Source organism: Cervus elaphus, chromosome 24 (assembly GCF_910594005.1).
Source record: "Cervus elaphus chromosome 24, mCerEla1.1, whole genome shotgun sequence".
NCBI classification, from domain to species: Eukaryota; Metazoa; Chordata; class Mammalia; order Artiodactyla; family Cervidae; genus Cervus; species Cervus elaphus.
The window spans coordinates 65,258,031-65,777,326 of record NC_057838.1 but is presented as its reverse complement, the minus strand read 5'-3'; the positions used below and the strand labels follow the sequence as shown (position 1 = coordinate 65,777,326).

Sequence of the window (519,296 nt, the reverse complement as noted above, 5' to 3'; positions counted from 1 at the left end):
TCGCATCAGGTGCCCGAAGTGTTGGAGCTTCAGCTTCAGCAACATCCTTCCAAAGAATATTTGGGGTTGATTTCCTTTAGGATTGACTGGTTTGATCTTGTAGTCCAAGGGACTCTCAAGAGTCTTCTCCAGCACCACAATTGGAAAGCATCAGTTCATCATTATTACCACCATCCTTTTTCTAATAAACTTACATTTTTCTAGTAAGTCTACAATCCAGTGATGGATGTGTGAGTTCCAAGCCTTGACAGACTGTCTTTCTGTTCACCTGCTTCTTCGAAAGTATTTTCCAGGTCAGTCTGCTGGTCCAGGAGGAAAACAAGATACAGAGCAGAACCTCCCCAGCTGAGGTGCCCCCAGACAAACCCAAACTGAAGCAGAGTCTGCAGTGAAGGATGAGCAGAAGGATGAGCAAACCCATCCCAGGCTGCCTCCTGACTTAAAAGCCATAATAGTCAAAGCCTGTTGTTTTGAGCCACTGCTTTGGGTGAGGCTTATACACATTTGTTCAGGTCCTTCCCATTCTCTAACACCCCCCTTTATACCTTAGGGATGAGCAGCTCATTCCTTCAAGACCATATTAATGCTCACCTTCTTCACAAATTCTAAAATTCTTTTTCCATCTTCTGAACTCTTGGGGCTCCTTGATGACTGAATCTTCCAGCATGAGGCTTTGTTTTGCAACCCTTACACATCAGATCTAGGACATGCCCCCAGGCAGGTCCCTGTAGAAACATTTTCCCCTGAATGCCCTCAGTGTTGGCTTCAGGCAAGGTCTTTACTGGTAAGACCAGAATTTAGATGGAAGGACGGAAGGACAGGGAGCCTTGCTGGTAGTGCTTCCCTCTCCTTGACCACTAGCAATCTCCGTTAAGTCTTCACTCCATCTACTTATCTACTGCCACAATGTCTGGGACAGCTGTCTTTTGTAGGAAGGAAATACTAAAAGAACCACCTGCTTTTCCACTGAAATGTTTGCATGAATGAGCACCAGTAGATGACAAATCTGTCTGTATATTGTAGTAGATTGAATGATTGGTCCTGTCTCTTCACTCCCCCGTAATTGTGTTCATATCCTCATTCTTGCTGTGGCCCCATGAAGGGCAGACTATCCTTCTCCTTGCCTTGACTTTGGGCTCACCCCTGTGAGTCACAGTGGCCCAGCGTGGTTTGACTGTTCTACACAGTTGGCTGTGCCCACTTATCTGCTGACATTATTGTGAGAAGAACACTCCCCACATGGCTGCTGTCCCCACAGCCCCTACTCCAGAAGGGGACAATGGGCCTTGTTACACAAGTGGCTGATACACTTAAACAAATTTTTTTTTAATTTTTGGCTGCACTGGGTCTCTGTTGCTTCGAGAGAGCTTTCTCTAGTTGTGGCGAGCAGGGGCTACTCTCTAGTTGCAGCGCACGGGCTCCTTATTGTGGTGGCTTCTCTTGCTGTGGAGCTCCGGCTCCAGGGCATGTGGGCTCCAATAACTCTGGCACATAGACTTAGTTGCTCCAAGGCATCTGGGATCTTCCTTGGACTAGAGATTGAACCCGTGTGCCCTGCACTGCAGGCAGATTCTTAACCACTGGACCACCAGGGAAGTCCCTGACTGATGCAGGTTTCACAGGCTGCACTTGGATCCTTGTGCACCCCTTTTCTGTTATGTTGTATAGCACCACTCTGGGGTAGGAATAATATGATATTTCCATTCTACAGATAACGAAACAGAAGCTCAGAGGTTAAGCCTCTTACCCAGGGGAATCAGAACTGAACCTCAATCGCTTCTCTGACTTACTCTTTGACCCACCAGGTCTGGCCACAGTTCTCTTCCAGACAGTGGTTTCACCCACATGAACTTTGCCTTTCCCTGTCTGATCTAAGCAGAAAGAGGAGGGGACAAAGGAAGAAGTCCTTATCTGAGCCTGAGATCGTTAGCTCAAAATTTGATCACTACGTCCCGGATGTGAACCTGGGAAGAACAGCCCCGTCTGGGCCGTTTCTGGAGGAGAGCCATTCCAAGTTTCCAAACCCTGATTTTATACTTGGACTTCGAGCCACAGCCCTCCTGGAGCTGGGTGGCCTCTGTGTTGTGAACGCTCGTGGTTCTGAGCTTCCGAGCTTCCCTGTGCTTGTATCTCATCTCCCTGATATCCTGGCTCAGACGTCTGAGGCCAGTGACATGTCAAGACCTTTTTGTTTACCTGTGGGTGGGGCTTACAGAATGACCATGTCCGGCCAACAGGCTGTGTGTGCTCAGCCCCAGCGGCACCATTCAGATCGTCACTCGGGAATTGTGCAACGTGGTGGCCCTGACCCTGTTATGACACATGGCAACCCTGACCCTAGGTTACACAGCTGGGAGATTGCCACGCTCCCTATGGGCTCCAGATATACAGTGCCTTACAGCTGTACATCGAGGTTGCTCAGATATTTCCAATGAGGGGCATAAGCTAAGAACTGGGTGACTATCAACAATACATCCAGCCCCAAGTCATAGCTCTCTGGGTCCATTTCTCTGTTAACAGTAATCCTCCAAGCAATGTTCTCTACATCACCTTGGTTTTTTTTTGTTATCCATAACAACAACAACAACAACAAAAATCAATGGGGAACTTCTAAAGAAATTTTCCTGGTGCCCTAATTTCCTCATCCCAGAAAGAGCCTGCAGTTGCCTCCATAGTCTGCTGTGTGCTCAGCAAGGTACTGGGCACTAGTGATGGCTCAGATGTGGTCTTGGCCTTTCAGCAAGTTAACAAACATAATCCAGTGTGGTGCGTGTTCAAATAGAGGTGGAAACAAGGTCCTATGGGAGCACAGGGGGAAGAGCGCCCTCATCCTAGGGGACTGGATGAGGCTTCAGGGAGGAGGTGTCATTTGCACTAAGCCCTTGAAGTATGAGCAGGCATTCAGGTGGACAAAGGGGAGGAGGCTTTGCCAAGCAGGAGGAACAGTGTAGGCAGAGGTACAGAGGTGTAGAGGTGCTCACTGGTTTGGGGCATGCCAACCCAGGTGACTCTAGTGGTAAAGAATCTGCCTGTCAGTGCAGGAGATGCAAGAGACACGGGTTCGATCTCTGGGCTGGGAATATCCCCTGGAGGAGGAAATGGCAACCCACTCCAGTATTCTTGCCTGAGAAATTCTAGGGACAGAGGAGCCTGGTTGGTACAGTCCATGGGGTTGCAAAGAGTCAGACACGAATGAGCACGTGCGCGCGCGCACACACGCGCACACACACACACACACACACACACACTCACACACAAGCTACCTAAGACTGAAGTGTCTGGCAGAGCAGCCACCAGCTGCATGTGGTTACTTACTAAGTGCTTTAAATGTGACTGGTCTTACTGGAGATATAAAGCACAGTCCAGATTTTGAAGACTTAGTATAAAAATGAAGAATGTAAAATAGCTCATCAATATTTTTAACATTGATTATATGTTGAAATGGTAATATTTTGGATTAGTGGGTGTGATATTGTGATTTATAAGAAATATGCATTTAATCATTCAGATGATCAAGCTATAGTTCTCATATACTTTTAGTCTTCATCCACAGTTCCTGGCTCATAGCACTCAAAACCCTTGGGATTTCCTGAATGAAAAGGGCAATGGAAACATCTTTTGTCATATTTGGTCTCTTGTCCTCAGTCCCTAAAATCCTTGAGAGCCATAACAGGGAAATGGTATGTTATTCATAGCAAGTCTCTTTCCACCACAGTGTCCAGTCATAGCATGAGGTGATTTTTGGAAAACACCTAAAAATGAGGGCTGATTGCCAAGAGAACCAGCCATTAATAGAGGGGTGGAGCTTTCAGTCTCACTCCCTGATTCTAGGGAAGGGAGAAGGGTTGGAGGTCGGATTAATCACTAATGGCCAGTGAATTGTGTCTGTATCATGAAGACTCCATAAAACCCAACTGGATACGATTGGGAGAACTTCTAGATTAGTGAACACAGAGCATCCTTCCCATACCTTGCCCCACACATCTCTTCTATGTGCTGTTCCTTAGGTATCCCTTTATAGTTGTTGTTCAGTCGCTCAGTCATGTCCGATTCTTTGTGACCCCATGAACTGCAGTATACTAAGCTTCCCTGTCCTTCACTATCTCCCAGAGTTTGCTCAAACTCATGTCCATTGAGTAGGTGATGCCATCCAACCATCTCATCCTCTGTTTCTCTCTTCTTCTCTTGCCCTCAATCTTTCCCAGCATCAGGGTCTTTTCCAATGAGTCACCTCTTCACATCTGGTGGTCAAAGTATTGGAGCCTCGGCTTTAGCTTCAATATCAGTCCTTCCAGTGAATATTCAGTACTGATTTCCTTTAGGATTGACTGGTTTGATCTCCTTGCTTTCCAAGGGACTCTCAACAGTCTTCTCTAGCACCACAGTTTGAAAGCTTCAATTCTTCAGTGCTCAGCCTTCTCGTGGTCCAACTCTCACATCCGTACATGACTATGGAAAAACCATAACTTTGACTACATGGACCTTTGTTGGCAAAGTGATATCTCTGTTTTTTAATACGCTGTCTAGGTTTGTCATAGCTTTCCTTCTAAGGAGCAAGTATCTTTTGATACTTTCATGGCTGCAGTCGCCATCTGCAGTGATTTTGCAGTGATTTTGGAGTCCAAGAAAATAAAATCACTGCTTCCACTTTTCCCACTTCTACTTGCCATGAAGTGATGGGACCTATATCATGAAGCCTCTGTAAAACCTAAACGGACAGGCTCATCACTTCTAGGTTAGTGATCACAAGGATGTCCTTCCCATACCTTGCCCTGTGTATGTCTTCTATCTGCTGTTCCTTAGTTATATCCATTTATAATAAGCCAATTGTCTAGCAAATAAGCTGTTTCTCTGAGTTCTTTGAGCCACTCTAGCACAGTAATCAGACCCAAGGAGGGGGGCATGGGATCCTGGGATTTATAACCTGTTGGCCAGAAGCACAGGTGGCAGCCTGCACTTGTGATTGGCATCTGAAGTTGGGGAGGGTGCAGTCTTGTGGGACAGAGCCCTTAGTCTGAAGAATCTGACGCTGTTTCTGGGTAGATAACATTAGAATTGATCTGAATGGTAGGACACGGAGCTGGTGTCTTGAGAATTGCTTGGTGGGGGGAGAAAAGCCCCACCCATATTGGAATTGGTGATCAGAATCATCTATTGGGTTAAGTATTTTAGGATATTAAAATTAATTTCATCTTTCTCCTTACACTTTCTAAATGTGGCTACTAGAGCAGTTTAAGTTACTTATGTGACATATTTCTATTAGTCTATAAAAACGAGCCATCGCAGGCAATAAATTCAGATTCAAGCCTTTAGTTCGGCTGTGGGCTGAAATGAGCCTGTACGCATGCCCAATTTGCTGCACTGCTCGAAGTCCCAGTCACTCACTGTTATATGGCAGCCAGCCTCTTCACACTGATAAGCGCTCTGTGCGGTCCCTGAAGCATCTGTGCTTTCAATGCTGCTGTGAGCGCCTTGGTGGCCACAGTCCCCAGAGTGGCAGCCAGAGTGTGAATGTTCCAGCTTTTCTAGACCGGTGCTGCCCTGTTGAGATATATTGAGAAGAGGTCCAGACTCTCATTCCTGGGCTGCCTGGGCTGTGCTATAAACCCAATCTGAGACCCAACCAAGTGAGCTCTCAGGGGCCCATTTGAGGTCTTGAATCAAAGCTGTTGCCAAGCCCGAGACAGACAGCTTCCTGCCGGAGGCTGAGAATACAGCCATGACTTAGAGATCAGCCCCCAGCCCCCACCGCACCCAGTGGGCCATTTGCTTCTCATCAAGCTGTGAGTTACGGTGCTGTGCCCATTTCTAAATGCCCATCTGTTCTCCTCTTTGGAGAGTGGCAAGGGGACAGGTGTCTGTCGCTTCCCCAAGTAGATTTTTCTCAACTGTCTTTCTTGCAGTTTCCCTCACTCAGTTCCCAGCCACAAATAGTGTGTGGTTTGCATATCTTTGTCTCCTCCAATTTACATTTGAGCGAACCAGGCTGAAAGAGTTTGAATGACCCACATAGCTCCTAAGCGGGGCCGCTATGGCTTTCAAAGCCATCTACCATTGCCTCCCAAGGCTGTTGACCTGGCCTCAGCCTTGTTGTGTTACGACGCTTCCCAAGCTCCTGTCACAAAGTCTGTGTTAGTTAAGAGAATGCTGGTGGCTGTAACACATGAACACAGAAATCCCAGTGCTTACATACATTTGTGATTTACTCTCAGTATGCAAAGCCCTCTCAGGCGTTTTCCATGCAGTGATACAAGGACCCCGGTTCCACCCATGCTGAGGTCCTATTAATTTCAACATGGGGCTCCCAAGATCTCTGCCAGTGACCTCCCTGGGTGTATGTGTGTGCAAAGGCATTTCAGTCGTGTCTGACTCTTTGTGACTCTATGGACTATAGCCCACCAGGCTCCTCTGTCCATGGGATTCTCCAGGCAAGAATATTGGAGTAAGTTGCCATGCCCTCCTCCAGGGAATCTTCTTGACCCAGGGATCGAAACTGCGTCTCCTGCAACTCCTGAATTGCAGGTGGATTCTTTACAGTGGAGCCACCCGGGAAGCCCCATGGCTGTGTGAAAGGACAGAACATAGCTGAGACCCTGTTTGGGTATGTCACAGGGCTTCCCTGGTGGCCCAGTGGGTAAAGAGTCTGCCTGCAATGTGGGAGAGCCGTGTTTGATCCCTGGGTTGGGACGATCCCCTGGAGAAGGAAATGGCAACCCACTCCAGTATTCTTGCCTGGAGAATTCCTTGGACAGAGTAGCCTGGTGGGCTACAGTCCATGAGGTCACAAAGAGTCGGGCACGACTGAGTGCCTAACACTTTCAATTTCACTTTCTGTTTGGGGAAAAAACATCATGCAGCAATGGATTCCACTTCTAGGGCAGAGACCCCAAATGACAATGTCTTAAATACAAGGGATTTGTTCCTCTTCCCTGCCTTCTTTACCCTGCTGCTTAGGACATAGACATGGTCTTGAGCCACCTTGAACTACATGGTTGAGAAAATTACTCTGGGGATGGCAGAGTGCATGAACCTAGGCTGAGTCCCTGAATAACCACATGGAGCCGAGTGTCCATGCCAGCCCCGTACTACCTGCCTCTAGACTGCATGCAGGAGAAAAGGGTCTCCATCTCATTTAAGCCACTGTTGTTTTGCATACCTCATCCATGCAGTTGAACCTCTATCCTAAATACAGGGAGCCCACTCTTTTTGTCCACAACGGACTCTGGGCAAACAATGGATGGACAAAGAGTTAGCCCACAAGCCTCATACCTTAGCACAGGTGCTTAGGGGGTCAGCAGAGGGAATAACACCTTTTGGGCATATCATGATATTTCTTATTGTGATAAAATAGATATAACATAATTGGTTGGATGGCATCACGGACTTGATGGACATGAGTTTGAGCAAGTTCTGGGAGCTGGTGATGGACAGGGAAACCTGGCGTGCTGCAGTCCTTGGGGTCGCAAAGAGTCAGACATGACTGAGCAACTGAACTGAACTGAACTGAACATGAATTTACCATGTTAACTATTTTTAAGAGAACAGTTCAGGGGCATTAAGTACATTCACACTGTTGTGTTGCCATCACCACCGTCATCTCCAGAACACTCTTCATCTATCCAGACTGAGACTCTGTACCCACTAACCCTAACTCCCCCTTCTCCCTTCCTCCACCCAGTGGCAGCCACCCTTGTGTTCTCTGTCTCTAGGACTCTGACTTCTCTAGGGGCCTCATGGAAGAAGAATCACAGAGTCTTTGTCCTTTTGTGACTGGCTTATTTCACTTGACATAATGTCCTCCAAGTTCATTCACCTGTCAGAATTTCCCTCTCTTTTAAGGCTGAATAGTATTCTGCATATGGATGGATCATGTTTTGTTTACCCATTCGTTGATGGATGCTTGGGTTCCTTCCACCTTTTGGCTATTGTGAGTAATGCTTCTATGAACATGACTGTGCAGATATCTGTTTGGGCAAAAGAAAAGGTCTCTACGGGAAGAGAAAGAGAAAGTAGAAAAGGCATGCTCGCACCCTGGACCTGGAAGCAGTGTGTAATTTTTCAACTCATGTACCATTGGCGGAAACTGGTCACAGTGTGTACTGGTTATCTATTGCTGAATAACAAGTTACCCCAAACCTCATGGCTTAAAAAGTAAATACATAGTTGTTGCTGTTTAGTTAATGAGTTCTGTGTCCTACTCTTTGCAACCCCGTGGACTGTAGCCTGCCAGGCTCCTTTGTCCATGGGATTTTCCAGCCAAGAATACTAGAGTAGATTGCTACTTCCTTCTCCAGGGGATCTTCCTGACTCAGGTATCGAACCCACGTCTCCTGCATTGGCAGGTGGATTCTTTACCTCTGAGCCACCAGGGAAGCCCAAATATATAGTACCTTATGGTTTCTAGGGTCAGGAAATAAGGAGAAGATTCACTGAGTGGTTCTGGCTCGGAGCTTCTCGTGAGACTGCAGAGGACCTGCCTCCAACATGTCTCACTCACATGACTGTTGGTAAATGGCCTCAGTTTTCTTTGCCATGTAGATCTTTCCCTAAGGCTCATTGAGTGTCCTCAGAATGTCAACTAATATTCTCCAAGGGGCTCCTCTTGTGGCTCAGTGGTCAAGAACCCCCCTGCCAATGCAGGAGACACAAGAAACATGGGTTCAATCCCTGGGTCGGGAAGATTCCTTGGAGGAGGAAATGGCAACCTACTCCAGTATTCTTCCCTGGGAAATCTCATGGACAGAGGAGCCTGGTGGGCTATAGTCCATGGGGCTGCAGAGAGTCAGACATGACTGAGCATACACACACGCATTCTCCCAAGTAAGGGATCCAACCTAACCTCAGAAATTGTACACCATGATTCCTGTGATGTTCTCCTGGTTACACAGGTCAGAGCTGTAGGTGATACTCACTGGTGTAGTTCAGACCCAAGTCTCAGAGAGGCATCACGAGAAAAAGTACAGATGGGAGCTGGATTCTGGGACCGGGACCCTGGGAAGCAGAAGAGCATGTCAGGTAAGAGCACTGGTCTTGGGGTCAACAACCTGGGTTCAAAATCCACTTAAAATTCTTTGTTCTCGAATGAACACGCTCACCTCTCACTAGTCCATTTTCCTTTGTTGTTGTAGAGTTGCTTAGTCATGTCCAACTCTTTGTGGCCCCATGAACTGCAGCAGGCCAGGCTTCCCTGACCTTCACTATCTCCCAGAGTTTGCTCAAACTCATGTCCATTGAGTCAGTGATGCCATCCAACCATCTCATCCTCTGTCTCCCCCTTCTCCTCCTGTCCTCAATCTTTCCCAGCATCAGAGTCTTTTCCAATGAGTCGGCTCTTCACATCAGGTGGCCAAAGTATTGGAGCCTCAGCTTCAGCTTCAGTTCTTCCAATGAATACTCAGGGTTGATTTCCTTTAGGATTGACTGGTTTGATCTCCTTGCTTTCCAAGGGACTCTCAAGAGTCTTCTCCAGCACCACAATTTGAAAGCATCAATTCTTTGGTCTTCAGCCTTTTTTATGTTCCAACTCTTCCATCTGTACATGACTACTGGAAAAACCATAGCCAGTTTCCTTATAACAAGAAAAAAGCATTCTCCTCATAGGATTATTAGGACTGCTGATCTAATTCAGTGTTTCCTAATCTTTGTTTTGTCTCCTTAATGCTTTTTTCATATTTGTATGCCACCTGTAGTGTTACCTAATATTTTTATATATTTTATAGCATCTTTATTGATATATAGTTCACATAATACAACTTGCCCATTTAAGGTGTACAATTTAGTGATTTTAGTATATTGACGGTTGTGTAAGTATTACTCTCATCAGTTTTTGAACACCCCAGTTTTCATCACCCTAGAAAGAAGCCATATATACTTGAGCAGTCACTCTCCATTTTCCCCAGCTCACCCCATCTCCAGCCCTAGGAAACCACTGATCTGTTTTTTATCTCTATGGACTTTCCCATTATGGACATTTTATATAAATGAAATCATAAAAATATGTGGCCTTTTGTGTCTGGCTTTTTTCATTTACGTAATGTTTTCAAGATTCATCTACATTGCAGCATATATCAGAACTTTATTTTTTATAGCTGGAAAATCCATTGTATGGATCGGTCACATTTTATTTATTCGTTTATCTCCTGATGAACATCAGGATTGTTTTCAGTTTTTCACTATTGTGACTAATGCTATGAACATTTGTGTACAAGTTTTTGTGTGGACATACGTGTTCAGTTCTCTCGGATATATTTAGGAGTGAAATTACCTGGTCATATGATAAATCTATGTTTAGCCTTTTGAGGATCTGTTAGACTGTTGTATGAGGGTTACAATTTCTTCAATACTCATTGTTATCTTTTTTGAAAAATTGTAGCCATTCTATTTGGTGTGAAGTGGTTTCTAATTGTGGTTTTGATTTGCTTTTCCTTGTTATAGACTCATTTTGTTTATATGTAAAGGAGATTTTACATTGTTACTCTAAGTAGAAAGACTATCATTTACCATAAACAGATGGTAACCCCTTAGTAACATAACTACCAGAGTGACACTTGTCTATGTATCACAGGCTGTAGTTGATGTGTATTGCATTTTGGGAAACATGAATATAGTCTAGGTAATAAGTGTGGAGCTGCATAGGCAGAAGCGAGTCTTTTATTGTGTTATGTTTTGTTTTTCCAGGAGGAGGGTGGGGTAAGATTCAGAGATCAGAAGATCCATGTTGAAGAGAGAGGTCCAGCTAGTGGGAGAGAGCAGCCTTAGGAAACTGAAAACAACCAGCATGTGGATGGCGAGGATTTATGAAGTGGTGTTAGATATAAAACCTGCTGTCTGGCAGCAGTGAGAGTTCAGGGGTTCTTTTCTCCAGCCCTTGTTGGTCTTAACTCCTTTTCTCATCCTTGCAAGGCAGGCTACCGTCTATGTTCTCAGAGCTCAGAGGGGCAGCACTGGGTCTGATTCAACCTTAGACACCTTGCCCACCCGCAGTACTTCTGCTCAGACAGTGTTTGAGGAGCGTGGGGCTGGTCAGGGAGTCCTGACCTGGCAGCTGAGGTTGAGAGGGTGCAGAGACTTGTCCAGATTCACAGGCTTACAGACAGGAGACCTGGGATTTGAATCTGGGTTCCGTGACCCTCCTACCATGTTTCTTTCTGGACAGGTCTTCTTGGCTCTTCATTTCACCTGTTTGTATAGTGAAATGCTCACAGATTTCTTGCTAGTAGACTGAGATTTTCTACTCACAGCGTGGTTCACAGCAGCAGCAGCACCTGGGAGCTTGTTAGAAATACAGACTCTTCAGCCCCACCCAGGCTTACTGAAATCAGAATCTGCAGCTGGTAAAGCATCTGCCTACAATGCAGGAGACCTGGGTTCAATCCCTGGGTTGGGAAGGTCCCCTGGAGAAAGAAATGGCAACCCACTCCAGTACGCTTGCCTGGAAAATCCCATGGACCGAGGAACCTGGTAGGATACAGTCCATGGGGTCGCAAAGAGTCGGACACGACTGAGCAACTAACACTAGGAGATACTGGAGGACAAAGGAGCCTGGAGTGCTGCAGAGAAGCCTGGCATTCATGGGGTCTCAAAGAGTCAGACATGACTTAGCAACTGAACAACAACAAATTATGACATCCTGGAGTCCTGACTTTGGCCCTCAGCTTTCTTCTCTCTGCTACTGGAAAAAAAAGAAAGATTCTTTCTTCAAAAGCCATCACTTGTCTGGTTAGTCACCCTTCACTGTTCACTACTTTTCTTCAGTATAGGGTAAGAATGAGCAAACCACAGTTCATGGATCAAATCTGGCAGACAGCCTGTTTGAGGAACGTTTTATTTGTTGACATATTGTTTACTGCTGCTTTGTGCCACAACAGGAGAGCCGAGTGTTACAACGGACTGCATGGGCTGCAAAGTCTAAAATATCTGCTCTCCGGCACTTAAGGAAAAAGTCTGTGACCCCTGGGTATAAAGCTTCAGTGGTGCTTGGGCATGGTCATCAACCCTATGTATCCCACTGTATCCTCCATCCCTGTCAGTTTCCCAGGTAGTATAAATTAAAAGACACTTGCTTCTTGGAAGAAAAGCTATGACAAACCTAGACAGTGTATTAAAAAGTGGAGACATCACTTTGCCAACAAAACTCTGTATAGTTGTATAGTCAAAGATATGGTTTTTCAAGTAGTCATGGACAGAGGTGTGAGTTGGAGCATAAAAAAGGCTGAGTGCCGAAGAACTGATGCTTTTGAATTGTAGTGCTGGAGAAGACTCTTGAGAATCCCTGAGCCACCAGAAAAGCTCCTGCTCAAATTCATGTCCATTGAGTCAATGATACCATCCAACCATCTCATCCTCTGCTGCCCCCTTCTCCTCCTTCTCTCAATCTTTCCCAGCATCAGGGTCTTTTCCAATGAGTCTGCTCTTCAAATCAGGTGGCCAAAGTTTGGAGCTTCAGCTTCAGCATCAGTCCTTCCAATGAATATTCAGGGTTAATTTCCTTTAGGATTGACTGGTTTGATCTCCTTGCAGTCAAGGGACTCTTGAGTTTTCCCCAGCATCAGAGTTCAAAAACATAAAGAAGACACTCAGCCTTCTTTATGGTCCAACTCTTAACCTCTGTCCATGACTACTGGAAAAACCATAGCTTTGACTATAAGGACCTTTGTTGGCAAAATGATATCTCTGCTTTTTAATATGCTGTCTAGGTTTGTCATAGGTTTCCTTCCAAAGACAAGTGTCTTTTAATTTCATGGCTGCAGTCACCATCTGCAGTGATTTTGGAGCTCAAGAAAAGAAAATCTGTCATTGCTTCCACTTTCTCCACTTCCCTTTGTCTTGAAGTGATGGGATCAGATGTCATAATCTTAGTTTTCTTTAAATACAGCTAAACAAACATCCTAAATTCTCTCTCCAGAATTCTATTGGTTTTCATCATGCACTCAAGAGTGTTAGTCGCTCAGTCGTTTCCTACTCTGCGACCCCATGTTCTGTAGCCCACCAGGCTCCTCTGTCCATGGAATTCTCCAGGCAAGAGTACTGGTGTGGGCAGCCGTTTCTTTCTCCAAGGGATCTTCTTCACCTAGGAACTGAACCTGGGTCTCCTGCCTTGCAGGCAGAGTCTTTACCATCTGAGTCACCAGGGAAGCCCTTTTCACTCAGAGTGTCACCTTTTTTTTGATAAGTGTGACATTCATAAGAAAAATATTCAAGTCGTAAGTGTACAGGTGGGTGAATTTCACATGGTGAGCCTGTCATAACCAGCACCCAGATCAAGTAACAGAACAGGACGAGAGGTCCCCTTATGCCCCGTCTCAGTCACTCCTGCTTCTAAGAGTACCACTACCTTGACTTTCAGCACGTGTAGATTACCCTTCCCTACTTATGAACTTGATAGAAATGAGTCCTGCTGCATGAATCTTACATGTCTGGCTGTCTGTTTTACTCAGTATCATCAGCGTAGCCTTCATCTATATGTTTGTAGCTTGTTTGTTCCCATTGTGTGAATATATTGCATTTATTAATTCTACAGTTGATGGTCATTTGAGTTGTTTCCAGTTCTGGCTATGAGGAATGGTGCTTCTGTGAACACTTTTGTATATGTCTTGAACATACACAAAACATGTTCCCAGTCCATGCAACTACAGCATCTCCTTTTTGGACTTTCCTGGTAACTCAGCTAGTAAAGAATCCACCTGCAATTCAGGAGACCCCAGTTCGATTCCTCAGTCAGGAAGATCCCCTGGAGAAGACATAGAGCTACCCACTCCAGTATTCTTGGCCTTCCCTGGTGGCTCAGATAGTAAAGAATCCACCTGCAATGCGGGAGACCTGGGTTCAGTCCCTGGGTTGGGAAGATCCCCTGATAGAAGGCATGGAAACCCAGTCCAGTATTTTTGCCTGAAGAATCCCCATGGACAGCGGAACCTGGCAGGCTGCAGTCCTTGAGGTGGCAAAGGGTCAGACATGACTGAGTGACTAAGCATGCACGCTTGAACATATGCACACATCCTTGTCAGATGTATTCCTAAGTAGAAATGCTGGATCATAGGGTACTTGGATGTTTGATTTAATAGATCCTGGCAAAGAGTTTTCAACATGGTCACACAGTTAACACTTCTACCAACAACATAAGAGACTACTACTAACTGCTCTACATTCTTGCCAACATTTAGCATTTTCCGCCTTTTTAATTTTAGTCATTCTGGTGGGTGAATAATGGTATTGTATTGGGTTTTTAATTTTCATTTTTATATTTTTTTGTACTTTTCGCATGTCTATTGAACATTTAGATGTTTTATTTTGTGAAATGCTGTTTAGGTTGTGTGCCGATTTTTCCACTGAGATTTTTTGCTATTTTATTTACTTGTAGGAGTTCCTATTAAATTCTAGATATGAGTCTTGTCAGATGCACATATCATTAATATCTTCTCCTACTATGTGGCTTTCCTTTGCAATAGCTTTTATGTGCTTTTATTTTTAGTTTAAGAAGTCTTTGCATACTTAAGGGCATATAGGTATTTTCTCATTTTTCTTCTAAAAGTAATATTGTTTTATCTTTCACATGTAGATCTGCAATCCGTCTGGAATTTACTTTTGTGTAGGATATGAACTAGAAGGATTCTTCTTTTCCCAGATGGTAATCTAATTGCTGTGGCAGGATTTATTAAAAAGATTATTCACTCATCACTGAATTGCAGTGACTCCATTGTGTTACCATGTATGTGTGGATCTTTTATGGACCCTCTGTTTCGTTTCATGGGTCTGTCCGTCTGTATCTGTGCTAATACCATGCTGTCTTACTTGCTATAGTTTTTTTTTTACTACAAGTTGAAATCTGGTAACATAAGTCCTGCAACTTTGTTTGATTCTTCAAGATGGCTATCTGGATCCTTTGCATTTCCATATATATTTTTAAAATAATTTCTCAATTTCCATAAAAAACCAATTAGGAGTTTTGATGTAGATTGTACTGAATGCAATCACATGAAAGATAATTAACATTTCAACAATGTTGAGCCTTCCTATCACGAACATGGGATTTCTCTCCTTTTATTCAGTTCCACTTTGATTGTTCTCAATCATGTTTTTAATTTTCAGTCTAGAGGTCTTAAACATGTTTTGGTGGATTTATTCTTAGGTATTTGACATTTCTGATGGTTTTCAGTTCAGTTCAGTTGCTTAGTCATGTCCAACTGTTTGTGACCCCATGGACTACAGCACACCAGGCTTCCCTGTCCATCATCAACTCCCAGAGCTTACTCAGATTCATGTCCATTGAGTCAGTGATGCCATCCAACCATCTCATCCTCTGTCTTGCCCTTTTCCTCCTGCCTTCAATCTTTCCCAGTGTCAGGGTCTTTTCCAATGAGTCAGTTCTTCGCATCAGGTGGCCAAAGTATTGGAGTTTCAGTTTCAGCATCAGTCCTTCCAATGAATACCCAGGACTGATTTCCTTTAGGATGGACTGGTTTGATCTCTTTGCTGTCCAAGGGACTCTTGAGAATCTTCTCCAACACCACAGTTCAAAAGCATCAATTCTTCAGCGCTCAGCTTTCTTTATAGTCCAACTCTCACATCCATATATAACTACTGGAAAAGCCAAAGCTTTGACTAGATGGACCTTTGTTGGCAAAGTAATGTCTCTGCTTTTTAATATGCTGTCTAGGTTGATCATAATTTTTCTTCCAAGGAGCAAGCGTCTTTTAAATTCATGGCTGCAGTCACCATCTGCAGTGATTTTGGAACCCACCAAAATAAAGTCTGTCACTGTTTCCATTATTTCCCCATCTGTTTGCCATGAAGTGATGGGACCAGATGCCATGATCTTAGTTTTCTGAATGTTGAGTTTTAAGCCAACACTTTCACTTTCCTCTTTCACTTTCATCAAGAGATTCTTTAGTTCTTCGCTTTCTGCCATAAGTGTGGTGTCATTTGCATATCTGAGGTTATTGACATTTCTCCTGACAATCTTGATTCCAGCTTGTGCTTCATCCAGTCCAACATTTCGCATGATGTACTCTGCTCAATGTACATGAGTTTGAGTAAACTCCGAGAGTTGGCGATGGACAGGGAGGCTTGGCATGCTTCAGTCCATGGGGTCACAAAGAGTTGGACATGACTGAGTGACCGAATTGAACTCTGGATGTAAGTTAAATAAGCAGGGTGACAATATACAGCTTTGATGTACTCCTTTCCCGATCTGATGGTTGGAGATGGTATTTAAAATCTTTTTCCCATTTCTTGTTTCAGCTTTTTGAAGTATAGTTGAGGTACAGTAAGTTGTACATGTTTAAAGTGTACAAATGATAAGTTGTGACAGACATATATACTGTGAAACTATCACCATAATCAAAATAATGAAGATGTCTGTCACTCCCAAAACTTTTATCACGCTGCTTTTCATATCTTCCTACCCTAGACTGTCATATGCAACAACCCATCTGCTTTCTGTCAATATAGATTAATTTGCATTTTATAGATCTTTATATAAGTTGAAATTCATATTATATGTACTTATTTGGGGGAGGGGAATAGGAGTTCTTTCACAAATATAATTATCTTGAGATTTAGTCCCGCTTCATGTATCAATAGTTGACTTATGGTTTTGTTGTTTAGTTAGTATTCATTACATACATGTAACACAGTTCACTTATCCATCTTCATCATACCTGTAAGTTGAGGGGTAGTTTAACTATCTTTAACCAGTTTTGTGCTGTTGCAAATAAAGCAGTTACAAATAATTGTGTACAAATCTTTCTGTGGACATTTATTTTCATTTCTCATGTGTTGAGTATGAATTGGATGGAATATATGATACTTTTAACTTTTTATATGGAAATTAAATAAGATATTTTAATTTTTTATTGAATGAAAGATTCTTTAAATTCTATATTGCTATACAATTTGTAAAAGTTTCACAAACATGCTTTCATAGCATCCAGGAATAACCTTTTTTTCCTTTACCTCTATATTGCCCCTTTCCACTTCTATCTCCCCATTGGTAACTAATAATTTCTTCTCTATATCTATGAGTCTTCTTTTTTGGTATATTCACTAGTTTGTTGTATTTTTTAGTATATTTTAGTATCTTTTTTGGTATATTCACTAGTTTGCTGTATTTTTTAGATGCTATGTATAAATGATGTCCTACAGTATTTGTCTTCCTCTGTCTGACCTATTTCTTTTAGCATAATATCCTTCAAGTCCTTTTATGTTGTTGCAAATGGCAAAATTTCATTCTTTTTTATAGCTGAGTAGTATTCCATTGTATATTGAATATATCACATCTTCTTTATCCATTCGTCTGTTGTTGGATTCCTAGGTTTCTTCCATACCTTGGCAAATGTAAGTCATGCTGCTATGAACATTAAGGTATATATATCAAGTTGAATTGGTTTGTTTTTTTTTTTCCAAATATGCACTCAGGAGTGTAATTGCTGGGTCATATGGTAGTTCTATTTTCAGTTTTTGAGAAAACCTCCATACTGTTACAGTGGCTGCACCAATATACATTTCCACCATTGGTATAGGAGGGCCCCCTTTTCTCCACATACTTGCCAACATCTTTTATTTATGTTCTTTTTGATGATAACCATTCTGACAGGTGTGAAGTGATATCTCATTGTGAGTTTGATTTGCATTTCCCTGATGATTAACATCTTTTCCTGTTGGCTATCTGCATTTCCTCTTTAGAAAAATGTTTATTCAGTTCTTCTGTCCATTTTTTAATCAGTTTTTTTTTTAATTCTTGAGTTTATGAGCTGTTTACATATGTTAGATATTAACCCCTAATCAGTCGTGTCATTTGCAAATATCTTCCATTTAGTAGGTTGTCTTTTTATTTTGTCAATGGTTTCCTTTGCTGTGTGAAAGTTTTTAAGTTTAATTAGGCCTCATTTGTTTATTTTAGCTTTTATTTCCTTTACTTTAAGAAACAGATCCAAAAAAATATTGCTGCAATTTTTGTCAAAGACTCTTCTGCCTATGTTTTCCTCTGAGAGTTTTCTAGTATCCAGTCTAACATTTAGGTCTTTAATCCACTTTGAAGTTTTGTTTTTGTTTTTTTGTGTATCATGTTAGAGAATCTTCTAATTTCAAGTAACTGTCAAGCTTTCCCAGAACCACTTATTGAAGAGACTGTCTTTTTTCCATTGTGTATTCTTGCCTCTTTTGTCATAGTTAATTGATCATAATTGTGTGGGTTGTTTCTGGGCTCTACATTCTATTTGAGCTATGTGTCTGTTTTTATGCCAGTGCCATACTGTTTTTTCAAGCTTCCCAGGTGGAGCTAGTGATAAAGAACCCACCTCCCAATGCAGGAGACATAGAGATGCAGGTTCAATCCCTGGGTCAGAAATATTGTCTGGAGGAGGGCAAGGCAAACCACTCCAGTATTCTTGCCTAGAAAATACTATGGACAGAGAAGCTTGGAGGGCTACTACAGTCCATGTTGTCAAAGAGTTGGACACTACTGAAGTGACCTAGCATGCACCATACCATTTTGATTACTGTAACTTTGTAGTATAGTCTGAAGTCAGGGACCGTGGTTCTTCCAGCACTGTTCTTTCTCAAGATTGTTTTGGCTATTTGGGGTCTTTTGTGTTTTTCTACAAAATTTTAGAATTATTAGTTCTAGTTCTGTGAAAAATTCCCTTGGTATTTTGATAGGGATTGCATTGAATCTGTAGATTGCCTTGGGTAGTATGGTCATTTTAACAATATTAATTCTTTTGATCCAAGAACATGGTATACATTCCCATCTCTTTGTGTCATCTTCAATTTCTTTAATCACTGTCTTATAGTTTTCCAAGTACAGGTCTTTTCCTACCCTGTGCTGTGTGCTTAGTTGCTAAGCTGTGTCTGGCTCTTTGCGACCCCGTGGACTGTAGCCCACCAGGCTCCTCTGTCCATGGGGATTCTCCAGGCAAGAATACTGAAGTGGGTTGCCTTGCCCTCCTCCAGGGAATCTTCCTAACCCAGGGATCAAACCCCGGTCTCCCACATTGCAGGTGGATTCTTTACCATCTGAGTCACAAGAATACTGGAGTGGATAGCCTATCCCTTCTCTGGGAGAACTTCCCAATCCAGGAAATGAAACAGGGTCTCCTGCATTGCAGGTGGATTCTTTCCCAGCTGAGTTTCCCTACCTTATATAGCTTCATTTCTAGCTATTTTACTCTTTTTGATGTGATGGTAAATGGGATTGTTTCCTTAATTTCTCTGATAGTTCATTTTTATGTATAGAAAGGCAACAGATTTCTGTATGTCAATTTTGTACCCTGAAACTTTACCAAATTCATTGATGAGCCCTAATAGTCTTCAGGTAGGGTCTTTAGGATTTTCTATGTATAGTATCATGTCACCTGCAAACAGTGACAATTTTATGGGCATAGCGGTAACATATTGTAATATAGTAAAGGCCATATATGAAAAACGCACAGTTAACATCATAGTCGGTGGTGAAAAGCTGAAAGCATTTTCTCTATGATCAGAAAGACCACAAGGATATGCACTCCTAACACTTTTATTCAGCATAGTTTTGGAAGTCATAACCAAAGCAGTCAGTCATCCCTAGTAGCTCAGATGGTAAAGCATCTGCCCGCAGTGTTGGAGACCCGGGTTCAATCTCTGGGTCGGGAAGGTCACTTGGAGAAGGAAATGGCAGCTCACTCCAGTATTCTTGCCTGGAGAATTCCAAGGACATAGGAGCCTGGTGGGCTACAGTCCATGTGGTCGTAAAGTATCAGACACAACAGAGCGACTGGCATACACACAGCCAAAGCAGTCAGGGAAGAGAAAGAAATAAAAGGAATCCAAAGAGGAAAGGAAGAGGTATTTTTAACTGTAAGCAACTATGATCTGTTTTTCAAGGTGACCATACCAATTTATATTCCCACCAGCAGAGTATGAAGGTTCCAATTGCTCCCCATCCTCACTAACACTTGGAGGGGTCAGTCTTTTTAATTCGAGCCATCCTAGTTCCAGATGGCACTAGTGGTAAAGAACCAGCCTGCCAATGTAGGAGACGTAAGAGATGCAAGTTCAATCCCTGGGTTGGGAAGATACCCTGGAGCAGGGCATGGCAACCCACTCCAGTATTCTTGCCTGGAGAATCCCATGGACAGAAGAGCCTGGTGGGCTACAGTCCATGGGGTCGCATAGAGTCAGACATGACTGAGCATGCACACAGTGCATATACAATGTCATAGAGATTGTGAAGTGGTATCTCATTGTGGTTTTGAATTACTTTTCTCTAATGACTAATGATGTGAGGCATATTTTGATGTACTTATTTGGTATCTTCTTTGTTTTGAAATATCAGATCAAATACTTTACCCTTTTCTTTGGGCTGTTTGTCATACTATTGAGTTATACATTTTAAAAACATATTCTACATACAAATCCTTCACTGATTATGTTTTGCAAATATTTTCTCCCAGTCTGTGGCATGTGTTTTCATTTTTATAACAGTATCTGTTGAAGACCAAATGTTTTTTATTTTGCTGGACATGAGTTAAATTATTTTTCCTTTTATAGTTTATACTTTTTGTATTCTATTTAATAATTTTTTCCAAATATAAGATTACAAAGGTATTATCTCATGGTTTATTCTAGAAGTTTTATAGTTTAAGATTTTACACCTAGATCTATGATCCATTTTAAGTAATTTCTATATATGGTGTGAGTAGTTATCTGGTTAATTTTTTATTTCAAATATCCAACTGTTTCAGAACCATTTGTTGAAAAGATTATCCTTTCTTCATCAAACTCCCTTGGCACCTTTGTTGAAAATTAATTGACCACGGGTACGTGGGTCTATGTGTGCAGTGCAGGAGCAGCAGCTGCACGGGGCAGGGGCTGGGGCTGCGTGGGCCAGGAGTGGCCAAGAGGAGCTACCTCACGTCCAGGGTCAGGGGCGGCAGCCGAGAGGAGCTACCTCATGTCCAGGGTCAGGGGCGGCAGCCGAGAGGAGCTACCTCATGTCCAAGGTCAGGGGCGGCAGCCGAGAGGAGCTACCTCATGTCCAGGGTCAGGGGCGGCAGCCGAGAGGAGCTACCTCACGTCCAGGGTCAGGGGTGGCAGCCAAGAGGAGCTACCTCATGTCCAAGGTCAGGGGCGGCAGCCGAGAGGAGCTACCCCACATCCAAGGTAAGGAGCAGCAGCTGCTGCTGGAGCTGCCGTGAAGAGATACCCCACGTCCAAGGTAAGAGAAACCCAAGTAAGACGGTAGGCACTGAGAGAGGGCATCAGAGGGCAGACTGACTGAAACCACAATCACAGACAACTAGCCAATCTGATCACATGGACCACAGCCTTGTCTAACTCAACGAAACTAAGCCATGCAGTGTGGGGCCACCCAAGACAGATGAGTCATGGTGGAGAGGTTTGACAGAATGTGGTCCACTGGAAAAAGGAATGGCAAACCACTTCAGTATTCTTGCCTTGAGAACCCCATGAACAGTATGAAAAGGCAAAAAGATAGGACACTGAAAGATGAACTCCTCAGGTTGATAGGTGCCCAATATGCTACTGGAGATCAGGGGAGAAATAACTCCAGAAGAAATGAAGGGATGGAGCCAAAGCAAAAACAACACCTAGATGTGGATGTGACTGGTGATAGAAGCACGGTCCAATGCTGTAAAGAGCAATATTGCATAGGAAGCTGGAATGTTAGGTCCATGAATCAAGGCAAATTGGAAGTGGTCAAACAGCAGATGGCAAGAGTGAACGTCGACATTCTAGGAATCAGCAAACTAAGATGGACTGGAATGGGTGAATTTAACTCAGATGACCATTATGTCTACTACTGTGGGCAGGAATCCCTTAGAAGAAATGGAGTAGCCATCATAGTCAACAAAAGAGTCTGAAATGCAATCCTTGGATGCAATCTCAAAAACAACAGAATGATCTCTGTTTGTTTCCAAGACAAACCATTCAATATCACGGTAATCGAAGTCTATGCCCTGACCAGTAATGCTGAAGAAGCTGAAGTCGAGCGGTTCTATGAAGACCTACAAGACCTTTTAGAACTAACACCCAAAAAAGATGTCCTTTTCATTATATGGGACTGGAATGCAAAAGTAGGAAGTCAAGAAACACCTGGAGTAACAGGCAAATTAAACCTTGGAGTACAGAATGAAGCAGGGCAAAGGCTAATAGAGTTTTGCCAAGAGAACACTCTGGTCATAGCAAACACCCTCTTCCAACAACATAAGAGATGACTCTACACATGAACATCACCAAATGGTCGACACCAAAATCAGATTGATATTCTTTTCAGCCAAAGATGGAGAAGCTCTATACAGTCAGCAAAAACAATACCGGGAGCTGACTGTGGCTCAGATCATGAATTCCTTATTGCCAAATTCAGACTTAAATTGAAGAAAGTGGGGAAGACCACTAGACCATTCAGGTATGACCTCAATCAAATCCCTTATGATTATACAGTGGAAGTGAGAAATAGATTTAAGGGACTAGATCTGATAGACAGAGTGCCTGATGAACTATGGACAGAGGTTCGTGACATTGTACAGGAGACAGGGATCAAGACCATCCCAAAGAAAAAGAAATGCAAAAAGGCAAAATGGCTGAGGAGGCCTTACAAATAGCTGTGAAAAGAAGAGAAGTGAAAAGAAAATGAGAAAAGGAAAGATATACCCATTTGAATGCAGAGTTCCAAAGAATAGCAATGAGAGATAAGAAAGCCTTCCTCAGCGATCAGTGCAAAGAAATAGAGGAAAACAATAGAATGAGGAAAGAGTAGAGATCTCTTCAAGAAAATTGGAGATACCAAGGGAACATTTCATGCAAAGATGGGCTCAATAAAGGACAGAAATGGTATGGACCTAACAGAAGCAGAAGATATTAAGAAGAGGTGGCAAGAATACACAGAACTGTACAAAAAAGATCTTCACGACCCAGATAATCACAATGGTGTGATCACTCACCTAGAGCCAGACAGCCTGGAATGTGACGTCAAATGGGCCTTAGGAAGTATCACTACGAGCAAAGCTAGTGGAGGTGATGGAATTCCAGTTGAGCTATTTCTAATCCTAAAAGATGATGCTGTGAAAGTGCTGCACTCAATATGCCAGCAAACTTGGAAAACTCAGCAGTGGCCACAGGACTGGAAAAGATCAGTTTTCATTCCAATCCCAAATAAAAGCAATGCCAAAGAATGCTCAAACTACTGCACAATTGCACTCATCTCACACGCTAATAAAATAATGCTTAAAATTCTCCAGGCCAGGCTTCTACAATATGTGAACCATGAACTTCCAGATGTTCAAGCTGGTTTTAGAAAAAGCAGAGGAACCAGAGATCAAATTGCCAACATCCGCTGGATCATTGAAAAAGCAAGAGAGTTCCAGAAAAACATATATTTCTGCTTTATTGACTATGCCAAAGCCTTTGACTGTTTGGACCACAATAAATTGTGGAAAATTCTGAAAGAGATGGGAATACCAGTCCACCTGACCTGCCTCTTGAGAAACCTGTATGCAGGTCAGGAAGCAACAGTTAGAACTGGACATGGAACAACAGACTGGTTCCAAATAGGAAAAGGAGTATGTCAAGGCTGTATATTGTCACCCTGTTTATTTAACTTATATGCAGAGTACATCATGAGAAACGCTGGGCTGGAAGAAGCACAAGCTGGAATCAAGATTGCCAGGAGAAACATCAATAACCTCAATATGCAGATGACACCACCCTTATGGCAGAGAGTGAAGAGGAACTGAAAAGCCTCTTGATGAAAGTGAAAGAGAAGAGTGAAAAAGTTGACTTAAAGCTCAACATTCAGAAAACTAAGATCATGGCATCCAGTCCCATCACTTCATGGCAAATAGATGGGGAAACAGTGGAAACAGTGGCTGACTTTATTTTTGGGGGCTCCAAAATCACTGCAGATGTTGACTGCAGCCATGAAATTAAAAGACGCTTACTCCTTGGAAGGAAAGTTATTACCAACCTGGACAGCATATTAAAAAGCAGAGACATTACTTTGCCAACAAAGGTCTGTCTAGTCAAGGCTATGGTTTTTCCAGTAGTTATGTATGGATGTTAGAGTTGGACTATAGAGAAAGCTGAGCGCTGAAGAATTGATGCTTTTGAACTGTGGTGTTGGAGAAGACTCTTGAGAGTCCCTTGGACTGCAAGGAGATCCAACTAGTCCATCCTAAAGGAGATCAGTCCTGGGTGTTCATTGGAAGGACTGATGCTGAAGCTGAAACTCCAATACTTTGGCCACCTGATGCAAAGAGCTGACTCATTTGAAAAGACCCTGATGCTGGGAAAGATTGAAGGCTGGAGGAGAAGGGAATGACAGAGGATGAGATGGTTGGATGGCATCACCAACTCAATGGACATGGGTTTGAGTCAACTCCAGGAGCTGGTGATGGACAGGGAGGCCTGGCGTGCTGTGGTTCATGGGATCGCAAAGAGTCGGACACAACTGAGTGACTGAACTGAACTGAACTGATGTGGGTCTATTTCTGGACTTTCCATTCTGTTTCACTGATATTATATCTTTATACAGATATCACACTGCCTTTATAGAATTGCTTTATAATAAATCTTGAAATCAAGTAGTCTAAGCCTTCCAACTTTGTTCTTCTTTTTCAAAATTATTTTAGATATTCAAGGTCCTTCACATTTTAATATAAATTTTAAAATCAAACTGTTTTCACAAAAAAGCAAAACCTGCTGGAGTTTTTATTGAGATTGACTGTGTCGATAGACTTATTTGCTGAGAATTGCTCTCCTAGTATTGGTTTTGCTAATTCTTAAACATGATGTATTTCTCCATCTATTTAGATTTTCTATCACTTCTGTTAGCAGTGTTTTGAATTTTTTGACGTTCAAGTCTTATGTAACTTTTATTTAAAGATTTGGTAAGTATTTTATATTTTTGATGCTATCATATTGTTTTTTAAAAGTATCAATTCCAAATTGTCTCTTTCTGGTACATATAAATATAATTAGTTGTTGTTGTTAACTTGGTATCTTATTACCCTCCTAAGTTCACTTATTTCATCATTTTTTGGTAAATTTCTTAGGATTTTCTGTGCTAAGGACAGAAAATAGACAATATTTGTTATAATTTCATCTACAAATAAAGACAATTTTATTTCTTCCTTTTGAAATTATACACGTCTTACTAATTTTCTTGCCTATTTCACTGGATAGAACCTCTAGTATAACATCACATATGTTTTAAGAATAGACATTTTTGCCTCTCTCCTGATCTTTGTGGGGAATGTATTCATCTCTCACAATTAAGTATGATGATATTATTAATAGCCATGTGTTTTTATGGATCACCTTTATCAGGCTGAGGAAGTTCCCATCTCTTCCTAGTTTGCCTAGAGTTTCTGTCATGATTGGTCATTGGATTCTATCAAATACTGCTGTTGTACCTGCTTCCTCCTCTTCCTATTCCCCCTTCCTTATTCTTCTTTCTCCTCTTCCTCTTCGTCACATCTTTTGAGATGATAAATGCTTTTTTTCTTCTTTTTCTTCCATAAGTATGATGAATTACATTTGTGTTAAGTGTAAAACCAACCTTGCATTCCAGGGATAAACTCTGCTTTGTCATTCCTTTTACATGTTGTAGTTATGATTTACTGAACTTCATATTTTTGCATGTACATTCATGAGAGATACAGATCTATGGTTTTGTTTTCCTTTTTCTTGTAATGTGTTTGTCTGGTTTTGCTCTCAGGTTAATGTTGGCCTCATAGAATTTTTTGGGAAGTGAGTGCTCCTTCTCCTTGATTTTGAAGAAGAATTTGTGTAAAATTGATATGATCTCTATTAAAGGTTTCATAGAATTCACCAGTGAAGCCATCTGGCCCTGGAGTGGGAAGGGTTTTAATTACCAGAAGAAGTTCCTACTAGATATAGGGCTATGTAGGATACACATTTATTCTTGAGTGAGCTTTGGTAATTTGTATGTTGCAAGAAGTTTATCGATTTTGTTTAAAATGCTGAATTTATTGTTATATGGTAGTGGTTTAGTCGATAAATCATGTCTGACTCTTGAGACCCCATTGCCTGTAACCTTCCAGACTCCTCTGTCCGTGGGATTCTCTAGGCAGTAGTATTGGAGTGAGTTGCCGTTTTCTCCTCCAGGGGATCTTCCTAACTCAGGGATTGAACCCGGGTCTCCTGCATTGCAGGCAGATGCAGATTCTTTACCAACTGAGCTATGAAGGAAGCCCTCGTATATTGTTATATCTTTATACGTGATATTCCCCATTAACCTTTACCATTTGTGGGATCTGTAGTCATGACTTTTATTTCCGGTATTAGTAATTTGTGTCATCTTTTTTTTTTCCCTTGATTAGTCTGGCCAGTGATTTGTCAACTTGAATAATTTTTTTTCTTTGTTACTTTTAAGTTTCAGTTTCACTGGTGATTAATTTTTTTGTCTATTTTTGTCTGCTTGTTTTAGATTTAAGTTGCTGTTCTTAGTTAGAATAACTTTGATTAGAATATCAATTTAGAAACCAAGGGCATTGGTTTGAAATTCTTCTTTTCTACCCTAAGCATATATTACTATAAATTTCCCTCTATGTGCTATTTTAGCCACATCCCACAAATTTTGATGTGTTTTATTTTTACTTTCTTTCAATTCATTTTGTAATTTCCCTTATAATTTATTTTTTAAAATTTCTTCTTTGATCAATAAGTTAAATAGAAGTGTGTTGTTTAATTTCCTATATTTGAGGATTTTCCAGATCTGTTACTGATTTCTAAATTAATTCCATTGTAGTTTAAGAACATAACTGATGTTATTTAAATTCTTTTAAATGTGTTGATTTCTTAAAAATTAATTTCTGGCTGCAGTGGGTCTTCGTTTCTGCATGCAGGCTTTTCTGTAGTTGCAGTGAGCAGGGGGTACTCTCTAGTTGTGTACTGGCTTCTTATTGCAGTGGTGTCTCTTGTTGCAGGGAATGGGCTCTAGGGTGCTTGGGCTTAGTAGTCACCACAGGTAGGCTCAGTAGTTGTGGCACATGTCTTCCTTGCCACGTGGCAGGTGGAATCCGCCTGGATCAGAGACCTGACCTGTGTCCCCTGCATTGGCAGGTGGACTCTTAACCACTGGACCATCAAGGAAATGCTAAATGCATTGATTTTTACATTGATCCTGTATCTAGTGGCCTTGAAAGTTTCACTTATTAATTATAATCGTTTGCTCCTAAGAATGCAAATGAGACAATGGACATCCTTATCTTGTTCCCAACCATAGGAGGAAAGAATGCAGTATTTCATCATTAACTCTAATTTAGCTGTGGATATCTTATTTCCCAGGTGGCACTAGTGGTAAAGAACCCGCCTGCCAATGCAGGTTAGATGTAAAAGACAGGGGTTCAACCCCTGGGTCGGGAATATCTATTGGAGGAGGGCATGGCAACCCACTCTAGTACTCTTGCCTAGAGAATCCCATGGACCAAGGAGCCTGGCAAGCTGCAGTCCATAGAGTTGCACACGACCAAAGTAACTTAGCATGCATGCATGCATTTTACACATATTCATTATATAGTTAAAGAAATTCCCTTCTATTCCTAGTGCTGAGGAATTTTTGTATAAATAGGCATTGATTTTATCAAGTGTTTTTAATAATCTTTTGAGATATGAGTTTTCTCAACATGGTAAAATGCATTGATTGATATTTGTGTATTATACTGGTATTTTTCAAATAAACTTCACTCAGTCATGCTAGATTATCCTTTTTAAAAATATATCATTATATTCAATTTGCTAACATTTTATATAGCATTTTTGCATCTCTATTCGTGAATGGTATTGGCCAATAATGTTATTTTCTTGTAATATCCTTGTTTGGTTTTGGTACCAGGGTTGAGTTGGTTTCAAAATAAAATGTTGAGAAACTTCCCCTCTTTAATTTTGGGACAAGATGATGTATATTGGTATTTTTTAAATATGCAGAAAGAATTGTTTGTCTTTTTTAAAGAATATAGGACTATTCAGATCTAGTGTTTCTTCTTGTTTTCATTTTGGCAAGTTATCTTTTTCAAAGAGTGATGGTATAAAATCTCCCCTTTTAGCAACATGAACATCCACTCATATAAAGTTTCCTGCAGCGCAGGCTGTCAGTTTTATTTTATCAGCATACCCACTGGCCAAAGGCAAGACCAGGAAAGTCATCCCACCACTTTAGGAGAAAAATGTACGGTAGCATGTAACAACACTTCTGGGCTTCCCTGGTGGCTCAGCTGGTAAAGAATCCTTCTGCAGTGCGGGAGACCCTGGTTTGATTCCTGAGTCAGGAAGATCCTCTGGAGAAGGGAATGGCTACCCACCCTAGTATTCTGGCCTGGGTCACAAAGAGTCGGATACAGCTGAGCGACTTTCACTTTCAACTACACTTTACACGCTGTTAAGTGAGTGTGTACAGATTGTTGTTGGGTTTTTAGCGAGGTGAAAACATATTTTGGAATGCCTGAGATGCTTGTTGGCTAAGCCTGTCTGCTCTGTGTGTGTGTGTGTGTGCTGTGCTAAGATGGGTTGGAAAATACAGCTTGCTAAGAGTCCCCTTAAAGAACATGAGTTTGAGCAAACTCTGGGAGAGAGTGAAGGAAAGGGAAGCCTGGCGTGCTATAGTCCATGGGGCCCCAAAGAGTCAGACACAACTTAGTGACTGAACAACAAGGGTCTCCTTGCATCTGAGGAAAACTGGTATACATGTTTGCATCACCAGGTTCACGGTAGCCAGGATTTAGACCTCCTTTTGAGGGGTGAAGACACCTCACTGGAAATCACTTCCTTCAACCAGCAGCTCCCTGGAAGCTGGAGCCAGGAGAAATAGTGCATGAGTCAGAAACTAGAAAAATTCTCCAGAATCTGGGTGTGGGCTAGAGGTAGTAGTGAGGTCAGGGTGAGGGTCAGGTGGGGCCATGAGCCTCTGAGCTAAAGTCACCTCCTAACTGAGGGGCCTGGCTACTGATGGGTAGCCTCCCTATCCCCCCATCTCAGGGGGCAGAGGCTGTCCTGGATCCCAGAGTCACCAGGTTAGCCATCTCTGGCTAGAGTGGGTCAGATGTTAGGACATCACTTCATTTATCCACTTGCTTGTCTTGGGTCACCACTGAGGTTCCAGGGTCCTGGAAATTCTGTCCTGGTGGATACAAACCTCCTTCCCCTAACAGTCCCCGTCTCATCCCCTTTTCTGTCTCAACTCATGTTTTCTCTCCCTTCTCATCACTCCTGCTTCCTCTCTCCTCCCCTTCTTTTCTCCCTTCTCTCCACCTTACCCTCCCTCATGTATACCTTCTACCCCCTTCCCCCCAACTTAAGACACATTTCTCCCACTCCTCCCTCCCTGCCGCCTTTCTTGTCAGACAGTAAGAACCTTGGAGGTGGTTGCCAGGATACTAGGCTAAAACGGCGACAGAAATGCAAACTAGGAGTTGTTTGAGCATAAATAGGAATGAAACAAAAATTGAGATCAGTAGATGTCAGGCCATAGATCTTTCGCGTACCACCAGCTTTTCTGGTGTGGGAAGATAGGACCAATAGCTGTCTAGCCCTTTAAGGAGACCTAACGTTAATGAACGTGGTTCTCCTCCTGGGACAGAGAAGTGGCTTGTAGCAGTACTTCTGGTGTTGTGTGCCAAGAAGTGAGAAAGAAATTGGGAGAGTCCTTGCTCAGTCCTTCCAGAGCCAAGAGTTCTACTTCAAACTGTAAGTCCCAGGCATGTGATAAAGAAATCACAGTCCTATTAATTAGAACCTTCAGAGCATTTGTTACTCATGTTCCCATGTCATTTGTACCCTGAGACAAACAACAGACCAGAAATCACTGTAAAACAAAACTCATCAGCTTTGCCGAGGGGCCATGCAGATGCAGGCCTGCAATTATGGATACAGCCACTAAGGGAGGTACTGATTATTGCAGATTTGGGGCAATGGACCAAGATATATCATATATATGAGATCTTCCTGGTGACTCAGATGGTGAGAGAAACTGCCTGCAATGCAGGAGACCCAGGTTCAGTCCCTGAGTCAGGACGATCCCCTGGAGAAGGAAATGGCAACCCATTCCAGTATTCTTGCTTGGAGAATTCCATGGACAGAGGAACCTGTGGGCTACGGTCCATGGGATCACAAAGAGTCAGACACGACCGAGCAAGTAACACTGTCTACACTATATTATATATATATGGGCTTCCCTCGTGGCTCAGATGGTAAAGAATCCACCTGCAATGCAGGAGACCTGGGTTCAATCCCTAGGTTGGGAAGATCCCCTGGAGAAGGAAATGGCAACTCATTCTAGTATTCTTGCCTGGAGAATTCCATGGAAAAAGGAGCCCAGCGGGCTACTGAGTGACTAAACATATATATACATTCTCCCTCTCACTCTCTTTCCCTCCCCCTCTCACACACACAGGTCTAGCTCTTTATCACAATAGGAATATTATTCAACTGCTGTATCAGATTTGGGCCAAGATAGGGAAAATCTTACAAACATCTAGATCCAAGTTGCATCTTTTCTCATATTAAACTTCAGTATCTGTCGTTCAGGTTGGTCCTTGGTGTGGTATTAGGAAGACACAGTGGCTTTCTGGGCCTCCTGAGTCCCCAGCTCAACATCTTGCTTTTCTCTGTAGAGACTTCAGATTGATTATTTTAAAAGTCTTTAACTATTCACTTGCTCTTTCAGATAGAATGAGGTAATTGCCCTTTTCAAACTATTTCTGTTTGAGAACTTCCTATGCTGTCTCTCCTGCCTCATCCCACCCTAACCCCCAGCCCCACCCTGTTCAAATAAGAACTTTTCTTCCCGGTGGCTCAGCTGGTAAAGAATCTGCATGAAATGTGGGAGACCTGCGTTCGATCCCTGGGTTGGGAAGATCCCCTGGAGAAGGGAAAGGCTACCCACTCCAGTATTCTGTATTGGAGAATTCCATGGACTATAGAGTCCATGGTATTGCAAAGAGTCGGACCCGACTGAGCGACTTTTGCTTTCACATCCTTTTTGCATCCCATTTGAAGGCAAGCTGAATTCTGGATTACCAGAATGATTTCTTAAAACCTGGGGATTTCTTAAATCTTTACACCAGATTCTTCATGATTCTTTCCCTTTTTATTCAGGAGACAGACTCCAGGCATCCCAATCCTTACCTCACCCTTCTCTTCTCAAGTTCAGGCTCACCATCAGTTCAGTTCAGTTGTTCATTCGTGTCTGACTCTTTACGACCCCATGGACTGCAGCATGCCAGGCTTCCCTGTCCATCACCAACTCTGGGAGTTTACTCAAACTCATGTCCATTGAGTTGGTGATGCCATCCAACTATCTCATCCTTTGTTGTCCCCTTCTCCTCCTGCCTTCAATCTTTCCCAGCATCCACCATGGTGGAATACAAAAGTAGATTACTTTTTAAAACTCAGTTAGGTCCCTGTCCCTCAGGCCTAACATTTTGCCCTTTTTCCTTCCTCTGAATATTTTAAAATGTATTTTCAAAACATTTGAATACATGAGTTTTTAACCGAAGTTTGAACAATGGTTCTTCTTACACGACCACAGGTTCTTGGGAGCAGAATGGCTCAGAAACCGATGGGCAGTGTGGAGCGGCTCCTCTTCTGAGCCAGCTCATTTATTTGCTTGGGACAGTGAAGGCTCTAATCACAACATATTTGGTTTCCTTTGTAACACTGGGATTCCTTAAGTGTCCTTGGCCACTTTCCAAGCCCCAAATATTAGTCATGCCGCCTGGTGCTCAAACATCCCAAGTTCCACACTCTGACGCATCCTCTCCTATTTGCATGGAAATTAGATTTTCAAAACTTGAAGATGAAAACAAGCTTCACTGCCTGTGCTCACAAAGTGCCTCTCTGCCGGTCAGCGGGCTGTGAACTCTGCTCCCGAGCGGCGGTTTTCACCCCATCAGTCCACGAGGCTGGAGGAGCTGAGCTTTCGGCACTCCCCTGCGGTGGAGAGCTTCTCCCTTGGTGCCAGCCTCGCCAGCTTTAGCTTCACTGGCTCTGGCTTTGCTTAGATACGAACTGAAGCACCTACGTGCCTTTTAGCTCAGTTATTATACAGTAAAAAATTACATCAGCATTGATCTCAAGTCTGTAAGATAGCACATTGATTTAAAAAAAAATCAGAAGGTAGAAAAAGCCTCATTGTCTTTGGCAATGGATAGAAAAGCTCATCATCTCTAGTGCGGGTGCTAGGAATGATCATATCTCACAAGGTCACGCTGTCTTATTAACTAGTGAACATTTTGTTGAGAACTTAATGTGGACCAGATGCTGGGGATGTGGAGAGAAATATGACGGTGCTCCTGCTGATGGGGAGAGAGACGTGAAGAGATCTGAACAGAGCGCGCGGCCTGATATAATAAAGGCATGTGTGCTCAGTCGTGTCCGACTCCTTGTGACTGCATGGACTGTAGCCGCCAGGCTTCTCTGTCTGTGGAATTTTCCAGGCAAGAATACTAGACTGGGTTGCTGTTCCCTTCTCCAGGGAATCTTCCTGACCCAGGGATCAAACCCACGTCTCTTGTGTCTCCTGCATTGGCAGACAGATTCTTTACCAGCTGAGCCACTGGGGAAGCCTGATGTAATAAAGGCAAGGGTAAATGAGGTCTGTATTGAGTGGATAACTTTCCGAAGAAGTGAGGTAAGGCTTCCCAGAAGAGGTGGCATTTGAGAAGGAGGAGCAGTGTCATCACTGGCAGTGGAGCAATTAGAAAGGGGGTTTGGATCAGAAGTGTGAGTCTCCAAATACCTGGCCTATAACTCAGGCCTCCGTCGTCTTGGTGTGTGTTTGGAAACGTTTACTGGTTCGTTGGTTTATCGCGCTGTCTGAGTGGTTGGCCCCTGGGTGCCAGTGGAGCCTGTGGTGTGCTAGGATCTCCTGTCAGCTCCTTCGGGTCCACCGGGAGCCTTCCTCTGCACCGCCCCGGTCCCCAGGCGGCTGACCCGTGCAGACTGCCTCAGCTGGGGTGCTGGCTGTGTGCGTGGGTTCCCAGTCGCAAAGTCACGTCTGACCCTTTGTGACCCCAGGGACTGTAGCCCACCTGGTTCCTCAGTCCATGGGGATTTCCCAGGCAAGAACACTGGAGTGGGTTGCCATTTCCTCCTCCAGGGGATCTTCCAACTTGCGTCTCCTGCCTTGGCAGGTGGGCTCTTTACCGGCAGGTGAGTCACCGAAGGCCCCTGGGTGCTGGTGAGAGGTGGGAAATTTGAGCGCTAGCAAGAGACCAGAAGGTGCAGGGAGAGACAGATAAGGGTACTTGTCAGTCTGGTCCCCTGCCTGTGGGGCTACAGCACCCGAATCTCCCAGCCCTTGGCTGCTGTCAATCTGCTCTCTCCACATAAATCTCTCGGGATCAGGAAACCCTTGACCCTTCAGCCCGGCTGGGCTGGTGATGGCTCCCTGCTGATACTTGTCCAGGGTGCTGCACCATCTCTGTTGCTCTCCTTAAACTCTACACACCCTTCTAAGTAACCCCTTCATTAAGCTGCCCTCAGTTACCCAGCTTGGCACGGGCGCCATCCATCTCCTCCCAGGACTCATACAAATGGCAAATGAGGTCCCCACTCCCACACAACTTATCATCTAGTCCACTTGAACTTGTTTAAGCAGGAGAATGATTGCATTGCATATTTATATTTTGGGGAAAAAACACCTGGATTGCAGTGAGGAGAGAGATTCCAATGCAGGCGAGGACCATCAGGGAAGGAGTGTTGCTGTTGTCCTGACAACAGATGCCAGTGGCCCAGTCCAGGGAGGGACAGAGAGGGAGAGAGGTGGGAGATGAAGAGTGAGAAGGAGTAGTCCAGGGTGGTCCTCACGTCCTGGCTGGGGCAGCTGGATGGACAGTCAGCCCTGAGCTGGGGGACCCTGGAGAAGGAGTTGACAGGCAGGCAGGGGGAATGAGCACTTTGGTGCTCACACGTGAAAGTGTCTGTTCCAGTGGGATAGCCAGATGGGTGTGTCCAGCAGGCTCTTGGAATTGTGGGTTTGAGTTTGTGGGAGAGGTCCAGGTGGGAAATACGATGTGGGTATCCTTGGAGTCTAGGTCGAGGGGGTGGGTAAGAGGCAAGAGGGAACGTGTTGGGTGAGTGGTGCAGCAGGCCTGTGAGAGGGCCCGTGGGGCTGGGGTGTGCATGGAGTGGCTGAGCACTGGTGCCTCTGTCTGGAACTCCCACACTGGGCACGAGGGGGCCTGACACCACTCCTGGGTCTCGTGAAGGCCATTGATTCTGTCCTTGGTGCTTCAGGTTTGCTGAGCGTCCCAGGGCTGGTATCAACCCTGCCCACGCCAGCTCTCGAGGCCCAGTTGTGTCTACTGTCCTCTGTACTTACCTCCTGGGGTATTAAAAAGAAGACAGGACCCTACCCCCATGCCAGCCTTACTGTCCGGCTCATAAGATGAATTACTTTACTGACAAAGGTCCGTCTAGTCAAAGCTATGGATTTTCCAGTAGTTATGTATGGATGTGAGAGTTGGACCGTAAAGAAGGCTGAGCGCTGAAGAATTGATGCTTTCGAACTGTGGTGTTGGAGAAGACTCTTGAGAGTCCTTGGGACTGCAAGGAGATCAAGCCAGTCAAACGTAAAGGAAATCAACCCTGAAAATTCACTGAAGGACTGATGGTGAAGCTCAAGCTCCAGTACTTTGGCCTCCTGATGCAAAGAGCCAGCTCATTGGAAAAGACCCTGATGCTGGGAAAGATTGAGGACAGGAGAAGGGGATGACAGAGCATGAGATGGTTGGATGGTATCACTGACTCAATGGCCATGAGTTTGAGCAAACTCCAGGAGATGGTGAAGGACAGGGGAGCCTGGTGTGCTGCAGTCCATGGGGTTGCAAAGAGTTGGGCACGACTGAGCAACTGAACAACAACCTAAGACGAAACATAGAGAAGTGGAAAAAGTGGCAGTCAAGCTGATAGACCTGCTTGCCGTGTGGATGGAGCTGTTGGACTCTGCTCCCAGAGATACCCCTTGACTGCTTGGTGGAGCCAGGCTTCGCAGAAAAGTCCATATGTGGGGAGGTGGTCCTGGAGGCTTTGCTCTCAGACATCACCACAGGGGAGCTTCCCAGGTGGCTCAGTGGTAAAAGAATCTGCTTGCCAGTGCAGACAACGCAGGAGATGCGGGTTTGATCTCTGGGTCAGGAAGATCCCCAGGAGAAGGGCAAGGCAACCCACTCCAGTATTCTTGCCTGAAGAATCCCCATGGACAGAGGAGCCTGGCGGGCTACAGTCCATGCGGTTGCAAAGAGTCAGACACGACTGAATGACCAAGCACAGCACATCACCACAAGACGTGCGGTTTTCTTGGTTCTCATCACCCAGCTCGGTTTTTGCCTCAGCAACTGATTAACTGTGGCTGTGGCCCTGCCTCCTCAGCTAAACACCCTCATCCCTGGACCTTGGCCTCTGAACTCTGAACTGCAGCCACGGAGTCCTTTCCCTCCCGATTCTGTAATGATGCCGCAGCTGGCTCACCGCCACCTGGATCTGATTCCAGGTGGTGATAAGAGGCAGAAATCACCCTGGGCAGGTAATGATCAGGTGTAAGAGGAAGAGGCACCCAGGGGAGACAAAAGCCAGAGGTCTTGAACAATAACCTTTTAGATATAAAGTGGAGAGACTTGACACTTCAGACTCTCAGTAATGACTTGGGCATTCTGCTCTGTACAGTTCTCTCCTGCTTCTGAAAACGCTCATCCTGACTCACTGACAGAGCCTGTAAGAAGGCAGCACACACATCAGCAGTCAGAAAGCACAGAAAACAGAGCAGAGGAATTTAAGGCACAGTTGTGCAACTGGGAGTGGAGAATGCTCAGATGAACGGATCAAAGAAATACCGAAGACGACAAGTGGAGAAGAGAGGTGAGGGAGAAGAGACAGGCAGAGTAGAACAAGGGGTAAAGCAGAACAAGGACGGAATGCCGGTCCTTGCAGGGCACCAGTTTCTGGTGCTTCCTACATCATGCTCGAGGTGGCATGGAGCAGGTGGTCCCTGCTGGCTGGTTCATTGAATGACGGCTCCGGGAAAAGGTTAAATGAACTGGAGAAGACGGCCACAACATGCCTGATGAAGCTTAGCTTTTGTCCAACTTTCAGAGGTTCCCAATCTGGACTCTGCACCCTCAATTATTCCCAGGGAAGCTCCTTGGGAGCCAGACTCAAGTTTGTGCTCTTTGCCACAAACACCTTCTTTGGAGGCACGCCTGCAGCAGGGTTGGCCAACTAGGTTTTAGGAAAGTGGAGGCTGTTGGAGAGCTTACTCCATCCAAGGCATTTTCCAGGTGGGGAAGTTGCAGCCCCGTTTGGGTCAGGGGCTGTCAGTGACCTCTACCACCTCCCACCTTTACTCAGCTGCAGTCCCAGTGCTCTTGAACTTGGAGACTCAGCCCCCGCTGCCTTCCTTAGTCAATCCCGGCATACAGGGGTGTGTACAGGGAAGCAGGTGTTAGGCGTCTCTTCCCCGCTGGCACGATGAAGCCCCACTTCATCTAAGGCTCGGTCCCAGAGCAGCACCCCACGTGTTAGGTGAGGGACTCCTGTCTGTCACACCCACCCCTTCTCCAAGGGCTCATCTGTAGATACAAAGACAGCAAACTAACTTTATTTGACAATTTTCATTGAGAAGGATTGGGAGACTTCCAGGGACCACTCTGTGATGGGTTAGTCATGTCTGCCAGAGGCACAGGCTGCAGAGTGCTGGCTGCAGTTCCTGGATTTGGAATCCCAGTTAGGCCACATCCCTTGCCTGTTAGACTTCAGATATCACCGCATCCGGGGGTCTCCTGCCTGGCCCACAGAGGCAGCTCCTTCTGACATAGTTGCCTGCTGCACCCAACCCCATGTGTGCTATGCCCACTGTCCCTGTGCTGACCATCGCCCTGGACCCACCCTTATGGCTCAGCTAGTTTGTCCAGGCTCCACTTCTACCTTAGCCCAGCCTCCTGCTTTAGAGGAGAGAACAAACAGATGGCCGCAGAGCATCTGGCAGTGTCCAAACACAGTAGGTCCTAGAGGAGGGCATGGCAACCCACTCCAGTATTATTCTTGCCTGCAGAATCCCATGGACAGAGGAACCTGGCGGGCTACAGTCTATAGGGTCGCAAAGAGTCAGACACGACTGAAAGGCCTTTGCATGCACTACATATCAGGTGTTTTCTGTAGCCTGTCCCACTTAATCCTCCTGGTCACCAGGAAGGTACTGCTATCATAGTTCCCATTTTGCAGTTAAGGAAACAGGTTCAAGAGTTAATATCACCTGGCCAAAGTCAGATACCTTGTAATCAATGAAACTTTGGATGTTTGATCCAAAGCTCTGTCTCTTTTGGGGGTTTACCATGAGTGCTCTCTCCAAGTTGAACCCCCATCTCCAATCAGACCGCCCATCTCAGCCCGCTGTGTGCAGGCTGAAGAGCTTCAGTACTGACACTCCTGGATGTCAGCCTGCGCTTCTGTATGGAGCACCGAGATACCTTCTGGGTGTCCCTCTGCACTTCTGGGGAGACAGAGTCATGGGTTCCAGCCCACAACCCTTTCCACTCCCCCAAACTCCAAACCTCCCTGGCCACAAATCTGGGACCCCCAAGGATTAGCTGAAAGATACTGCTGTCCCCCCCAGCCCCCCAGCTGTGTTTGCTTTTCCGGCAGGGAAATGGCACTTAATTACCTCTCAGTGCTTTTAATTGAGCGTTCGTTCTGACTGTCTTCCATGGACCCTTTTGAACGAGGGGAGAAAAGTCCTCACAGATATGACTTCAAGGGCCTTTGGCCCTGGGGATGGGCTGGCTCCCTAGGAGGGCACTGCTCCCCGCAGAGGGCGGTGCCCTGGCTACCTGGACACCTGGCTTGCGAGGGTACAGGCCTGGCTGTCCCTCTGTGCTGAGTGTTGAAGTGCTGCATACTCTGGGCTGGCTGGCGATCCGGATGTGGACTTGGAAAGTGCAGAGGGAGCGGGGGAGGGACGTGTCCTGCTGATGGTGAGCCTCAGGCAGTGGCTGGGGTGCCTCAGGCATCCTCCATGCCTTCATCCTCCTCGGAGGGTCCTGTTACTGCCCTCCCTCCCACATCATGGGGTCATACCTAGCCTTTTGCTGCCTGCACACAGCCATGGATTCACCCCAGTTTCCAAGCCGGTCCTGGCCAAGGCAGGAAATACACCAGCTGCCCTGGCACCAACATCTGGTCCCTCCGCATAATTCTGAGCCCCAGGACAGTACCCAGATGCTGTTGATCTGCTACCAGTACCCACCTGTGGGCTGACGGTGCCTACTTGGGGGACTGGTGGATTAAAAGCCATGTCAGGATATCTCTGAGGCATACTCAACACTGTCCCCCAGAAGTTCCAGCACAACTGGGCTCTCATTGCTCACGGCGGTCGTCTGCTTCATAATAGCCTTCCCCTCTCTGTCCCCTGCCCCACCTCCCTTACTGAAATTTTCTAGAATCACCATCCAGATACTCAAGTCTATTTCTGGGAAAACCAAAGTAAGACACACTCCACAGCATTGCTAGAGTCTCTTGGCTGCCCCTCCCAGCTCAGAGACCAGCTCCCTGGAAGACATGCGCTGATTCAGCCCAAAGGACTCAGCCTCGTCTCCCTACCCTTCCTTTCTCACTTGTTGCACCCCCACTACCCAGACCGTGGTTCCCATTTAGCATCTTGCCCACTGGGACCTCAAACATTGTTCATAGTCTGGTTTCCCTCCGTTCTGCTCCACTGATTGCAATAGCAGCCTTTTCCAGCATCCATGAAGCCCCTTGAGTCTGCTCAGAGCATGTGGCTGGTGCAGCCACAATTTCAGAGTCAAGTCCCAGCCCTTTTCCTCAGCCAGGAGGAGATGCGATGCCCCAGGCAGAGGCTGGGCTGCACAGTGGAAGGAAGAGTTTATGAGGCAGACAGAACTGACCTCAGGTCTCAGCACCACCATGTATAAACTTCTCTGCTTGAGCAAGTCCATCTCTCTGAGATTCAGCATTTTTAGCCTTGAATGACAGGTGGCGGAGAAGGTTAACTGTCCTCTGATTTGTACACCCCCTTCTGCAACAGAGCTGGAGGGGCTGCCCAGGCCTGGGATGGCATTTTTCAGTGCTCCCTGCACTGAGGTGATGGGTTCTCACTAACAGAATGTGAATGGAAGGGATGTGTGTCACTTCCAGGCCCAGGGTGGTTAAGAAGCAGCTATATCTTCTCCATCATGTCTTTCAACTTCCTCCTAGATGCAGAATGCTAAGCCTGGGCCCCTGAATCACCATGTGGAGCAAAGCTGCCTGCCAACTAGAATCACCAGCATTGGAGCATGTAAGTAAAAATATTTGTTAAGCTACTGAATCATGGGGGTTTATTTGTTACAGCAGCTGACATTGTGCTAACCAGTACATAATCGTATTTCCATGTTGTAAAGAACCTAAAAAGATAACACAGAGAACCTCTACTCTAATAAGAACTCACTGTCCTTTTTACAGCTGGGTACTGTCCCTTTTTACTTGCATGGTCTTATTGAATCCTCAAGGCAGTCACATTAACCGTGTCTCGAAGCTGGAGAAACCCTAGCACAGGGAGGTGAGGTGACGTGGCCAAGGTCACACAGCTAGGAAATGCTAGCTCTGACTCTAAAGCTATTTCTTTACCAGTAAGCTAAGTGGCCTCCAGTGCCCGCCACAGAGAAATTACCTCCAAAATGGGCACCGTCTTTGTTAATCTGACCAAATAAACTTGGCCAGGGCCTCTTGCCACCTAGACTGAGCCTTTGTCTATATGGGGTGAAGCACTGCCCCTTGAGCAGATAAAGTGGACAGAGATGCCCACTCTAGGGCAGGGGGCACACGCTGGGTATTCAGCCTTACCAGAGTGACTTCCCCCACCCCAGGCCTGGAGCTTGCACAGGACATAGCTTTACCCCTGAAAACTGATGCCCCAGAGTTACCACTCCTTAGAGATGCCGTGAGTTCTTCTTCAGCTGGACCCCTGGTTGGTGGGGAGCCTGAGAGCATGTCCGCTGTTTGAGTTTTCCAGAGGGGAAATGTACCCTTAAGCCCGTCCCTGCAGCTGGCAGCCCCCCAGGGACCCGGCGAGTGACTCCCCTGGTCCCCTCTCAGAGGCCTCCCCAGGGCCCCTGGGATGGCTTCTCAGCTCCTGGCCTCAGCCCAGCCTCCAACAGGGCTATTTCTGGCCAGGCGGGTAATAGATTTCTGTCTCCTCTTTGAGAGCCTTTTGTGTGCCCTCAAACTCAGAGCCAAATGTTCCCCCTCCAATTAAAAAAAAAAAAAAGCTGTGTTTCCAGCCCCCGTGTGAGGAGGTTTCTTGAAGAGCTGGAGGACCCTAGGGGAGAGCTGGCCCTCGGTTTTATTTATGTTAATTGCCTGCCCCTCTTCCCAGGAGCCCGCACCTCACAAAGCTCCCTTGTGGGGCACCAGTGAAGCATCTAATGTGTGGTATATATGGAGGCAAGGGCTCTGCTCAGCATTTCCTGGCTCTTGATTTATGAGGTGGGGCTGGGCTTGCTGCCCCGACCCTGCCTCGTCCAGGAGATACAGCCTAGAATTCTCTCTGATGGGGATCCGGGGTCTGGCACCCTGCCGTGCCACTCCAGGAACTCTAGTGAACGTCCACTATTTCCACAGTATGACTGGGAAACCGAGGCACGGTTAGGTCGCTTGATGTGGGTGCCAATTAGGGGAGCTTAGGCCAGCAGCAGTTGTCTTAACTGAGGCCCAATGTTTCACACACCTCTACTCATGGCAAGTTCTCTGGGAGCTGATTCAAAGTACCGATTCAAGTCACGTCTGGGGCCCGTGGTCTTAGAGGTCAACAGGCACTAGCGAAGGTGCTCAGGGATCGTGTTGAAACACACAGCAGTTCCAGCTCCACCGGAACCTGGTTGCCATCTTGACTCTTCAGGGTTTGGGGCCTGTGTGTTTTGCTTTCACTGAGGTCTGAGACATGCACAGACATGAAAACTGAAAGGGACTATGAGATTCGTTTTGTCCAGATTTTCCGTTTTCTAAATGACCAGGTTGAGGCTTAAAGTGAGATGGAGACTTGGCCAAGGTCTCACACCAGTGGTTGGGTCTCTTTGTGAGGATCAGAGGAGAGAGGGGTGTGGGGTCCTCAGTACCTGGAGAAGGTAAGAGGAAACAAAGGTACCACTTCACTAGCTTGAAGCCACCCGACCTTTGGGAGGCTGGAGTTGGTGCCTGATCCAAGGCCTCCTGCCCCGCCACCACTCAGTCTCAGAAAACCCTTCCCCACTTTCTCCAGGTGGGACAGAGCCCTGCCCTCCAGTTTCGTCTGGACTTGGCATCCATAGAGTTGCTCTGCAGGTTGTATGAGGTCCCTGGGCAGGCAGTCTGTGCTGTCCTAGAGGAAAAAGCCACAGCTGCCCTTAGACCATGTGGACATGGCCCTGGTCTGCCTTTCCCCATGACCCACCCCAACAACCCGGGGACTCCTGGGGCCCCCAGTCCCTGGGCCCCCAGACTGCTTTGATCATGGCTGCATGTGTGTTTGTGTGCATTCAACAGGAATAGATGGCTGGAAGGGAAACTATCTATAATTAATGAAAGACGGTGTTTGATTTAGAATTTCCTTTCAAGTTTCAGAACTTTTGCTCTAATGTGAACAGGCAGCTGTGACCTGGGATAGAGTAGGGCTAGACTCAGAGCCAGATATCTGAGGGCTCCCATCCCAGTCTGGCACGTGACCATGTGGCCCTGTGAATGCCATCCACCCTCTCTGAGCCTTGGCTTCCTTATCTGTTAAAATGTGGGTCATCCTCTCTCCTTCACAGGTTGTTGGGCGTGTGACATGAGATCCCATGGGCGAGAGTTCCTCAAACACTGTGGGTGCTCATTACTTGCAGAGCCCTCTCACCCATCCACACAGAGATTCTGCAGACCAAGCAGTCTTTTTGGAGGGGAATATTTTAGCTAGGCGTGGTTGTTCTGTCATTGTTGCCTAAAGGGACAGGAGTGTAGTCAGGTAACTAGTTTTCAGGAAATAGGTATCTCTTAGTGCTTTTTCTGTCCTCAGACATAGGTGAATTAATGGAGGGAATGAACACAGAAATACTTTCTTAAAGGTATTTTTACTAAAGTCTTATAGACATGCAGAAAAACACACAAATCGCACATGATTAGCTCCATGAATTTCACTAGCTGATGACATCCATGAAACCAGCACCAAGTAAGAAGCTTCTAGAACCAGAACCGCCATCCCAGAAGCCCCCATCATGTCCTTCCCAATACGCTCTCCTGAGTCTGGCTTTGGAGCTTGATAAGAACAGACTCCTGGAGTGTGCAGTGCTGGGGTCTGGCTTCTCTCCTGCAGCGCTGTGTTGGTGAGATCCATCCGTACACTTCCAACACGGTCAGCCCATCCTTGCAAACACCCGCGCTTTAGTCATCATGGTGAGTGTGCAGAGGTACCTCATTGTGGTGTTAATTTTCCCTTCTCTGATCAGTAATGAGGTCATTCGTCCTAATATACACCTGTTGGGCATTTGGATATTACCCTTTTTAAAAATTTACTTATTTTATCTTTGGCTGTGCTGGGTCTTCGTTACTGCACATGGGCTTTCTCTAGTTGCAGTGAGCGGGGCCTACTCTCTGTTGTGGTACACCGGCTTTTCATTGCGGTGGCTTCTCTTGTTGTGGAGCACAGGCTCTATGGTGCATGGTCTTCAGTAATTGCAGCATGCAGGCTCGGCCGCTGTGGCTCACAGGCCCTAGAGCGTGGACTCAGTAACTGTGTTGCACAGGCTTAGTTACTCTGTGGAACTTCCCAGCATGTGGCGTCTTCCCAAACCAGGGATCAAACCCATTGGCGGGCAGATTCTTATCCACTGTACCATCAGGGACGTTGTGGACATTCTCTTTGTACACCGCCTATTTAAGTCTTTTACCCTAATGTCTAGTGGGCTAGGTATCATTTTATTGATTTGTAGGAACTCTTTATATATTTTGGATACTCTTTAGGTTTTTAGGGCTTTAGAAGGCTCCCTGCCTCTCTCCCAGACATTTCACCCTGAGTACATCAGGAGCTCTGGTCTTGATGGAAACCCACTGGGTACAAGCATTCAGGAGACATTCTCTTCCCGCCGGATGCCGCCACTTCCCCTTCAGAGTACAATGTGCTCCTCTGCACATAGAAGCTGGAGAGCCTTGTCTCGGGCCCCCTCCCTACTCTACCTCCCTCTGTGCCCCCTCTTCACTTTTTGGTGTCCACCACCTACGTTCCCTTCCCAGGGGCCTTCTGTTCAGCTGGTAGAAACCAAATCACTTTCAGGGTGTCTTCTGCCCAAGAGGCTCCACTCCCCTTGGCCAATAGATGGAGGGAAGGGTTGCAGAGGCAGACCTTACAGAGTGGCTGGGACCTTCTCACCACTGGTCACTGTGCCTGAGATCCCACTGTTAGAGCTTCAACCCTCAAGGACAGCAGCTAGTGACATGAGGACGCGATTCCCATGTTGTAGCAGAGGGTTTGGGTGCCCCAGTTGATACCAGCTGAATACCAGCCATGCTTAACACTCAGCACTGACCAGGTCTGTGGTGTCAAGCCTCAGTCTTGCCTGATTCTGGAAGGGACAGCTCCAGGTAACTCCTCCAGCTCACAATCTACCCTTTAGATCCTCTAACCAGATACCCGTTGCACATCTCTGTTCATGAGACAGCAGGCTCACTGTCCCACTCTGGCTCCATCACAGGCCAGGGCGGGAGGCTAGAAGGAACAAAGCTTCCTTGGGGGAATTACAGGCACCACGGTGGTGAGTGAGTGATGTTCACATGGCGGGTACCAACACAGGGGACTCCAGCTGACTTAAGTGGGCCAGTGAAAGGACGAGCGCTATGCTGCTTTTGGATATCTTTCCAGAGGGTGGGTATACGTTACTCTCCACCGCCTAATTGTCCCTAAAGAAGGAAACCGAAAGGTCTTGTGGAAGTTATTGCCTTGACATGTTGACTGAGCTATTTCCCCTCCAGGTGGGTGACCCAGGTCCTATGTATGTTGGGCAGAGACCAAAAATAGCATCCACTGATTTTAAAGCCATGTCCCCATGAGCATTTCCCTTCTGCACATCTGAGCTCCAAAAGGATATTTTTAAAAGGTTAGGCATCTCCTCCAGGAAAGGCATTTTGTTGTCTTGCCTGAGCAAAAAAAATGTCCTTAAAAAGATTCCAGTTGACCCTGCCAGCCTGAGCAGGAGAAAGATTCCATCTACAAAGGTCAATATGAGGGTAAATTTTAAAACACTTTTAAATCAGTTTTTTTTTAATGAAATACATGTATGAGAGTAAAAATTCAAGTAAAGCAAAAGATCTGAATACCCAGTCTAATTTTTCAGGAATTTATGGCAAGAACAAGCATGTTACCACCACCATTTCCATAAGTTCATCAGTCAGCATAAGTTAAGTTATGCTTGGTAACAAGTAACCCCAAGATCTAAGTGGCTACAACCACCAAGATTTATGTCTTGCTCAAGCTACTTGTCCACTGGGGATTGGCTGTGGGTCTGTGTCATGTCTCTTTCACTCTACGACCCAGGCTGACAGAGCATCTGTGTCTGAAACATTGCTGTCTCCAGGTGGCACTAGTGGTAAAGAATCTACCTGCAATGTAGGAGACCAGAGTTCAACCCCTGGGTCGGAAAGATCCCCTGGAGAAGGGGATGGCTATGCACTCCAGTGTACTTGCCTGGAGAATTCCATGCACAGAGGAACCTGGTGGACAGTGGCCCGGGGAGTTGCAAAGAGTCGGACATGACTGAGCCGCTAACACTTTCCCTTTCACAGCAAAAGGGAAAGAGAGAACTCAGTGACTGCAGGCAATGACTCTTAAACCTCCTGCTGACATAAAGGACAGGCGTCTCTTCCTCTCATGTTTCATTGGCCAGGATAGAGCTCATGGCCAAGCCGGAGGTCAATGTAGAGACACCAGATATTTTGGTGCATTATTCAACCTTCCATCATAGGCAAAGTTCAGAATGATCTTGTCTTCAGTAAAGGTGCTGGCCCTTTATTCCCGCACCCCATGAACCCTTTCCCCCAGTAGAATACTTTGTTGGTGGCACATCCTCAGTGTGTTCTGGGAATGCTATTTTTCCAATGTCAGTAAGTGCTGGGAGATGTAAGGTTCTGTGGTTAAGTAAGTTTGGGAAGCATTGGGTTAAAGAGGGGTCTTTAAGACAGTGGCTCTCAGAATCTTTAACAGAATGTGAATTGTTGCCTTTGAAGAAGGAGAGAGTCAACTGGGCCTACTGCCTGGTTCCTCTAGGCCAGTGTTCCTGACTTTGGCTGCACACTGGAATCATCTGGGAAGCTTTGAAAAAACCTTAATGTGCAGGCCACACGCTAGACCCATGGCCTAAGCATCTCTTGGGGGTAAGATTCCATGTGCGTGCTTCTTAACACTCCCCTGGCAGCCGTGGATTCCAATGGCAGCTCACTTCTAGGCGGATGATAAATTTGGGAATTGACCTTGCACAAGCTTGATCTAGCAGCCAACTGATTTGTAGCAGTTTCTTTCATCTACTAAGCAGACAAGCTCGAGCCAGAATGCTCAGAATGGTTCAGATAGATAAGAGGAATATACCTACCCCAGAGAAACTGGTGATCTAACATTGCAGTGCTGACGGAAAGCTTCTACTATATAATTGGTAGCACAGGTGACCTGGTTTCTCTGGGAGGAACTTAGAAGTACAGGGATCCTGGAGTCCCCACCAGACATGCCGGAATAGCCCCAGATTCATCTCTGAACTCCAAATGAAACCAGTCCATTTCTATGGTCTTTGCCTTTAAGGAAACATTGGACTCTTCAGTGATGTCACTGATGTCTTTCAGTCCATCCCAATCCATCCTGCTGAGACCCCTGTAAGTTCTCAGACTTATTGGATCATAAACCTTTTGCCGAAGGGCATGGAGCACTAGTGTTCCACGGACCCCTTGGCCCCATGGAATAAATAAGCTTGTGTGGAAGTGTATAAGGAGAACTCAGGAGCCCCCTTAAAGAGACACTCTTCTTCTCTTGAATGATGTCACCTTGGCACTCCTCTCTGGCAGGAGGGATGAGCTGTCACCTCCAGGGGATGATTTTGACTGAATGCCTGACTGGTTTGAATGCCCATTTGGCTGAACCCTGCTCTGGTAGAAGGGCTTCCCAGGTGCCTCGGTGGTAAAGAACCTGCCTGCCAATGCAGAAGACAGAAGAGATGCAGGTTTGATCCCTGGGTTGGGAAGATCCCCTGGAGGAGGAAATGGCAACCCACTCCAGTATTCTTGCCTGGGAAATCCATGGACAGAGGAGCCTGGTGGGCTGCAGTCCATGGGGTCAGAAAGAGCCGGACAGGACTGAGCGATAGAACACATGCGTGCTCTGGTAGAACAGGACGGTGTTAAAGATGCCTCAGTGACCAACTGAGGTGCTATCCTCACAGCGTCAGAAACGTTGGACAGCCAGTGGAAAATCAGGCTCAAGTCTGAAGCATTTTGTGCTCAGATTCCTCTCATCAGTTCAGTTCAGTTCAGTTGCTCAGTCGTGTCTGACTCTTTGCGACCTCATGAACCGCAGCATGCCAGGCCTCCCTGTCCATCACCAACTCCCAGAGTCCACCCAAACCCATGTCCATCGAGTCTATGATGCCATCCAACCATCTCATCCTCTGTCGTCTCCTCCTCCTCCTGCCCTCTATCTTTCCCAGCATCATGGTCTTTTCAAATGAGTCAGCTCTTCACATCAGGTGGCCAAAGTCTTGGAGCTTCAGCTTCAACATCGGTCCTTCCAGTGAACACCCAAGACTGATCGTCTCTCATCAGTGATCTTAAAAATGTGTCTGGAAAGAGTGAGAAAGGAGTGAGTGTAGAAACTGCGGTGGGTGGATTCTGCATAAGGCTCAACATGGACTCACCCTCGGTGAGGGCAGCATCCTCATGGTGCCAGGGCTCCAGGGTCAAGGTCATGCCCTTGCCTCTCAGACATCACCCCATCAGGCATCACATGCACCATATGGTGAGCCCGTGATCTGCTGCTCCATCTGATTCTCCACCCACCGTGCTGAGGTCCCCAAGTCAGGGCTGCTGTTCACTCACCCAGGCACCGCCATGACCCAGCACCATGCCTGGCTCACAGTTCTTGCTCAGTCAATGTTGCCAGCACAGTGCAGAGACACCTCCAGTCTCCAGGGACCCCTAGTGAACCCAAAGCTTCGGTTGCCATGTCTGTTTTCAGGGCTAAATTCAGATAAGCTCCAGGGAGGCAGGATGAGCTTTCAGATTCCTTTGACGTCCACATGAGAACATCAGTGCAGGTTTAAAGATTAACAGCTTTACTGTGGCTCCAGAGGAAATAGAAAATTAAGGCCTCTGTTTTGGGTTGCAGAATGGAATTGGTTCCCTTTATGCCTTTCTTTGGAAGAGAGAAAGTTTTCCATCATCTCAATTTATAAAAAGCAGTCGTAAGGCCAAGAAGAGATAAGTGGAGTAATTTCAGAAACCCTCAATTTGGGCAGTTTCTTAAATCCTCAAAGTCTGAAATTGCTGCACATGAACTTTTCTGCAAGCATCGCATTTCCTGGGCCGGCTGTTTCTTGGAGAGATAATTGGGCAGGTTGAGGGGGCCTAGGGGGCCGTAGCCTAGGGGGCTGGGGCAGGAAGGCAGGGATGGGAGCTGAGTGTGAATGGCAGGCTAGGACATAAAGAGCCACCCCAGCCAAGATGTTAATGCACGAGGATTACATGGGATCATCTTAAAAACACATCTGCCTATCCTTTCTCCCCTCCCCTCAAGTTCATGTTCAGTAGCTATAGGGTAGGGAGCTACTCAGCAAGTGAATGTGAGCAGGTGATGACATTGTAGTGTAGGATGCTCAGCCACCAGAGTGTCCCAGTACTGTCATCAGAGTCCTGCTCCAGGCCCCCGCCCTGACCTCTTTAGCACACACCTGCCTGACTTCTACCCGCCAGCCCTGTGTCCCTTTCTTGAGGACACTCTTGTGCCCCAGAGCCATGCTTCCTCAGCAACAGCAGAACTTATACCTCCCAAGAACAGCCCTGAACCAGTGCTGATAGGAAGGGGGTATAAATACCAGACGATACCATCTTTCCAGTAGTCATGTATGGATGTGAGAGCTGGACCATAAAGAAGCTGAGCACTGAAGAATTGATGCTTTTGAACTGTGGTGTTGGAGAAGACTCTTGAGAGTCCCTTGGACTGCAAGGAGATGCAACCAGTCCATCCTAAAGGAAACCAACCCTGAACATTGGAAGGACTGATGCTAAAGCTGAAGCTCCAATACTCTGGCAACCTGATGGGAAGAGCCAACTCATTGGAAAAGACTCTGATGCTGAGAAAGATTGAGGACAGGAGGAGAAGGGGGCAGCAGAGGATGAGATGGTTGGATGGCATCACTGACTCGATGGACATGAGTTTGGGTAAACTCTGAGAGAGAGTTAAGGACAGGGAAGTCTGGTGTGCTGCAGTCCATGGGGTCCTTTGTGACTTAGCTACTAAGCAACAACAGATGGTAAAGAATCCACCTGCGATGCAGGAAGGAGACCCGTGTTCAGTCCCTGGGTCGGGAAGATCCCCTGGAGAAGGGAATGGCAACCTACTCCAGTGTTCTTATCTCGAGAATCCCATGGACAGCAGAGCCTGGTGGACTACAGTCCATGGGGTTGAAAAGAGTCAGACATGACTGAGCGACTAAGCACTCATAAATAACCCAGCTCCCTCATCCCTCAGGCTGGAGAGCTTGGGGGTAAGCGTTTTATGCTGTCTCCCAGGGGCTCTTGGCAGGACTGAGCTCCAGTTGCCCATGGGGGTCCCTTGCTTAATGAGACACCTCTCATTGTCTTCCTTCGCTGTCTCTCTTCCTGCTCCCTAGCTGTGTTTCTGGGCCTCACCTCCCAAAAACCACCTGCTCAGAAACCCTTGGCTCAGGCTCTGCTTCTGGGAGCACCCAAACTACACAGTCAGTGCGGGCTGTAAGACCCTGGACAAGTGGCTTCAACCCTCAGGGTTCAAGTTTCCTCATCCATGAAATGGGGATAATGTTACCTGAGCCACGGGGCGGGTGTCACAAACAGGAGGCCTGAGGACCAGATGTAGCCTCCAAGTAGGTTTTATCTGGTCTCCAGATAGTTTTAGGGTTTCCCAGGTGGTGCTAGTGGTAACGAACCCGCCTGCCAACGCAGGAGAAATAAGAAACGCGGGTTCGATCTCTTGGTGGGCAAGAGCCCCTGGAGGAGGAAGTGGCAACCCACTCCAGTATTCTTGCCTGGAGAATCGCATGGACAGAGGAATCTGTCAGGCTACAGGCCGTGAGGCTGGACAAGACTGAAACGACTTAGCACGAACAGGTAGTTTTAAAACTGTCTATTGTGTAGTCTGTGTCACGCATTCCGAAGTACATGATGCTTGTTTAAAGAGTCATATAATAAGCGTCTATGCACCGACCTCCTAGCTTCAGAAATAGACCAACCCCAAGACTGCTGCACCCCTGGATCCTCACTCCCCAGCAACCTCCAAGAGGTCACCACTGTGATAAATTTTGTGCATATCATCTCATCCTTTAGTCATAGTTTTACTCTCAATGTAAATGACATATTGTTTAGTGTTGCATTTTCACAAATTGAGATGCATGCATGTATGTGTGCTCAGTCATGTCTGACTCTTTGTGACCCCATAGACTGTAACCTGCCAGGCTTCTCTGTCTATGGAGATTCTCCAGGCAAGAATACTGGGTTCAACCCCAACCCAGGGATTAAACCTGCATCTCTTGAGTCTCCTCCATTGGCAGGCAGATTCTTTACCCCTGCGCCTCCTGGGATTTCTCATCAAAATGCACCTTCCCAACCTCCTCTAAGGACCATCAGAAGACCTAACCAGGCTGGACCCACGTCCCCACACGGTAACAGCTGTTGGCTGTAAGTCATCGGGGATGGACTAGGTAGGGGTGCAGGGATCCACAAGGACCCCCAGTTCCTAGAGCTCCTGCTTCCCCTCCCTGGACTCTGCACTCCTTCATTTACCTGCCCGCTATTCCCCACGGATTCTGGGCTGGTGAGTTCTCACCACGAGAAACACTGCAATGAGATAGCCCACGGGTGCCCTTCGCAGAGAGCCTAGCAAAGGAGCATCAGCTGCTCCTTAATCACAGCCTCTATCAGTGACATTCTGGGAGGCAGCCAGAATCAGCGTCCTTGTCTTGAGGCTGATGAGGTGACATGATGAGGCCAAGGCCACTGTCTGGAAGGCGGTTGGGTCAGGACCCCACACAGCCCTGGGGCAAGGGAGGGGGAGACTGCAAGGCCACTGGACCTCAGCCTCGGGGAGGGGGGTGAGGGGCCAGGCCAAACCCCTCCCCTGACCCCTGCGCCTCTCATGTGTACCAGCTGAACTCTACTCCTGCTGCTCCCGACCCAGGCCCACCTGCCTGTTACACAGCCCTCACTTGGAAACCAGAGGCGGAGGTGGGTGGGGGAGACCTGGGACCAGGTCTGGGAACGAGTGGCTCCCACCTCAGCCTCCTGGAGAAGCAGGAAAGGGATGCACTGGAGTTCTGCCTCTCCGAGCAGATCTGCTGGCCTCGCCGGGCACGGAGGTGGACACTGGGGCCTGTGAATCATCGCCAGCGGATGGAGCTTTGTTTGGCTCGCTGAGTCCCCAGACCAGGGGCCGGCCGGAGAGAGGGCTCTTTCCTGAGGGGCTGGACTTTCCCACAGGAACAAAGTGGGGCTTGTTAGCCGGGCATGAATCTTGGCGTGGGGCACCCCGGGCTGGGCTCAGCGCTGCCAGGCGGAGGCCCGGCGATATCAGGCAAATTCCGCCTTCCCCACAGCTGGGGCTGACAGCAGGAAGCCCCAGGGAGGCTCCTAACAAAGGCAGAAAAATGGGCCACGTTTATTCATTCACTGACCAGCCCGGGCCTGGCTGGCCCACGGGGCCCCGTTTCCATGGCAATGGGCGGCCTTCGGAGCTCCCGGTTGGCTCGTCCGTGACCACTGCCCCCTCCATTCCCGCACACCCTAGCACACAGAGACACAGCATCCCGTGGCTCCCCCGGGACGGCCTCACTCCATGGTGTCCGGGAGAACATGGGCCAAGCCAGACGTGAATCAAGGGCTTGTACGCAGTCAGGAGAGAGCCTGTGTTGAGTTCTGAAGGCTGAACACATGGCCGGTCTTGGGTGAGTGGGGTGGAGGTATGGTGCAGATCCCTGCTGTGTGTGGGCCAGGGATGCCTGGCCTCTCCAGTCTCGTTCTAATACAGCAGAAAAGAGAGAGAGATTTGTTCTATCCTACAGTATTTCTTCTTCCTGTGGGAGGGGTTATCAAACAAGGAGACCTCCCAGAAGAACTGTCATGGACATTGGGTTTTGAAGGATGCATAGGAGTTTGCCAGGCAAGGAAGGAAAGAGCATTTCAGGCAGAAGGACAAGTTTTGAGGCCTGAAAGTATGTAGTGTGATAGACAGTAGCTGAAACATTTTTTAAAACTAGAATGAAGAAGGGATGTAGCTGGAAATGAGGCAGGAGTGAGGGCTGGATATCCATGTGATATGACTCAGGGTAGCAGGGCCCTTTGCTCCCCAGTCACTGCCCAGGAGGGGGCCCGTGGACTGACTCTGAATTGTGAATTCTTCGTATTGGCCTCTTCTCAGACTGGTTTTGGCAGTGGCCTAAAAAAGAAATGCCAATAATATCTTACAGCTATTTAGGACAAAAATAGCAAGTAGATAGCATAGAGGGGCTTGCCCAGTGGCTCAGTGGTAAAGACTCTGCCTGCAAGGCAGGAGACCCAGGAGACGTGGATTTGATCCCTGGGCCAGGAAGATCCCCTGGAGAAAGAAATGGCAACCCACTCCAGTATTCTTGCCTGGGAAATCCCATGGACAGAGGAGCCTGATGGGCTACAGTCCATGGGATTACAAAGAGTCAGACATGACTGAAGTGACTGAGCACGCACATGCATGAAGACTGCATGGAGGGGGTGCCCTTCTGTCTCACACCACGGTAGATACAACTAAGCCGTCACGGCACGCTTTCTGGTCCGGCTTGGCCTCAGCTTCAGACCCTTCTCGCACGGTGATCAGGGAGCCACTACCTAGCAGAGCTGACACCCAGGAGAACAGCCTTGTTGTGCATAGTCCATCCCTCTGTGCTCGCTAAACAGCTTGCTCACATCTGAGACTCGTTTTCTGCCCCATTCATCAGGGCAAGTGTAGCTGTCTTCATTTCAGACATGGGGAGGCCACCCTTGCAGCTCAGATGGTAAAGAATCTGCCTGCGATACAGGAGACACGTGTTTGATCCCTGGGTGGGCAAGATCCCCTGAAGAAGGGAATGGTAACCCACTCCAGTATTCTTGCCTGAAGAAATTCATGATTAAAGGAGCTTGGTGAGCTACAGTCTATGGGGTCACAAAGAATCAGACATGGCTGAACCGATTTTCACACCAGTGCAGCACACAGCAATCACGGAATGGAGGACCAGAATGGAGGGATCTCAGCTCTTACTCCACTCAGGATGTGTTTGGAAGGCCCATTGCGACCAAGGCAGAGGCATTTGAGTAGATTGTTCTCTCCCTTTCCCCCGGAAGCCCCCTGAGTCCCAGCTTCCCCTGTTTTAGCCAGGACATGAGTCCACTGAAGTCATCCAGAGATCTGAGGCATCACTAAATCTGGCCATTCCCTGAAGCGCCCGGCCTCCCGGGCTTCCTGGAGCGCGGATGATGCTATGATGGCAAATGTGCTCTGACAGCTGCTGATGGAGAGGCGGGCGATGTTTGGGCAGCTCTGCAGGCTGGAGGGGGCTGCTTGGGGAAGCTCCCCAGGCTGGTGGCCGAGGCAGCTTGAGAGCAGCGAGGGCAGCTGAGGGGTGGGTTCATGGCCCCCAGCGACTGCCGATCCCGGGTGCGGGCATGTATGACCCAGCCTCCTGACTTCGCGTGCTCATTTAGCTGAACTGAGGGGAGCCTCATTCTTGGGGCCAAGCCCAGGCTGGGTGCCCCATTCTCTCCTGTTCTTCTTTGACTCTCCTCCACACCTCCACACTCAGTGAGTTGTTCAGTCCCTCAGTCGTGTCTGACTCTTTGTGACCCCATGGACGGCAGCACACCAGGCTCCCCTGTCCTCCACTGTCTCCTGGAGTTTGCTCAAACTCATGTCCATAGAGTTGGTGATGCCATCCAACCATCTCATCCTCTGTCAACCCTCTTCTCCTGCCCTCAGTCTTTCCCAGCATCAGGGTCTTTTCCAGTGAGTTGGCTCTTCGCATCAAGTGGCCAAAGTATTGGAGCTTCAGCTTCAGCATCAGTCCAGTGAGTATTCAGGGTTGATTTCCTTTAGGATTGACTGGTTTGATCTCCTTGCTGTCCAAGGGACTCTCAAGAGTCTTTTCACGGCACCACAATTTGAAAGCATCAATTCTTTGGTGCTCAGCCTTTTCTATGGCCCAACTCAGTGAGTACCAACTGACTGCAAACTGCCTGGATCCGTGCCCATCACCTGCTCGTAGGTATCTCTGTCTCACCTGCTGGGACCCCCACAGGCACTTTTCCCTTGCTGCCTGCATTCACCTGGATGGGTCTGTCTCACTGCCCCCACCCCATCTTCCAGCCTTGCCTTCTTCCCCATCACCTGCAGGTCGGTACTTCCCCAGACTCACCTGCCCTGATCCTGCCAGTTGGCACGGTCAGGCCCTCAACCCCCTTCTTTACTGGATACCAGGAGCTCTCCAGACACAATCTCACCCCAACTTTTCTTGATCTGGCTGTGTCCCAGAAATTGCCACCTTTGCAGTAACAAATACCTGTGTTAGCTGCCAGGTGAAGTGACAAGTGCTTATCAAGCTCTCACTGTCTTCAGGCACTGGTGGGTGACATTTTCATTCTGTGCCATGCTCAGGGGAGCATGTCTGGCTTGTGAAACTTCGTATCAGAAAAAAGAGCAAAGAGGTTTCATTTCAGCTGTCAATGCTGATTATCTGGTGATGTCAACTCCAATACAGTGTGGGATAGATGTATGTCTAAGGCAGCTATGGACTCGGTGGGGAGAAGTTCAGTGATCAGCTATTCATATCTCTTTGGGGCACAGGAGTGGCTATTGAAGGTCCATGGGCCACAAATTTCACTTCTCTGTTTCTATACCATGGAATGGCATCTGGTCCCATTATTCCATGGCAAATAGATGGAGAAACAATGGAAACAGTGAGAGACTTTATTTTCTTGGGCCCCAAAAATCACTGCAGATGGTGATTGCAGCCATGAAATCAAAAGATGCTTGTTCCTTGGAAGAAAAGCTATGACCAACCTAGACAGCATATTAAAGAGCAGAGACATTATTTTGCCAACAAAGGTCCATCTAATTAAAGCTATGGTTTTTCCAGTAGTCATGTATGGTTGTGAGAGTTGGGCTATAAAGAAAGGTGAGCGCCGAAGAATTGATGCTTTTGAACTGTGGTGTTGGAGAAGGCTCTTGAGAGTCCCTTGGACTGCAGAGAAATCAAACCAGTCATTCCTAAAGGAAATCAGTCCTGAATACTCATTGGAAAGACTGGTGCTGAAGCTGGAGCTCCAATACTTTGGTAACTTGATGCAAAGAACTGACTCATTTGAAAAGACTCTGATGCTGGGAATGATTGAAGGCAGGAGGAGAAGGGGATGACAGAGGATGAGATGGTTGGATGGCATCACCAACTTGATGGACATAAGTTTGAGCAACCTCTGGGAGTCGGTGATGGACAGAGAAGCCTGGTGTGCTGCAGTCCATGGGGTCACAAAGAATCTGACATGACTGCATGCCTGAACTGAACCCAATGGAAAACATGGGAGTTTTTGTAAGTCCCTAACTGTGTAAAGCAGACAACAGAGAAAAGAGACTAATGTCTCCTAGGAAAGGCTGCCTGAGGAAGGGAGGAGGTGAACTTTTGGGGTCACTGCACCCCCTGGCATCTGAGGTATCATCTGGACCAGATTGAATTTACTCAGATGTAATAAAAAATAAAGTTTGATTCTTCTCTATGCCTTGGTTCCCCTTCTTTAAAACAGTTGATTCTGTCAAACTAGATCTGGAAGATCCTTTCTGACTCCCAGTGTTCCTAAATAATTATATCTCATAGGTGTAGAATCTTCCTGGGTGACTCAGTGGTAAAGAATCCACCTGCCATTGCAGGAGATGCAAGAGACACGAAGTTGATCCCTGGGTCGGGATGATCCCCTGAAGAAGGAAATGGCAACCCACTCCAGTATTCTTGCCGGGAAGTCCCATGGACAGAGGAGCCTGATGGGCTACAGTCCATGGGGTCGCAGAGAGTCGGACATGACTGAGCGACTGAACACACAGCAGCATAGGTGTGGAATGCATTACAGCTCCCAGCCTCCTCTCATATCCACTAGCTCGTCTGTGCTTCACAAGGAGCCCATGACGCAGCCATTCTAAGGGTGAAAAGGCTGAGGCCCAGAGACCTTCCATACTTCTTACCCAAGGTTGGGCCACGTCTGCAGAAGAGTCACCTGAACTCAGTTCTCCTGGCTCTGGTCATTCTCCTTCTGAAAGTGTACTTGTACATTTCCAAACACTTGGGACATGTAGGTTATGTTTAACAGTTCCTCAGATGATTCTAGTGTTCACCTAGGGTTAAGATCATTGCTGAAAGGTTAGCTTTATGATTTCCTTCAGAGGAGGAAGTAGAGGCTCAGAGAAGTTAAAGAGACTTGCCCAAAGTCACACAGCCAGAAGAGAGTGAATCCCATGCCAGGCAGGCTGACTGTGTCACTGTGCGTTTATCATGGTCCAGGGACTCTCATATTATCATTTCATTTCATGCTCTCAAAAGTTAATTCTTTCTTGATGTCATTTTGTTTCTTTTTGGCTGTGCTGGGTCTTCACTGCTGGGCGGTGAAAATTCCTCTCGTTGCGGTGAGAAAGGGCTACTCTTCCCTGCAGTGTGCAGGTTTCTCACTGCGGTGGGGGCTCTTGGTGTGGAGTCCAGGCTCTAGGGTGCTTGGGCTTCTGCACTTGTGGTTCCTGGGCTCCACAGCACAGGCTCAATAGTTGTGGCAAATGGGCTTGGTTGCCCCACAGCCCGCGGGATCTTCCCAGATCAGGGATCAAGCCTGTGTGTCCTGAATTGGCAGATGGATTCTTTACCACTGAGCCACCAGGGAAGCCCAACAAGTTAATTCTTTAAGAAAAAAACAACAACTGAGGAAACTAAATCAGAAAGGTTAAATAAGCAGCCCAGGGTTGCAGAACTAATAAAAGGCAGCAAATAATGGTTTCTGCCCTGATTAGATTTGGGTGCACAGGTGTGTGCACTTGTCATCACTCATGCATTGGTTCACTTAAGGTCTGTCCATTTTACTATGTATCGATTTTACCTTTAAAAGAGTGTGAACTCAAGTCATGCTTTGCAGCAGAAAGAGGTTTACAACTTATTTTGAAGTGCTCAAAAAAATAGGATGGATGAATAGAGGAAGAAATAAATGGATAGATATGCAATAAAGGTGGTGGGTCTGTGGGTGTTCACTGGACAGTTCTTCCAACTTTTCTGCATGTTTGAAAAATTTCATAATAAGATGTTACGTGGAGGGGAGGCAGCTAATAACTTGCATTAGACTGTGAGCTCAGTGAGAAGAGAGATCTTTGCCTAGGTTGTGACTGCTGAATTCCCAGCACCTGGAATAGTGGCATGAAGCAGGTTTTCAGTGAAAAATGGCTGAATGGAATGTGATGATAGAGTATCTACCTTGTCTCTATAAATCTTTTTTTTAACATACAAACAGAATAGAATCTTAAACTAAATATAAATATTAAATATATAAATATATAAAAATTATATATTAATATAAATCTTAAACTAAACACCTCACAGAGGACTTGGTGACATCTGTGAAGCAGGAGGGTAGGGAGGAAGAACATTGGGCAGAGCTGGGTGGGTGGGCATGGGTGGAGGGCTGTCCCCAATTTCTGTGCATGAGCTCAGCTCCCCTTTCCCCTGGGAGAGGCAGTAAGGGCTCCTTGCCCCAGAATCACTTTCCCAGGAGCTGGGCGTTGCACGGGCGCATGCTGCCCTCCTGCGGCCACGGTGAATATTGCACTCGTGTTGGGACGTCCTCTGCCCCTTGAGCCCCATTGGACAGTACCCAGGGGGCCACAGACGCCGGAAAATCAAAGCGGAGTCCAGAAGGGCTGCATCTCTGGGCCTGGGGCCACCTGTTAGCGTGCCGTCTATCGGCTAATGGTTCTCCCAGTGGGGGGTGTGGATCTCCCACGACCTCACCGCCGTCCTGAGGTTTGGGAGAACTGACTGATACATGTTGGCACCCCTGACTGCTACCACCCTCCCATGGTCTGTCTGATTTGACCATCACACTGACCCTGTCAGGAGGGCGGCATAATGTCGGAGAGCTCAAAGCCACACAGCCAACTGGGGGCAGGGAGACTGCCTCTGGGAATTCCAGATTGCGGCAAGGAGACACCAGCCCTCCCCTGGGCGATTCGGTGGGCTCCAGCTCTGGAAGGGGCGGGGAGTCAGGGTGGTTTCAAAGAGCCCGAGTACTCAAATCCACACCTTCACCTGTCACCCAGACACCACAGGTGGGCTCTTCACCTGCCCCTCCCAGGTCTTGCTGGACCCAGCTGTGTGACCCTGGGCAAGGTTACTTGACCTCTCTGAGCCCTGCCTCAGAGTGTCAAATGGGGATGATCATGCCTTTACCTCTTAGGATTGTCATACAAACAACTGGGTGAACCTAAGCAAGGCACACATGCTCAGAAATCCCCCCACTGCATTCGCCCCCAGATTGCCGCTTCCATGTGGGCAGGGATTATATGTGTTGTGTATACTCCTGCAACCCCAGCATGATTAAAGAGGTCAGTTCTCCAAGAAGAGCCAGGGCAGAGTTAGGAGTGGGGTCTCTGCAATCAGATACCTGAGTCCTGGTCCTGGCACTGAGTGACCTTGACCAGACAGCTAGCCTAAGGCTCAGTTTCCTCCTCCGTAAAATGGGAAGGGCTGTAGCTCTACGGGGGGTGCAGTGAATGGGCTGATGGGAATAAAGCGCCTGGCATAGCACCTGGCACGTGGTAATGCCCAGATAAATACAGGCTAGGTCAGATGGCCTTATCAGAGGTGATCAGGGGTGTGGCCACAGCTCTGGGGTTTTCAAAAGCTCCGTGGTTCTCATGTGCAACCTCGGGGCAAATCACTCACTCACGTGGGTAATGAAAACTGTGCAGCAATGCTTTTATTAGAAGGAAAAGCACTGAGTGTGGGTTGAGAATGGAACCAGGCCACCATCAATGTCAGGGTCATGAAAGGGAGGGACCCGAATGGAGTCTTGTCCCCACCTGTGATGGGTAATTTTGTGTTGACTTGACTGAATCACCAGGGGCCCTGACTAAGCATTTTTTCTGCATGTACTGGGCCTATTGTGAGGGTGTTTTTGGGTGAGATTAGCATTTGGATCAGTGGAGTCAGTCAAGTAGATGGAGATTGCCCTCTGCTGAGGGCTTAAATAGAACAGAAGGTGCAAGAAGGAGGTATTTGTCCCTTTTCAGATCCTCACAGCTTGAGCTGGACATCTCATTTAATCTCATCTTCTCTGGACCTCAGACTGGGGCTGTCCCCACCAGCTCCCTGTTCTCAGGCCGTCAGACTCGGACTGAACTACACCACTGGCTTGCCTGGGGCTTTAGCCTGCAGATGGCAGATCCCAGGGCTTTCGGCCTTCATAATTATGTGGGCCAATTTCTCATAATAACCACCCCCCATTCCTTCTCACTCACTTGCTTGCTCAGAGATATAGATAGACGGATAGATATCCCAGATTTTATATATATGTATATATATATGACAGAATTGGTATGGACCTAACAGAAGCAGAAGATAGTAAGAAGAGGTGGCAAGAATATACAGAAGAACTATACAAAAAAGATCTTCATGACCCAGATAACCTCGATGTGATTATGTCTGGCTCACCTAGAGCCAGACATCCTGGAATGCGAAGGTGAGTGGTCCTTAGGAAGCATCACTACGAACAAAGCTAGTGGAGGTGATGGAATTCCAGTTGAGCTATTGCAAATCCTAAAAGATGGTGCTGTTAACGTGCTGGACTCAGTATGCCAGCAAATTTGAAAAACTCAGCAGTGGCCACAGGACTGGAAAAGGTCAGTTTTCATTCCAATCCCAAGGAAAGGCAATGCCAAAGAATGTTCAAACTACCACACAATTGCACTCATCTCACACGCCAGCAAAGTAATGCTCAAAATTCTCTAAGCCAGGCTTTAACAGTACATGAACCATGAACTTCCAGATGTTCAAGCTGGATTTAGAAAAAACAGAGGAGCCAGAGATCAAATTGCCAATAGCCACTGGATCATCGAAAAAGCAAGAGAGTTCCAGAAAAACATCCACTTCTGCTTTATTGATTACGCCAAAGCCTTTGCCTGTGTCGATCACAACAAACTGTGGAAAATTCTTCAAGAGATAGGAATGCCAGGCCACCTTACCTGCCTCCTGAGAAATCTATATGCAGGTCAAAAAGCAACAGTTAGAACTGAACATCAAACAACAGGCTGGTTCCAAATTGGGAAAGGAGTATGTCAAGGCTGTGTATTGTCACCCTGCTTATTTAACTTATATGCAGAGTACATCATGTGAAATGCTGGGCTGGATGAAGCACAAGCTGGAATCAAGATTGCTGGGAGAAATAGCAATAACCTCAGATATGCAGATGACACCACCCTTATGACAGAAAGTGAAGAGGAACTAAAGAGCTTCTTGATAAAAGTGAAAGAGGAGAGTGAAAAAGCTGGCTTAAAACAACATTCAAAAAACTGAGATCATGGCATCTGGTCCCATCACTTCATGGCAAATAGATGGGGAAACAATGGAAACAGTGACAGACTTTATTTTGGGGGACTCCAAAATCATTGCGGATGGTGGTTGCAGCCATGGAATCAAAAGATGCTAGCTCCTTGGAAGAAAAGCTGTGTTCAGCCTAGATGGCATATTAAAAAGCAGAGGCATTACTTTGCCAACAAAGGTCCATCTAGTCAAAGCTATGGTTTTTCCAGCAGTCATGTATGGATGTGAGAGTTGGACCATAAAGAAAGCTGAGTGCCAAAGAATTGATGTTTTTGAACTGTGGTATTGGAGAAGACTCTTGAGAGTCCCTTAGATGGCAAGGAAATCCAACCAGTCAATCCTAAAGGAAATCAGCCCCGAATATTCCATAGGAAGAACTGATGGTGAAGCTGAAACTCCAATACTTTGGCCACCTGATGCGAAGAACTGACTCACTGGAAAAAACTGTGATGCTGGGAAAGATTGAAGCAGGAGAAGGGGATGACAGAGGATGAGATGGTTGGATGGCATCACCAACTCAATGTATATGAGTCTGAGCAAGCTCTGGAAGTTGGTGATGGACAGGGAAGCCTGGCGTGCTACAGTCCATGGGGTCGCAAAGAATTGGACACGACTGAGCAACTGAACTGAACTGATACACACACACACACACAGACACACACATATAGATGGTATAATACACATATAGATGGTATAAACAGAATCAATAGACATGTATCTATCTGTTATATATCATATATATGTGTGTGTATATATATATATTTTATATACATAAAGGATAAATATACAGTTAGAATATCCTATCTATCTATATCTGTATATATACTCTCTAGCTATGTGTCCTGTTGGCTCTGTTTCTCTGGAGTATCCTGACTAGTGCACTACCCCACTTCCCAAGGTTAGAGACCAAGCCCTGGAAGTCTTTTATCTCGGAGGTGCTAGTTGCATTCCGAATGAGCACAAAGAGAAAAGCAAGGCTCAATCCAGAAGGAAGACTATCATCTGCACAAGTGGGATTTCTGACCTCATTGTGCCTAGAGGAGGGGACACTCAGAGACGAGTCTCTCCATGTTACGCCTCTCGTAACATGCAGTGGGATGAGACCCAGTGCCAGACACTCAACAGCGTCCTGCAGGCCCCTGAAGACCAGTACTGATGGGTTTGCTTTGAGACATGACTCTCTCTTGCAGGCTCAGAGCGGTCCCTGTCCAGAGAGCTAGGTCAGCAACTCGTGTGCTTGCTCTTGACCTCCTCAGCATTTTCTCTCTCTAAGCTGTACTGTGATTCTTGCCTCAGAGGTCCAGCTACCTTGCACTGCTGTAGTCACCAGCGCCTCCGAGCTTTTCCTGCACTCACCACTGACTGCTGCCCAGCGATGAGCTCCACAAGAGACTAACCTTTATCCAGACCAGAACCAAAGAAAATGTGGGGGCAGTGTGGGGTTTCATAAGTTGTTCAACTGGCAAGGACCCTGGATGAGCACAACAACTGTTACTTATGGAAAGTAAACCACTTGCTGGCTTTTACGTAGCTTCTCTGTTGTAGGCTTTCTGAAGGGAAAAGAGGAAAGGCAAGATAAAGTGACATACAAAGAACTTTAGAGTCTAGCGCCTTTGTGGGCCACTGCCCTGGGACTATTAGACAGGGATATGTGCAAACCCCCAAGGGTCCAGGACTGCCCTCTGAGGAGGAGTCATTGTCCGACAGGCCCCAAAACCTTTTTTGCACATCTGCCTTCCCTTCAGAATGTGAGGCATAGTCTCAGGGTGACTTTGATTTCACTTTTCTGAAGCTCAGTTTTCTCGCCTATAATATGGGCAGAGTAGGGGATCCATGGTGTCTAGAATCAAGTACACACAGAACCCAGAAGTCGGCAGTGAGGACGAGTGATCTGTGATGTAGTTGGATCTGAGGTTGGAATCTCAGGAGCTCCATGACAATCATTTTTCAGCTCCAAGGTTCCAGTTTTCAGTCTCCACATCCCCCAGTTGCAGGGCCCCAGTCAGGAGGGAAGGGGTCCAATCCTTAATTCTCAGAAGGGGCTTGGGGGAAGGAGACTTCTTCCTGCCTTGCTGGGCGAGCCGAGCGCCTCCCGGCCTCCTACAGGCCCGGTGCTCTCCAGGGTCCTGACCTGGCTCCGGCTTTGGTTCTCTGCCCTGGAGGCCGGCTCCTCTGCTCAGGTTCCTGATAGCAGGGCTCAGGGCTCAGGGGCAGCTCTGCCACCCTACCCTGGAATGCATTCAGAAACCTAATAATTGGCTTTAAAACCAATTTTAAAGCCTTGTTTTACCTTTCCCTGCCAATATTTAAAACTGACTTATTGAACAAATGTTTTCAACATAGGTCTGGAACTTTTAAACTTTCTATTCTTAGATTGCATTTGTTCATTGAGTCACATATTCTCCTCTCTTATCTGTCTCTTCTCCCTTTCATCTTTCACTCTCTCTCTTTCCCCCTCCTTCTCCTTTCTTTTTCTTCTCAGGATGAACATCCACTTCCTCCAGGGGCAGAAAGAATCACATTCTAATCATCTCCTTAAAAAAATGATTCTCAGTGACTTCACTGTATTCAGTCTGGGTTTGAACTTGAATAATCCTACATTTCTTCAGACTAGAAACACTGTATTTCTCCATAAGCTGCCATGTTATTAGAGCATCGTCATGCCCATTGGAGCTGAAAGATATGACTTGGAATGGCGCGAACCCACTTCCTACACCAGATGCAACTCAAAGTGGAGGAACTTGGTTGCAACAGCCATTCCTCCACCAAGTGTGTGCTGAGCCGTCACTCTGTGTCTGGAATTGCTCTAGATCCGGAAACCGCAACTGTGAACAAGCAGATGCAAATCTCTGCCCTCAGGGGGCCGACTTGTGTCCCTCAGGAGGAAGATAGTGTCAGTATGATATGCTGCTGGATGAGGCTGAGAATTCACGTAGAAGAAACACACCTCCTTCAAAACCAAGAATACGGTGCTCCCAGACTTCCACAGAGATCTCAAAGGGTGCAGTTTCAGGTTTCCATCTTGGTGGGTAGAAGAGGCACCCAGGCTGTGGGCCTCTTCATCAGAGGGAAGCGGGTGATGTGACAGGTCCACAGGAGAAAAAGCAAGGGGAAAAAGTTTCTTTTTCCAGAGCCCTTTGCTTGTTCCAGGCATCAGACAGTTGGGGAAAATGAGGAACCAATGGGGAAGGGAGGGTTTGAGGACCCTGGGGCTTTCAAGGGGTCTGCCCAGAGCCACATCACAGATTTGCTTGAAGATGGGACTAGTTCTTCCCTTTAAACTCACATCTTCCTAAACTTCCATGTGTTTAAGATGTCTAAAGGGGATATCCTTGCTGCTAACACTTGCGGTCAGTTCCCAGAGCCACTCCTTGGTTCTGTGTGTGTGGTTCCGAAGTGGTCCAAGCCTGCAGGAGGGGCGTCGGCCAGAGAGGATTAGACCCACATGCTTTGGTCTAGGAATACCAATTCTGGACATTTATCCTATGCAATAACTCAGAAATAGGGAAAATGCTGGTATAATGGGAAAACACATTTATAACAGTGTGAATTAGAGCTGTGAAAGGCCGAAGACTATATGAATGTCTCATGGTGGGGTTAAGTGAGTTGTGATGTATTAATTTAGTGGGATATTAAATTTATCACTAAAATGATAACATAAGGTCTCAGTGGATTATAAACGTCTAAAATGCTCAATATCAACTCCTACTGCTAATGGCAAGGAAAGCGCATTCTGGACAGAGAAGTGAGTTCTCTGAGATTGTGTGTGGGTCTGGAACGGGGCAAGGACTGGCCTCAGAGTGACTCACAGTCCAGCTCCCTTTCCACCATTCTAGAATCTTCCGAAGGGGGAGGCTTATGCCTCACTCAGAAAGTGAGTTTGAATTGGGGGAGGTCACACAGGCAGGACATTAAGTGCCATAAATTCAGGGACATTAAATACCATCGAGAAATGCTGTGAATGTCCGGGCACTTCCCAGGTCCTCCTCCAGTCCTGATGACTCCAACTGATAGGGAACTCCCAGGTCCTGTTTTTCTCCCAGCCTTATTGAGACATAACTGACAAATAACATTGTATGCATTTAAAGTATACAGCACTTTGATTTGATATATGTATGCACTGGAAAATGACTACAGGTTAAGTAATACATGTCTTGAGATCTCTTAGCAAACTTCCAGGATACAATGCAGCACTGTTAACTGCAGTCACCATGGGGCAGCCCTCACACAGTGTCTCTGATTCCCTCTGGGCTCTTTTTCCACAAAGAGCAAAGGAGGTGAGGGACATCCCAGCCCAGAGCCCCCAGCAAGTGGCAGCCTCCATCTAGAATTTAATCACTTTGTTTTCATTTTATTTTTGCGGTTGCATCTCAATTATGATTAGTCACCCAGATTTTCTATTTCTGGTTGCATTATAAGATCTCTTTTCAAATAACCTTGTTTAAATAAGTAGATGAGTTGTTTCAAGAAAGATACTGAATCAAAGAGTGTAAAGGGAGTGTTAGGATGTGGCAAAAGCTGGGAAGTGGATCCAGAGTTGGAGACATGTGGGAAGCCCTCCCCCAAGCCACCTTGAATCCAGAACATCAGTCAGCATGTGCAAGGGGTGGTGAGATGAGAACGGGGAGCTCCAAACTGTCCGTGCACATTGATAGCAATTATGGGAAAAAAGTTGGTGGTGAAAGGAAAAACAAAGATGATAAGCTACATAGGCAAAGGGAGGTTTTTATTTTGTTTAATTTGTTTTAAAAATAGAGGCTTGGACATGTATGCAGGCCAAGGGAGAGATTCACTAGAGAGGGAGACCTGTATTCACCATTCATTCATTCGGTGGAGGTATTGAGTCCCTACTTTATGTCAGGCATTGTGAGAGATGCTGCAGGTAGAGCAGTGACCACAATCAGAAAAAGCCCCTGCTTTCAGGGATTTTCATCCTTATGGGGGAAGATAGCAATTAAGAGATATAAAAGTATATTGTGTGCCCAGTGGTAGAAAGTGTCATGAGAGAAAATAAGGCAGGGAAATGAGATAGCGAGTGATGAAGGCTGGGGTGTTATTCTCTGATGGTGGTTTGAGAAAACCTTGCTGATGAGGGATGTGTGTGTGTGTGTGTGAGTTAGTCACTCAATCATGTCTGACTCTTTCTGACCCCATGGACTGTAGCTCACCAGGCTCCTCTGTTCATGGAATTCTCCAGGCAAGAATACTGGAGTGAGTTGGCATTCCACTCTCCAGGGGGTCTTCCCGACCCAGGGATCGAACCAGGGCCTTCCGCATTGCAGGCAGATTATTTACCATCTGAGCCACCAGGGAAGCCCAAGGAATATTTGAGTAAGTCCCCAAATGAAGGGAGAGTGAACCATGCGAGAGCTGAAAGGAGAGGGCTCCAAGTGGAAGGAATCTATATGCAAAGGCCCTGGGATAGTAGTGTGGTTGGGGGGAGGGCAGCAGGAGAGTCAGGGATCCTATGAGGCTGGGGGGCATCGTGTCAGGACTTCAGATTTTACTTGGAGTGAAATGGGCTCCAGTGGAGGGTTCGAAGCAGACAGATATTAATTCCTGATTGTCATTTTATGTGGAGAACCTTGGCTATCCTGTTAAGACTTTAGGGCAGCAAGAGAGATGAGCAAGGCAGCTATTCAAGTGTCTAGACCAGGGTCCCAGGGACTCAGACCAGAGAAGGAGTTGCTGGATATAAACATCATATAGACGGGAACGTGGAAAGTAGTTAGTGGGGTGATGACTGGTAAGGCAAGGGGCTGCAGAGGGCAGGAAAGAACGCAATGAGGGGGACTGAAGTGAGGCGTATGAAGAGTTCACCTAGAAAGGGAAGTGTGGCAGGGGTGGAGGAGACACAGACCACTGAGGCTCAGAGACATGTGGGTAAGAGGTGAGGGAGAGTGAGGATGGGCAGGCACTACCTCAAGTGCCTCCCGGAGACAGGATTCAGCGCTTCATGGAAATAATGGCAAGGGAGGAGAGATGCTTAGATAGAAGGAGGACAAGTGTTTCTTCTCGTCTGTCATCCCTCTTCTGTGGTAAGCTCCAAGAGGTCAAGTCCTTCCCTGTGGGTGCAGCACTGACCACTGAGCCCCAGTAATGGGCCAGGCTGACAGTGGGCACACAACCAGTTTCTGAGTGAATGAATGGATGAAATGGATGGAAGGAAGGTTGGGTGGAAAGATGGGTAGGAGGAAGGATGAATGGAAGAATGGATGAAAGGAAGGATAGATGGATGGAGCATGGATGGGAGGTCAGATGGGTGGAAGAAGAGATGGAAAGAAGGATGGATGGGGACTTTCCTCGTGGTTCAGTGGTTGAGAATCTGCCTTCCAATGCCAAGGACATGGGTTCGATCCCTGGTCAGGGAACTAAGATCCTACCTGTCACAGGGCAACTAAGCCTGTGTGCCACAACTAGAGAGCCCAAGCACCACAGTAAAACCTGATGCATCCATATCTATCTATCTATCTATCTATCTATCTATCTATCTATCTATCTATCTATCTATCTATCTATCTATCTATCTACCTACCTATCTGACTATACTTATAGAAGGATGGATGGATAGAAGACAGAAGTATAATATGCTAGAATCAGAGTTAACACTCCTAATTCAAAGTTACTTTGAAATGAAGGAATGCGTGAAAGAGTAAAAAAAAATTTTTTTTTGAGTAGTGCACTGGGGAATAATTTGGATCAGATTTGAATGGATGAAAACCAACTTATAGGTCAAAGTTTCCTTGGAGGATTGGAATTAGAGCAGGAGTTGGCAACATGAAGGGATGTTTTAATCATGCTGCCTGGCCTGACAAGTGCAGCTGTTTATGCAGTATGGGGTTGGGAAAAAAGTCACACTCTTCTTGGAGTTAAGGAATCTGGGTTCTGGTGAAGCAGGTGCTCTCCTTAAGCAGGTACAGAGCTCTGGGCTCAGTCTGACAGAGCTCAGTGCCCTGGAAGGAAATAGGCTGGAGAGGGAGGTTGTCAGGCTTGTTTGGGTAGAATCAAAACTTTCAACATAAGTTGAGTCATATGATGAGCAATCTTTTTCTCTCCTACACTTGGACTTATTTCTTCTGTATCTTATTCCTCCAAGATGCTCCTAGCAGGACTTCCCTGGTGGTCCAGTGGTTAAGACTTTGCCTTCCAAGGAGGTGTGGGTTCCATCCCTGGTCAGGGAGCTGGGATCCCTGGTCTGGGATCCCACATGTGTGTGTTAGTTGCTCAGTCGTGTCCAACTGTTTGTGACCCCGTGGACTGTAGCCCACCAGGCTTCTCTGTCCATGGAATTCTGCAGGCAAGGATACTGGAGTGGGTAGCCATTCCCTTCTCCAGCAGATCTTTCTGATCCAGGGATTGAATCTGGCTCTCCAGCATTGCAGGCAGATTCTTTACTGTCTGAGCCATCAGGGAAGCCCTCACATGCCTTGGAGCAAATATCCCCCCAAATCATGAAACAGAAACAATGTTTTAGCAAATTCAATAAAGACTTTAAAAGTGGTCCACATCAAAAAAATCTTAAAAAAAAAAAAGATGCTTCTAGGAAACTAAGCTAATCAGATAGTCTAATTTATACTAAAGTGTTAATGGCTATTAGGGAGTCAGTCATTCCCCTACTTTCCACCAATTACATTGAAGTCACTGAAACTAGGACCCAAAGAGAGGAAGTGACTTGATCAACCTGGAACAGACACCTGTTTCGAGGTGACACTTGTGCTGAGTTTGGAAGGTAGAACAGATATTAGTGCAGGAGAAAAGAGTCACAGGCAGAGGGAAAAACAAGAATAAAGGCATGGGAATATAGGGTTCTTCATGCAGTTCTGATGCATGGGGCAAGGGTGAGGCCTGGAGAAAGATGAGGCTGGAGAGGTGAGATATAATACTAAGTCACAGATGACATTGTGTGCTGAGCTAAGGGATGTGGATTTGATTCTGTAGGCAGTGGGAAGCTCCTGAAGAATCTGGACCCAAACCTATTAGAAGCAATAAATCATAGTGGCTGAGAGCATGGACTCTGGAGCTGGACTGTGAGTTCAAATGTTGCCTCTGACCCTCACTAACTGTATGACCTTGGGCAAGTTACTTCACCTCTCTGGGTATCAGTACCCATCTGTAAAATTGTACCTACCTCATAAAGGTCATTGTAAAGATAGTAGGTGTTATTGAAGTGCCAAGAACCACGACTAGCATATACCAGAAACTCTGTGTTTCTTTCCTAGCAGCTATCTTTTTTATCATCATCATTATTATTACTATTAGTTGGGTTTTAGAAAGCATGTTCTAGTAGGCAGTGTTTTTGTGTAAATAGAAGCAGGATTAGACTGCGAATAAGAAGACTAGGTGTGCTAATTCAGGTGGGATGGAATAGATTGTCACCCGAAAGCCAAATCCAGCCTGCTGTCTGTTTTTATAAATAAAGTTTTGTTCGGAACATGGCCACACCCACTTATTGACATTCTGACTGCTATTGCCTTCCTGCTACACCAGCAGAATTTAGTTGCAGCAGAGACCATCTGGCCTTCAAAGCTGAAGATATTCCCTATCTGGCTCTTTACAGAAGTGTGCCCAGCCCTCAGGTCAGGAGCAGTTCAGCTTTGGGGGTAGTGTCAAGGTTCTGTGTACTCCAGCACCTTCAGAAGGGACTGCCACCCTTTTCAGACTCAGGGCACACCTAGTTCTACCTTTCCCAGCAGAGTCATCCCGAACAGATGGGCGAGGTGTTTAGATTCTCCTAGCTCAATTTCCTCTCTGATTAGTTTGTACTGCTTTATTGTTCTTTTGCAAATTAATTCTTGCATCTTCAAATCTGTAAAGGAAAAAAAAATATTGAGAGCAGTCCATGACCTTTCTGGCAGTCTTCAATTTCTTTCCTCTTCATTTTTAGCTTTTATTACCCCCAGGATAGCATCTAATTATTTCCTGAATAATCACGTCTCCCGGGCTCTGAGGAAATTTGAGAAGTTTGCTCCCTATTATGTCTTCCAAATTAGTTTCTCTTCAATTTTGGTGCACTTTCTTTTGTCTTTTCATCTTGGTTCAGCCAAAAATAGCCTCTCAAATTGAGTGCTAAATTCTTCAGGATTTCGTTCACTTCAATTAACTTTCCTCAGGACTCTCTTTGGTTTTATAAATGAGGTCTCTGCTCACTGGGATCTTGGTCTTAAGCCACTGGGCTGCCTTTTCATGTCAGCGTTGCCTCTTGTCTTCATCCTTGTGAAGGATGGGGGCGGGGAGAGGGGAAGAGTGGGAGGAGGTGTAGAAAGAGGCAGGGAATCTGGTGTGTCTGGACTCTGTGGCTTACAGGCTGAGGCAAGTCAACCCTAGTTTTTCCATCTACAAAACGGGAGGAGATGCCTACTTCACTGGAGAGTGTAGCAGTATCAGCATTTTTGGTGATGGGAGCCGGGGACCAAGTGTAGGGGCATTAACACTGCTGCAATGTTTCTGGGCCCCTGTGAGGGTCACCAAGGTCCAGACCATTCTTAGATTCTCGTAGTCCAATGATCAAGCTCTTACAAGCAGCTTCACTGACAGGAGAAATTCAGAAAGTAATCAATGATTCTTTATTAGTGTGATATCATCTGTGTAGTGAAATGCTCTTCAGCTTACAGATTGCTTACATACCTGTTATGTTATTCCCTAGACTTCTGGAGTACCCTGAGCCAAGGCATGGACCCATTTTACAGATGAAGAAACTTAGCTCAGAGAGATTAAATAAATTGCCCAAGATCACACAGCAAATCAGGGCAGAGTCCCTTACAACACTGAATCTCACCTGTTGTTGTATTTTTTTTAAACATGAGCTGCACGTCTTCCTTTGTTAGATTTTTAGTGTCCAAGTGGAGAGCGTTGTCTTAAGAATCCTTCTGCTGGGTGTGTAATATTCCATATTCCAGTAGTCCAAAAGCCGGGACTGGCCCAGTCTGAACTAGGAGTCCATGCCCCGGAGCCTCACGGGACATGGGGTCCGGTTTAGTCCAAGCTGCTGAAGGCCAGGAGCTGGGTCTCGTTTATCTGCCCACCTCCCCCACCCCGGCTCCAAGCATGCCTTAGGCTCACTCCAGGGTTCAGAGAACACCCAGCAAACTCCACACAGGAAGTTGAGGAGACTGGGTGTGAGTCTTGGTTCTAGCCCTTCCTAGTGGGTGACCTCACACTAGTCCCTGCACCTTCGGGAGCTTTAGTCCCCTCATCTTTTAAATGGGGGTAGTGCCCATTCCATAGGTTGAAAGCAGGGTTCACATAAGGGGATGTGAGAATGTATCTGGAAAAAAGTCTGTGCTCAGTAAACCCCAGACTCCCTTCTTCTCTGTCAGCCTCCACTTCTCACTCTGTCTTCCTGTCTCTTGCCTCCCTCCTCCTGCTTGGAATTCCGCCTTTTCCCATCACTCTTATTTCCCCATATTTTTTTGTCTGTGTGCAGCATGTGGGATCTTAGTTCCCCAACCAGAGATTGAACCTGTGCCCCCTGCAGTGAAAGCTCGGTGTCCCAACACCTGGACCACCAGGAAAGCCCCTCTCTTTTTTGATCCATTGATCAGGACTTTTCCCAAGAGCAAGTGTTTAAAAAGTAAATGGAGGGGAGGCTGAGGATGGGGACAGGACCCTGCTGAGCAATGAAAAGGGCCAAAGACAGGGCAGAGGATCAGAAGTCAGCATTCCCTTCACAAGTCCACTGTGGGCCAGTCCTGTTGACGGGGGTGATTTCCTTCTTTTTTTCCCCCTCTGTCTCTTTTATTTTATTTTTTTTCCATTTATTTTTATTAGTTGGAGGCTAATTACTCTACAATATTGTAGTGGTTTTTGTCATACATTGACATGAATCAGCCATGGATTTACATGTATTCCCCACCCCGATCCCCCCTCCCCCTCTGTCTCTTTTAAAATTATAAAACTATTTATAAAGTATGACTAAAGAGGCAACGTATGGAACTATTTCTTGGTAGACCTTTAAAAAATGTTTTTTTTTCAAGAAAGCATCTTTTCCTCCAGGATTTGTATTGGTGACCTGAAGAAGCTTGTAAGACCTGGAAGCCTCTGTGGTATTGCCGCTTAGAAGCTCAGGCCAGGATCAGGGTTCAAATCCCCGCTCTCACTCTTCCTGGCTCCATGACCCTGGGCCAATGACTTCACCTCTCCATGCCTCAGTTTCCTCATCTGTAAAGTGGGGGAAGTGATGGTTCCTAGGTCACACAGGTCAGAGAGTGAGCATTAATGAGATAATGTGTCTCCAAGTCCTAGAACAGTGCTGGGCAATGTGGTATTAATCATAAAGTAAGGGTAGGACTTCCCTGGAGAACCAGTGCTTAAGACTCCACACTTCAAGTGCAGGAGGCATGGGTTTGATCCCTGGTCAGGGAACTAAGGTGCCACAAGCCACATGGTGCAGCCAAAAAAATAAAAAGAAGAAGAAAATAAATTTAAAATTTAAATAATGTGGATGGTTTAGCCGCTAATTTGTGTCCAGCTTTTTTTGTGACCCTATGGGCTGTAGCCCACCAGGCTCCTTTGTCTGTGGAATTTCCCAGGCAAGAATACTGGAGTGGGTTTCCATTGCCTTCTCCAGGGGATCTTCCCAACCCAGGGATCGAACTCACAACTCCTGAGTTTCCAACACTGGTGGGTGGGTTATTTTATCACTGAGCCGCCTTGGGAAGCAGCCGCTCTGGATCCTCAGTCATTTCCTGCTGGGAGTCACCCCAGCCATGCGGGACCTTCTTGGCACCAACTGGGCTTCCTGCCTGGAGTCTCAAGCCTCCCTGGGGACTTGTGAGTTGTTTGGAGAATCAGATGTGCGAGTTATTTCCCAGGTGAGGATGGGCAATGGCAGTCTTGGGTCATCATCTCCCTAAAGGCCACTGTAGTTCCCAGACCCAGGCCCGAGCTAGGGGGTACGGAGCTGGAGCCAGGCGAGGTGGCTGCTTGGCCCGGCCGCTGTGGTGGCACCTAGCGGCACTGGGTGGCAGGCTTGTTCTGCTTTTAAGGCCACCAGTGTCCCCACAATGTCCCCGCAGTGGAGGAGGCTCTGCTGGCATGGCACGGCCCTTTCTCTTCCCACGCTCATCCGCTGCCCTGCCCTCCCCCACCTCTGTGCCCACCGGGGGAGCTCAGGCCTCTCACTTCCTGAGAAAGGCTGGGACCTGTAAGAGCCCTCGCCACCCGACAGGCACGGGCTCATTCAGCTTTTGGGGCTTTAATCTCATCTTGCCACCAGCTGTGCAGTCCAGGGGGGCACCCATTTCACAGCAGAAGAGACTAAGGCCCGGAGAAGTTGGGGTGCTTTCCCAGCCAGAGGAAGAACCCAGGTCTGACTCCAGAGCCCACACCCACAGCTTTCAGAGTTTCTGAACTGGGTCATGCCCCTTGTTCACTGGCCTTTGCTCCCAGGGACTGAAGTGGTCAAGGACTGAATCCACAGCTGCAGGGTGGGGTCTGCACGTCCTGAATATATTCAAAGGGACTGGAATTCGACGTCATCATTAATTTGCCCGCAGGCCTCTTCCACCAGTCGTGGGACTCCTGAGGCAGAGTCACACCTGGCTCACTTCGGGTCTCAAGCACAGAGCTGGAGCTGACTGACAGCCGAGCCCCGCTCCTGCAGGTGCTTTGGAACGTGAGTTCTCCAAAGGGAGCCAGGGGCTTCTTGGAGTGAAGCGGATGTTCTCCTCCCAGGGGGACCAAAGGAAGCCGTAGGATAACCATGGTTTGAGCTCCAACTGTGGATCAGGAACTGTGATGACACCCTTCATACATCCTAGGACACGTACCCCCTCAAGGCTGGGATCGCTGTCCTGTCTCAGGGATGAGGAAGCTGAGGAAGGCACATATATGCAGGAGCAGGAACGGGAGAGGGTGGCTACCTTCCACCCGGCCAGGCTGCTGTTATAGGTCCTGCTAACTCTGCCCACAGGCCCCGAGGCTTGAATCTGGGACGGGTCCCCAGTCCCTCCCGGTCAGGTCATTCCGAGCTAGTTCATTTTGGTCTTTCCTCTCCATCTCCCAGGAAGATGTGCCTCTCTGTCATCCTGGCATACTGGATGCTGTTTCCACTTGGTGCCAATTCCCGTCATCTCCAGTGAGACCCCATGGCCCCTCTGGGAGCTGACAGTCCACTGGCAGGGTGTGTGATCCCAGCTCCAGCCTCTGCTGACACCCCATCTCTTGACACCCCACCTCTGACACTGGTCCTGCCCAATCCCATCCTGGCAGGGCAGGGTCATGTCAGAAGCCCAGCTCCATAAATCATGTGTGTGGGTCTTGGAGAGGTTTGGGGCCAGCCCACCCTGGCCAACCCCAGCCCCGAGATGGTCTCTACAAGCCCCCTCCCCACGCTGGGGGACTAAGCTGTTGCTCCAAGTCCTATGGTGAAGCCCACCTGTGGTCCTGCCTCAGCCCTCGGTCTCCCTCTGTGGGCACCTCCAGACCCAGGGCGACAGCCGCCCCATGCTGCCTGACCCCGTGTTCTGACCTCCCACCTGCCCTGCATCACCACGGGCCTGGGGCATCCTGGGAGGCACCCTCACCTGGGTCCCGCTGACCCCCATCCCTGGGCCTGCCGGCACACAGACTTGGGTTCCTAGCCCAGGTCCCCTTATTGCTGTGTGGCTCTGGGTAACTCGATCCCCTTGCTTAGCTGAGCCATCATCACATGAAAAAAAAAGGGCCAGTGACTCCTACTTTGCAGCATGGGAGGACAGATATAAAATCGTCCAGCTAGTACTCATGGTCTCCTCCATCGGTGGTAGCATTCATTCATTCACGATTGCTGAGCATCTCCTGTGAGTCCAGCCCTGGGAAGAGTGCTGAGCTGAGCCCAAGCCTGCGCGTTGTGCCTTTGCGTTCCTTACCCTCTGGTGGGAGAGATTACAATAATGGACACAGAGCAAGTCCTGCAATGCGGGTGATGACTAGTGCTCCAGGAAAGGAGGGCAGGGTGTGGGAGAGGGCTGGGAGGAGCTTCTTCGTGGGGGTGTGTGGGAAGGTGGCCTTTGAGCAGAGACCCGAATCATGTGAGGAACCAGCCGTGCAGGTCTCTGGGGAGGAGGGAACGGCTGTGCAAGGGTCCTAAGACAGGTCACACCTGGTGCACTTGGAGGGCAGCGAGGAGGCCAGCGTGTTTGAGCACAGTTTGAGAGGGAGCACAGGGGAGGTGCAGTCAGTGAGGGTGGTGGGGGCTGGACCAAGTGGGAGGCTTGTTTTATTCCAGGGGGAGTGGAGGGTGGGAGCATTGGGGACCAGTGCCTGTTACTGGTCTGTACTGAGTCAGCAACAGCTCCACCCTCACCACTGCAGTGGCCTGGGAAGATGCCAGTGTCTGCCAGGTGAGGAGGGGAAGCCAGGCAAGCTCCCGAGGGTCCCGGCCGCCTCCCACCTCCAGACAGTGCCGGTCCTCAGCTTCTGGCCACGTGGGAGGAGGAGGAGGCAGGCCGGTGACAGGCAGGGCTCCATGCGCCTGTTCAGATCCTGGGCTGACTCAGCTTCAGTGAGGAAGCTGGTGAAGGAGGAGAGGAAGAGTTGGGGGAGGTGGAGAAGGAAGAAGAGGAGGAGGAGGAGGCGTGGCAGAGGGAAGCATCAGTGTATCCGCTTTACTGGGACGAGATTTCAAATTCTGGGCAGCACTCACACTTGGGGGAAACTAAGTCAAAACCCTTCTGGACCCATTGGTCTTAGGTGCCCACAAGTTTTAGGAGTTGGAAACCAAGTAGTTTTAAAGAAGAAGGAAAAAAAAAAAAACCTGTCCTAGTTCTGTAATTGGTTCCCAAGGCTCTGCTCAACGATTATTAAAATACTGACACGAAGCTCCGGGCCCTATATTTATCATCACGTCGCTAAGACAAGCAGAGGCCTTTCCATGGAGTGTCAGCTATGGTGTGTTTCAAGGTCAGATAACTCACTTTTATGAAGGAAGAGTCCGATTTGCCGAAGGAACAGGACTGACGCTCAGGCGTGATCCTCAGACCCTCCCGCTGCCTGAAGTGCGTGAGGGATTATGGGAGGCCCCAGAACCTGCTGAAATCACAGACACAGTGTCTCTAAGTTGGTAGTTCTTGTAGTGTGGCCCACAGCAGCAGCCTCTCCTGGGCACCTGTTAGCGAATGCAGCCTCTCAGGCACTGCCCTAGGCCTACTGAGTCACACACTGGGGGGCTGAGGTCCAGCCATCTGTGCTCTGATGAGCCCCCAGGGGTTCTGATGCATGCTGTGGCTTGGGTGGCGAGGGCTGAGCCCTGTAGAAGAATACAGCGGCAGGGAGCGGGGCCTTGGGAAGTGCACTGGCCAGGGTTCAAAACCCAGTGTGGCCACGTAGTAGCTGTGTGACCTCGGTCAGGTCCCTAACCTCTCTGAACTTCTGTGCCCCTGTCTATGAAACGAGATCACAGAAAGCTTGGGGCACTGGGGGGATGTTTAACCCAACAGTGATGGCAGATTCAGTCGTCATCAGAGAAGAGTCCTAATGATAATGATGATAATAATGTTTTTGAAGAGAGGAGGTGTGTGAGCAGAGGTGTGGTCAGAAAGACAACTCTGTAGGGCACACTGGACACCTGAGTAGCTACTGCAAATGTCACCAGTGGTCAGGGTCGTGGTTAGAGCGGCAGCCAAGAGAGGTGTGTGTGTTTGGGGAGAGGGGTCCTTGTGAAAGAGTCATCAGAAGTCAGGTGCCCAGGGATTGCAAGCAAGTCGATTCACCCAACAAATACTTCCTGAGCACCTGTGATGTGCCAGCCCTGCTCCAGACCCTGGGAGTGTGGATGGCAGAGGTCTTGCCCTCATGAGGCTCGTGTACCTGCAGGAGATAAGTCAGTGAGCAAGCAGGCGGGGAGCACACGAGGATCTCAGTGTGCAGGCTGAACGGGGAGGCGGGGCAGAGGGTGACGTGGGACAGGCAGGGTGGTCAGAGCCGGGGACGAGAGCTGAGACCTGAATGACAGGCAGGAGCCGGTCAGCATACGGTTCTGGGGGCCGAGCAGAGGGCAGGGCCGTGCACGGGGTGGAGCATGTGTTAGATGAGCAGGAGGAAGGGCAGCAGCCTGGAGAGCAGACCCGAGGGTGTCCGTGACACCGTGATCCTCCGTGGAAGGGCTGTGGTGAGGAACTGCCGATATCATGAGTGTAGCCAAGTCTGGCACAGGCCAAACCCTGGGAAATGTCCACCACTGCCCCGAGGTGCAAGCTCTGTACCTCCCAGCATCATAGGAGTCCAGCCAGATATCAAAGTCAGCTTGGACACTCTTAGTAGAAATAGAAGTTCTGAGGGCTTTAGAGCAATATCAGGTGTTAGGAGGCAGTTTCCCTCAAGCAGCAAATATGGGTTGAGCCTGCACTGAGGACAGACTTGGGGGACACAGAAAAGTCCAATGCTCTCATCTCCACTCCTGCTGTCACCAGCCTGTGGTTCCCCCCAGTCTCCTCTGTGATGGGAGGAGATGTTCAGTACTAGTCAAGCTTACACTGCAGGGCTGGGCCTCCAGAGCATGCACTGTGATAGGATCAGAGCTGAACTTTGAGATGAGTGGGGACCTTCAGGGGATGGGGCAGCAGGGAGAAAATGGGTGCAGACCACATGCAGCTGCAGACCCAGTGCCTGGAAGGTGATTGGTGAGATTCTCTCCTTAGCTTCACTGGGCCTTAGTTTCCTCATCTGTAAAGTGGGAACCGTCTCAGTGGTAGTTGTGAGGATTACATGATATAGTATTATACAGTTCTGAGCACAGCCCCTGAAATGAACTAAGACTCACTAAATGATTGTTGTTGTTCAGTTGCTCAGTTGTGTCCGACTCTTTGTGACCCCATAGACTGCAGCACGCCAGGCTTCCCTGTCCATCACAAACTCCTGGACCTTGCTCAAACTCATGTCCATTGAGTCAGTGATGCCACCCAACCATCTCATCCTCTGTTATCCCCTTCTCCTCCTGCCTTCAGTCTTTCTCAGCATCAGGGTCTTTTCCAAGGAGTCAGTTCTTTGCATCAGGTGGCCAAAGTAATGGAGCTTCAGCATCAGTCCTTCTAATGAGTATTCAGGGTTGATTTCCTTTAGGATTGACCGGTTGGATCTCCTTGCTATCCAAGGGACTCTCAAGAGTCTTCTCCAACACAACAGTTTAAAAGCATCAATTCTTCGGTGCTCAGTCTTCTTTATGGTCCAGCTCTCATATTCATACATTACTACTGGAAAAACCATAGTTTTGACTAGATGGACCTTTGTTGGCAAAGTAATGTCTCTGCTTTTTAATATGCTGTCTAGGTTGGTCATAGCTTTTCTTCCAAGGAGTAAGCGTCTTTTAATTTCATGGCTGCAATCACCATCTGCAGTGACTTTGGAGCCCAAGTAAATAAAGTTTGTCACTGTTTCTTTCCATTGTTTCCCCATCTATTTGCCATGAAGTGATGGGACCAGATGCCATGATCTTCATCTTTTGAATTTTGAGTTTTAAGCCAGCTTTTTTACTCTCCTCTTTCACTTTCATCAAGAGGCTCTTTAGTTCCTCTTCAATTTCTGCCGTAAGGGTGATGTCATCTGCACATCTGAGGCTGTTGATATTTCTCCTCACAATCTTGATTCCAGCTTGTACTTCATCTAGCCCAGCATTTTGCATGATGTACTCTGCATATATGTTAAATAAACAGGGTGACAATATATAGTCTTGACATATACTCCTTTCCCAATTTGGAACCAGTCCATTGTTCCATATCCAGTTCTAACTCTTGCTTCTTGACCTGCATACAGATTTCTGAGGGGACAGGTAAGGTGGCCTGGTATTCCCATCTCTTGAAGAATTTTCCAGTTTGTTGTGATCCATAGTCAACAGCTTTGGCATAGTCAATAAAGCAGAAGTGGATGTTTTTCTGGAACTCTCTTGCTTTTTCTACGATACAATGTATGTTGGCAATTTGAACTCTGGTTCCTCTGCTTTTTTTAATTCAGCTTGAACATCTAGAAATTCTCAATTCATGTACTGTTGAAGCCTTGCTTGGGGAATTTTGAGCATTACTTTGCTAGTGTGTGAGATGAGTGCAATTGTGCAGTAGTTTGAACATTCTTTGGCATTGCCTTTCTTTGGGATTGGAATGAAAACTGACCTTTTTCCAGTCCTGTGGCCACTGCTGAGTTTTCCAAATTTGCTGGCTTACTGAGTGCAGCACTTTAACAGCATCATCTTTCAGGATTTGCAATAGCTCAGTTGGAATTCCATCACTCCCACTAGCTTTGTTCGTAGTGATGCTTCCTAAAGCCCACTTGACCTCATATTCTAGGGTATCTGGCTCTAGGTAAGTGATCACACCATTGTGGTTATCTGGGTCATGAAGATCTTTTTTTGTATAGTTTTTCTGTGTATTCTTGCCACCTCTTCTTAATCTCTTATGCTTCTGTTAGCTTCAGCCAGGCCTAGGCAGACCCAGAAGCCCCAGAGGAGAGGGCAGGGAGCTTTGGAGAGCTCCCAGCAAGTGGCAGCAGGGGACAGAAAGCAGCTGAATTGTGGTCACCTCCTCCTGGAAGACTTCCAAGATTGTTTTGGGTGCTCCCAGAGCCCCTTGCACTTACCTGTCACAAGACACAGACCCTGCTGTGGTGTAGTACTCTATCCCTCCATCATACTGAGAGCTCTTTGATATTAAGGCCTGGGAATGACCCAAGTATGTACTTCCTGGGTGAGGTACAGCCAGCTACCTAGAGAGCAGTGATTGCTTGAATTGATGAATAAATGAACAAAGCAAAGAATTAATGCCTAAATGAATAGGAATAAGTGGACTGGCTAGTCCAAGGGAGAGTAAACTTGGGGTGGGGACAATTGTGAGATATCATGCCTTTCCCCTGGAAGGATCTTGGCTTGAGGCAACGGCACATCCTTTCTTGGACACAAGGGGGCGCTGTCACCGCAGCCCCCACTTTGAGAGCCTGAAGGACCCAGAGCACTTCCCAGTGAAACTGACCTGATGCTTAAGTCAGAAGGGACCCAGTCCTTCTAGGGCACAGATTGTCGGGCATCAGAGGAAGAACTTGCTGACGATGACAGTCAGCTCAATGGTGAGCTCTGCATTGCTATAGGTGTGCAAGCAAAGAAGGCTGGCCTCAAGCTGAGGTCTCTGGAGTGAACCCCAGGGCTTTCCCCAAGATATCTGCAGTTTGCTGACCTCCCGACCCACCTTTGGCAGCTGCTGGTGCTTCCTGAGGTGGGAAGGACCTAGGAAGCCCCCTGGTGCCTGCCTGCCGGGGAGGGGAAGGGAAAAACTTTTTATGGGTCTCCCTAGACAGGCCCTGGGCTTACCAGGTGGTACCAGTGGTAAAGAACCCACCTGCCAACACGGGGGACATAAGAGATGCGGGTTCGATCCCTGGGTTGGGAAGATCCCCTGGAAGAGAGCATGGCAACCCACTCCAGTGTTCTTGCCTGGAGAATCCCATGGACAGAGGAGACTGGCGGACTAGAGTCGATGAGGTTGCAAAGAGTTGAGCATTGCTGAAGCAACTTAGTATGCATGCATGCATTAGTCCCCTACCTCCTTCCACGGCAAACACCTTCATTCTCTGATGGCTCAGCAAGGTTCCCGCAAAGTAGCTCCATTTCTTTTTTGGAATCATTTCACATTTTACAGAAAGTTGCAGCAGTAGTATAAAGAGCTCCCCCCCCGCCCCAAACCATTTGAAAGTAAGTTGCTAATGTGATATCTTATCAACCTCAGATATTTTGGTGGTGACAAAAACAAAGTCTGTCTGCCTCACCTCAAGCCCCCACATCGGAATCAATACTTGATTCTCCCCTGAATCAAGTGTTAGTACTATGACAGTTGCCAAATGGTGATTTTCTGATTCTGCCATCCCTTCTAAATGGATCGATTGGCAATTCGACCATAAGGAAAAGCTTTCTCCTCTCCCAGTTACTCATTCATTGATGTGTGGACTCAATGTGGATGCATGGATTCCCACTGTGTTTAATAGCTTATGATCTGTTACTGTGATTGTTTATTTCGATGCTCAAACGGTCCCAGGTCTGGCCAGTGGGAGCTCCTTAACACTGCCTCCTGTGTGCTTTAGACATGCATCCACATTTTTTAGACACTTCCTTATTTTCTGGCTTCCCTGGTGGCTCAGATGGTAAAGAATCTGCCTGTAATGCAGGAGACCCAGGTTTGATTCCTGGGTTGGGAAGATCCCCTGGAGAAGAAATAGGCTACCCAGTCCAGTATTCTTGCCTGGAGAATCCCATGAACAGAGGAGCCTGGCGGGCTATAGTCCATGTGGTCGCAAAGAGTCGGACACAACTGAGCAACTAACACTTTACTTTCTGGCACAGAGTGTTGCAGGCTGATCTTATATTCCTGCCCCTGTTTTCTCTACTTAGAAGGAATGTGGATTTATCATCCCGCAGAGGGGCATTTTCAAACTCTGCTCTAACCCGCCAACCCTCAGAAGCCTCACTATACAGGAGGGAAGAAACTGGACTCTGCAGTCAGACTGACCTGGGTTCAGATCCCATCATTTACTGTTTCCATGGGCAACTCATTCAAACCCCCAGAAGCCTTTCCTCATCTGTAAAATGGGCACAATTGTCCTACTGCCTCAAAGGGGAAGAAATGAGGGAGCCCCCTCCTAAACACGGGTGGCTGTCTTCCAGAGCTCACTTTGCTGCCGTTGATGTAACACCCCAGCACCAGCAGGTGAAATTGACTGGCTGGGAAATTGGGAAGGGGACTCCTGGACCCACTGCAGAGTGTACAGGGCTGAGTTAGAGACCCTAACTCAATTGGGCTCACCAGTGGGATGCTTGATCCATCAGAGTTGACATCTTCTTCCTGCCAAAAGGACTTGACATTTATTCCCTGTCTTCCAACACCTTGTCGTGGGGGAGGATGGACACCTATAGGAATGAGACACGTGCCACTGGGGCTTTGTGAAGGGGGCCCCTGACATCTTAGAGACTCCCTGAAAGCCGGGCTACAGAGAAATCTCCCGGGACACAGGAAGTGCTCAGTGACTGACGACGACTCCTATGCTTCTGCTCTTCAGATGGTTGAATGAGTTTGGGACATGTTGCATTCTGGAGCATTCTTGAAGATTCATGATGCAGAGCGGGATAATACAGATGCTGGTCACACAGACATATTTTGCTTCTGGAAGTTGGGATCTGAGCTTTCCCTGTCTCTGAACTCTCTCCAGTGCCAATAGCTCAGGGCTTGTCACATGATAGATGCATGCATGTGTGTGTGCTAAGTTGCTTGCTTTAGTCATGTCTGACTGTCTGCGACCCCATTGACTGTGGCCAGCCAGCCTCCTCTGTCCATGGGATTCTCTAGGCAAGAATATCTCCTGGAGTGGGTTGCCATGCCCTTCTCCAGGGGATCTTCCCAACCTAGGGATTGAACCTGCATCTCTAAAGTCTCCTGCATTGGCAAGTGGGTTCTTTACCACTAGTGACACCTGGGAAGCCCTCATAGATGCACAGTAAATGCTGAATGGATCAGCATCCTTTCTCCGATCTGAATCTCCTTACTCCCTGTCTCAGATTCTCTCCTCTTCCTGTCCTCCACTTTCTGCCCTTCAGTCCCCGCGTGTGATCTGTCAACCACATCACGCGCCTTAGCTATCTCTGCGGTGGTCCAGGCCTCCATCATGCTTGTCTAACTGGCTCTCAGTCTCCCGTGACACTGCCCCCATGCATTCCAAGCCCTGCAAGGACACTGTTGCCTGCTCCGTGCCTGCTCCTAAGCCAGGCACTCGAGGCTCACTACCTCCTAGTCCTATGGGGGTGATCTAGGCCCCAGGTAGAATCTAGGAAGCCACTTTTACACCAGCTTACCCCAAGGAGTCCTGCTTCACTGCAGGATATTATTATAGCCCCCTCAGTTCTCCTTAGATTAGTGTTTGCTGGGTAGATCCTTTCCTGTACTTTCCTTTTAAACTGATTTGTTTCTTTATATTCCAAGTGTGTTGCTCTAGACAACATATGGCTAGGTCTTACTTTTTTATCCAGTCTGACAATATCTACCTCCTGTATAGATGCTATTTAAATTTAATGTGACTATTGGTATGATTGGGTTTATAGCTACCATCTTGCTATTTTCTTTCAACTCGTCCTACCTATTCTTTATTTCACCCTCACCTGTTTTTCTGCTTTTCCTTTCTTTTGGCCAATCAACTACTTTTATGGTTCTATTTTCTCTCCCTTGTTGGCTAATTTTATGCCCAACTGTTAAGCAGTTGATTTTGGGTTTGCATGTGTGCGTGCTCAGTTACAAGCAGTCGTGTCCAATGCTTTTCTGACCCCTCTGGGTTCCCGACTGTAGCCCTCCAGGCTCCTCTGTCCATGGAATTGTCCAGGCAAGAATACTGGAATGGGTTGCCATTTCTTCCTCCAGGGTCTTCCCGACCCAAAGATTGAAACTGTGTCTCCCGTGTCTCCTGCGTTGGCAGACAGATTCTTTACCACTGTGCTGTACTACATCTTTAATTTATTACAGTCTCTGTATTCAAGCATGCCCACTTGTCATGGATGGAAGAACCTACAATAGGACATTTGATTTTCTATCAACTTTTTGAGCTATTACTGTCATGCATCTTATTCTCCTTATTTTATGAAACCATAGTAAATTACTATCTTAGGTTCAAATGGTCAGTTGTCTTTTAAAGAGATTTTTAAAAGGATATTTCTTATTAACCCTTTTGTTTCTCATTTTTAGTACTCTTCATTCCACTGTATTGGCCCATATTTTACATCTGATTATAATTCTCCTTCCTCCTAAAGGAGTTTGTTTAACATTTCAGTGCTTGTGATGAGGTCTTTCAGCTTTTGTGTGTCTGAAAAGTCTTTATTAAAAAAAAAAAGTTGCATTGAAACATAATTTACATATAAAATATACCCTTTTAAAATGTGTACTTTGATGTACAATTCAACAATTACCACTACCTAATTTTAGAACATTTTTATCACCCACAAAAGAAACCCCATACCCATTTGCACCCACTCTTAATTCTCCACCTCTCCACCACCTTGGGCAACTATTGTTCTACTGTCTCTATGGATTTGCCTACTCTGGACATTTCACGTAATTGGAAACACAGTATGTGGTGTTTTGTGTCTGACTTCTTTCAGTTAGTGTGTTTTTGTTGTCTGTCCATGTTACAGCATGTATCAGTACTTCATTCTTTTTATGGCAAAATATTCCATCATAGGGGCATTACATATTTTATCTATTCCTCAGTTGATGATGATTTGGGTTGTCTTTACTCTTGCCTATTACAAATAGTTCTGTTACATATGTACACTCACGTACATGTTTTTGTGTGGAAATTTGTTTGCATTTCTCCTGAGTATATACCTAGGAGTGGGGTTGCTTGGTCATAGGCTTCCCAGGTGGCGCTAGTGGTAAAGAACCCTCATGCCAATGCAGGAGACATAAGAGACACAGGTTCAGTCTCTGGGTTGGGAAGATCCCCTGGAGAAGGACATGGCCACCCACTCCAATATTCCTGCCTGGGAAATCCCGTGGACAGAGCAGCCTGGTGGGCTACAGTCCATGGGGTCGCAAGGAGTCAGACACGACTAAAGTGACTTAACATGCACACATGTATTTACCCTTTTGAATGAGACTACTTTCCACAGCACCTGTACCGTTTCACTCTCACCAGCAACATACCAGGGTTCCCGTTTTCTGCATCTTTGCCATCCCTTGCTGTTTGTTTTTCTCATTTTTGTAGGACGTTCCCACTGTGGATAGAATGGTAGGTTGATATTGTTTCCTTTCTGTTCGTTGGTCATGTTCTTCCACTTTCTTCTAGCTTTCAGTGTTTCCGGTGAAAAGTCTGTTGTTATTCTTCTTTTCCCCTTGTCTCTACAGTTTGTGCTTTCTCTCTCACTGCTTTTAAAGTTTTTTCTTTATCATTAGTTTTAAGCAGTCTGCTAATGGTGTATTTTTATCTTCTCTGTGCTTGAAGTTAGTTGAGCTGCTTGATTCTGTGGATTAATAGTTTTCATCAACATTTAAAAATATTTGGCCATTATTTCTTAGGATATTTTTTCAGTGCTTCCATCAATTTCTTTTTTCTTTCCTTTGGGGACACCAATACTATGAATATTAGGCCCCTTGTTCCATAGCCCCAAATGCTGTATTCAACCCCTTTCCCTTCTCCTCTTCCTCTTCCTGTATTTCATTTTGGATAATTTCCACCACTATTCATAAAGTTCAAAAATATTTATAAAACTAATATGTTCTTCTGCTTGAACAAGCTTTCTGTTAATCCTGTCTATATCCCAGACATTCTACTTTTAATCTGTAGATGTTTGATTGGGAGTTTTTATCTCTTCCATATCTCTCCTTTACATGCCTATGCTTTTCTTTATCTTCTTGTACATATAGAGTATTTTTAAATAGCTGTTAATCCAGTACCTCTATCACCTACAGTATTTCTGGATCTGTTTCAATTGAATGAGTTTTCTCCTCATTATGGCTCACACTTTTTTTCTGCTTCTTTGCATGTCTAGTACTTTTCTTAAAAGTTATTCTGGATTTAATGTTGGATGATGGATTTCTTAAATTTTCTTTAAATATTTTTGAGCTTTGTTTGGAGATACAGTTAAGTTAGCAAGAAACAGTTTGATACCTCTAAGGCTCTCCTTTAAGTTTTGTTATGTGTGTTCTTTCAAGCTGCTTAGTTTGGGGTAATTTGTTATGCAGCAATAGATAACTAGTACAGAATGCAACCACTGTGGGAAGCTCTGCTCACTAGACCTATAATTCGTGCTTACCTCCTGCCCCTTCAAGAAGAATCACTCTCTTTGCTCCTTTGTTCCCTCACTCCAGATACAAAAAACTCCTAAGTGAGAGCATTTGATTGGTAGGAGTTACATCATGTGCTGAAAAAAAACAGAATACAGCTGCTATATGGATGAAAAATATCTGTCTTGTTTAGGTTTCCTGCTTGCATGCTTATAGTAACCCTGACTTCTTCTTAGCTATTATTAATTAATGACCTATGTCACTAAGTCACTAAAGTCTTGTCCACTAAACTATGGGCTCCCTGAAGGCAGACACTATCTGTTTTGTTTGTTGCTCATTCCCTTGCACCTACCATGGGGCCTGACACAGAGTGGGTGCTCATTAAATGCTTGATAAATGAAAGAAAGCTTGCCACTTCTCACTCTAGTTTGTACATGTTGTCTTCTAAACAAGGAGCAATATTGGCCAGACTTGTAAGAATCAACTGGGATGTTTATTTAAAATGCAGAATTATAGGCTCCATCACAGGTCTGGGAAGAGACCCAGAAAACTGTAATTTAACAAATGCCCCATGTTATTTAGGTAGCTGAGAGCTACAGCATCATATGTCTCTAAGGCCTGGTCCCCCTCAGCCCAGTTCACTGCTAGCTGAAACCTGTATGGATTATTTTGTAGTCTTTTTGTCTGGGACAAGTGACCCTCATTACTTTCCTCTTTCTCTGGAGGACCTGCTGATCGTCCTCTCTAGTCACCTGCAGGATCTTCTTTGCTTCTCCTGATTTCTCCATGACCTTCAAGCATCAGTCCAGCTGTGGACACACAGTCACTCTTATGCAGGAGTGTGTGTGTGTGGAGGGAGCATCTCACTCATGGGCAGCTCTGGGTAATGGAACTCATGTGCTATTGGTCTCAGGGGATGGCCAGAAAAGATTTGGTCCCTGAAGATGGGCAGGAAAATGAACATAGAAAGACGGTGATTATAGAAGCCATCCATCTGCTAAGTGCAGATGAATAGAAGGGATGGTAAGTGCTATGGGGAGTAATGTAGGGAGTGAGGCCAAGAACTGAAGCACTCAGGGATGTCTGCATGGAAGAGGAGTAACCCAAGCTGGGCCTCTGAGAGAGATGGTTGAATCTGGTAAAGAAGTAATGAAAAGGGAAAAAGAAAAGAGTATACCAGCCAGGAGGAACTGAGTGAGAAAGCTGTGGAGTTGAAAATGGGCCAGGGTGAGTGTTCTGGCTATCCATTATAAATCACCCCCAAATTAGTGGCTTAAAATAACAACAGTTTGTTCTTTCTCATGGCTTCTGTGGGTCAGGTAACCAGGAAAGGTTCAGCTGGATTGTTCTGGTTCAGGGTGTCTCAGGGTTGCAGGGAAACAACTTCTGGGGTGGGCATTAGCCAATTCTTCCAAATTGAACCCAAACAGAACAAAAAGGCAGAGGAAGGGAGAATTCTCTCTTATTTCCTATTTCTCAGGACAACTCTAATATTGAGTCTACATGGTAGCTTGAGGTACGAAGATGCCTCAGAGATGGGGTGGGGTGGGCTTGTTGGGATGGATGAATTTGAACTTGGTCTGAAGGCAAAGGGGACCAAAGAAGGTTTATGAAACAGGAGTGAGCTCTGAGTGGCTTTTGGGGAAATAAAATCTGGGTCTGCTTGGGGAAAGGGTGAGGAAAGGAGAGCTGGTTAGGGGTGCCAACAGCATGCTATTGTTGACTTGCCTTGTGAGCCTCTGTGACCCCTGGATCGTTTTCTCCTGTGTCTGGGCTCCTTCCTCCGTTGACATTGCCTTTTCATGTTTACTGTTTCTCTCCTGCCTCCTGTTGGCGCTTGTTTTTTGTTTTCAGGATCATGATGTTCCACTAGTCTGGAGTACTCTCTGAGGGCCCCCTCCCTCCCTCCCTGTGTGTTAGCCACTACTCCTGATGCAGCAGCATTAGCAGCGTTGATGACCTCTCTTGGTCCCTCTGCCTGGGTCATGAATTGAGCTAGGTGCATGCTGGTTGTCATCTCAGGAGGCCTCACGTGCTCTGATGTCTGACCATGAGCCAGCCCTGGGAGGTGAGGTCGAAGGACTGAGGGTCCTACCAGCAGAGAGTGGGCTCAAAGTCCAGCGGGGCCATCTGCTTGGAGTGCAGCTTTGGGCAAATCACTTCATCCACCATCCTTTGTCTGTCCATTCAAAAAGCATTTCTTGAGAACCTTCTGTGCCTCCAAGAGAGTTCTATGCTGAGGATTTTATCAGTAAGAAAGGCAATTTCAGATCCTACCCTCATGGAGCCTAGTCTCTCAGGAAGGACGGGTGTTGAACTTGCAGCGACCTGCAGGCTGTGTGTTCATGATGGAGAAACAAGGCGCCGACCCAGTGGTTTTCAACTGGGGACGGTCCTGCCTCCCCGCAGTGTGCATTCGGTAATGTCTGCAGATGCCTTTGGTTGGACAGCTTTGCAGTGAGGGGTGGGGGGGGGGTGTGCTACTGGCATTTGTGGATAGAGGCCGGGGTGCTGCTCAACATTCCGCAACACACAGGCAACTGCCGCAACTAAGAATCACACAGCCCCGAGTGTCAGAAGTTCAGTGCTGAGAGACACTGCTATGGGAGCAGGGCAGGGGTCCTCAGCTTGGGGAGGAGGGCATCAGGGAAGGCATCCCGGAAGGAGTAACTACAGAAACTGCAAGGACAGGTTGGCCAGGCCGTGAATACATCTGTGGAAAGGGGACTAGGGGGGCCGGAGAGGGAACAGCATTGCAAAGGCCTGGAAGAAACAGAGAACAGGATGCCCCGAGGAACTGAGCAGAGCTCATTGCTTCTGGGATACGGAGAGTGGAGGGGGTTCAGGGGGTGGATGAGATGGCCTGTGTGGTGCACGTGCTTCAGGAATCATGAGCAGTCCTGACATTCAAGGGGCCGGGCCCTGGACCCGGCACTTCATATGCGTTATCTCACAGAATCCTCGTGGCAACCCTCTGAAACATGGTGTCGCCTTGCCCTTTTATGGATGGTTCACAGAAGTGACAAGTTGAAGGTCACGTTGCTTTCGTTGCCACAGAGTCTGGCATCAAACACGTGTTAAGTCCAGGTGCCAAGGAAGGGCTCAGTTTGTGTTTGTTGATTGAGCGAGTGAGTGACAGAATGAGGAAACCAAGCACAGATCTGGGTCCTAAAGCCTCTCTGGGATCAACAGAAATGACTGTCCTGTGGGGCCTGGGAATTGAGGCACGGTCACAGCTGTCCCTGAGACCAGTGAGGAAGTGCCCTGGCACCCAGGTGCGACTCACCTGCGGGGTCCCGAGTGTCCCTGCTTCTCCTGTTCCTTCCTCCCTGCTCGATGGAGAACACGCGCCCAAGGCCACCTCCGTCCTCCGCTCCCCGTCCTGTCACCTCGTCATGGGAGGATGTGGAGTCAGGCTGGCGCGCTCTGCTTCTCACAGGCCACATTGTCACGGCAGGGTCACCCGAGGATGCGGTGACCTACATTGTGCCTTTTCATGGCCTGGCCTTTGGCGTCCTCAGCCACCCAGGAGGAGCTGGCGAAAGCGTAGGTTCTCAGTCCGCATCCCAGACTCTGGGGGTGGGAAGATCTAAGTCTGTAGGTTGTAAGTTTTCACAGTCTCCCCAGATGACTTTTAGGCAGGCTAACGTGTGGGAATGGCACCGAGAACTGGCAGAACAGCCAGCCTTTTCGCAGGCAGCCTGCCCCGTAGGAGGTCCTGGCATGTCACAGTGATGGCTGCATCCACCGGGACCCGACCGTGTGCCGGGCTCCAGGCTGAACCCTTCCTTGACACTCGCTCTGGGATCCGCAGACGTGCTGGCCCTGTTGCCCTCCTTTTACAGATGAGGAAGCTGAGGCCTGACACAGTGAAGTACCTGGCCACCCAAGCAGGATCTCTGGCTCGAAAGACCTCATAAAAACATAGACCTCATTAAACACAGGTTCCGAAACCTGTTTGTGGCCCGGAGGAGGTAATTTGGTTGAGATCACCTTGTTGGATTGTGAAATAGCCGAGTTCTTCCTCTATTTTCCCCCTTCAGGTCATTTACCCAAGAGAAAAGCCTGCAGAGGTGATTGCAATGAGCTCAGGGAGATGGTGTGAATCCCAGCTCCAAGGCAGGAATAAAAGATGCAGAGGTCAGGTAGGTCAGAAAACTCCAGTGAGAAGCAAAACTGGCATCCTCTCTCAGGGAGCTTAGGGAGTTGATCCTCTGAGACCTCCAGGCAAAGCCGCCTTGTACCCAAGAAGTAGACTGATGATGCCAAACTTGTGTGTAAACACAGGATCTTTGCATAGCTGCAAAGACTGAGCTCCCTGGGTTGGATCCAAGACCTGGAAATGCCTTCCGGAAATCCTTGTCTGGCCCCAGACAGTGTGTCAAGAAGGATGCACTGGGGCGGCACGGAGGGCTTTGGTCGGGGGTCCAGGGGGCTGTGTCTTCCTGTCTGCTCGCTCTGCTTTGTGTGCTTGAGTCAGTGTCCGTCCCTCTCTGAGTCTGTGTTTCCCTACGTGATGTTGGGTTTGAACCGACTGCTCTCTAAGGGTCTTCTTTTTTTTTTTTTTTTGGGGGGGCGCCAGGACCAACGATCACCAGCTGCCTCTAAGGGTCTTCTTATTCTAGACTGAATTCTCAACCTCAGGACCCAACACAGAACAGGTGCTCAGGAAATCTGCCTTGAATGAGCCAATTTGCTTCTCCTCTTCCTTTCCTGGAACCGAGGTTGGTGTGGTGGTCAGCTCCTTCTGCCCGCTCTTTTCCCCCTCACACTGACCCTCAGTGGCGGTCCGATGCTTCCTCTAGAGCCCGTGTGCCGCCTGTTTGACCCTCCAGCCTCCAGGTCACACCACCTGGCACTAGCTTGTTATTGCCCAGAGCGCTCTCTCTTTCCCCCACTGCCTGCAGCCTTGTCTCTCTGACCCAGCCCCTGCAGTGCATCTGGAGGGGCCTCCCCAGAATACAATCGCAACCAGCATGTCCCTCCTCCCAGACCCCAGCCTTCCGACTGGCGCCTCTCTCACATGTGCCCCCAAATCACCTTTCAGTCCAGTGCCTACCCTTCTCTCAAATCCTGGCCCCTCGGAGTCCCACGGCTCACCTGGGAATGTTGGGAGGAGCCGAGGTAGGATTGTGTCTCCAGTAGCTCCTACCCGGGCCGTGGTGCATGCATAGCGCCGGCCATGATGCAGGGTGCATCGCGGTGTTATAACTGATGACCCGCGGGAGACGGGGCAGGGGCAGGGAGCCCACTGTGGGTCCTTCTGTGAAGGGCAGTGGGGCGCTCAGCCCTGTCTGCCATGGTGGCTCCACTGGCTGGCTGCATGGCTGCGGGGGTCCCTCAGCCTCTCTGAGCCTCAGTGTCTCCATCTGTGAGGGGCTGGTGTGACTCCCCCTCTGGGGGTGCTGCGAGGATCACCCATGAGAACGGGCCTGAGGCATGAGGGCACTTTGCTGCGCTTGGTGCTACTGTGGCGTGTTACCATGGAGGGCTGGCCCCCGCCCAGGGCCCGCGGCCTCCCTGAATCCTTCCACTTTGAGCTGCTCCCAGTAATGGGCTGCGTGGTTAGGCTGGCTGCGTTTCAGATTTCGGCTCCAAGGCACACATCGACCTGGGCTGTGCTTTGTGAGGATGGATGAGTGGACACCCAGCCACTCTCCAAACTGGATCTCGGATTTAAATGATTAATGTATTCAGGCTGCACATAATACCTTGTGTCCCAGGGCCTCTGGGGTGCTTGAGAAAACATCCGGCCCCTTGAGCACTTTGAAACAGGAGGCTAAAGCCGGGGATATGGTTCTCTTTGCTAACTTTAGGGCCGGCACTCCCTCGTGTAAACAGGAGGCTGCAGGGTTGGGGGCAGGGCCCGTCTTCTCTTCCGTCCAGGTTTGAGGTTTGGGTTCCTTCTTGGTAAACTGGAAAGAAGCCTGGGTTAGGGATCACCGTGTGGACTTGGGTCTTGACGGTCTCGCCAGCTGGTTGTGTGACTGTTCCACGGTGCATCTTCCCACTTGAGAGATAGTGACTTCAGTCTTGCTATGGAAAAGTTCTTTGGGAACTAGGAAGCGAGCAGAGGGCAGGCACTTCTGGGTTTGGTGGTGGACTCTGTGCAGTGAATAAAAATTGCTTGGGGCCGTCTGTATGTTCTTAGCTCAGAGAGGGCCCGACGGGGCATCAGTTAGCTCCCAGCTTGTCCTAGTCCCTGAGCTCAGGGCAGAGTCTCTGGGTCTCAAAGATGCTCCCTGACCTCTCTTCATCCCTTGGTACCCACGACAGGCCCGGCTCATGGACATGATCGTTGGAGAGATGAGGGCACCCTCTGCAGTGGTGAAGACTGTACCATCACCCAACCCCACATGGAAAAATATGCTGCATAGAAACCTCTGCAAATAAACCTCATCTTGCCTGGAGGCGACCCCTTGCTCTGTGATCCCCTGAGGGCAGGGACAGTGGTGTGGAATTACACTTTATTCATTTCGTTTAGATGCCCCACGCTAGCTCCACCCACAGAAACATCCGTCAGAGCGAGCAGTGCCTGGAAGGTCTGTATGAGCACAGAGCCGGCAGGTGCAGACAGGTGGACGAACATGTGCAGTCCGTAGGCCTGCAGTTGTCACCTGAAAGTTTTGGAACAACCAGGCCTCTGTGTAGGGCCTGTCTTTCCCCCTGTGTTTCTCCCTCTCATCTGGCTCATTGGTTTGCTAACTTTACTGGACCTAAGAGTAACCCACGCAGAGTTCCACTCTCCAAACCACTGCAACGGTTAGTATTTTCCAGGGAAAGTCTGACTCTGGGTCTAGTGCCCATCCTGGCTCCGGCTCCCCAACCTCCATGTCATGTGCGATTCTGCTGTCATACACACCCCTCAATTCCTGCTGTAACCGTGACACCTGGCACAATGCTTGGCATGTATTATGTGTGACGCGTGAGCTCTTTGCGACCCCGTGAACTGTAGCCTGCCAGACTCCTCTGTCCATGGGGTTTCCTAGGCAAGAGTACTGGAGTGGGTTGCCATTTCCTTCTCCAAGGGATCGTCCCAATCCAGGGATCGAACCTGGGTTTCCTGCATTGGCAGGCGGATTCTTTACCATGGAGCCACCTGGGAAATCATTATATACAATAATTGCCCAATAAATGTTGCTTGGTTTACCTTGTATGTTAATTAATGGAGCAGACAAACCTCTAAAATCTCAGTGGCTTCAGATTAAAAAGGTACATTTCTTGCTCACAGAAGGTCTTTTCTCCATCTGGTGACTCCAGGACCTCCGGGTTCCATCCTCTCCACTGTGGCCCCACAAGTGTCCGTGGCGCAGAAGGAAGAGAAGGGGGAGGGGCGGTTGCTTGTCCCCGCTTCAGCCCTCAGCGCACACATCCCCATGGCTTGGGGCCCATCTGCCAGGGCTGGTCATGGCAGCCCCAAGTTGACGGCAAGGCGGGCTGGCAAAGGAGGGGCCCTGGGCTCTTCAGGGCCTCTCATTGCTACGCCACAACCAAGCCGTGACCGGCGTGTGGGCCTCTCTGACCCAGCTTGGGCTCACCAAGCAGCCCAGTATGCATGCCCGGAACTGTCCAAGGCTTCGCAGGCTCCTCCGTCACGCTCTTCTCTAGCCCCACGGGGAGGGAGGGGTGACTAATTCCACTCAGCCGCTGGGGAGTCTGGGGCTCAGCGTGGCCAACCTCTTGTCCAAGGTCCAACGGCTACCAAGGGTCAAAGCCATGACTCGGACATGGGTTTGTTTCTTATCTCCAGCTCTAGTGCTTCCTCCACCACGGTCCAGATGTCCTGCGGGCACAGTGGTCCAGGGGCTTCAAGACAGAGAAGGGACAAAACCTGAGACTCTTCGGGAACATGAGAGATGGGGAAAGGGTCAGAGGCAGCCGGGCAGTGGCCAGAGAAGTGCGTGTACCACCCGCTTTGTGTGATGTTGTCCGGGAAGGAAGCCGAGGACCAAGCAAAACAAATACATTTACGATGAGAGGTGAGGAAAGGAGGCGTCTATTAAACGCGACTCAGTTTCTGGGACACTCAAGGGGGTCACTTAGATTTTGCCTTGTCCTTGAGGAATGAGGACTGTCTCTCCATGCTCTCTGATTATTTTTGAAATGAACATATCCTCCACCCCACGTAGAACTTGTTATTCAGAGTTCTCTTTTTTCGCCCGTCAACTTCTTTTTTGGTCTAGTTGAATGCCAGAGGAGATAAAAAATATATACAGTAGGAAGCAAAACAAAAAAAAGAGAGAACGAATCAGCTTCACTTTTCAACAAACTACCTTTAACAAGTGGGTTCAGACTTGTTGACAGGTCTTGGTCAGCTCTTAGCAGACCTTTAAGAGGCTCTGTTCTGAAAGCAGTAAGTACAGTTTGGAGAAGTGGAGCCATGGAATCGCTGAAGGTGATCCTTTTTTCACCTGGCAGAGCCCTGTCTCTGTGCAGCCCTTGTCACACCCGCTCTTCCGGTGCTCGCCTTGGCGGATGACTGCCCAGCCGGGGCCCGTCTGGAAGCTGGGGAGCCAGCTCTGCCAGGCACCTCCGCTGGGTGACTCCAGGATGACCACTTGGTCACCGGGCAGTTCTGACCGTGAGAACATGCGCCTTCTCTACGTCTGCCTCCCTGGCTTTAGACTCACACGCCCTCGTTCTGCCCCATTCGTCTTTCCCAGGACAATCTACAGGGACACCTATTTCATCAAATTTCTCATGTCATGTAAAAGAAGTCACTGATTCATTTCCACAGAACCTGGAGCCTTGAACCTCAAGACTCTTGAGGTTGTGTTACGTTGTGTCGTGGGTGGCAGCCATCGCCAGGGAGGTGTGGACGCCCAAAGGACAGGACTTCAGTCCTGAGGCCACACGTGTGGCCGCGGCGTTCAGGGGCGTTGGATGCTCAAGGGTGTGCGTTGGCAGAAGCTCTCCCAGAAACGCACATTGCTGTCACTGTGATCCTGTCACTGAAGCTTAAACCCACCCACCGCTCCTAACACCCTCAGGGTGGAATCCTGCCATCCTCATGGGGTTTCCAAGGCCTCATCTCCCCTTCGACAAGCTCCCACTCCATCCAAACACTGAGCTGCTTGAGTCGCCTCCACGTGCTAGGCCGCCTCCCACCTCACTGCCTTTGCTCCTGCTGTTCCTACTGCCAGGCCGGTCCTTCCACCCACTCATTCCTACGCGCATGCCCTGTGTGACTCCTGCTTGTCACCTGAGAGTGAACTCCTCCAGCTCTCTCCTCCTTCCAGAGGCCTCTCCGGCCATGCTTTGTCCGCCTGTCTGGTTTCAATCTCACGCAGTCCTGTGAGTGCTGGACCAGAAGGAGAGGGTTTCCTTCCAACCAGCATGGGGCCCGGTCCCCCAGGAGTTCAGCAGACTGATTGATGCAGTGAAGATCAGATTTTCCCCACGGTAGCTCACATCTCAGATCCCATCCTGCATGTATGCATGCTAAGTCACTTCAGTCATGTCCAACTCATTCCTTGAACTGCGAGGAGATCAAACTAGTAAATCCTAAAGGAAATCATCCCTGAATATTCATTGGAAGGACTGATACTGATGCTGAAGCTCCAATACTTTGGTCACCTGATGCGAAGAGCCCACTCATTGGAAAAGACCCTGATGCTGGGAAAGATTGAAGGCAGGAGGAGAAGGAATCAACAGAAGATGAGATGGTTGGATGGCATCACTGAATCAATGGGCATGAGTTTGAGCAAACTCCGGGAGATAGTGAAGGTCAGGGGAACCCGGCATGCTGCGGTCCATGGGGTCACAAACAGTCAGACATAACTGAACGACTGAACAACAACAGTGTTTGTACTCCACTCTAATGGCTGGTTCTCGTCCAACACACAGGACCAGCCAGATGGCTGATGCCCATGCGGGCCCAGTTGTCTGGCTCAGGGGCAGAGATGGGTCCTACACCTGAAAGCCTCTGTTTCCTGGGGGCCAGGAGAGTCTTGGCTCAGAACACAGACGGGACCATCTTGCTACTTAAAGGCTGTGATCTGGCAAGTATCTCTAGCTCTCCGTGTTTCAACTTCCTCATCTGTGAAGTGGGATCTTGTGAGGATTAAATGAATTGATAAAAGCCAACCACTTAACCACTTAAAACCTGTTTTAAGTGGCACAATACAAGAGCTACATAATCGCCATTTATCATCGGCATTGTTTTTATGATTATCTCTCCTACTATGACATGTCATTTCTAGGCAGAATATCCTCACTCCTCCCTAAGTGCACTCTCTGTGACATTTTTTTTATTACAGGGTTGGAGTTTCACAGGTCACCACGTAGTAGAGATTATAGCTCTACTGTAGTAGAGATTATATTGTAGTAGAGAGTATAGATCTACTATGTATCAGGGGGTTGCCTAGGGGCTCAGACAGTAAAGAATCTGCCTGCAATGCAGGAGATCGCCTGCAATTCAGGAGATCCGAGTTGGATCCCTGGGTTGGGAAGATCCCCTGGAGAAGGGAATGGCAACCCACTCCAGTATTCTTGCCTGGGAAATCCATGGACAGAGGAGCCTGGTGGGCTACAGTCCATAGGGTCACAAAGAGTCTGAGTGACTAACTCATTGCTATGTTTCAAGCCTTTTGTGTTTCTAACAACCGTCCCTCAATATATGTCTTATTACCACCAGTTTTCAGATTAGAAAACTGAGGCCCAGGTTCCCACGCTGGCCAGAGGCAGAGCCTGAATCAAACCGGGGCCAGAGCTCTCTTTACCTCCACTTTCACTGGCCGCTGCGGTGCTCACACTGGTCTGTTCTCCTTGGGGCTTCTTTCTGATGGGCGTGCGGATCTCACTTTGATGGCGTACCCATCTCACTTTGATAGCGTACCCACCCTCTTCAGCAAGAGGCAATGGCTTTGGGGAGATGTGTGGACTTGATCTTCCAGGTCGTCACTGCTCTCAATCTTGCGAGGCTGCAAAGGCCGGGACCCCGTCCCCTGAGTGGTCAGCGCAGGTGGTGGTCACCGTGGTAGTCACGGCACTCCTCCCTAGGTCTCTGGAAAGTCCTCTTGGGGAAGCTGGCCCTTTGCCTTCTTTGTTCATCCCCAGGCATTTTTGGAGACCTACTGTGTGCCAGGCCCTGAGATAAGTGGAGTAGCAAGTGCAGAGATCCTGTGGAGGGAGGGGGTTGGTGTGTTGGGGAACAGAAAGGAGGCCAGCATGAGTGGAAGCTGGGGGAGCAGGAGATGAGCGTGGAGGAGTGGGTGGTGGCCAGAGCTTGGTGGCCCCCAGTGCCCTGTGGGGCATTTGAGGCTGTGTTCTAAATGCGGACGCCCTTGGTTGTTCTGAGACTATGAGACCCAGTGTGAGCTTCTTGGTTGGTCCCACCCTCACCTACCCCACCCCCTAGGGCCCCTCCCTTCTTGTCCTCCCCACCCCCTTAGCTACTCAAGCTGGACCTGCAGAGTCATCTTCAACTCTGCCTTCAGCCTCACCATCTGTTCACATCCCCTTCTAGAAGTTTCTCAAACCCATCCCTTCTTATCCAGCCCTGGCCCCCTGCTTTGGTTTAAGGTCAGGGTCAGTTTTCCTCCCCTCTAGATGACTTTGCTGTAGCCCTTCCCCTCCAACTATTTCCAACCTCTGTTGGCTTCCCTGGGATCCATCCTTCACAGACCCCTTCAGACTAAAATCAGGCTGTGTTTTTCCCCCACCTGTGGAACCTTCCATGGCTCCCCAGTCTACGCTGTGCTGTCCAGCGAGGCAGCCCCTAGACACAGGTGGCCATTTAGATGTGGGTTAGCTAACGTGAGATAAAATGTAAAATGCACTTCCTCGGTCCCGTGAGCCACATCTCAAGTGCTCAGGAGCCACATGTGGCTACCATATTGGAACGCATGGGTATAGAATGTTTACTCACTGCCAAAAGCTCTGCCTGGACAGCGCTGGACTTTATGAGCTAAAATCCAAACTGGTTAGCCTGGTACTTAAGGCTTTAAGCAATCTCACCTCAGCTGGCCTGTCCCGGGTCATTTCCCACCAGCCCTTCCCATGCACACAGCAGCAGCCACATCACGTGACTCTACAGTGTCCGCCACAACTGTGTTCGTGTCTTGTGTTTCCTTCTAGGGTTATACAAGCACATGCAAATATGCATGTTGTGGGTGCAGATGCATGCCTGCATGTCTATTTTCTTATTTCTCCTCTTACACGAAATGTAGAGTACTAAGGTTCCTATTGGAACTTTGATGAAAATGTTATAAAGTTTAGATTACGGCAATGGTCGTATAACCCTTAAATATACTAAAAGCCGTTGAATCATCACCTTAAACAGATGAACCTTATGATAGGCAAACGGTATTTCAACAAATCCATTTTTTTAGGATGCTGCATTCACTGATACAGACTGTTTTGTATCTTGCTTTTCCCATTTCACAATATAGCCTGGAGCTCTCGTCCCATCACTATTTGCAGAGCTTCCTCATTCTTGACGTAGCCAGAGAGGATTGCGCTGTGTAAATGTTTCATCGTTGTTTACCATGGCTGCAGCTGACAGACACTTGGGATCATTCCAGTCCTTTGCTTCTCTGGACAATGCTATAGAAATAACATGTTCCCTGTGTGGGCTGGTAACTAGAGGACAGATTCCTACAACTGAATTGCTGGGTCAGAGGGTAGCTCTATTTGTCATTTTGACAGATATTGCAAGCCTGCGTCCAGAGGGTTGTACTGATTTTCACTCCCACTCCCAGTGCATGAGAGTACTTGCTTCCCCAAGCTTCGCCTACAGTTGGCGTCAGGCTTTATCAGTGCAGTTTTAAATGGAATTTCTCTTAAGAGTGTGGTTGAGCAGCTTTTCATATATTTAAGAGCCCTTTGGGTTTATTGGGGTGGGTGGCACTGCCTATTCACAGCCTTTGCCCATTTCCTATCACACTGCTGGTCTTTTCCATCTTGATTTCTAGAAGTGCTTTATATATTGTGGCAATTAACCCTTGGTCTATGACATAAGATACACTTTTTTCCTCCCCTATTTGTCATTTGCCTCTTGTAATTTTATGTTTTTTCCTTACTTAGAAGTGTGAAAGATTTTTTTATTCTTGTTAAAGATTTTTTTAATCTTGTTAAATTCGACAGCCTTATCTTTTCTGACTTTTGAATTTTGGGTGATGGAAAGGCCTTACCCATTTTGAAGTGTTAAAGCAGTTTCCCCAAGCTTGATATTGATAGTTTATGGGTTCATGTTTGGTTATTAAGTCAGAATTTCAATTTCCTGGTCGATTTGGTGTATGGTATAGGGTATGGATCTAATCATATATTTTCCTAAATGATTGCCCATTCATCACAACACCATTTATCAAGTCCATTTGAGCCCCAGTGATTTGAGAAAGCCTTCATCATTTACCAACTTTCTGTATGGATTTGAGCAACTTTCTGGACTTTCTCTTCTGTTCCATTGGTATTCCTGCCTCCTTATTTGCCAGTATCACACTGGTTTAATGATTGAGGTTTCACAGTATGAATCCAACTTAAACCCGTCTCCTCGTGATGCTTTTCAAGATCCTTAAACAAATGGGACCTCCTTTCCCCTCTGCTCTTAATGCCCCAAATGCCTCTGACAGACTGCAAGCTCAGTAAAAACAGGGTCTTGCCCTGTATAACTGCTCACCCAGGGTGCTTGGGGTGGGGCCTGGCATGGGGCCGGCCACTGACACCCACATTCATCCGTCTCATCACAGGGGTTGCCTGTGAGCATACAGGGCTGTAGTTTCCTGGATGTCACCTTTTCCCTTGTTTGAAAAATGAGACACAATTCCCCTGCCTCCAACCTTCTGGCATTTCTCCCAGACTCCTCCCAGATGTCTTGGGCCTTGGACCGGTGATTCTGCAGTGAACTTTTCAGTGTCTTTTCAGGGCTGGGTGCTCCTCTTTGGACCCTAGACACTCAAGAGCCCCCAGAGACGGGCTTCTCCTTTCCCCTTTCGAACTTCAGCCCATGGACCCAGCCCTCCTGTCTCGGGGGTCGGGGGGGCATTCCCTCCCTTTGTGCAGAACGTGGGATGGGAGGCCTGTTATTCTTTCTTCTGTCAACGTGACGAGGAGGGCACTCTGCCCTGCCTTGGGAGTCCACCCTGCACTGGAGACTGCGATGGAAAAAGCCTTTTCTGTTGAGCCTAGAGATCCTTCTGTAAGTCTGGGCCAGTTTACGACCATCAGCTCTCATTAACCACCAGGCCGCTGTAGGAGCTGTTCCCCATCCAGCCCCTGAGTCCAGGGCCAGGGGACCGCAATGACTCCCATCTGCCCTGGGAGAGCTGAGTTTCCAGGAGGGAGCCTGCACGGACAGACAGACACCGGCAGCATGGTGCTCAGGGTGACAGGCTGTGCGCCAGGGAGCCTTTCTGGCCCACGCGTCTCTTTCCTGATGCAGAGGTTAGCACCGAGTGGCACTTCCCCCAGCTGGGCTTCCCTGGAAGCTGCCTGGCACACCTCATCCCCACATTTCACCCCAGACAACACTGAGCCCCAAGGAAGTGACGGCACCCCAGGTCCCTGGCAAGTCAGACTCTGGGCTGAGAACTGGAGCCTGAGCCTATTTCTCTGATCTTCCACCAGCCTCCCAGTCTTCTCTCTCACCCTGCCTCCCAGCCAAACCATTTATGGGAGGCACCATAAACCTCCCAAACATCTCTTAATTCCCTGTATTTCCCCCCCGCACGAGATTCAAGCCAGTGTCATCTCTCACGTGATCATTTCAGTGCCTCTGCACTGCTCCCCACTCTGGTCCTCAGGGAAACCAATGGGATCCTATAAAAATGCCGTTGTTGATCAGGGCAACTTCTCGCTTAAGAACTCTCTATGGCTTCCTATTGTTTTTCAAAAAATTCCTTAAACTTTTTATTTTGAAATAATTGTAGATTTGCATGCAACTGCATTAAATAGGAGACATCCTGTGTAGCTTTCAAAACCCAGTTTACCTCCATGGCAATATCTTGAATCTCTGTTCCTTGGTGCTTTTAACATGAAGATGGAGGTCATTATTCTAGTTTAGCCCTGGAGTCAGAGAGATGTGGATTCAGGTTTTGGCCTTGACAAGCTATTTTGCCTCTCTGAGACTCAGGGTTTTGGGAGTATAAGATTTATAATAAAGATACTCAGCTCAAAGAGTTGCTTGAGGTTTAATGAGATAATACACAGAAAGAGCTTAAAACAGAGGCTGACATATTGATTGGCACTTGATAAATGGTAGAATGGCCTGGAATGGTCTGTCCTCTACTTCCCTCTTCCTGTCCACGATCCCTCTTGCTCTGCCTGATCCCTCCTCTTGTCCTTTTCCTACCCTACCCCAGGACCTCTGCACATGCTGTTCACATTCTTTCTCTCACTCTGCTGTGTGTGTTGTATTCTCCCTTACAGGTACTGATTTTAGCATATAAACATCTAACGATATTTACTTTTATTTGTTATTATTCTCCTCCACTAGACTATGAGTCCACGAAAGTCACCATAATGCTTGTTTTCCTCACCACGGTATCCTCAGCACCCCACAGACAGTCAGGCCTTGAGGAGGGACCGATACATACATTTCTCATCTGAGTCAATGAGCAAATGGCATGGGTGGGTGGGAAGAGAAGGTGATGGTGGCAATGGTGGTAGAGATTTTGTTGTCCTTGTTTTAGTTGCTAAGTAGTGTCCAATTCTTTTGCAACCCTGTGGACTGTAGCCCATAAAGCTCCTCTGTCCATGGGATTTCCCAGCCAAGAATACTGGAGTGGGTTGGCATTTCCTTCTCCAGGAGATCTTCCCAACGCAGGGATCGAACCCAGGTCTCCTGCATTGGCAGGTGAATTCTTTACCACTGAGCCACCAGGGAAGCCTGGAGGTTTTATTAGCAAACATTTATTGAATGATTATTGTATGTCTTGCAATATGCTCAATACGGTGTGAATTCTCATTTAATTTACTTACATTTAAAATAATCCCCATCATTCTCTATCCAGCTTTAGTTTTTTCCTTGGTTATTTATCACTGCCTGATATTATATATTTATTTAGTATCTGATTTCCTCAATAAGGTAAGCATCACAAGCTCAGAAATTTAATTTTGTTCCCTGCTGTGTCCCTAGAGCTCGAACAGTGCCTGGTACTTAGTAGGCGTTCAGTGAATGTTTGTGAAATGAATGAATGCTCACATGAAATGTATGAGGCAGTCACAATTATCACTCCATCCTCATTTTAAGCATGAGGAGATGGATGCTTGGAGAAGTTAAATACCTGGTCCAGGTGAAGGCCAGAGCTGGGTCCTCTGACTGCAAAGCCCCTGTGATGTTATACCCCATCAAGTTACACTGTGATGCTTTCCAACTTTGGGTTCCCCCCAATGGATCCTGAGACCAGGATTCAAGCTTGAGTAGCTCACTTGGGAGGTGACTCCGGGAAACCAGGTGGGGCTAGGGAAGGAAGACAGGGAAGGGACGAGAAGGAGGCCAGCAAAGTGTCCTCATCAAAGCTGACTCCCACTGAGGTGGCCTGGGAGCGGGTGGAGACCGGCGGGCTCAGAGTTATCCTGCCCGCCGTGTGTGGGGGCCGCAGAGCTCACAGCCCGGCTCCCGTCAGCAGTCAGCAGCAAGTGAAGGCTGCTCCCGGGCGGGGTGGGGTGGGGGATGGCCCTCCAGCCTGTCTGCCTTGCCCCGGTGTGGGCTGGCGCTCCCACAGTCAGGCAGACGTTCTCAGCAAGCACTTTGCATTTGCCGGGGGGACGCAGTGGGGCACCACCAGCACCTTTTTCAGATGCCACTCAGACTCTCACCCTCAAAAGGTTGCTGTGTTTTCTCCCAAGCCGACATTTAAAGACCACGTATTTATAGGAGAGAAGGCCTCCCTCCTCCCTCCCCCGGGCTTGGCAGTTCTCCTCACCCACACCCTCTCGCTCTCATTTCCTGGGGGGCCCTGCTAGCTTCCAGGTCTGGTGTGGATTCCTGTCCTAGGTTCAGGCTGGAGGAAACCCCAGAGATTACTTGCTGCACCTTCTGACTCTGTGAGGGCATTCCTCTGTAGGAGGGTCATCCCTGGCAGGACTGCTGTCAGATTCCTGGGGGCCCTATCCTGCCCTCCCAAATCCTGCTGACGCATCTGGTCTGTCTGCTGCGTCACCATCTGTAGCTGTGGCCTGAGAACCCTGCTCTCCTTCCCCAGCTTGCGCGGCAGTTCCTGCCCTGACCGGGGCTTCCTGCCTCCAACTGCATTAACTTTCCCAGCAGCCACGCTGGCATTTATTAAGCCTATAGTCAAGACCCTGATGCTGGGAAAGAGTTGAAGGCAGGAGGCGAAGGGCATGACAGAGGGCGAGATGGTTGGGTGGCATCACTGACTCAAAGGACATGAGTTTGAGCAGGCTCCGGGAGATGGTGAAGGACAGGGGAGCCTGGCGTGCTGCGGTCCATGGGGTCGCAAAGAGGCGGACACAAGTGAGCGACTGAACAACAACAATAACACGGGGGAATAGACTTGTACCTCCTGGCCAGGCTGGTCCACGGTCAGCCCAAGGGTCGTTCTCTTTCACAGAGAGATGGAGTTGACCACGTTTCCCTTATTTCCACCTCTTTCTGTCTCACTCTGTGCCTCCCTTCTCTTACTGCGGAACCAGCTCCCATTGTCTGATTTTGCTTTGCTGAGCATTTGGGTTTGGGTCTATCTCGTTTCCTTGATCCCCTCCCATCCCACCAGCCCCTCTTGAGGAAAAGGATTCGTACACATTCATCTCTGAATCCTGCACTGAGAACCCAGCACACACAGCAGATAAACAGATGGATGAGTGCTCAGGTGGGGCCAGTCATCCTTCCTGCCTCTCTGCCCACTCTCACTTGACGCACCCACGCTCCATCCACCTCAGACCCATCTCTCTCATCTGTCTCTCTGACATGAGCCCTTGACATGCTCCCTTGTCCCCTTAGAAAAACCCTTCTGCGGATGGAGAAGAGGCCCATGATCTGACTTTTCCTTCTTCGAGATCAGTGCCTTCACTTCCTCAACTGCAAAATGGGAATAAGAAAAGAGTCTGAGGTCTGGTTCCTCAGAAGCAGAGCCTGGGATGGGCATGTTCGTGCATGGAATTTACTGAGGGAGGGAGTGCCCCCCGGAATAACCTGCCGGGGAAGGATAAGGGCGGGACAGGGAAGGGAAAGGCAATTGGCAAACGTGAGTTCAGGGTTCAGGACAAGTGCACCCTCAGCCTCAGCCCTTGGGGAGCCCTGGGGGGGTGACTTGCACCATATAGGCTGTTGCTACCTAGTGGTTCCCATTGGCCAAGGACCATATCCTCTGGAGAAGGGTGCAGGTGTGAGAAGCCAGCCCCCAGAGAGCCAGAGGCTGGGCGTACCTGCCAGGTGGAGGGCAGGGTGGCACGCCAGCAGCACCTGCTAACAAATACCTGCCTGCTAGACTCGTTGGGAGGATGAAACCAGGCTATTCAAAATTCTAAGAACAGTAATCGACACTTTTAGAGTTCAGCAACTGTTCCTGTCATTGGTCCTCTTGCTTCAAAACCTGGTAAAATTCCACCTCTGAAGTCTTCCTCACTGGCTGTCTTGAGAATTAATCATCTCTTCCCCGGCTGCCTCAGCACGGGGTGTTTTTCCTTCTCATTTAGGTTTTAAAACGGCACAAATAAAACATGGGAGATGGTTAGTGTAAAAGATTCTGGCAGAGCCTGAAACGTAGAGGGGATACACAGAATGTTTTCTCTGCCCTCCCGATCTTCCCCAGAGAAACTCCCCTTGGTGGCACTTGGTGCTTCAAGTGTTATCCATCAACCTGCCCTGTATTTGGGGAGTTGGGTTTTCCCAGCTGCATTTAGAGACCCTTAATGGGAGGGAGCCGGCTTGCCATTTCCTCTCCGCTGCTCAATAAACAGTTTGCTTAGCCCAGAGTTGCTGCTGGAGCTTCTAGAGGACAGGATGGGGGTGGGGCAGGAGGTCTTCAGCCTTCTCTCCTTGGAGATTCTGACCCTGACCTGAGTCAGTCCAGCAATCTCCTTAGAGATTCCGGAAGCAAATTCTCCAGGTAGATGAGATAAAAATCTGTCCAAGAGGAGGCAGTTTTTGAAAGGTGGCTTATGTCTGTCGAAGACCTTGCTCATCGATTTATTCCGACCTCCCTTGGACTATCATTTGGTGTGTCTGTGTGCTGAATGACTTCTACTGTGACTAAAAATAGTAAGACGCGGTCATTGTGGGGGATTGGGAAATAAAAGTCAGCTTTAATCTCCTCCCAGCAAAATCACTTTTGAGGGACTTTCACGTGGTCCCAGGATCATGCAGTCTTTCGTCACTTTTGCTCTCGGCTACTTCTGGCCCCTGCCTCACAACAGACCCCCCGGGGGACCCATGCTTCTTTCTCTTCTTGTTGCGAACTCAGAGGTGACGTGCCCACCCACTCGCCAAGCGTCAGTCAACTCCCAGTCTCTTCAACTCTTCTTCCCGGTCCAGTAGAGAGAGGGAAGTGGTCGTTTCCCACCTTATTTTGCTGTCGGTCCCATCACTCAAGAAGTCTTCAAGTTGCAGGAAGGGCCCTATTTTTAGTGGAGTGGGACTTCTGGGCGTCCAGATTGCCAAAGCTCGCTTGCTACCAGATGCTCTTCTGTGTTGTCACTGGAACCCTGTGTCCTCACTTGTCACATGCTTGTCACCTCACGTAAACTTTGCCACAGCCGAGCAAGTCCTCCCGGCCCCCCCCCATTCTCAGGTGAGGAAACTGAGGCTCAGCGAGCAGAGGGGGGTTGTCTAGGATCCCATGTGCCCCCCGAACCCCCTCCCCATCCTGTCCTCTCTACTCCCATGACCCTGTGTGCCTCTTAGGTGGACATGAACATATTCTGGGGGAGAGAGAAGGGGCCTGTGTGTGCCTGTGTGTAAATAGATAACATTGATCTTTCTCCTGCTAATCCAGAGGTCATAAGCTACCAGCCTGCTGGCCAAAAAACCTACCACAGCTATATTGTGTTTGCTCCTCACAGGGTTTTAAATTTTTTAAAAAACTGTTGATGACATTTACAGATAAAGAATATGAGCCTAAAAATCCAGATGTCCAGCTTCTCTTGAAAAAAAAAAAAAATAGAAAACTGGCAGTTTAGACTCACATCCTGGCTTGGCCACGGTCAGGTGGAGCTGAGTGGTGGCTGTATCCATTTGACTGGGCAGATTGCCACAGTCCCCACCATTCCTTGTTACTCCCCCAGTAGAGCCAGTGTCAGTTCTTATTTGTCACCACACAGAGACTGTTGCTCTTTCTAATTGGGAGATTCCAGAAGAGAGAGCTGTAAGTCCTAACCAGCCCCCCTCACTCAGTATTGCTGGTCCTTATAGGCATTCTTAGGTTTCCCTGCTAGCTCCGGTGGTAAAGAATCTACCTGCAATGCAGGAGACCCTGGGTTGATTCTTGGATCAGGAAGATGCCCTGGAGAAGGAATACGCTACCCATGCCAGTATTCTTGCCTGGAGAATCTCCCTGGACAGAGGAGCCTGGCGGGCTACAGTCCATGGGGTCGCAGAGTCGGACCTGACTAAGTGACTAAGCGCAGCCCAGCACATAGGCAATTCTCTCCCCTGTCCTTCAAATCCCTACCAAGTCATTTTTGTAAATCCCAGGGCCTTAGCACACAACAGATGTGAAGAATAACAATAGCTACTGCTTTTTGGGTGTGTGTGTGTTTACCTTGGAGAAGGCTATGGAATTTATCACCCTTTAAATAAACGTAAAGGTAGGAAGGACTTCCCTTCCTAGTAGTAAAGAACCCGCCTGCCTATGCAGGAGACATGGGTTCAATCCCTGGGTCGGGAAGATCCTCTAGAGAAGGAAATGGCAACCCACTCCAGTATTCTTGCCTGGAGAATCCCATGGACAGAGGAGCCTGGCGGGCTACAGTCCATAGGGTCATAAAGAGTCAGACATGACCGAGCAAGTTAGCACGCACAAAAATAAACTAACAGGCTCAGAAAGGTTGAGGGCATGTTCAAGGTCACCCAACTGATGACTTTTGTCATTAGGACTTTTGTGGTGTCCCTTACTTTTGCACTGAGTTGCTTCACCTTTTGCAGCTTTTCACACCTATCCATTTTGCCTTTCAACTTAACTGCTGGTTTCTGAAGGTTTCATAAAAGAAATAGTAACTGAAGCCAAGCCTTGGCACTATGACTGGACAGGAATTGATTGAGAGGGAAAAGGGCATTTCCATCCATGAAGAAGAAGAGAGAGAGAGATGTGGTATGGGGCTAAATATACATCACGAGTGGCACCGGGAACCAAGGTGGGAACGGAGTAGAAAGGGCACTTGGGGCCAAGGCAGGGAACCTGGAATGGCAGTCTGAAGCTATGGAACTTCTAAGGGCACTGGGAGCTATGGAAGGTTTTAGAGCAGGAGCAGCCGTGAACCATGTCTGACGTCATGAAACCTAGTGTGACAGCTGGATGCAGGCAGACAGGAGGCACTGTGAGAATCCAGAAGAGAGGTGTTGGGGCCCTTCAACAGGTCCCAGGGGGAACTGTGGAGGCCCCCTCAGTGAGGACTTGGAGATGGGAGAGCCTGGAGCTGGTCACCTGGAGGCCCGCGGTGCCGTTCACTGGGATGGTGAAGGTGGGGTGTCTGTGCGGAGATGTCCTCCGGGCACCCGCGGGAGAGGGCAGGCCTGCAGCAGGAGATGCAGTGATGCCTGCCAAGCCAAGCTGGAGCAGTGAGAACGGAGCGCTCTGAGCCAAGAGCCTGGAGACACCTCCTCTCACACCTGCCGGATTTCCTTTCCCTCAGGCCTCCCTGGCCCCCTCTCTTCCCTCTACGCCTAAGCCCCTGAGAGTGAATATCCTCTGCCCCATCCTAGGGCCGCAGAGCACAGGCCACTGTGAGTTTGGCTCCTGCAAAGGGTAGCAAGATCCCAGCCATTCCTAGGAAGCAGGCTTTCCAGACACCCAGAGCCCAGGGTCTCCCCAGGCCCCAGCTCCTGTTTCAACAGACCAAAGCCTGGGGGAGGGTGGGTGGTTACCAGGGTTCTGCCCTCCCTGCCCCTGCCCCACGGGGGCCCCTCTTCTTCTCTCTTCCTGCGAGCAGAGCAGTGCATTTGGCTTTTTATAAAGCCGATAAATAAATAAGCAAGTGGGCATGATTAATTGATGGCATGGAGCAGACCCAGGCGCTGGGAGTCAGGTGGCCCAGCTTCCTGGTGGAGCTAGGCTTTTCAGCGACCTGGGGCTTGTGCCAAGGAGGGGAAGCCTGCTTTGGGGAAGTACTTCAGTGTGTGCCTGGGGCGTCCACCTTTCTCCTCCTCCATGCCGGCCTCCTCTAGGCCCTAGGCCCAGCCAGGGCTGGAGGCTGGGGGCCAACAGGTGCCCCTGCCCTACCCCCATCTCGTCTCCCAGTCTGAGTGCCTTCCGGCTCAACACCCCAGGATTGCTCCAGCCAGCCCTCTCCCCCAAAGCTAGGTCTCCCCGTATACCCCGTCCACACCTCAGTAATCTCACACTGCATGACCCCAGCCTTGGGTTCCTGTGTGTTGGGAATGGGGGATTGGGGTACCCTGACCCAGGGAAAAGGGTTCCTCCAAGGGTCCGGCTGATGGGCGGGGGCGGTAAGGAGCTGGTGCTGATGGAGGTACTCGAAGACCGAGCCCGGGGAGAGGCAGGACACCCGCTCCCCGGGCCCCCCAGCGCGCGCGCGGGGGAGGGCGCGGGCTGGACCGCGAGCTCCGGGTCCCGCAGGACGCTCTCTGTGCGGAGTTTGGGGAGGGCCGAGGGGGAGCGCGCGGGGGAGGAGGGAGCGGGAGGGGAGGGAGAGAGGGAGGGAGGCGGGCAGAGCGCAGTGCAGCGGCGGCAGAGGCGACGGCGGCGGGAGGGAGGCGGGCGGGCGGGCGGCGGCGGGGCGGCGGGGCGAGGCAAGCGCGGGGCAGCGGCGGCAGAGGAGCCGCAGCCGCAGCGGGGCCGGGCCGGGCCGGGCGCGCACCAGCGGCAGCGGCAGCGGCAGCATCTCGCTTGCGGAGCCGGCGCAGGTGAGACAGGGGCGGCCGGGCCCGGGGCTCTGGGCCTCCTCCCCTCTCCTTCGGTCTCTCTCTTCCTCTCGGCTGGCTTCCCTTCCTCGGGCGCTCATCCCCGGGAACCACTGCCCGACCAGAGCCCTAGCCGGAGCGCGTCCCGGGTCCACTCGCCCCGCGGAGGCAGGCGTCTTGTCAGCGGTGACCTTGAGCGGGCAGCCGGCGCGGGCGGGGCTGGCCGGGGTGGGCGCCTGCGGACCCGGCGCCTGCAGGCTCGGGGAGGGGGCGCGCGGTCCGCCTGACGCGCGCAAACTTTCCGGGGCTCCGAACAGCCCCGGAACTGGGGCCTGGGTCGTCCAAGGCGTTAGAACCCCCCGATTTCTTCCTTCCCAGCTGTCTCTGACTTCTCTGCCTAGCTTCTCCCCAGTATTGCGGGGTCCCCCCTTCCTCCAGGTCCGGATATCTGCAGGCCAGGGACAGGAGCAGAGCGGTGGACTTTGACCCGGGGCTGGGGGCTGCTCTCTTCCGCAAAGGCGGTTTCGGAGCGCTAAGAGCCGAAGCGCCACAGGACCCTCTGCCAGGTGCCCTCTGCATCTCCGGCCTTGCTCTTCCCTGGCGCCCCTCACCCTGCCCGCAGCCCTTCCCGAAGCACCAGGAGTCCCCCACCTGGTGACTCAAGGGCTCCGAAGCCCCACACTCTTCTCAGGCTCTCAGATCTGCAGCTTGATTTTTCAGTCCAGCGTCAAAGGGTCCTTGAGAAAGACGACTCCACCTAAGGCAGGTACCCCACCTAAGGCCCCAAAGTGGATCAATATGTTTCCGCACACCTGGACTCACCCGGGGCCTGGTCATCCTGAAGCCCTGTGGTCTCAGGAGGAGACTGTGTCCTGGCCATCCGGTGTGTCTTAGCATCCTAGAACGTTATTCTTGAAGATGGGAGGTGAGCCCCAGAGAGGGTGATCCAACCTCAAGGTCACACCGCCAACCTGTTAAAGGAGCAAGAACTGGGCTTTTTTTTTTTTTCCCCAAAACGGGTTGAGAGGGAAGGAGAGTACTCCTGTTTGGTTCCTACTCCTGGGGAATTTGGGTTCTGTCTCTTACTAGCTGTGTGATCTCTGACAAGTCAATTCCCCTGACTCTCTTTGCCTATGTGTAAAATGGGGGTAGCTACCTCCCAGGGCTGTTCCGATGGCTGTGTTAATGTTCTTAAAGTTCTTACCACCCTGCCTATTGCATGGTCTGTGTCCAAAAAATTTTGGCTACCAACATGTGAAATTTCCTTTCCGGGCTCAGAAGAGAAGAAACCATTCCCATCCTCTCCGGTCTGCTCTGGCAGCTAGATTTCGGTGGGTTCTCCCCTGTGGCTCTGTGGGCTGCTAGGGGGCAGAACCTGCTGGAACCCTGAACCCTTGTGCCCTGTGTAGAATGTTCGGTGGTGGCAGGAGTCCCAGATCCTCAAGAGCCCTCTGGACCTACTGGTCTGGCTACTGTAGGCTGTGATTTCTTGCTGCTTCCATGGCAAGAACGGTCCCTAGTTTCTAGCTGGGAGATGTTGACAGGGGCGCCCTGCTGCAGTTCCAGGAGGATCAACCCCCTCCCCCCACAGTCTCATGGGCAAACATCAGCCTCACCTTCTCCATCTGACCCACTCTTCTCTCAACCTCTGTGCGATGTCGTTCCTTCCCTCAGAAGTGCTATTGGCAGCAGAGGAGACAAGGCAGGGGGAACTCATTCATTCATTCCCTTGCCTAGCCTTGAGTCATGCCTTCTCTGAGTCAAGGGGTGCTTGGAAGTACTGAGAAATATCAGCCATATATTGTAGTTATGATGCTCCTTCCAGGTGCCAGGCACCTCCTAGTCCCTAGAGACACATTCATTCATTTGACACATTTTTATTAAATACTTAATATGTGCTAAGCACTGTTTGGTGTGCCAGGGAGACATTGGTAAATAAAAGAGACCTGGTCTCAATTGTCTAGGGTTACCATGTAATTTGCCATTCAAGCCGAGATAATTTTGAGAACGAGAGAGGGCATTATTAATGATAACACCAGAACCGCGGACATAGACAGGGACTGTCCAGCCAAACCGTGTTGCATGGCCATCCTGTGACCTCGTATTTATACACCAGTGTTCATGGAGAACTGTTAATGTGTGTTTTTTTTTTTTTTCTTTGAGCTTGCTTTTTGCCAGGCTCTGTTAAGCCCTTTCGAGTTATCATCTGATTTAATCCTCCCGGGGCTGTGAAGCTGCTGTTACCATCTGCATGCAGCTGGTTAGTGGTGGGGCTGGGACCCCTTCTGCTACTTAGCTGCTGAGTCGCAGTGTCTCCCCAGAGATGGACAAGACCCAGGGCCCACGGGCGCTCTCACTCTACCAAAGAAGCTCACAGATGACTGTTAGGAGCACAGATGCTGTAATAGATGTGCCGCAGGGGCAGACGGAGGCACAGATTTTGCCTGAAAGAGTCTGAGGCAGCTTTCTGAAGGACAGAACCTTTGAGCTGGAGCTTGAAACCTGAATTAGGATTTTGATGGAGTGTTCTGTTGGGGGCAGGGCATTCCAGGCCCAGGTAGCTGAGGCTTTGAGGTGTAGGGTATGTGAACTGTTTGGAGCTACCATCCCCAAATAGGTCTGGATCTAACTGTGACAGGACAAGATTTGGGTCTGAAACAGCAGAGCCAGCGAAGATTGCATCCAAAGCTGGTGTGCCGTGGCGTTTTACAAGAATGCTCTGAAGATGTGACTATTCTAGAGGTAGGCGGTAGAGAGAGAATTGGTTGTGCTGGTTTTCCCTTTGACAGGAATTTTCTGTAACCCAGTCTATACTATGGATTGCCTGCAAGGTCAGGGAAATCAGTTTGTTATGTAGAACCACTGCAGAAGAATCTTACCAGCGTCTCTCGCAGCAGAAAGGTTTCACCAGGCAAAGTGATTGCCGGCAAGAGGAATATTAACCTACTTGAGGGACACGGTGTTTAGTAGCATCATTTGCAAATAAGGAATGTGCTCATTATAAGTTAAATCTCTTCTGTTTGCTCGGTCACGTCCAGAATAGTAGAACTTCCTCCTCTCGCCCCTCCTCTCCATGTCACCTCTGTCACCAGAGAAATCTGCAAGTCATAAAATTGAATTTCTTTAGTAATATAGAAAATTATAATGAAGTCTTATTTCTCAGACTTTTCACTAATTCAGACTGGCCTCCTTTCCTCTCCCTGCCAAGGAAGTGGAATTATTAGCTCTATGGTATCTAAAACTTTGAATCCATTAGCAGAGAACAGTAGCAGAAAAGGGGGTCAACTGTTAGGGCCTTGAATTTGGAAAATCAGGCTAGGAAGATTTGGGAAGCAGTAGAGCTTGATGGACTTTATTTTTGGGGGCTCCAAAATCACTGCAGATGGTGACTGCAGCCATGAAATTAAAAGACGCTTACTCCTTGGAAGGAAAGTTATGACCAACCTAGATAGCATATTAAAAAGCAGAGACATTACTTTGCCAACAAAGGTCTGTCTGGTCAAGGCTATGGTTTTTCCAGTGGTCATGTATGGATGTGAGAGTTGGACTATGAAGAAAGCTGAGCGCCGAAAAATTGATGCTTTTGAACTGTGGTGTTGGAGAAGATTCTTGAGAGTCCCTTGGACTGCCAGGAGATCCAACCAATCCATCCTGAAAGAGATAAGTCCTGGGTGTTCATTGGAAGGACTGATGCTGAAGCTGAAACTCCAATACTTTGGCCACCTCATGTGAAGAGTTGACTCATTGGAAAAGACCCTGATGCTTGGAGGGATTGGGGGCAGGAGGAGAAGGGGACGACAGAGGATGAGATGGCTGGATGGCGTCACCGACTCACCGATGGGCATGAGTTTGAGTAGACTCCGGGAGTTGGTGATGGACAGGGAGGCCTGGCGTGCTGCGATTCATGGGGTCGCAAAGAGTTGGACACGACTGAGCGACTGAACTGAACTGAACTGAGAGCTTGATGGAAGGCAGGGAAGGGGCGGAGCAGGGCCAGATGTGCGTGTGACCTATGTAATGACGCGGGATTCTGTGGCGAGAGGGGCCCCACAACTTGATTCAATGCTCTGTGGTCACATATTGAAATCCTTAATAATTTTTGAACAGGGAAGCCCACATTTTCACTTTGCACGACATCCTACAAATTATATAGCTCATCCTGGGAGGGAGAGAGGAAGAGAGAAAGGGTGGGGGTGGAGGTGGGGGTCAGGAAGACAGCAGGGTAAAGATAGCTATGGGAAGAGAGAAAAGCAAGTAACATTTCTAGAGTCCCTGCCATGTGCCAGATGCTGTGTGAGACCACTTACCTTGTTTTTCTACTTTAGTCTTCTCTACAATCCTATGAGGTAGGTGATGTCGTCCCTGTTTGAAAATGTAGATTTTATGTGACTCAGGTTTGGTAGGGGCTTCCCTGGTGGCTCGGTGGTAAAGAATCTGCCTGCCAATGCAGGAGACATGGATTTGATCCTTGGGTCAGGAAGATCCCCTGGAAAAAGAAATGGCAATGCACTCCAGTATTCTTGCCAGGGAAATCCCATGGACAGAGGAGCCTGGCAGGCTACAGTCCATGGACTCACAGAGAATGGATATGACTTAGTGACTAAACAACGAAACAGCAGGTATAGTAAGCCCAACAGATCAGGAGACGACTGACATAAAAGACAGTTTGTGACTCACAGCCCCTCAAGAGGACAGGGCATGTCGTGCTTCAAGAGGCCACATGGGAAGCACCAGGGTCAGTCAGGAAGCCAAGGGAGCAGAGAAAAACACAGGCAGCTGCCCTTACTGTGGTTTCCATGGGAAGGAACAGGCGAGACAGAGGAAGCAGGTTGAGGATTGGCTAGTTAGAGTGACTTCAGCAGGCTGGAGGACGTAACGACTGCCCCGAGTTGTCTGGTATCTGGCCCCAGGATGATTGGGACAGGCAGAGCTGCAGGAGCTCACTGAAGGAGGTGGAAGGGAGGCGCGCGGGAGGCCGCCCATGCTGTCTCTGCCGTTTTCCACCTGCCCTCACTCCAGCAGGTCACAGAACTAGGAAGATCCTCTGAAGAGTACCCGGGCCAACTCCTTGATTCTGCAGAGAAGAGTGAAAAGACAGGCCCAGAGAGGGAAGGCAGCTTCTCCAAGGTCACACAGCATTTGAGGCATCTGAACTAGACCGATGAATTCATGTCTCCTGTCACTTGAACTACTACTACTACTTATTATTATTATTTTTTTCCCTAGAACAGAATTAGGACTAAGCCAGATCCACCAAACTGAGCATGTCAGGGTCCGAGTTCCTGTCTCACTGAGTGCCTGTAACTGTAGGTACTCAATACACAGTTGTATCCGTTTCCCAGGGCTGATGTCACAAATTAGCACAAGCCAGGACACTGGAAACATCAGAAATCTATTCTCATACCATTCTAGGGCTGCTTCCAAGGTGGCTCAGTGGTGAAGAATCGGCCTGCCAATGCAGGAGATGCAGGTTTGATCCCTGGATGGGGAAGATACCCAGGAGGAGGAAATGGCAACCCACTCCAGTATTCTTGCCTGGAAAATTCCATGGACAGAGGAGCCTGGCGGGCTACAGTCCATGAGGTCGCAAAGAGTCGGGGAAGACTGAGTGAGTGAGCAAGACAGTTCTAGAGGCTAGCAGTCTGAAATCAAGGGGCCAGCAGGGCCACGCACCTTCTGAAACCTGTAGGAAAGCTCCTGATGGTTTCCAGCAGTCTTTGCTGCTCGTAAGCCTGTAACTGCATGACTTCTGTCCCTGCTGGTGTCTTCACATGCCTGGCCCCCCACTCTGTCTGTGTCTCATTTTCACATCTCTCTGTCCTTATAAGGACAACAGTCATATTAGAATGGAGCCCACCCTCACTGAGGATGACCTCATCTAAACTTGATCACATCTGCAAAGACCCCGTTTCCAAATAAGGTCACATTCACAGGTGCAGGGTTAGGACTCCAGTATATTTTCAGGGAGGACACAGCCTCACACACAACGGCAGTGAACCAGACTGTGTGACTGTGAATGATTTGGGCCGAGAATGAACTCCTCTCTGCCCCAAGGTTAATACCAGCTCTGAAGAATCGAACGTTCTTGAGAAGGAGCAAATGACAACTGTTCAGTCCACACTGAGAGAGAAAAATCAATCCCCGTTGAGGGAGAAAGCAGTCCCAAGCGTACACAGTAGCCTCTCCACCTGAGCCTTCCTGCTTGCCCCACCGTCCTGACGCCATCACTTTCTATTTGTGTCTCTGGCTTCCTGGGGGAGCTGAGTGGCTTCAGTCCCCTGTTTGCTCATCTGTGAAACAGGATACCAACAGTGCCTACCTCATGGGTGCTTTCCTGAGGAATGAGAGGACTTAAGACGAGTGATTCTTAAAACAGTGCCTGGCACACAGTTGCTACTGTTACCTCCATCGTCATCTTTTAACTTAGATAACTTTTCACACATCTTTGTATCTTTCAGTCTTCCTCACAGCAAGCCCTGTGACATGCTTCCATAAATACCAGCTTCCTCTCCCCATAAGGTGGTTACTCACTGATGAAGCCAGGTCTCAATCCCAGTTCTCGGGTTTCCAGTTCCGAGCTGGCCTCACTGCATGGTGCCTGCTCCAGTAGCCGAAAACCCACTGGTATGAAGACGTTGCTCCTGGTTTCATGGGGCTGGGAGGCTGGAGAGGAGTGATGTGTCAGGGAGAGGAAGGTGTGAGGGGAAGGAGGGGGTGCCCAGAAAGGGGAAATAGCCTCAGCGGCCAGAGCCCCCCTTGTCACCATGCTTCTTGGAGGTGGCACGGGTGGCGGTCTTTCTTTTTTTAAATTTGCATTTTCAGGCCCTGGTACATAGTAGGTGCCTAATAAATGTGTTGGATGAATGGATCTCTTATCAAACACAAACAGTCACTGTCCCCCACCCAACAACAACAACAACAAAATCCTGGGATGACGCCCCCTTGCCTAAGTGGTGATTCCTGGCCACAACTCACAGCTGGGCCATCGACGTGTGAGTGATGTCAAAAAAACGTGCTTTGGATGCTGTTTGAGGAAACTGGATGAGCTGTGAGGGGTGAGGGTGTAAAGAGGGTCCAATTAAGATTTGTAGAGTGTTTAGCAAAAAAGCCTGGCTCATAAATACCGTCTCCTTCCTTTGCTCTTTTATTCTTCTTCACCCACCCCTCTTCATTTTAGTGTATTAATTGAGGTAGTCATTAGTGCTATAGAAGTATTTACAGAAGTGCTGTATTATTTATAGAAGTGCTACAGAAAGTAAGTAAAACTCCTTACTTTCTAGGTAGATGTTAAATGGAGCTTCTTTCCCTATTTTGTCATTAGTTATAGCTGTGTGTCTTGCTTTGGCCAGTGAAATTTGAGAAGTGACATTTGTCATCTTGGGATGGAAGCTTTAATAACTAGAATGCTGTTAGCCACTGTCCCCTTTTCCTGCATTGGCAACTGAGGCAGCATGAAGTTGGGGCCTCCCTCAGTCTGATTCCCAAGCGAAGATGATGCGGAGCAGAGCCCTCTGCCAAACCATGATGGACGTGCAGCAATCAGTAAGAAGTGAGCCTTCGCTCTCAAGTCACTGACACTTTGCTCTTATTTGTTACTGCAGCATAATCTGTCCTGTCCTGACTGATACAGGTAGGGCACGAGCTAAAATAACCACAACTTGTTTAGAGATGTGTAGCCCTCTGTCCATGGAATTCTCCAGGAAGGAATACTGGAGTGGCTTGCCATTCCCTCTTCCCGGGGATCTTCCTGACCCATGGATCGAACCCAGGTCTACTGCAAGGCAGGCCAATTCTTTACTGTCTGATCCGCCAGGGAAGCTCTAGAGATGTGTTTAAGTCTTTTCATTCCTTCACATGTAATGATTAAAATTTTAGTGTTTGAAGGTGTTGTGGATACAAAATGGGTGAGCACCACTGCTCTGAGGTAAAGGTCAGTCGTTGTGGCATAGATTATGGGAACCATACCAATTTCAGCCCAGCCTCATCTGCTTTGGTCTCATGTGGTCCTGCCGGACACGTCCACAGCATCCTCGAAATGGGCCGTGTGTGCTGGAGCAAATCCAGGCCTTCGCCTCTGCTCTGCCCGGAATGGGGCACCCCCCAGGAAGTCATGTCACTTGATGAGTGGCTGTGGTGGACAGCGACGAGGGCATGGAGGGAGAGGGGAGCATTGGGTTGGTTCTGTGCAGCGTGGAAGACCAGAATTAGGACTGAGAGCGAGAGTCCTGTTCAGTGTGAGAGAGTTTTCTAGCTATTAGGGTGTGGCCTGGCACAGTAGTGAGCTCACCACACTAGGAAGTTTCCAAGGAGGGGTGGGATGTCACGGTGGAGGTTTCAAGTCAGCAAAACTAGCATAAACTTTCCAATCCTGTCGCACATGATTTTAGGTGATTGTCCAAAGAAGGTGGATCTTGGCTGTAATTCTTTATTTCTTTTTCCCTTTAAAAAATAAAAATAGCTCCCCCTCCCAATTATAGATTGGTTACATAATGATTATACAATTACAAATGATATCCAAAAGTACAAAGTAAAACTCAAATGCAATGCCATAAAACAGAGCTAACCTCCATTAACATTTCCTTCCAGACAGTGTCCTTCTAGATGTTTCTCTATGATTGATAGGTAAATAGATAGATTTTTTTTTTTAACTTTCTGTCACTTAGTAGTAGAGTATGGATGTCTTAAATAGTAGTAAATATTTCTCTACCTTGTCTTTTATAAGTGGCTCTGCTATAATTTATTTAATGGATCCCTTCCTGGCGGTTGTTCCTGAATTGTGCCAGTAGGGGCACCATTAGGATGAACGTCTTGTCTGTGGACCCCTGGGCTTGTGTCCAGGCATCTCCTAAGGACACATTCCTAGAAGTGACGTCGACTGACTCAGGCAAAACGGTTTGGGATGAAAGAAGAGATCAGAGCCGTGGTGTGATCAGGTAGAGGAATCACTTCTGGCAGGAGGGCAGCCTGCAAAGGGTCCCCAGGAGTGGGGAGATGAGAGGGAGAGGGTGGCTGGTCTGGAAGGCTGAGGTAGTGGAAGACGGGGAGGACATGGAGGGAGCTGGATTTAGAGACCCTCAGTCCCAGCTTTGGGTGAGCCATTTCCCAGGCAAGGGCTGACTGTGATGGCAGTTAAGATTCACTGGAGCCAGGTAATTGCAAGTGATTTTAATGTGCACATCAGAGCCCCACCACCGCCTTGCAAGGAAGGTCTCTGTCCCCATTTCACAGAGGAACAAAGTGAGGCCTGGAGAGGACGTAGCAAAGGTGCTGTTGTCTCCGTCTGTAGTGTGTGGCTCCGGCAGAGTTCAGACCCTTCGCCTGCACACACCCCGGGCTATCTCATGCCTCCCGTCTTGGCAGACGCCGTCTCAGCCAGCTCTTTCCCACTCTTGGAAAGGAAGACTGATGGTAGGTGACTTCTCTGTGAAGTTTTTATTCATGGCTCCTCATCCAGCCCAGTTGCCCACCCTCCACCCCCAGAGTAAGGCAGAACTGCTCAGGGCTCGGAAAGATGTCCCGTAGGCCATCACCAGAGTGTTAACTCTTGAGTATTCACTGTTGAACCAGGGAGCCTGCTTTTGGCTTCGGTGAATTGGATTCCCTGACTCAACTGACAGACAGTAAGGCCCTTTCTTATCTCGCATGATCCAAAGCTCTGGAGTCCGTTAATTCAGCAGTTCATTCCATGCCATCAAAACCCACAGTCTTTCTGTCCTTCTCCTCTGCTATCATCATCATCCAAAAGGATTCTGCTGTCCTGAGCATCCCCTGAAGATGCCACAGCACCCAGGGGACAAAAGGCAGAGGCAGCTCTCTGTTTCTTTTATCGGGGAGGAAGTCTTTCCCAGAAGCCCCCCAGCCAACTTTTCCTTCTGTCTCATTGGCTGGAATTGGGCCACATGGCCGTGTCTAAACCAATCACTGCCAAGGGACTGTGTCTGGGGGCTTTAAAGGACCAGGACTCGTCTCTGCATCAGTTAGAGGCAGAAGTAGATGCTGAATACAGTCAGGGCTCTGCCAGCCAGGAAAGGAATGACCACTGGGAGGCAGCTCCCAGGGTCTGCTCAACTGTGTGCTCACACTCCCAGCTCCCCTGCTAGGCTGGGAGCTGTGAGAGGATGGGGCTTGGGACTTAGCCCTTCCTGTGTCTTCTGCAGGCTAGCCCAGGGCTTGGCACCTTGTGGATATTGAGCAAACTATGGGTTGGGTGAACGAATGAAACAAATCAGTAGGTGTTTCTGGAGACTGCACTGGACCCTGAGATCTCTGTGCACCAACAATGCCAGGGCTCTGTCGACTGGGGCAGGGGGTGGCTTAGGTATTTCAGAGAGTACAGGAATGGCTTTGTCCTCAAAGATGTTGTAATTTGGTGGTGGGGAGAACACTAGAGCCTAAGCATTGTATAGAATTACGGTCTGGATGGTGGCTCTGACTAGACATGTCATAGAAGGTAAATGCCTCTGTAGGTGCCCAGAACAGTAGAGCAAGGCCCATTAGGGACCAGATGGTGTGAAGGGCAGTGGTAGGTGGTGGAGAAAAACACTGTGTGCTCTGAGACTGGGTGTGAGTGTGGTGGATATGGGGCAGTGAGGGCCCCAGCTAGGCCTGAAGAGGACTCATTCCTGAGAGCCTCCTATGTGCTGAGCATCATACTTGTATTTATTTCATCTACTCTTTCCTGTGTCTCTATGAAATGGATCATCCTGACCCATTTTGTAGATGGGGAAACTGAGACTCAGAGGGTGAATTTGCTTGTCGGACATCACAGAGCCAGGAAGTGGTGGAGTTTGGCTGAGAAAGCACATCTGTTCTGAAACGCTGGCTCTGTTCCGCAAAGGGGCTGGCATGGCCTTCGAGGGCCCACCTAAGACCAGCGGACTGTGGAGTGAATGGGAGGGGGGGGGTCCTGTAAACTGGCAAGGAGGGCCTTGAGAAGCTTGGTGCTGTGCAATGAGGGGGGCGAAACAGCCCTGTGGAAGAGGTGCTTGTAACAAGATTCAGGGTGGGCCTGAGGAACCGTGATCCTTGGCATCAGACCTGACCTCACATCCCTGATCTGCCAGCTAATAGCTGTGACCTTGACGGGACACTTAGCTTCTCCATCCCTGTTTCTCCATCTATAAAATGATGATAATAATTAAATATGTACCCAGTGCCTGGCACATAAGGAGAGTTTAATAAGTGGAGCTATTATAATTATTATCATTATTGCTGTGGCTTTGGAGCCTGGTGGGTGATCACGTTTTGAGGCGACTCCCTTGGTGTGGGAGTCCTGGGTTCCAGCTCTGCCTTGATCACACCCACACATTTGACCTTGACTGCATCCCACACCCAGCCTGACTCTCCAGGCTTCCTCTGCAAACTTCAGAGGGGGTGGGCCAGCTGAATTCTAGCCTCCTCCTCGTTCCAAGCTCTGCACTTGTGTGAGGTGGAAGGAGGAGGCTGCAATGACAAACGGGATCGGAATGGAGTGAGGGGGTGTTGGGGATGCCTTTGTTCGGGGGAAGCAAGGGAAGGGAAGGGCAGAGGTGGGAAGGAGGAGCAGAGAGGAGCCAGAGCAGGCGCACAGCCAGCCAGGACCGGGCAGGTGTGCAAACTGGTGGCCGGACAGTTTGGAGGGGAGCAGAGGCAGCCTGCTGAAACCGACCAGGCAGAAGCACGTTGAGAACAGCTGCGTCTGACACCTGCCTGCGTTGTGGGAGAACCAGAGGGAGAGAGGGAGAGAGAGAGAGAGAGAGATCAATCATAGCTCTTCCTGATGCTTAATACCTGGGAGGCAGGGCTTTGAAGAGTGTGTGTGTTCAAAGACTGAAATTGAATTTCTCCAAAGTTTGCAGGAACACTGCAATTATGCCTGAGAACATGTCTATGAAATCCCCTTGAAATCTATTTTTGGCACAAGGTTTTATAACCAGAGGCAGAAATTGAGTGGAAGTGTGTGGGAGGCTGACCCTGGACAGTTTCCATGTTTTAAAGGGGAAAGGGTATTTTTAACTGCAAACACCCCTGTCTCCTAGGGTGAGACCAGGGAAGAGGCAGCTCACCACTTTGGGTTTCCCACCCACTGTCATGTTAAGACGGCAACTGTCTTTGACAGAAGTTGTTAAAGTTCCTTACTCAGAGTGGGTGGCCTGGGACTGGGGGATGAGCGGGGGAACTTGTCTGGGAGTTTTGTATGTTGGAACAGAGATATATCTTAATTTGCCAGAGACTCCTTCAAATCCATTTTGTGCTGCTGTCACTGTGCCCAGGGAGATTTGCCTGGCAGGAGATTTCTCCAACACTGCTGTATCAGTTAGCTGTTGCTTGGTAACAAATTGCCCCAATCTTGATGTTTTGAAGCAGTTGGTTTGTATTATTGGTAATGAGTGTACAATTCAGCGGAATGGTTCCTCTGGACCCGCTGGATTCCCTGACATGTCTGTGGTCTGTTGTGAGTTAGGTAAGCAGCTCTGTTGATCGTGGTGGGCTCTTCCACAGGTGTGGGGGTCAGCTGGCTTGGGGTTGGCCTAGGACAGTCTCCATGGGACAGCTCAGCTCTGCTGTACGCTGTGTCTTCTCCAGCAGCACGTGTGGGTCTCTTGGAGAGGCAGTGGCAGGGCTGTGAGAGAAAGCAGAAGCATGCCAGGGTCATGAGACCTGGGCTCAAAGTTGGCACAAGGTCACTTCCAGTGCATGCGCTGTTGCTCAGTCGTGTCCGATGCTTTGCGACCCCGTGGACTGTAGCCCGCCAGGCTCCTCTGTCCATGGGATTCTCCAGGCAAGAATGCTGGAGTGGGTTGCCCCGTCCTCCTCCAGGAGATATTCCTGACCCAGGGATCAAACCCACGTCTCTTATATCTCCCACATTGGCAGGTGGGGGTTTTTTTTTGTTTGTTTTTTGTTTTCTTTTTTACCACTAGCGCCACCTGGGAAATCTTCTGTTTTGACAAGTTACAAGGTCACCCCAGTTCCAGGATTGGGGAAATATGATGGTACTTCTTGAATGGCAGAGTCACACTGAAAAGGGCTGGGGTCCAGGCAGGCCTTTAATTGGGACCACCAACAGCTTCATTCGGCCTGCACACATGTGAGCTTCAGCGTCGGCCTCTGGGGCTGTCACAGTCGGCGGTTGTCTTTCCTTATAGACGTCCCTACGCCCAGGAGTCCCTTGCTGTTCAGAGTTTTCTAAAAGAGTCTTATCTGTGGGATAAGGGAAGTATACGCTCCCACGTAATGCCAGATCAAGTTGCACTTGCGTTGTTGTTTAGTCGCTTCAGTTGTCTTGGACAATTTTGTGCCCTGATGGACTGTAGCCCACCAGGCTTCTTGGTCCATGGGATTCTCTAGGCAAGAATACTGGAATGGGTTGCCATTTCCTTCTCCAGAGGATCTTCCCGACCCAGGGATCAAACTCGAGTGTCCTGCATTGGCAGGTGGATTCTTTACCACTAGCCACCAGGGAAGCCCTCACTCACTCATGAGATTGGCAGAAATTAAACAGCTTGATGTTCTCCAGTGTTGGTGAAGATGTGGGGAAAATAGATGTTGTATCCACGGCTGGTCAGGGTTTCCATGGCGTTTAAGGGGACAATGCTGCTGTCTTTCTTCCTTTTTTTTTAACTTAATTTTTTTTTAATTGGAGGAATATTGCTTTACAATGTTGTGTTGGTTTCTGCTGTATAACAACGCAAAGCAGCCATAATTATCTCTGTATTTCTTAGAATTAAAAATATATGTAAGGGTTAAACACAGTGTGGAATGCCCATATCATGGATGAATTGCTGATAGACACAACTACCCAGATGAACCTTGTCCGGTCCCACAAGCTTATTTGCTCCATGACTCCGTTTAGGTGACTTTGGTGACGTAACATAATCTTAGGGTTGGAGAACAAGTTAGTGGTGGTCAGGGCTCAGGGATGGGGAGGGGGCGTGCGGCGTGCAGGGGAGGTGAGGGGGCCTTGTGGGGATGGCACAGTGAGTGTCTTGGAGGGGCTGTTGTTTGCACAAAGACACACTTGTGATAAAATTACAGAGAGCTACACATGCACGCACACAAAGGCACCTGTATGGCGGGTGCAGTTTGAATTAAGCTCTAGGGGCTGTGGAATGTCTGTTTCTTGGTTCTGACATTGTGCTCTATCTATGCAAGATCCCGACTTTGGGAGAGGCTAGGCGAAAGATATCTGGGTGTTCCCTATACATTTCCTAACAACCCCCTGTGAATCCATAATTATTTCCAAATAAAGAGTTGAGTCCAGAGCGATGCCAGTGTACCTGGAGGCTTATGCAGGCGGGCACCGAACACTCTTTGTTATCAGATGGTTGCAAATGACTCAGAAACAGCCTGAACGTATTCTTTCACCTAACAACCATTTATTGAGTGCCTGCTCTGTGCCCGTCACCATGCAGGCTCTGGGGACATCGCCATGAACCAAGTAGTCCGAGTCTGCCCAGGTGAGTTCACGTTGTAGTGACCGTCTCACCACAGGGAGCTGACTCGACCACAGGGTAGCTGCCCAAGGAATCCCAGGTAACAGAAACAGGGAGAGGAGGTGGGTTCCAGTCTCTCTGGACTTGTCTGATTCTGTGTCCAGACCACATTGCTGAGAGGGAAAGAGCAAGAAGCAGAATCAGGCATTCGGTGTGATGTTTTTAGAAAAGAAGCACAGTCAGATAAAGAAAGGGCCAAACTCTGGCCGTGCACTTTGCCAGATGTTAAACGGCCCCCTCCCCAGAATGGAGGGCCCATGGGGGCGCGGAGTCGTGGCTTTTTTGCCCACACACCTCTCCATGAGGACTTCTGGCACAGAGAGGCACGCAGATATCTGCTGGAGGAAGGAGTGAGTTGTACCTGTTGACTGAAAAATAGAGTCGCAACCTGAAAGTAGAGAGTTATTTTATTTTGCGGGCATGTGTAGGATTCCTAGCCCGGAAAAAAAGACAGTATCTTAGTAGCGCTGAGAAAACTGCTCCAAGGAGGCAGGAGGGAAAGTCGGGCTATATACAAAAGGTTGCAACAAAGGGAGCAGACAGTCTGACCGGCAAAGATCAGGTATATGCAAGCCTCTGGGCTCACTGATTTCATTCCTTTCATATGCACCTCAGCTTTCCGGGGCCAATCCTGTTCCCTTGTTCACCTTTGCTTCTGGCTTTTCGCCAGCATCTGAGCAATCACCGTAGGGGGTGGCAGCATCCGCTGGATCGCAGTTTTGGGGGCCCTCTTCACATTTGGAGGCCAGAAATCGCTGATAGCTGTGACATTTTTTTATTTATTGATATGGCAGGAGATATTTTTATTTCACATACCCATTTTACAGATTGGCCAAGGGAAGCATGAGGCCCTTAGCTGATACACTGGCTTTATCCCCCAAAAGAGCTATGAGGTGTGGATCAAATACCCTTGACTTTGAGGCTACCATATACTTTTCTTTCACCCATTTCCCAACCCAACCCACAGGAGGCTGAAATTGTCAAGTCTTAGGTCTTCTGATCCACACTGGCTGTTGGTTGTGGAACGAGGTCACGATTTTTTTGGTTCACGATCCGGGAGTTGGTGATGGACAGGGAGGTCTGGTGTGCTGCAGTCCATGGGGGTCTCAAAGAGTCAGACACGACTGAGCGACTGAACTGAACTGAACAGTGTGTGAGGCATGCCTGCTGACGTTATCTCATTTAATCCTCCTATTAATCCTGTTTTGGGGAAAGTGGATGTTCACACATTTTCCATCTGATCTCGGGCCCAGGCCCTCCTGTAAGTTTTTAGGCACATGATGCTAGATGACTGGAAGCAAGAGAGTCTGTATGGGACACATAGGCCTTCCCTGGAGCCTTCGTGAGTGCCTTGTGGGGAACACATGCTCTTTACTCTCTACTCCCCCCTCAGCCTCTCAGAGAATCCATTCATGTCTTGGGGTCCAGGGGGGACACTCCTCTCAGACGGGGGAGCTTCTGCAGCTCGCTGCCTCTTCATCTCCATCAGTCCCATATGTGGCTTAGAACGGAGCCCCAGACTCTTGGGAACGCTTGCTGGGTTGATAGGAGTTGAGATTTCTTTAAAGGCAGGTGCTGAATTTTCAATCACAAGGAACACTTGTACAGTGTTTAGCTTTTAAGGTAAAAGAAGAGCGTGTTTCTTTCCTTTAACTTGTGTGAGAGTTTGTGTGGTGGGATAACAAATAGTGAGAACATGGATGCTCAAAGTAGCTCAGTCATTCACTCACTCACTCATTCATTCACCAAACATGTCTTGAGGCTCTGGTTAGAGCCTGTGGCTGGTCCTGAATGTGTGGTTTGACCCAGTGCCGTTCTCAGGACAAGAAAGCATGGGGGCAGTTTACCCAGTGTCGCCTGGGAACCTGCATACTGGAAGGGTCACCGCACACAAGTTACTCTCACCCCTTCCTGTCCCCTCCTGAGGACCACAAACCATCCTTCCAAGTGCCAGCCAAAACAGCAAAACATGAAGAAGCTCTCGGGGTCACCGAGGGAATCCTTTCAGACCAGGGATCCCCCGGAACGTGGGTGTCCGGCAGCCTTGATCATGACCTCAACGTATCCCCTCATCCGTTTCCTGCTGGGTCTCCTCATACATTTATCACCCAGTTGCAGGAAAAGGCTGTGAGGCCAGATGACTTGTCTGCAGCCGATGAGCCTCGGCGCCCACAAAGCAGAAATTAATGAATGATGGTTGGGGAGAGAGGCGGGGTAGAGGACAGCAGCTATTTCGGGCGCATTCTGCCATAGCAGAGCCTAATGCCTGCATCTGTGTGTTAACTCCGTCTGTTCTTTGAGCAGGAATCAAAGTCATGTTGGCTGGGGTTTTGTTTGCTCTCCAGCTCCAAACTCCTCAAGTTTGTACATCTTGTAAAAATATGCAGATTTTAGGTTAATAAAAAGAAAATAGAGCTACTGTGAGGATTGATTCCCCACTCTCTCTTTCTAACTTAGTATGGTTCATCAAAACTTTCTCTGAGCCAGCCAGTCAAACAGACTAAGACTGGAATGACCTGAGTGCAAACCTTGACTTTCTCGCTTTTTGTCACATGAGCTCTCTGGGCATTAGTTTTCTCAACTAAAAAGTGGAGGTTGGAAGATTAAGGGAGATACTCTATGGGAAAGTTCCCAGCATCTTTCCCAAAGGTGAGGGAATGATTTTCCTCTAGGAGCAGGTTTTGCTGCCCTTCTCCTTCTCTCCATACAGGATCACTGTTTACAGGTATAGAGTCATTTCTCTGTCCCTGGAGGTGATTCTGAGACAAGTTTTATGCATCTACCTCACACAGTTTAATCATCAGAACGTAGGGAGTCAAAAATTGCTTAACGGTTTGAGTGAGTGACTAGAGTGACAAACTTTAGAAGCCCCAGTTTCCTTCTCTATTAAATAGAGATAATAGTCCTTTTTGTAAGGAGATATTGAGAGATGGATGTGTGTGTGTGTATATATATATATATATATGTTTATCCCTATCTATGTATAGATCTTTCCATTCATCTGCTGTTCATCCATCCATGTACACATGCATCTATCTACCCACCCATCATCCATCCATTCATTTGTCCATCCATGCATCTATTTAGCCATCACTTAGTTATACTGGCGGGGCTTGCCTGGTGGCTCAGACAGTAAAGAATCCGTCTGTAATACAGGAAACCTGTGTTCGATCCCTGGGTTGTGAAGATCCCTTGGAGAAGGGAATGGCAACCCACTCCAATACTCCTGCCTGGAAAATCCCATGGACAGAGGAGTCTGGCAGGCTACAGTCCATGGGGTTGAAGAGTTGGACATGACGGACTAACACTTTCACTTTTAGCTATATTGGTATGTGTGAGTGCTCCTAAGTGTCAGCTGTTCAGAGGGTGATGGTACAAGTTTCCACAGTGGTGGTGGTGGCTCACCCCATGTGTTGGATGTTGCTTCTCCTATTGATCTTAAAGGGGCCTCATTCAGGAATCAGGGGTGTATTCTCTTCTGTGTCAATCCCCAGTGATGAATAGTCGTAGCTATGACTCCCAGTCCCCTTTCCTGATTTGCCCTTTCAGAATGAAGACTCCTGTTCTTTTGATGTGAACATTATTTCTGCACTTTGTCCCCCGAGCCTTTGTGGTCCACTCTGCAGTGTGAAGACAGAATCCTCTGTAGGTGGTGGGTGGTGGGGGTGGGTTGCTGTGTATGGGTGGGAGGAGGGGTTGGCCCCCTCCCTTAGTTTTGATCTCTGCGTGATCTATGGGGCTGGCCTCTGCTCTCTCTAGAATGTTCTTCCTTCTCCCATTCACTCTACCCCCACTGGGGACTTACTCTGTTGAGCCGCTGCATCCTGCCCACACAAAGCCCACCACTCAGGTGGGGTGGGGAGGGGAGGATGTGCAGCAAATGCCTTAACAGCATGGCAGAGTGTGAGAAATCAGACGGAATACTAATATCCACTGGGCTCCCTCCGGGGCCAAGCACATCGTCTTAGTGGTTTCCTGGCAACCACCTGAGGCCAGTGCTGGTCCTCAGCAAGGTTCTCTGGTCTGAGGCAAATTGGACAACGGTGGGGAGCTTTCCATAAAGCTGAGACAAAAGGAGGCCCTTTTGTCGTGGGATTTCAATCTTCCTACTCTTTCTGTGTTAAAAATGGACTTTCTTCTGTCGTGCTGATGCTAGGAGGAGGTCCGTTTCTCTCAAAGTTTGGTAATTTTAGATTGATTTACCTAATGTTGTTATGTTTGGTTGGTTGGTTTTGTTTTGCCTTTTTAATTTTACTGGTCCAGGATATCTCAAAATCTGGGAAGCACTGAGATACCTCATTCTGCTGTTGTTTAGTTGTTGAGTGGCGTCTGAGTCTTTGCAACCCCGTGGACTGCAGCACGCCAGGCTTCTCTGGCCTTCACTATCTCCCGGAGCTTGCTTAGCTTATTTTGGGAGGGGCTTATCTTCTTGAATTGTAGTTGCTGACAGTTCCGTGAATGCAGAGTGGATCCCCCCCTGCCCCCCACCACTAGTCATGGACCTGCCCTCCTTGCCAGCCCCTCACCCCTGGTATTGGCAGCTCGTTCATCCGCCCAGGTGATTTCCACATCACAACTGCGGAGGGAGAGCTCTCGTGAGCCTCCACGCTGCCTTTTTAAACCGAGAGCCCCACCAACACCTTTCTGGGCTGTGTCCCTTTCTCTTTCCTCTGCTCCGTCCCCGTCAAGCCGGGGCCTGCATCTTTGCCCATCTGGCGTCCAGGGAAAATAACGGCCTGCGTTCTGGTGAGTAAGCGCTTTGTGGGTTTTGTAAAATGACTTTGCTGATTTGGCTGCTTCTGTGGGCTGCAGGTGGCCTTGCGATGGATAAATCATGGCGCCGTGGAGGTCTGCTTGCCTCACCTCCTCCCGCTCTGAGAGCAGATTTTCTTTCCCTGGTGGCTCTCTCGGAGGACTCGGGTCAAGCAACAGGGACAAATCTAAACGAAAATGGACTCAGGCTAATTTCTGAACAAAATGTTTTCCCATCTGATCTTGAACAGTTAGGAGTCTGAGGCAAAGGACATATGGAAGAGCATTGGAAAGTAAGACACGCCTGTTGTCCTAGGTGTGAGCTGTCAGGAGTCAGCTGCTGCTGAGGACAGGGTCCCTCACAGTAGGTGTCACAACTTGGAAATTGGGGTGTCCTTCCCGTAGCCCCCGCTGTGGCCAGAGCCCCTCAGAATGGCTGACGTCTGGCGGCACTGACCAACTCTCGTTGCATTCTCAGACTGTGTCTGAGAAGCAGCCTCACATGCCTTGTCTTATGGGTATTCCCGATAGACAGATGGATGCGTATGTGAATGGATGGATGATGGATGGATGGATGGATGGTTGGGAACCCCATGGGGTGCACCAGTGTGTACTGGCCTCCTGCACCATTGGAGACACTGAGGCTCGGAGAGGTAAATGGGAAAAACACTCAATACCTTCCTCACAGGAGTCATGATGAGAATTTTATGAGTGTATGATATGAATAACCATAATGAATATATATGTGCGTGTATATATACGTGTACCCAGGGCTTCCCTGGTGGGTCAGATGGTAAAGAATCTGCCTGCAATGTGAGAGACCCGGATTTGATCCCTGGGTTGGGAAGATCCCGTAGAGAAGGGAATGGCTACCCACTCTAGTATTCTTGCCTGGAGAATTCCATGGACAGTGGAACCTGGTGGGCTACAGTCCGTGGGGTCGCAAAGATTCAGAATTGCTGAGCGACTAAGACTGCTACTACTACTGCTACTATATATAAATCAGGCTCCCCAGGTAGCAAAGAACCTGCCTGCCAGTGCCGGAGACGTAAGAGACACGGGTTTGTTCCCTGGGTCGGGAGGATCCCCTGGTGGAGGGCATGGCAACCCACTCCAGTATTCTTGCCTGGAGAACTCCATGGATAGAAGAGCCTGGCGGGCTACAGTCCATGCAATTGCGAAGAGTCGGACACGACTGAGTGAGCACACACCTCTAAACTTGTTCCCAGAAGTTTCTAAACAGAAGAAAACAAGCCCAAAATGCCATCGGAAAGGCATCTTCTATTCGATTCATTGTGTCCTAGAAGCGTGAAGAGCGTTCTTTAGCCCACCGAGATAACACAAGTCAACAATGCTTGAGCGCTGAGGGAGCGCCACGCACTGCACTAAGCACTTTACGTGGATTAGCTCACTTAATCCACACGGCAGTACTCTGAGGGAAAATGCATCTGCATTGTTCCCATTTTATATGTGAGGAGACTGGAGTGCACGGGGTGATTGTTTACCCAAGGCTGCCAGTGAGAGGCAGAACTGAGTCTCCAAGCCCAGTGTCTTTAGTTCCTGCGGCCTGTGTGTCCTGGGGCGGGAGAAGGGGGTTCATGTGGAGCCCCTGCTGGGGACCATGCCCAGCGATGTCGGCTGTGGCCAGGACGGTCAGTGCTGTGTGTGCTCTCAGAGGACAGGCTCCAGCCGCTCAGCCCTGGCTCCTAACAGCCCCAGCTCCTCTCCGGGCCTCAACCTCCCACATGTAAAGTGAGCTGGTGACGTGGCATCAGCCCCATGCCCTGGCCCCACCCCAACATTCCAGAACTGGACAAGCATCTACATGAATCCAGCCTAAAGCTTTCTGTTCTTCAGTTATTTTTTGGAGAGCGTAGAAACTACTGTTCAAAAAATGCTCTCAGTTTTCCTATCTTTGAAATAGGTCACTGTGACCATTCAGTGAGAATGCAACAAGCCCCCCGGGATATAACGAGTGCATGAGAATTGCTCACCTTAAAAAACAGAGTTGGTTCTAGTCTATTGGGCCGTGTGTCACAGATCCCCTGTGGAACTCTGGAGACCCAGCCCCTGCCCTCCGCAAACCCAGCATCTATTTGAGGAATCTGTGCAAAGTTTAGAGTCTTGGTGCTTTTCCGTGGAGAACCATGGGAGCCTGAGCATCCTTTGTCAGAGGGGCCCTGGCCTCTCTGCTTAGACAAACTCAGCCTCCCATCCCACGTGGCTCCCTGGGGGGCTGCAGCAAGGTGTCAGTTTAGTGGGAATCAGAAAGAGAGGGGAGGGACGTGAGGAACCCAGGAGGGAGGCAGAGACGGAATCTGCGTCTCACGGTTCAGCCACGAGGGACTGAGCGGCTTTAGAACAAAGTGACCCTGGCTCCACAGGGACCTACTTGGTGGAAGCTTGTCCTTTGGTGTCTTTATCTAAAAAATCTAAGATGCGTATAAGAAGGAATTTCGTTTATAAATGGGAAGACTTTGAGTTGGGAATTCAAGGACAAGGAAGCGAAGAATGGAGCTAGGATTCTGGTTGCAGAGATTGTCCCTCACACATAGGTCCCTGCGGCTGTCATGCACGTCTGTGCTCCTGTGTGTGTGTGTGCGTGTGCATGCCCACCATTAGACCAAAGGGCACCTCTGTGTGCATTAGGAAAAGGTGCCCCTTGGGCAGAAGCAGCCTCTGGGCACACTGCTTAGCTAGCAGACCCCCCACGCACACTGTTTCTCGGGCGGTGAGGAGACCATCAGCTGAGGGCTGGTAATGTCCCAGTGAAGTGGAGACACCGCAGCTGGACTCTCCCCACGAGGCACGGCAAGCCTTGCTCTCCAAGAGTCATTTCTACAAAACCCACAGCTTCCCTCTGCTTACTCAGCCGCCTTCTTGAAGATAATCTATTTTCTTCTGGGCCTCTTCAAGACCTATCCGGCCCCAGCAGTCACACTTACTGGTCTGACTCCAGAGCACAGATTTTATTCCTTTAATCGAGTACCTGCTTTCACTGGAAAACAAGCCTGGGTCTTGCCATTTCCGGAATGCCTCATCTGATCCTCAGGCAGCCCTGAGGGCTAGATTGAAGGGAGCTGATACACCCGTTTTACAGATGGGGAAATGGGCTCTGGGACAGGAACTTCAGAGCATGTCACGGGTGGTCTGAATTTAAAGAGCTTGCCATCTGGTTTTGAGTGATTCTACAGCTCAGTTTAGCTTCTGCAAAATTCTCTCCGAAGTGTGAACATTCATGGTCTCGTAGGCTTAGCTTCCCTTCCCCTGCCACCTCTGATCTGAACCTCTGTCCTGACCCACTGTCTTCCATGATGAACTCCTAACAGCAGAGACTCAACCACCATCTTGACTTGTCATTGTCCCAAGCCGAATAGCCATCCAGTTGACAGTGACCTCTCTGGGAACCTATTGCCATATACTCCATTAGCCTTCAGTGCTACGTGATCCCTGCTGTGGTCATCACTGCTGCAAACCTGCTCCTGAGAGCTGGACTTCACCCCAGGCACACTGGATGCTTCTCTTTAGAAACTGCCTGCAGAGCCTGGGTCCCATTGCCCTAAATACTCTAAGATGATAAATCTTCATCCTGATTTGGCAGATGGCGTATCAGTGCCAGGCCCAGAGTGGGTTCTAAATAGATCATTGTTGAATGAGGCAATTAATTGATGAATCCTTTGAGGCTGCTATTTAATAGAAATCTTTCAGTTGCCAGTGGCCAAATCACAACACAAATTAGTTTAAGTGAAAAAAAAAAAAAAAAGAATGCATTGGCTTACACGGCTGAAGTACAAGGGTGAGGGCAGCGGGCACAGCTGAATCCAGAGGCTCAAGTCATATTACTAGGGCCTGGTTTTTCCTTTTCCCTCAGCTCTGCTTCCATTGTTGGCTTCATTCCCCCACGTTCTTTCCTCGTGGTAGATCACATAGCCACCAGTAGTTCTGGGATGATGGGGTTCTTCCAGTCAGTTCACAAACTTAGACAAAGAATGATCTTCTCCTTCCTTTGTCCATAAAGTGAATCTCATGGGTGGACTGGGATTGGCCCAGCTTAGGTCACACGCCTTCCCCTTAAGCCCAGTCACTGTGGACAGAGAGATGGGCTTCCCTCATCGACTAGGGGAGGCACAAGGGATTGACAGCTTCACCCAAGCCCCATGGGATGGGGAAGGAACCATTCTTTAATGGACATTGGGGCTCGGCAGACAGTAGTTGCTCACTGCAGGGGTGGGTGAGGTTTCTGAAAAGGGAGAGATGTCGATATAGAACAGTCTAGTAGAGATTAGAAATCTAGTGATAAGACTTCAGGTCAAAATGAGAAGTAAAGTAAGGAGACATATTTCCTTGTATGATTCATCAGACCTGGAAGGCATGTTGGCAGTGATGTCTCAGTGGTAGCAGCCCAGAAGGAATGAGTCTGATCCTTGTCCTGGAACTGTTTTGATGGGCAGAGAATCTTGAGGTTGGAGTTCATGTTATCCACTCACCACACTCCCTGACCTCTGTTCCACATGAAGAAATGGGCAGAGCTACAAAGTCGGAAAATCTTGTCTTTAACCAGGACTGACACCTGTTCCCATCATCCCAGCTCGTGGGGAAGTTTTCCACTGTCCTAATTCAGCAGCAGGACCTTTTCACACAATGCCCTCCTGTGCCTCTCTCTCTGACTCGTCCTTGGGATCTCAGAGCATGGTTAAGGACACAGGCCTTGACACCAAACTGAGCCCTAGCCCCAGAATTACCCCTTAGTGGTTCAACGTCCCTCAGCCTCAGTTTTCTCATCTATAAAATGGACCTAATAATGGTACCAGGAAGGAATGTTGTGAAGGTAAATGAGATAATGGAGGCGAAGTGCACACAGCAAAGACTCGATGGGCGTATGTCTGACCACTCTTAGTAACCATATTCATTTTGTGCCCCCATCTTTTAATACGTCTGATTCCATAGAGACGGCACAGTCTACAGTCCAAGAACCACACACACACAAAGAACAGGTCAAGCTTGCATTCCAGTCCTCATCCCAGTTGCAAAGCTGTTTCCTGCCGGGTGCCCTGTGCTTGTCCAGTCTGAAGCCAGTGGGATCACGATCTGACCCCTGAGGCCTTCTGCCCTCAATCCATCTTTAACCAGGCCCAGTCTAGGAATGAATGGCAGATTCTGGAATTTCTTGTGTTTCTCGTGGATTTATTCACCTAAAACTTCCACGTGGCCCTGCTTCTGCCCTAGTTAGAAGTCCCCATACTCAGAGTCCACAGGGATCCCCCCATCCCCATGTCTGTCATCTTCATAGACCTTCATGCGGTTGTTCTGTCCTCCCAGAAAGCTCCCAGGTTTAGAATATTGATTCAAAAGACAGACTGTACTTACAAAGCATTTCCCATGGCAATTTATAAACATCTTACATCTGCTGACTGATTTAACCACCACCACAGCCCTACAAGGTATGTGGTGTTATGATCTTCATTTTATGGGGAAGGAACTAAGGCACAGAGGAGTTAAGTAGCCTACTAAAGGACACACAGCCAATTAATGGGAAAGCTAGAATTTGAACCCAAGTCATTCTCTTTCAAAGCCCGTGTTCTTGGCTAGTGTCTGGTTCTGCACCTCTGGTTCATGCTTCCTGTCCTAAGCTTTAGTCTTGGGGGCCACCCTACCTTCTGAGGTAATACATGTCTATAAATGCAACTCAGTGCTCCAAACTTGCTATCAGACACAGGGCAAAGAAAATTTCAGATCTGGTGATGGAGACAGATTGAAAGTCCTTCACGGCAGACCTTTATAAGGCATGAATGGAAATACTGTATCCCTAAGATCTTTCCCATCAGTCTCTTATTGTTATGGAATCAGTGTGGCTTTTTGGAAGAGCAGGGAATCTGGATGTGGAGTCCTGGTGAACTCCTACTCATCCTTCATGACCCAGGCCCAGTACCTCCTCCTCAGTGAAGCCTTCCCTGACTACCTCAGATATGTCTGATCATCCTACATTGCCAATTACACATTCGTTTAGTGAATACTTTCTGAGATCTACTCTGCAAACTCTCAAAGACAGGGGCCAGATTAGCAAAACAGTTAACATTTCAGGCTTTGAAGCCAGACTGTGTATTTGAATCCTGGTTGCTCCATTTTAGTAACAGGATAATTTGGGACAAATTTCTTAATCTTGATAAGTCTCAGTTTTCCCCTCTGTTAAATGAGCCTAAAAATAGTTCCCACCTCTCAGAGTGTTGTAACAATTGAGTTACAACCTACCTAATAGTAGGTGTCTAATAATTGCTGCCGGGTACATGCTAAGTCACTTCAGTTGTGTCCGACTCTTTGCAGCCCCAAAGCCTGGCAGAATGTAGCTCGCCAGGCTCCTCTGTCCACGGAATTCTCCAGGCAAGAACACTGTAGTGGGTCGCCATGCCCTTCTCCGGGGAATCTTCCTGACCCGGGGATCAAACCTGTGTTTCTGAGGTCTCCTGCATTGGCAGGTGGTTCTTTGCCACTAGTGCCCCCTGGGAAGCCCTGCTGCCAGGTAGCAGGTGCTTATAAATGTTATCATTGTTGTTGAGACTGTTTTTCATTTCAGTGTCTTGAGGATCAAACACAGCCCCTGCCCCCAGCAGACGCCCCATGAATGTCTGTGTGAACAGGAGAGTGAGTGAGTGAGTGAGTTGGACACTTTGCCCTTCTGCACACAAATCCCCCTGAACATGGGACGGGGGATACGAGTCTGCCTCCCAGCATGTTGTGGGGACTAATGGGGGTGCATGGGCCGTGACAGCGCCTTGGAAACAGGGAGGTGCCCTGTACCCAGTGGCCAGATTGCAATCATGTTGGCTGTAGGGACAGATGACCTAGGGCTGTGCCTCCAGCGTGGGACCCAGCCTGGGAGGGCGGCCAGTCAGGGAGGGCTGGGGAAGCTGTGGGAACCTGCTGCCTGAGCCATCCCACCTGCATGGGGTCAGCCTGGGGTGATTCTGCAGAGCACCCTCTGTTCTCCACAAACCTTGTACTGGTCCTTGTGTTTGGGGGGCATGGAGTGGGACCTAAAAGGGCTGTCCTCACTGGTCACAGCCTCTGATCGGCAGGTTGAGGATGGTTTCAGTCCTCGCTTTTCTGGAGCACTAAGGCATCTAGAGATAGTCAGCCTGTCCAAGGTCACATCACTAGCAAGGGCTGGAGCTGGTACCTCCCAGCAGTCTGCCTCAAGCCCTGCAAGGAATGATAAGGGTTCAATCAAAGTGGAAATCCCCCAGGGACAGGTCTCAGCTGCACTATGCTGTGACAACCCCATACTCAACCTGCCACTCACCTGGGCCTCCAGAACCCTCAGAGACCAGACTTCTGCAGCGGGAGGAAACTAAGGCCAGCTCATGCAGCCTCCGCTGCTCCATTTTACAGATGGCAACGCGAGGCTGTAAGAGGGCTGGTGATCTCCCCCCAGGGCCACAGGGAAGTCAGTGGCTGGAGATGGGACGTCTCTGGTACCAGGGCACCTTCAAGGTTGTATGTGTTTTATTTATCTGTTGGTGTGTTTTATTGTTTTAAGATGCATGCTTCCCTGGTGGCTCAGCTGGTGAAAGAATCTGCCTGCAGTTGAGAGACCTGGGTTCCATCCCTGGGTTGGGAAGATGCCCTGGAGAAGGGAACAGCTTCCCACTCCAGTATCCTGGCCTGGAGAATTCCTTGGACTGTATAGTCCGTGGGGTTGCAAAGAGACGGACACGCTGAGCGACTTTCACTTAGAATCTAATAGAGATAATGTAGCCCCACGACTATTTACTCATTCAACTAATGTTTATTGTGCACCAGGCCAGACCTACCTGACTCCTCTGCTCAGGGTCTCACAATCTGGGCTAGGGTAGGGGTGGGTGGTCTACAGGGTTCAAGATCCTCTGTTGTTGTTGTTGTTCAGTTGCTAAGTCATGTCTGACTGTTTGCAATCACATGGACTACAGAACGCCAGGCCTCCCTGTCCCTCATGATCTTCCGGAGTTCATGCAAATTCAGGGTCCTCTACTAAGCTCATGTGGTGGAATTAATTTCCTTGCACCTACAGAACTCACTGGTTTTCCAAGGCCAGTGGATGAGGGACTCCAGGTCTGTGACTACCAGACCCTCTTCTAAAGGGTCACCTGATTAGGTCCTGCCCACCCAGGGATAATCTCCATTTGGCTTCAAGTCAACTGATTAGGAAGCTTAATTACATCTGCAGAACCCTGTCACCTTTGCTATATACCTTTGTGCCATGACCACAGGAGGGATAGCCCATCATATCCACAGACCCTGCCTACACTGAACGGAAGGGTTTGTATACTGAGGGGTTGGAAGCTTGAGAGCCATTTAGAATTCGGCTTATCATAGGTTGGTTCTATTACTATCACCGCTTTAACTCAGCACAGTGAATTGTTTAACCCAGGTCACACGTCCATTAGGAGGGTAGAGCTGGGATTCAATTCTAGTCTGTCTTGGGAGTATGAGTTTTCTCTCTGCCTCCAGGACCTCACAATACTTGTGACAGGGGAGAGGGGACCCCCCTCCCTAAACCTCACAGACAGGTGCAGAAGTGCCTGAAACCCACAAAAGGAGCAAGCTGAGGATCAGTGACCAGGGCCTCCTTCCCTCCCTCCTTCCCTCTCTTCTTCTTTTCCTCTCTCTTCTCTTTCCTCCTTTTTCACTGAACTTGGAAAATACCTGTGCTAAGTCTTGAATGGGACATAAAAACAAAGCAAATGTCTGCCTTCATGGAACTAATAAAAGAGATAGAAAATAGATACATTCACAAATAAAATAGTACCATTTGTTACCAGGTCTGATCTGCTATGGGCTTCCCCAGTGGCTCAGTCATAAAGAATCCTCTTTCAGTGCAGTAGACATAGGATACACGGGTTTGATCCCTGGATCAGAGAGATCCTGTGGAGGAGGGCATGGCAATCCACTTTGGTATTCTTGCCTGGAGAATCCCATGGACAGAGGAGCCTTGTGGGCAATAGTCCATGGGGTTGCAAAGAGTTGGACACGACTGATGTCCTTTAGCGTGCACACACACGGGGCTGCTATGGGAGAGTGTGATGGTGACCTGACGTCCACCGTGGTCATCAGGGAAGACCTCTCTGAGGAAGTGGCATTTGCACCAGAACCTGAAAGATGATCACAGAAAATGGGTGGAGGAAGGGCATTCTAGTCAGAAAGCTTGGCACGTGCAAAGGCCCTGAGGTTGGAACTGAAAGCAGGCCAGTGTGGCTGGCTGGGGTGTCCTGGCTGAGGTGCTAGTGAATGAGAAGGGAAGTTGGGCAGATCTCCAGCCTTGTAGTTCTGAACATGAAGTCCAGGGACTGCTGGGATGGGTGGCCCAGCTCAGGGTCAAGGCCAAGATCTGAGTTGAGTGAAGTCGACGTGAATTGGGAGGAGACCAGGGCCACATCCTCAGGCATCCTGGGCTGTGCCTGGACCCCTGGTGGCATCAGCTGCTCAACTTATGAGCAGGGAGGTGCCCAATAAGTGGCTGGCCAGGCCAGCTTAGAGGGCCAGGACAGCTCCAGGCCCTCTAATTTGTTCTTATGGGTGAAAACATATGTGACCTGATTCACCCTTTGTTCCTATGAAAATGATAAATCAATCATCATAAATGCTGTGAAGCACAGATCCATGTAGCAATGTGCCTGAATCTCACAAAATGATGTTGAGTGAAAGAAGGCAAACCCCAGAGGGAGCATGCTGAACAATCCCTCCTTCCGTGTGAAGGTCAAGAGCAGACAGAGCTAATCTGTGATAACAGAATTCACAGGGCAGGACGGGCCCCTGGGAGGCTGGCCATTCCTGTGTGTTGACCCAAGGGCTGGACCTATAGGTGTGTTTTCAGTTTGTGAAAGTGCAGTGCTAGTCACTTCAGTGTATATCTGTGACACTTTAATACAACGTTCACTACAACTAAGTCCATTTACTCGGAGTCACCTCTGTAGTGCTCCTGCCTGGAATGTTTAGTATGGATCTAATTGTGGGAAACAATGAGGTGACTCCAAAGTAAGGGACTTCCCCTCAACGCTCATACTGCAAGAAACAAAAGGTCTGGAGAACCATTCTAAATTAAGGGAGACTAAAGTGACGTGACCACTGAGCAGAATGCATGACCCTGGATAGAAAAAGGACTTGTAAAGACACAGGGACACCTAGGGTAACTTGAATGTGGGCTGCGAGTTGGATGATACAGAGCTGAGTTTCTGGGTGGGAAGCTGGAGTCATGGTTGTGTGGGAGGATGTCTTCATTCTTAGGAGAGTCATGCTCAAATCCTTAGGACTGAAATGGACCAATGTCTGAATAAAAGGGAAAGGGAGGGAGATAAGGAGGGAAACATACCATAAGTGGGGTAAAACATTAACAACTGGTGTATGTAAGTGAAAAGGAGGTGAACACAAACTGAGCTATTCTTGCAGATCTTCTGTAGGATTGAAATTTTCTAAACTAAAAACTTGGGAAATAAAATAATGAAAAAAATCGTTCTTCTCTTTTTCAAAAAGAGTTTCAAAAAGTTATGGCTGTGTGTCCCATGCCTGCTAGGCTTTTAATATGTATTATAGATAATCTCATGGGTCAGGTAGGCCTTTATAAGGAATAAAAAATATCCAACCAAATAACTGAAGTGGATATTTGTTGGGCTATAGAGCTGAATAATCCAAGGCCTTCTAACTTCAGGTCAGGCTTGATCCAGGACCTATTCTTGCAGGACCTCTCCGTCTAGGCTCTGCTTCTTGTAGTTCGGCCTCATTTTCAGGCTCACTTTCCCTTCCTGAGCATTAGCTGGCTGCCAGGACCAATCAGGAAGAGCGTAAATTCCCCAAATGGAGGCAAGAGAGGATGCTTGGACTCCTCCCCAAAGTGGTTTCCACACTTGCATGTAATCTGTGAGGCAGATGGTCTTACCCGCTGTGTATATCCCATGACTCAGAGAGATTATGCAATTTGTCCAAGGTCTCACCACAAGGACAGGAAGGATGGGATTTGAATTTGGGTCTGCCTGTCCCCAAAGCCTACACTCCCCTCATGTTTATACCACCACTTCTCTTTCTACAAAAGCTCTGGAGAAAATGCAGGACAAAGAGCACCCAAACTCCACTCCAACACCATCATTTTGTATATTCTCTTCTAATCTTTATCTCCCATGGCTTTTTTTTAAATACAGAAAACATATTGAAATTAGATGTTGATATTAGAATCTGTGAAGACCTCTGAGCTACCTGGACACCCTCCACAAGGGAGGTGGAGGCTGGGTGTTCCAGCCTGAATGTAAGGCTGGCTCTTTCCAATGCAGGGGTCCAGATCCACCTTTACTGTTTGATAAACCGCATCTGTCAGGCAACCAACACTTGTGTGAAAATGTTAGTCACTCAGTTGTATCCAACTCTCTGTGACCCCATGGACTGTAGCCCACCAGGCTCCTCTGTCCTTCGGATTTCCCAGGCAAGAACACTAGAGTAGGTAGAAAAACAATGATGGTGAATTGATGGGAAGCCCTGCGTGTCCTGACTTGCTCATGTTGGCAGTCACAGCCCTCCTAAAAGTGGACGTTGCAACCTCCCCCACCACCCCCATCTATCAGAGGAGGAGACTGAGGCTCTGAAGGAGAAATGACTGGCCGGGTCACCATCCAGCAAGTGCCTTGTGACAACATACCACACATTATGGCCTTGAACTTCCCACCAGGCCTTCTTCGAATAATCCTGGGAGCGTCCTACCTACTTCACAGAGAGCCCCGGGGTTTTCAGCACTGATTCCCCTGTGGGTGATAAGAACTTGAATCAAAGGCCCCTCTGTCATTGAATAAAGACCTCCAGCTTTGCTTTGGCCCAGGTACTTTCTGTCCAGGGCTGGAATCCGTGCTAATAAAAGCAAGTGTCCTTTTACAATGCTTTCTATAAATCTGGTAGTGACCTTTAATAAAAATTTATGACCCTAATAATCCTGTTCTACACAATCTGGTCCAGTCACCACTCACTGGCCAGTTATCTGCAAACCTTTCAAATGGAGTGGCTGTGCCTAGGCCCGCACCGGGGGTCCTGTTCCCAATGAGGGGAATGGCATGGAGAATGATTAATCCAAACTACTCTGTGCTGAGCGCAGAGCTGTTTTCCTGACACAGGCCGTTGGGCCGGGAATCCTAGAAAGAGCAGGAACTGAAGACACTGGAGAATTTTCAGAGAGCCCATTAGACCCGCCGCTAACCGAGCTCAGCCCCACCTGCCTGACCTTTCCCCCCGGCAACCTTCTCTTCCTCCGCGTCATCAGAGGAAGGAGCCAAAAATAGAGTGGGCGCCATCCATACCCAGCTGTTGTGGAAGAAATCCAGGGGCCTCTCCTGAACTCATGAATCTGTCCACACTTTGTTTATGGGGTTGGAGAGTGGAGTGCCAGGGGTTTGAGAAAACCTGGGCAGATGTGGGCTCTCAGCATCTTGTTGCGTGTGATTTAACCAGTGGGGGTGCTTATGATCTCCAAGGAAAGGTTGCGGGCCCCAGACATCTTGTCGAATGTTTGCTTGGCTGTCATGTTGCATAAGATCACACTGCTTTCACTCTGAGGCTCTCCGACAGGCAAATACAGACATTTGTGCAAATAGTACCATTGTACCTCAAGGCCCCCACCCACAGTGCATACTGCAGAGGTCCCAGCAGCTTCGGCTCCATTACTTGGGGTTCATGAGAAAGATACATCCTGGGTACTTCGAGTGGGGGTGTTTTTCCTGCAAGAGAAGGGCCCATCCAATACCACCAGTGTCCTGTTAACCAAGCAGGCGAGTGCAGTCACCACCTTACCCTGTCCTACACTAGGCAGCTTCAGCGCGTCCTCGCCGGTTTCCGGCATTTGTAAGTCATGGGGCACCTATTTGTCCCAAACTCTTCCTCTCTTTTGTGGAGGAGGGAGCAAGGATTCTGGAATTCCAGACCGTCCCAACAAAGATGGGCCTGGCTACTGCTAGCCTCCTTCTGCTCAGTCAGAGTCACTGCCTCGTAGGGCATGAGCTCCATGGTTGGAAAACATGAATTGTTTTTGTATTCGTTTCCAATATTAGATTTAATTCCTTCTTGCTGCAATCTCCACCGACCTGTCCTACTTCTGTTCTCTGAAGTAGCTTAGAAAGGTCCAGACCCTCTTCCACACAAGAATCCTTTAGATACTTAGAAACTTGGGCTTCCCTGCTGGCTCAAATGATAAAGAATCCACCTACAATGCAGGAGACGTGGGTTCAATCCCTGGGTCAGGACGATCCTCTGGAGGAGGAAATGGCAACCCACTCCAGCATTCTTGCCTGGAGAATGCCATGGACAGAGGAGTTTGGCAGGCTACAGTCCATGGGATCGCAAAGAGTCGGACACAACTGAGGGACTAACATATCAGGACTTACCTTCTCCAGGGTAAACTTTCCTGATTTGTATTTTTAACTTGTTCTTTGAGTAAGACAATTTTTAGATGCCTCCTCATCCCTGCAGCCCCAGATTGCCATCTCAGTCATTATCCTCAGAGTGATAGCTGCCTGTCAATTTCCCTCTTCAAGGGAATCGAATCTCACATTCCAGCTGAGGCTGGCTTAGTCCAAAGAGAGGGCACCATCACCTCCCCTGATTAGATACTTTACCTCTTTTAATGCAACCAAATTTTGTTTGGCTTTTTCACTTTATAGCAACCACATCACGCTGTTAGCTTGTGTTAACATTAACTGTCAGGTATGCCTCTCACATCTTTCTTACATAAACTACTACCGAGCAAATGCCTCCGTTGATCTGTACTTAATTCTGAGTCCAGAAGCCTGTCTTTCATCTACCCTTGAGTATCATTCTCTGACTGTCTGGCCCAGGAATTTTGCCTTTGGGGATAATTTTGGCTCTCGAATCTTTTACGATGTGAATTAGTCATCCCTCCCAACTGGGCTGACCTAAGCCAACCCTCAAGAATTTATTGAGCACCTACTGAGCACTCAGGGTCAGAGTTAGAGGATACAAGTGCAACACACTTCCCTGTCTCTCAGGGGGTTTACAGCCCAGTTGTAAAATGAGGACTCATCTCCAAGGAACAGAGGTGGGTGAAAACCAAGGACAAAGTTGCAAAGCTGTCTCCCAGGGAGCCCTTGTTCAGCAAGGCTCGCCCTCATTACGACTGCCAGGGAGCTTGCCAGAAGTACAGGCACATAGACTACCCAGCTCAGGGACCCAGAGCCTGGAGGAGGCGCCCTGCCTCCTATTTGTAACTCCCCAAAGTTAAAATCCGCGGTTTAAGAGGCTGAAGGAAGTGAGCCCAGGACCCAGGGATAGGGAGGCGTTGGGAAGTGAGGGGAAACGAGGGGCAGGGAGAAGCAGTAGGGCCCTCTAGATGCCCAATAAAATGGGGCATGGGCTGCAGGTCCAGAGGGACCGGGCAGGGTGGAGGAGGTCAGCCACAGACACACGCCCAGCCCTGCCCTGCTTATTAGCAAATTCTTGGAGCACCTCTGCCATCCCCACTAAAGACGCAGCCCTGGGATTGAAATGCCATCATTGTCTTGCCTGGGGTCCAAAACTGAGTCTACTTAGGGACAAGAAGAGATAAGGCATTTGGCAAATAGCACCACACCCTGGCTTCCTGTAGGTCCCCTCTTCCTGATTCCAAAAAGTTGGTCAGTTCCCCCTGTCATATTCTTAGTATCTCAGTTGTTGGCTGTCCACCTCCTGGGGCTGAATTTAGCTTTTACAAGCAGTGGGAATCAGAATCCGGCCCTGGAACGCCCGAGGGTCAGTTTAAAGTGATCTGGCAGATCCTGTGTGATTTAATTGCTCCATGTTAGCATTAATGTCCTTATTAGTGTTGATAATCTTGGTAGAGCCATAGCACTTCACTTCTGAAGCGTGTGGCAGTTAGAGCATGAATCGGGATTAGATCAGTCTGGGTTTGAATCCCAACTCTGCAGTTCTCAGGCTGTGTGATTTTGGCCTAGTCACTTAACCTCTCTGAACTTCCACCCAATGGTGATAACAAGACCTATAGTTCAAGTTTGTCATGGGGATCAAATGCACAGGAGCCTGAACTTGACCCTAAAGTGTGGGCATTAGGGGGCTGCTCTGAGACTCCAGAGTCACTCTCCCACCTACCTTACCCGCTTGCTGCACCTGTCTGCCCAAGGTCACATGTCCCAGGAAGCCGGAAGCCAGGGTGGGGCCCCAACAGCTAGCAGGAGGGCCTGCAAGTCCCCCCCCACCCCTGCCCACCCCCACACTTTCTATCCTAGTTCAGCTATTTCTTTTTTAAAATGAAGCAGCAGCCCTTGATTTTGAAAATAGATCACTCAGAGTTCTCCTCCCTCTAATTAGGTTGTCTCACTTGTTTGTTTTGCATAGTGAGGAAGGGAGCTTGGAATTTACCCAGAGGACTGGAGAGAGTCCTGAGCTGAGAGGTTTTTTTTGGCCACCAATTGTGTCTGCCCATTTCTCTATCTCATTCTTTCTGAATGTAGCTCCTGTTCAGAGCATGCTGGATCTCAGATCCAAGGATTTGGGTTCGAATGGAGGCTTTAACAAGGAGCTGCCCTCTCCAGGCCTCATTCCCACACCTGTAGAGTGGGCTCACCAGTAGCTCGGCGGCTCTTTGTGAAGAACTGAGGACCGGGGGTCCAGGAAAGTCCCTGGCCAGTGCTCGCCAAGTGAGCATTCAGGTGGCACTTTGGCGCCTTGACGGCTCTTCAGGATGTGGAATGCAGCCCAGGTGGACATGCTAAGGCAGGAAACTCAGAAAGACCATGCTTGAAGCTATCGTTCCCTGCTGGCTTGCTGGGGGATTTATACTAAAGAAATGTTGACCTTAGAACCGTTCAGGCTCCCCTGCTCCTGGAGATGTCTCGGAGTCCCCCAGGGCACCGTGTTGTGGTGCTGCAGAGAACGGACAGCTCTGAATCAGAGAGGCCCAGGCTGAGCGCCCCCAACTGCCAACCAGCTGGGGGACCTGGCCAGTGCCTTCGTCCATCTGTCTCCGCTTCCCGGTCTACAACATCAAGAGCCTGAATCTTCTAGGTCCATTGCCTATAGGACTTCTGGATGGTGCCCAGCAAGGAGCAGTGTCGGGGGCACCACCTCTGGGAGGGCCCTGCCCAGCCTCTGTTTTTTCCAGATGGGGAAACTGAGGCCCAGGAGGAGGGAAGGTCTGTTCAAGGTCACACAGCCCATCAGGGGCCTTGCTGGGGCTCCTGAATCTCTAGGGCTCTGTCTTGCTGGAGCCCCAGTGAGGGTGGAAATGCTGCCTGGATGCTCACAGGAGTCTAAAGAGTAGGGGAAAGAAATAGTCCTTGTTGCTTGGTAACCCCAGTAAAGTGGGAAGCCTGGAAAACATCAGGTGGTGGAATTTTAAAGCTCAGAGAGCAGTGTGGGCAGAACTCCGTGTTCTCCAAGGGGTGAGACCTTCTCCTCCCAGCCAGCCATACCCGCCAGGCTCTGGAGAAGAGTGGGTCTGGGGTAGAGCCCGTGTCACTCAGCCACACGTGGGTTCTCCCAGGGAGTGAGACTAAGCACACGTGGGGGCTGCACAGGCTGGGTGGTGAGTGGGAGAAAGATGGCCGGGGCTTCCCGGGGATCTGGACCTGTCCATCCATCCGTCCATTCATTCTCTCCTCCTCTGGGCTTCCAGCTGGGTACCATGTAGAGTATCCAGAGGACGAGATGGTGGGATGGCATCACCGATTCGATGGACATGAGTTCAAGCAAGCTCAAGGAGATGGTTAAGGACAGGGAAGGCTGGTGTGCTGCAGTCCATGGGGTCTCAAAGAGTCGGACACGACTGAGCAACCGAGCTGAACTGACTATGTAGGGAGCAGACAGTGGAGACCATCGGATCTGCCCAGAGTCCCTTCATCTGGGGAGTCAGATGTACACGTGGAAATTCCTAGTGAACAGCAAGAGGTCACAGGGACTGGGAGCTGGTGAGAGCCAAGCATCACCAATGATGGCCTGGGAGGGCTTCCTGCAAGAGGCGGCCGTTGGAGAGCTCTACCTCTCCCCAGCAGAGTTTTGGGTGGGGGGGAGGAGAGGAGAGGGAATCTGTGACCCACCAAACCCCTCAGGCACTTCTATGTGAGTGTGTTTGGCCAGCGGCTAGGGATGCCGTGCACAGCAGAAACCCTTTAAACTAGATTCCACTCCCACTCTGCCACTGGCTTCAAATCAGAAGCAAGTCCTTGAATGTATCGGACTCTTGCTTCTTCTTATGAAATGGTTAGTGGGGGCCGTTCAAGAGGCTCTTAGAAGTTTCTTCCATCCTAAAGAATGTCCTCTAGGTTTTCCTGACAATGAGGACAGAAGCGGACATTTCCCCTGGTGGGTCAGGAGGAGACCTTGGTCTGTTCTTCGTTCTGTGGTGGGTTTCTGTCTACCTCTCCCCAGGCTGCAGTGGGTGGACCCCCTAAGCAAGAGATGACCCCATGCCTGTCACTCCTTCAGGAGCTTAAGATGTCAGGAGGGGATACGGAACCTGAATTTTAGGAAGATCTTAACCTTTGGTGGGTCCTCTGTGCAAATTCAAAAGTGGCTTCAGCCACATTTTCCTGCATCTTTGCTTTCATTCACTCATCCAGACAATATATACTGAAGCCCTACTATGTGCCAGGCACTGGGGATGTGCTAGGGACAAAACAATGAGCAAAACCAGATGAAGTTCCCTTCCCAGTGCAGCCAGGACACAGACATTAGTCTGGGAATCAGTCAGGGAATCACAGAGCTCTGTGTGAAGTTCTGTCTGTGATGAGAGATGCCTGCACGCCATGTACTGGCCTAGGGGAGGACTGTAGGGGTGCGGGTGGGCAGTGTGGTCAGGAGAGGCTTCGCTGAGGAAGTGATGCTGAACCAAGACCTGCAGGGGGAGGATGGGCTAGTCAGGCTAAGGGGAGAATGAAGGGCCAGGTCGGCCTGTACGAAGGGCCTGCGGCTGTAACCGAGACAGAGGATGGGGTGTTGCAGGCTGCGATGGGTGGGCTGGGCCTGGGGTTGGCAGGCCCAAGTGGAGTTTATTGTTCATCCCTAAGGCGAAGGGAAGCTTTGCAGGTGTTTGGAGCTGGGGAGAAGCTTCTGAGGAGACACAGACCAGTCTGATCCCCAAAGCTCAGGTGGAAAAGGGCTGAGGAGGATGAGGAATCCCAGGGAGAGGCCGCCACAGTTACCTGGGCAAGAGACTTGGACACAGGCAGTGGCTTCACAGGAACGGAGGGGAGCAGCTGGTCTTGAGAGCAAATTTGGACGATGTGACGGAGTGAATGGAATGGGGGCTAGGGGGCGGGAGGTGCTGTCCAGGTGGCTCCTGGGTTTCTGGTTTCGGTATCTGGGCATTTGCTCGAGACTTTTCCTGCAACGGGGAGGCTGGAAGAAGAAGACTACAATCTGTGGGAAACGATGAACGTTTTCTTCCTCCCCAAGGCGGCCTTCTCCATTTCCTCCTATTTTCAAGGCACCTGGGAGATCAGATACCTTTGCTCTTGTGTTTCCAAAGATCTTTTATCATCTCCCTTACCTCTCAGAGAAGGCGAATGAAAAACATGCCCAACAGACCCAGGTCCGAGGCTCACAAAAGAGTCTTGGTGAAATAGGATTAGTCCCTAAGTCCCAGCAAAGCTCGTGGGGTCATGCCAGGCGCAGGGGGGCCTAAACCTGCAGAGAAGCCGAGTCCCATGACCAGGGAGCTGGGCAGGGACACCGGTCTTTTTAGAAAAGGAGCTCCGGCCTTCACAAGTGAGTAGCTCGACAGCCCTGGGGTGGGGACAGGCGTTTGTGGGGAGGAGATGTGTGGGGTAAAAGTCTCCTTGGGGACCCCAGAGGCTGTTCTGTTCTAAGAACAAATCAAATCAATCCTCGCGGCCACAGGGCCCCGGGGGCCTTCAGGGAACGGGAGATGAATCATCCCACCAGTTGCCAGGGACGCGACAGGTACCCAAGATGCAAGGAGGCAGGGTCCCGGCTCCAGAGTGAAACAGCGCAGAGTTCAGCCCCACCCCCGGACTGCTCCCTGCCTCTGGGACCTTGCCCAACCGCCCTGGGCTTGTTTCCCGTCTGCAGCATGGTGGGGGCGGCAGGTGGCGATGCTCTTCTGAACTTCCGGGAGAGCCGTGAGCAGTCACAGAGCCCCCTTTGTAAGATCACTCACTCGTCTTGCTGGCGCACAGGCTCCAGGGTGAGTTGGTGTCTCTGTTAAACAGTTATCAGTGACCTCAAGGCATCTCTCATGTCCTTCCATGGACAGCAGCGGAGGGGACCCTGTACTGTCCTCAGACAGCCCAGAGTCCCCTGATAAGAGGGTCATAGCTCGCCTCCACTCCCCCAGGGGCGGGGGGACTGGGCAGTGATCCCGGGTGGGTGGTGAAGTGGGTGAAGCCGGATCCTTCGTGTCCCCTGCAGTGTCTGCGCTCCCCTCCCCTGGCCGTGCTGTGGTTTTGCTTCAAACACCTGCACCGCGACTCCTCTTTCGCTGGATACCCTGGAATGGGTTCCTGGGGCAGCCTTGCTAGCACCCGTGGGACCAAAAATGCCTAGGAGTCCCCTCTCATAGTGTGAGGCCCCTCTCACAAAAACGTCCCCTCTAGTGAGTGAGGCAGGGTGGGGGAGGCGGTGCTTGGGTGGTGCCTGGTGCATGTGCGAGGGTGAAAGCCCAGCCGCCTTCCTGGGCCAGGCCCCCCCGAGGTGTGACCCCCACCCCCTGCCCGGAGCTCTCGTGCTGGAGCCGCCGCCGCAGGAGGTGACACCCATGCCTGCCCCTTCCTGCCCCTGTTCTGCTTCCCCTCCCTTCCTGGTCTCCCCCGGAGCGCTTTCTTCATGCATCACTCGCAGGGGAATCCTCCAACCCTGGTTTCCCATTCTGCAGATGAGGGGAACTGAGGTTGACGACGTCTCAGCCATGTTCTCAGGTGTCCCCGGCCAGTGGTGGCTGAGCTGGGCTTTGGGCCAACTGTGGTCTGACTCCCCAGCCCAGGTTTTTTCCATTCCGCAGCATGCGATAACACAGGGAGAGAGATCAATTTCCAGATGGGGCCGGGGGAAGGGGCAGCAGATTGTCATGTTTGGGCAGGAGGGCAGATGTGTGAGGTTGAGACTGAGAAGCCCTTGGAAGCACTGGTGGGGCTTTCCTGATGGAGGTGGTGGGAATGGCATGGTAGGAGGAGGAGCAATGTGTGCAAAGGCCCCGGGATGTGAAACACACTGCTTGTGGGGAACGCACACATGCCCCTTTCTTCCAGCCTCATTTCTCACCTCCTGACTGTCTCCTTGCCACCACCCCAGGCCCCTCCAATCTGTTCTCCAAGGAGAAGCAGCCAGAATGGACTTTCTTAAATGTAAATCTGATCATGTCTCACTGAGCCTCCTCCAAAAGTTTCAGTGACTTCCTCTTCCGCTAAAAACAGACAAAGAAAAAAGCAAAACAAAACCTGAGCATCTTTCCATGTCCAGCCAGCCCTGGTGATCTGGCTCAGCAGCCTCTGTCCCCACCTTCTGCCCTGCCTGCCTTCACACACTCCAGCTGTCTTGGCCGACTCTGTTCTCTGAACACTGTAAGCTGTAAGAAAATTTCTTCCTCCAGATCTTGACAAGTCTGGCTTCTCTTCATGCCCTTGAGGTCTCAGTATATGTCATGCCTTAGGGAAGTCACACCTCAGCCCATTGCCCTGTTAGTTTCCTTCATAATGCTTCTAGCAACTTCAGTCATTTAGCTTGTTTGACTGTTTTCTTGTCTATCTCACATGTTTCCACTGACATGTGAATTATCAGAGGGCAAGGACCTTATCTGTCTCACCTCTTTATCCCAAGTGCCTCTAGCAGTGCCTGGCACATATTGGGTGCTCAGGAATAATTGCTGCATTTGACTGGTATGTGTGGAAGGATCAGTGACGGGAGGGGCCCGAGCTAGGTGATGAAAGGCTTTGAATGTCCAGGTAAGGCATTTGGACATTATCTGGTTAAGGCCACTGCCTCTTGCCAGCTCCTCTACTGAGAGGAAGGAAAAGAAGAGCATCCTGGGGGGCTTTTGAGACGCCCAGAGACCGATGCATTGGCTCTCAGTCCTAAAATGGGCTGGCCGCTTCACCCTGGGCTCAGTTCCAACCCCATCCTATTTTAGGGGGTGCAAAGGAGAACTGGTGGATGGAAGGTGGCCCCGACCCATGGAGAGGTACAGCCCTCCACTCGAGCCCCCATGTCTTTGCTCCCCAGACACTGCCCCCCATCTCCTCCCCCACCCTCCCTCCTCAGCCCTCCACCCCACGCCGCCCCTGCTGCCTATGCAGTAAGTTAGATGCCTTATTCAAGCTTCTCTAGAAACTTTAACCCATCCCAGAGGACACCGCTGTGCAGCTAAAAGCTTGTTTTGCTTGGACTCATCGATCGAGGATTTGTTTTCCTCACCCTCAGATATGTTTCCAAGAGGAAAAAGGTTTTGTCCTTTCATGGCACTGACTTGTAACGACTTGGGAAGGGTTATTAAGGTACCAATTAATTGTAAATCAAGCATTGACAGAGAAGGAGGTGGCTTGTGGTGTGAATAGATGTTTAAATCAGGTTTCCACGGTTTATTGTGGGGAGGTTTTCTCCTGTTACTGTTGAAAAGCTTGGATTGAGTCTGGCTGTTTAAAAGGAAGGAAGGAAGGAAGGAAGGAACTTCTCTTGGTAAGAGGAAATACAGAGAATTGCTTCCAAAGCGGCTAAGTGGGAGGGCGGGTACTGAGAAGGCCACGTGGGCAGGTGACTGTGAAGAATCGAGGGAACATGGGGCCCTCCTTCTCTGACTGTCGTGGGGTCTGAGCCACCTGGGTCCAGGTACACAGCCGATGGGGTGGGCCCTGAGGCTTGCCACTCTGCTGCCTCCCAGGTAATGCCGATGCTGTTGGTCCATGGACCATACTTTGAGTAGCCAGGGTCTAGGGGACTAGACTGTGGCGGCTGCGGCCAGGTTAGAGTCTTCTGGAATACCTGGGGAATTTGAAAAGTAGAGTTCATTTGTCCTAATGTTGGAGATTCTGATGGAGCTGGTGGGGATGGGGCCTGAAAGTTGGTACCTCTAACCTGCTCCCTCGTGGGGCTGATGCTGTTGGGACATGGACCACACTTAGGTCCTAGGGAGGAAGGTCAGGCGGGGGTGTTGAAAGCTGAGAGGCCAAGCTGTCATATAGGAACTCAAATCCTAATAGCAAAGGGAGAAACCCGGAGTGGGGAAGGAGAGGGAGGAGCAAGGGGAAGCTAAGAGTGATTGGTGAGACTTCCCTGCAGGTCCCGTGGTTAAGACTCTGCTTCCAAAGCAGGGGCGCGGGTTCGATCCCTGGTTGGGGGACTGAGAGCCCACATGCCGTGCCATGCAGTGCAGCAAAACACTTTTTTAAATGAATAAATTAAATAAAGCATGTTTAAACCATCTGTTAAAAAAGACTGGTTGCAGCTGAAGCTAAGTGAACTTGAGTATCCAGCAAATACATAGCTTGGGCATTTTCATTTGACCATTATTCTCTTTCTTTTTGCTGTTGTTGTTTGTATTATTTTATTGTTGACCATTATTCTAAATATTGTATCTTGACCTGTGGCCAAGCTGGTTATTGGTGACTTGTCAGACCTTTGTACTTTTCTTTACTAGCTCTAGCTCTTGGAAAGCTCAAGTGGCAGCAGTTAAAAGCTAGGTGAGCCCCTTAAGCCCTCCCTGGCCTGAGGAGCGCCTGGTGACACGCCCTGGAATGGAGGTTTTGTGCAGTATGATGGTGTTTCTCTTACCTTGACGGTGAGTTGGTGGATAGCGTTACATTATAGCCCCACCTCATTTCTTCCCATTAAAGGGTCACCCTACTCTGGCACTTTCCTTGCCCATCCTGCCCTGTCTCTGGCAGACCTGGCTAAGGATGGCTTCTCACTCTTCAGAAAGTAGATTCAATATTGTAAAGTAATTAGCCTCCAACGAATAAAAATAAATGGAAAAAAAAAAGAAAAAGAAAGTAGATTCACCCACAGACAGCCAGTGAAAATTGGGCACCTTTAGGTCTTGGAAAGAATGTTCATGGGATGGGTTGATGGGATAAGAGTCACTGTCTCTAGCCTCCCACCCTACCTGCTCCAGGCCAACCAGTGAAGGGAAGCCATAGCCCCTCTGTGGGACTCTTGCCTGCCTGTCGCTCTGAACATTTGCTTAGAAATACCCGGTAGCTGACACTCTTTTTTTCTTCTTTTTAAAATATTGTGGTAAAATATACAGAACATAAAATTTTAAATATACAGCTCAGTAGCATTGAGCTGGGGCTTCCCAGGTGGTGCAGTGGTGAAGAACCCACCCACCAATGCAGGAGACGCGGGTTCCATCCCTGGGCTGGGAGGATAACCTGGAGGAGGGCATGGCAGCCCACTCCAGTGTTCTTGCCTGGAGAATCCCATGGACAGAGGAGCCTGGTGGGCTGCAGTCCCTGGGGTCGCAAAGACTTGGCTACAACGGGTGCCTGAGCACACACACAGCACCGAGTAGGTCCACTTTGTTGTGCAGCCTTCGCCAGGACTCCACTCATCTGCAGGACTGTTTCATTCTCCCCATCTGAGGCTCTGTGTCTGTTAAACACATAACTCCTCATTCACTGCTCTCCAGTCCCTGCCACTCACCATTGTACTTCCTGTCTCTAAAGTCTGACTGCTCTAAGGACCTCATGTAAGTGGAGCCTCAACATATTGTCCTTATGTGACTGACTTACTGCTCGTCACATAATGTCCTCAAGGTTCATCCTTGCTGTAACATGTGACAGAATTTTGTTCTTTTTAAAGGCTGAATAGTATTCCTTTGCATAGACCACGTTTTGCTTATCCATTCATCCACTGATAAACACTTGGCTTGTTTCTCCCTTTTGGCTGTTGTCAATATGCTACTATGAATGTGGGTATACAAGTACCTGTTGGATTCCTGCTTTCAATCCTTTTGTGTATATACCCAGGACTGAAATTGCTGGAACATGTGGTATGCTACTTGGAATTTTTTTTGAGAATGAGACAGTTGGATGGCATCACCGACTCAATGGACATGAATTTGAGCAAACTCCAGGAGACAGTGTAGGACAGAGAAGCCTGGCATGCTGCAGTCCACACAGTACTGTCGTCCACAGGGGCTGCACCAAGGGTCCTGCCTTTTGCTGCCTTCCTCCAAGTACTTGTGCAGCCAAGGAAGGCCAGCATGGGTTCAGGTCACCCTGTAATGTTGGTATGTGGTGTTACAGCAACCCGTAAGTGCCTGAGTTGAAGCTAAAGTATAGTTGGCTAAAGTGAACATAATCAGAAGTGGAACACATCAGCTGTGTGGATTTGAAAGGTTTTCCCTTACAGCTTCATCTCATGCCTGACTCCTCGAGGGGATTAGCATCTTTTATTTTTCGTGACGTAATTATGGATGTATGATAGATTTCTCTGGAAGCAATGGAGACCTTTCTTCCTGAGGATGGGTTGGAGCACCTTCCCCACTAGGCAGTGTGTGTGGTCATCAGCTTTCCAGGGCCATTAACACCAGCCAGGCCACATCTGGGGCTGGAGTGGACATAAGAAGGCTCGTTTGTTGATTGACAATGAAAAATAACCCCATTTTCTGGATCAGAGTAGTCTCTCCTTGAAGCTCTGGGGCTTCCCAGGTGGCTCAATGGTAAAGAATCTGCCTGCCCATCCAGGAGATGCAGGAGATGCAGTTTTGATCCCTAGTTTGGGAAGATCCCCTGGAGAAGGAAATAGCAACCCACTCCAGTTATCTTGCCTGGAGAATTCCACGGACAGAGGAGCCTGGCAGGCTGCAGTCCATAGGGTCGCTAAGAGCCGGACACGACTGAGCGATTTCACTTTCACTTTTCACTTTCATGCGTTGGAGAAGGAAATGGCAACCTACTCCAGTGTTCTTGCCTGGAGAATCCCAGGGACGGGGGAGCCTGGTGGGCTGCCATCTATGGGGTCGCACAGAATCGGACACGACTGAAGTGACTTAGCAGCAGCAGCAGCAGCCTAATACGAAAAGGAAGAGTGTGCCAGGCTGAGGGAACAGCATGTGCAAAGGGCCTGTGGTGGGAGGAAGTTTGTTGGTCAGTAGGGCTGGACCAGGGCAATGAGCACAAGATGAGGGTGCAGGAATGAGCAAGGGCCAGCCACACAGTCATGTGGGTACCAGTGATGTTCAACCAAGCTTTCTATGATGATGGAAACGTTCTATAGCTGTGAGTCCAGTATATTAGCCACTAGCCACCTGTCACTACTGAGCACTCAAAATGTAGATAGTATGACTAAGAAACTGAACTTCTGTTTTTATTTCATTTTAATTAGTCTAAAACAGTAGGAGGCCACATTGGGTGTTTTAGCAAAGGGTGAATCAACATGATCACAGTCTTCTGGGGCTGCCGAGTGGAGAACGGATTGTGAAGAGGAGGGCAGAGTGCAGGGGATGCCCAGTGAGGAGGCTTCTGCAATGGTCCCGAGAGGAGGGCTGGTTGCCTAGGCAGATGAAGGTAGAGAGAAGGGCAGAGATTTGGGAAAGACCAGGGATGGAAAACCAGCAGGACTCGGCAATGAATGATATGGTGATGTAGAGGCGGAGGCATCAGGATAACCCCCGGTCTCTGGCAAACACAGCGGAATGAAGAGGGGTGCTTTCTCTGGTCCGGGCTGTAGATATAAATCAGGGAGTCATCAGTATAGAGAAAGTCTAAAGTTGGGGTGACATCAATATCCAGGTAGCGAATGTACGTAGAGAAGAGGGGCAAGAACCCTGGAAGATTCTCTGTCTCTGCCTAGTCTGTTCCTCTCTCTCTGTCTCTCTAAGTCTTTCATCTTTTGTTCTTACCGTCATCTGCCCTTCATCTCTCTCCACTCCATCCAGCCATCAAGAACATGTGAGTTTATCAGCCCCAAGTTTGACCACAAGAAAGGAGAAACTAACTTCCCTTTCTCAGTTCAAGTTCTGAAATCTCAGGGAAGGAATCTGATTGGTCTAGTTGGGTCAGGTGCCCACCCCTCAACCAGTCGGCTTTGCCAGGATGTGGAGTCATGATATGTACATATGGCAGCACCTTCATTAACCGTGTGAGTGCAGTGAAGTGAGATACAGTTCCTGGAAATGGCTCGGTGTACTGGGCAGGCATAAATCCAGTAGGATTTTCAAACATGGATTTAAAGGCACACAGGTGACTTTTTCCTGCAGGAAGACAGGCCAGCAAGACATGGCCCATGGAATGCCTACGTGAGGAGTACTTCCTGTCTGTAGACCATCACCATGCCTTCTCTCGGTTCCTCAGTTGGTCCAGGTTTGCTGGAGAAAGTCATCTGATGGAGCCGATTCTTGATCGACTACTGCCCCTATGGCTTCTACCACTGCTACTGCCTGTCATCCTCTCAGCCCCTCAGTTAGCCCAGCAGCCTTCATGTTGACTTCCTTGCTGATTTGCTGACAAGGCTGTTTTCAGCCTTCTCCCGACTTAGGCTCCCAAGAGCACACATCCCTGCAGCCAAAGGCACGCCTTGCTCTACTGCAAGTCCTTCACTTTCCCGTGTTTTGCCATCTTTTCAGGGTTACATGGTGGTGAAAAGGAGAGAGCAGCCTAGAATCAATGATGAAGACCACTGTGCATGAACTTTATCATCTTTACTCCTTTTCCAGACGTTCATCTTCCCTTGCCTCTGTGAAGGCGGGCATCTCCTTTTCTGCACTTCTCTGGGCTTCATCCTGAGGTGTTTTTTTTTTTTTTCCCCTCATCTGCCCACTGTTTTATTGATCTCCATCAACTTCCTTTGTTTCCTTCTCAGATGTGCACAGGCTTCCTCTACTGAGGAAGAAATCCTCCTTCCCTTGAGACTTTCATTGTCCAAGGATTGTCTTCTAGCTTCCTTCCCTCTCCAGCCTGAGTTTCTAAAAGAGAGCTCTCCACCTGTGCCCAACACCCCCAATAGGGCCCCCACCCCATTGTGGACAAACCCAGGGGACCCTTTTCCTGTCCATCATCCCCACTTCCCCACAGTAGCTGTGGTCATGTGTTGAGGGGGAGCCGCGTCCATCTTCTTCTCCATGGACCTCTTTTCCTCGGCTTCTGTGATGGCACATTTTGACCTTAGATGATTGGGGCAGAGAGAGAAGAAAATTTTCCAGTCGGATGTGAGGGCAGTTTCCCATCCTCCAGCCCCCAGCCTGCTGGCCCAGCCTGACTCCCACCACTCACCTTGCCCTTTCCTAGACTGATCTACCCAACAACCCTGAGCACACCTCCTCCCCACCCCCATGTTCACTTTATGGGCCCAGTTCTCAGGCAGTATCACTTCTCCTGTGGAAACCCTCCCCATGAGCTGGACACAACTCGAATCCCTCCTTCCCCACAGTCCTTCCCCTTCCCAAATCCGTGCACCACGGAAGGAGCAGCTCACACTCACTCTCAGCCCCACCATCCACACCACGCACCGTGCCCCAGAGCCCCACCGCCTTGCTGAATCACAGCATCATATAATGTCCCTTTGTAGTCCGTCACTCACCTGGCAATTAATCACATCCTGCTGGGTCCCAGCTCTGATGCTGCTGATTTGCAGGGCGCTTCATGCCTTGTATTATTATGTAACTCCCCACTTGCCTGTCTCTTCAACCTGAATTAAGTTCCAGTGGGGAGGTGGGGAGGTGGCAGGGAGTAGGCAGGGGTGCCTTATCTGTCTCTGAGCTCTTAGCAGAAGTGGCTCACGCAGGAGAGACTCAATAAGTGCGTGATGATGGATGGGCTGGCTGTTGATTTTCCTCCAGCCCATCCTTTATGCTGCTGTCAGAAAAATCTTTCTCAAGGATTGTTCTCGTTACGTAACTCATCTGTCTCCCTCCATGCCGTCTGCCAGCATTGTTGAGTATTTGCTGGGTGGGTGGTACTGGGTAGGGACTTGAGGGCTGAAGAAGCAGCGAGTGAAGAAACAGCTGTTAGAACACCCCCTCCCGCCAATGAGGCTGACATGCTCAGGAATGACTAGACACAGAGACATGTGTGGAACTGAGGGATGAATGGAGGACCCGTGAGAGCCGCGGGAAGGCAGAGAAATGGAAGTGTCTTCTCGAGGCTCTGATCGTCCAGGCTGACTTTGAGAGGCTTGGGCTGATCTGTCGGATGGGGAGGTTTGGGACAGGAGGAGGTGAAGGGATTCCTGGCAAGGACGCTGTGGAGCAAAGTGACGCAGCTGCTGGGGCCATCACTGCAGCCTCTATGCCTGCTCGGGCAGCCTCAGGGCAATGTAGGAAGGTCAGTAACTGGTGAGATTTGCAGAAGCTTAGGAGTCCATAGACGTCAGAAGGGCCATCAACGTCTCCCGAGCAGGCACCTTGCCCAGCTGATAAACGCTGACTTGCCCAAGGACACCAGCCGGAGCCCTCTTGGTATTCATGTACAGTCCCATCTCCTGCCAGTCCATGCCCACATCTGTCACTGCAGCAGCCCTCAGCCCCTGATATGCCATGGCATCTGAATTCAGAGAAGCAGAGGGTGGGATTTGGGTGCTTGTCTCTGGGGGAAGGTGGTGCTAGGGTCTCCCGGTTGCCTGTGATTGACAGCATCTGCCAAGGGACCCTGAGCAAGGCTCTGTGCCTCAACATCTCTGCAGCGGGGACCATGCCAGGGGTCAGGCGGGTCATCCCACGCTCAGCAGAGCCATGTCAAAGAGCCTGTGTTCACCATTATCCCACAAACACAGGAGGGTGAGCCTCCCAGTCCCCACTTTGACTCTATTCTAGTCGCAGAAGGAGACTCTGAAATGTCCTGGGATGAAAGGCAACCCTGACTGTTGCCCCAGCAGGAAGCAGCCACATATGAAGGAGAGATGGGGACTGTGGAGGGAGGAGGTGTTGACTGTGCTTCTAGGCATCGTCCAGGGCAGTGTCAGAGGAGATAGGTCCAAACCCAGTTTGCAGACCTTGATTCTCACGCCTGTGTCCATGATGGCCTCTTTCTTTTTCTAAGTTTTTTGGGGTATCACTTCAAATTGCAAGAATAATCTAAAGCAGCGTCACGACTTTTGCTCACAAGTCCCTATTGTTTATCTCCTCCCTCCTTTGTTCTGTGTGTGTGTGCACACGCTTACACAGGCACATCTTCTGAGCAAGGTGCCCCTCCCTGCATGTCACCTCTGATCACTTCAGGGGATTTCCTAAGAACCAAGAGCCAGGACAGTTGTCAACATCTGGAAGTTTAATGTTAATCCAGTGCCAACGCTTAATCCACTGTCTGTATTCACATATCAAATGCCCCACTGATGCTCCTCAAAGCTTTTCTCCCTGACTTGTTTTGAGCACACACCCTTCTTTTCCTCACTTTTAACTTTTTGTTTGGAAATAATTTCAAGATCATGGAATAGTCCAAAGAATGCTACAGAGAGCACCTGTAGATTGTACCTAGATTCACCTGTTGTTGGTGTTTTACTCCACTGGGTTTATCATTTACACAAAATATCTCTACCTTTCCATCTACACACAGAACATGGTTTCTAAAACTACTTGAGAGTAACTTGCACATACCATGTACCTTTACCCCTAAATACTTCAGGGTATGTTTCCTAAGAAGAGGGACTTTCTCTTACATAATACCACATTACAGTTACATGCTCCATAAGAGTCACCCTGATAGAAAATTTTTCTTGAGATGAAAGTCACATGACATTAAAGTAAACAATTCAGTGTCCTCTAGGATATTATAAGATTGTCCAACCACTGTGTCTATTTAGTTACAAAACATTTTTATTACCCACAAAAGTAAACCCTGTGCCCATTAAGCAGTTTTTTCCTCACCTCAAGCCCCTGGTAACCACTATCTATAGATTTATCTATTCTGTACATATCAATGTAATCATACAATATGTGACCTTTCGTGTCTGGCATCTTTCATTGAGCATAATGGTTCATTTTGTAGCATGTATCAGAACTTCATTCCTTTTCATGGTTGTATAATATTCCATTGTATGGATCAACTGCCTTTTTTATCTATCCCTCTGTTAACAGACATTTGGGCTGTTTCTACCTTTTGACTATTGTGAGTAGAGCTGCTCTGAGCATAGCTATACATATATTTGTTTGACTACATGTTTTCATTTCTTTGGGGCATATACCTAGTATTGGAACTATTCATTTTGATTACCTGGGAAAGGTGTTATTTAATTTGTCCAGTGTATCCTTACTATTTTATGCCCAGCCTCTGGCTCCTCATTTGAAGGACTTGTGCACATCCTGCTTCTCCAGTTTCCCCTCGACTTAGCATCCATTGATAATTCTTATGTGATCCATTCTTTACTACTATGACTGAAAAATTCTGAGTGTCCAACCCTAGTGCCCTCTCTGCATTTCCTAGGTAGACCAGGCATCCCACTCTAACCTCCCTTCTTCCCACTGATTCATTGATTTATCCGTTTTTCTGTGTGAATTCATGAATCCCTGTTTTTCATCCCAGTGTCTTATAATTCATTCCCGCAGGGGTCCCCAACCTCCAGGATTTAATGCCTGATGATCTGAGGTGGAGCTGATGTAATAATAATAGAGATGCAGTACACAATAAACGTAATGTGTTTGGATCATATCAAAACCATCCCCACCACTGCCCTCCAGTCTGTGGAAAGATTGTCTTCCCCAAAATTGGCCCCTGGTGCCAAAGAGGTTGGAGACTGCTTCTACTGTATTTAATTATGTTGGTGCTCAACTCATCCCAGAATTGGCCATTGGGAGCCCCCTATGAGCTGGTGTTTGTGTCCTTATTACATGCCTCCATCTCTGTTTTGTTCTTGATTTGAGGTTGTGTGTGTGTGTGTGTGTGTGTGTGTGTGTGTGAGAACCCTTAACTTCCTGGCTTGACAAGATGTTCCTCCTGGGCTCATCTTGAAACTCTCCCACCCTCATCAGCCATCTCTCCTGGGATCTGTGGTTCCTCTTAGAGAACAATGGCAAGTGAGAGCAAGGTCTGGGCACAGGCGAGCACACGCCTTTGCCAGGCCTCCTCCGTGCAGTGCGGAGGGTGTGGGACCCAGAGCTGCTTCCCTCCCTCACCCAACCACTGCAGCCCGTTCTGAGGTCACAAGTGTGGAACACGCATCCTACCGTGGCAAGTACTCAAGTCAGCTGGCCTTGGGCACCACTTCATGCTGCATCTCTTTTTAGCTAAATCTCTATGCTTATTTAGACCCAGTAGGGTCTGTGATTATTTCCATAGGAGGGGGCCTACTGGGTCATGAAAAATCACTTATTCTTTAAATATTGAAACGTTATTTTGATGATATGTGAGCACAGGGCTGTTATGTTTTACACAGGCTGGACAGTGTGTGTGTGATGTTTTCTAATATGTCTCCTCCAGGGGTGTAGGCTCCTTGATGTTGATGACTGTGCTTCTTTTATTCACCTCCCAGCACCCAGTACAGTGTCTGGCACACTCCTGAAATTCTATAAATGACCACTGAATGAGTACTGATAGCCAAGCGTAGCTCCCATATGCAGAGCGCATACAACATACCAGGGCTATTCAGAGTGCTTTACACGAATTAACTCTTTCAGTCCTCACAGGGACTCTACTGTAGCTCCCCCGTTTGCAGATGAGGAAGCTGAAGCTCAGGGAGATTGAGTATCCTGCCCAAGTTCACACGTCCAGGAAATGGCAAAGTTAGATATGATTCCAGAATCCGTGCTCTTAACTATAATGGCATACTGTGGAATGGATGGATGATGGATGGGTGGATTAGTAGATGAACTGTGGTAGGCGGTTGGGTAGGTGGATGGGTGGGTGTGTGGGTGGATGGATGAATGGAGGAGTAGATGAATGTGTGAGTGAGTGGACAGATGGATGGATGGATGAAGATGAGTGTGTGGGTGGGTGGGTAGATGGATGGATGGGTGGATGGATGGATGCATGACTAGAAGATTATATGGGGGGTGGGTACATGGATGGATGGATGGTAGCAGATGGATGGACCTGTGGATGGATGGATAGAGGAGTAGATGAATGTGTGAGTGGGTAGATGGATAGGTAGATCGATGGATGGATGAAGATCAATGTGTGGGTGGATGGATGGATGGATGGATGAGTAGATGAATGGATGTATGGGTGGGTGGGTATGTGGATGGATGGATGGACCTGTGGATGGATGGATAGAGGAGTAGATAATGTGTGAGTGGGTGGATGGATAGGTAGATGGATGGATGGATGAAGATGGATGTGTGGGTGGATGGATGGATGGATGAGTAGATGAATAGATGTATGGGTGGGTGGGTACGTGGATGGATGGTAACAGATGGATGGATGGATGGGAAGATGAATCAGTCATACATGGTGGCTCATCCATTTCTCCCCTTCTCTCTTTGACTTAGCTTCTCACTAGGAGTGTATCCATGCCCTCCCTTCCTGCTCCCTTGAAACTCACTCCTTTTCATACTGTCTTTCCTGGAACTGCAGTCCCAGATGCACTCACAGTTATAGCTGAGCAAAGAGAGACAGAGAGAGAGAGAGAGAGAGAGAAAGAGAGAGAGAGAGAGAGAGAGGACAGACAGCTAGCATCCTTGGTGTAGACCAAAGGTCACTAAATGTCAACTTAAGGGCCAGATCTGGCCCCTGGATGTGTTCTGTTTGACCCACAGAGCATTAAAACAAAGCAAAGCTTAGTGTTTTAAAATAGGGGAGTTATGTCAAAGCTTGATTTCTACCTTCTCGTTAGGAAAAATGGGCAGATTGGAGAATGTGGCATTCATATCTGCTGGGTCACCGTGAGATGGGCTGAGAATCGGCTATCTGTGACAGGACACTCGAGGCTGTCCATCTGCTGCTGTCTTCACCCACCGCTCCTCACTTGTGGTCTGCTTGGCCCCTGGAGGACCTGAGTTTACAGTCCCTGGCCAGACACTGCCCCTTATCAGCTCGTCCAAGGTGAGATTCTCCTTCTTGGCTGCAGTACTCCCCTTTGACTCTGTGGAGTGAATCGTTGTCTGCCAGCGTGATATTGCCCCATCGTCCACCTGCACCCCTCCCACAGTGGGCCCTGCTCCTTTTCTGTGTGTTATTTCCGTTCAGTTGAGGTCCCAAGGTTGTTAGTTGTCTTGAGTTCAGTTGAGAGTCCGAGGTTGCTACTCACTCTAGGAGTTCCCTAATCCTCTCTGCCTTGGGTCACACCCCTCCCCTCTCCACTGTTGGTCATTCTGCTCTGGATCAATGGTCGGTGTGTTGCAGGCAGAGGGCCAGCTCGTGTGCTGTCAGAGACACCTGTCTGGTTAATACTTCCAAGTTCTTTCGGCCATCTGGAAACTATGAGGCCCTCTGTTGTTCTATAACCTGGTCCTCCTAGCTCCAACATTTTCTCAGAAGCATTAGGAGACACCAAACCCATGCATAGCTTCTGTTTGTTTGCCCAGAGAGCCCTGGGAGAGAAGACAGGAGTGTGCTAGGTGGGAATAGGGGAGCAGCTCAGGGGCCCCCCTGCGGTGAGTGCTCAGTAACCTGCTGGCTGTTGTTGCTGTTATCATCATGCTGATTTCTGGCTGTCACCTTACTTATCTGTGTTAGAAGGTCTACTGGACTTACAGGCAGGAAAGTCTCAGCGTGGGTCCCAAGTCTTAATTACTGACTGTATGGCCTTGGGCAAACACTCTCATCTCTCTGAGCTTCAGTTTCCTCACCCGTGAAATGGAGTTAATAACAGTAACCCCTGCAGTGGCTGCTGGCCAGTGGGTGTTTTTTCCAAAGAGGTGATTGATTGGTGGTTCAACACCTTCTTCATGGCCTTCGCTGCCCTGTGAGCAACATGAGGACCCCTTTTCACCCCCAAAGATGTACATCTAGACAAGGAAATGCTGCTTCTTTGTCCTTGTTTGTTCCCAAGTGAACATCAGTGACAAATACTGCAGTCTGGAAGCTTCTGGCCTGGCCTCTGGCCCCTTAGCAGCCCCTCCACTCATCCTTTCCATCTGCAGGTTGCTAGGAGGGTGCAAAGAATAGGTTTCTGCCAGCCCCTCAGTCAGCACAGCTTCCTGTCTGTGAAACAGGGATGTGATAGCACTCAGTCACTCAGTTGTGTCTGACTCTTTGTGACCCATGGACTGTAGCCCCCCAGACTCCTCTGTGAGATTCTCCAGGCAAGAATACTGGAGTGGGTTGCCATTTCCTTCTGCAGGGAATCTTCCCGACCCAGGGCTCAAACCCGCATCTCCTGCGACTCCTGCAATGAAGGTGGATTCTTTTTACCACTGAGACACCTAGGAAGCCTGGTAGCACTTCCTAGGCACTCCCTTTTTGTTAGTCAAAGCTGAATTTGAGAAGCCATCTCTGATGTCGACTGGGAAATTTGGCCAGAACGAGGGTGCAGGACTTAATTGTTGTTGTTTCTCGGTCACTAAGTCATGTCCGACTCTTTGAGACCCTATGAATGCCAGGCTTCCCTGTCCTTCACCATCTCCCGGAGTTTGCTCAAACTCGTGTCCATTGAGTCTGTGATGCCATCCAACCATCTCATCCTCTGCCCCCCGCTTCTCCTCCTGCCCTCAGTCTTTCCTGGCATCAGGGTCTTTTCCAATGATTCAGTTCTTTGCATCAGGTGGCCAAAGTATTGGAGCTTCAGCTTCACCATCAGTCCTTCCAATGAATATTCAGGGTTGATTTCCTTCAGGATTGACTGGTTTGATCTCCTTGCTGTCCAAGGGACCCCCCAGCATCTTCTCCAGCGCCACAGTTCAAGGGCATCAGTTCTTTGGTGCTCAGCTTTCTTTACGGTCCAACTCTCCCATCCATACATAACTACTAATACTGGCTTAGAAAACACCCATCTTGAGTTGAATGGCCAGTGTGGCTGGCAGGTGTGATGAGTAGCATATTATACACTTAGAATGCTAAGATCCCTTCTAGCTCTGACAGTCCGAAATTCTTGTGTCTCCTATTACAACGGCCTATTGCCTTATATCCTTATATGATCATTTTGGTTGAAAATTGTATCAATTCTGTTCCAACTGTTGTAAATTAAAAAAAAAAAAGATTATATAGGTTCTGAATACTAAAACTGTATAATTTCAGACAAGGCTGGATCCAGAGGCACCAACCCTTTTGCCACTAATTTGGCTGCACCCACCTCTCAGCTCTGATTTCTTCTGCATCTCCTCATGATATTAATATTTAAAGATGGATCCCAGTAGCTCTAAGCTTATGTCTCACCCACTCAGAGACCCCAAAAGAAAGCAAGTGCCTCTTGTGCAGTAGCTCCAGCAAAAGTTCTGAAATTTGGTTTTATCGAGCCTGATCAACCAAGCTTGGGTCATGTGACCACTCCTAACCAGTCGCCATGGCCAGGGGCATGTGATGACCTGATCAACTGGGCCTGGCGGCCCACTGACATGAGACGTGTCAGGCTCCCTGGAACCACAGGGCATATCCAGAGGTTGGACTCGATGACTCCAAAGCAATTTTGAGGCCTCATGTTTGAAGCTTCTGCAGTTCTTCGTTTGTTCACTTCCTCAGCAGCCTCGCCCTGTCGTTAAGAACTAGACCACGTAGGTCTAAGTGCTGGCTGCACACTTCCTGGCTGTGTGAACTTGAGCAAGTTACTCAACCTTCCTGAGCTGCAGTTTTCTCATCTGGAAAATGAGAACGATAATCATGTCTACCTGGGAGGCATGCTGTGAAGATTAAACCAGTTAATCCTTGCAGAGTGCTTGGAACATGGTTTGGCACGTAGTCAATTCTCTTTGCATGTGCTTGGTGCTGGGATTCCAAGATAAGCCAACTAGACACGCTTCTTGCACGAAAGGAGTGCATGGTCTGGAGGCAGGCTGGGATTCTTTTAATCAACATGTACAGATTGAGAATGGAACGTTGTTGTTGCTTAGCCCCTAAGTAGTGGCCAACTCTTCACGACCCCATGAACTGTAGCCTGCCAGCATCCTCTGTCCATGGGATTTCCGAGGAAAGAATACTGGAGTGGGTTACCATTTCCTTCTCCAGGGGTTCTTCCTGACACAGGGATTGAACTCACGTCTCCTGCTTGGCAGGTAGATTCTTTACCACCAAGTCACCTGGAAAGCAGCATTATGAGAACATGATGTTAGAAATAAATTGAGCAGGTGATTATAATGTGAATGGGTAGATGTGAGATCCCAGGAGTGTTACTTAGTGAGAGTTTCCAGAGCTGAAGGATGAGCAGGAGTTATCTGGGTGAATTGCAAAGTGGGAAGGTTGTACCTGGCAGATGGAACAGCAAACACAAAAGCCTGGCAGCAAGACAGAATGTGTCACCTTGAAGAGGCAGAAGAAGTTGAGTGTGGCTAGAGGCTGGCGTGTGAAGTTTGGTGTGAGGGTAGATGGGAAGCATCCATGGTGAGGCTGGACAGGGCACTGGGTGACAGATTGCCTCCTAGGGTCTTGTGAGCTCTTGTGGGTATCAGGGTTTCCGCTTAAGGGCTGTGCAGGTGCCCTGATGAAGAAGATTTTATTTGGTTTAGTTTTTAAAATTATTTTATCTTATTTTTAACAACTTTTTTTTCCCCTGAGGTATAATTGATGTATGATAAACTGCACACATTTTAAGTGTATGATTTGGTAAGTTTTGTGATATGTGTACACGAATGAAGCCATTGCCACCATCAGTAACGAACATCTCCATCATCCCAAGAAGTTTCCTTGTGTCTCTTTGTAACGCCCTCCCAGGAACATCTCCATCACCCCAAGAAGTTTCCTTGTGTCTCTTTGTAACACCCTCCCTGCTGCTCCTCCCAGCTGCTCCAGCCCCAGCCAACTACTAATCTGCTTCCTGTCACCATAAATTACTTTGTTTAATTTTATTTTTATCTGTCTCTGACTTTGCTGGGTCTTTGTTGCTGCATGCAGGGTTTCTCCAGTTGCAGCGAGTGTGGGCTACTGTCTAGCTGTACTGCACAGGCTTCTCACTGTGGTGGCTATTCTTGTTGTGGAGCACAGGCTCTGGGGCATGTGGGCTTTGACAGTTGCAACTAGTGGACTCCAGAGCGTGGGCTCAGTAGATGTGGCACACAAGCTTAGTTACCTGGAGCCATGATAAATCTTCCTGCACCAAGTATTGAACCTGCATCCCCTGCATTGGTAGACATACTCTTTACCACTAGACCACCAGGGAGTTCCACCACAAATTATTAACTTGCATTTTCTAGATGTTTATCTAAACAGAATCCTACAATTTGTACTCTTTTTTTTTTTTGGCCCGGTTTCATTCACTAAACATAATTATTTTAAGATTCCTCCATGTTGCAGCCTATATTAATACTTCATGTCCTTTTATTACAATGGAGTAGTATTTAATTGTAGGGAATATACCACACTTTTTTAATCTGTACACCTACAGACAGGCAGTTGAGTCTGTTCCTCCTTGGGAATATTACAAATAATGTGGTCATGACAATTCATGTAAAAATCTGGCTGTAGACATAAATATTTTTATCTCTCCTGAACAAATACTTAAGAGTGGAATGGCTAGGTCATATCATAGGCAGATAACAACTTTTTAAGAGACTGCTGAACTGTTATCCAAAGTGGTGGTACCATCTTATGGTCCCCCACCAGTTTATGAGAGTCCAGTTACATCACACTGTCAGCAACACTTGATGCTGTGAGTCTTCTACTTTAGCTGTTCTAATACTTGAGTAGTGGTGCTCATTGTGGTTTTAATTTGCTTTCACTTTTTACTTTCATGCATTGGAGAAGGAAATGGCAACCCACTCCAGTGTTCTTGCCTGGAGAATCCCAGGGACGGGGGAGCCTGGTGGGCTGCCGTCTATGGGGTCGCACAGAGTCGGACACAACTAAAGCGACTTAGCAGCAGCAGCAGCATGAAGGGAAAGGCTATGAAGCTCCAGTATTCTGGCCTAGAGAATTCCATAGACTATATAGTCCATGGGGTTGCAAAGGGTCAGACTGAGCGACTTTCACTTTCATGACTAACGTGGCTTCCCAGGTGGTGCTAGTGGTAAGAACCCACCTGCCAGTGTAGGGGACATAAAGACACAGCTTCCTTCTCTGGGTTGGTGAGACCCCCAGATGGAGGAGGGAATGGCAACCCACTCCAGTATTCTTGCCTGGAGAATCCTATGGACAGAGGAACCTGGCAGGCTTCAGTCCATAGGGTTGGTTGCAAAGAGTCAGACAGGACTGAAGCGACTTAGCATGCACGCATGACTACTGATGTTGAGCATCTTTTCATGTATTTATTTGCCAAATATATATCTTTTTTGGTAAAGTGTCTGTTCAAATCTTTCTCCTATTTTGTATAGGGATTGTTTATTTTCTTATTATTTAGTTTTGAGAGTTCTTTATATCTTCCAGATATATGTGCCTGATCCAATATATGATTTGCAAATATTTTCTCTGAGTCTGTGGCTTGAGTTTTCATTTTCTTAGCAGTATCTTTCAAAGAGCAGAAGTGAGAACTTCTGATGAGGTCCAAGTATCAAGATCAATTCATTCTCTTAGGTATGGTGCTTTGGGTGGTGTATCTAAGAAATATTCCTCTAGATCTATGCCCAAGATTGTGGAAGTTTTCTCCTGTTTCTGTCCCTTATCCTACCAGTTGTTAAGAGAGGGTGTTGAAATCTCTGACTATGATGGTGAATTTGTTTATTTCTCCTTGCATTTGCGTCAGTTTTTATTTAGTGTATTGTAACCTGTCTTATCTCATCTTATTTTAAATGTTCAAACACTTAGAATTGCCATGTCCTCTTGATGTATGACACCTTTATCTTTGCAAAATAACCTTCTTTATCCCGGCTGATATTCTTGGCTCTAAAATCTACTTTGGTATCAATACAGCCACTTTGGCATTTGATTAGTGTTAGCTAGGTGTATCTTTTTCCATCCTTTTACTTTTAATGTATTTTTTAATTTAAAGTGTTTTTTATTGAAGTGCATTTTTTGTAAGCAGCGTAGAGTTGTTTTTTAAGCCAATTTGACAATCTCTGCCTTTTAATTGGGGGAACTTAGACCACTTATATTTATTGAGATCACAGATATAGTTAAGGTTAAATCTCTCATCTTGTTTGTCCCTTCTGTTCTTTGTGTTCTTTTTCCCTCTTTTTCTGCCTCCATTGGAGTGATTGAATATCTGTATGATTCTGTTTAATGTCCTTTGTTGTTTTACTAACTCTAGTTATTTTTTTGTTATTTTAGTGGTGTCTTTCGTATTTATGGGATAGATCTTTAACTTATCACAGTCTGTCTTCATACTCCACATAGACTGCTTTATAACAGTATACTTCAATTTCTCTCCCTCTGGACCTTTGTACTATTATTGTCAAACACTTTAGTTTTGGGCATATGGTTGACTCTTGAACATCACAGGTTTGAACTTCTTGGGTCCTCTTATAAGTGGATTTTTTTCAATAAGTATGTACCGCAGTATTACACGATTCTTGGTTGGTTGGTTGAGTCTGTGGATGAGAAACTGGATATGGAAGGCCAACTATAAAATTATATATGGACTTTTTATTTCATGGGGTCAGCACCCTTTGCCCTCACATTTTTCAAGGGTGGAATGTATTATAAACACCACGCTACTTTATTATTTTCATTTAAACAGTCATTATCTTTTTTAAGGGGTTTGAATAAATTTTAATAGTTTGTACGTTTGCCTATGTAGTTTCTGTTTCCAATGTTTTTCATTCCTTGTGAGGATCTGTAGTCCCATCTAGTGTCATTACCCTTCTGTCTGAAAGACTTCTTCTAACATTTCTTGTAGTTTGACTGCTGGTAATGAATTCTTTCAGAGTTTGTGTGTCTGAAAATGTTTATTTTGCCTTTGTTTCTGAAAGCTATTTCTGTTGGTAGACTTACAGTTCTTTTCTTTCAATATTTTAAAGATGTTGTCCCACTGTCTTCTCACTTGCATTCTCTCCAGTGAGAAGTCTGCTGTCATTATCTTTGTTTCACTGTATATTATGCATCTATTTTTTATGGCTACTTTAAAGATTTTTCTCTTTATCACATGTTTTGAGAAACTTGATTTTGTTTTCTTTATGTGGCTTGTGCTTGGGATCCCTTAGGTTAGGCTTCCAAGTGTGTGTGGTTATAGTTTTCATCAAATATTGTAAAATTTTCAGCCATTATTTCTTCAAATATTTTGTCTGCACTCCCACCCCTTTCTCCTCTCCTTTGAGGGGTCTAGTTGCACAAATATTAGGCCACTTAAAGTTGCCTCACAGCTCACTGATGCTCTGTTCTGTTTTTTTTTTTCCTCCTTCTCTCTTATTGCCTTTCCTTTTAGTTTCCATTGCCGTCTTCAAGTTCATTCATCTTTCCTTCCACACCCTCTAATCTGCTATTGGTCTCATCCAATGTGTTTTTCTTTTCACACATTGCAGTTTTCATCTCTGGAAGTTAAACCTATGTCTTTTTAAATATCTATATTTATCTCTGCTTACCTTTCTGAACCCATGGAATCCAGTTATAGTAACTGTTACCGGAACCCTATCTGTTCATTCTAACATCTGGATCTGGCCCGGGTCACTTTTGATTGCTTTGCCTTCTCATTATGTTTATAGTTTCCAGCTTCTTTGCATACCTGATACTTTTTTATTGGGTTCCAGATACTGTGTATTACCTTGATGGGTGCTTGATGTTTTTGTTTTCCTTTCAATATCCTTGAGCTCTGTCTGAGATGCAGTTAAGCTACTTGGAAGCAGTTTTGAGTAGAACAGTAGATCCTTCTGAGTCTTGCTTTGAGTATTTGTTTGATGCAACCAGAGCAGTGCTCGGTTTGGAGCTAAGTGTTTCCCTGGGTACTTGACTCAGCATCCCGTGAATCCTGAGGGTTTTGCCAGTCTGGCTGGTGGCTACAGACACTGCTCCCAGCCCTGCCTGAGTGTCAGGCGTTGTTCTCTGTAGTCCTTTCAGGTGGTTCTTGCCTTGGCCCTAAGTGGTGTCCTCACACACAGGCCAGATTGATACTCAGCTGCATACTGCGGGGTACCCTCTGCGATCTCCTGATCTCTCCACACCTCCTCTTGTGTCTCCAGTATTCTGTCCTGGATCCTCAGCTCCATCTCCTCCACTCAAGGAGTCCACTACTTTCTACCTGGGTTCCCCCATTATCTGGAAACTTCTCAAGGCAGTAAGCTGGGGCTATCACTGGGCTTACCTCTTATTGCTCATCTTTCGGTTACCTCTGTCTGTCATTGTCTGATGTAAAGTGGCAGACCAATTATTGTTTTGCATACTTTGCCCACTTTTTGTTCTTCGCAGCCACGTCCCCTGAACAGTTTAAATCAGGGAGGCAGTAGGCCAGTTTCACCTTTTAGGACAATCCCTGTTTCTAGACATTCTTTCTAGTCTCCCTGGGGCCATAAGCAGCTGGGCCCCTCTGCCTGAGTGAGCTCATTTTCCCAGCCTCCTCCAGCCAAGAAAGGTGGCGTGGTCACAGAGCCAGTCCTGTAGGTCCTGTGGATCTCCTGGGAGGTGGTCCAGCCTCTGCCGTTGTCACCTCCCGTTCCTGTCTGTCTCACCCCTGGCTCTCAGAGGCAGGGAGCGTTTGGGTGAGTGCAGCAGCTCGTCACTGACACCAGTGGCCACACCACGGCTGTGGGAGGGGAAATTCACCTTCACATTGGAATAGCACTGCTGCATCGGGCTTGTCCACATCCTGCCCCCGTGGGCTCAGCAGACCGAGGGTTTTAGCACCTTCTTAGAGGCTGAAACTGCGGGCAGTCACCCAGTTGCTAAGTGGCATGATTTGTGTCTCTGGGCACAGGTTCAAGTTCTGGGCCCCAAGGCTTCAATTTGGTGGCCCTGAGGTCCTTCTCCCCTGCCCATGTCCCAGGAGGCCCAGCAGGAAGACCTGGGAGTGAGCCTCGGTGTCACCACGACAGCCTCCCTCACTGCAGGGATCTCTTTGAGCTGAGGCCGGAAACGCTTAGTGAAACGCCCCCCAGGGGACTGTTTGCAGAGGCTGGTCTCGCCTGCCAAGTGCAGAGCCAGCAGGGATTGATAAAGATGTCCGAGAGGGTGCCGTCCTTGTCAGGGATGAGTGGGGCCTTGTGGAAGGGCGCCCATGGGTGCTGGCTGTTGTGTGTGCAAAGCACTGCCTACGAGGAGCCAGTGAAATTTCCCACCAAGACCGGATCATGGCAGACCGTACGGAACAGCAGCGTCCAGTTCCTGTCTGCCCTGCATCCAAGTGCTCAGACCACAGGAGGGGGCGGGGAAGTGGATGGGGTGGGATTCAGAGTGTGCACACATGGAGGGAAATGGCCCGGGGTACGATGGAGAAACCTCACCGCACACACCTGACCTCATACACCGTGCACCATACTCTGGCCTAAAGGAGGTCGTATTGCCTGGTGTCCTCAGAGTCTCAGTGGTGGAGGGAAGGGCTCTGCGAGTGGATTTTAGAGCTGCTTCTTGTTTGCTTGACCTGCAACACTCGTAAACCCTGAAACTCTCAACTCAGAGCCTCCAAATGGAGGTCTTCAGGCTAATGCCGTGGGTGCATGTTCAATTCTATGTACTTTGCATTATCCCACCTTCTGTTTTATACTGGAATTAGCTTTCTGAATTCCCACACTGAGAGATGTCATGGAAAAACCTGAATTGCCAGCTTCTCTTGAAAAGTTAGAAGCTCAGGCAACTGTGAGTTGAGTCACGGCCGCTCTGCAAGCCCTCATAGCTCTCATCACCCCCCAGCGCCTCCCACAGAGGAGAGCCAGTGAGAACTCACCACTTCCTGTGGATGGACACTCGCCTGGTGATCCTGTGGGTGTTGGAAGGCCCTGTTCTCTGTCGCACAGGGCCTGGCCCCCTCTAGTTTCCACCCAAGGGTCCCTGAAACCACGCTGAAGGGGTCGTCTCTTTCCTCTCTGACAGCCCTGAGCTGAGTAACATGCCGCTGTGTCTCCCTGACACCCAGCTCAGACCTCTGAGCCCTGGCTGCCCCTGTGACGGGGCTGCCCCGGCAGAGCTGCCCCTCAAGACGGTACTCTTAAATGGTCCGAGAAAGAATGGGGCAGTTTGTTGGCAGAGGCCAGAGCTGCATGCTTGAGGCATGGCACACTCCCATGGATTCAGGGGATTCCCGTGGTGCCATGGGGGCCCACAGGGGAGGCACTTGAGGGGAAGACTCCTTCTGGATGGTCAAGCTGACCAGACATGGGGTCACGGTGTGTAAGGCAGTCATATGCTTCTCTTCCTTGGAGGGGACAGGCCAGCCCTCTGGAGGCAGGACGATGACCCAAATGGCCTGGGCTGGACTCTCTCAGCCTTCAAAACCCATGACTGGAGGCTCCCAAAGGGATGTGCTCTGTCTTTTTTTAATGTCACTGATTAAAGATATGTTTCCTCCAGGCCACAGAGAGAAGGTCCTGGGCTCTATTTCACATTAGGGAGATTGTTCTGTTGGTTGGGGTTGGGCACTGGCTTTGTGCATCTGTGAGAGGCCATTGAAAGGGCACTTCTTGAGAGGAGAGTGGGTGGGGGGGAGGTGGCGGCCGGTAATGTTCCCAGGCTAAGTTGGGTGGGAGCCCAGTGAGGTCACCTTGGGATATGGTGCTGTAGCAGACACTAAAACCGTGGAAACCAGGGTCTCACACGTAGCCACCACCACCAGGCACCAGGGAGTTGGCCATAATTCAGCCACACAGCCTCATTTGCCTTGAGCACCAAGGAGCATTTTGCCTGCAGGTAACAGAATATATGGGGCTTCCCTGGTAGCTCAGTGGTAAAGAACCCACTGGCCGATGCAGGAGATGCAGATGCAGGGGGTCTGATCCCTGGGTCAGGAAGATGCTCTGGAGGAGGGCATGGCAACCCACTCCAGTATCCTTGCCTGGGAAATCCCATGGACAGAGGAGCCTGGCAGGCTACAGTCCACGGGGTCGCAAAGAGTCAGACACGCCTGAGCAGCTAAACCACAGACTGCGTAACTGAGAGTGCTAAAGTAATAAGTACCCGATGGTGGAAGGTCTCCTGAGTCAGTAAGGGGCCGGTACCATGCGGCTTGGGGCACGGGTCCGTCCTGCCTCTGCACATCCGTGTCTTTTATCATTTTCATTGCAGAGGGGCCCTGACTTATCCAGAGTCTCTGGGAACCCAGTCAATAGTCATACAAAGACATTGTTCCCTGCACTGGAGTGCCCTTATTTCTCCAGGAGCCCACAGCCCCCAGCAAGGCCAGGCTCCGGGGCCGTGCTGAGCCCCTCGGGCCAGCCATCATGGGGACGGGGGGCACAGGAAGCCGGTCAGGGGAGCAGAGGCAGCCGCAGGTCCACTGGACTGTCACAGCACAAGTGCCTAGTGGCATTGGGGGCACCAAGCCAGGACCTCAGTGTCCAGACCTTTGGAGGACCTTGTCACCTGACAAGGGGCCTGGCAGAGCTGGGCTGCCCTCTTAGGAGGTGGAACGAGAAGCCCAGGAGATGGACAAGGGCTCTTCTGAGTCAGATGTCCCTCTGTGGCAAGGCAGAGCTTAAGGCCAGGCCCCCTGGCTCATGCGGGACTCGCTCCGCTGTCACCTCTGTCTCAGAAGTCATCCAAAACATTGGGACGCACCTGCCATGTTCTGGGTCTTGGGGTAACCAGGGTGACGAGGTGAGGTCCCTGTTCCATGGGGCCTCAGAATAATGACAGCTAAGGTGGGGGAACGCCCTTGAAGCCAGTAAATGTTAGTGCTTACAGGGTGCACAGAGGATGCTGACCCCATGGATGGCAAACTCAAATGTCCCTAGGGCAAGACCGGTGCCAGGCTGCGTGAAGGTCGGGGGGAGGGGGGGAACAGAGAGGAGCGCTGGGGACCACGGTGTCTCTAAGGGAACGTAGGTCTCCTTGTGGGAGGCTGAGATCTAGGAGCCAGGTATTCCCATTTTTAAGAGAATCTAGAAATCTGCACTTTTATATGTAAGTTTCCTAATTTAAAAATTTATTTGTTTATCTTCTGGCTGTGTTGGGTCTTCTCTGCCGCCTGCAGGTGTTCCCTAGTTGCGGCGAGCAGGGGCTGCTCTCTAGTTGCTGTCCGCGGGCTTCTCGGGGCGGTGACAGCTCTTGTTCCGGAGCATGCGCTCTGAAGCTCCGCTCTGTAGTGGTAGTGCGCGGCTGAGTTGCCGGCGGCAGGTGAGATCTTCCCGGACTACGGATTGAACCTGTGTCCCCTGCATCGTGAGACGGATTCTCAACCACTGGACCACCAGGGAAGCCCTAAGTTTGCTAATTTTTAAAACTGTCTCCACGCCAACAACAAAGTCGTCCTCAGACTGGATGCAGCCTTTGCCCACTGCCCCACTGCTCAGTGGTGGTTGGATGGCATCACTGACACAATGGACGTGAGTCTGAGCAAACTGGGAGACAGGGAAGGACGGGAACCCTGGTGTGCTGCAGTGCGTGGGGTCGCAGAGTGGGACACAGCTGAGATATTGGACAACAACACTGCTCATGTAGCACGGAGAAGGAAAGGATTTTTCTGAGGTTACACAGCAAGGTAGTGGCTGAACCAGCTCTTGAACCCAAGTCTCCTGATCCAAGTGGGAGACCTCATGGGCCTGCTTCACCTTACCTGCAGAGTCCCTTCTCTCTACTGGATGTGGTACGATATTTTAGCTTTGGGCACAATCCACTTAGGGTGAGAAATATAGCCTTCCTGAAATTTCTGTAAGAAACAAATTGGGAAATAGACAGCAAGCCATGTTAGATCTTCTGGTACCTTCCGAAGAGTGGTCTGCAATTTTAATCCTGAAGTTGTATTTGACATGGAGCCACTTTGGCTCCTTCTTGCCAGAATAGAGGGGCCCGGTGCTCTTCTTTAAGGAGGCAGGGCCTGTTTTTTGTGGGGTACATGAAGGCCAAAGTTCTCCTCTGGGGGGCAGGAGTAGAGGCCAGTCTGCATGGACTGTCACACTGTATCCACAGCAGCCCCTTGGCAGTGACCTTCTCTCCCCAAGTCCAGGCCTCCAGGAACCTGTCTCTGTTAGCAGGAGCTTGGGCATCACCAGTGAGATGGGACGCGGAGGTCTGTGTGCTGGATTTGAATCCTGGCTTTGCCTCTTACCAGTTGTGTGACCTTGAACAAGTCATGTCACCTCAGTGAGCTCAGGAGTCCTCCTCTGTAAAACGGGTAAATAGTATTTACACAAAGAGTTATAGAGTAACTCCGTTCCTACCTAGGGCTGCCTCGGTGGCTCGGTGGCAAAGAATCCACCTGGAATGTGGGAGATGAGGGAGGCATGGGTTTGAACCCTGGGTCAGGCAGATCCCCTGGAGAAGGAAATGGAAACCCTATCCAGTATTCTTGCCTAGGAAATCCCGCGGACAGAGGAGCCTGGTGGGCTACAGTCCATGGGGTTGCAAAGAGTCGGACGGGACTGAGCCATCGAACATGCACATTCCTACCTAATTGCTATAGGTAGGAAAGATGGACTTCTCACTTAGCTATGGATAGTAATATTAATCACAACAAATAAACACGGAGTTCAACTGAATTAGAAACAGAAAATTTGGGGCAACAACAGATTTGGCAAATACTTTCCCCTTCTCATTTATACCTAGGTTAATTTTGTTGACTTTTAACAAATATTTATATAGCCTTTACTAAATAGCAAGCTCTACGCTAAGCACTTTACCAATATTGACTCATTTAGTGGTTGGAACCACTCTCGGAGGCAGATACTACTTTAGAGATTTCCAGGGGAGAAAACTGAGACACAAAGAGTAAGTAACCTGCTCCAGGATGTGCAGCTGATGGGTGGCGGGGCTGGGCTGCAGAACTGATCCGTGTGGGGTAGGGGCTGTGTGCACCGCTATGAGCTTCCACTTTCCTGCTAACTGACCATCTCAGAGGAAGAAACTGTTCTTCCTGTACCTGAGGAAGATGAAAGACTTGCCTTCGGAGACTGAATTCCTTCTCCAGGTGGCTCAGTGGTAAAGAACCTGCCTGCCAATGCAGAAGATGCGGATTTGATCCCTGGGTCAGGAACATTCCACAGAGAAGGAAAAGGCAATCCAGTCCAGTACTCTTGCCTGGGAGATCCCCTGGACAGAGGAGCCTGGTGGGCTACAGTCCATGGGGCCGCAGCGTCGGACACGACTTAGTGACTGAGCACGCATGTAGGAGACAAAGGACCTGGGATCAAATCCCTGCTCTGCCTCCTGCCCAGCTGTGTGACATCAAGCAAGTGACTCCGCTCCCCTGAGCATCACTTTCCTCATCTCTAGACTGGGCTAATATCACCACCTGTCTCTCAGTTGGAGGGAAGTAGAGTCAGCCATCGATGTGAATGTGCTTTATAAAGTCTTAAATGCAGCATTTGTATTCGAAGAAGTTAATTAGTCAGGATCATGAAGCTGGTTTTCACTAAAAAGTATCCAGCCCTTAAGTACTGCCCTCCTTTGTCTATGAGGATCCTGTGAAGTGCATGACTGCGTGTGTGCATGCTCCGTCTTTCAGTTGTGTCCAACTCTTTGCGGGCACCTGGACCAGGCTCCTCTGTCCATGGGATTTGCCAGGCAAGAATACTGGAGTGGATTGCCTTTTCCAGCTCCATGGGATCTTCCCGACCCAAGATTCTATACCACTGTGCTACCTGGGAAATCCCATTTTCACATCTTTTGTTGGGAAGTCCAGATCGTATGAAACCAGCAGGCAAAGAGCAGTGCCTGCCTCCTACCAGGGCGAGTGGTCATTCTATCCTGGGGGTGTGGCGTGTCCCTCAGGCCTGTCCTCTGGCCCTGCTTGGACTCTTTGCTCTGGAATTCGGGTGTGTTGACAATCAGCGCTAAGAGGCTCAGCCCTCCCTCAATGCACAGCATCGATACCCATGTAGGTCATAAGAGGATTTCTGCCTTTGCGTTGCTTGGCAATATTTTGTTTGAATGAATTTATGCCAGGGATTAATATAGTTTGTGAGCTGAACTGCTTACTTGGCAGGAAGGCGGAAATGAACAGGGTTTTAAGAAACCTGATGTAGAAACAGTTTCTAGAATGAGGGCTTGTAGATGAAGCTTAGGGGTGCAGGTGGACCCCAGAGGGAAGCGTCCGTGGTTTTCATCCACGCTGGGCCATGTCCCCACTGTGAGACTCTGCACATGCAACCAAAGCTAACCATCTCTTCTCAGAATAACCATCGCTGAGTGGTGAGACTGCGCAACGCCTGGCAGGCAGCACGTGCTCCACAAATGACGGGTCAGTCCTGGGGGAGTGGGCTGCACTCCCCCAGCCCCTGAAGGGCCTGGGCCGCGGGATCTCACGCATCACAGACTCCACGTTACTTTTGAAATTCCTGTACTGACCACACTTGATTTGTAACCTCCCAAATCAGTACAAGTGGTGCTTTTGCGGTCATTGGCAGAAATGTGAGGAATGGCCAAAATTTTGAGTCACCCAGTGCGCAAGTTCCCAGCTGAATCTGAGTGGGGTGTCACTCTGCTTTTGTGTTTTAGCTGTCACATGTCAACCAGTGTGCTTCCTTGTGGTCTACTTGTGGCCACGCTTTTCATGTTTTTGCACTTTTTCTGGGTGATTTTGCTGGTTTAAATGACCCTCAAGTGCAGTGTTGAAGTCCATTGTGTTTAAGCCAGGAAGGCTGTGCTGGGTCTTATGGAGAAAACACATATGTCAGACAGGCTTTGTTCAGATGTGAGTTATGGTGCTGTGGGCTATGAGTCCAATGTTGATTAATCAACAGGAGGTACTAATAAGATGCATATATAGAAACACACATAAATCAAGGTTATGTGTGGATCAGTTGATGAAAATGTTGTCAACTGAAGCTCACAGGAACCCGTTTCTGTATTTTCCCTGGGAGTAGTGGTTCACTGTTCAGCATTTGTAAAGATTTTATAGAACATAACTACCACTAATGACAAGGATCAACTGTCTATCGGTAGTTATTGTCATCATGATTGTTTTTATTCTTCAGAAGGGAGTCAAAAGAGATTGGGCTTGGAGTTCTCCCAACTTGACAGCAGTTGTGAGGATCAAATGTGATAAAGGCTGTGAAGAGCGGTTGTAAACTGTCAGGTCTTCACATAGGCATTGTAAATGGCATCACTTGATTGCATGGGCATTCTACTCCAGGGAAGTCCTCCTGCACTGAGGACACTGGGGAGGTCCTGCCTTCATCCAAAGGGCTGAGACTGAGCTCCGGGGCCTTAATAAATCACATTGAAAGGTGACAGGATATACCAGTGGACCTCACATTCACTACTTCCTGCGTATTAGCCAGAGTCCCTTGGAGAGCAAGGAGATCAAACCAGTCAGTCCTAAATGAAATCAGCCCTGAATGTTTATTGGAAGGACTGATGCTGAAGCTCCAATACTTTGGCCACCTGATGTGAAGAATTGACTCATTGGAAAAGACCCTGATGCTGGGAAAGATTGAAGGCAGGAGGAGAAGGGGGACAACAGAGGATGAGATGACTGGATGGCATCACTGACTCAATGGACATGAATTTGAGCAAACTCAGGGAGATAGTGGAGGACAGAGGAGCCTGGTGTGCTGCAGTCCTTGGGGTCACAAAGAGTCAGGCACAACTGAGTGACTGAGTGTAGGTCATGTCTAAGAAAAGCTAAATCTGACTGAAGGATGCTGTTCCTACTGGCAGTGTTGGTCATGCTCGGGGAGGCTTTGGCCTCAGATAGGTCTGCAGGGGTGGGGTGGGGGGTTAGGTCATAAGATGCTGAGATAGCAGGACTCATTTGACTCACAACCCCTCACCCACTTTACACATGAGAAAAGAAAGGGCCAGCAAAGGGAACAAATTCATCCAAGGTGAAAGTCGCTCAGTCGTGTCCGACTCTCTGTGACCCCATGGACTATAGAGTCCATGGGATTCTCCAGGCCAGAATGCTGGAGTGAGTAGCCTTTCCCTTCTCCAGGGTATCTTCCCAACCCAGGGATCAAACCCAGGTCTCCCGCATGGCAGGCGAATTCTTTACCAGCTGAGCCACCAGGGAAGCCCAAATTCATCCAAGGTCATAGACTAAAACAACATGAGAACCTGAGATTCTGGGCTCCCTGGGCAGGGTCACTCAATTTTGCCTCGAAGTCTTACTGGTGAAATGGGGACAGAGAAAGGGTCTTTGTTTCTACCAGTCTGTCATGGTATCTGAAATTGCACCATAAATTCTTTTGTCTTAGAGAAATTTCTGCTAGTTCTCTAACAATGGATACCGTTGGATGGATTAAGTAGGGAGGGAGAGTGTAAGTCATCAGCCATGGAATTAATTCATTAATTTCTCCATCCATCCCCTTCTCTCCCATCTATCCACTTTTCTGATTCTTCAACTGTTCCATCCAGCCACCCACTGAACTTTCTACCCATCCATCTGCCATCCACCCATCTGTCCCTCTGACCACATTCTCACTGAACACCAGTTCTGCGCCTGGCTGTGGGGTAAAGAGATGAATGCAGCTCAGGTCCAGCCTCTTCAGGGCCCCAGTTCCCTGGTGGCAACAGGTCTCTGAGGGCACATTTCCCCTGCCTGGCGAGGACCACACACTCAGGGAGATCTTCATAGCCTGGCTGCACAAGGAAGAGATGGCCCAGAGAAAGGCCCTGAGTTCTTCGTCTCAACCCTTGCAGTTAACTGGCCGTGTGCCCGGGGAGGGCCGCTGCCCTCTGGACCTAGTATTCCCACCTGCAATGTGGGCAGGTTGGACTCCATGAGCGTTGCCCAGACTCCAGTCATTCACCTGCCCCCGCCTCACCTGTACATGAGATCACTTGTCCTGAAAAGCACTCTGTCTTTTTATTCAAAGGAACTCACTTTTTAAAAAAACCAAAATGAAACCTTGTTGTTTAGTTGCTAAGTCATGTCCAATTCTTTGCAACCCCATGGACTGCAGTGTGCCAAGCTTCCCTGTCCTTTACTATCTCCTGGAGTTTGCTCAAACTCATGTGCATTGAATCAGTGACGCTACCCAACTATCTCATCCTCTGTTGCCCCCTTCTCATCATGCCCTCAGTCTTTCCCAGCATCAGGGACTCATTGGAACAGACCCTCATGCTGGCAAATGAAACCTTATTGCCCCCCATAAATGGGGAAAAATGGTACAGCTGTTATAAATAGAAAGTAACCATAAAGATACTTTTAAAAAAAAGGCAAACTGCTAGTTAGATTCGAGGTGGACATTGCTTCCCACTGGTGGAGGCCTGCAGGTCTGGTTAGGAAAGAGCTTAGAGGGAGGTTGGGCAGGTGTTAGAGGTGAGACAGGACTACGCGGAGACTGTGTACAGACTAGTTTTCCCCACAGTGTGCCTGGATAGCACGGGGTGGTGGTGGGGAGGGGTCAGCCCTGGAGGGTCCGTGGGTGTGGGCATCACTCCTCACAGAGGCGCTTCCCTCTCTCTCTCCTGTGCCCTCTGAATGTACCCCGGGCCTGCCCCCTCCCCAGCCACTCACACTACCTCTGCAAGCCTCCCAGAAGCCAAGGGTCAGGAAGCCGTGAGCCGGATTCTGTAACTCAAGCCAGGGGGTGTCTGCTGCAAATCCTGATGCAGGAGAGAAACCAATATGGAAATCTGAAGCCGTGCCATCCGCGAGCCCAACGGCATCAGGTGCTGCCTGTCGCTCGGAGAGGACCCTGGCCCGTTCTCATCTCACCTGCAGCCACCAGACTCCTCCATCCCATCTCCTCCAACCCCACCCTGCCTTGACCCAGGGATCCCAAAGCCCATGACCACCCCCAGGGTGAAGCCTTCCTGAATCTCCCTGTGGCATTAGCAGGTCTGATCAGAGAAAAATGTCTCTTAGCTACTCTAAGGCCTGAAGTGTGCCCACTCTTCTCACCCCTGGAAGCCAGGCAGCCTGGGAGAGCCAGGAGACCCAGGTTTGGGGTGCGCTGTGCTCCCACGGCTCCCTACGCTGCCTCACCTCTGAAATTCTGGGGGCTGTGGTGCCTCCCGCAGCCACGGACTTCAAGGGTATTATTTACTTGAAAAAATGCTCTGTTTTGGATTCAGATTTCAGGAGGATATTTGAAATGCTGAACCTGCTGCCAGCTCTGTTGAAGACACAGGAAAGCCCACTTTTTCCTCTGGCCTTGGCTCCCGCCTGGGGCACTGGAGGAGGGGTCATCTTCGTAGCACCCAGCCCCCACTGCCCAGATCTGAACAGCGAAGCCAGAAAAACAGAGAAGGGGAAAAAATGTTAAAGAAAAAAAAAGAAAGTCTGGGCTTTGTCTTAGTAAGTGCTTTTTTCTCTCTGGTTAATAATTATGTTCTCTCACGCAGGCCTTATCATTCATTCATTCATTTGTTCGTTCCAGCAGGCTGGTGTGTGACTGACAAGCACCTGTAGGTTATTTATAGCTTCTGTCCCTCTTGGTACACACCCCTTGTAAAATATTTTAAACATCACCCCTGTACCCAGACATATTTATTGAACACACACTGTGTGTTTCAGGCACTGAGCTCGTCAAGCCCCGGAACACATTGGTGTCCAAACGTGGTCACTCTCTCAGAGCTTATGGTCCTCTGCTGGAGGAGATACACCCGTGGTCGCCGGGCAGGACTGGCTGTGGCAGACACCCAGACGTGGCACCTGCCACGGGAACTGGAGGAGGGCGCCCTCCTGTCTTGGCCAGAAATGCAGCCGAGACATTTTGGAGCAATCACCCAGAGGGTGAAATTCCACACCTCAGACTCTTATTGAATCCCCTTATTGACAGAACTGAGGGTACCTGAGAGCTCTTTGAGGCCAGCATTCCCAAAGTGGGTTCTGAGAAATGCTAGTTTTGTAGGTGTTAATAGACATTCAAAATAATCAATATACCCTTGTGACATACTTGTGGGTAGCCTACCGTGGGCCCCCAAAAATGTCTAGATTTGTGGGCGATTTGACCACTCTGCTTTTTCTTCTCATCCCTTGGAAAAGAGTCCTATTTATACTTCATCTCTTTCCATCCTCCTTCCAGCTCAAATAGGATCAACTCCACAGGTACAGTTTGAGTGGGCACGTAACCCAGCATTATACCAGGAAAGGGCTTCCCTGGTGACTCAGTGGTAAAGAATCCACCTGCCAATGCAGGAGACCTCGGTTCAATCCCTGGATCTGGAAGATCTGCTGGAGAAGGAAATGGCAACCCACTCCAGTATTCTTCCCTGGGAAATCCCATGGACAGAGGAGCCTGGTGGGTTACAGTCCATGAGGTTGCAAAAGAGTCAGACACGACATAGCGACTAAACAACAGCAACTAGACATTGCTCCTTAAAAAGTCTGAAAGTCAAAAGTTAGTTTGGTAAATGCTGCATTAAGCAAAGCTAAGTCAGTCTGTGTTGCAGGACTTATCAGAGCCTCATGTGTTCATCAGTTTGTGAAATATACCAGGGTGGCAGGGGCTAAAGGGAGCGTCTCAAAAGGCTGGTGCTTCCCTAGAGTTTATTCAGGGGGACTCTATTCTAGTCCAACCCCTTGGTCACAGATAAGGAAACCGAGGCCCAGAGAGTGGCTGTTGTTCACTTGCTAAGTTGTTTCCAACTCTGCGACCCCATGGACTATAGAACACCAGACTCTCTGTCTCCACTGTCTCCTGGAGTTTGCTCAAACCCATGTCCATCGAGTCGGTGATGCCATCCAACCATCTCATCCTCTGTCACCCCCTTCTCCTGTCTTCAATCTTTCCCAGCATCAGGGTCTTTTCTAATGAGTCAGTTCTTCACATCAGGTGGCCAGAGTATTGGAGCTTCAGCATTAGTCCTTCCAATGAATATTCAGGACTGATTTCCTTTAGGATTGACTGGTTTGATCTCCTTGCTATCCAAGGGACTCTGAAGAGTCCTCTCTAGCACCACAGTTGGAAAGCCTTCATTCTTCAGCACTGTCCTTCTTTATGGTCCAACTCTCACATCTGTACATGATGACTGGAAGAACCTGGCTCTCGGCCAACATCTCACAGGGAGCAGAGGACCAAGCTGGGACCAGAATCCAGTACTCCTTCCCTGCCAGCAGGCTGTATAGGGCATTTGGTTTGGGCTTTGACTGCTGGTGCCATGTGAAAAGCGTGGAATCCACGTGGGCTGAAGCAATCCTGGGGAGATTCCTGGAAGAGGCAGGATATGTATTAGAAAAGCTGAGGCCCCTGCGAGCCAACGCTTTGTGACTTTATTGGCCATACAGTGGTGTCACTGAGAACCAGGTATACTCTAGAACCTCATCGATGCCCACTTTGCTGAAAAGGGACTTCAGGATGGGGATGGGTGGGAACCTGAGGAGATAGTAATCTCCCTGAGCTCACAAAAACATGGAAACACTTGGAAGCCTGTTTTCCAGGTCCCCTCTTCCAGGAAGCCCTTCCCCCACCCTGATTGCTGCCTCTATCAAAGTGATGCCCTCACCCTGAGTTCTCATTCTGGATGTTTTATAGTGTCGTTTTACCCTTCATCTTTATTGTGAGTTTTGTTCTTAGCCAGTGTGAGATCCACACTAGTTTGTAAGCAGTTTGAGAGCAGAGCTACTGGTTCATTCTTTGTTATTGTTAATGCTTATCAAGAATTCAGCACTGCCAGGCACACGTGCGCCAGCCCTCCATATATCCCCCTGCATCCTCTCCTTTTATCTCCATCGCGGCTCTCTCCAGTGGCTATTTCTGTTCCCATGTTATGGAAGAGAAAACTGAGGCATGGGAGGTAGAAGTGACTTGCTCGAGAACATGGGCAAGTAAGTGACAAAGTGGAGATTTGAACCCAGGCCTTCATTTCTCCTTATGGCCTGGCTTGTAAAATTGGATGGAATTGGGTTGTGCGTAATCCCACAGGCAGGCGTCCCAGGTGGCTCAGTGGTAAAGAATCCGCCTGCAGTGCAGGAGACACGGGTTTGATCCCTGATCTGGGGGAGGAAATGGCAACCCACTCTAGTATTCTTGCCTGGGAAACCCCATGGACAGAGGAGCCTGGTGGGATATAGTCTATGGGAGTTTCAAAGGAGTCAGACATGACTGGGCAACTAAACAGCAGTCCCACAGGCATCCTGCTCTCTGGGGCCAGTGACCTGAGGTTGGGGGTTGGGACCACCCCCGCCCACCCACGGACCATGCTCTGAGCTCAGCGCTGTCTCTGCTGGTTCACTGTAAGAGTATCTGGGATGCGAGGCGTGGTCACCTGCAGTGTAGGAGGGCAGGAGTCTTGACTGACCGTAGGCCTGGCCTTCAGGCCTCCACACCCTCTGCCCCCGTGCCCGGACCTGCCCCAGGCCTTGTGTACCTGGTCTCACTCATCCTCACGTCTCTGCAGCACTTCCTAGGCTGGGAATCTGGCCGTTTTCCCACCAGTCACCCCTCCTGCCCTTTCACCTTTACTTATGGACAAGAAAACGTGGATGCAGGGTTCATGGCTGTGTCTGTGTGGACAAAATGTTAACATTGGTGATATCCAAGTGCCACCGTCCCTGCCGGCCTGCCTGGGCCGGGGGCTGGGGTCTCCTTTCTTCCGTGATTAAAGATTCACCAGCGAGGACAGGTTGCTCATCAGTCTTTCATCCTCACAGTCCCTGTTGGAGAAGACAGGGCACCGCTCATGAGCAGTCCTGGCTGCCCACTCATAAGTCCAGCCTGGGCCCTGGCCACCGTGTGCATGAGTTCAAGGCCTGGAGTAGGGAGCAGGTGGACCCAGCCCAGCCTGGGGAGGCCCCTAGAACATCACGGAAGGACACTTGTCATGACTGGTGACTGATTCTGCTTTCTGCCTCACATGGGCTGAATATCAGGGAGAGGCCCAAAGAGGCTCAGAAAATGAGTGTGTGGAACTAAATAGTCAGGAACCAGGTGAACAACCCATAGCTAGGGGCTTCCCAGGTGGCTCAGTGGTAAAGAATCTGCCTGCAATGCAGGAGATGTGGGTTTGATCCCTGGGTTGGGAAGATCCCCTGGAGAGGAATTGGTAACCAACTCCAGTATTCTAGCCTGGGAAATTCAATGGACAGAGGATCTTGGTGGGCTACAATCGATGGGAGTCGCAAAGAGTTGGACATGACTTAGCGACTAACAACAGCAAATCCTGTCTAGTTAAAACTATGGGGTATATATGCTAGAAAGTTGTTAAGCGAGCAGGAAAAAGAAATGGTAATTATGTGATATGATGCAGGTATTAGCTAATGCTACAGTGATCATCACTTTGCAGTATGTCTATCTAATGACAGGTGCACCTTAAACTTACATGTTATACATCAATTATATCTCAGTAAAGCTGGAAATATATATACCCTCTGCATTCTAACCAAAGTTAGAAAAAGTTAAACTCCCAACACCAACAAAACATTTCCTGGGATGATGTGTTTGAGGCCCTCGGTAAGGGGCCAGCTTGGGAAAAACATCCTAGTTGGCAACTCTCATTTTTAATATTATTGTCATCGATGTTGTTGCCCCGGCAACAGACCTCACCCGATGTGCTGGTCTAAGGCACGGCAGATAACTCCTCTGGAGCTCATCTTCCTCTTCTGTCGCAATACTGCAGTACCTGCCTCACAGATTTGGGATGAGGAGAGGATGAACTGGGATCCCTTGATGTTGGTGTTCACTAGTAAAATCGTTATCGAGGAAACAGCCTGACACCAGTCTCCTGACTCGGCCGGGCCCTCGTGTGTCCCAGACTGGGAGGCAGGGACAGCCTGGCAGGACAACTGGACACGGGCTCTGCCGCCTTCTGGCTGTGACCAGGGCAGCCCTCCCAGCTCTCCTGGCCTCAGTCTCTCCCTCTGTATGGAGCAGGCGATCTCCCAGGTCCCTTCTGGCTGCTCTGGCTTCCACGAAACTGCAGGTGGCTACCCCTTGCGAGGCACGTGCTTTTCCCACAAGTGGTTTGGGGAGGGGGGTCTGTGTCAGCCTCGTGCCAGTGGATCCCCTGCAGCTCTGCACCCCAATCTCTGGGATCCCTGGGCTGTCTTTCCGGGAAGAGCACAGCCTGGCTCTGTAGGGAGGGGAATTTGATGGTGTCCAGTGAAAGAGGACAGGTTGGGGTGGCGATGGGAGCCCAGGGCCCTGAACTTGTTGGTGGATGTAGCTCCAGGTGCGAGGGGACAGGGGGGCAGCTAGAGGAGGGGCGGAAAATTCAGGCAAGGCCAAGTGAGCAGAATAGAGAGGCTCTGACACAATTAGGGACAGCTAATAGCTGTTGGGATGGAACTGAGCTTCTGACACCTTGAAGGACCTGGTCAGCCTTGGCTTAGGTATGGATCCAGTTTGTGAACAGGGCAGGGGAGTGGGAGGCAGGGCCGCTGCGCTGGACTCTGCCATTCACCCCTGGAGACCTGCTGGCCGCCCTTCTCCCCTGCTGTGCTGGGAGGAGACCCAGAGGGCTGCATCCATTCAGCACCTGCCCCCGACTCCCAGCTTCCTGTTGGCTCTGCCAGTGGGGAACCCTGGCAAGCCCCAGAGTGAGGGGCAGGGAGCTGTTGAAGTATTCAGTCTTCCAGCTGTCCCCTGGGGATCCCCTAGGGCTGGCTGCGTGCCTTGCCCAGAGGTGACAGCTCCCATCAGGGGTCTTTCCTTGCAGTCCATTCTGTGCCTAGGTCTGGAAACTATTTCTTCCTCCCACCTGCTTCCAGATGAGGGATGGTAGTGATGAACGTTTTCCTCCCGCCAGGGGAACTGTACCACTGCTGCTCAAAACTTTGTCAAGAGGTCCTTTATGAGCCTCTCAAGACCCTGCCTCCTACAGCTCCCCAGAGCTGCAGAGCAAGGTACAGGATAGGGATCCTGGGGAGGGGGCAGCAGGACCCCTGACCCCAACTTCACCTGGAATCTGATTCCATCTTCTCACCTTGATTACTCCAAGGGATGGGCCTGGGATCTCCCCCCTGCCCCCATCACCTGTCCCAGAATTCTGTCTGTGTGTCTGGAGCAGAGAAGGGAAAGATCAGGTAGGGAGCCCGGCAGAGCCAAGAGGACAGCCCCGCTCGACCCCAGCCCATCACTTTCCTATCCACACGTAGCCCAGAGGTGCAGCTCTCCTGGGAGGAGTCAGAAAGATAGGCTTTTACATGCAGTCCCTCAGCTTCTGGGCTCCCCCGGTGGCTCAGCAGTAAAGAATCTGCCTGCAATGCTAGAGACTCAGGGTAGGCAGGTTTGATCCCTGGGTCAGGAAGATCCCCTTGAGAAGGAAATGGCAACCCGCTCCAGTATTTGTGCCTGGGAAATCCCATGGACAGAGGCACTTCCTGGGCTACTGGGCTGGGGGTGGCAAAGAGTCAGGCACGAGTGAGCACTCACCGTTATCATCCACCATCCTTGGCTTCTAAATACTGGGATCAGTTCAAACATGAAATTTTAAGCAAATACTAAATTTCAAACAGTCAGCTTCAGATCCCTGGCCACTGGTCTGGAGCCCAGAAAACACAGACCCCTCTGACAGGCTTTTCTGATCTTTGCTTGTAGGCTTCCCGCACCTGGAGTGTGGACTGAGGACGGCCCAGGAGACAGGTGAGTGTGAGACTGAGACCCCTGGTTCACCTGGGGTGCTCTGCATCCCGTTTACACTTCAGCGCCATCAGTAGCCCCATTAGGAAACCCCTGGGTTGCAAACCACTTGTCTGTACAGTCAGCCACCCGCGGGCCTCCCTAGCCCCTCCTGACACCGACACTTCACTCCTTGACCCCTGAGTACCTGCGGGTGGCGGGGGAGGAAAAGGAAGCAAGAAGCAGAAGGGAAGCTGCGGTTTGGACACACATCCCGCGGCTGTGACTTTCCCCTTACGTCCGGCAGGGCCTGCGTGTTGCCGCCTTACCTCGCCGTGACGTTCCACCAAAACAGAGGGGCGCTTGGGCTAGCCCGTGTCCTTTTGAGATAAAGACCCATGTTCCTGGGCGGGTTACACAGCTCTCATTTCAGTCATTCACACTTCAGTATCTTTTAACGCCATTGGATTATTTTTCAGTTATTATGTGACTGAGGTCAGCCACACCGAGGGGGTATTATTGACTCGGGGACTTGAGAAAGGGGAGCCCTGCGGGGAGGGCCTTGGCTCAGCCTCCGTGGGGCCTGGAATGGAACAAGGGCCTGGAAGCCCACAGAGGACGTTCCTGGAGCTTCATGACTGTCCATTCGTTTACAGACGTTAGGAAACACAGCCCCTTTGCCTGGGGGGCTGCCTGGGAGTTCTGTCAATGGCCATGGGCTGCCACTTCACTCGCAGCCTTGGAGCAATCAGAGAAATTGTCCTTCCACGGGGTGGGTGTGTGCAGGGCTCAGTGGAATCAGCAGTCACGCCAGGGAATTTGGGGCTTCCCAGGTGGCTCAGTGGTAAACAATCCGCCGGCCAATGCAGGAGATGCAGGTTTGATCCCTGGGTCAGGAAGATACCCCCGTAGTAGGAAATGGCAACCCACTCCAGTGTTCTTGCCTTAGAGAATCCCACGGACAGAGAAGCCTGGCAGGCTACAGTCCAAGGGGTCACACAGAGTCAGACACAACTGAACGACTGAGCACCTACGCACACCAGGGCATTTGATAGGAGACAGCCGTCTCCACCAAAACCCCTCCCCGCTGGCCTGCCACAGTGCCCACATTGCCACCACCTGCGTCACCCCCGGGAAAGGATGAGGAAGGCTTGAAAGCTTCTGACCAAATGTCATCCATAGGTTAGTTAGGAGAGAATACGCGATTTGGATTTTCTGTGTTCTCCGAGTTTCACATAGTAAGTGTGTATTACTGCATTATTTTTACTCTGCTATCTGGAGTGGTCTAGTAAGCCTTGGGCATGTATGTCCATTGTAGAACCTCTCTGATCAGATTAGCCTCAGCAGATGGCAGGGTTTGAGGAGCTAGGACATGGGCAGGTAAGTTTAGATGGAGAAGTAAAAGGCGGTAGTGGGGAAGGATTAAAGATCTGTCAAAGCTGGACATGGTCTGCTTTTGTTTTTTCTTTATTGGAAGGAGGATGGCAGACTTAAAAAAAAAACTTTTTATTTTATTTTGGCATGTAGCCAATTAACAATGTGATAGTTTCAAGTGGACAGCAGAGGGACTCAGCCATAGGGCTACATGTATCCATTCTCCCCCATAACCCCTTCCCGCCCAGGCTTCCACAAAACATTGAGCAGAATTCCCTGTGCTATACAGCAGGTCCTTGTAGATTATCCATTTTAAATATAGCAGTGTGTACATGTCCATCCCAAACTCCCTGACTATCCGTTCCTCCATCCTCCCTGCTGGCAGCCGTAAGTTGGTTCTCTAGTCCGTGAGTGTGCTTCTGTTTTGTAAATAAGTTCATTTGTATCATTTCTTTTTTCGATTCTGCATATAAGGGATGTCCTAGGATATTTCTTCTTCTCTATTTGACTTAATTCAGTCAGTATAACAATTTCTAGGTTCATCCATTTTGCTACAAGTGGCATCATTTCATCCTTTTCAATGGCTGAGTAATAGTCCATTGTATATATGTACCACATCTTCTTTATCCATTCCTCTGTCAGGGGACATTTAGGTTGCTTCCATGTCTTGAATATTTATTTCAAATAGGCATGATCTGGCTGCTGCTGTGGAGTGAATGGATGGCTGGGAGCTGGGGGGACAGTGGGACAGTTGGGAGGCTGATGCAGTCATCCTGGTAGCCTGGACTTGACGGTGGCCATGGGGAAGTAAACAGAAGCGAATGACAGTCAAGATGTGGGTAGAAAGGAGGAGAGTCACGAGTGAGTACACTTTTGCAATTTAGGCAAAGGCAGATAGTAGGACACTTGCAGAGGTATTTGGAAATGCCTTTGCCAAACCTCACCCCACACTGAGCTCCGATAGTCCAACTGCCAGCCACTCAGAGGGCCTCTGACTCACAGTGGCCCCGGCAAGTCGGCCAACAGGGACCTCAGTATCTGGGGACAGGGGAGACCACCTGCCTGGGGTCCCATGTCAGGGCCCAGGCTGGGCTCCAAGACTGTGCCCAGGATTTCAGAGTTGCTGAAGGGATGATCAAATGAGAAAATTTGTCCCCATGAAGCATGACAACTTTGTTTAGCATTTTCCTCTAACTCAGCAAAATCTCTTCCTTCAGCATCTTTCCTGACAGAGAAAAAACTGGCCATTATTCCTAGAGATCCACTCGGTACTGACTTTATTTCTTTTTCAAAAACTGTTTATTTATTTTTTAGCGCGCTGGATCTTCGTTGCTGTGAGCTTGTCTCCAGTTGCGGCAAGTGGGGCCTACTCTCCAGCTGCAGTGTGAAGCCTCTCATTGAGGCGGCTTCTCTTGCCGTGGAGCGTGGGCTCCAGGGCACGTGGGCTTCAGTAGCTGTGGCTCCTGGGCTCTGGGGCATAGACTCAGTAGTTGTGGTGCATGGGCTTAGTTGCTCCGTGGCACGTAGGATCCTCCTGGGACAGGGATGCAGCCCACGCTCCCCACATTGGCAGGTGGGCTCTTCACCACTGGGCCACCGGGGCAGTCCCTGACTTTGCTTCTTGCCTGAATGTCCTGGTGGGTGTTAGCACAGGAGTGGACTGAGTAGCAGCTGATGGTCCTGCTTCTGCCCGCCTCTCACGGGACCCTCACAGCGACTCTGGGACACAGGCCAGGAGGCATTGTCAGCATCCTTCCCATCACACAGATAACAAAACTGAGGCTCAGAGGAGGATGGCCCTCACCCAGAGCGACACAACTTGGAAATGGGAAAAATAAGACCCGGGTCGGGAAATTCCACGTTCTGTGAATTTTTCCCAGTTGTCTCTTTTGCCTTTAACCTCTCAGTAACTTCTAGAGTAAATGACCTGGCACATTTTGCTTTCAGAGCGTCTGTTGGTTACCTACTAAGAAAACATTTCTTTTCCTTTCACTCAAACTGCTTGAACTGTATGGCCCTCTTGCACTTCTTTCCACATCCCTGTGAATACATCTTTAGAAAACCAGTGGCAAAGCGAAGATTCAATGAGACACCATGTCATTGGTACAATACCCTTCCCAGAGTCTGACCAGCTTTCTTGGTGGCACCTGTTTATTCATTCATTTGACAGTCATTTGTTGAGTCGAGTGCTGGGAGAACAGCAGCAAGCAGATCAGGTGTGGCCCCTGCGCTCAAGAGCTGCCGTTCCATTAAGGGAGCAGGACAGTGAACAACAAAACAAAACCCCATCTCTCCGGCTGTCCAGGCTACAGACAAGAGTGAAGCCAGGGAGAGGAGGTGGGGAAGGGAGGAGGGGAGGCAGTTTTATAGAAGGTAATCAGGGAAGGCTTCTTGGAGGAGGTGGCCTTTCAGATTGAATGTAAGGAATGAGCACATTCCAGGTCAAAGGGAAAAGCAGAAGTCTTGAGGCAGGCCAAAGCTAATCTGGGGACATGGAGAAGCTAGTGTGGCCAAAGGGACAGAGCAGGGGAACATGAGGTGGCTGTGATGTCAGGGAGGGAAGTGAGGGCCATATGGCAAAGACTCTGCTTTAACGCCAGGGTGGACGGGGGTAGGCATGCAAGGTTTCAAACCGGCTTGCATGGCCAACTTTCAGCCCCCAGTTGCTGTGTGGAGAGTAGGCAGCCAGAGGCAAGGGGAAAGCAGGGAGATAGGGAGGAGGCTTCAGTGGCGGCCATAATTTCAGGTGAGAGGTGCTGGGGCTGGACCCAGTCAGGGCAGTGGTGGTGGGGAGAAGTGGCCATGTACTGAACAGATGTGAAGGTTGAGCTCATGGGACTCAGTCTGTCATTGGATGTGGGGGATGAGGGAAGGAGAGGAATCTTGGGTGACTCTGGGTAGGGAGAGCACCGTCATTCTGACACTGCTGGAGTGCTGATCTTCAAACCTGGCACTAACCACCCAGAGTTAGCACAGACCCGCCAGACAGAGAACACCGTTCCCAATGAGAGCATCCCCACCTCAGACGCCAGCCACCATACTTCTACTGGGCTGGCTACAAATCTGGGGGTTCCTGCAACCCTTCTGGCTTGATGACTCACTAGGATGACTCACAGAACTTGGGGAAATGCTATACTTACAACTGCAGTCTTATTATAAAGGCTACAGGTCAAGACCAGCCGAATGGAGAGATACATACAGCAGTTATGATTAAACTGCATCTCTATCCCTCCCCTCCCTGGAGGCGGGGCTGGCTCAAGCCCCACCCCTCTGCTTCCCTGATTGGTCTTTCCGGTGACCAGCTCCCATCCTGACTCATTAGCATAAACTCAGGTGTGATCCCAGGGGCTCAGAACAACCGAGACACCTCTGTCTCTTGGGAAATCCCAAGAATTGAGAGGCTTCTTCCCAGGAACCAGGGACGAAAGCAGTTTAATTTTTTATTAAACAACAGGCTGGATAATGATGCCATTTACTGAGACCAGGAGAAGGAGGGAGGCCAGGGGTGGGGGCTGGAAATAGTAGGTTTGGTGGGGGAATAAAGGGTAGTGCTTTGAGCACGTCAACTTTAAGATGCTAATCAGACATCCAAGTGGAGGTGGGGAGGAGGCAGTTGGATCTATGAGTCTGGAGCTGGGGGAGAGATCAGTATATAGATCATACTTCAAGCAGTAGGACTGGATGGATTAAATCAGGAAGTGAGTGTCCTTAGGGAGAAAAAAAGAGCCAAGGGTTGTGCTTCGGGAGCACAGTTTGGGAAGCGAGGAGCCAGCCCAGGAGACAGAGGAGCAGTGGGCTGAGAGGCCCCTGCCTGGCCCCCAGCCACCCCACATGCTCTCCCATGGTGGGGGTGTGTCTCTGCTCACAACCTTCTCATCCCTCATCTATGACATGGGGACAGTGGGCTCTGCCCACCCCTGTCAGGGTGCACAATCACGACGTAACCTGTAGGGGGAAGGCACTTCCCAGAAACGCCCTGTGGAAACCAGGAGCCATTACCCTCATTCAGGAGTGGATGGGAACCCCTGTCCTAACAGACAGATGGTGCAATCAGGAGACTGCCGTCTGAGGTGGGATCTGGCAGCGGTTTGATTCTGAAACACCTCAGATCTGCAGAGGCACACCTGGGAGCCTCAGGTCCTGGCCCCCCACCCATGAAATGGGCACATCCTGGCTGAGTGGGCTCATGCCACCTGTTGAGAGAGACAGCCCAAGGACCCCAGCTGGGTAGGATACACCCTGATAACTTCTGTGGTCATCAGGGGCTCTTCCGTCCGTACCTCTGACAGTGTATGCGGCTCTGCTGGGCTCGACAGACGCATGGCGCATCCCAGCCAGCAGGGCCCTCCCCACACCGCCCATTTCACAGAGGAGTGGGCTAAAGCTGGGAGAGATTGGACCAAGCTTCCCTCTGGCAGGTGGTAATATCTCCTGCCTAAATCTTCCTATGTAAGGGAAGGGAGGGAGGGAAAGAGGCGATGGGGAGAGGGATGAGGCCCAGGGTGCTGTGCGGGTTCGGGAGGGTGGAGGCTCACCTTGGCTTTCAAGAAGAAGGGAACTAGGAAACCTGACTCCATCAGACACTTGGAGAGCAAGTGAGTCTTAGAACATTCTCAGTCTGGACCCTGTCAAGCCGGCTGCTTTACCTGGAAGTCTGTGACTACACCCTTTGATTCTCCTTGTGCAGCGAGCGTGCTGGTGGTTTGGTCTCAGGTTGTATGGAAAGAAGCACCTAGAATGAGACAAGCACTCAGTGATGTGGGGTGGAGGGCATGACCTCCCGCCACGCCCATGCACATGTGACTTGGAAAGGACGCAAGACTGTGGGCCAGGGGCCTGGGTTTGAAAACGTCTGGGATCTAGAAGCAGATGATGAATGAGTCTGGGGGTCGCTGGCCCGTCCTGCTTTTGCCCAACCTCCACGGGGAGCCGCAGGGCCAGTTCTTGAAAAGCCAGCACCCTTTCAACTCTCCCAGGGGCTCTGTGCTGCCTTCCAGAAACCCTGACTCTCAAACTTCCTTGGCTGGTTCTTGGGCTGCAGGCCATATTTCTGGAGCTTTTTCTGGAGTTTCCTTCCTTGATTCTCATCTCCACACGCCTCTGGGGAGATCTGAGGTGGGGCAGTCAGGAGGTGCCGAGCCGGGAGCTCTGTGTGAGCTGTCTTGCTGCAGACTTGTGCCGCTTCACAGGCAGGCGAACTGAGGCCCAGAGAGGCTGAAGGGCTTGCCTGGATGATCCAGCCGACAAGCAGGCGAGCAGGATGGGAAGCCGGGCCCACGGGACCCAGAGCCTGGGTCCGGAGTCTGCCTGCTGCTCCCCACGTGCACACCCTCAACTGAGTCTCTGAGGCTGGTCCCTCAGTTGGCTTGGCTGTTGCTTTCTCACTCCCCTCTGTCATCTTTGTAACGTCCTAGGGGCCTGCTCTCCTCAAAGGCAGTTCATGTCGGACCCCGTTTTGGGACTCCCTCGCTGAGAAGATCCCCAAAGTCCTGGAAAAGCCCCCAAATTGGGCCACTTTGAGAATAACCAAAGAGAATGAGAGGGCTTCCGGACTCTAGACACCAGAACTGATTGGTCAGGGATCAGCTGGAAGGAAGGCTCATGCCTTTGGTTGCCAGAAATGTGATCATCAGGTCTTCAAGGCCACAGTCTGGATTAGTGGGCCAAAAAAATGATGATGATAGATAGATAGATAGATAGATAGATAGATAGATAGATAGATGCATCAATAGATAGATGGAAGAAACACAAGAAGAATGAATTGGGCATGGGAGAAGCGGAGGAACAGTGTGTGGTCCAGGAGGGTAGACCTGTGTTGTGTCCACAGGGAGGGAGCGGTGACATCAGGAGCAGCTCCGGACGCAAAGGGAGGGAGCTCAGTTGGTTGAGGGGTGATCAGCACTAGGCAGTCATTCAGTGTCTGACCAAACAGCCCACCCACCCGGGTGGAGAGCGGAGGCACTGCAGTGACCCCGCGTGTTCACTTCATCAGCTCTGAGTCATCCAAAGATGCATAAATTACAACTGGGTTCTGCTGTACCTTATGTTTACCGTGTGGATTAGTTAATTCCCATTAAAGCCAACCCAGAAACCCGGCAGGCAAGGGAGCTGGCCCTTAGTAGGTTAACCTTCATTTATCTGGTGTCCCCCTGCCACCTCTGCATGGACTGTCAGGGGCCTTCCTGCACCCTAGCCAGTGTCATTTCTGTATTGGCAAATGGCGTTCCGTCCAGGTCCCCGCCAATGGCCTTTTCTTAGATGGTTGCCTTTAATTTTCTTTCTTTTTACGCACACTTGCAGAGTCCCTGGCTTCAGCCAGGCGCGCCGAGGAGGGTTGTAGTAGCAGGACTGATCGATGCCGGAGGGCTCCTTGCGGTTGCCAGAGCCGCAGTCCTGGGTGGGGGTGGCTGCAGGCTCTGCAGCAGCGGCCGCCTGCCTCTGCTGCTGGCAGCCAGAGCTCTGGACAGGTCTGCACCCTGCAGACCCCTCCGGCCTGGAGCCCGGGGCACTGGAGAGAGGCCCACACCTCTGGCAGAGCTGGCCCAGGACATTCTCAGAGGGGTAAGTGAGGGGCTGCGAGTGCCGTGGACCCTTGGAGGCTGGGAAGGAGCCATGGGCTCTGGGACTTGTAGAAAAGCAAAGCTGATAAAGCCATTGCTGTGGAGACTGGAGGAGGAGACAGCTCAAGAGCCCGTTCCTGGTGATTCCGTGAAGCGGCAGCAGTGCCTGGCTCTGCTCAAACTTGAAGTGGCCTGGAATTCTGGGGCAGGAAGGTTGCCCTTGATTCACGGCCAAAGCAAGGCGGTCATAGGACTTCCCCAGAGGACCTTAGGTCCTTCCCTCATTCTTTGCCAGATGTTAACTGAAGGCCGTGTACATGCCAAGCTCCCTGCGGGGCACCAGGGTGTTTAAGGAGGACAAGAATGAGGCCTCTACCTAGAAATGCCGCTAGACCTGCCAGGAGGATGGTTGCTGAAGTAACTGTACTGCATGTGGTGGATAATAGGAAAGAGTCTGTCCAGGGGAGGAAGAGGTCAACTAAACTTCAGGGTACTAGAGAAGATTTTACAGGGCAGGGGTCATTTGGATTGGGTCCTGAAGGATGAATAGGAGTCCTTTGAGGGACAAAAGACAGCCATGATGATATGAGTGAGTGCAAAGAGGTCTGAACATACAAAACTATAATAGGTGGTAACAAGCTTGGCAGGCTTGAGCAGGCACTGCAGAAAGTAAGCAGAGAAGACTGACAGGGCCGCATCCTGAAAGGCCTCAAATGCGAGGTGAAGGAGTTTGGACTTGATCCTGCAGGCAGGTGAGAGATGAAGTTTTTAAAGCAGTGATGTGATATGGTTTTGCATCTTAGAAGACTCAGTGTGGCTACTGTATAGACAGGGTGAGGAGAGACACAGGAAGATCCCCAAGGAGACAGCTGTGTCCTCAAACTCTTAGAGGCCAGTGCTCTAGACCAAGGTCACTGGGAAGTGAGGGTCAGGGGACAGCTTTGCTGTTTGTTTTCTGAGTTTGAGTCGCAAGACAGGTTGGAAAGTGAACGATAAAAGAAAAGGAAGAGGCTGGGGTGATTTCATACTGGACCAAGGGGATGGGCTGGGTGATGGGCCCTCTCGATGAGAGAGGGAATGAAGGAGGAGAACCAGGTAGCAGAGGGTTGGCGGGGGGGGGGGGGGGCGCACAGGAAGGACAAGTAATGAGCTCGAATGTGGCCTCGAGCCTCGAGCCGAGGTGCTGGGGGACATGGCTTTAAGATGGTGGCACCCAAAACACCCTCACCCCCTTATCCCCGCGGGCTCCACGGTGAAGCCTCCAGAGATGCTGAGTCAAAGCCAGATTTATGACCCCACGCCCTGAGATTCCTGGTCCTCCAGAATCGTCTGGAAGATTCCCAAATATGAATGGGATGCTGCTAACCAGGTTGTCGGTGTAGAGCTGGGGCTGGAAATTAGGGCTTTAGAGAGACTTGCCTGCTGGCTACCTGCCCAGAGACCCTCGGCAGGGTGGCAGAGGGGTGAAGGAGGGGTGACTAGGGTCTGACTGGTCAAGAATTACTCTGGCTCCCCACTCATCCCCTCCTGGGATCCTGCTTGACTTTGGAAAAGATCTTGGGGTTAGGATAAATAGAAACAGAGATTAGGGAATATAAATAAATAGAATGAATAATAGAAACAGGAAATGCAGATAGTTTCTGAGGTGGGAGGCGGCATTGCTGGAGATCTGGGGGTGCCTGGCTTTACGGGGAGTTACTGGGACAGACCACTGTGTCGTATTGAACTCTTGTGCTGGCCTTTCCCCTTTTCACGCATATTCTCTCTTCACACATGGGGATCAGAGAGGTGAAGCAACCGGCCAGTGTCACACAGCCAGTCCGTGGCAGAGCTGGGTTCCTGCCCAAGCCTGGCCCACCTGGGAGCAGGGCTTCTCCTCCCCCTCCACCCCTGCCATGCCAATGGCGCACCTTGGTCTCCGGGTAAAGTTGAGAAAGATAGAACATTTGCCAACAGTGTGGGATTCATCCTTGGATAACCAAATTAAGTGTTTTTGTTTATAGACTGGTTGCGAGCAGCTAAGGGGTGTGTGTGTGTGTGTGTGTGTGTGTGTGTGTGTGTGTGTGTGTGTGTTGTGTGTATAGACACACTGTCACATTACGTATTATTGAGCACCTACTATGTGCCAGTAATACGTAAGTATATTTGGGCTTCCCAGCTGGCTCAGCAGGTAAAGAATCCACCTGCAAGGCAGGAGGCACAGGTTCAATCCCAGGGTCTGAAAGATCCCCTGGAGGAGGAAATGGCACCCCACTCCAGTATTCCTTGCCGGGAACTCCCGTGGACAGAAGAGCCCATGTCGTGAGGAAACACTCACTGGCTTCGCAGAGACCCACATACCTGCCCCAGACTCGTGCTTCAGTACATGCTCACCCCCCACACACACATCCACCCTGGGAGCTAACTCAGGAGAGGGCCCTGACCCCTCCGCCTGATGTGTTAGCCAGAGGCTTTGAACTGCAGCCCATCTCGTTTCACCCCAGAGCGCGGCACAGGACCTCAGTCCCGCTCCCGTCTCCACCCCACCCGTCATGAGCCAGGGCCAGAGCTGCTGGGCTTGATGACATGGGTGCAGCTTTGCCGGGGCCTCTACTGAGAGTCCTCACTGCCCTGCCCGCTAAACACGCCCCTGGACCCTTGGTATGCGTTGTCTCCGCTCACGTTTACTCCAGCCCTGGAGGTGGGTCCAGTTATTACCCCATCTTACAGGCGAGGAAACTGAGGCTCAGCGAGATGGGGCCTCTTACCCAGGGTCTCACACAGCTCACAAGTAGCAGACCTGAACCTGGAACCCCTCGTTGAAAACAACAAGCCCAAAGCAGGTGCTGCTCAGGGCAACCCCGATGCCTGGAGCCTCCATGAATGGTGGAGTCCTCGGGCTTTTCCTATAACTTCCTGACAATTTGAGGCCTCCTGGGACATGGGGCACTTCTCTCCTGATGCCTCAGGCCTGGTTCCCAGTACCATCGTCCAGTTTCCTGCCAGCCTGGCCTCTCTGGGCAGTGATGTGTCAGGTGGGAAGAAGGAAGGACTTTGAGCCTCACAGAGTGGTGAGGAGGCCCCGCTCGTGGGCGGTGAACAGGCTGCTTTGCAGACAGACACCCCGCCCCACCCCTGCCTCAGAGTCCTAGCCATTACATGCAGATAACAATAGCACCCACATTGGATTTTATTCAGTGTTAAATGAGATAGCACATAAAGTGCTTAACCTAGAGCCCAGCACGGGGTGGTACTATTGTTTCATTATTGTTGGCATCTGTTCATTTACCTCTCAGTGATTTCGTGTGGGCCAATTTGATGGGGGAGTAAGTGTGTTAAGCTCTAGACACATGGGGACAGGCTTATATTCCAGTGGGAGAAGTGGAAGTATTAATGAATAAAGGTACTTTGGGGCAAAAGATGCTTGGAAGGGGGTCTGAACGGGGTGCAGGGGGGGACACAGAAAGATACATGATGTCAAGAAGCGAGGAGAGCCCTGCAGTGAAGCTTCCCAAGAGGTGGATGTTTTCCCATCAGAGTGAGGAAGGGCATTCCAGGAGGAAGAACCAGTAGAGGCCAGAGTTTAGGGCAGGAAGAGTGAGATGCACGGGAGAAAGTGTGCCTGGAGCAGGTCCTGGAGCCACGGGGTCGGAGCACGTGATCTGGGTGAGAGAAGCAGGCGAGGGTAAGACGGTATGAGTGGTGGGGACTGTGGCCAACGCGAGGGTGCTTGACGTCTCTAAAGGGGAAGTGGGGCTCAGCTCCAGGCAATAGTTGCTACGAATGAGAGCTGGCCCCGTGTCGCTAGGTCTGCTAAGTTTTCAAGAGATGCCAGGTTTTTATGTGAAGTTTCCTGACTTTGAAACATTAAGCCAACAAGGGGGAAGTCAAACAAAATATACCCGGGGACCACCAGTTGGCAGCCTCTGGTTCAGGCCCCGAGCGTAAGGTGGTTATGGGTGTTGGCACCAGAGGAAGTGGGACTGTGGGTTCTATACTCTGTGCTGCGCTGCGTTGGGGCCAGGACCTGGCACATGGACAGTGGCTCGTCAACCCTTGTTCTGCGGATGAGTCGGGGAGTTTGGGCTTTATCTGGAAGGTTAGGGGAGGCTGAGGTTTGAGGCAGGAGAGTGAGGTGATGGGATGGGTATTTATGGCCATCACTCCACCTGCTGCATGGAGGCCAGCTTGGAGTGGGGAGACGGGAGGCAGAGAGATGGGTCAGGATGCTTAACAGGGCTCCAGACATAAGGCATTTGTGGCCAGGACCAAGGCTGTGGGCTGAGAGGAGAGAACGGATTCCACAGGAGTCAGTTCTGCAGAGAGGGACTTGGCGAGTGCTGGAGAGGGAAAGCAGGGTGCCCCAGCTTCCCACCCGCGTGGAGGTCTCAGGGGTACATCTCGCCGAGGCAGGGAACCTGACGGGAGAAGTAGCAGGGCAGTGGAGGAGGGGCGGTGAGCCTGGTTTGGGCCACGTTAAGTTTAGATACCCTTGGCACACCCAAGAGAAGAGGTGACCCGGGGCCAGACATGGAGCTCTCAGGAGAGGAAGGGCCAGAGACAGAACCACATGCCACCCGGATGGCAGCCTCTTTCCAGGAGGCCCAGAGATCCTGCTTCTCTTTGTGGTTGCTCTGTGGTCTGAGAGTTGAGAAGTTTATTTCCTGGGTGTCACTTTGGGTTTTGTTCCTAGAAAGCCTGAGGAGGGAGAAAGCAGACTGAGGCTCAAGGCCGGAACATAGATCTGTGAATCCATCAGCTCTGATCTGCACTCTCACCCCGCGATGCGGGCAGCTGCGGGGAGGACAGGCAGAGAATGCAGGGCTCCCCAGACCCCAGGGCGACCACAGGATGAAACCCCAGCCCCGTGCCCAGGAGCAGTCCCCGAGCTCCACTCTCCTGAAGCCTTGCAACAGAGTTTTACCTGCACTTGAGAGAAGAAAAGGATTTGCTAAGCAGATTGATGGTTTAACAAGCCCGCTTAGGAGCGCAGGCTTTTAGCGGCAGCATTTGCATTCCAACAATGAGTGTACAAATTATAAATGACTCCTTATCTATTTTTAAAGCGGTTTAAGACTTCTCATCTGCTGTCAAGAGTGTCACGGAGCCTACCAAGGACATTCAGAGCAACGCTGTGCTTCTCCTGAAAAGAAACTCTTCTGTTAGGGAGCTCACGGTTATGGAGCTGCTCACACACCCCAGGTGCCCATGCGGGCATGGGAGAGCCTCTCGCAGGTCCCCAGAGGGGTGGCCTTTCACTTCTCACAGAGGAAAGGAGGCCAGCCCAGAGGAGGTGAGCTGAGGGTGCAGGTGTGCTCAGCTGTGGTGCTGAGTCACCCGGGGGCCACCACCAGGCCCGAGTTCTTTCTGCTACATCTCAGGGTGCTTTCTCCCCAATTCAGGTTTCTGTCACTCCATCAGAGCAAGGATGATCTGAAATAGACCTTCAGGGGGTTTGGAGAGCAGGGGAAAGAGGGGGAAAGGATAGAGAGACAGGGCTGAGAGGTCAGGAGAAGGAGGCCCAGTTCCGCATGGAGGAGGAGGGGGCTGAGGGCTGGTACTGGGCGTGGCCTGGTCCACACCCCAGCTCTGCCACAAATTCCCCGTGGGCAGCTCCTTTCCCCTCTCTCGCCCTCAGCTCACCCGTCTGCAAAGGAGTTTGTCCTCTGGATCAACTTTCCCCAACGTGGGTCATTCGTGTCTCTTTCACAAGTATCACCGTCTCTGAAAATGGCCTGTACTTTTACCCACATACTCTTGCTTTTGTCAGTTCCCCTTTTTCACTCAGGAGAAGAAAATGGCAGCCCACTCCAGTGTTCTTGCTTGGAGAATCCCATGGACAGAGGAACCTGTTGAGCTACAGTCCATAGGGTCGTGAAGAGTCGGACACAGCTTAGCGACTAAACAGCAGTTTTACTCGATTATTTTAAGGATAAACTTTTTTGTGTACCTTCAATAGGCTAGAATATCACTTGCCTTATACAGAAGCTAACCATCAAAATGAACACAAAGAAATGAAAAATAATAATTTATGTGATTAAATTCTACCCAGCTGTGTGGCCTGGAGCCCTCTCTCTCTCTGTTAAAGAGAAGGGACTCATCAGGGGTGGGTGTTAAAACCCACTGACCCCGAGCTGAGCCCTTGCTGCTCGAGGTGGCCACCGGAAGCCTGTTTCCACACGTAGGGCAGCGTTTTGTGCCTCCTGAGATCACCCCTGTGAGCCCCAGTGTTTGGGGTCGCGCTCTGTAGAAAGCCGGGTCAGAAATCATGCACTGACAACTGACCCTGGGCAGGTCTGGGCTGGAGAAGCCACAGGAGATGCTGGAAAGAGGGCGGGAGTGGGTGGGATTCCAGAACGGGCCCTGCTTTCTGTGAAGAGGAGACGGGCACGTTTCCCATGCTTTCTCCCTTTTGATGAGGGTGGGTAGGGGTGGAGGGGGTTCCTAGGGGGCTTCTGCCCAGCGCCCCCTCTGCCCTCCAGGGATTGCTGCTGGAGCCTTGGCTTCCTCCCCCGCCTGGCGGGGAGGACATCTTGAGGCCCCTCGAGTTTGCCCTCAGTCACCTGCAGAGTGAGGCAGCCTATAATCCCCATAATCCCATATTAATGAATTTATGTGCCCCGGAACTGGCTGGGTTGGGGGAAATTAAACTAAGCAAGCTCATCTCCCCACCTGGGAGGCTGGAGGGGAACCGAGGGATTGCTCCCGACGGGATCAGAGTTATATTACGTCCCATCAACACTGAGCTCCAGGCGGCCTCCCTCTGGGCTCTGCCCAGGTTCTGGGGTTGGGGGTCCCCACTTCAGCTTTCCCTGCAGTTGCGTGCAGGCTGGTATGGAGTGTGCATGCTCATGAGCGTCCCCTCCTGGCCTCCGAGGGGGCCTTCCCTACTGGGCTCTGCCCACTTCCTGGCCTTAATGAGGAGGGAGTTGGGGGTGGAAGGGGGAGACGCATTCTGATCAACCAAGAGCAGAGAGAGAATGTTAGATCAAAAGCATCTTGAGAGACCTTCTAGTTCATTGTTACTCCACAGCCACAGGTGCAAGATGTGGAAAGATTTTACAGATGAGGAAACTGAGACCTAGAGAGGGGAAGGTCTGACCGCCTGTCTGGGCTGAGCCAAGCCAGACCCCAGGCTCCTGACTCTGACCCAGGCTTCTCTCCCTGCATAATTCCTCCTCTCAGAGGGGCTGGAGAGTGGCTTCAGAGCCCACCCTCGGGACCTGCCAGGTGCCATGTGGGTGTTCTCGTTATGCAAGCCTTGAGCTCGGGGTTCGACCCAGCTAGACCCCTAACTGTGCTAAGTCTCTTCTAGGAGTATCTTTGTTCATACTCGCCTCTCATCACAGCCTCTGGGGACACCTTCCCTCTTTCTGCCTGGAGACTGTGGCCACTTCCCCTGCCCTTTGCCAAGCATGACATGCAAAGTCTCCTCCGTCTTCAGAGTCTGAAATGACCTCCCCTGGGCAAGTTGGCAAGGCCAGTAGGCTCCAGCTCACAGGAGGAGACCCCTCTCACCGTCCAGGACACCCTCCCATGGGCACCAGGACCTGGCCTTTCAGAGTAGCTGGGTTTTTCAGCTCAGAGTGTCTCAGGTCTTGGAATCTGGGGGGGTGGTTCTTGCTCCACTGCAGAACGGAGGGCCTTGACTGCAACTGCAAAGCCTGCCTCTCACCCAGGGAAAACCCTAGGTTTCTCGTCCCCTGATACTTTGTCTGGTCTCTGCTTGATATCTGTCTGTTCTCCTTGGTCAGCCCCTGCCCACCCCCCATATTCCACCTCATTCTCCCAGGCCCCCTCTTCTTTTCAGGGGGGGAAACAGATTGGTTTCCTGGGGAGCAAAGTGTGTAGTCCACAAGTGCCCCCAGGCTCTCAGAGCCAGGGTTGGCCTGAGCTGGGCTGGGTGGGGAGAGGACAGCAGATCCTGCAGATGGAGAGCCACAGAACCAGCCCGTCTGGAGTCAGAAACCAGAGGCCTGTGAGTGAAGCTGTCGCCGATACCACCGATGCCCCCGGGCCAGTTCCCACCGTGAAAGGGCCCTTTGTTTACACTTCCCCCACCCGTGGTTCCTGGGTGAGCAGTGATTCCATTTTAATTAAATACTCAGAGATGGGGGTTGAGCACGCTGCCTGAACCCTCTGCTCAAGGCCCAGGGGAAGAGATTCAGGAGAGGCTGGTGGGGGCCCCGCCCTGGCTGGGAAATGGAGAGCAGGGGGTGGGGCTGAGAGCCCTCGGCAGGCAACTATGTGCCCTCGGCGGCTGGATCATGTGGACGCAGAGGCATCCACCCTGCAGGAATCCAGCCCTCCTTGGGTGTCCCGTTAGCAGCACCTTCAGGGACACATTTAGGAAATTAAACCCAAGGGCAGTGGAGAGACATGTTCTGATTTTACACCGGCCCAGCAGGGGTTCGGAAAGGAGCTGATGGCGGGCTGTGCTGGAGGGCCGCCTGTCCCCTGCCAACCCCTCCCCCCCCCCCGCAGCCCCTCTTGCCCTCTGATACCATCCTCTCTGCCTGCCACATGCTGGCTTCTTGCCCAGAAGGAGTCCACTGTTCAGCAAGCCAGCCCAGACCAAACTCTGAGTCGAGGCACCTGTGGGAAAACCCAGCCCAGCCTGCCCATCCCGGCTTGCCCTTGGTCCATAGAATCCCTGCTCAAATGGCTCCTCCCCCAGGAAACCCTCCAGAATATGGATTATCCCCCAACATCCCACACTCCCTGTAACCCATCCCTCTAAAAACATTTTTTTTTTAATTTGAATTCCTCTGAATTGGCCGTCTCTCCCCCAGGATATAAGCTCCAGGAGGAGAAGGGCTTTGTCTCTTTGGTTCACTCAGCGCCTGACGCAGATCACACACTCAGCAGTGGCTGACTGAATACACTTAGGTAAAATCTGGGAGCAAAGACTCCACTTAAAAGCATGTTGTTGTTCAGTCACTCATTCGTGTCCGACTCTTTGAGAGCCCGTGGACTGCAGCATGCCAGGCTTACCTGTCCTTCACTATCTCCCGGAGCTTGCTTAAACTTATGTCCGTTCAGTCAGTGATGTCATACAACCATCTCGCCCTCTGTCATCCCCTTCTCCTCCTGTCCTCAATCTTTCCCAGCATCAGAGTCTTTTCCGATGAGTCAGCTCTTTTCATCAGGTGGCCAAAGCATTGGAGCTTCTCAGCTTCAGCATAAGTCCTTCCAATGAATTTTCAGGGTTGATTTCCTTTAGGATAAAAAAATGACATAATTTCAATAGCGTAAAAGTCTGTCATGACGACTGTGATCCTGGGGCTCGTCCAACCAGCAGAGGTTCCCTGAGCCCCTGTTCTGCTCTGGGTCATTCCCCGTGATGGATTATCCTGGGGGGACAATGATGAAGTCAGCACTATGCCTGCCCTCAAGAGGTTCTCAGTGCAGAGGACAGACAGGAAATCACAGTTCAGTGGACTGTGTCTGTAATGGAAGGCCAGGGAGGCTTCCTGGAGGAGGGGACCATCCAGGAGGATGAGCAGCAGTCTAGCTGGGAGAGAAGAGGGTGGAGTGCCTGGGAGGGTGAGGCCGTTCTGAGAACCAGTGGCGAGAAGTGGTGAAGCCTGGGATTGGAGGGTCAGTGAAGACCTGTCTCGAAAGCATTTCAGATGCCCTCCCCCCCACACACATAGGCTCCAGAGCATGTCAGAAAGGCAATTCATCAGGGGCAGGGCACCAGCAGCTGTGTTTTAGGAGCGTTCTTTGAGCAGCAGCTGGGAGCATGGACTGAAGCCCTAGAGGAATTGGGGCCTGCTTTCGCGTCCACCAGGGAAATGGAATATGATGCCAGGCACTGGGCCCCTCTCTGAGGATGACTGTCAGCGCAAACCTCTGCAGAGAGCCGGGTGGTAAAATGCAGGGCAGGGGGATCACTTACCTGTTATCAGATACTCTTTCCTCTGAAGGGGATAAATGTCTTCCTGGATAGGTGGCTGAGAGGGCAGGTGCCGCATCAGTGTGCCCTGGGGGTGTTCTCCAGGCCTGGGGGCTCCAGGTCATCACCCCTGGCACCTGGAAGCACCATCCTCTTGGTTAAGTGCATGTTGTACAGTCAGTCAACGAACCACTTGCTTAGCCTCGATGTAGGTTTTTGTTTGCTTGCTTCTTTACTGTATTCAGCCACAGATCCTGCTGGGGGTTGGGTGGGTGGGGAAGCTGCATGGGCAGAGGCTTAGAGCTAAGAATATGTTTGGAATTAGTTGGAGGGGAGGCTGAGGCTCTTTTATATTGAATCCTTGTAGCCTTGGGGCCAAGTTCCCTTTTTCTCAGGAGAGTGAACCGTTGAAAGGTGTAAAAACCAAATTTCTTTGTGTTTACCCCATGTCTTTGTCATTAAAAATATAAAGCTTGTGGCACCAGACTAATGCTTAATGTCTGTCATCTCTTAATCTTTATAACAACTCATGACAGCCAGAAGTGTAATTGCCTCCATTTCACAGGTGAGTAAGCTAAGGCTCAGAGAGGGTAAGTCACTTGCTCAAGGTCACACAGTGAGGAAGCAGAGCACCTGGGTTTCGAACCCAGGACCTCTGCCCCCACAAACCCTGTTATGAGACCACAGCAGGCCTTCTCAGAACACTGCAGCAAGCTGAGCTCACTCCCAAATTGCACTCAGTTTACTCTCTGTGAGGCCTTTCTGGAACACACATCCCAGAGGATCTTGTCCCCCTCCCCCGAATTCCAAGGAGGCTTGTACATTGAGAAGAGTCTCATTTGCTGATGGTCTCCTCACTTGTCTCTCCTGATGCCTGCCTTTCAGAAGAGCTGTGATGTCCAGACCCCTTCTCCGGTAGCCCAGCCTGGAGTCTAATATGAGGTCTTTCTCATCCTTCCCCTCCTTATTATGTAACACTCCTTACCACTTGCAAGGCTTTTTCCCATTTAATCCTTGCCACTTCCTTCTGAGGCTTAGTAGCTTGAGGGCCATTTGACAGAGGAGGCATCAGGGCTCAGAGACTTGAGGACAATGGCGATAATAAAAACTGCAGCAGTTAAAATGTTCTATGCCGAGCTTGCATACAGGTGGGAGGTACTGATATTGTTATCCCCTTTTGTAACTTGGGGAAACTGAGGCACCAGGTTCTGGAGTAACTTATCCAAGGTCACAGCTAGTGAGAGGTGGAACTGAGGTTCAAACCCAGGAAGTCTGGCTCCAGAACCCATACCCTGAACCATTTCACTCAGTTAACCACACAACTGGCTGGTGGGGAGGCGGACAGAGGACTTGGCAAATACTAGGGGATGACTTGATTACTCATCACTGACCCCTCCTTCAGCTTCACTTGTGTCTTCCTCTTTCTTTCCTTCTCAACCTAGGGCTTGTTTCTGACTGTCCTACCATCACGGAACCCCACATACTACAGGGGCTGGCTTAAGTGCTGTTGGTCCCAGAGAAGATTCACTTCTGTGTGTGTGTGTGTGTGTGTGTGTGTGTGTGTGTGTGTGTTCATGCCTGCAGAGTGCCATGTGCCAGTTTGCTGAGATTCCTTATAGACTGTGCCTGGAGAAGCTACATGCACCAAAACTCTCTCTGACTCCCTCCTTCACTTGGGGGTGAAGACTTTCTTGACTGTTGTTTCTCTCCTGTCCCTGGGCTGTGGGTGGCAGCTGACTGTCAGGGTTTCATCTTGAGGGACAGAGAGAAGTGGTCCTTCAGAACGATTCGAGCCTTCTTCAGGAAACTCCAGTTTTCTTTTGAAACTAAGCCACAGAAGAGTGACAGCCAAGAAATTCACAGTCCTGCCTGGGACTGTGTTTTCTTCTTTGAAAAAAAGAAATGTGAGCTCTTTTGACTACTAAAGTGACTCTCAACCATCTCAAAGTGACAGCCTCTTACTTTATACCTGTGATATAGGGCATGCTCCTTAAAAATAAATAAATAAATAAATAACTTGTTTTCAAAGCCTTGGCACCTCCCTGGAGGTTATCATACACACTCAAGATCTGCAAAATCTAAAACTGTGATCACTGTGTGAGATGGATGATGAAGTTTATTCATCCAGCAGGCACTTCATGGGTGTCTACACTGTGCCTGATGCTGAAATTATGGGGGTGTTCAGATCCAGGGCAGGTAATCCCTGCCCTCATGGAACTTAGTTCTATAGAGAGAGAAAGATATTGCATAAGTAAATCAAGCTTATCATTTCAGATCAAGTAGAAGGATGTGGCATAAGGGGCCATGATAGAGTGACAGAGGCCACCTAGCTCAGGTAGTCTGGGAGGGCCTCTCCAAAGAGGGGGCCTGTCAGCTGAGAGGGGAGTGACAAGCAGACAGCTATGCAGCTATCTGAGGAAAATGCATTTCAGGCAGTGGGTATGGTCAATGCAAAAAATGCCAAGTTGGGAACAAGCTGGTGAGTTCAAGGAGTGGCAAGGAGGAGGACAGCAGTGGGAGATGATGTCAGAGAGCTTGGCATAAGCCAGTTCATGTAGAACCTTGTCGGCCATGCAGAGAGCTTGGCTTTCATTCTATTAAGCAGTCTGCATGCTCTGTTGATTAACAAGTGATGTGTGAATTCAGGAAAGATGATGGATTATGGCCACATTTACCGTTTTATTCTCACAAAATTTTCATGCATCTGGCAAACAATTTTGATGAAGGTAATACTCTTAATGGAAGGTGACAGGGTCTTTTTAAATGAGTTATGGCAACTTGGTGTAATGATCACAGGGCTCAAGGTTCACTCTGGATTTCCTAGCTGTGTGACCTTTGGCAGGTCATCTACTACTATTTCTGAGCCTCTGGTTCCTTATTTGAGCAGAGGGGTGATACTGGAGTCACAGGGCTATTGTGAAAGTGAAAAATGATAATGCCACTAAAAAGTGTTTTATAGACTGCCAGGTGGTATGCAGCTGGAAACGTGTATTCCATTGAGAATTCTCCACTGCAACACCTCTCAGCAATTAGGACCATACATTGCTATCTAGGGGAGCAGATGCCCACTAGAGATGTGTTTTTTTTTTTTTTTTTTTAATGGTCTTAGAAGACCTAAAGCCTTGGTGAGGAGGGAGCATGTCAAAGAAGAGTATCTAGCATCCTACTTCATGCCCTGAGGACTTGCAGCACCCCTCTCTCCCCCAGAGGCCCCCAGACACCTGACAATGCTCTGTAACTAAAGGCCCACTTAGAAGATGCCAGCCCCACCATGCATTGCTTCCCACTTGCGGTGGGAGGGACCTGTCCAAGGCAGACCTATGAGAGCCTTGAAGTGCACTGAGGTCAGCATCCTGGAGCCAATCAGCAGGAAGCACTTGGAGCTCTCCAGGGTCCTGACCAGCGGGTGCTCCCGAATATTGCAGTCACCTTAGAGTTTATAGCTGTGACTCCAATTGCATTGTCTTAGAAATGGATTGTGGTTATCACATCTGGGCCAAGAATGAGTATCTGGGGGAAATAACCACATTTGGGGTCAGGCAGACCTGGATTAAAATCTCTAACCAGCTGATGACCTTAACCACTTAAACCTTCATTTCCTCATCTTTAAGGTGGGGTGGTGGTAGCTGTTTTGTGTTGGCTTGTGTGAGTTAATGAGCAAAAGCATTGGAAGAACCTAACACAATTCCAGATTAATAGGTCATTAAGTAGACGTCCCTCTGCCTGGGCAGTGAACTCTCAGAGAAGCCTATGGTAGATCACAGGATTGGTTATAAGAATATGTATTCTGAGGTCCTTCAGATCTCATATAAGTTCCAGTTTTTCCCTGATAGTACGAGTGACTAAGACACTCACCTGTTAAACAGGACTAATCTTGCATACTTAATAGGGCCTAATAGCTAGAGTTTAATAAGTACCAAACAAAGGCTTGTGGATTCGGATCGAATTTTCAGGTGACCTTCCTCTCCTTTTTAAAGTAGAATTTAATTTGAAGTCCATCTCTAACCTAACAGCAGGTTTATTATGTTTCCCTGCACTCCATTAAAAGGGGGCAGGCAGTAAATGGAAGCAGATGGTCATGCTGCAGTGTGACAGGGTGAGATGAAAATGGATGTGTTTGAGTTGAGCTGATATAACCACTGTGGGGAACCACCACTGTTAGGTGGCATCTATGGCACACGACTGTCAGAGTTACGTGGTCATGACCCCCAAGAAACAGATCTATTCTCAGAAGGCATAGAGCCCTTGGTGTGTGAGAACAAAAATGTTCATAAGTTTGTCTCTAAAGTTTTCATATTCACGGGGGGAAAAGAATGAAGCTGTGTGTCTTTGAGTGCCTGAAACTTTTCCAACAGAAAAGCATGAAGCTGGGGTGGGCAGAGTCCCTGTGGGCAGAAAGAAAATTACCTCACCCAGATGCCTGCTCCACCACTTTTCTGGGCAACTTGATGTTTAACTTTTAATTCTGGAGAATTTCGATCGTGTCAAAAAGTCGTATAGAATGGCAAAGCTACATATCCTTGTTACCTAGTGGCAGTAATTACCAACCATTGAGTAATGTTTTTCTTAACCATGGATTAATCTTGATGCATCTCCTCCCATCCTGCCCCCCCCCCCCCGCCCCCACTACTGTTGCAGTGACGCAAATCAGCTGGGTGGCAGAAGTATTCACCTCTCTGAGCCCAGTTTCCTAAGCTGTAAATCAGGGCTGATAGTGACATCAAACCCACAGGGTATCTATGGAAGATGAAAAAAGAGAAAGATGAAGTCCTGACCGTGATTGTTCTCAGTGTGAGTTCTCTCTTCTTCCCAGTCTCGCTCCTGGTTGAGCCTTGGATCAGTGCAAACTTGGCCTTCAAGTCTCCTTCTCCACAATGAGGTTCTCAGATCTGCCTTCTGCTCACAGTTAACCTCTCGTGCTGACTCAGCTTCTGGAACTTGGTGCCCATTATTCCAGTTACCCCTCACCTTGGGAATTGAAGTTCTGATCTGTCCTGATCTTAGGGCTGAGGAAGGTGCCATGGAATTCAGAGTCAGGAAACATGGATGTCTATCACCCTAGTTACCTGGATTTCACCAGTGCAGACCTCAGCTTCCTCACCTGGAATAGCACTGCCTTCATGTATAAAGTGCTTTTGCACAATTTAAGCTGTGAGGATTGTTACAGTGTTGATATTCTGCCCTTCATCCCCTTCAGATCAAGCCTTGTAGAAAGGGATTGTAGGAATCAAGGAAAACACAAGTGGAGCAGGAGAAGCCTGAGATCAAGAGAGGGTATGTGTTTGAGATGGGCTAGAATACGGCATGCTCAAGAACATGATGGAGATGATCCAGCAGAGGAGGACAAGAGGATGATTCAGGGGAGAGGAGAGCAGGGGTACCCATGGAGGCTAGCTCTTGTGTGAGGCTCACTGTCAGTGGCCCCTGGTCACAGAGGCCTTGGGGCTCAGCTCGCGTGTTTGAACCTTATCCTGAAATCAGTGAGGCCACTGGAGAGCTTTGAACAGGGGGGGCGGTGTGGTCATGCCTGCCATGGGGAGGGAAAGACTGCTTGAGAAGACCTCCTGAGGAGGGTTGGAGGAATTCCAGTGAAGGGGACTCTGTCTGCTCCTCACTGCCTCCCAGAGCTGAGCTGTCTGCTGAGGACAGTCACCAGGGATAGCGAAGCGCTTTTGATCCTTCAGTAGGAAGCCCTTCTTGGCCGGTGTCACCGCTTCACAGCTTGTGAAGTGCGGAGACCAGGTGGGAGGGAGTCCAGCAGCTGAGCCTTAGTGTCACTGGACATGGCCAGCTGGTCTTTGAAACCTGGTCCCCAGTCCCTGAGTCCAAGGCAGGTGCACACACATGCTTCAGACGCCCCTCTCTTGTGAGGCTAGGACTGCGAGCACAACCACCTCTTCCTCAGCCTCACTGGTTCCACAGCGGAGGAGACAGCATCAGGGCTGCACCCAGGAGAACCTGCAGGACCCACTGCTCCCAGGAGCCGGGGCGGCTGCTGGGAGAAGTCCCAGGCTACGTAAGGACGGGGAGAGCGAATCCCTCTCCACCTCGGGGTGGGGAAGATTGGGCTTCCAGGCGGGAAGCAGCCAGGACCCCCCAGCCCTGGGTCATCCAGGGGAGGAAGAACTAGTCCAGGGGTGGTCCTAGAGCCTACAGCAGGCTAACATCATTCTAGAAGGGTTTTTTTTTTTTTTTTTCTGATTTTTAAGCATTAAGGTATAGTTTTCATGCAGTAAAATTCCCCTGTTTTAGTGTACAGTTCTGTGAGTTTTGACAAATGCATACAGTTGTGTAGCCACCTCGGCACAGAGGACTTCCCTCACCCCGGAATTCCCGTCACTCTGTAGGCAGCCTCTTCCCCGCCCCCCTCCAACCAGCAGCCACCAATCTGTAGATGCGCCTTTTCTGTAACAGTGTATGACGGAATCATACAATACTCAACCTTTGACCCTGGCTCCTCCCACTCCACACAGTGATCATGACTCTGTCATTTCCATCAGCGGTTCGTTCTTTCCCAGTGCTGGGTGGTATTCCATCATCAGGACTCACTGTTTATCCAGTCGCTCAGTCATCCCTTGAGAGGCATTCAGGCTGTTTGCAGGCTTTGGTTGTTATAAATAAAGTCAATTTATTTTTGCATAAATGTAAGTTTTTCTGGGATAAATACCTGGAAGTGCTTGATGCACAGTATCTCATCAAATGCTGGGCGTTCTGCAGGTTTGGAGACTGAGGCCCAGAGGAGTCTCCAAGGTCCCGCAGGACAAGAGCTGGCCCAGGGTGTGGAAATTCCACCATGTGTTCCAAAGCTCGGCCAGTCTGAGAGGTTCTGCCTCGATGTGGGGACAGTATCGACACTCGCTCACACCACAAGAAAACGGGTTCAGTCCAAGACTCACCTCTCCCTCTGCTCTCCCCAGCGGTCATTTCTTGCCCTCGCTGCCTCCTCTGATGGTCTGTGAGCCCTCTGAGGGGCTGCATCCTGGTCCTGTCTGTATCTCCAGGCCTGGGACAGACCCAGCAGAAGAGTGAGGCAGGTGGTGTGTGAGGTCCCGCTGCAAGGCTGAGACCCACCCGAGGAACCTCAGTACTTCCCTGGATTCCAGCAGCCTCCCTGGCCACTCTTGGCCCCTAGAGAGGGAGCCACTGGGAAGATGGAGCTAGAGGGCAAGAAGACCAGGCCAGGCGTGGATGGCTCTGTCAGCTGGACCCTCTACAGGGGCCCACCTGAACTGTGCCAACCCCCAGACCCTCCCAAGATCGGGCCTCTCACTGCCAGGCCCAGGGCCCCCTCCCGTGTCTGTGGGCTTTGTTTCCTCCCCTGCTGCCCCAGCTCATGTCCAGGAGACACGTCAGGATCTGGGAAACTCGCTACTGTCTCTCAGTCCCTCCTAACATTAATACACAGGCTCTTGAGGTACTGCCAGCCGCTGGCAAGGGAATCTGACTCTTTGGGAATCTGACTGCACTGGAGTATGAAAAAGGAGGTTATTTCCTGTTGGGTCCTTTTTCCCCCTCCTTAATAGTTATTTACAGCCACTTAACCTCTCTGAGCCTCACTTTGTCTGTACATTGTTAGTTGCTCAGTCGTGTCCAGCTCTTCACAACCCCATGGACTGCAGCCCGCCAGTCTCCTCTGTCCGTGGGATTCTCCAGGTAAGGATACTGAAGCGGGTTGCCATGCCCTTCTTCAGGGGATCTTCACAACCCAGGGGTCGAAGCCAGGTCTCCTGCATTACTGGTAGATTCTTTACCGTCTGATCCACCAGGGAAGCTTCGGACGTAAAAGCTGAAGCATCTGTCCCTCTAAAGGTTGTGGTAGAGATTCAGTGAGGTAACAGTGAGTTGCTCAGCAGAGGGGCCTCAGAAGCAGCGCCTGTGCTGGGTGAGAGCAGTCCCTTGCAGCCCCTCTCTCCCCTGCCTCCGTCTCCCTTGAGTCTCACGTGGCCCTAGGAAATGGTGCCGACTGCATGCTTAGGTCCTAGAGCCTGCTTCAGGAGTCGCAGCCGGCGGTCACGGTGGGAACCTGTCAACGCAGACAGAGCACTGGTGACCTCTGTTTGCTTCCCACCTATGGCCACAGAGTTCACATTAAAGGGGGGTCTGCATCAAGGTATTTAATTTTATAAAATCACATGTACACACACATGCACTTAGAAAATAAAATGACCTCTATACAACAACAGCAAAAAAGGAAAACAGTGCCAAAATCCCCCTAGCACATTCATGCCAGGAGGTGACCAGCCTCACCTTATCCCAGCCGTGTTTCCACATCTGTAAAATGGGAATGTTGAACATGACAGTGTCGACCAGCCGCTCCTGCTCTAGCAGCTCCCTCCTTTTCAGGTTCCATTGTCCTGTTCCTTCTGTAGGGCAGGGAATGAGTAGATGTGATGAGGGGGCTCCGGAAGAGGATTTGGGGGCTTGGTGCCCAGTGTAGCCAGGAGACACAGGGCCTGAGACCATTTCCTCCATGGTGGCACGTGTGGCTGTTGGGCTGGGTGAGGCTGTGCAGAGTTAGACAGAGGGCTAACTCTTCTTCTGGGCTCTGCCATTGAATCAAGAGTCAGGGGCACACCTAAGTGTCCAGCAGTGGGGGTGGTAGTGTAGATTGTCAGAAGTGGGGCCACACAGTCGTCAGAAGTGTGTCTCAGGACTTGGACGTTGGTTCACAAATATTGATGAAAGAGCACTTTTAGGCACTCAAGGCAAGGTACAGTGTAATCCTCTTGAAACATCTGTCTCCTCCTCTAGACGGTCAGGTCTCAGTGGGGTGGTTTTTGCATACTTTACATCCTGCCCCAGGGGTGTCTGGTAAGTTCTAGAGACATTTTTGATTGTCATGACTGGTGAGGAGCTACTGGCATCCTGTGGCTAGAGACCAAGTCACGTGGCAACAGCCACGACAGAGAATTCCACAGCTCAGATGTCCACGGTGCCGTGGCCGAGGGTCCCTGCCCTAGTCCAGGGCCTCGCAGGAGTCCAGTGCCTCACACAGCACCTGGAAAGCAGGGAACCTGCAATATGTCATCTTTGGATGCAGAGAGTACTCCTAAATGTACCAGTGACACGGTGGGGTTACCCAAGAGTCCTGCTTTCCTCTTTGCTTGTCTGCATTTTTATTGATTTCTTTATGATCCTTCATAATACTGTCAAGCTATTTTCTTTCTTTCTTGGTAGTGTTTTTTAACTTATTTATTTTTAATTGAAAGATAATTGATGAGGGCAGGGGGGTGGAGGAAGGAGAGGGTGAGATGAATGGAGAGAGTAGCATGGAAGCTTATACACTACCACATGTAAAACAGATAGTCAATGGAAATTTGCTGCATGATTCAAATTGGGCCTCTGTAACAACCTAGAAGGGTGGGAAAGGGTGGGGGCGGGAGGAAGGTTCAAGAGGGAGGGGACATAGGGCTAATTCATGTTGACGTATGGCAGAAACCAAACCAATATTGCAAAGCTTATCTATTATTTCTAAAAAATCTCCCACTCTGGATTTGCAGAGGTTGTATGATGAAAACTTTACTTAAGGAAGAAAAAGCAGGATCATGTCAGAAAGGCATAACATGTGTACTGAATCATATAGTAATTAAACTCATCCATTCGTTTAAACAATGCTTATTGGTCCCCTGGTATATGGCAGGCGTGGTTCTAGTAAGTGGGGTACAACAGTGGAGAAAAAAAAACCCAGATAAAATTGCTCTCTTGGAGCCTGTGTTCCAGCAGAAGAAAACAATTAAGGACTTAACGTACAAATATGTGATATTTATAATACAACAGAATAGCTGGTGTTGACAAGTGGGATGAGCAGAGGTAAGGCAGGGCAGGGACAGGGCATGATGAAGAGCTGATGGGAGGAGACCTCTCAAGAGGTTGTAACTTTTGAACAGGGACCTGAGTGAAGCCAGGGAGCAGGACACGATATATGGACCCAGTGTGGATGTCTTATGTGCTTAAAGCAGAAGTTCCACTTCTTCTCTGGAAGGTCTCCGTCACACTCGGAGAAATGGCAGGACTTCTTATTTTGGAAGTGCAATCCATCAAGATGCTCCCTCTGACACCTCTGAGGAGAGGCTGATGGCATTTTCTTCCTCTGCGAAGGACCGGAAGAATGCACAGTTACTTAAAAACTGGACCTTGGAAGGTGGGGACAAGGTTCTCTCAAGGACCCGCAGAGGTTCTCTCCCTGGGGAGGCAGTCTAGAGTTCCAGTCCCACTGCCTGCCAGCTCTGTGACCTTGGGCAGGTTGCTTAAACTCTCTGAGCCTCAGCTTGCTCGTCTGTAAAATGGCAGTGATAACGCCCATGCCTTGGGGTGATGGAGACTCCGGTGAGATAATACTAGGGAAGCTCTGCCGTGCATCCTGGCACATGGAGGTGCCCTTCCTCCCTCTGTTCCCAGCATCCTTCTCTTGTTCTTACTGGTAACGTGAGTTAAGGGGCCGAAGGTTGCAGGTGTGAGCCAAACAAATTCTCCAACACCACTCTTTGAATAACGGCAGCATACAGACATCCCTGAGCAAAGGCGATGATGCCGTGGTTTTGAGCAGAAGTGCAAGTGCCACCGTTTGTCTTCTTTCAACATGTCTCAGGCTAATAAAGAGAACTGCGAAGGGAAAAGCCCCGCAGAGGAGGAAACAGTCTGAGTGACGGTGCCGAGGGAGTCAGTGAGTCGGCAGGTGTTCACTGGGTACCTGGTATTTTCTGGGTACACTTTTAGATGCTGGAAGTACCCCGGCAAACTAAACAGAAAGGACGGAAAAGATGTGTTCTCATGGAGCTTACACTGTTTTGGCAGTACAGAGGCGTTAGACGCATAAACAAATAGAGAAGCCAGATTTGAGAGTGATGTGATAGAAGGTGATGGGGAGGCAGCCTCAGGCAAGGCAGTGAGGGAAGGCCTCTGTGAAGAGGAACGTTGGCATTGGATCAGAATCCTGGGATGGAGACAGGCACATCTGGAGAAAGCAGTCCAGGCAGAGGGAATAGCAAGTGCAAAGATCCTGTTGTTTGCTGTTGTTCAGTCACTAACTCATGTCTGACTTTTTGCAACCCCACAGACGGCAGCACACCAGGCTCCCCTGTCCTTCACTATCTCCAGACCTTGCTCAAACTCATGTCCATTGAGTTAGTGATGCCATCCAACCATCTCATCTTCTGTTGCTGCTTTCTCCTACTGCCCTCAATCTTTCCCAGCATCAGGGTCTTTTCACATTAGGTGGCCAGAGTATTGGAGCTTCAGCATCAGTCCTTCCAATGAATACTAAGGGTTGATTTCCTTGAGGATTAACTGGTTTTACCTCCTTGCAGTCTACAGGATGCTCAAGAGTCTTCTCCAGCACCACAGTTCAAAAGCATCAATTCTTTGGCTCTCAGCCTTGTTTATGATCTAACTCTCACATCCGTACATGACTACTGGAAAAACCTCAGCTTTGACTATTTGGACCTTTGTGGGCAAAGAAATGTCTCTGCTTTTTAATATGCTGTCTGTTTGTCATAGCAAAGCTGTGTGCTGGTGAGGTGGAAAGAAGGCAGATGTAAAGAGTGACTGAGGAGGAGAGGCAAAGAAGAAGCTGGAGAGGTGAGAAGAGCCAGACCAGGAAGGGTCTTGCAGGCCACGGAATGGCTCTTGCACTGGATTCTAATTATAGTGCAAAGCACTGGAGAGAGATGAGCAGGGGAATAACATGATTTAATCTGTGCTTCGAAAAGACCCGTTCTGCTGCTCTGGCTGCTGCAGCCGGCTGGGTTTGAAGGCTGGAGGGAGTTGCAATAGACAATGGTGGCTTGGACCTGGATGTGGCTGGGAGAAGGTGGGAAGGCTCCAGTTTGGGATACATTTGGAGATGGCACCATTGGGACTTGCCAAGGGATTGGGTACGAACACTGAGAGAATGAGAGGAGTCAAGGATGGCTTCCTGGTTTTCTGCTGAGCACCTGGGAAGGTGCCTGTGGCTGTTTGCCCAGGTAGGGAGCCCGGAGGAGAAGGACTGGTGGGGTGGGGTCGTTTTGGCATGCGTGTTAGTTATCCCAGCCTTGATGCCAAGCAGGCATGTGGATGGTATGTGTGGAATGAGGGGTGAGTGCTGGGAAGTGATGGAATGGAAAGTTAGAGCCTTAGGATCGCCCAGCAGTAGGAAGTAATTAATGGGGGTTAAGGCAAGATGTTTAGGGAGCATAGCCTCTGGGAACCATGGTTGTGAGAGCATCATGTGAGTATCAGCCATGAGCTAAACGTCACCTTCTTTCTGGAGAGAGTGGCCAACTTGACTCTACACAGTTTTTCAGGGCTTGGATCCGTGTGTCTCTGGCTCTGTGGTATTTGCTGATTCCACTGGGTACACAAGGGACCACATATCAGGAAGCCCATAGAGATCCAGGGGTCACTTGAGGAGCCCCCCATCTGTAACCCTGTAGGCTCTCTCAGGGGCTTCCCTTGTAGCTCAGCTGGTAAAGAATCTGCCTGCAATGTGGGAGACCTGGGTTCAATCCCTGAGTTGGGAAGATCCCCTGGAGAAGGGAAAGGTTACCCACTCCAGTGTTGTGGCCTGGAGAATTCCAAGCACTGTATAGTCCATGGGGTCACAAAGAGTCGACCCGACTGAGCGACTTTCACTTTCACTTTCAGGCCCTATCAGACCAGCAGAAGGGGAGCAAGAAAAGTTGCTAGGGAAAGCCCTGTCTGAACTCAAACCTCCCAGTACAGTGGGTGAGCTGGATCCCTAGACACACCCTCCTGCCTTGCGGGACCTCCTCCAGCCATCAGACCCCTCGGAGGAAATGCCAGGACAGCCTCACCCCTGCCTGCGGGCCCCCCCCGGTCCTCTCCCGTCTCCCCACAGTAGCCTCTGTTCCCCTCTATCTGCGGGCCCCTACTCCCCACTGCCTCCTCTCACCGTCTCCACCTGACCAGGGCCTGCTTTTCCCTCAACACCAAGCTCACAGCTCGCTTCCCGGCAAGTCTCTTTGGTTACCATCCAGTCGTCCCATCCCCTGCAGGAGGGCCGTGGCTGAATCTGTCCAGTTTGCTGCCGTATCTTCAGGGCCCAGCAAGCAGCAGCGTGGCTCGGCCCGGGGCATGCTGACTTGGATTCCCCCAGCAGCTGCCCTCGGGGTCCCAGCCCCAGCTGCTCAGCTCGTTTCCAGTCAGTGTGGAGGGGTTGCTGGCAACCGAGGCTCAGTGACCCTCGTGGCTCCCGCCCAGCTCACGACGTGACACTCTGCTTTCACACTCGTGGCCCCTCGGAGTGGAGACAGAAGACCCAGGTGGATCTGAATGCCACCAGAGACAAATCCTGTTCCTCCTATAACTTCCTCTGGCCTCGGTTTTCCTCATCTGTAGATTGCGTTCCCTCACGGCGGGGATTTGACGAGGTCACGTTTGCGAAGCTGCCTGATACTGTTCATGAAACACGTTGAACACAACCTGTATCTTTTGTAGTCAGTCACCTGCAGTGAGAAATGCCTAGGGACTTCTGTGGTGGTCCAGTGGCTAAGACTCCTTGCTCCCAGTGCAGGGGGCCCAGGTTCAATCCCGGGTCAGGGAACTAGATCCCACATGCCACAGCTAAAGATCCCACATGCTACAACTAAGACCCAGCACAATAAAATTTTTTTTTTTTAAAGAAAGAAAAGAAATACCTGGATAAGAGGTGGAACAGGAGTTTACAATCGCAGAATCTCCCACTGCAAAGCGTTGGATATGCTCAGACTGGGAATAAAGAGGGTCAAGGAGGCCTTCTGGACAGGCTGTGGTGCAGACCCAGCACGCCCTCGGCACTGCTGTGGCAGTCCAGCAGGCGCTGAAGGAAATGGCTCGTTCGTGGGCAGATGGGCAGACGCTCCTCTGTGTATTGTTCCTTGAGCATTTGCACATCAGTGTTTCGTTGCCACCCCAAGCATCGATCAAACTGCAGTCCTCTCAGCCATGGGGCTGTGAGTGACGGGACCGAGATGTCCCCCCTTCTCGTGGGGCTTCAAGACGCCCCACAGTCTTGGTCTCATCAGGTGCTCCTTTGGTCCAGTAGTCTGGCGAACCAAGGTGATGAGAAGAAACACACGAGAACCGTCTGAAAAAGAAGAAAATAGGCGACGCATGCACTTCGTTTGAAAGCAAGCAGGTTTGTTGGAGACTGGGAGCCTGTCACAGACCAAAGTAAAGCTGGTTTTTACGACTATTCGTTAAACACTTATGAAATGTCTACCGTGTGCCTGGCACGGTGGCCCGAGAGAAGTGCCAGGTTAAGTGATGCGAGGGGCGCCGTTCACAGGAAGGCAGTGGGGGCTGTGCGGCGGCTTCCCCAGCACTCCTGAGCCGCTGTCCCACCCTAGTGCTGACCGTGCCGCATCTGTAACCATGAGCCCTACAGGGGCCTTCATGTGGGTCCCTGCATCGCAGCCGCTCTCTTCGTAGCCCGTCACACTCCAGCACCCCACCCTCCTGTTGGTTCTTCAATCACCAGGCTCCAGGCTCCCTCTGCCCTCATCACTCTTCCCCAGATCTTACAGGACAGGTTCCTCCTCCTCATTCCATTTGCATTGCAAACATCACCACCTCCAAGAAGCCCTCCCCCACTATCCTAATACCCTCACCCCGACCATGCACACAGGGGTCCCATTTTCCCTTTTGACTTTCTCCAAAATACATATAATCCCTTGGAATGATCTCATTGGCTTATTTATTCATCTCCACATTCATCATTATCTGTCTCTCTACTGGAAAGTGAGCCCCAGGACTTAGGACCTATCCCCGTGTCCATAGGGAAGTAGGTGTCCCTGTGTATTTGCTGAATGAAGGAAGATACAGGATCTCTGTCTGAGGACCACCTCCCAGCCCCAGGTCCACAGACGAGCAAGCAGACCAACGGGTGTCAACTTGGATGTTTGATCAACAATCCACAAATTCTCGTTCCCACTTTCAGCCCCCTGGATACCCATAGCAGCTTCTACAGCAACTCTGGAGCCTAGCTTCCGGAGAAAACAGTGACCCCAAAAACAAAGGATTTCTCCCTGGACCTGGTTGCAGCTTTCGAATGGGGAAGGTATTTTTAAATGTTCTTGCAAGTGCCAGAGTGTGTCTTGTTAAAAATAAGGTTTGTGTTCATTGAAATGCCGCGCCATTCTGCGGCAGTGTTTAAATTAACCACATCAGGCACTGTGAATTCCGAACAGCCCGTGAATCATTTGGAGGCGAAAAAATTGGGAGTTGATATTTGCTGAAGCCAGATCTTCTTTACGTTCTGTGTTTACCTAGCGAACCTTTCTGTAGCACTCACTCTGTGCCAGGCAGTTTGGTGTGCTTTGCGAATATCAGTGCCTCTACCTTTTCCACCAGCCATGGCGTTCCCCATTTTACAGTTGAGAAAGTCAAGTCACTGAGTTCACTTGCTCGCCCAAGTCCACATGGCTTATGTCCTTGGGGGAGTTTTCACCAACATTTTGGCCACAGGGAAAACCTTGCTTATAACCCGCCCTGCTGAAGGGTACCCAGCTTTCACTTCTGCCCTTTTCAGGAAATTCGGAATCCTCGCAATGCCTAGGTACGGAATTTCCTGCAGCATGTCTCTCCTCCTGTGGACTTGGCAGCCTTTTGGAGCCCGGCAGACAAATAAGCATCATTTCAAGAGTGTCTTTCTGTAGTCCCCAGCACCCCGGCTCTGGGCCAAGCTGCCCCAGCTGGCTCATGCCCCTGCCTTGTCCCAGTTAGCTGGCCCACCCTTGCATAGTTCCTCCCCCCATCCGGCTGACTCTCCTCTCCCTGAATGACTCAGCGCGGATCCTGCTGCTTCCGAGGGCCTTCTGGGCTGCTCTGGCCTCGTTTACCCTCATCTGCAGAACTTCTCTTGGGCTTGTGGAACCTCCTTGCATCTTGCAAACTAGATTCATTGTGTTGATCTGCTTTTTGTTCAGTCACTAAGTCGTGTCTTGACTCTTTACGAGCCCATGAACTGCAGCACACCAAGCTTCCCTGTCCTTCACTATCTCCCTGAGTTTGCTCCAACTCACTGAGTCAGTGATGCCACCCAACCATCTCATTCTATTTGTATTAATGATCAGTCTGCTCCTGGACTCTGGGACATTGGTGGATTCAAATCCCAGTACTGCCACCTACTGGATACCCAACCTTGGACAAGACCCTTCATCCCTGAGCCTCAGTTTCCACATCCATAAAATGGGCATAAAAGTGGCTCCCAAGCTCCTATAGAGCTGTTGTGAAGATCCAACAAAAGATTGTGTGTAAAATCTGCACTTAATCTGTGTCAGAGTTCAGCAGACTTTCTCTGCAAAGAGCTGGGTAGTAGATATTTTAGGCTTTGCAGGTCAATTTCAGCAGCAGCCTTTCAGCTCTGGTGTTGTAGTGTGTAAACAGCCATAGACAAAGGAGAGTAACTGTTCAAATAAAACTTTATTTGCAAAAACAGATGGCAGCCAGATTTAACCCATGAACTGGTGTTGGTCCACACCTGGTCTTCGGAGTGGCCTTATTATCTCTGAAATGCTGTAAAGATCAGAAAAGAGAAGGCTGTGACTTTCCTCCCAGGCGTGAAAGTTTGGCCGAGAGCAATGCATGGAGCAGACAGACAGGAAAGGGGTGGCCAGGAGGAGGCGCTGTGGAGGAGGCCCAGACAGAAGCACAGGCTCCGTGTGCAGGGGTAAAGTGGGAGGGGGCCTGGCCAGCCAACCTTGAATGCTATGTGCACTCCCAGAATCATCGATTTCCTGTGTAAGAACTATTTCCTGAGCACTTATGTGCCACATACTGTGTTGTATGGCTCTGCCACAGGAGAACAACACAGAAACCCCTGCCCTCACAAAAGCTTGGGTTCCTTCCGAGGAGGGAAACTGAGGCCCAGAACTCCTCCCCAGAGCCCCAGAGCTGGTACGTGTCCTTTTGTATGAAGTGCATTTCCAGGGTTACTGCTGCTGCGGTGGGATAAGCACAGGATTTAGGGTCTCTGACCTGGACTTGAGCCTCACTGCCCACCCCCATCCCTCCCCCTCACTTCTTCGAGGTCCGTGATCTGTGCTTCCTGCAGTTGACACAGGATGCTGGGACCTTGGACTGTCTTCACTGTTAGAGCCTTTGGGTTGTGGCTATGTGAGCCTCCCTGGGCTTCTCTGTGACCCAGGGCACACAGAGCTCCCACATATCGGGGGGTGTTAGCGACCTCATTAAGCCTGATGGATTGATGTCTACCACATCTGTGGAGGCGGCTGGGGAAGGGGAGCACTTTAGGGTAAACTTTCTAGGTCCAAGCCTTTTTCAGGGCTGTGTAGTATTCCCTACAGGGAATACTGTTCTCCCAGGGCAGACAGAGACCACCCCTGTCCCGGCCACCCAGTGGCAGACCCTTTTCTGGGCACCTTTGCAGCCTCATCCCTGTGAGTGAGCTGTGAGCCCTCCTTGTTCCCCCTTTACAGAGCAAGAAACCACAGCCCAAGAGCTTGCAAGGAGCCTGACTGCCCACAGTGATCACTGTTTGTGAATCCCCCAGCAACTGCACATCCTCTCCTTTAGCCTTATCCTCAGAACACTCCCGTGATGGAGGAATGCCCCCCACCACCACATCTCCCACATGCACTCTCTCTCTCTCCCCCATTGAGTAAAACGGTATCATAAAGTGAGCAAATCTGAAGTGCACATGGATAGACTTTTCCCTCTGTTTATGCCTGCGTGACTACACACATATTTCCGGGTCCTTGGGGGGGCTCTCTTTTGCCCCTTTTCTGTTGAACCCAGAGGCACCCACTGTTTTGACTTATATCACTGGGGATCATTTCCACTTACTCTTGAAGCTTCGATCAGTAAAATCCCATGGGGTGTTCGCCTTGACTCGGCTTCTTTCACCAGCGTGTCTGTGAGATTCTTCACGGGGATGGGGGCAGTGTGCTTCTTTTTCAGGGCTGTCTAGTAGTCCCCTGTAGGAGTCCAGGAGATTTGTCTGTCCTCCTGTGGGTGGGCATGTAGTGTATTTCTTAATTATGAATTAGATCTCTGTGAATATTCAAGTCTGTGTGTAGACATGTATTTTCATTTCCCTCATTCAGAGTGGGATTTGGGGGTTACAGGGTAGGCATAGGTTTGAATTTCCTAGAAACTGTCAATGCTTTTCTCCAAAAAGGCCATTCTATTTCATGCTCCTGCCAGCAACATCAGAGAGTTTTCCTGTGGCTCCATGTTCTCATCAACACTTGATAGAATCTGTCCCTTTCCTTTTAACCATTCTGGTAGGTGTGTCACCATACCCATTTCCTGGACGCAGAAACCGAGGCTCACACATGCTGAGCCCTTTGCCCCAGACCGCACGGCTACTGATGCCGGCACAGAGACTTGGGTTCTGTGAGATTCTGGAATTGTGTCGCAGCCCAGAGTTCAAGGCATAGAGCATGGACAGAGTGAGAGTGGAAGAGGTGTTTGAATAAGTGTCTTCTGAACACGACGTGGATGGTTGAAAACTGGAACGCTCACCAGTGGCAGCGATGGGCCCAACTGGTGCTCTTGCCTGCTGGCACAGGGTCCTGGGTCCACGCCAGCCACCCCAGGGAGAGCCCGGGCTCCCTGGGAACTCCGCTCGTCCCTGCCACACCGCTGAGAACGCGTCCCCGTGAGCTTGCCAGGAGAGACTGTTCTTTTGCAAGCTGGCAGGACACAGTCTGCATTCTGCAGCCCCGGGCTCTCTCGGAGTCCCCGTCCCAGGGGCTCTACTGTCCCCAGAGGCGCTGATTGCTCCTCTCAGGAAAACATCGCATTCTAAGGCCAGGGGGTTAATGAGCATGCCTGGGCCTCTGGAGACTCCAGGTCGGCTCTGGCCCAGCCGTGGGTTTCTAGAGCCCTGTGTTCCCCTGGGCGTGCCTTGGAAACTAAAGCTGGGGCCTGAGACACCAGAAGTCTGAGATCCTAGGCCAGCTTTGCTCCTGTCTTGCTGGGTGACGTCGGGCAAGGTGCCTTTCCTCTCTGAGCCCCGTCACTGTGCATAAAATGGAGAGACTAAGAAGTTGGAGAGGCTGGGCTGGCGTCTGGGGAGCGAAAGCCTGTCTCAGGGTTTCCTCTGGCAACCTGGTGGCTTTGACACATTTGTTTATCACTCAGCTCAGTGCTTCTCAAGCTCTAATGTGCGTACGATACTCCTGGGGATCTTGTTAAGTGCAGATTCTGATTAGTGGGTTTGTTCTGAGCACCTGGATTTTTTTCTCAAGCTCCCCAGCTGATGGTGCTGCTGGTCTGAGGGCCACGCTTTGAGTAGCAAGAGCCCAGGAACTTCTCTCCCAATCCATGTGTTTCTTTAAATCATGTTTTTTTGAAACTTAGATTTCTCCTAAGCAGTAACATATATGAACCACTGGTTTGAGGTACCAGGCATGTCTTTTGCCAAACACACAGTAAAATGATCATGTTGCGTGCTCAGTCACTTCAGTCGTGTCCAACACTTTGTGACCCCGTGAACCGTAGCCTGCCAAGCTCCCCTATCCATGGGATTTTCCAGGCAAGAATACTGGAGTGGGTTGCTGTGGCCTCCTCCAAGGGATCTTCCCAACCCAGGAATCGAATGCACGTCTCCTGCAGTGCAGGTGGGTTCTTTATGGCTGACCCACCAGGGAAGCACTAAAATGAACGTGTTAACTATGAGTATAAATATGGCAACCCTCCCCTACCCTGCTGAGACCTGTTTATTTTTTTTTAATGAATATCATAAGTTTTGTCAGGTTCCTTATGCTTATGACCTAATTTAATCTTTAAAACATCATGAAAAGTAGATAATTCTTTTAAAATATCTTTTCTCTTTGTTATCCAAGTAGTATAGGTATAATGAAACTAAAGACCAGTTTGAAATTAGAGATAAGGAAAAAAGAAAATATAATCACCCCCAGATTTCACTCATATCTCAAATGGGAAATTGAGGCACACCCCCAGACTGACTCGTCTCAGGCCACACAGTGGGCGAGTCCCAGGGCTGGGGTGTGGATTGGGTCTTTCTGGTGCTTTTCTGTGATCCCACACTGAGGTAATAAAGCAACATTATAGAAATTTTTTAAATAGAAGAAAAAATATGACCACGATTGTATTTTGCCTTCCCCTCTGGCCTTTTCCTTATTCTATTATTATGCAGATAGAATTATGAAGTGTGACCAGTTGTTTTTCTCTGATTCATTTCTCAGTGTTCTCATCTGTAAAGTGGGGATGATAATGGAGCAGACTCCGCAGAGTTGGGTTGGGGGAGGAATGGTGTCCTGCAGGCAGAGCATGGGGCCCAGTACCTAGTAAGTCAGGTGCAAATGCCCTTCTGCTGTGGATGTTACAACTGTGATTCTAAACCACCACGTCCTAGAACATTGAGTCCATCTACTCTGATTTCTGTGTTGCTGGGCGACAAGGGGGCTTGTAATTTTTTGTTTTAAATAACTCGATGATGAACTAGATTATGGCCACCTGTTACATTCTGTGGCTGCTTCCAATATCCAGTGGAACAGATGCTGTATGCCAAGGTTGAGGAAGAGAAAGGTGAACATTTATTGATCACCAGTGGTGTACCTAGTTTTAGGTTGGATACATTTACCCTTGTCTCCTTTAATTCTCATGAGCCTGTGAAATTTACTATACCCATTTTCCAGATGAGGAAAACTAAGACTCAGGCAGAAAAAATAATGCAAAGAAAATAGCCTGCTCTCTATTAGCTAAGAATCTTGATTAAGTATAGTGCCTCTTTTCTTAGTATGGCACTTTTCATTTTTTAATTTTTTGGTTAAGATTTATTTATTTACTTGGCTGTGTTGGGTCTTGGTTGCAGCATACTGGATCTTTGTTGCATCATGCAGGATCTTTCGTTGTGGTACCTGAGTTTAGTTGCCCTGTAGCATGTGGGATCTTAGTTCCCCAACCAGGGATCAAACCCATGTCCCCTGTGTTACAAGGTGGATTCTTAACCACCAGACTACCAAGGAAGTTCTAATATGGCACCCTTTAAAAAAAACAAAAAGCAAAATCATATTCCTTCTCATCTGTGTCAAAACTCATACTGAACAATGAGTTCTGGGTTGCAAAAAAGGATTTATTTTTGCACCCATCTATAAGTCTTTGTCCACAAGTTAAATAAAAACAAGCACAAGTGCTGTTAATACCAGTATAGCACCTTTAAAACAAAGCAAACACCCAAACTCCTTGCAGACATGCTTCAGTCATGTCTGACTCTTTGCACCCTTAGGGACTGCAGCTTGCCAGGCTGCTCTGTCCATGGGATTCTCCAGGCAAGAGTACTGGAGTGGGTTGCCATGCCTTCCTCCAGGCAATCTTCCCAACCCAGGGACTGAACCCACATCGCTTATGTGTCCTACACTGGCAGGTGGGTTCTTTACCACTTGCACCGCCTGGGAAACCCAAGGAAACAAACTCCACGTGCCCTCTGTCATCCTTTGAGAGTAAATCTAGGGATGGTTCACCTCTTGACCTTCTCCCTTCCTAGGACAGGCTGGAGAGGGCCTGGGGGCAGGCAGGGGACTCAGTTATGAAAGCCTACAGAGACAGTAGTAACCACTGTTGGAGGGAGCGGTGGGAGGTGGGGACGTGAGGAGGGCCTGGCATTTGGGAAGCCAGGCTGTCCTCTCACCTCTGCACCCCTCTCTCCGTGACCTTGAAAGTGAAAGAAAGTGACAGTGTTAGCTGCTCAGGCGTGTCTGTCTCTTTGCAGCCCCATGAACTGTAGCCCACCAGGCTCCTCCGTCCATGGGATTCTCCAGGCAAGACTACTGGAGTTGGGTAGCTGTTCCCATCTCCAGGGGATCTTCTTGACCCAGGGATCAAGCCTGGGTTCTCCTGCATTGCAGGCAGATTCTTTACCATCTGAGTCGCTGGGGAAGCCCCCTGTATGACCTTGGATGAGCCCGCTGGCCTCTCTGGGCCTCAGTTTCCCCACCTTCTCAGTTATCCTGCAAGGGATCTTTAGCTCTGACAGTTGGTGAAGTTTTTAACAATAAGTTGAAGCCAAGTATTTTCAGTTGTTTTCTTTCTGTGTTCTCAGTTAATAAGAACATAGAGAGCTTGGGCTTAGGCCTCCTTCCGGGAGCTTTCACCTGTATTCTGTGCATCTGTGGGCTGTAGGCTGTGTTCTGCACTAAACAGAATCCCATTCCAAGGAAAGAAAGGGGTCTGGTTCCTGCTTGGTGCTTCTGAGGGTCTCCCTGAAGCCCTGATCCCTGTGATGATGTATGGTCTCTCTCCTCCCTCACCCCTAGAGATGAAAACAGCAGACGATCCCTAGACTCCATCCCCAGCGGGCTGTGTCCACCATCTGCCCGCACACGAGACCTTTTCCTCTCGGGAATAGTGCAAGCTGGTCGCATGCTCAGCTCAAAGTCAAAATGTTAACAGCAGTGGCCGGAAGAGCTGGTGTTTCCCAGGCATGCTCTGCACCAGGCGTGGTGCTGGGTTCCCCACACAGCCCCTCCTCTTGCCCTCTCGGGGGAGAGGCAGCTGTCATGCCCCTTTTGCAGGGCAGCGACTAGGTCCAGAGGGGCCAGCACTTGCCAGGCCCCAGAGCCTAAATCCAGAAGTCCGGTTCCAGAGCCAGTGCCCTTGGCCACCTGGCTGGACTCATGAGACTCAGAAGGGGCCGCAGAGCTGTCTGGGGTGGGGGGAAGGCTGCCCAGGGCTGGAGCATGCAAGCTGGGCCCTTAAGTGGGCATCTACCACGGCCTGGGGGGGAAGGAAGAGCCGACGCCATGGTGGCTGGAAGTCTGCAGTCTCAGGGAGCAGGGGTGGTGGAGACGCCAGTGGAGAGTGTGATGAAGGCTCGGCCCAGTGGGAGCGGTGTCAGAGGCCGTGTTAGAAGGGCGCGTTACGTCAGCAGAGGAAAAGGTCTATTTGGGAAAAACCCTGAGCTAGTGTGCTCTGAGAATGCCCGCAGCCAGGCAGAAGACTGGACGATTCTGCTCTCAGGAAGCTCAGGAGCCCCCAAAGAGACAGCCGCTGATGCTGCCAGGTCAGCGTCTCCCAGGGCACAGCCCAGCTTCAATGAAGCCCACCCTCCACTGATCACCCCCACCCCACAGAGCTCCCTGTCAGCTCTTTGTCCTTCTCCCCTAAATGGAAATAGACCTCCAGGCTCAGCAGGCATCTGAAGGAAGCAGGGGCCAAAACAGAGAGAAAAGAAATCAAGAGGCAATAGAGACGATGCAGGAAGCAGAAGATAACTGCCAGGAACCGTTGTGATTAACTTCTCAGAGAAGTAAATATTGCATCTATGAAACGGAGAGGCAAGAGAAGGACCATTTGGAGAACAAAAAGGACTCTTGGAAACCTGCCTCTAATGTTGCAGAAAGGAATATTTCAGTGGGATTTGAAATGGGAAGAAACAGGCAGGGTCTGGCCGCTGCATGGATGTTGGGGAAAGGGCTGGTAAGACCAGAAGAGGCTTCTGAGCTTGACCAGGTAGGGCTGGGCAGAGCCCATATTTGCTGAGCAGTTCACTGAGAGAAAGCAGGTTGTGGGAGGACAATCGCAAATTCATTTTATTTTTGTTTATTTATTTGGCCGCCCCATGCAGCTTGCTGGATCTCAGTCCCCCAACCAGGGACTGAACCCCGGGCCATGGCAGTGAAAGCCTGGAATTGTGATCACTAGGCCACCAGGCAACACCCACAGATTTATTTTAGATGAGTTGGGCTGGAGGGGGATCCAACAGCAAAGCAGCAGAGGGTTGAAACCCAGTGCGAGGAAGCCGTTGCCGTCAGTTTGGAGCATGGCCCCTCGTGGTGCGTCTCTACCTCAGCCAGCTGTTTTCTTTCTTCTTTAAAAATTTTTTTGACGTGTGCACCCTACGATTTATTGATTTATGTTTTTGGCTGTGCTGAGTCTTCATCGCTGCATGCGGGCTTCCTCTCATGGCAGAGACCAGGGGCTACTCTCTGGTTGCAGTGTTTGGGCTCCTCGTCGCGGTGGCCTCTTGTTTCAGAGAACAGGCTCTAGTGGGTGGGCCTCAGTCGTTGCAGCACAAGGGCTCCCTTAGCTGTGGCTTGTGGGCTCCGGAGTACGGGCTCCGTGGTCGTGGAGCATGGGCTTAGCTGTGCTGCGGCGTGTGAGATCTTCTTGGACCAGAGATCGAACCCGTGCTCCCTGCATTGGCAGGCGGATTCTTATCCACTGCACCACCAGGGAAGTCCAGCCAGCTCTTTTCAAAAGCAAACCCCCAACCCTGCCTCTGAGATGATGGTTAACAATAGAGATTTCCAGGTTTGCCACGTCAGACCCTGGAGGGTGGGAATGTGTATTTCAACAAGCTCCCCAGGAGTCTGATATAGACCAACGCTTGAGAACCGTTGGTCTCTGGAGTGGGTGGTAGACTGGAACACAGGGAAGAAATGGAGAAGTCAGGATGAAGAGAGTGAACAGGAAGTAGAGGTAGGTTTAAATCCAGGAGGACACTCATGTGGCACATTCTGCCATCCCAGTGCAGTGAAATTATTACTAATTTCAAAATAGCAACAGCTCTTGAGTATTCAGTAGCAGAATCACTGATTCAGGAAGCAATTAACATAGACATTCAATCAATTATTCATCGCATTACTAATGTGTAGCAGTAATCAAATTGGCCTTTTAATATGTATATTTTTTCTTTTAATTAACCCTGTCCAAAACTGGAGTAAAGCTCCCAAGCAGAAATATATTTGGCTTAATTAAAAAAAGAAGGCGAAGAGGGGAAAAATATTATCTCCTTACCACGTGTTAAAGGGACCCAGAGGTAGGACTGGCTCTGTGTGCTGTCTTATGTTTGTGGTCTGAGCTGCACCAGGAAGCCCCAGGGCCTGTCTGTAGGTGCCTGAGAGTGCATAGTTAGTGGTCAGATGAAGCTTTATTGTGTCCCTGTCTGTGGCAGAACAGAAAGAGCACTGGACTTGGAGTCAAGACCTCCAGATTCCAATTTTAGATCTACCCCTGAGTTCCTGAGTGACCTCAGAGTTGCCTCTCTGAGTCTCCCCTTCTCCCAACGAGGGGTCTGAGTTAGACACTTTCCAACAGTCTTCCAGCTCTGACTGTGTTCTCCTTATCACGTGACCACTGCAAATGCCTTTCAGCCTGTTAGTATGAATGAGTTTATGCCTGTTCCTTTAAGAGGTGAAGAGAGAGGCCAGTCACTCCAGAGTCGTTTCCCTGGGGGCTTCATTGATCATCCTTGCACTGTGGCTAGAGTATGCAGTTCCACCACACACCTCCTCTTGCCTTCTAATAATTGCTAACATTTATCAGGCACTTCCTATGTGGACGGGACTAAATTTTTTTTTTAAACGTGGTAAGATTTGTTGTTGTTCAGTCACTAAGTTGTGTCCAATCCTTTGCAACCCTGTGGACTGCAGCATTGCAGACTTCCCTGTCCTTCACCATCTCCTGGAGTTTGCTCAGACTCATGTCGATTGAGTTGGTGATGCCATCCATCCGTTTCATCCTCTGCCACTCCCTTCCCCTGCCCTCAATCTTTCCCAGCATCAGGGTCCTTTCCAATGAGTCGTCTCCTTGTATCAGGTGGCCAAGGTATTAGAGCTTCAGCTTCAACATCAGTCCTTCCAATGAATATTCAGAGTTGATTTCTGTTAGGATTGACTTGTTTGATCTCCTTACAGTCATTCCAAGGGACTCCCAAGGGTCTTCTCCAACACCACAATTCAAAAGCATCAATTCCTCAGTGCTCAGCCTTCTTTATGGTCCAACTCTCACATCCATACATCTGTGGTAAGATATATATAATGTCAGATTTACCATATTAACCATGTTTTAAGTGTGCAGTTCAGTGGCATTAAATATACATTCATCCATAGGTATCCACGGGGGACTGGCTACAAGACCTACCTTGGATACCAAAATCCATATTATTGACCTACCTTATCTGTGTTCCACATCTACAGATTCAACCAACTGCTGATCATAGACATAGTACTATATTTATTGAAAAATAAGGGTATAAGTGGACCCATGCAGTTCCAGCATGTTCAACTAGTGTTGTTCAAGCATCACCATCATCCATCTCTAGAAATTTTCATTTTCCCAGACTGAAATTCTTGTCTAAGAGCTTTAAGTGGGTTATTTTTATTGAATCCTCACTACAACTCCCAGAGATAGGGTCTGTTATTATCCCAATGTACCAGTGAAACATGGCCAGAGTAATGCTGTGTAACAAACAACCCCAATACCTCAGGTAGATACAATAATAAACACTTCTTTAGCTCACAAGTCTGTAGGTGGTCCAGGAGTTGGCTGATCCAAGCTGGCTCCATTTGTGTCTGAACCTCTGCCTGGAGCCAGCAAACTCATTGAAGGGAATGTTCTTCTCATGGTGATAGCAGAGGCCCAAGGGGGCAGATAGAAGCCTGCAAAAGCTTTTAAGATCTAGATTCCAACTGGCACCCCTCAGTCCATTGGCCAGAGCAAGTCACTTGGCCGGATGTAAAGCCCCAGGGCGATGAATTTGACTGCACTCCTTAAATGAGAGTAATTGCAAAGTCAGTTAACAAAAGGCATGAATCCAGGGCAAGCTCAAAATGTATGGAAAGAGTAACATGGAAACTTCCAGTACCATATGTAAAATAGATCGCCAACAGGAATCTGCTCTGTGGCTCAGGGGCTCTGTGTCAACCTAGACAGGTGGGGTGGGGAGGGAGACGGGAGGGAGGTTCAGAAGGGAGGAGATACATGAATACCTGTGGCTGACTCACGTTGAGGTTTGACAGAAAAAAACAAAAATCTGTAAAGCAATTATCCTTCAATAAAAAATAAATTAATCTAAAAAACTATACCCAAGTTAAAAAAAAAAAAAAAGAATGCAGACCAGTGATACCACCTTTTATAGCTCCATTGCAGAGGCTACTCACTCCTACCTCACAAGTCATTTAAGGAGTCAGCCAGGAGGCCATGGAGGCGTCATGCAGAACCCCACTGGGTGCAGAGGAGGAGACCGACAGGGCTCACTTCTTTTAGGCAAAAATCATCCAGGGTGCATTTAAATAAGGGTGCCCCCACCACAGTGGTTTCAGCTTTCTTCAACAGTTTACAACTCCATCCAAAGCTTTTAACTTGGCATTCAGTGCTGGGAGCTGGACTTGAAGGGCCCGGCCAAGTTTCTCTGGCTCTCCGACCCCTGAGTTCAAGCTTTGGCTAGACCATTTGCCGCACACCCGTGTCTGTGCCTCCGCTCCTGTGGGAGGCTTCATGGAATCCACCCGGGTCCAGGGCAGGGTCCTCTCCTCCAGGCCATCTGTCACCGGGGGCTCCAGGTGGAGAGCCGGCTTCCCATGGCCTTGAGCGGCATGGTCTCTCACAGCGCATGGGACACCTGCCGCAGCTCTGGTACCCCTGCTGAAGATTCTGTCCCTGGCACCACTGGGCAGTCCTCTTGCCCCGGGCAAGGGCCTTCCCCAGCTTCTGTCCTTCTCGGGGAGCCGGGGAACCCCATAGGATCAGCACTGACCCTGGACACCAAGTCAGTCTTGCAACAGCCTCCTCGCCCTCACCTGGGTAACCACAGCACGGAGCTTCCAGACAGCTCCCCTTCTCAACCCCCCGAGTTTCAGACCAAGCTCTTAGAGCAAGTGAAACATGGAGAAACTCCTCTCTTTTCATTTGGGGCCCAAGATAGACAAAAAGGATGAAGTAGGCCAGCTCTCTGACCCAGAATGTTATATTTAAACTCAGCTTTGCATGTGTGCTTCAGTAATGACAGCGAGAATTTATCCTCATTAAGGACCCAGGAGCAGGGTGGGCTCAGGTGGGCTAAGTGGGCCTCTCTCGGCATAGTTGAGGGAGGGTCTTTCAGGGCTGGGTCAAGGTGGCAGGATGTGTTGCAGGGCTAATATAAGTTGTGGGAAAAGCTGGCTGTCCTTGGAGGGGCAGCAAGCCCTTCGCTCCTAGCCAGTGGAGCATAAGGCTGGGCTCCAGTGGGGCTGGCCTGGGCCAGTTGGTGGCTCAACCCCCTAGGGGGTTTCCATGCAACTCTCTCCACCAAGAAGCAGCCTCTGTGTTCACATAATTTTGGCCAGAGAAAGTGAGGAATCTACCTTCTTCCTCTTGCCTGCAACATGGGAGGAAATCAGTTGGGATAGTTGACAACTATTTCATTGGTTCAGGTGCAACAGCCAGGATCCGTTACAGTTCCAGCCCAGCCTTCTGGGAAGACACTGGTTTCTTAAAATCCCAAACAGTGGACCACGCTGACCTCATGGCTAGGCAGAGTGGGTGGTCACCTTAGTGATGGGGCTTGAGGGGTGCCAGGACGCTCCCCCTGCAGCACATCCCACCCACTCACCAAACTGCTGCTGCCTGCAGTTCCAGCATCAGTACTTTAGTCATCAAATCATAAAATGTTAAGGTTCCAAGGTTTTAATTAGCCTTGGAACCTGTCTAATTCAGTGTCCTGGCTCAGAGTGCTTTCAGAGGATACTTGAACAGGCCCCTTATTTTAGAGTGACTTCATGGCAGAGCAAGGTTCAAGTCCAGGCTGTGAGACTCTCTGTCCAGTGTGAAATTCTCCATGCCCGTGTATCTCGGACTTCCCTGGGCATCACAGTCTACCAGGGATTTTGCTGAAAATGGATATTCTAGGTCACTTGGTCTGGGGTGTGGCTTGAAATTCTCCATTTCTGAAAGCTCCCTCAATTCAGTCCTCATGACAATCCTGGGAGGGATGTTATCCCCACTCGATAGATAGGAAAATTGAGGGTCAGAGAGTTGGGTAATATGGCCTGCAGAATAATAACCCGCCCTCTTGCCTTGGATGTCAGCACTCTAATCCTGGGAATTGGTGAATGAGTTACCTTCCGTGGCCAGAGGGACTTTTCTGCTGTGATTAAGGATAAGGACTTTTAGGTGGGAGATTAACTTGGATTATCCAAGTGAGCCCAGTGTAATCATGGGAGTTCTTAAAAGCAGAGAACTGCTTTCTTATCTGGTCAGAGATCTGTGGTAATGGAAAGGAGGTCAGAGAGATGTGACGTTTGCTGGCTTTGAAGTTGGAGGTAGTGGGTATTGGCCAAGAAATGTAGACTGCCTCTAGAAGCTGGAAAAAGGCAAGAAAATAGATTCTCCCCTAGAGCCTCTAGAGAAGAAAGCAGCCTGGCTAAGATGTTAGTTTTAGCCCAGTGAGCCCTGTGTTGGAATTCTGACCTATAGAATTGTGAGATAATGCATCTGTGTAGTTTGAAGCCTCTACATCTGTGGTAATTTCTTATGACAGGAACAGTTAGAAAAAATGCAGACTTTGGTGCCCAGAGTGGGTTGTTGCTTTAAAAAGTACCTAAAAATGTGGAGTGGTTTTGGAACTGGGCAGTGGGCAGAGGCTGAAAGAGTTTTGAGATATTTGATAGAGAGAGGGGAAAAAAAAATGTAGTTTGCCTAGACTCTACTGTTAGTAGAACTATGATTATTAACAACTTAATTAGTGTTGACCCAGAGGAAAAAAGGATCATATTATTGGAAACTGGAAGAAAGGGGATCCTTGTCAGGGGGGACAGAAATATTAGAAGTGTTATAGCCATGCTTTCCGGGAAACAAACTCACTCAGAAGGACAATGCAGATAATGGAGTGCAGTTTATCACACTGGCGGGCCCAAGGCAGAGTCTCCTCTTAGCCAAGGACCGCGACCAGCATTTGTAAAATCTTTTATACCCCATGTGTACGTGTCCAAACCCACCAGCCCAAATCCCTTGAGGCCTACAAAGGAACGGTAAATACAATCACAATAACCCCATCATTCACGTGTTATGTGTTCAAACAGTTAATAATCAATAAGCGGTTATATTCCAACCAGTTAATAACCGATAAGCCTGTGGTTACATTCTGATAGATACTGTCCGGAGGCAGGGGTGATTAGTGTCAGTTTTCTCTTAACCTGGATGTGATCTTCAAGATTCCCCTGCCCAGAGGGGGTCTTATCCTTCCATTGTCATTCCCACAGGCGCTAAGCACAGAGTTCAGAGTCCACTGGAGAGGTGGCCGCGCACGACCAGCACAGACAGGCCTGAGATGGAGTCCAGGCCCTATGAATTCCTTCTTCAGAAGGACTATATCCTGCAGTTTTCTGGGAAACAGAACTTATAAATGATGAGCTTAGGTACTTAGCTGACATTTCCAAGCCAGTGTAGAAGGTATCTTCCTGTTGCTTATGGAAAACTGTGAGCAGAAACAGATGAATTTGAGAGAACTGTTCAACAGAAAAAAAAGAAGGACTTGATAATTGGGGAGTTCTCTGCCTGTCTTACTGGGAAAAGATGCTAAAATTGAGAGGTTCCCTGTCAGGAAATCATGCTCCAGAGAAAAGGCTTTGTGTGCAGCCTACAACTTTCTGCTAATACCTAAGCAAGACCAAAAGTTCAAAGTATTCAGTCACACAAAAGGCTCTTTGAAGAGATTAAGGGTGTGAGTCACAGATCCCTTCAGTCAAACCCAGGAGTATCTCAGAAGCTTAAGGGTGTGTGTTTCCTAAGCCATCTCACCAAATGCCAAAAATAAGGGAGGGATTTTCTAGGAAAGACATGTTGAAGAGCCTCTTGTCTAATGGAGTGAATTCCCATGACATACACAGGAGACCCATGGGGCTACTGAGAACGTTATACCAGCAGAAACACTGCCAGATTGGACTGAAAGAGAATATGAAATGAAAGCAGGCTGTCAGATGTCCAAAAGTCTACTGACAAGACCCGGGCTGATAAAAGTGCTTATCTGCAAATACCTGCTACCTTGCATGAGAAAGGAAGGATGACTCAGAGGATGGAGTGGCAAGCCCATATAGAATATCCCTGAGCCACTGAGGATTATTTCTAGACCTTGAGACCTGACAGATTTGCCTGGCTGGATTTCAGAATTGCTTAGGACCAAGGACCTTTTTTTTTTTTCCTTCCATTGTCTCCTGTTTTTAAACAGGAATGTCTATTACTCTGTGTCTATCTCATCATCTTATATAGGGAACAAGTAACTTGTTGCCTTAGAGGAATTATGCTCCAGGATGGATCATAACAAGAGCCCTGTCCCAATTTACATGATTTAACTGATGACATTTGGGACTTTTGAGCTGATGAGATTCAGATGAGATTTTGAACTTGAAATTGCTGCTGTAATGAAATGATAACTGGGGGGACCTTTGGATAGAGTGAATGTATTTTGCATGAGGTATAGACATGAATCTTAGTGGGCCACAAGGCAACCTGTCATAGACAGAATAATGGCCCACAAATTCATCCCCAGAATCTATTAATATGTTACCTTGCATGGCAAAAGGATGCGATTAAGGTTAAGCAAATAGATTCTCCCCTAGAGCCTCTAGAGTGAACATGGTCCTTGTTGTTGTTGCTGATCAGTCCCTAAGTCATGTCTGACTCTTTGTGACCCCGTGGACTCCTCTGTCCTCCACTATCTCCTCGAGTTTGCTCAAACTCATGTCCATTGAATAGGTGATGCCACCCAACCATCTTATCCTCTGTTGCCCCCTTCTCCTTTTGCCTTCAGTCTTTCCTAATACCAGGTTTTTTCCAGTGAATCAGCTCTTCACATCAGGGGCCAAAGTATTGGCGCTTCAGCTTCAGTAACAATCCTTCCAATGAATATTCAGAGTTGATTTTTTTTTTAGGATTGACTGGTTTGATCTCCTTGACCTCTTTCTAGGGGGCCTCTTATTTTAGTTGCAAATGCCCCTGGGCAAGTAACCCACAAAGTGCTGGATCTGCCTCGATTTTAGACTGCAAACAACAGAGATTGAACTTGGATGATTTGGAGAGAAAGGGAATTGATTTAAAGCACCTTGGTCCTGGAAGGAACTCACAGCAAATACTGAGAACCAGGTTCAAGGCTGCTTGGCTAGGATCATGTCCCCACACTTTACAGTAGAACCAGCCTGGGAGACTGCACTCCCAAGGTCGGGGCTGGGGTGTTCGGCCAGTGGAGCCCGGGTCACATGCCTGACCCTGTGCGGCAGAGGTGGGGAAGCCAGCCACAGGGATTTTCAGCTTCTTGAGTATGATAGTGGGCTCTGAGTCACAAGATGGGCAGCTCCCCAAATAAAGGGAAGAGTTTAGGTACCAGGCAAAGTAAATGGCATGTGTCCCAGGGGCAATGTGTTGGGTTAGGCTGTATCTTAGACATAATTCCTGTGTCTCAAATGAGCCATAAAATTCACCTTCCCTCCTGGCTGCTAGTTCACCTTCCCAATTTTAGTTTCTCTTTCCGATCTTGGAAATTCCCCCAAAGTCACTTGATCCGCCAAGGGTCCCAGATTGTAAAACAGAGTCCGTAGGTAAAGGCAGCCCCAGGGATTGTAAAGAGGAGTGTGTGCTGTGCACCCCAGAGGCCTGGAGTTGCTGACCCCCCTGAGGACCCTTTGTTTCTTGGGTCTCTCCTCCACTGTCACCCCCAAGGGCTGAGCCTGAGTCCCTTCTCACTCAGACATTCCACAAGGCTCTGAAAGGCTCAGCTTAACATTCTTCCTTGAACTCCCTCACTTTCATCATTTATTTTTTCTCTCACCCTCATCATTTATTTTTTTCTCTTTCCTTTTTTTTAGTTTATTTTACTTAAGTATAGTTAATTTGGGGGCTTCCTTGGTGGCTCAGCAGCAAAGAAGCCTCCTGCAAGGCAAAAGTCACCAGAGATGCAGGTCTGATCCCTGGGTTGGGAAGATCCCCTGGATGAGGGCATGACAACCTACTCCTATATTCTTGCCTGGAGAACCCCAGACAGGGGAGCCATAGGGTCACGAAGAGTGGGACATAGCTGAAGCAACTGAGCACGCACGCATAGTTAATTTGCAATGTGTTCATTTCTACTCTACAGCAAAGCAATTCAGTTATATATAAAGCCTTTCCATTGTGGTTTACTACAGGATATTGAATACAGTTCCTTAGGTACTTGTGGTTTATCCATCCTCTAAATACTAATTTGCATCTGACAATCCCAAACTCTCAATCCATCCCTTCCCCCACACTCACCACCCTGACAAACACAAGTCTGCTCTCTATGTCCGTGAGTCTGTTTCTGTTAAATATTATTCTTAGTTTTGTCATAAGGAATAATATGGAATAATGATCTCTATCTTTTCTTTCTCTTCCTCTTTCCAGGAGGTCAGTGTTGACGTTCTAGTTAAATTTTGTTTCTGGTTCATGCAAATAATCCATAACTACTGAAATAAGAAAAACTGGTTGTCAGGGTTGTGTTTAAAAGCATCTGTACCACTCTTTGGGAGAGGAAAGGAGTCACTTCCTATTTCTACCATTTCCCTGTTGGGACCCAGGGCGATTCACTTCATCTCTCTACGCTTATGTCCCCTCACCTACAAAACAGGCTGCATTCTTCCCAGTGGGAAGTGAGTGCTGAGTGGAGCCAGTTAAACGACATCGCCTGTACAACAGGACGGTGCCTTGCACACAGGAGGTGCTCCGTAAAGAGCAGCTGCTGTTCTCACGGTTTGTCACCTTGGTCACCATTACTCCCGGGTGGAGTGTGGGCTTTGGAGCCACGTAAGGATGTGATGATGCCAGCTCTTTAACATCCCCGAAATGTGAGCTCAGAAGCTCACATCACCTCACTGAGCCTGGGTCTCCTCATCTGGAAAAAGGGAGCAGCAGCCCCACATCACTGAGTTGACTGGAGGCTCAGCCAAAACAGGAAGGCTCTGTGAATAGCAGCATGTGGTTATATTTGGCCAGACTGTTGTTTCCCGTTGATGGCAAGTCTCTCTCCTTCATGTCTTTTCCCCTGACACTGGTCAGTTCGTAGGTTCTTAGTTTGCCTGTCTGCTGTTCAGACAAAAACAAGCCAGGGAAAATAGAAGACCAAGGCTACACGCCTGCATTCTCAATAGCGGGAGCCATGCGAATGGACGGGCTTTGCTGGTGGCTCAAATAGTAGAGAACGCACCTGCAATACAGGAGACCCGGATATGATCCCTGGGTCAGAAAGACCCCCGGGAGAGGAAAATGGCAACCGTCTCCAATATTCTTGGCCTGGAGGACTTCATTGTCAGAGTAGCCTGGCGGGCTACAGTCCATGGGGTTGCAAAGAGTTGGACGCAATTGAGTGACTAATATGCAGTGCAAATGGAAAGAGATGGGTTTAGAGTTGGGGCATTCTGAGCATTACTGGAGCCACTCTTCAGGGATGTTGACTGACTTTATCCAAGAATTCACATGTGGTGCTCAAACTGAGCAGGAGGCGGTGGCTCCAAGCCTCTTTCTCAAAAGGACCTTTCTGAAGCAGAGTCAAAAATAGCTGCTAGTAAAATGACTATTCAACAGTCAGAGCCGAAGTGTGGGAAGCAAACTTTCCCTGAGCTCCAGCCACGTGAACCTGTGTCTGTTTAGACCTTGGAGTGTTTCGGTTTTCTGTGGGAGGTTTTCCAGGAGGTTTTTCTTTCTCTGGATGTCAGATGTGTGGCTTCTCACAGCACAGGCCACCCAAGCCCTGACCCTGCCAGGGCCTAAAAGTCCAGGCCAGCTTTGAGCAGCTCTGCCGGGCCCCATGTGTCTTTGGAATACATGGGCAGCAGAAAGGTGGGAGCTGGCTTAGCTCTGGTACCCTGGTCCAGGAATACCCCAGCCACCCTCCCGGGTCTCCTCCTGGAGGGATGGGCAGAAGCAAAGGGCTGCCCCTCGTTCAGCAGCACCTCTACCCCTGGTGCTGGAAGGGCCTGCAGTGGAGTCAGGGGCATGACTCGGGCCTTGGGCCTCCCCTGGGAAGGACCAGGCCCACCCTCTTGGTTCTCCTTACTCCCTTGAGGGACAGAGCCTGGCTTCAGCAATAAACGGTCTCTTCCCCAAGTTTTCCACTCGCCTAAGGGGCAGGCCTCATTTTAGGAGTTGGTTGAACAGGAGATACTGTCTCAGCCCTTCTCAGAAAGGCTTCTCAGGAAGTCCATGCTGCCTCCATCACACAATTCCCTCCTTCTCCGTGACCCTCTGGGTACCAAGGACCACTCAGTGATGCTCTGCCTGCACCCAGTAGCCATTCACAATTCCTGAGCACCTGCTAGGTGCTGTGGATAAAGCACAGTCTTGGCCTGCGGGGAGTGCCCACCTGTCCTTGTTTCCATCACCATATCCCATTTCCCAAGCCCAGCACATGTTCCTCATGCCATCATAAATAGACGTAACAACAGTGCTGAAGCTAACATTTCTTGAGAACCTGCACTGGCTGAAGCGCCTCTGTGAAGCCCTTTGCATGAATTTTCTCATGAAAATCTCACAACTATCTTGTGAGGCAGATCTTGTTATCATCCCCATTTTATAGAAAAGAAAACTGAGACTCGGAGAAGCCATGCATCTTGCCCAAGGCCAGGGGTGCCCTCAGATGGCCAAAGGGCTTCCCAGGTGGCTCAGTGGTAAAGAATGACCCTGCCAATGCAGGAGATGCAAGATATGCAGGTTAAATCCCTGGGTCGGGAAGATCCCCTGGAGAAGAAAACGGCAACCCACTCCAGTATTCTTGTCTGGGAAATCCCATGGACAGAGGAGCCTGCCAGGCTACAGTCCATGGGGTCGCAAAGAGCTGGACACAACTGAGCAACTGAGCCCACAAAGACCGATTGCCTAAAACCTGGCTGGCAAGCCCTCTCCCAACCTCTGTGTCTCTCCTGTCAGTGTGAACAAAGTCAGGATCAGCAAATACAGGTTTTATTTGGCCTCTTCCTAGCATGAGAGATGTTATTATTCTGATTTAGTGATTCCAGAAACCAAGGCTCAGAGAGGCCAGTGGAATTCCCTCAGGTCACCCAGGTGAGGCTTTGGTTTTAGCACTTCCAGTTGCAAAACTCCTCTTGCTGTGACGTATGGCCCCTTCATTCCAAAAGGGCATTTAGTCCTCCTGGGCTTTGATCAGCTGTGGCTAAGACGGAGTCTTGTAGGTTGCAGCGTATGCATTGGGTCCCTGGCCTTCACCGACTCTGGCTCCAGAAGACCTGACTCTGAAAGGGAGGGGCCAGGTCTGGCTGCCAACGGTGAGCATTCTGGATTGTCACAGTGGCCGGGCCCTGCTGGCATTTATGAGCAAGGGCAGCTATGACAAACCTGGACAGCATATTAAAAAGCAGAGACATCACTTTGCCAACAAAGGTCCGTGTAGTCAAAGCTCTGGTTTTTCCAGTAGTCATATACCAATATGAGAGTTGGACCATAAAGCAGGCTGAGCACTGAAGAACTGATGTTTTTTAACTATGATACTGGAGAAGATTCTTTGGAGTCCCTTGGACTGCAAGGTGATCAAACCAGTCAGTCCTAAAGGAAATCAACCCAGAATATTCACTGAAGGACTGAAGCTAACAGCCAGATACTTTGGACACCTGATGCAAAGAGCTGTCTCATTGGAAAAGACTCTGATCCTGGGAAAGACTGCAGGCAAAAAGAGAAGGGGGTGGCAGAGGATGAGATGGTTAGATGGCGTTACCAGCTAAATAGACATGAATTTGAGCACACTCCAGAAGATCTTTAAGGACAAGGAAGCCTGGAGTGCTGTGGTCCATGGAGTCACAAAGAGTCGGACATAACTTAGCAACTGAACAACAATCGGGATGTAACAGACCCCACTGTGCACTTGGGCCTGTCCTGAGTCTGACAGCGGTCAGTTTCTCATTGAAGGCTGATGTTGGTGAAGATCCTGCCCATTTCTATCTAAGCCCAGAACCCAACTCTGTGTTACATATTGACATTTGATACATCCTGGAATTTTCAGCAAACTAACCAAGTAAATCAGGGCACATCTGTACTTCATTTTATTTAGAACTCCACTAAGAGCTGTCCCCAATTTAAAACCCAGGGCCAGCAATGTCACCTGTAGTTTTTAAGATATTTTGGTGCTGATAGAATAGCCCCATAGTAGCTGTTAGTAGCTGTCACATTTCCAGTGATTCAGTGTGTGTGTGTGTGTGTGTGTGTGTGTATGAATTTATTTATTTAGCCCTCACTTCAAAATGCCCAACATGAAGAAAAGAGTTGACAGCTCTCAGTTGAATGTGTCTTCTCCTCCAAACCTTCATGCCCAGTAGGATCCATTGTCTGATGGCATCATCCTGGAGCCATCATAGGGAGGCGTTTTGATGTGGACATGCACACATGATTTTCCTTTCTTTTCTCCTCTGTATTTATAGTTGGGGCATTATAGGCCCTTTAAATTATGTATATTGCTAGGTCGTATTAGCTGTGAATTTGCTTTGTAGATAGTAAAAGGGGTGTTGGATCAGATGGGCCCAAAGACCACTGGCATAGTGGACAGAAACCACTGGTCGTGGCTGGTGCCCTGCCCCTACTTAGCAGGGACCTGGGATATAAGCATGAGCATTAGCTCTTACCCCCAGCCTCTGATGCCATCTGTTAAACCAGGTTCAGGCATTGGACTAGCAGGAGAGCAGTAGGTGTTGACAGATAACGGATGATGGGCTTTTGGATGAACCAACAGGTGGGTGGATGGATGGGCAGGTGGGTGCACAGATGAAGAGGAAAGTGGATGGATGGGTGTAGGAGGTGGACAGAGAGATGAGTGGGCGGGTGGGTGGATGGATGGGCAGGTTGGTACGCAGTTGGAGAGGCAAGTGAATGGATTGGTGTAGTAGGAGGACAGACAGATGAGTGGGCGGGTGGGTAGATGGATGGATGGATGAGTGGGCGGGTGGGTAGATGGAGAATCAAGTAGATGGATGGATGTGGTAGGTGGACTGACAGATGAGTGGGCGGGTGGGTGGATGGATAAGAGGGATAGGTGGACAGATGGGTAGACAGATGGGAGAGTGAACGCACAGAAAACCAGGTGGTGAACAGATAGCCTGATGGGTAAACAGTTGGCCGATGGGTGGACAGATGCAGTGACTGGACAGACACAGATGGATGGGTGGGTGGACAGATGGGAAGATGGATGAATAGACAGACAGGTGAGTGGGTGGTTAGGGGGAAGGACGAGTGGATGAAATGAGGGAAAGGGGAAGAAGAGGCACAGAGGCATTTACTCACTTTCCCGAAGTCACACAGCTTGTCTGTAGGATCGGAACCCAGGCAGTCTGACCTCAGATCCCATTCTCTTAATCACTGCATTATATTTGACAAAGTCACTTGCCGAAGTCACCAGTTAGGAATAGTTAGGCCAGGATTTGAAGCTGAGTCTGCCTGACTTATTACTACCCTGATGGACTGAAGACTGGAGAAGAGCACTGGGAATCAATAGTGAATGTCGTGGGAAGCTGGACCTTGCCCTCAGGCAACCAGGGAGCTGGCAAAGGGTTTTGTGTAAGTCTGGACATTACACCATCCTTCTGAGTTTAGCAAGACGATACACACAGCAATGTAATGGCCGGGTTTTAGGGGAACCCACCTATGGGGAGGCTGTTGATTTTGGGGGAGGCTGTTGCAGTAATCGTCAATGAGGAACTGAGTCAGAGATACATCTGAGGTGGCACAGAAGCAAGAACGGATTCAAAAGGCTTCCAGAATTCAGGTTATCAGGACCCGGTGGCTAAGCCCAAGTGAGAGAGGAGGAGCAGTAGAAATCACAGGGGTCTGTGTGACCTTGAACGCAGTCACTTCCCTTTCCTGAACCACATACTGCCTCACAAGTATGTATTAGTTAGGGCAATAAAGACAGTGCTGCTGTAACAAAGAGGCCCCCCAAGTACTGCTGCTTAAGCAAACTATTAACAGAAGCATTTTTCTACGGCGACAGGCGGGTGCTATTAGCTTGACATGGGGCTCTGCTCCATGAGGTCACTCACCAACCCAGGGCTACATGAGCATATTGAGAATGGCTTCTGATGAGAGGGTCAGGGAGGAGTGTTCCACAGTGGTAACCTAGATGATCAGAAGGATTTGTTGGGAATAAAGCAGGGCGTGAGGGGTGCAGGTGGAGGGAGCAGGATATGCAGAGGCCCTGAGGTGGGACCCAGTGTCATGCCCTGGGGACACTGAAGGAAGGCCAGGGTGACTGGAACCCACGGGGTAGGAGATGCTGATGTGAGGAGGGCGGGTAGGGGGCCAGCAGGACGTGTGTGGGGTTTGGACGTCATCCACTGCAGGAGAGCCATTAAAGGACCAAAGCTTCCTGTAGTGGGACCCAGCTTCCAGAAGATCCTTCGGTTGGAGAGTGGATTGATTATAAGGGGTGATAGTGGAGGCCAGAGGCCAGGTCAAAGGTATGACATTCATTCGGGCCAGCAGTGATGGTGGATGACCATGGCATGATGAGGAGGGTGGCCATGTAGGGGAGAGGGCTGAGAGGTAGGGTCTGCAGGACCTACAGGCTGCGAGCCCGTGATGGGTGGCAGGCAGCCGGTCGACTGGCTTTGGGAGCCGTCTCCTGAGACTGGAGGAGAAGAGAAGCATGGCACTCACCTGGGTCCATGGGGGCATTTAAGGGGCTTCTCAGCTATAAGGCCGGGCACTCGGAAGAAGGGCAGCCGTGGGGAGGTTCCTTTGTGTCCTCAGTGCATCAGGGAGAGAGCCTCAGTGAGACAGAACAGGTTGTCAGCCTCTGCCTTGGCACCTGCAGAGCCATGTCCCTCCTCTGAGGGCAGGTCCTGGCTGTCCACAGCCGCATCAGAAGCTTGGCGGGTCCCCACCAAGGGTCCCGCAGCACCCTGGCCTGTCTGCAACTCCTTGTTAGAGAGGGTGTCCACCACATCGCGCTTTCCCCCTGATTTGTTCAGAAGCCCAGCTGCTGCCTTTGCATTGCTCTAATCTCATTATCCCTGGAGTTTCACTTTCTTTTGGTGAAAATTTAATTGCCTGCTGAATGTGAAAGGGCCTGGACCAGCTGTTCAAGTTTGGGAAGTGAGAGTCAAATGCACCCAGTGATCAAAGCCTTGCAAGAGGACAGCGTCATCGTTATCAGCAGTGCCTTTAAGCAGGAGCAACTTCACTCCTCCCCAGATGGAAACCAAATCGCCCAGCACGGAAACTTGAAAGGAAGAGTGTTAAGCAGTTCCCAGCATTTGAACTGCCTGCTGCATCGTTAAGTCATTTTGCTTTGGAAATGGAATGCCCAGGACTCCTGAGCTCCCCATGAGGGGACACTCGCGGGGACGTCACTTGTGGGTCTTGAGCCTCCTCGGAGGTTCTTCCCAATCAAGCCCGGAATGAACCTTGAGAAATCGATGAGGTCTGCAGATGAGCTCCAAGCTTCCAGCCCGCCCCATCTGCGTCCCACCCTGCCACGTCTCAGAGGGCAGGACTGGAAGCCAGAGAACCCAGATGCAAACCCAGCACCCTGCTCCATGCCCTCACACTAGATTTACTCATCTATAAAATGGGCTGATGACACCCCTGACTACCTCACAGGTTTCTGAGAGGCCTCCACAAGATGTGAAGCGGGACAGTGCTTCATGAACAGAAACGTCATAGCCCCAGAGGTCACCAGCATCTGCGTGAGTGCATTCTCAGTTGTGTCAGATTCTTGGCGACCCCGTGAACCTTGGCCCTCCAGGCTCCTTTGTCGATGGAATTATGCTAGCAAGAATACTAGAGTGGGTTACCATTTCCTCCTCCTCCCGACCCGGGGATAGAATCCACATCTCCTGCACTGGCAGGCAGATTCTTCAGCCACTGAGCCGCCAGGGAACCCCATACCCGTAGTTCTGCTTGTTACCCTCCCAGGAATATACGCGTTTCAAAAAAATAAGGAGTTCAGAGAGGCAGGTAGAGTTTCTCAGGGAAGGAAGGGATTTCTAAAATGTTGGAAAATGAAGTAGGGTTTGAAGGACAGGCATAACAGGTGTGAAGTTACCTTGAGAGCCACGAGGTATAAAAATAGCAGAGTAGGTGGCAGGAGCAGCTGGCCTCACTCCTGGGGGCTGCAGGGCCACCTTCTGTCACTCTCCTCTTTCCTCTCTTCCCCTCACCTCTCCTGCCTCCCTTTCCTCCCCTCTCTGTTCTACGGTCTCCCCTCACCCGTGTTTTTTACACGCTAGTTTTTAAAATTTTACTCCCTCAGTCATTTTTAAGTGTACCCTTCAGTTGTTCAGCCACTCAGTCGTATCTGACTCTTTGAGGCCCCATGGGCTGCGGCACACCAGGCTTCCCTGTCCTTCATTGTCTCCTGAGTTTGCCCAGATTCATGCCCATTGAGTTGGTGATGCCATCCAACCATCTCATCCTCTGTCATCCCCTTCTCCTCCTGCCTTCAATCTTTCCCAGCATCAGGGTCTTTCTCAATGAATCAGCCCTTCATATCAGGAGGCCAAAGTATTGGAGCTTCAGCTTCAGCTTCAGCATCAGTCCTTCCAATGAATATTCAGTATTGATTTCCTTGAGGATTGACTGGTTTGCTCTCCTTGCAGTCCAAGGGACTCTCAAGAGTCTTCTCCAACACCACAGTTCAGAAGCATCCATTCTTCAGCATTCAGCCTTCTTTCTGGTCCAGCTCTCACATCCGCACATGACTACTGGAAAAACTGTTCAGTTGTGTTAAGTTTTTTCACATTCTTATGGAACAGACCTCTAGAATCTTTTCATCTTGCAACACTGAAATTCTATACCATGAAACAGTAATTCTCCCTCCTTCTTCCCCTCACCCATCTTTCTTCTTTTTTCTTCTGAATTCCATTCTCTCTTTTTTGTTCCCAGGAAGTTAAAGCTATGTAAGTCAAGAGCCTTTTTGTAGAAAGTGACTCAAACTGGCTGAAGTCCAAAAAGGAGTTTACTGACTTGTGTAACTGATAAGTCCTAGGGCAGTAGGCTTCAGGTATAGCTGGATCCAGGGGCTGGAACAATATCATCAGAACTTATTATCTTCCTCTCTCTCCATCTCCCTTTTCTGCTTCCCCCTGTTTGGGCTGCACCCTCAGGCATTCTCTCCTTATGTGGCGGCACAGCGGCCCCCAGAAGCTTCAGGTCAGCCACCCCAAAAGAAAGAGAGTGCTCCCTGTGGTCTTACAGAGCCTTGAGACTGACTCTCCGGTGGCTCACAGGTCACGCGCATCCACAGACTGCTCGCCAGGTGGGGACTGCAGAGCTTTGTCCCGCCCAGGCTGGGATTCACAGCCGTGCTGGGAGCCCCGTCAAAGTCCCACAGTCTGAGAGTCAGGGATGAGCAATTTCCCAAAGGCAAGCCAGGCTGCCTGACCCCAAGGAGGCCCCACAGGCGTCACCGTGCCAGGCAGCACACTTCATCCTGCCGAGTAGCTGCTTAGGATCCTGTCTTCCTCGCTGGTACTGCCTTGCTTCCGAATATGGGGGAAACGTCCGCGGATTACTCCCTTGCCAGGCTGCCTTCACAGTAGTGTCTTCAGCCAGCAGGCAGCGGCCGCACACCCAGCTCCGGGGCATTCCTAGCCCTGCTGCTGGACATCTGACAGCGCTTCCTGCCCAGGCACCGTGGTCCTTTCACCACCGAGACCCACCTGCCGCTTCTTGTTAGGATAGCGGATAAACAGCCTGAGCTTCGCGCTCACACAGATCAGAGTCAGAGTCCCTGCTCTGCCACCGACTGAGATAAGTGATGGCAGGGGGAAGGATAAAAACAGAATAATGGTACAGGTCACTGCCCTCTGATACAACACTTGGGAAAGATTGAAGGCAGGAGGAGAAGGGGGAGACAGAGGATGCGATGGCTGGATGGCATCACCAACTCAACCGGCGTGAATGTGAGCAAACTCCGGGAGATGGTGAAGGACAGGGAAGCCTGGTGTGTTGCAGTCTGTGGGGTCGTAAGGGGTCGGACATGATTTAGTGACTGAACACACACACACACTTGTTTCAGTGACTTCTGACTGTTCGCCCCGCTCTAGATGCAGTGCTTGGTGACTATACCCTGTGGTACCCGCCTCAGGGCCCAATCCATTCTCCTCCCTCACTGTGAAGGCGACCCCAGGACAGGGCCCTGTCCTCGGGGAATCCTGTACCCTCCACGCCCACTCTCTGCATCACCCTGCAGCCTGGTCTGCCCTGGGATCTCTCTGCCACCTCCTTCCGTCAGCTCTTCTATCAGAAAGTTCTCCTGTCTCCTTCCCTTGCACCACTGAGGCACGACCTCCCTGAGGATCCAGCCTCACCCAGGCCCCAGAGGCTGCCCTGGCTTTGAGAGATCTGGACTGAGCCTGCGGAGCACCTGCGATTTGACTTTCCTGGTCTACTTCTTAGAAACCCATGTTCCCCGAGGGTCTGCCTGCCCTGCAGCATCTTAGGCCCCTGGGAGTGCCTTCCTGAGGTCACAGTGGCCAGCCCAGGGGCCACTCCACACTCACCCCTGGGTCTCAGAACAGAGACCCAGGCTGGAGACCGTTTATAGATACGACGCTGCCAAGGAATGAAGGAGGGAGGTACCCTCTGGGGCCGGGAGTAACTCATGCTGGGGCAACAGGAATCAGGGAGCGTGAGTACTTCCCAAGCCTATCCTGGGAGAAGAAGTCAGAACTGAAATATCACACAGTCCTGGGTTCAAATCCTGACTTAACCTACATGTTGTGTGACCTTAGGCAAAGCACATTACCTCTCTGCACCTTAGCTTTGCACAAAAAGGGGGATAATTGTACCCACCCCAAAGGATCGCTATGACCATTCAATGACATAATACTTGGAAGAGGCCCACTGAATATGAGTTTCTGATTAATAGGAAAGAATCAATAAATGGGCATAACTGAATATTTTTCTATAAACTGTTATAAATAATGTGATAACATGTCAGTTGTGTGTATGTGTTCTGAGCACACACTACGTGGCCTCCTTGCTGTTTCTCAAACACACCAGACACATACTCTTCTCTTTGGGGATTTTTCCCTTTCTGTTCCCTCTCCAGGAATGCTTTTCCCCATTTGTCTGCATGGCTCACTCTGCTCCCTCCTCCTTAGAGAGGCCCTCCCTGGCCCCTCACCCAAAGCAGAGGGTCTCCCATCTCTCCCTGCCCCTTGCTGTGTCTCCATGTGTCATTGCAATGACTCCCTGCCCCTGCCTGCTATATTCTATTTTTAAAATTTTTCATAACTGTATTTATTTCTTGGCTGCCGGGGGTCTTTGTTGCTGTGCACGGGCTGTCTCTAGTTGCAGCGAGTGGAGGCCACTCTCTGACTGCGGTGTGCAGGCTTCCTGGTCGCCGAGCGTGGACTCTGGGGCGCCCGGGCGTCAGAAGCTGCAGCACGTGGGCTCAGCAGTTGTGCCACGCAGGCCTAGCTGCTGTCCTCCAAGGCGTGGGGGATCTTCCTGGACCAGGGATTGAGCCAGTGTCCCCTGCGTTGCAAGCTAGACTCTTACCCACTGGACTACCACAGGAGCCCCTGGCGCCTTCTGTTTTCACTTGTGCGGACTGTATCATGTCTGCCTCCCCCACCCCTGAAAAGTCAGCTCAAGGGGGCAGCGCCTTGTTCCCCTCTGTCCTCCCAGGGCTCAAGAAGAGCTGGGTACAGTGTAGGTACTCGGGAAAGACCTGAGGTCTGTCAGAGATGAATCAGACACGCCCCTGCCCTGGGGACCTCGATTTTACCCTGCTGCTGCTGCCAAGTCGCTTCAGTCGTGTCCGACTCTGTGCAACCCCATGGACAGCAGCCCACCAGGCTCCTCTGTCAACAGGATTCTCTAGGCAAGAATAGGAAGCATCTAAAATGATAACCTTTCTTGTGAAAACACGGCCACTTACTGCAAGCCCGCCTCGTGCCATTGCTATGCTAAACCCCTTTCATGCAGCAGTTCCTGTGCTCCTCCTGACAACCCAGTGATGGAGGTGCTGTCCTTATTCCCACTGATCAGAGGAGAAAACCACTCAGAAAGGAGGTGTAACTACCCCAGAACCACACAGGGAAGGCCAGGACTGGAGCCCAGGGGTGTCTGATAGCATGCTTGAGCCCTAAGCATGAAACCCATGGTATCACTGGGAAGCTGAAAACCCAGCACAAAGAGTACAGCCTGACCTTGCACCCTGGGATCAAGGAAAGCTGTGTGGAGGAGGGGGGCATGTGAGCTGGAGCTTGATGGAAACATAAGGGGCCTTCTAGGCAACACAGAGAAAGAGGAGCATTCAAGTGTCAGTCCTGGGGTCCATTCCACCAGCATTCATTGAGTGCCTTCTGTGTGCCAGGCAGAGATGAGGCTCTTCCGGGAAGGAGGCTCTGGAATTCCAAAGGCTTTGGAGCCCGTGGCTGTGGGGGACCCAGGGCAGGCCTGGGCTTGACTGAGAGAAAGGAGCGAACAGACAGTGAGTGCCACCTGCATGCCAGGCAAGGTGCCATGGGCTTGCCCTTTGACCTTCTGCTCTGTGTCCCCTCCAGCTGATGCGGAGGGGGGCTCTGAGGCTCCAAGGCTGTGGGCTGTGAGTGCTGATCCAGGCCACCGCTGCCTGGCGGTGGGACACAGGAGGAAAGCGGCCCCTGCTCATCATAAAATGGGCCACCCGCCTGCCTGTGGCTGAGGGAGACAAAGGGGATGGGGTTTGAGGCCCAGGGTTCCAGTGGGACTGGGGGTAGAGAATCAGCAGAGAGGCTGCCTGGAGCACAGGCCCCTTGGTGGACAGTGTCGGGAGCCTAGAGGAGGGCTGAGCACACCTGCAGGTCTCTGTCGTTACGTGTCACCTGCTTTGCGACCCTGAGCAAATCACTTCATTTCTCTGGGCCTCTCATTTCCTTAACTCCCAAGTTAGCCGAACCATCTCTGAAGCCCCCTTTTGTCTCAGACCTTGATGACGTCTATTCCTCGTGCATTAGTTTCCTGTTGGTGCTGTGACAAATTCTCACAAACCGAGTAGCTTAATATGTACCAGCTAGCTCTCTAAGTCAAGGGCTTCCCCCTCGGTTCGGCAGTCAAGAATCAACATACTGATGCAGGACATGCAAGAGACCTGGGGTCGATCCCTTCCTCAAGGGGGAGGGCATGGCAACCCGCTCCAGCATCCTTGCCTGGGATAGCCCATGGACAGAGGAGCCTGGTGGGCTACAGTCCTTGGGGTCGCAAAGAGTCGGAGACAACTGAGTGACTGAGCACATCTAAGTCAGGAGTCTGGTGCAGGTCCTCAGGCCTAAAACCAAGGGCCGTGTTCCCTTCTGCAGGTGCTCATGGAGAATCTGATTCCCTGCATTTTCCAGCCCCTAGAAGCTCCCATGGTTCTCACTGGCCCTTCCTCGGTCTTCAGGTCAGCTGATGCGCATCCTTGAGGCCATCTGCAACCTCCGCTCCCCTTTGCTGCACAACCTAACATAATCGGAGGCTCAGGGGTTAGAATACGGGTGTCTTTGGGTGGCTGCTGTTCTGTACCCCACACCTGGCGAGGGTTTGGGGCCAGCTTTGGGCAGCTGTTTCTTCTTTCTGGACCTCAGCTTCCTATACTTTGAAATGGGGTGATCATTGCAACCCTGCCATCCACATGGCTGCTTTGGGACCAAACTGAGGTGATGTGTGTTCAGGTGGTTGAGAGAGGGTCAGTCGCTGCTCATGGGTTAGGTCTCTCTTCCTGGGTGGTTTCTGCTGCTCGTATCAGCTGCTGATGGGCTCTCATTGGGTACCCAGCCTTCCTATGCTCTGCTCTGAGAGGCTGCAGCCCCCCCACCCCAGAAAGCAAGCATGGTTCTGTCAACTGCTTCTGCTCCTAATAATCTCTGGATTCTTTTCAGAGAACCCCAGGGGCCCCTGGGATTTGGGAGTAGGAGAATGTTACTCAAGGATGCCTATTGACTGCTGAACAATAGCCCCCATGAGGTCATGTGGCCGCTTAGCAACTGCTCAGGCCCTTAGTAACCAGCCCAGAAGGGTTGATATTTACCCAACAGAAACTTTGGACTATATGGAGAACACCCAATTCCTTCCAGCGAGCTGCAGGCCCGAAAAGCAAGCTCCACCCACTCCTAGCTGCTCCTTTTAGAGCAGGCCTATGAGGGTACCAGGGACTCTGGGTTCCACCGGGCTGCATGCCTCCTGTTGTTCTTGTTCAGTCGCTCAGTCGTGTCCAACTCTTTGCAACCCATGGACTGCAGCACGCCAGGCCTCCCTGTCCCTCACCATCTCCCGGAGTTTGCCCAAGTTCATGCCCTTTGAATTGGTGATGCTGTCCAACCATCTCATCCTCTGCCCTCTTCTCCTTTTGCCTTCAGTCTTTCCCAGCATCAGATTCTGGTGCCTCTTACTGGGACTCAGTTTCCCTCACAACATGGGGATCAGATGAAATGATCAGCAAATAGGGTGATCATATGTTGTGGTTGGCCTAGAATAGTCCTGGCTTATCGTGACTACTAAAAATGCCCTTTTTATTCTCAAAAGTGATCCCACCTGGAAGATCAATTTTCTGATTACCCCGAGGCCACCTCTAGTCCTTGAGTCTATTTTTCTTCCCTTCCACCCTCTGCCGCTGTCCTGAATTAATCCTGACTAGTCCAGCCAAGATTTTTTAAGGGCTCTTTCTTTCTGTACCATACCTCGAGCTGGGACCTGGGGAGACTGAGGCAAACCAGAGAAGATCCCTGCTCTCAGGGGCTTCCAGTTCTAGGAGGAAAGCCGCTTAAGCATTCTGCCAAATCTAGGATTGAATCCAGAACCTTGTCATTCTTAGCCTTGCTTGTGCTCGCCCCACTAAGCTATTTTAGTAAATAATAATACTCCTTAGTATTTGGGCGGCGTTTTGCAGTTGCTAAAGCATTTCCCTTCCGTTCCCTCGGTTAACCCTGACCTTCTCAGAGGCTGTGATTTCAAATCCCCATTGCACAGATGTGGAGCTGGAGGCCAGGGATCTCGGAGGGGACGGTCAGGGCAGTGTCTGGATGGCCTTGGGAAGCAACTTAACATCCACCTCCGTGAGGTAGAAATACCAGCTCCCGCTGCAGAGAACATAAAACATAAACGAGACAATACAGAGAAAGTCCTTAAACAACGGCATCTGCCCCACACGAGCGCCTTCACCCGGAGCTGTCGTGGCCCCAGCAGCTGCATTTCCGGGACACCTCTCCCGCTCCCCACAGACACCCGTTTGGGGGTCTTGGGAAGTTTTCAGCGCGCTGGCCCCATTCTGTTGGAATCCCAGCTCCGCCTCGGGTGGCAGTGTGACGGGCTTTCAGCCTCAGCTTCCTCATTTGTAAAATGGGCGTAAGACTCCATCTTCCCGAAGGTGGGCCAAGGCTTGGTAGAGCACCCAGCGCACTGGCCATGCGTATTCCATATTGCGTTCCCCATATGAGTGTCAGGTCGGGTGGGGGGTGCTTTGGACCCATTCCGGAGGGAGAGCACCCCCAGTGGGATTCGCAGCCCACCCCCGCCCCCGCCAGCCCTGGAGCCTGTGCCACCGTGTGCTCTAGGCTCGTCGGTCAGCCACGTCGGCAGGGAGGGGGTTCTGATGGAAGCTGCTCCCTGCTGCCCCACTCACCTTGCAGGAGAGGGCAGGGCCGCCTTCCCCTTTCCTTTCCAGAGCAGCGCCACTGGGGGCAAATCTGTCCAATTCCATACTGATGCCTACGTGGTTTCCCAGCCACACCTCTTGCCAATGCTCTGAGTCACCAGCCGACACTGAGGCCGTGGGAAGGGTGTTCCCTCTCAGGCTGTAGGAACGCTGCAAAGGATTGCTCCAGAAAGCCAGAAACAGGCCCCAGGATAAATGCAGCTATGCTCCTTATGCAACTTTGTGACATTGTTCAAAAACAAGGCTAATGTTCCTTCGCTTCCATTTGCTGAGGGCCCTAGAGAGCCGGCCGGCCCAGCCCAGACCTCATGCCTTGCTTCCTGCAGCCAGGCAGAGGCTGGCATTCCCCACCACTGTACAGGTGGAGAAACTGGGCCGTGGCTGTGGCTGCAGGGCCAGGACGCTCACAGACCCAGCCCTCTGCAGCAGCCCTCAAAACTCCCCCTCTACAGCCGGCTGGGGTCCTTAGACAAAGCAAAACAGGTAACTATGATACATTTTCTTCTTTTTCAAATGAAACATAATGGTGAGCAGTTGTGTCCGATTGCTGGGTTAGAAACTGGAACTCTTGATTTCTGATAAGAAGAAAGAAAAATCTATTTCTGAATACAAGCTCACATAAAATAGAAACATGTTTTAGGGGGAATGTTTCTTTATACAAAAATTCAAAACTACTTCCTACTGCAGAACTGGGCCCATGGAGGCTGCCTGTGGGGACTGAGCATTAAAGCGAAAGGACGGGGTATTAAGGAGCATACTTCGCAGGTGGCAGCCACGGTGATGCAGGACCTTAGATCTGAGCTGCTGAGGCTGGGCCTCTTGCCCCATCTTTACTGTGCTGCAGTACGTGGGCATCCATTCGCCTCTGCCTGGGAATCCCAGTTGCTCAGTTGCGTCCGACTCTTTGTGACCCTATATGGACTGTAGGCCTCCAGGCTCCTCTATCCATAGGACCCTCCAGGCAAGAATACTGGAGTGGGTTACCATTTCCTCATCCAGGGGATCTTCCCGACCCAAGGATCAGACCCTCTGCTCCTGCCTCTCCTCCATCGGCAGGCGCTTTCTTTACTACTGAGCTACGTGGGAATCCCCTTGCTTCTGCCTTGCCTGTTCCTAAAACCACACCACCTGCTTCTCCAGGGAGCTGTGTCTTTCCTCTTTCCTCAGAATTCACTAACTGTTCTTCCATCCGGTACTTGACTTCCTGTCCTGTGAACTAATTAGGAATCATGAGTGAGGGTGAGGGGAGAATAGAAAATATTTGCATAGTCACTCTGGTGACTTTGCATGTCGGCTGCCTCTGGCTGGAGTCTGCTCAATGAGATGCTGTGCTGTCTTGCTTAGTCCAGAGGGAAATAGGCAAAGAGGAGAGTGGAGGGGCAGACGGGATCCACAGGCATTCCCACCAACCTCAGTCCTCTCTGAGCCTTAAACGCGCTTGACCAGGGTCAAGAAAAGCCAGACTGCCCGTTCAGCCAACAGAGCAGCAGTCTGAGTCACATCCTGCCGGCCGCCTGGCCTGATTGGAGTTTGTGTTCTGCTCTGCATCAGGTCTTGGCCTCTCTGCCTAACAGCTTCCTTCTCTCCCAGAGCGACTGTTTCCCCTTCCTTTTCACCATGACCTCACCCAGCATGGATTTCCTACTATTTAAAACTCTTCTGCAGCTCATTGGGTAGACTTCGGGGGTGACATTGATCCCCGCCAATTGAACAGCAGTGTGATGTTGGTGCCCAGACAGTTTGAGTTCCTGGCATTAAGTCTTGACAGGGTTTCTATAAAGTGAATTTCTGAATATCAAAACCTGGATTCTGGTTAACTTTCATTGGAGCATTTAGAATGTGTCCTTCTGGAAGGGAGAAGGTTTTAAGCCCAACAGATAAAAGATCTGGAGAAGAAAGAATCTCAGAGAAATGAGAAAAACATGCTTTCTGAAAACAAACAAAACAAAAATCTGGTTTTTAGAATTAGGACCTAATTTATTTCTGGGTTAAAGAGATTGTTATGTGGTTAAATTAATCTTGAGATGACTGAGGAAATTTAAAAAAATAATCTGCAGCAAGGTAAAATGCCCTACATGCCAACTTATTCTTCAGTAAAGTGTCTTGTCACATTTCTACTATCTGCTTAGCTTTTAATTCTGAGAAGAAATTTATTGCTTTCGTGTTGTTCTCAACTCTTCAGTTGTTCTTACTATTGAAACGTCAGAGGCTCTATTCTCTGTGGCTAGTCAGCCACGAAAGACTCCCTTGGGCTGAGTTCCCCAAGACCTAGCTCGCAATGGAAGTCATTGTTATTATTATTTCCTTGAGGCTCTTCACAGACTGTGACCACATGGAAGGATGCCGGAAACCATATGAAATTTGGAGTCAGGACAACCATTTATTTGCAGTGTAGCCTGAAGCAGGTGACCTGACTTCCGACTCTTAACTCCCTGCCCGTAATTGCAGTATCACTGAGCAAGCTCAAGTGCCCCACCTCATGCTCCCCTGCTGTCTGTTGTGCTGGCCTTTGTCCACCTCACTGAGCTATGTGGTTCCCTGGTCTACCTCCTCAACCCCTCCCGGGTCCTGAGAGCTCCGTGAGGGCAGAGGCTTGTCGTCCCTGTGTCCAGCTCAGAATCTGGCAAGGAGCAGAGGGCTGGGGTTTTGGGTGGATGGGGAAAAAAAGGAAAGCAGAGGAGGGAAGGAGAGAGAGAGGAAGGAAAAGTAGGGGGAAATGCAAATTTAAACTCCTCTGGAACTCACAGTTATTTATTTTAACCACCAACTGGCCTAAGTGATAAGACAGGCTAAAAAACGATAGTATTACTGCCACGTATCCCTGCCCAGTGTCCAGCGTTGATTTCACCATCATCTTATAGCCGACCCATAGGGGGCACTTACATAGACACATGTGCCTGCTTACTCTCCCAACAAGCCTGGTGGCTCAGATGGTAGAGAATCCACCTGCATTGCAGGAAGACTGGGTCCAATCCCTGGATTGGGAAGAACCTTTGGAGAAGAAAATGACTACCCATTCCAGTAGCCATGGGGAGAGGAGCCTGGTGGGCTACAGTCCACAGGGTCACAAAGCATCAGACACGACTGAGCAGCTGACACTTTCACCATAGTCCTCCATTTGACAGACAGCAAAGCAGAGGTCAGGAGAGGTTGAATCATCTGCCCGTGTCACAGAGCTGGCACATGGCTGGAACCTAGGTTTGAGCCCAGGTCCCTCAAATTCCAGAGCTGGTGCACTGCACTAGTGTACCCTCAGCACCCAGGTTAGGACATGACAAATCAGTTGATTTCAATAGAGTCTTTGAAAGATTGAGTGAGTGAATCAATGTCCTTCCATAGCCATTCTCTCACTAGATTTCCAGTCCGCCCTTAGTTCTTTCTTCCTGCCATATGTGATGATTAGAACAAAACATCTGAGGCTACACAGTCCTGGATTCAGATATGAACTTTCCACGTCACTTTAGGAAAATTACCGCTGTCCGAGTACCCATCGCTAGATAACCCTCACAGCCTTCTCTCCTCAAATGATTATCCCACTGTCCCCTGAGGCTGGATCGTCATCTGAGAAGCTCCCATCAGCCCAACTCCACCAAGGGTCAGAGGAGGGAAGGCAGAAAGGCTTACCACATCCCCTCCCTCCCAACTTTCAGCTGAAGACCAAAGACCCTCTCAGTGTGCCCCTTGGCCGCCTCAGTCTGACCCCTGTGGGGCTGCAAGTGTCATCTCCGAGATTACTGCATTATTATCATGGTTGTTGATGTTGGTAGGAATGGCATGACCTTGGGCCAGTCGGTCCCTCTCTCTAAAAATCCTCTCTCCTCCCTGCTGGCTGCTGTCGACCCCAAAGGACCAGGAATGGGCAGGCAGCATCCGGAAGACCTGCAGCCGTAGAATATGACCTTGTCAAGCCTGAGAAGAATCAAATGACCCAACCTCTTGTAGCGGGGAAACTGAGACTCAGTGGAGGGCAGAGGGCTTGCCCGAGGACACCCAGCCTCAGTGGTGGTCAGCATTGACCATGGAAGGCTGATACACAGCCCACAGCTCTCCCCCCACCATCCGCCGAGGATTGTGCCTGCCCTGGCCCCTCTGCTGCCTACCCTGCCCCAAGGCCCTTTCCCCTCCATGGCCCCCAGACAGGCCAGCTCACTGTTCAGTTCTGACCATGCCATGGGAGCGCACCCTCTCTGCAGCAAGCCAGTATTCCTGCTGCAGAGTTGGTGCGGCAGATGGCAGAGCAGAACTGAGCGTCGGTTTATTTTTGACTTGAAGAGGACATCGCACAAGTGCACAGCGCTTGCCGGTAGAGGTGGTGGGTCTGGCGCTCAGGGCAGCAGAATCTACCAGCATGGAGAGCCACGCACGCAGCCTGGGTTCAAATCCCGGCTCTGCCACCTTTCGCTGTGTGCCCTCAGATACCCAGTCTTCCCTCCAAGAGCCTCCACCTCCCCACTTGTTAAACAGAGCAGCGAGGCTCAGAGGCCATCCCTCATCAGTTTCACAGGCTTCATTGAAGGGGGTGATGCATATGTGGAGGAGGACTTTGGGGCTGGTTTCTATCTCTAGGGAGGGGAAAGTGGAGGCCCGCCTTTGGGACCTGGAGCTGAGCCGTCCCAGGTGTTGGCCCCATACAGGGGTGGGGTAGGCCAGTGGCCAGGGCAGAGCCAGGAAAACCTGGGGACCTGGTCCTTCCTCTGTTCCCTGTAGGTAATTCTGGACAGGGTTACCTGTCCAGAGGGTGGGCCCAGGGAAGGACGGGTCAGACTGAAGAGGGCGAGGGACATCGAGAAGGTCTTTTGTCTTCAGTGGGGAGGCTGAAAGCTAGGAGGGAGGGGATGTGATGAGGCCTCCTGATCTCCCTCCTCTGCCCCTTGGTGGAGTCAGGCTGACGGGGGCTCCTCAGACTAATACGCTCCAGCCTCAGGACACAGTGGGGTAATCATTTGAGGGCAGGGGGCTGTGAGGGAGCTGCAGGATGTGTAAGCCCGTTAGTCTGGGCAAGCCCCTCTTCCTGACAGACGTATGTGCGGCTCACAGGGATCCCAGCCCGGGATCTGCTGCATTTTAACTGCTGGACCACCAGGGAAGTCCCTGGAATAAATTCTCAGGAAGCAAAATGACCGAGTATGAAGCTGAACATGTTTTCCTCCATGTATGTTTACTAGAGAAAACAGGGAAACAGAGACGTTTCATAGAAGAACCAAAACCTTAAGCCCCACAGTGTTGACGTATGAGAAATAGTATATCTTTAAACATTACTGTTTCTTTTCTAGGTTATAAACATAATAAATTGCTTGTTGTAGGTCATAAAAAGCAAGATCTTGTTTTATTTCTGTTCCCTACTCTGCATGTTTCACTTCAGGTTATTAAGCTATTTTCCTGGGCCATTAAAAAGTATTTGGAAATGTGATTTTTTTTTTTTGATTGATGCATAATATTCTGACCAACGACTTCCCAGTAACTTACGTAACTAACCTTCTAGATTAGAAATTTAGATTGTGTCCAGATTATTCCCATGATTTAAAAAGAAAAACACCATGATCAGCATCGATAAGGCTGAAATATTTTTGCATTTATGAGTACTTCCATTAGAGTAAGTTCTTTTTTATTTTTATTTTTTAATTTTTTGGCTGTGCTGGGTCTTTGTTACCACAGACGGGTTTTCTGTCATTGCAGTGAGCATAGACTACTCTCTCTAGTTGCAGTGTGCAGGCTTCTCAATGCAGTGGCTGCTCTTGTTGTAGAGCACAGACTCTAGGGCCCACGGGCTTCAGTGGTTATGGCATATGGGCTTAGCTGCCCCAAAACATGTGGAATCTTCCCAGACCAGGGACTGAACCTGCGTCTCCTACGTTAGCAGGCAGACTATTAACCACTGTATCACCAGGGAAGTCCCTAGAATAAGTTCTTAAGAAGCAACATGATTGGGTAAGAAGCTGAGCATATTTTCCTTTATTTTGTTTTTTTTTAGTATTATATTTGTTGCATACAGGGGAAATTATGTGGCATATATGTCAATTCAGTAATGCAATGTATATTGTGGACTTAGAATGTTACCAATAACTTTCATATTCTCGTGTGAGTTGTCCCCACCCTGACCCCCGCCTCATCCAGAGGAAATGACCGTACTGTTTATCATTTCCTTGCTTTTTTTTTTTTTTCTATAGACTGTATTTTTTAGAGAAGTTTTAGGTTCACAGAAAAATTGAACAGAAAGTCCAGAGAATTCCCATATGCTTTTAAAAAGGAAATGTTTTTATCTTGTGTATGTATGCTTAGGTGCCTGTTGTTTAGCTTTGCTTTGGCTTTCGTTCTTTAAAATGGCACTGTGTGGCGTGTGACCTCCTGAATCTTGCTCATTTTGGGAGACACTGTGTTTCTCAGATTTGTCTTTGTGGCAGCGGCTCCTGGCGCTGGTGCTTTTGCATGGCTGTGTAATATTCCCTGACACGAGGGTATCGCAGTCTGCTGATTCGTTCTGGTGAACGTGTGGGTTGTCTCCAGAGAGCTCTTGCAGTCAGTGTTGCTGGAAACCATCTTGGCAATGCCACTGTCACCTAGAAAAGGAATAGCGGAGTTTAAAACAGATTTGGGAGGAGGTGAAATTCAGAGTGGAACATGCACACGATTGAACTGAGGTTTCCACAGACCATGAGCTGATTTGGTTTTGGAGGAGGGCTACACACAGCATCTTGAGGGCTTGCTTGAGCTAGAATGTGCTGTTTCTCATCTCTCAAACTCAGCTGCCAAGGTCAGTGTTTTGGGCTTGTGAACAAGAGTAGAACCCTCTCCCCTATGTGCCTTCAAGGAGGCAGAAGCACTATTTGTGACAGGAACCACTGCCCCTACCTGTTAGCCTCAATGCCATTAAATCTGAGCATCCCTAAGTGTGGAGTGTATACCTTTGATGGTACCTAAGAGGATACTGTTGCTGCTAAGTCGCTTCAGTCGTGTCCGACTCTGTGCGACCCCATAGACGGCAGCCCACCAGGCTCCGCCATCCCTGGGATTCTCCAGACAAGAACACTGGAGTGGGCTGCCATTTCCTTCTAGGTAGTATGAAATAACAGCCCATCACCTGGTGAGAAAACTCATCCATTTCCAGTTCTCTTTCAGTCCTCCAGGTTACCTCAAGGCAAAATTTCCTTTCTGGAGCTAGTGTATCTTTACACCACTCCCTTCCTAGGTGGCTCCGTGGTAAAGAACCCGCCTGCCAATGCAGGAGGCGTGGGTTCAATCCCTGGTTCAGGAAGATCCCCTCTAGGAGGAAATGGTAACCCACCCAGTATTCTTGCCTGGAGAATTCCACTGACTGAGGAGCCTGGTGGGCTACAGTCCACAGGGCCACAAGAGTCGGACATGACTGAGCACACACACACTCCCCCTGAATACTGGCTAAACTCTGGGTAGATAGCAAACAGGTTTTGGACTTAGGGTATCAGTCAGGCAGTAGAATCTACTAAACATCAGGACATCCTGTTATAATTTTTCTGTTGTGGTTGTCTTTTATTTGTGGTGAGTGCCCCTGGTTTTCCTTTTAAAATAACTGTGTTTAAGTTTTAATCAAGCAAGCTATTAAGAAAAAATGACATTGATTAAAGGAGAGATAGTAATCATCTTGACAGTCATGTTTGATTGATGTAATTGGGGAAAAACTGACCTCAATCAGCCGTTCTCAAACTTTCTGTCTCAGGACCTTTTTACATTCTTAAAAATGACTGAGGACCTCCAAGAGTCATGATTATATGAATATTGTCTCCCCATATTTACCATATATTTGAAGTCAAAATGGAGATAGTAATGATACTTATGTATTAATTATTTTAAAAATAACAATAGTAAATCCATTATGATAACATACTTTATGAAAAATCACTGTATTTTCCAAAAAAAAAAGCCTAGAAGAGTAGTGTTGCTTTATGTTTTCGAGTCTCTTTAATTACTTAATTGAAGACAGCTGGATTTTCATCTGCTTATGCATTCAGTATGCTGCCTAGGATGTTTTGGTTACTGTGTATGAAGAAATTCCTGCCTCACAGAGATATGTTGTGGGAAAGGGAGGAGGATTCTAATAGCTGTTCAGATAATTGTAGATCTTCTCCTTTGATACTACACCCAAACTCAACAAGTGATATCATGTTAGTTATGGCTGGTATCCAACCAAAGTTGGTCCCACTCATCCACACACAGTTAATAAGCCAGTCTGTTGACACCAGGTTGTGTACAAGCAGTATAGCATTTATTGCAAGACACCCAATGTAGTGCCAAAAAAGGAGAACGGGCAGCTCATGTCAGAAGCTCTGAACTCCTCAGTGGCTTTTGGCAAAGGGTTTTGAAAGTCTTTGTTAAGGGTGAGGGTTGTAGGTAGATCAGCATGGGCGACATTCTTCTGATTAGACAGTGGTGAGATAATAGGGTGATATCACCTAGACCCCTTGAAGAGGAATTAAAGGTCTTGGACTTTGTATTATGGCTGAACTATTATTATTTTGTCTTGCTTGACCGTTTTCTTTGTGGCTGCCTTTTCTTACTTCTCTGATTAAATCTGTTCCTTGGAACTTGGCAAAGGCCTAAGAAACTAAAGCTTTTTGACAAGTAAGGGTGGGGGGACATGGTAGGGGTGTCTGTCCCCAAGAAGGCCCCACAGGGTCTTGCTCAGTTACAGGGCTGCCGTAACCAAATACCACACACTGAATGACTTGAACAGCAGAAACGTGTTTTCTCATATTTATGGCAGCTAAAAGTCCAAGATCAAGGCACGCTGGCCTCTCTTCTTGGCTTGCAGATGGCTGTCTTCTTGCTATATCCCCACAGGGTCCTTCCTCTGCTTGGATAGCCCTGGTCTCTCTCTGTGTCCAAATTCCCCCTTCTTATAAGGACACTAATCAGATTGGATTCAGTCAGTTCAGTTCAGTTGCTCAGTCATGGCCGACTCTTTGCGACCCCATGAATCGCAGCACGCCAGGCCTCCCTGTCCATCATCAACTCCCGGAGTTTACTCAAACTCATGCCCATCGAATCAGTGATGCCATCCAGCCATCTCATCCTCTGTCATCCCCTTCTCCTGCCCCCAATCCCTCCCAGCATCAGGGTCTTTTCCAATGAGTCAGTTCTTCGCATCAGGTGGCCAAAGTATTGGAGTTTCAGCTTCAACATCAGTCCTTCCAATGAACACCCAGGACTGATCTCCTTTAGGATGGACTGGTTGGATCTCCTTGCAGTCCAAGGGACTCTCAAGGGTCTTCTCCAACACCACAGTTCAAAAGCATCAATTTTTCGGTGCTCAGCTTTCCTCACAGTCCAACTCTCACATCCATACATGACCACTGGAAAAACCATAGCCTTGACCAGACGGACCTTTGTTGGCAATGTCTCTGCTTTTTAATATGCTCTCTAGGTTGGTCATAACTTGCCTTCCAAGGAGTAAGAGTCTTTTAATTTCATGGCTGCAATCACCATCTGCAGTGATCTTGGAGCCCCAAAACACAAAGTCTGACACTGTTTCCACTGTCTCCCCATCTATTTCCCATGAAGTGATGGGACCGGATGCCATGATCTTAGTTTTCTGAATGTTGAGCTTTAAGCCAACTTTTTCACTCTCCTCTTTCACCTTCATCAAGAGGCTCTTTAGTTCTTCTTCGCTTTCTGCCATAAGGGTGGTGTCATCTGCATATCTGAGGTTATTGATATTTCTCCCGGCAATCTTGATTCCAGCTTGTGCCTCCTCCAGCCCAGCGTTTCTCATGATGTGCTCTGCATATTAGTTAAATAAGCAGGGTGACAATATATAGCCTTGACTGGATTAGGGCCCATTTAATGTCTTCATTTTAACTTGTTGTTGTGTTGTTCAGCTGCTGAATCATGTCCAACTGTTTGCAACTTCATGGACTGTAGCAAGCCAAGCTCCTCTGTCCTCCACATCTGGAGTTTGCTCAAATTCATGTTGATTGAGTCAGTGATGCTACCTAACCATCTCACCCTTTGTCGTCCCCTTCTCCTCCTGCCTTCAGTCTTTCCCAGGATCATGGTCTTTTCCAGCGAAGCAGCTCTTCACATTAGGTGGCCAAAGTATTGGAGCTTCAGCAACAGTCCTTCCAATGAATATTCAGGATTGTTTCCTTTAAGATTGACTGGTTTGATCTCCTTGCAGTCTAAGGGGAACTTAACATTTTAACTTAATCCCTCTTTAAAGGGCATTGTCGCCAGATACAGTTATATTCTGAGATACTGGGAGGTAAAGACTTCAAAATATGAACTTTAGGAGGGACACAATTCAACTCAGAATCTTAAAAATTAGTTGCAATGAAGAATCTGAAGCAATGTCAATGAACTTTTCGTATTGTACGTTCTAGTCCATTTTTTCTTACACTTTGATTAATTTTTTTTTTACTCATGCATGGTTTGGTAACATCCTGCATTGGTCATTTAGAAAATATTGGCTCTTTGAGTTATGCAGACCTTCCAAATATTTGCACATTTCATTATACAATATCAAAAAAGAAAATTTTTTGTCTTACCACTGACCTCATTAGAAATATCTCTTGGTAGCAGGGGGCTGTCAAGTTCATGATGGCACACATAAGCCTTCCACAATTCTCATTTTCACTTTGGAAGCTCACATTTTATCATTGGCAGCACATACTGCCAATTGTTTTCCTCAAAGTGATAGGCTCACTTTGTTTGCTTTCAAGAAAATGTCTGCCAGATACCCATGTCTGAATAACCATCATGTGTCTGTCGGTTGTTCTTTTTATGTTAAAAAAAAAAAAAAGGCGTTTGGTGAAAATAGGCAGTTTCAGTTCACAATGCAAATGCTCACACGAGAACCTCTCCTCCAACAGTCGTCATTCTTGTGTTTCAATGTAAGGGCTTATGCAAACACTTCCCTTTCCGTGTTCTTGCAAGAGTTAATAAGGTTAGTCATTTTTACCGCTTCATCTCGGACATTCCAGGATGAAGCTGGCATTTCTTACGGCCCACGTGTGGTGATGAGGAATACGATGACGCCTGGTACAATTTGGTGCCACTCCCTTGATTCCTGCTACGGCACCAGCAGTTTTACCCACTCCTGCCTTTGCACCAGAAGTGCAAACATCAACCCAGTGAAGGTGGTGAATAATGTCTAAAGTGTTACTCAGAAGGTGGTTTTGATCTCTCAGCACCCTCTGTAAGAATCTTGGGGGAACCTGCAGGCATGTGGACCACACTTTGAGAACCATTTTGACTTAGATAGAAAAATACAGAGAAGATTTGGGGCTTGGAAAATGGCCTTGGTACCAGAGTCACAAGACCTGGGTGTGAACCTGGCTCTGTCAGTATGGAACCAAGCGGTCTTGGGTAGGTCTCTGACCTCTGGAAGCCAGGTACTTAGCACATCAAAGGTGGTGGCTGCCTGCTGCCTCCCAGAGCTGGGTAGGGAAGGAAATCAGGTGCAGACTTGCGAGCCTCTTGTAAAAGGTGATACACAGTCCTGGAGGGAGGAGCCAGCCGTGGTGGGGAGTGAGACAAAGTTATGAACATTAACACCCTGGCTTAAGTCGTTTTTGATTACCGACACGGCCCAGATTCCTGCATTCCCCTGAAGAGACCTCACAAGGTTGGACCTGGAGCCCCTGAAACAGATTACCCGGCTGGATTTCTAGTTGTAACAAATCGGCATCTTTGGGGCTCTGCTCCAGGTCACCTGTCGCCACCTACAGCTTTGAAAGAAAAGGCCTCCTGAAAGCCTAGAGTTCTTCTTGTCCCTGACTGGACAGGTAGGCATTCACCTGGGTCAGGTAGAAATCTGGGAGTCCATGGAAAATAACGGGCATCTTAGAATATCTGATCTGTTTAGCTGTGTTAAGAAGATAGAGGTGGTCCTAGAAAACTCCAGAGAGCTAAAAGCACTTGTTAAGAGGGCTCAGATAGGCTCCTGCTTCTTGGACGGTGGAATAGAGGTACTTGTTCCTAGGCACAACTGAGAACCCTAGTCATTTATGTAAAATAAACATAAGAAAACTCTAAAAGATAGAATGCAGACCTGCTTCTTGGGACCTGGGGACCCAAGAAACAGCATAGTAATGAGTTCCTGGTGAATGGGGGGTTTCTTTTGGCCTCATACAGCCCAGAGTTGGAGCTGAAGAAGCTAGAAATGAGGAAATGCTAATGGGCAGGCAAAAAACAAACAAAAGTGCCCTGACAGAAACCTGGTTTCTTTAGCTAAAAAAAAGCAAGAAAAGGGTAGCCTAGCAGAACAGACGTGCACGTGTGCTAAGTCACTTCAGTTGCATCCAACTCTTTGTTACCTTATGGACTGTAGCCCTCCAGGCTCCTCTGTCAATGGGATTTTCCAGGCAAGAATACTGGAGTGGGTTCCCATGCCGCCCTCCAGGGGATCTTCCAGACCCAGGGATCGAACTTGACTCTCTTAAGTCTCCTGCATTGGTAGGCAGGTTCTTTTACCACTCGCGCCACCTGGGACACGCCAGCAGAACAGATACTTACCAACAAAAACTGCTCTGCTCTAACCAAACACCACAGAAAACACTGAGGCTCCACCCACGCCAGCAAAGATACAGTGGGGAGGTTAGCCTTCCCCCTTCACCAGACTGTAACGAAGCATCTCAAGGGCCCCATGGGGGTGGTATCAGAGGAGGCCAGGTAGGATCCAGGACTTTCATTCCCCACTGGGTGCTAACAAGACCTCACCCCAGTCCCTGTCATGCTGGTGGAGACCGCACTGGGAGCTGTGACAAGGCAGATCTACCCCTTTCAGTCATGGAAGTATCAGTGAGCGCCTGATGGGGAGCATGATTTCCCAGCCAGCCCCCTTTCTCAGCTGGAGTAGTGTCAGAGGAAGCCAGCTAAAACACAAAGTTTAAATGAGATCCAGCGTCTCATAACATAATGCCCCAAATACCCAAGTATCAATAGAAATTCATTTATAACAAGAATGAGGAAGATCTCAAACTGAATGGAAAAAAAAGACAATCAATAGAAGCCAACACCAATATGACAGAGATGTTGGAATTAACTGGCTAAGGTTTTAACGCAGTCATCATAAAAATGCTCCAAGGAACAACTATGAACACACTGGAAACAAACAAACAAAAAAAAAATACAGTGTATCAGCAAAGAAAAATAAGGATAGAGAAGAACTTAAGGGAAATTTTAGAACTGAAAAATATGAAAACTGAAGTTTAAAAGAAAAAAAAAATCAGTGGATGTGTTTAATTGAGGGCTGGAGGGGACAGAGGAGAGAATCACTGAACAGGAATATAGGATGATAGAAATACTCTGAATTACCTAATCTGAATAACCAAGAGAAAATAGACATAAGAGAAATGAAAAACACAGCCTCAGAGACTTGTGAAGCTGTAACAAAAGATCTAATGTTTTGTGTCATTACTACTGGAAAGGAACAAGAGAGGAAATGGAACTGAAAAAAAAAAAAAAAACTTGAAGAAACAGTGGCTGAAAACTTCCCAGATTTGGCAAACAACATGAATCTACAGATTTGTGAAGCTGAGCAAAACTCCAAAGAAAATGAACTCAATAAAATCCACACCAAGATACAAAACAGTTAAACTTCTGAAACTAAAAATAGAACAAAAAATTCTTGAAAGCAGTGAGAGAGAAGTGACACCTCTTCTGTAAGGGGGAAACAATTCAAATGACAGTGACGTTCTCATCAGAAGCCACAGGGGCCAGAAGGAAGTGACACAACAGTTTTCAGATGCTGAAAAGAAAGAGCTGTCAATTCAGGACCTGATATCCAGAGAAAATATTCTTCAAGAACGAAGGGGAAATCAAGACATTCTCACAATGAAGAAAAACAGAGAATTTGTTGCCAGCAGACCCACCCTAAAAGAATGCTGAAAGAAGGTTTCCAAAGAGAAACAAAACAATAAAAAGTGAACCTTTGAATATCAGGAAAGAAAAAAGAATATGGTAAGCAAAAATGTGGGTAAACGCAATTGGCCCTTTCTTTCCCTTCTGGACTTTTCTAAATTATATTCCATGACTAAAACAAAAATTGTAACACTTTCTGATGTGGTTTTAAGTGTATGTAGAAAGAACAAATAGCAAGCAAAAGTTAAAATTGTACACTTAAGCTTAGCACATCAATAATGATATGAAATGTCAACAGTTTAAGTACACCAATTAAAAGACAGATATTGACAAAGTGGTTTGAAAATCATGACCTGACTATATACTATCTATAAGAAACTCACTTCAAATATAATGATACAGACAGGTTGAGGGGGTTTCCCAGGTGGCGCTAGAGGTAGAGAATCTGCCTGCCAATGCAGGAGATGTGTGTTTGATCCCTGGGTCAGGAAGATCCTCTGGAGTAGGAAATGGAAACCTGCTCCAGTATTCTTGCCTGGAAAATTCCATGGACAGAGGATCCTGGCAGGCTGCAATCCATAGGGTCACAAAGAGTCATACACAGCTGAGCGCCCATGTGGACACATACACACACACAGGCAGGTTGAAAGTAAAAGAATTAAACAAAATATATATCGTAGCAACATGAATCAAATGAAAGTAGGAGCAGCCATATAAAAATCAGATACTGTACACCTCAGAGCAGAGAAAATTACCAGAGTTGGGAAGGAATATTATATCATGATAAAGAGTCCAACCACCAAGAAGATGTAGCAATTCTAAATATATATGCACTAAACAATGGAGCTGTAAAATATGAGAAGAAAAAACGAATGGAACTGACTACAATTATAACTGGAGACTTCAACACCTCTCTCTCAATAATGGACAGAGCAATTAGACAGAGTATCAGAGCAAGGATATAGAACTCAACAACATCATCAACCAACAGGATCAAATCAACATTTATAGAACTCGTTATTTTCAAGTGTCCTCAGAGCATGTACCACAATATACCATGTGCTGGGACATAAATCAAACCTCAGCAAAATCAGAATTTAAATCAAAAGGATGTGTTCTCCAACTGCAGTAAAATCAAGCTAGAAATCAGTAACAGAAAGAAAACAGAAAAATCTCCCAACTACTTGGAAATTAAATAATGCACATCTAAATAATCTGTGAGTCAATGATAAAGTATAACTTGAAAATTTTAAACTATTTTGAACTGAATTAAAATAAAAATATCACAGGAGACTTTACTGGCAGTCCAGTGGTTAAGACTCTGTGCATCCAATGCAGGGGGCACAGGTTTGATCCCTGGTCAGGGAGCTAAGATCCCACATGCTGTGCAGCCAGAGTTAATAGAAAAATAAAATTAAAGTATCACATGTCAAAATGTGTGTGACATACCTAAGTGGTGCTGAGAGGGAAATTTATATAGTACTAGATGCATAGTCAGCAAAGAGAAAAGCCTCAAATCAATGATTTACGTTCCCATATTGACAAGCTAGAAAAGGAAAAGCCAAAGAAGCTCAAATCAAGCAGGACGAGGGAAACAATAGAGATAAGAGCAGAAATCAATAAAATTGAAAACAGAAAATGAATGGAGAAAAATCAGTGAAACGAGAGTTGTGCCTTTAAAATATCAACATTGGCAAAATTTTAGCAAGACTAACGGGCAAAAAAGAAAGAGAAAGAGAGAAATTACCAAAACTGAAAATGAAATGTGACATCACTATAGACCCTGCAGATACACAATTGGAGGGTAAAGGAATACTATGAATAACTCTATGCACAGGACTTTGACAACCTAAACGAGATGAACCAATTTCTCAAAAAATGAAAACTACTGCAATTTACCCAATATGAAACATAATTTGAGTAGCACTATAATTATTGCAGAATTTGAATTTTTAAATTTTAAATATCTTACAAAGAAAACCACAGATCAGATAGTTTCACTGGACAATTTTACCAGATGCTTTAAAAATTAACACCAATTCACACAGTGTCTTCCAGTAAGTAGCAGAGGAAGGAACACTTTCAATTCATTTTTTGAAGCTAGAATGACCCTGACATCAAAACCAGACAAAGAAAATATAACACACACACACACACACACAAGACTAGGGTCCAACATTCCTCATCAATGTAGATGTGAAAATCTTTAATGAAACTTTAGCAAATAAAATTCAGTGATACATGAAAAGCAATTATGCATCATGACCAAGTAGGGTTTATTCCAGGAATGCAAAGTTGGTTCAACATTTATAAATCAATTAACTCCCTGCTATACCTCTGTGTTTAGAATTTAAATTGCAAACAGTAACTGAATCCATTTTGCTAGTGTTCAGTATATCTGATATGTGTTAATGATTATCTAATGGCTTTCAATGTATTAAGGGCTTCCCTTGTGGCTCAGCTGGTAAAGAATCCACCTGCAATGCAGGAGACCTGGGTTCGATCCCTGGGTTGGGAAGATCCCCTGGAAAAGGGAAAGGCTACCCACTCTAGTATTCCGGCCTGGAGAATTCCATGGACTGTATAGTCCATGGGGTTGCAAAGAGTCGGACACAACTGAGTGACTTTCACCTTCACCACCTTCCTATGTATTAAAGTTCCATGTTGAATAATTTCCCAAACGCATTTCCTGAATGATGTTTGCTTACTTCATACAAATGAGCTTGTTCTTGGGTTACAGCAAATATCAGTGACATGTTACTTTGCATCAGTTTATCAAAATGAGTTGTCACCTGTTAAATATTCCTAAACTTTAACACATGGATTTTAAATATCTTAACAAAAATATGTAAAATAGAAGGATGTTTCTTTCAAAAATAAAAAATCAATTAACATAATCTACCATGCTAATGGTCTAAAGAAAAATCATGCAGTATGTCCACTAATGCAGGAAAAGCATTTGATAAAGTTCAACAGTCACTCATGGTATAATGCTCAGAAACATAGAAATAGAAGGGATTTTGCTCAACTTGATAAAGAACATCTGCAAAAAACTAAGCTAATATTATCTTAATGGTTAAAGACTGAATGACTGCTCCTAAAACAGAATAAGGCAAGGATGTCAGCTCCCACCACTTATATTCAAATAATGCTGTAAATTTTAGCCAATTCAGTAAGACAAGACAAGAAAAGGGCAGGTTGGACAGGAAGAAGTAAATTGTCCCCATTTGCAGATAACTTCATTGTCTACATGAAAAACCCCAAAGAATCTATCAAAGGGAAAAAAAGAAAAACCTCCTGGAGCTAATGAGTGATTTCAGGAAAAATCACAGGGTGCAAGATAAACATACAAAAATCTTTTGTATCTCTACATACTAGCAGGGAATATGGGTACACCATAGTTAAAAATGCTGTGCCATTTACAATCACTCAGAAGTGAAATAATTAGGTGTAAATTTAACAAAACACATACAAGATTTGTATGCTGAGAAATAAAAAAAAAAAAAGTTGATGAAAGAAATCAAAGAAGATCTAGGTAAACAAAGTGACATATGTGTTCATGGATTGGAAGCCTCACCACAGTAAAAATGTTAGTCTCTGCAATTCCTATTAAGATCCCAACCAATTTTTATAGATGTAGTAAAGATTATTCTAAAACTTATATGGAACAGCAGAGAAGCTAGAATAGCTGAAACAGTTTTGAAAAAGAAGAATAAAGTAAGAAGAGTCAGTCTACCTGATTTCAAGATTTATTATGTAGAAATCAAGACTTTGTGGTATCGACAGAGAGATGACATGTAGATCAATGGAGGGAATAAAAGATTGAGAAATAGACACATGCAAACAAGCCCAACTGATTTTTGACAAAGATACAAAAGCAATTCAATGGAGGCAAGATGATAACTTTCTCAACAAGTGATGCTGAAGCAATTGGACATCCATAGGCAAAAAAAAAAAAAAGAAAGAAAAGTCATATCTTAAGTCTCACACCTTATACAAAATTAACTCAGAATGGATCATGGTCTTAAATATAAAATGTAAAATTTAAAACTTTTTGGGGAAAAATGTAAGAGGAAAATCTCCAGGATCTAGGACTAAATAATTATTAAACTTGACACCAAAGCATGATCCATGAAAGAAAAAAAGATAATTGGAACTTCACAAAATTAAAAGCTCATGATCTGCAAAAACAACAAAGAAACTTGTTAAGAAGATGAAGAAAAGCTACAGACTGGGAGAAAATATTTGCAAACCAAAAAATCTAACAAAGTACTGATATCTAATAAGTATAAAAAAACTCTCCATATTCAACCATTAAAAAAATCCAATTAGAAAATGGATATAAGTCATGGAGAGACATTTCTATGAAGAGAATATACAGATGGAAAACAAGCACATGAAAAGATGTTCAACATCATTAGCCATCAAAGATAGGCAAATTAAAACCACAGTGAGATATTATTACACACCTATCAGAACAACTATAATAAAAAATGATCACACCAACTGCTGATGAGAATGCAGAAAAAGTGGATCACTCATACATTGTAGATGAAAATGTAAAATGGTACAACCACCCTAAAAAAGAGTTTGGAAGTTTCTTTAAAAAAAAAAAACCAAAACCCTAAATATAGAACTACCCTATGATCCAATTGTCCTATTGAGCATTCATGCCAAATAAATGTCAACTTATGTTCACACAAAAACTCTGTACACAAAGGTTTATAACAGCTTTACTCATATTAATCAAAAACTGGAAGTAACCCAGGTGCCCTTTAATGGCTGATTAAGCTACCTGTGGTCCCCCCACATCATGGAGTGGTACTCACCTGAAAAGCATTGAGCCATCTACACACACAACAACCTGATGAATCTCCACAGAATTGCACTGTGTTTAAAAAGCCATCCCAGAAGGTCACATATAGCATGATTCCGTTTATAGACATCGTTGAAGAAACAACATTATACAGATTCATGACTGCCAGGAGTTAAGGGTGCAGGGGGCTTGCCTGGTGGCTTGGTGCTGAAGCTGAAGCTCCAACACTCTGACCACCTGGTGTTAAGAGCCGATTCATTGGCAAAGACCCTGATGCTGGGAAAAACTAAAGGCAAAAGAAGGGGACGACAGAGGATGAGATAGTTAGACAGTATCACCTACTCAGTGGACTTGAATTTGAGCAAACTCCAGGACTGCAGTCCACAGGGTCACAAAAAGTTGGATACGACTCAGCAACTGACCAAGAACAACAAGGGATGCAGGTGGGTGGGCGTGGCTTCAATGGGGCGGCCCAAGGAAGCTTATGGTGACAGAACAGTTCTGTATCTTGCTTGTGACTGTGCTTGCATAACACTACACATGTGCTAGAACTGCTCACACACATCGCCCATGTACATAAAAATAGGTATTATTATCTCTGTCCTGCAGATGGGGAAACAGAGCCAGCCACCAGCCCTAGGGCCTCTGTCCTTCTCCTAAGCACAGGCCTATGACCACTCTGCCTCACTTCCTCTGCCCTCGCAGGCCACACCAGCCATCAGACAGAGGACAGGGAGACCTCACCCTAACACTCTCCTGGCAGGTAGACTGGTTCCCCTGAGATGGGGCCTGGGAGGGGGTGAAGCCCACCCAAGCGAGTCTTGATGGAGAAGGCAGGGGCGGAGTCCTCCTGCTTCTCTCCCATCCCCACCCCCCTGACCCTGGCGCTAGCCCAGTGCCGGCACATAGGGACACATCCCACCACTGTTTCCTTCCCAACTCCTTCCTGACTTGAGTCCCCGTGGGGTCACCCGCCCCTAACCGATGCCTTCTCCCCTTTTCCAGAGCTGAACTTCATCACCCAGCCCCCAGAGGCGGCAAGACATGGGCCCCATTTTCCAAATCCTGATGCCTTTCATTTAACCAGAAGACGTGGAGGGGTGAGTTGGAGACTGGGGTATGGGGGAGCTGGAGGTGGGGGAGACCTGGGAGGACAGCATGGGTGCAGGGGTGCCAATGGAGGGTCCGCCGAGCAGGAGAGCAGTGGTTGACAGCAGCCACCTTCCCTCTGCCGCTCTGGTGGGGAAGCGTGAATTATTTATGCACCACGGTGCAGGTGTGGGAAACTCCCCCTCACGTCTTTGTGTTTGAATGGAGAGCGGAGTGAGAAGGCATCATGGAAGGAAGGCAGCATCCCTGCAATTAGTGAACTGAGTCTCGGGTCAGTGAAATGGGGTGGCAGCAGCGTCTCTTTCTTGTCAAGGTCAAGCAGAGATGATCCATGTGAAGTGCTTAGCAGAGTAGCTGGAAGATAGTAGGTTGAATAAATAGATGCCTAGTTGTCTAGTGCATGTTAGTTAAATGAGACCGTTAGCTGTCTCTCCAGGGTCACAATGCCATCCAGCCTTCCAGAGCCAGCCCTTGTGGGAGCTCTGTGAGGTTTCTCTGGCTCCTAGCTGGGATTAACCACATCTTCTGTTCTCCAAATCCCTTTCTTTGGGCTTCTGTTAATGCCTTGCTCGACCCGCCCTGCATTGTATACCTGTGGACCTCAAAGTCCTTGCCTGCTCCCCAAGACCCACAGCTGTCAGGGACCAGAGGTCACGCTGCTCATCTTCGAGCATCAGACCCAACTTACTTTCCAAAAGAACAGCCTTTGAGCCAGAGCTCAAGTCAGCATCTCCTCTGACCTCAGAAGGTGTCATCAGCCCCTTTTCACAGGTGAGAACACAGAGACCCAGAGAGAAGTAACTACCAGCCAGGAGTTGGGAGATCCAGGGTGCAACTCAGAGATTCTGAGCTCACTTCCTACTTATCCCACCCTGCCTGCACCAAGGAAGATGAGGGAGTCCAGACCCGAACAGGGGGAGGAGTAGACAGGCAGACGGGCCACGTGCCTCTGTCCTCAGCCCTTGGAGATCACCCAGATCTCTCGCCTCACTGAAGTTCTGTTTCTTGCTCAAGCACTTTAGGACCAACCAGATTGTTTCCAAACACATTACATAATCGTGCACATATTTATTTAATGCCATCTCTTGAATATTAAACAATCAATAATGTGGAACAGAAACATGGGTGTTTAAACCCGGCAGCTTTTGACAGGCGTGGGTGCAGAAGGAGGTTGAGGAGAGCCATCTATGAGCCATCCACAGGAACAGGAGGTGACACCCACCCCTCCTCCTCTTCCCGAGATGGGCTGAAAAGCTTCCAAGGCTCACAAGGTTGGCAAAGATTTAGTGTTTTCACCACTGGGGCTCAACCTCCTTTATTATATAATACCAAAGATTCATGAGCTCTTCATTGGAAAAGACCCTGATGTGGGATAAAGACCTAGGAAAGACTGAGGGCAAGAGGAGAACGGGATGACAGAGGATGAGATGGTTGGATGGCGTCACCGACTGAATGGACATGGGTTTGAGCAAATTCTGGGAGATGGTGAAGGACAGGGAAGCCTGGCATGCTACAGTCCATGGGGCCGCAGAGTTGGACACAACTTAGCAACCCAACAACAACAACAAAGGATGCTTGGGGGCAGGGCTTGCTCAACTACCTCTTTACCTGTTTATGAGTGTTTATTGAGCCTCTTCTGTGTGCAGTCTCTGTCATGCTCTGATTCACCTTGGGGTACCCTTGAGAATGAAACACATGAGACCCACTCCTCATACAGTTGAGCAAATAAACACAAAAGATGGCTTCTGGACATGGCCAGCACTGAATAAAGCAAAGCAGAGCAGCAGGGTGGGAGTGGTGGGCAGCCCCTAAGGAGGGGACTTCTGACCAGAGGTCCCTGTGGTGGAAGCAGCCAGCCATGCAGAGGTCTGGGGCAAGGCACGGGGGTGGCGAGGAGGGCAGGTTTGGGGAGAGTGTTCTGAGCAGATGGGGGTGGGGGCAAGGGGCAAGTGGCCCTGATGGAGCTAAGGAAGAATGAGGAAGGCAGTGGGCTGGGGAGGGGTGAGTGAGGCCCCCAAGTAGGCTATGCAGGCAGGGGGATACCTCCTCAGCAGGGCTCTTGAGGCCAGGCCTAGAGGACCCCCAAGAGGAGTCTGAATTTCAGTCCACATGCAGCGGCTAAGCTGTTGGAGGGCTCTAGCAATCTGATGAGTTTTAGGGAAACACCCCTCTGCAGCTAGGAGAGGATTGGGGGGTGGTGGCATGTGGGGAAGGGCTGGGTCAAAGTTCTAGGTCTGGAGTGCCGGGGGTGGGCAGAGAGAATCCAAGGAGAGGCTGAGGGGGGGCCCCAAATGCTAGTGGATCTGTCCAAGGTGACGGTGAGTTCCTCCCAGGGCAGCTGTGGAGGGCCTGGCCCGACCCGGCAGAAGTCATGGGAACTCAGATATCGATGATAATAATAGTACCTAGGATTCACTGGGCACTTGCAGTGAGCCAGGCATTGGTCTGAGCCTCTTATCCTCACCACCAGCCTGTTATATGTGTATGTTCATTATCTCCATTTCACAGAAGAGGGAGGGGACCAAGGCACAGAGTAGTTAAGTGAAATGTTCAGGGTCACTCGACGAATTAATAGCAAAGCTAGGATTTGAACCCCATCCATCTGACTCCATACATATGGTCCTCCATCCATGGTGGCTGAGTGAAGTGATAACAGTAGCAATGCTAACAATGATGAGAGCAGTTGCTTAATACAGTGCTAGCTACATGCCAGACCCTATTCTAAATGCTTTAACAAATGCTAACTGGGGACTTCCCTAGTGGTCCAGTGGTTAAGACCTCGCCTTCCAGTGCAGGAGGTGGGAGTTTGATCCCTCGTTGGGGAGCTAAGATCATATATACCTTGAGGTCAAAAAACCAAAGCATAAAACAGAAACAAGGTTGCAACAAACTCAGTAAAGACTTTTAAAGTGATCCTCATTAAAAAAAAAAAAAATTAATCATTTAGTCATCACAACAGCCTATAAGGCAGGCACGAACTTTATCCCCATTTTACAGAAGGAGAAACTGAAGTGCAGAGCTTTCCCTAGTCAAGCTTTTGAATCCAGGAGTTCTAGCTCCAGAGTCCAGGTTTTAGCAAAATGCAGTGTAAGTTGGGGGGAAGTCGACCACCTACAGTCCAACCTTGGCTCCATCTGCATTTCCAAGTCTGGGGCCAAGCCTTGCCTGGGCCAGAGTCCCAGCCATGTTGGGTAGTGAGGCAGGCAATCCAGGAACCGTGGGAAACCACAAGGAGCTGGACTGTCCCCCCCCAGAGCCTGCTGGCTCTTCAGTGGCCAAAGCAGAGGGCCTCCCAGAGCCTGACCCACCTGCAGAAGCAGAGACAAGCCAGTGCGGACAGCCTCAGCTCCTTGACATCATTGTGGAGACATCCCACCACCCTCTCTGCTGACAAGAGCATGCTGAGAGAAGTGAACCAAGAGGGAGGGGTTCATCAAGTCAGATCACACCCATGGGAAATTTCTCCCCTAAGTCTGTTCAGGAACAACCCCCAAAACAGTCCCAGTGGAGCCTCTCAAGCAAAAACTACAGGCATCCTTCTCTATAAATGAATCCAACTGGCGGACTTTCCACACCAGAGCCACATCTTAGGCCATAGGAACTAACACTAGTTTACAAAGCGAGTCAGCCCTTCTACAGAGGTGGATGGTAGTTCCTATCTGAGGGGCAGTGCTGACGCCAGGGGACAATGCGTGCAGAGGTGCCGTGTGATACATGAGCACTTGTGTACGAGACGGCTTTAACAGTACTCAAAATGTTTCTATAAGTCTTTTGCCTCTCTTTTGTTGTTAGGTTGTTTGTCTTATTGATTGGACTTCCCAGGTGGCTCAGTGGTGAAGACTCCACCTGCAATGCAGGAGATGTGGGTTCAATCCCTGGGTCAGGAAGATTCCCTGGAGAAGGAAGTGGCAACCCACTCCAGTATTCTTGCCTGGAAAACCCAATGGACAGAGGAGCCTGACAGGCTACAGTCCATGGGGTTGCAAAGAGTTGGACACAACTTAGCAACTAAACACCAGAATTGTCTTGAGTTCTTTATAGTATATGTTTTCTACGAATGCATCCTTTGTTATCTGAAAAGTGAAAGCATTAGTCTCTCAGTGGAGTCCAACTCTTTGTGATCCCATAGACTATAGCCTGCCAGGCTCCTCTGTCCATGGAATTCCCCAGGCCAGAATGCTGGAGTGGATAGCCGTTCCTTTCTCCAGGGATTTTCCTGACCCAGAGATTGAACCTGGGTCTCCTGCATTGCAGACAGATCCTTTACTTTCTAAGCCACCTCTTTATAGTATATATTGTCTATGAATATATCCCTTGTTATCCATAAGTTTGCAAGTATTTTCTCCTAGTTCGTGACTTGTCTTCCCCTGGCCAGGCAGTCCGAGAGTCTGGAATGCCAGGGATGGAGCAAAGAGGTTGGGGCCGCACACCCCACATCCCGAGGCCGCTCAGCACAGGTTCTGTCTGGGGAGGCGGGTGCGGCAGGAACTGCCAGGCAGCACAGTTCTCCTTCTGGGGGTTTCAGGTCCCAGTAGTGCAGTCCTGAGCAAGGTGTTTACATTTCTGCCGCCTCAGTTTTATGTCTTTAAAATGGGAGTAAGAAGCCCTCCGTCTTGAGGCTGTTAAAAGAATTGGGTGGGAGAGGACATTTCAGGGCGTGGAGTGTCACCAGCTCAGGGGGTCTCTGGTCCTGGGGCCCCAGTGGGAACAAGGGGTCGAGGGCGCCCTTCCCCAGGGTCCGTGGGAGAACTAAGAAGGGATCCGCTGTCCCTTCACTAGGAAAGAAGAATAAAACTTGTAACATCTTATTACTAGAAGGAACCGAAGAACTCCTCAACAACCCCACCCAGGGACTGGTACCTTTTAAAAATGTCTTGCTGGTTACCTCCAGGGACAGGGACCTCACTGCCTGTTCTGTGGCCAAGAGCAGAGATGACCCCCAGTTCATGCAGCTAATATGCATAAATAAACCCAGCGCTCCTCACTCAGGGCATCGTGGCTCTTACTTTACACACAGTTTTAACCACACAAGTTATGTGGTTTCTTAAGCTTGAGAATGGAAGACCCTGCTCACATTTCACCTCTCCTGGAACCATCCGCCATGGAAATCAATCACTCTCCTCTGTCTCTGTAGCTCTTCAGCTATGCCTCTTCTATGGTAGAAGGTATCCTGTTGTGTTTTATTTGGTTGTTCAGTTAGAGCTCTCTCACTAGACTGTAAAGTCTCCAAGAGTGGGGGGGCAGTGGAAAGAGCTTGCTTGGGCCTGAGAGTCAAATAGGTCTGACTTTCATGCCTTATTCCCTGCTGGCTGTGTGACCCAGAGGAAGTGATCCAACCTCTCTGAGCACATGGATCACGTCAGAATCTTCATGATCCTCCTGCCTGTATGTGCGTGCATACTTAGTCACTCAGTCGTGTCCGACTCTCTGCGACCCCATGGACTGTAGCTGGCCAGGCTCCTCTGTCCATGAGATATCCCAGGCAAGAATACTGGAGTGGATTACCATTTCCTTCTTCAGGGGATCTTCCCAACCCAGGGATTGAACCCAGGTCTCCTGAATTGCAGGCGGATTCTTTACCGCTGAGCCACCAGGGAAGCCCCTCCCCGAGCAGAGCCCACGTCTGCTTATCTCTGTATCCCTAGTCCCTGACCCACAGTGGTGCTGAGCCCTTGTGGGACAGAGGAAGTGCCAGGCGGCCGTGAGTGCAGCAAGTTATTAGGTTGCAGGGGAGGAGTTTGCTGCTAGAAGTGTGCAGCGCTGAAGCCAAGAGACAAAACAGGAAAATAAGATTCAAGGAGCAGACACGGGCAGCGGTCCAGGGCTCCTTAGCGAAGGGGCAGCAGAGGGAAGCACAGTCACACCACCACCCGGGAGCCAGCCTGCGGGAACTGCCAGCCCCGCGGTCCCTGCGCCAGAGGAGTGCTCGTCTAGGGCTTAACCTGTGTTTTAAAAAGCAAAAACCTAGGAAGGAAAGGAAGTCGCTGGGTTGACTAAATAATATGTTTGCCACATAGACGTTCTACTGTTTGTCAAATAGGAGCCGTTGTGATCAGCAAAATATCAATTCATGTAAAAAGAGGAAAACAGAGTCAAGGGCGAGTTCCTTACACCTGAAATGTTTAAAATAAAAGAGACTGTCAGCACGAGAAGGGGGGGACGTCAGGAGCTGGGTAGGCACTCGAGTGGAAGTGCTCCTTATCCGGAGACGCTGGTGAAAGTCTGTCTCTCTGCCCGACCGGAAAGACGCGTGTTTTCTTCCTGCTCTGTGTCAAGAGACAGAAAGGAATCGGGCACATTATAAGGGGACAAGCAAGGAGTATCGTGGGGACATGAGACAGGATGAGTGGGGAGGGCGTGTCATCTTTTTTTCCCTTTAATCAAGAAAGGCTTCCTGGAGGAGGCAAGATACGGGCTGTTTGGTCCAGGCCCTCCCCACCACCCCGGCCTGGCCTCTCCCCAGCGGTCACACTCAGGCGGCCGCTTCACTGGCAGCCTCTGTGCTCAGGGTCCGGCCAGATGCAGAGATGGTGGCCGCCCTTTCCGCACTATCCCAGGGCCACTCGACACCAGCCGGTCGTACAGGGAGTCCTCAGAACAAAAGGACTTCCAGGTAACAGGACTGGAGCCAGCGCGCCGCTGATAGGATCAGAAGCCTCAAGCGAACGGTGGCCCAGGAGGAAGCCGGGGCCGCAGAGAAGCGCCCGCCACCCGCGCTGCTTTTGGCACAGGCGCTGGGGAGGCCGGCCGTGCTCCCCCACCCCTCCTCACCCTGGCCTGCTCCTCGCTGGTCCCGAGACCAGAAAGGGAGGTGTCCGCCCTGCTGGCAGCTGGACTGGCCACCTCATAGAGTGTAGCCACAGGCTGGACGCTTCTGCAGTGGGGGCCGTCCGCGCTGAAGCCAAGACGTCAGGGTGGGGGTTTGTGTCTGCGGCCTGGTATGCAGGGGGGCCCCTAGAGGGTTCTCCACCATCTCCAGCCCAGGTGTGGGTGGGTGGTTCACCAGCACTGCCCACAGTCCTGCACTGGCTGGGCCCCTCGAGGGTCTGGGTCCCCAGGGTCGGGGGGCGCTGAGATGGAGGCGACTCAGTGTGGAGGAGGGACCTCGAGCCTATGAGTCCTGGGCTGGGAGGGAGGCTGGAGGGCAGGCACGCCCTTTGGAAGTTGATGAGGAGCCCAGAGGGGTCAGTCTCGGGCCTCACTCAGCTCTCTGGGCACTCTTCCTGCAGAAAACAGCTGACTCGAGCGACAGTGTGAGAGATAGCCCAGGTTCAAATCCAGGTCCCTGTGGGACTGTGTGTGTTTACTAGCGCCTCAGTTTCCCACCCTGTAAAATGGGGATGTGATAGCAGGACTGATTTCATAAGGCTGTTGTGAAGATCAAGCAAGACGGCAGATGCAGCCCCATAGCTCGGGGCATCTCCGCTGCCCGCCCCCCGATACTCCCCGAGCGTGGGACACACCTTCAGAGCCCACAGGGTCAGCGCTGGAGGGAAAATGAAGAGACGTGTAGGCTACCTGCCTGTTTCACAGGTGCAACTGCAAAGGAGATGATCTAGGTCATGGCCCCGGGCTCCACGTCAGACAGCCTGGGGCCCGAGTCCTGTGTCTGCAGACCTTTCAGCTGGAAGCTGTAGACAAGTTCTTGACCCCCGACCCCCATTTTTCAATATGTGATGTGGAGATGATTATAGTGGATATACTTCATGGGGGCATCTGTGAGGATTGAAATCACGCCTCACACAAAAAAGGCGTATCCTGTATTTCGTACTAAAATTGGGAGCCAGCACCAGCACCACGACCACCATCGCTGTGGTCACTATTATTGTTATTGTTGAAAACGATGTTGTTGTGAGGAAAGGGAGGCTCAGAGAGGGGAAGGGACTTGCCCGGAGACACACAGCAAGTCAGAGGGCAAGACAGGTCCAGCCCTGGCCTCCTGACCCCCAGTCCCCGTTCTTTTCTGCTTCCCTCATCATCTCATTGGTCTTTGCCGCCCCTCAGTCCGTCCCGCCTAGAGCTTGGTTTTCCCTTGCAAGAGGTCACCCTGAAGCATCTGAGACCTGTCTCTTACTGACCTTGTTGCTTCTGGGCACAGATTTGGGGTCACTACACAGGGGAAGCTGACATCCCCAGAGACAAGATTCTGGACCATCAGCGTTCTGGTAAGGCTGCCTTCTCCCTGTGGTTTCCCCAGTGCCCTTCCAAAAGCCCACAGCTTCCCTGCTGTCCTCAGGGATGCTTGGCCAGGGGGACGCCTGAGGGGATCAGGATGCAGCTTATGAGGGCTGACTCCTTTGTTCCCCAAGAGGCTCCTTAGGGAGGGGAGGGTTGGGAACCCAACTTCCACCAAAGCTTCCCTGGATGTCGGGGTCAGATCCAGGGTCATCCTCAGGGGCCTCCTGGTTCCTTAGCCGATCTGGGCCACCTCTGCAGGCTTGCCTCTGTCTCTCTACCTTCCAGCCATCAGAGGTCGGCCTTTCCTGGCAGGGAGGGACAGAGTCACAGAGGAGGCTGAGGAAGGAGAGGATGGAATTTGCTTTAAGGAGAAAAAGGAGCTATGTACTTGCTTTAATAAGATAAATATTACATGAACAATAATAATTATTATGATTCCCACATATTGAACACCTACTATGCACCAGACAGGCTTCCCGGGTGGTGCTAGTGGTAAAGAACCCACCTGCTAATACAGGAAATGTAAGAAATGTGGGTTCGATCCCTGGGTCAGGAAGATCCCCTGGAGGAGGGCATGGCAACCCAGTCCAGTATTCTTGCCTGGAGAATCCCCATGGACAGAGGAGCCTGGTGGGCTACAGTCCATAGGGTCACAGAGAGTCAGACATGGGTGAAGTGACTTAGCTTGCACATGTGCATAAGGCACCCTGCTGAGAACTTTATATATACACACACACACACACACACACACACACATATATATTATTTCAGTTAATCCTGACTACAGCCATATCAGGTAGAAAATATTATGATACCCATTTTATAGATGAGTAAACTAGCAGAGACCTATTTATATGCCATGTGGTAGCTATAGATGGCAAGCAGATGAAATAAAGAAGGATAGACTCAGTGGGATCCTAGTGAGTGTAAGGACTGTGGCAAATTGGAGACAACTGAAAAATGCAGTTGTTTTTTTAACTGGGTCATGATACACGAAAGGGCTTCCCAGGTGGCGCTAGAGGTAAAGAATCTGCCTGCCAATGCAGGAGACGTAAGAGACACAGGTTGAATCCCAGGTTGGGAAGATCCTTGGAGGAGGCCCTGGCATCCCACTCCAGTATTCTTGCCTGGAGAATCCCATGGACAGAGAAGCCTGGCGGGCTACAGTCCATGGGGTCGCAAAGAGTCGGACACGACTAAAGTGACTGAGCACACAGACATTAAAGTGGGCAGAGAGCACTCATCTTAATTGTACCATCTGACGATTCTTACACTTATTTATACCACCCAAATAAAAACACGTATAGAAAATTCCTAGTACCCCAAACACTGCTTCTCAGGCATACAAAATTTTTTTTTTTTAATTCTGCAAAAGCTATCACAGCCAAGAGGCACTTAAAGGAAACATGATGACTAAAATATACTGTGATATCCTGGATGGGATCCTGGAAAAGAAACAGGACTGGAGGTGAAAACTAAAGAAATGTGAAACGAGTATGGGCTTTAGTTAATATTAGCATATCAATATTGATTCATTAATTGTGAAAAATGCACGATAGTAAAGTAAACTGTTAATAATAAGGGAAACTGGAAGTGGGGTAGGTGAGAACTCCCAGTACTATTCTTAGCAATTTTTTGGTAAACCTAAAACTGTTCTAAAACAAAAAGTTTATTTAAAATTGGAAAAAAAAAAAAAAAGGCGTTCTGTAGATATTTAAGCAAAATACATCCATGGACTGCGTCTGGCTGCGTTTGAGCTGCCCGTTTGTGGTCTAATGTCCTTACTTTACAGATGAGGAACCTGGGGCCCCCAACAGGGAGGGTGCTCGTCCAGGACCCCACAGGGGGCCAGTGGCAGAGGCTGGTCCATCCTCCAGCTGCAAGGGAGGGGCTTGGGGCGCGGGTGCAGGGCGGCCGGGGTCTCCGGGGGTCCTGAGTCCTGGCCGGGGGCCTGCCCCGCCGGAAGCTGCCAGGTGCAGCCGGCTTCCCTCTGAGGCTTCCTCCCGGGCTGTCCAGGGCTGTCAGTTGGAAACCAGTTTTCCCACTGGCCTCTGCCCCAGAGGGAGTGGTCAAGAGCAGTTCCTGTTCTGGGAGCAGGGTGTCGTCTTCCCACTCCCGCCCGTCTCCACACACCTGAGAGGTGTCCCCATGGCCAGCCCGCGGTCTCGGTTGAGTGTTGGACGGATGGGTGAGTGAAGACATGAAGGAGGGAAGAAATGAACGGCAGGGGTGAGTGGCTGTTTGGGAGAGGGTGGTGGGGGAGAGGGGGCCAGGAGAGCAGACGCTGCAGCCAGATGGCCCGGGTCAGATGCTGGCCCTGCCGCTCCAGCCACAACACCTTGGACAAGTCACTTAACCTGTCTGTGCCTCAAACCTCTCATCAGATGGTGGAGCTGATGGTGGCTCCTGCGCCCTACAGGAGTGCAGAGAGGGTTAAAGGAGTCAAGTGATATACCAGGGGAGGGAGGGACGTGATAAATAGAGGCCAGGAGAGAAGGAAGGGTGGGGGAGGGGTGACGAGTTCGTGTTCATATTGAGACGTGGAACCTGGACGAAGCCATGGGACTGGCCACTGACCCAGAGAAGAGGTTGGATGGCTTCACATGGTGATCAGAGCACAGATTCACAAGCCGGTCTACTGGGAGTCCAGGCCCAAGGCCCGCCCTTATTATATAGCCATGTAGCCTTGGGCAAGAGCATTAACCTCTGTGTGCGCCCGTGTCTTCATCTGTAAAACAGGTGTGATTACTGCAGTACTTGTTTCATGAGATTGTCATGAGAATTAAGTAGTTGTCTGGTTATGTGTGCACCCGCTGGGACTGTACGTGGTGTGTTTAAAGCAGCCGCGGGCGTATAGTGTTAGCTGCTTGGTCGTGTCCGATTCTTTGCGACCCCATGGGCTGTGGCTCCCCCAGGCTCCTTTGTCCCTGCGATTCTCCAGGCAAGTATACTGGAGTGGGTTGCCATTCCCTTCTCCAGGGGATCTTCCTGACCCAGGGATCAAACCCAGGTCTCCTGCATTGCAGGAGAATTCCTTACCATCTAAGCCACCAGAGAAGCCCCTGGCATGTGACCAGTGTTTGTTAAATAACTGGGAGAGGTTTCATCCCGGAAACCCACTCCCTTCTCTGGAGGGCCTTGACTCACGTGAGAGATGGAGCTCCGGCCTTGTGAATTCTCTTACCTCCTGAATCCAGGCAGGCAACTGCCCCTCACAAAGCCAGACAGGGTGAGGGCCGACCTGCTGACCAGCTTCCCGTCGCTACGGCCTCCACCCACTCCGGCCAACCCCGGGGTGAGCACCGCTTGCCGTGGTTTCAGAGAAGCCAGAAATCTGGATTCTACGCACAAGTCCCCAATTTTTAAACATTGGCACTTGGTTCAACTTTATTTTAAGCTCTGAGCCAAACAAACAAATGTATTTTAAGCTGGCTGCTCTCCTGAGCGGCTGGTTTGCAGCTTCCACCCCAGTCTAGCCCTGCCAGCTGGCGTTCTTCTATTATTTTTGCCCTGCGTTTTAGAGAATAGGAAACTGAGGCACGGGGAGACACACCTGGACTTGTGTATCTGACTACTCGGTGGAGGCCACAGGCAGTCTCCTCGTTCCCTTCTCCTGGCTGCAAGCAACACTGGACTCCCCAGGGAATCCACCAGGCTTTGCAGCAGGTGAGGGAGCGGGAAATGGAGGGAATTTGCCCCCGGCCTGAGCTCTTCCAGGGGCATGTTTGAACTCTGATGTCTGCTGACCACAGGCCAACTGGGCCATGCCTTCAGGAGCAGCTGATACGATTTCCAGATTTCCAAATGGAAACTTCCCGATTTCCAAAGTTTCCCGATTTCCAAAGCCATCGCAAAGCCTAGGGATGCTGGGACCCCCATCTTTGCTTCCAGCACTGGCCCAGCAGACGGGAGGCACGATTCCAAGGTGTTCCTGACCCTCAGGCTTTGGGAAAGAGCTAGCGATATACTCTTCAGTAAAGAAAGTTGCTCAATGAGAACGCAAGGAGTCGAGGAAAGAGCCGAGGCATGTTCTAAAGTCTTGGAGGGGTGGTTTTTTTTTTTTTTGCAATTGATTTGCAGGCCTGTCATACTCTGAGCTTGAGCCATTTTTTTTTCTTTTCTGTTAAAAACCTGCTCTTTGGTTCCCACTTACTTAACTTGTCTGTGCCTCCATTCCCTTGGCTGTAAAATGGGGATAAACGTTGTCCTGACCTCCTGAAGCTTGTGATGAGAGTGCAACAAGACCGCACGTGCCGAGGATTAAGCGGTAGAAGCCAGCGAGGTTGTCGCTGTCAGCCGCGGCCCACCGGCCTGTCTGCCCAGGTGGTGGCCAGGGGAGCTGTCGCTCTCGGCCTTCCTGCACCCCGACTCTCAATGCATTTGCGGTCTTGGCTTTGTCTGGAGAGTTAAATGCACCCACCGCCTGTGGAGCGCCTCTCGTGGGTCAGCTTCTACGCCAGAGCCTCCCCTCTGTTTCGTCTTCCTTACCTCTCAGAGCAGCCCTGGGAAGCCAACAGCACCACCATCTTTGCAGATGAAGAACCTGAGGCTCTGGGAGGTCACCCCCACGTGGGAACCTGACCCTGAGCATGCCCCGTTACCTGCCTGAGCCTCCAGCTTCCTCGTCTGTAAAAGGAGGTTCGGGACACCCATCCCGGGGCTGCTGTGAGGATCGGTGAGGTCACGGCTTGGAGGGTGCACTGTCAGCTGCGAATCCCAGGCAGACAGGCAGCAGTGGTGTGAGTCCTGCAGAGGCCTGATCCCATTCAGGATTCAGGGTATTTGGGCAGCAACAGCTTCGGAGGGGAGTTATTCCAAGTGTTTTTTCCTTGGGTGGGTTCCAAAACACGTCTCCTCTCTCCATCTGACAAGTGCAGAGCTGGCCTCAGCAGAGGCTACGCCTAAAGCAAGCAGCTTCCAGTGCAGTGACCTGGGAGGCGAAGGGAGGTGGGCATGATGGCCACAGGGTGGACAGGGTCATGCAGAAGGTCTCAGGACTATGGCATCATATGGACGTGGGATCAAATCCTGGCTCTTCCACTTCCTAGCTGGGCAACCTTGAACCTGCTAGCTAAACCCTCTGAGCCTCACGCAGAGGATGGTTATGATGGGGGAGCTGAGCCCGGGTACTGACAAGCACAGCGTGAGGATCCACTGACATCCCATGAGACAAGTACCAGGTCCAAGGCTGGGGCAGCAGACCTTACAGGGGATGGAGTGGGGAGCAGGATAGAAATCAGCCACGGGGCCAGGCTGGGCAGAAGGGTCGCTCCTGAAGCCAGGAAGGGAAGACGGCTCAAGCAGGATTTAGCAGGACACACGCCCTGGGAAGGAACGCCAGCCAAGTAGGGCTTAGCAGGGCATGCACACAGGCCCACGAGTAGCTGCAGGGCAGGCGCTCTTCGTCCCAGTGGCCTGGCTCCCAACCAGAGCACGGACTAGATTTTACAAACTGAATTAAGCATCCAGCTTCCTTTCTGCCTCAAACCCGCCCATTGAATTCCCGGAGTCCTGCCATCTCCAGCCCCATCACCGGCCTCTGTGAAGTGTGGAAGCACACGGGTTCCAGTGTCAGACAGATGGGGGTCCAGATCCACACTCTGCCCCTTGTGGCTGAGTAGCCTTGGGCGGGTTGCCTCCCTTCTCTGACCTTCCGTTTCCTCTTCTATCAGTGGGCTGGTCCTGCCCCTCCCCCCGGCAAGGTTCCCACAGGAGAGGCTGTGTAGGAAAGCACCTCCCGAGGTCCCCGACACGCACTTAGCATTACGACAGTGGCAGTGGGCAGGGCTGCTGCTCCTTCCCAGCGTAGCACCTGGCTACTCTGTTTTTACGCAGCGTAAGCACAGAGCCCCAGGGCGTTCGCGATTTGTCGTTACATCTCAAATGACACAGTGCAAGCACCTAGGCTGGACAGGTCAGTGAAGAAGTGTCACCCCTGTTCCCACCATCTCTTTACACAGTTACCACCCTGCTCCGATGTTGATTGGATGTGGTGGGCTTAACAAGGTCCATAAAACACCTCGAAAATGAGCGTCAGAGCAAATCACTGGAGACCAGGAGATAAACCACCCTCGGGGTCTAAAACACACATCCTCAAGGGCCAACAGCATCCTCTGGCCGTGGCAAAGTGAGGGTTCATCAGTGTCTGTGAACGTCCTCAGGCTGAGAGGTCATGAGTGTAGGCTTTGTGGTCCCAGATCCGACGTCTTACTCTTGAGGATGGTCTGGAAACCCTGCAGCATTGCTCAGCTGACTCTTGATGGGTGCTTCTCCGGCACATCCTGGCCAGGCTGCCTTCCTGAAAGGTGGCACTGGCTCTGATCCCCGAGGCAGGAAGCCCATGGAGCCGTGGCCAGTGGGGACTAGACCCAGAGAGGGACCCCGCGCCCATATGGGATGTGTGTGCCCTTGAAGCCTGAAGCTGGCAAGGGTCTCAGGTCAGACCCTGTGTGTGCCTGGCTCACGCGCACTTACCCTACACGCAGTGCAGACCCTGTTCTACAAGCCTCCCTCTCAGAACTGGGGACAGGTTTTGCCTTGTCACTAGCTGGGAAATCCTGCCTTAACACCTGTCACTGTTTGGAGGAGCCCCGTGGCCACCGGCAAGGCCTCGAAGAGATTATCTGCAGCCCTGGGCCCCACTGCCACCCACTGAGCCCCTGGTGATGTGTTACTTGGAAAAGTCACCACACAGTTTGGTTCAACGCAATCACACCTTAGCTGGTATCAGGTTCCATCAGTTCAATTCAGTTCAGTCGCTCAGTCATGTCTGACTCTTTGCAACCCCGTGAACTGCAGCACACCAGGCCTCCCTGTCCATCACCAACTCCCGGAGCTTGCTCAAACTCATGTCCATTGAGTTGGTGATGCTGTCCAACCATCTCATCCTCTGCCGTCCCCTTCTCCTCCTGTCTTCAATCTTTCCCAGCTTCAGGGTCTTTTCCAGTGAGTCAGCTCTTCACATCAGGTGGCCAAAGGACTGGAGCTTCAGCTTCAGCACCAGTCACAGGCGATAATCATTCTGCAACCATCATTTTGGGGCTTCCCTGGTGGCTCAGACAGGAAAGAATCTGCCTGCAGTGTGGGAGACCCGGGTTTGATCCCTGGGTCAAGAAGATCCCCTGGAGATGGAAATGGCAACCCACTCCAGTATTCGTGGCAGGGGGATTCCATGGACAGAGGAGCCTGGCGGGCTAGAGTCCATGGGGTTGCAAAAGGGACACGACTGAGGAACGAATGCTTTCCACTTCACTTCCAGCCCCAGCATTAAGGCACAGCCCCTACCCGACTCTTGGCCCCTGCAGCCCATCTCTTTCTGTGTGTTACTTAGGGTTTCTCTCCATTCACCTCCCACGGGCATCCGGGGGCTCACCCGACCCTCATCACCTACACAGCTGGGCATCCGAGCTTAGAGCCCCCCCCCCCCCCCCCCACTGCCTGCTCCAGCCCTGGCTCCCACACCCAGCCTCTCCCTCCGGGCCCCCGAGCTAATTACAGGCTTCCCTCAATCATTCTAAGGGAAAGCTAATTAAATCAGGGTCGGCCATCAATTTCCCGGCTAAGGACAAGCAACCCGAGCCCCCTCCTCCCTTCCAGGATTCCAGACTCTGATTCTGATCTGACGCCACTCCATGGCAGCGGCTTTAGCTTGGGTCTGAGAACAGGGCTCACCTCTCAGGGCTGATGTGAGGGTGAGCAGCAGGACAGGGCACCTCCCCCTTTGCTCCTCTGCCCCGGGTCAGGGCGCCATGGCGGGAGCAGGTGGGGGGGCCTGAAGGACTGGGGTGCAGCCAGAGCTGAGGAGGCGAGGCGGGTAGCAGCGTCTCACAGGTCACATAAAGCGGCCGTTGTGGAGCAGGGGCTGAGCCGATGTCTGTGAAATGAAGGGGTGACTGCGGAGCGCCTGGCCCCATGCCGCTTCCAGAGCAAACACAGAATGATAGTCGTCCTCTTGTCCTTCCTGGAAAACCCTCGTTTGTAACTGTACGTACTCATGGGGAAAGGTGGCTAGGCCCCTCAAACCTTGGTGTGAATACGCTTATTGGGCTTGTTCCCCCTTCGACATGAGAGGGTGGGAGAGGTCAGGGGTGGGTAGTGACTACAGGGCTGGAACTCAGGGGTCCTCTGCTGTCGCGTGAGCTTCCTGTATCTGGGCCTCAGCGTCCCCTCCATAGAGAGGGCCCTGGACTCAAGTCCCACCTGTGATCCCTGGCCCCATCCTGCTTTGTCCCCTGGGTAGCCGTGTCCTCCTAACCTCTCAGGGCTCCGGTGTCTGGGACCAGCACGTGGCCATCATTATTTGTTTACTCAGTGGCCACTTGGCTGCAGATAGTGGGGGGCACACTCAGCTAACTCAAGAGACCCCAAAGGCAGGTACTCATGAGACCCCAAAGGCAGGTAACGCATGGAGGCTAAGGACCCAAGTCACGTGCCAAGCTCAGCAGAGCGCTGGGAGACACAGGCTCTAGAGTCTGGTTTGAGTCCCAGTGAGCTGTGTGACCTTGGGCAAGTTACCTAACCTTTCTGTGCCTCCATTTCCTCCTCTGCAAAATGGGCATGATAGAGTAATGTCCCTCACGGGGTTGTCATAAAGACTTTAGGTGAGTTCACTGAATCCTCATCAAAGCCCAGCCTGGCCCATATGATGGCGCCTGTTTTATAGATGAGGGTCGGGGAGGAGGAACTCCCTAGCCCCGGTCGCCCACAGTGAGGTCCCAGCTCCATGGCTCTGTCCAAAGGGGGAAGGCCTGACAGTGCCTGTCAGGACGGGCAGGGCTGGGGCAGGACAGAGGTGCCGAGAGAGGAGCCGGGCCTCCCTCAGAGGCGCAAGCTGCGTCCAGAGGTGGCTATAAATACAAGAGGCGAGGGGCTTTCTAACTAGGCCAGGAATGTGTGCTAATCATTGAGGTCACCCGGGCCGCGGCAGCTCTCTTCTGGAAAAAGGTGTTTCCAGGAGCGTGTTGTCCCCGAGAGTGGAGCGAAGGACGGGGAGGGCAACAGGTGTGCCCAGAGAGGGGCTTGCTGGCACCCGGCTTTTGTCATGTGGCGGGGCTGACCCCAGGAACGCCTCTCCTCCCCCTTGTGATCCCCCAAAACCCTCCTGTAACTCAGATCAGATCAACGGCCTCAAACCCTCCCACCGGCCGAGGCCACAGCTGCAGTCCACCAAGGGCAGGCCCAGGCCGCTTTCTGGGGAGTGAGTGCTTATTTTATTGTGTTTGAGGAAAAACACAAGTGGCCAAGCAAAGTCATGATCTCATGGCTGGGAATGCCTAAGGTTATAGTGAGAAGGTGTGTGTATCTGTGTGTCAGCTGTGTCGACTCTTTGTGACCCCATGGACTGTAGCCTGCCAGGCTCCTCTGTCCTGGGATTCCCCAGGCAAGAATAGTGGAGTTGGTTGCCATTCCTTTCTCCAGGTGATCTTCCTGACCCAGGGATCAAACAAAGGTCTCCTGCACTGCAGGCAGATTCTTTCCCATCTGATCCACCAGGGAAACCCAAGAAGTTGTATACTTTTTTAAAAGGGAGTTAGTTGATTTAAAGAAGAATGTGAAGTGTGTGCTATTCCCATGGAGCTGGCAAGCATCATTCCTGACAGGTGCAGGCTTCTGGTCCTCAGGCAGACTGCTAACCTCCCCCACCCCACAGTGGGGTTCCAGTGGTCTCTGCCAGTCTCACCCCACAGCCCAGCCCCGCCCTCCCCAAACATCCCAGGCACTTGCACCCAGCCCCACCTCCAGTCTCACTGGACCCGATGCCTGGAGTGCTTCTCCCACCCACTCTTCTCGGCAAGGACCCGGAGAAATGAGGTCTTCCCTGGAACCTCCCCCAGGCTGCTGTCGGCCCTTGTCCATCCACAGCCATTCCCTGCCTGTGTGAGCGTCACCGTGGCTGGGACCATGGCTCCCCCAGTGATGGGGAAAGCAGACTCTCAGGGGTTTCTGTCCTACCTGCTCTGCCCAGCTGACTGCCTGGAGCCGACCCAGGAGGGAGACACAGGTCACATCCTGCAGCCATCAGGGCCTGGTGCCTGTCTGAGCGTGTGCACCCTCACCCGTCAGGTGGGGACACCAACTTCCCTTCTCCCGCTGGGAGTCACTGAGTGCCCTCCATCTAAGGGCACACGCCTGCCACGTCGCCTCCACTCCACAAACACTGCCCTGATTATTAGCATCCTCAGACCACTGACATCACCAGGGGCCGATGGATATTCAGGAAGGGAGTCCACGGTGGTACAGGGTGGAAGGTAAGGAAACAGGAAGAGGGTATCTTTGCACTTAGGATTGGGGCTTTCCAGGTGGCATTAGTGGTAAAGAACCCACCTGCCAATGCAGGTAGACATAAGAGATATGTGTTCGATCCCTGGGTTGGGAAGATCCTCTGGAGGAGGGCATGGCAACCCACTCCAGTATTCTTGCCCTGGAGAATCCCATGGACAGAGGAGCCTGCCGAGCTTCAGTCCATACGTCTGTACAGAGTCGGACCCAACTGAAGTGACTTAGCACACATGCACTTAGGATCAGGAGAAAGTTCTCAGCACTTACTGACTCCGCCCTTCTTGTTTTGAACACGGGCAACTGAGACCCTGGAACCAGGGCCCAGTCTCCTGCTACTTCACCGCCATCTCCCTCCCCAGGGCTGGGGAAGGCAGTGACTACAGCCAGACGGGCTCACCTGCCCAGTGAGATACCGCAGGCCTCCCGAGCTGCCCAGCAAGACCCAGGGAGGAATTCCAGGGTCTGCTGCAGCATGATTTTCACTTTACCTGGGCAGTGAATCGAAAGCCTCCTCCGATAGGTAGGAGCAGATGTGACCTTTGTCATTTGTTATTTTTAGCTGAGCAGGCAGGGAATGATAAAAACCTGTACGGGAGCTGACTATAAATAACCTGCCTGTGACGTGTTTTTTGTTTTTTTTTTTCCTTAACACATCTAAAAATTGTAGATCTCAACAAGCATTGCCCTTCAAAGCAAAATCATAGCGTTAGCATGGCGCTTTACAACCAGGGCTGGCCTCGCCCCAGCTATGGCTGGGGATCACAGCGAAAGTCCCTGGGGCAGACACTTCTTTCCTCCCCATCCTGCAGATGAGGAGACAAGAATGAGCCGGGCCAGGGGAGCCGTGGGCATGTGCCTGACCCATGACGAGAGCCTGATTTGTATCACCGCCCTTGGCGAGGGGTCTCCAAGAGGCCGAGTAGCTTGTTCGTGGTCACAGGGGGAAAAGGGTCAGGGCCAGAACCACGTCGGGGCCACCTGGCTCCAGACGCAGAAGTTCACTGGCTGCTAGTGGGCCTCACGGGGCTGGGGGAAGAAGAAGTGGTCATGCAGGGATCAGAGGAGTGGGTGCCGGGCGTTGTGGAATGAAAATTCTGAGCGAGAAGGTGGTGGCCGGGGGTGCTGGAGGCTGTGAAGGTTCAGAAAAGGTGGCGAGGAAGAGAGAAGGTAGCTGGCTGCCAGCCACGTAGGGCTGGGCCTCACCAGGCTCCCCTCATCTGACACTGAGGTCCCTTTGGGCGGAGCGGCCATCCTCGGCCAGCCCTGTGGCAGAGGGAGACCCAAGAGCGGGTTGCCAGCGCTGGGGCGGGGGGGGGGGGGCGGCCGGGTGGCAGGGCAGGAGCAGGTGGGAGGGAACCAGGGCAGAGGGGGTCCCGAGACCCCGAAGGAAGGCCCTGGAGGCAGGCAGTGTGGCGTCCTGGCCTGGGCTTGGTTCTGGACCGGCTCAGAGGGAGGCAGGCGCCCTGCTGTGCAGTTTGCTGGTGTCTGTGGGGCAGATGCAGATTGCAGGCCACCAGCGTGAGGTGGCCATGCACACGCTCGGTCCATGAGCCAGTCCCAGGGGCCCCAGAGCACCCCGGGCAAGACTGCTCCATGTCAGCCTGCAGGGTGGGACACGTATGCCCCGCTTGCTTCAGGGGAAGAGAGGGGGCCTTGTGCACCCTTTTCAGCTACTGTTAACTGTGGACAGGTGATGTGTTTTACACGCAGTATCTCAGTAAATTCTCAGCACAATCCTCTGAGCTCGACATTATCTCTATCCTGCCAATGAAGAAACTGGGGCTCAGAGAGGTGAAGTGACTTACCCAAGGTCACACAGCCAGTGAGTTATGGCGTCGGGGTTTGAACCCAGGGATGTGTGAGTTCAGAGCCCACACCCCAGCCAGAAACCACTCGGCCTCCAGCCCCCAGGGTTGTTCTGGGAGCTGAGTAGGGGCTGGATTTTCAGGCAGGAGATTATGGGGTTCATGTGTGGTGCTGACAGCTGAGAGTCCTAACCATAGGCCCAGAGGAGATGGTTACTACCCTTGGGGTCGTGTCCTGGGACAGAACCACCCCTTGGCGGAGGTCCTGAGAGCTTGGAGACAGCCCCATGTGGGTGGGGCGCTAACTAACCCTCACTAGGGCAGAGGTACCACTCGGCACCCAGGACTCCCCAGACCCTCTCTCCCTGCTTCCTTCCTTTCCATCTGCCCCAGAAGGCAGTCTTCATACCAGCAGGCACGTGGTATGTGCTCAATTCGTGATGAAGAAGTAAACCAACAATACCTTCAGGTTCTCTCTCATTTTGTTTGAAATCAAACACCAGATTTCCTGTGGCCTGAAATTGTTATCACCTTGCAGGAAAGAGACAGAGAAGCAAGCCAGGCTTTGCTGAGCACCTACTATGTGCCACAAGCATACCTGTTAGTCATTCATGCTTCCTGACACTCTCACAATAGCAATAATTAGTATTCCCATTTCACAGGTGTAGAAACTGAGGTTCAGATTGGTCAAATGACTAACTCAAAGCTCCCCACCAGTAAGTGGAAGTGCTGGGGTTCAATCCCATGTCTTTGACCCCCAAGCCTCTGATCCACTCTTCTCTGCTGTGCTGTGACCACCCCCCCAAGAAAGAAGCAGCATCCCTTGTCCAAGAAGTTGCTTACAGTTTGTCAAGACTGGTCTATTTTCTTCTTGTATTTTTCTTCATGGCAAAATGGCCCCTGGGGTTAGCAGGGCAGGAGGCTAGGGGGGGAGGAGGGCAGGCTCAGGAGGTCGGAATGCCCCCTGGGCCACGGCAGTTAGTCCCACCTCGGGCAGCTCCTGGTCCAGGGCTCACTGCACCTCCCGGGGAAGCCTGTCAGTGGCCCTGGAGTGAGATGTTGGCCCAGCCTGGAGGGCAGTCCTGTCCACAGAGGCCCACGGACGCAGGGTGTCCGAGGAGGGCGGCCTGGTCCCTGTGCAGGTGCTCTCGGACCCCTATCTGATGAAGGCGGATGTGGGTCAGGTGGCCTGACGAGATGACAGGAGAGATTTCTTACAGGGTTAGAGGCTGCCCCAGAGCCAGCACGGGCTCAGCTGCAGGGTGTCTGCGGCAGCCGGCTGCCTGCCTAGGCCTGCAGCTGCCCCCCTGTAAAGTGGAAGGGTAGGCTGATAGAGGGGCGGGTCTCAAAGAGAACTCCCTCTGGGAGAAAGTGGGATGCCCCTGTGGGGACGACTTTGGAGGCCATCAGCCCACCTCCCTTTTCATCCCACCTCTGACTCCACACAGCTCACTTCCACCCTGCTCCCTTGGGCCACTTGCTGGACACGCCTAGCTGTGCCCAAGCATTCCTCAGACCTCTAGCAGGGTAGGAAGACGTCTGAGTTCAAATCCCAACGCCACTTACTGAACAACTTTGGCCAAGGTCCCTGACCTCTCTGTGCCTCAGTTTTTATCATCTGTAAAATGGGGATAATAGTCAGAACTACCTTAAAGAGTGGGAATTAAACGAGCCCAAACATGAACATTTCTTAGGACAAACATACCCAGTGTTTAGTAATCATTGTTCGGCCAATGCCGCCTCATTATTACAATTTATGACTCATAGTAATACTGTCTTTTCTGCCCAGCAGGGCAACCATCAGGGCCCCAGAGGGAGCACTGGACTGAGAGTCCTGAGCCCACAGCTCCCATCTCAGTTGCCCATGACCCGGGGATGAGGGCCCCCTCCCCTCTCCTGGTCTGGCTCCCCTCCCCTCCCAGCACACGTGGGACTCTGCAGGTGTCTGTTGGATGTGTCTGTCCTCCCGGTCGATGCTAGTGTGTCCCTGGCCCAGGGTCTGCCCTGGTTCCGGTTTGTTGGACGAACACGTTCCCTGGGGAAGGTGGGTGATGCGGTGTGGCTGTCCCAGGACACTGTGCAGTTCTCTCCAGCAGCAGGCCCTTGCCATGGGCCTGATGTTCCTCATCCCATTTAATTAATTCTTCAAACCTAGGGTCCCTCGTATTCCCAGCTTCTAAGATGGGAAGGGGCTCATCTGCTTCAGTCCCCCTTTGCATCCAAAGGCAGCGAGGAAGTGCCAGAATACTGGAGTGGGTAGCCTTTCCCTTCTCCAGGGGATCTTCCCGACCCAGGAATCAAACCCAGGTGTCTCGCATTGCAGGTGGATTCTTTACCAGCTGAGCCACAAGAGAAGTCCCTTTCAAAGGTCCCTCCTATTCCCAGCATTCTATAACTGGTCCACGAATCCCTACCCGCCCCCCAAGCCCCTTGCCTACTCTCCCCTGCTAGTCATCCGGCTGCCTTTGTACCCTTGAGAATGTCTAAACCCTTTCCAGCCTCAGGGCCTTTGCACATGCCATTTCCCTTGCCAGAAACACCACTTTTTACCTAGTGAACTGCTCAGTCACCACCCCCTCAGGGAGACCTTCTCCAGCTCCTCCCTCACTCCTCCCAGAGACATTCCTGCCTAAGGTGCTCATAGCCTCTGCTCCTTCGTCGCAGACCCCTTTGTAAGTGCAGGTCAGTTTCATTTGGTCCTTTCATTCCACAGCTGTCTCTAAACCCTCCTGAGAGTGGATACCGTGGGCTTCTCTGTTCACTGCTGTATCCTCAGCACCTAGCAAGGAGCTTGACAAGTGGGGAGCACCAGCAGATCTTTGTTGAACAAATGAGCAGTTAGAGAGGCAGGAAGCAGATAGTGCTGTGTGCCTATTTTACAGATGAGGAGCCTGAGGCCAGAGAGATGGGGGGGGGGGATTTGCCCACAATCACAGAGCCCATCAGGGTGGAGCAGGATTGGGGCTAGTCCACTGGGCTCAAGTGCCCAAACTCGATGTGCCCACCCCTACTTCCTTGCCGCCTTTGGATGCAAAGGGGGACTGAAGCAGATGAGCCCCTTCCCATCTTAGAAGCTGGGGGCTTGAGTGACAGGTCAAGAGCAGGGGCTTCCATTCTGCTGATAGTCCTGGCAGCTTGGAAAGCTCCTAAGGGGTGAACCCCCAAGCCCACCCCCCTTCCACAAGCCTTCCAGAAGAGATCTGAGTTCTGATTCTGGCTCCAGCTGTTTAGTCTTGGACTTGTCCCCACCCTCCCCATTCTCCAGGTCTTAGTGTTCTCATCAGTAAAACCAGAGCGATCCTCTGCACATAGCAGGTTGGCTGTGGGTACCTAGATCATGCACTGGCACAAAGGAGAATGCTGAGCACACAGCCCATGTGGCCCCTGCAGCCGTCCTTTCATGGTGACGAGCCCCAGGCCACAGGCACGGCCACGCTCACGGTCGAGCTTCTCACTGGTCACAACCCCAGCCGTGTGTCCGGTTTCTGCCTCTCAGCAGGCAGGCCTCTCAGCTTGGAGCATCTCAGTTGTCACCCCTCTGACCTTGTCCTTTTTCCCTGCTGGGTCCCTGCAGCCTCCTGGGTGGGAGGCCGTCCACAGAGGTCACAGACAGCGCTCAGTCTGAATGCTCGATCCTGTTCCACACAGCTGTGTCCCCTCAAGCGAGCGACTCACCCACTCTGGACTTCTTCTTCTCCTCTAAACTGAGGCCTGAGAACACTAAATTCCCCTGGGGTGGTGATGACGAGTAACATGGTGGCTCTTGTGTTAAGTGCCTGGCACATAGTAGGAGCTCAGCAAATAACAGAGTTTCTTCCCTCTTCTCCTGACATTCCTGGATTCACTGTCCCCACTCTCTCTGTTTTTCTCCTTTCTCCTCCTCTTCTTCCTCCAGGGAGTCAGTCTTCCAGTAGAAATGAAAAAATATACATATATATATACACACACACATACACACAAATGTTAAATAGGGACCCCAGCACAGTACCTCACATTCAGTGAGGGCTGAATACATATTTGATGACTGAATAATCCAAAGAAATGAATTACTAATGGTGAAATGTCAGGCTGTGGATATCTAGGAGAGAGCATTTAGGGACAGGGGCTCTTCCCTGGGGGCGTAACTCGCTTTGAGTCCAGCCCTGGGCTGAGGCATCCCGAGCCTGGACAGGGTATCTGAGGGAAGTTGGGGGTCTTCCTTTCCCCTTCCCAAGGTGGGCAGGCAGAGGGAGTCCTATTCATTGACCCATTCAGGACATAGCAACCTTTAAATCAGGACCTCCAAGCAAGCCCAGAGAATATTTCCAGAGCCACAGAGAGATGCAAATATCAGTTTAAAACCACCAGGGGAATTGCATTTTCATTCAACAAACCTGTCTTCATCAGTTCAATCAATATTTATTAAGGCTATGTGCCCAGTGCTAGGGATACAATAGGCAAACGAGACTTGTTCCCTATCCCCAAGGAACCTGCCCCCTCCCCACCAAGCCTGATGAACAAGACAGATGTACATAAAAAAATTAATTACAATGACTCTGTTGGTGGGGGTGGGAGGGAGGCAGAGATGATGGAGAAGAAATCAGGGAAGCTTTCCTGGAGGAGAAATTGCTGGAACTGAGTTTGAAGGATGAGTAGAAGCTCTCCTGGCAGAGAAGTGGAGGGCAAGGCAAACCTGGCAGATCAGAGAGCGCACGCAGAGACATAGAGGCATGGAAATGCAGGGGTGTGTTTCAGAAGCAAGAAGGGCTTGATGTACAGAAGATAAGGGGAGGGGTCTGGGACAGTCATCCAGGCCTCATGAGCCGTGATAAGGAATTTGGGTTTTATGCTGAGGGCACAGGGAAGCCAAAGAGGGGTTTAGAGGAATTGAGGGAGGGCCTTAGGGTGCAGGGGGTGGGTAGACCGAGGAGGATAGCAGGGGGAGACCAAGGTGAGGAGGCAGGATGGGCACATGGGAGTGGGCAGTGTGTAAATATTTGTGCATTAACAAGGTCACGTTAACCTAAAGAATGGACACGAATGAGACCGTAGTTTCCCAAGCCTGTAAAAGGCTGCCTCCCCCAGGGAGTCTTCCCAGAGTAGCTCTTGACTCACCAGGCTCTGTTCTGCCAGGTGGGAAAGTCCCCACTCCCTAATTAGCCTCTATTCCTGGCCTCGCGGTGGGGGGGCAGGGTCGGCCATGACTGCATACCTGCTCCACCCTGCTGGATGGAGGGTTAGGGTAGGTCCTCTGAGGTGTTCAGATCTGTGGGAAATTCAGGTCCCACGCAGCTTCCTGGGTCAGGTTTATGCTCACCTCCCACAGACCCTGGGCTCAGCATGGGGCCTCACGCAGCCCTGTTTTGGGCTCAAGTTCCCCCACTCTCTGTATGACCTGGGACATCTTTTCACCTCTCTGAACCTCAGTTTCCTCATCTGTAAAATGGGGATGGGAGGATAAAAACAGGATCTACCTCCCAGAAAGGGCTTCCTAGGTGGCACTAGTGGCAAAGAACCCGCCTGCCAAAGCAGAAGACATTAAGAGACGCAGGTTTGACCCCTGGGTCAGGAAGATCCCCTAGAGGAGGGCATGGCAACCCACTCCACTATTCTTGCCTGGAGAATCCCTTGGATAGAGGAGCCTGGAGGGCTATGGTCCATAGAGTCACGAAGAGTCGGACACAACTGAAAGCTGGTTAGCACTCAGGATGTGGCAAATCTCACAACACGTGTGACACACAGTAGGACGTCAGTATTAATGGCAGCTGGAGTAGCCAGGAGTCAGGCCTGCACCCCCCTTACTGAGGGAGCAGGACCCAGGGGGAGGCTGGGCATCCGGGACCTGGGTTTGCAACTCAGCAGGGCCGACTGGGCTTTCAGAGTCCCAGAGACTGGCCCTGCCCAGGCCCCACCGGTGGCATCTGAGGACCATCATACACCAGTGGGACGAAGGGCTACATGAGGCCCACTCTCCCAACCTTTCCTGGTTGGGAAAAGACGCTCACCCCTGTGTTTTTGCTACGAATAACAGCTACCATTCTCTGTAGCTTGCAGACCTGCCAAATAGGTATTACGGTCCCCATTGTGCAGATGAGAAAACGGGGACCCAGGGAGGTTGAATCACTTGCCCAGAGTCACACAGCTGGTAAATGAAGGAGCCGGGATCTGAACTCAGCTCTGTCTGACCACAAAGCCTCAGCCCAAGACCAGGCTGTCTCGAGGGACTTTCGGACCTTGGTGGGATTGGATGGGGGACCCCAACGCTGGTGCAGGGAAGAGTTAGGCCAAGCTGGACCACGAGGCCTCCTAACGTTCTGTGGCCCCGTAAAGACCACGGGCCTTAGAGAGTCTGAGTCATGGGCCTCAGAGCTCGGCGGCTTGAGGCAAGGACAGACAGACAGGCCTAAATCTCGTGGCACAGATCTAGGTTCTAATCTCAGTTCTGGCCCTCCCTGGCCCTGTAACTCCTAAGCAAGTCATTCGAAATCTCCAGGCCTCAGTTTTCTCCTGTAAAAGGGGAAGAAGCCCAAACTCTCCATGAGTGATTAGTGGGAGTCAGACAAGGCAGGGATGGCAGGGGCCTTTGGAAATAGCTTCTCATCCCCCGAGGGGCCCAGCCGGCAGCTCCTTGTGATGGCAGCTGCCCTAGGATCCCGGCCCAGGCTTCAGGAGACCCTGAGCTGGGCAAGGCCAGGGCAAGCCTAGTTCTCATTTCTGCTTCCCCTCAAGGGGAGGAAGCCACAGAGAGCCTGTTACCTTCCAGAAGGGACACAGCAGGCCTGAGACTGCACCCCATTCAGCCTCCCCCAGACCTGTCTGGACCCACCTTGTCAGTCTCCCCTGTACAAAATGCCCCCAACAGCCTGGGCCAGGCTCCCACCCTCATTCCTGGGCGGATGGACCCTCTCCACTTCCCTTCTCTTTTCGGCCCTGGGAGCTGCCCCTGAGGAGAAAACTAGCCACGTAAACACCAGTTGAAATCCCACTCGAACAGCTCTCCCCTGACCCCTACCCTGTTTCTCAGGTCTTCCCCCAACCCTGACCTCAAGCCGTGTCCCCCACAAGCCAGATCATGCTGGAGGCAGAAGCTACAGGTGATCCTCCTGGCTGGCCCCTGCCTCTCTCTCCCACTTCCCTGTAGGTGACCCTGACCTGTCATTTCCAACCTTCCTAGAGTTGCAACACTAGTGCCATTGTTTGTCTGATTTCACAATGCCTCTGCCTGTCCAGTACCTCCTACCCCCAACATATCCTGGAAGGACAGGCCAGATGCCCCAGGTGTGTCTGCTCTGGGAGGGGAAGGCAAAGGGGGCCGGGGATGAAGGTCTGTGGCGAGATTCCACCCTCAGGAATGACCTTGGCGAGCCCCAGACACCTTTCATCTGGAGGCTTCAGTTTGCTCAGCTATAAAATGGGAGAGCTCCTGGATAAGCGTCTTTCTCATTCTGGTATTTGATAACGTAAAACTACACAACAGCAGATTCACTCGGGCCTTTATTGTGGCAACTACTGCATGCTGGGAGCTGGAACTTGGGGACAGAGCTGATATGGTCACAAGCCTGGGAGGGAGACAGATGTGAAATGTTGTGGTCAGGGCTGGGCCAGAGTTATGGACCAATTCTGTTGCTGGAATCAGAATTGATTCCAGGGGAGGGGTAAGGCAGTGGCATTTGAGCTGGACTTTGAAGGATGAGTAGGAGTTTGTGGGCCTAAAGCTTCCAAACTCTGCCATTTAACACTCGGACTGCCTCAAAAGTTAGGGAGTATCCTAAGAGTATCCCAAGAGTTTGGTGTCCCTTAGTGAAGGCCCAGCCCAGCCCTCACAGGGGCCAGGGAACAGGCAGGACTTAGGACAGCCAAGGGGAAGAGTGTGGGCCCTCAGGCGGCTCTGGCCTTCATGTGTAGGGAGCCCTGGGCTTGTAGACCTCAGGCTTGGAGCACGGGTTCCGTCTGCCCCCTTCCCACCTGAGGGACCTTGCCCTGGCCACTGCAACGCCTCGGGGCCACACAGGTTCCCCATCTGTAATATGGGTGCTCTCTCCAGCATACTTGTGAGAAGCACGCGATTTACTGTTTTGCAGGGGGCGTCTGCAAACTAAAACACACTGGACACGGGAGGGATTATCCTTTCTGGACGGTGGCTCGTAAGCGGCCCCTTGCCAGGCTATTTGTTTTGTAATCACAGGGAGAGAGCTCTGCCCCCAGTCATCTCACAGTCATAAAGGTGGGATTCCTGGCCCAGACACCGTTGTTCCCACCGGACGGGAGCTGAAGTGGGCCTCTCCCCTCTGCCCTCACCCCAGCGCCTCCAACACTTGTACTTGGCCCCGTGTTGGGGGGCAGAGGCTTCCCCTCCCCGGGCCCTGGAGAACGGGGTACTTCTGGGATGGCCCCTCCTGAAGTAGAGTATGTCTTAAGAGTCTGAGTGGAGGGGGAGGGGGACCAGTGGAGCACCCCCGTCGGCACCCATCGAGAAGGGGCCGAGGTGGGAGGTCCCTGTCTCAGCCTCCCTGAGCGGCGTCCAGGGCTGCTCCTTCCGAACGCAGCCTGGTGCCTCCTCCGCCAGCCCCAGGGGAGCCCAGGCCACCCCACGCACAGCACCCTCAGCTTCTCACCAGCCTCCCTGCATCTCACTCGGCCTGGCCCAGCGGCAGAAGGGGACCCCAGGAAGGGCTGAGGCGATGAAGGGCAAGGGGTTATCTGCGTGGCCGCTGGTGCTCCCGCTTCTCTGCCTCTCGCGGCCCCTCTGCCCGGGCCGGGTTCTGATTTTGGTGCAGTGCAGACTTTCAGCTTAACGAGACAAATTGATATTCTGTGCCAGCCCAGGGATGGAGCGGCAGCTTGGGACGCTCGGGCGGGCAGAAGTGGGCTGGGAGTGGGGGCAGGGGAAAAAGGCAGCTGGAGTCTGGAGCAGCCTCCCGGGGCATCCCAGCCCTCACCCGCCCCTACAGCACCCCTTCCACACGGACAGGTGCCCCAAGACACTGTCCTGAAGGTCCTTCTGCCTTCAGTGCCCTCCTGCCAAGCAGGGCGCCCCTGCTGGAGGGGGCAGGCTGGTGGAGGGGGAGGCTCCAGAATCTAAGAGAGGCCCCTGCACGCACTGTGACCTCCTACCCCTGCTCCTAGGGCTGGCCTCCCCACCCATCAGGAGGTAAAGGGGCAGCAGGTCTGCAGAGAAGAGGTGGGAAGAAGCCGGCAACTGGCTGGGGGAATCCCACTCATGCAGACTCCTTGTTGGGGGTCCTCTGGACACCATCAGCCCCCCAGCTCATCACAGAGATGTCCCTGCAAATTCTGGAGAGGTGCAAGGCATACGCAGCCCTTTGCCAGGGGGCACTTGTGAGTGGAGAAATGGCCCCTGGAGAGAGTCCTCTGCAGACCTGCAGCTCCCAGGCAGGTCGGGTGCGCCCAGCCCGGCAGTGGGGCTGCCGGGAGTCCAGGAGCTGTGGGGGTCCAGGGGCTGTGTTCCCGTGGCAGCAGGGAGCTCACCGCCAGCTTGGTTCCATTCGTCCTAAGACCAAAGTTGTGTTTAGTCTGTGTTGAGTCCACCTGCTCCCCATATGACCTTTGCCCCCAAGGTCTGGGGTGTCCTGCTCAAAAAGAGGGGGCACCAGAGCGTCTGCCTAGCTGAATGGGTCCCTCCGAAAGTAAGGGAAAGTAGGGCCATATGGGCAAAATCCTCCCCTCTCTCTCAGTCCCCCCCGCACCTCCGCCACTCACCCAAAGGACCCCCTCCCCTCCAGCAGCCCCGAGCCTACCCTCACTACGCCCTTGACATTCCCTCCTGCTTGGGGGAGCGGGCATATTTCTGGGACTCCGCCAGCTTCAGTTCCTCATGATCCCACGGGGAGGAATTAAAACCGCAAACAACACCGTGCTGGTGGTGGTGGTGGTTCGGTCCACGCACCGCCGCCCCCCACCCGCCTCCCCCAGCCCCGCCATCAGAACGCGCCCTCCCCGCGCCCCTCCCTCGTCCTCCTGTGCCCCCTCCCCCAGCCTGGGCGGCAGCGCAGCCACAGGGGCGGCCTCCACCTCCCCAGAGATCTTGCATTTTGCCGGCGAGATGCTCTCCTAGAAGCCGGCGCCGGCGCCTTCCCACCCCCCCCGCCCCCCCCACCTGCTCGGGCAGGATGGTACAGTCTGCAGAGGGACCCAGGCACGCCGGCTGGGCTCAGCCGCGGGACCAGCTGCCGCACCGCGATTCCGGTGCTGCCCGCCTGGAAACCGTGCCGGATTTGTGGCGATTTTCGTAGCCAAGTAAGTACCGGCATACCCCAGCATGAGAAATAAAAAATAAAAAGCGCCCCATTTCGCTCTCCCCTTCCTCCCTCATCCATTTTATTTTGTTTCATTTCATTTAAATTTTTTTTCAGGGCTGATGGTGGTGGCGGTGGCAGCGTTGGTGGGGGCTGGGGGGTGGGTAGGAGCCGGGCTTGTTTATCCCACAGCAGCTCAGGCTGCACTGGGAGCCGGCCGCTGAGGGAGATACTAGTGTGAGGGTCCATGTGTTGTGGGGGAGGGCTGGGGCGCCGGGGACACAGGCAGGGGGGCCTCGGACAGGCGGATGCCCGGGATCTCGGGCAGATTCTGGCCGACTCTGGGCAGCAAATGCACCTAATGGATGTTACGCAAGGGCCGGCCGGCGGCAGTGGGGGGCAAGGTTCTTTTCCTTCTGAGCTTGTCCCAGGGAGACGCAGAGGACCGGAGGGTGCCCCCTGCCCGCCGCGGCCAGAGTCCCGGGAAAGAGGCAGAGGGAGGCCCCGGTGGAGAGTCCCCTTGGTGGGGTGGGCTGCTGCCAAGTGCCGGGGAGCCCCCCACCCGGGTCAGGCCAGCCGGGCGTGTGGTGGCAGGGGCAAGCCCCCTGGGTTCCTGAAACGGCCTGGAGGGGAGCAGGAGTGGGATGGACAGCCGTTTTTCAGCAGTCATGCTGGGTGGTGGAGTTGGCACTTTCGTCCCAAAGCCCCGGTCAGCTTCGGTGGCCTCTGGCTGAGCCCTAGGCATCTGGCAGGGGGTCTCCTCCCTGCCCCCAGGCCGGGTCAAGGTTGGGAAATCCAGCAGGGGGCCTCTGCACGCCCCAAGGATGAGCTGCTGTGAGCAGCCACCCGTTCTAGCCCAGTGGCCGGTCCACGCCACGGCTGTCCTCTGCTCACCCAGGTCGTGTGGGGAGGGGTCGGCCCAGCCTGGCTCTACCTTCAGAAGGGTAAGTGAGCAGGCGGGCTCGACCAGCAGAGGGTCTCGGTGCGACGCTGAAGCCCCCTTGCCCAGCACGGAGCGGGCTCCTTTCCTTGCCTGCATTGCTCTCCAGGTCGCTGGGAGGAGGCAGAGCTGACGTTTGGGGCATCTCCAGGAGCGGCAGGCGCCATCCAGAGAAATTCTCCTTTGACGTGTGCAGGAGGAGGGGGCTTGGAGCACAGGCCCTGGGGCCCTCCGCCTGTTAACTTCTCTGGAGGAGCAGAGGCAGGGAGGGGGCTGCGTCTCTGGGGGAACCCTGCTGGTGAGGGAGGGGGTGTCCAGGATTGAGGCCGGTGGCCCATATTATTCAGCCACCTTTGTACTCCCCCCAGTCCCATTCTCATCAGGGCACACATACATCCACAGATCCGCACAGATGCACATATACAAATATAGTACGCAGAGTAGTGCATCGTATGTGTTCAAATTATACACACACATATGGCGTGCCAGTGCCCCTAGATACACCCCGGCACATGTGAATACAGTTCACAGCCCTGAATACCACCTGCTCACCTGCAGAATACAGCATGTGCGTGACTGCAGCATGCATGTGCCTGCACGCACACACACACACACACACACACACACACTCACACCTGTGAGGGCAGCATCCCCTCACATGCATGCAAGTAGCACCAACACAGAAATGCCGTGGGCTGTCCATGGGTGAATCGTCCTGCACGCCGCGAGGCCCCATAGCTGCCGTGTCTGTGGCTTGTGCCCCGGTGAGGGCTGGCCCCTGTGAAAGTGACAGGCACACACATGTGGCATCCTGAGCGCCATCTGCATGCCTGTCCATGCGTTGGCAGGTGCAGGGCAGGCTGGAATGTGCCCACAGGTGAATGTGGGTTGCACGGGTTCTAAGATGGCCCAGGCAGAGATGTAGCACACTCTCGCCCCTCAACAGCCAGGCATCCTTCGTGGGAGTGCAGGTACCTCCCAGGGTGCAGGAGAGAGGATTGCCCCTCAGGGGACTGCCTGTGGGGACAGAGGGATGCCTGCTGCCACAGGTCTGAGGGGAGGGCCAGCCCACATTCCCAGGAAGCTGTACTTGTGCTCAGCAAGGCCATCTTGGGTTCTTGGCACTCTGCAGAAGTGCCTGGAATTGGAAAGGAAACAGAGGCGGCAGGGGTGGTCTCTGCCCATGACCCAGACCACCAGGAGCCCGGACTAGCCCCACCACCCCCTTCTCTGGGTACCTGAAAACCGGCACGCTGCTGTGGGGTCTTTGAGAGCTGGGGCGTGGGACGCCTCCGGCAGCCTCCAAAGTCCTCTCCAAACCGAAAGTCAGAAAAGCTGCCCCCCCTCTGGAGTGGCTGGTCCCCTCCCTCTGTTTTCTCACTGACTGCCCCCACCCCCCCCCCCCCCGCCCCCCCCCCCCCCCCCCCGCCGTCTCTCTCTGCCCAGGACAGGTGCCGGTCAAGGACACCAGGGTAGATGATAATAAGCCTGTTAGCCTTCACGCAACTAATGACTCCATGGTTGGCACTTCAGTGAGGCCTCCTGTAGCCTTATTATCCTCACATCCCAGATGAAGAAGCTGCACAGAGAAGTGAAGGCACTTACCCAAGGTCACACAGCCGGAATGTGGCAGAGATGGGGGTTAGGCTAAGCCGCCAGGCTCCCCCTCCTCCTCTCCCCTCCTGTGCAAGGCCAGCTCCAATTTGGAGTACCAACCTCTTGAGTGCCAGCTAGCCAAGATCTTAGGATCTGGGAGTGAGGCTCTAAGAAAGGGTCCAGAGGGTCTCCTGTGAGTGAAGGCAGAGCCCTCCCCAGGCAAGTGTGGCCCTGTCCTGGGCACCCGGATACCTCTGCCACCCCACGACCCCATAGAATTGATACCTAAGCCCAGCCAGGGCAAGGGACTTGTCCAAGATCATACTGTGCTCAGTGGAGAGTGGGGAGTCTTGCCAGCCCCGCTCTGGTCCCAGGCACCCAGCAGCAGAGGCCTGTTTGGGCCCCTGGTTTCCCCCAGATGTTTGAGTCTCAGGCAAAAGGCTGCCCAGGCCAGGCCCAGGCTCTGCCCCCGGGCAGCTGTGTGACCTTGGGCAAGTCGCTCTGTCTCGGCATCCCAGTGTCCTCACGTGTGGCCAGGGCAGACCTGTCCCTGCCCTGCCTGGCCCGCAGCTGCCCAGGGCCCTGGACTGCTGTCGAGGGCTGCGCACGAGCCGTGCCTGGAGTCAGGGCCGGGAGCCGGGGCCACAGAGCACCTTGCCAAGGTCAGGAGCGGAGACCAGGGTGGGAACCTGAAGACTCACCTGTGGCGGCAGGTCTTTGGGTCCCCCAGTACATCAGGAGGTCCTGGGGACTGCCTCTCCATTGGAGCCCCCGCGTTTTCGTCTCTACGGCCCTAAGCCCCCAGGGGGAGCCGAGAGGCGTGAAAATGAGCTTTTGGAGCTCACAGAGTCTCGGAGCTGGGGGTGCCTGCCATAAGGCGGCTCCCTGACCACCACCGCCTCTCGGGAAACTGAGGGTGCCTGGCAAGCTGGTGGCAGAAGGAGACTGAACCTTGGCTCTCCAGCCCTCCAGTCCTCTGTCCAGCCCCCAGCCCCTGACATCCACGCGCACAGTTAAATCAGGCCTTTCTGGGAGCAGGCAAGCTTCAGGTCCCATGTGGCTGGGAGGAGGGCTCCAAGGAGACTCCCTGGGCCTTGGCCATGAGCCCTGGGGATGCCTCACCCCAGCCGTGTCCTGACAGTGGTGATGAGGCTCCTCTCTGTAACTTTACTCTGCCCTTCTCTAGAACAGAGATAGTTTTAAAGTAGGGCTGCTTAACTCAGGGCTTCCCCGGGTGGCTCAGAGGTAGAGAACCCGCCTGCCAGTGCAGGACACGCGGGTTCAATCCCTGGGTCGGAAAGATCCCCTGGAGGAGGAAATGGCAACCCACTCCAGTATTCCTGCCCAGAGAATCCCATGGACAGAGGAGCCTGCCGGTCTGCAGTCCATGGGGTGGCAAAGAGTTGGACTCGACTGAGCACGCACGGTTTATGGTTTATTCAGATTAATATTAAGAAGCAGCTGGCACGTAGTAGGTGCACGGTCAAGGCTGGGGCCGTGGGGGAGCCTGGGCTACAGAATGTGGCTCCTCTCAGCCTCTTGAGTTCCCAAAGGGCTGCAGTAGGGGTGTCTGGGGTGCAGGATCTGGGTGCCACGTGCACACACACAGGATGCGGGGGGTGGACAGGCACCTCCCCCAGCCCTGCCTGGAGCACGGAGTAGGAGGCAAGGGTGGGTCTCATGCCGGAATCTCGGCCCCCACCCGCCACCAGCCCATCCTGCTCTCTCCAGAGTCTGAACACTGAACCTGCGGCAATTCATCCCTCCCTCCCTGTAGGAGCCTGAAACAAAACATTTAGGGAGAATGTTCTCCTGGCTGGAGACAACTGGGTGTCTGGCTTTACCCCTCCTTGAGAGGCTTCCCTGGTGGTTCAGAGGGTAAAGCATCTGCCTGCAATGCAGGAGACCTAGGTTCGATCCCTGGAGAAGGGAATGGCAACCCACTCCAGTACTCTTGCCTGGAAAACCCCATGGATGGAGGAGGCTGGTAGGCTATTGTCCGTGGGGTCGCAAAGAGTCGGACACGACTGAGCAACTTCACTTTGTCACTTTTTGAGAGCTGAAAGTAGATGGAGATGGTGTGTCCTGGTGTTCCAAGTGGGTGGGTGACCGCCATTGCACAGTTCACCCATCTGTGGAATGGATGACAGTGGTACCCACGTCCCAGGCTGTGGTAAAGCGCCAGTGAAAGAGTGTTGGGCTCAAGATGTGGCTTGTATTCATGGCTTAGTGAATGGAAATTGTGGAGATGGAGAACCATTGTGAGCGTAAAACCTACCTCCGCTGCTTTCGAGTGCCCTTCTGTTAGCCCTGCCGCCTCTTGGAGCCTTGATTTTGGACCTGTAAAGTGGGACTGTGTTTCCCAGTCTGCCCACTCACAGGACTGCAGGGTGACAACAGTTAAAAAAAAAAAATAAGCGATTTCCCGGTGACGTGCTGAGGGCTTCACCCTGCCCTCCCGCCCTCAGAAGCATCTTGCACAACTCAGGAAGCCTCTACAGGGTTCCATGCAGGGCGAGATGGCTGGGCCAGATATGGTCAGGGGAAGGGACACCAGGACTGGGGTCCCTGAGGCTACAGAGGTCCCTGGGTGTGGGGGAAATGACCTTGGTCTGAGGATTAAGTGACTGGGCTTCTAGGCCCACCTCTGGCATGGATTGGTGACCTTGGGCAAGTTGTGATTGGCACCCTGGAAGGCGGGGACCATGATCCCGCCCGCTTCATGTCCTCAGTGGGAGCAGATTCTCCTGCCAGCCGGCCCTCGGGGTGAAGAGGCTGAGCCAGGGCAAGTCGGAGGTGTGACCAACCGCAGCAGTTACAACTGCTGTGTGTGTTTGCTGTGGCCACCGTTGCAAATGACCACAAACTGTTTAATGGCTTAAAACAATAAAAGTTATTTTCTCACAGTTCTGGAGGCTGTAAGTCTGAAATCAAGGTGTTGGCAGGGCCAGTTCCCCCTAGAGGCCCCGAGGGAGGTGATACAAGGCGGTCCTTGGCTTGTAGCCACATCACTTCCTCTCAAATCCATCCTCATCTCACCCTGTGTCCTCTCCTCTTTTTGTCTCCTCTTTATAGTCATTGAATACAGGGCCCACTCTAAATCCAGGATGACTGAGGTCTTTAACTAATTAGATACAAAGACCCCCTTTCCAAATAAGGGCCCCTTCTGAGGTGCTGAGTAGGCTTGAATTTGGGTAGACACGATGCAACCCGTTGCGTTTCATGGATGGAGTCAGCTCTGTACCAGCAGGTGCACGGCCCACAGGTACAGAGGGCCTCTGGAAGGGACTTGAGCATCCCGAGTCCCTGTGTTTGCTGGGGGCCTTGGGATGACTGTGTTTGTTGACCATTGACTGCTGTGTGTGTGTTAGTCACTCAGTTGTGTCCGACTCTTCGTGACCCCGTGGACCGTAGCCCACCAGGCTCCTCTGTCCCTGAGATTCTCCAGGCAAGAATACTAGAGTGGGTTGCCATTTCCTTCTCCAGGGGAATCTTCCCAACCCAGGAATCGAACCCAGGTCTGCATTGCAGGCAGATGAGCTACTAGAAAGCCCCTTACTGCCAGTGAATCCAACGCACATGGCTACGTTTCCTCGCTGTCACCCATTTTACAGACAAAGAGACTGAGGCCCGGGGAGTTCAGAGGTGCCCAAGTCACCCAGCAAATGAGGGGCAGAGCTGAGAATGTACCCAGGTCTCCGGTGCACTCTCTCCCTGGCACAGCTGCTGAACGGGGGCTCCACATAGCCAGGAACCCACAGGGCAAGACCTCCAGCCTGCAGGGCCCTAGGGAGAGAAGAGCTGACGGTGGGCAGGGTAGCTAGGGGGCGTGGGTGGGCCCTGCTGGCCCAGTGCGGGGCAGAAGGTTGAGAGCCCACAGTCCCTTCCAATCTGCCAGGACTCTCGGTGAACCTCAGTGTTCTCTTCTGGAGAATGGGACAGCAGCCACTCAGTTTGTGGGATCATAGCCAAGTTCTAAAATGCTAATCCTAACAGTCATTTCTAATAGTTAAAATATATCCTCAAGCACTTTACAAGTATTTTTTTAACTTAATGTGTGGGAGGGTAATTGCTTAATCCAAGCCATATGCTAACAAGTGGCCCCACCGTGAAATAGCTGTGCGTGGTTGAACCAGTGACTTAACCCGTTTACTCCTCCATTAAGTGGGGGTAACATCAGTAGCCACCTTCTCAGTTGTTGTGAGAGGCAAATGGGTTTCCAGTCAAGTGCCTGCCTGGGGTTGTGTTGCAGTCGAGGGCCCAGAGGATGTTTCTTCATCTGTAAGATGGGGAGTAATAAAAGTGTTGTTGTTATTATTATACTATTGCTTGTGGGAGAATTTGGTGAAGTAATGCAAAGGAAGCACTCAGCTCAGGGCCTGCCCAGAGGTCAATGTTAAAGTAATCTCCTCTTGTGCCATCAGCTAGGCTTGAATTGAAATCCCAATGCCAGCGTTTACTACTGTGTAACCTTGAGTCACTAGCTTTGCCTCTCTGAGCTTGAAGAACCCTGTCTCACAAACGTGCATGATGTGATGGACAGAAAACTGTCACAAGTGAAGCCCCTACTGCATCAGACGTTTGAAAGACGTTGCATTTCTGTCCTGCTTTTGGGGAATGGCCCCCAGAGGACTTCCTTACAGATATCTGCAGAAGGGGCAAATCCTGGTCCCAGGATGGAGTGGATTTGATTTTCAAAGACCGAGAGACGTCGTGCTGTAGTGAGGCCTGGGCTTGGAAAAGCTTGTGGGAGAAAGCCGTGATGGGATGATGCTGTTTGGGGTCCAGGAGACTTGTCGCTCCCGGGGAAGGAAGCAGATCTCTCCAGGCTTCTCCTGCCACCGCAAGGGAAGCTGTCTACAAAGGTCTGGCCTTCTCCACGCCGGCCCAGGCCGCTTCACCCGTCCACACCTGGCTGCCCGGGGGCCGCGCTGCAGGAGCTGTGGGCAGTTTGGTCCAGAGGCATCGCTGCAGCCTGGCCTCCCTAGACCGAGTGCCGGCTCCAGGGCAGCTCGGGAGCTGAGCTGCCACCACTTCCGGTCGAGGCCGGGCAGGGCTGGAGGGTCCTGGGAAGGCTGTTTGGGAAACAGGGGGCTCTGGGCTCCAGCTGATCGAGTCTCCTCCTCGACCTGATGGGAGAGGGGGCAGGGGGAGGTCCCACATGGCCTGGCTGAGCGGCGCTGTGGACAGTTCAGGACCAAGTGTGGGCCCAACCGGCCCAGCCTCAGACCTGAGGCCCAGGTGCCAACCAACTGTGTGCCCTTCACCTCTGGGCCCCAGTGCCCTCAGCTCTCAAATGGGGGCAGCGCCTCCCCTTGTAGGGCATGGTGGTGAAAGCTGAGTCTCATGGGGATGGCATGATGCACGTTTTGACATCTCTGAATCAGGGCACACAGTAGACCCAGCCATGCTTCCTCTCTCTTTCTGAAGTGTACATAAAGTAGCGATGCTTCTTCCAGCAGAGGCATCTTAGCTTCAGTGAAATATGGTAAATAAGATAATAACCTATGAAGGACTTGGACAGGGCCACCAGGCTGGGAGAACAGAGCCGTCTCCCACCTGCATGCCCAGCTCAGTCACAGTGGAATCTTGGGCGTTTCTGTGCATCTCACAGGAGCCCTCACTTCCTCTTCTGAAATGATCCCAGCCTCCCAGAGCTGTTGTGAGAAGTTAGCAAGCTCCTGAGTGTATCACATGCCCAGCAGAGTACCTGTATGCAGTAGGTGCCTAATAATTGCCAGTTCAAAGCAAACAGCGAAGATGGTAGTACAGGGAGGAGTTTAAAGCCCAGACTCTAGGATTTCAACTCCTGCCCCACCACTTCTGGGCTGTGTGACTTTGTGCCAGCTTCATAGCTTCTCTGTGCCTTAGTCCTACCATCTTAAAATGGATGTAACGGAAGTATCCAATTCATCTGATTGCTGTGAGAAGTAAATAGAATTAAAGTGCCTGGGGGCAGTGCTTGATGGAAGTGTAAGCAATTATTATTTAATGAGCTTCTAATGAGTCTCTTCTAGTTCTGTAAATGGTAGCGAAAATGGACATGGGACTCAATAAAATAATAGCAGGACAGACTGCACCCATTGTACAGATGAAACGGCTGAGGCCCAAGTGTTACATCAGTTTGCCCAAGGTCACACACCTGGCCTTCCCCAGAGCAGGAGCCTGACCCCAGCTCCAGGCTCCAGTCTGATGTCTCTTCCTGGCCCGTGTCAGTCTGGGACTCTGTGATTCTCACGGAGAACGAGATTCTTGCCTGGGGGAGGATGGGTTTCAAGAAGAAACAGCAGCCAGATGCAGTGTCTTCTAGGTTGGGGTTCCCGTCAGAAGTGGTTTCTTCCTCCTTTATGCCTCTGCCTGTTCCCCATGGTGCAGGGGAAGGGGCTGAACTGGGCCAAGCCCAAGGTCCGCAGAGCCTGCCACCCCCGACACCCCGCGGGTCTCCCTACCAGCCCTTCTGGCCTCCGGGCGCCTTCTCGGGGACTGCTGCAGAGTTGCCGCAGCAGAGCTCCCTCCTGGAGGGAGCTAAAGCCCCGCTGGCCAGCTGGTCCAGATGCCGAGCCGTGCCAGGGTCACAGAATGGACTGGGATGGAGGAGGGTGAGCAGAGACCGGGGTGCAGCTGGGCCTTGACAGACACTCCAGGTAACCTTGGACTTGTCATGATCCCTCCTGGGCACAAGGTTTCCCATCTTTGAAACGAGGACTTTGGAGCCAGATGGGCACCCTGGGACTTGAAAGGTCTAAGATTCTAAATTTCCCTGACACTGCTGATAGTCAAGGTCACAGGGAAGGGCCGGGGCCAGAAGAGAAGGAGCTTGTGGCTCTGTGTGCACCTCCTTGGGGATCTGAGGTTGGGCTTCCTGGGAGCAAGCCTGAGACAGCAGTCGCTCCTATTCACCCCAGGATGATTCCAGAGGAGGAGGCAGGCCGAAGGTCTAACAGCCCAGCAACTGGGGTGCAGGTGCTATAGGCTGGGGAGCAGGGTCTGCTGGCGGAGGGGGCGGGGGCACCAACCATGGCCCTGCAGTCCTGTATATTTGCAATGCGGAGGTCGCTGAGAACCAGCCTCTTCCTAGCAACTATCTGAAGGCAGGAGATTAAGAGCTCTTTAGGCCACTTCTAAATTTATCAACTTACATGACTCACTTCAGATTAGAATGAGGCGCTTCTCCCCATTCCCACCCCCAGCCAATTTCAAGTTTCCAAGCTCCGAGGGAGGATCTTGAAAAAGGAAGAGAACAGAAATCAATAAAACCAATATTGGCTGAGGACTTAGCATGTCAGGCCGGGTGCAGCCCCAGGTAGAAGGCAGTAGGAGAGAGCAGATGCCCCGCTGTTGGCTGGACCATGAGTATCTTCTGTGCCCAAGGTGTGGCCTCGCCAACCATGGTCCTTGCACCTCACTGGGCCTCAGTTTCCTCATCTATGAAATGGGGCCAGTGTTGGGAGGAGCCGTGGCCATAGCCACCCCACACTCAGTCAGTGGAAATAGAATGAAGACTGACTGGGGGTTGGGGTCCGGGCTGGTTGTGGGTGTTTCTTTGCCCTTTTGGAGGCCGGGGTCTGTCCAGACATCTGCAGGCAGAGGGATTTCCAACAGCTTCCCTCATCCTGGGACCTCCAGAAGCTTCTCCAGGAATTTCTGAGCTCCAGGGTCAGAGCTGGACAGTGGGACCATGGCAGGTAAAGGTGAATGGAGGCTGATGCTGACCAGTGGCCTGAGAGCTTTCCCCTGGGGACCTCCTCGAGCCTCAGATTACTGATAACAACGTCATTAACCAAGGGCTTCTGGGTGCAGCACGGTCCGCGCATGTGTCCCTTCACCCGTCGTGGCCGTGACTGGACCCCTTTACAGAGGAGGACACCCGGGCTGGGTGAAGTGTGGCAGCCCCAGCCAGCTCTCCCAGCTGAGAAGGGCACCCCTGGGAGGAAGCCAATCCCCCTGCCCCCATCATCCTACTGTGTGCATTGGACTCAGGGGGGACCAAGGCCCAGAGCAAAGTCGCCCAAGGTTGCCCAGTGAGAGCCAGAACACCAGGACTCTGTCCATGGTACTGGCCACCACCCCCAAAGCTCTTAAAACCCTCCAGGGGAAAGGGTGAGGCCTCGGGCCAGACATCAAGCCAGGAACAGGGTCATTTACACACAGCCTGTGTGCCCAACACAGCTGCCCCCTGGCACAGAGGATGCTCAGGAGGCCCTGCACGCTGACACCTCGGAAGTGCCAGGCCTGGACCCCAGGAGTCGAGCACGGCCTGCTCTTCGTTCTCACCCCCAGAGACAGCCGGGTGACCCTGGTAGGGCTGGAGCTGCACTGGGCCCACCTTTGGGCGAGAGCGGTGACTGCTTTTCCTGAGCGCCTGCTGGGCACTTGAGGGACCTGCATTTCAGACCCCAGCTTTGCTGCTCACAGGCTGTGTCCCCCAGGTGGGTTGTTCCTTTCTGAGCCTCGTGGTTTTCACCTCTGAAATGGGGAAGTGACCACAGCCGTCGTGGAGATGAGGGTAGGCGTGAGTCACAGGCCCCGTGCATCTCCTGCTGGGTGCCTCCTCGCTCACGGGGGTATCACCCTGGCTTGAAACACACGGTTCTCCTGTCCATCCTGTGAAGAAGGCGTTCTCGTCCTCGCTTTGCAGACCAGACTCAGGTGTCCCTCAGAGATGTCCAGGGACTCACTCTGGCCTCACAGGTCAGCAATAGAGCCGTGAGCGGGAGCTGGGCACTTCTCAAGCTTTGAGGGGGGCGTTGGCGTTTTCTCAGGGCCTCAGCAGGCAGTCAGGTGCACTGTGTGAGGGTTTTCTCTGCCCCAGTGTAGGGTTGTGGGATCCTAGGTGGAGGAGACAGCCACGGGCAGTGGTTAGGAGTGGACTCTTGGAGTCTGAGAGCATGGGCTTGCTTCCCAGTCCCAGTGCTTCCTCGCTGTGTGATCTTGAGCAAGTGACTTAACCTCTCTGTGCCTCAATCGCCTTCCCTGCAAACCGGAGTGCATTGTAGCGCCAACTTCCCTAGAGTCTTTCTGCTGGTTCAGTGAGTTAATAGGTATAAAGAGCTTAGAACAGTGCCTGACTCTTAGGAAGCTCTATAAAGTGTCAGCTATTTATTATTATTAATCATATCCTCAGAATGGGGCGGGGGAGCCAGGCTTTGCCCTCTTTCCCTGTCTTGCTTCCAGCCTCTTCCCTGGCCCCGCACGGCCACCAGGGGGCCCTGCTCAGAACGTCCATCTGGCCAGCCACTCTCTGGGCAAGGGCTCAGTGCTCACTGTTGCCAAGCAGACGGAGCTCAGACTCCTTGGCCCCTGTTCAGCGCTACCATGACTTATCCCCCATCTACCCTTCCAGCACCTCCCTCCAGCTTCACCTTCTTCCCACCCCTCCCGCCTCAGTTAGTTATTTCATCCACTAAGTACTCAAGTCATTCAATACAGATAGGAGTACAGCTCCTGTTCACACCGACCTTTCCCCACCTCTGAGCCTTTGCCCGGACGGTGTCCATCCCTGAACACCCTTCAGCCATCCTTCAAGGCCTCCTGAGGTGCAGGAAGACTGTCCGTTTGTTGTACGCTCCTCCTGTAAGCTCCCGGACCTCTGGAGTCAGGCTCCAGCTAATGAGTCTTGTTTGTTTCCATTTGTGTGTTTGTCTGAAATTTCGTCAGAATGTTGTTGAATAAACACGTGTGGAAGGGTGACCTGCCTCACTGGTCCCCCGTATCCTCTCTTGCTCCCCCCCACCTCCCCAAATCATCTGTTCTCCCTAAGTGGCCAGATGGACCCTTTCAATGATACCGACCAGATTGTGGTGCTTTCTGCTTCAGTCTCTGCAGTCCTCCGCCATGCTGCACAGGATGAAACCCAGACTCCTCCCACGGGCTGTGGGCCCCTCATCACACCCCTCGCTCCTCATGTGTCTCCTCTAGCTCACTGCTGGTCTTTCCAGTCCTCAGACTCATCAGCCTCTTTCCCGCCTCAGGGCCTTTGCACATGTTTCCCCGATCTAGACTGCTCATCTCCCTTCTCTTTCTGTTATAGGCTCCATCTCATGGGCCACCCCACCCCCACCCACTGAGGTCCTCCCTGATCTATTAAAGGGAGCTTTCCCTGTCACGGCCCTTGTCTTTTAATAGCATTTGTCACAATTCTTAGTCTTTTCAGTGTTTATTCTCTTGTTTGTTGTCTGTCTCCCCCGCCGCAGATGGGAAGTGCGTCCATCCCATTCAGTGCGGGAGGGTTTCTGTTTCAATCGGCTGTTTCGAAGGGGAAAGCAGTGTCCTTACTTAGCTTCACTCTTGACCCTCTATATACTAGACGGGGAGACAAGATTGTGGGGGTTGCCTGGGAACCTCATGCTCACCCTACCTGCCTTTAGTAGATGGAACAGGGACGGGGCGGGGAGAGAGAGAGAGAGAGAGGTGCAGCCCCAAATGAGACAAATGCAATGAGTGGCCTCCTTCTGTTTGCGTTCTAACTGGAGAGAGGGCAGTAAGCAGACTGCCAGGTCTTTGAATGATCTGACGCCAGGTAGCAGTGATGCAGCAAGGCGGACTTAGCAGAGGACGGTGCGGGAGGAAGAGCCCCCGGCTGCCCCGCTCTCTGAGAAATTAGGCTTTGTCGCGTTGTTTGTGGCTCCACTGTGTACGTTCAGACTTGAAGAGCCTTTAATGATGGGTTTGGGGGCCAGGCCTTAATAAAGGGAAATTTCTGCTGATTAGACCCGCCTGGGACAAGCTCTGAAAAGTGCATGCCTGACACTCACCTGTCCCCTCCCAACTGTCTCCCCCAGCAGGGAACCCGGAGCTGCCAATTAATGTGTCCCCAACCGATGGGGTGCCCGGAAAAGAAACCAGGCGGCAACCGCTCCAAAAACCAATTTCCTTTTTTTTAAACTGCAGTCATTTGCATTACAAAAATAATGGTTTGCTTACTGAAACAGACAGAATGATACAGAAGGGTCTGTATCTACACATCCCACAGTCACCAGATGTAACCACTGTCCATACCCTGTTTTGTAGCTTTTAGGATGCATAGTTTCACGGCCCTGAGAAAGGGATACGTGTTGTACATATAGAATTGATAACACATTATCGTTTTCTTGTTGTTTTTCAAGTATAGTTGATTTACCATATTGTGCTGGTTTCAGGTATACACCATAACCTGCAAAAACAAAAAGAAACAAACAAAAAAAACCTGAATCATGGTATAGTTTTATGCTGGAAGTTCTTTTCCTTTCTTTGTTGCTGTTTAGTCACTAAGTCCCATCCAACTCTTTGTGACCCTATGGACTGTAGCCCACCAGGCTCTTCTGTCCATGGGATTTCCCAGGCAAGAATACTGGAGTGAGTTGGCATTTCCTTCTCCAGAGGGACCTTCCCAGTCCAGGTATTGAACCTGCTTCTCCTGCATTGGCAGGTGGATTCTTTACCGCTGAGCTGCCTGGGAAGCCCTCTTTAATAGTACATAAGATTGTGGTCCAGCTTACAATTTGACTTGTGTGTGTATGCGCAGTCGTTCCGTCTACCTAACTCTTTGCGACCCTATGGACTATAGCCCTCCAGGCTCCTCTGTCCGTGGGATTCTCCAGGCAAGGATATTGGAGTGGGTTGCCATGTCCTCCTCCCTGCCCCAGGGATCGAACCTGCATCTCCTGCGCTGACAGGCAGATTCTTTACTGCTGAGTCACCTGGGAAGCCGCCCCCCCCTTAGTGGTACGTAAGATTGGGGTGCACCTTACAATTTGACTTAGGTTTGGGGAAATCTGGCAATTTGCTATTTCCCTCCCATGCTTAGATATTCACATACTGGTAGATCTAAATTCGGACGGAGTTTGCTTCTTCTCTTTGGAATCGGTTTGTTTGTACTGTGGCTTTGCTGTGTCCTTTAGGGCGCTGTGGCCATCCTGGTGGCCGGGCAGTCTCTGAAGGGCACAGAGGCTAGTGCAGGTGACAGGGGCTTGGCAGCTGCTAGCCCTGCCACCCACCCGCTGTGGTGCACCGTCTCTGTGCCCCCAGCGCCTCACACGCGCAGTGCCCAGCACAAGCTGGCCCCAAACGTGCGCCCGGGGTTCGTGCTCCCCCCTCCCCTTCCCCCTTGATGTGGACAGTGTGGACTGGCATCATCGCCCCTGCCCCAACCAGAGACTTCATTGCCCTGAGACCCAGAGGAGGAGCAGGGAGTTGAGCTCAAATAAAAAGGTTGGATGCAAAAGGTTGGCTAAAAAAAGCCACATGCAAACAAAGGCAGGAGGTGAAATCAGAATAACAGGCACAAAGGTCAGAAGGAGAGAAAAACGAAGGGCATTAACCGCAAACCTGAAAAGACGCTTCTCACCCCCAAAGCAAATAAGACATGTTTTTAAAAATCTGCTGAAGCAAGTAGAGGCTTTTTAATAAGAAGAAGGTGATCCTCTGAGGGCAGGTACAGGTCAAGGTGATCCTCTGGTCCGGTGTCAGCCCCCACCCACGGCAGCCAGGTGCCAGGGCCCTGGGCTCCTTCCCTCCTCGGGTTTCTCCATCTGAATGCTGTCAACTGACTCGCATCTAGACTCTGCTGTAAGTGCTGTGGGGGATTCGCTGAATACAGCATCCTTCTGGCAATCATTACCCCCACTTTACAAAAGAGGGAGTGAGGTCCCCAGACATACAGTGACCTGCCCAAGGGCACCCAGCCAGCAGGCTGGCTCCAGCGCTCCGAGCCTAACCGTGAGGCCAGTGGCCTCCAGCCCCTGAGTGCTTGGCCTCGCGGGGACACCGGCCACTGCAGACCAGTCAGGGGCTCACAGCCTGGCGAGGGGATGCGGTGCCCGGGGAAGGCGGCCGCTCGCCGGTGCTGTCAGGGAGCAGCCCCAAGAGGGCCCCACACGGCCGGCCGCAACCGAGCGGAAGGGTGGATGAGAGCCAGCCAGCTGGAAGGAAGGTAGGAGGTGGGGAGGGCGCCCCAGGCAAAGGCACAGTCTGAGCTGGCGGAGACGCCAACAGCGGCCAGAGCAGAAGGCAGCGGGCGGGGTGGGGAGCGAGAGAGGTGGCAGGGCCAGGCTGAGGGCAGGTGTGAAGCTGGGGAGAGATGTGGCCAGATGGGCCCCTTGGGAAAATTCCATGGCCCTCATGAGGATAACGGGTTGCAGAGAAGAGGCTGGAGGCCGGACAGGCGTTTGGGCGAATCAGGGGCAGGTTCTGGGGAGAGGAGGCAGGGCGAGCTCACAAGGCTTGGGGGCTTCAGGGGGCAGAAAATGGGAGGTCACACTGGGTCCCTGCCGACAGCGGGGTCACTGGGGCCCTTTGGAAAGGGACAGAGTTGGTGAGAGGGCAAGCAGGTCAGGGAGAACCTGTGGATCTGTTTAATGAGAGCTGAGAGGGTTGGTTATGAACAAAGACAATCATCAGATTATGATCACTGATGAAAAGAATGTGAAAGTCCTTCATAAAATGCAAGTCTCCACCCATACCTAAAGGTCGGCGTTCCTTCAGTCCGCAAACACCATGCGGGATGCGCTGTGTGCCGGGCACTCCAGAGGCCACATTGGGAAAACACGGATGCGTTCACTGCCTGAGGGGGCAGAGATAGACGATAAACAAAGATGCAAGTGGGTGGCGTGTCGGAGAGTGGTCCGTGGACAGAGAGAAATGAGGGAAAGACAGGAAGATGAAGAGGGTGGTTTCAAGCATGGGGCCAGGGAAGGCCTCCCTGAGAAGGTGGCGTTTGGGCAGACACCTGAGGGAGCTCTGTGGCTGTCTGGGGAAGCAGGAGTAGCCAGTGCAAAGGCCCTGAGGTGAGTGCATGCTCAGTGGATTCAGAGACAGTGAGGAAGCCGGTGGGGTGGAGGGGAGTGAGCGAGGGGCAGTGGGGGATGTGGTTGGAGAGGTAATGGGTGGAGGAGGGGTACAGATCACGTAGGGTCTCGTGGGCCATTCAGGGACTTTAGGTTTTCCTCAGAGAGTGGCAGGAACCACAGGAAGGTTCTGAATACAAGAGGACTTGATTCATCTCTGACTGTGTGTCTAGAACAGGCTGGGGTGGAGTGGGGGGATGAGAGGCAGGGAGATCAGGGAGGAGGTCTTCGCAGTGAGCACGCTGCGAGAAGACGGTGGTTCAGCCCAGGGTAGAGACCATGACAGTGATGAGACATGTCACATTTGTGTCTTGAAGGTAGAGCAGATAGGATCTGCAGATCGATATTTGGTGCAATAGGTTTATTAAAGAGTTGAAGATCTAGGTTAACCCCAGCACTTAGCACGCTGTCTAGAACCTGGGACCCACTTAGTCAATGTTGCATGAAAGGATGGATGGGTGCGTGGACATCTGGGTGGAAGAATGGAGAGAGGGAGGAAAGAGTACAGGTAGGCGGGTGGATAGGTGGAAGGACAGAGGGATGGATGGATGGACAGTCAGGCAGATGGGTGGATGGGCAGCTAGAGGGGAAGGATGGATGCATGCATGCATGCAAGCAGGGGGAGAGGAAAGGAGACAGGCCTCGAATGCCAGGCTAAGAAATCCAAACTTTCTCAGAGGCGGTGGGAGCCACTGCAGGTTCTTGAGCAGGGGCGTGATGGAACATGAGGACTGATGGAGGCACTCTTAGAAGGCGGCACTGGGCAGTGTCTGGCATCTTGTCCCAAGCTGGTAACCCCTGTGGACACTGATTTATCAATCCTTTCTGTCTCCTGCTGTCCAATCCTCTGTCCTAATTCATTTATACTTACAAGTGTTCTCTGAGCATTTGCTCCATGAGGGCACTGGGGGCCTGGTCTGAATGAACTGGACACGGTCTCTGCCCACAGGACACATTCTCACCCTGCACGGGGTGGGGAGGGAGTGTCTCAGAACCAGAGAGAAGGTGCAGTTACTCTTGGGGCTCAGTGGCCCCCCCAGCTTCATGCTGAGAAGGAAAGGGCTGCTCTCCGCTCTTTCCAGAGACCTGGACTTCCTGTAGCCTCAGTGGGGACCCTGCAGGAAGCCAGGCAAACCTTAGCATCCTCCTTCCAGCTCAGAGTTTTCTTGTTTGAAAGTTGCATTCTTTGCTTTCATCTGGATATTTACTTGGGGTTGGGGGGTTGTGTCTGACTGTTTGAGACCGCATGGACTACAGCACGCCAGGGGGGTGTGTTGTGACTGAACGATACACGTGCACTTGCCTGGGAGGAAAGGCTATGCTGGGAATGAGGAAAAGGAAAGGAACCAGCATGCATTTAATGCCCACGGTGTTTCAGGTTCATTACATATTCATTCACTTAACAAGTATTTCTTGAACTTTTGCTCCATGCCAGGCACTGTTTTGAGGCAGTGGGAATACAGTGGTGGACAACACAGGGCAGGTCTCACTAATAAATAAACAATTCCAGACAGTGGTGAGGGTTACCACTGTAAGAAAATTAACAGGGCAGTTGAGGGGGCCACGTGGGCAGCTTGAGTAGGATGGTCAGGGAGACCTTCACTGAGGAGGTGACGTTTGAGACGATAAATACCTGGCTGTACCGCCATCTGGGGGAGGAGTAATCCCAACAAAGGAGCCAGCACGTCCAAAGGCCCTGAGGCAGGAAGGAGCGAGGCAGGTTCAGAGATAGAGGCGTGTTCAGAGATTGAGGCCAGGAGGCTGCGGTAGAGTGTTCAGAGGGCGGAGAGGTGGATGAGGCAGAAGAAGAAGTAAGGGACCGGATTGTAGGGGCCTTATAGGTCATGGAATGAAGTTTGGATTTGATCCTTGCCCTGAAAGCAAAGAGGAACTAAAGAGCCTCTTGATGATGGTGAAAGAGGAGGGTGAAAAACCTGGCTTAAAACTCAACATTCGAAAAACTAAGATCATGTCTCCTGGTCTCATCACTCCATAGCAAATAGGGAAACAGTGGAAACAGTGAGAGGCTTTATTTTCCTGGGCTCCAAAATCACTGCAGATGGTGACTGTGGCCATGAAATTAAAAGATGCTTGCTCCTTGGAAGGAAAGCTATGATCAACCTAGACAGCATGTTAAAAAGTGGAGACATTACTTTGCTGACAAAGGTCCTATAGCTATGATTTTTCCAGTAGTCATGTATGGATGTGAGAGTTGGACCATAAAGAAAGCTGAGTGCCAAAGAATGGATGCTTTTGAACTGTGGGGCTGGAGAAGACTCTTGAGAGTCCCTTGGAGAGCAAGGAGATCAAACCAATCAGTCCCAAAGAAAATCAGTCCTAAATATTCATTGGAAGGACTGATGCTGAAGCTACAATACTTTGGCCATGTGATGCAAAGAGCCAACTCATTGGAAAAGACCCTGAGAATGGGAAAGATTGAGGGCAGAAGAAAAGGGCAGCAGAGGATGAGATGGTTGGATGGCGTTACCGACTCAATGGACATGAGTCTGAGCAAACTCCAGGAGATGGTGAAGGACAGGGAAGCCTGGCGTGCTACAGTCCATGAAGTCACAAACAGTCGGACACAACTTAGGGACTGAATGACAACTGAAGGGTCTTAAGCAGGGGTGAGACACACATACAGTCCCCTTTGGCTGCCGTATGGGAAGAGGTTCTCATTCGATTCAACCCTTGCAACAGTTCTGAGCAGTTCTTGAGGAAATTCCAATTTCACAGATAGAGAAACTGAGATGCACAGCTAGTAAGTGACAGAGCAGGTTTCGAACCCACATCCGCATGACCGAGTCCCACACATGATCAGTGGGCACCCACAGAAGGGCCCTGATGGGGAAATGGTGGGACGCAGGTGGGGTTGCAGAATGCTGATGTGGGCCCTGCCCTGTGCATCTTTGCACCCCCCCTCATCTCATTCGCCACCTCTCAGCCCCATTTCCAGAGGCAGAGGTTCTGCCAGAAGCTTCTGCAAAGGCCTTCCCCTGCCATTTGCACACAGCACCCTTGCAGACTGACCTCCCAACTCCCAGGCTCTGAGAGCTGATCCTGAGCTAAGGGACTGGCCCGGGGACCAGGGAAGCAAGCAGGCCAAGACAGGAGTCCACAGGCCGGCCTCTGTGACCCTGTGGAGTGGGCAGTGGGGGTGGGCAAGCCTCCTCTCCCCAATCCCGCTCCACCCGCATCCCTATCCATCCCTGGAGAAAATGTGGAGACAGGCAGAGTAAATTCAGTTTCTTTGCTGTCATCGCAAGGGCCTGCTTTAGACACGAGGAAATGAGCTGGAAGCAAAGGGGCTGGAGGCAGGAGGGGAGCCTGTTGAGGGTTCACCCAGCCAGGAGGTGGCTGTGCTAGATGTGCCCTGAGCTGCCGCCGGGGAAGGGGGCACAAAACCATCGCTTGCCTCCTCTCTTAAGCCCCCTGTCATCCCCCTGCTCCCCGCCTGCACCCTCGTCAGCGCACGGCTCAGGGTGAAGGCCCTGGCCGTGTCACCCACCAGCCAGGTGACCTCACCACTCTGAGCCTAGTTTCAGCAGCTGTGAGATGAGCTGGTAAGCCTTTCCAGGCAGGACTTTAGTGAGGGAGCTGCACAAAGCCCTAACCTCACAGCCTGGCATGGAAGCGGACCCATGGACTGCAGCCTGCCAGGCTCCTCTGTCCGTGGGATTCTCCAGGCAAGAATATTGGACTGGGGAGCCATCTCCTCCTCCAGGGCATCTTCCCGACCCAGGGATCGAACCTGCATCTCCTGCATCTCCTGCATTGGCAGGCAGGTTCTTTACCGCTACCACCACCTGGGAAGCCCAGCACATACTAAGTGCTCAGTTTAAAAAGCAGACAGTACTTCTATGATGGCAGGGATGACAGTGGCCAGCTGGCCTCCTAACACCTCCGTCCTCTCACCTCACCGCCCCACCGCCTTGTCTAACTGGGTCCTGACCCAGGCACTTTCACAGAGGGGGTCCACCCGGGTCAGGTCTGCCTAGGATCCGCTCCAGGCAAGCCTCTGGGCCCAGCGCTGCTAGCTCATTCTCATTCCCACCCTCAGGACGACAGTGGAAGGGCCGGGGCCGTACCCCCACTTCATGGCTGAGGAAATAGACTCTGAGCTGTGAAGGTGTCTGCCTAGGAGGGCAAAAACCCAGGTCTGCTCAGGAAGTCGCCACTGTCCCTAACCTGCGGGGCTTCTTCCTAGGCTGTTGGCGGAGGCCGTGGCTGCCGATGGGCCTTGACGTGTAAGGGGGTTGCCTGAATTGGGAGGAGAGGTTGCAGGCAGGGGGAGGGAGAGGTGATCCTCTGGGTCATTGCCCCCTCTTCTACCATACATAGCAGGGAGTTGGGGCCCTGGGGCCTCTGCAGGACAGGCTGAGGGCCTGGTCAGCCCAGCAGGGGAGCGAGGGCAGAGCGGGGAGTGGGGCACCTGGGGACGGCGGGCAGGAACCACCAAGGCAGCAGCGGGTAGCGGCTGCAGTGGGTGGGTGTGTAGAGCTCAGAATGCCCACCGAGACCCCCAGGGATGGACGTGGGCCGGGGGGGCGTCCCCAGGTTCCTCACCTTTGTCCAGACCCCCCTGTCTGTCCCATCCTTTCACAGAAGGCAGCTGGGCGAACCGCGTGCCCGTGGGAGAGGCAGAGAGTAGCTGGGCGGTGAGGAGGCTGCCATCTCACCCACGAGCTCCCACCCTCCAGGAGCTGTGGGTCCTTTTTTCCCCTCTGGGCCCTTTAGATTGCTCAAGAGTTCCCATGGGTTCAGTCTCTCCGCTCCCTTCCTGGCCTCAGAACTCAGGAGACCCAGTGTCGGAGCCAGCCACACATCACCACGTGTTTCAGACCTTAAAGAGCTGCCCGCCTGCTGCCTGCTTTCCCAGGGGAGGAACTGGGCTCCGAGAGGTCTAGTCACCGCTCGAGGTCACACAGAACGTGGGTGGCAGGGGAAACGGACTCCAGGCTTGTGACTGGCTCCCGGGGGAGTGACGGCTTTGTTCTTCCACACATCCCTCCAAGAGGAAAAGCTCCCCATTTTTCCTTGAGTCCTGGGCCTCCGATGCCCAGCTCCACGCCGGGGGCCAATGCCCACATGCTGGCCCGGGGCCCTACCCGCGGGCGGCTCCAGCATCTGCCAGGACTGCAGCAGGCCCAGTCCAGCCATTTGGGTTTGGAAGTTTTTTCAGGAGAGGTGTTTGGAGAGTGGCCAGCAGGTCTTTTCCACCACCGTGGAAATTTCCAACAATGGAATTATGAGAACCTCCCATGGCCCTTCTCCTGCCCCACTTTGTTATGAAAAAACAACTCCTTGGCGGCCAGGCAGGGGGAGAGCAGATTAGATCCCAGGAAGAAGAACTCCCCAGCGAGAGACTCCCAAGTAGATCACTGGGAGGACCCAGGAGATCGTGGTTCGACGTCCGGGCAGCCTCTCCGGAAGGGGTTTCCAGCTGTTCTGGGCCGGGAGCCAAGACAGCGCTGCAGCTCAGGGCATCCTTCTGCGCATGCTGGGGTTGGTGTCGACATCACCATCAGTCAGTGAGTGCTGATCGGCGGTGAGACAGGCGCACAGGTGGGTGGGTAGGGCGGAAGGAGAGGAGGGAGACAAGCAATTCGGCAGGACGGGCTTCACCAGGAAACATGGGGACCACGGGACCTTGGTCAATCCCTTCACTCCTGTGCTGTCCGACTTCCAAACCATGGACACGATTGTACCTACCACTCCTGGAGAATTGGATCATACCAACCCACTCCAGTGCTCTTGCCTGGAGGAGTCCACGGACAGAGGAGTCTGGCGGGCTACAGTCCATGGGGTCGCGAAGAGTCACACACAACTGAACGACTAAATAGCAGACATACCTACCGCACAAAGTTGCAATGATAAATAGCGTGTGGGAAATGCCTGGCTCTGTGAACAGCAGAGCCTCAGATCATCTCCACCATAGAATAGATAGATAGTGAGTGAGCTTGGGAGACAGCCCTGACTCTGTCTCTCTGAGCTGTGTCACCTGGGGCAGGTGACTTCGCCCCTCTGGGCCTCTGTTTCTTCATCCACGAAATGGAGATGAGAAAGAGCACCTGTTACCAGGGTTGCCTGTGGGGATCAGATGAGAGTTTCGTTGGCCTGGGGAAAGCATTGCCCCACCCCTCAGTGTTGTTCCCCTGATTCTGATGGCAAGTTGGGGGGCAGGGAGGGCAGCGAGTCTGTGATGGCAGAGGGGCCTTTCTATTGACTGTGGTGGGAAGGATGCTTTAGGCCCCGGTGGGTGGGCAGAAGTCACAGAGCTGAGAACCAGCTGCAAAAGCAGCTGTGATTGACAGGAAGATCCGGAGCCGGGGGGCTCTGGACCGGAAGTGCCTGGGGATGCACAGGTCAGGGCAGCCGTCACCACACGCTGGGTTCTGGTCTCAGCGCAGCTCAACTCCAGCCCCTGCATTGCACCCGTCTCCTTCCTCTCACCACCAGCCTGGCCGAGAGCAGGTTGCCCTTGGGTTAGTTCTGACCCCCCTGGGTAGGGTGAGGTGAGGGGTTGAGCCGCTCTGGGCCCAGACACGGCTGTTTGGGCAACAGGGGCTGAGGGTCAGCTGGCATCAGCAGAGCAGGCTGTGACGGGGGGGTGTGCACGGCAGTACAGTGAAGGGCTTGACTTCCAGGTGGCCTCCAGTCCTGCTTCCCCAGCTGTGTGGCCTGGGCAAGCTGCCCAAGCCTCAGGCTCCTCATCTGTAAAATGGGGATAATAGAGCCCACCTCCCAGGCTGGTCATGAGGATGAAACGAAACAGTGCCCATAAATACAGCGTGGCACCGCCTGGCCCAGGGCTGGCATCCATTTACCCACTCAACTGTGTCCTGATTATCCACTGTGTGCCAGCCCTGGTCTGAGAAGTGGGGTTTTACAGGAAACCAACTGAGCAGTCGAGGGTGATCAAATTGTCCAGGACATTCTGACCTTAGAAATAGAAGTCCTGCATCTTAGAAAGCAACGCCCCCCTCCCCCATTCTCAAACTAAGCAGGACAGTGGGACATCCTAACACAGTCCCCACCCTAGTGGGGTTTAAAGCTTAGTGGAGGGAGACAGACAGTAAGTAAACACATAATGTTCATGGTGGTTGAAACAGTTATTTTTTAAAATAACCCAGAGTAAGGGAGTAGGGGGTGATGATCAGTGTAGGGGGTGTTGATGGGGTGGGCAGGGCAGGCCTCTCTAAGGAGGTGACATTTGAGCAGGGACCTGGGGGGTGAGACGTGTGGGTGAACAGGGAACTACATGGGGAAAAGCTCTAAGGTGGGAGAGAGCTGGCATGGCGGAGGAACAAAAGAGGAGATGGGGGTGGGGCGAGGAAGGGCTGGCCAGTCGAATTAATTGGGGCTCCTTTCAGAAGCAAGTAGTATAAACGTCAGCTCAAGTTAACTTAAGAAAAAAAAAAAAGACATGTTGACTTCAGGTATGGCTGTATCCTGGTGCTCAAACGACTTTTCTCATTCGTCATCTCTGCTTTGCATCTCTGTTACTGTCATTCTCAAGAAGGTCGCAGCAGCCCCAGCTAGATGACCTATGTGTCTGTAACTGCAAAAAAAAAAAAAAAAAAGATGCTCTGCTGTAAGGTCCAGCATGGCAGATGGGAGCAGGCTGGGCGGAGATCATGAGAGAGAAATATGTGGGAGGGGAAGGGAGCCATCTGCAGACAGAGCACCTGGGTCCAGCCTTGTAGAGTCTGGACTTTGGACTTCATTCTGAGTGTACTGGAAGCCATAGAAGGTTTTAAACAGGGAAGTGACCTGATCCAGTTTATGTTTTAGGAATTGTCAGTCTTGTTGTGGTGTGGTGAAGAAATTGTCAGAGCAAGGGATTAGCAGGGAAATCGATGAGGAGGCTAGCGTGGTCATCCAGGTGGGCCTTCGTGATGGATGTAGAGGTAGAGGGAAGGAGATGGACCGGGAGTTGGGGAGGGGAGCACTTGGGAGAAAGCCTGGACAAGCCTGGGGTAGAGATGGGAGTAGGGTCCCTGGGAGAGACTTGCAAGAGTCTCAGGCCTGAAGGGACTGGGGTATGGGAGGGAGCTCTGTGTCAGGGACAGGACGGCAGGCAGCCCCTAGAGGTAGGGCCTGTTTCCCCAGATGGCATGAGCCCCCTGAGCAGGAGGAGTCCCAGTTAGGGGCCCACTGAGCCTGGAGCCCGGAGCCCCCTTCCTCAGCTTGAGGAAAGGAGAGTTGAGGGGCCAGGCAGCCCACCCAGCAGACAGCAGGAGGCCCAGAATTGAGGAAGCCCCTAATTCAGCCATGGCCCTTCATTGCCCCTTCTTTCACTGCTGGGTCCATGGCAGGACGTATCCCCTGTGAGCAACATCAGGATCCTAGGTAGGCCCCAGAGCTTCTCAGGACCTGGCCTGGCCTGGCCTCTTCTTGGTGCCTAAGGGCAGTTCAGGGGGTCTGCCCTGCCTACCAGGGAGACTTACTCAAGTCCCATGCAAGAGAAGAGTTGCCCAGCATCTAGGCTTGTAGTGGGCAGTGGGCCCAGTGTGGGCCCACCCACCTCTGACTCACCAGGCTAGAGTGAGTCTCATGCCATTTCCAAAGTTTCAATAGCAACAAAAAAACAAATGTTCAAGCAGATGAGTCATGAGCATTTTTTCTAAGGTTTCTGCTCTTACTGGGCTTCAGGTATGGCTAGATCAAAGTGTATCTGAGTTAAGCCTCCCAGGCATGTACCTGGGGGCAGTTTCCAAAGATTGCATGCTTCAAAAGGGGCTTGGGTCTCCATGTATCATTCTAGGGATGTGTCCATGCCCAAATCTGGCAACTAATGAAGTGAAGAGACTAAGGCACAGAGAACCTAGGAGAGTGACTGGGTCTGGGAGCATGGCTGCTCTCAAGGTCATCTATGGAGCTCTTGTTTGGGGCTCAGTGCTTTCACATACGTCATCTCTTCTAATATGACAGTCTTAGAAGGGAATGTTGTAATCCCCACTCTATGGATGACGAAAATGAGGCTGAGAAAGGGCCTGCATGTGTTTGTCATGCATAATAAGTTCAAAGTGAGTGCTCCCCCCTGCCCTCCGGAAATGATGAGTATCATAGCTTCCCATTTTAGAAAGAATCTTATAAAGCAAGGCAATCTATCTTTTCACTCCAAGCATCCACCCTCCCTCCCTCCCTTCCTCCCTTCTTTCTTTCCTTTATTCCTAAATGATTCACAGATGATCTACTACGTACTCACAGTGTGCAGGCCTTAGGAATGTGTAACAGTGATTAAAAAACAGACACGGGCCCTGCTCTCAGTGGTCTAGTGTCGAACATTAATCCAACAGTCACAGGAATGCATATAGAACACAACCAGAGTACGTGGTAGGTGAGTCCGGGAAGGGCCCCACGAGGAGGTGGGGTTGAGCAGAGTGTAGGAGGATGAGTGGGAGTTTGCCGGTCGCTCCTGGGGTGGAAACAGCATTAGCATTCAGGCAAGGGAACAGAACAGACAAAGGCCTGGTGGGAAGAGTTAGCGGCGTGGCCGCAGCAGAGACGGTGAGAGAATGGGGTGTTGGGTGGGGCTGGGGGACCTGGGGTGGGCCACCTGGGGCTTCAGAGATCACAGTGAGGACTTCTGTCTTTATCCTAAGAACAAGATGAGGAGGATGTGGTATAAACAGGATTGCTTTTCCAAGTGGAAGGAGAGAGGCCAGTCGAGAGGCTCCTGCAGTCACCCAAACAAGAGGTGAGAAAGACTTAGAGCAGGGGCTGTGGAGGCGCAGTGCGGTGAGTGGCTTCAGGGAAATGTGCGTGCTAAGTTGCTTCAGTTGTGTCCGACTCTTTGCGACCCCATGGGCCGTAGACCCCCAAGCTCCTCTGCCCAAGGAATCCTCCAGGCAAGAATACTGGAAGGGCAAAACTGACAGGACTTGGATGATAGAGAGGAAAGTGACAGGGTCACTCTTGCGTTCTGAGCTGCCCACCTGGAGAGAAGATGAGGCCTTTGCTGGGGACGGTGAATCCTGGGGAGAATGAGATGGGGGTGGAGAAGTTTAAGGCTTGGATTTCAGATAGGAACTCCTATCTCACATCAAGCACACACGGAACTGAGGGAGAAGAAAGCAGAGTGGTGGGGGAGGTTTTTGGTAATTATTTCTTAGTTCCAAAACAAAAGGATAAGCAACAAAAGGAAAAACTGGTTAAACTGGACTTCACCAAACTCACAAAGTTTTATGCAGCAAAGGATACTATCAACAGAGTGAAAAGATGATCCATGGAGTAAGAGAAGATACCTGCAAATGGTATCTGTGATAAGGGATTTATATTAAGAACTCCTGCAACTCAACCAAAAAAAAAAAAAAAGCCAAACAACCCAATTGAAAATGAGCAAAGGACTTGAATAGACATTTCTCCAAAGATGATATGCAAATGGCCAATAAATACATGCAAAAATGCTCAACATCACTAATCATTAGGGAAACGCAAATCAAAACCACCGTGAGATTTCACTTCGCACCCATTAGGATGGCTCTTAAAATAAAACAGAAAATTGGCAAGGATGTAGAGAAATTGGGACCCTTGTACACTGTTAATGGAAATGCAAAGTTGTATAACTGCTATAAGCAATTGTATGGTGGTTCCTCAAAAAATTAAACATAGAGTAACCATACAATCCAGCAGTTCTGCTCCTGGATATATACCCAAAAGAACTGAAAACTGATATTTTCACATCCATGTCCATAGCAGCATTATTCACAATGGCCAAAAGGGGGAAGCTGCCCAAATTTCCACCAACAGAATAAAGGATGAACAAAATATTGTTTATACATATGATGGAATATTATTCAGCCTTAAAAAGGAAGGAAAGTCTGACACATGCTGGAACATGGATGAACCTTGAAGACATCATGCCAAGTGAAATACAGCACAAAAGGACGAATACTGTGTGATTCCACATACATGAGGTCCCTAGCATAGTCAAAATCGTGTACAGAAAGTTGAATGGTAGGGCCAGGGGCTGGTGGGGAGGAGGGGATGGGGGGACAGTGTTTGAGGGGACAGAGTTGCAGTTGGGGAAGATGAAAAAGTTCCAGAGACGGATGGTGGTGATGGTTGTACAACAGTGTGAATGTACTTAATGCTACTGACCTGTACACTTCAAAATGATTAAAATGGAAAATTTTGTGTTACGTAGATTTAACTGCAATAGGAGGAGAAGTAGATGAGAAACGTTGAGACGGCACATAGATCTGAAGGTAAAAGCTGCAACTCTAAAACCTCTAGAAGAAGGCACAGGAGAACATCTTCACCTTGGAGTAAGAAATGATTTTCAGAAAAGACACAGGAAAGTGTTTATCGTAGGGAAGAAACTGACAGGTTGGACTTGAGATGGGTTGAGTGTGAGGTGTGGGGACATCAGGGTAGCGGGACCAGGTACGAAGCTGGTTGTTGTTCTTAATGAGACCTGGGTGGGAGGAACCACATGTGAGACCCCTGCAGTCAGCTGATATTTCCAGCTACAGTCTGCCCTTGGGGGCCCCAGTGGGGTCACCCACTTTATGACCCGCCAGTCTAGAATAAGTGTCTTTGGGTCACTTCTGGAATGGGTCTAGCTGTGGATGTCCAAGCAGATGAACCCCTGAGTATCTTCTCAAGGTATCTTCTCTGAGTGCCGTCTCACTGGGCTGTGGCTTATACCATCCATCTGCTTCTCTGGCCAGATTTGGGGTGCATCTGTGACAAGAGCTCTCTGCACTGCACTGCCGCCTTCATGCCCATCCCCGGGGCTAATGGAGGAGTCAGATGAAATCTCATTTCCTCTGATCCTAGAGGTTGATCAATTAAGGTGACAGGAACTCACTGATCTGGAAGAATTAGCTTTGCATCTTACTTGGGTAAGACCAGTATCTGAGCTCTTTCTGCTCAATCCACACTGGCGTGATTCTCAAGTAGCCTTGCCTTGCTGAAGGCCCCCAAACCTGGGGTCCCAGCCTCAAACCTTGCTCTCTCTAACCGTGCCCAGGCCCCTGGATTTCCTGGCTCTGCCATCTTGTTACTCTTCCTACATGACATTCATTGGCAAAGTAGGCAGTTGGCTTGGTCCCACCACATAGTAATTCCAGCTGGGTCTTTGTGGGACGGAAGGGTCAGGGACTGCTTTGAGAAGTTGGTGAAAGCCACAGGCTTCCTCTTCAGGAAAAAAAAAAGTAAATCTACACAGACCTTTACAAAGGACCTTTACATGGACCTCAGCTAAAGGCAGCCTGATTGGGGCTCCCTGCAAGGGTGCCAAGGCTACCCAAATGCTTTTCTGCTTTGCCCTCTGGTTCTCTTCAGGGGGAGACATAATTTATGCAGTTTTGCAGATGGAGAAACTGAGATTCAGAGGAGTAACCCTAACTGCTTGCCTGGTCCTAGAAGGAGTAACCGGGCTTGTGAGCTGGGAATTCCCAAACTATTTCTCCTCCTGTATGGTTGAGAGTTCCTACCCCACCCTCTCACCCCCAGTTTCTCTGAGCAGGAGGGAGGGGTATGAAGTAGTTGGTGGTGGGCAGCTTGACCCCCAGAGGGTGGCGCTTTCGCTCGAATCACCCTTGAGTCCCCAGCATCCAACTCGCGGCCCCAGAATCTACCAACTGAATGACAAGTAAGAGAATGCATGGGGCATTGTAGAGGGAGGGGCCTTTGGCCTTGGAGACATACATGCTCCTAGTCATCAGCGCTGTCCATCCTAGCTCTGTGGTCTGGGCCTCTCTCAGCCTCCGTTTCCCTGTCTGTAAAATGGGAGCATCGACACTGCTCTGACAGCCATTGGGAGATGAAGGAGACAGTTGTGGGACGGGGACTCTGCTCAATGTGTCACAGATGTTGTCACACGTCACCTCCCCCAAAGCCTGGGCACACACATGGAAATGTCCCCATCTTGCAGATGAAGAAACCGAGGCTCAGAGCAAGGCAACGATGTGCCCAAGGCCGTGTGGAAGTAGCTGATCTCAAATCAGAGTCCAGGTCTGTGCCCTTGAACAAACGCATGGTGCCTGACCCCTCCTAGGTGGCCATTAAATGGCCAAGGTGCCTCCCCCCGACCCTAGCCCACCAGCTAGAGGGGCCTTCTGCAAGGGTCTGTGGGTGGTAACATCAGACACAGGACAGAATAAAAGTGGCCTTGTAGCATGCGGGGGGCTTCCCTGGCGGCTCAGCGGTAACAAATTCACCTGCAGTGCAGGAGATTCAGGAGACTCAGGTTCAATCCCTGCATCGGGAAGATCCCCTGGAGGAGGGCATGGCAACTCCAGAATACCACTCCAGTATTTTTGCTGGAGAATCCCACAGCCAGAGGAGCCTGGCAGCTAGAGTCCACAGGGTCGCAAAGCGTCAGACTTTACCGGACAGCCTGAGAGTGTGCAGAAGCTTTGTTGTGACCCCTGCAGACCACGCCCCGCCCCCAAGGCCTCTCTGATTTCCTGCACAGTCGAGTCTCTAGTGATGAGCTGGGGCGACGGTGAGGACAGTGAACTTGATTGCACCTCGTTCCGATTTTGTCTTTTCACTTTTTCCCTCTGCTGCCGCGACGGCAGGTGGGAGGCCCGGTGAGTGCCCAGCGGCCGCCCCTTGTTCTCACGCCCACTCACCTCCTCCCCGTGCAGCTTCCTTCCTGTGAGTCTGTTCAGAGCCGCAGCCCAGGCTCAGGGTGGAAAGGATGGGACGAAGTCCACATTCTCAGCGCCCCCTCCAATCTCCGCTGCCGCAGCTCACATACACTCCTCCAACTCATGGGTGACGCGAGGGTGGGTGTTTAGTGCAGGGTGGCTCTCTGTGAGCCTCGGGCGTGGGCCCGAGGCCCCTGAGACGCGATGGACCAGCCCCCGCCCCCTCCCCCAAGGCGCTCCCAGAAAGACAGTGATAATGTAGCGTGTCCAGAAGGCCATAGAAGCACAGAGGCGGGGTGGCAGAGAAGTCTGCCCGGGAGGTGAGAGAATGCTTTAGAAGAGCAAGAGTTAGAATTAGCCTTTGCCCAAAGGAGGACACTTAGGCGGGGGAGCTGCCCTGGCAAAAGCCTGGAGGTGTGAAACTTCGCAAGGTGCTTCTTACGATTGGGAGGAAGGATCTGAGTGAGGGGCTGAAGGACATGAGACCGGAGAAGTTGGCAGGACCCGTGTGTGTCAAGCTACAGGTGACGAAGCTTGTCCTGAGGGCAGTAGGGACCCGCTGACGGCTTTGAGCAGGGGGTCACCCGACGGGTCAGCCAGTGGGCTGCATGGCTCTGTTCTCCTCCCTTGGTGAGCTCATCCAGCCCCGTGGCTTTAAATACCATCTTTAAGCTGCCGATGCCCATATTTCTATCTTCAGCCCGCGTCTCTCTTCTGCACTCCCAACTCATCATCCAACTGGCCACTTGGCACCTCTACTTGGACGTCTCACAAGCATCTCAAAGTTAACAAGTCCAAAAAGAATTCTTGATCGTGCCCACTCACCTCCCCCCTCCCCAAAAAAAAACCCTCGCTCCTTCCCCAGCTTCCCATCCCAGTAAATGGCACCGTCACCCAGCCTCCTGCCTCAGGCAGAGCCCTTGTCGGCCAGGCTCCTCCGCCTCCGTCTCCCCGGCTCAGCCTCTGGGTTCTGCTTCCTATCTGCCACCTGCCCACGTGTCCTCAGCACCTCTGCCGCCCCTGCAGCCAGCGCCCCATCCCCGCCCGCCTGGATGACGCAGTAGCTGCTCTTTCTTCCTGCTCTCACCCTGCCGTTGTCTCCTCCAAAGGATGATGGGTTTTTAAAAAAGCAAAGGCTTGTGCTAACCTGCCACCTAAAAGTCTTCAGAAGTGTCCCTCTGCACCCGGAATAAAATCCAGCCTCTTCACCATCACTGTGAAGCTTCACACAGTCTGGCCCCTGCCCTTTTCTGAACTCACCTCACTCACAAGTCTCAGCCATGGCTTTGAGTTATTAAAAGCGCGTCCCACCCCACTTCCTGCCTCAGGGTCTTTGCCTCCACGGTTCCCTCTGCCTGGCACCCGCTGGCCCCAGCTCTTTGCCTTGTCTACTTGGCAAAATAAGCTCCCCCGGCAGTTGGTTGTAATGCCGTTGTTGCTCCATAGTGCTTTTCACAACTTGTCTTTTCCTACAGAAGCCAGTTACGATGTGCCTGGCACACAGTAGGTGCACATTAAGTAAGTCTTGAGTTAGTAAATCAGAAAAGGCCAGAGCAGAAGCGGGCCTAGAAGCAGGAGGTCAGGGGAGAGAGAACCTGAAAAGATGGTTAAAGGACTAATAGAGGAAAGGAACTAGCACCCGGAGAGATGTTTAGATTCTGAAAGGCACTGGGGAGCCATGGAAGGATCCGGAGCCGAGCCCTGGGACTGAAAGTGATCCCTGGAGCGGGGGATGCTGTGTGCCAGGTGGCCACGTGACTGGGTTCTGAAGTCAGACTGCCTGGGCTCAGACCTTGGTTCCGCAACTTTCAGACATGAAACCGCAGCAAACCCCTCAGCCTCTGTGCCTCAGTTTCTTCCTCTATAAACCAGGGCCTCTTCCTGAAGCCTCCGCAGCCGGGAGGAGGCTGCCCATGGGAGGGCGTGTGTACAGTTCTTGCTCAGTAGACATGGAGCTTACAGTCTGATGGGGGAGACTGGCAGATGCACCCCGACCGTGGGTCCCCAGGATGAGCACTGGACCGGATGGACCAGCCACGGCCTGTGCAAGCAGAGAATTTAATCTGGGAGGTCAGGGAAGGCCTCCCGGCAGAAGTGACATTGGATTTGGGGGAGACAGTTTCCTTGAGAGAATATTTTTGAGTCAGCAGCCACTGGCCCGTGAACAAGGGAGGAGGAGGTGGGTTCTGGCTCCTCAGCTCCCAAAATAACCCGGATCTGAGGGCGGACAGCCCGGCAAGCCCCAGGAGCCGCTACCATGCCTCTCCTGGCTGGGTTCCGGCGACCTTGGAGCACTCCTTGCCCGGCCCTGTGCCCCCAGGTGGCCAGGAGGCTGGAGAGAGGGATGCCCACGCCAGAGACGGGGGCCCCAGGCCGAGGGGGCTGGGCCCTCTCTCCTCGATACAGGACACGGAGCTGCCCCGTGAGAGCAGTCGTGTTTGCAGCTCGGCTTCTGGGCCAGCCGCTCAGCCGCCGGGGCGGAGAGGATACGCGCCCAGTCCTCCCTCTCCTTCCTCGCTGTGTCACCCGTCGTCCCAGTTTCTCTGTGTCTCTGCGTCAGTCCTTTTGGCTCCGTGTCCGTCTGTCCACGTCCCTCCCTCCCTCTCTCTCTCCCTCTTCCTTCCTCCTCCGGGCCCCCTCCGGGCCCCCTCCTTCCTCTCTCTCGCTCCCTCTCCTTTGCTACATCTCACTTTATCTGCTCCGAAGTCCACCTCTGTTGCTCTGCCCTCCCCCACCTCCCCTCCTCCCCCGGTCCCTCCCACCCCAGCCTCTCAGGTTCCTCTCTGCCTTACAGCTTCTCTTTCTACCCTTTCTTCCCCCTCCACCCCACCCCCTCCTCCCCTTCCAGTGGGAGGCGTCCAGGAACAGGCACACGCACACACATGCACACGCACTTGCACACATGCTCTTGAGCCCAGCACCCTCCCGCGGTCTCCCACACTGACCAAGCCTGGTGCAGCACACAGAGATGGGGCAGGGCTGGCCAGAGGGCTGGGTGTCGAGGCTCACAGGGGCAGTAGGGGAGGGGTCCCAGCCTCCCCCAGCCCCCTCAGCCCTGTGCTCAGAGCTGGGGGCCGGGGGTGGGGTGGTGGGGCGGAGGTTCCTGAGCTATTTCCTCCCTCTGTGCAGCTGTGGGCTTCCCGGCCCTCGGTTGACGGGTCAAGTCATTGGGCCCATTCAGCAGAATTATAAATAGCAGCGTGTGCCCAGACTGGCCCACAGAGCAGCCCCGGCCGCCACAGTGCCCCCGGGCCCCCCGTCCTCCGCCCTCCAGCCATCCCTCTGAGGCCAAGCCTGCCCCTCCCGTGCGATGCCGGCGGGTCCCCAGGTCAGTATCCCATGTGCTGTCGCCATGGCAACCCGCCTGTCTCCATCCAGCCCAGGCTCAGGTTGCTGGAGGTGGGGGGTGTGGGCCACCGAAAAAAGAATCGAAGGCCACGGCTCAGTGCTGGGGCTTGCTGGCTCTCTTGGGGGCTGGGAAATGGGGTCCTCTCCCCCAGAAATCTCACGCTGCTGGGGAGGGGTGGGGCAGAGATGGCTGAGGCTGGGAGGTCTGGCAGCAGGGTGCTGCCAGTGAACTGGGCAAAGTGGGTCAGCCGGGGCCTTAAAGCCAGAGAGATGTGGGTTCAAATCCTGCATGTCCACCTACTACTTAGGTCACCTGGGGACCATCACTTCATCCTCTGAGTTCAGCATCCTCAGAGTTGGGTCAGGAGGAGTATTACGCCTCTCTCTCCGGGGTCTGCTGAAGAGATCAGAGACCAGCTGGAGGCGGGCCCCTCAGTCCTTCCCCATCCTCTCCTTAGTCCTCCTTAGCACCAGTGGGAGCAAAGCCTGCCGAATTCAGAGTCACTCTGACCGGCCTCCGTCATTCACCAGCTTGATGGTTTCCAGTAGGCTGCACAGCCTCTCTGAGCCTTGTTTTGTCCATCTGCAAAATAGGCAGGAAAACAAGCATCTGCCCCTCCCTGTTGTGTTGGGGTCAAGTTGGGCTGCAGCGGGAGAAGCCACCGCCATGGTGCCAGGCCCACAGCCCGTGCCCGGCATACGGCAGCTGCATTTGCCGTCACTTTCTGAATTGTTACTTGTCTTCCAGCCTTTCTCAGTGAGATGACCCTACCTTCTTCACTAACTTACTGGTAACTTCAGGCAACTCTCTTTCCCTCCCAGGGCTCCGTCTCTCCATCCACAGAATGGCCACAGGACCACCCCGGCCCTGCCCAGGTCTGAGATTTGTGTATTTCAAGCGGCCCCACTGGGCCGGGCCATATCTATTATTATTAACTGACGCCCTCACCCGAGCCCTGTCCTCAGCCCCCGAAACCTAAGCTGCCGAGTTGCCTGGCAACCAGGGCACAAGCCGGGGAGGCTTGGGTGTCAGGGTGTCCAGCTGCAGCCCCCCCCTGAGGGACTGGAACCCCGTCACTGTGGTCACCGTGTGGCTGGGAAGCAGGAGGACTCAGGGCCGGGACCTTGGACCAAGGCAGTCCGGGAGTGGCCTCCCGTTCCTCTCATACCTGCTCAGGGCCAGTCTGTCTCAGAGCCCACTTTTCTCAGGGTAAAAGGGGCCATGGGCTTGGGATATTTTTATAGGCGGGGCACGTGGTCAGACTCAGAGAGGGAGAAATCGGAGCTTCCTTGCACTGCTAACTGATACAGTGGCTGTCACTGTCACCCTCTTCTTGGAAGCCTGCAGCCCAGGTTTGCCCAAAAGCACAGTTGATTCCCTGACCTACTCCTAGCCCCGCCCTTGGGAGGCCTGATGCTGCTTCCTGGAGCTGTGAGGGCACTTTGCACGGACACATTTAACCAATCACATCACCTGTCTGTTGTCCAGGCCTCCCACATGACCTCCCCTGTGTCTTCATTCGTTCATTCACCCACCAAACATTTTACTGAACTTGCATCCCAGCTCTACTGTGTGCTGCCCGAGGGACCGTGGGCAAGTTACTTTACCTCTCTTTGCTTCATTTTTCTTTTCTGCAAAATGGGATAATGAGAATACCTGCCTCGGAGTTGTGATGGGGATCCAATGAGATGTTGTTGTTCAGTCTCTAAGTTGTGTCCAACTGTTTGCGACCTCATGGACAGCAGCATGCCAGACCTCCCTGTCCTTCACTATCTTCCAGAGTTTGCTCAAACTCATGTCCGTTGAGTCAATGATGCCATCCAACTGTCTCATCCTCTGTCGTCCCCTTCTCCTCCTGCCCTCAATCTTTCCCAGCATCAGGTCTATTCCAGTGAGTTGGCTCTTCGCATCAGGGGGCCAAAGTATTGGAACTTCCGCTTCAGCATCAGTCCTTCCAATAAATATTCAGGGCTAATTTCCCTTAGTATTGGCTGGTTTGATCTCCTTGCTGTCCAAGGAACTCACAAGAGTCTTCTCCAGCACCACAATTCAAAAGCATCAATTCTTTGGTGCTCAGCCTTCTTTATGTCCAACTCTTACATCCGTACATGACTACTGGAAAAACCATAGCTTTGACTATACGGACCTTTGTCAGCAAACTGATGTCTCTGCTTTTTAATACACTGTCTAGGTTTGTCATAGCTTTGCTTCCAAGGAGCAAGCGTTTTTTAATTTCATGGCTGCAGTCACCATCCGCAATGATTTGGGAGCCCAATGAGATGATGTGTATAAAATACTTAGCACAGAGCTTGGCACATAGAAAATGCTGCATAAATGCTAATTTATTGTGATTATTTGTAAGAAATTGTGCAGGCACCGTGCCGCACAGGGAGAGAACACCATCAACCTTTCTGAGAACAGGGCTGTGTCCTATTCCTCACCATCCACATCACATCCCACAGGTCCAGGCACATAGCGGACCCAGAGCAAGAGTTTGCTAAATGAGTGGAAGTGAGAAATGAACTGTTTGCCCCCAAATCCCCTGCTGCTCAGGGAACTGATTGCTGAGACATTGGCTTTAAACCTCTTCTGTCATTCTGGATACTTCTTAGAATCTGTTATGTTTGGCTGCATCATCCACAAAGTTACCAAAGTGGGTTTGCAGTCTCTCTGTAGATGTTTGGTGTCTGCCCTGTGTTTGCTGCGGGGGTAGGGCGGGTAGCCGCATGGCTAATTCAGGTGGACTTGAACTGCAGGGCAGACAGCTTGCAGAGCAGTGGGAACCTGAGAGCAAGCACTGCCTTGCGTTCTGCACCCTGGGGGCCTCCCCTGCCTCGCCGCCACCCCAGCACTGTGTCTCAGGGGCCTGTGTCTAGGAACTTGCTTATCCTCTTGTGCCTCAGTCTCCTTATCTTTCAAATGGGCACCCTGCTTCCTCTGCCCCAGGGTCACGGGCGAGACCAAGGAGGGTGTACCATGAAGAACTCCTTCCAGCAACAGTCCTGAATTATGAGATAGTGATGCTATCCATGGAAAAGGGCTGGGCTGGTGCCTCCCCAGGCCTCCCATTCGTCAGCAGAGCCACATTGGGTGGCCGCCAGCCCCCTGGCCCGGGGGCGGTTTCTAACAGCAGGTGACGCGGCCAGGCTGGCGGCTCCAGGATTTCACCCTTGACTTCTTCCATACACAGGAAGGGGCTGCCATCTGCTTCCCAGCCCCTCACACTCAACCTGCCGGGTCAGCCAAAGACCCTGCCTCACACCTGTCAGCAGTGGAATGGACCAGAATCCCACTGGGGGTTTCCTTATGGACGCTAAAGTTGGCAAAGCCTAGGGGCCTCCTCCCAGCCCCCAGCCCTCAGCCCACCTGGAGGCCAGGCACTGTATCTTCCCCCTTGAGGCGGGGGAGCAGGGTGGCCCTGGCTTTCTCTCTCCCTGCAGAACAGCACATCCCACTCCTGTGACATCCACTGGGTCCAGGTCTGGGAATCTGCTGCATGCCAAGGTCAAGAGTATAGCTTTGGGAGTCAGTCCCTAGGGCAGAACCCCATGTGACCTTAGCCAGTCACCCCACCATCTGAACCTCAGTGTCCTCCTCTGTAGAGTAAAGGAAATCAGAATTCCAACCTTGGAGGCTGTTGTGGGTATGAGCAAGGTTGTACATAGACAAAATTAAATATAAGGAGCAGCAGCCACTAATAATAAAATTAGGCTTCCCTGGTGGCTCAGATGGTAAAGAATCCACCTGCAATGCAGGAGACCCGGGCTCAATCCCTGGGTCAGGAAGATCCCCTGGAGGAAGAAATGGCAACCCAATCCAGTATTCTTGCCTGGAGAATCCCATGGATGGGCTGTAGGCCATGGGGTCACAAAGAGTCAGACATGACTGACACACACATGATTCTTTGCATTGCTGTTACTGCTGCTCTGATGCCATGATTACTGTGACCTCCTCCCCACCAGGGAGGTGATCTCATTTCCTCAAATTAGCCTTCAGGGGCCATCCTTCCCGGAGCCATCCTTCCTGGAGGCACCATCCAGTGCCAGGCACACAGTAGGTCCTCAGTGTATGCTCTCTGCCTTTGTGTTCAAAAGCAAGCACCTGCGGAAGAAGTGGATGAGCCCAGGTCCCAGGCAGTGTTGTTCTCCCTGTTTCTGAGGTCAAGCCACGGGTTTCTGTGGTCTGTCAGCAAGCCTCTGTCAGACACTGACCCTGTCAGATACCCTGGGACCTGGAGAGGGATGGACATAGCCCCCTGGTGTGAACGGTCAAGCCCGGTGGAGGGATCAACTGATTCTGCCTGGAGAGTGGGCTCAGCATAGTGTTCACTGAGGAGGGGGCTCTCAAGTGGGGCCCTGCAAGGTGAATAGGAGTCCAGCAGACGGAGGAGAAGCAAGTGGGAGGGAAGAGTTTGTGCCAAACCAGGACGGATTTTTCACAAGGCAGCACTGAGTTGATTTTTTTATTTTTTAAAGGAGAAAATTACCCCGCCCCCATAGATGTCCCAGTGTCCAGAGATGACTCTGGCCAACCTGAAAGCAAACATGCCCTTGGGGGAGGGGATTCCAGAACCACAGAGGTCCCCCTCCCTGGGCCTGATCCAGTGTCCAAGACTTAGCACAAGCCGGTACACGGGGGTCTCTTAGAAGCCATCTAGTCTGACTTCCTCATTTTACAGATAGAGAAACTCAGGTTCAAAGAGGTAAGACCAGTGGCACAGCTACAGCTAAGGGCAGACCTCCCAAGGCCCACCCAGTATGGCTGGGGGTGACCAGCCCTGGAGGTGCATGTTCTGTGCAGGATTCTGAGCCCCTAGGTTCCCCCCAGAGACATCACTCTCTGCCAGGCCCCCCACCACAGGCTCCTGTGTCTTTCTCCTCTTTATTCATGAAATATAAATGATCAGTGGATTCTTTGTGAACTTCAAGCTGAGAAACATTTTATGACCGCTCTTATATAAATGGTATTCTGTTGTCACTGTCTTTTTGTTCAAGGCAAGCTCTAATGGCAGAGTTCCCTGAGAGATAAAGTCATCTGGTGATGTGGTGTGGGGTTCAGAGGTTCAGGGCCACCTTGCAGTTGGCCGTGGAGGCAGTGACAAAGCCTCTGCTACAGGTTGGCCTTCTGTTCTGTTCTGGAGCCTTTGTGGACGCCCCCTCTCGCCACCCACCCATCTCCCAAACTGGGAGGCTAAGGTAATCTCAAGGTAGTGATGAAGCTCTTTGCCATGACTCATGACTCCCTAACAGCCCCCTATATCTAAAGTCTTATTTTTTCCAAAATACATACACTTCTGCACATCCCAGCACAGCCCTCACTCAGACATGTTCAGGCGAGTTTATACAACCCTTGTGCAACCTACCTGCGTGCTCCCCCGCCTTGACACGCACGGGCACACACCTGTCTGTGTACTCAGGATTGCACAACCACTCACACATTCTGCCCTGGCACACACGCGTGTATGCGCCCATGGTAATGAATGTCCAAAGGAGAAGAGGGAGCAGGGTTACCGTGTGTGAGTCCATTAACCGTAAAACAGACAAACAAAAAATGTTAGCCCGATTTCAGCTCAACCCACAGAATTTAGGAGTTACTAGCTTTGGTGTTGTTTAGTCACTAAATCGAATCAGACTTTTTGCGACCCCTATGGACTGTAGCCCATTGGGCTCCTCTGTCCATGGGATTTCCCAGACAAGAATACTGGAGTGGGTTGCCATTTCCTCCCGCAGGGAATTTTTCCTAACCCAAGGATCGAACCTGGGTCTCCTGGTTGAAAGGTGGAGTCTTTCCTACTGAGCCATGTGGGAAGCCCCAGGTGGAAGGAGAGAGTGAAACCCCTATTAAGGGAGGCATGCAAGCACAAGCAGGATTTACACAGGTGCTATGAAGAGGCTTGAGCGTCACGGGGATTTTGACCTCTGAGGGCCCTCCTGGTCTCTGGATTCAAGTAAGCTTGGGGAATCAAGACCTCTTCTGGCTTTCCCTCAAATTTTACAAACAGTGGCTTCCCAGGTGGCTCAGTGGTAAGGAATCCCCCTGCAAGGCAGGAGACGCGGGTTTTGCAGATTTGATCCCTGGGTTGGGAAGATCCCCTGGAGAAGGAAATGGCAACCCACTTCAGCATTCTTGCCTGGGAAATCCCGTGGACAGAGGAGCCTGGCAGGCTGGAGTCCACGGGGTCACAAAGAGTGAGACATGACTGAGCTACTAAACAATCACCACTTCTGGGGAGGGGCTCCTTGGAGTGCCCCCAGAGTCCAGGATGTGGTGGACAAGGACCGGCTCTGAGCAGGCCTGACATCATTGGGGTCCATGGCCACCCTCTAAAGATGCACACGTAGGAGCCCCCCCACAAACCCGGCACCCGTTTTGTGCCAGGCCTGACCCTGGAGAGGGAGAGAGAGGCGGCAGCTCTGGGCTGGTCAGTCGGTTGTAATAACGAGTCTGGGGTAATGAAGGCCCTGTTTAGCAGTAGGAGGAAGGGACTGAAGTGTCTAGAGAGACAGGGAGTGATTGAGGGGGCCTGGAGAAAGCTTCCGGGACTTGGGAGTTGTGCGCGATTTGAGCGTGGGTTCTGACTACATCTGAGACCCCAAACGTAAACTCCCCTGCGGGACCCCCACAGAGAGCAGGCCCTAGAGGCGGTGTGACACGAGGCCTGGAATCTAGGCGACATCAGTACCTCCAGGAGTCCCTGTATCCCTCCCTTTCTGGGAGGCTTCCAGAGCCATGGGGAACCCCAGAAGAGGGGGCGAGGGCAGCCATGGCTGGAGGAGGACCTTTGCAAAGCAGATTCATGGTGATGGGAGTGCTGGGCCTTGCCCAGAGAAAAGGAAGTAGACAGAGCCCCTCACCCCACCTCTCCCAGGTAGCCTCATCACCGGACTTGGGAGGAGGAGGAGAGCCACTGCAAGGCTGGGAAATCAGACGGGGCGGAGCCATTGGGGGCCACCATGAGAGGTCTGCCTATGTGGGTACCTCCAGGGTCCCAGGGTTGGGGTCTCCCGGGGCCTTGGGAGCACTCTGGGTTTTGAGGTCTTAAGCTTTTCTGGCAGGACTTAAACTTCCATGAGAAGCTGGAAGGGTCAGCCTGGGGTTCAGGGCTGGTTCTTTGCCAGACATGGGGAGGAGGTATTTTCAAGGAGTCCCTTAGGCCTCCTGGCCAGCTCCTGGGACTGGAGATGGACTAGCACTCAGGGAAACTCCTACACAAGCATGAAGGTGAGACACATCCCTGGAACGTTAGAGAGGGCTGTGTCAGGGGGTGAAAGCTCTGGCAGAGGCCTTGGGCCTGAACCTGGCTCTGCCAACACCTGCTCTGTGGCCTGGGGCCAGTGTCTTCCATTCAGGGTCTCTGTTTCCTCATCTAGAAATTGCTATCATTCCCGTTGATCGTGTGTCTGTCGCTGGCCAGGCCCTGGCCTGAACCCTGTACACTGCATCAATTCATGTTGTCTCCTCAGCCACCCTGCAAAGTAGGGATGATTATTGTCTCCATTTTACAGATGTGGCAACTGAGGCCAGAGAGCTGCCCTGATTTACCCACGATCACTCAGGGCTGGCAGATTGAGGGTTCTCACCCAGATCTCTCTCACTGTCTTGTTGAGTGACAAGGGGCTAGGCAAAGAGTTGTTGTTCAGTTGCTCCGTCGTGTCCGACTCTTTGCAACCCCATGGACTGCACCACACCAGGCTTCCCTGTCCTTCACTCTCTCCCAGAGTTTGCTCAAACTCATGCCCAAAGAGTCGGTGATGCCACCCAACCATCTCATCCTCTGTCACCCCCTCTCCTCTTGCCTTCCATCTTTCCCAGCATCAAGGTGTTTGCCGGTGAGTCAGCTGTTTGGATCACGTGGCCAAAGTATTGTAGCTTCAGCTTCACCATCAGTCCTTCCAACGAATATTTGGGGTTGATTTCCTTTAGCAGTGACTGGCTGGATCTCCTTGCTTTCCAAAGGACTCTGAAGAGTCTTCTCCAGCACCACAGTTCCAAAGAATCAATTCTTTGGCTCTCAGCCTCAAACAAAGGGGTTCTGAACCTGCTAGGTTGTGAGTCCAATGAAAAGTGGTTAAAGACTATGGATGGAAAGAGAAGCTTCCTGGGAGTAGAAGGAAATTCCCTAGAGAAGCTGGCACTAGGGATTGTGGGCATAGGGACCCAGACATGGGGTCGAAGGTGACTGGCGAAGAAGAGCTGGTGTTCCGAGTGGGAATGCCAGGCTGCACACCCCCGCCTCGCCTCCTTACGTTCACTTCAGGGCCGGACCTCAGCAGCAGGCCCGTGGCTCAGCACAGCTTCCGTGAGGCTGGGGTCCCCTGGGCCCGCGTCCCTGGGGAGGCTGCATTCGCATCTGTCTCTGTGCAGATGGCTGGTGAGCACAGCTCGCGGCCCCCACCCCCACCCGCACCCCCTTCTGTCGCCGGGACCGGCTGCGCAGGGGAGCGTTATTTTTAGAAGCGGCACCATCTGTTCAAGGTGCCGGGCAGATTCTGTTTGTCTCCGCAGTGGCCGGGACAGCCATGCCGTGTCAGGGGGAGGGCTGCAGAGCCGGCCTGCCGGGTGCGGGAGCCAAAGAGATGCTGCGGGCCCACGAGGCGCGGGATTCTGGGGTCTGGGGTCTGGAGCCTCCAGGGCTGAGACTCTGGGGCCAGGGCAGTCAGCGTGGAGGACAGGCTAGGTGTGGGGGTGTCCTGTGCTCCCAGCACCCTACCAGGTCCCTGGGCCTGAGCCTGGATCTACCTCCTGACAGATCCTGAGTGCCCTGCCCTGACCTTACCCCTGCCCTCCAGCTTTGGGTAGAGAACAGAGACACGTGGGGGTGGAGGACAGTACGAGGGCCAGACCGCAAGGACCCCTGGTGGGATGTAACACGGGGCCTGGCAGAAGACGCGGACCTGACCAGTGTAGTCCACACGGGCGGAGGCATCTCCCTGCTGGACCCAAGATGCCCCAGTGTGTCCCACTGCCTTTGCCACCACCACCTTCCAGGCTTCTGAGTCATCTCAGGAGGGACTTAGGCAGGGCTTCTGATGGCAGATTGCTTGGGTTCAGATCCAATGGTGATGTGACCGTGGGCAACTTCCTTAACCTGGCAAAGCCTCCATTTGCCCGTCTGTGAAATGGGATACTGGAGCATCTGCTTCCCAAGTCTTAGGTGCCCATTTGCCAACTTGCTGGCTGTAACGCTTGCCCCCCCAACCCCCAGCTGCATTCAGCATCTGCTTGTGTGGCCACTCGGCCGGCCAGCTTCCGCTTTCCAAATGCAGACTGCCCCCCAGATCTGTTGTCTTTCCACAGTCCGGTTGTTTCCTCAGCCATGGAACCAGCACTGGTGGAAAACAGTCCTGTGCTGGGGGCTGGGGAAGCTCTGTCCTCAGGGAGTTTAATCTGGTGGGGCAGGCAAGCTTGGCAGAACCCACCCCAAGACTGAGGGTGGAGGGTGCAAAGTCGAGGAATGAGCCACACGTGATGAGCTGAAAGAGGGAAGGCGGTTCAAATGTATAACAGAGGAATTAGAGAGCCCCTGACATGCGGGAGCCGCCCCTGGGTTGGGAAGATCTCCCAGAGAAGGAAATGGCAACCCACTCTGTATTCTTGCCTGGGAAATCCCATGGACAAAGGAGCCTGGCGGGCTATAGTTAGTGGGGTTGCAGAGAGTCTGACACGACTTAGCAACTGAACCACAACAGAAATACATCACAGCGAAGTTAGCATTAAGGCCAGACCTTAGAGAGGAAGGGATGTTTTTGTTATTGTCCTTTTTTAAAAATTACTTTTTGATGTAGACCATTTTTTAAGTCTTTATTGAATTTGTTACACTGTTGCTTCTGTTTTATGTTTTGGGTGTTCTGGCCACAAGGCATGTGGGATCTTAACTCCCTGACCAGGGATCAAACCCACACCCCCTGCATTGGAAGGTGAAGTCTTAACCACCAGACTGTCAGGGAAGTCCCTGCAAGGAAGGTTTTTGAATAGTGGCAAAGTGGGTGTATCCTGGAGAGAGGAAACAGTGTATACAGAGGGTGGGGAGGCGGGGAGGAGGAGCATGTGTTTGTTGTTTAGGAAACACAAGGAGTTCACTCACACCAGAGCCCAGGAAAGTTGGCTCTGAGCCAGTGAAGCAGGCTCTTGGATGCAGCGGTCCTGAATATGTTTTGTTTTTTTTTAAAAAAAACGAAAACAAAAAAACAGTCACCAAGGAGCTAGTGATATTTTTAATCCAAAGCATGACATGCTCAAATCTGAGAGGTTTTAGAGTCAGACAGGTCCCAACTCTACTCCTGGCTCAGCCGCTTATTAACTGTGTGACCTGGACATGATGTTATTCCACCTCTTTGAGTCTTGGTTTCCTCTTCTGTAAAATAGGCATAAGAATGCCTACTTCATGGGGTTATTGTGGAATCAGATGTTTTCAGAGCCACTCAGTAAGGAGGAGTCCCTGTCAGCATCACACTGGGGACAGTGAAGGGGGTGAGGAGCCAGTCGAGAGGTTGTGAATGAGGAACCTGAACAGGGTCAGGAGCCCAGGGCAGTGAGAAAGACGATGAAGCCTGAGCTCTTACCCCACCACCCCCTGGGCTTGGGCACCCGATTGAGTACAAAGAGGGAACAGAGTCAAGAGCAACCCCAAAGGTCCAGCTCCTGACTCGATGGACATGAGTTTAGGCCAACTTCAGGAGCTGGTGATGGACAGGGAAGCCTGGTGTGCTGCAGTCCACAGGGTCGCAAATAGTCAGACACAACTGAGCGACTGAACAGACTGAACTGAATGGTCCAACCCTGGGGGGATGCTTTAGATGCCATAATTGATGCAGAGGTCACAGAAGGACGGGGACGTTTGGGAGAGTCTGAGAGCCTGGACGACCTTCAGAGGTGACGTTTGGTAGTCATGGGGAGTTTGGTTCTAGAGTGTAGGAGAAAGGGCAAGGTGGAAATGTCAGTTTGGGAACCACGCACGTTAGGATGCGAGTTGATGTCAGGTAGGTGGCTTTGCCAGGGAGAGGGTCAAGGGCAGGACTGTGGGAGAAGCCCAGAGTTGGCTCAGAACAGAGAAGCGGTGCAGACCCCTGGGAAGAATTGTTCAGAGACGCCACCGGAGAGTGGGAAGAAGGGACGGGGTCATCAGGTGTGGGCAAGAGTGTAAAGACAGAAGGACCCTGGAGTGGCTGGTGGGAGTCATTCCCAGAAGATCCTATGGCCTAACCCAGCAGGAAGTGGCATTTGAGAAAGCAGGAGCTGGAGGTGATTTTGAGCCATAGACTGGGTGACAAGAGCAAGACAGGAGTCTAGAACCCAGAACCAGTGGAATGTTGGCTACAAGAGGAAGAAAGCCCCAAAGAAGGACTGCAATGGAATCCCCACGAACTCTAGGGCAGTGGTTCTGCATGTTTAAAAATTTCCAGCCCCAGTACCAGAGGTTGACTCATTTCTGCAGGCCTGGGCCTGGAAATCTATGTTTCAGCCAGTCCCCAGGTGATGCCTGGGGAACCACATTTTGAGCATCCCTGCTTTGGGGTCCTGAGCTTCACTCAGAGAAGCATTTATCAAGAGAGGAAGGAGAGGAAACGTTAGCCTGGGAGGCTGCTCCTGCTCTCGGCTCCTCCTCTGACTTCCAGGCCTTCTGATTCACTGCCTTTAGGTCTGAGGCCAAGACAGCATCCAGACAGAGATCACTGGCTATCCACCAAAGAGTCACTGAGAGAGGTGAACTGGGATGGAGCATGAAAGACAGTGAGTGCACAGTCCCCAACCAGGGATAGTTCCTCTTGAGCCCAGAAGACTCGCTTCAGTAGTGAGACATAGAATCTGAAAAACACCACCCAACACATACAAATACCACCTCCTGCCAGTGCCCACATCAGTCTGACTCCCCTCCTTCTCTGAATCTGGGAATCCTGCTTTCTGCCTTTTCCCCTTTTCTATATAGTTCTATTTCTTGGCCTCTGTATGCTCAGGCCACATAGAATGGCTTTTCCTCGAGCCTTAGCTTCCTACTTCTCTGAGTTGGACCCCAAAGAACTTAGTGATTCAAAAGTAGTCTCCCAACTTAAACTCATTCTTTGGCACTTCTGTGGGTGAATTTTCCTTCCCCATTCCCTGGAGGAAAGAATTTTATAAACTCAGACACACTGAGATGCAGCCACTTAAATACAGTCCCAGAAGGAACCAGAGGGAAAGGATAAAGCAGAACACACAAAAAAATGGATCATTAATGGTGGGACTTCTGGCATTGGTGACAGATGGCACTGATGGGCCAAAGTGAGTCTTCTCTAGTCCTGCAGTTGGCCCCAAACGACCTTCTGCTTAGTCTCATTTTCTTGGCTCAAGCCTGCTCACAGGGACACCCCATTGCCTGACAAGCTGGCTTTGAGCGACGGCACCAAATACCTGGGGTCAGCTACCCATGCCTGATCACAGAACTCATGAAAAATGCCCTGTGCCCTCCCTACTCCACCCACACCCAGCCCCTCAGACGTCCCAAGCCTGTGCTCCATCGGTCAGCACTGCTATGCTGGACAGCTCTAGGGGGCACTTATAACCCTTTGCCCTATGTCAGCACCACAGAACATGGACAGCTCCTTGACACGCGGTCCCCATACCCACCCCGGATCCCAGATCAGTACTGTGGCCTTGGGGACAGCTCCCAGTGGAGACAGTTCCCCAGTGCGTTTCTTTGTCCTCCCCAGGGGGGCTGTCGGTCAGCACCACCCACAAGGACAGCACTCACGCCCTGCAGGTCAGCCTGCAAGGGGAAGAGAAGGGGCCCTGTGGTTATCAGATTCCCTGACCTTAGCTACCCAATCCCTCCCTAGCACCCACCTCCATCCATCCATCAGCACGTCACCCCTGGAGACGGTTCCCTGAGCCCCAAGGAGCCAGTGACCTGTTGTTTATGGTCAGAGCACTGACATGGCAGAACCCCGTGTATCATTACAGAGATCAGAAAAAAGGGCAGGAGCCTGCTCTGGTGGAAAGAAGGATGTAACTGGGCCCGTAAGAGTTTCTGCGTGCGTGTGTTTGAGAGCTAATGGCCACCCGCCCCCAAACCAAAGACCTCATGCCGTCCCTGTAGTCCTCCTGTTTTCTCCTCTGTAAAATAAGAGTGTGGCAGCCCCTGTGTCATTGGGTTGTCATGAAGGATTAAATGAGATAACAAATGTGGGGTGCATAGAATGGTACTATACACGCATGATCCAAGTGTCCCCCTTATTGTTTATTTGTTTGTTCTTGTCCTTTTAGCCCTCTGCTTGTAACCTGTGAGGACAAAGCTGGGGGTAGGAGAGAAGGAGGCAGATAAAGACTGAAGGGGATGCTGTCACTCTAGCTAGTTAAGATCTGGAGGCTGGGGACAGCCAGGGAAGTCAGTACATCTGTAGGGAGAGTTGGGCAGGGTGAGAGATGAGACTGGGGAAGTGGCCAAGACATTTGACTGAAAGCAGAGGACACGGTGGGCTTCGCAGGTGGCCCTAGTGGTAAAGAACTCTCCTGCCAGTGCAGGATATGTAAGAGACTTGGGTTCGACCCGTGGGTCAGAAGATCCTCTGGAGGAGGGCACAGCAACCCACTCCAGTATTCTTGCCTGGAGAATCCTATGGACAGAGGAGCCTGACAGGCTACAGTCCATGGGGTCGTAAAGAGTTGGACATGACTGAGCGACTTAGTATGCACACACACACGCAGAGGACGCTGAACAGAGCAGCTGATCCATCTTAGGCAGAGCCCTCAAACTGCGTGTTCCCTCTCTTGGAGGTAAGATGAAGTCTCTCCCGACACTCTTCTGCCTCAGCTAAGCTTTCTTGCCTCTATCTACTGGTGATTTTACTGTTTGTGCTTCATCAGAAAACCCTCCTAAGTTTTTTTTTAAAAACGTTACTGTTTTTCTTTCATCAGAAAACCCTCCAAGTTTTTCTTTTTTTTTTTTTTTAAAGGGAAGGTGTATAACAGGGAGCACATAAAGTGTGCACATCTTGGCAGGCAGGCACTTCCATGCAGAGGCCAGAGGGGAAGGGCCAGTGGGTGTCAAAGGCAGCAGGTGAGTTCTCGTCAGCTTGTGATTCCTAGGTTCTAGGACCTCTCTCCTTCCTCCAGCCTCCAGACAAGCAGGACTCAGCTTGCCGCCAGGATGATGTTCCTGCTGGGCGAGGCAGGGCAGCAAGGAGACTCAGGAAGTGTGTGTGCCCTGAGCGGCAAGTGTCAGGTGATGGGAGAATCCTTGAGGATGCTGCTAAAGTGGCTCTCCAAGACTGAGTATCTGTCCAATCCCCCCTCACTTCATAGGGAAGGGAACTGCCTTCTTCCACAGGGAAGAAGACAGTGGTCTGAGGCTATTCTGTGAATTGGTGGAAGGCAGTGGGACACAGAGGCTTTGGACACAAGCAGGCACCCATCTGTAAGGCACTGGCCGTCTGTAACCCTCTGGGCCCAGCTTTCTCTCTTGTAAGGTGGGAACAGTGATACCACACAGCCCATGCAAGCACGTGCTAAGCAGTCCATGTTAATAGCGGAGGCGAAGCCGAGACTGGAACTCCGCAGATGCAGTTCCCAGGCAAGTGTCATTTGGATTGAAAGTGAAAGTCGCTCAGTCGTGTCTGACTCTTTGTGACCCCCATGGACTATACAGTCCATGGAATTCTCCAAGCCAGAATACTGGAGTGAGTAGCCTTTCCCTTCTCCAGGGGATCTTCCCAACCCAAGGATCCAACCCAGGTCTCCTGCATTGCAGGTGGATTCTTTACCAGCTGAGCCACCAGGGAAGCCCAGGAATACTGGAGTGGGTAGTCTATCCCTTCTCCAGCGGGTCTTCCCGACCCAGGAATCAAACCAGGGTCTCCTGCATTGCAGGCGGATTCTTTACCAACTGAGCTAGCAGGGAAGCCATTTGGATTACATTGCCCCAAAACCTGAAGCAAGAGCAGTGCAGGAGTCACCCAACTTGGTCAGCAGACCCTGACCCTGGGGTTTTGGGGGGCTCTGTAGCAGAGTAAACAGACCCTCAACAGCTAGAAAGGAGGTCTGTGCACTTCCCTTGCTCTCTCTAGAATCCCAGTGCCTGAGGCAGGGCCTGAGACGCAGCTTTTTACTGAATAGGTAGATGGATGGATGAGTGACTGGATGAATGGGTATGTGAGGCACTTGGAGGACCAGAAATGTGGGGGCTTCCCTACCGTCTATCACTGGAAACTCCTGTGGAGAACAAGGGGCCATGGGGAGAGTTAACCCCGGTGGTCAGGGGATCCACTCTCCCTCAACTCAGGCAGGAGGCTGGGAAGCTGTGTGAGAAACCCCAAGTCCCTAACAACCCACCCCCGTCCCTGCTTCTGCCATCTGTGCCTTTGAGGCTGATGCGTGGCTGCTTCTGTGGGTTGTTTTTTTTTTTTTTTTTTTTTTTAGATTTTCCTTTTCTGGTTAACAGGATAGGAGTTTTCTAAAAATAGCACTAAACTCGCTTCTGAGGTATTCATTTTCAGTTCCCTTCCTCTTTCCCCGTTCTCTCTCCCTGACTGTGAGAATTCAAAGCCGAGGCTGTCACTGTGAGCTTTGATGCGCGCATGCACACACACATAAAGGACATCCCCTCTCTCAGAGAGGGGCGGCTGAGGCAGTAACTACACCCCCTCCCCTGGCTGTCCCGTGAGGCTGTCCCTCTGTCCCCAGCTGCCAGCTGAGTTCCCCGTCTCACCCCTGTCCGCACCCAGCAGGAGGGCCCCCTTGGCTGGAGAGGGGTGTGGGGAGGGGCTACAGAAAGGCCGGGATTTGCATCCAGGAGAGGAAAGAAAATGTCCTGCCTGGGGGAATCAGTCAAGACCAGAGCAGAGGGGAGACTAGCCCCGCGAGCTGTGCCTACAAGCGGGGACCCTCCCCAGCCTTCCAAGTGGTGCTGGGGGCCTTGAGGGGATGGACGCCATCGGCCTGAGACCTGTGTCAAGGACAGCAGCGTGGGGACAGTCTGGGTGAGCAAATAGAGGAGGAGAGTGAGTTAAATTAGCATCGTCAGAACAGTCACTGTTTAACGAGTCTCCCTCTCCCTGGGCCAAGTTCCATCTCAGCTGAGTCCTCACCCGGCCCTAAGAGGGAGGCTGTGGGGCTGGCTCTGTTCCGGGGAGTTGAGACGGATGCGCAGGGAGGGGTGAGGAGCCTTGCCCCCCACCTCACCCCAAATCTCAGAACCCCCACCTGTCAGCGTCAGGCCTCGTCATCGGGGATCTCCAGATGGGGTCTGTGTCCCTACATCTCTCACTTATTGGTGCCGAGGAAGACTTAAACTAAAGAGTGACTTTATAAATACATATTAAGGTGGCATTTAAATTCAGCACATCTGAAAACAGAAGGATTCGGCATCCGAAAGTTATTTTTAGCGCCTAATTCATCTGCAGTGTCCCAGCTACCATCCTTTAGGGTTTGAAAGCTGTTGGTTTAGGTTTGGGGGTGTTTAAAAAAAAAAAACACTTCCTTTGAAAGATGGATTTCTTTTTTGTTAAATTAACTCCGGGAAAAACAACAACAACAACAACAAAGCATTGCTCCTTCCTCTCTGTCAGTCTTTCCTGGCAAAGACTTTTTATTAAGGTGCCCCTAACCTACTGTTGAGTCACTGAAGTATAACAGTACAGAGTCATTTAAATGCTAATAAGATGAAACTGAAATGCACAAACCCAATATTGTCAGAACGTTCTCCTGGAGTCCAAAGGGGCTGTTGTATCAGAGCCAGAAGGGACCCCAGCCTCTTCACTGCTCCAGGCTCTTCACTTTCCACGTGGGAACCTGAGGCCCCGGCAGGAAAGAGGCTTGGTCAAGGTCACCCAGCGGGAGCTCGGGAAGCAGGGAGGAGCTTGTCAATAGGCTGTGGCCCCACTTGGCTGTGTGACCCCTAGGGTGTCGCTTAACCTCTCTGGTCCCAGGACTGGCTCTCTGCCCTGCCCAGGCCCATGGCTTAGCTCAGGTTGCTAGATAACAAAATACCATAGACCGGGCAGCTTAGACAGCAGAAATTTTTTTTCTCATAGTGCTAGAGGCTGGGAAGTCCAAGATCAAGTTACCAGCAGATTCAGTTCCTGGTGAGAACCCACTTCCTGACTTACAGATGGCCGTCTCCTCACTGTCCTCACACTGTCAAGAAAGATTGTCTCTCTCCTGTCTCTTTTGATAAGAAGACTAGTCCCATTCATGAGGGCTCCACCCTCATGACCTAATTACCTCCCAAATGCCCCACCTCCAGCGCCATCACACTGGGGATTGGGACCTTCACCACATGAACTTGGGGCAGGGGGACACATTCAGTCCATAGCAGGCTATGTGCCCATTCGTTAGGACAGGGGTGACTGTCAGTGCGCAGCTGAGAGCTGGCTGCAAATGAACCTCATTGCAACCTTGAGGGAGGGGCACTTGCTAATACCGGAGGGGTAGGTGGGAGGGAGGTGGGAGGAGGCACAGAAGCCAGCTTACTGCAGAGTGTCTGCTCCAGGGGCCAGGGGCTGCAGAGAGACCCATACACCGGATCTCAGTGGGTTCTTAGAGCAGCCAGTAAGACAGGTGGGCCGACCTCACTAGGCAGATGAGCCCCAGAGAGGTTAGGTGACTTCTCCAAAGTCACACAGCCCATTTTCCTGTAGGGGAAGAATATTCCCTACTCATATTGAGAGAAAAATCTTCCCTGATACCCTGGGCTCGATCACATCTTCCTGCTCTAGAAATCCACAGCATCTGGGACTGACTCCCTGTTCTGGCAAACTCATCATGTTATAACAGGCCTTTTGATTGTCTCTCTTGCCCCTTGTCAGCTCCTGGAGGGCAGGACCCATGTCTGGATTAGCCACTGCCTGGCACAAAGTAGGTGCCCACAGCACAATTAATGAATGGATGATTGGATGGATGGATGGATGGATGGATGGGAGGGTGAATGCATAAATGGTTGAAGATCATTGTTCATCTTCACACAACAGCCATTAAAATCACCAGTCGCCCATTAACTGATGCCTACTGTTGTCATCACAGATGTAATTACTGCTAACGGTTCTCATAGCTCGTGGTGTCAGAGATGTAATTATCGGTGCCTGTAAGCCACGCCGCAGGTAGCAAGAGGACAGATAGAAAACAGCACCTCGGGGTTAGAGAGTCCCTTGTGGTTTGCGAAGCACTTTCGTTCACATATGGCACTTCATTTAAGCATCGCAGAGCCCCGTGAGGGAGATACTACCAGGGAAGGCAGCAACGCCTCCTGATTAAGGATATGTCTCTGGATCCAGACTGCCTGGGTTCAAATCCCAGCTCTGCCACTCACTCACTCTGTGACCTTGGACAAGTGACTTCACCTCTCTGGGTTTCAGTTTCCGTGCGTGTTCTAGGGAATAACGAGACTTTCTCAAAAAGTGCTTGTGTGGATTGGTGATAGTCACAAGAATTAGTGCTTACCATGTGCTTGTCTTGATTCTAAATATTCTGCATGAAATAATGCATTTAAGCCTCATAATACCTACGAGGTAGATACTATTACTCTCCCTGCTTTTATTTAAGATAATGAAACTGAAGTTGATTTGCCTCCCATTCTGCTGAGAGGTGGCAGAACTTGAACCCAGGGGCTGTGTCTCCCAGAGCCTCCACGGCATCTCTGCACACAGCCCTGCTTGGTCCTTGCTTCACCTGCTCCTCCCAGAGATGTACCATTGGGGTCCGAACTCATGGGTTCTGGGGGCGGTGTGTGCTTGGGTGGCTGATGACCCTGAGTGTTCCTGCAGGACTGTGGGTGGGAGCCCCGAGCACACACTTTTTGGTGCCTCGTGCCTCTGCCTAAGGCATCAGCTCCATTGTAAGTTCTACGCCACGCGATACGAGTTGGCCCCGGTGTGAAAGCCAGGCTTCCTACTGCATCCTTGAGCTAAGGGCCCTCCTCTGAGGTATGACAGGCTTCTCCTGTGGCTCCAGCACCCCCTGCCCTAGGCTGGGAAGCCCTGCACCCCGAGTGGACACGCACTGGATTTGAACATGGTTCATAATTAGTTTCCAGTAAACTGAGCGGTCACAGGGGGCCAGGGCAGACTGACTTCTTTTATAGATGAAGAAACCGGGCCTCACGAAAGTGAAGGGGCTCGCCCAGGACCCCACAGCCAGGACTTGAGAGAGCTCGGATTTGAACCCGGATTGCTGTGATTTAGAATCCTGTGTTGTTCCCCCTCCATTGGCCCTGGTCTTCAGCGAGAAAGGAGGGAGCGCCCCCTAGTGAGAGGGGAAAGAGCAGCGGGCTGGGCGTCGGGAGATCCAGGCCATCCGTGGGCTCCGTCCACCTTTGCTCTGTGACAACTTCTTTTCCCTTGCTGAGCTTCAGGCTCCTCCCTGGGAAAATGAGAGGAACCCTGAAATTACTCTCCAGCTCTAAAATCCTGTGCAACAGGAAAGGATTGTGAAGGAAAGAGAAGGAGCAGGGGAGGGGACACCCGGGTGGGGCTGGGGCCAGGGTGGGGGCTCAGTCCCATCTGCCTGCCCACACCCCTTCCCCCTCATTGTCCTGGACCTCGGATGGCCAGGTGTCCGTGCCTGCTGGGCGGGGCCAGTCCCCGTGCCAGGCCCGGCCAAGCTCAGCAGAGGCCCTTTGTCACCCAACGCTTGCCGGGGCCTTGGCCACCGGTGTTGGGTGTCTGGGTGGATTGGGTTCTCTCCTGGCAGCCTCACAGATGCCACACTCCTGCAAGGGTGGCCGGGCGGGCAGGGAGAAGCCGCCGGTGCGCCCCGAGGGAACGCAGCTGCCGCTGTCCATGGTGCTGGACCGCGGGGCCCCCAGGTGAGGGTTCCATGGAGCCCAGCGCGTGCTGACAGCCACGGTGACATCACGTTGAACGTACATGAGCTGGACCCTCTGGCCAGGACACAAGGGCCTTGATCAGAGTGCTTGCGGGCTGCGGGTGGAGGCGGGGGGCTTTCTTCCACCCCCATGCCTAGGGGGAGAACAGTGCCTATCAGCAGACGCAGGAGACCTGGACACGGGAAGCATCTGTGCTGGAGGGGAGGAGCCTGGGAGCTGTGAACTTTGGGGGAGGGGGATGTGCCCCGATTGTGTGGGCATGGCATGTGTGTAAACAGGGTTGTGCGCATGGGTGTGTCTGAGGGGAGGAGGTGGGCTGTGAAGATGACGCCTGTAAATGTGACTACGTGTGACAGTGTTCATGGTCGGGAGGGGTGTCCACCGGGGTGTGTGCGAAGGGGAGCCCTGTGTTGGGGGGTGTGTGTGGCTTTGGTTAGGCCAGGCCCTAAAGTAGGCGATTGGGTGTTGCACCCTGAGCTGTGTGTCGGAGGCTGTGTGTCCACCAGGGTTCATGTTGTGAGGCCAGTGTGTGCCCAGTGGGCTGTTGGGGGTTAGAGAGTGTTATGAGGATACGTCAGGCTGTACCTGGGGGAGGGATGGTGTGGAGCGCCCGGTGGGCATCAGTACGGTTGGGTTTACGGCGTGTGCTGGTGCACGACGCGGCTTTATATGAACATCAGCGTCTGGGTGTGTGTATGTGTAATGGGTGTTATTTGGGGTAGGGTGTGTGCGTCTGTGTGTGGCCCCTGAGTCCCTTTCTGAGCACCTGTCCCCTGAGGCCTCTGGCACCTGACCTTCGTCACCACTCTGCTTGTTCCTGCAGGCGCCCCCACCCCTGACCATGTAGATGCCGGCTCCCGGAAGCAGCATGGGCCCCGCTGAATGGAGACTCCTGGGTCTGCAGCCCTGAGTCCCTCTGGCCCCTGGACCTTGCCCCGTGCCTGGGGACGCCCCTCAGAGCCCACGGCCACCGTCGCCAGCCCACCTCCGCCACCCCCTGGAGCCGGCCGCCTGGAGCCACAGCAGTCCAGTGAGGCTGTGCTGGAGACAGCCACGCGGAGCCATCAGCCGGCAGCCTCCTGTCCGGCGCTGACCCTCGGGCCCGCCCCGAGCGGGGACTGCGGCAGACATGGGTGACATGACCAACAGCGACTTTTACTCCAAAAACCAAAGAAACGAGTCTAGCCATGGGGGCGAGTTCGGGTGCACGATGGAGGAGCTGCGCTCCCTCATGGAACTTCGGGGCACTGAGGCCGTGGTCAAGATCAAGGAGACCTACGGGGACACTGACGCCATCTGCCGGCGCCTCAAAACCTCCCCTGTCGAAGGTAGGTGCGGGAGGCTCCCACCTGGGGTCTGGGTTCAGGGGTCAGTGAGACCCTGGGCTCCCAGCTCCAGGCCCCAGGAATCTCCACATCTGGGCTTCAGCATGGAATCAATGAGCCGATTCCAGCTCCCCAGCTCCCCACCACTGGGCTTGGTCATGTCTGACTCACACGTCCAGACTCTGATTGGGGATCCCTCAGTCTGGGGCAGCCATGAAGCTACTAGGATGACAGACAGGCAAGAAGTTGGGCCATCATGGGAAAGGTGACGGACGCCCATGTGTGTCATACCTTGAAGATGGCGTGGGGCTTTCTTGTGTATGTGTGTTAAGTCACTTTAGTCATGTGCAACTCTCTGCAACTCTATGGACGGTAGCCCTCCAGGCTTCTGTCTGTGGGATTTCTCAGGCATGAATACTGGAGCAGATTGCCTTTTCCTTCTCCAGGGGATCTTCCCAACCCAGGGACCAAACCTGCATCTTTTATGTCTCCTGCATTGGCAAATGGGTTCTTTACTAGTAGCGCTACTAATGAGCAGGCCTGTGATCTCCAGAGAGGGGAGGTTTCAGCCTCCTGGGGGCTCCCCTGGAGGGGACCAAGGCCAGGTTGTCTGCTGCAGGGCAGAGAGGAAAGACAGCAGCCTCGCCTGGGCACCAGAGCTCAGAGTTTGGGTCCCCTCCCCACAGTCATCTTCCCTTCACCACGAGAGAGAAGCGTTCCCTACGTACACCCCTCAGGTTCAGGTGTGAGGCACTCTGCCCTGGCACTGCAGCTTTGCACAAAGAGGCTGCCTCAGTTTCTTCCTCTGGAAAATGGGGCTAATGCTTATCTCACAGTGCCTAGTGGAAGCCCAAGCGTGCATACAGTAGGTGCTCAATGTGTGGCAGGCATTATTATTCTAAAGAGAGTGGATAACAGTCCTCCTCCAGGGATAGGCCACAATCTGGGAGGCAGGCAGTGTCTGAAATCTCACCCCTACTGACCAGCGACAAATTTGAGGCCGGAGATCCCTCCCACACCATCTCCCGGCTCCAGCCCCCATGCCCCGGGCCCTGCTGGGCGCTAACCCTGAGCACACTCGCTGCAGAGGCTGCCCATGGGCCTTGCCACTCAGCCGGGGCCAGGCGGTCCCTCACCGTACTGGCACCCGAGTGCCCAGTGGTGCTGGGGGTCAGTGTCCCTCTTGGTCTGGGGCCCGCCTCTCTCAGGTCAGGAGGAGAAACTAAGATGAGTCCTACTTCCCAGGCTGGCTCCTGTCTCTGATGTTTTGCCCATGTTGCTGAGTCTAGGCAGAAGTTTAGAAACATCTTCTTTGATGTTGTTTGGTCTGGTTTTTGGCGGGGAGAGTGGAAATAGGGGAAGCATCCTTCCTTCGCTGTGTGACTGTAGCTCAGGGCTTGAGAGTGGGCTCGGCCTGGGGGCCTCCTGGCCCCAGCCTGCTGTGAACACCTACCCGTGGTAGAATAGTCTGTGCTGTCCTCCACCATCAGGTTGGCACAACTAGCCTGCTAGGAGACAGGGTTGTCCAAATGGTCTTTGCATTTTGAGTGGGACCAGGCGATTCTCTTGAGTCAGGAATTCTTAAGTGTCTCTGGACCCCCAGACTCTGTAGAAAACTTGATGGAAGCTATGTCCCCTCCCCTACCCAGAAAAACAGCCAACTGCATGCAACAGTGTGGTCTACATGGCCAGCAGGTTCACAGAGCTCTTCAAAGCTGGGCCCTGGATCCCTGGTTGAGACACCCACCCTCCCCTCCCACCTGACAGGCTCTGGGACACTGAGTGGCTCACAGCCACACTCCAGGGCTGGGGGCAGCAGGTGCGTGCCTGACAGGAGCCCCGTCCTGCTCCTCTCTGAACACCCAGCTCCCAGCTGGCATAGAGGAGGGTGGATAACTGTCCCGTAAAACCCTGAAATGTGGCCGCTGAGTCCCCGCTCCCCAGAGAGCAGCTCTCAAGCAGCTGAGCAGCCACAAGAGCAAATCCCAGACCTAGTGCAGCCAAGGGCCCCAGAGATCAGAGAAGTGAGCTGGGGGGACTTCCTGGAGGAGGTGGTATTTGAACTTGGCCATGGAGGAAAGAAAAGGGAAAGCATGTGATATGGCACAGAGCAGCATTTCTTAGATGGAATTCCCCAGGCTGCTGGTGTGCTGCAAGAAGTGAGGCATTATGTGAAAAGAAAAATAAAGGAGACTTTGCTTTCTCATCTGTGAAACGGAAGTGATCATGACTATAGCTCTGCCACCTGTCATTTGTACGCCTTTGAGACTTTTATCTGACCTCACCGGAGGTTGGTTTCCTAATATTTCATGAGCATCAAGAGAGATGTCTGATGGTTGAAAGCTCCCTGAGGAGAGGGAAAGTCCATAACGGGATTAACCAGAGCGCCTGCTGCCTTGCTGCCCTGAGGGATCTCCCAGGTTGCAGATGGAGCTGGGAGAGGTTTGAGGAAGGACCGACAAGTGTAATGCTACCCTTGGACCTGGACTTGGATGACTGGGATTCAAATCCCAGCTGGGCGGTTGACAGCTGTGTGTTTCTAGGCAAGTTACTCAGCCTCCCTGTGCCTTAGTGTTCTCATCTGAAAAAAATGGGAAAATCCTAGTGACCACCTCAGGAGGAAATGGCAACCCACTCCAGTATTCTTGCCTGGAGAATCCCAAGGATGGCGGAGCCTGGTGGGCTACAGTCCATGGGGTCGCAAAGAGTCGGACACGACTGAGCGACTTAACTCACTAACTAACTAACCTCATAGGGCTGTGATGAGGACAAAGTGAAATAGCTTAACACAGCATCTACCAGGCGTGAGGACAGCGCTGTGTGTTAGAGTTCAGCCCCAGAGACTGAACACCTCCATTTCCCCATCAGTTACACAGATTCTGAACACCGGGTGAGGTCGGGCACACGAGTGAGGCCCAGCATGTGCGTCCTCCTCAGTCAGCGTCAGCTCTTGTTGTTTCCAGTAGGATTGTCACCGCTTTGGAAGAAGTAGCGATGATTTCCAGAAAGGCTGGAATCTGACTCTTCCGGCCGGGACACTGGCCCATGTCCCAGCTGGTGCTACACACGTTTTCCTAGGCTCTTCTTCAGCCTTATCACCCACCTTGCTGCATGCAGGTGGTGTCACCCATTTCACAGATGGGAAGCAAGAGGGCTCAAAGGCACCACCACGGCTCACATCAGGGCAGACTTTGAACACAACTGTGTGAGGCACCACGCCCAGCCATGCCCTCAGCCCCAAGCCACTCGCGTGTGACCTGGGAACAGTCCTACAAAGGTGCCCTCTGTCTGCCAGGGGGAGCCGCCAGAGCACTTTCCACCTTCTCTCTCCCCTTCAGCCTTTGTCTGCCCTGTTCGGCCCTCTTCAGACTCAGGGCGATGCTTGGCCTCCCGCCCCAGCCTGTGGCTGCAAAGCCCTGTGATCTGGGGCTGTCCCAGCTCCAGACAGAGGCCCAGGTGGGCCATTCCCAACACCCTCTGCCCTCATCTGCTGAGGTCAGCAGGGAGTGGCCTCTGAGACACACTCTGGGAAAGTGCCCCAGGCCTCCCATAAGTCCAGCTACTTTTAGGCAAAAAGACTGCTGAGGGTGATCGAGGGGGTTTGAAGCCATAGAGGTCAGCTCCCATCCAGGGCACCCCCAGCCGCCCACCCTGACCATGAGCTCGGCGCCCACGGCCTGGCAATACTGGATATGTCACTGGGCCACTGAGCACCACTGCTCTCCTCTCCCACCGTAGGTTCTTGTCCATCTGGCGGTGCCCTCCCTTGATGCCCTCCACTGTCCCCCTCCTTCCACATCCATCCAGCCTGGGGCAGTAGAGCCCCTGATGCCCAGGTCTGACTCCTGACTGGCTTACTCTTTGAGAGACACTGGGAGAGCTCAGTGAATCCTCTCTGAGCCTCAGTTGTCTTCTCTGTGAAATGAGCATAATAACACTACCTTCCTTATAGAAATGTGTGAGAATTAAATCAGATCACCTACCTGAAGGGTTTAGCCCTGTGTGTGGCAGCCCCGAGACACAAAAAGATGATCACTGTCATTGTTATTATCACACTCAAATAGTTTCTTTTTTAAAAAAAAAAAAAGAAAAAAGAAAAGAAAAAAAACCAACATGCTCTGGCCCCATCCCTGTGCAAGAATTAGGCAATTAAATGAGATGGTGCCCAACAGAAAGTCAGCGTGCTATCAGAGTAGGCTTCCCAGAGGAGGTGGCTTCCCATGATCCAGAAAGATGGGTAGTGGGTGTTGGGGAGGCCTGTGAGCCCTGGGGCGCAGGAGCTGTTTTTCATTCTTCATTGTGTCCCCAGCACCTGCCGCAGCACTTGGAGGGTCAAAAATATTGGCAGAACGAAGGGAGAGAGAAAGAAGCAATGGAGACGTTCTGCGTCCCTCTCTGTGGGGTATGGAAAGCTGCAGACTGGGGGCAGGACGTCACCGAGGGAACACGCGGCTTCAGTCCCCAGAGCCCCGAGGGGCAGCCCTGAGCCACTCAGCTCGCCCAGCACGCGTCCTTCACTCCGGACCCCGCACCACCGGCTGTCAGCTGGGGTGGGCAGAGCGGCCCCTCAGGGTGCTCCTCGCGTTGCATATTTCATGGTGGGGCAGAAAGGGGACAGAGGAGACTGGGCAGCGGCAGGGGGCGGTGGGAACCGGATCCTGCAGGGTGCTGTGAAACGGAACCTCCAGTTAATTTTGTATGAATCCTGCAGCCCTGCCCGAGTGGGGGAGAGAGGGCAGATGGTGAGGGATGGGGCCCCATGTGGACTGAACGCAGTGATGGACAAGACCCGCAGGGGCCCGCGTCGCCCACAGGGCCACCGCCCACTGGGCATGGGGCAGAGCATGAAGGCGGGGGGGGGGGGGGTGGTTCTCCTGTTTGCCACCATGATATTCTGTCTCCCCAGAGACAGAGGGGCAGAGGAGCGGCCCGGCATGACACCGCGGGAGGTGTTCTGGCCACACTGTTGTCGCTCAACAGGCTCGTGACTTCAGGCAAGATATTTAGACTCTCCGGACCTCAGTTTTCTCACTTGTAAAATGGGACTGTGCTACTTCCCTCTCCCACCATTTGGAGACAGTGAGTTGAAACTGCTTTGAAGGTTTTTTACCAAAGAAATCATCATCTTTCAGTATTTACTGAGTATTTCTATCTATTAGGATTCTATTTGGGGCTTTCCCAGTGGCTCAGCTGTGAAAGAATCCACCTGCAATGCAGGAGATGCGAGAGACCCGGGTTCAATCCTAGGTTGGGAAGATCCCCTGGAAGAGGGAACGGCAACCTACTCCAGTATTCTTGCCTGGAGAATCCCATGGACAGAGGATTCTATTTGATAGAAATGTGTCTCAAATTGGCTTATGCAAAAAAAAGGAATTTTTTTCTGATTTGTGCAACTGAGAAGTCCAGGGATTGTCCTGGCCTCAGGCATGGGTGGATCCAGGGCCTCTGATGCTGAGAAGGGCTTTGTTCATCCCTCTCCTGTTGTCTTCCGCCTCCACTGTCCTCTGTGTTGGCTTCCTTCTCTGGCAGGCCCTCACCCCATGAGGGCTCCAGCAGTCAGAGTCACCTCTTTCTCAGGGCCCCCCCACCCCTCCATGAAGTATCAGAACAGACTCCCCCGGGGGCCACCTGGAGCTGCTCTTGAACCAATCCCTGTGGCTGGAGGTGGGAATAGTCTGATTGGTCAGATCCAGTCACGTGCTCACCCCCGAAAGGTGCAGTCCTACTTGTGCGCAGGGGAGGTATAGAGCAGCAGCAGGCATGCTCCATGCCCTGGAGGATGGGGAGAAAGGATAGACTCAAGGAGGCAGCTGAGGAGTGAAGGCAGGATTTAAGAGCACCAATTAGGGAGTGATCATAGCCAAACCCCACACTGTTAATAATTACACCAGGGAAGCAGGCGGAAGCTGGGTGCATCCAGGTTGGGGGGCGGGGAGTCTCTGGCTAGTGTCCCAGAAGTGAAGGGGCTAACTCAGTGTCATGGTCAAGTCCCAGCTCCATTTTCATCCAGCTATGGAGCACTGGGCCATTGTCTAACATCTTTGTGCCTCCGTTTCTTCATCTGTGACAGGAGATAATAACAGGGCCTCTTTCACTGGGTTCCTGGGAAGATCAGAACGTTGTTGTTGTTCAGTTGCTAAGTTGTGTCCGACTCTTTGCGACCTCATAGACTGCAGCATGCCAGGCTTCCCTGTCCTTCACCAGCTCCCAGAGTTTGCTCAAACTCATGTCCATTGAGTCAGTGATGCCACCCAACCATCTCATCCTCTGCCACACCCTTCTCCTTTTGCCTTCAGTCTTTCCCAGCATCAGGGTAAAAGTGTGTCAAGTGCCGAGTGCCTGGCACATGGCAGGTGCGATCTCAGTGTCAGCCTGGGACTCTGGGTGACTTTAAGGGACAGGTTGTGTTTACATGGGTGGAGAAGAGAGAGGCAGCTTTTCTGGGCAGGTAAGGGGCTTAAGCAACATGTATGAGTCTGTGGGTTTCCAAAAATGAGCCCTGTATTTGACTTGCAGTGCTTCTATCCCCTCCCCTCACTCCCAGCACCATTAGGAAAAACAGATCCCGTAGAAGCACAGTTTTCCATGAGAGTCCGATGAATCACGTGTAGACGCCCTCCAGAATGCCACCCGCACATCCTTCTGAATCATCAATGAGATAAACCCACATGTTGATTGATATGTGGTACTCTCTGTCTTCCCAGGCTGGGGCAACAGAGTCGATGCTGGACAGACCGTTGTACAGGCTCAGGGGAGGCCGGGAGAGTGCAGAACAGTTAGAGGAGGGGCCTGACTTGTCACTCGTGGGGGCTCCTGGCCGGGGTGGTGAATGGGGGGGTGGGGGTGTGAGGGGGCAGGTTTCCAGGAACTGCATGTTCCTTGACCTTGACCAGTACTGCTTGGCCTGGTCAGTGCTTTGAAATCAGGCCCAGAGAAGGGGCATGGAGGAGACAGGGTAGGCCCCGTCTCAGGTGGGCCTCTCGCCAGGCAGGCCCACCATCCGAAAAGCCTGCATCCCCAGGCCAGCCAGTGGCTGTAATTTACTGGGTGCAGACTTATCAGGGCCAGTCTTTCTTATCTGGGCCTCCCAGCATCCCTGTGTGCAGGAAGCCACGGCGTACAGAGGAAGGCGGTCCTCATTTGTGCTCTGAAGCCACCTTTGGTTTACAGAATCAATGTGTCCTAAACACTGAGCGCCTACTCTGTGCTCAGAAAAGAGAAGGAAGGGGAAGAGCTCCACCCGGGGGGCCCTTGAGCCAGGGCCACAGTTTTCCCATCTGTAAATGGTGTGATAAGCACACCCACCTTCCAGGACCAATGAATACAGGTATTATTCAAGATTGTCCAGTTCTTACCCCGCATCTGTCGTACTGAGCAGATATGGAAGCTAACACACAGTCGTGCATTGAAAAGATGTGTGTTGTGCACCTACTATGTGCAGGCTTGGGCCACGTGGCTGCTCTGGGTTCTGTCTGCTGCTTGGGCAGTGTCTGTATTATGTGCTTGAACGTGAGACAGGTGGGTGGGGCCGGGATGGGGCAGCCTTCCGTTCCCTGTTGGTCCAAGGTCTGGGGTGAAGGAGCCCTTTCCTGACGTCCTTCTGCTCCAAAGCTGCCCAAAGATTCCCTGGAAAGGGGGATGCAGAGCTGGGTTGTTAATCCCCCTGCCTTGAAGACGCTTCCAGTCTAGCTGTGATAGGACTGCCAGCTAAGAGTTCAGTTCCAGCTGGGGTTCCAGGTACGGCTGTGGTCCCAGGTATAGCTGTGATTCCAGGTACAGTTGTAGTCCCAGAGACTGTTTGACTCACAGACGGCCAGCCCGTCTGCTGAGGCTTCATGACATTGTATTCGTTAATCCTCTCAAACCCATGTGAAGCAGGAACTATTTGTATCCCCAGCTTTCCAATGAGAAAATTGGGCTGCAGGGCCCCGCCGCTAGCAAGGGGCCCAGCCAGGACGGGTGCCCAGACAGGCTGGCACGCGAATGTACTCAGGTAGCCCCCTTCATCTTCCGGCTGCTGTTGAGAAGAAAAACTCTACGGCAAGAGGGAGGGCACTTGGACAAAGGCCAGGGCCATCCCCGCCCGACTGGAGACGAGTGAGGAGAGGCGTCCTTTGAGCCGGGTCTCCTCCCAGGCAGGGCTGGGGGGAGTTGGGCACGCAGTGACCGGATGGGAAGCTTGTTCGCAGTGAGAGGAGCCGCTTGAGCAAAGGCCCAGGACGTACCCAGGAAGAAGTGAGGGACTCATCGCGGCTGGGACCCAGCATGTATCCCAAGGGGAGAAGGCTCCAGTCCACGGGCCGAGGATTGACTGGGTTTTAGCCAGTGCGTTCATGCAGTGCATGCAGACTGTCGGCCTGCTGATTGTGGTTATGTTTGCCTATGCTGTGCTGTCCACATAAATGTGAAATGGACCACAAGCTCCCTGAGACAGGCCCGAGAACAGCTCCTCTCCAGGGGCCTGGGAAGCCAAAAAGCTCGCTAAAGGCAGGGAGACTGAGGTTTGGGTGAGGTGGTTCTCATACTCATTTCCCTGGGGTTCCATGGAGGTGCCCAGGGGACAGGTAGATGCTGAGTAGGTAGGGCTCTGGCCTTCCTGCCCCACTGCGTACCAGAGCAGCTTCTTTTTTTTAAATCTGTTTTGCATTGTGAAGCATCTAGTAAATTTTCTTTCTTTCTTTCTTTCTTTTAAAAAAAGGACTTTTTAAAAAGAAAAAAAATTTGGAAACCTCTAATATTATAGAAAGATGCTAAACTGTAGTATCTTAAAGCCTGGGTTGGAGCTCTGGTTCTATAAATTCTCAGTGCCTTGGTTTTTACATCTGTTAAGTGGAAGTGGGTAATCTCAAGCCCCCAGAATCCATGCTGGTCTCTGGATTGAGTGAGAAAACGCACAGAGAGAGCCTGGCCCACAGTGGGACCTTGGGAGGTTCGTCTTGCACCCTGCCCACTGACCACAGTCTGGGCTCCTGTGTGTAGCCCACCCACGTGTGTTAGAAGACTCACGGGGCTGGAAAGCCTGGAGTGGGGACTAACCTCACTCTGGCCCCTGTCGGCTGAGAGAACTGCAAGCCTCAATGCCAATGAAGAGAGCAGGTCTAGGGGTCTCAGGTTCTTCCAGGTCCTTGGCACCACCGCCCACCCCCAGCCATGCAGACGTCACACTGGCCAAATGGTGACTAACTCAGAGCCAGTCCCCAGATTCTTCTTCCTTTGAAAGACTGTAACTTCACATCCTTAGCGTGTGACTGAGGCCCCACCACAGCCCTGGCCGGGGCAGTGCCCTTGGCCCCTTGCACCAAGCCCTCACCCAGCGTCTCCACCAGGCAGCTTCAGAGTCCTGCTCACACTGGCTTCCAAAGGTCCGTGGGCGTTCCCAGGCAGTCTGTCTCTGGATTCAAAAGCCCAGAGCCCTGGACACCAGTCTCTGATTACTTTGCCTTCCTGAGCCTGTTTCCTCATCTGTCAAGTGGGCTGAGGGATAAGAGATGCTGCTTAGCAACCATAGGCTGGACTGTCTTAGCAATGTCAGTGGTCCACCCGGCCTGGGTCCCACAAAACTCAAGAGGTCTAAGGCCACCTGTCCCTCTAGGCCTGCCTGTCACAGGAGAGGCCTCAGCGGGGCAGGTGAGTTACTTACACAGCCTCCCTTTCACCCCCACAATGATTATCTTACTCCTCCTGGCACAGCGCAGGCCCTGCTGTGGTTTCAGATCCGTAGTTATTTATAGTCAGTGGAAATTAGGGCCTCCACAGATGGTTCTCTCATACCCACCTGCCAGCATCAGCCTCCACCCCAAAGGGAGGCCCCTTACAAATTTCTGTGGTCCCAGAAAATGTTCCCAGGGACCGTTTCTGAGCAGAGAAGACTCTGCTCCTTCTCTAGGATAGCTTCGGACAAGATGCCAGAGAATCGAGAAGCAGAAGTGAACTCTTCCAGTGGGGGGATCTTGGAGGGCTGCATGGAGGAGGTGATATTTGAGCAAGATGTTGAGGGATAGGCAGGGTTTGCAGTGGAGAAGGGCACTCCATGTGGAAGGAAAAGTGTGGGCAGAGGCAGAGAAGAAGGCTATATAAAAGGAAGAGCCAACTATTCTGTTTTGGGTGGGGCTTAGAGGAGGGAACCACAGCAGCAGTGATAATAATTAGAGTTAACTGAGCAATATAGATGCTCCAGACATTCTTCTAAGAGCTTTGCACACATCGTCACTTCATTTGGTCCTCCCAACAACCCTACAGAGTAGGCACTAGTAGTAGTCCCGTTTTCATAAGACACTGAAGCACAGAGACATCAGATCACTTGCCCGTGGCCACACAGCTAATGAGTGGAGGCATCCAAACCAGGCGTGAGAGTCAAACCCAGGCAGGCAATTCCAGAGTCCATGCCAGGACTCCAAAGATTCAGCCACAAACTCTGTGCTTGAATGAAGAGGCAGGAGGGAGTCTGTGACGGTCCTCAAGCAGAGGAGCAGTGCAGCTGGGACAGCTGGCAGCCGTGGGTTTGGGTTGGATGGGGAGATACCCCATGAAATAAAGCCAGCGGGGAGGGAGGGAAAGGCATCTGAAAGAGAGGTGACGGCTGGACCCGCCCAGGAGTGGTGATGGAGAGGCGGGCCCAGCCTGGACTAGACAGTCAAGGGCTAGAGAGGATCGTGCAGACTCAGTTTTCAAGACAGAGCTGGCCATTTGTGGTGGAGACGGGCCAGCGAGGAGAGGAACAAGGCTGTGGTGAAATGAGAGGTCTCTGCTGGGCCCTGAGGGATGGGACGGCAGGCCTGGAGGTGGAGCATTTAGATGACAACGATGCCTACAGAGAAGTTTGGGACTCTGCTAACAAGTCCCAAAGCTGCATGGGGAGAGGGGGGCAGAGATCTGGGCCTGTGTTGTTCCCTGCTGTATTCCAGTGCCTGGAACAGTGCTGGGCGCAGAGTACACTCCGTGAACATACAGGAATGAACTCACCTGGGGTGCTCATCAAGTGCAGGTCCAGCTGGTAAGGGAGCAGGCAACCAGCAAAGCAGGAGAAGTCAGAGAGGTAGGAGGAGAGGGTCACCTGCGGGCAGGGTGTGATCAAGGTGTCTGACACTGGATAGGCAGTCAGACATGAGAGCTGCCAGGAAGGGTCCGTAGAGGACAGTGACAGAGTGACAGCTCCAGGGACAGGCTGCTTCCTGGGCTCCTGGGGAACCTCTGCTGGACAAAACAGCAGAATGGTGTGTTCCCTGGGGCTGCCCCCACACACACCAGCTCAGTCGGGTCAGGGTGGTTGGGACAAGAGCCGGAGGGACTCACAGACTCATGAGGACCACAGGTCTGGAGTGGCTCTCAGGGACCATCTCATCCCACGATCCCAGCATGCACTGAAGCCCAGGAGGGAAGGGGCCTGCCCAGGTGTGCGGTGGGTGAGGTCCTCACCCAGGACCAGGGGCCCTGAGTCATCCCTGCACATGGTGAAGGGGGCAGACGTTCCTCTTCCCTGCCCCCTGCCTCATGCAGGCTCCCCACCTCCCCACAGAACCTCAGCTCTCATCCATCCCCACCCTGCTGCAGGGATGTGTACATTTCCAGGGTCTGCCATAACCAAGGACCACAAACTGAGTGGCTTAAACAACAGAAACGTATTGTCCCACCTTTCTGGAGGCTGAAGTCTGAGATCAAGGTGTTGGCAGGGTCGGTTCCTTCTGAGGGCATGAGGGGAGGATCTGTCCCAGGTCTCTCTCCTTCACCTTGTCGGTGAAGAAGACATGACAATTGGAAATATCTATGCACCCAATGTAGGAGTACCTCAATCCATAAGGCAAACAGTAGCAGACTTAAAAGAGAATATCGACAGTAACACAATAATGGTGGGGGACTTGAACACCCTACTTCCACCAGCGGACAAATCATCCAGGTAGAAAATTAATAAGGAAGTGCAAGCTTTAAATGACACAGTAGACCAGTTGGACCTAGATGATATTTACCTTGCAGGTGCCATCCCCTCTGTATCTTCACACCATCTTCCTTCTGTGTGTGTCTGTCTCTGACTGCAGATTTTCTCCATGTAAGGACATGGGTCATCCTGGCGTAGGGCCCCCCTCAAGACCTCATCCTAACTTAGCAACTGCTCACCTCTCTGGTGACTCTATAGAGTCACATCCTGAGTATCCAGGCCTTGTGACTTCAGCATATGGACTAGGGCAGGGGCATAATCCACCCAGAACTTTCTCACTTGAGACAATCCTTTCTGCACTTGAAGCCCCAGGTTCTCTCCTGTAAAGTGGGGATACACAGGGGGGCAGATGAGGACTGTGGTGAGAGCTGAGCTGTCTTCCGTGTGGATGGATGCGCCTCTGAGCGCCCATCGCAGTGGGCGTTAGGAAGCGGTGATGCGGCCTGTGCGTTAAGCAGCGGGCGTCCCGGGTCTGATCCCAGCTGGGCCACTTACTTACTCGCTGCGTTGTGCCAAGCAAATGACTTCACCTCTCAGAACCTGTTTACTCATCTGTGAAACAGTACTTGTTCATGATCCGTGGTAAGGAATAAATGAGCTGGTGTAGGAACACGCAGCTCAGTACAGGAAGCCTGCAGGGAACGGAAGCTGCCGTTACTCTTATTACTATTATCACTATCATCATCATTATTTACATATTATAGGTTTAAGATGCTGAGGCCCAGAGAGGGAAAGATCTTGCCCCAAGCTCACACAGCCTTCTGGCCCAAAACCAAGTGAGAACGCTGTTCTCCTGACCCAAAGTCCCAGTATTTTTTTTTCTTTTTTTTCTTCTTAACCATTTCCCTGTGTGATGTTAAGTAATTCCTAAATGCCTAACATTAGGAGAGCAATTAAGCCGCCTTCAGCTTCTCCACATGCCTGATGGAACATCGTGGGAAATTGTTGTTGCAGAGAACATGAAGCAACGTGCATGAGGCTCGTGATACAGTGCAGTGTGAAAAAGCGGGGGTCAGCACAGTACATGGCAGCTACTCCGTAGAAACAGACGGGAGGCAAGTGCCAGTGTTGGGGTCATGGGTAAGATTCGGGGTGATGGTTTTGTCCTTCTGCATTGGTGGGGACGTTGTCCTAAGGCGGCTCAGCTAAGGCGCGTTGGTGATGAGCATCCGGACTGGTGGGGCAGATCTGAGGGAAGACTGGGCATGGTCCCCCCAAGTCAGATCAGAGGCTGGAAAACCGAGCTCGGTTTTCCAGAAGGAAATTGGGATGCGCGGGGCTGGATGGCAGGACTGACAGAATAGATGCCCCTTGGGGGCACGCAGGATGGGAAAAATCCACTCCCACTGTTTTGGGTCCTTGTGTTGCTCCAGATTTCAGGCAGCGCTGTGCTGGTGAATGTTTAACAGACAGCTCTCTGGGTTGGGAGTCCTCGTTTGTGGTGTATGCAGATTTCCGTGGTGTAGGTGTTCCTACCACATCACTAACACGATGGCATGAAATGTGAAGTTGGGAGATGATGTACAGGACACACCCTTATATGGCAGGTAAACTCGGTGGATTCCAGAGAACAGAGCGTAGTGACAGGCAGTAAAACAGTTAGGAAGAGACAAGCATGGGCCACTTGTTCTCTTTTTAAGTATAATTTATATAAATCGTAAGTCTGTATCATTTAATTCTATTGACGGCTGCATCTAACAACCAGCTCACAAAAATGCCTGAATACTTAGCAACAGGGTCTCACAAGAAGATGTGAGCTGATTCCACTGCGTTGCTGACTCCAGGTCCAAGGAGAGAGCACGTGAGTGGCCTGGCTTGGGGGGGCGTCTTGATGGACAGCCACCAAGACTCCTCTCAGTGGGGGTGAAATAACTTCCCAGAAGGAAAGAAGAATGCCACCAGGTGGCCAAGACCCAACACCTGCTTTTGTTTCGCTTTTGATAAATTTGTGTTGTTTGTTTGTTTTTCATCTTATGATATCTCCCCATTCCTACTTGTTAAATGTCATCATTGCTTAAAGTCCCAGAGTCGTTAAAGAGAAAGTGAAAGTGCTAGTCAGTCGCGTCTGACTCTTGCAACCCCATGGACTGTAGCCCTCCAGGCTCCTCCGTCCATGTGATTTCCCAGGCAAGAATACCGGAGTGGGTTCCCATTCCCTTCTTCCCAACCCAGGGATCAAACCTGCATCTCCTACATCGCAGTCAGATTCTTTACCATCTGAGCCACCAGGGAAAGCCTTTAGAGAGAATCCAGGGCTTACTTATGAGAGCAGTGAATGAAAGGAGCCAGCCAGGAGAGATACGGGGACTTAAAACAGTTACACCATGTACACCCTGCCCAGGCTGGCCCCTACCTTCTCCAGGGAGGGAGGGAAATAAACTCAACTCCCTGTCACTCTGCCGCGCCCGCCCTAGAGATTCTCCCAAGAGGACAGAAATCCCAGTGGGAGAATATCTCAGGGCAGAGTCTTCTCAAGCAGCCCTGCAGGTAGAAGAGGCTGAATGGGGACCCTCAGGAATCTGGAGTGGCCGCCCATGAATTGCTTGCCGTGATTGGCTAAGGGTGAGTTCTGGTTGGTCTCCCGCTCTCTGGAGTTTTCTGATCCCCTATGTCCATTTCTGGCTTCCCAGGTGGCTCAGTGGTAAAGAATCCGCCTGCGAATGCAGAGACACAGGAGACGTGGGTTCGATCCCTGGTGTGGGAAGATCCCCTGTGGGAAGAAATGGCAACCCACTCCAGTATTCTTACTCGGGAAATGCTATGGACAGAGGAGCCTGGCGGGCTACAGTCCAGGGGTCACAAAGAGTCAGACACTATTTAGCGACTAAACAACAACCTGATTGTTTACCATGTTGTATTAGTCTCTGTCATACGGCAAAGTAGATCCACTATACGCAGAAATCTGTCCTCTCATTTTTGGACTTCCTTCCTGTTTGGGTCAATGCAGAGCCTTGAGTAGGGCTCCGTACTATATACAGTAGGGAATACTGTATACAGAGCTATACCATAGGTTCTCATTAGTTACCTAGACTTTTGGATTTTATGCTTCCTGAAGACAAGGGCAGTCAGTCTCACGTGCCTCTGAAAAGTTAGCACCAAACAAGGATTCTACATAAATGAATATATGAGTAATGATGATATATGTGGGCATGCTGAGGGCTACCTAGTCCACTTTCCCCCAAACAGAACCCACAGCCCACTCAGCTTAGGACCTAGGGGGAGGGGACAGCCCAAGAGGGGCTGTGATCTAACAGAGACACACACCCTGCTGCCCCCTTGCCAGCCTCAAGGACATGTGAGCTGGCATGAAGCCACCAGCATCCTCTTGAAGTCCTGGGAGATCTAATTACCCAGACAAGGAGAAAGTGTTGAGTGAGTGAACGCCAGGGTCTGGAATAATCCATTTTCTGACTGCCGCAGTTAATATGAAGCCAGGCTGCAAAACTGTCCCTCTGATGTTCTGACAACAGGCTCCCGAGAAAGCTGGCTGTTTGATCTGGAACTGCCAGCTTCTCTGTCTCCCCCAGAGGTTTCCTAAATTGTCCTAACAATTACCATCTTGGGGAGCCAGCCGTGTTTCGGGCCTCCGCACAGTAGCAAAGAAAATGCAGCCGCCATATGGGAGGCTGATGGAGACCACCCATGGGGCTGCAGTGAGTCCCAGCTCCAACGTTTAATTCTGAGCAGTGGAGGGTGGTTGGGGGGGACTTGCCGTTTATGTATGGTATCTCTTTTCAGTATTATCACCGTTTCACAGACGAAGAAACTGAGACATAATGTTAAGGCCAAGGTCACTCGCCAACAGGTTGCAGAAGCGACATCTGAACCCAAGCCAGCCTGACCCAAGTCCCCACTCTCCAGTGTGTTCTAGATGCCGGCAAATCTTAGATGTTATTTCCTCTCCCTGTTTTGTGTATTTAAATTTCAGAGTCCTTCATGACACATCCAGAAGTTTTGTCCTTGAAAAGTGCATGGAATGATGATTTTATGCTGGTGTGTTTCTTGGTTAATGGATATCGTTTACCTTTTGCTGTAAATATCTAAGAAAGAATTACCTCCAGCAGATGCAGGGCCAAGCATACAGAGTTTAAACGTGTCGGCCAACCCCTTTTGTAGAAAAGCCTAAAGTGAAACAAAAGGCAAGAAAGTCCCAAGCACCTACTAAGTGCCAGGCATTGGAACCATTCCTTCATTTGTTCATCGATTCATGCGGCAGGTGTTCCTTGAGCACCTATCATGTGCTAGACATAGTTCTAGGCCCCGGGGATAGAAGCAGCAGTGAACGAAATAAAAAATGTCACCGCTCTTGTAGGGCTTGTGTTTGAGTGTGGGTGGCAAGAAAAAGAGCTAAGAAAATGGAGAAATAATTGAGATTGTCTGTTGTCATATGGCTCTGGGGGAAATAAGCAAGGGCCGGGGGAGTAAGAACAGAACAGTCATTGGCGATCCTGAGATCAGGAGGCAAAGAGGACCTGCAAAATGAAAGGGAAGCTGCCCCATGGAACGAGGGGGAAGCGTGGACAAAGGCTTGGAGGTGGGGCCTGAGGGGAAGTCAGCAGGGGCTGGACGACCAGGGGAGCAGAAGGACTGTGGGGTTTCCTCCTTAGTGGGGTTAGACGCTGGAGAGCTGAGAACAGGAGAGGGACGTAGTGTGTTATCTCATCCATTCTCACCATGCCCTGCAGAGCAGGTGCCAAATCTGAACTCCAGCAGGTGAGGAGATACCAGGGCACTGAGTGGGTATGGCTCAGCCAGTGAGGAAGGGACAGGGCCACCTTTTGGACCTGGACCTGGGTGAGGATCTCAGTATCACCCAGCCAGCCAGGGGTCAGCATGGCCGGAAGCCCAGCCCAAGTCTCCTAGCACAGTACTCCATCCCCCAGAGGTCTTGCTGCTTTGTTCTGTTCCTTATAGCTTTGTTGCTGAGCCTCAGGCTGAACAGAAGTTAATGGTGTGTGATTTGAGGGTTCATCCGGAACATTTTGTTTCTCCATGTAATTTCAAGTCGAGGCAGAGATGTGTGTTGCTGGTTGCTAGGCAACCAGGTGTGACCCAGTGAGTGCTGGGGGTGATGATTCTCCCCAGACAGAAGTGGCAGATCCACCTACCCTCCCCCTTCTGCAGCACCCCCCTAAATCCAGACCCTCTCAGCCAGGCAAGTGAACCCCAGGGACTCGATGATGAGGGGGAAAGAATGCAAAGTAGGTGCAAACAGGAGAGGGTGATGATTCCAAACAAACATTAAATGGGTTCAGGCCTAAAGGAAAACTAGAGGAGTACCTATCCCAATATGTAGGGGAGGTCCTTTATGACCATAATAATAGCCCTCCCTCTTACCATGTACCAAACACTGGTTTGAGCACATTAGTATAGAGTTAGGTGCTCAGTTGTGTCTGACTTTTTGCGACCCCATGGACTGTAGCCCACTGGGCTCCTCTGTCCATGGAATCTTCCAGGCAAGAATGCTGGAGTGGGTTGCCAATCCCTTCTCCATTCTCGCCATCCTTCCCTCTCTAAGCACATTATTGTCGTTCTTGTTCAGTCAGTCAGTCGTGTCTGACTCTCTGTGACCCCATGGACTGCAGCACGCCAGGCTTCCCTGTCCATCACCAACTCCCGGAGCCTGCTCAAGCTCATGTCCATCAAGTCGGTGATGCCATCCAACCATCTCATCCTCTGTCGTCCCCTTCTCCTCCTGCCTTCAGTCCTTCTCAGCATCAGGGTCCTTTCTAATGAGTTGGCTCTTTGCATCAGGTGGCCAAAGTATTGGAACCTCAGCTTCAACATCAGTCCTTCCAATGAATATTCACAATTGATTTCCTTTAGGATTGACTGGTTTGATCTTCTTGCAGTTCAAGGGACTCTTAAGAGTCTTCTTCAACACCACAGTTCAAAAGCATCAATCCTTTGGCCCTCAGCCTTCTTTATGGTCCAACTCTCACATCCATACATGACTACTGGAAAAACCATAGCTTTGACTAGATGGACCTTTGTTGGCAAAGTAATGTCTTTACTTTTTAATATGCTGTCTAGGTTTGTTATAGTTTTTCTTCCAAGGAGCAAGCATCTTTTAATTCCATGGCTGCAGTCACCATCTACAGTGATTTTGGAACCCAAGAAAATAAAGATTCTCACTGTTTCCATTGTTTCCCCATCTATTTGCCATGAAGTGATGGGACCAGATGCCATGATCTTAGTTTTTAGAATGTTGAGTTTTAAGCCAGCTTTTTCACTCTCTCACTTTCATCAAGAGGCTCTTTAGTTCCTCTTCGCTTTCTGCCATAAGGATGGTGTCATCTGAATATCTGAGGTTATTGATATTTCTCCCTGCAATCTTAATTCCAGCTTGTGCTTCATTCAGCCCAGCATTTCACATGGTGTACTCTGCATATAAGTTAAATAACCAGAGTGACAATATACAACCTTGACGTAAGCACATTAACAAGTATCAACTCATTGTATCTTCATAGCAAGCCTAGGAAAGAGGTACTGTCAAAATTCCCATTTTAGAGATAGGAAAACTGAAGCACCTGGGGGTTATGTCTATCCTGTAAGTGGCAGAACCCCTTCATGGATCAATGCAAAGAGATGACTTGTTGGAAAAGACCCTGATGCTAGGAAAGATTGAAGGCAAGAGGAGAAGAGGGTGGCAGAGGGTAAAATGGTTAGATAGCATCACCAACTCAATGGCAAACTCCGGGAGATAGAGAAGGACAGAGGAGCCTGGCATGCTGCAACCTGTGGGGTCGCAAAGAGTCAGACATGACTGAGCGTGACTCAGCAACAACAACAAAAAGTGGCAGAAGCAGGTGGTCTGGCCCCAAGTCCAGCACCAAAACAAGTGGGTGGATGGCCCGTCTGAGACCTGATTGGGGGTCAGCAAGGAGAAATGGAACACAGGAGAGATTTACTCAAAAACTGGAGTTGAATCAGTTCAGTTCTTATCGTGGCCCTACTGTGCGCTGGACAGTTTGCTTTATACAGAAATGAGGTGAAGAAATGGAGGAAAAGGCGTGGAGGCAGGTAGACCTAAGCCGGCCATCGGACTGTTTACCAGGGTGTGGTGGCTACTGTGAGAGAAGAGAAAGATGCTGGGAGAGGATGGTGTTAAGGCAGACCCCAGAGGAAAGGAGACAGACCCAGACCTGGAAAAGGAACCAAAGTTGGAAGGAGAGGCATTTCAGGTGGTGTTTTATCACCTGGGATTAGAATGAATTTTTTAGGCATCTGTCTCCACCCCAGACTGCAAGCTCCTCAAAGCAGGAATAACATGCATTAATGGAATTAATAACCTAGGAAGGGTTGTGAATTTCACATACCTTGGACTGGACTTACTTCTCACAGGAAAGCAGGACTGTATCAGCACCTGCAGGATTTGAAGTGGAGGGGAAATATTCATCTCTGTGTCCTCAGGAGACAGTACGTATCTGACATTTTGGATGCAGCAATCATGAAATGTTTATTTAACAAATATGTGAACAGAGAAGAAAAGGAAATCAAAGAATGAATGGATTAGTGAGTGAGAGAGAGGGATTGGTTTTAATTGTTGAAGAGGGAATATTAGGCACTATTTGTTGAGCATTTAGAGCCAATGCACCTTCCATAGTGGGGACATAAGAGTCTGAGGGGCACTTAGGAGAGATCAGAGCATCGTTCACTGTGAGTCAAAGGATGGCAGTTTGGGGAGGGAGATCCACTAAGGAGCCGCTGCAGGGACAGCCAAATGAGAGATGCGAGGACCCCAAACCCAGATGATGATCTCAGGCCTGAAGAAGAAAGGTCAGATCCTAGAAATCCCAGGGCGGCTGGCCAGTATGGTCAGAAGGGGGGATAGATTTCAAGGAAATGAAGAGCTTGGTCTTAGAGCTCCCGAGTTAGAGATGCATTAATAGAGACATCCGGGTGGGGCTACACTGTGGGCTTCTTGACATCCTGAGCCAGGGGTTGAAAGAGAAAGAGGACAGGACTGCAAATTCCTGAAACACAAGAACCCACTTCCAGATCCACATCTGGGGCAGACATCACTAATCAATCCCGATACACAGACTCTTCAAGCTCAACTCCAGGTAGCCCTTGCTAATCAGTCATAGTTGACTTGCAAGATGAAATTTATTTGTGGCTCCTGTCCTAGAGGTGGCATGAGTAGCCCTGAGATTTGACTGTTCTCTGAAAGCTGAAATAGAAGAGGGAAAGGGGTAATGAGGGAGCAGTGATGGCAGCGGTGAGGCCTCAGAGTTAAGGTCAGATGTGAACCACCCGAGGTCCAGGTAAGAATCACGACATTTTCCCTCTGTAAGAAAGACTTTGAAGGCTTACAGAGTTTCAGCACTTAAACTCTCGAAGAGGTTTCTTTTTTTTTTTTTAAGGAACTTTGTTTTTTTTTATATATATTTAGTTATTTTTAATTGATTAATGATTGCATTACAATATTGGTTTGATTTCTGCCGCACATCAACATAAATTAGCCATAAGTGTACATCTGTCCCCTCGCTCTTGAACATCCCTGCCACCTCCCTCCCCATCCCACCCCGCCAGGTTGTTACAGAGCCCCGCCGGTGTGAGATCCTGAGTCATGCAGCAGATTTCCATTGACGATCTACTTTACGTATGGTAGTATGTATGCTTCCACGCTGCTCTCTCTATTCATCTCACCCAGTCCTTCCTCTCCCCAACCCTTGTCCGTACGTCTGTTCTCTATGTCTTTATCTCCACCACTGCCCTGCAACTAGGTTCATCAGTACCATCTTTCTAGATTCCACAATATGCATTAATATACGACATTTTTTTTTTCTCTTTCTGACTTACCTCACTCTGTATCATAGGCTCTAGGTGGATCTCTCTCGCTAGAACTGACTCAGATGCATTCCTTTTTATGGTTGAGTAGTGTTCTATTGTATATATGTACCATAGTTTCTTTATCCATTCGCCTGTCGAAGGACATCTAGGTTGCTTCCATGTCCTAGCTATTGTAAGTAGAGCTGCAGTAAGCGTGGGGGTATATGTGTCTTTTTCAGTTTGGATTTCCTCAGAGTGTATGCCTAGAAGTGGTATTGCTGGGTGGAATGGTGGTTTTACAAAGAGTTGGACAAGGCTGGGTGACTGAACAACAATCACATTTCATTATTATTCTTAGTTTTTTAAAGAATCTCCATACTGTCTTCCAGAGTGGTTTTATCGATTTACATTCCCACCAGCAGTGCAGGAGGGTACACTTTTCTCTGCTCCCTTTCCATCACCTTTTGTTTCTGGACCTTTTGATGATGTCCATTCTGACCAACGTGAGGTGATGTCTCATCGTAATTTTGATTTGCATTTCTCTAATAATGAGTGATGTTGAGCATCTTTTCATGTGTTTATTAGCCATCTGTATTAAAGGAACTCTTTTTTTAAGCAAAATCACCCAGCGATTGGGCTTCCCAGGTGGCGCTAGTGGTAAAGAACCTGCCTGCCAGTGCAGGGGACTTAAGAGACCTGGGTTCGATCCCTGAGTTGGGAAGATCTTCTGAAGAAGGGCATGGCAACCCACTCCTGGAGAATCCCATGGACAGAGGAGCTTAGCCGGCTCCAGTCCATGGGTCACAGAGTTGGATATGACTGAAACAACTTAGCACGAATGTACACACCCAGCTATTATTATTCATTTGTCCCAAGTAGTGAAAATGCATCCATCCTTAGGAAGAATAATATTCTGAAGGTACAGTTTGACAACTTTCCTGAGAAGCCTAACTAGTCTCAACTGACTTCAGCTTTATTGTTTGGTAAATGTCCTAAGGAACATACTTTTCTCCTACTGTGGACTCTGTAGCCTGCCAGCCTTTCATGCCACGCCTGCTTCATGAGCACCTACTATGTGCTGGGCTCTATTCGAAGTAACAGGACAGTCTTCACCATGGAGCGCCCAGCAAATTAGAGCAAGAGCCAGCCTCAGAGCCAGCTATGGTCTCACCAGTGACCGGCCCCGGTGACCCTTCCTCTTTCACAGCCAGCTTAACAGCTGGAAACAGAGTGTGTTCTGTCATCTTCCAAGAAAGCATTGTAGTCAGCCTGCCAGCAGGCCTGCTCCCGACCTGACCGGAGCAGGGGCATGGCCGGTCAGCAGGGTAACCGTCCCCTCTCCCCAAGAGGAGGGCGGACTCACCCCCCAGCAGGACAGGCACAGCCGGGCTGGCCGAGGACCTGGCAGCCCTCGAGCATCACAGGAACCAGGTTCCCAAAAGCAGGCACAAGTGACTTCTCCAGGGCTCAGGGTTAGCACAACTGCAGAAAGGCTTGCTAAAGGAAGCACAGGCTCCCAAAACACACTTCTAAATAAGAACACACTTCAGAGAGAACATGGCACATGTCTAGAGAGAAACTTCACTGGGTTTTGCCAGGAATCAGTAAATGGTGTGATGATCACCTTGGCGGCTCCAGTTGGAGTCACTGAGTGTGTTTTCCCAGCTGCCTCTTTGCTCTCAGTATTAGCTGGAGCCTTGGTCAGTCCAGCATGGGCTTTCCTAGTAGCTCAGACGGTAAAGAATCTGCCTGCAATGCAGGAGACCCAGGTTCAATTCCTGGGCCAGGAAGATCCCCTGGAGAAGGGAATGGCAACCCACTCCAGTGTTCTTGCCTGGAGAATCCCATGGGCAAAGAAACCTGATGGGCCACAATCCATGGGATCGCAAAGTCAGACACAACCGAGCAACTAACACTCGGTCAGCCCAGCATCTTTATCCAGCTCGAGGCTGCACCCAGGACCACACCGGTCCCCTGAGCAAAGAGACAGGAAGTACCCGGCCCCTGAAACAGCGGTAATGCTGACCCTTCTCTGTTGCACGGGCAATGACAGAGGTGGCCTTTGTCAAGTTATCGGAGAGACATGCAGAACATCTGAAGTATAAAAGAATGCTCGACAGTGTGTGGGGAAGCAACAACATCCATGGTAGGTTCCTGGTGCAAATGCTTAGCCTGTCCTGAAAGAGCCTGTGTCACAGAGCAGCAGGGGCGTGGGGTCTTGGCGTCTCGAGGCTGGGGTGCTAGTCCTACTTATGCCACTAATGGCTGCATGTACCCAGTCAGGTCACTTCGGCTGCCTCCTCCATGGGGTGTCACAAGGCTATCAGCTTCTGCAGTTGAAGCCCTTTAACCCGTACACGTGTGTATGTGTGTGTGTGTGTGTATGCTCAGTCGTGTCCGACTGTGGCCCAGAACTGTAGCCTGCCAGGCTCCTCTGTCCATGGAATTTTCCAGGCAAGAATACTGGAGTGGGTTGCCATGTCCTACCCCAGCAGATCTTCCCGACCCAGGGACCAGGCCCACGTCTCTTGTGCCTCCTGCGTTGGCAGGCAGATTCTTTACCACTTGTGTCACTGATGCCTACTCTATGCCAAGCACTGTGGGCCAGGCATTGCCTTACACAGCCCCCTCATCAGGTCTCTGGGGGCCTGCGGGATCTCCCTATTTTATAGCCCAAGTAGCCCAGAGAAGATGAGTGACTTGTCCCAGGTCACGCAGCTGAAGAAAGTGGAAGAGCTGGAGCCACCACTATTCACTGGAGGCCGTGACCACACAACTCAGTGTCCGGAGGATCAAAATGAATAAGTGCGTGTCTCACTCGCTGCCAGAAGAGCCTGAGTCTGTGTGTGGCAACAGGGTTGCACGGTTAGACGTCCAAGTGGGTATAGAAGAGCTGGGGGGGTGGGAGTGACATTCCTGCTCACTAGTGTGTGACCGGTGCTTGCGGAGATGCCGGTGCACGTGGGTGCACAGTCACCGTTCACCGAGTGACAGAAACGGCAAGCTGATGAAGGAAGGCACGAGGCCACACACGCACCAGCTCAGAGCGGGACTCAGGCCGGCTTCCCTGGGTTCCCTTCTCGCTCTGCCACTTCCTAGTTGTGTGTAAGACGGGATGATCATAGTGTCCCCTTCAAGGAGCCACACTGGGGATTAAGTGAGTCTGTGCACGGGCACGCTGTTTGCCTAGAACCTGGCGTGGAGTAAACACTCAGCGTTGCCTGTGAGGATGGTGAGGACCAGGGGTTTAGCCAGAGGGTTGCGTGCCTTTGTTGTTATTTAGCATTAGCGCTGTTGCTCTGTGCTGCTTGCTCTCTGCTGGTACCAACTGTGGGTCCAGCCGGGGGCCGCCCGCCCCCTCCCTCTCCCTCTCCCTCCTCCCCCCTCTCCCTCCTCCCACCCCATCTTTCCTCCTCCACATGCACACAGGGAGTGGTTCCTGCCTGCCAGCCATAACCAAGGACACAAAATGAAATGACGCAGATCTTGCCTTTCAGGAGCTCAAAATTAAGTAATCCAGGAGTCAGTTGAAATACCACTTAATAACTTCCGTAAGGTAGGGGGGGTGGGGGGGAGATGAGCGGCATGGAAGGGCCATTAGATGAGAGTAAGGCCAGCCAGGGGTGGCCCCTGAAGAAGGTGCTGTGACCCATCCCAGGAGGGTGAGGCCGGAAAGGCAGCCAGGCATGCAGATGGCCAGGCCAAGGGAGCACGGGCACGCTGGAGGCAGTGAGGAGAGATGAGAGGCTTGCCATCAAAGTGGCATCCGCGGTGGTCTGCCCTGTAGCTGTCCTGCCCCCTCACACAGGGCAGGCTCGCCCCCTCCATCAGCGGGCAGCACCTCCGCTGGGTGCGGGCCACAGGCTGACTCTGCAGGCTCAGAAGGCCCCTTGTAGAAGCTTAATGGCTTTATGAATGAATGATACAACTACAGGAGAAGTGGGTCTCAGAATTTCTGAGCAACAAGGGCTTCCCTGGTGGCTCAGACAGTAAAGCATCTGCCTACAATGTGTGGGAGACCCAGGTTTAATCCCTGGGTCAGGAGTATCTCCTGGAGAAGGAATTGGCAACCCACTCTAGTACTTGCCTGGAAAATCCCGTGGACGGAGGAGCCTGGTGGGCTACAGTCCATGGGGTCGCAAAGAGTCGGACACGACTGAGCAACTTCACTTTCACTTTCACCAAGCTCCTCAGTCGAGAGGAAGCAGAGGCCCAGCAGGGTCACACGGCCAGTGAGTGTTTAGAGGAAGATCAAGATGGGAAGCCAGGCCCCAGCCTCACACACTCACTCCTCACGACCTGTTTTTGTGTGTGTGTATTAATAGCTCAGTCGGGTCCGACTCTTTACGACCCCGTGGACTGTAGCCCACCTGGCTCCTCCGTCCATGGGGATTCTCCAGGCAAGCATACTGGAGTGGGTTGCCATGCCCTCCTCCAGGGGATCTTCCCGACCCAGGGAGCGAAGCCAGGTCTCCTGCATCACAGGTGTATTCTTTGCCATCTGAGCCACCAGGGAAAGGTTTTTGTTTGGGTTCCCCAAGAGCAGAGTGTGAGCCAAGGGTGGGGTGCAGGTGGTATGTTTGGGAGTCATCTCAGGAGTGAGAGAGCAAGAAAAGAAAGCAAGGAAGAGAGAAATGCCACTGGGGGTGTGCTGGTGACTTGATTGCGCTGCAGGGGACCAGGGCTATGTCCCACTTGACCTTGGCAGGGAGCATGTGGGAAGCACCTGAGAATTGTCCCTCCAAAGGTACAGGGCTGGAGTGTCTATCCTGACTCCCAGCTCCCGCTGGGTGTGGTTTGGGGTAATTCTCGGCACTTGTGGGCCCCCTGCTTAGTGGCACCCAATGAACCCCCAGATGCAGGAAGAGCCCTGAAGCTGAAGGCAGATTTGGAGGGCACGTGAAGGGTGTGGCCAGTGTGCTCGGAGCTGCCCGCCACGGCTGCAGTGCGGAGTCATGGAGAACTGAGGGGCTGGGGCACAAGAACTCTTGCCACAGTTCCTTATGAGATAATAATAGTACCAGCAATGGTTTTCATTCGTCAAGGTGTTTCCCTGCACCGAGTGCAATGCTGCGTCCGTTATGTTCATCACCTGAGGAAATAGGGACCAGTTAGCCCCTTGGAGGATTCCCAGGGGGCTCAGCGGTAAAGAATCTGCCTGCAATGCAGGAGACGCGGGTTCGATCCCTGGATCAGGAAGATTCCCTGGAGGAGGGAACGGCAACTTACTCCAGTATTCTTGCCTGGAGAATACTATGGACAGCGGAGCCCAGTGGGCTACAGTCCATAGGCTTGCAAAGGTCAGACACAATTGAAGTGACTTAGCACGCAATTACACTATTAATGGGGCTTCCCTGATAGCTGAGTTGGTAAAGAATCCGCCTGCAATGCAGGAGACCCCAGTTCAATTCCTGGGTCAGGAAGATCCACTGGAGAAGGGAAATGCTACCCACTCCAGTATTCTGGCCTAGAGAATTCCTTTGATTGTATAGTTCATGGGGTTGCAGAGTCAGACATGACTTAGCAACTTTCACTTTCACACTATTAATGATTAAAATAATAAAAATGAAAGGGATGTTCAGTGAGCTATGAGAACATTCAAAAACAGGTCCAATCTGAAGGGGACAGAGAGACAGGTTCAGCCAAGTTCAGTGTGAATGAGAGGGGAGAGCAGTCCAGGCAGCAGGAACACCATCTGCAAAGGCCCTGAGGCAGGAGAGCACTTGTACTGAAGCTGTACTAGAGAGGCTGGTGGCGCTGGAGTGTATTGGCAGGGCGGGGGAATGAGACTCAGAAGAAAGCAGGGGTCACACTGTCCAGTGCCTTCCAGATCTCGGCAAGGAGAGCAGATTTCTCTCTGTGCAACGGAAGCCCCTGGAGCACCTTCAACAGGGTTTGACATTCACACAGTGCAGTTCATGCTTTTAAAACATCCCTCTGACCACTAGGTGGAGAATGGGCTGAGGGTGGCAGCAGGAAGATGGCTAGCTGAAGTCCTCCTGGACTGATACGCAGGCAGTGAAGGGGAGTGGTCAGATCTGAGTTAAGTGTTCCTTTGAGTGGAGGGACACACAGGTAGTAAGTGATGAAGCCAGGTTTTTAACCCAGGAATATTTGTCTCCAAGTTCATATCTAAAAGCAGGGCCATTTCCTCCTCCGGGGGATCTTCCTGGCCCAGGGATCAAACTGTGTCTTCTGCATTGCAGGGGTATTCTTTACCACTAGCACCACCTGGAAAGCCCCTCATATCAAAAGGTTATATGGAAATAAGTGTACATTTTCGTACAGTACATATTGAATTCCCCCCTATAAATTAAACTTTGAATCATTCAAATAAAACATGAATACATTCTCTTGGGTTAAAATAAAAATATTTTAGTCCAAGTTAGAGTCCCAACCACTGCAACCAATCGGATTGCTCTTTTCCTCCCCAGAGGTGCCACCATCATGGGTTTGAAACAGATCCTTACAGAAGCTTTGCTACGTATTTACGTATATATGTACCTATAGGAAATATAAACTATGGCTTTATTGAGTTTTCTGTTCTGTATAAATGGAATCAAACTGTACAAATTGCTCTGCAACTTGCCTCTTCCCCTCAGTTTGTGCTATATTAGTACATATAAATGGTGGCATTTTCTAATTGTTGCATAATATTTTATGGACTGGATGCACCACAGTGGATTTAGCCCACTCACTTTCCAAAGATGGAAATGCATTTTTCTATAAATGTTATAGCTTTTGAAGGGCTCGTGGGTTTTTTTTTTTTTCCTTTCAAAATGTAAGACTTTTATTTATGCTAATGGAGGTACCCACGCTGCAGTGACAACACAAATATTTAGCAACTCTGAGCCTGGTGACTAAATTTTCCCATTTTCTTCAGGTGCCTGGAATCCCTGGGAGTTAGCTCTTATCTGTTGCTAAGTCTGTGTTTATAGCTCAAAGCTGTCTCCAGAACAGGGGAAATGGTGGGGTTATTGACTTTTAGGTGCAGGGCCCTGAAATAGGCATCTGGGCATGATATAGAAATAGTACAGCTGTGGATTCTCAGAGACATGGGGTCCAGTCCCAGCTGTAGCTGTGTGACCTTGAGCAAGTCACTTGACCTCTCTGAGCCTCAGTTTTCCCATCCACAAAATGGACTTTGTAATCCTCGTCTTATAGAATGGCCAGAGGTGAATGCAAGCTACACGTGTTGAGTGATGATCACCGGAGAGCACAGATGTGTGCATTTAGTGCCCCTCTGTCTGCAGCCCCAGCATACTGGAAAGAACGGGGTGATGGTGTGGGGTGGGCCAGAGGAGTTCGTCCTGCATCTCTAAAGGGGTCACTCAAGGTCACAGTGAAAAGACGTGAATACTCTGTCACTGCTCTCAATGCCGTGTGAGGTCGCATTTGAGCTCAGAGATTTTCTGCCTGGATTCTGGGCACCTGTGGTGTGCCAGGCACTTCTCATATAGCTGTATGCCTTTCATTTGCACCCCAGCAGGCAAAAACAGCGAGTCTCCCCTCTGCCCCAATTTACAGATGAAGTGACTGAGGTTCTGAGAGGGAGTGTCACTTGCCCAAGTGGCAGGTTGAGGCTGGAATTTGGTCCCTCTGCTTCTGGAAGCTTCCCTGAGGCTGCAGGCAGCCGCTCAGCAGAGCGCTCTGTCCTGGACCAACAGGGATGTTGCACCTCTCGTGATGACATCGCAGATGTCTGTGTTCAACAATCAAGAGCCCTTCACAGAAGAAGAGAAAAGTGGCTTTTCTGGCCTCCTGTTCCCCAAAAGGATGAGATAAAGGCTACTCAGAGGTCACCAAAGGACAGTTTGAATCAAATCTCTTAAACGACGCTGATGGACAGAGAATATGAAATGTCCATAATTTTGTGTGTGCCTTAAGGCTCAGTTTGTTTTTGAGCTGATGAGCAAGATGAGAACCTTTTGGTGGAAAGGGCCTGGGCCAGGAGTCAGGAGTCCAACCCCAGCTTTGCAACTGAATCACTGTATCTGAGCCAAGATACTTCCCCATCTCTGGGCCTCACTTTTCCCACCTGTCAAATGGGAGTGAAACTGGCTGACCACAGGACGTGTCCTGCTCCAGCAATGGGGGAACCTGGGGCAGGGGATGGGAGGGGGGTGGTGGGGTGCTTCTGGGATAGAGTGGCCAGATTTAACAAAGAAAAGTGTAGGATATCCAGTGAAATTTGAATTCCAGATAAAAAATAATTTTTATTAGTTTGTCCCCAATATTAGAGGAGATATAACTTAAAAATTATTTGCTGTTTATCTGAAATTCAAATTTAAGTGGTCATCCTGTATTTTGTCTGGCAACCCTATTCAGCGCCTTCACCTCCACTGGACCCCTCAGTTCTTTGCTGCAGATAATTGATATCTTCACAGGTTCTAGATGAACTCCTGGCCACCCACCTTCCCACCAGATCCTCACCACCCGGTTCCAACCTCCCCACCAACACCCAGTTTCCTGTTGACATAGAAACTCTAGAGCCGTGAGCTGAGGGGTTTCATGGGTCTAGGAAATCCTACAGCAGAGGTAGGGATGGAGATGCAGCTGAACTTGGGGACTTAAATCAGTGGAGAGGTTTGTGTCCGTGTGTGTCACAAAGGCTGGAGGGACACAGTGTCTGTGGGTGCTCACAAGCGGCTGATCTCATCGTGTGCCGCGTCTACGTGTGCACGCACAAACTAGTGGCACTGCGTCCGTGTGTAACCAAGAAGCGGGCCAGGGCTGTGGTCAGGCGCGTTCCCACCAGCGCTGAAAGCCACATCCATGGGTGTGCACCGCATCCGCCTGAGCCGTGTGGGGCTGGACGCCAGGTCTGTGTGTGAGCCCCTGGGTCCTCAGGAACCCCCGCTGGGGCCATGACGTATCACAGAGACACCTCCCTCTGCTGAGGGCCCATCGACAGCATGATAGGATGGTGAGACAGCCTGCGGGCCCCCAGAGAGGGAGAGTGAGCCACGCAAGGTCACACAGCAGGTGAAAATGCACCCAACCCAGGTCTTTGACAGAAGGTAAGACAGTGGAGAAATACCCGGGAGGCACATCCCAGGCCCAGACCAACACAGCAGAGGCGGTGTGGTAGTTGGTAGTGGTGGTGTGGTCGTTAGGAGTAGTGATGGTCACAAGTGGCAGCATGCTTGTTAGTGGCCGTGGTGGCAGTTAGTAGTCACGGCTGCGTCTATCAGGGTCAGTGTGTACCAGGCACTATTTACACACATCGTGGTCCTGATCCTCCGTCAACCCTGCAAGGCACTTGGAATCTTCCTGGACCAGGGATAGAACCCGTGTTCCCTGCATTGGCAGATGAACTTCCAGCCACTGAACCACCAGGGAAGTCCAGAAAGACCTCTCCGGTACCCTGAAGGCTGCCGTTTGCCATCCTCAAGGCTGAGCCTGAAATGGCTAAGAAGAGCAAGTAGAGGGATGGGAACTGGCCAGGGCCAAGGCTCAGAGCCTGGGGGAAAAGCCCGTGTGTGTCCAGTCCAGCTGGACAGAGATGCACTTTGGGGCAAAGCTTCCTCAGGTATCCAGTGACACTGCGGGCATTACAACAAATTGTTCCTGTTCAGCGAAAGAACCCACATTCTGCACTCAGCTCTCTTCTTGCACATAATTAACAGAATACAAATTCTGACTCCAGTAGAAGACTTGAGCCACATGCTGGGGCATTGTTTTTTTACCGTGAGGACACACTTCCCTCACCTAAACTGTTCACAGAGAGCGTTCACACCGCTTCCTCTGCGGTGTACGGCTTACCACAGCCTCAGGCTTATTTTGCTCCCATTTTATTGATGAGGACACTGAGTTTCCAGGGGATGAAACAACCAGCCCAAGTTCATCCACAAACCTGACTCCCCACCCAATACTCTGTCCTCTGCCTTTTGTACAAAAAGAAACTCAGGTTCAAAAATCTGTGGTTCCACACAGTGTCTGCTATCAACTGCTGGGCATTTGTGTCTCTGAATTTTCAAGGCCTTCCTGGCTTTGTCCAGTGGATATTTGACACAGTATTTTAATTTTTAATATACTAAATGGTGAGATGCCCTTTAATCTAAATTGAATCTCCAGCACCATTCATCTCTCACACCAGCCTGGTAGTTTTGCTCCCAAAATAGGCACTGTTAATTTTCAGCCTAAGGGTGAGGAGACTTTAAATTTCTGCTCCTGGGAAGGGCATGGTCGGTGGCCTGGACCAGGTGGACTGTCCTACCTGTAGGTCTCCATAACAGCTGTCTTCGGATATAAGGCTGTCACAGCCACCAGTCCCCACTTTCAGCCCTTCAGCCAAGTCCATCCTTCATGCCGTATGTGAGGAGACTGAGGTCCAGAGGGAAGTGGATTGTCTGCAGTCACAGGGCCCTTCCACTCTGCCTGTCCTCACCTTGACCAGCCTCCTCTCCATCTCACTGAAAACCCATCTCTTCAAGCTTATTCCTCCAGGAGGTCGTGATTAATGACCCCACTGTCTTAACTGAGCAATAATGACCCAATATCCTCACCTGGGGGCTTCCCTGGGGGCTCAGTGGTAAAGAACCCACCTGCAATCAGGAGATGCAGTTTCGATCCCTGGTCCAGGAAGATCCGCTGGAGAAGGAAATGGCAAACCACTCTAGTATTCATGCCTGGAGAATCCCATGGACAGAGGAGCCCACAGGCTACAGTCCATGGGGTCACGAAAGAGTTGGACACGCCTGACAGACTAACACTTTTCACTGTGAACACATGCTAGCCAGTCCAGCACGGGAGGCTGGGGGCAACATTTCCATGTGCTTAGAACAGGGCCGGCCTGGGTCCTCGGGTCCCAAGAGTGTGCCACGGCCACAGCTGGGTCTCATGAAGGCCCATCTATGAAACGGGCATAACCCAGCTCAAGCTCCCTTCCTCCCACTGCACAGCCAGGACAGTGGATCTCCAGCGCTACCTGTGCTGATAGGCAAGGCCAGTGGGGTGGGGGGAGGTCTCCTGGGGAACAGGACATCCTCAGGCTCTTCTGCAGGGTCTCAGCCATTCTGGCTCTTGGAGGCAGTAGGTGGGCGTCTTACTATGAACATCACAAGAGGCTCAGGACCCAGAACCCCATTTCGGAGACATGTCCATCTCCTGTACCCCTGAACCAGACTGTAGGATCCCAGGACCACTGAGCCCTGAGCAAGGGGCTCTTCCCTTCGCGGGACTCACCTAGCACCCGCACAGGGCAGGCGTGCAGAGAAGTAGGGGTTGAATGAATAACTGGATGAACGAAAGACTGTTGGAGTCCTAGACTCTGTGACGTGTTAGCTTGTCTATGAGAGTAGATACTGGACCCCGGGTTCTCCGCAACTGGAACAGCAGAACGCCCGAGTCCTCTAACTCCAGCACACTAGTGATGCTGTTTAGGAGATCTTCTGGGTCGAAGCTAGCATTGGGCGCAGGCTCCTGGTGGGTTCCTGCCAGCTTCCTGCCTTGTTTTTGCCTCTCTTCTCTTCTCGCTTTCCCCCTGCCACACGGCCGCCCCCCCTAGGGGTGATTCCTGGCCATGTGTGTCTCCCCAGGACCCCCAGGCCAACCTCTCTGCACTCTGTCCACAGGTTTGCCAGGCACCGCTCCAGACCTGGAGAAGAGAAAGCAGATTTTTGGGCAAAACTTTATACCTCCAAAGAAGCCAAAAACCTTCCTGCAGCTCGTGTGGGAGGCCCTGCAGGACGTGACGCTGATCATTCTGGAAATCGCCGCCATCATCTCCCTGGGGCTCTCCTTCTACCACCCGCCCGGAGAGAACAACGAAGGTAAGACGGCGCCTGGGACCTCCCGCTCCTGGCCTGCAGCACTCGTGCCCGGCCATACCTCAGGGCACCTGGGGCTCAAGGCCACCGTTCCCTCCAGGCTGGGAAACTGAGGCCCAAGGGGCAGTGGGTGGCTGAGCTGGACCTGGGGCTGAGAGTGCCTGGCCCCCCTTCTCCCATGTGGGAAACACAGAGGTTGGATCAACCACGGTCACATTAGAGTGAGCGTTTGTCGGGCGCTTAGTGTGCTGAGCTCCAGGCCGAGGTACCGTCCTCCAACAGCCCCATGACGTAGGGGCCATGATTATGCCCATTTTAAAGATGAGGAAACCAAGGCACAGGGAAGTGCGTTAACTTGCTCCAGGTCACCCAGCTAAGAAAGAGCCCCCAGGTTTTGCAGTGGGGCTTGTTAAAGACACCACTGCCCAGACTACGCTCTTGTTGTTCAGTCGCTCAGTTGTGTCCCACTCCTTGCCACCCCATGGACTGCAGCACACCAGGCTTCCCTGTCCTTCACCATCCCGCAGAGCTTGCTCAAACTCATATCCATTGAGTCAGTGATGCCATCCAACCATCTCATCCTCTGTCGTCCCCTTCTCCTCCTGCCTTCCATCTTTCCCAGCATCAGGGTCTTTTCCAATGAGTCAGCTCTTCACATCAGGTGGTTAAAGTATTGGAGGTTCAGCTTCAGTCCTTCCAGTGAATATTCAGGGTTGATTTCCTTTAGGATTTTCTGGTTTGATCTCTTTACTGTCCAAGGGACTCTCAAGGGTCTTCCCCAGCACCACAGTTCAAAAGCATCAATTATTTGGCACTCAGCCTTCTTTGTGGCCACTCTCTGGTTATGTTGAATGGAGTCTAAGGGAGAGTGACCCCAAACCTCTATCCAGCTGCTCTCTACAGGCTCCGCACTCTCTCAGCTGAGGACAGACCCTCCGAATTGCCCACCCACGGGCTGCATCCATGCTCGATCTGACATGGTGTCAGCCTCAGGCCCCTTGCCCTCTGGGTGCTCTAGCTTCTGAGTGATCCTGTTTCGGCCCCAACACTGGGCTCCTTGAGGCCCCAACTGTGAGAAAACCCATGATGACGTCAGAGCCCTATTCACCTGATATTCTAGAACACGGATCTCAAACGTCAGCCCACGGCCAAATCCAGCTCACCTCCTGTTTTTGTATGGCCCTTAAGCAAGTCACTTTCCTTCTGTGAATCTCAGTTTCCCCATCTGCTAAACAGGGCAACAGACCTCACCTGGAGAGGTTATAACAAGGAGGTGGTGGAGGGGTGCGTGGACAGCCTGGCACACACAGGGCGCCCAGAGGTGCTGGACCTGCTGCCGCTGTCGGGGGGACCACCCTGGGCTTCCTTCCCTGCATCCCCGTCGGGGATCTCACACTGGGTGCCTTGCAGGAGGAGGCCTCTCAGTCCCGATCCTGCGCTTGCTTCAGGGCCAGCACACCCTGGTGGGGCGACGCTGAGCACACTCTGCCACGTGGCACGTCTCGGGCTTGAGAGGGCGTCCTGAAATATGGCCTGGGTTCTGAATGGGGCCATTGCTTGGTGGGTGGAGGAAGTACTGTCCCACTCACCCAGGGAGGGTTCTGGAGCAAACCCACTTTCTCAGTCAGGACTCGGGAGCCTTAATGGAAAACCTCATAAATAAATGAGGAGGTTGGGATTAACATATACACACTAATAGACACTAAAATAGATAACAACAAGGACCTACTATACAGCACAGGGAACGTCGCTCAATATTTTGTAATAACATCTAAGGAAAAAGAATCTGAAAAAGAATAGATATGTACGTATAACTGAATCGCTATGCTATACACCTGAAACTAACACGGCCTTGTAAATCAACTAAACTTATATTTTAAGAAAAGAAAACCTCAGCCTCCATTCTTCCTTTAATTCCAAATACTGAGCACCTGCCAAGGGCTAGGCTTCGCCAACTCCATGCAGCTCCCCTTTATCATGGCGAAGTTTTTTAAGCCTGAATCCCCCTACACGTCTATACGTAAACAGAAAGATAGGCAGACTGATAAATATATACACATAAACCGTGGGCTATGTAGGATTACATAAGATATATTGTTTTGCTGTTAGATTTTTATAATCCGATTTGGCATTAGTACAAAAGTATAAATACTATGTTATTAATTATTATTAGGCATCTTAATGTGCTTCATAAACAGATCATCCTTCTAGGTTCACTGCTTCAGGCAAGCAAATAAAAAGTGGAAACCAAATATAGGAAATAATCTCTATGGGCCTCATTTGCCCAAATGAGGAGGTGGTTTCTGAGGTTCCTTGTACAGCTGCTTCCCCATTCCCTCCCATGCCAGAATTTCCTGAGAAACTGGCTAACCAAGTCTGTCTGTAAGCTACCTTGATTTTTTTTTTTTACCTAATATTACCAGTTGATTCCTTTTTTCTGCATCAGCTCTTTCCAAAGAGGGTTTAAAGCACATAAGTTTGCTCCTTTGATTGGGATATAAATTTGACTTTGAACTTCTTGGCAACCAAAGCAGAAAGTGAATTAGGATGATTTGCATAGCTCAAGTTATCAGTTAGGAGGAAAGGAAGTTCTTTAAGAAGATAGCACATCCCCTGACAATGAACTGTGGGATGAACTTACACATGGGACCTTATGTGCGAGCATGCCGTGTTGTTTTGGTCGTGTCGGACACTCTGCGACCCAATGGACTGTAGCCCACCAGGCTCCTCTGTCCATGGGATTCTCCAGGCAATAGTACTGGAGTGGGTTGACATGTCCTCCTCCAGGGGATCTTCCCCATCCAAGGGATCGAATCAGTGTCTCCTACATCTCCTGAACTGGCAGGCGGATTCTGGACCACTAGCGCCACCTGTGAAGCCCAGGCCATTATGAGAGATGCGTAATGGGCAGCATTCTTTGCAGAAATTTTGTAGAAAATAGAGAAGAAGATGGTACACTGCTTCTTGCATAAGCCTCGAACAAAGCTAAGGGCGCAACACAAAAGCATAATAAGGAGGGTAATTCCTACTATTTTTAGAGCCACCGCTAGTTGGAAGCTTTTAGGGTAAAAGTTCATTTGATACTCACTTGGCCCTCACAACAGCCCTGTGGGCAGGTAATCTTATTACCCAGGAAACCGAGGCCCTGAGATGGTAAATGACTTGCAAGGTCAGACTCCGGGAACCGGCAGAACCGTGACTCAGGCCAAGGCGTTCTGGCTTCCGCGCCCGCGTGCCTGTCTGTCGGCTGCCTTTCCTCAGAAAGGGACCAGGTTGAGTCAGCGCCACCCGGATAAGTGACCTCAGGTGACCCAGTGCAGTGCAAGCTTAGAACTCAGTGGGCAGGGGGTAGAGAGGAGCAGTGGGAACAGAGATCAGGCTCCTGAAGGGGTGCCCCACAGCCCTGCTCTCAGATGCCTGGGGTCGCCTCCATCCTAGAGAGGCGGGAGCCAAGGCCCGGAGAGGGAAGGACTTGCCTAAGGTCACACAGCTTGAAGGCAGGAGAGCTGGATTTGGAACTCCAAGCTTCTGGTTCTTTCTACTGCCCCTCACTTCTTCCAGCTGAGACACCAGCTCAGGCCGCACTGGGTTGATAAGGGCAGCTGAACACACTTTTTTCCTGCAGAATGGAGTTCTCGGACTTTGTGACTTACTCCTCCCTGATACCCAGGCCCCGGCCTGTGCTCTGAACCTTCCATGGTGCCTGGACCACCCCCTGCCATGGCAGACTTAGGCTGCAGCAGTTACCTTTAAAATGATGCTGTGTACTAAGTTGTGTTAAGTTCCCAACCCAGGAATCAAACCCACATCACTTACGTCTCCTGCATTAGCAGGCAGGCTCCTGACCACTGGTGCCACCTGGGAAGCCACAGAACAGTGCTGGTGATGGACGAGCACTAGACTGCCTTGCCATACCCAGAACCCCTCCCTGTTTGCTTTCTTGGCTCCGAGACCTCTAGACGCCTATTGGGGGTCACAAGGCACTTTCACAGCAGGGCTAGGGTAGGCATAACCCCTGCTCCCAACTCCCTGCCCATGACAGCTCCCTTAGTGCCAGAGAGCCAGCAGAGTGACCAGCGCATAATAGCTGCTTAGAAAATGTTTGTGACTTGACCAGTTTTGAGAGTCCTTATTTGATGCCGGGCCCTGGTAACCACCTCGGAAGTAGTTTCTCCATTTTACTGATGAACAATCACAGGGAAGCCTAGAAAGGCCAAGTGGGTTCCCCAAAGTCACACAGACACACCTTAGAAAGCCCTGGGTCCAAGGAGGGCAGTTGCAGTCTCCCCAGATCCTGTGGTCACAATCTCCGGATCCTGTCCCTGCCCCAGTCCAAGGGAGCCCAGAGGTGACCTCAGCAGGGCCCACCTACACCCTTCTTTCTTCCCCTTCCTCATCTCTTTCTCCTGATTGCCCCAGAGCAGCAGGAGGTGTTCTCAGGGTCTGGTGGCTCCAGGTGATGGAAGGAACCCACACCTCTACTTTCTTGCCCTTCCTAGGCACCATGTAGTCATCAGACTGTAGGTCACACAGGTGGCTCGGGGTATTGGTATCCTCACTGGGTATTGGAGGCTCAGATCCAATGAGAGCCGCATAAGACCCTCCTGTGTGCTGAGCGCTGCCTGGAGCTTTGACCTTCCTCCCCTGGAGCCTGGCCTCCGTGACCCATTTTGCAGACAAGCACACCACAGCAGCTCAGGGAAGGCAGTGACTTGCCCAGGACCAGAGAAGGGCAGCAGCAGGGTTCGGACCCAGCTTGTTGGAGGGCAGGTCCCGCCCCAGCCTAGAGGCCTGCCTCACAGTTGCTGGAAGAATGGAAGGAAAGGATGTCAGCAAAACTGCCTTCTTTTAGACCCTAAAGCACCTGCACTGTAGATGACCGTGCCACCCCGCCTGCTTCCTTCCGCTCTGTGCAGGATGTGCGACGGCCCAGGGCGGGGCAGAGGATGAAGGGGAGGCAGAGGCGGGCTGGATCGAGGGGGCCGCCATCCTCCTGTCGGTCATCTGCGTGGTCCTGGTCACCGCCTTCAATGACTGGAGCAAAGAGAAACAGTTCCGGGGCCTGCAGAGCCGCATTGAGCAGGAGCAGAAGTTCACTGTGGTCCGGGCCGGCCAGGTGGTCCAGATCCCTGTGGCTGAGATCGTGGTTGGGGACATCGCCCAGGTCAAATATGGTAAGTGACCCCACTGTTGAGCTGGGGGCTAGAACTGGAGTCCAGGCCAAGGTGGGAATGGGCCAGGGAGACCCAGAGAAGTGGGCCCAGAGCAGAGGGTGGATTCCTGAAGGCTGACCCCCAAGCTAAGATATCTTCTGAGCTTCTTGAAGAGGTGGAAGGCTCATTTCTGGAGGAGGTAGGATTCCAGAATGCATTTAAACCAAAAAATGGCAAATGCACGACACATGTACCACCACTCTCTAAACGTCTACCCTTAGCAGACATTACTGATCGATCTCAGCTCAAACCTGAGATAACATCATCAGATGACTTCTCAACCAAGCACTCCAAGGACCACTAACACTCAGAGTGGGCTGAGGAAGTGAAATCCATTTCCCTTCTCTGATTTGGCTGTTCATGGATGATTGTTGTGCTAGAGAAGGTGTTACGGGGAGTGGACAGGAATGGGAAAGCATTCCAGGCCCGTAATGCTGCTGTGGAGAAAGTGAGCAGGCTGGTGCCAAAGGGGATTTAGTTGAGATGTGTCCTAGGTAAGTAGAGGTAAGAGAAGGGGGAAAGATTAGAGGACCCCTTCTCACCAGCCATATTATCCTCCAATAATATTCCTGTCTTGGGGTCTATTCAGCCTAGTCAAGACAGGTTAGTCCCTTCCCAAAGAATTTCCCCAAACCATAGTTGAGGCCAGAGAAGAATGAATCATTGAGAAATCTGGGCCCTAAATCCATGCCATGCCAAGAGAAGTGCTTTAGAAACTAAAGGACATGCCCACTTGAGCTCAGATAGAGGCAGGACCCAACCTCAGTGCTCCAGGCCCCCTGCCCTTCACCCGGCCCCGGCTTCAGCTGCCCATTGGCCTCTGATGAATGCCACCTTGGTTCCTGCACCCTGGGGGCGCTAGGCAGCCTGTTCCAGAAGGCAACTCCTCCTTGCAATCATGCTTGAAGGGAATATTCCAGCCTCTCCAGCCCCTGAGACCCTGCTGACCGCCCCCCTTGCCCTTCCTCCTACCAGGCGACCTCCTCCCTGCCGACGGCCTCTTCATCCAGGGCAACGACCTCAAGATTGATGAGAGCTCCCTGACGGGGGAGTCTGACCAGGTGCGCAAGTCGGTGGACAAGGACCCCATGCTGTTGTCAGGTGAGCTGCGGCCCGTGGTGGGCTCATTCCTGTCACCGGTTCCTGCCCGTGCCCCCTTGATGAGGCTGGGGGGTCTCAGAGCCTTTGGTCTCTGGCCAGCTCGGCCCCAACCAAGAACTCCCTCCTTTTCCCCAGCAGACATTAAGTCTACTGTGTACTCAGTACTTCTCCAGGCCCTGGGATGAGCCCAGTGAATAAAACTGACGATGAATTCCTGCCCCCTCCAACCATGGAACTTACCTTCTAGCGAATTGGTTTTCTGAAAGTTGAACATGGAAGTCTGTTCTCATTAGGGACAAGAAAGAATCAGTGGTGACCGTTGTTTTAGAGGCATACTGTGTGCCAGGCACTGGTCTGGGGACTGGGGCCTGAGACAGATGAGGCCCCAGCCTTGGGGAGCCTCTGGTGTCTTGAGGAGTCAGACAATGTGAAAATTCCAGAGAGTAGTAGATATACTCTTCAGAGTCCCTTGGACAGCAAGGATATCCAACCAATCCATCCTAAAGGAAATCATCCCTGAATATTCATTGGAAGCACTGATGCTGAAGCTAAAGCTCCAATACTTTGGCCACCTGATATGAAGAGCCAACTCATTGGAAAAGACCCTGATGCTGGGGAAGATTGAGGGCAGAAGGAGAAGGAGATGACAGAGGATGAGATGGTTAGATGGCATCACTGACTCAGTGACATGAGTTTGAGCAAACTCTGGGGGATGGTGAAGGATAGGGAAGCCTGGCGTGCTGCAGTCCATGGAGTAGCAAAGAGTCAGACATGACTGATAACTGAATAACAGCAATGACCGATACACAATGAAAATAAAGCAGGTCAATGGGGAGGTCGAGGAGGCCTGTAAGGTGAGGTGTGAAGGATGACACAGAGCTGGTCTCGCAACTCCAGAGGATGAGTATACCAGCAGCAGGAATGGCACATGCAAAGGCCCTGAGGCGGGACTGGGAGCAAGATGGAGGGGTCAGATGTCAGGCCTGGTGCGCCGTGCTCAGGAGTTTATAAAAGTTCTGAGTGTGATGAGTACTCTCTGTAATCGGCAGTAAGCTGATCCCGTTTACGTTTTTAAGATCTCAGTCTGACTGCTGCAGGGGGGGCAAGAAAGGAGGGGTGACCCTGCAGAGGTGAGGCACCAGTCAGTGAAATACCTTCTCCGAGCAGGACACCAAAAAGGCATTCCTGTCCAGCAGTGCTCAGCAAACATCATCTGAGCAGCTGCTCTGGGCCAGGCTGAGCAGTGGGACACCTCCCCACCACCCCACGATGGTACAGACTCACCCCCCGCCCTTGGAAACCTCTAACCTGAGTAAGCAGGAGCAGGGGCAGGGAGTAGACTTGCAGATAGCTAAGTCCATAGAAGAGGAGCGAGGAAGGTGTGAGAAAACCAAGGGGACAGAACCATCTAGAAGAGGTAGAATTGAGCGGGGTTTTAAAGGCTCGGTAGGAGCCCACCAGGCAGAGTTGTGGAGAAAGGGTCCTCCTAGCAGAGGCACAGAGGTCTAAAGGAGGGCGGAATTTCCTAGAAGCGTTACAAAGAGGAAGGGGTGCATGTCTATAGGCTGTGATGGTAAAAAGAACTGAGAATCGGGTCTGGGGCATTTATTTATCAAAAACTTATTCAATTATTCATGTATTAAGCACCTACTATATGCCAGTGGTTCATGGAACAAGCAAGGTGCCTGCCCTCCTGGAGCTTAGAATCTGGTAAAAGAGACTGACAAGAAAGGGACAAGCAAGCAGATACGTGCCACAGTTTCAGATAGGGATAAGTCAGGTGAAGACGTTACATCATTGTAGTGAGATAGAGACCCTGAGGAAGGGGATGGGAATCTTAGTTGATTAAGGAAAAGCGTGTGTGAAGAGGCTGCATTTGAGCTAAAGGCAGAGCAGTGAGAGAAAGAGCATTCCACAGGCGCGGTGAGTGCTAAATCTCCGGCCTCGCGGCTTGGTTTTTCTGTCCGTTTGGACTCGAGGCCTCTGTCGCAACCATGCTCCGCCAGATCATCGGTCAGGCCAAGAAGCATCCTAGCTTGATCCCCCTCTTCATATTTATTGGAGCAGCACTGTATGTCACACGCCTGGCATTGTTCAATCCCGACGTCAGTTGGGACAGAAAGAATAACCCAGAACCCTGGAACTAACTAGGTCCTAATGATCGGTACAAGTTCTACTCTGTGAACGTAGATTACAGCAAACTGAAAAAAGAAGGTCCAGACTTCTAAATGAAGTATTTCACTTAAAGCTGCTTAGAATGAAGGTCTTCCAGAAGCCATCTGCATAATTTTCCACTTAACCAGGAAATATTTCCCCTCTAAATGCATGAAATCATGTTGGTGTATTGTGTTGGGGTTTACACTGATGAATAAATAGTCTGAAACTTGAAAAGAAAAAAAAAAGAAAGAAAGCATTCCAGAAAGAGGGACAATAAGTGCAAAGGGCCGGGGGTCCGACCAAGTGATCATGGAAAGCCATAAATGCTCTCTGGGAACTCAGAGCCACGTGGGAGTTCTGTAAATGGTCATCACCCTGTGGCCTTGGTCCTGACCTCTGGGCTGAAGTGATTGTCAGAGAGGCGGGCACCCTTGAGAGAAGCGGCTAGGTGGGTTATGAGGCTCAGTGCAAGTTGAGGGGAGGTGCTGGACCTGAGTGGATGGGAGATGAAGGTTCCAGACAGTTTGGAGGAGAGGAGAGGTAGTTCCCTGGCAGGAGGCTGGGGAGAGAAAATGTTCAAGATCACTGACCCGAACGAAGCATCACCAAGCAGCCCTGAGGGTGGGCACAGATGTGGAGACCCTGGAAAAGAGCAATAGGGTAGAGGTGGACGGGAAGTCGGCTGGCCAGCCCAAGTAGGGTCAGCCACTCTAGTCTCAATCTATCCACCTGGCGGGAAGTCAAGACAAATGGAGGAGGCCCTGGGCCTCTGGGCGTCAGGAAACAGGAGCCAGGGTCTCCTGTGATGTCTCTTGAGGGCAGGACAGAGAAGGGTGTGCCGAGGCCAGGGGATTTTGGTTGGTTTGTGCTGACGCTTGCGTTGCTGGCAATCTGGTGGGAGGTTTCTAGCAGGCTCCCCTGGAGCTCTCTCCTGTTGCAGTGTGGAAAGTGTGCCCATCAGGTTTGCAGAGCCCACACACCCAGGGAGGGTCAGGACCCATAAAAGGTGGCCAGAGTGCAGGGTGAACTAGACTCGAGAAAATGAAACTGAACTCTGAGCTGCAGCGCCAACATTCTGAAATGTGAGGGGGAGGGAGGGCCATGACTTAGCCCAAGCTCCAGGGGGAAAGACAGTAAGAAAGGGGCATAGTCAGCCCGATGGAAAGCAAGCTGATTGGAAAGAGAATTCTGTGACAGTCAGAACCATTCTAGGAACAGACGAGGCTGCCTGTGTGGTAGTGAGTTCCCCGTCACTGATTGTATGTAAGTAGGGCCTGGACAGACTGGGGATGGGGTGGTTGTAGAGGAGGCTGGAGCAATGAGCAGACTGCCTTCATTGCCCCTCCCCTCCCTGTGGTGAGAGTCACAGACTCAGTACACCCGTCCTCACCCGCACCTCAGCTACAGACCCGCCTTGCTTCCTTTCCTCTGCCCTGCCTCTGGTGAGGCCGTTCACTCCTCCCAGATGGCCCTTTTCCTTCCTCGTTGCACATTTAACTCCTGCTCATCTGCTCAGCGCCACCTTCTCCACAAAGTCTTCCCTGACCACCCTTTGGCCTGCACCCCGGCGCCGCCTGGGACCCTTGTGTTGGCCTGTGACATCACACTGCACTCGGCCATTCGGGCACAGCCTGCCATGCTGATTGAGTTTTGTGCTACGCAGGGCATCTCAGATAAAGAGCAAGACTATCCACAGCCCCTCCACCCAAACAAATCTAACAGGCCTCACTTTTATGGGCCCTTCCATCCTTGGCCGGTCCAAGTGGGTGGGAGCCCAGGCCTGAGGCTGCCAGGAGGTCAGCCCAGCTCCACCCCAGGCCCTGCACCCCTTAGGGTTCAGGCAGTGTCTGCAGACTGAGGAGGGAGGCTGCACTGCGTAGTAGAAAGAGCAGAGCTTGGCCAGGCAGAGCTGGATCTGGGCACTGGAATGAACTCACTGTGTGGCCTTGGGCACGTCGCGTCACTTCTCTGAGCCTCGGTTTACCTGTGAGGACGATAGCAATTTCCTGGTGTGTGATGTAGGTGAGGCCCCTACCTAGCACAGTGCTGCCAAAGGGATGCCCACGGTGGGCTGGGTCCCTTCCCTGCTCCTCCTGAGGAGCCTGGACTTGGGAGTGACATAGGCCTGGGTTCAAATCCCGACTCTACCCCTCATTGGCTGGGAGACCCTGGACAAGCTTCTTTCTGAGCCTGCATTCCCTCAATTGTAAAATGGGAGAACAACTCCAGCTTATATGTCCTTTTCCCACCTCTTCCTTTATCCTGAATGTGTCACTGTTCCCCCTCTCTGGGCTGGCCCCATCTCTCCATCATGTAACTTCTCCCCACCTACAGCCTCATGAGCCTGCCTCCTCCAGGGAGTACACCTGGATTGCTATCTTCCCCATTGCTCTCAACTCTGCATAACTGTCATTTGGACACTCTTTTTTTTTTTTTGCACATGATCAGACTCTTCATACCCTTCCTCTGTGCTAAAGGCTTTGCTGGGCCTTCTGGTCAGATGACCCTCAGAAAATACAGAGAGACCAGCCTGGGGACACCTGCAGGGTCCTCATGGTAGTTGAGAACCGCCCCCCACCCTGCACCCGCCACACACACACCTCTACATCACATTGAGCACATTGGCTCAGCCTAGAGGAAGGCAAATAATGCTCGGTTCTGGGTCCAGTGGCCCAGCCTGTGACCCTGGACAGGTTGCTTCGTCTCTGAGCGTCCATGTCCATGTCTGTGTAGTCACCGGGCACCGCCCCCCCAACATCTGCCTACCCCACAGGGCTGTTTTGGGGACCACATGCCTAAACCAATGGGACTATCCTTTGTGAATGGTGTGCTTGTGAGATGCTTCATGATGTGGATCAAACACAGAGGCAGAACCCCCCAGTTCCTGCTCTGCATCAGCTCCCGCTATGACCTCTGCCCCTTGGGCCCTCAGCTTCCCCATTTGTCAAATGGGGGCAGACCAGGCTTCAGAAAGATTCAGCTGTCTCTCTAGCACTCAGGGCACAAAGGAAATCCTAACGGCCTGGAGCATATCCCGGAGAACAGACAGAAGGACGCAGGCCCGTGTCTGCAATGTCTTCAACCTGGGCAGAGGAGATGTGCAGCAATCTCAAGGAGATCCTATGTCCAACGAGGCCGGGAGGGGGGTGGGGCGGGGATGGGCAACAAACCCAGGGTCGCCTTCTCCCCCTGCCACCTGCCCACATGCCACCAGTGTGGCAGTGATGTCCACTGTGCAAGGGGACCCAGGGGTCCAGATACTTCACGTACAATTGGTTAAGATGTTGGGAAGAAAGACAACATGTGGATGTGCCCTGGAGTGCAGGGGCCCATGAACTCAGCCTAATTTTTTTTTTTCCTAGTTTTGTATTTTAAAATAATTTCAAACTTTCAGAAAAGCCGCAGGAGTAGCACAACGAACGCCTGCATGCCCTCCCTCTGATAAAACCGCTACAGCCAGCGCACTGCCCTCGCTCTCGGGAGCCAGATGCTCTCCCTTGTCGGGACCCCTTCCTCCTTCAGGTGTGTCTCCCGAGAAATGGTGTTTTCATGAGTAACCACAGCACAGCTGTGAACTCAAGAGGCACAGGGGCAGTGCTGTCACCCGACGCACCATCCGTGTTCACAGGCACCGCCAGTCCCACGGCATCCCCCAGGCTGGGACCCGCTGCGGCGGCCCTGCGGCGTTTAGACCTCCTGCCTCTCCAGGCTCCTCAGCCTTGCTTTGCCTTTCCTGGAAGGCCAGTGGTTTTGAACCCCCATGAGAGCCCCATGAAAGCAGAGATCCCTCCTGTTAGAAATACATGCCCAGACTTGCCACTTTGCAGCCTGGCTTGCCAGGTGGAGCTAGTTGTAAAGAACCTGCCTGCCAGTGTAAGAGACGTTAAGAGACACAGGTTCGATCTCTGGGTCGGGAAGGTCCTCTGGAGAAGGAAATGGCAACCCACTCCAGTATCCTTGCCAGGAAAATTCCATGGACAGAGGAGCCTGGCGGGCTACAGTCCATGGGGTCGCAAAGAGTCAGACTTGACTGAAACAAGGAAGGACGCATGCACACGCAAGAGACCCCAAGATGCCTGGAGAGCCCTAGTCTGGTCTCCATTTGCAGCAGGGGAAAGGTGAGGCCCCTCAGGCACATAGGGACCCTCAGAGGACAGGGCCAGAGCGGAACACCACCCCTCCAGCCTCTCAGCTCCCCTGCAGCCCCCACTCACGAGCTTGCCTCCGGGGAGCCCGTGACTTTATTACCCAGCAACATGGCCCATTTGAAGCATCTTGTAGTGAATTCTGGGGATGGTTCAGTGGGTGAAGAATCTGCCTGCAATGCAGGAGACACAGGAGACACAGGTTCGATCCCTGGGTCTGAAAGATCCCTGGGAGAAGGGCATGGCAACCCACTGCAGTATTCTTGCCTGAAGATGCCATGGACAGAAGAGCCTGGTGGGCTACAGTCCATGGGATCACAAAGCGTTGGAAAGGACTGACAGGACTGATGAACACACACACAGTGAATTCCACAGGGAAAACAAAGACTCGGCAGGGACCAGCACGCTGTCCTCAAAAGCCGCAGGGCCCAGCCCACCCCCAGCAGACCCTCCGGCTCAGCCCCCTGCAAGACCCTCCCCTCCTCCCTCCTCCATCACCCCTGGAACCAGAGCCCGAACAGCATGAGGTAACCCAGGACCTCAACAACCCTCTGGGGCCCACTGCCCACCCTGCCCGCCGAGCGCAAGGCCAGGCACGGGGAACCAGACCTGCCGCCACTTCCGCCGCCGCCGGGGAGCCTAGAACGACACCGTGACTGCGGGGAGGCCCCGTCTGCCACTCGGCCCGCGCTCTCTCCATTACACTACCCTGCCTCTTCTCCACGAGAGGCAGTGGGGTGTAGTGGATAGAGCACGGGTTCAAGTCCCGGCTCCACCTCTCACAGCTGTGTGACCCCGGGCCATCGCTCAACCTCTCTGAGCCGGAGAGGCCGCAGGTGGGCGGAGGGGCCTGGGGTGGTGCCCGCACCAAGGCCTGCCTCACTGGGTTGTTGTGAGGGGACGGGCTCATGGGTGCTGAAACGCTCTGCCGACTTGGAGTGCTCGTGGGCGTGCGTTACTGCTGTTGTTAACCGCGTCGATGACAGTAACGATGACAGCATCGCGTCTGGGCTGGGGACCGCATGGACTTGGCCTGATGCTCGTGCTGGAAGGAGGTGATAACCCCCAGAGAGGGCCTTGGTCCCGTCTTCACGTCTCTGCTCTCAGGAAAAGGCCTCTGAGACGGCCCGACCTCTCCACTCTCCCTGCCCGGGGAGAGGCTTCGGAAGTCAAAACCTGGAGAATGAGGAGCTCTGGGCTTAAGCCCCAGCCTGTGCCTCATGTGCCGTGCTGCCTCAGTCAGCCGTTTGACCTCCCTGGGCTCAGAAGCTTCATTTCATAAAGCAAGGCTTCACTAGGCCTGCCCACAGGCCTCGGTGCCACCCACTTGTCATCACCAGAGGCTGTGGCCTTGAGACGCCATCTGGACCAGGTCTGAGGCAAGTCGGAGGCAGAGGTGGGCTTCGAGCCTGCAGTCGGGTAGGCTCTGGCCCACACTCTGCTGCCAGCTCAGCGGCTGCAGAAATCACCTCCAGGGGGACGAGGTGAAGGTTCAGGTGGGGCCTGGACAGGCCATGCTGTTGGCTGGAGCCTGCAGAGTTCCCGGGGCCCAAGCTCCTTTCCGACTCACGGATGGATGGACAGACGGGTGCTGACACGGCACCCCCGCCACTCACCTGTCTCCCTCTCACTCCTCGGGGCCATGTCCCCAAACAGCCCTGCCTCAGACTTTGTGCCTAAGCCCTCCCTGCAAGGGGGAGATGATAACAGCCGGAGCCACCCAGCTGCCCCAGCAATGTGCTTTGAAATGCGGGTGACGACGGTGACCTCCCCAGGGACCATGGCCACCGAGCCGGAAGAGTGGGCCAGAGTGCGGGGCACGGAGGCAATCTTTGTACGTAATGATTCTCTTCTTCCCCTCCTCCCAGAATACTTCTGACGGCGCCCCACTGGACCCCGAACAGACCCCCAACCCCGCAGCCCTCTGCTCAGGCCGCTGCTCCCTTCATGAGCCCTGAGCTTCAGTGCAGCTGATTTGTGGCCGTCTCCTGCCTCTGCCTGGACTGTGCCCCAACCCCTCCCTGCTCCCGATGGTCTAGGGGCCCTTGGGTCTCTGTTGTCTTGTGTTGTTGCTCATCTGTGTGCCTGTCTGCTCCCCCAACTAGACTGTGAGCCCCTGGAGGGCAGGGACCACTGGGAGCCCCTTGGCACTGAGTGGGACCCCACCACACCCGTCTGTCGCGTGAATAAGCGTGGCCCAGACAGGGAGCGACTCGTGGTCAGTCTGTCCGCTCAGCCTCCACCTGCCCCTCCAGAGTCCCCGAGATGCTGCCTTTAATAGAGGCTGCCCTCTCCCACACTGGAGGGGCCCTCATCTCCGGGAGACCTGGGTTCCCAGACTTTACTGCCTAGAGGTGATGACCTAAGCCAGACCTCTAACAGGGGACAAAACAGGTCCACAGAGGAGAGGGCTGGCCGCAGGCCGCTCAGCAAATCAGAAGCAGACCCCAGACTGATCCCAGGTCCCTTCCTCCTCAACCCAGGGCCCTCTCCATTGACTGTCCCCCAGGTGGTGTATTCTGAGGGGCTCCTTGGGGACTTGTGGGGACCACAGGATGGTCCCCAAGGGAGCCTGGTTCACACTCTAGTCAGGGCACCCCTCCCCAGAAGGGTCTCCCCTCTGTCCACACGCAGAGACCTGTATTTTATATGCCTCACATTGTACTGTGGGAGCTTCGGCCCTAGGGCTTAAAGCGTGTCCCCTGCAGGGGATCCTGGAGCTGGGTGACCCGGTCCACTCGGTTCTTCCTCTGGCAGGAAGGGGCAGCCAGATTCTGAAGTCTTCGTAGGGGAGTGGGGGGCAGTCCAGGGAGCTGTGGGGAGGAGGGCTGGGCTAGATGAATTTGACCCTTTGTAAAACCGTAAAGATGGCTTCTGGAGGGGGTGTGGGTCCTCCATTATAAGTGTACCACATGCCCACCAAGAAAAATGCAGAAAATGAGGTAGCAGTGACAGGGGTGCTGTGGGAGGCAGAGAGGAAATGCACTCAGATCCTGCCCCCCAGGGGCTCAGGGGCCAGGAGGCACCCCATGGGGAGACTAGGAGAGAGGTGACGTCCTTTTATAGGGGTCAAGGATGTCACCTAAGAGGAGGGGTGTTTGTGCTAAGCCTTGAAGAGGAGGTTTCGGACAAGAAGTGGAAGAAGGGCATTCAGGAGGTGATAACTATGTGAGCAGAGATGGGCGTGGGGCTGGGGTTGGCCGTGGGACGGAAGGGCCCAGTGAGCTGCGCCTATCCCAGGAAGAGGGCGCGTGGCAGAAGTCGGTGGTCCGGGGCTCGGAGAAGGTTGAGACCTGACCCAGGGGTTGCTGATTAAGGCATCTGGACTTCGGGGAGCTGTGGAGGGTCTGAGCTGGGGGACAGTAGTCAGAGCCGAGGCTGGGCGTGCTGCTGGGGTGTGGAGGGAGGGGGGACCAGCGGGGGAGGTGATACCCCCAACTCCTCTGGCCCCTCTAATGCTGAGGCCTGGAGGACCCCCGGGGCTTCTCGGTGCTGGGTGGGAGGCATGCTGGCCCTTCTCTCCCGCCTCCCCGTGTCCCTGTGTTGTGGCCGGAGGCCACCTCTCTGGCTTCCTCTTCCTTCCCCCGCCCCTCCCCTCCTGCCTCCTGGTGCAGAGCCGCCAGCTCCCTGATGAGCTGGGAGTGATTAGATCAGAAGGTGATTTGGGGTCTGATTATCTTGGGTGGAAATTGGCCCCCTGTGTCTTTTTCCATCCGGCCCAGGGCCGGGGAGGTGGGGAGCGGCTTCTCTGTCGACACCCAGGCCAAGCCAACTTCTTCACGAACGTGTTTGGGACCAGCGTGTGGCCTTGTTTCCTGAGGAAGAGCAGCATCTGACCAACCGGGTGGGGGCTCTGTCCCTCCCCAGCCAGGGACCCTTCACGGGCCACTCCTCCCGGAGCCCCAGGTTCCTCCTCTGCCAGCTGAGGGCCAGCGTGAGAGCATGAGATGATTGCGCGTGAAGGGTCAGGGTTAAGGTTGGGGTTAACATCGGGGTGAGGGCACCAGGCCTGGTGCGGAGTAGGTGTCCTGTGGAAGGTCGTGCTGATTACCGCCCCTGCCGTCTACACCCTGTGAGTGCGGTGAAGTGTGTTCACCCCTCACCTTTAAAGATCTGCAGTGACCTCACACCGCCCACAGGTGACCCCTCTGTGCCTTAGTTCCTCATCCTTCTAATATCACTGATACTTAACAGTCCATCCTGCCAGCACCCACACAAGCTGAGCCCGCGCTTGAGGAAGCATTTGGTCAGCAAGTTACTGTCGTTCCCGAAGTCCCATAATTGGCCCAGGTTGTGCTTGTGCCCCTGGTGAGGAGAGTGTGCTCCGGGGTCTGCCTGTGATGGGAAGAAACCAGGCCTGGACCTTCCAGCCTGGAGTCAGTGTTCGAGCACCTTCTGCGGTCCCCACTGTTCCCTGCGTGGGGATGGGCGCGGAGCCTGGGGATGGGTGGGAGCCTGGGGATGGGCGCAGAGCCTGGGGATGGGCAGGAGCCTGGGGACGGGCTTGGAGCCTGGGGACGGACGCGGAGCCTGGGGATGGGCGCAGAGCCTGGGGATGGGCACGGAGCCTGGGGATGGGTGTGAAGCCTGGGGATGGGAGTGAAGCCAGCCACAGAGCGCCTCCCCTGAGAGCCTGGGTTCTGGTACGGCTTGCTAGTCTCCAGGCTGCCTCTGGGAGCCTTCATGACTTAGTTTACCCTTCATGGATGGACAGACTGACCTTTACCACCTCAGAGGAACTTACTGGAGAATATCTGTCTGTCTGTAAAGCACTTTAAGATCCTGACATCCCAGAGGCCAAACGGCTGGAGCACCACAAACACGCGCACACACACAACCAGACATGTGTGCAAACCTATACATGCAGACACACCATCTCAAAATATGGCTCAGGTCCTAGAAGAAAAAGGAAAACAGAGTAGACGAAACCTCTTGAAACGAGAAAATAGATTCCTTGCTTTAAGGAAAGTGCTTCCTGCCCTGACTTAGAACCTGTTGACTCTTATTTTACATGCAATTCTAATGAGTCTGTCCACCTAGACTTCAAGTCTGAAGCAGATCGGGAGACCAGGAGAAGGCCGTTAGTGACAAATGACCCTGAAAGCAGGAAGAAACGACCATCGATCTTGAGGGGAAAGAAGGAAAATCTGAAAACAGCAGGAGTTTGAGAAACAAGTATTCAGGGGTGTTTGGTGTCTGGGCTCAGTGGCCATGGCCGCCTGTCTGATAGACCAGATGTAATTCTTTATGTGCAGCCTGGGGATGGCTGGAGACCCTACACCGTGCGGGACTGGATTCTTACCTGTCTGCTGAAGGAGGAGCTATGTGCTCGTATAGAGAATTTTCTAGCCAGAGCAGTAAAAATGAAAAACCACAAAAAAAACAAGCGCCTGACAGGCCAAGCTTCACTTCCCTACGTTCTTTACTAAGCAGAGTGCCCTCTTGTCAAGTAGAAGTTGACAACGAAGACCCCAGAGACGAGTAAAAGTGGAGCTACTCTGCTCAAAGGCCTCCCACCTCCCTCCCCCACAGCTCCCCTCAGGCCCTTGGAAGAATTCCAGGACCCTTTGGAACCCAGTTTCCAAAATCTAAAATTCTCGAAAGGGAGTTTGTAACTTTTCTTGTACCGTGGGCTCCTGGGAAGGTCCAGGGTCATCATGGGCCACCCCTATTCAGAAAGCTTTGAAATACATGAAATACCTTGGATCACAAAGGAAGTCAATTATATTGAAATAGTTAAAGTAATTAGAAAAGAATAAATATGTGGTGTAGTAACATATGCATTTCTTTATTAGTATACTGAATAACGAGATCCAGCAATCAGTATAATAGCAGCCTTAGTTGTAAAATAAGCATAAGCCTAAAAAGTATCTTATCTTGGGGGCATCCCTGATAGCTCAGCTGGTAAAGAATCCACCTGCAATGAGGGAGACCTGGGTTCAATCTCTGGGTTGGGAAGATCCCCTGGAGAAGGGAAGGCTACCCACCCAGTATACTGGCCTGGAGAATTCCATGGACTACAGTCCATGGGGTTGCAAAGAGTTGGACACAATTGAGCGACTTTCACTTTCAAAAAGTATCTACAGCAGTTATAAAGAGATATTTTTAAGAAACTGTGATTTTTGTAACGTGTAATGGTGGTGTGGGCACCGCTGACACTCGTGGAGTTTATTGACTTTGTTCTTTATGGAGGAAAAATGCTAAATTTCAGTTTGATGTCTGTGAAAATTAAGATTTCATTGTTTCCTCATCCAAGTTCACTGAGCCCTGAATTCTTTCCTCAGATCTTTGGGAAGAAAGTGAACTTCATTTTAAGCAGTTCTGCCCAGGGCTTAGTTGGCATTTTTCTTTCCAGCTGCAAAATTAAATAGAATGAGGTATGGTTCTAGATATATCAAGAAAGGAAAAGACAAGAGTGGTCCCTGCTTGACCTGTAAGGCAGGGAGAGGAGGAATGGGGAGAGAGAAGAGAGAGAAAGGAATTCTCTAGGAATGGGTAGGAGATGGTAAGCCTGAGCTTTCCAGGGGCCTAAGAGCTAAGTATAGCAGTGTTTGAGTTCCTGGCTCATCATCGCGTTGTCCCAAGGTATAGTCATCTTTAAAGGAGCCACTACCATGATACACATTAAACCTTCACTGTAGGAGGTGCCCCCGGACCTCGACAGGCAAATTGCCAGGAGCAGACTGGGACCAGATTCCTCCCACTCCATGGGGTGGGGTGGGGGCAATCTGGGCTGTACAATGGTAACTTGGCTGTCATCCCCATCCCTAGGTACCCACGTGATGGAGGGCTCTGGACGGATGGTGGTGACCGCCGTGGGTGTGAACTCTCAGACTGGCATTATCTTTACCCTGCTGGGGGCCGGTGGTGAAGAGGAAGAGAAGAAAGACAAGAAAGGTAAGCCCAGCCCCCTCGTGGACCAGGAGAGGAGCTCTTAAGGCCACATTTTTTTTGTTGATTCTTTCACTCAAGAGAGTTATTGAGTGCCTTTTATGTCCACACCCTGTGCCAGCAGTCACCTCCTGCATTCTTGAGGCCCTGCTTGGGCCAGGAGGCTCTGTCTGTTCCATCTCCAGGGTCTTGTCCCAGTCTCTGTCTTGTCCAGTCATGTCATGGGGGGCTCCCCTTCCCCTCGGAACCAGGCCAAGGGTGCTGAGCCTTTTCTTCAGTCTCCGGCCTCAGATGTGACCTGGTCCCATCATCAGCCCTGATATTGAGTAGAAAACCCCACCTGGGCATATTCCATCACTACTCTCAACTCCACCGGGCAGAGCTGCACACTCAGTGGAGACTCTACCCAGAGGTGATGGGGAGCTTCTGGGGAAGGTGCCTCCAAATCAACTGTCGTGAGCCCCTCTCCGATGCCCCTGGAGCTGCAATCTCAGCTGAATTCTGTCTCCTCCTCCCCCAGAAGCAAGTGTCCTCGCTCCATGGACTCCCCGTGGTGCAGCAGTTTGGCAGCTTGGGCTGCAAGTGCCTCTCAGAGCATAGGAGGGCTGGTTGGGAGACGTGAGCCCCAATCCCATCAGACCAGGCCCAAGTCTAACATCCAGCTTCTGGTCCAAAACAGCTGGCTACTTACCCGACACTCACTCAGTCTTGGGGACCCTCCCCCTCTCACATCTTCAGTCCTTTGTCTCCTTCCCCAAGCTCCAGAGGAGAGTCCCCAACATCCAGACCTTCTGGAACCCAGGGGAAGGAGATGAGATAGTAGATGACCCCTCTTTTGGTTTTAGGGACAACAGGACTAACCTCCAGCTCTCAGAGGTCAGCCAGTCTCTGGGCCTGGGTCACAATCAAAGGTTACTCGCTCTCAGGGCCAAAACCTGCTTCCTACTGGGGTCCTCCTAAGATTATGGCTGCCGCAGCAGCAGGAACAGTGGCAGTAAGCTGTGATGTGTGCAAGCTGAGGTAGAATCTGAGGACAAGTCTTGGCCGTGAGGCGCAGAGCACATCAGGGCAGCGTCCACGCAGGGATGTGGCCGCAGTGGCCGCCAGCCGCCCCAGGTGCAGGCAGTTGGGCAGGAGGTAGCAGTTCTGCCCACTTCCTTGGCCTCACGGGGGCCTGGGTGAGGGGCAGAAGCACCCAGAAGCTACCACGGGCCAGACCGGTGTTTTTTACAATGCCGATAAGAAAACAGGCCTCTTTTGCCCGGCATGGGTCAGAGTCCCTTTCTGAATGTTTACATGCCCATCACCGAGAGGGGGACAGCAGTGCAGAAGGAAGAGGTGGGATGTGGAGGGGATGTGGCAGAGGAAGATGGGGGGCAGCCCAGCCTCTCAGGCCCCTGAGAGCAGACCCGGGGGGTTCCCAGGGCTGGACCCCCTTAGCGCTTCCATCCCATCACCTCCACCAGGGACGCTGCTTTCACCCTCCATTTCAGGATGACTCTGCGCGTGCTGGAGTGTGTGTGTATGCATGTGCGGGCGGGCGTGTATGTGGCTGTACATGCTTCTCCTTCATTAACATGTCTCAAAAATCATCACACAGGTGTGAAGAAGGGGGATGGCCTTCAGCTACCAGGTACAGTAAGACACCCCTCAGGGTAGAAGGGGCTTTTAGAAGTAGCAGCAGCCATTGACCCCTGAGCCCCGGCCCCAGACCCCCAGCACACAGCTAGAAGGGTACCCGATGGCTGGGGGCTCTGCCCCCCACCCCAGAACTCCTCTGTGGTCCCGTGTGCTGCCAGCCGCATAGGACAGGCCAGCACCCCATGCTGCCCTTCCAGTGCTTCCAGGGCGGATGGCACCCCCACCGCCTCCAAATCCCAGACAGTGGCATGCCGTGTGCACTCAGCACCATGTGACCCCACAGAGCCCCTCGGCTCACGGCACGGCCAACTCACCCAGCATCTATTCCCTCTCCTTCCCACAGAACCCGTCTCCCCCCACCCCAAGAAAAAACAGCCAGAGCGAATTTGAGCATCTCGTATCATGTTTTATTTCTAAATTAAGGAAATCTCACTAGTACCCTCTCTGTCTCGTGAACAAGATGCAACATGACTGATGTCATCTTTTAAGTGGTGGGGCATCTCCTACGGGCAAGACAAGGCAGCCTTTTGAGCGTCAGTCAGGAAAGGAGGAGTTGGCCATGGGCAGTGGCCTGAGTCACACACATGAATCCAAGGTCACTGCCGTGAACAGATGTCCTTCCAGGACACAGCAGCCGTCACAACAAACGCCCATTCAGAACGGCCGGCACTATTACTGCACCCCGTGCTGAAACGACTCCTGGCCGTGGGTCCCTCTGGCCATGATGGTCAGCCAGCAACCCCCCCACCCCAACCTTCACAGAACCCTCACTGACAAGGAGACCTGCTATGTTGGTTGGGACAACGGGATGCCTGGGTCCAGACCTCACACCGACCATCCCACCTACCCACGTGGATCACCCTCCATATTTTATTTCAAAGACCCTCCATGTCTGAGTTTCTGCCCTCCGACTTGTGCATCATCTCCACGGGAACATTTCACCCCACCCCCACCCCCAAATTTGAGTTCTCGATTTCCAGTGGAGATGTGTGTTTCCACCCATAGTCTCATCCCTCCCCGCACGTTGGTTCGCGTCTACTGTTGCTGCCGTCTGCACTGTTGCTCTCCTCCATTTTGACCACTGCATTTTTCATCCCTCCCACCCCCACAGCGGCCGATGGTGCGGCAGGTTCAAATGCTGCAGATAGTGCAAATACCAGCCTAGTCAATGGTACGTCTCCCGCCCCGCCCCCGGTCAGCTCTCGGTCTTGGGCAGTGGGCGCTTCCCCACCCCCAGCTCTGGGCTTTACCCTCCCTGTTCAGGATGGCCCAGACTTGGATGTGCATGGGCAGCTCGGGGACGGTCGTCCTCTCACACACGGGGCAGGTGCTTAAGAGAGAAGCCACCCCCAGGCACCCAGCTCCGCCTCCACCGGCGGTGGTCAGAAGAGGGACGTGACCCTGGCTTCAGATCTGGTCTCCCCTCCCTCCCTGGAAGCAGCATCCCTCCCCGTGTGGCCCTCTCCTAAGCACATTCCTGGTCCCGGCTTGGGGGAAGAAGGCCCGGGGTCAGGACCCGGGCTGAGGCTGGCCTCTGGGTCCCCGGGGCAGGCTCCCATCTTCGACTCACACCATTCCCTCGAGGCAGGGGGACCCGGGCCAGCGTTCAGCTCCTGGGCCCCGCCCTGTAGCATGGCTGAGCCACTAGTAGACGTTCTTTCTCTTCTTTCGCGGACCGAACGGGCAGGGGGTTCGCTTGGGCTCGGGCCCAGCTCTGTCCCTCCGGTGTGGACTGGTGTTTCTTGCTGTTGCCTGCGCTGGAGCATCTGTCCTGAGTCTCTGCATTCTTACCAGCCTTCCCGGGGATGGGCGATGGGGGTAAGGGCTGCCACTGTACCTGGGGTCTGCATCTCACCCTCCTTACACACAGGCAGGAAGGAACTCCATTCACTGGCCTCCACGTCTTTGGAAGATTTCACACCTCTATACCCTCCCATCTTCTCTGGTCATCCCCGTCCCCAAGTCAGGTGACATAAAGTCACCCTGTCTGCTCCTAAGAGCTTTCAGGGCTCAGTCATGAAACCACTGCCCCCGAGAATTGAAGGGAAGGGAAAGCTTTTCCTTTCCCCAGCGTCGCTTATCCCAGGAACTGGGCAGCAGGTTTCTCATCCATCATATCATTTACTCCTCACCACCCCCAGAAAACATGGAGCTGTGGTTCTGCCTCCTCCTCCCCTCCCCTTTCCCAGACCTCTGGCTGAGCCACTCGGATTCAAAGTGACCCAAGACGGAAGCAGCAGGCAGATGTCAGGGGCTGGGCAACACTCCTCTGTGAGCAGCACCTGGCCAGGAAGGGCTAATTCGGGTGTGGGTCTATTTCAGGCACGGGAAGAGAAAAGAGGACAGCCTGGGGTGTGGGAGGTGTCACATGTGAGGGAGGGCTAGTGCTGGTGCTTTAGTCGCTAAGTCGTGTCTGACTCTTGCCACCCCGTGGACTGTGGTGTGCCAGGCTCCTCTGTCCCTGAGATTTTCCAGCCAAGAGTACTGGAGTGGGTTGCCATTTCCTTCTCCAGGGGATCTTTTTGACCCAGGGATCAAACCCGGGTCTCCAGCATTGCAGGCAGATTCTTTACAGACTGAGCCACCAGAGAAGCCCTAACAGGGAGAAATGATGTAGGCAAATCCACATGGGAGGAGGGAGATGGGAAGGAGGAAACAGGAAGTGATGTCCTGCTTCCCCGCACCCTTCCCGGGTGATGACCCTGCTGGGACCCCATCCAGACTGGTGGGTCTCAAAAAGGCAGCAGCCTCATTTCCAGTTCAAGCCAAAAACGTCCATATATTCCCAAGAAAAACTGTAGGAAAAGATGGGGAAACATCATTTCTTACCCACTTTCTGTGCACCAGGCACTTTGCAAGCATCTCATTTAATCCTCATGATAACCCTGTGGGTCAGTTTTTGTCCCCACTTTAAAATGAGGAAACTGAGTCTCGTGGAGATCAGGACGCTAGTCCAAGGTCACAGAGCTAGACAGTAGCGAAGCTGGGTTGTGAAGCCAGGACTCCCTGCCTCTGAAGTATGTGCTGCTCTTCCTGGTGTAAATGTCACAGTGATGTAGGGACTTTTCCCTGGCGGTCCAGGGGTGAAAACTTCATCTTCCAATGCAAGGAGTGTCAGTCCAATCCCTGGTGAGAGAGCTAAGATTCCCACATGCCTTGCAGCCAAAAACAAACCAAAACCGAAGGAGTATTGTTCCAGATTCAATAAGGACTTTAAAAATGGTCCACATCCTCAAAAAAAGAAAAGCTTTAAAAAATAAATAAACTTCACAAGCACGTTAAGAAGTCTTCCGTGCAAGGAAAGGATCCTGTGGTCAAAACTGTTTAAGAACCACTGGGTAGAACTGGCTTCCTCCTCATTGCAAAAAGACAGCCTCTATTGTGCTGTGGGGTAGAGAGTTAGAGTCACACAGGGCTTCCCAGACTGACGTGGCCGCGGGACCCTTCCTGGCTGAATGTCGTGGGATTGGTAGACCCCCCAAATATACTTTGGAGCCGGTGCTCTAAGCTGCTGCTACTTGAATTGTGACTGGAGGCCCGCATGCTCCTGGGCATCTCCCAGGAGCTTGTTAGAAATGCAGACTCTCAGGCCCCACCCAGACCTAGTGAATGGGAACCTGCCTTCTGCCGCGCCCTCCAGGCTCCAGGCAGAGTGCGCTGAAGGCTGAGGGTGCTAAGCTGAGCCTTGTGAGTGAGAGAATGGACCACTCCTTTCCACTCCTTGATCTGAGCTGAATCAGGATGACCTGGATGTGGAAGACACACTCAGGTGGTAGGATGCCCCCTCCTCACTCCACCCCCACAAGCCCCTCCAAACTGAGTGCTAAGGGGTGTCCCATTCATTCTGGAGGCATTATAATTGCCATTTTAATTTTATTGTTTCTGTCATATTTATTGACATGTGTGCATGCATGCTAAGTTGCTTCAGTCACGCCCGACTGTGACCCCATGGACTGCAGCCCATCAGTCTCCTCTGCCCATGGGATCCTCCAGGGATAGAACCCGCATCTCTTGTGTCTCCTGTATTGGCAGGCAGGTTCTTTACCCCTAGCACCACCTGGGAAACCCATTTATTGAAATATCACTATTGAATACATCACTTTTAATCACGATTTTAAGTGATACATTGCTCTTAACCCTGGACACTTACAGGGTACTTTGCAGTGCTTTTCATAAGCATCACCTTGGTTGAAATTGTGCATTTTGCAGAGGGACAAATGTAGGCACGGGTAAGAGAAGTGACGCCTCCCAGTTCTCCTAGTTAGCAGCCTGTCTCCTCAAAGCTTGTTTATTGGGTCTCCTCACCATTGACCCTCCACGTCCAGGCTTTCCACATCCATGACCCTCACAGTGCCCAGAGAGGACTGATCCATTTGGCAAAAATGCATCTGGCATCTGATGCAGAGAGGCCTCTGTGTCTCCACCCCAGTCCCCCATCCTGGTTCCTGTCCTCCATCCCAGCTCCCCTGAATCAGCCCATCTTCCAGGTCCCGTGGGGGCTGGGCAGAGCAGCACCCCACCACCGTTCCAGGGCCAGGGGAGCACTGGTTTGGCTAAGGAGAGCCCCCAAATGTGTCCCTCGCTTCCAAGAAACCAGGCCATCTGCACCCAAGTGCCCCCAGGACACGGCTCCCTCCCTCAGACATATGCATTGTTGATTATTTTTCTGGCCACGTGATCGCTATGGAAATACAAGAGGAAATTGCTGGCTTGGTTAATGGGCACACGTGGGCTATTGCATCTGGTAATGTGCGATGCAAACAGAGGTCCCTCTGTGCCCCTCACACCAGCTCCTGAAGCCGAGTCCTCTGGTGCCTTTTAGCCCAGTTAGTGAAATCATGTTTAAACATAAAAACAACTGTTGTGGTTCATTCCTGTCAGCTCCGAGAAGCCTTCTTCCATGTTATTCCTTAATCTGGTAGAAAGAATTGTAGAATACGGGGGTGGGGGCCTTTCTCTTTCAACCCCAGGGCAGGCCACTGACCCTTTGCTGGGAGGAGCAGTGGGAACAGCCCGGCACTGTTGCAGAGATGATATGGAGCTGGCACCCAGGAAGCCACTGCTTCCCTCTGAGGCAGTCAGTGGAACGTGAATGTGGTGTGGAGACAACAGTGTTTGCAGAGGTCATCCAGATGCTCTGTAAATGACGGCTGCCTCTGAACCTCCCCCAGCCCCAGTTTCCTCGTTGTAAAATGAGAGGGATGAAAGCCCCTCCCGCCCCGCCTTGCAGGGTACCAGGAAAACTGACAAGACATGAGACACTTGCAAACTGCCAAACGCTGCTGGGCGAGTGGTTATGACAAAAGGTGACTTTTAGGTGCTCCGGGAGGCAAGATGACAGCCCCGTGTTACGGAGGTGGAAGCCAAGCTGGGAGCAGTGAAGTCACAGGGCTAGTTGGTGCTGAAACAGCAGCTTCAGGAGCCCAGTCACACCAGTGCCGCCTCAGTGTCCACCCCACCACAGGCTCAGGGGATGGGGTGTAGCTGCCTTCTCCCAAGGAGGGGCAAAAATGTGCATACCCTTTGGGGCCAGCTGTCCATCACCTGCAGAGAGCTGGCAGAGCCCCTGCTGAGTGCCCCTCCCTGAGCTGCAGCTTTTTATCTGTCTGTGGGCATGATCCTGGAGCACCCCAGGAGGGATGCAGTGAGGACCAGCTGAAACCATGGAGGTCATGTATGGGCCTGGACCACGAACTGTGAGGATGTCCTTCATGGTGATTATCCAGGAGTGGTGAGGGGTTCAGCGACCTTCTGAGTCCTCCTGGGGTGGTGAGCCATGGGGCAAAGCCCAGGCTGAGCCGGGGGACAGGAGGGTGCCCCACCCCTGCAGGGCCAGCAGGTGCAGGTAGGTGTCTAGCTACCAGGTAGCAGTCACCAGTACCTCCCACCCTGTGAACGCAGCCCACGTGCTCTGGGCCGAGCCTGGGGAGGCAGCCTGCCACGTGGCCCCGATTACGGGATGGGGAGCCCCAGACCCAGCACTAGACAGCATCTGACTCTGATAGAGCTGGGGGTAAGGAACACCCAGGGGTTCCCACCAAGCCAACTTCGCCTCTCTGCTGTGGCCCGAACTAGGCAATCTAGAGTGAAGAGCACACACTTTAGTGGAGGGGAGCGGCGGGGTGGCTTCCCCTTGGGAGCCACGGCATGGCCACCGAGCCCCCAGACACCTGTGGGTGCCTCCGAGCCCACTGCTGGGAAGCCTCTGCACGCCCTTTGCCCGAATCACTCTCAGTGAGGCGGGCGGCGGGGAGGGTTGTCCATGCCATAGCTTCATCTTCCACCACCAAAAGGAAGAGGAACTGGGATCATCTCTCCTGGAGCCAGAAACTAAGGAGCACATTGACCAAACACCTTCCCATTCTAGAATCAACCTCTCTCTCTCTCTCTCTCTCTTTCCCTTTGCCTCTTCTCAGCCCACATAAAGCACCAACCAAATTCCAAATTCATCACTGGGGGCCTGAGATCTCTCATTCCTTCTGCTTGTGTGGTTCCTTTACCCTAAAGCCTGCTGTTTAATCTGTAAAATGCTCACGGCTAACATAATCCCCCTGGCAGCCCCCTCTCTGCGCCCTCAGAGAATCCAGAGAGACCCTGCAGCCCCTGCGGTTTGCTCTTGCCTGGGGGGCCTCCCCGGCATCCCCGTACTGAGGGGCAGAGCCGGCTTGGCCATCCGCCCCCCCCCCCAGCTGACATGAATGTCCGTGGCCCTGTTGCGTCTTCATGGTGACCGATGTGTGTTGTCTGTTCTCTGTTGTCTGTTAAAATTCTCTGTCGTGTAGGTAAAATGCAGGATGGCAATGTGGACGCCAGCCAGAGCAAAGGTAACCCTTTTGTATTAACCTGGTCCCTGTGGCCCCTCCCTGCTGGTCTAGGGGCCACATCAGAGGCAGACGTCCACGCCTTTGGGTGCCTGACGTCTCTGGGCGGGGGGGTAGCTGTGATCTCGTGGTACCAGAACAAATGGAAGTGGCACTGTCCACCTGCAAGCCAGTGTCTCCCCTGCTTTGAGCTATATCCCCGTTCAGCTGAAGGCTTGAAGCTGGTTCTTTGGGACCTTTAGGGGCCAAGGGGTCGGGCTCCAAGCCCACTAGTCAGGGCTGTGCTGGAGGAGCAGGGTCTTGGCACCCGTGGATGAGGACACACTCTTCCACTTTTTAAGCCCCCCTTTGTCCCTTCTCTCTACTGACTACCTAATATTCCAGCAACATGGCCCAAGGACCAACTGGGCAGAGCCCAAGCCTGTGTCTTGTCTGAATGCGGAAAAGCCGAAGAGCCCTTTGGGGAAGGGCTGGAGGACTTGTTCAGGCCCAGAGGCGCCCCCAGCCCGTTCCTGCTACAAGTCCAGGGTGCAGCCGTGTCTCTCTGTGCTGTGTTCTGTGACCCTGGGTCCAGGGTCTCCAGCAGGGAGAGGCTGACCCCCTCATCACAGGGAATCTGTGCCGGCCATGCGGGGGGTCTCAGGCTGGGGAGTGAGGGTCTCACCGTGCTCCCCTGGGCAGGGGGCGGGGTGCCGACACCCGCACCCTGCAGGCTAACCTGTGGGTCTGCATGTCTGTGTGTGTGCACGTGTCTGTGCGTGCGTGTGTGTGTGTGTGTGTGTGTGTGTGTACATATGTGTGTGCTCTGCCCCCTGCAGCCAAACAGCAGGATGGGGCGGCCGCCATGGAGATGCAACCCCTCAAGAGTGCCGAGGGGGGAGACGCTGACGACAAGAAGAAGGCCAACATGCACAAGAAGGAGAAGTCGGTGCTGCAGGGCAAGCTCACCAAGCTAGCCGTGCAGATCGGCAAGGCAGGTGAGCGCAGCCCCGGCGGACAGCACGGGGCTGGGGGGACACGGGGCAAGCAGGGGGGTCCCCGGGGCAGAGCCCTGCCCCTGGCTGGGCCTCGGTTACCTCATCTGCAAAGCGAGGGCTTACATGAGACCCACCCTTGTCTGCCGCGGCAACCAGTGTGAGTCCTGATTCAGCAGGCACTCAGCTAGCACTTAGACAGGCCCAAGAATGAAGCGCAGGCTCTGGGGGCAGCCTGCCTGCATTCTCGTCAAGCTCCGGCGCTGAGGTCTTGGGCAAGCACCCTCACCAAGCTCTGAACCTGCGCTCCCGGTCCGTGGACTTGGGCTCCTGTAGCCCTCACTTCACAGGTTGCTGTGAGGAGTAAAGGAGATTATTTACATGTACAGGCAAGGGTGGTGGCTGGATGCGGGCAGACCCTATAGGAGTTGGCCGTGCAGGCTTTATCCTGAGGATGTTGCGAGCCCTGGAGGAGGTGTGAGCAAGGATGGAGTTGAACTCTACAGTGACCACCCCAGCTGCCATGCACAGGAAAGATTGGGGAGATGGAGGGCAGTGCTCGGCGCCCAGGGAGAAGCCCCTTGTCTGAGCCCCAGTATGAGATGGTTGCATGGCATCGCCGACTCAATGGACATGAGTTTGAGCAAACTCCGGGAGGTAGTGAAGGACGGGGGAGCCTGGCGTGGTGCAGTCCATGGGGTCGCAAAGACTCAGACGCGACTGAACAACAACACGAGCCAGGTTTCCCAACCGAGTTGATAACTACAGGTGACAGCTAATGACGGCTGCTCTGGCCCCCAAAGCCAAGCCCGGCTGCACGGTGAGCCCTGCCCGCCTGACACGGTCTTGGCCTCCTCTCCTGGGTAAGGATGTGGCAAACACCACGGCCTCCCCACCTGGCTGCCTGCTCTTCCACGGCTGTCTCCCAGCTCTAATTATAGGCACCGCAGTGTGGAGAAGAGAGGCAAATTGCAGGCTTGGCCGTCTATATTTAAACTCAGGGGCCTGGTGACAGCTCCCGGCTGCCGGGAGCTTGGCTTCCCGCCCCTGCGACTGTCAGACAGGGCTTGAGCTGGCTCTTCGGCTCCACAGCTGGCAGCAGGGGCGGGTGGCGATGGGTCCGGGGATTTCCTCCCTCCCCACCACGGGGAAGGCTTCACGGCAGTGTGGTGCTGGAGGGCAGGGAGCAGAGCCGTGGGAAGCATCCCATGGCCTTCCCTGTCCTGGCTCATCCCCTCCGCCACTCAGTCAGCCTTGCCAGGAGTGGGGCACAGAGTCACACCCTTCTGGTTCACATCCCACCGCTGCTCCTCTCCTGGGATGGATTCCCTGCAAGCAGAGCCTGAGATGGGTGGGCACATGGTATGGGGAGGGGTGCTCTCAGGGGGAGACCTGGAAAGGGCCCAGCATGCCACAGAGCCTAGGAAGAAGCAGACCGAGCCAAGGTTTCCGGAGAAATCCCCGTCTCCACCTGATCCCACGGGGAGCTCTGGGGCATGAACACCTCTGCAGGGTCCGACCCACGCTGCAGCAAGGCAGCTGGGCTTCTGGACCCCCGCGTCAGTCCCTGGATATTGGCCATCAGATTGGGGTGGGTGGACCTGCCAGGCACTTTTTGACAAGGAGACGCCAGTCTCCTCTGGCAGAGGCTGCAGGTGTGGGCAGCCTCAGCTACACCCACACACCACTGAGGTGGATGGGGGTGGCTGGGCACATGAGCTGGCAAGAGGGAGCCGGGCGGGTAGCTACCTGCAGGCACTAATTCTCCAGTGCCTCCCTGGCCTGTGGCCTCGGGCACATCACTTCCCCTCCCCGGTGATGTTGTTCAGTCACCCAGTCGTGTCCGACTCTGCGACCCCATGGACGGCAACACGCCAGGCTTCCCTGTCCTTTACTACCTCCCGGAGTTTGCTCAGACTCATGTCCATTGAGTCAGTGATGCCATCCAACCATCTCATCCTCTGTTGTCCCCTTCTCCTCCTGCCTTCAATCTTTCCCAGCATCAGGGTCTTTTCCAATGATTCGGCCCTTCACATCAGGTTACCAAAGTGTTAGAGCTTCAGCATCAGTCCTTCCAATGAATATGCAGGGTTGATTTCCTTTAGGATTGACTGGTTTGATCTCCTTGCTGTCCAAGGGACTCTCAAGAGTCTTCTCCAACACCACAGTTCGAAAGCATCCGTCCTTCAGTGCTCAGCCTTCTTTATGGTCCAACTCTCACATCCGTATGTGACCACTGGACTTATCCTCTCGGTGTGTTTGTTTGTTTCTTGTTTGCCTCCTCCTCTAGAATCTCAGCCTCCCAAGGGCAGGGACTCTGTCTCTTTACTGCTGTGTCCCTAGTTCCTAGAACAGGAGACAGTGTGTGCCTGAGTGAAGGAGGAAATAAGTGGTACCCTCTGTACATCCAACAGTGAGAGGGCACCAGGCTAGCAGTTCCTTGTTCACATGCTCACTCAGCACCTATGTATGTCCAACACTGTACCTGGCAATTTATGTGCATTCGTCGCATTTGATTCTTATAAAAGCACATGGAATCAATACACATCCCCATTGTACAGAGGAGGAAACTGAGGCTCTTTGAGGATCAAGCACTTGCCCGAAGGCCACCAAGCTGAGCTGGCATGTGAGCTAGGGCCTGCCTGACCCCAGAGCGCTTGGAGCCAAGGATTGGCTGGGTCCACATCTCCCTTCCCAGGGCCTCTTGCCCCCAGGGGCCCCCTGACAGGCTTCCTCCCACCCGTGTCGCAGGCCTGGTGATGTCAGCCATCACGGTGATCATCCTGGTGCTCTACTTCACTGTGGACACCTTCGTGGTCAACAAGAAGCCGTGGCTCCCCGAGTGCACGCCTGTCTACGTGCAGTACTTCGTCAAGTTCTTCATCATCGGCGTGACGGTGCTGGTGGTTGCCGTGCCCGAGGGGCTCCCTCTGGCCGTCACCATCTCCCTGGCCTACTCGGTGAAGGTGAGGAGTGGGAAGCAGGACAGGCCGGCTGATGCCACTGAGCTGGGGGTCTGAGGAGTGGCTGGCGGGGCCAGTGCCGGGGGCTGCGAGGAGAGCTAAGTAGAAAGGAGTGGGCACATTAGAAGCTCAGAGAGAAAGGTTGCATGCGGGAGCCCCAAACTCACAGGCCTCCAGGAGAGCCACACGCTGGCTAAGGGGACAGCCATTATTCAGCCCAGCCAAGTGTCCCCTAGTAGTGATGGGGTCCAGTGTTGCCAGATCTTCACATTTTTCTAAGAGAAGCCAGAAAGCTGGACTTCACATAAGCTCTCCTGATTTTTAAACATTGACAGTCAACTCAACTCTGAGCAGTAAATTAGACGCAGATATTCCTTGTACAGTCATGTCTGACTCTTTGCAACCCCATGAACTGGAGCCGGCCAGGCTCCTCTGTCTATATGGGATTTTCCAGGCAAGAATACTGGAGTGGGTAGCCATTTCCTTCTCCAGGGGATCTTCCCCACCCAGAGATGGAACCTGGGTCTCCTACACTGCAGGCAGAGTCTTTACCATCTGAGCCACCAGGGAAGCCAGACCCACACCCATCCCGCCCCATCAAATGTTGGCCGAAGTGTGGTCATCACACAGCCGTAGGCCCCACTTAGCCGCAGTACTTGGGACTATGTGGGACTAAGCTTGGAGTTTGCTTCCTAAAGTTCAAAAGAGATAAGCCTAAAGTAAAAAGGATGTCTGGTTTTAGGAAAGCCCCCTCCTCTCAAGAGATGGGCTAAAAATAGGAAGTCTTAAAAGCATTTCAATAAAGGGCTTGCGCTTAGTCGCTCAATCGTGTCCAAGTCTTTGCAGCCCCCTGGACTGTAGCCCGCCTGTCTTCTCTGTCCATGGGATTCCCCAGGCAAGAATACTGGAGTGGGTTGCCATTTCCTACTCCAGGGGATCTTCCCGACCCAGGGATTGGACTCATGTCTCCTGTGTCTCCTGCACTGGCAGGCAGATTCTTTACCACTGAGCCAGCAGGGAAGCCGATAAAGGGCAAGTGGGCCCAGGAGTGCCTTGGGTCTGGGGGTGCTCCTGAGTGCCACCCTGATAACAGAGCCCCACATTCCCCTGCTCCCAGGCCCATGGCCATTGGCGGAGCCCAAACACGGGGGTGTGGGGGCTGGCATCATCTCGTGAGCACAGGTGTCTGACCCTCTTGGGTACACTTCCAAGCCAGGTTCATCCCCAGATCCCCATACCCTGGGATTATCATCTTGCCTCAGCCCTGTGGTTGCCCCAGCTTGGTGGGCAGGGCCCTGTGCTCCTGTTTCCCAGGGCCCCTAGGCCCGGATGTGCCTGCGAGAGCGGAAGCCAGGGCTGTTTATAAACAAGGCATTCGCTCCGAGTCGTTGGCAGAGCCGACCGAGGGCACGGTCAGTTTCCAAGCTGGAATTTGGACTGGGCTGGCCGATGTAATTTCATACAGAAAAGAGATCTCAGGGCAGTGCCAGGAAGTGGCAGGTCTGTGTAAAAGGACACCGTGCTTATCGTCTCCTTGTTTTGGGGTTCTCTAAGAAACTCCATCCCACAAACCAAAGCCCAAACAGATCACAACACAAGGCTGATCGGGGAGTCTGGGGTTGGAGACCTCGTGCCGCTATGAGTCTGGACCCCATAGCCACCCAGTGGAGCTCAAGGTCCCCTTAAAGGTCATAAATGGTATCGGGGGTTCACTTGCAGACCTTGTTGCCTCTACCCCCGTAGTCTGTGTCTCTGGCACCTGTGCCTTCAGCTGCCTTAGGCAGTGTTACTTATACAGTCCCTTGATAAACTGAGGACAGCCCCCACCCGCCACCCAGGAGACAGGCGAACTCTCCGCTTTCTGAGCCTGGCCCTGTGTGCTCAGTCATGTCTGACTCTTTGCGACCCCAGGGACTGTAGCCCACCAGGCTCCTCTGTCCCTGGGATTTCTCAGACAAGAACACAGAGGGTCTTCCTCATCCAGGGAAATGAATCCTTTACCACTCAGCCACCAGGGAAGCCCCACAAAAGCAAGTGCCAGAACAAGGACTTGAACCCTGGACCCTCAGATTAAACGTCTGATGCTCTACCGACTGAGCTATCCAGGGTCCACCAGCCAAAGAATAGAGGTGACACTTAGATCCTCACTGTCCGATAGAGACATGACATTTGTATGATGTTAAATTTCCTAGCAGCTGCATGAAAAAGACAAAACAGAAAGAAGCAGGTGGAAATAATTTTACTACTGTACATTATTGAACCTAATATGTCCAAGTTATTATCAAGTCAACATGTAATATTTAATAATACACAAATGATTAGTGAGATTTTTACATTTCTTTTCATAATCAGCCTTCAAAACCAGATGTGAAATTTACTCTTGTAGCACATTTCATGGGCTTCCCTGGTAGCTCAGATGGTGAAGAATCTGCCCACAATGCAGAAGACCAGCCTTCGATCCCTGGGTTGGGAAGATCCCCTGGATAAGGGAATGGCAACCCACTCCAGTATTCTCACCTGGAAAATCCCGTGGACAGGGGAGCCTGGTGGGTTACAGTCTGTGGGGTCGCAAAGAGTCAGACACGACTTAGCAACTAAACAACAAATGATAAGAGAAGCTTCAGGAGCACAGAATTCTACCAATTTTCATTTTTTAATAACATGACCTGCTATTAAAATTATTCTAGGGACTTCCCTGGCGGCTCAGTGGTTAAGACTCCATGCTTTCAATGCAGGGGGCGAAGGTTCAAATCCTTAGTCAGGGAAATAAGATCCCACATGTCGCATAGCCAAAAAAATAATTTTTAATTATTTTAATTGTGTTCCTTTTTTATCCTTGTTATAAAGAGTTATAATGAGGGGCAAGAAAAAGGGAATCAGATTCCTAGGCTCAGACTAGAACATCTGACTCAGCCTTTAGCTAAATCCACCTTTTCACATGTGTTCTTGCTAGTAGGGTCACTGTGTCAGGAGGCCCTGCAGTTAAGACCGGTGGTTCCTTGAGAATCACTGTATTTGCATTATTTGCTTGAGAACCTGGAAGAAGCTAGGAGTGTGATGCTGGGAGGAGAGAAAAGAAGGTGAATATAAGACAATTAATAATTGTAGAGTAGGATTTAAGTTTTGTTATAAACCTAAAAAGAAAAGATAGTGTTATGTAAGATACATCAGTGCTCAGTGGTAGAATTATGACTGACTTGTTTTTTCCATGTGTATCTATATTTAAAAGAAATCTGTGATTTTTATTATGCAAGTTATAGTATATAGTCATTGTAGGAAAATGGAAGCTATAGATTTTTAAAAGGAGGCAATAACAATCTCCTATAAATGTATCACTCAGAAACAATGACACTAGTATTTTGGTCTTTTCCACGTAGTCTCCTATGTCTATTAATACATACGTAACTTACATTTCTTCACTTCTCATGAAACCAAAGTGACCATGAAATCCAGGTGCCAGTGAAAGATGATACCTTTGGAAAAGAAAAAACCCATAATCAAATAAAGAACGTATTTCTGTTAGGAGGTAAAAGGAAAGTATCTGAAGTACTCAAAGAGGACCCAGCCTTCATTTACCATCCTTTTCGCTATCTTTTCCATAAAGAATACAGATTACTTCTGTAATTGAAATTAATAAAGTCAACTAATCAACTCTTTTCAGTGGCTCAAGTAATTTAAAAGGAGAAAGAGAGAGTGCTGTACACAAATAAGGACCCCCGATGACAGATGCTCTTGGGGCCCGTATCCTTTGCACAGGAGTGAAGCAGAGGGGCAGCTCCACCTCATTTACTGCCTGTTCCGTGGTGCCCTCACCCCCAGCCCCAGCTCCCTGTCCTCATTGTGCCCTCTCCCCCTGCCCCCTCCTGCAGAAAATGATGAAGGACAACAACCTGGTCCGCCACCTGGACGCCTGTGAGACCATGGGCAATGCCACGGCCATCTGCTCGGACAAGACGGGCACCCTGACCACCAATCGCATGACGGTGGTGCAGGCCTACGTGGGCGACGTCCACTACAAGGAGATCCCTGACCCCAGCTCCATCAACGCCAAGACCATGGAGCTGCTGGTCCATGCCATCGCCATCAACAGCGCCTACACCACCAAGATCCTGGTGAGTGGGCAGCCTCTGCCAGAGGGAGAGGCGTCCAGGGGGTGATGTAGGAGCACCTGGCTGGCGGAGCAGAGCGATTCATAATTTTAAATCCCGCTGATGTATTTTGGGTGGTCAGATAGTAGGCAGTTGTTTCTCTTTGACCCAGCTATGATGCTTGCATGTGTGTGTGCTCAGTCACTTTAGTCGTGTCTGACTCTTTGCAGCCCCATGGACTGTAGCCTGACAGGCTCCTCTGTCTATGGGATTCTGCAGGCAAGAATACTGGAGTGGGTTGCCATGCCCTCCTCCAGGGGATCTTCCTGACCCAGGGATCAAATCCACATCTCTTATGTCTCCGACATTGGCAGGCTAGCTCTTTACCACTAACAACACCTGAGAAGCCCCCAAAGTGGAAGTGTTAGTCACTCAGTGGTGTCTGACTCTTTGTGGCCCCATGAACTATTAACCTTCCAGGCTCCTCAGTCCATGAGATTCTCCAGGCAAGAATACTACTGGAGTGACTAGCCATTGCCTTCTTCAGGGGATCTTTCTGACCCAGGGATCAAACCCAGGTCTCCTGCATTACAAGCAGATTCATTACCATCGGAGCCACCCATGGGGGGGAAAAAAAAAGATTACTGTTAATTGTGTTTTTTAGGTCCTATCATTTCCCTCCCTACAAAAAAAATCTTTTTATTAGTTAGTTTCTGCTATATAACTACTCCAAAACGTAGTGGTTCAAAAGTAAGCTGTGTCTTTAGCTCGCAGTTCTGTGAGCCGGGAGCTCAGGCCGGGCTCAGCTGGCGGTGCATTTCCTCGCACATCCACCGTGGGTCACGCGCACGGCTCTGCTGATCTTGGCAGGACTGGAGGCTGATCTGGGATGACCTCAGCAGGTATGACTCACCTCTGCTCTGTGTGGTCCCACCTCCTCCAGCAGGCTCGGCTTCACGTCATTTTGCCGCGTCCTATTGGCCAACAGAGGCCTGTTCAGATTCAAGGAGCAGGGAAATAGACCCCATCTCTAATGGGAGGGACTTCAAAGTCACATTGCAAAGAGCATGGATTCAGAGAGAGGACTCATTGTGGCCATTTACACAGCCTACCACCAGCGACAATGTAGTTATTAGTAATAGTAGGGGCATTAACTAGTTTTAATAAGAAAAAAAAAAACGCTCATATTCCTGTCTCAGCCACCTAGAGTCATCATGCTAGAATCCTGTTTGGTTCAGAAGCACAGGTTGCCGTTTCGTGATTAACCAGCATTTGGAGAAATACACACCGGTCCATCCAGAGCTCTGTCGGCTCCCAGATGCAGGACATTCCTGCAGAGCGAGCGTCTGAGAGGACAGCTGAGCTTTTCTGCCTGCCCTGTCGATGTGCCCTGGCTCTGACCTCTCCTTCTGCCGCTGAGCTAGCCTGAACCTTCGGGATCAGACTGGGTTGCCGAGCGCTAGAGCGTGAGTCAGTGGCCAAGGGCCGAGGGCTGGGGGTGGGGGTCGGGGGGGGGGCGTCTGCTGGAGGGAGGCAGATTCTGCCTCCAGACACTGGGGCTGCAAGAACTGTCCCGTCCACTGTGGCCGAGCAGCTGCCCCATCAGCCCAGAGCTGCAGGGCTGGGGAAGCAGCCCTGACAGAAGGAGAAAGTAGGTCGGGAGAAAGCGTGCAGATGGGTGATAGAGAACGCTGGGGGCGGGGGGAGTGGAGGAGGGGGATGCCAGAGATGACGGCATTTTTGTCTCCTTCCACCCCTCCCCCCACCTCCCAGCCCCGATCTGGGAATCAAGGGAGGTGGGGCAAGGCTTTATTCTGTTCCTCAGGCCTTCCTAAAATAACCAAGATGCTGTTAATGATCTCGTCCTGTAGATGTTTCGGAGAAGGGAACAGGGCAATTCCCAGAGCAGGCTTCGGGTGGCGGGGGCGGCCGTGTGGGCAGAGCCCTGCAAGATGGGCTTGGATGAAGATGTATGTTATGCAATTACAGTTAAAAAAGGAGTTCTGGGATCTGCCAGGAGGAGCCACGGAACATCTCCGCAGCAAGAAGGCTCTATTAGGCAGTGTTTCACAGTGCCAGTGGCAGAGCCACAGTTCATTTCCAGATGTGGTTAACTAGACGGTGTCCAGTGGCTTCAAGGACAGGGGTCCTCAAGTCTACCTGGGAGAAAGGGGTAACTGCCAAGACTGGAAGAAATCAAGGACCTGGAAACTGGGATTCTTGGTTTGTAAACAGACCAAATCTCTGACCTCTCAAGCACCAGTGTCCCCTTCTGTGCCTGGAACCCTGGCATCCTGGGACCCTTGCGCCTCTCTTTCTGGGGCTTCCTTGAAAGAACCCTGGCCACACGGTTCTCATTTCTGTGAGCTGATAGCCATCAGTGTGGAAGGGACAGCAGAGGCCCCTGGCATGACTGGGTGCTGGTTAAAGCCCACAGCCTGGAGCCAGACAGCCTGGGTTCGAATCCCTCACTAGCTATGTGACTGTGAACAAGTTACTAAGCCTCTCTGTGCCTCAGTTTCCTGGGGGAAACAATAGGATTATTGTGAGAATGAAATGAGTTACTAAGTGGAAAGTGCTTAGCACATATTCAGCACTCAGGGTGGTTAGCATTGTTTGTCAGCAGTAAAATCACCCATTTGTAGCCATGCAGAGGCTAATCAATAAATGAATAGACAACAGAGACATCCGGGTTACAGAAGAAAGGGTTTTGCTCAAAGTTGGTGGCAAAGCCAACTTACAGATACCCTAAAACCAGCTATTGAGTAGGGTGCCCAGATTAGGTTCTTGGTCCCTGAAACCAGTCCTGCAGCATCTTTAGTACTGATTGGTCTCAGGAAGGAAGGCCTGGAGCCCAGAGGGTCAGATTCACAGCCAATACTGTCAGCCATATGGAGAGAAGGGGCTCCCAGGGCCTGCCCTTGTAGTCCTAGAGGAATTTTGAGAAGCATCATGGGCTGCTCGGTCCAAAATGGAAGTCCAGACCAGGCTGGGAAATCTAGATGTGGGACATCTTTACCATGCAAGAGGAGATGGACAGGAAAGGCACACAGCGTCCCCACAATACCCACCAGCTTCGGCTGGGAAATGAGCCTGGCCTGGGAAACAGATCCTGGCCAAGCCTTGTTTTCCCCTGTAGGAGGGTGCCGATTCTTCTGTGTCTTCACGTGGTCTGATTGCAGGCTGTGTGCTCTGAGACACAGCTGAGTTACTTCCACTCCCTCCAGCATAGGCTCTTGGGAAGTACTAGTTGGGTGGGTGACATATGTGAATTGACTGGTGAATAAATATAGAGATGTGTAATCAGTGAGATGAGGACTAGGTAGGGAGACGGATGGACGGACAGATGGAAGATGGATGGATGGTTGATAGATGAGTAAATGGATGAGTAGGCAGATGGATGAATGTGTGGGTAGTGAATGGATGAGTCTGAATTGGTAAGAGGCTCAGGATAGGGCTACCTCCATGTTCTACTTTCCTATTCTTATGGCAGCAAGAAGTACGAGTTGGCCTTGGCCCCAGTCTAAGGCTAACACCCAGGCTCTCTTTTTACCTCCAGCATGCCGAGGAAATCTTTTCTGAAAGTGCCCTCAACTCTCTACTCTCCATTGATCCAGACTTCCAAATTAACTCATGCCTGTTATTCTAAAAGATTTAAAAAAAGAAAAAAAACTAGATGCATATTTGCAAGGGTAGTTTGTGTAAGTGTAATCTGCATGGATTTGCAGACTTTAGGGACCACCTGGTCCAGCCCCCTCACTTTACTCTGAGGCCCAGAAATGGGAAAGGACTTGGGCCAAGTCACCCTGTGGGTTTGTGGAGTTAGAATCCATATGTCCTGACACCCAGTCCAGTAAGCAACGGTTAGGAGCTTCGGCTCTGAAGTCCAACAGACCAAGGTTCAAACTTCAGCTCCAGCACTCACCACCCATGTGACCCTGAACAAGTTACCTAACCTCTCTAAGCCTTTGCTTTCCAATCTGTTAAATGAGTGTACAGGTAATCATAATCGCTCGTATTCACTTAGCCAGACAGAGTGCTGAGTGCTTAACCCATGTTGGCTTGTATGAAGACCCGGTGAAGTAGGCCATGTCACGTCTCCAACTCATAGATAAGGACTACGAAGCTGGGAGGAGTTAAAGAGCATGTCCAGAGAAGTTAAAGAACAGAGTCCCAGAGACGATGAGAGGCCGAGCCAGGTTTCAAATCCAGAGCCTGCACCGCTCGCCGCCGCTCCATGTCCAGCTCCTCTGGCTGCGTACATGCCTTGAGGCAGTTCCCAGGGCTGGTGTAAGAGTTCCAGGGCCTCTGTGAGATCAGAGAGGAGGATGTGTGGTTCCCAGGGTAGTGCTTGACATGTAGCAGCTACTCCGTCCATGTCAGTTACTCTTATTACCTCCTTTATTATTTCTGAGCCTTAGCCTCCATAGCCTGCTCTTCCGGCCACCGTCTAGCTTGACCCTCCACATCCCTTCCAGGTGACCAAGGCCAATGTGACCATTTTCCTCTTGCAGCTGAGACGGCAGAGCTGCAGAAGCAGCAGGTGTCCTGACCCAGATTGCTCCTGACACCAGGGGGCAGAGTTGAGCCCAGAGAATCGTGGCGGAGTTGACCCGGGACGTGAGGAGGTGCTCTGGGCCGGGCCACACAGCCTTGCCAAGGCCCGGAGCCCTTTTAGAGAGGAGACGGTCTGTGGCCTGGGCGTTTCCCGGGCCAGAATGGTGAGCGGTGAGGCTGGGAAGGCTGAGGGCGAGTTGGGGCGGCAGCAGTTACGCCCTTAGTGGACTTTCTCTTCACGATGCTCAGAATCACCCAGGCGCTGGCGGAAATGGTGTGAGAGCGGAGGCTGCCGGGAGAGACCAGGAAACCTGAGCAGGAGGTCCCTCTCCGGGGGCCAGCCTCCACCACATGCCCCATCCCTTCTGAGGATGGTGGAACTGTCTTCTTTCCACTCCTGTTTCTAATCACTGGCAACTAAACTTGCCCTCTGAGGGAAGCGACATGAATCATCTTTTAGTCAGAAATTGCTTCCCTGCCTCAGAATCCTGGCACACCCTCAGATTGGCTTTGTCGCCTCTAACTCTCTGAGTGTCGAGACTTCTACTAGCTGCTTCTTCCTGTCGCCCTGCTGCTTCCCAGAGCCGCAGCTGAGCTCTCAGATGGAAATAGCTCCTTCCTCAGACTTTAGAGGCACCGTGCTTTCTTTTGGGAGAATGCTCTCCTTTTCCACCCACGTTTATTCTGTGCTCTGAAACCACCAAAGCGGACTTTAATTTTTTTATGAGACCTCTTTTAAAGTAGGTTGACATTACAGTTAACGTTTGAATTATTAAAATGAAGATGGGCACTTGTGGAGTCAAACTGTTGGAAGTTTATGGCATATATTCTGGTAACATAAACTACTGAAAGAAGAACAAATCTCCTTGGAGTCCCTGACGTGGTTTTGGAGGAAGGAGCAGAAGGATTTTCCTGGCAGGATGGTTTTCCTGAATAAATAAGGCAAACTTCACCAAGTAGAGGCTTCCTAGGTGGCGCTGTGGTAGAGAATCCACCTGCCAATGCAGGAGACCTGGGTTTGATCCCTGGTTTGGGAAGATTCCCCGGAGAAGGGAATGGCTACCTACTCCAGTATTCTTGCCTGGAGAATTCCACAGACAGAGGAGCTGGGCAGGCTACAGTCTGTAGGGGTCGCAAGAGTCGGACATGACTGAACATGCACTCACCTAGTTAGAAATTCCAGGTGCTACCCCATTCCCAAACTGAGGTGCCTCCATACCCCCAAGAGCCCCAGTAAAAACTGAAAGGCAGGAAGGATCTGCTTGATTGCATTTCTCACGAATCTTAGAACTAGAGCTCCTGGGAGGAGGGTGAAGTTGGGCGCTAACTCTAGGAAGCAGAGAGTCAGCCTGTGAACTCAGATCTGGCTCCAAACCCAGGGTGCAACTGAATATTCCAAGGAGCCTCAAACCCCCTGAGTCAAGCCAGTTCTGCGTTGGACTCTGGCCAGGACAGTGGTTCCAGAAGGCGCAGAAGACCCTGGAAGTGACTTAGCAGGGCCTTCAGATGGGGAGATGGGGCTGCCCTTCGTCCTGGTCTGTGAAGTGACAGTGCCTTTGTGTTGAATTCAACAACTGTTCTGGTTCTGTTCATTGGTTTTGTTTTTGTTCTTTTTGAAAAAACTATCCCTAGGAGAACAGCTTACAACAAGTAACCCGGAATGGGGGAGTCTGATTTTTAACAGAACTGTTAATCCATGTATCCTACCTTCTTACCGTACGTGCACACACACACACCCCACATAGCACATACACCATACCCACACAGGTGCCTGCACACACACACACACACACACCCCACACGCACATATACTACACTACACATAGCACACACGTGCATGTGTGCACACACATACCACATCCATGCATGCACACACACCCACATGCACACATACACACAGTGCAGTGGTGAGCTCAATAGGGTCCCCGGGGAGTCTGCTTTCATGAGTGTCTCCCCCGGGCGGTTCAGCCTGTCTGGCTGTCATCCAGAACACGCATGCTGACCTGGGCCTCTGTAGCCTTCAGGAAGGTCCTGACTCTGCTCTCCTGCTCCTCAAGGCCTAGCTCCTGAGAAGCTCCTGGGGAGGCAGAGCCTCAGATAACAATTCTGGAGGCCAACATTCTGATGAAATCCCATCCCATCTGGCCTCCCGTTGGCCGCACTCCACACCCACAAACACCAAATTATTCATTTATTCATTCAACACATATTCATTGGTTACCCACAGTGGGAAGCAGAGATAAGCAAGACAGCCCTCCCCACCGCCCCCACCATGGGCTCTAAACCAGTCACCCACGAGTTACCTCGTTAACCAACTATCTGAAATGCTAGTGAAGACAGGCAGGGCTGCCGGGAAAGCATTCTCTGTGGACACAGAGCTGAGACCGGCCAGGGTCAAATCCTACTAGTTCAGCCACTCACGAGCTGTGAGATCCGGTCTCTCCAGGCCTCCCCATGCACCTGGGAATAATAACAGTCTGCCCCCAGGAAGCCATGAGGATGTAACTGAAGGTGCGTGCTTAATGCAGAGCTCAGCAAAGGGCAAGAGGCGTTGGTATCCGGCACACAGTCCTTGCTGCAGCTGCCGAGGCTCCTGGTGGGCCGTCCAGGCCTCAGGGAGGCTCCTCTGCCAGTGCCCGTCCTCAAGGGGTGAGGAGAGTGGGCGAGGCGGCCAGAGACCACCAGTGAGTGAAAAGTCATTTTCTAATGTGTTTTCACGAGTGTCGTCCCATGGCCACGGCTGCAGCTTACCATGCTATGCCTGTTGGGTTTTGAGGGACAGAGAGGGGGTGTTGAGGGTATTTTAATATTGCAGTAAAAGACACATAACTTAAAATTGATCAGCTCAACCATTTTGGTGTACATATCAGTGTCATTAAGTACAGTCACATTGTACAACCGTCCCCACCACCCACATCCAGAACTTAGCATCTTCCCCAACTCTGTTCCCTTTAAACTCTTCCCCTTCCCTCTCCCCCTGCCCCTGGGACCCCCCCTGCTACTTTCTGTCTCAATGAATTTGACTGCTCTAGGGACCTCGTATAAGTGGAATCACACAGTATCTGTCCTTTTGTGTCTGGCTTATTTCACGTAGCATAGTGTCCTCAAGGTTCATCCATGTTGTAACATGTATCAGAATCTCCTTTGTTTTTTAAGGCTGAATAACCCTCCACTGTATGTGTAGATCACATCTTCCTTATCTGTTCATCTGTTGATGGACAGTTGGGATGCTTTCATCCTTTGGCTACTGTGAACAATGATGCTGTGAACGTGGGTATGCAAATATCTTCTCAAGTCTCTGCTTTCAATTCTTTGGGGTATATACCCAGAAGTAAAATTGCTGGATTGTATGGTAATTCCAAGTTTAATTTTGGAGGAACCTCCATGCAGGTTTCCACAGTAGCTGCACCATTCTACATTCCCACCAACAGTGCACAAGGGTTCCAATTTCTCCACATCCTTGCCACCACTTGTTTCCTATTTTGTTTTTGATAACGGCATCCTCACGGGTGTGAAGTGGTACCTGCTCGCTATATTTTTTTAAATCTCCTTTTTGAAGATGTTATTTATAACTTGCTGCCCTTCGGGTCATCATTCCTTGTTTCTGAGCTCCAGTCACTCCCAAGCATCCCAAAACAGGAGCATGAATTGCCCTCTCAAGGTTATGCTCACCCAAAGTTAGCTGTGCCCAGCACTCCCAAAGGGCTTAGTGCTCATACAGGGACATGTGCAGTAAACGGCACTGCATTGGGAATGGAAGAGACTGCAGGCAGCCCCAGGCCTTTGACCCGTCTTTGCGGGAGGTCTATGACCAGTAGCAAATCACTTCCCCCCAGGCTTGCCAAAACCAATGCCTTAACTCTCTTACAGTCTTAGAGCCCTGGAGAGCAAAGGCTCTTGGGAAGTCCACAGCAATAACAAAACCTATGGGTTTGTTGAGATTTAAAAAAAAAAAAAAAGCCAAAAGAAAAAAGGGGCAAGTCCCTACTTCTTAATAATACTCGTAGGCGATTTCAGAGCTCAAGTTCACGGGAACAAATTGAATTACAGAGGAGCCAGCTCTGCCATTTGCAGCCATGGATTGTTCGAAATCCTTTTAGGGGAAAATTAAAATATTTCACAGAGGGTAATAAAATGCTGTGTGTTTGCAGGCATAACTGCTCAGCTCTCTTGGGCAAATAAGTAATTAGCCATTTTTATTTCAGTCCTCCGTGTCATCATCTTCTTTCACAAGCAAGGGGCGGGGAGAACCGTTGTGAAAGACATAAAACTCTGGAAATCACCAGAAGGTTAATTATAAAATTGTAAAAAAAAAAAAAAGTAAATAAATATGTAAATTTTCAAAGCACACATAACCGCATGCTGCAGAGACTAAGAAGAGTGCTTAATGTCTCTTTTCCCAAACATCAGAAAGAGGGAGCTGTCAGATTCTTCTGCTTTCAAGTCACATCCACAGAGTGTGGGAGTGGGGAGCCTTCCAAGGCCCGCAGCGCTGGAACCTAGTCGGACGTGGCATGGAGCAGGAGGGTATTCTCTGGCTGGACCCACGGCCCCCAGGCCCCTCGGAGGAACCCGCAGCTCTGTCTTGTTCTACCATCCTTCACTACGGCCCACGGTGCACATGAAGGAGTGGGTTGATTTTTTTCTCAGCTGGAAATCATTTACTCCAGCCTTTCCATGTTACAGGCGGGGACCTTGAGGATGACGGCTTAGGGTCTACGGCTATGTATGGTGAGATCAGTGCCCGTGACCCGCTGCGCCTCAGGTCTACTCCTGGGGCCTGAGCCCTGACTGTGGAGGGGTGGGGGGGTGGCCAGGGACAGGTCCTGTTGCCATCCTTTCCCCCCACCCCACACAGCCAGCCCATCCGTGCCAGCATCCTCTGGGGTCTGCCTTCCTCTTACCTGGGCTGCTCGTACAAGCAACACCAGGGAGGCTGACGGTGAGGGTTCAGAGGGCTCCTGTGCGAGGCTGGTCTGAGACCCACAAAGACCCACCCGTGGGGTGGGAGAGGGGACACAGAATGCTCATAGACGCGGCTCCTCTTCAGCGTCTCTCTGGGGTCTGCGTTTATCCCTGACGGCTCTTAGCGCTCCTAAAGCCACCTCCACCTGGGTCGCTGCACACTGATGTTATACAAGTGGTGTGCGTGTGGCAGGCGGGGTGGGGTGGGGGTGAGGCTGTGGGAGCTGAGTCCACCTGCCGTGTGACCTTCCCACAGCCACCTGCTAATCCTACCATCAGCGCTCACATGCAGCATCTTGTGCGTACCCGTTCACCTGTGCCTCTCCCCCCCCCCGCCCCCAAGACTGGCCTGCATTGAGCCATCTTGCAAACAATGAGTAAATACCTACTGGGTGCCGGGCTCTATGCTGGCCCTGAGAACCTGGGCAGGGGATGGACGAATACAGCTCCTACTCAGGGGGTGACAAAGTCATTTTCAAAGACAAGGAGATTCTGTGCTGGTCCTTAAAGGGTGAGGGCAGTTTGCCTAACAGGGCAAGGAACAGGAGCAGCAGGGCTGCGGGGACAGGGTGGAGAAACAACAGACTGTGTCCCAGCAGCCTCGTGAGGAAGTGGGAGGCACTGGGGAGATGTGGTCGGTGGTTTCACTGAGGTTCAGGGCAGAGGCTGTGGTGTCCATGTGGCCCAGTTAGAAAGGAGCAAACCCCCAGTTTATCCCACCCTCCTCTTCCCCCTCTGTGTCCACATGTCCCTTCTCCATGTCTGTGTCTCTATTCCCGCCCTGCAGATAACTTCACTGGTACCATTTTTCTAGATTCCACATACATGCGTTAACATACGATATTTGTTTTTCTCTTTCTGATTTACCCTGTATGGCAGGCTCTAGATCCATCCACATATGTCCACTGCTATATGTAGAATAAACAGCTAGTGAGAAGCTTCTATGTAGCATGGGGAGCTTAGCTCGGTGCTCCGTGATGACCAAGAGGGGTGGGATGGGGGTGTGGGAGGGCAGTTCAAGAGAGTGGGGATATATGTATGCATATAGCTGATTCAGTTCATATATGGCAGAAACTAACACAACATTGTAAAACAATTATATTCCAATTTTATTTTATTTTATTTTTTTATGAAGCAAGTTACAGAAGAATGTGTATAGCCTCCTTACCTGACCTTTTCAACTTGTAAAACCGCACCCACATATAGACAGTAAGTTAAACTGCATGAAATTTCCAGTGATTGGCCACTGTGACACATTAGCAGTTGCATTTGGTTCAACCTCAGCTGAAGTCACAAAGGATGTTACATTCAGAACATAGAATACCACCCAGCCGTGAAAAGGAACACACTGCTGACGCATGCAACAACTTGCATGAATAACCGGGGGACTGTGCTGAGTGAAAAGCAGCCAATCTCTGAAGTTACATACTGTACCATTCCATTTATATAACTTGCACAACGTGGCAGAATTACAGAGCTGGAGCACAGATTAGGAGTGGCCAGGGGGTGGGGAGGGGGAAGGGAGAGAGATGCCCGCAGTCGTAAAAGGGCAGCATGGGAAGTGAGTCAGAAAATAGATATTAATGCGTATATGTGGAATCTGGAAAAATGGTATAGATGATCTTATTTGCAAAGCAGAAATAGAGACACAGACGTAGAAAACAAATATGTGGACACCAAGGGGATGGGGAATGGGAAGAACTGGGAGATTGGGATTGACATATCCATGCTGTTGATCTACGTACAAAATAGATACCTGATGAGAACCTACTGTGTAGCACAGGGAACCCTACTCAGCGCTCTGTGGTGACCTAAATGCGGAGGGAGTTCAAAAAAGAGGGAACGCAGGCATACAGAAGATCCCTGGAGGAGGAAACGGCAACCCACTCCGGTATTCTTGCCTGGGAAATCCCATGGGCAGAGAAGCCTGGCAGGCTACAGTGCATGGGTTCACAAGGAGTCAGACTGGACTTAGCAACTAAACAGGAATAATAACATGTATACGCATAGCTGGTTCACTTTGCTGTCCCGCAGACATTAACCCAGCATTGTTAAGCAACTATATTCCAATAAAAATTAATTATAATAAATGAGGAAAACAAACCATAGACAGTAAAATTTAAATTTTATTAAAATTTATGTCCACATAGAAAAAGACACTAAGATTTCTACAACGGTTATCTCAAAACACACACACACACACATACAATGGCACAGGGGAGTGTTGTGATGAACAGCTGTGTACCTGGATGATGGTTGTCACAGGGATCTACATGTGATGCCATTGTTCAGACCTAAACACACATAGAAGTGCTTTAAAACTGGTGAGATCTGAATCCGGCCGGGTCAGTTGTGTCATCGTCAACACCTTGGTTGTGTTCTTGTGGTCCAGTCACTCAGGAAGTGAGCACTTGGGGATGAAGGGCATGTGACACCTCTCTGTATTATTTCTTGTCGCCTGTGAATCTAGCACGAATCTCGAAATAAAAAGTTAAAGCACAGAGGGCCAGGATGAATACCAAATTTAAGTGAGTTTCCTTGTGGGACAAGGAGTGGGTTATGCAGAGGGGTACATGGGGGATTCAACTTGATCTGTTAGGCTTGCCTTCTTAAAAAAAAAAAAAAGAAAGAAATATCTGAAGCGAACAAGGCCTCAAGTTCTGCAGAGCTGGGTGGTCTGCGCACAATTTTTTTTTTTTTTAATTCTGTCACCAGTTTATGCTTGAAGTCTTAAAAAGCCGACCTTGGTTAATTCCCATCATCCAAGAGCCCAGACTGGGTCTGGGATGCAGAGGCCGGAGAGTGCGGGAGCGGGTGGGGGCAGCCCCACGCAGCCCCACGCAGCCCCGCCGCCCCGCAGTGCCCAGGTGGCCGTCCCAGTGAGCCCCCCTGCCTCTCCCCGCAGCCCCCGGAGAAGGACGGCGCCCTGCCCCGGCAGGTGGGCAACAAGACGGAGTGCGGCCTGCTGGGCTTCGTGCTGGACCTGAAGCAGGACTACGAGCCGGTGCGCGCTCAGATGCCCGAGGAGAAGCTGTACAAGGTCTACACCTTCAACTCCGTGCGGAAGTCCATGAGCACCGTCATCCAGCTGCCGGACGAGAGCTTCCGCATGTATAGCAAGGGCGCTTCGGAGATCGTGCTCAAGAAGTGAGTAAGGCAGCCGCGGTCTACGCCGGGGGCGGGGCTGGGGGCCGGGCCGGGGCGCCCGGGGTCTCGGGAGGGCCCTGCCCAGCATCCCAGCCCCAAGACCACCTGAGCAATCCCTCGCCCAGGGCTTTTGCTGCTGTTTCCTCTTAAATGGAAAAGGCACTGGTGCTGGGAAAGATAGAGGGCAGGAGGAGAACGGGGCGACAGGATGAGAGGGTTGGATGGCATTATCGACTCAATGGACCCGAGTTTGAGCAAGGTCTGGGAGATGGTGGGGGACAGGGAAGCCTGGCATGCTGCAGTCCATGGGGTCGCAAAGAGTCGGACTGGACTGAGCAACTGAACAACCTCTTAAATGTTCATGCAGAGAGTCCTCCCGCTTCCCCCTCTTAAGTCACTGTCTCATCAGGAAATTCTCCTGATTGTCACCGTTGGCGCCCCCTCCTGTCACTTCTCTGAGCGTGGAGTTGGTTGACAACACGATTTTCATTGTTAGCTCCAGGTGCCAGAAATAAACTCGGAGAACTAAGCAAGTCAGGCCCCCTCGCTGCACCCCAGTTTTCCCATTTGTACCTTGAAGGGGAATCCAACCCTTATTACACATTAGAATAGCCCCAAGGAGATTTCTAAACAAACGAATGAACGCGGATTCCTGGACTTGCTCGAGACAAACTGAATTGGAACCTCTGATGTGAGGCTCAAGGTGGGGATTTGTTCAGTGCTCCCCCAAGCCATTTTGATGTGACCGGTGGGGTCAGAAACCCCTCGCCTAGGTTTTATGCCCTCTGAAAACCATTTTAGCTGTGAAACTACCTTTTCAGATGAAATCTTGTGAAAATGAAACAAAGTAGATAGGCTCTTGGTGGATGGCCTAAGGGCAGATACAGCAACCAGGCCGCCTGATTTCTTTTTAGTTGGTCCTGATTTCAAGTTCTTCCCTGGTAGCTCAGCTGGTAAAGAATCCGCCTGCAATGCAGGAGACCCCAGTTCAATTCTTGGGTTGGGAAGTTCCCCTGGAGGAAGGCATGGCAACCCACTGCAGTAGTCTTGCCTGAAGAATCCCATGGACAGAGGAGCTTCACTGGCTACAGTCGATAGGGTCGCACAGAGTCAGACATGACTGAAGCAGCAAGCAGCAGCAGCTGATTTCAAACCTGCCTGGGGCCCAGTGGCCAGGACTATCCCAAGCGTTATGGGAGATGGACTGGACGGGCCCTGGATGACCAACCCTGGCCAGTGCAGCTCATCACTTGGGGTGTGGGGGTGAGCTCCGAGCCCATCGGCAAGAGGGTCCTCAGGCCCTTGGCTGCACCTGACTGACCACCCCCTCCTCCAGGTGCTGCAAAATCCTCAACGGGGCAGGTGAGCCTCGGGTCTTCCGGCCCCGAGACCGGGACGAGATGGTGAAGAAGGTGATCGAGCCCATGGCCTGCGACGGGCTCCGCACCATCTGCGTGGCTTACCGCGACTTCCCCAGCAGCCCTGAGCCCGACTGGGACAACGAGAATGACATCCTCAACGAGCTCACCTGCATCTGTGTGGTGGGCATCGAGGATCCCGTGCGGCCCGAGGTAGGTGCCCCACCGTAGCACCCCAGGGAGGGGGCGAGGCTGGGCATCCAGCCTGCTGCCAGGTGACCTGGCATACGCCACCTCCCCGCTCTGAGCCTCGATGTCCCTGCAAGGCCCACTGGGTCTCCTCTCCACCTTCTCCTACACTTTCAGACTACTGAGACCAGCGAAGCCATGCTTGTCTGCTCGGGCCCCGGGGCAGAGCCCGCAGCCTGGCAGGCAGTGTCGCTGTGCCGTGGGGTCTGTCCTGGAACCGTCCACCCGATCACCCAGAGACCTTCTCTACGGGGCTCCAGGGACAGCCATGGGGGCCGCCCTGCCCTGGAAGCCTCAGAGGAGTCAGGATTTCCTGTCAAAAATCCACAGGTCCCAATTCCAGGGTCCCTGCAAAGGAGACGCCCACTAACAAAGGTCACCGCACTCAGGAAGACTGCAAACGTGGGCATCCCCTTCAGCAGTTTAGAGTTCTCTGCATGCAGACCAAGGTTCCCAGTTAATTTTCCCTAGTGATGCAGCGGGCAGTCCGCCTTCGTCAGGTTTCCAGGGCAACAGAGCGGGAAAGTTAACTGAAGGTCACATTCTCAAGCCGAAGGGAAGGAGGGGGATGACAGTACCCCTCCCCACAAAGGCCGAGGGAGGTGATGCAACAAGTACACCTATTGGGGTGCTCCGCTGACAGTGGGTCTTCAGTCTCCTTTAGCTGAATCTGAATTCAGCTGGGGATTTGCGGGGTTGGGGGAAGATGGGACGTGCGTGCTCAGACTGGAAAGGGGGAGTGAGAAGAGGAGAGAGCGACCTTGAATCACCAACACACCACTGTGGGCAGGCAGAGCACACTCACTCCCCCCGGAGCCGGAAGTGGGGGCAGGACCCAGGAGGGGGCGGCCTCGGCTTCCTTGGGGACTAACCCCGCTGCTGGGCCCAGATGGACTTTGATTGTGGGATTTGGTGATGGCCCCTTGGGAGTGTCACTGACCAGGGTTCTTGGCCCCCTTAATCAATAGAAATTGATACAAGGCCAGACAAGACATTCAGGCTTTTTTGGGGCCCCTGCTACAGCAGAGGGGAGCAAGAATAAGTAACAGGTTCCATTAGGGGGTCTGCCCACCCCTTTGGTGGTGTTCTGAACAGGGGGCATGCGCAGTACCCTGCTTTTGCTCCCAACTCTTCCAAGTGGCAATAGGGTTCTTTTGGTCTTTTTTGTGTCTTGTTGTCTATAATTTGCCCCAGCTGGGCACGCATGCCGTCATTTGTTGTCCCTTATAGTTTCTTTTTGTTTTATTTATTTTTGGCTGCCCTGGCTCTTCATTGCTGTGTGCAGGCTTCTCCTTGTGGTGGCTTCTCTCGTTACGGAGCGCGGGCTCTAGGCACTTGGGCTCAGTAATTGTGGCACAGGGGTTTAGTGGTCGCATGGCATGTGGAATCTTCCTGGACCAGGGATCGAACCAGTGTGCCCTGCATTGGCAGGCAGGTTCTTAACCACTGGACCACCAGGGAAGTCCCCTTATGGTTCCTTTATATCCTGTTGCTTGAGGAGATGACTGCCCAGGTGCTAACCCTGCAGCAAAGCGTCCCAGGTTCCAGCCTGTCTTGGGGCCACCTTCCCCCACCGAGGGTAACTTCAGGGTGCCCCACTTAGCCTGTCACCATCCTCGGGGGGGCCTCTGGCTGTTCCCTGCTCTTCTTGGAGCCTCTTTCTTTCAAGTGAAGCTCCTGGCCGCAGTGTTGTAAGACTCTGCTTTCCAAAGACCAAGTGAAACCTGAGGGTCACAGTCGTGGGCTTTCACATTTAGGCAACAGGGAGATGGGTCAAAACTGTGAGTTTGGGCATCAGACAGACCTGGGATTCTGAGTCCCTCAGCTGTGTGACCTTGGGCCAGTTACATAACGTCTCTGAGCCTCCATCTCCTCATCCGAAGACTGGGGATAATAATAGTATTCTGAACACACACACACATGCCTCCTTCCTCCCACCAAGAGCCTAAAATAGCAAAGGCAGTTAGTGCCTCTGGGGCTTGGCACCAGAGCCCTATGCATTTGCCTTCAGCCTGGAAGGCAAATCTCCCTGGACACACGGCCACTTACCAGTCTCCCTGGTAGAATGCCTGTTCATTACCAGCTGCTAATGGGATCAGGCTTTGCTGTGATGTGTTATACCCTTACAGGCAACTGAGAAGCACAGTGCGTAAAGCTGGCCTGCAGCTCCCCGGGCCTACCCGTCCCCAGAGCCCCCTCGGGCCCCCATGCCCGAGCTCCTGCCTCATCACACTGAAGTGGGGTGGAAAGCAGCATAGCACACACCATATGCTGTTTTCTGGTCGTGACCCCCAGTGATGAGAAATGTATTTTATGTCAGGACTCAGCAAACACACACACTAAACCGAAATCCGACTCTCACAAAGTAATGTGATGCACTCAAGTATTTTCTATTCTCTTCTATCTCTTCCTTTCTTTTTTTAAACACTGGTCACCACCCACAAACCTGATTTCACAACCCACTAAAGGGGCAAGACTCAAGGTCTGAATGGCTGACCTAGTCCAACCACCTTCCCATACTCCCAATTTGCAGAAGCAAACATGGAGACCCAAGCAGGGCCAGTGAGGTGCCCACAGTCTCGCTGAGTGCATCCAGGTCTCCTGCCTTCCTGTCCGGAGTCTCCTCCTGGGGGCCACAAAAATGAGAGGGCAGGTAGCTGTGGGTCAGCGGAGTAAGAAGAGGAGAGAGGGCCTGAGAGGGCTGAGCGGGGTCCCTACTGTTTTCTGTTGACACGAAGAATATCCAGAGAAGCTGGCTTCAGGCGCAGACTCTGGGAGGAGGTGTGGGCTTCCCAGGTTGACGCCAGTGGTAAAGAGCCCACCTGCCAACGCAGGAGCTATAAGAGACTCAGGTTCGATCCCTAAGTTTGAGAAGAACCCCTGGAGGAGGGCATGCAACCCACGCCGGTATTCTTGCCTGGGAAATCCCATGGACAGAGGAGCCTGGTGGGCTACAGTCCATGAGGTCGCAAAAAGTCGAGTGCGGCTGAAGCTACTTGGCATGCACACATACATGCTGTCCACCCAGCAGGGCTGGGAGCACGGTCAGCCCGCGCTGGAGGAAGGGGGCCTGGTCCCAACCCCAGCTCTGCCACTAGCAAGCTACTGAGGGAGGCGTACCCTCAATCAACACAGCCTGTGGTGACCTCTGTCTGCCCCGGGCTCACTCTGGGATGTGGATTTAGAAGCTGGAACTGTGCTGGAAGGAGGGGGCTTACTGGAGGGAAGTGGGTTCTCATCCCACCCCTGCTGCTCCTTCCCATAAGACCTCCCATGCATCGCTGCCCCGGGCCTCAATTTCCCTATTTGAACAATGAGGAAGTTAGACATGCATGTGTGAGGGGCATAGCAGGGTTACTGGCGATACTAGTGAGAGTGTTGAACCTCTTCACCTGTCGACTCAGCAACTCCCGTGAGGCAGGGGTGGGACGCAGGGCCTGAGGAGACCAGTAGGTATGGGTTTTGATTTATTTGGGTATTTTAGGCTATGTGATTTATGGAGGCAAATTCAACAGGTTCAATAGCACAGACAGGGCGAAGGTGCCCCCATGCCAGCCCCAGACCCGCAGTCCCCACCACAGAGGCAGCCACGGTCACCAGTTTCTCAGGTTAGGGTCACGTGTGGGTCTGCTAAGTCTCTTCAGTCATCTCTAACTCTTTGTGACCCCATGGACTGTAGCCTGCCAGACTCCTCTGTCCACAGGACTCTCCAGGCAAAAATACTGGAGTGGGCTGTTGCGCCCTCCTCCAGGGGATCTTCCCCACCCAGGGATCAAACCCACGTCTATTATGCCTCCTGCATTGGCAGGTGGGTTCTTTACCACTAGCTCCACCTGGGAAGCCCCCACCCTAACCTTTGGGAGGACTGTCTCTGCCTACAGTGAGAATGTTTGTGAAAGTTCCCAGGACAACCGCGAGGCTGGCCGGAGTGAAGGGCCCCACCTGGACCACATCTAGGGCCCTACAAGCCTGGTCAGATTCGTTTGCAGCTGCTGCAGGAAAAGAAACTCTGCGTCCCTCAGTTTCCCCATCTGTCAGGGGGAGAAACGCTCATTACCTTCCTCCCTTGAAAAGACAAAAGACAGAACATATTAAAACAGGCTTGCCAACCACCCCCCCACCCCCAAGACACAACCACAGTACATTTTCCAAGGCTGATGGAAGCCAGTGAGGATACAGCCGTCAGGAGAGCCACGGCTGGAGATTTGCCGTGTTATCCGGGGGCGTTTGGAGCCCTTGGAGTCACAGACGACTGCTGTCACCAGAAACAACAGATGTTTTAAAGCCTTTATTTAATGAAAACAGGAAGCACCCATTTCCTGGCTGGTTCTCCTCAGCGAGAAATATCGAGGATAATTTTAGTGAAAGAAGGAACTTTTTTTTTTACAGCTATTGTATCTATGGGGAAAGCACATTTCAACCAGATTGATGCCTCGGGGGCTTGAGTCTTTATCCTCTCTGCATCTTCCCTGCCCAGAACAGTTAGATGTTCCTTAGCTGTGCGTCACATAAATGAACGAGTGAGGCAATAAAAGGAAGGGCTAAGCAGCTGCAGGAGGCGTCCCATTGAGGTGGAGAGGCCCAGGATGGCTCCTGAGCGGAGAACGTTTCATGTGCAGGATGGAAAAGATCTGTGAGAACAGAGATTCAGGGAGAGAGGGCATCCCTGGTGAAGGGGACCACACAGGAAAAGGCAAGGAGGTGGGACGGGATGCTGGGTGTTTGGAGACTCTTGAAAACCCAAGATGGGTTGCTTTTCCTTTAAAAAAAATTTTTTTTTGTTTCAGGTAGACCATTTTTAAGGTCTTTATTGAATGTTACAATATTGGTTCTGTTTTATGATTGGGGGTGGTTTTTTTGGCCACGAGGCATGTGGGATCCTAACTCTCCGACCAGAGATTGAACCCACACCCCTTGCATTGGAAAGCCAAGTCTTAACCACTGGACCACCATGGAAGTCCCCCTCAGATTGAGTTTATGAGAGAACAGGTTGAGAAGGGAGCTTGGAGCTGAATTGGAGGGTTTGCACATGCCCGTCTATATCCTCTCACGTGGGTCAGCCTTCGAGGGACTTGAGTGCAGAGGTGTTTCATGATAACCCTCACTGACTGAGCGCCTGCCCTGTGCCCAGGCCTCTGCAAGCGTTCTGAGTGGCCGGCAGCCCCCGCCTGCAGACCCACGGCCTAGTGAAATGAAGGGTGAGGGAAAGTGTAGATGCTTGCTTGGTGCATGACAGCGTGAAAGCAGATGGGACTGAACGTGGCAAGGATGTCCAGTGTGGGGGGCACTGCTCAGAAAGGAAGCAGAGTATATCTCGCGGTGGCCAGGGGTTTCCAGATCTGTCCCCAGTCCCTGCCCCGAGTCAAGGAAGGTCAAAGACTCCTAATATACCTGACCCAAGAGCCATGGTGCGGCGCCCACCCCATCCCACCACCCCAAGCACCTGTTCCCCCGCATGCTCCAGGTGCCCACGGCACCCCACCCCCTCATCTGCACCCTCACTCTGCATCCCCTTCACCCCTCTGGAGCAGAAAGAGCAGACAAGGACGCCTGGGGTGAGGCATCTCGCCAGCCTCCCCCACCCCCTCATCACCAGCATGCACTGGCCCCAAGCTTGGTGCCGTTCGCCTGTCACAGATTTCTGCGGCTGCAGTGAAGGGTGGAAACTACGGTCCCATTTTACAGATGAGGAAACCAAGGCTCAGTGGGGAGCCCGGGCAAGGCCCAACTCAGCCTTTTGGTCCCTGAGCCCTCTCTCCCCAAAGCAGAGGTGCCTCCACTGCACAGAGAAAATCGTGGGGGGCCATACGAATTAACCTCCTCCTTTTTTCCCAGTCTGGCTTGTTAGGGTGAGGCTCAGATGGTAAGGATTCCACGCAGGCAAATTTCAGCTCCCTGAGACCATCTTGAAAGCAGAAGTCCTTCTAAAACGTGGTACTCATCACCTCATTCCCAGTTCAGAACTTGCCATGGCTCCCAGGCCTGAAGGAGCGAGGCCCTGGTTCCCAGACCTTTGGGCCTCCAGCCCGTCTCCGGCTCCATGGCCACCGACTGGCCCCTACCTCTCACCCTCCCTCAGCCTCAGCCCCACCAGGTCACCTGCAAAACTGTCTGCAGCATCCTCCCTTTCTCTGCCTGCGCACCTCGTGGACAGTTCTCTGAAGCCAGAACCATAATGAAGTGGCTGTCTCTGCAGGCCCAGCATGGGCACAGAGCCAGGCATCCAAGCCTTAGTTAGTGTTGGCTAAAAAGAGGCAGTTTGAGCACCCCCTCCTCCAGGAAGCTCTCCCAGATTTCTCCTCCCCACACACTTCCTTCTTAAGTAACAGTGCCCTCCTCTGTGCTTCCAGAACCTTCTGTACAGATCTTTACTGAAGAGTCTATCTCTGTACAAGAGAATGTGTCTGACCCAGAGTTGTTGTTCAGTCTCTCGGTTGTATCCGACTCTTTTGCGACCCCATGGACTGTAGCCCACCAGGTTTCTCTGTCCATGAGATTTCCCAGGCAAGAATACTGCAGTGTGTAACTACTCTTTTATCTGAAAAACAGGATTTTGTGAAAAGATACAATAGACTTGCTCTACTGTGGGGCAGTCGGCCTTAGGAGGGGTGAATGCCCTGTCAACAGAGGCATGTAAGCAGAGGGGATGCCTGGGAGGGGATCTAGGCAATTAGCAGAGGGTCAGAGTCACCACCTAGAGTCCCTTCCAACTCCAAGTGCCTCTGAAACAACGAAACCTAAATTACTCCTTTTGGAGCTGGAAACAGATAAAGGTATGTTTTCCCAAAAGAACAGTGGCTCTTTCATGTCCTCTGGGGCAGGAGACAGCGAGGGGCTGCAGCCGGGTTACTGCCCTTGTGAGGACATCGGTAAATTATGTAAACGGGATCTCGGACCTTCCACACCCCCACTCCCTCCAGCTCTGTAAAAAGAGGTCACGTCTGGTCACGTGAGCAGCCGCCGTGGCACAGAGCAGAGGCCTTGATCACGTGGCCCCAGGCCCTGAGTGGGCACCAAAAGGCTCCTGCCCATACCCTGGAAACACACCCAGCGGTGGCCCACGGTCAGCGTGTCCCGCTCCAGCCCTTCCGAGGACAGGGAGAGCACTACCTGTCACCCCGGGACTGGCTTCTTAGAGAACTCGGGGAGCTGGAGAGGCCTCCCCAGCCTTGACCTGGGCCCCGCCTCTCAAGGGCATTTGTCTCTCCCTGCCCTGCAGGTTGAGGGCCTCCCAGATGGCTCAGTGGTAAAGAATATGCCTGCCCATGCCAGAGACATGAGTTCGATCCCTGTGTCGGGAAGATCCCCTGAAGGAGGAAATGGCCGCCCACCCTAGATCCCTTGCCTGGGAAATCCCGTGGACAGAGGAGCCTGGTGCGCTACAGTCCATGGAGTCGCAAAGAGTCAGACATGACTGAGCGACTGAACAGCAGCAGCAACATCTTTGAATTCTCTCAAAGATGTGACTTTTCAGGGCAGGCAGGGGTGAACGTGAGTTCTCAGACCCAGGATGTGCAGGAGGAGGGGGCGTGGGATTCAGTCACCAGGTCTGAGATGCTAAAGTGCTTCGGTCTTTCAGTAGAGCTGGGTTTTCTGCCCTCAACATGCCCTCTCCCCCTGAAGAATGTTTGGCAGCAAATATTGCCTTCCTGTTGTGCGATTTGTCACAGCCCATGGATAAGAATCACGGGTTCAGTTAGTTGATCTGTGCTGTGTATAAAGGGCCACAGCAGCTCCAGGCTGGTTTTTTAAAGTATTTATTATGTATTTATTTTATTTTTGCCTGCACTGAGTCTTCACTGCTGCTTGCCTTTCTAGCTGGGGCGAGTGGGGGCTACTCTCTTGTTGCGGTGTGCTGGCTTCTCCCTGCGGTGGCTTCTCTTGTTGCAGAGCGCGGGTTCTGGGTGTGTGGGTTCAGTAGTTGAGACTCGAGGGCTTTAGCTCTAGAGTGCTGGCTCAGTAGCGGTGGTACAGGGGTTTAGTTGCTCCATGGCATGTGGAATCTTACTGGACCCGGGATTGAACCCATGTCCCCTGCATTACAAGGCAGATTCTTGACCACTGGACCACCGGGGAAGCTCCCAGGCTGGCTTTTGCATCCTAATTGCTGGACAGATCCAGAGCTCTGCATAGGTGGGGTGGGGAGTGAGGGTGGAGTGGGGATTAGAGGGCAGAGTTGGGGGGCTTGCTGGCTTCTGGTTGGCTGGGTCTGCTCTGGCCTAATTGGCCAGATATAAATCTATCATTACAGCAAGGGCAGTAGACAGTCCTTATTCTCCCAGGAAGATGTCATGTTTTACATGAAGCCTGATCATTTGCATTTATCTAAACCAGTGTCACACTATGTAAATAATATGCCCTAAAACGCAATGTTCTTCCCATGCCCACCTCCCCCCAAAAAAACCCCAAAAGTACACAAACGTATTTAACATTGCATTTGCAGGAAATGTGCATGTGGATAAAGCAGGGACAATATCCTGTGCAACAGTGCAGTGTTCTGCACTGCTGCCTGGGACCATATCCAAGAGGGTGTTTAGTGCAGTGTTTCTTAAAGTTCTTGTCCAAGTCGGAATAGTCAATGGTGTCATCTTAAGAAGCACTATCACTGTTGATAGGTGATGGCTGTCAGGGACACTGCAGAAAAGGATTGTGAGACCACATCAGGGTTTAATCAGAGTGTGCTGGGATCGATTAACAATGCCTGCCATGGGCATAGGAAGGGAGGAGATGGTCTGCGTGCCATCAGTATCTCCCAGTCACCTAGACCCCTTATCGTGGTGCTGCCTGTGAACAGGCTCTGGAATCCATGAAGGCAGGGAGGGCCTACCTAAGGTGCCATCCGCTCCATGGCTCCTGCCCTCCCTCCCAGGTCCCGGAAGCCATCCGCAAGTGCCAGCGAGCAGGCATCACTGTCCGCATGGTCACCGGTGACAACATCAACACGGCGCGGGCCATCGCCATCAAGTGTGGCATCATCCATCCCGGGGAGGACTTCCTGTGCCTTGAGGGCAAGGAGTTCAACCGAAGGATCCGCAACGAGAAAGGGGAGGTACGTGGCCCAGCGCAGAGGGTCCTCGGAGGGTTGGGTTTGGCTGGGGGGCCAGGAGGCCCAGGCATGCATGGCACTCTAGCAGCCAGCCAGTGTGCCGCTCAGAGCCCAGGGGTCTAGGCCAGTCCCCTCCCTCATCTGGGCCTTGCTTTCTCTCCTCGACCCCACCGACCTGCCCCTCCCCCATCCCTTTCCAGATCGAGCAGGAGCGGATCGATAAGATCTGGCCAAAGCTGCGGGTGCTGGCTCGCTCCTCCCCCACGGACAAGCATACCCTGGTCAAAGGTAAGACTTGGGCAGGCCGGACAGTGCTGACGCCCAGGCACCAGGCCTCTGGGGCCTCCCTGTCCTAGCGCCTTCAGCTTCTTTCCAGGATGGCAGCAGCTCCCGCCTGGGGTTCCTGAGACCTGGGGACGCCCTAGGAGGCCTACCAGGGCCCACAGTGGCATGAGGAGGTGGTGGGCCTCTGGCCTAGGTCCCGTCTCCCATGGGCAGCAATGGAGCTGAGGGCTGAGGGGCCCACCGACGAGCTGATTTGGGTGGTATGTCTTTGCTAATGTTCGGTTTGAATGACTGGGTACAGACCCCGCTGTTCCCATTTGACGCTGTCTTAACCACTAGGTCTGACACTCGGCCCCCTTCCTTTGCGTGTGTTCCCAGTCTGACCCCACACCCTGTGAGTTTGAGAGACTTGGCCTGCCTGTTCTCTAAGGACACTGTCCGATGTGTGTGACCAGGACCCCGGGCATGAGCTGCCCTGGGAACAGCAATCTGAGACAGGAGGCGCAAAGCCAGTGTCCTTCTTCCCTGACTCCCTCCAGGGGGAGGACACACCCCTCGCTGAGCCCATCTCGCTGGCCAGATGCGGGGCACTTTCAGAGTCACACAGGCCTGAGTTAAATCCCTGGCTCTGCCCCCTGCCCTGCTCTGTGGCCTTTGGCTAGTGTCCAACCCCAGGACTCAATCTTTCCATCTGTTGAATGGCCATAAGGGGAAGTTTTCTGACTGTGGTCAGCCGTAGGGTGTCTTAGATTCATCTTCCAAAGGTGCTGCCCAAAGACTTGAATGGAGGCAGACTTGGCCTTAGAGACACTGAGCCCCTGAACTCCAGGAGACGCCCCCCAACCCGGCTCCATTTTTTATTCAATCACTTATTCATTCATTCACTCCTTCTCTTGACAAATGTTTACTGAGTATCTACTATGTGTCAGGCTCATCTCTTGGCCGACGTGGCCCTTCCCTCTTGGAATTCATGGCCAGGTCTCACCCAGTAGACATTGACTAGGTCATTTCCCTGCACAGAGGCCACACCAGTGGAAGGGGAGGCTGAGCAGGGCCCCCTGCTGGCCTCTCGCTCCACCTGGGGATGGTGTCAGATCGCAGGCTGTGGAAGGTGGGATGGGGTCCAGGGGGACCAACCTGTGCTTCAGGCGGGACAGGGAACTACACTGTGAAAGTCCAGAGGGGAAGATTTCCAGGCACTTTCAAGGGGTGGGAAGAAGTTCAGCTGGCTGGGCCGGGGCCTCCAGTGAGAGAGGGAGACGAGAGGAAAGGGCTGGAGAAGGGAGTCCCAGCCTCAGATCGCACAGGGCCTTGAACACGCGGCGGTGACCTGCACTGCTAGCCCAGGAGGCGAGCTGCAGGAGGGCCTTGATGGAGAAGCGGTGTTTTAGACATCTCCCTCCCTGCTGCCAAGTGGAGAGCGGCCTGGGAAACGGAGGGACCGCTGGGATGGTCCAGCTGTGAGAGGGGATGCCGGGGGCGGGCTGGTGACGTGCAGGTGTGTGGGGAGTGGGAAGCCCTGAGAACTCTCTGTGGGGGCGGGCCTGGCCCAGATGGGGTGGAGGAAGAGGGGAGACGGGAGTCCAGGACCCCTCGGTGTGTTCCTGCCTGGGAGCCTGCTGCGAAGCTTACCAGGGGGCAGCTCGGTGTCGGGAGGACAAAAAGGAACAGATTTGAGGGGAAACGGATGCGTGTGGTTTAGGAGGCTGGGCTGGAGGCCCTCTGACATCCCAGTGGAGATGGCCATGGAGTCAGGGCTCAGGAGAGAGGGCCGGCCTCGCTGAAGGCAATGGCGGTGTCTGTATGCCTCGTGGGGGTGGAAATAGAGGAGCCGCCGAACCCCGGTAACTCCCACCTGATCGGTGGGCAGAGGTGGCTTCTTTCACTCGTCCTGTTCCTCTGGCCCTCACTCGCTCAGTGACGAGAGCCACTGTCTGTTCACTGTTACTTGCCAAAGGTTTTATTAAGGATGAGTATCTAGGGAGCGGTCATTAGCAAACGGCAGAGCCCAGGCCTCCTCGGGTGTGACCGGCCCCCCACCCCAAGCGGAAGATGCTGGGGAACAGATGGGTGGCCCCCCGGCCAAACCTGGCTCCCTTGGAGAACAGAGAGGCCTCTGGGGCTTGGACAGGGGAAGTGAGTTCAGCCAGGGTGGTCACTGCTGTGGCCCTGGGCTGCAGAGAGCAAAGAGGACGCTGGAGAGGCAGCAGGCCCCGACGAGGGAGTGTTGGTTGCAGGCCCCATGTCCCCTGCAGGTGCGGGGAGCTGGGATGAAGCTTGACGGAGTCGGGGGTGGGGGAGGGCAGTGGCAGGGCAGGGGCCAGAGAGGAGGCTGTGCCAGCCTGGGGCCCTCCCCGGGGTCCCAGGGCCCTGAGCACACACCCGCCCCGCCCACAGGCATCATCGACAGCACGCACACGGAGCAGCGGCAGGTGGTGGCCGTGACGGGGGACGGCACCAACGACGGGCCTGCGCTCAAGAAGGCCGACGTGGGCTTCGCCATGGTAGGAGTGCATGGGGGCTAGGCGGCAGCTGGCAGGAGCCCGCAGGCAGGGGTTAAGGGGATGCCCGGACCACCAGCCTCCAGCGGCGGAGGCGGGGGGGGGGTGGGTGCAGGAAGCCCAGTGCTCACTCTACCCACCCTCTGTCCACCTGGTGCTCCCAGAGGTCTTGAGGCTCAACTTGGCCTCAAGAAGGAAGGAGAGAGCTTCCTGCAGTGATGGGTCTCAGGGAGGGAAGAGGATAGAGTGGAAGGGCCCCCTTCCTGAAGGCAGAGGTTGGCCTCAAAGCTGGGACTTGAGGAGTAGGGGTGGTGTGTGTGTGTATGTGTGTGTGCATGCATGCACACATCCGTGTCCCATGTGGTGCCTGGGTTCCTGGGCCGGCTGGACTCCGTCACTGGGAAAGGCAGCCTCCTGTCTCCCTGCGGCCAAGGGCTGACCAGCCTCGTTTGGGAAGGAGAGGGCCGATGTTCCAAGGCCTGGCTTCTCCCAGCAACCACGTGGGCAGACATGCTCCCATGTGGTCTGCAGTGCTGGGGATTCGTGTGTGTGTGTGTGTGTGTGTGTGTGTGGGCGGTGGTCGAGGAGTGAGGATGGTGCTGCTAGAGCTGCTTGCCTCTCCGGTCGCCCCACCCAGGCTCCTGTCCCCATCCTCACAGGGCATCGCAGGCACGGACGTGGCCAAGGAGGCCTCGGACATCATCCTGACGGACGACAACTTCAGCAGCATCGTCAAGGCAGTGATGTGGGGCCGCAATGTCTACGACAGCATCTCCAAGTTCCTGCAGTTCCAGCTGACCGTCAACGTGGTGGCCGTGATCGTGGCCTTCACGGGCGCCTGCATCACGCAGGTGGGTCCTCCAGGGGTGGGCGGGGTGGGGCAGCTGAAGCCCGGGGGAGGACAGACACCACCCACAGGGACTGTCCCAGATTGTCACAGCTCCATGCCGAGGGCCGGGAACCACATCACAGAGCCACCCACGTAGGCACCAGCCACATAGAGTGCAGGAAAGGAGGCTCAGAGAGGTGGCAGGACTAGCCCAAGGTCAGCCAGCCAGTGGAGATACTGGCCCTCGTTCCAGGAGGCAGGAGAGGCGACCCTCCAGGAAGGCAGGGCCCCTGGCCATGTAAAGGGCCAGAGAGAGGCCGGGACCAGACAGGTGGCCAGCTGGCATCACGGAGCTGGCGTGGCCCTGGGAGCCCCAGCTCTGGCGTGGAGTGCATCAGGGAAGGCCTGGGTGCCTGGGTTCCTGGGCTGGGTGGACTCGGTCACTGGGAGAACAGGAGCCGGCCCCACCTTCACAGCCAGGTCTCTGGCAGGCCCGTGTCCTGCGCCCCGTGGAGCTGGCAGGCAGGTGCCAGTCCCCACAGCCTCACTGCTTCCTCACCCACCTCGTACAATGGGGACTGTGTTGATCCCCATTTCACAGAGGCAGAAACTGAGGCCCAGAGGATGGGCCGGGCAGGCCCCTGCCATTGCTCCCGCAGCCTCCTGCCTCCCTGCGGCGAAGGGCTGACCGGCCTCACTTGGGGAGGAGAGGGAAGGCCTCTCCCAGCAACCATGTAGGCAGACAAGCTCCTGCCCACAGGAGCCCCCAGAAGCCCAGAGGCTCTGGAGGACAGAGGGGCCCATGGGGTACCTGTTCAGTTCAGTTCAGTCACTCAGTCATGTCTGACTCTTTGCGACGCCATGGACTGCAGCACGCCAGGCCTCTCTGTCCATCACCAACTCCCGGAGTTTACTCAAACTCATGTCCATTGAGCCAGTGATGCCACCCAACCATCTCATCCTCTGTCGTCCCCTTCTCCTGCCTTCAATCTTTCCCAGCATCAGGGTCTTTCCTAATGAGTCAGTTCTTCGCATGAGGTGGCCAAAGTATTGGAGTTTCAGCTTCAGCATCAGTCCTTCCAAAGGATATTCAGGACTGATTTCCTTTAGGATGGACTGGTTGGATCTCCTTGCAGTCCAAGGGACTCTCAAGACTCTTCAACACCACAGTTCAAAAGCATCAATTCTTCGGCGCTCAGCTTTCTTTATTGTCCAGCTCTCACATCCATACGTGACTACGGGAAAACTGGAAAAACCACAGCTTTGACTAGACAGACCTTTCTTGGTGCCTGTACCTCTGTCCTAGAGAGCTGTGTGGCCCAGGGAATGGTGTTCCCTCTGTTGTATTCTGAGCCCTTGAGGACACACATGGCAGCTCCCAACACCCCAGCCGAGAGTGAGAGCCCTGGGTGCAGGGTGGCTGGAGCAGAGGTGGGGAGGGGTGTCCCTTCTGCTCACCAGGCCCTTCTCTCCTGCTCCGTGGACAAGAGGCTCCCTCTAGTGATGGCTTAGGGAGGAACAGCCACTCACACCAAGTTTCTTGGAGACCACTGGTGCCACATGGGGAAACTGAGGTCCAAAGGGACTGTGTTTGCCTGAGGTCTTGTATTGAGTTGGTGGCAGGGCTGTGAAGGCCTTGGTGAAGATAGAGGGGCCCTGACCCCAGGGTGCATGTAATCAGAGGAGGCTGATGGGCAGGAAGAGGCTGAGGGGAGTGGGGAGCATGACTGAGCTGGCACGGCGGTGGGAGGGGTGGCCTGGGGGAGGGGAGGTGATAAATATCTAGGCGGTGAATGGGGGTGCAAGGTGTAGGCAGTGGGGCCTCCGGAGCCACGCTGAGAGGACCAGGGCACAAGGAACAGCCCACCCCAGGCTGTTAGGTGTATAGGGCCTGTGGGCTTCCTGGAGGAGGTGTCCCACCCCTGGGCGAGGCTGAAGCCACAGGGCCAGGCCTGGGCTGGAGGGAGGGTGATGTGGGGCAACCACAGCAGGGGGGCAGGGCTGAGGAATGGGCCACAGGGAACACAAATTTAAAAGGTAGGGGAAGAGGGAGCTGGAGAAGGAGGAGTCAGAGAGAAGGGTGCCCAGAGAGGGGTCAGGTTGCAAAGTGGAGGCTGCAGCCAGATACCTCAAGGTTCAGTGAGATGAGCCTGGAAAATTATGCCTGAATCTGTGACAAGAAAGGTGCTGCTGCCCTTGGGGAAAGACGTTTTGGGGGATGTGGAGGTATGAGGAGAGGATGGGGGACAAAGCATGGGGTCTATCCACCTTCAGGCAGCATAAACCACATGATAGGACTGTGCACAGAACTGTATGAATGTGTGATCCCAGTCTCAGCCAGGGAGACATGTGGAAGGATCCACCCCAGAACGTGGATGGCAGGAAGCCCATAAGTGGTGAGATCCTTGATGAAGTTTGGCTTCCTCTGTGCCTTACTTGCCCAAAGTTTCTACCTGGAAAACATTTTTTTTTTTTGTGGAGTTATTGAGACATACAGTACTTGCTTCAAGTAAAGGTAAAAGGTGAAGAGAAATTGGGTGATGGTAAAGAGAAATTGGATGGTAGTGAAAAGGGGACAGGGTGCCAGGCACTGTTTGTGAGACAGGAGAGGCCTGAGTCATTGATTCATTGATGGTTGAAGGGAAAGAGGCAGCAGGAAGCAGGGCAGCTGGGGTCTGTGTGGAAGATGCTTGTGGGGGCTTTTGGCCTTAGCCTGGAAGAGAGACATGGCCAGTGGGGGCTGGAGGGGAGGGGCGAAGATGGCGGGGGTGTGGCTATATTTACAAAGCACAGGGTTTGGAAGTGGTGGCCGTGATGCCTGGGGCTTGATTTTCTCCCTGGGGGAGAAGACAGCGTTGTGGAGGATAGGGCTGGGTGGTTCTCCACGGAAGGCCTCACAAACCTACTCAGCACCCACTCTGGAACCCTGGGGTGGGCCGGCCAGCCAAGGGAGACACAGCGGCAGAGCTGGCCTCAAGGGGAGCTGCTTACACCCTGGCAATGAGCCCCACGCCAGGCACATCAGGGCGGTGGTAGCCAACCTCCCATCATAAATACCTAGGAGATATTTATCACTACCCTCTCACCCACGGTCCCCAGGACTCCCCCCTGAAGGCAGTGCAGATGCTCTGGGTGAACCTCATCATGGACACATTCGCCTCCCTGGCGTTGGCCACTGAGCCGCCCACCGAGACGCTGCTCCTGAGGAAGCCGTACGGCCGCAACAAGCCCCTCATCTCTCGGACCATGATGAAGAACATCCTGGGCCATGCCGTCTACCAGCTCACCCTCATCTTCACCCTGCTCTTCGTCGGTGAGTCCCCTGCCTTGCCCACCCAGGACTCCATGGCCCAGACCCGGCCGCTCTGGACTCCCAGTCGCCCGCCTGTTTGCTGAGGAGGTAATGGAGGCCCAGAGAGGTGAAGTTAGTGGCTTGGGGTCACACAGCAAATCCTGGGTAGAGCCGGGCCCTGGCCCAGGTCTGGCAACCCCAAGGCCTGGGCTTTTTCCACTGAGGACAGCTCTGGACACTGTGTACACACTGCGCAAGGCAGGGCTTCATGCCAGCCCCCCAGAAGCCCGAGACACTAGTGGGAGTGACCGGCCCCTGCTCTCATCACTGCCACACTTGACCCTTGCCCCGTAGGAGGCTCCTCACCAAGGCCTCCCTGGGAAAGAGCCACACACCTGCCTATAAGCCACACTTTTCTTGGGCACCTGTGCCACCACCCCCATGACAATGAGGCACCAGGGACAGAGAGGGGAGGTGACTTGCCCGAGGACATGCAGCCAGCCTGAGGGGGCACCTGGACTGAGAAGAGACCTGGCTGGAACCCAGACTGGCCAGGCTTCCAGGGTGCTTCCAAGGTGATCCGGGCAAAGTCGACCCCCAGCACCTGGAGAGGCCCAGAAGCAGGCAGATGGTGGCCCAAGGTCACACAACAAGTTGGGGCCAGTGGGATTCCCCAGATTCCTGAGCTGGGCTTTCAACACCAGCGAGCCTGGATGGGGTTGGGGCGTGAGCCCACTTTTCAAAGGGCAGTTCTTATTTGTTGTGCTGGCAGGACAGTTGTAAAGATGATCGTGAGAAGCCTGAGAGGATGTTCGGGAATGCAGAGCTAGGAGAGACTCGCAGAGAAAGCTGTCAGCTGGGGAAGAAAGGTGGAGAAGGCCCCTGGTTTACTTGCTGGCTTCCCCACTGCAGCATCTGCTCTGGGTGCTTCTGGATTCAGCTAGACTCTCACCGTCAGAAAACCCCACAAGCCCTCCCAGCTCCAGCTTGTGCAGCTTTGCAAAAGGACACAGGATGGCATCAGGCATGCCATGGGTGGTGTCCGCAGAGCAGCAGGGAGCTGTGTCACCCCCACCACGTGACAGCCCCCTCAAAGAATGAGGCCAGCTGGGTGGGTCTGGAGCCAGCCTGACCTGGAAGGCTCAGCATCCATGTGGGAACCGTCTCTCCTGTGACAGCCCCTTGAGCTCCAGAGGTCTCCGCAAGGACATTCTCAGTTACAGGCAGCCACACTTTTAGGGGGAACCCAAAGCTACGGCTTCCGTGGTGGCTCAGACAGTAAAGAATCTGCCTGCAATGCCGGAGATCTGGGTTCAATCCCTGGGTCAAGAAGATCCCCTAGAGAAGGGAATGGCTACCCTCTCCAGTATTCTTGCCTGGAGAATCCCAAGGACAGAGGAGCCTGGCGGGTTATAGTCCATGGGGTCTCAGAGAGTCAGACACGACTGAGTAACTGAGAAACAACATGAGCACAGAAAGCCAAGGCCTCCTGCCAGACGTTCCGAGGTCACTCCCCGTCCTCCCAGGCCAGATGAGTTTGCCAACCAGGGACTGTTTTTTATAAGCCCTGTTGCCCAGAAGCACAGCTGGCCTCCCGCCTTTATCAGATTTCCTCAAAAAAGTGGAAGAAAGTTCACCCAAGGCACTTGAGCCCTGGAGGAGAAAGGGTACTGTTACCCCTTCATTTACACCCCATGGCGCAGGCCCACCTGGCCCCCCAGTGCTCAGAGAGCACCTCCCGCATCTGGGTGACCCTCCTGGCTACTCAGAAGAGGCCCCCACACAGAGCCAGGCATCCCCCCCACAGGGCCAGGCGTCCCCCCCAAGTCCCGACCCTCAGCCCAGCTCCCGCCCTCTCGACTTGGCAGGCGAGAAGATGTTCCAGATCGACAGTGGGAGGAACGCACCCCTGCACTCACCGCCCTCCGAGCACTACACCATCATCTTCAACACCTTCGTCATGATGCAGCTCTTCAACGAGATCAACGCCCGCAAGATCCACGGCGAGCGCAACGTCTTCGACGGCATCTTCCGGAACCCCATCTTCTGCACCATCGTGCTGGGCACCTTTGCCATCCAGGTACCAGGCCCCCACACTGGCCTGGCTGGTGGGGGGACATCAGTGGGCAGCCGGAGCCCCTCAGCAATGCCCTGGGAGCCCAGACCTCTGAGCTGACCCCCGATGGCCTTTCTGTCTCTCTCTCTCTCCTCTTCCTCTCCAGATAGTGATCGTGCAGTTTGGGGGAAAGCCATTCAGCTGCTCCCCATTGCAGCTGGACCAGTGGATGTGGTGCATATTCATTGGGTTAGGGGAGCTCGTCTGGGGCCAGGTGAGTGCTGGGGGTGGGCGGTGCAGGAGGGGCCTCTCGGCAGGGACGCTCCGGAGAGAGCACTGGCTGGGGGAGTCCGGGATCCTCACCTATAGGTCCTGGCTCCTGCAAGGATTAGCTGTCTGGCCCCCATTTCTGGGGGCTGGAGCAGTGGGGGTTGACCCTGGTCTCACATGATGGTCATGTGGGTATCGCCACTATGATTTTTGCTTCCATCTATATACCCCGCTGAGGGGCTTCCCAGGTGGTGGTAAAGAACACACCTGCCGGTGCAGATAGATGCCAAAGACAAGGGTTCAGTCCCTGGGTCGGGAAGATCTGGAGGAGGGCATGGCAACCCATTCTAGTCTTCTTGCCTGGAGAATCCCATGGACAGAGAAACCTGGCCGGTGGGCTACATACAGTCCATGGAGTCTGAAAGAGTCAGACACGACTTAAGCGGCTGAGCACACACACACGCACACACATACCGCTGATTCTGTTATTTGATATTTTCTTTTAATCCTGTCTGGTTTTTTAACTGAAATTTATTTCAAAAGGCAACTTATATTACTAATATGATTGAAAAATAAGTATTATTTGTCATAAACAGAAGCTGATTTAAAAAAAAAAAAAGTAACAAGACCAATGTTATTAAATTCTAACTAGATGTTATGGCCAGCCAAGGCTGAGAGCCTGAGGCGGCCAGTTGTAAAGGGTGTCACAGGCGTTGTGACGCCCAGCAGAGGCTCCTGCAGAGAGCTCCGAGGGAATGCAAGACGGGCGACCTCTGCTGCATCATGGTGCTGTGTCTGCAGCCATCCATGACCCTCCCCAGCTCTGGAGAACCCTGGGCTGGATCCTCTCCAGAACATTCCCCCACTAGTCACACACACATGCACCATCGCGAACTCACAGCTTGCAGCTCAGAGGACATGGTATCTGGATCTAGGCGGAGGGCCCCAGCAGACCTAAGACATTGGTCTTGCCTTCAAGCTGTTTCCAGGCTAAAGTAGGGAATTCCAGTGACAGAAATTAACTAGAAGGTCAAGAAGGAACTTTAGTTTCACTCAAAATAATCTTTAAACTTCAGAGTGTCTTTGGAGAGTTGATAAACTAGATTTGACTTAGCAAGCCCATTCGGGGCACCCTTGAGCCTGGATATCTTTGTCTCATGGGGGCCCGCTCCCTCAGGGAGCCCTTGGCATCTGGACAAGCTGGTTCCTGACCCCTAAGGATGATGCCATCTCAGACTCCCAGGGAACCCCTGAGAGTGTCCAGACCAGCCCCTCTCTGTCCCCAGAGGAGATGTAAGGGGCCTCTGACCCCAGCCACCTTAGTTACCCCATAGGGCCTGCCACTCAGGCCTCAGCCCCATGGACAAGCCCTTTGGAGGAAGAGTAAGAACGAAGACAAAGCGCCCTCCCATATCGCCTTCCCTTCCAGGAGGGCAGACGTTCCAAGAGTCTCCCAGCATTGACTGCCCCCAGGCACCTAAGCTCCGAGGCCCTGTTGCCCAGGGTTGGGCACCCCAGGGACCTCAGGAAGAATAAGCCAGCGACTTAGACACACCATCTCCAACTCTGAGAACTGCCCCCAGCTTTCCAGAAGGGAAAGCTAGAGCTCAGAGAGGCTGCATGACTCGCCCAAGGTCGCCTGACCGGTGAGGTCTGGGGTAGTCAAGTCACACCTGTGTCCAGCTCCCAAGATTTCCCACCATGTCCCGGTGGCTCTGCAGGATCCAGGGAATTAGAAAGAAATCTAAAGATTGGGTTGAGGAAGGGGGGAGGTGAGCTAAGGAACGAATTGATGGGAACTGGGTGAGTGACAGAAGCCGGAGGGAAGGGAGGGAGCGGCCGGCCCCCTCCGCTGACGGTGACGCTGACGGCCTGGCCCCCCGCAGGTCATCGCCACCATCCCGACCAGCAGGCTCAAGTTCCTCAAGGAGGCGGGCAGGCTCACGCAGAAGGAGGAGATCCCCGAGGAGGAGCTCAACGAGGACGTGGAGGAGATAGACCACGCCGAGCGCGAGCTGCGGCGGGGCCAGATCCTGTGGTTCCGAGGTCTGAACCGGATCCAGACCCAGGTACCGGCGGCTCCCGGGGCGGGTGGGCGGGGACGAAGATGAGGGGGCGGGCCCAGATCCCCTCTTCTGATCAGCCTCGGGCAAGTGCCGCGCTTGCACTCAGCCTGGCTGAGCGAGGGAACGTCCTACCTCCCCGACTACTGGCCGCGCCCACCGTGGACTTTGGGGGGAGGGGTGCCCCTGCAGTGGGGTGGGCTGGCTGTGAGGGCCCAGGTGAGTGGGGGGTTCCTTTCAGGGCTGTTGGGGGAGGGTGGATCAGGGCTGCCGGGCGGCCACCAGGAGGGTCAAGCCCCGTGAGGCCAGGATGGATGCTTGAGGCCAGGGCGGGCCCCAGATTCTCCCGGCCAGGGGGTCAGCCCTGAGCCCGGCTCTTCTGCACATGCACACACAGCTTTCTCCTGGGGCAAGGGGAGGGTGGTGGAGCTTCAGGGCGTTGAGTGAGTTCAAGGGGGAACAAAGTTCAGTTTTAAAACACACACTGCAAGGACACACACGCCGAGCACTGGTGTGGGATGTGTGTCCAGCCAAGAGCAGGTTTCTTCCCCAGAACAGAGCCTCCCACCAGGCGACACACGCCAAGAAGGTGGGGCCCCCACACTCTCACGGGGTCGCGCTCCCTGGGTCAGCGTTGCAGTTCCCAGGTGCTTTCACAGCCCTGCGGGGGCGAAGAACAAAGGGACCAAGAGACCAAGAGTGGGGTGGTCTCCTGCCCAGCCGGCCTGGGAAGGTCATGGCGCCCCACCCCATCCCCTCACCCTCTGGGAGGCATGTCAGGGGCCCCCACCTCAGCCCGCAGCACCACGTGGCCAACCACTGCATTTCCATCCATTCGCAACACAAACAGATCACCTGGGCTGCCTCACCCTGCACAGGGCGCTGTCCCAAACATCTCCTGGGCCTTTCCAGCCCCCCACCTAGCTTTAGAGGTAACTGACGCCTTGGGAGACAGCCCTTTGTGAGCACTGGGTGCAGGGAGGAGCTTGCAGACCCAGAGCCTCCTGATGGCCAGCATTGCAGGCTCTGGAACTAGCCCTCCTGGTGGCCCCCGGCCCCCCACTGCCCACGAGGGCTGGCAGCTGTCACACAGAGCCCTGGTGCTGACACCCAGCCCGGCCGCCAAGCCCAAGGACTGTAGTTTCTTGAGTGGGCACGAGTCCCGTCCAGCCTGACTCTTACCAACCACTAAGTGGGTCAGCGCTTTGTCCCTCACAGCGTAGCCCTGCCAGGCAGGTTGGCGGCATTGCCCCTTCTGAAGGACAAGAAACTGCCTCCAGGCAGTGACCTGTCCAAGGTCACCTAGCTCGTACGTGACAGAGTGGGTATCTGGGCCAAGGGCGGTCCTCCCCGGAGTCCCCTCCACACCACTGCGGCTCCACGCCTGGTCCCAGGGGCTGAGCACCCCCTCTGCCTGCAAACCCCATGTTTAACATCCCCCCCCAGCCCCGCCCCCAGCCCACCGGCCCCCAGGCCGCTAGAGCGGTGCTGCTGCCGGGCCCTGTGTCTCCCCACTCTCCCCGGGCCCCGGGAAGCCCAGGTGCCCGACTGAGCAGACATCTCTCAGAGCCTTGGACGTGTCTGGTATTGTCGTCTTGGTGTAAGTGGCGTGTCGTCTTGCCGTGGCTGCGGCTGTCCTCGTGGCGTGGCGCCTGTCAGTCGTGAAGCTGTCGTGTCCGTTCTCTTCGCAACTTGTCTCGTTCTCTCCTCCGTTGCAGATTGAAGTAGTCAATACTTTCAAGAGCGGGGCCTCCTTTCAGGGGGCCCTGCGGAGACAATCCTCCGTCACCAGCCAGAGCCAGGACGTAGCCAATCTCTCTAGCCCTAGTCGCGTGTCGTTGTCCAATGCTCTTTCCTCTCCGACCAGCCTTCCTCCTGCTGCAGCTGGGCGTGAGTGTGACCCCCTTACCGCCTCGGGAGCCGCCACCACCAGCGCCATGCGGGCAGGCGGGCAGGGGCCGGGGGGCAGCCAGCCGCTCGTGGTTAGGCCGAGGGAGCTGAGGGGCCCCGGCCATTGAGGAGGAGGGTCCCAGATGATCAGCCAACCGCAGCCAGGCATGGGGTGGCAGTCCCTTGGTGGGTCAGGGTCAGGAGTTACGGACCAGGCCGTCGTGGGGTCAGGAGGGTCACGAGTGGTCAGAAAGTCTGGGTCAGTCAAAGGATCACCATCACTCGGGGAGGTTTCAGTGATCAAATGGTCGCAGTCGCCCACAGGGTCACGGAGGCCAAGTGGGGGTGCAGTCAGCTGGGGGGGTACGAGGCGTCCCAATCAGTGTAGGGTCGGGAAAAGCCTGGCTTATGAGGGTCAGGGTTGGCCAGGAGATCACAGTCTTGCAGTCAAAGTCAGGCCAAGGATCACTGTGGGTCAAGGGAGGAAAGGCTGTCCGGGGTCATGGTCAGCCACAGTGAGGCCCACCCAAAGGGAGCACTGCAGGTCAGGGACCACAGTCGGTCAGGGGACCCGGGCCCCCATGGGGATCACAGCCCGAGGCCCTGTTTCCCGTCATGCAGCCCCTCCGTCCTCTCCCCCTGTACATCTGACAGCCCCGGCTGCCTCGTACCCTCTTCTCCCTGCAGCAGGGCTTGGAGCACAGTGAAGGCCTGAGCCCTCCCTGGAAGGGACAAGGCTCATGAACCCACTCCACTTGACCTCAGTAGAGAACGGCGGGGGTCTCATCCAGGCTGGCTGCCAGCGGGCTCGTGGACTGGTCTGACCCTCGGCTTCCTCCTTTCTCATTGGAGGGGCAGCCTGGGACTCTGAGCCCCTCCATCAGCTTCCTCCCATGAACTCATCTCCTTATACCACGGCTTCCACCCAAGGTCACTCATCTCTAGCCCTGTCTAGATCTTTCTGAACCCCTAGTGGCCTCAGGCCCCAGAGGGCACAAGAAGATTCTGTTTACCACCTGCCTCCCTTCCCAGTCAGCCCCTCCCAAACCACAGGGGAGCTGCAGTCTGGTCCTCTCGGGTTGTGTGCTAACGCCCAGCCCTCCGGCCTCTTTCATGAGACTCCAGGCCTCATCTCTTGTAGTTTATAAGGGGCCTCTATCCTCTTCTAAACACAGAACACCCAAAACACACATCCTCTGCCACCAAGCAGGAGAGGCCTGTGTGCTGGGTGGGCACGATGCTGTCCGAGCCCTCAGGCCGGAGGCGCAAGTCATGGGGCACCATCGGCGGTGTGTCCCACGGACCTTTCCGTGGGTGCAGCCCCGCCGGGTCGCGAGATGACGGGAGGCACGCAGAAATGAGGCAGAACTCTGTGCTGGTTTATCAGCACGAAAACGCAGCAATGGGGACACCAGAGGCGCCCAGGGCAGTGGGGCCACTTGAGCAGATGGTGCCTGGGCCTTGTTTCCCGAGGTCTTGTCACCGGAAGCCAGTGCCAGGCTCTCTCTGGGCAGCAGGCACTTTGATCCCACACTCTCGCCCTTCACACGAGAGGCCCCGCCTCAGCGGGGGGCCCGCACCCATCGGCCCTACTCCCGCACCAGCCAAGCCTTGGCCTTGCTCAGCGGTGCCTCCTGAATCCGAGCATGGAGACCAGAAGTGCTCGGGGCTGGACAGCCAGTGGGGAGGAGTCCCTTTCCCTCCATTCCCACGTCCCTCCTGCGTCCCTCCAGCCGGTCTGCTGCCAGGGGGCGGCCTCCAGGTCCAGTCCTTGCCTTCCCTGGCCAGGTTTCTTGAAGCGTGGCGCCCCACTCGTCCTGGCCAGCACAGAGCTCCCAGAGCTTCCGGCCACCCCACAACATCTCCCTTGGTTGAGCCTCGCATCTTAGCTCTCACGTCTCGAGGAAAGAGTGCAGTCGTCTCGAGTCCTTTCTTCTGTTCTTTATAAAACCACTCAGTAAGGCCAGTCCTGGGCCAATTGGTTCTCAACACTTTCCCTTCAGAGAAATGCCCATCTCCGCCTGCCCTTCGCTCCCTTTCTCTAAGCCAGCTTCCTTTCAGGCCAGGTTGATCCCTTTAGCCCATGAGGTGACCCAGCTTTGGAACAGCATTTGAGAAGGAGCCTTCAGGTCTTGCCCATGACCCATCATTTTCTCAGAGGACCCTAAGGGGGCTACGCAAGCATGACTCCCTCACTCAAGCACCATCCAGCATCTCTCCAGGCATCACGCCTCCTTAGGGGTCTTGCATTCCTACCTGTGATTGCAGAATCCAGCCTGTGACTCTGGGTCCGTGCTGGGACCTTTTCTTGGGCATCAGGTCTCCAAAAAGAGCCTGGCCATCCCCCTGCACGAGGGTACTTGTTCCAAAAGGGATCAAAGCCTTTGTGGTCTCAACACACAGATTTGGGTCAACACAGTCATGACTCTAAATATATACCCCTGAGTTTCTCCTTTGCTTGAATAGTTTCTATAGCCATGTCGCCTCCTCCCATCTCCAGGGACTCCAGGAGTCCTCTGGGTACCAGGCAGGTCCCTCCAGCAGCACAGAGGCTTTCTTCACATACGGTGTGAAGCATGTGGCCAGGAAGCAGGGCCCCACATTGGGTGGATGGAGAGATGGGCTGCCCCTACCTCCTCCGAGCAGGATCTTCCTCCCAGGATTCTGGGTAAAGGAGGGTGCCTGCTGAGTCAAAAAAAACACCTGGGCTTTCTGTACCTTTGTTGCTGTTCAGTCATGTCCAGCTCTTTGTGACCCCATGGACTGCAGCACCCCAGGCTTCCCTGTCCTTCACCATCTCCCGGAGTTTGCTCAGACTCATGTCCATTGAGTCAGTGATGCCATCCAACCTTGGAAGGAGTCCCAACCACGGTCCCCTGGGCTATCAGAAGTGACCACAGAGGCCTAGGGCAGGGCTGGGTGTGCAAGGCTGACTTCTGGAACACCACCAGCAAGTCACACGTCCCTCCCCCAGCACCACTGTGAGACGGAGGGCCCCCAGCAGACAGATGCCCTGCGGTGACCGGACAGTGTGGTCAGACTGACATTCGAATGATCAGGAGGAAACTCTGGCCCATGACCTCACTTTCCTCTTCTGAGCCACTCAAAAGCTTGTTTTTCACCCAGAAACTTAATGGCACACCCCTAATACTTGAGCCTCACCCACCGTTTTCCAGAGCACTTGCGCACATCCTCCACTCCACATGTACCGCACAACTGAAATGCAAAGAGGGAGGATCTGCCAATACCTCCATTTAAGTGAGCAAGTCTCTGAGGCTCAGAGAAGTGGCCTGACTTGGCCAAGATCACACAGCACATAAGTGACAAGAGATCTGACTCCAGAGTCCCCCATTTTCCCCACCACCCACACCACTCGCCAGACAAGCCCACAGAGGTTGAATTTCCACGGTGGAACCAGTGTCCACGCCCACAGCCACATGCAGTGACAAGGAGCCAGTGCTTTGGGGGCCAGGGGGCCAGGGAAGCTGTTTCTCCTCTTGAGATTTCCATCAGCCTGGCAGCGACTGGGGCGGGGGCGTCCTCCCATCAGTGATCAGGAACAGAGTTAGCATTCAGCTTTAGGATCCAAGGCCAACCTCCATGGCTCCTCTCTCTCTTATTCCCACAAATTCCTAACCCATCTCAGGCCGTCTTCATATTTAGCAAGTTCGTAGCATGTGCCACGTTCATGAGTGAAGGTCCTGTTCCTTTGAACCAACCAGGCCCAGAGCATCAGACTCCTAACCCCAGACCGGCCACTTTCCCCATGCCTTCCCAGTCTAGAGAGGGCATGCCCCTTCCCAGCCCCCTTCAGATTCCAGGTTCTAAGGACTGCTAGGATGAGGAGTCTGCGTCTCTTAGGCGGGGGATGAAGGCGAAGGGAAGGAAAGGAAGCCGGAGCTCTCATTAGCATCCTAGTAACTAATTTAGTGCAACCTTGGGTTGGCGAGAAAATGGCTTGCTTCTGGTTGGTGGTGGGGGGGAGCCCAGACCTCTCCACTGTCTGAATATTCCATGTGTTTGTTTCCCTAGAGGGCTAGAGAACCCTGGACACAGAGTTCAGCAAGAGAGAGTGAAATTAAAAGAGGTTGTGAGTCTTTAACCTTGAGCCTGAAATGAATGTGAATCAACCCCAGACTCTTGGCTTCCTTGAAGCCGGGTAAACATTCGAGTATGTCCAACCCACCCCAGACGGGGGGGCCTATATATTTCCTTTAGCACACACACCCCCCTCCCCGCCCCCTTTGTGCTGATGAAACCAAAACATCTGAAGACCCCAGACCCTTCCTCTCTTCCCCCCTCACCCCACGTCCCAGGGCGGCTCACGCCAGCAAAGGCCCATCCCCAGGGCAGTCAGGGAAGGGGAGACGGAAGAGCTTTTTTTCTTCCCATACTGTTTTCCATTTCAGCCGCGAGAGATCCGCAGTGGAGACTTGAAACGGCCGTGGCGGGGTGTCCCGGAAAGTCTTGTCCCCACAGTCTTTGTCCAGAGCAGTTCATTCTTTCTGTCGTCTCCATTCCAGGGGGAGGGCGAGGGGCCTGCATCTCATTGTGTGTCGTCCCCTCCGCGTTGTCAGTCACACGACAGGGTCCTGCCACCATCCCCCCCCCTCCACCAGGCGCTGCCCGGCTGGCGTCTCATTGCAGCTCAGCCTCCAATCACTCCGGGCACAGGGCTGAGCAGCTACAGCGGTCATTAGCGTCCCCATTATACAGTTAGGAAGACTGAGGCCTGCAACCTCTTTTTTGTTGTTTTCATTTAACCAATGGAGTAATGGCCCAGTTATCAGGAGGTCAGAATATTGCATAATCTCTACAGAGCCACAGATACGGTATCCAGGGAGAAAGATGTCTCTGAACAGCCACGTGGCCATCACGGAGGGCCAGCACTAACACATGGTGTCCGGCTGGCTCTTGCTTGGTGCCCAGTGCCTTTTACTGAAAGCAGGATCCCACCAGGCAGGTTTCCCCAGAATCCCCGGCCCAACAGCACATAAGAAGGACCAGGAACAGAGGTGGTTTAGAGAAGATGAGGAAGAGTCAGAGCTAGCAAGTGATGGCTGGCAGCACAGGAGAAAAATTTTTTAAAAATCCAAACTTTGGAGTCTTACACAAAACGAAGAGGGCTCACTGACAAATTCTCTGTGTTCTCTAAATTAGAAGGCGGAGGCGCTTACGACGTGCCTTGCCGAGACTCTTCTCTGAAGTAGTCGCGTAAACCCTGAGCTGTGACACTTAAAACCATCAGCCACAGTCATCATGAAAATTCACTTCCATGGACGGGGCTTTCCCGCCACGCACCCCACCAACCTGGGTTTAGTGCCACAAATCCCGGGACCGCGAGGGCCTTCCCACACCCCCCCCCAGGCCTGTGATATAGGGGGGCAGGAAGGTAGAGCTGTCCGGGTCAGCACCCCCACCTCCTCTGCTGAGGCTCAGCTCCCCCGAGGCATCATAGATGCCTGTTTCTCCCCGCCTGCTGGCTCCGCTCTGAGTGGGGGCTGGGAAGAGAGGAGGAGGCGCTTCTGTCCCATAGGCCCCTCACCATGGCAGGCAGGGCTCCCCTCCCAGGAGTTCAGAGACAGGACGCCTCTCTTCAAAGCGAGGGTCCCATTCCTGTGCCCCCTGTGAGGCGGGACAGGGGGCAGCCAGCCTGGTGGCGTGGCTCGCCTTGGCCCGCAGTCAAGGCGCCAGAAGTGGCACAGCCCGGACGCCTCCGTGTCCGGCCTCCTTCCGTTCTGCAGGGAACCCAGTTTCCAACTGAGACCCAGACAATCAAAGAACTTGGCTGTCCTGTGGCCTAGTTCCGAACCCTCTTAGAATCCTACCCAGGGGCTGAGTGGGCTCCTCTGATTCTGGCCTCATTTTTCGGTTTTGTGTTTTCAAAGCACAAATAAAGAAAGAAAGGAAAAAAAAAAAAACGCAGGAAATCAGGGACCCCAAAGCCAACTCCAATGACTGGCCAGGGCTTTGAGTCTATACTCGAGTGTTTACCTCCCAAATGCATGAAGGAAAGAAGCGTTGGGTACAAACGACCTCCGTTCACATTGTGCAGGCTTCCAAGTGTAGCCGTGTGTCCGTCTGTGTGTGCCGTGTGGTTGTCTGTGTGTGCCGTGTGGTTCCCGTCCCCCCACCGCAGCATGCTCCCGAGCCCCGAATGTCCTCGGCCGCCGGTTCCTCCGCGCTTTCTGGCTGCCTCTGCTGCACCCCAGAAAGCCCCGAGTTGGCTTCGGTTTGCTTTGCTGCTTTGGTTCGATGTCCCCCTTCTCTGTTTGGCCCTCGTGTGTCCCCCCTCTCATCCCGGCTCACCCAGCCATCTCTCCTCTCTGTTCCCTGTGTGTGTGTGATGCGTTATCTGTTCCATGTCTGTGGTTCCTTAACAGTGTGTGGTTTTTCTAAGATGAATTCTTTTTTTTTTTTTTTTTTTTACAAATAGCCTCTCCTTCTTCCTCCTTGATTCCCACCTGGCCCCGCTACCCTTCTGCATGGTCGAAGCTCTAATTTCCAGTTAACAAGGCTCAGTCTCTCACTAGGTCTGGGTGCCCACTGGAGTGGACTAAGCTTCCTCTAACCACTGCTCCCCATCGTCTCTACGGCGGGGCTTCCTTCCTTCTGTCCTCATACTGTAGTCTGTCCCCGAGCAAGTAAAAACAAACAAAAAAGACCTCTCGGATGCACATGACCTGAGCCCCCTCCTCCCTCCATTCTTCCCGCTCCCGTCCGCGCTCCCGACGCCGTGGATTCCAGCCGCCCGCTGTGCCCCGCCCCCTCTTCCTCGCCACCCCCTCCCGCGAGCCCACCCCCGACCCCCAGAGCTTGGCCACCGCCCCCGCGGTGGTGCGCCTCACCCCGGCCCTTCCCTTGCAGATCCGCGTCGTGAAGGCGTTTCGTAGCTCTCTCTATGAAGGTCTAGAAAAGCCTGAGTCTCGAACCTCCATCCATAACTTCATGGCTCATCCTGAGTTCCGGATCGAAGATTCGCAGCCCCACATCCCCCTCATCGACGACACCGACCTGGAAGAAGAGGCCGCGCTCAAGCAGAACTCGAGCCCGCCCTCGTCGCTGAACAAGAACAACAGCGCCATCGACAGCGGGATCAACCTGACGACCGACACAAGCAAATCAGCTACCTCTTCAAGTCCAGGGAGCCCCATCCACAGCCTGGAGACGTCGCTTTAGCTGAGGAACCGCCCCCCACCCCGCCGCCACACCACACCCCGCCCCCACCCGGGCAGCCACCCATCCAGGCACCTGACTGACCCAAGCAGCAGCGAGCAACGGCAGGAAAAAAAAAAACAAAAACAAATACTGGCGAGAAAACCGATTCCACCCAGCAGACCCTTTTTTTTCTGGCTGCGATGCTGTTTGAACTCTTTTTCACCTTGAGGCGAGGGCGGGATCCCGTGGGGAGCGGGGCTAAAGGGAGTGAGTGGGGGTTTTCCCAGAACTAGCCCTTCCAGGCTCCCGCCTGACATGGACCAGCCATGCCCCCTGCCCAGCGCCAGCCACATCCCTGCATGAATGTACTGCATACTTCCGGTCCTCCCTTAGTTTGGTTTTTGGGGGGTTGGGGAGGGGTTTGGTTTTTTGTTTTGTTTTGTTTCTTTTCTTAGGCGGGAACTGCAAAACAGACTCTTTTCTGAGACTATTTATCCAATCCACTGGTCTGTGAAGTTTTTGAGATGCTTGCAAGTAGCATGGTCTCAGTTGTACAGGTTAATTTCACAACTTTTTGAAATTGCAGAGCTTAACTCGCCTGGTAAATTTGCACCAATGGAACCGAAGAACTTCAGACACTCACAAGGTTATATCCATTTCTTTGTATCTATATCAACGTATACTTCTCTGAGACTGTATACGTCCATATAGATAGGTAGATATATATATATATATAAATATATATAATGGATATATAAAATTTTTTTGCCGGCATGTTGCCTTGTTTCTGCTTAAATTGCTCTATTTTAACTTATTTATGTCCTAAAAGAAGAATGTAATTTGTTTACAAACCTGTAGATAACGTCTTCGGCTATTTGTATGGTTTAAGAACACTGGTGGCTGAGATGCTATAAAAACAGCTCAGCCTGGCAGACACCTCCCTGGATTGCATCCTCGATGTTTTCCGATAGCCATGCTCTGATTTTTTTTTTTTTTTTTTGCCTGCTGTTTCTGTTGGATAATGTCACTACCGTGGGAGGCAGGAGTCAAATGTGAGCAGGTATCCATCCCTAGGGGTCCGACAGCACGCTCTGTAGACAAAGGGGGAGGAGGAGAGAAGTCTTCGTGGGCTCCAAGGACTGATGGCCGGCCGGCCCCAGGGCCACGGGATCCGCAAAGCACTGAGTGAAGACCTTCTCTCAATGAAACTCACTTGAGTTTACTAAGAGCACTTCCAACAGAGGTTCCCTCTGGCGCTGTCTGTGCAGAGACTGAGGTAGTGAGGCAATATTAGAAATGCTGTTTTGTTGATTTTTTCCTTTTTCAGTTAGTCATTTAGAGGCTTATTTCCTCATAGATTGCAGCAAATATGCTGTTGGCATATTGGATGAGGATCATTAAGGTTTGCTGCTTTTATTTTTATTTTTGAAGAAGAATAGCACTTCACTTTCTGCACTACTTAGATCCGAACGAACCTTATGATGTGTATATTGAGACGTATTCAGTGTGATTTTTTTTAAACCAAATCGTCTTCCTGTAGTCGCAATATATACTGTAGCCTTTGAACAGCAAGTCTTGCTTTCCCAGACAGAAAGCCATTCTGAAACCCTGCATATCACAGGTGAGAAAAGGTGGTTATTTCTCCCCCGCCCCTGAGACAATAACAGCACTAGTAATCCCACTTAATAAGAGCTTATTTAATTGTATGTCAGCCTCTTAACTGCTAAGCACTTTGTGGGTATCAGCTTTTTTCATAAAAGAACTTTTGTATTGAATACAAAGTTTGCTTTGAGACTTTTCAGCATACGATCTTTTTCCATAAACTTGTACAGTGCAAAAGACATTTTGAATACCATGACCGATGATGTCCCATGCTTCAAGGAAAACCAAAACGCTTCCCGCCTCGCTTGCAAAATGCATTCTTCATACTGACCCTTCCCACGGTTGCTCTGTGTCAGCCCGGGCCCCTCCCTTCTCCAGGCCCAGAGAATTCTTCCACAAACAAGATTGAGAGCCACTCGGGAAAAGAGCCATAGTCAGCTGGGAGGGCGTGCGTCTGGACGGCTGTGGAGAAACCCGAGGGTTTGGGATCCCGAGACAGCCCATCCCACCTGGCACGACCTTCCTGGAAGGAGGACCTTTTTTGAGCAAGAGCATCTCCTGAATGTCGAGAAGCATCATCTCTGAATGTAGCCAGCAGAGGGAACTGTGTCCCCCGAAGGGGTGACCAGCCCTCAGATGTGTTTATTGGATTCCAAGACCAACACCGCCCACACCGCCCACTGCTCTCCTTAGAGAAAGACCTGCTCCTGTAGAACCTGGGGCAGCTTTGGAACGTGGTGTGTTTTTTGTTTTCTGTTGTTTTTTGTAGTTTCCTTTTTCAAGGTTCTCCATCTCCCCCTGTGTTCCGACCGTGTGTCCATGACCTCATTCCATGACACCAGGAAAGTCCGGCTTGCACATGAGGCCTCCTGCTCATTTGCAGCCAGGATGCAAGGGGAGCAGGAGGGGGTCTCCCAGAGTGGGGCTCAGCTCCAGGGAGAGTAGGGAGCCACGGAAGCTAGAATGCCCCCACGTTAGTGCTGGTCTTTTCTTGTCAGGAATGATGGATGCCCACACACACATACACACTCATACCCTTGCCCTCACACGTGCACACACACACACACACACACACAGAGGAAATGACTGGTTTGTCAGAACTCACTGTAGTACATAAAGCTTGCACTCGGCGTCCTATATCTAGCAGCATGGGGTACGTTTGGCAGTTCACCCCATTAGGGGGTAAATAATTTATGACCATTCATCTGTTTTTATGAATTTTTTTAATCTAGACAATAATTGTAAATAAAGAACTCACCATCTCTGTTCATTTAATACTATGCAATGGTGATGCTTTCAATTGCTGTCTCTTCTTACTCCTGCAGTGTGGTTCTGAAATGTCTGTGGTCTTAAAAGAAAAAAAAAAAAAAGGCAAAAAACATCAAACAGAACACAGTGACTATATACTCTGTAATATATACTTTTTTTTTTAACTGGTCAGGGACTGCACCATCCTCTTAGATTCCTGTCTGCCCTCTGGACAGGGGTTCCAGGAGGAGGTAGCAGACTCTAGGTTCTGAGGTCTACGCTCACCAATCTGTCTCCCCCTCCACAGATGAGGGACGAGCAGGGGGCCCATCCAGTGAGCCACCCACCTTTGGAGGTGGACAGGGAGGAAACTGAAGACCTTCCTTCCTAACTCAGCAGCAGCCTGGGTTGCTCCCACCAGCCCCCATCCCACCCCCGTGGCCCCTTCTCCCCGTGTCCCAGCCAGAGCAGAGAGCGGACAAGAAACAGGGGTCCCTGCTTCTGAGCACAGACCAACGGTGGTGACTGCAGTGGGGCAAGGATCGGGACCTGTCTCAGCCCAGGAAGCCCAGTGATGGAACAGCCACCCTTCCTCCACTGTGTGGAAATTCCCCCTTTACCACACCCTGACAGCCTAGAGAGACTTGCATCTATTTCTGGAATTTCCCCTCTGTTCCCTCATCAGGGTGTCTCATCTGACCAGCCACCTAGTTTTAATTATTGTCACTTTATATGATGTTTTTATTATGTGGTGGGACAAATACCCTTCGTGCATTTTTTTTAAAACAAAATTTTCTGGTTATTCTTTCATGTCTATTCTTCCAAGTAAACTTAAAATGTTGCCGAGTCCTCCACCCTCCTGCCCTCCTCTCACCCCAAATATTGGGCCCTTTCATCATAGGTGCAAACATCATGCCGCCATTGTAAGCACTGTCCACTCCGGCTCACTAAATAGAGAGCCCTTTAAGGAGAAAAAAGAAGGGCATCCTAGATCTTGAGGGAAGCCTGATACTCGTCCCGTCATCTCACCTGTCCCCTGAGCCAGGGTGTTGTCAGGAGAGGCCACTGAGCCCCCAGCCAATATCAGTGTGGGCCCCCAAATCACCCACCTTGGCTGTGATGGGGTGGACCCTCCATCCACCCGGGTCCAGGGGAGAAAGAAGGTTCTCTCCCAGACTCAGAGCTACCAGAATGTGTATCCCACTTGCCAATTCTCCTCATGGAGAGATGTTTATTCCTGGCTCCTTTTCCTGGGCTGTTTTTGTGGGGAGGGGGTCACGCCTTGCTCTTTATTGACAGTTTTCAGCAGGTCTGAGATAGGTCCTCACAAGTAGCCGTCTCTTGCCTGGACCTTCTCACCACCCTGACTCCCCCTAGTGGTTCTTGCTCTACTTGCAGGAGGCTGTCAAATAAGTACACTGTGACAGCCTCCCAACCCCAAACTCTCTCCAACGGGCCCCAAGATCCCACCATTAGAAGGTGTGGGGGGGGGGGTGGGGGATGGGCTGCATTTCTCTGAAGGTTTTTGGGTCCTCCAAAGCCAAGGCCAAAATCAAACAATAGCGGGAAATCCCCAGGTCTTTCTCAAGTTCCAAAGCGAGCTCTCCTGATTTTGACATAAAGATCCCGTCCACCCAAGTAGGGGAGGGGGAATCCCAAGCCCTGGGCATCAGCCATCACCCCCTCCAACGAAAACAAGATATTTAAGGCTGCTTTGGGACCGCCCTTCACGGCTCCCCCAAGTCTTGTAACGCCTGTGGTGCTCTCCCTCCCGACCTTTCCTCTCGGGAGGGTCGGTCGCCACACTTTGCTAACTCTTGTGTGCACATATTTTATACCAGAGTAAGCAAGGAAATGGTGCCGCCTCCAGCTTCCTGAGCTGCCAGGGCTCTGGGAGGCTCTGGGACAATCGGGGCTGGGAAGTGACTGTGCTCTTATTGTACACTTGATTTCTCTGTATCTCTGGCTTGTGCTCTTTGTAACTAATGGGATTTGTCTGCCTTTTCAACACTATACTGAGCAATAACAATAAATGCACACGTGGAAATGTAGACACGGTCCACATCACAAGGCCTTTTTCCGCGGGATGGCTGGGTCCCCGCCCTCCGTGGACTTGAACTCAGAGGGAAACCGAGTCCCTGGAAGGGATAGGCAGTTTGCCTGAGGGTGCTCAGGGCAGGGGCAGTCTCTCTCCTTCCACCGAGTCACGCCTTCCTGTACCATTTGAAGGAGGCAAGTTCAGCGTTCCGTGAGTCATGAAGCCTCCATGAGGAATAGCTGACAATCCCAGATGGCCAGACTTTTGGGGGAAGAGACCTCGGGAGGACAAAGAGGTTGAGATTCAGGTTCTAGAGGGTCAGGGCACCAAATAAGGAAAGCTAACAGTGGCCTGACTTGGGGTCTGGGATTAACCAGAGGGAGGTGATGGGAGATATGGACAAAGGATGTAGGTGTCATCCCCTCCTGAGGACAGGGGGATGCAGAAGGGAGCCTGGTACACCAAGAGTCTGAGCTTTGCACACCTCTGGTGAACATTAGCAAAGAACAGGAACACGCCCAGATCAAGAGACAGTCCCAGTGTTGGTTCAAAGGCTGAGGGTCGCACGTGCACACATAATCCCAGCTCTTCTCAGGGAAGACTGACTCCCAGAACAAGCACCACAGGCCCAGTCGGCTTCTAACCCAAACCCAGCTTCACATCCACAGGTCCATTTACTCCCAACATCAACCTTCTACAGAAGGTTTTGTTACAGTTTCCACCTAACAGAAGAAGAGACAGCAGTTCAGAGAGGTGAAGGGTGTACCCACCTAGTAAGCAGGAGCTACAGTATTCATACCTAGCAGTCTTGATGCCAGGGTTGGCACTCAAAACTTTTCAGTTCCACCAGCAAATACCTTAATGAATAGGATACAGTTGCACTGTTTCTCCCAAATCCTCACTCTCTCCAGCTTCAGTGCCAACACCAGGGAATTCCTTATGCCCCATGCATTGTGTTTATGTTATGTCTAGTGGGTCACTGTCCTCATCTTATACTCAAGGAAAGTCGGGCTCAGAAAGAAGCGATATGATTTTATCACTCAGAGAATCAGTAGTACATCTACAGATCTAAGATCAGGGCCTGTCCCTGGAAGAACAGGAGACCCCAGAGCCCCTCCCGCTTTGTTCCTTGCAACATTTTTTTTCCATCATAAACACCAGACCTCAAACCCCTGGAACATTTTCCCATTAGAGGGAAATTGCAGGTCTTGAAAGCTGGGGTGGGAGTGGAGGGTGAGCTGCAATCTGGAGGTCCAGCCCTGAGTTCTGTAAGACCCCGCTCTCCGGCCCCCTCTCCCAGCTTCTTGATGCCTTGGGTCTGTCACACCCTCTGGGTCTTAACATCATCCCTCCAGCAGGGACCATCTTCTGCTAGGACACTTCCCTCCAGTTTCAAGAGAGGAAACAGGGATTCTGACTCATCCAAGGGGAGTCTAGGTTCCATCCTGGGTCACTGAACTCCTAAAAAGCCATGAGAAGCCCAGGGCTGCCAGACCATGTGTGGCTGAGGGGAACCCCCCAGGGGCTCTGTCCAGCTACAGCATTCTCGCTGTGCAGGTGAGAAGCCAGGGGCCTAGGGGCTGGGGAAACTGGCGATTGGATCCTGGGCTTAGCTGCAGGGCTGAGATCCCTCCTTGCCTGGGCATCTAGCCGGTGGGCCAGATTCACAGGATCCCAGAGCCGTGATGGAAAAGGCGGTTTCAGAGGCACGGATCCTCTGTGCTTCGAGAGGGCAGGAAGGGAGACAGGCTCAGCTCCCGGCAAGGGGCTTATCTACTGGGTTTCTTTGCCCCTGGTCCCAGCTTGGGTCCTGAGGAGACACTAACAAGGAAGAACAAGGACCAGTCTGGCCACTATCCCCCAAATTAATCATCCTAAAATGTTCATCGTAAGGCCCGTTGTACCCAGAAACGCGGAGACGTTCCTTAGGAGTCCCTTTTTTTCCTGTGTGGATCTCAGGAAAAGGGAAGGGTTTGGTCGCGAGGGAAGACGGGCTAAAGCTTCAGATTAGAAGGCCCGAGTCTGGGTCGCCATGGAAACGAGAGTCCCACCCCGTTTTGGTCTCGCGGTCTACGCACGGAGAAGGGGAGGGGCCGTGGCCCTCAGGAGAGGACGGAACGTTTGTGCGAGCGGAGCTCGCTGCTGCCCGGAGGCTCCGGCGTCCGGACCCGACGGGCTTTCAGCCCGACGCCGGAAGTGAGCTGTTCTGAGGCGACGCCGGGTCCTGCCACGTCTGAGTACTGAAGCCGCTACAACCATGGTGAGTGTTGGGGTCGGGGTCGCGGCCCTCCCGGGTCCTCGCCGCGCTGAAGTTCGAGCCCCATTCTGGGGCCGTACAGTTCTCCCGCACCGCTTCGGGTTTGAGGTGGGGTGGCTCTAGGCGGGTGGTCAGAGGGAGGCCGCGAAACCTCTCAGAACTCTGCGGACAGACGAGCCGCCGCGTCTCCTGCTCCTTCCTTTTCTTCTCCCGCAACAAGTGAGAATAAAATCCCAAACACCGTAGAAGCCGCTATATTCTGAGCCCTAACAGGTTCCAAGCACTGTTCCTAATCTCAGCCTGCCCACAGCCCCGTGAAGTCGATTCTGTTAAGCCAGTGTTCTCGGGGAAATGTCTGTGCCTAGGTTTTTGAGGAAAGCTGGGTGAGCCCACACGTCAGAACGCTGGGTTTGCTCCTTGCTCTGCAGGAGACTGGGTTGTAAGTTTCTTGGGGTTTTTTCTTGGCCTTTTAAGGTACTAAGTAGAGTTGGAGTCGCTTATGCCGTGACATTCAGCTTTTTTTAAAAAATGAGGTTTTAAATCAGTAGTTCTGAAGAGTGAATTGTTTTGAGGGCTGTCTTTTACTACCCAGTGAAGACCAGACAACTTGAGGTGCTCGGGAGGATGAACATTTTTTTTTTTTTTTAATAGCTTAAAAAAAAAAAAGGACCAGGCACTTATTCATCAGTCCTGGTTGGTGAGTGAGAGTGGTTCAAAATAAATGCTGGTAATCTTCAAGGTCCTCTGATGAACTAGTATGAAACTACCAGTAAATTTTCTTTTTTCATCTACTTAGCGTTGGGCCATTAACTTAGGCAATTGAATGTAACAGCTAGATAGGCAGCCTAGTGGGGTGGAAAGCTTTGTGGGCTAGAAATTATTAATAGCAGGTGGGGGCTCTTCTCCCAGCACCACCTTTGACTAGCCCTGGAGCAGCTGTTTCCTCTTCTCTGGGCTTCATCTCCTTAGTCGGCTAGCTGTGAACTCTACCCTTCAGCTTTCCTAGTGCACACCTGAAAGCACTTTATAACCCGGGCAGCTTGGCGCAGGTAGGAGATGCTTCCCTTTATCTTCCTTTCTTGCCTTTGCAGATCTTGGGGGCCTGCTTTCTAGGGCGTCTAGACTTTGATGAGAGAATTTGTGTTTACTTGATGTTCCCCTTTTGCACTGCTTTGCAGCCATCCTCTTCCAGTGTCCTCCTTTCTGAAAAGTCAGGTCAGGTTTTAAACCTGCAGGACTAGTGCTGGGAAAAGATGAAATGGGGGAGATGGTAAGAAGTATCACTTCTAGGAGAAGGAAATGGCAACCCACTCCAGTACTCTTGCCCGGAAAATCCCAGGGACAGGGAGCCTGGTGGGCTGCCGTCCATGGGGTCGCACAGAGTCAGACACGACTGATGTGACTTGGCAGCAGCAGCAGCAGCAATCTAAATGAATGCTAATACTTGTATGAAAATGAGCGAGTACAGAAAACATGGTCATAGGTACTGCTAATAAAACTGCCCTGAATTTTCATAAGAGAAAAAAAAAAAAAAAGAAGTATCACTTCTAGTCTGAAACCTCCTTTTCAGTCTCTTTTCTATCCCAAGAGTTTTGAGAGACTAGTGGTGGAACATAGTCAAATTGTCCATTTTTGTTCATTGACTTATTCATTTAGCAGATAGACACTGAGTTCCTTCTGGTTGCAAAACACTGTGCTGGGTGATTTGAGAGGATTCAGAACTGTCACTGACACCAACCCTGGCTCTAGGGAGCTTGCTTTCTAGTTGGGAGAAGGAAGCATCTAGACATTCAGTGTTGACTTTCAAAAGAGTTTGGCCAGTTCGGAAATCTGGGAATCCAAGACCCGGTGTTGGGGGGCGGGGTGTGGTCATATTTTGAGCTGAACCTCAGAGAATGGATATGAAGGTGATGACCATGGTAACTGTACTCCAGCCCTGCGAACAGGACTCTGTCACAGGTGGTGGACCAGGGAGAAGCCTCAAGAGAATCAATTGAATCAATTAATCAAAGTCTTCAGGTGAAAATCCTGTTATGCAAGAAACTGCCTGGAACATCAGAGGCTCTGTCCTCTGATGCTCCATAGTCCAGCTGTAGCTCCCTTGGAGTCCCTCTTCACCCTCAGGCATAGCCAGGACCTCCCATGCCACCATCCCCAATCTTTGCTCATGTTATTCCCTCTGCGTGGACTGTACTTTTTTCCCCATGTGTTAGTCACTCAAGTCTTGCCCAACTCTTTGCAACCCTATGGACTGTAGGCTGTAAGCTTCTCTGTCCATGGAATTCTCCAGGCTAGAGTACTGGAGTGGGTTGCCATGCCCTTCTCCAGAGTATCTTCCCTGGTCCAGGGATCGAACCTGAGTCTCCCACATTGCAGGCAGATTCTTTACCATCTGAGCTACCAGGGAAGCCACCTGCCAAATTCCTCCTCATCGGAGCCCCAGTTTTTGTCCACCACCCCCAGCCCCTCAGACTGCTATTGCACATCCTAACCCCATGAAAATATTCATTCTGCCTTGTTGGGGTTGCTTCCCTAGAGGCTTTCTCTGGGGCAAGAAGTACCTCTCTTCTGTGTCTGAGTCTCCAGTCCCTGGCACAGTGCTTGGTGCAGCGAAGGCACTTAGAGTGAATGTTTTCTGAATGAATGAATGATCAGATGCTGTCAAGAACTTTAAAAGTGATCGGTGGATTTAACGAGATGATTGCATTCTAACTACCATCAGTTCATTTACCAACAATATCTTTGGTTTTAGGTGTCAGTAATTAACACTGTGGACACTTCCCATGAGGACATGATTGTAAGTATTCCTTTAGCCCTTCCTCACATGCTGAGGACATGGGCATCTCTGTTGATGATTTTTGAATACAGTGTGGCCTTGCAGCCTTTGCCAGTCAGGCTGTAACCTCAGGGGTATGGTCAGTCTCCAAGCAGGCCCTCTGAGTTGACAGGGCTGTGACAGTCTGGTCACTCTGTGTCAGGAGAAACCAAGAAACAGTTTGTAGCTCAGGGTACTTAGTCTCCTGGCCAAAAAAGTAACTGGCTCTGGGATGGGATGAAAGTGGGTGCACAGGTTTGAAATAGTCTTCCCAGCTATCTTCCTCCTGCTGTCACTTGGCCCCATTGAAAAGGGGATTAAAGAAGAAAAAATAAGGACTTCTCTCATGGTCCAGTGGTTAAGACTATGCTTCCAATGCAGGGGGCACAGGTTTGACCCCTAGTTGGGAAAGTTCTGCCTGCTGCGTGATGTGACCAAAAAAAAAAGAAGGAAAGAAATAGGAAGATGACTCAATACAAAGGCAGAGCCGGGTAAGACCACCACAGACGGCGGGTCAGATGGTGTCCTTTGAACCAGAAGTCATTAACTCAGGGTGTGTCCTGAGAGGTGAACACTTGGCTTATGTAAGAGGACAGGGCTGTGGGAGAAGGTCCAGAGGTTAAAGTCTCCAGCAAAGATACAGACTGCTTCATGCAGGGCAAGTAGTCCAGGAAGCCTTGAACAAGACCCGAGTCAGTCAGCCTACAGCATTTCATCCCAGGCGTCCTGCCCTCACAGCCTCCCTCTAGCTGTTGCTTTTGGGCTTCTGAGGGGATTCCTGGATGTAGTCGTCCTTGGAGGCAGTGTGGCACCTGGGTAAGACCATCCAATGTGAGGTCCCTAGTCAATCTTAACTTTAAGACAGTCCAATCTGAGGTCCTTCATCAATCTGCTAACTTTTCTGAGCCAGCCTTGATTTCCTCGTAGCTGAGATGGGAAATGCCATGGGTGTGTCCCCTCTCTGGGCGGGTTCATCTTGGGGAACAGATGAGACAGGGTAGCAATGGGGAACATCTGCATGCTCTTGGCACATCACACCCCCTGCTGAATGCTGCTCCTTCAGTGTCTCATTTAACCTTCATGAAGTTGAGGCCATTGTTAGCTCCATTTAAAGACAAGGAAACTAAGGTTCCAGGGCATTAGGACATTTTCCCAAGGTTGCACAGCAGATAACCTGAGATAGGATTGAAGTCTCGGTTCTGTGCCCTGCTTCCTCCCAAAGTGTTTGACAGCACTCTGCAGGAACAGTGCTTGAGAAGTACAGTTACAGAAAAGATCTGTGTGAGCACTTCCCTGCCTGCCTTCCAGGAAGCCAAGACCTGGAGTGGTGGAGAAGGTTGACTTCCCAAGAAGAATCAGGATGTCTTCCTTGGGTATGGACTTGAGGAAGAAATGTCTAAGCAGACAGAATAATTGCTTACTTTTGAAAGGATGTAATTGCTCCTGATGACCACAGTGTGACAGCTGATAGTTCCTGAAACCCCAAAGGTAGAATAATGAAGTTAAGTCATCTGTTGGAATAGCAGGGCGAGCAAACACGAGGGCCAGTAAGTTCAGTGAGGCAGCAGGCAGATGGGCTCAGAGGAGCCATTGCCCAGATGGACAAGGAGCTGTGGGCAGGGCCCAGCCCTGGAGGGCAGCCTCGATGAAGTCGGTTCATCAGTGGTGGGACCAGCAACGTTGAAGTGCTGGGTGGAGAGTTCGGGGTCCTGGGCACACTGCTTGGGGAAAAGGTCAGATAGAAACCCAGGAACAAAGGCCCACAGAGGATCCAGGGCCATGAGTGGAGGAAGGAGCCCAAATGTCAGAATGGAACCCTGTGTCCCAGCCAGACGTGCATTGTGGAGGACCTGACTGGGTCCTGCCGTAGTCAGAGGCCTGCTTCTCTAAGTCGGCTTTAGCCCCGGGTTCTGGCACTGCGCTGAACCTCCCTGGTGGCATATGGAGCCTCAAGATAGCGGGGTGGGAGGAAGGAGAGAGAAGCCGCACGAGCTCCTTTCCTCCCATACCCCCCTGCCAATCGGGATTGGAAGGACTTCCCCGTGCTGTGAGGGGTGGGTGTGGTGTCTCCTGTCCCTTTCAGAAGGAAGTTTCCTGTGAGAGAAGTGAGAATGTTACCAAGCTAGCTTCCTGCCTGGTAGTGATGATTCTCTGAGGTTCAGTTAATCTCAGGCCCTGTCCTCCCACTGCAGCACGATGCCCAGATGGACTACTACGGCACCCGCCTGGCAACCTGCTCATCAGACAGGTCCGTCAAGATCTTCGACGTGCGCAACGGGGGGCAGATCCTTGTCGCCGACCTCAGGGGGTAAGCGCCCCTGGCCCTGGACAAAGCCTCAGAGAGCTTTTGGGTTTCTCAGATGTGGCAGGAAGAGCAGAGCAGCCCCTGGTGTGGTTAGCAGAGAGGATACCTGGTCCCGGCCAGCTGACTGCCTCAGCAGGTGTCCCGGGCTAATGGGGCCAGGAGCCAGTCTCACCTCTGCTGCCCAGACGCCCACAGACAGCCCTGGGGTGAGAGTCAGGTTACCCCTCCGTCTTCACCCGCTCACCCCCGACACAGGCTGGGGCAGCCTCCACCCGGGCAGTGCCTGTCAAGTCTTTGGTGGCTACTGCTGTGTTCAAAAGTGGCGAACTACCTTTTCCTTTCCTTTTTAAACACGTTCAGCACACATGATCTATAGTGACTCAGGATATAAGAGTAATTACGTGGATCCCACAGTTGGGCCTCTTTGCACCGGCAGGTACTCAGTGAATATTTACGGATGTTTGGTTTGCCCTTCTCCCTGTGGAGATTCTTGAGGTCCTGGGTTTTTTTTGTGGCCACACTCTGGTGTTTTCCCTCTTAGTTCACTACCTCAGATGGATGGAGTTCTTATCCAGGTCCCATGAATCTCCAAGGGTTCTGTGGGTAGAATTCAGGGGATGGTGAACTCGGAAAGGGAAAAAATCACGTCTTTATTTTCAGTGATTCTGATATGTAGCATTTCCTTCAATTATGGCTATAGGCCAAGAACCACAGTAGTAGTATTCATGGTACCTAGCTGTCACTTTTTTTTTTTTTTAATATTTATTTGTCTTCACTGGGTCTTAGTTGCACCACTTAAGATCTTCTGTTTTGTTTAGACATGCAGATCTTTAGTTGGGGCATGTGGGATCTAGTTCCCTGACCAGGGATTGAACCCAGGCCCCCCCAGTGAGAGCTCCAAGTCTTGGCCACTAGACCACCAGGAGAGTCCCCGACACCTGTCACTTTGTTACCATTAGAAGTCACAGATGTTTTTTATATCACATTGCAGTTGCAGCTTTCTCAAAACAGCACTCATGCTCATCATTACTGTGAAATTAGAATGGTTATTAGACTTGCCGCTGGAGTTTGTTACTTAATGTATTAACAAAGAAGCACGTATATCACTAATAACATAAATTGTTCTTTAACTTTTTGATGACTATTTTAGTACAACTGGGTTTCATTTATAATCATCACTCTGTTTTATTCATTATCTTGAGAAGAGACCATAGCCTTGACCAGACTACACAGGAGAGGTTAAGAATCCCTGACAAGTGGGTACTCACTACATGTTTGTGAACGAATTAAAGAAAGCATGGCTAAGTCAGTAGCCATTTAGGAAGACGGGCCTAGAAATTCCTCTCTTCCTGGGGGTCAGGAGTTGAGTGACTAAGGAGCCCAGTGCCGCCTTCCCCGCCCAGCGGCCCCTGGCTGAGCAGAGAGCTCACAGGGCCAGGCCTGGCTGCCAGTACTGGCTTGGACACAGTGTCTATGTCACTCGGTCCTTTCTGCTCAAAGTAAGTGAGAGATTGTAGGGTGAAAAAGTCATGCCCCCGTTCTTTGCTCCCTCAGTTAACACTATGCTCGTTGTAGGATGACTGAGTCTCTGAGAGTTTCATTAGCAGCTCCTTTGTGGAGCCTGGGGCTGGACCATTGTCCCAGCTGAGGGAGATGGGCTCTTGAGTGAGTGTCCGCAGCCCCGGGTGAATGGGTGAGCAGGGAGCAGCTCTCGGAGCTCACAGGCGTCGAACTTGTGTTTTTTCCTTTTCTCATGTGCCAAGCACTGTTCCAGGCTCTTAACTGAGTTATCACAGACATTTCCTTCATGACCACCATGTGAAAGAAGTCATATTGACATCTCTGTTAAGAGACAAAGCCAAAGAGAGGATACAGCCCTGACCTGAAGTCAGGCAGCTAGTGAGTGGGGAATGGGTGTGAGAGAGCCCATCCCATCCGCTCTGTGCTGCCCACCTCTTGGGTGCTGGGCGCCCCCTCTTCTGAGGGATGGACCCAGTGCGGAGCCTGGCACAGGGCACATGCTCAGACAGTAGTTACCAGGTGAACGCACAGAGATGGGAAGAGAGAGACCTGCCTTTTGAAAAAGTTAAGAGTAGTGGAGAGTACTAAGATGAAACAGTTACTGCCTGCTCAAGAGCTCAGCCTCCTCAGGGGCTCTGCTGGCTCAGGAAAGAGGGGCCGACTTGCTTTCAGCCTCAGGGTCCTCACTGTCCAGTGAAAGTCGATTTTGGAGTGACGTCATTCAGCTCTGTCCCTTTTGAAATTCTTTGGCAGTTCTCTCCTGAGAAGCCATTTGCTTCTGTCCAAAGTAGTGGCCGGCAGAGTGCCCTGGGTTCCTTTTTTGCCCATTTGAACAGCCTCTGACCCTCTCGCCTTGCAGCCATGAGGGCCCCGTGTGGCAGGTGGCCTGGGCCCACCCCATGTATGGCAATATACTCGCATCCTGCTCCTACGACCGGAAGGTCATCATCTGGAAGGAGGAGAACGGCACGTGGGAGAAGACACACGAGCACGCGGGACACGACTCCTCGGGTACAGTGCGGGCGGAGGGCCAGCGGGAGGTCGGTCCTGCCCGGGCTCCCGTTGGCCCCCGGGCCTGGGCCGCTTTCCTGTCAGCCTGTCCATAGCGGAGGGGAGATCCTCAGCCCTAAAGCCAGTGCACAGCACAACAAGAAAAGCAAAGACAACATTGGTTGGTTGGTTGGTTTTTTCCTTTAAGGTTTATTCATTTTAAGTACTGGTCTTTGTTCTGAGATTATAAGATAGGCTTTAGTTTATGATGATGATATTAATAGGTGATAGGTTTTTTGAAACTCAATTGACAAAATTACAACTTTCCCCATGGTGATCCCTATGATTTTTCTGGGTTTTTTTTTCCAGAAATTTAGTTAAACAGTAAGTCTCAGAAATGAAAGTCTGCTCACTGTGCCTCCTTCCTTCCTGCAGTAAACTCCGTGTGCTGGGCTCCCCACGACTATGGCCTCATCCTGGCCTGCGGCAGCTCGGATGGGGCCATCTCCCTGCTGACGTACACCGGGCTGGGCCAGTGGGAAGTAAAGAAGATCAACAATGCTCACACTGTAAGTCCACACCCTGCCTGCGGGTAGGGGGTGCTCTGCGAGCTCGCCACGTGTCCGCTGTTCACTCCTTAGAGAATGGCAGGAGCGGTGTCACTGCTGTGCGCTGGGCCACGAGGGGTGCTGAGCAGACACAGTTGGGAGAGCAGGTCTGAGCCTCTTTGCCCTGAAGCCAGACAGAGGCTGCATCCAGGGAGGCCAGGCTGTACCTGCCTCATTCAGCCCAGAGCAGTGCTGGCACTGGTTCCTTCAGGCCAGGGTGGGCCAGGGCACTGCAGGGTGGCAACGGGTAGCCTGCCTGCCTGCCGCCCTTGCTGTGCACACCGCAAGTTGTCATGGCCTGCAGTGACCATGGGGACCCCTGGACCTGAGTGGTATTACGGAAAGCATCGTAGGAAGTTGGTTCTCTGCTTCCTGTGAAAGGTTGCAGCAGTCAAGAAAGCACTGTGAACAGTGGGGGGGGGACTCACAGTTCTTGAGCCTCTAGTGTATGTCATGTAATCCTCACAGATGTTTGTGAATGAAAGGAAAAACTAACAAATGTACAGATGCGTGAGGTCACCAGTCCTGTTCTCATTTTATGAATAGATAAGTGAAGCTTAGATAACTGACTTAGAGGAGGTACTGTGCTGGGGTTAGAACACTGGAACCCGTGTACTTCTTATCTACACAACCGTCCAGGCTTGATGGCCTCAGCACTTCCGAAAGCTACCCAGACAGAAGTCAGCAGCCCCAAGTCTAACCCTGTACTTTCTCAGTTCTCAGATTCTGGGACTCCACAGCCTGCCCAGCCTTCAAGGCCCCAAGAGCCTGTCTGTGGCTCTTGTTACTTGGGACCCTGTGACCCCCATCTGTTGACTAAGTTGTAACATTGAATAGGCCTAGAGGCTTCTGGAAAGATGGCAGGGAATGACATCATAGTGCTTGAGTCTTCCACATCTCTGCATAAAAACGAGCAGAGCAACTTAGGCAGCAAAACCAAAACTTCCTGAGCAGTAGTTAACAACAGAACTGGGTAAAAGGTATTTCCATGAACTCCAAAGTACCAGTGAAGAGGGATGGCCCATCCACAACACCAAGACTGTGTGGTATTGGCATGCGAGCAAGAGGAGGAAGTAAGCGGTGAGCAGCGCCTTCCAGGGACACCTGCGGAGCACCGACAAAGAGCAGGAGGTGTTCGCTGGAAGCATAGCTGGCCACTTGGCCCACAGCCGCTGTCTGAACACAGGGATTTTGTACTTTTATTTGTAACATTTTAAACTCATAAAGTTCACCCTTTTAAAGCATAAAGAGTTCTGTAGTTTTTAGTATACTCACAAAGTTGTACAACTCTCACTATTAATACCCAAATAATTTTCATCACCTCAATAAGAAGCCCCATTAGCAGTCACTCTCCACCCCACCCTACCTCTAGCCTTCAACAACCCTAATCTAACTTCTGTCTATGAATTTGCCTATTCTGGACATTGTCTGTAAATGGAATTATGCAGTACAGTCCACAGAAGACTGACTTCTTTGACTTAGCATGTTTTCAAGGTTTATCCAGGTTTCATCCAGATCATAGCATATATCACTGCTTTGTTCCTTTTTTATGACTGAATAATAGTCCACTGTGTGGATATACACATTTTATTTTGCATTTATTTCATTTTTATTCATCAGCAGTTATTATGAATAACAGTCTTACAAACATTGGTGTATAAGTTTGTGAAAATTTTAATTTTCTTGGGTAACTACCTGGTGTGGAACCGCCAAGCAAGGGAAGCTCTGTTTAATTTTTTGAAGTACTGCTAAACTATTATCCAAATTAACCACCATTTTACGTTCCTGCCAGCAGGGTATGAAGGTTTCAGTTTCTCCACATCCCTGCCAACACTGCTTTTCTTTTTATGATTGCCATCCCAGTGGGTGTAAAGTAGTACCTGCTTGTGGTTTTGATTTACATTTCTCCAATGACTAGTGGTGTTGGGCATCTTTTCACGTGCTTACTGGTCATCTGTGTGTCTTTGGAGAACTGACTGGGGGAGTGGGCTTGCACTGTCTCGTCCAAATGAGTGCAGGGGACCCACCATAAGAAAGACTAAAAAAGGGGGCTTGGGGAAATCTGGCCCTCACAACCGGCAGGGCTTGCTTTCAGCAGTACCCCTCATGAGCAGAGGGACACAGAGCCAGAGAGACACAGAATGAAGGGTTTAGACCAAAGTGGGCGAGAGGAACACAGCCTTGAAATCCCCAAAGCAAGTGTCACGTTTCTTAACACTACACAAAAACAGACTTCTGAACTTAGGAAGGCTTTCCTGAACCTCACCATCAGGAAAACTAATTTCACATAAAAATACCAGAAAAGTATTTGAAGTGAAACCACATACAGAATTTTCCTTTAGGAAACAAAGAATATGTAGAATAGCACCTTTACAGACAGTGAAAGAAAGACATGCTGACAAAAATTGAATCAGTTGTCATCTATTTCAAATCAAGCTAAAAAGACTTTTTTTTAAATGACAAAAGACATAAAAAATAGCATAAATCAAAATTAGAAAAATTCAGAAAAAATGAAGTGACAGGACTCAAGAAAGAAATGTAAAATTATATATAAAGACTAAATTTTAGAAGGAGTGTAAGAGCAAATAAACAACAGAATAATGCCTTAAATAATGTGAAAAGAAGGGGAAATCCCCCCAAGATGAAGCTATACATAGATTTTGACAAAAAGTGGAGACAGGCAAAGATCAAATGTGAATATTAGGAGTCCGGAAGAAATCAGAACAAATACTAAAAATTGATTAAAGAAAAACTACCTTAAAATTCAAGAACTCTCTTTGAAACTACATATTGAGAGAGTATATGTTATACTTAAGAATATCAACCCAGACTCACAAGCCAAAAGACCTCTAAATATAGTGAAATTACTGGCTTTTAAAACAAATCCTTAAGGCATCTAGGCAAAAGGAGCCATGTGATGTAGAAGGGAAACAGATTATCATCAGTCTTTTCAACAGCAATGATCAGTGCAAGAGAAAAAGGAGAACACGTTTGCAACACTCAAGGAAAGAATGTGTGAGCCAAGGATTTAACTTAGCGAAATTGACTTTCAAGTTCACACAGAGACTTAACGTACAAAAGTTTATAGCAGCTTTAATAGCCAAATATATAGGAAATAACCCAAAGGTGAATCAACAGGTGAATGGGCCAACAAAAGGTGATCTAGTAGAAATGTTACCTAGCAATAAAAAGAAATGACTATTGATACAAGATAAATAAATTTTAAAATAACTGTGCCGAGTGGAAAAAAATATCGGTCAAAAGGTACATACTCTGATTCCACATAGTATGGAAAAACAAACTTGAGTGACACCAGATCAGTGGTTGCTGAGTTAGGGGGGTGGGGGGCAGAGGTGGACTGCAAACTTGGAGATGATAGATGCGTTCATTCTCTTTTTTACCAATAACTTACTGTTTTTTTAATCACTTTTTTTTTTAATGGCGGTATTAACTAGTCACCAAGCTGAGCATCACATCCCCCGTCATATACTTACTTTACAACTGAAAATTTGTATCCATTCAGCCAGCCTGTGTCTTTTGGTTGGAGCATTTAATCTGTTTATGTTTACAGTAATTATTGATATGTATGTTCTTATTGCCATTTTGTTAATTGTTGTGGACTTGTTTTTGTAGGTCTTTTTTTCTCCTCTTCCTCTTTTGTTCTCTTGTGATTTGATGACTAACTTTAGTACTATGTTTGCATTCCTTTTTCTTATTTATATTGTGTATCTACTGTAGATTTTCAGTTTGTGGTTACGATGAGGTTTTGATACAGTGGTCCAAATATAAATAAGATTGTTTTAAATTGCTGGTCTTTTAATTTTAAATGCATTTCCAATATTTTGCATTTGTACTCTCCTCACAATTGTTGATTTTGATACCATATTTCTGTGGATGATTTCCTACCTGTATTTTGTTTCCCTTTACCAGTGAGCTTTTCCATTCATAATTTGCTTGTTTCTAGTTGTGACCTTCTTTCACCCTGCCTAGAGAAATTCCTTTAACATTTGTTGCAAAGCTGGTCTGATGGTGCTGAATTCTCTCAGCTTTTGCTTGTCTGTAAAGCTTGTGATTTCTCCTTTGAACCTAAATGAGAGCCTTGCTGGTTAGAGTGTTCTTGGATGCAGGTTCGTCCCTTCCATCACTTTAAATATGTTGTGCTGCTCCCTTTCGGCCTATAGAGTTTCTGCTGAGAAACCAACTGCTAACCTTATGGGAATTCCGTTGTATGCTATTTGTTGCTTTTCCCTTGTTGCTTTTGATATTTTCTCTTTGTCTTTACTTTTTGTCAATTTGATTGCTATGTGTCTCAGCATTTTCCCCCTTGGGTTATCCTGCCTGGGATTCTGGTTCTTGCACTTCAGTGACTATTTCCTTTCCCATATTACGGAAGTTTTCAGCTATTATCTTTTCAAATATTTTCTCACATCCTTTCTCTTTTCCTTCTGGAACCCCTATAATGTGGATGTTTTGTGTTTAATGTTATGACAAAAGTCTTCCTTTCTTTTCAGTCTTTCTTCTTTATTCTTTTTCATGGCAGTGATTTCCACCATTCCATCTTGCAGCTCACTTATCCAGTCTTCTGCATTCCTCATTCTGCTACTGAGTCCTGCTAGTGTATTTTTCACTTTAGTTATTCTATTTTTCATCTCTCTTTGTTCTTTAGATTCTCTAGCTTTTTATTAAACATTTCTTGTGTCTTCTTAGTCTGTGCCTCCATTCTTTTTCCAAGATCTTAAAACATTTTTACCATCATTACCCTGAATTCTTTTTGGAGTAGATTGCCTGTCTGTACTTCACTTAGTTGTTCTTCTGGGGATTTATCATGTTTCTTCGTCTGGAGCATATCCTTCTGCTGTTTTATTCTGTCTAACTTTCTGTAATTGTGGTTTCTGTGTGCAGGGTGGTGGTTCTTGCTTCTGCTGTCTGCCCCTGGTGGATGAGGCTGGTCTAAGAGACTTCTGCAGGCCTCTTGGTGGGAGGGACTGGTTCCTACCCACTGGTGGTTGGAGCTGGGTCTTGTTCCCCTGGTGGGCAGGGCCGGCTGTGGGCTCAGGAAGACTTTATAGGCAGCCTGTCTGCTGATAGGTAGGGTTGTATTCTTGCCCTGCTGGTTGTCTGGCCTGAGATGTCTCAGGATTGGAGCCTGCAGGCTGTTATAACTGAAAGTTTGTACCTTTTGACCTCTTTCACCCATTTTGCTAATCCCTCATCACCACCGCTGGAAGCACCAACCTGTTCTTTATATCTGTGAGCTTGGGGTTTTTTATTAGTGTTGCATTTAAGTGAGATCATACAGTATTTGTCTTTCTCTTTCTTATTTCACTTAGCATGACGCCCTCAAGATCCATCCACGTTGCTGCAGATGGAAAGATTTCATTCTTATTTTTGGCTGAGTAATATTCTTCTCTGTGTGTGTGTACACACCTCACCTGTTTATCCATTTATCTGTTGATGGACACTTAACTTGCTTACATATCTTGGCTATTATAAATGCTACAGTTAGCATGGGGGGGGGTGCAGATATATTTAGAACTAATGGAGGGTTTCTTTGTTTTTTGGTATAAATAGCCAGAAGTGGAACTGCTGTATCTATCTGGTAGTTTTATTTTTAACTCTTTGAGGATCCTCCATACTGTGTTCCATAGTGGCTACACCAGTTTACACTGCCACCAACTGTGCACAGAGGGGTTCCCTTTTCTCTGCATGCTCGCAAACACTTGTGTGTTCAGTAGGGTGTGTTCTGACAGGTGTGAGGTGCTCTCCATTGTGGTTTTGATTTGCATTTCCCTGATGACTAGTGATGAGCGTCTTTTCAGGTACTTGTTGACCCATCTGTGTATCTTCTTTGGAAAACCATATATTGACATCCTCTGGCATTTTTTAGTTGAATTATTTGCTTTTTACTGTTGAGTTGTGTGAGTTCTTTTATATTTTGGATGTTGACCGCTTATTAGGTACACAATTTGCAAATATTTTTTCCCATTCCATACATTGCCTTTTCACTTTGTTGATGATTTCTCTTGCTGTACTTTTTGTTTGATGTAGTCCCTCTTGTCTATATTTTCTTATGTTGCTTTTGCTTTTGGAGTCAGGTCCAGAAAATCAACACCAAAATCAGTGCCAAGGAACTTAGCACCTCAGTTTTTCTCTAGGAGTCTTATGGCTTCAGGTCTCACATTCTTTAATACGTTTTGAAGTCATTTTTATGTACGGTGTAAGATGGTGGTTTAGTTCCATTCTGACGTGGCCGTCAAGTTTTCCCAACCCTGTCTATTGGAGAGACTGTCCTTTTCCCATTGCATAGTCCTGGCTCCTTTGTCATAAATTAGTTGCCCACAGAGGCATGGGTTTATCTCTGGGTTCTCTATTCTGCTCCATTGATCTGTGTGTCTGGTTGGGTTTTATGTCTTTATTTTGAGTTTACATTTTAGTAAGGATAGAAAGTAACAGGTACATAACTGAATGTAGACAGCAGCAGTGTTACAAATAATGTCTGTCTGTTTTTAATGCCAGTACCATACTGTTTTGGAGAAGGAAATGGCAGCCCACTCCAGCGTGCTTGCCTGGAGAATCCCATGGACAGAGGAGCCTGGTGGGCTACAGTCCATGGGGTCACAAGGAGTTGGATGTGACTGAGCACACTGTTTTGATCACTGCATTTTTGAATTAAGGGGTCTTTTGTGATTCCATACAGATTTTAGGATTGTTCTGTTTCTGTGAAAAATGGCATTGGAATTTTGATAGGAATTTCATCAGATCCATAGATTGCTGAGTAGAATTGACACTCCAACAATACTCTTCCAATCCATCTGCACAGATATCTTTCATTTGTGTTGTCTTTAATTTCTCTCATCATTGTTCTCAGTGTACCAGTCTTTCACCTCATTGCTTAAATTTGTTCCTAGGTATTTTATTCTTTTTGATGCACTTGTGAATGGGTTGTTTTCACAGTGTCTTTTCTGATAGTTCATTATTGGTGTATGGAAATGTAAGAAATTTTTGTATATTGATTTTGTATCCTTCAGCTTTTCTGAATTCTTTTATTGCTAATAATTTTTTGGTGGAACTTGAGGATTTTCTGTATATAATATATCATTTCCAACTACTGACAGTTCTACTGTTTCCTTTCCAATTTAGATGCCTTTTATTTCTTTTTCTTGTCTGATTGCTCTCACTGGGACTTCTAATACTTTGATGCATAATAGTGGCAAGTATGGGCATTTTTGTCTTGTTCCTGATCTCAGAGAATAATGGTAGCTATAGGCTTGTCATGTATGGCCTTTATGTATGTTGAGGGATGCACCTTCCATACCCATTTTGTGTAGAGTTTTATCATAAATGGGTGCTGAATTTTATCAAATGCTTCTTCATCTATTGAGATGATTATGTGATTTTTTTTTCCCTTCATTTTGTTAATCTGGTGTAAACACCTGGATTGATTTGTGACTGTAAACCAGCCTTGAACTTGGTTTGCTGATTATTTTGTTGAGGATTTTATCATCTATATTCACAGTTAGCGGTCTAATTAGATTTTCTGTTTCTTCATGATTCAGTCTTGCAATACTCTGTGTTTTTAGGAATGTATCCATTACTTCTGTGTTGCCATTTGTTTGCGTATTATTTTTCTTAGTATACTCTGATGAGCTTTTGTATTTCTGTGGTGTCAGTTACCCCTCTTTCATTTATCAAGTGAAATTTGAGCCCTCTTTTTTTTCTTGGTGAGTATAGCTAAAGGTTTGTCTGTTTTATTTATAGTTTCAAAGAGCCACCTCTTAGTTTCATTTATCTTTCTATCGTCTTTTTAGTCTCTACTTCATTTATTTCTACTCTGATTCTTGTTACCGCCTTCCTTCCACTGAGTTTGGTCTTCATTTGCTGTTCTTTTTCTGGTACCTTGAGGTGTAAAGTTAGGGGTTTTTGAGTTTTTTTTTTTCCTTTAGGTATTTATTGCTGTGAACGTCCCTCTTAGAACTGCTTTTAATGCATTCCATGAATTTTGGTGTGTTGTATTTCTGTTTTCATTTGTCTGATGGTGTTTTTGTTATTACTCTTTATATCTTTGTTAACCCGTTGGCTGTTCAGTAGCATGTTGTTTATTCTTCACATATTTGTGGATTTTCCAGTTTTCTCCTTCTTATTAATTTCTAGTTTCATATCATTGTAGTCAGAAAAGATGCTTAATAGGACTTTAGTTCAGTTGCTCAGTCATTTCCGGCTCTTTGTGACCCATGGACTGCAGCACACCAGGCTTCCCTGTCCTTCACCAAGTAAGTCCTGGAACTTGCTCAAACTCATATCCATCGAGTCGGTGATGCCATCCAACCATCTCGTCCTCTGTCATCCCCTTCACCTCCAGCCTTCAGTCTTTCAGGGTCTTTTCCAGTGAATCAGTTCTTCACATCAGGTGGCCAAAGCATTGGAGCTTCAGCATCAGTTCTTCCAATGAATATTCAGGACTGATTTCCTTTAGGATTGACTGATTTGATCTCCTTGCTGTCCAAGGGACTCTCAAGAGTCTTCTCCAACACCACAGTTCAAAAGCATCAATTCCTCTTCAGTCAGCTTTATTTATGGTCCAACTCTCACATCCAAACATGACTACTTGAAAAACCATAGCTTTGACTAGACAGACCTTTGTCGGCAAAGTAATGTCTCTGCTTTCCCTAATATGCTGTCTGAATTTGTCATAGCTTTTCTTCCAAGGAGCAAACGTCTTTTAACCTCATGACTGCAGTCACCATCTGCAGTGATTTTGAAGCCTAAGAAAAGACAGTCTGTCACTGTTTCCTTTGTTGCCCCATCAATTTGCCGTGAATTGATGGGACAGGATGCCATGATCTTAGTTTTCTGAATGTTGAGTTTTAAGCCAGCTTTTTCACTCTTCTGTTCACTTTTATCAAGAGGTTCTTTAATTCCTCTTCACTTTCTGCCGTAAAGGTGGTGTCATCCCCATATCTGAGATTATTGATACTTCTCCCGGCAAGCTTGATTCCAGCTTGTGCTTCATCCAGCCCAGCATTTCACATGATGTACTCTGCATGTAAGTTAAATAAGCAGGGTGATGGTATACAGCCTGGACATACTCCTTTCCCTATTTGGAACCAGTCTGATGTTCAATGTCCAGTTCTAACTATTGCTTCTTGACCTGCATACAGATTTCTTAGGAGGCTGGTAAGGTGGTCTGGTATTCCCATATCTTGAAGAATTTACCAGTTTGCTGTGATCCACACAGTCAAAGCCTTTGGCATAGTCAACAAACCAGAGGTTTTTCTGGAATTCTCTTGCTTTTTCTGTGATCCAGCTGGTGTTGGCAATTTGATTTCTGGTTCCTCTGCCTTTTCTAAATCCAGCTTGGACATCTGGAAGTTCTCATTTCGTGTACTGTTGAATTTTGAGCATTACTTTGCTAGCGTGTGAGATGAGTGCAATTGTGCAGTAGTTTGAACATTCTTTGGCATTGCCTTTCTTTGGGATTGGAATGAAAACTGACCTTTTCCCAGTCCTGTGTCCACTGCTGAGTTTTCCAAATTTGCTGGCATATTGAGTGCAGCACTTTCACAGCATCATCTTCTAGGATTTGAAATAGCTCAGCTGGAATTCCATCACCTCCGCTAGCTTTGTTTGTAGTGATGCTTCCTAAGGCCCACTTAGGTGAGTGATCATACCATCATGGTTATATGGGTCATTAAGATCTTTTTTGAATAGTTCTTCTGTGTATTCTTGCCTCCTCTCCTTAATATCGTCTGCTTCTGTTAGGTCCATACTGTTTTTGTGCTTAATTGTTCCCATCTTTGCATGAAATTTTCCTTAGGTTTTTCTAATTTTCTTGAAGAGATCTCTAGTCTTTCCCATTCTATTGTTTTTCTCTACTTCTTTGCATTATTCACTTAGGAAGGCTTTGTTATTTCTCTTTGCTGTTCTTTGGAGCTCTGCATTCAAATGGGTATATCTTTTCTTTGCTCATTTGCCTTTCACTTCTTTTCTCAGCTTTTGTAAGGCCTCCTTAGACAACCATTTTGACACTTTTCTTTCCTTTTTCTTGGGAATGTCACGAACCTCCATGGATAGTTCTTCAGGCACTCTTACCTATCAGATCTAATCCCTTGAATCTATGTCACTTCCACTGTAGAATCATAAGGGGTTTGACTTAGGTCGTACGTGAATGGTTTAGCTTAACTTCCTTGAAGTTAAGCCCAAATTGTGCAACAAAGAGTTCATGATCTGAGCCACATTCAGGTCCCGGTCTTATTTTTGCTGACTATATAGAGCTTCTCCATCTTTGGCTGCAAAGAACATAATCAGTCTGATTTTGGTATTGACCACCTGGTGACGTCCATGTGTAGAGTCGTCTCTTGTGTTGTTGGAAGAGGGTATTTGCTATGACCAGTGCAATCTCTTGGCAAAACTCTGTAGCCTTTGCCCTACTTCATTTTGCACTGCAAGGCCAAACTTGCCTGTTACTCCAGGTATCTCTTAACTTCCTACTTTTGCATTCCAGTCCCCTATGATAAAGAGGACATCTCTTTTTGGTGTTAGTTCTAGAAGATCTTGTAGGTCATCATAGAACCGTTCAACTTCAGCTTCTTCAGTGTTGCTGGTCGGGGCATAGACTTGGATTACTGTGATATTGAATGGTTTGCCTTGGAAACGGACAGAGATCATTCTGTCATTTTTGAGATTGCACCCAAGTACTGCATTTCAGACTCTTTTGTTAACTATGAGGGCTACTCTGTTTCTTCTAAGGGAGCCTTGCCCACATCTGAGTTAAATTCGCCTATTTTGGTCCATTTTAGTTCACTGATTCCTAAAATGTCAGTGGTCACTCTTGCCATCTCCTGTTTGACCACTTCCAATTTACCTTGATTTATGGACCTAATATTCCAGATTCCTATGCAGTATTGTTTTTACAGCATTGAACTTTACTTCCATCCCCAGTCACATCCACAACTGGGTGTTGTTTTTGCTTTGGCTCTGTCTCTTCATTCTTTCTGGAGCTATTTCTCCACTCTTCTCCAGTAGCATACTGGGCACCTACTGACCTGGGGAGTTCATCTTTCAGTGTCATATCTTTTTGCCTTTTCATTCTGTTTATGGGGTTCTCAAGGCAAGAATACTGAAGTGGTTTGCCATTCCCTTCTCCAGTCTACCACATTTTGTCAGAACTCCATCCTGACCTGTCTGTTTTGGGTGGCCCTACACAGTATGGCTCATAGTTTCATTGAGGTAGACAAGGCTGTCATCCTTGTGATCAGTTTGCTTAGTTTTCTGTGATTGTGGTTTTCATTCTGTCTGCCTTCTGATGGATAAGGATAGGAGGCTTGTGGAAGCTTCCTGATGGGAGGGACTGGATGTGGGGGAATCTGGGTCTAGTTCTGCTGTGTGGGGCTGTGCTCAGTATATCTTTAATCCAATTTTCTGTTGATGGGCGGGGCTGTGTTCCCTCCCTGTTGCTTGGACTGAGGCCAAACTATGGTTGCAAACAGTGGTGGTAATGGCAACCTCCTTCAAAAGAGCTTACGCCAGCGTTGTTGTATTCGGTGCCCCTGACCCCGCGGTGGGCCACTGTCAACCCATGCCTCCACCGGAGACTCCTGGACTTCAGTCATCTTAAATTTATTAAGACTTTTTTGTGGCCTAACATAAGATCTGTACTGGATAATGTTCCATGTGCACTTGAGAAGAATGTATCCAGGCATACTACAGAGATAGTAGTTTGGTTCCAGACCACCACAGTAAAACAAATATCACAATAAAAGGATTCACATGAATTTTTGGATTCCCAGTGCATGTAAAAGTTATATGTAAACTATACTAGTCTACTAAGTATGCAATAATAGCATTATGTCTAAAACAGTGTACATACTTTAACACTTCATTGCTAAAAAAAAAACTAACCATCATATGAGCCTTAAGCAAGTCATAAATAACATCAGCATTAGTAACATCAAAGATCACTCAGCACAATGCAATAATTAAAAAGTTTGAAATATTGCAAGAATTACCAAAGTGTGACCAATGTAATAATGAAAAAGTTTGAAATATTGCAAGAATTACCAAAGTGTGACACATAGCTGAGAAGTGGGTAAATGCTGTTGGGAAAATGGCTCCAGTTGAATTGCTCTACGTAGGGTTGCCACAGCTTCCAGTTTGTGAAGAACTCTACTTAAGTATTAAGCACAATGAAACAAGATACAATAAAGTGAGACATGCCTGTATTCTGCTGCTTTGGGTGGAACATTCTCTATATCTCTGTAAAGTTCCTCTGGTCTAATGTGTCCCATAAGGCCATTTTCTGTCTGGATGATCTAGCCATTGACATAACCCTACTGTTACTGTAATGCTGCCTATATCTCCCTTCAAGTCTTTTAATACTTGCTTTATATATTTTGGTTCTCCTATGTTGAGTGCATAAATGTTTACAAATGTTATATCATCTTTTTGGATTGACTCCCTTGTCATTATCTAATGCCCTTGTTTGTCTTTTAGTGCAGCCTCTGTGTTAAAGTCTGTTTTGTCTGATACAGATAGCACTACCCCAGCTCTTTTGCTTTCCATTTGCATGGAACATCTTTTTCCATCCCTTCTTTTTCAGTCTTTGTCCTTAAGTCTGGAGTGAGTCTCTTATAGGTAGCATATGGATGATCTTTTTTCTCCTGTCAGCCATCCTTCCATGTCTTTTAATTGGAAAATTTAGTTCATTTACATTTAAAGTAATTATTGATAGGTATGTACTTAATGCCGTGTTACTGTTTTTTTGTGGCTTTTATACTTCTTTAGCTCTCTTACTTTGTAGTTTGATGACCTTTATCCTTGGGCTTCCATGGTGACTCGGACGGTAAAGAATCCACCCACAATGCAGGAGACCCAGGTTTGATCCCTGGGTCAGGAAGATCCTCTGGAGAAGGGAATGGCTACCCACTCCAGTTTTCTTGCCTGGAGAATTCCATGAACAGAGGAGCCTGGTGGGCTACAGTCCATGGAGTCACAAAGAGTCAGACACGACTGAATAATTAACACTATCTTTTGTATATCTACTATATAGATTTTTGCTTTGTCATTACTATGAAGTTTACATATAACAGTTCATATTAATAACAGTCTGTTTTAAGTTGATGACTTAAATTTGTACCCATTCTAAAGCTCTATATTTTTACCGTCCCCCACCCACTTTTTGTTTGATGTAACATTTTACATCTTTTTGTGTATCCTTTTAACTAATTACTGTAGTCACAGATTTTTATTACTTTTTTAACCTTCATAATAGCATCGTAAGCAATCCACTACTTTTAATATATATTTATATTATGAGCATAAAACATGGAAGATTTATACTTATATGTTTTCTTGTTACTAATTAGCACCCTTTCTTTTTCAGTTTAAAAAAGTCCCTTTAACATTTCTTGTAAGGCCGGTTTAGTGGTGATGAAATCCTTTCACTTTTGCTTGTGTGGAAAACCATCTTTCCTTTAATTCTGAACAGTAACTTTGCAAGGTAGAGGAAGGGTTGGAAGGGTTTTTTTCTTTCAGCACTTTGAGATTCATTTGATATCTTGATTGTAGTGATGGCTTTACAGGATATGCTGGTGTCAAAGTTAATCAGCTTGTGCAGTTTATGTGCTGTTAACATCAGTTAGATCTCAAAGCTGTCTTTACAATTTGGAGTGTAAAGAATGCAGACTGTTACCAGTATGCAAAAACCCAAGGACTGTTATTTCCATGAGCCCTTCCTGAGGTATCTACTAGAGAATAAGTTTTAGACCACAAAAATGGCTAGAAAGACATCCATATGAATACATAGTTAGTTGTAAAGAACTTAAGACTGACTGAGTCCTGGTCATATGCTCAGCTAAGATAGATAGAGTATAACTATTAAAAAATGGTGTGCAGCACAAGCAGCTGGAGATCTAGACTTCTTAATGTTGGTACCATACAAAAACACCCCCCCCCCCAAAAAAAAAACTATGGGAGAATGGAGTTGTTAAGTTGCTGAGTCATGTCTGACTCTTTGCAACCCCATGGACTGATGCAAATACTACTAGTTATCATATTGATGGTATTATTATGCTGAGGCTGTTCTGCTGTGTGTTAAATGAAATAAAGTGAATAATCATCTATCAGTGAATATCCTTAGCACCAGAAGTACACTTGAAATAGTTTCTCACTGAAAAAATCCAGAGCTCTTCAGGAAATGGACGATCCCAGGTTTTGAGGCAGGAAAGGAACAATCATCTTGTTATACCAGATAGAAAAGAAATCAGTGACAGACATACTAAGGTTATATCAAAGGAGCCACCTTGAACAGGCTCACAGTGCCAAAGACGGGCAGTTTGAGTGTAAAAAGTCAGAATGATTGCAATGAACTGAAACCTATCAAATACGCTTAAATCCATGCCTTCATCCCGACATTTATTTAGTAAAGAAGAATCAGTCATCTTTGAAGAAAGACAATAAACTGGTTCAGAAGGGATTAAGTATTTATCCTGCCTTTCCTACCTGATCTGTACCCCTGTGGGGAAGCAAATATTAATGAATGAAATTGCCCCTCCGTAGAGTATTCCCTGTAATAAATGACTAAGGAATAGAATGATAGTATCACCATTTTGTAATGCCCAGTGAATTAAAAGAGGCATAAATTATTGACATGGTAATAACATATGAAGAGAGACAGTCTAAGATCATATGCCTCCTGCTGAAGGAACACACCATACCCTGTATGGTGTATTTTCCTCTTGGCAAAAGGAACGAACCCAAATCTGATCAGTAAGATCACAGGGGGGAAATCTATAAATGAGAGATGCAAGAAACATTAAAAAAAAAAAAATGTTTTTACTCACACTGGTCAGAATCAGTCAGTTCAGTTGCTCAGTCGTGTCCGACTCTGCAACCCCATGAACCGCAGCACGCCAGGCCTCCCTGTCCATCACCAACTCCCGGAGTTTACCGAAACTCATGTCCATTGAGTCAGTGATGCCATCTCACCATCTCATCTTCTGTCGTACCCTTCTCCTCCTGCCTTCAATCTTTCCCAACATCAGGGTCTTTTCAAATGAGTCAGCTCTTTGCATCAGGTGGCCAAAATACTGGAGTTTTGGCTTCAAAATCAGTCCTTCCAATGAACACTCAGGACTGATTTCCTTGAGGATGAACTGGTTGGATCTCCTTGCCGTCCAAGGGACTCTCAAGAGTCTTTAATACCACAGTTCAAAAGCATCAATTCTTCTGCGCTCAGCTTTCTTTATAATCCAACTCTCACATCCATACATGACCACTGGGAAAACCACAGCCTTGACTAGATGGACCTTTGTTGACAAAGTAATGTCTCTGGTTTTTAATATGCTGTCTAGGTTGGTCACAACTGAATAAAACCATCAAAAAATCTACAAAAAAATAAATGCTAGGGAGGATGTGGACAAAAGGAAAGAAACATCCTACACTGTTGGTGGGAATGCAAATTGATGCAGCCAGTATGGAAAACAATGTGGAGACTCCTTTAAAAACTAAAAATAGAGCTACCATACATGGGATACACATATGGGATATATGTCCCATTCCTGGGCATATATCCAGAAAAAGTGAAAACTCTAATCTGAAAAGATACACACACCTCATTGCTCATGGCAGCACTGTATTAGCCAAGACATGGAAACAACCCGAATGTCCATCGGGAGAGGAATGGATAAAGGTGATGTGGTGCATACATATACAGTGGGGTGTTACTCAGCCATAAAAAGAACAGAATGATGCCATTTGCATTGGATGGACCTAGACATTATTATAAAAATGAAGTCAGAGAAAGACAACTTAAAAATTGATGTAAAACACAGCCTCACAGACATAGAAAGCAAACTTATGGGACTTCCCTGGCGGTCCACTGGTTAAGACTCTGTGCTCCCAGTCCAGGGGGCAAGGGTTTGATCTCTGGTTGGGGAACTGAGATCCCATATGTGGCACAGCGTGACCAGAAAAAGGAAAACAAACTTATGGTTACTAAAGGGAAAAGGGGGAGGGAGGATAAATTAGGAATTTGTGATTAACAAGTACACACTACTATATAAAAATAATAACCAACAAGGAATTACTCTATAGCACAGGGAACTCTTTTCAGTATAATATTGATAACTTAAAATGGACAAAAATCTGAAAAAACGTGTCCCTCTGCTCTACACCTGAAACTAACACAAGTCTTGCAAATCAACTGTATTTCAATAAAAAAGAGAATACTGCAATCAAGAAATACATGTATATTTTATAATGGCACAACTAAACTGGTGCCTCGGAATGCACATTTGGGTGACAAAGGTGCTAAAATAAATAGAAATCAGAATAATGTTTACTTATGGGGAAGAGGAGCTGTGATTCAAGTAGGACATAAATGACAGGGCTTCTTGGGTAAATGGTCATTTTATTTTTTGACCTGGGAGTGATTACAGGAGTACTTCAGAGTAATTCATGAAACCATGTATTTACTTTGTGTGGTTTTCTGAAATCTGTGCCCTCCCTTCATATATTTGGAATGTGTTCTGTTTTTTAAATTTCCTGAGAGTCCCTGCTTCCTACTTTAAATGCATGTTGCTGAAAAAGACATGCACCGTAAGGAATCCTTGAAGGAGAGTTCTGGGTGGCTAATCCTTAGTTCATTAAAAGAGCTGACCTACATAATCCAGTCCTGAGAACTGGAGAGGAGATAACTGCCAACCTTGGGTCTGCAGAAGCAGTGTCCTGTTGCCGGGCCAGGGGGCAGAGTTGGCACGAGTCCCTCTCCTTACAGATTGGCTGCAATGCGGTCAGCTGGGCGCCTGCTGTCGTGCCTGGGAGCCTCATAGACCAGCCATCTGGGCAGAAGCCCAACTACATCAAGAAGTTTGCGTCAGGAGGCTGTGACAACCTCATCAAACTGTGGAAGTAAGCAGGGTTGGGGAGCTTCTTAAGGGGAATCTTCTACCCTGTCTACTGTCTACCATGACTCAACCTCAGTTCACCAGAAACAGAATCACCTTTTCCCCTTCTGCCCACTGAATACTGTCTTCAGTCTGTCAGAAGACATCCTTTATTTAAAAAAAAAAAAAGTCAAAAACTTGCCCTTTTCACGGGCGCTTTGACTCTTCCTAAATGCTATCAGTTGACTCAACAAATGCTACCAGAAAGATGGAGTAGCTTCTCCACCCCTGTGGAGTCTTTGGAGCGAGCGGGGGGAGTGGGGGGAGGTGAGGGAGCGGCGCCTGGGCTCTGCCTGCTGAATTCTCCCTCCCATCTCTCCTGCTAGGGAGGAGGAGGACGGCCAGTGGAAGGAAGAGCAGAAGCTGGAGGCCCACAGTGACTGGGTCCGAGATGTGGCCTGGGCCCCCTCCATCGGCCTGCCTACCAGCACCATTGCCAGCTGCTCTCAGGTCAGCTCAGGCCCGCGCAGGCGTCCCACGTTAGTTATTCTCAGGGAGGCCCATCAGCCCTACAGTCCCCGGGGGGAGTCTGTGGGAGGGCCGGAGGCTGGCACCTGTGGACCACTGCGAATAAGAGAGCTTCTGGAGCCCACTCATCTCTCAGTGAGATCTAGTGGCTATCTTCTCCTGAGCCAAGAGGAAGACCAGACTCAGGACTAGTTCCCCTCCTGACCCTTTTATGGATAGGCGTTGGAGCTACCCGGGCATCATTTTAAGAGTGTTCCCAAGCAAGGAGAAATCCTAAGACCTGGGCTTATCTCCCTGCTCATGCTTCCCAGACAGAAAAGACCCAGGACAAGCCTTTAATTATATGCAAGCACCTAAGATGAGGCTTCCCTGATAGCTCAGCTGGTAAAGAGTCCACCTGCAATGCAGGAGACCTGGGTTTGATCCCTGGGTTGGAAAGATCCCCTAGAGAAGGGAAAGGCTACCCACGCCAGTATTCTGGCCTGGAGAATTCCATGGATTATACAGTCTATGGGGTCGCAAAAAGTTAAACACAATTGAGCAACTTTCAGTTCACTCATTCAAGATGAGGGGGCTTCCCTGGTGGCTCAGAATCAGCCTGCAATACAAGAGACCCCGAGTTCAATCCCTGGGTCAGGAAGATGCCTTGGAAAATGGCATGGCAACCCACTCCAGTCTTTTTACCTGGAGAATCCCATGGATGGAGGAGCCTGGCGGGCTACAGTCCATGGAGTCGCAGAGTCAGACAGGACTGAAGTGAGGAACACTTTCACTAAAGATACAAGTTAAGCCAGGCCTTTTACATCATTTGAGCTGTTCTTGTGTGTGCGTGTGTGCTAAGTCACTTCAGTTGTGTCCTACTCTGGTGTGACCCTGTGGACTGCAACGTGCCAGGCTCCTCTGTCCATGGAATCCTCCAGGCAAGACGACTGGGGTGGCTTTGTCGTGCCCTCCTCCTGGAGGCTCCTCCTGAGCCTGTTGAAAGGACCAAGTATGAGAGGTTCAAATGAAGTAAAAGATCATTTTGTTTTGGTTTGTTTTGTGTGTGTGTTTATTTTTGTGTGTTTTTTTGGTCCCTTCTCATTCTCTGAGCTTTTTAAACACCTATACCCATTCCACTGAGAAAGTACAGAGCTGCTGGGAACCAAAACCAGGAAGTGACTTGGCACATATGGGAAAGCCCCAGGGAAAATTTGAGAAATAGCAGTGCTGACAAAGTCCATACCTGAAACCGGTATGCGGAAAGGGGCCTGGAGGCTCCTGACCGACTTGAAGTGTGTTCCTGGGATGAAGCGATACAGGCAAGGGTGCTGGGCCAGAAATTGGTTGTCAAAGCTGTAAACACCCAGGAGGTCTTTGGCTGTGGTTCGCCCTGATCCCCTCACCCTCCTCTTGGAAAGGTCCAGTACAGATACAGATGGAGAAGATGTCACCGGGGAGGGTTGCTGCCCCCATCTCCTGACTCTGCCTTCTTTTCCCAGGATGGTCGAGTGTTCATTTGGACCTGTGATGATGCCTCAGGCAGTACATGGTCTCCCAAGCTGCTGCACAAGTTCAACGATGTTGTATGGCATGTCAGCTGGTCCATCACAGCCAACATCCTGGCGGTCTCAGGTGGAGACAATAAGGTCAGTTCAGTCGCTCAGTTCAGTTCAGTCGCTCAGTTCAGTTCAGTCGCTCAATCTCGTGTCCAACTCTTTGCGACCCCACGAACCACAGCACACCAGGCCTCCCTGTCCATCACAAATGCCGGGAGTCCACCCAAACCCATGTCCATTGAGTCGGTGATGCCATCCAACCATCTCATCCTCTGTCGTCCACTTCTCTTCCTGCCCTCAATCTTTCCCAGCATCGGGGTCTTTTCCAATAAGTCAGCTCTTCGCATCAGGTGGCCAAAGTATTGGAGTTTCAGCTTCAGCATCAGTCCTTCCAATGAATATTCAGGACTGATTTCCTTTAGGATGGACTGGTTGGATCTCCTAACAGTCCAAGGACAATAAGGCACATGCACCGTATCTCTGTGACTTGGCAGACAGGGCCCTGTTTTTACTTTGCCCAGTAGAGGGCACAGTTGAGTGTTCCATCTAACCGCAAGCTTGGGAGGAGCCTGAATGAAGACTTTTGAGCATGTCTATTATCGACATCATCCATCTTCCAACAACCCTCATCTTGCTCTCTGTCGCTATGAATGGACTATTCTAGGGACCTTCTAGGAGGAGATTTGATTTTTTGTGGGTGGCTTGTTTGACTTATCATAGTGTCTTTTTTGTTGTTGTTAATTGAGGTATGTAGCTGATTTACAATGTTGTGTAAATTTCTGCTGTACGGAAGAGTCATTCAGTTATACATCTTTCTTTCATGTTCCTTTCCATTGTGGTTTATTACAAAATACTGAATGTAGTTCCCTCTGTTCTGTGGTAGGACCTTGTTGTTAATCCATTCTGTGTATAATAGCTTCCATCTGCTAATCCTAAATTCCCAATCCATCCCTCATGTAGACCCCATCCATCTTGGCAACCAGAAGTGTATTCTTTATCTCTGGGAGTCTGTTGCATAGATGAGGCAGTAGTCATTTGCGTGCCTTTTCCAATTATACTTTTCTATGCCTATTTGCCAGAGACTGAAATGGCCCAATAATATATCAGTCTTTTATTTTGAGGAACCACATTCTGTTCTCAGTAGAGGCTGTTACCACAATGCACTGCTATAGCATCTCACAAGAGTTCCATTTTCTCTGAACACTCTTCGTGTATTTGTTATTTCTACACCTTGATTTTAATTTCTGATATTAGGTTGAACATCTTTAGTGTGACTTTTTTTCACTGCATTGTAAGTAAAATGTACCTTTTGAAATTGCCGTATTAAAAGTGGACCCTGTTTTCATGGTTATTACGTTACCTACCCAAAGTCATTAATTGACAGCAGGTATCATTTAGAACCCAACACGCCTTTCGAATATGACCCTTCCTTAAGCCCCGGATTTAAAGTACTTGTTATGGAAAACGGCAACAAGGAAGCAACGTTTCTTCCTGACCAACTGTGGTTACTGCAGCTTCCAGAAGCTTAGGAAAAGCCATATTCCCGGGATGTCAAGGGGATGGTATGTGCCAGCATACACACTGAAGGGCTTCCTTCTCCTTTCTTCCTCCTCTTCACCCTTCAGCACCCAAAATACCAACCCCTGCTGAACCCCAATACGTAGGGGGGTGGCCAAGGTGTTGAGTGTGTGCACAGACGCTAGAGATGGGAAGCCCTCCACCAAGAGCTGTGGAGACCCGGGACGTTACAGACGTCTTCCCTCCCAGAGGACTCACCTCTTTGGTGCACTCAGTGGGCTTAGCGCTCTGCATGTCCCACCCATATCTGCTGGCTCTGGTGCCTTCCAGAGGGACCAGACACTCAGGTCCAAGAGGGCATCACTGCTGGCCCTCCCTCCCAGCTCCCTCGGCCCCAGCCGCTCCAGCCTCGTTTCCCAGCCAGCTCGGGCTCCAGGGACAGACATTGCCCCAGGTTTCAGCGGCCTCGTCGCAGCACGGTAGACAGCACTCTTGTAGGCTTTCCTGTTTTCCTCTCTGTCTGGAAGTATCCTTGGTGTACAGTGTTGCGTCAGTGTCAGAACACTGGGTACTGGTCACCTAAACATATGCACATACCTGTGGTTTCTCAGATTCTTTAGCTGGATAGCTTAGGACCCAGTGTCCACTGGAGTTCTCTCTGCACTGCAGTCAGTTCTTGTTGATTATTTTATTAAGAGGAGTTTATGTATGTGAATCCCAACCTTCTCATTTGTCTGCTCACTATACTGCACTAACACTTCCTTTTGTTTTTTTTCTTCTTCACTGAGACTCTCTTTCTCTTTGCAGTTCACATCTAGCACTATTTAGGTTACACATATTATGGAAATCACTAAATATTTGTTGGTCTGTATCTGAATTAGATGGTTCATGGGATCCTCTCTGGGTCCATCCACATGGCTGCAATTGACATTTTTCCTTTGTTTCCATGGATGAGGAAATAATTTCAGTAAATCTGTACCACAGTTTTTACCAGTTCATCTGTCTTTTGTATTTGTTTATCATTTTTCTGTTTGTAAATGATGCAGAGGAGTTGGAGGTACAGTTATCTCTTGACTTTAGTTGTCTGCAGGCCCTGTACTCGAAGGAATCTTTCTCAGTTGACTATGGTACCTCGCTTTCTGAATTTTTGACCAACCTCCAAAATGTTCTGCGTAGTAGGCCTACCAAGTTACATTTCTGCCAGCAGACTAGGAGGGTTCCCATCTTCTATGTTCCCACTAGGACTGATTCTTTCACATTGCGTAAGGATGGCCCTTCTGTTTGGTGTCAGGGGATTACTAGTTGGAGTCTCCTATTGATTCTCTCTACTAATTGGGGAGTTACAGCATATGTTTAGCTACTGAGGTTGAAAGCTGTGTGAGGAAAATATATCTCTGCAACTTGCTTTGGTAAAGTGGCCTGTTTCGAATTATTATCCGTGAGATGCCAGAGCATATTTCTTTTTTCTTTTTTGCTGCAGGGGATAACATTGCCCATCTGGTTTATTTATTTTTTAATTTATTTTAGTTGGAGGCTAATTACTTTATAATATTGTAGTGGTTTTTGCCATACATTGACATGAATCAGCCACGGGTGTACATGTGTTCCCCATCATGAACCCCCCTCCCACCTCTCTCCCCATCCCATCCGTCTGCATCATCCCAGTGCACCAGCCCTGAGCACCCTGTCTCATGCATTGAACCTGGACTGGCGATCTGTTTCATGTATATACATGTTTCAATGCTGTTCTCTCAGATCTTCCCACCCTCACCTTCTCCCACAGAGTCCAGATATATGTGTCTCTTTTGCTGTCTCGCATATAGGGTTGTTGTTACCATCTTTCTAAATTCCATATATATGTGTTAGTATACTGTATTGGTGTTTTGCCTTCTGGCTGGCTTCATTCTGTATAATGGGCTCCAGTGTCATCCACCTCATTAGAACTGATTCAAATGTTTTCTTTTTAATGGCTGAGTAATATTCCATTGTGTATATATGTACCACAGCTTTCTTATCCATTCGTCTGCTGATGGACATCTAGGTTACTTCCATGTCCTGGCTATTATAAACAGTGCTGTGATGAACATTGGGGTACATGTGTCTCTTTCAATTCTGGTTTCCTTGGTGTGTATGCCCCTCAGTGGGATTGCTGGGTCATATGGCAATTCTATTTCCAGTTTCTTAAGGAATCTCCACACTTCTCTATAGTGGCTGTACTAGTTTGCATTCCCACCAACAGTGTAAGAGGGTTCTCTTTTTTCCACACCTTCTCCAGCATTTATTTTTTGTAGATTTTTGGATAGCAGCCATTCTGACTGGCATGAGATGGTACCTCATTGTGGTTTTTATTTGCATTTCTCTAATAATGAGTGATGTTGAGCATCTTTTCATGTGTTTGTTAGCCATCTGTATTTCTGTCTAGTTCTTTGGCCCATTTTTTGATAAGGTCATTTATTTTTCTGGAATTGAGCTTCAGGCGATGCTTGTATATTTTTGAGATTAATTCTTTGTCAGTTGCTTCATTTGCTATTATTTTCTCCCATTCTGAAGGCTGTCTTTTCACCTCGCTTGTAGTTTCCTTTGTTGTGCAAAAGCTTTTAAATTTAATTAGGTCCCATTTGTTTATTTTTGCTTTGATTTCCAGTACACTGGGAGGTGGGTCATAGAGGATCTTGCTGTGATTTATGTTGGGGAGTGTTTGCCTATGTTTTCCTCTGGGAGTTTTATAGTTTCTGGTCTTATGTTTAGATCTGTAATCCATTTTGAGTTTATTTTTGTGTATGTTGTTAGAGAGTGTTCTAGTTTCATTCTTTTACATGTGGTTGACCAGTTTTCCCAGCACCACTTGTTAAAGAGATTGTCTTTTCTCCATTGTATATTCTTGCCTCCTTTGTCAAAGATAAGGTGTCCATAGGTGCGTGAATTTATCTCTAGGCTTTCTATTTTGTTCCATTGATCTATATTTCTGTCTTTGTGCCAGTACCATACTGTCTTGATGACTGTAGTTTTGTAGTAGAGCCTGAAATCAGGCAGGTTGATTCCTCCAGGTCCATTCTTCTTTCTCAAGATTGCTTTGGCTATTCGAGGTTTTTTGTATTTCCATACAAATTGTGAAATTATTTGTTCTAGTTCTCTGAAAAATACCATTGGTAGCTTGATAGGGATTGCATTGAATCTATAGATTGCTTTGGGTAGTATACTCATTTTCACTATATTGATTCTTCCAATCCGTGAATATGGTATATTTCTCCATCTATTTGTGTCCTCTTTGATTTATCAGTGTTTCATAGTTTTCTATATATAGGTCTTTTGTTTCTTTAGGTAGATATATTCCCAAGTATTTTATTCTTTTCGTTGCAATGGTGAATGGAATTGTTTCCTTAATTTCTCTGTTTTCTCATTGTTAGTGTATAGGAATGCAAGGGATTTCTGTGTGTTAATTTTATATCCTGCAAGATTACTATATTCATTGATTAGCTCTAGTAATTTTCTGGTGGAGTCTTTAGGGTTTTCTATGTAGAGGATCATGTCATCTGCAAACAGTTTTACTTCTTCTTTTCCAATCTGGATTCCTTTTATTTCCTTTTCTGCTCTGATTGCTGTGGCCAAAACTATGTTGAATAGTAGTGGTGAGAGTGGGCACCCTTGTCTTGCTCCTGACTTTAGGGGAAATGCTTTCAATTTTTCACATTTGAGGGTAATGTTTGCTGTGGGTTTGTCATATATAGCTTTTATTATGTTGAGGTATGTTCCTTCTATTCCTGCTTTCTGGAGGGTTTTTATTATAAATGGATGTTGAATTTTGTCAAAGGCTTTTGCTGCATCTATTGAGATAATCATATGATTTTTATCTTTCAATTTGTTAATGTGGTGTATTACATTGATTGATTTGCAGATGTTGAAGAATCCTTGCATCCCTGGGATAAAGCCCACTTGGTCATGATGTATGATCTTTTTAATATGTTGTTGGATTCTGTTTGCTAGAATTTTGTTAAGAATTTTTGCATCTGTGTTCATCAGTGATATTGGCCTATAGTTTTTTTGTGGCATCTTTGTCTGGTTTTGGTATTAGGGTGATGGCGTTTGAAAGTTTACTTTCCTCTGCAATTTTCTGGAAGAGTTTGAGTAGGATAGGTGTTAGCTCTTCTCTAAATTTTTGGTAGAATTCAGCTGTGAAGCCGTCTGGTCCTAGGCTTTTGTTTGTTGGAAGATTTCTGATTACAGTTTGAATTTCCGTGCTTGTGATGGGTCTGTTAAGATTTTCTCTTTCTTCCTGGTTCAGTTTTGGAAAGTTGTACTTTTCTAAGAATTTGTCCATTTCTTCCAAATTGTCCATTTCATTGGCGTATAGTTGCTGATAGTAGTCTCTTATGATCCTTTGTATTTCTGTGTTGTCTGTTGTGATTCTCCATTTTCTTTTCTAATATTGTTGATTTAATTCTTCTCCCTTTGTTTCTTGATGAGTCTGGCTAATGGTTTGTTAATTGTATTTATCTTCTCAAAGAACCAGCCTTTAGCTTTGTTGATTTTTGCTATGGTCTCTTTTGTTTCTTTTGCATTTATTTCTGCCCTAATTTTTAAGATTTCTTCCCTTCTACTAACCCTGGGGTTCTTCATGTCTTCCTTTTCTAGTTGCTTTAGGTGTAGAGTTAGGTTATTTATTTGACTTTTTTCTTGTTTCTTGAGGTAAGCCTGTATTGCTATGAACTTTCCCCTTACTGCTTTTACAGTGTCCCATAGGTTTTGGGTTGTTGTGTTTTCATTTTCATTCGTTTCTGTGCATATTTTGATTTCTTCTATGATTTGTAGGTTATTCAGAAGCGTGTTGTTTAGCCTCCGTATGTTGGAATTTTTAATAGTTTTTTTTTCCTGTAATTGAGATCTAATAATTTCAATTTTTTTGAATTTACCAAGGCTAGATTTATGACCCAGGATGTGATCTTTCCTGGAGAAGGTTCCGTGTGCATTTGAGAAAAAGATGAAATTCATTGTTTTGGGGTGAACTGTCATACAGATATCAATTAGGTCTAGCTGGCCCACTATCATTGTGTTAGTATTAATTTCCCCTTTCATACTTGTTAGCATTTGCCTTACATATTGCGGTGCTCCTATGTTGGGTGCATATATATTTATAATTGTTATATCTTCTTCTTGGATTGATCCTTTGAACATTATGTAGTGTCCTCCTCTGTCTCTCTTCACAGCCTTTATTTTAAAGTCTCTTTTATCTGATATGAATATTGCTACTTCTACTTTTTTTTGGTCTCCATTTGCATGAAATATCTTTTTCCAGCCCTTCACTTTCAGTCTGTATGTGTCCCTTGTTTTGAGGTGGGTCTCTTGTAGATAGCATATATAGGGGTCTTGTTTTTGTATCCATTCAGCCAGTCTTTGTCTTTTGATTGGGGCATTCAATCCATTTATATTTAAGATAATTATTGATAAGTATAGTCCTGTTGCCATTTACTTTGCTGTTTTGGGTTCAAGTTTATACACGCTTTCTGTGTTTCCTGTCTAGAGAAGATCCTTTCGCATTTGTTGAAGAGCTGGTTTGGTGGTGCTGAATTCTCTCAGCTTTTGCTTGTCTGTAAAGTTTTTGAAGTCTCCATATCTGAATGAGATCCTTGCTGGGTACAGTAATCTGGGTTGTAGGTTATTCTCTCTCATCACTTTAAGTATGTCCTGCCATTCCCTTCTGGCCTGAAGAGTTTCTATTGAAAGATCAGCTGTGACCCTTATGGGAATCCCCTTGTGTGTTATTTGTTGTTTTTCCCTTGTTGCTTTTAACGTTTGATCTTTGTTGATTTGATTAATATGTGTCTTGGGGTGTTTCACCTTGGTTTCATCCTGTTTGGGACTCTCTGGGTTTCTTGGGACTTGAGCGACTATTTCCTTCCCCATTTTAGGGAAGTTTTCAACTATTATCTCCTCAAGTATTTTCTCATGGTCTGTCTTTTTGTTTTCTTCTTCTGGGACTCCTATGATTCAAATGTTGGAGCGTTTAACATTGTCCCAGAGGTCTCTGAGGTTGTCCTCATTTCTTTTAATTCTTTTTTTTTTTTCCTCTCTGCTTCATTTATTTCTACCATTCTATCTTCTACCTCACTTATCCTATCTTCTGCCTCCATTATTCTACTGTTGGTTCCCTCCAGAGTGTTTTTGATTTCATATATTGCATTATTCATTATTAATTGACTTTTTTATTTCTTCTAGGTCCTTGTTAAACATTTCTTGCATCTTCTCAATCCTTGTCTCCAGGCTGTTTATCTGTAACTCCATTTTGTCTTCAAGATTTTGGATCATTTTCACTATCATTATTCAGAATTCTTTATCAGGTAGACTCCCCATCTCCTCTTCTTTTGTTTGGTTTTGTGGGCATTTACCCTGTTCCTTGACCTGCTGAGTATTTCTCTGCCTTTTCATCTTGTTTAGATTGCTGTGTTTGGGGTGGCCTTTCCATATTCTGGCAGTGTGTGGTTCCTCTTTATTGTGGAGGTTCCTCCCTGTGGGTGGGGTTGGACAAGTGGCTTGTCAAGATTTCCTGGTTAGGGAAGCTTGTGTCAGTGTTCTGGTGGGTGGAGCTGGATTTCTTCTCTCTGGAGTGCAACGAAGTGTCCACTAGTGAGTTTTGAGATGTCTATGGGTTTGGCGTGACTTTGGGCAGCCTGTATATTGAAGCTCAGGGCTATGTTCCTGCGTTGCTGGAGAATCTGTGTGGTATGTCTTGCTCTGGAACTTGTTGGCTGTTGGGTGGTGCTTGGTTTCAGTGTAGGTATGCAGGTTTTTGGATCATCTCTTATCAATTAATGTTCCCTGAAGTCAGGAGTTGTCTGGTGTTCTCAAGTTTTGGGCTAAGCCTCCTGCCTCTGGTTTTCAGTCTTATTCTTACAGTAGCCTCAAGACTTCTCCATCCATACAGCACTGATAATAAAACTTCTAGGTTAATGGTGAAAAGATTCTCCACAGTGAGGGACACCTGGAGAGCTTCACAGTTACATGGAGAAGAGAAGAGGGAGGAGGGAGATAGAGGTGAGCAGGAGGAGAAAAGTGGGACTCAAAAGGAGAGAGACAGATCTAGGCAGTGCTCTGTTCCCTAAGTGTTCTCCACAGCCCGGAACACCCACAGAGAGTCACAGAGTTGGGCTGAGAAGAGAAGAGGGAGGGAGGAGATAGAGGTGACCTGGGGGAGAAGAAGGAGAGTCAAAAGGGGGAGAGCCAGTAATCACACTCCCAAGTCAAAATGAGTGCTGAAGATTGGATTCTTAAATGTACAGAATTGATAACAAATACCAAAAAGCAAAGATTAAAAATCTAGAGATTAGACTCTTTTATAAAAAAATCACAAAAAGTATAAGAAATACATATGAAGTTTGCTTTAAAAATAGGGTCTTTTTTTTTGCAAGGTAATAGTAGGTTATAAGAATGAAAATTAAAGGAGTAATAGAGGACTTAAAAATTTTTTTTTTAATTAAGAAAAGAATGATAATAGTAAAAATACATCTAGGAATTTCTCTGGTGCTGTTGTGGGCACTGTGGGGTCAGTTCAGTTTCAGATAGTTCCTTGTTCCAGCTTATACTTCTCAATATCTATAGGCCCCTTCCCATGTAGTTGGTCTTAACTACAGGGATTTTAACCTGTGGCACCTGTCACTTCCAAAGCGGTTCCCTCTGTTTACTTGGCTTCTGTTTGCAGGTCTCTTCAGTGTCTAATTTCCGCCCTGACACAAGGGGGCGAAGGTGGTCTCTTGTTTAGGCTCACTTGCTCAGTCGTGCTGTGGGGAGAGGGGAACACTGCAGACAAACATCCCTGGCGTGTGTGGGGAGCGCTCGCAGTGTCTCAGCCCCACTGGGTTTGCCCCCACTCACGGCTTGTGTGCTTTCCCCATCTACACTGCTCAGGCTTCGGGTTGCTCTGCAGGGAGTGGGCCCTGGGTTGCGTGCACTTCCCAGGTCTAAGCCGTTCAGGTTCTCGGGTACTCCACCAAGGCGCAGACTCTGTTGGGCCTGCGTTTTGTGCTGTCCCATGCCCGAGCAGCTCAGGAGACCAGGTGAGTGGTGCGCTCACTCTCCCCGGGTGAGGTGCATCTTATCGCCGCTCGGGTTTCTGGTGTGCCGTGTGTCTCTTCTGGGGAGCTGATCTCAACCGTCCAGAATCTCAGGAAGTCTTTGGTTAGAAACTGGAAGCCAGCTCACAGTTTGATAGGGGATGCCCTCTCTGCGGCTGAGTTTGCCCCGTTCTGGCTCTGGCTGGCGCCTGCCTGGCCCCTGCCTCCAGCAGGGAATGGGCTGATCCGCAACCAGCTAGCTCTTCTCTGGTATTGGCTCAGTCCTTTGTTCTGTGAATGACTGGCAGTGCCTTAGGTTAGGGCTTTTTGCAGGATAGTTCTCTCTCTCTGGCTGTCCCACAGTTTAGGTGCTATCTCACGTTAGCTCCCTCAGATTGCCCTCAGGGCATTCCCTGCTTGCTGGTGGCGGATACCAGCGTCTGGGGTACTTCTCTGCTGGGACTTGCCTTTAGGCACATCATCTGTGGGTTTTATTTATTTTTCCTCCCAGTTATGTTGCCCTCTGAGATTTGAAAACTTCCCCCAGACCCACTGGTGAGAGGGTTTCCTTGTGTTTGGAAACTTCTCCTCTTTTAAGACTCCCTTCCCGGGATGAATCTGTTGTCCCTAACTCTGTCTCTGTCTTTATCCTTTATATTTTGTCCTACCTCCTTTCAAAGACAGTGGGCTGCTTTTCTGGGTGCCTGATGTCCTCTGCCAGAATTCAGAAGTTGTTTTGTGGCATTTGCTCATTGTTCTCATGTTCTTTTGATGAATTTGTGGGGGAGAAAGTGGTCTCCCCGTCCTATTCCTCTGCCATCTTAGGACCACCCCTCCCAGAGCATATTTCTTAAAGACAGGTGCCTTTTACAACCCAACACGCCTGGTGAGTTTGAGTGCCCTGAAGCAGCGGTTTTAGTGTTGTTGTTTGGGGCAATGGCCGCAAGGCGGCAGCATTTCTTTCTGCCCGACTCTGGTTAATGCAGCCTCCACAACCATAGGGAATGACGTGTTCTTGGGTCTGAGACTGAGACTGAAGGGTGCAGAACCAACACCCCAGGGTTCCTGTCTCCTTCCTTCCTCCTCCTCGCCCTCCACGGAAGCTGGCCACGTGGATTCGTGGTCTTTTCAAACCTCCCCCACCCAGAAGACTGCCCTCTCGGGTGCACGGGGTGTGTGTATTCTCCTCATCACCCACCAAGTCTGGTGACTGTACTGCATTCCAGAAGCACCAGGAACTCCAGATCCAAGAGTGCATCATTGCTGGTGTCTCCCTGCCAGCTTCCTCCACCCCTGCACTCCCCAGCCTCATTTCCCAACCAGCTCAGGCTCCAGGGATGGACATTAGCCCGTTTCAGAGCCCTCTTCGCAAAACAGTAGACAGCAGTCTCAGATTTTTCCTTTTTCCCTCTCTGTTTTATCTGGGAGTGTTGTTGATTTGTAGTGTTGCGTCAGTTTCACAATGCTGGGTGCTGATCACCTGTGCATATACACACCCCTCTTCTTTCTTGAATTCTGAACCCGGATAGCTTAGGATACAGTGTCCACTGGAATTCTCTCTTTCTTGCAGTAGGTTCTTGTTGATTGTGTATTTTATTAACAGGAGTTTATGTAACTGAATCCCAGCCTTCTCTTTTATCTGCCCCCTAATGCTGCACTAACCTTTTTTTCTTCTTTACTGAGCCTCTCTTTTTCGTTTAAGATAAGTTCACATCTAACAGTGTTTAGATTCTGCCTGTTATGGAAATCATGAAATATTTGTCAGTCTGCATCTGTATTAGTTGGTTCATGGGCTCATCTCTGGATCCATTCATATAGCTGTGCTTCCATTGCTGAGGAGTTAATTCCACTATATCTGTATCACGATTTTTAGCAGTTCATCTGTCATCAGTATTTATCATTTTTCTCATTGTACATAATAGTGCAGTGGACCCTGGGGTGCCAGGTAGCTTTTGAAGTTCAGGCGTCTGTAGCCGTGTGCCCGCTGGGCTCTTTCTCAGTCAACTATGATAGCTCCCTTTCTGAATTTTTGGCCAACCTCCTTAGTGTTCTGCCTAGTAGCTCTCTCAATATGTATTTACCCCAGCAGTGCAGGAGGGCTCTCTTCTTTCCAGGTTCTCTCCGAGACGGATTCTTTCACACTGTGTAAGGGTGGCCCTTGTGTTTGGTGTTGGGATTCCTAGTGGTGTTTCCTGTTGATCCTCTCTACAAATTGGGCAGGAAGACCATGTCTTTCTGTGCTAAGGTTGAGAGCAGTGTGTGGAGAATGTATCTCTGCAACCCACTACAGGAAAGCGGTTTCTGTTTTGAACTCTTATCCGTGAGGTACTGGGCCCGAAAGCAGGCACCTTGACAGCCCCACAGTTCTGGTGAGTTTGAAGTCTCCTGAAGCCGGGGTTTCCTAATGATGTTGCTTTGTGCAGTGGCCAGAGGCGGCAGCACTTCTTGCTGCCCTGCTGTGGTTCACGCAGCCTCCAGAACCGCTGGGAACGACGTGTTTCTGGGTTGTAATTGAGACTGAGGAGTACAGGGTTCCTGTCTCCTTCCTTCCTGCCCACTACCCTTCACCTCAAGAGGTGTGAACCCAGGAGCGCAGCAAGCAGGTGCTTCCTCACGTACGTGGAGTTGCTCTGGAGAAAGGCTAGAGATGGGAAGCCCTCTTTTCAGACCTGTCTGCACAGAGCACTGAACTCTTGGGAGCCCTGGGTGTGCTTTAGCCTCTGCATTACCCACCCGCTGCCAGCTACCTCAGCCCCTAGACTCGCCAGCCTTTTCTCGAGCCACCTCCAGGCTCCAGGGATGTGACGTTCTCACAGGTTTCACAGGCCTCATTGCAGCAAAGTAGACAGTAGTCTCTTAGGTTTTTTTTTTTTCTTCTGTTTTATCTGGAAGTATTCTTGGTTTACAGTGTTCTATCAGTTTCAGAATACTGTGTGTTGATCACCTATATATATGCACACAGCTGTTGCCGCTCAGACTCTTTACCTCGATAGCTTAGGACGGACACAGTGTTCTCTGGAGTTCTCTGTGGTGTGGTATGTTCTTGTTAGATTATCTGTCTTATTAACAGGAGTTTGTATATGTGAATCCTGACCTTCTCATTTATCTGCTCGCTATACCCTGCACTAACAATTCCTTTTGTTTTTTACTCAGACTAAGTTCACATCTAACACTGTTTAGGTTTCACCTATAACTTAAATCACAAAATATTTGCCTTCTGAATCTGTGTTAGTTGGTTCATGGGATCATCTCTGGGTTTCCATGGCTGAAGAATTAACTCCATGATATCGTACCATAATTTTTACCAGTTCATCTTTCGTTGGTATTTATCTTTCTTCTCATTGTTAATAAAAATTCAGGTGTCTGCAGACCCTGCAGAAGGAGCAGGACTCCTTCTGACTGAACTGTGATATCTCCATTTCTGAATTCTCGACCAACCTCTGGTAGTGTTCTGTCTAGTAGGTCTACCAATTTACATTTCCCTCAGTAGTGTAGGAGTTTTCCCGTCTTTCCAGGTTCTGCCCTGGGTTGCTTCTTTCACACTGTGTATGGCCCTCGTGTTTGGTGTCAGGATTCCTCGTCATGTTTCCTATTGATCCTCTCTACTAATTGGGCAGGAAAACCATGTCTTTCTGTGCTAAGGTTGAGAGCAGTGCGTGGAAAATGTACCCTGCAACCCGCTATTGGAAAGTGGTTTCTGTTTTGAATTCTTATCCCTGAGATTCTGGGGCCCTGTTTCTTGAAAACGGGTGCCTTTTACAGCCCCACAGGCCTGGTGAGCTCGAAGTGTCCTGAAACCATGGTTTTAATAGCGTTGGTTTGGGAAATGGCCACAGGCGGCAGCATTTCTTTCTGCCCTTGGTGGTTGGTGTGGCCTCCTGAACCGTTGGGAACCACGTGTTCCTGGGTTGTCCCGAGACTGATGGGTACAGCAGACATCCCAGGGTTTCTGTCTCCTTCCTCCTCCTGAACCGTTAACCCACTAGATTGAAACCCGGAAGCCGCAGCACACAGGTGCTGCCCGGTGTAGGTGGGGTTGAGCCCCTGGACAGAGGCCAGAGGAGGGGAGCCCTTTGCAGAATTGGCTGTGGGGACTCGGGTCTTTCCAGATCTCCTGCCCAGGGGACTCGCCTTTTAGATCACTGGGTGTGCTTTACCCTCTGCATGGCCAGCGTGTCTGGTGATTGAGGCAGCAGGCAGTCCAGGTCCAAGAGGCATCACTGCTGGCCCCGCCCTGCCAGCTCCCTAGGCCCTCGACTCCCCAGCCTGGTTTCAGCCAGCTCAGGCTCCAGGGATGGACATTAGCCCTGGTTTCAGAGCCCTCATCATACCATAGTAGACAATAGTCTCTTAGGTTTTCCTTTTTTCCTTTTTATTTTACCTGGGACTACTGCAGATTTAGAGCGTTGTGTCAGTTTCAGAACGCTGTGTGCTGGCCCCCTGTCCCTATACACTCACCTGTTCTTTCTCGTAGTAGAGCTCTGCTGGGCTACAAAAGGGTCTTTTTGATGGTTTGTGTTATTAATAGAAGTTTCTCTACATGAATCGCAACCTCCTGATTTATCCACCCAGGATACTCTTGAGATTGTTTTTTTCACATTGTGTTACGATTGCCATTTTTATTAATTTCAAGGAATTCTCTCTGAATTTCCTGTTTCTTTTCTGCTCTAATTATGGATTAGACCATGTATTTCTGTGCTGTATCTGATTAACATTTGGATTCAATTCTAGCACTCATTGCTTCAGGTTCTGTACCTGGGAGCCTCTCAATGTAGTGGTATCACAGATAGTACTTTCTATCTGTTGAAGCAGCTCCTTGTGGCACAGTTTTAGAGCATCTGGATAGGACTGCCCACCTGGTCCTTCCCCCAGCTCACCCCGAATGTGTCACGTCCCTGTCCTGGCAATACAGCAGGACAGGGTCCAAAGGAGGCTTGCTCTCACTTTGAGCTTCTGAGCGAGAGGGTGCACTGGATTCTTGGTGAGTGAGGTGACTCAGTTTTTTTCTACAGAGTGCCAGTGCAGTCTCCTGCCTGAGTGGTCGGAAGTGGTTCCTGGCCTGGGAAGCAGCTCTAAGGTTTCTCACTAAGTCGTGTCCAGCTCTTTGCGAACCCGTGGAGTGTGTGTAGCCTGCCCCACTCCTCTGACCATGGATTTTCCAGGCAAGAATGCTGGAGCAGGTTGCCATTTCCTCCTCCAGGGGATTTTCCTCACGCAGGGATCGAGGCTGCGTCTCCTGCGCTGCAGGCAGATTCTTTACCAGCTGAGCCATCAGGCGAGCCATGCTGTGAGGTTACCATGACTCGTTTGTGGTCTTATGTCTAGCCTTCAGTGTCCCCACGTTCCCTGCAGGAACAGACTCTGCCCCAAGATCCGGGTGCTGGCCGTGGCAGGCCTTACCCGGCACAGTTATTGTCTCAGCAGCAGAGCCTCAGATTCAACTGCAGTCTCTGTGGAGCCAAACCAGAGCAGCCAATATGCGAAGTGGGAACTTCTTTGCAAGCAGAGAGCTCTCTTCTCACTCTGGTGCCAGAGCCTCAGGAGAAGCCTCTCTGCGTGGTGCTCTGCCAGCCCTGGAAAGGGGCCCTGGGCAAACATGGGCCACACCTCTCACCTTCTCATGGAGTCGGTCTCCGGCTTTGCGGTGGGGCACTTCAGCCTCAGTGCCGTGCTGTAGGATCTGTTCAGGCATGTCGTGTCCCTGAGAAGCTCTCAGTTCTTCATGAGGCAGATGAAGCCAGGAGCAGCTGGAGTCATCCTCTTCCTGACATCCCTCTCCCCACCCCTGTCTTCCTCTGTGTGGGTTTTTATTCCTTTACTTACCTTGGTTCCTCCACTGAAAAAACCACCAAATGTAAGTGCTCGATTTACCCCTTGTGGTGAGCTGTGGTCTCCGATGGAGGTGGAGTGTGCGCTCCTCCTGAGGACGCAGGGAGAGGAGGGCAGGGTGCCTCCTCCAGCGGGTGCCGTGTTCTGCTTGCAGGTGACCCTGTGGAAGGAGTCGGTCGACGGGCAGTGGGTGTGCATCAGTGACGTCAACAAGGGCCAGGGATCCGTGTCCACGTCTGTCACAGAGGGACAGCAGAACGAGCAGTGAGCGCACAGCGTGCCTGGTTCTCCACCTGCTGCAGACCCTGGGCCAGCAGCCCAGACGGCGGAGAGGAAGAACGCCCCGCTCCCGCGCCATCCCCTTCGGGAGAGTCACAGACACAACAGGACTATCATCTGCCTTAACATGATCTGATATGGTTTGTAACCTACCGTCCAGCTGAACACACACTTGTTCTGAGGGGAAAACTATGAAAAGATCTGAAGGTTGTTATTTTAAGATACTTTGGTCATTTTTAAGTACCTTTTATGTTCAGGTGTCATTTGTGTGATTTGTTTCCAGAGTAATTAAATAAACACATATTGCTTATAACTCTCCCTGCATTTTCCTAACCCACCTAAAACCGAGCTCCTTTTTTAGTTGTCCGAGAAGAGCACAGATGCAGACCAGGTCCCCGGGGGCCTGGCCAAGCCTCTCACACACCTGTCGGGCACCGTGCCCCTACCCGAGTTCTGCTGCAGGCACCCTGCAGAGCTCCGTGTGCACAGAGCCGTGCGCTGGGCCGCCAGGGCTGCAGCTGTCTCCCCTGCACTACTCACTCACCCTGAGGATACGCCTGTTATGGACGGGCTGATAAAAGCCTGCCCTGTCCACTTACGCCCGTTTGCGGGTGGAGGGCCTTACTCACCCTAATGGAGGAGCACCTCACAGCACCTGTGACCCTGACTGGAAGGAGCATTCACACCACTCACTGCAGTGATTGAGATCTCTGCAGACAGCATGTCGAGCCTCTGGAGGCAGAAAATCTGGAATTACCACTGAGGGAATCAGCAGGAAGGTGAGAAACTGCCCCTGCTATGTACAGCCTGTAACTACTAAAAACCAGGGAAAGAAAAAACCCTGAGCGTGAAGAGGCTTGCTGTCCCCATGCCTGAGCATGCGGTCCCCAAGTCCGATCCAGCTGACCCCAGGGGGTGCTGTAAGGTTTTGGAATAAACGTTTTCTCCCCTGGAGTAGAATTCTAGTGTCTCCTCACTTCCAGACTGGGCCTCCACTTAATCCACTTAACCCAGGAGGCCTACCCTGAACGCTAATCTCAGCCAAAAGGACCCAAGAGATACTGCATCAACAGGAGAAAAGTGCTTGAAACTTTCATACGGCCTCCACAGGCTGCCTGCAACCCCTTAGCTTCAAGCCCCCTAACTTCCAAAGGACAAGACTGCAGCATAGCCTTTTGGCAGGGGTGTCCGAATACCTGCAGGTCAGCAGTGAAGCAGGAGGAATCGGACACAGGCCTTTGGGATTTGTGCTTCCATGTTCCACAGACACTGGCAACCCA

At 50.7% G+C, this 519,296-nt stretch overlaps 2 protein-coding genes, 2 non-coding genes and 1 pseudogene across 21 annotated transcripts; 3 read left to right on the top strand and 2 right to left on the bottom strand.

Moving 5' to 3' along the window:
• The first annotated feature begins 107,406 nt into the window (after positions 1-107,406).
• On the top strand, positions 107,407-470,906 carry ATP2B2 (ATPase plasma membrane Ca2+ transporting 2). Of its 18 annotated transcripts, none has more exons than XM_043886418.1 (27): positions 107,407-107,555; positions 185,067-185,111; positions 270,845-270,939; positions 355,376-355,880; positions 388,161-388,358; positions 393,272-393,529; positions 394,544-394,669; positions 407,743-407,868; positions 409,463-409,495; positions 410,615-410,674; positions 416,286-416,327; positions 417,143-417,301; positions 420,050-420,264; positions 424,131-424,373; positions 436,777-437,018; positions 438,355-438,589; positions 447,495-447,674; positions 447,872-447,959; positions 450,354-450,460; positions 451,117-451,308; positions 454,386-454,599; positions 456,447-456,658; positions 456,801-456,908; positions 458,791-458,973; positions 460,686-460,857; positions 464,890-464,944; positions 467,725-467,863. In XM_043886418.1, the coding sequence occupies exons 4-26, from the start codon at positions 355,682-355,684 to the stop codon at positions 464,895-464,897; spliced, it is 3,600 nt and encodes a 1,199-aa protein (XP_043742353.1). In that variant the 5' UTR covers positions 107,407-107,555; positions 185,067-185,111; positions 270,845-270,939; positions 355,376-355,681; the 3' UTR covers positions 464,898-464,944; positions 467,725-467,863. The 18 variants fall into 18 exon arrangements, with proteins under 18 accessions (XP_043742353.1, XP_043742354.1, XP_043742360.1 ...); XM_043886419.1 differs by lacking the exon at positions 467,725-467,863 and adding an exon at positions 467,294-467,636; XM_043886425.1 differs by lacking the exon at positions 464,890-464,944 and having other exon boundaries at positions 460,686-460,772; positions 467,725-470,906.
• LOC122683378 lies at positions 223,877-224,003 on the bottom strand. The gene has a single exon (XR_006337724.1). It is a non-coding gene; the product is annotated as a small nucleolar RNA SNORA40 (small nucleolar RNA).
• Positions 396,616-397,030, top strand: LOC122682989 (annotated as a pseudogene).
• On the bottom strand, positions 422,297-422,369 carry TRNAK-UUU. The gene has a single exon. It is a non-coding gene; the product is annotated as a tRNA-Lys (tRNA).
• Positions 470,907-475,033: 4,127 nt separating the features above from the next.
• On the top strand, positions 475,034-518,329 carry SEC13 (SEC13 homolog, nuclear pore and COPII coat complex component). The gene is made up of 9 exons (XM_043886180.1): positions 475,034-475,163; positions 477,913-477,957; positions 480,168-480,283; positions 482,661-482,812; positions 483,227-483,360; positions 500,171-500,304; positions 500,666-500,789; positions 502,289-502,435; positions 517,892-518,329. The coding sequence occupies exons 1-9, from the start codon at positions 475,161-475,163 to the stop codon at positions 518,003-518,005; spliced, it is 969 nt and encodes a 322-aa protein (XP_043742115.1). The 5' UTR covers positions 475,034-475,160; the 3' UTR covers positions 518,006-518,329.
• The last annotated feature ends 967 nt before the right edge of the window (positions 518,330-519,296 follow it).

Coding starts and splice junctions, on each gene's coding strand:
- ATP2B2 (XM_043886425.1), top strand. CDS start 355,682: ATGGGTGACATGACCAACAGCGACTTTTACTCCAAAAACCAAAGAAAC. Junction 424,374..436,776: donor CCTACACCACCAAGATCCTG/GTGAGTGGGCAG, acceptor CTCTCCCCGCAG/CCCCCGGAGAAGGACGGCGC. Junction 437,019..438,354: donor TCGGAGATCGTGCTCAAGAA/GTGAGTAAGGCA, acceptor CCCCTCCTCCAG/GTGCTGCAAAATCCTCAACG.
- SEC13 (XM_043886180.1), top strand. Junction 477,958..480,167: donor CTTCCCATGAGGACATGATT/GTAAGTATTCCT, acceptor CTCCCACTGCAG/CACGATGCCCAGATGGACTA. Junction 482,813..483,226: donor CGCGGGACACGACTCCTCGG/GTACAGTGCGGG, acceptor TCCTTCCTGCAG/TAAACTCCGTGTGCTGGGCT.